The sequence below is a fragment of the Erithacus rubecula genome, assembly GCF_903797595.1.
Source record: "Erithacus rubecula genome assembly, chromosome: 13".
NCBI lineage: Eukaryota > Metazoa > Chordata > Aves > Passeriformes > Muscicapidae > Erithacus > Erithacus rubecula.
The window spans coordinates 6,121,412-6,544,919 of NC_136665.1; the positions used below are offsets into that span (position 1 = coordinate 6,121,412).

Consider the following 423,508-nt stretch of genomic DNA (forward strand, 5'->3'; position numbering starts at 1 on the left):
GCTCACACACTTTCTCAAGAGAAGGAATCAAACAGGAAATTTTTTATTAGAAAATTGGTAATATGATTGATCCAAGGCTGATGGAGATCAGTAGGGCCAAATGGGGAAGAGAGAATGAAGAGATCTGTCAGTATGTCTTACAATTTGTCTCTTCTAAAATCCTTCCTCCACCAGTCACATCTGCTGTGTCTATGAGTCCTAACAAAAGGGATAATTAGAATTGTTAGAAGGAATTAGTCATCCCGTGAAATTGATTTTCACTGTTTTCCAGGGGAAGGAGTAAGAAAGACTGGTCAGTGGCTGAGACCACCTGTGACATCTCTGTCCTTCCCAGATTTCCTGAGCACCCTTGGAGGAAGTTTTTGGCAAGTTAGCACAGAACCTGGTGACACAGCCAAGTCCTGTCTGTTCCACTGGGTACTGCCAGAGACTGTGCTGTGACTGGCCTTGTGTTTCTACAGGTGAGCTGGGGACAGGAGAGTCTCCCATCCAGCAGAGAGACATCACTGGGGAATCCTACACAGCAGAAGCAATGCAAGTGCATCAGACATAAACCTCCCCCTCATCCAAAGATCCTACACTGGACCTGAGGCAGGAGGAGGGATGTGCCTGCAGACCTCACCCATCCCTGCTGAAAGCTTCTGGGGATTTCATGCTCCAAACCTGAACATCTTGTGTTTCATGTAATCTCATTGAAAATATTTTGATTTATGATCTCAATTACCCGTTAACTGAAATCCCACATCTCAGATATCATGAAATTAAGCAATAATGAATAAGAAGCTGTGCTGTTGAGGCACTTTACAGAGTGATTCATATTAAATAAGAGACTTTGTAGCCAATATAATAGTTTGCCAGATTAACACATACCTCGCTGAATAGTAAATACTTTTATTTTTGGCTGCTTTGGAAACATCATTACATCTAGTAATTAGTGAAGATTAAAATTAATAAAATACATAAAAAAGAGTCAGAATAAAAACTTTGGATATAAGTGGAGCTTGTGCCTTATCCAAGTCTGAAGGAGAATTTAAAGATTTAATTACAGCTAATGAGCACATATTTCAAGAGCAAAAGCTGCAAAGCTTTTTTTGCAGCTTAATAATGCATAGAAGGAAACAGTGAAGTGTGATCCTTCCATGGGGGCAGTGTGTTTCCTGGGAAGACATTTAAAACCCAAAGGGAGCACAGAGAGGAAAAGGAAACTGCTGTGAGATAGTCAGTTCTCTTCCAGCTTTGGAACACTACAGTTCCTCCCAAGCTCTTTTGAGAATTACCACATTAGGCAAAGCTTAGGTTAAGCAAACCTGAAAGATTGTCCACCAAGGAGGCACCAGGGCTTGCAGAACCACCTCTGCCCATTCTGTTTGCTGATGAGATATTAACGTGGGGCTGATGACAGTTGTCTTTGCAAGCATGGGATACACAAACACATTTCCTTCTAAGGGTGCATGTGAAAAAGCCTTGGGGTCATGGATAAAGCCAGGAGAGAAAGCACAGGTGAGGATTCCTTGACCTTGATGATGCCAGGGAGATCAGATGCCTTCTATGATCACAGACTTTCCACTGTAAATCTGAACCCAGCCACCCACAGGCACCTCCCAGGTGGAAAGGAAAACATAAATCCATAATCAGTATTTGTAAAGTTCCTAGAGGTCCTTGTCAAAAAGGCACACAGACCTATTTATCTCAAAGTGGTCTGGAATTATGCTCTATGTACACTACTAGGGGACTAAAATGGGTATGAAATATTTCTGTACAAAGGAGGGACACACCACAATAACTAAAACATGAATGACTTTCAACCAGGAAACAACCAGATGAGTTGTGCTCCTCCTGCTGAGCACTCAAATGTATCTCCCTAAATCTTTAAATGAATTTGTTCCTTGAAATGTTGCTGCCTTGTACAAGCTTATTTCAAGGAATGCCTTGCAAATAGTGAATTTCAGATAGCTCACAGACAAATTTAGAAACTTGTTCCATATTGAACAATTTTAAAAGCCCCAATACTGCTGGTGTTCCCTGTTTTGGTGGCTCTGCTCTCACAGCTTGCAAGGCATTGTAGGGAACACATGACACAGAGCTGATGTTCAGGGAAAATCTGCACAAACACATTTCATTTATTGTGAGAAAATCATGTAGCAGAAACCTCACTGCTGGAATGATCACAGAAAGATAAAAAAAGGCTACAGAAAAGGAAAAAAAAAAAAAAAAACAAACCAAGAACCCACCCAAAAACCATTCAAACAGAACATTCATACAAAAAGCAAAAATAGTCCCAAGCTGGTTTGTCACTTGGTTTCCAGCCCTAGTTCACTGAGTGATGGGTGTTGAGTGAACTGAGGAAATTAGTTACATTTTTGAGGGTTTCACACAGCTTAAAGGATAATTTTCATGACATCAACAAACAGTTTGATTTGGAATCTGAGCACATAATTCAACTCACTAGCAAGTCCTTGTGTGTGGGGAGGGAAATATCCTGAAGGGGTGCAGAACTTAAAAACTAAACCAAACCCTTCCCACTCTTAAATAGAAAGAGTAAAAGATACTTAAGTTTTCTTCTTTTATTCAATAAATCCAACCCTTAAAGCACACCTTGCCACTCAGATGGTCATTGCACATGCCCAGGTGCCCTACAGGTGCCAGGTATGGCTAAAAAAGGGGGGAAGAAAGAAAATAATGCTTTAAGCTCCATCCTCCAAACCAACCATTAGGGAGCCTGCTTCTCCAGCCACAATAAACTTGAGAATTGCAGATTACAGATTTCCATGGACAGATTCCTGCTGCTGACACAGACACCCACTTCAGCTGTGAGAGCTTTGCCCTAGAAGTGGAGCCTACACCAGTGGCTCCCAGTGGTGCTGGAGTGTCAGCAGGAGCTCAGAGCAAAGTCCATCATCCATCCATCCATTCATCCATCCATCCATTCATCCATCTGGACACAGGACCCAGATGCCCCTGGCACTGCAGGGAGGAATTCAGCCCCTTGAGAAGGAGTCACCTCTGTCCTGCTGCTGTTTTTCCAGCAGTGCTGTGAGAACACCCTGGGGCTGTGACCACATCAGCCAAGAAAAGTGTCAGCAAACAGCTGTGGGGCACAAGCAGTACAAGCCCCAGGTTTAGGACCAGGAAATCCACACTGCCAACTGTGTGCAGCTCTTTGTTCAGCCCTTAAAGCAGAAAAGAGCACAGCCTGGGGTAGGGGGAAGTTTATTCTTGGTAAGATATGGATCTACTGAATGATTCTTTTGGAAAATCCCACCTCTGTGGAGCCTCAAGAGATACCTTTGGTTATGTAGGAACCCTTAGAGGGTGAAAATACTGCAACAGTCCCTAACAAGACAATAATCTGTACTGGAGACAGTGATTCAGAGCAGCCAGGATCTCCTGCCCAGCTCTTGGCCACCCTGTCAGGACATGGCTCCAGAAACTGGCGTCAGCACAAAACCCCAGATTCACCAACACCCAAGAACTTTGTTCAAGAAACTCACACTCTTAGTTCTCTTAGAATGACTGATGATGACTGGCTGGATTTTGTTCATTTGCTTGGTTCTTCTTAGGACAAATATATTTAAAAACAGTCTTCTGCTGCCCACATGTTGCTATTAAGATCCATGGGCAAAGGCTGGCAATTTATTGGTAGTCTAACACTATTTGCAAAAACATAATAAGAAAGCCAAAATTCGATTACAAACATCATAAATTGCCTCCCCAAAAGCACCCTGTGCATCCTGCAGCCAGCACAACCCCAGTGGCACTGGCAGTCCCTGGGCAATGCTGCTCAGCCAAACCCAGCAGTGGCCCACGTGCACTGAGGGCTCACAGGGACCATCTGCAGAGCACAGCTGGCCCTCCATGAGCCACCCTCACTGCTGGGATGTTTGGCACACCCAGAGCCACCCTTCCCCACAAAGGTCAGTGTATGGACACACTGTGTATGGAGCCCCACTCTGGCTCAGCAGAGCTGTGTGCTGGAGAGGTGGGTGTTTGAACACTGAGCAGCTTAGCAACAAATGCTCAGTACACAGAGCAGGTAAATAATTTAACAACTTCTCTGTGTTTATTAGCCAAATCAAATATTCACAGTGTGAGGTGCTAACTGCAAAATTTGTATTTTTCTGTTTGGGCCAGGTGAGATTTTGTCTGTTTAACTGCAGCCTTAATTTTATTTTCTTTACCAATTGTGGAGAAAACAAAAATTATACTGCACAAAACTAGTGCCCAAAATCTATCTGTCCCTGAAGGCAGAAGCTATCCCAAGTGAAGAACACACTTTGATTTGCTAATGTTTTCCTATTTCCCTCTGGTTTTCATTTCAAGTAGGTGTCAGTCTCTGGGAAGCTCAGAAATACTCTCTACTCTTGGAGCTCAGCTTCTCTCAGTAACACACTAGAACACTTCCTGCTCCAGGAGCTTGTTAGGTTGAGCAGGACTTGTCCCTGTCAGTCTGCTGCTCAAGTGTGAGAATAATTATTCCTTTGGCACTTTATGCAGTTCCTTTCTGCTCCTTATAATATGGATTGAAGCTCATTAGTAGAAACTATTAACACAATAGAACTATTAACACAAAGTAAAATATCCATGTAAAACATGGAAAGAATTGGAAATCTATGTGCAAAGTTCCATTTCCCAAGGTTTAAGTGGCCACTAGAGCCACATAGATCTAGAAACTCTGGGGAAAATCCTTCTGGTTTTGGTGTCCATCAAAGTCCACCCAAGGAATACAAGGGACTACACCAATCTTCCACTTCTATGAGAGTGGCAAAGCTGGGCCAGGTCACAAGATAAAATAAAGGACCATGCCTCATAACCCCACCTTGGAAATGTTTTCTGTCAGCTGCAGAGCATTTTATTCTCTTTATCAACCTGTGGAAAGCACAGCAGGCAGGTTCAGGACTCACTGCCCCACCAAGCCTCCAGCACATGTGCAAACACAAACCCTGCTGGCTCCTTGGCACTGAGAGCTGCCCCTTGCTGGCTTGGCAGTGCTGGTGCTGCTGCTCAGCCTCCCAGGGAGGAGAAGAGGAGCTGCCTACGTGCCTGGAGCCTGGTGCACACACCGAGCTCCAAGGTTAAACACCAGAGCGGATGTGAACTTTGGATCATCATCAAAGATACTCTGGGTGACAGAGGGAATGTTTAGAGAGGAGATAAACAGGACTGGGAGGAAGGTCAGGCAGGGGTGTCCTACAGTGACTGCTGACATGGAGCCCCTCACCTGCAGGAGAGGGGCAGCACCCAGGGGCTGCAGTGCTGCCCTTCACTGGCTTTGCCTCTGGAGCAGCACCCTATGTTCCAGAGCTGCTCTTCCCACTGTGCAGGCAGCACTTACACTGCAAGATTGGCATGGCTGTCCTATTCCTGCACATTCCTTACTGCTGCTGACACACCTTTATTTTGTCCTCTTGTTACAGCTTTCCTCTTGCTGCTTCTGCTGGGGCATGTGGTGAGTCTGGGCTCAAATTAAGGAGAGCTGAGTGGTGTGCAATGTCACAAGTGTTGTTAATGATGATCTAGGGCAGCAGCCTTCAGCCTCTGCAGGCAGGGCAACACTCTGGAGAGCTGGTCCATGTTTAGAGGTACTGGGCAAGAGTCAAAATGCCCAAAATTAGAATGAAAAAATAGGGCGGCATGTATGAAATCTGTGCTTTCCTTATGAGTTCAAATTTGCTTCCTTTTTTTCTAAAGTAAAACTAATAAAAAAAAACCAAAATATGATTGGGAAAAATGTCGTTTCTTTACTTATCATTGCATTGAAACAAATATTGTCTTCCACTAAGAAACTCTCAGGCACAATAATGGGACTGCAGAAGATTCTTAACTTTTAATCCTCCCTCTCTAGGCACAAACAGGAAAATGGTGTGAGCAACATGTGCATGAACTCTCCCCAGTAATTTCAGTAATGGGACTCAAACAAAGTAAGGCTGAGGAATAGGAAAGAGGACAAGTGTTTCAATCTGATATATTTCAAGGACTTTGCCAGCCTGGAAGCCCTTTCTCTAACAATGTCTTTATCTGGTCCTTTTTCTGTCCAGAGGAAAGAGTGGCAGGCCCATTGCTTCCTATGAGGATGTGTCACCCTGGTTAATCTATAACACCCCTCATTATGTCTGCACACACAACGAGGGGTTTACGTGATGCTCTCGGTGTCCTTCTCCTCTAACATCAACTCCAGGGCTCCCACCAGCACCAGCCACACCCTGCACTGATGCCACTGCCAGGGATCTGTGAGAAATGCTTGCAGCAGCTCCCAATCAGTCACAATCTAAATAGTGGCTAAAATAAACAGGTTATGGCTGCTATTGTCACTGCATTGTCCTGTCCTGACTCAGTTCTTAGCCTGGGAAACTCACTGAGTCACAGAGTTTGCCTGGAGTGAGGGATTTGTGCTAGGAGAAAAGGTTTCACAACCACCACAACTTGGGGGGATGCAAGAGGGGGAAAGTTCAGGGAAGAGATGAAAGGATTTGATTTGTGTGGGTTTTTGAATGAGCTTGGCCCTACAGGGAAGGTATAAAATCTAGGGACCTTACAGAGAACCAATTAAAGCATCACAACAGAACAAGCTGGCCAGCCTCATCCAGAACTGAAATGGATCAGCAGGAAATAATGTCAGCTTGTGTGGTCCTTGGTCTCCTGGTTACCTCTCCTGGGTGAGAATGTGTTGAAAGATGAGAGCCCCCAGCCAGAAAATCCTCTGGCAGCTCCCTGGCTGAGCATACAGAGTTTTATCTTCCTCTCCAGAGGCCCCATTTCAGCTTTGCAGAACAAAATCTGCTCTGGCCTGTTCAGCTAAAAGCTCTCCCAGCCAGCTAACCATGCCATCTCCTAAAACAAGGGCCTTTACTTGCCCTGGAAGAGCTGAATGCACACTGGGTTTTCCCTTCTGTCCTTATGCATTGAGCCATGCAACCTTGGATTTACAACACAAGAATTACCTGTAAAACACCTGGACACAGAGGAAAAAAGCTGCTCCCATTTCCCTGCTAGCTAAGCTGCCTGGACAGAAAAGCAGATTTCAGCTTATGCTGGAAAAACAAAGTTCTGATGAGGAAAACCATCCCAAGTAGCAGTTTAAAATCCAAATGCAGGCACTGGGGGCATTGATTTCTTTATTATTGACTGTTCATGCTCATCTGTACAGAATTTCCATTGCAGGGTGCTTTCCTGAAGGCCCAAGGCACTGCTGTGTCACTGGTGGCCAGCAGTGAACAGCACTTGTGAGCTCAGAGGGGTTCAACAGGATTTTAACTGAAGGATGCCACAAGCTCACATCCCAGTCACACCAAGTGGAAAAGCAGCTCTGAATTTCAGCTCTGGTGTCATTCTCTAAGGAGAGTTCCCTACCTCTGCTATGTTAAAAGTGGCTACCACTGACATACTTTAAGAAATGGATTTGGAATTGGAAAAAAAATTAACTACAATAATATTTACCTTTCTAGGCCATGGCTGAAGTCCTTTATGGCAGGCAGACCAGCAGTTTCACTAGATGTTGTTATCTATTTTATTTGCACTATGAACAGAGCAGTTTAACCTGGTCACCTCATACCCTGCTCCATAAGGCATTCCTTATTTACCTGCTTGTCAATCGCTTGTTGCGTTCGACTAAATATTCCTGATTAATATTTTTGGTCTTCTGCATCTTACTGAATTCAGGTTTTACATGCCTTTGTCAGTAAGAGTGGTTTGGAAGTACATCTCTGTTGGTTGAGGAGTCCTGTTCACTCTCACCAGAAAGTTGTGCAGGAAAATTGCACCTCTGCCCTCAGCTTCCCAAATTCTCTCCTCTCCACTTGCTCTTACAGTTTGGGGTCCTGCACACTGGTAGATCAGCAGCAACTCTCAAGTTATGGAATGACTGGCTGGCCTTTACAGCCAAAATAAAACTGTGGCTTTCCAAGGCTCTGCCTGGATGAGATGCTGCATTTTGTACAGTGCAGCTGTTCCATTGTGTAGTTTAGACAAAAAGCTCCCATGAACCTAAAAAAAATATGAAAACATTTTGCTGGGCCACCTACAGCAATTTCTATTGTGTGCCAGTAATGGGAATGGCAGCAACATGTTAATCAAACAATCCTGATGAGTTTAATGCATGGGATGAGCTCTGCCTTGCAATTCTTTTATTCTGTAACTGGTGAATGAGCCACTTATGTGTTGATCATGATGATTTTTTTCACTGCAGTAATTAATTCTGTGAATTTTTAAAGTCTACTGCATTGTTTTTAAGATGATGAAATGTCCCACTTCTCTACTTGATCCTTTAAATGTCAGGTCAGAGGAGTTAAAATCAAACAATGGTATTCCCCTTGAATGTGTTGCTTGGCACCTTGAAGATATCCCTTTCATAATGTGGAAAAGGCAGGCTGTCATTTTCAGATCTTAAAAATGCTCAAATGATCAAATTATCAGTAGAGTTGCACCAGGACTGTTCCCTTGAAAAAAATTTCCTTTGCTCAAGCCACTCTCTAAACAGTGAGAAATAAAGATCAAGTACATTTTGAACTGTGATGTTGCCTCTAATTAAAAGTACTCAATACGTTCTTTTGCAAGACCTGATACACAGAGGAAAGAAAAAGGGATGACAGGTGAAAGTGACCTTTTCAGGGAGAAGGTGCAGGCAAACCCATCATCCCCAGCTCCTGTTACAGCTGCAGCCTGGACTGATTTCCCCTGGATTAGTGTCAGATGCTGATCTCCTTCATTACAGTGAGGGCTGTTCCCCTCTCTAGCTGCTTTGTCTATTCTAGCAGGACTAACTGTGACTAAACACAGGATCCAGGAGGAACTGGCATTATCCAGACCTCAGCTTACAGGAGCATGAAATCATGGAATGGTTTTTGGGTTGGAAGGGATCTTAAAGACCATCTTGTTCCAAATTGTCCCAGCCCTGCTTGCTGCTTTATGCAGGACATGGAGGAGGTGCTTTTGCCTCTTGGAATCTTCACCTTCAACTTTTGTCCTTTCTCCAACACCACCATCTTTTGCTTCTCTGTTAGAGGCTCTCAGCTCTGCACACACAGCTGGATCTGCCACCACAGCAGCAGCCCTGCTGAGCTCCAGCCATGGCCCTTTCTGAAATGGATGTCATCATAATATCATTAATCACCACAGTCAAACATGAACAAACCTTTCTGAATTTCTCTGCATTGGTCAGTCTTGGTGCCTCCCCCAGGGATGTTCAAACAGCCACTGATATAGCACAGGAACCAACTCTGAGAGCAGGACAAGTTTACTGAAGCAAGGGTAGACCAAAGCTGCAACTGGCCTTTCTCTCCTGTCCCACAACAGATAACACAGAAATTTATCCATTCCTTAGGATTTACACTCAGTAGCCTCCTCATCATAGCAGAGGCACTATTATAAAGAGATAATGGAATGCAAGTGCAGGCAGTGAGCACACAGCCTTTTGGAGATAAGTCAGGCACATAAACAGACCCTTGTGAGGCCAGTGCCACTGAGCCCAGGATGGCAATTAGCCCATGGGCAGGGAGCTGGCCCAGAGCCTGTGAAGGAGGGACACAGGTATTCCCTTAGTGCCCAGAGGCACCTCTGATCTTCCCAATGCATCTGACACCCTGGCAGGGATCCATCCAGGCTGACAACATGGTGATTTCAGCAGCAGCACTAACCAAGTTTGATTTACCACTCTCATTTGGAGACCACGTTTCTACACTGTCAACACCACTGCTTGAGTTTTCCCTTCTTGCCATGAGCATCTTTCCCTTCTCTCTCCAGCAGGAACTCAGCTTTCCCCCAAATCCTGTCACCCAGCCCTGGGTAACCTCAGCTTTCTACACATCCTCAGCCCCTTCCCTGAGCAGGTGGTGGCACATGCCAGGGCTGGCAGAGCCACTGCCCTGCTGCCAGGGGAGCTCCTGTGGCCACAGACTGTTATGCTAACTTATCTTACTTCCAATGGGTCCATGCTGAAAGCAAGGAAGAGAGGAGAAAAGAAGGGACAGATAGCCCAGGAAATATAAGGTAGGACCAGCATAGCATCACCTTCAATCTCCTTTTTGCTGCCTAGCAGTAAGCTAAAGTTTTCTGCTGGTCTCAGAAATAACCTCATGGCCAAGGGTCTGGGTGCAGCAGTGGCAGAGGTGTGTGCAGTGTCTCCATCCCTGCCCCAGGATCCCACCCAGCTGTCCAGGGCAGTGATGTCCTGCCACACAAAACCCTACACAGAGAAGTCACAGCTTGATTCATAGCTTTTTGTGAAGCCAAATCCAGCTGGGGCTAGTTCATGGCTTTTGTCAGGCACAGGAACTAACCCTTCACTCCTTCCACCATCCCATGTGGGACTGGGCACATGCAGGATGTGGCCACCAGACCCTTCCCACCCAGTGACCCCACAGCAGCACAAAAACCCAAAGAGCCACGGACCCTAAACCTGCCACACTGCTTGCTTCTTCCCTCCTCTCCTCCTGATGTCAATTCCTGGTGCAATCCCAGAAATAACACCGGCAAATTCTTGCTTTGCTATTTCTGGCAGCTCCTCCCACCAAGGCAAGAGGGAGGTGACACTGTGGGCTATTCAGGCAAACTGGCACAGCAGCCCCAAACACGAGCCCGTCCTGCTGGAATGATGAATCCTGAGCTGAGCGCCCAGGGCTGGCTCCAGAGCGTGTTTGGAGGGGCAGAGCTGGGCCAGACAAGCCTCCTGCATGTTTAGAAGGTGCTGTTTGTTTGCTGAGTCTGTTTACCCAGCAGAAATAGAGCTGTGAGGTGGGCATGCTGACCAGGGTGAGTGGGGAGGGATGAGAGGATCCCTGCGTGTCCACACACCCCTGGCACCACCCTGGGCTGCAGAGATTAGCAGCTGGGTGATCACCTTTTAATCTGTCCTAATTATCCAAAGCAGATGTCAGCTGGCAGCCAGGCCAAAGCAAATGAGGCCATTTATGGGCACCAAGCCACAAAGACAGCTCCTGTAGCTGACCCATGGTGTCCATCTCCCTAAAGGTGGGAGGCTGGGAATAACAAGGTGCAGGGCTCCATCAGCCAGCACACTTGAGAGCACAGGTTTGTGCTGGGGGAGGTGGTGGATGAAAGAACATTCTGTTACTCTGTGTTTACATGGCATTTACTACACCATGGCACTTCCAGGAATTTGTCCTCAGTGATAACAATAATATCCTTGGATTTTGCTTTTTTCTTCCTCTAAACACAGTGCCCACACACAACTCAAAGTGGTACAAAACTGAGGAACACACCAAACAAGGCTGGTTTAAAGAAAATCAGCAGATTGTTTTTGAATTTGTAAATGCTTTGATGGCCAAAATCCTGAAACAATCCCAAGTGGAAGAAGATTTTTATGGAAAGTACAGAGAATCTTTCATGCTCATGCATAATAGATGGGTTGCACCCAAACAAATCCTGCCAGACCTAAAGATGAAATGTTGAATCACCTCCTTCAGGGCCTTAGACCTACAATTTGGTCCCAGAAGATCTACCTCTTTTCCAGCTGAAGCATAAAGGTAAGTTTCAACCAGGCCATTTTAGATTCTACTCTAGGTCTACCTTTTCACAAATTCCTGAACTATTCAGACCTAGGAATTTAATTTGCCAAATCACAAAATTTTAAGCCAGACATAATATTTGAAACTGGTAACAGGCAAGGATGTCCCCAAAGAGGAAACTGGCCAACTTATGGCTTTGATTCAGAGCCACATCTCATTGTAGTTGGCATTAGAGCCAGGATTAACTGCTCAGCACCTCAAATCCTTGGGCATGAAAATGAATCCATAACTCTGGAATCACAAGCCCTAAGAGCACTAAAGAATGTAATTTGAGAAGCTTGAAACCTCCAGAGTCAAACCAACAAGGAGCATTGTATCTGTGAGATGCTGGTTTCTGCTGTGGAGCCAAGTTGTCATTACAGATTACAGTCAAAAACCATTCCTGGTACATAAAGAGCAAGCAGGTGATGCATGTCCTGGTCCAAAACCTGCTTCCCAGTCCTGTCTGACTGATGTCATGCTTTCAGCCATGTAGCCAATGGTGTGGAGGCTGAAAGACCAGCAAAATCCACAAAAGATGTGCATTGTTGGAACCCCAGGTATGTCATTGTTCATAAAACAGCTGCTGGGGGGCTTCAGAGGACAGAGCAGGAGGGGAGGAGAATCTACAGCAGATGGTAGCATCTGGCTGATGGAATATTGAAGTGTAAAAACTTCACTTTGTGACAAGAATCAAAGTCCAGCTTGATGCCTTGACCAGCAGCCACACCAGGTCACCCAACCTAAGGCCATGCCACGACTAAAAAAAAGACACAACAAAAACTATCCTGTGTCTAGACATATTTTAAGAGTAGTCCTCTTGCAATTGATTTAATTTTGGCCTACCAGTCTCTAGACAACCTGGACTCAGCCTAAATGACCCCAGTCACTAAATAAACTCCATGGTGTCAGGAACAGTGGAAGATTCTGCCAGGCCAGATGGAGTTGTCCAAAAGGCAACTTGACAATGTTAGCACAAAGAAAGCCCAGATGTTTGTAACTATTCATGGGCCAGAAGCTCACAGCACAGCCCTCCCAGATAGATCTTCAAATGTATAAATGCTCAGCCATCACAGTACTTTTGAATATGCTGGATCACAGCAACTGGCTGGACTGCCAGCAGTAATTCCCATCACTCTGTAAAGCACATGAGGCTGCCCAAACAGGAGTACAGCTCTGTGCTGCAGCAGCTTTAATCCTGCTGAAGATCACACACGACTCCTGTTAAGACAGGCTGCAAGGACTTCCATTTTCCTCCTCCCCTGCAAATACCCATAATGTTCTTGGATTTTTTGAGCTGCAACTTTTCACACTGCTTTCTCTGCCAGCATTGGCTTTCATTATTTCTTTTAAATATAAACTTGGAGTGAAACCTCTTCAGATGTTTCAAGTTACAAATGGGTAGAAAAAATATAATTTTCTACATTAAAAGAAAGTTTTGTGTGCAATGCAAGGGAGACACACAGAAGGAAAGAAGCAGGGAATAACTCAAAAATGGCAATACTTTGAAACCTGAAACTTGGCATGGGGACAGTTCCTGACAAAGTGTATACTCTGCTAAATTTAGAAAAAATTGTGGTTGTAAAATAAAGCAATGAGCACTTGAGTACACCCTGGTGCACAGACAGCAGAGGACACTGTTTGGATTTAGCCTTTAACCCTGAGGAGCATTCCCTGCATCACAGACATGCAGGGAAGCAGCAATCACCAAAAAAAAGGACCCTGCAGGTCTAAAACAAGAATTTCTTAGAGCTTAAAAAAAAAACAATAAAAGAAAATAATATAAAATAACATGCCAGTGGCCTATCCTTCCAGTGCATACTAAGATATTTGAGCCATTTGGAGTGAACTAAATCAGACAGCAAAACCTTGAGTTTGGGACACTGAGCCACTAATTATTAATGGCTCCTGAAAGAAGCCAGTGCCTCTTTCTCTTAAAAGATGAAAACTGAATCCAGTCCCTGTGACCCACCCTTCCACAGCCACATTCCTGCTGCATTCAAATGTTCCCTGTTCCAGTCCCAAAGGGATGCAAGGGGACAGAGAATGCCAAGGTGGGCAGAGCACAGGGGGCTGCCTGGGAAGCCCCTCCCATGGCAGGGATAACATCCCCTGGATTAAATAGAGTGTCACCATGTGCAGTCCCAGCACACCAAGGCCAGGTTAATCCCAGAAATTAGATCAGACCTTCCTTTGCATCAGACCAGAGCTGGGATAATTTCCAGCTCCAGTTACAGGTACTGAGAGAATCCCTGAACACAGAATGGGTTGTTCACACTTAGAAATTATCAAAGGGTTCAGGCATTGTCCCTGCATGAGAGAAACAGGCTGATCAGCCAGAGCCAGGCTGAATCACAGTCAGGGCTGGGAGAGGGTCAGCAGTCCCGTAAAGGATTGCAGTGACCAGGACAGATGTTCCTGTCTGGCTGGGCAAGGGATGGCTGATGAAATGTTTCAATTGGCAGAATAATCTGTCACTTCAGGCTGGGACAATCTGGACAGGAAGGGATATTCCTCTGTATCTAGCTAAGATAAAGTGCATAGCAGCTCTGAGGGTCCAGCTGAGCTCTGCTCATTGCTACTGGTACCTGTGATCCAGCCTCAAACTGTGCCAAAATGCAGAGGAGCCTTGCAGGCAAGAACATTCTCATAAAGTTAGAATAACAGCAGCACCATTTCATTTTTATATTCAAAATGTGCACACTGTGGTTGAAACTTTGGCTGTAGCAGCACTCACAGGGCTCTGGCAGCCCCCTCAAATCCAACACAGGAGATTTCATTGGAGGACTGAGCCTGTCTGGAAAGAGCCTCCCAGCCCCTTCCAGCATTACTGACATTTGCAACAAAAGGTTCAATTTGTGTAATTTGGAGAAGAGCTCTCTATTTGCCCACCTTTAAAAGCTGGACTAGAGCAATCAAAGCCATTTCACTGGGGAAATTCTGTCTGGACACAGAGGCAAACAAGAGCTGAGCCCAGTGTGCCCCTGCTAACACCACATTTCCTTCCTCACACACACATGCAAGGTGGGATGATTTGGAACACCCTCTGTTCAGAGGCCTTGCATTTTGGCTGTCCTGGGTCAAAGCAAACATCACGTGGTACCTCAAGGTGGTTTCTTTTTATACTTGGAAAACACTGAATACATTTTTACTGGTCCAAGTATTGTCCAAACAGGCACTGGCATCACTTAGTTCCATCATCCTCTGTGCTGAAACCATGGAAAATAAAAAATCTTAGGCACTGAGGAATGACCTGAACTTTGATCTGAAGCAAACCTCCGCAGAAGATTGGAAAAAAAAAAAATCACATATGCAAATTATTTTAGCATTTGTCATTTTTCAGCATATTTTTCCTTTTTTTTTTTTTTTTTTTTTTCTGTTCTGAGGAAAGGCAAGAATAGAAAATCAAAAACCCCAAGAGAATTACTATAAAGTGTTTTGAAGACAGCTTATTTGGAAGGGAAGTCAGGGACAGAACATAAAAGATGTTCTGGCCTAATGAGATTTCCAGTCCAATTTTGCCAAATATAGGACATTCGCGTATTGGGAATTTTGCAGGCATCCAAACTGTGATTAATTGAATACAAAACTTGTGCAATGAAACATGAGCTACAACTTGAATAAACTGAGCTTACACAGCATTTGACCAGACATTGAGTGCAAGAATAGGAGGTTTTGGTGAATGTTTTGGCACATCAAAGAAACTGAGTAAAATGACTTTGCACGGGTTGGATTGTCTAACCACAAAAACAGCTGCAGAAAAACTTCTCTGGCATCAGGATGCTGGCAGGAGCAAAGAGAAGGTTTATGTACTGGTGTGGATAGTGAGGTGACACACTTGGGAACAAATGGCTTCAGAATCCTGGTGCTCCCAGGCTGAACCTGGGAGATGCCAGCAGGAAAATTTGTCCTTTGAAGAGAGTATGGACAGCACCTCCCAGCCATGCACTGGAAAGAAAATGGCCTTTCACAGGTAGGAGGTGAAATAGAACAAGAATTTTGCTGTGGTGAAGAGAAAACAAAACTATTTAGCTGATAGTTTCAATTCTACATCAAGGATTCACTGAGCATCACTCCTGACTGAGCTGCCCAGGGCAGGAGTGGCCTTATCCTACACATGGTGTGGGATTATCTCAGCAGCACCATAAATACATTAAAAAGATGCATTTGAAATCAGTGTGTACCCACAAAAGGCTTGAGCCCAGGTGCCTTTTCAACAGGAAACTGTGTCACTGGGTGATTTTGCAGGTGATCCCTTTGATTCTTCTAAATTCAAGAAAGCCAGGTGGCCACCAGCAAGCCTGAAAGAGCCAACACAGCCTTGAAGCAAGGATGGATTTCAGGACTGACCCAGAGAGCTGAGACCACACAACATCTCTTCTCCCAAGGAGGAAAAGCATGCATGGCTGGGCTCCAGCTTTAGGGAGAATCATGTAACTGAGACAATACCAGGGAGACAAGAGCAGCCTGGATTCACACCACTGCAGCCATGTGGATTTTTGTCAGGGGACCACTATCTCAAACTCACACCCTATTTATTAGTCTGTGCTCTCCCATGGGAGCTATTCTGGGGATGAAGCAGAGGAATTCACAGCAGGTCTCTCACTCTCCATTCCCATCAGCAGAGTCCTTTTAAAGAGAAAAATCAGGCAACAACTGGTGACATGCATTTCTGCCAGGAGAGCTCTGTGAGGCAGGGACATGGAGAGGTGTGATCTTTCACTGATGGAGCTGTGCTGCAAACAGTCCCATGTGTGGATACAGCCACAGCCATACTAGACCACCTCCCTTTCCCTTTTTTAAAGCAAAAATGTGCTTTATGTCTTTGTCTGCACAAAACTGTGGTTTTTTCTTTATATTCTGGCAGTACAAAGCACATCTATGTCCAGATGAGACAGCATTTGGTGGGTGTGACAGCCTTTGGTGTCCTATTTTGGGCAGGTGTTCATAGTATAGCCAAGACCTCACATTTTCTGGAACAGATGAACACAACTCAGGATTATCCCTTGACACATCTCAAAACAGCTTAGTGGGAAGACATGAGGAAGGGGTGTGAAAACAGTGAAGACTTTCAGAGGTCTGCTCACATGCATGAAATGAAAAGCAACTGCATTTTCAGAGCGTGTTAGTCTGAAGAAAAAGCGAGTGATAGGTCTTGGTGGGGGGTTGGTGGATGGATGGAGACACTGCAGATGAAGGGATAAATAAACACAGCTGAAATAAATCCTGATTTCTGATCAAGGGAATATATTCATGGAATATGGCATGTGGTATTAGCCCAGCTGAACACACAGCAGCAGCAAGCACTGCGACCCACAACCACAAAGTGAGCAAAAGCTGTTGGCAGCAGCAGTCCATAAAAAGGACATAAAAAATTAGAGTTCCTCTAAAACAAGCAGGCTTAGCTGCTGTTTCTTTTCCTCTACTGAACAGTCAAGGAAGGTGGCTCAAAATTATTCAGGGTGAGTTTTGTCCTGGTAAATCTCAGGACAAGATAGAAGATTTGAAAAGATTCAGAACCTACAGTGTTGACCACAAACCTTGCTGTTCATTAAATGTGATCTGAGCCATGAACTCTGCAAGTCCTGGAAGATGTGTTTGCTGCATCCTCAAAATAGCTTTCCTGACAGGAGCTTAGCTGCTGACACCTTGAAGTAAGATGCTGCTGCAATTTTCATTCTTCAGCATTCTATCTGGACCACAGCATTTCTCTGTGTTGCCCCTTCCACTTCTCACAGAAAGGGAAAAATACTCAGAATTATCTGCAGGTAGGGACTGAAAGGGTGTTTATTTCTTAATCATTCAAAGCAACTTAAATATCCCTGCATTTGCTTCTGCTACATGAGTGGCTGATTTGAGGTGTAGGGTGGGGTGGCTGGAGTGCAATAATCAGTTCTTCAATACAAAGGACACACTTGGACATTTGGCTCTGCATCATCTCCCTACCACAGTCTTGCCTTCTGCAATTCAATGGAAATACAACACAGCAAAGAACTCAGAAAACACCATATAAAGAAAGCAGCCAAGATTATTATTATTGGATTTTGACTTTGTATTTTTAATGCAAAACCCTGGAAGCATCTTACTGATCACCAACTCTCCCAAAGGAGAATATTATAATCCCATTTCAGGTACAGAAACATCCAGGAAAAATAAATGCAGTGCTCAGTGGTTGGATCTTCATTCACCTTCAAGCCTCAATGTTCCTCTAGCAGACAGCACAGACAGGGACACTGTTCCTGCTGGTGGCCATTTCACATGAAACCCCCCCAATTCCCCTCCAGCATGAAGACATCCATCAAAAGGAAAGTTTCTCCAACTCTGACAGGCAGTCACGGGCAGAGGAGGATTGTTACGTAAAGCATCAGTGGGAGTAAACAGGAATATTCCTTACAGGCACAGAAATGCTCCCCTCTTGGGTGGCACTCTGAGCCTCACGGGCTCTGGGACTCCTCCAGGTGATTCAACACACAGATCAGCTTGCTGGCAGCTGCTCAAGGCTTCATATCACACACCTGCCTTTTCTCCTGAACTTGCTCTGTGTGCCCTTCTGCTGGGGCTGCCTCCTTCCGTGGAACTTGCACAAGGTCTCTTCTGTCAGTAGCCCAAGGATGGAGCAGGAGACACACCTTGGCTTCTAAGGAGCCCTTACAGTGGGTGAAGCCCTTTCTGGATGAAGATTTCCCCACTCTAGCATGTTGTCCTGCTGCATTGTCACACAACCATCACGGCTATATGTATTCCACCTGTCTGGAAGTACTTTGTGCCCATTTGGCATTTTTCTAACAAAACTGTGCACGAATAAATGACCATTAGCACCCAATTCTGACAATTTCTGAGATGAGAGACACCCCCAGCAGTCAGCACTAACTCACAGACTGATGGTTGTGGCATAGAGTAGACACAGAAGAAGCTTTCTGCCCTTTGGCCAAGTAAATTTTCAAGCTTTCTCATCACTCAGAGCATGACCTCTCCTGACAGCACCACATGAAGGAACCCCATCCCCACATTCTGTGCTCCTGCATCATTCATCCAGACAAATCCAGCTGAAAAGGGACAGCACATGGTCATAAACAGCCTCTTGAATGGACATTCCCTCAGCCAGTCCTCCCAGATGAAAACTGGGCTCCACAGGAAATAATTCACTGGCACTTTCCTAAACACCACCAGGTTACCTTCCCTTAAAAGCTGCAGTTCTCTGTCTGGGCACAGGAGCAGTGCAAACAGAGCTGAATGCTACTGCCACGGCCCAGACAGATTCCATCCTCCTGGGAGATAATGCATTGCTTTTCTTTCTCCTGTTTTGTGCCATGAGTCTCTACCACCAAAACAAATCACTGCTGGAACTGCCCAAAGTGGCTTTTTTCCAGGACTGCAGCTAATGGTGGCTTCCTACTGCCCTTTGGGAATCATTGTGTAGCCTCTTGATTCTTCTCCCAGCACCTAATGACTGCAAAAGACATGAGCCTGACAAAGCCTCTCCCTTCCAAACCCAGTGAAGGGGATATGGCTGGGATGGAGTTAATTCTCATCCCAACAGCCTGTATGTGCTGGGTTTAGATCCAGTGCTGATAACTGCTGAAGACCTTTCCTGCTTCTCACCCTGCCAGCCAGGGAGTGGAGGGGAGATGAGGAGATGGAGGTGGCACCAAAGGGAGGGTCAGTCTTGCTCAGAGACTGTCTGGGCATCAGTCACAGATGGTGGTGGGTGACCATCTCTGCAGCATTTACTCCCCTTCTGCCTTTGTGCTCCTTCAGGTACTGAAGGGTCTTTATCTTCACCCAGGAGGTTTTATGACTTTGGTTCTTCCAGTGTTTCCCCAGCTCTCCTTAAGGGAAGGACTGAGCAAGTGGCCAGGTCAGCTGCTGGATGGGGTCAACTCAATATACCTTAAACCCCTCAAAAGTACATTTACAGAGTAATCTTCACTGGACTGAACTTCTTTCCTTTTTTTTTTTTTTTTTTTTTTTTTTTTTTTTTTAATCACAGCTAAAACCATCATCTATCAATCAAAACCTCCCTTTAGCTGTCTCAAAATGTCCTGCATTCTGATTTTTTCAAATGTTACATTCACTTCAGGTCATGTTAATTCAAACAAACACTAATTAAAGCTACACAGAGACTTGGGATACTTTGTAGGCATCACAATACTTCTCAGAATCATTGTCCATCAACACCTGAGCTTCAGAAGGTAAAGCCATAAATCTGGGACAATGGCATTTGGGAAGGATTTGAATCCCCAAGTCTTTCCTTAGTAGGAGTCAAGTCCCCTGAGAGACTGAGGAAGAGAGAGGAGAAGCAATCTTGGTGTGTCAGTTTTGTGTGCAGCTCTCAGCTGTGCCCATCTCTGGATTTTGTTCTCAAGTGCTGAAACATTTCAGGCTTCTCAGACAGGGAGAGCTGCACTTTTGGAGGCTGTCCAAACCATCCATTAGGCTTCTTTTAGTGAATAAATTGTTCTGCTTGATTCATGGGCATCGCTCTTGTCTCTGAAGGGAGTTAACCAAATGTAACCAGGACTGGAGCACAGTGCTGCACAAACAACTGGGACCAATTTGATCAATACTGAAACAAACAGCAGAATTTCATCCCATCTGACATAAAAGCTAATTGACTCCTGAAAAGAAGCTTTGTAGAGGCAGGGAGAACATTTCCACAGGTATGTGACCGTCCCCAAATTCCTCATTTCATACAAAGTCTTCCCTGTCATTCTTTGCACCACTTCTTATCCCAGTTTTCTCCATCAGCTTGTCAGAGCCACTGGCTGATTGTTGCACAGTCTTTCCCCACTTCCTTCCTGCCTCATGGAACACCATTCCAGACTGCTGGCACTTCACCTTGTCTGAAGGGCCAGGATATCACTGCTCCATTAGCAGTTTTCTCAAAGGCTACAGTGATCACCAACATGACCACAGCAGCTGCAGAACAGGCATCAGTTCTGTCTTTGCTTCCCCTGGGCCCCAACAGCCCAAGGAGCACCTACAAGGAAGAGCTACCCATGGAAGTGGAGCAGCAGAGATTTAATCCCAGCACAAGAACCAGCCACAGCCTTGTCAAAGTATTTATGAGCAGCTACTGAAGCTTCAAAAGACAACCTCACTCAGGCAGAGGCAAATTTTGAGGGCTTCTCTTAAGGTTATTCAAGGTACACCCTTTTGCTCCTGAGTAACCAAATGCATTTCTGGCCTGTGATCTGCAGTGCAAACACTGCCCAAACGCTTCCAGTGCTGACAAATAGATTCTTCCATCATTGCTCAATTGCTGTTTGCCCAGTTTTAGCTCTGTGTATGCTATAATAGCATTTAAAGCCAGAGCCAGCCTTCAAAAGCAGATGAATCTTAAATTAACAACAGAGGCATTTTCACTCTGAGGTCTGGATGAGAGCATAAAATAACTGAACTTTGTTCCTGTGGCTTATTACATCATCCAGCCCCTCTTTGACTGAAAATATTTCTGTTCCTCATTCCAGCCCATCTGTTCTTCAGAAAACTCCTTCTCTCTATTTACTTGAAAAACAACTAACTGGAGGCAAAGGCAGTCCCCCACCCCCAGAGAAAAGTATGTTTGTAATTAGGCAAAGAGCACTCCACGTTTATTCCTGCTGGTGCATGTGCATTCAGGCACATGTGTGTGTACATGCCTATTTTTAGTCACACTGTCAAAATCAGCCTAATATTTCACAGCAAAGGAGGTCTTCTTGACCCGAAAAACACATCATTACTTCTAATTAGGAAAAAAAGAAACAGAATTGTCAAAAATATCTCTCTGCAGGGAAGAAGTGCTATGAGATGATGGGACTTTTCCCTGCTGTTGTGTTTTCTTTAGCTTTAATTTGCTTTTATGTAAAAACTGAGCTCAGTGAAATCCACCAGCCAGCAGGGAAAGGAAGAAGGGGTTTAGGACAGCTTTCTGTGTGGGTTTTGTGCCTTCCTTTCAGATGAAAAAATGCACTTGTCCTATAGAGGTTGAGCTCATTGAGCACAGGCTGTCTCTGCTGCTGTGCCTCTCTTGCCCTGGGGAACATCAAGCTGAAGCTCAAGCACTGGAGCAACTCACACCATCAGTATAAGAATTGTTTCCACTGGGACACTTGAGCACATCAGTAACAAGAGAGGAATTCTCCTCCTTTTGCCATCTATAATGGGGAAATGAGACGTTCCCCTTTGTCTTATTCCTGCTTTATTACAATCACTTCTGGGAAAAAAATCACTAATTTACACTTGCTGGGATAGTGCCTGCATCAGGTGGGTCTCCAGTGAGTTTGTGGCCTCAGGACACAACTTTATACACACAACAGGAGGAGCATGGAGAGACATTCCCTGCACCATGCCTGTAACACAGCTCAGGGCTGAGCTCCTCTCAGTGACTGCAAAACCGCAGGGAAAGGAGTGAAATCCCCTCTAACAGCCTCACCAGTGAATTCTCAGAAATGGTTGGGGAGGGAAAATGCATCTGTAGTGTTGGAGGGATGGAAATCCCCTCCTCTGGCAGGGCAGGGAGGCTGAGCAGAGCTCCAGGCTGTGCCCAAGGTGGTTTTCCCAACAGGGTGCACAGGCTCAGACATTCCCTAGGCTTGATTTGTTTCTCCCTGCACAGAGGAGAGGCTGAATAAATTTGAACAGTGACACTTGGTCAGGTTTGTCCTTCCAGCCAAGGTGAGAAATTTCACCATACAGGACATGACACAGACACTGCACAGCAGCCCAAACCAGCAGGATTTCTAGGTAGTGTTGGAGGACACAATTCATATTTCATGCTCACTGTGGCCTTGGTATCTCTGTTTAAATCCTTAACTTCTAATTTGGTTTCTGATCCACTGAGATCTGTACCTGACCATGAACAGCTGCATTATGAGGAGCTCCACTGATGAAAGTCTACTTTGCTGTTCATGGTATATCAAAAATTGTATTTTTCTAGATACAGGGCCTATTCACGTGCTTCTACATTGTAATTCACACTTGGTTACTTGAAACAGAGGTTTCAGTGTAACTACAGAAAAGATGATGGTATACAAGATTATAAATTATAAAAACCTGACCGGCAAACTACTGAAGACAATTTTCTTCTACAAAACAACAACACCAAACAAACAAAAAAAAAGGAGAAAAAAAAAAAAAAAACAAACCAAAACAACGAACCCCATACCAGGCAACCTGCTTTAAGTCTGCACTCCTGTTGAGAGCAAAATGGGTTCACCATGCCCAGCTTTATTCACAGGGATTCAGAATGCAAGTAATTTGCCTTTCTTCTCTTACCTCCTCCTGACATTGTCAGGAGGTTTGGCTGTGCCTGAGGAGTGCATCAGGCAGACAGCAACACTCACTCCATTTAGCTCCATAAAGCAAAGCAGCTGTGCTTGCTACAAATTGTATTTCAATACAGAATGAAACAGATCTTGCAAAGTGTGTTATTTCAGAGATCTGAGTTTAAAGAAAGTCTTTGCCTGCAATCTGTAAGCATCATGAGTACAGACAACAGTTGTTTGGGTTTTTTCTGTTTTTCATGGCAATTTACTGGTCTAAAAGAACCAGACCTTGAAGTTTTTTAATCTCCTGTTATATCCAGTTTTGAGATTATGAAAGTTATTTGCATATAGAAATTACTGTCCTATTCTGCAGTCCATAGGAATACAACCCTTAAATTTATGTGGCAATCAAAGATGTTTTTCTACAGATTCAACTTAGACATACACAACACACTTCTGAGTCCCTACCCTGAAGTCTCTGACCCCTTCCTCACCTGCAGCACCACAGTGATTTGCCCAATCTGCTTTCCCAGCTCACTGCACCCTGCTTCACACAGTGACCCCTCCACATCCCCCCTGTGTGCACCAGGGTGGGAGGGGGCATTTTCCTCCTGCTTGTCTGTACCTTCACCTTTCTGCTTGCCTTTGGAGAGCATTGCTAAACACTGGCTGTTTTTCCAAGCTTAGACAGAAGGGTACAGATTTCCTGATGCCTTGGCACCCATCCAAACCATCCATTAGCCACAAGTTCACAAACTGATACATCTTCCCAAAAGATGGGCAACGCTATTGTTTCTAAAAAGAAATTAACTTCAGGTAAATGAAAGTAAGATTTAGTGCTTGGGGCAGGATGCATGCAGTAAATAACTCTGGGTTTATGAATTGTCATGCCCTGGGCTGGGCAAGGGGCTGCCCAGAGGCCTCAGCTCCTTGTCACAAGGCTGAGCCCTTGCCATGCTGGTCCCCAAGGGACACCAAGGCCACAGTGGAGCTTCAGGAACATCCTGCCAGGCAAAGCTTTCCCTGCCACTGCTCCCTCCCACTGGCTGCTCTGGGCTCTCCAGTCCAGGTCTGTTGATATCCTGTAGAAAACACAACACTCAGATTTAGAAAGCTTTCTTATCCTCTCTGGGCTTGGTCCTCCCTCAGTCTTCTCAGCAGCATCAATCCTGAGCAGTGAAAGGGCCCTTCCACCAGCACAAGTGTGGATCTGCAGAGGCTCCTGCCTGACTTTATTTTCTGTGATCACTGAATTCCATCCAACACACAAACATTGCAATATTGCACCACCTAACATGAGTAGATTTCTCACCCCAAGACAGCTCATCAGACCCTCACAGTTCACCAGTGCTGCATGTCCCAAATTATTTATGTCCCACCTTCAGCAAGGGCTGGTACAGCACACCTCAGGCTTGATGTTAAACCAGAGCCTGGGGGTTCTCCTGCTTCAGATCCCTCAGTTTGTGTAGTAATTATGTTGAGATGGACTGGATGGGCATTGACCTCTCTCCTCTCTGTAAGTTTCCTTCTTCCTGACTGGCTAGCCCCAAGCTGTCCCTTACCTGGCCACCTAACCCAGTCTGTCCCTTGCACAACTGCATGTCCCTTCCTCCTCACAGCACAGCCAGCAGGCTCTGGAAATCAAGCTCCAACTAACTTTTGGCCATCTAACCCACTCTTTTATAACCCCCATCTCACTGGGCAGGCAAGGCTGTTTTCACCCCTCAGCAATCAGTACAGCTGTAATTCACTGGGGAAAATTGCCTCCTGCACTATCCTTACAAACCTGTCTTCCCAAGTTTGTCCAACACCTATGGTCTTTTAGCAGTTTCACACCCCACTTCCAGAAATACATTCTTAATAACACTGCTGCAGAACAGCCCATGGGAGCCAGAGTCAGAGCAGAGCCACCACCACTCCTGAGATGTGCAGCCCATGGAGAGCCATCATTCCTAAGATGTGCAGCCCATGGAGAGGAGCCATCTGCTGCTCAGCACTCCCAGCAGAACTGACCCTTCACAAACTGCCCCCAGGACCTGCTGGTGGTGGAGGGTGGAGGGGAAAATTTAACTTTATGCTTGTGGGATTTAACATCACGGTTAAAAAATCCCAAAATTGAGTCTCCCTCTGTTTTTTAGTATAAACATTGATTTTCTGTGGCAAAGGGGGATTTTAATATGGGACAGAGATACTCCTATGAAACAAAAGCCGTTTATGATTATCTAGTACTGTGCCATATTAAAGACTATTACTACCAATAGCAGGGCCGGTTGTGGTTGGCTTTGTGTCACTTTTCTTCCTGAGGTCTTCAAACCCAACTTAAACCATTCAAGCAATATGAAAATCACCACAAGCAAAAGTCCTCTGAGGCAGCAGTGGGGAAAAAAGCTTTTACCAAACCACCACAAAATGGAGAATGGAGGAGACAGGCAGTGCCAGGGAGGCTGGCAGCATCCCTGTGAAAATGGTGATCTTGGGTGCACAGGCAGAGTGAAATCTTCCCCTCAGTTACCAGTGCTACAGCACTGGGAACAGCAATGGGGAAACTTCATCAAGGCTCAATTCAGACAAAATTAAAACCCATAAAAAGTAAAATTATTGTTTTGAATTCACATTCTTTTCCTGAGGTTGACAAGTTTTAACTAAAGGTTGATTCTGTCACCAGCTTTGCACACAGAGCTATGGAAAATGTCAGAATTTCACTCATGGTTCTGGCTGTTATTTGCAGTAGCTGGTAGTTCTTAATAATCCCTCAGAGCCATCCACTCTCTAATTGTAAAAATAGATTCACAATTAATGTGTTAATAAAAAATAGGTGATTTCAAATAAATGTTAAAGTTGAAATATAATCTCACAGGAAAAAGTCACAGAGTTATCCAGAAGGAAAAACACCTTGTTGGGACAGATTTTCCATGGAATTGCAGCCATGGGAGCACAGCTGGACTCAAGGGAAGAGTACTCTTCACTAGCCTTGAGGAAAAGATGACTGTGAGCAAAGGGTCCATTTCCTTCCAAAAAATTTTTTATTTTAGGGATTCATTACCATAGCAATGTTCCAGGCCATCTCTCCAGGTAAAGATTTTTATCCTTTCTCCTGGGAATCCATTCCTTGTACCAACAATGCTCAAAGCTGTGTCTGCACCTGGCAAGAATTCCCACAGCTTTCAGTGGAGCTACAGCAACTGCCAGCAGCAGATCCCCTAAGCCCAGCCTAAAACTGCTCTTAACTTCCTTTGCTGCCTCTTACCTAAAGTCCCTTTGGGCTAGAACTTCAAAGAAGAACTTCATCCTTCAAAGTGGCTCATCCCTTAAAAGCACACTCAACTTTTCAGTGTTTCAGCAAGGGAAATTTAGCTGCTGCAGCTGCTGTTTCAACCCACCCCACTCACACTCTCAGCCTAGTGTGGAGCCTCCTCCTACACATTTTTGGACACTTATGTGGAGCAAGCAGAGCCCCCAAGCCTGCTGAGGTGGGAGCAGGTCTGGCACAGGATGTAGTCAAAGAAAGCAGAGAATTAGCAGCCATTAGGAACCTCAGCCAGGCTTCAGACACAAACCCCAATATTTCCTGCGTGGCTGAGGAGCTCATGCCTGAGGGACAGTGCCCCTTTGTGTGCTCCCTCCACACTGTGTGTGCTGGCTCCCCAGGGGCCACTGAGCTTCCTCCAGCAGGGGCAAAAAATAGACAGAGATGAAATCAAATATCATGACATTTTCTCAATGTTTCTAGTCAAACAGAAAATTAAACAGGCTCAGTTTTATTGCCAGAATGTTAATTTATGCACGGCTTTGGGGAAGGCAGGCTCAGGCACACACAGAAGGTCAGGTTTAATGCTGTTATTAGCTGTCCCTTCCTTCCTCCTAGAAATGCTCACAGAGCTGCTTCCCAATCAAAGGGGGATATTTAACTTAGGGAAGGTGTGGGTGAAGGGCTGGAGGTTCATACAAAGGAGGAAAGCAAGGACAGTTCAAGTCATTTGGTGGCAGACAGGGTGGGCACTGTTTACCCCAAAATGAGAGACTCCTGCTGTGACAGGGGTGTGGATGCACTGTACTGCTCTGATTATGATGCAGTGACACTCAAACCTATTATTCTGTGACCATGAAAGATGGAGTGGGAGAGTTTACCCTCTCCAAATAACAAAGGCTGAATTAAGAAATAAAGAACTGATACTGAATCAAAGTTCTGATAAAACAAGTTAAAGGGGTAGATATATTCCTATATCATGGTCATTAAAGCACTGTAAGGGAGGGTGGCTTGAAAATACCAAAGCATTCCATGTACAAGTGTTGTCCCAGGCTTCTCAAAATCATGATTTGTGCTGCCTGTACATGGATGTGTATGAGGGTACCCCATGCACCCTCTGGGCTGCAGGTTGGACCCCCTGTTTCCATGGAGTGCAGAGCACAGCTGGCAGTGTAGAACCAGCACTGGATGCTCTGACACAGATATCATCTCCTCATGCATAGAGGAGAGCTGGGCCAGGTGCAGAAAGGAGGGGAATTTGGGAAAAGTGCCAAACCATCCATCTCCAGAGGCACCAAGCACCAGCTGCAGCTGTGAAAATCCAAACCCACCAGCATGGTGAGAGGAAGAGGGAACCTCCTTCCTTGAAATGACACTGCACAGGGCCTGTGGCCACAGTGTCACCAGCCCACTGTGACCAGCAGCTGGTGTGCAGGTTTCCACAGAGCTGTGGTGTTTCTGAACTGATTCTGGATTATCTGTCCAAGATCTCTGGCAACTGAGGGAGCTGGATAGGAAAAATGGGCTGACTGCAGATGAAATGTGAACCTGAAGCCTTGCTGGAATGAGCACTCATTACATTCAAAGGCTCACAAGAGAATTGAATGCTGTAATGATTTTTTACAAGTTTCAGTGAACAGATGCATTGTGAACCCCTCACAAAATCCCTCTTCTGAATTCATATTTACCAGCCCTTGGAAGTGTCTTTTCTTGGAAGATCAAACACCCTGACTCCTTCCAACTAATTAAATGGATTTCCCTGGGAATAAATTGCAGTTGTCACCTAATCAGATGGTGCATTTTAATATGATGTTGACTTTCTAGTGCTGAAGTATCTGAATTCCACAGTGTTTTGGTTAGACCATGTACCCTGCTTACAACTAAAGTCCAGTTTGTTAACAAAGAACTTAACAGCTCACTGGAAAAATTTATGCCACCAATTCAAACCCCCATTTCAGGTTTCTTTGCTTCTTCCTTCATATCCATACTAGGGTCTCACTGTTTTCTTTTTTTTTTTGGAAAGCACTGAGAACTTAGCACATCACCAACATTCCTTGTGTCCTCTTGGACATTGTTTGAGGTCACACCAAGAAGCTCAGTGTCCCTTAGCTCTGGCTCAAGCCCTCTCCAAAATTAGATGTAAATTCTGGGTAAAAGTTTCAACAATGTGCCAAACAGCTCATGTTTACAGAACAGCAGTGCCAAAAAAAAAAAAAAAAAAGTCCAAATACTGTGAGCAAAGACACAACAATGATTTCTGAAGTAATTCACTGGGAAGGATTTAAGTTGTCCTGGTGTGTCCCAAAGCCATCAGCAGTGTCAGCCCTCTGTCACTACTGCAGGTGATGGAAAATACAGCTCAGGTCAAACCAAGTGGAGAAACTGATGCACTTAGTGAAAGACTGTTCATTTACTTTTTAAAACCAGGAATGGGCTGGTTCATAAATTCACAGTTTTCAGCGATTTTAGTAGCAAGATTGTTCATTTACTTTTTAAAACCCAGAATGGGCTGATCCAGAAATTGAGTTTTCAGTGATTTTAGTAGCAATGGGACCAAGCACAGAAGATGACCCTGGTGAGAGACAATGTGGACTAAAACAAACTGAGCCTTTGGGGATGGTGAGCTTCTCAGGAGCAATATCCCATATTCATCCCTGGTGATGTAACTATGAAGAGCTCCATCTGGTAACTCACATCCCTCACACCAGGGAAATACTCCTGCCCCAGTACCCTGTGTGACCAAGCCCTGAGCTGCACCTGGTCACATTGCATTTATTCCCAGAGAAGCTCAGAGGGATCAGCTCCTGCCAGGAGCTTTTCAGGGTATCACAAACCATGGGCCAGCTTCTCACTCAGCCAGTGTCACAATAGGAAAAAATTACCAAAGGCTTGTGGTGCAAGCCATTAACACATTGAAGTCACTAAAGGGGACACTTCTGCTCTAGGTACCAGCTCTGCAGAGCATTGCTCCCAGGGTAAGCAGGGAGATATTAGAGTAGGAACCAGGATCTCCTGGGCTCTTGTGAAGATTCCTCTTTGTGCACATAAAAATACAGGCCAGTTAAAGGAGCTTGGAAGTGAACATTGAGCAAAGGGGTTTGAGGGACACCAAGGGACAGGAAACCCCACTAGAAGAACTCTGCTGAAGTTGCAAAGGCCATGAAAAATGGAACAGGCAGGCCATGAAAAATCCTAACATGTTTGCATGACCAAAAGGTCAGTCACACAATGTACATGCCTTCAGTAAACTGTTTAGAAGTGGGTTTTTTGAAAGAGAAAGCTAATTGTCTCTCTCTTCTCCTTAGATGTCTTTTCCTCCAAACCAATATGAACACAGCATGACCAAACTTTCTAGTTCTCTGACAAAGAGTGATGGTGGGTCAGCAGGGACACAAGCAGAACACTTAAGCCCCTCTGCTACAGAAAATCAGGCTAGTCAATTGTTCTCAAATTGGACAATCTTGGTGTGGTTTGTTTGGGGTTTTTTAGGTGAAGTGGGGTTAATGTTTGGATGAGAAGCACATTCCAGTGTGATTTCACCACTGAAATGGAGCCATCTCTGGGGTGGAGTCCTGCAGCTGCTGGTGGTGCACATGTATTTTGCTCAATACATCCAAAGAACAACTGAGGATACATCACTCTTGGGGTAGGATGCTGACTTGAGCATTCTTGGCCTTGCTGTGTGTGCCAAGGAAAGTAAAGGACTTTTGCTTTCCCTGAGAACTGCTGTATTTTTCAGCTGTATTGATTGCAAGGGGGAAAGAAATTTCCCTGCTAAGAAAGGCAGGAGGCTGATGGTGGCAGCACAGAGGGACATCTCTGCAGCAATAACCTTCCTCCCACTCCTGGCCCTCACATCTACACTCTTCCCCAAGGAGCACACAGCCCCCTGGCTGCTGCCAGCCTGACAGAGCCTGGGTGCAGGTCAGGAAGCTCAGAGGAACCAGCATTGCTGGGTGCTCACCTACCAAACACACAGATTGCTCCTATCAAACACACAGATTGCCCCCATCACCTGCTCACACCTTTCCCCAGCTCCCCTCTCCTGTGCCAGCTCCTTCATCCCTCCTCAGAGCAGGCTGAAGCCACTCCATATCCTGCTGGCTTTATTCCAGCTGTCTTGACACAAGTGTCTCCAATTGCTAATCTCTCATTTCCTGACATGATCCCCATTGGAAAACCCAAGTTCTGATAACATTTGATGACCTTTCCTTTATTATTTCCCATGGCACTCTTGGGTCCCCAGTAGGTTCTAAAACTGGGATTTGCCTTCCTGGAAAGCCAGACACTGGGGATGAATGACTCAAGACTTTGGCATGAGGCTCCAGCAGCCTGGGACACAGCAGCATACCTCCCCCCTCACACAGTGGATCCAACAGTAGGAAGTATTCTTTTGCAGGGCTGTGCTTCGTGATTTCCTAGAAAAAGCAACAAAAATTCCACACGTGTTTGTGTTTCCATGTGGATTCAGCACAAGGAAATCCACACAGGCCACATGTGGTTTAGAAATTGTAGGTGTTGTGAGCCTCGTGTCTGCATAATGTCTTGCCCTTGGTATGCAGTAAACATTCCACATCTTTAGGGGAAACTCCCACATAGGCAGGGGAAGGAGGGGCTTTAAAACCCCAGATCCCAACTTCAGCACAGAGGCACGGGCGGACAATAAATTTTCCATCTGCAGAGGAAGCGTCCAATTTCACCCGCTGCTTCAACAGGGAGATTGTGCAAGAACAGTCACAGAGGGAGCAAAAAAACCCTGCTTGGCCACACTCAAACTCTGAAGAGAGAAAGCTGCCTGAGAGTTGAGGTCTGCCAACCACCAGGTCACGCTGCAGAAGTGGATGGGGCCAGATTTCTACCCAGATTTGCAGTTCACAATCACAGCCTTGTTCAGAAAGAAAAATCCCCTCTTATCTCACTACCAAAAAAGTCAATACAGTGGAGCACTCAGCTTGGTGCAAGATTCTGAGCAGTTGCTAAATCATATCCTCCATGTCAGAAGAAACTTGACTCTGGATAAATGCAGAGTACTGACTCTGGGGTAAATTTCTGCCTGTCACATGGGACCAAAAATGTGTCTTTGTCCCTCTGACAGCCCCCTCTGACATAAGGATGTATGTCCCAACATTGTTTTATTTTTCCCCACTTTATGTTTTAAGAAAATATATTATAAAAAAATAATAATGATGTTAAAATCTAATTCTAAATGTAGAATAACTCAATCTGAAAAAACAAAGAATATGAAAAGTATTTGAACTGAAGCAAGAATGTGTTTACTGGTTCGAGCTAAATATTCCCTTAAATTTTCTGCTGAAGAAAAACCTCAGATTTTGATTCAAGTATGAATTGAGATTGAAAATCTAACATTCACAGAATCATTAAAGTTGGAAAAGACCTCCAAGATCATTGAGCCACCATTCAACACACCTATGAAGGAGAAGCTGTATAGGGAAACATTGTTTAAGGAGTGATTAAAAAAAACAAAACAAAAAAAAGAATGCCATGAGGTCATTTTTATTGATTCCAGGTTGAACTTTGTAGATTAATTATGGAGGAAAAAATAGGTACTGACAGCTCAATATTGACTTTTAAACTGGTTATTAGAACAAAGAAGGCTGAGCATGATCTTTAGAGGAAATAGCTTCTGATAGGGTGATGGTGCTGTGTTTCTTAGGTAACTGGACTCTGGCCAAACCATCTGGCTCTTCTGCATTTCATTCTAACAAAGAGGACTTCACAAAGCCTGGAAGAAAATCCTGTGCACAAGAAATGTAAGAAACATACTCAGGAATGTGCCATTCCAGGAGATATTTGATACATTTCAGAAGGACTTAGAGGAAAGAAGGTACAAAAATTAAAAACAAAACCTGAAAAAAGAGCTTGTACCTGAGGAAAAAAGCAGTACAGTACCTGCATTGTGGGGTTTTTTCATTATTTGATCCTGTGTAGGAAGCAAGCACCTTACTATTGAAAGAGAAAGCCTCTTTCTCCTGTAGAGCAGTAGTCTCAGGGTCATAGCTCCCTAAAAAACCTTGGATCAGGAAGCCCCAGAGTGTAGTTTGCTGCCTTCTTTCCACCAAAACTTGGGGAGAGTCACCTAAACCTGAACACAAGGATGGTTTCCTCTGATGTAGACAAGCAAAGCAGCCCCAACCCAAATCTCAGCCTACTCATCCCCAGTTCAGCACCAGGGAGGAACACAGCTCTGCCTCAAAGTGCCCTCAATGCACCACCTTTCATCTTGTAGCTGAAGCAGCTTTGCATTCCCAGGGCTGTCCATTGTGGAGAACAGGATTATAACTGTGTCCTCATCTCTCCTTTGGAGCAGCACCAGCACACACACACTCCGAGTCTTACAAACCTGTGTTGAGCTGACAACCACAGAAAATCTGGCAGGGAAAAGGGGTAATTAGGACTCCCAGCAGATGCTCCTAATCTGCTCTCCAAGGCAGATTGGGGCTTATTGACAAGTTCCTTGAGTTCATTTGGGTGTCAGAAGAGTTTCTCCCAATTTCAGGCCAGCCAAGAGCTCTGTCATGTCCTGCACAGTGAACTTACTGTGTCCCTCCTCTTCAACAGCCAGGAATAGCATCAAACAACAGGACACAGCAGAGAGAGGCTGACCTTTGCCAGCTCTGGGACATCCTGTGACATCTCATTTCTCTGTCAAGGCTCTGCTGTTTTCATTCAGGATCCTACCTGCACTACATTTGTAGTGCAGATGTCCCCATGCAGACAACCCTGGCTCATTGAAGTGCCTCATGACAGTCCTTGTGCCAGAGGAGAGGGCTGATCCCCACCAGACAGGCAACAGCAGGCAGGACAAGGTCTGGTTGTTCCAAGGGACCCCCAGGTTTGTCCTGCAGGTGAAGGAGCAGAGCCTCTCTGGGTCAGTCTAGGGGGGTTAGAGACCTCCCAGCTCTGAGCTGTGTATATGTGCATGCAAATTTAAACACTTACTAACTATGAAATAGCACTTTTTTGTGCCTGATAGTTATTCTTCAAGCTTTTGGTTTTCATTGTCCCAGGAATCTTTTATTGAACTGTGGGCTTGGAGTGTTAAGCCAATGGTTCAAGTTAAGTAAACAGCCCTGACCCCATCATCAAGCTTCCCTTTGGTTTTTCTGCTCCTCCAGGCTCCCAGCACCAGGGATTATCCCTGCTCCCAGCTCCTCAGGCAGTTTGACAGATGGCCCTGCAAGCATCCAGCACCCTCTGCCTGGAAATGCTGAAACCAAAGGAACAGGAGATTGACAGAGCTCCTGATCAGTTAAAGCCCAGGAGCATTTATCCATGAGGCTGTGCTCCTCCAAAGCCTCAGCAGCTGCCACAGCACTGCCCAGGCAGGGCCACACAAACACACCCACCTCCCCTCTTCCCACATCCAGCTCCTCACTTGGCTGATTTCAGTTTCAGCAAAATGATGCCTTTCTGTTCACTTCCATCATTGTCTCTGCAAGGAACTGAATTTATTCCACCTCACCTGGAAGTGAGGGTCAAAATCCATAGGCAAAACTTTTTGCCCTATCCAGAAGCTTTTTCTCTGCATGAATGGTCTCAAAGATGCTGGCAGTAAATGCATCAACTTTTCATTTTGCACTTTTTCTGCTTTGGCTGCCCTAAAACTACTTTTCCCCTCAAGTGAAAAGGTGCATAAGCATCAAAATTCTTTGGTCTTAGTATAAATGACAGATGCAGAGTGAGCCACTCTAAAGGGTGCCAAAAGGAGCTGGTCCCCTCTCTCCTGTCCCCCCATTTATCCTCTTTGGCACAGCTCTGGTGCTCAGCAGAGCCTGCAGCACCTCCCCACACACAGCAAACCTGCTTCTGGCAGCTCATCTGTGCACCTTCCCAGCACAAGAGAAGGTCCTGCCAAGCACCAGGACGTGTGCCAGGGAGGAGATGGAACACACATCTGGGAGCAGGGAGAGGATGTAACAGTTCAGTGCTGCCAGGAAGAAGGAATCAGCTGCAGCATCTAAAATTCACCCTCGTGACTCTGGCTAGCAAGGTGTGACTGAAACAGGAGAGTGAGCAGAGCTGGAGCCCATGCACCTCCTGACTACAGCAATTCCACTCCCCCTTGAAGCCTCACTTTGCTCTACCTCACCAAAGTTTTTTTGAGAAACAGGGAAAGAAACTTCATTTCATATTTTGCATCCTATCTTCCCTCCTTCTGATTTGATTACAGAAATTAATTTGCCTGATTTCTAATGGGAAAAATGTATCAAAAGCCATTTTGGCTGCATCACCATAACAGCCCATATATGCAGCCTGACATAAAGAAATAGGAGGTATTTACTGAGTGATATAAAGATTAGTTTAATGCTATAAATACTTCCAAACATTGTTGCAACATTAACTAATCCACTCTCACAGCAGCTCCTTGTGGCAAACAAAGACCATTTTTTCTGTGTGGAAGGGGTTTAGAGAGAGGTTTCTCTTTGTGTGCAGCAGCATCTCCTGGAATTGGCTCTGAAGCTGCCAGTGCTACCAGTGACCCTTTCAGGGATGGGCCAGGTTTTGGTGTGAGGGCTGACAGAAACACAAACTCAGCTGGATACTCTTCAAGAGGAGGATGGGGACCTTCTCACACAGATGTAGATAGTTTCCTTCCACTGAGAGGAAACATCTACTTAATCACAGTCAATTATTCTGAAATAAGCATAATTTTGTTCTTCTACACTGGAGGGCTCTGATTAAAGGATGAGAGGGACCAACAACAGAAAACAGGCTCCTGAACTCAGCCACAATATAGGATAGAGTAGTTGATGGCAAAAAATTACTTTCCACAGACATTTCAGACCCTCACAATTATTTTGTTCTATAATGGTTCAACCGCCCTGAAACTACTGTGGTGAAAGGGGTAGGTATAAATACCAGTGTAATGCAACTTTGTTAATGTATCCTTAGATTTTAGAAAACAACTACCTTTAGAAACAGCCTGCTCTGTATTTGGAAAGAGAGATAAAATGTTTTCTAACTGTTCCACCCAACCAAATATTTTATAGATCTGAAAAAATACATGAAGTCACACATAAAGCTCAAGGCAAGACAGGGAAAAGGGCTGGGAAAGGGGATGAGGGAGCAGTGAAAGAAGAATTGCTGTCAGCAGCAGCTCCTGGGGCTGTAGGCAGGCAAAGGACCACTCACTTTGGGCCTATGTTTAACCTCAGGAATGGGAACCCACAGTCCTGGAAAGCTCTCCAGACCACCCCAGATACCCCAGAGATTCACCACATTGTCTGTCTGTGTGCCCAGGCAACTTGGGCTCCCAGACACCTCCAAACCCCTCAGGTGAGAGGCTGCAAACTGAGCAAGGCCCCAGCAAAAAAACAAAAAAAGAGCCTGGAAGAGGCTTGGGGCTGATGGAACCTGCCTTTGTCCAGTCTCACACTGGGAGCCACCACACCAAACTGTCCCCACAGCCTGCTGGGGATGGACCAGTAAGAGCAGATATGCAAAGAAATCTCCTAATTTTAAATAAACCCATAATTCAACAAATGCACTGAAATATTTTTGTTAAACACTGAATGAGAAAAAAAAAAAAGCTTTGAAATTCCTATTTTGACTTTTTTTTAAAGTAACAAGTAACGAGGAATACTCTGGGGTATTTATAAGAATCTTTGTTTAAATACAGGTTATAAAGAGAGCTAAGGGTTTTATTTGAAGAGAGGATAGGGGGTAGGATCTGCAAGTTCTTATTTTGCTGTGTTGGGTTTTGAGATGGGAAATTTTGAGTTTGTGTCCAGGTTCAGGGAAAAGAAAGAGAGAAACCCAAGACACTACCTCTTAAATTCTTTCCACAGACCAAAGCCACTATCCCAGAGCATCTCTGTTCACCACCTCCATTGCTTACATTTCCCCATCAAAACCATAAGCAAGGTTACATCCACAGGCAGCTAATTAAGGTTACAGAGGCCTGGGCTTAAGGAAAGAAAGAAAATAACCACCCTAAAAGCTGCAAGCAATGAAACTCCAGTGGGAACAGTCTGGAAAATTCAACCTTTCCTTGGCCAAGAGCTTTCCCCTGTGAAACATTTCTGGAGCAGCCCAGGCAGTAAGGAGCACACGAGGCTGATGTGCTCCATGTGACAGAACCTGTGAGGAGAAAACCCTCCCTGCAGGGACACAGGACTGGCAAGAGGGGCAGCTCTTGGTCCTACCACTGGCTGTAGTCAGGCCAGTTTCTGGTCCTGTCATTGCCTGCTCTGCTGAGAGGAGATGCTGGTTTACTGCATCCAGGGCTGGGAAAGCCAGTCTGAGGTCCATGGCACCAAGGGACAGTGGCCACAAGCCCCAGGGATGGCAGGTCACACCCAGGGAGGCTCACCAAGCTTCTGCCTGTCACCAGCTTTGTTTTCAGGCAATGCACCCTCTCCACAGAGCCCACCGAAACGTGCCCAGTGGATTTTGGATCTAAAAGGAGCATTGCAGTGCAAACAGAAAGCAGGTGTCTGTTTGGGGGATGGGGTGACAGCTAGCACAGGACTCCAGGCAGGTGCATCTGCTCCAAGCACAGCCAGAGCCACCAGTCTCACACCAGGGTGCTCTGAGACCAAAGCCCATCTGTCTGCAGAGTGTGCTGTGTTATCTGTGAGGAGCTGAACTGCAGAGCTCAGGGATGCTCCTGGGGATAGCTGAGGGATGCAGCTTTGGCACTTATCTTGTCACTTCCATGTGGCAATTATAGATCTGGTTGGTTGGATTTCCATGTGCCAGCTGGCTCTCTGGTGGTGAAGGGGTGGGATCTTGTCAGGATTATCAGCTGGGAGCATGGATTCAGGTCCAGAGGAGAAAGAAGGTGCTGGGCTGTGCTGCCTCCAGCCATGGAGGAGTTTCAGCCAGCCCCCAAAAGCAGTAGGAAGTGTCAAAGTCCAGCCCAGTGCAGAATGCAAACACTTGAGCAAAGCAATCCCAGGAATTGAGGCAATAGGCTGGCATTAGAGCAGGGCAGGAAACAATGTTATCATCTAAGGGGAATGTGGTATTTTGCAATGTTTTCTTGTCCAAGATCAGTGCAAAAAGCTCTAGTAAGAGTTTTGGCAAAACAAGCTTAAAAAAATAAAACCCCTGAAGATATTATTTTACGCATTCAATCTGTAAAGCCCTCCCTCCCTAGTCTGCTCTTAAATTTAAAGGACAGAAGAGCCATTTTAACTCATAATTTACCAGGCTTCTCAGTGTTAATACAAACCAAAGACTAACCAGTCCTGACTCCCCCTGCATCTCCCTGCCCAGTGCCCAGGGTATCACCTGCATCCTTCAGTACCTGGCTCTTCCTGGCCATGGACACCCTTCTGCATCCACCCAGGGGCAGAGTCCCTCCTTCCCTCCACCCTGCCCAGCCGAGGGAATAACCAAATAGAAAACAAGCAGGAACTTCTGCTCTCTGCCAGAACTGAGCCAGGCAAGCAAGATCTGTAGTGCAGCTGGAAATTAGTGCATGGTTGTACATCTGCAGATTTACTGTTGCAACCTAATCCAGAGGCCCCCAGCTATTGTGATTTAAGTGCTCATGGGACAAGCCAAGGAATGTAATAAATCCATGGACAAAAAAAAGCAAAATACAGTGTCTGGAACAGAAAGGCCTCACAATAAAAGCTGAAACAAGGGTGTTGAGTTTTTCCCTCTACATAGAGCAGAGCCACCTCCCCAGCTCTGTTCCAGGAATTAAAACACAGAGCTACATCAACACCTTTGTACACAAGGGGCAGTGATGCCCTCAACACCAACTCAAACTTTTCTCAGGTGTAAACTCCAGGGCCTGGTGATACAAGACCCTCAGAGTGCTGTTAATTCCATCACTTCAGTGATGAAGTTTCCATAGGAGAATGGGCAGAACAAGGAGGAGTGAACAGTGGGGAAGTCATGGATTCACCTGGAGGGGGGTTTACACTCAGCTGGCAGCAGGGACCAAGCAGGGGACAGTGCTGTCAGTTCTGGGACATCCCTCAGGCCAAGGTGTGTGCTGAGCCCTGTGCAGCACCCAGTGATGGCGGTGACAGAAGTGCCATGGCCAGGAGGAGAGGGCACAGCAGCTCAGAGGAGGCAGAGAGGGTGACAGCACCCAGGCAGGGGCTCAGGAAAGCAGTGATTCTGAACAGCCAGATCAGACAACTCAGGGAAAACATTCTCCAGAGAGCCACTCTCAAACACCCTTTTAGGAGGGAGAAAAAAGTGATCCCTGTGCAGCAGTGAAGCCTCAGTGTCTTGCTCAGCTGTTTGAGCAGCCAGCCAGACTGACACACCAGCACAGACAGCCTGGAGTCACAGAGGCTCTGGCAGCCCAGGAACCCTCTCTGCACACAGCCAGCACTCGTGCTCTCCATTCAGGCCCCAGGGCTTGGGCTCTTACCACTGTGACTTCTCCAGAAAGAAAACAAATTTCTCTGCTTCACAGCCACAGAGACAAAACTCAAACCTATTCACCCTAAAGATTAGTCACAGTAAGAAAATTAGATTAAAAGCTGTTGGCTGCTGAGGGCCCCAGCTCAAGGCTGCTGGGTCCCTGTGAGCTGCAGCAGTTGGAACAGAAATAGGAAAGCACATTGACCCCAAAAATGCATTTACTCTTGTGAAAAACAAAGTTTATGATTTAGAATTTTTAAAGTTAAATAAGGGATAAAACAAGGGACAAAAATATCCAGCGCTGGGGTGTTTTTTTGGCGATCAGCCAAGGAACACACTGTCAATGTAAAACATTGTTCTCTATATACTGTTACATTGCTGGGGGTACATGCATATTCATGCGTTTATACATTATTCAAACATTCCTTTGAGTTTTTGATGTTCCAGGAACTCTCTTGTTTGGTTTTAACCTCTGACTTGTCTGCAGGACGTTCTGTAGATTAGGTCAATATATTTTATTTCTTCCTGTGTTTCCATCCTGTTGTTTCACACTCCCTGATAGTGAGGAGTCAATAAATCCTTCCTGGATGCTTATGCTCTGGTTTCTGTCACTGTTATCACTTGGAGAGGCCAGTCCACCAATGTAAGGAAAATAATTGCTTTACACCATTCTCTAAGTTGGTTATTTTAGTCTCTATTTTAACATTTTGTTAAAGTCTACAATATATTTATCACGCTACTATTCATATGAATATACATAAACTGACAGATTATACTGTACAAAAGCAGTTAAAAGTAAGTATAAATTGTATCACATCAAAATACTTGTGATACAAAAAGCTGATCTATGAATGTGAACACCAATATGATGTTGTCATCTATAACACTCTTTTTGCACATAGACCAGAACCTGCAGAATGAGCACAAAGCTGTAAAATGGCTGTTCTTATCCCATCCTGCTCCAGACCTGAAAGACACACTGGGAACAGAATGGGAACGGGTACAGGTGCTTCAAAAGCAATGAAAACCTGCTGCAGCAAAAATCCATCCTGCAGCAAAGCACGGTGCTGGGGCTGACATTCCCTTCACAAGCCATGCTGCCAGGGTAGCTTTTTCCAAATGAGATTTCCACCCTATTCTTTCAGATAACACAGCCTGTACCCTTGGGAAGAAGGGGGAAAATGAAAAAACGCAGGAAGATCAAAGCTCTGCAAGTCCATAATATTTTATTAGTTCCTTCCATCTGTCACGCACCAATGACTCCTCGGGAAATAAGCCCCCTCTTGAGAGCTGCTACCTTTTCCTCGCCGCTATTGTGCTCCTTTATTGGTATTTGTTCCGTCTGAGCGAGCTCCTCATTCACACAGCAGCCTGTGCTCCTTGAATCGCAGGGCGGGGGCGGGGAGGGATGGATGGATGGAGGGAGGGAGGAGGATCTCGCTGCGCCTCTCTCATCTCGTTCACGTTCCGCTCGCTGCCTTCTGCATCAATGGAGACCTCGGGAATCCTCGGGGTTTGTTCTCTCCCGAGCGCGGGGGCTCCTCCTGCTAAAATAGCAGGGTAGCAGCAATAGCCTGAGCACGCACAATCACACGAATCCATCTGCCAGGGCGAGGGGAAGATGCAACACGCTGCTCTTGGAGAAAGAAAAGCGCTTTGGGGGAGCGGGGAAGAGGGGGGAAAGAACCAGATTTCCTGAACACCTCTGAATAAGGCAGAGCAGAGGGAGAGCTTTACAATGGAGAAAACTGCCTTGGTCTGCTATTATCAGGATGCAAATGGAGGAATTTGAAAAGCTGACTGCAGCGGATAAACTCCGTGAGATGCTGTGCTATGGAAATGGAAAAGCTCCCACCCAACCATGGCCCTTCCCACTCCAAAGGCACTGCAAGCAAGCATTGTCCTGCTTCCTCCAGAGCTGTGAGGCTCTTTCACAAATGTATGATGGGGACACACTTCAGGCTCCCTGAATTTCACCATCAATTAATGATGCCCTAAGTGTAAGCATCTTAAAATTCTCAAGCTCCTACATCCCACTCAATGAAATCAACTCAAGCATTCAAAATTGCCCTCAGCTCCTAGTTTTAGGAGGGTTTGATCTTGTTTCACTGAAATCAAGCTCCTTGACTGAACACAGGCTCCAGCAAATGTAGAATTTTGTGTATGGAAGCCCTCAGGACAGCAGACCCAAGCGGGCAGCGTGCCCTGGGCACACATCCCACAGTTACACGGGTGGGTGGGTGCAGCCACGTGCTCCCATCTGTGCTCCTCATCCCTGGCTCTTTTGGCAGAGCTGCAGCTCCTGGGAGAAGGATAACCCTGCTCTGTTCTTCATTACAGCTTTCATTAGTGCACTGCTGGCAGTTTCACATGGATGGTGCCCATGGTGCCCAGCACCACGCTGGGTGAGGGCTGGCTCCAAAAGGAAATTGCTGCTGCTTTACCCAGAGAAAGCTGATCAGCTGATGCTTTCCTCTGACCCATGCCTCCCTCTTACCCTGCTCCATCTGTCTCTGTAGTTCAGGGCTTGCATTTCATCCAGCCCAGCACTGCCTTTGCCAGCCACTGCAGATGTTCAGATGTGGATATTTGGCTGGTGAGAGTTTCTCAATGGCAGAGCAGGTGGAGTAGCTGCCCCTGCCATTCTCAGACCTCTTTCTCAAGGGCCCCAGAAGCATCTTCTGGTCCCATGGTGAGCCAAGAGTAGATGGAGCTTACAAAAGACCTTAAGGTCATATCACCTGCTTCAGAAATTCTTGCTCAGAGTGCCCTGGTTGCCCATGGCAGAACAGAACCCTTTTTGTTCAAGGGGTCATGCACAGAACCAGAGTAGCTGGGTAACCTCTTTGTCCTGCCTGAGAGACACAATGTGAGATGCAACATGCTGGAATTGCTGCACACAATCTCCACCTCCAAAACAAAAGGAAAAACCTAGTAATGGACTATGGGAAAGACAAATATTTTCTTTTTTGATACCACGGGTATGTTTTCCCTTATTTAATAGGGCACTAAACTCAAAGAATTTCCCTGGATCTTTCCTTGGAGAGTATTTCACTCAGACTAGTAGCACCTGGGCATTCCTGGGGAGATATGGTTAGGATTAGGGCCCCTGCCACTCTTTCCTCCTGACAATTTAACATCTGTATAGAAAGAAGCCATTCCACTTTCTCACACCAAAGGCCATGGATTAAAGTAAAGGAGGGTTTTGAAACCAGCATTTCACTGAAGTCTCTCTTCCCTAAAGCTTTGCCACTCTCACTCAGTGATCTCAGGAATCAGCATATCTGGATTTTGAGGTGCATTCCCTCCTTCAGCAGAAAACAAGCAGGCAAACTCCAGCGAGCATCCTGCGTGTCCTGCAGATCTCACAGCAACATTTTGAGCCACAAAGCTATTAATAAAAAGACTTTTAAGCCTTCCCTGGCCTACAGTGCCCCAACCACAGTCTGGCCTCAGAAGAATAGCTGGCTGGCCTGTGCACCAGAGTGGATTATTGTCCTGAGGGTGAAGCTGGAGATGAGGCTGCTGCGCGTCATTAAACAAACAGATGGAGAGACAGCCCAGAGGCTCCGGCAGAGCCTGATGCTTTCTGGCTCTGAGTGAGCTTGTTCCAGGGGCAGGAGTGGCTCCAGAGCTCTCTGTGAAAGGGAGACAGACAGCCATGGGCTGCAGCTCAGAGACCAGAGCTCACTGCTGATGGAAAACAGAGGTGAGAAGGAGATAGAGACCTTTCATTTCATGGGAAGCGTGTCACAGAGTTCTGCTGGGACTCTGCAGGGAATCCAAACTGCCCAGAATGTGTTCACAAGTGCTTTGCTGAAAGGAGTACAAGGAACACCCTCAGGTACCCAGACTCAGCCACCATTTCTGCTACTGGGACCTGCAGCTCTCATTTCTTAGCATTTTGTTTTGTAGATCTCTAAGATTTTAAAGACAGAGTTTTAGAAGAGAAAAATGTAAATTACAGATGTATTTGTAGGCATGTCCTCATTTCTCATTAGAGTTCACCCCCATTTGCAAGTACACAAGCAAATAGTATGGTTCTTCTCGAGCAGGGCACTGCTTTCACTTGGCACAAACCTGCTGCAGCTTCATCACCATTAGCACATGGAATGACTTGGTGCAGCATGGCTGGAGATCCAGGCCCTTCCCATGCCAGCACATTCCTGAGCTGCCACAACACACTGCTCTGCCTCCCACCCCTTCTCCCCATCCCTCCTCCCACCATACTCGTTGGACAGCCAGGGCTCCAGTCACAGAATGCACAGAAACCAATTTCCCAGCCCAGTTAGCAGCAGCTCTCCAGCACAGCCCCAGCACAGGCAGCAGGATGAATCCTCCTCCTCTACACCAGGGACTTCCCTTTCCTGAGGGAAGTGGAGGAAGATGCCAGAAACCAGACCATTTCTCTTCCATCCTGAAAAAAACAATCATTAGAGCAAGCTTGCTAAGGAGGATGAAATGTGTTCCTTCCAAACATTTTCCTGAAGCTGCCTTGTAGTTTCTGTGCTTTTATGCTACCCAAAGGTACAAATCAAACAAGAATGAGGCAGCTTCCTCTAAACACTCACATTTATCAATATTATCAACCAGGCAGTCAGCCCTGCTGTGAGCAGGGGGATGGACTAAAAGACTTCCAGAAGTCACTTCCCACCTCAGTAATTTTCTATTTCTAGGATGTTCCAGAACTAAAGTCAAGACAAAAATATAAAAACAGTCCCCACGTGGTTTTTGTTTCATTTCTGACTACAATAACTAGTTAGGACCTTTCTGTTGGTTCTGGACTTCCTGTTTTGACCTTCAGTGTTCAATCCCAGAGGATTCAAAGGAAGTCTGGCATGGTCTTCCAGCCAAACCAGGCTCTCAAAAGAGGATGAATAACTTGATTTACCACAAATCCTGTTCCATCTGCAGAGAAGTGGAAGCCACCATCCTTTACTGAAGTATCTCATGCCATACCTTGTTTCTGGCATATCTGGGAGCCTGTTGAGGTTAGGACTTTGGGAGAATCCTGCAGGTATAAAAGCAGCTACCTGACAGCCCAGTGAAACAGAACTGAGAAAAAATTTCTTTTATTCAACATGAGTAAGTGCATGACCTCCAGCCCCAGAGAAATCTCATGACTGCCCTCTGAAAAAGTCCCTGCTTCAATAGATGCTGTAATTTTAGAAACAGAGGATCAGTGCAGTGCTCTGGAGGTCTCCAGATGGGGATGATGCAGCCCATAACCTGCCAGAGAGATGTTTTTATATGGATGCATTCTGTTTACCTGGGGGTGGAATTATTTCATCCACCCACCCACTTCTTAGCAGCTTTTGTCATGGTAAGAAACCAAGAGGTATCTCTGGGATGGCAGGAACTTCTCACAGAGCTGTTCTGGCTGAATTTGTGCTAAGCTGGTATTAATATCAGTTCCTTTATCTCCATTTCTGTAAAAGGCTCCAAGCATTAACAGCTTCAGTAATGATTCATGGGTTTAAATTCCTAAACCTTTTGAGAACAGGAAATTAAAGCCAAGATGAACAATACACACAGATTAAATATATTTAGCTGCTGTGTTTCTTGTTGAGAAACTCAGAGAACTGTTTAGTGGTGCTTTTCATGTGGCTGCTCCATGTGGAAATGATGGCAGCTTGCATCTGAAGTCAAAATGGCTAAAGGGGGGCTGAAGGAAGATATTTTATTGTTTCCCTTGTGCTTTCTGCTCTCCAGCAGAGCTCCTCTGGGCAGAGTCTTTCCTCCAGGCTCCTCAGCATCAGATAAAAACAACTAAAGGAATGGCCTAGATTACATGGTAGGGCACAAGGCATGAGGGAGGGAATCCACCCTTCTGTGGGCAAGTTCTTCCAGAAGAAAAACTCTGGGAATGTTTGCAGAAGGGCTCACCTTATTTCCAGGTGGGCAGAGGCAGACAAAAGCTGGTCTCCAGCAGCAGCTCCTCCCTGGAAGACAGACAGCAAAAAGTACACAGTTCCCAGCATGTCCCTCCTCTTTTTGGGCTGAGGCATCGTTTTTTGCATTTTATCTATGACTGTATTGAGTCAGGAATCAGAACCATCTCTCAGAGCCCCGGTTCAGAGCCCTGGCTGCTCAGTCCCTGCTCATCTGCTCTCTCAGGGCTGCTTGCTGACAGCTGTTTTATAGAGCCAAGGATCCCAGCCCTTTGTTTTTCCCTACCTCATTAGCTAAACAAACAATGACACCATATAAAATACCACCCGGCTCGGCTGTCTGCGAGATGCAAACCCATGGAAAACTATCTAGGAGACAATTTTAGAAACAGGCTGTGCCCCTGCCAAGTGCTTGGATCAGCGTGGCAGTGGAGAGCTCTGCTCCAGCTCAGAGAGCCAGGAGCACACTGAGCTGAGCTGAGCCCACCATGGGACCACAGGGAGACACCAGGGAGCTGAGCTACCACACTGTAAAGCTTCCAATTAAAAACACTCTTGATGACCAAAATATCAGCACCAAGTAATTCTTTGGGAATAAATTTGAGTTACAGATACTACCTCAGGCTGAAGTCTCAAAGGAAGATGTTATAAGGACATTTAAACACCATAAAGCTGACTGACTGGATGGGAAATGCATTTCCATGTGTCTTTCAGCACCAGATGTTTAACCCTAAGCTGCCAAAGAAGAGCAAGACTGCAGGAAAATACAAGAAGAAAGGAGCTGATGGTGGTAAGGCAGGCTTCAGTGTCCTCACAGACAAAGCAGAAGGACATGTCTGACATGAGTTAGAGCAGCTTAGGCAGCCTGTTCAGCTCATTCAGTTCAGCACTTGTGTCAGACAACAAGCTCAAATCCTTCCAAGAAAAGTCACCCAGGAGCACAAAGTTTAAAAGAAGGTGAGGTGACCCATGGGCAGCCACAGCCTTGATGAGCAATGAGTGGTTTCTAGTGAGGTCAGTCTGGCAGTACCCATTGTGCTGGAGAGAAGGAGGAGGGCTCTTCAAACCCCTGAGTGGGAGATGTGAGTATCACAGGGAGCAAGGGCCTTCCCAGTGAAGTTCAGGAGAAGAAAGAGGTGAACTCCAGCCAGGTGAGGACAGTGAGGCTGAGCTTCACCCTGCAGCTGCACTGTCCCTGTTCCCCAGCCACACAGCCCCAAAATCATGCTGTTACCCTCCCCAAAACAAGGTAGCCAGGATTATGTTAAGCAAAGTGCTTTTGTGGAGAAATTTATTCTGATTTTTCACTCTTGAGCACTTTGTCTTTCAGCTTTAGCTCTGCTGCTAAGAAGCAGCACCCACACTGGGGCCATAGCTTGGGTCTGGTGCAGCTCTGTGGGACCCAGGAGAGGACACCTCTATGGCAAGAGTCTGATGGCACCTGGGAGCAGCTGGACCTGCCCCACTGGTGGGAGAATGGCATGGCTGTGTTCTTCCATCCTAGTTTGAAGAGGCATCAGGTCCTATGAACTTGGTCACTAAAATCCAAATATGCTCAATTTTGCAGCTATTTTTGAAATGTGTTCTAATAACCTCTCCTCCTCAACCACTCTTTGCTTGCACAGTGTAATGTTCAACAGGCCTACAGAGAAAACAAAAGACAGCTTAAACCACTGCAGATCTGACTTTATCCCTACAGAGCATCTCAGGAATTGATCCTTCCCATGCTGTGCACAGTGGCAGACAAGCAGGATTCCTCTGCAGTCAGATTCCAACATCCATCCAGCCTCACCACTCCAACAAGCTCCTGCCAGCCCGAGGGATGTCACCTGTGTCACTGGCACAGTGCAGCAGATTCCAGCTGGATCATGCACACAAGCATTTCCCACTGCCCTTCACCTCCCAGAGGTTTGTGCCACAAAGCCCAAACACCTCAGCAGAGCTAAGGAGATGCAGTGGAACCCAGCTACAGAGAACACCAGCCCACTTTCTGCTCTTGCTGGACTGCTGTAGGAATAGGGGCTGGATCTGGGGGCAGAAAAGGTCTAAACAATTAAACCTATGGATACAGGAGGCTGCACTTCTTCTTTAAAGCTTCCAGCCCCTTCTACAACCCAATCACATTGGCTTCTTCTGCAGTTCAGCTACCCAAGGAACTTTCTGCTGTCTAAAAGGCAAAGTGGGCTCCATAAAGCCACAAATTTAAGAAAACCAATGTCAGAAGTAAAACAATCACTTTGAAAACAAGAACCAAGAAACCAGTGTCTTCTGGCTGGTATTTCCACCAACTACCAATACTATTTCTTGGCTAAACCTGTTCCCAAATTTGGATTTCAGCAGTTTGGTCCTAAAAAACTCCCAAAACACTAAAATCAAACCCCACAAAACTATTTACAGCATTAGGAAATAACACTACAAGGCAGAAATATATCCCATTTATCACTTAGCTCTGGATTCTTGGCTAGCCATGGAGACTGACCTTTCATAGTTCAGAAGATAATTCCTTCATTCTCCATGAGAAACCAGCACAAAGTGGATCAACCCACTGAAAAGCTGTAGTATTTTCCTTCCAGTGACATGCAAGGCCAGCTGTGAGGGATGAGTACTTACAGCTATAAAGGTCTTCAGTGTTTCAGAAAGATTCACTTGGGAGAAGAGAGGAGGGTCAAAGCCATCTACCTGCCTCTTATAGCTGGCAACTCAGCACTTTATCACTGTCTCAAAACTTCCAGGTTTGTCCATACACCTAAGAGTTTCATTTTTAAGGGTGTTTATTTCATTTGGTTGGGGTTTTTTTGTTAGTTTTGGGTTTAGAGTGCTGGAGGTACACTGTCTCCTCTATACTTCCAAAGGACAGAGAGCACAAATGCAGCCCTAGAGATACTAAAGACAATTTAATATTCCACATTTTCTTTTCAGGTCAGCCATATGGGATTCTCTTGTGTTCACACTGGAGTTCTTTCCCTCATGCCAAATATAGAAATATCTACTTATGTGCAGAAATACAAATTACACAACCAATTCTCAGATTCAGATCCTGTAGCCACTTATACAGGGGTTGACTTCATGTTTGTACTTGAGGCCTCCAATTCAGCACACCTGCACACTTCCTCACTTTTTTTGGAGTTTCAACATCTCATACAGGCAGGAAAGCCAAAAAACAGTTTGGTAAAATGTCATGTTTGCTCCCATGAAATACTAGACCATCCCCCTGCCCCATTTTCTGGGTCTCCAGGAGATGGCCATAGAAGGTGGCTACTGATGGCCACTCCTGCTATCACACAGCTCCCTGCCCTGCTCTCCAGCAGCTCCCAGCCCCAGGCAAGCTGTGCTGCTGGGGGATGCCCAGCCTGGCTAAGGTCCTTCAGGGACTCAGAGTAATGCACCAGAACAAAGCACCTCAGCAGCCTTCTGCTCTACTGAGCAGCCACAGGCCACTAAAGCAATAAAATGTGTCACACTGAGACACTGCTCGAGCCAAAATGCATGTCAGCGAGTTAAAGGCTTGTTCCTCACACTCAGCATCATCCCCTGCAGCTCCTGAGAGAGCTCCAGTGCAGGGCTCATTAACACAGTGCTCCTCCCTTGGTCTGGGCTGCTGAGCACCACCTTGTGCTACTGTGCCAACGCTGAGACAGAGCATCTGAAACACCCCAAGAAACAGAAACCCACTCAGGGCCAGATCCTCTGCTCCCCACTGACTCTGCTCTCGCCCTGAGCATGAGGGAGGAGGAATCAGGGGATCTCTGGGAGTTCTGACAGATCAAAGTCACTTGTGCCCCATTTTCAGCAGCTGAGTGTAGTCAAGGAAGCAGCTCCCCTCCAGCCACAGCCCTTTACCCATGGCCAAAGTTACAGCAAAGGCATCACTCCCCTGGTGAGGGACAGTTTGGCCCCATGCAGCTCTGCACGCTTCCTTACAACCCCACAAACATGTAGGGACGAGCACAGAGCAACTCCATCAACTCCCACCTCCCCCTTCATCCCCTTCCAGAACACTGATGCCATGAGACAGTCACAGACAAGTTCTTCCTCCTGTCCCCAGGCCACAGCAAGGACTCTGCACAACCAATTCCACTTGGAAACAGGCTCAGCCAGTATTTCACTCCAGTATTTCACTGGCTGCTCCCAATCTCCCTGAAGGCACTTTGCCAAATTTCCCCTTGCCTCACTCAGCCTCCTGTCTCTCCCAGAGTTGACTCAAACACACATCCCTGGACCCCTTTACTTGATAAGCAACACCCAACATCACCCCCCTGCCCCAGCAGCAGGGTGTGGAATAAGCCCAGGGAGCTGAAGTTAGAGCAAAGCTTTCCAAGAAAAAGGTAATGGCCCAAGTGGTGCTGAGCAGAGACTGCCTTTGGCAAGGTTAATTTCCTCAAAACCTTACCAAACCCAACTGCCTGGGCAAGACAAGGTCAACCACCAGAATCTTGGATAAAGATGATTTTTACATTTTGAGTTAGAAAACTGGAAACTAGTTGTGTACCCTTGTATAAAATCTGTGCTTTTGTACTTTAAAAGTACATTTATATTGTTGAGTTTTGACAGTTTTCTAGGAAAAAAACTGCAATTGAAATGAGGGCTGTGTTTTAATGGCCTCTATTATTTTTGAAATGTTCTGTACCTGAAATTCCACATCGTGGATTTGTTTTGCTTTAAAAGAAACAAAAACCAAAACAAAAAAAACAATCAAACAAAACCTAACAAAAACCCAGAACTCTCCAAAATCTTCAGAAAAGAGAAAATGCAGCTGCTAACCCTATTTCAAGAGGTATCTTTTGCACCCAAAGGGTTGAAAGCTGTGCCAGGGACTGGGTCCTTATGTGACCCCTCCTGGCAATGAGCAGCCACCAGGAGACGTTGGCTGCCTCAGAACAGGATGATCCTGGCAGGGGCAGCTCTGCAGGCTGTGGTTCAGATTCTTGCAGTGACCTTTGACTGCTGATGTAACACGACCCTGATGGAACATCAAGGGTCATTCTGGCTAAAATAACGGGGGGGGAATCCCAACATTTTGTTTCTGATGGAGCAGTTCAGAGAGAGGTTTGACAGCTGCTTATCTCAAACCCAAAACTTCATTTGGTGGGGCCAGCCCTGATTTCCATTCCACTTTTAACCCCTGCAAACACTTCATGGTCTCCTCCTCCAGTAACAACTCATTCCTTGAGTGAGGACGAGGGATCTTCTCAGGACCTGTGGTTACTCTGGAGGACCCTGGCATTCCCTGAGCACCTTTGCATCCACCCCATGGATATGCTGTGTGCATTGGACACACCTCTGCAGCATTGCCTCTCTTGGGCAGTGCTGAAGTACTTGGACTCACATGCAGGTTTATCAGAGGGCAGACTAAGCAAGCCATGAGTTGATGCAGGAAAGAGCTGGCCTCATCCCTCAAGCTTTGCTCTGTCCCCAAGCTTTAGCACCACTCCACATTTCCCTTCATGTCCTCAGAGGATTAACTCAATGCAAGGCTCATGAAAAAATTGGACCAGGAGGAATCCTGGTCCATCTATTGTCTTCTACAGCTCAGTATCAACTCCTGCAGAAGCAGGGAAACATTTTGAGGAAGAGATAGTAGGTGCAATTCTACTTTTTACAAATATTATTCATTGACTATACATGAAACACTGAGGCCAACAGAAGCATAAAAACATGGCACACGGTGTCAGCTGGAAGAGAGGGATTTTTGTGCACTGGTTTACTCCCATCCAAGGGAACAGCCTTTTCTGGAGTTGGTGTTGCCCTGAGCAGACATTTCAAAGCACAAGACAGAGGAGACAGAGCTTTCCCCAGCTGTGCTGGTGGCAGAAGAGGTGGTTGTCTCTCTTGCACCAGCTCCCTGCACCTCCCCTGCCAGGCAGGAATGGTGTGACCTGCAAGGACATTCAGCACTGGGAAGAGAGTCTGGGCACACTGCAGGCATGTCCAACATCCTCGTGTAAAATGGGACCCAGCACACAGAAGGATCAACCAGAGACAACCAGTGCTTAGAGAGATAAAAAGTCTAAAATTCTACCCAAATTTAGGAACTTCAGATGTGTCCTTGGCTTTGAAGAGTGATGATAATCCAGCAGGATTTGCGTAGAGCACCATGAGAGGTGAGAACAGGTTCTAAATACAATCCTACATGACTGAATTTTAAGCACTCCAGTTGGATCTTTTTGGCATTACAGTGACAATCTTGGCATCATCACTCCCACAGTTGTCTGCAATTAACAGTTGCCATGTTCAAGCCTCCTTGAGTTCATTAGTGTCCAGGTCCTGCCTGACACCCCACCAAGGTGGCAAAGGAGGCAGCAGAGCAGGCTAGGAGGTGCTCTGCTGGAGGAATCTCAGTCACTCCTGTCCCATCATTTCTGGCCACCACAATTTTCTCTCTAGACTGAATAATACCTTTTCCCCTGGCTCTGGTATTCTCTGACAGCACTGTTAGTGCCATCAGAAATAACACCAATAGGTCAGAGAGCAAAGTCATTCTGGCACCCTTTTACACCCTGATCAACATGGTGTGAGGGCAGCAGCATTTCCCCATTCTGCAGTCGAAATATATAGTACCTTCAGACGAAAATTAAAAATTTAAATCTATAAAGAAATGCTCAACAGGGTGAGAGGTCACCATTCTGATTCACTGTGTACATCAATAAAGAGCAGAACCTGATCCAATACCACAAGCAAAGTACAGGAGTAGCTTCAATGACACAAGAGAAGAGTCCAGGGAAATTTGTGCAGAAGTGCATTCCAGACACAAGGTGTTTCAAGGGTGGTTTCCATTCTTGTCCAGTACCTATTCCTGGCCTGGATCAGGAATGGTGTGGCCAGCAGGAGCAGGAAGGTCATTCTTCCCTGTACTCAGCACTGGTGAGGTCACACCTTGAGTGCTGTGTCCAGTTCTGTCCCCTCAGTTCAGGGAGGACATTGGGACACTGAGTGTGTCCAGAGGAGGCAACGAGGCTGGAGAGGGGCTGGAACACAAACCCTGTGAGGAACAGCTGAGGGAGCTGGGGCTGTTCAGCCTGGAGAAAAGGAGACTCAGGGGTGACCTGATCACTCTCTACAACTCCCTGAAAGGTGGCTGTAGCAGGTGGGGTTGGTCTCTTTCTCCAGGCAGGACTGACAGAACCAGAGGACACAGTCTGACCTGTGCCAAGGGAAATACAGGTTGGATATCAGGAAAAAGTTCTTCATGGAGAGAATGATGAAGTACTGGAATGGTCTGCCGGGGAGGTGGTGGAGTCACCATCCCTGGATGTGTTTAAAAAAATGGATGTGGCACTCAGTGCCATGGTTTAGTTCAGGTGTTAGGGCATGGGTTGGACTCCAATGGTCTTGAAGGTCTCTTCCAACCCAGTGATTCTGTGAATTCTAAAGGTACCACTTCAGTCCCAACCAGCCCAGAGATCTTGGCAGAAATGGAAGAGGGATTGTCCAGGTGACAGACTGGTGGCCTGACTCCATTCATCCCCCCCAGCCCACTAGAAGCTTCACATTAAACACAGAATCACTTCAGTTCTTCACTGGACCATCCTGACTCATTTTCAGCTGAATAATTCATTCGGTGCTAACTACCAGGAACACAGTCCCAGAATGGCTGAGGTCAGAGGGGTGCTCTGTAGATCATCTGTGGCACTGCAAGCTGGCTTGTACTGGCCTTGGACACCTGGCCCAGTGCCATGGAACTGCCTCTGAGGGACACTCACACATTAGATCTTACCCAAGCTGCAGACATATCGTTGGTCATGGAGCTGGGCAGTAACAAGACCTTGACTAATCAGGTGGTCAAGAGGGAAAATTTGAACCCCCTGTAAGAGAGAGAGCAGAAGTTAGTGTTGTCCCCAAGAAGCTGAGGAGTGTGTGGTGTCTGTCTCCCACCCTTCCCCACCACGCAGGTGCAATCATCCAGCACAAATATCCTGCTCAGAGCAGGGTCACAGGGCAGTGGCTCAGCATCATGTGCAGGCAGCTTGTATCTCTAAGGGCAGAAGCACTACTACTGCTCTGGTACTGCTCTGGCTCTGGACATCCTGTTCCCATGTCTGACCAAGCTCTCAGTGAGGTTTTTCTTGCATTTAAATACAACTTTTTGCATTTCATTTTGTGTCTTCTGACAGAATCTGCCTATGAGTCTTCCCCTTTGCAGGCAAACAACCCCAGCCCTCTCAGCCTCTCCTCAAATACTAAACACTCCAACCCCTTAATCTTGAGCCTGCCTTTAACTCTGTATCCACATCTCTTGTACACTGGGAGGCCAGCACTGGACACACGCCCCAAATTCATCTCACCAGTGCTGAGTGGAGGGGAAGAATCACCTCCTTCCCTGCTGGCACTGCTCTGCCTAGAGCAGCCCAGGGTGTCAGGTGCCTCCTTTGCCACGAGGGCACTGACTATTGAACAGCCTGGTGTCCACCAGGGCCCCCACATCCTTCCTGTGCACAGCTGCTGCAGCTGGGGAGTACCCAGGCAATAACAGTGCCTGGGGCTGTTCCTCCTCCAGGACAGGACTTTGCAATTCCCATGGTTGAACTGCATCAGGCCCATTTCTCCAGCCTGTCCTGTGGTTTTTTTGGGATGTGTTTCTGAGGTGGTGCCTTTCTGCCTGCTTCCTAACAGAACACACCCCTTGTCCTCCTGCTTGGATGCTGGTGTGCATCTCCATGGATCCTCTCACTGCCAGGCTACAGGGGCTGCCTGATTTTTGGGATCATGCATACAGTGAGAGTCCAAAGGAAGTAAAGGGGTGTCATATCACACCTGCCTGTGAGATATGAGAAGGATGAAAATACCCCTGAGGCAGGCAGGGACTGAAAGGAGCAAGGCAGAGAAATGAAGGCAAACACTATCCTGAACAAGAAGAGGCCACATGGTGCCATGGCCAAGGGATGACAGCCAAGTGACAGCTGAGTTTTAGTGGAGGACCACTGTGTACACACAACACTCTATTACATGGCTTTGCAAGACCACAATAAACTGAGATAAGGGAGACAAGGTGTCCCAAATCCTTCCCTTTTTTTTACAGGCTGCTGAGATTTCAGAGCTCTTCCCTGCTGGAAGGAGCTGTTTGCCCTGGAGGTTCTCCTGCACTCTAGCACAGCTCTTGATGTGCATCAGGCTGAGTCCTGGGGTGTCAGAGCTGACTCAGGCTTGGCCCACTGCGCTTTGTATGGGCCACAAAAGGAGCTGATCCCCCATGCTGGCAGATGCTGAGCTTTTCTGATGTTCCATATTTTTAAGTGCTTTTGGGACTTCTGCTCTAAAATGCTTCCCTTTAATTTCCATTTAATTTCCTTAAAATTGTCACTGGAGCTGTTGATATCTCTGACGTGTGTCAAATGCATCCTTTTCTCTGCTGTCTCTTTCTCCCCCACTATGCAGTACATATAAAGATTTAAAAAAAGATTTTCAGCTCAGCACTTCACTGCCTCCTCCACACTTTCTTGAGCATTCAGCCTCTTTTTTTTTTTTTTTTTAATTTAAAAACCCTAACATAATGCACCCAATTGAACACATAATTGTTTCAAGTAGAGTTTCCCCAGAGAATTATATAATCTCAACCTGTCTCCTTTAGGCAACATATAATCATGCAATCTACTGGCTCTTTGTTTCTCTTCTTTCTTCTTAGTTTCTTTTTTTTTTTTTTTTTTTTTTTTGCCTCCCCACTACTTGTAATAAGCTTTCCACCTTGTCTAGACGTTTCTGACATACGCTGCATTTACCTCATATTCAGCTGCTGCAGCCAGGAGATGCAGCAGTTCTCCTCCTTCCAAAACTACATCCTGGATTTCAACACCCCCTACCTGACAGGTCCTTATTCCAGCTGCTCCTCTGCCAGTGCTATTTCCACCCCTTGTGGAAAGCTGTGTATTTCCTTCATCACATTGAAGGATTTTTTTTTAATGTTGCAACTGTTGCCTGATAGGGGTGAAGGAATCCTTTTAATGGGAAAATATTTGCAGTGACTGAAATTGGCCATGTTTGATGAAAAATGCTCTTACTGGCAGTCTGAAATACTGCTGCAGCTCTCAGTGGAAATTCTGGGGAAGCCTCTGGCCAGCTGCAGCTCCTGGGTGCTGCATTGCTTCACACCTTCAAACCACCATCAAGAGTCCTGGGCAGCAGGACTGCACTGGAAAAGCTCCATTCTCCATAGGCAAAAGCTCTGTCTTCCCCACCCCAGTCTGAATAAGTCTAGGCCTTCAGCTCTAAGACAGAAATTAAGTTTTCTTTGAGTTTGGCAGGAAACTCCTTCCTAGTGCACAGCTTCCACAAGGGCACAGAGAGCAGAAAGCAAAATTATTTGCAATCGTGCATTTGAAATGTGTAAACAAAATTACCTTGGAGTGAGTTCACATCCCTTCAGATCTTGCTTTCACCAACTATCTTGCAAATATGTTCCCTGGCAGGAATGTTTGCTGAGACAAAGGATCACATTTTTCAGCCCTTTGTTCAAGGCACCATTGAAATATGTAGTGGTATTTACCTCTCCAACCTGATCATCAGAACTATCCTCATCCACTTGGAGATTAGGAACATACCACATACCTGATGTGTCCAAACAGCAAAACTTTGAATCCAAGCAACAGGTTTGAAGACTCTTTTGCACACCCTGAAAAGTCCCAAGTGCCTGCACCAATAACCACCTTACAGAGCAACTGCAAACCCTGGAGCACTCCAGGGCAGTGAAGAAAGGAGGAAATAGCTTGAAACAGAGAGGGTTCATCCAGGTTCCCTTACAGGTAACATGTCCCACGTTTACACTTGTCCTATTTTTGAACTTCCTCAGGCCAGCTGACCTAAGAGTTCCTACATTCCCTCACAACCTGCTTCTTACTGCTTTTCCAGGCTCTTGTTCCACCAGAAATAAATTATCACCAGTGACACTGAGACACACTTAAAGCATCACATCCAGATCCTTCCCAGCTCTCTCACATTACCCCAGCCTGACTGGTGTTAATGCTACACTCTTCAAGCATTTCTTTACTGAGAGGGTAGTCAAACACTGAAACAGGATACCCAGTGGACAATTAACTCCCCAAGGCTGTCAGTGTTTAAGAGGCATTTGGCCAAAGCATGTAACAACACACTTCAACTTTTGGTCAGCCCTGAATCAGTCAGGCTGTTGGAACAACACAATCATTGTAGGTTCCTTCCAAACAAAATAGTCTATTCTACTCTACCATGTGTTTCTTAATTTAGCCAGCCACTGACACTTGCAACCCATTTCCAAATTTGCATGGCAGCCTCTGCAATACTAGTAACAATCCAAAATATTCCAAATGCACATGCAAGAAATCTAAAAGCAATGGTTAGTTTCTTTTTCAAACACACATTTTTGTTTCTCTATTTCCCTTTGAATTTTGGAACCTTGAGGGACTGCATTTACGAGGTTGTTTCAGGAAGTGCCATGTGCTGCTGAAAAGAGACATTTCCTTGATCCAGGACCTTGGTTTTCAATGAAACTCAATGTAATGTTGCAACAGACTGCTGTAACCCTGATACATATCTCATTTGCAGCACTTGTACAGAAATGAATCATTCCTAGATAGTGATTTGTGGGGTTCTGAAGTGGCTGTGAGAGAACAGCAGGCTATATTCCTGTCTGTCACACCACTTCCAGGTGACCCCAGCAATGTGCTCTGCTCCCCAAAGTGCAGAGCTGAGTACACCAGACAGCCCCAGGAGCCAGGAGAGCTGCCCTTTTGACTTGCCCATTGACTCATTCACCAGTTCCCAGGAAAACGCCGGGAATAATTAATTTTATCCCTCCCAGAGCAAGTTTTGAGAACTGTTCCTTGCGGGGAGCAGCAGTGACCTGGGACTCACAACAAACACCATCCCATTATTCCTTGTTAGCTGTGTTGTTCTCAAGGCAGGACCACAACACTGACAACAGCCAAGCAAACTTCTGCAACTCCATACATGTGTGGTAAAGAGAAACTAATTGAAGCCCTTCTCCCCATTTAGATGCCAGAGGGAGGTCAAAGAACAGCCAAGCAATATGAACTCTTGGTGCTGATCTTTATTTTGGTGGCCATCAGCTGGAGTTACATTTAAGGCTGTATTTTAGGTTGCAACACAGGATGTGACCAAAAGTATGTATTTGATCACCATCTGCTGAAACCAGGTGGGGCAGTGATCTTTATCTCTGTGGGATATATTTTCTGCTAATGGGCCATCTGTTAAAAACAGGTGGGGCAGTCATCTTGATCTTTTCCACAACCCATCGTTCCTCCAGGAAGGTATCTTCTGTTAATGGGCTATTGAGTCCCACTGTTTGACTGAAAAAATCACATCATCCCACTGGGAGATGCTCCAGCCAGGGGGAGGAGCCAAGCATTTCCTACCTGGATAAAATCTGAGATTTGGAACACCAAGGTAGCCTTTTTCCACTGGATTCCAGAGGAACACCGGACCTTTGGAAGAAAACTGCACCTTCTACAGAACCACTGCTTCTACAGAACCACATCTGCTACTGCAGGAGAATGCAGCCACCATTTAATTGGAGTGCTACCAACACCCTGACAGGGTGTCAGGTTGTATTCTGACTCTGTCAGGGTTTTGGGTTTGTTCTTTGCAATACTGTATTTTTATTTTAATTTTCCTAGTAAAGAACTGTTGTTCCTATTTCCTGTATCTTTGCCTGAGAGCCTCTTAATTTCAAAATCATAATAATTTGGAGGGAGGGGGTTTACATTCTCCATGTCAAGGAGAAGCTCCTGCTTTTATTGGCAGACACCTGTCCTTCAAACCAGGACAGGCTAGAGGGTCTCCACTTGCTCTTCCTACTTTGGTAAAATATCTGTAAGGGAACTTTCACTGGGTTCCCCCCCTCTCATCCCAGGTTGAAAGCCAGGGTTGTATCCTGGTTAATGGGAAAGCTGGGCTTGTACCTCAGTTATTCCCTGGTGTTCCAGCTGCATCCTTCCATGGAGCTAAGCAGGGGCTGTTCCATGCCCATCATTTGCTGCTACCAGTCCTGCAATGGCCAGGGCCTGGCCACCACATCTGGCAGCAGTGCCCTGGGCCACTGCTGTGCCTTAGAAAATGGTTTCATTTCCTAACATTGTTGTGTGTGAATGTTCCTCCTCCACTGGCAGCACCAACGCATCAGAACGTTAATGAGAAACTAACGAAGAGAGCCAGGCTAATGCAAAACAGCAATGAAGATTAATGTCTCCCCAGAGCAGAGGCTGACAGAGACCTAGTGCACCACAACAGCATTTAGAAGGTCAAAAGTGGGTCAATGAAAGCTAATTAATAGCAATTCTCTCTTATTCTTAATCACAGAGTGGTGTGTAGGGATTTCAAATAAGCTGCTGTTCCATTCTAGATGCTGAATTCCCAAACTGGGAACCACAAGCCATGCAGGAATTTGATGGCATATCTGGGCATACATCTCTCAACTGGGAAACAAGCAGAGCCAAGAGACTGGGCAGGCTGGGCTTCATCCCCTGAGAGCAACCAGAAGTTTTTGTTTTGGAAGATGCATTATGACTGTGTAACACAACACAGGACCTCAGTAGGGTCCTGCCTACTTACTAGGGCAACAAGTGATGCCTAATTAGGAATTTCAGGTCAGGTTGTGGTTCCTCCTCAACAATAAGCTCCTGACACCCTCCAGCAGCCCCTGGAGCCAGTAATCCTTCAGTACCATTCCCTGATGCACAGCCCATCACCAAAGAAGGCTAGATTTGTACATGGCCTTAACAAATCTGTCAGAGGATGTCATCAAGGGTTGTCACCACAGACACATAATTATTGGACTGAAAAGCTCCTGAACACAGAAGCAGCACAGGAAGACCCTGCAGCTCTGGGGAGCCTTGCCATTTAAGAATTTGACCAAGTTCCCAAGCCTATTTCTCACTTCTTCTGTGGCCTTACCTCACCCCAGTCCCCTCACTTTGGCTCCTGGCCCATCAGAACTGCATGAAGCCCCTTTGGTGGCAGAGCAATGTAGCATCCCAGGGAATGTTCCTGCCTCTGGTGCTTGTGTCTGTGCTGCCTCATGCAACAGCCTTTGCCAGGCCTTCAAGACATGACCATCACACCCATGTGAGGAAGATGTTTCCATTCCTCTTTTGCCTGTCCTAGGTAAACCCACACAAGAGGGAAAAATAGAGAGCAATTCCTCTGGGGGCCACCCTGTGCTAAGAGGTACAACTGGAGAGGAAAGCACCAAGCTTGGCTGCTCTAGATGAGCCATAAAGCAGCACTTAGGATTTCTCTCTTGACTGGCTGGAGCCCAAGTGGAAGCAAATCCTCTGCAGGCAGGACTGTCCTGCCAGCTCCATGATCCCACGGCAGGAAAACATGCTGGGGCTAAAGAAAAATCAATGACTTTGCACATGTTTCTGCAAGGCTGCATTCAGAGAGGTGACTGGCACTGAAATTGCCCCACTTACCACAAAAAGCAGTGACAGTGCCACCACAACAGCAGGGGACTGACAGAGACCAGCCTTGTTTCAGCCCTTGTGCTGTAATTGGAGAAGGCTGTGCTGCCAGCAGCAGGATCCTTTACAAAATAGAGCTGCATCTCCCACTAAGCTTTCAAAGGTAAGACAGCTGCATCTAGCTCTTGTCTTGCTGACATCCACAGCACCAGTCCATGCACTCTGCCCAAGGGAGCACAGAAGTGAAGGGAGAAGGAAATCAGTGGTTCTGCAGTCAGGGATGCTGCAGCACCTCTGCTGGAACATCAATGTCTGGGTGAACATGTCACCTTTGAGAAACATGCAGTGACAAGAGTCACTTCACACATCAGCACAGCAAACAGAAATCACCCTGAGCCCATCTGACCTCTCACATGGTGAGTATCTCATGTCCTTCTGCTCCACCATGAGCAGAGACTGAAATGGGCATAATCAGGGTCTGGTTGAGACTGTAGGTCTGTGACTAGTGGTAGTCAGTGCCTCTCGCTAGGAATGTGTTGCCCAGGCACTCAGGGGAAACGCTGCTCTCATTTAAATATTTAACTAAAGTCACTTAGGTATTCTGCTAAACTGAGTATTTAAAGGAAGTACTACCCACTGCCCACTGATAGCAGAAGGACTTAAGCACCCAATTCTGATGGATTCCTTTGAAAACCCTTGATTCCAATGCTCAAAGGTCTGCTCTGAATAGCCAGATCATTGTCCATATCATATGTGTGCTCTTAAATGATTGGCAGTGGAGCTACCTTACACTGATTCACCTTCTTCTGACTCACAGTCATTTATTTGCACTATATCCAGCACCAGCAATTGAAACAATGATGCATGTTTTCCACACGTTCACAAGGGAATCCATTAACACCATGAATGCACAGCTTCATGTCCAGCCATGCCAGGCTTCCCTAACTTCTCAGCCAAATAAAACCAAACAGATCTGTTCTGAGCTGTAGGCATGCTGAACCAAGTCATAATTTCTAAAATTTCTAAGGAAATATTATTCAAAAAAACCCCTTTTTCTCCATTTTAAGGCAAATTCTAGCAATGTGAAGGCTGCCAGGCTCAAAGACAAAGCACTTCCTCTTTGCTACAGAACTAGTCCCTCCTGGCTGGTCTTGCCTTGTGCCTCCACTCTGTGAAGGAGGGAGTGCTGAGAGGGCTGAAAAAGCTCTCCTGGCTCTATGGTGCTTTCCTAGTTTGGGTTTACAAGTGCCCAGCAGCTGGTGCCAGCTGTGACACAGCTGTGGCCAGCACAGAACCAGAGAGCTCCCAGCAAGGTCCTCATGAGCCACGTCCAGCTGTGGCACAAGGCTCTGAGCCCCTGAGCTCCTCCCAGTGCTGTCCAAACTTCAGCCTGGTGACCTAACAGAGCCCAGGAGGGACCACTTTTCACTTGGGTGCTTCTGCAGGGACAGCTGGCCAAATAAAAACCAGCAGAGGTTTCACCTTCTGAATCCAACTGTCCACTTAGGTGTAATTTTAGACTTGTGTTAGGCAGTGGAGGGACCCCAAAGCCCCTGAAATTGCAGGATAGTGTCACATAGCAGCCAAGGTGCTGGGACAATAGCAAATTTGGATATGTTTGAACTAAACCATTTATCTCAGCATACATCATGCCATGTCTGACCACTTCCTGAGATGAACCAATGGAGATAAAACTGCTAATTTGAGTTTCAACCCAGAGCAATGCTCTTGGATTTAGCTGACTCCAGAGCTAGGGAAACTTCTCCCAGAGCCTGACTCTGATTCATTCCTCAGACTCTGAATCACTTGGTTTTAGCTCAGCCACCAACTCCAGCTAAGAGCAAGATGACCATGTGTAGTTCCCCCTGGGAAATACTCAGCGGCTGCCTTCCCACAAGAGAGGAACTGAGATTGCTCCAGCTGTGCCAGCTCTGTGGGAAGCAGTGGGTGGCAGGGGCAAAGAACAGCCAGCCCCAGGACAGGATGGATTTTTGAGTTTTAATTTGTTTTTTTTATAGGCTGAAGGCAGACCTTCAGACTCAGTGAAGTTCAAGGGGATGTGAGCTCTCTATTGGGCCTCTTGGGCATGTTAGTCCTTATAGCAGCCAGTTTAACTGGGAAAGGAAGGAGGGATTGGTGCTGAGCAGATCACTCTTCCTTGAGCAATGGCAGCAGAAAGCTGGGCAGGGGTAAGTTCCATACAAATCCAATCCAGGATCAGATCAGGACTATAAATGGTTCAGCTCAAGACAAGCTCTGTCAAAGCTGTTCCACAACTGCTCTGTCTCCAAGTCCCACTGTTTCACATTTTCTGTAGTCCTCACAAGCAATTGGATAGGCACAGCTGGGAGCTGAAGAGAAGCTGCTCAAAATGTCCAAGCCCCAGCTTTGGAGGCACTGAAAGCAAGCCATGCCTGGGTAGATTTACTGAAGCCATCAATGTCTTTTCATGCAGGCAGTGTGGACTGCTTGCTGCTGTCGTGTTGTAGGAGTATGGGAGCACCTTACAGCTTCCTGACTGGATCCAGGGCTCTCTAATCTGCTTCAACATCACAGATTCACTTTGGAGATTGTCACTAGCCAAGCTCTGCTGGAGGAATACAATGTGGCCACCAACCTGACCTGAAGATCAGGTGAACCCTGTTTTTGGGGGATTTGTCTGGACCACCCCCACTAAGGACTTTGAGACCTCAGCTGTGGAGCTGAAACAAGTCTGATTTGCCTTTCAAAAAGGGGCAGTGCTAAACAGGCTACTTTTGTGACCCACTTGCATGCCAGAGACTCAGCTCCTCTAAAAATCAGGACCATTAGAAAAGACTCTGCAAATAGCCTTTGTCACATTAAAAACTGAGCACTAAGCCAGGCTCAAAGAGCACAAGGCAAAACGGTGCCATGGCTGTCCCAGCTGTGCAGCCAGGTAACCACTGCTGGGCAGGGCCAGGGATGGGGCTGGGATGGAAATCTGCCTTCAGCAGCTCCCAGCACAGTGCTCAGCACTGCAGCTCCTCAGACAGGCTCAGCACAGAGGCCAAGCCTTGAAGCTCTGTGGCAATCAGTGCTGAGCTCTGCAGGGAACTCTCTCAGGTGTCAGTCCCTGATCAGGGTCACAGCAAGGAAGGGAGGACAGAGATGGGCCCATGGTTTGTGGCCAAGCTCTGACTCTATTGCCAGGACCCAAAACCCACCTGGCTGTGCTCACAGGACTGCACCATCCCTGTGCTGGGGCTGGACCCCAGCTCTGCTTGGCTCTGTGCTGAGTTCATCACTCTCCAGCAACCAACCCTCAGTGCTCTTCCACCAAAAAATCCACTGAGACAGTTTGTGCTCCTGAGGTACCCCACAGAGATACAGCCCATGGCCAGACTTGGCTGACTGTGTGTGTGTGGGGTGATCTTGAATCCCCACAGTTCTCCTCTGGGTGCTGCAATGATAAACACACCCCAAACCATGCTGACTACACTGGTGGGTGCATAAATCAAACCAGTTCTGAGCTATGGCTCACAGGAAGCTGTTCTCAAGGTGGTTTGAAACTCCCTGCCTTCATTTCCTCAGCCTTCTAAGGGTCATTACAGATCTGTGAGGGGCAACAAATGCTTATAAGATACATAATTGAATGGAATAAATAACAACTAGTGAAATGTGAGGATAAGTATTAAAACTAAAAGCCATCCAAGCTGAAGAGAATTAAAAATACATGAAACCCAGCTACAAGCTTAATGAACAATTGCTTCCCAACTGTTCCTAAATAATCTTTAAAATCTATTTTTAAAAAGTACTTTTAAAATTACAGATTAAAAAAAAAGTAAGGAAAAGGAAATCAATACAGCCTTGTAACGATGGATTTAAACTCCACATGTAAAATAATTCCGGGCTCCTACTTCCCTCCAGTATGAATTGTAAGAAATCCCCAATCACTTTTCTGCCCATTTCAGCAGGTTCTCTCTCCCTGTGCCTCCTGGACACTGTGTGCTTTTCCAGTATTAAGGACAGCCAAATGCAATTTAGCCAAATTCACACCTTTCATTCCATAATCTGAGATTTCTGCCTCAGCCTTCTGTGCAGGGATGGAGGGCCACGAAAGGTCAAATGCACCATTTGGTAACAGCTTTTTCCTTTTCTTGGCTTCCTCCAGCCTTTTGTTCTCCTCACAGGGGCAGCTCCCAGCCCTGAGACCCCATCTACTCTGGGAGCACACAGCACTTCTTGGTCAGGAAATGGAGAGCTCCTCATAGCGCAAAAGCCTCAGTTTAGCACAAATCCAATTAAAAATGCAATAGCTGGTTCTTAAAAACAAACCAAAAAAAAAAAAAAAAAAAAAAAGCAGCAAGCCATCAAGGTAGCAGAGTGTGATGGATATTAGCCATGCACATAAGTGTCCTGCTGAATCAGGGCCATGGCCTATCGATTACGACACTACACTAATGACGCTATTTTCTCAGAAATGATGGTGGAGTCTGGATCTTGGCCAAGGCTGTCCAACACACACAGCATCAACAGTCCCAGCAACAGCCCATGGACCTGCCCCACAGCCCCTTGGACATGCCCTGTGGCTCCAGCACCGTGGGTCCCAGGGGTGGCAGCACCTCGTCTTGCCAAGATGTGAGCAAGGGCAATTAGTGCTGATGGCAGGTGGGCTGTGCAGGGGATGGTAGCTGGGCCTGTTTGGTTTAACTCAGCTAAGTGCCACAGAGCTGCTCACTCACTCCCCCACAGTGGGATGAGGAGAGAATTAGGGAAATAAGCCATTCCCCCTTGTTCTGTCGCTACATGCTCTTGTAAAAATTGCCTCTCCATCTTTTTTATTATCAACATTATTCTCCTCCTCATTCCAAACCACAACATTGTACAAGCTACTAGGAAGAAAATGAGCTTTACCCCCAGCTGAAAACTAGGCACAATGTGTCCTAAAATGTGACCTAAATATGTACTAATTAATAAAAATAAATTGACTAACATTAATCAAGTAAAATCCATTAGCAATCACTCTAAGAGCTGTACAGAAAGGTTGCATAGGAAAGAGTATTCAAGATTCAAACTACAGCCTCAGCACCATCCCCACTGCCTATATTTAATACCATCAATGCCTAAACATTCAAGGCCAGGTCCCCACATGGAAGGAATCTCCAGACTCCAGTTTGGTGCCTGCCAGGCACCAGGCTTGGCTCTGCCCTCACTGCTCCAGGCACAGCCATGGACAGAAGGAGCAGCCACCACACAGAAGATGATGTTTTTCTCTGCAGTTCTCATCTGCAAAGGGCTGATGCAAACCAGAGGCACTGCCAGTTTGCTGTGCAGTCCTCTCCTTGCATGCCTTTGGCCAAGCCCAGGAGCACACAGAGCCAGGTCATACAAATCTCATTTTGCTCATCCTGAGCACCATCACACTCTGCTAATAGGCTTTGTGGTCTCTTCATACTCCTGCAGCAGTGCTGCAAATTGCAAGGTACAGTTACAGCACCTCATCCTGACCTGGTCCTGGGATGCTGCACTGTAGTTGGTGTACCTGTCCTGAAGCACCCAAGTCATACATTTCTGCATCTACTAATGTACAGAAGATTCCCCCTCTCCTCCCTCTTGCATCTTCACCCAGATTTTGAAGCCACACAGCTTTCTGTCACCGGAGCCTATAGCCAGGGTGGGGTTTCACTTGCAGCATACAGGGGACAGCAATCTCCCTCTTTCCCCAGGAGCAGTATGGATTTCTGCAGGAATTAACTCAGAAATCTGGCACAGGGACAGAGCCAGCCGTGCCCCTGTTGGAAGAGCAGCTCCTGCATCCACCTCTGCTGCCCTGCACTAAAGCTGCTTCACGCCCAGCTGCACTCCCAGGGCAGCCCTCGAGCCATGGTGCAGGAGAGCAGTGGGGTGTGACTTGCAAGGAAGGGGAGAATGTGCTTCCAGCTCTTCCATAAGAGTTAATCATTAACACCTTTCATGGCCGCAGAAGGTGCTGCCTCCTCACCAGCTCCCCTTATCAGCTGTAATTATTTCCTGATCAGCTCTTGCCTGGCAGGCCCATGCACAGCACCCCTGAAGCACCTGACCACATTTATTGCCCCATATTCCCAGCCAAATGGGTCTCTGCTGTGTCAGCTGCAGTATTTACAGCATAACAGTTATTTCTCCCTGCCCATGCCCAAATATACAAGTTGTTCTGCTCCCCACTTTGCCCTTTACACCATCCCTCTTTCTGTGACAAAAGCAAAACAGGGCAGCATCTAAATACCTCAGCACTCCTTTCTCTACTTCCACAAAAGAAACAGCTCCTCTTGCATACAGCCCAGGGGGGTATTGCTGCCGTATCCCTAAGTCCACTTTAAGTTTTCAACCATTTTAATTCTATGGATATTGCCTCAATATCTAAATGAATAAATTTCTATTTACACTTCTTTCATTTTTTAAATTTATTTTCTGACAAACTAGCTCTCCTCCATAGAGGAGAGAGATGTAAATCCAAGGCATAGATGTAAATATCTCCCCACATGGTGTGTTATCTGCCTCAGGAGGGGAGTTCAGAGTCACCAGCTTAACTCTGTTATTGAATAAAAATGGACAGCATACTCTGACCAGCAAGGTTGGTCTCAACAAATGCAGCCTTGTATGAGTGGAATAGTGGAAATTACCAAGAGTGGGAGGATGGCTTGTATTAGATAAATAAAAGAAACTTACTTAAATAAAAACAAAAACTGGAAATGCAGCCCTTACTGCAGCTCTGATGAACAAATCTGTTGTCAGTGAAGAAGAAGCTGAGTAGTCTGTAGGTAGCACATGCCCATGTAACACACATGCTGTCCAAGAATTTTTCATCAAAACACATACAAAAGGGAAGAGGTCTCCAGGTACACAGGGAAAGAGGAGAGCAATGGGAATATGATCATTCATGATCAAATACATTGTTTCAGTGAGACAATAGCATCTACAAAAATGTATAAAAATGCAATGAAGGGGAATTTCATCTTCATTACCAAAGTTTAGGAAAAAACTTTTTTAGGGAAATTCGAAACCACAAAAGGAGCAGGGGATGTACACAGAATAATCCCAGGGCCAGATTACACTGGTGCTGTTACCAGCAGCAGTGCCTGACACATGGCTGACTCCACATCCTGGGGGTTACAAAGCCACTCTGAAACATTTGCAATCTACAACTCAAACCAATGCTTCCTCTTTCTTCCTAGCACATAACCCAGCCAGGAGCTCAGGGAGGTCTCAAATATGACCAAGAATTTGGAAATGCTTTGGTCTGCTTGTCTTGATTGCTGGACTCAGGCCACTTTTAAGGTTGACCAAGCAGATCTGCCCCGTGCTCTGAGAGCATAAATAATACACTGGCAGAGTATAAAATCAGAAATTGTTCAGAGCTTGTCTGCACATGCTGTTCTTCAGTCTGTGAGCACATGGTGATTCCCTCTGATCTCAGTCATCCATTATTTTGCTTGGGGTTGCTGCTGGTAGTGCTTTAAAAATTCCAGCTCGGGGCTCAGGAATGGTCACAAACATGAACAGGATCTCAGAGGATCTCTGAAAGGCTGAAGCAAAGGAAGGCAAAGCCTTCCATTTTTAAAGCCACCATGAGAAAATGATCCTGTGGTTCACCTGAATCATGGGGTGTGAGAATGTCTTGTGCCCTCTCTTAGCAAGGATAGACAAGGCATGAGGAAGAATGGATTGACCAGTGATTTTTCAGCATCTTTCTCCATGTGGGAGAACACCTCAGCTCAGACAAGAGGTGGCACAGGGAGGAGACCAGGGTCTGCAGAGATAAAAAGGACAGAAAGGTGATTAAAGCAAAAGTGTTCAGTATTTCTCACTAACACCTCCCCCTGCCCCCTCTCCCCAAGAAAAAAAACCTAAACCACCAGACCCAAACCCAAATCTAAAGCCAGCAGAACCACAGGATGCACCAAAAAACATCAGGATGCTGATGCCAACAGATGTGACCATGGGTCCTGAGGTTGTGCCAGAGGATGGATCATATACAGTTTCTCTCTTACACTCCTCCTACATGTTACTGGTTCCAACCAGGGAGAAGATAATGGTTAAAGTTAGTGGTCAGAGCCAGTACAGATGTTCCAGTGGTCATGGTCCCACTACTGGGCCACAAGCTGAGAGTTATCTTGGAAAACAAGCTACATTTCACCCCAAGCAACACTCAAACATGCAGCTCCTGAAAAATGCTCATTTGATTTCTTGCAACCTTTTATGTCAGGCCTTCTTCCTGTTGCTTTCTTTTGGCTTATTTGTTTTTCAGCATTAAAAATTCACCCAATTTTAACTTACTGTGAAATACACTGCAACAAGCAGCCCTGCAAGTTAATGTCAGCTGTCTGTCCACAAATAATCCCAAAGTGCCCCTCTACTGCTGCCTGTCCATGTGCCCTGACCCATAACTAAAGAGGTCTTTTCTAGAGCAAGCCCAGAGCTCATTCCCCACTGTCTGCCAAGACAGCCAACACCAGTAGCTATTATGGAAGTCACTCACTGTGACATGATGTCCCATCCATGGGGCACACAAGTCAAACCACTCCTGCAAGAGCCATTGGAGCGAGGGAGTCACCAGGGAGCAGCCCAGGGCTCGCTTCCCCTGCAGAGCATGTCTGGCTCTCACACACGGACACCACAGCCTGACCTGGCCCCTGAACTCCCTAATGCAACAAGCCCTCTGTAATCAGCAGCCATGGAAATTAATAGCACCATTCTTTCCATTTTCAATTCAGTTTGAGAGACTTTAATCACATCTGATGAGGGACAATGTAGCCAGCGATGAATTTATGCATGAAGCACATTACCTGCACTGCAGTTATGCCTTGTGCCAATGCTCCTACAGGTCTGCTACCAGAGGAGCTGAAACACCTTCTAAGGGTATCTTGGCATAGCCAGACCATGCAGGGCAAGTTATGGTTCTGTATTCTGAGTTGCTCTGTTCTTTTACTCTTATAGATGAGTATTGGGGCGATTGGCTCTCACAATTAAGGGGTGAATATTGTGTGTATGTTAAGAGAAGCATTATTGAAGTATAGTTATTATAGTTTGTTGTTTAAATATCCTCTGTTCTCCCCACAGACCACTGTTGCTATCAGGCAGCCTGGGTTGACTGGGACATGTGGAGACAAGGCACACACAGGTGCATGGAGTTGGGAATGGAGAAAGTTTTTGCTGGGTGGGGACATGGCATGACAACACCTGACCTCCAATCAAGGTAAGAAAGTGATCTCCACCAATGGAGAGCAAAAAAGAGCTGACTGACAGAGTTTGAGGGGCCAGGGTTGCCTGATGCAACTCCAGAAGAATAAAAGGCAAAGCAGCTGTTTTATAGAGCTCATGGCTGCTCAGTCACTAAATCCCAGAGCACCGTTCCTTTTTCCTTATTCAATCTTTTGTTGTATTTTGTTGAGGTTTAATAAGTCTTTGAAATTTTAAAAGTGAGCATCGTTTCTCACACCTCCCTGCTTAATTGGCATATATGGTGTTAGACCTTCTCTGTATAAGGTCTAAAAATGATGCTACTTCCTTGGTTTTTAGTGGATTTCTGTGCAAAGTTCCACCTCAAGGCAGAGTTAGAACCCTGACCTTTAGCAAATACTTGTATCTTCTTGTTCAGGGCTTACTGAGCTGTTTGGGACACATTCCCAGTGCAGCAGTTCCTGATTCACTGCAGGCATAGGTGGGAGCTTGCTGGCTTTTCCCAGCCTGGAGCCTGTGCCCGCCAGCCCCAGGGCATGCAGGGCCCTTCACCCCATCAAGCTTCATCTTGCCCATCCACAGCTCAGCCTTGCTTAACCACAGTAAAGGAGGCAGGGAGTTGTTTCCTGCCTTCTGAGAAACATTTCATGGAACTGGAATAGGTTTATCACTCCATTTTTTCTGAAGGAGCTTTTCATTCTCAGGTAAGTTTTCTTTCCTAAAATCTAAGTCACATATACACCCCCACACAAGAAATCACACAGTAGGGATGTACAAAAAATTGGGTTTTGGTTAGCAAAACCTGTTCTCACACACACTCCTACCACCAAAAGTCCTGAAATGTTCTATGGAAATAGTTGGGTTTGGAGCGCCTATCAGAAAGACCCAGCTTCCAATGATAACCAAAAAAAAAAAAAAAAAAAAAAAAAAAAAAAAAAAAAAAACCCACAAAAAAAAAGGCTTCTGAGCTGCTTTATGTTCTGAAACAAGCCAAGAGACAGGGCTGGTGACTGAATCTGAGTGAATCACAGCAGCCTGAAGTCACAGATCAGTGCAAATCGCTGCCCTCTGCTCACACGGGTGCCCCACAGACCCTTCTAGGTGCTCCCATCTGCCAGAGCTGCAGCTCTTGAGCTGCTCCCTGAGCTGAGCTGCCAGGGCCACTCGCTCCCTGGAGGGATCCCAGCACCAGCAGGGACAGATGCCACCAGTCACATCCATTCCCAGTGGCAGGGGCAGGCTGTCAGCCCTGGTGACAGCTCCGCTGTGACGGCTCTCGCAGCCGCAGCCCAGAGCAGAGCTGAGTGTGCACAGAGGGCTGGGCCTGCCTTTGCACCTCTGCAGCCACAGTGGGCACTTTCTTATGGTTAAAGAGCTTTCACTCCATCTTCCAGCCCTGTGTCCTACATTTTCCCATGTTTGGCTTTTTCTTTTCACATGAAAACCAACCCATCTTTACTACTAACTGTATAAGTGTTCCTGTGCAAAGCCCTGGGACTGGACTACAGTTCCCAGAGGAGAGCACTGGAAGGGAAAAACAGGGAAACAAACTGTATTAATATGACTGCTGTTCTGCACAGGGGCTCCAACCTCTCTTTCAAGACTATGCATTCAGTTAATGAGAAACAGGGTATTCCCACCCCTTGTGCACAGCCCCCTTTTTATTTCATACACGGTGAGGAATTAAGACATGAGACTTTCTCAATCACTTCCCACAAGAGCTGTCTCTGGCTTTGACTTTGATAATCCAGCTTGACTGATCTTTCCCTGGCAGTGCCATTGGCATCAGTAGCCAAAGTGATGGATGGGCTTTACAGCTCAAACAGCTTTCAGGGTAGCTGGTTGAAGAGAAGTGCCTAAAAACAGCAATTTTTGCTTTCTCATGTTCCTAAGCCACAGGATGTTTATGGAGACCTTTTTTCTTTACTGGTGGCTTTGAAACAGGAGCAAAATAAAAAGGGTGAGACTCTCAAGGTAGCTGTACTGCACCCATTGCTAGAGGAAAGTGAATTATATGACTGGGAAGCAGTGGCATCTGCCCAAATTTTACAAAATCCCAAATTCCTGATGACATCAGCTCATACACTGCTTCCTAGTTTCCCTCCTTTATCTGAATTTTAACTCCAGTCTCCTGGGCCAGGTGTGACAGGAGTGAATGCTGCTGTCTGCAGGCAGATAATGAAGGTAGGAGACATGAGAAGACGAATAGCTCAGCTGCCACAGAAGACAGAGTGGCATCAGTGCAGTCTCTGTGCATCCTGGAAAGATGAACGAGTAATTTTAGGCAGTTAGAGACATTGCAGTTGTCAGGTCACAGTTTCAGATAAACTCATATTCTGCTAAATCTTTCCCAAGTTATCTCTGCCATCAGAGGATCTGTGATCACTTGGGTAATGTAACAATGGCTGAAACTTTAAATGCAGTCAGATTGATAGGCCCCATTAAGATGCTCATCACAAGCTACTAAAAACCTACTGATTTATGGCTAGCAGCAGGAAAATTTCCTTGCAGGCAGTTAAATTTTTCTTCTTCAGCTTTCAGACTGCTTTTGTAGAGGTTTCACTGTTTAAGCACTTAGAGCTTAATGAATACTCAGGCAATTGTCTGATGTTAAGCTCCCTGGATGCCAGCGGTGACTGAGGTTGAAGATAACTTAGAAAAGAGCCCGATGGAAAACAGTGAGCACCAAGGCTCCCCCTGATAAGCACAATTGCTTGGTTCCCCTCAGAGCTTAAATTCATGACTAAGTTACCACAAAATGAATGCAAATGCACTTCATATGACCTCAGCAACTTGCTGTGTATACAATCTTAACCCTTAGCAAAGACAGATCCAAGTGACACAGACATTCATGGATGTAGGGCAGATCCAAGCTGAACACAGCCCCAAACACCCTTCAAAGCCAGAAATAGGAAAAAAATTGTTCATCTGCTTCTTCCACACTGACACAGTGTCCAGGGCAGGAACTGAGAAGATAGTCCAACATGTTTCTGACTGACATAAACATAATGTGTATTTAATATCTTGGAGGTATAAACCTGTGTTGGCTCTCCATGAGATTGTGAGCACAAGCAGACAGCAAAACTGAGCTGTCTCAACACCTGAGAAATGTTGGGACTGATACACAGCTGTGTTTCATCAAGGAATATGACATCCAACCTACTTCCTCATTATAAAAGCAGCAGGACTATGTTTTTAGGAAGATGACAATTTCAAAATTTGTTGTGCTTGAGGACTTTCCCAACTATCACACAACCACAGAGTAAACAGATGTACCAGGGTGAATTCGGGTAAAGAGTGACTCAGGATTTCTGAGGCATCATCAAGTGCAAACAAGACCTTTGAGATCAATTACTGGCTGCCTAAAGGAAAACAGAACTGACAGATGCACTGTGTCACAGGGCAGTCACCTTTTTCTCCTCAGAGGTGATTTTTCCTGGAGATCAGACCTATGAAAGTGGCAACTTCACAGATTCCTCACATTACATAAGGAAGGCAACTCCTCTACCATGTGCCCATTACCTCTGTGAATTGTTCTACTTTAACCAGAAGAAAACCCACCAACTTACCGAGTTCCTTATGAATTTTGAGAAAACTGAGAGGCAAACAGAGCAAGAAGTCCCTGCTGGTACCCTGCTAAGGGATGAACTGATAAACTGAGCTTTCCCTTGTCACCAAAGAACAGCCAGGAGGATGTGTTAGAAAGAAGATCTGACTCCTGATGCTGCTTGTGGCCCTGTTGTCTTCTCCTTCCATTACTCTGTGATGCTCCCTGATGTTCTTCAAGGAGCTGAGATTCTGTCTTGTAGGACAATTCCTACTCCTGACCACTTGTGCCAGCCTTGCTGGGCTTGGCCTCTAAAGAAATCTGCCTTTACCCAGAGCTTGGGGGCAGCTCTGGATTCATAGTTGAGTCTGTGGTTTTCCTCTCAGAAAAAGCAGCAGTTCCTGAAAACCTCTACTGGCTTTCAAAGGGGGCTTTTTCTCCTCATTGCTTGCAGTGCCTGAAAGCCTCTTAAGTCAATTTGTTGCTGTAAATGTTTAGGGACTCCTCCAGCTTCCTAGAGTGCTCTGGGCTCTCATCTGCAAGATCCCTTTGGAGCAAGTCTGGAGGATAACCAGCTAACCAGCCACTTCCCTGCCACACTGGGGGATTTGATTCAAAGCCTAACTGGGCAGGAAGCTGAGTCCTGATTTCAACAAGCCTGCAGAACAACCCATCTCTACACTATGCGTGAGAGAAATTCTTAAACCTTTGTTCACAGTGAGTGGCAGCTGGCACTCCTCATATCACAGAGAAGAAAGGAAGTGATGGAAAAATGTCTGCCTTCCAGCTCTTACTGAAGGCTTTAAAATGAGAACTTTCTTGGGGGGGCTGGTTCTTCTCCAACTTTCTACATTGCTCCTTTGAAGCATCCTGCTCTTAGATCCCTTTGAGAACAAGGCACAGGTAGTTTTAGTGGGTAAGTTATAGTCTTCCCCAGACAACTAAGAAAACTGCAGACAATCCAAGTGAGAATCCTTCTCATATCTATTATGAAATGACCCTGAGGGACTGGAAACACTGAAGCAGCCTAACAGTAGGGTAGTGTACCAGCACAGTATCAAAGCCTCTAAAACAGAAGCTCCCCAGATTTTCCAGTACTCCCTTGTTGTTCAAAGACTCCTACTCCATCAAAGCTCAAACTGTTGCAGGACCAACAGATCACGTGAGAGGCATCAGAGGATTATTAATTTGAAAGAAATGGGTGGAAAGTGTGTCAAGCACACCCAATCTTTGAACTGGGTACTTTAGAAGATCATTGCAAAATAAAACACAACTGCACATTCATTTCTCTTTAGGAAGAACATATTGCACAAAGCCACAAAAGCTACATGACCTTCATGTGAAGGAGAACAGAAAGACCAATCTTCACTCATTGCAAATTGACTTGGAAAGGCAACAAAGCAATGCCAGTTTCCACCAGCTGACGATACGACCAAATGTCTGCAGTGCTCAGAAGATGGAACTGTAAGGCCTATTCATTGCAAACCCTTCTGGGCATATGCTAATCAGGGAGAAATTTCTTTCCAGAGATCATTATGTGCAAATAGAAGTCCGTGATTTTGGCCTGTTATGAAGATTGTGCCTTCCTCTGAAACATGCAGTGGAGGGTGGTATCTGTTAACTGTGTCTGGCTGCAGAAAATCCTACAGTCTGTGCTTCTGTCTGGGAGCTTGTGTTTATCTACAACATCACCTTTCCTGTGTTGTCTCCAAATCCCTGTGCAGAAGACAGATCAAGAACAGAACAAATGTTTTTTTCCATTGACACTGTCTGGTCCAGCAGCACTGACAACAGGGATTCATGCCTTGTCCCCAGCTGTTAATGCACCCTTAAAGGATAATGGCACTGGCCATCTGCCTGGAGCCCACAGCACAGGCAGGGCTTGGTTTAGGATCATTTCCTTCCAAAAGTGAAAGAGGATGCTCTGCATTTTCTAGTGACACAGAGACCCGAAAGGAGAACTTTATCTTTGTAGAAAAGCCCCACTGCTCCTGTTTGTAGCAGATGGCATCCCTACCATCCCAGGCTGTACCACTGACACCTCTAAAACACCCCAAAACTTGGTGGCATGACACTGAAGCCATATCCAGAATTTTCCACTCTAAGACACTTACAGGACTTAATATTGGTGACACTAATGCCTGTCTAACATTAATGAACAGAGAAATGAAGATATTAAAAAAACCATATCTATGACCAACTACCAACTATTCAACTATCCAGCAGCCAACAAACACCAAAAACCAAACAATAAAAACAAAACCTCCAAAAAAACCTGAAACCATCCAAAACAAAACCAAACAAAAAACACCTTCCCCCCCCTAAAAAACTCACCCAAAACTACAAAAAAAAAAAAAAAAAAATCCATCTACATGAATGCCTTTTAGATCTCTTATTTGAACTGGAAGAACTCTTGACAAGAAAATAGCACTGGCCTGGCCCCATAAAATTTAATGCAAGAGAATTCTGATAGCCTTCAGCTTGGATAAGGAAATCACAAGCAGAGATATTTTGTAACCAGAATTTCCTACACACAAACATTCAAAGAGGGATAGGCATAGCAGCAGTAGGAAACAGATTTGTAGAGGGTTTTTTTTTGTATTAATAAAACTAGCCAGCACATTTCTTCACACTTCTGGCAGCACTGGGCCAGTTGCACAGAGACCCCCCTGTCCCCAGTTTTCAGGTGAGCTGAATGCTGGCTGAGACAGTAAAATCCAATATTGGACTGAAAAGTCAACTTTGTTGTGTCTAGCTTTGATCTGCCCATGTCCATCAGCTCTGTAATAGTCATTCACAATTTAGTCCTTTTTCTCTAGTTTACAAGTTAATTAGTGGCAGACTGAAAGAAGAAAGGGCTGTTATTTGTGCATACAGAGATGCCAAACTTCCCAAACTCCAGTAAAGAGAGAGAGCAGTAAATTTGTAGCTAACCTTGGCTCCAATACCAGCACAAGAGCACTGGGTATAGAACACCACTGACAGAACCTGTGCTTCCCAAAGGATCCCAGCCATGTCCCAGCTGCTGTGCACACTCCTCAGGGGTCAGAGCATGCCAGGAAGGCTCTTTTGGTGTTTCCACAGCAGGAACAGCAGGGAAGCAGACATTAAACCCTTAGCTGCACCTCCAGTCCATGGTTTAGAAGGCTGCTGTAAGGCAGAAACAGTAAATTACAGGTGGCAGGGTAAGAAAGGTCTGAAGCTGGAAAGGCTCTGCAAAACACAGTGGTGGACAGACCCCTGAAGAGCTGTGAAGTGCAAATCTGGCTGCAAGTAACACTAGCTAGCACATTCCTAGATTGTACATCACAAACCCTCATACACACAAGGAGGAATGTCAAAAGCAGGCACAGAGTTCAGAACAGCTGAACCCTTCCACCTCTGAGCCCCTGGGCTCCTCCCCAGGGGGCTGAACCCAGAGACCTCTGAAGTGGGGGATAGAAGAAGGCTTGGCTGGGTGGATACCACACAGACAGCCTGACCCCTGGGCAGGGGACAGCAAGAGCTGCAGCCAGCAGCACTCCACAAAAGAAGCTTTTTGCAGTGACCTCCCAGCTCCCCTGGCCTGCAGCAAGGCTGAGCCCAGGAGACACCAGCCTGAGTCACATTCACATCTGGCCTCTGCTCACCAGGACTGAGCTTGGCTTTAAGTCATCACACCTTGAAAGTAATCTCTTCACCAAGACAACCCATCTGACTTGCAAAAGATGACCCAAAAAGAAGATGGATCAGAAAAAGGTGGCAGGCATGAAAGAAAGGGGAAAAAAAAATATGAACAAAGAGAAGAAAGGGGAATATGGAGCAGAGCAATCTTCTACTCTTCATTCATGTCATGTTCAGGCACAGTTCTAGCTTTCCTCTCTGCAGCCTCCACGTTGCTGCAGACAGCACAGAAATGGGGTGCCTGGGCACAAGCACTGGCCTGAAGTCTGACATTGCAGCACCCCCTCCTTCCTGCCCTCCTCTTCTGCACAACCTGACCAGGGGGCAGGGACACTGATGCCCACTGTAATTAAGCCCTGCTTATATTTTCTCCCTAGGAACTGTCATAATTAAGTCAATGAATTATGGATGTGTTACTTAACTGAGCCTATGAACCAGCTTGTAAAGAATTCACTAGAAGTCTCGGTCTTGCATTACAAAAAGGAATGTGACATTCAAGAGCAGTATCATTAGCAGCATGGCAGGGTCATGCCTGCACTCCTGGGTTCTCCAAGCCTACAGATTTCTTTGAGCATCAGAAGAAATGACAGGAGCAGACTTAGGGGATTAGTGTCTTCCTTCCTCATTAGGTCATTGAAAAGTCTCTGTGTTCCCAGAAGTCTCACTATTTACAACACTGCTCCGAGCAAATGCTTTGGATGGGTGGGAGCTCCACACACACGTTAAAAAAACAAAGAGCTTCATGGTTATGGGGAGGTTCCTCTGCAGACAATGCTCAGTGATGGGACAGCAGTGGCTGGCACAGAGACAAGCCATGTCCCAGCTGCACTTTCTCAGAGCATCTGCACAGAAGGGTGACATGGAGAGATAATGAATCACTTCTGCCAGGTAATACTTAAAAATGCTATTTCCCACACAGTCATCACTGTAAAGTGCCAGGGAAATGGGGTCTTCAAATGAAACAGTTTCTAGACAGAATCTGTCCAAGGCAGTACAACACATTTACTTTTGGATCATTTTTTTCCAAACTAATAATGTTCAGTAACCGAATAGAGTCAGAGATTAATCATCACACAGATCCTGTTAAGATAAGATTATTATAAAAGGATAAACCATAAAGCTACCTTCATTTGAACATGGCTCTTCTTCCCATCTACTTTCAGATTAATATTGAGCCACAACTTTTTTTCATATCAGAGAGCACTGCATCCTTCTCTCTTTCTAAATATCACTGACCCATCTAGAATAGAGAATGGAGCATAACTGATTTTCATGTTTGAAGTCCCAGATTACATACTCAGTTCCTCCCCTGTTTCTGAAGTCAACTCTACCAGAAAAACTCCTGTTGGGCTAGACTGTGTCCTTTGGAGTCCCAGAGCAGGACAACAGTCTATCCAATGTGAACAAAGGTGGTGTGGTGTATCCCATACTCTTCCTCCCATTTCTTCCACAATCTCCGGAAGGCATTCTGTTGCTAACAAACAGATTGTGACTCACTGAGACACTCAAAATTACATTCCTGTAATTTCCATCTTCACTCATTCAAATCCAGCCTGTTGTGGCTTGCCCATTTTCTTTTTGGCAAACCTTCACTGGCTGTCCTCATATGGCAGTAGAGGGTGTTTGAACATCAGCTCAAAATAAGTTCTAGCCAGGACAGTGTTAGAACAGACCAGTTTCTTTAGGTGATGAAAAGCAAAATGAAGCAAGAACCCAAAATATCAGTGTCTCCTCAATATCAGTAACACAGTCTCAAAGAAATGAAAAGCAAGAGCTCAAACCCAGGAAAGCAAAGACAAAGAAGAGCCCCAAATCACCTCAACCTCAGTGCGTTATCAAAAGCACCCTACAGAAATGCTGTAAGGTCCCCAAGGTGTGGGATGCAGTCCCTGCTCTGCCCAGCTGGGGATGGGAAGGACTCACCTAATGGGCTGCCAGAGCTGGGCAGTGGCTCTGGGACTGAATGTGCAATGAGGGAAATTCAACATCCCAGCATACTGTGCTGCATACTGGGATCTTTAGACTCCAAGAACATCAGCCAGTTTCTCAGGAGGATGTCACAAGGCCTGGATAGTCTTTCCTAAAACACAAACTGCTTCCAGCCAGCAGAAGGGGAGGACAGGCATTGCTAGGGGTGGCTGGGAGCTCAGACACTGCTGAGATCAAGCAATACTTCAGTGTCTCCTCTGCTGTTCATACAGTTATTGGTCACTGTATTTCAATATAGAGCTTTTTAAGAAGAGACCTGTTTGGTTTTAAGGACTACAGCATTCAGAGAACATAGTTAAGATGCTTTATTAATTTTTTCCTCCCAGTTGATTACAGGGCTCTGCCCAGAGCTCTGCTCATGCTTTACTACCATGCCTGGCATGGAAGCTTTCCCAGCTTTATGCAGTAGCTTTCACTGGACAGTGCAGTCAGAGAAAAACTATGTATTTCACTTCCCTTGTAGTAACACCAATCCTAATTAGCTGATGGGACCAACTTGGGCCAGGCAGCAGAAATTTCATTACCTCACTATCCAGCTTTGCTCTCCATGTCAATGCCCCTGGAGAACCTTGCTTAGAGGATCATAGTCCTGAAACTCCTTGCAGATGCTCCTCTCAATTAACCTGCTCTGGAGGACTACTGAGTCTACAGGCAGAAGGGAGACCAGAAATAAAAATGGTGCTAAAATACCTGGTCTTAAAGATACAAGCACTCCAGAAGTTATTTAGGGAACAAAGATTTCTGTTCATGCTGAAACCACCAAAGAAACTATTTTAACCAAATAACTGCATTATAAAGGAGTCTTTGTGGAACTGAAACAGACCAGATAGCATCCTCAGTTTGATTTGATTTTCCTAGGACTCTGATGAGTTATATTCTTAGGTAAAGACAGTCTGTTTATCTGCTTGGCTTTCTTTGTCCTGTAGGTTCCCAGAAGAATATTGCCTAAATATCTGAGGGTTTTGGCATCTAGAATTGTAGAATCATAGGATATTCTCTGTTGTAAGGGACCCAAGAGGATCACTGAGTCCAACTCCTGGCCCTGCACAGGACACCCCAACAATCCCACCCTGTGCCTGAGAGAATTGTCCAAACATTCCTTGAATTGTGACCACTGCCCTGAGGAGCCTGTTCCAGTGCCCAGCCAGACTCTGGGGGAAGAACCATTCTCCTAATATCCAACTTAAACCTCCCCTGATACAGCTTCATGCCATTCCCTTGGGTAATTCAGCATTTTCAACAGCATTCCTTATCTGCCTGGTTTCCTAATCTGCAGTGCATTCATGAAGCAGGTTCTCTAACATCCGTTTGCAATTTCTCAAAAGTAAACACACCAGAAGCTGCTAAACGTTCCCTCTCTCCCTATCACACACTCTCAACTTCACATTACAGAAAATGCTGTGTTTACATAACATATACTTTGGGTTACAGATTGCATTACCATGCTCCTGGTACAGCCTGCCCAGGACCTTTCAGCATCCAGCTCTGCTCTCTTTTGCACATAACTTGGCTAAGTTTTAGCTCCTTGTGTTGCAATTTTCCATAACAGGCAACTACCTCAAGCTGGATTTTTAAGCTATTTCTAATCTTACATCTAAGAAAACAGATGTTTTTACAGCCTAAACCAATCTCCCATGCCACCTTAACCATTCAAACAATTCAGTGAGAAATACTCCTGTCCATATGTTTGATTTGTGAACAAGATTTGTGATTTAGGAGCATTCTGAGGTTTCCCCAAGACACACAACTGTATCAGGTTGCCATTTTTCTCGCTTTCCTTATTCCTCTTGTTGTCTATTTAAAGTTTTTCCTTCTCTACAAGAGATAGAGGAGTGGAAATATAATCCATTCCAATGATTACTGGTCAAAGTTTGGGAATTTTGCAAAGGACTGAATCAGTTCTGAAGAACTTTAAAATGCTTCATATATTGGTATCACCTCTTTCTCATGGAGCTGTACCTCTAATGGAGAGGAATCATAGAATGGTTTGGGTTGGAAAGGGCCTTTAAAATCATCCCCTTCAACCCTCCTGCCATAGGCAGGGCTATTTTTCACTAGAGCAGGTTACTCAAAGCCTCAGATGAGCAAATAAATCTAATAAATCAATTGATAAACTGAACCTTTTATATATGGTTTAGACTGCTCTGCAGAGGCACCTCAAGTCTCCACCCTGTTTTCAACAGTGCCAACTCTGCATTGCCTTACTCAAGGGAATTTATTAAAAATGGAGAAAAGGAAGACACCCTCCTGTACACTCCAGGAGTTGGTAATTCTCACTTTAAGCTGTGACCTGAGATCTGAACTTCGATATCCAGAGGATACTCATCTTTTAAGCCACAGTTTCTACTTCCCTGCTTACAACTCATTCTTTAATGCAAATACAATTTGACTGTATCAGGTGCATAAATCAATGATGTGGCTAAAGTCTCAGTCAACTCTTCTCAGAATAAATGTTGCCATTTAAAATGTGACAGTCAAGCTTGTAAAGGAAGGAAAGAAATGTCACTTGCAACCCAAGTGATTCTGTTAACAAACTGGGTTCCTGCTTCAGGTTTTTGTCTGATAAAACCACTTATCTGACGGTATGAAAGGTCATAAGTAGCTGTTGGAACAGTGGAAAGTCCACAGAAGGCTTTTCTGCCATCCTGCAACTTTTGTTTAAACTTTTAGTTGAATCATTATTTCAGTTCCTGGAGCTGAGTAATTTCATCTGCCTTGCACAGGAACATGCACAGAGCAGCTCTGTGAGTGAACAGCCTCAATCTTACAGGAGAAATTCCCTGCATCTGGAAATACAATGAGCTTCTCCACTCATTTCGAGGTGTTTTCATGAATTCTCTCAGGGTGAGAGAATTATACTCATCATCACAGCTCACCCAGCAGATCCCAGGGCAAAACCTCAATCCCTCTCCTTGGTCCTGCTGTGCAGTCGGAGCCTCACAGAGCAACATTGCACAAGATGTGTTCTACAAGGAGAAGGGTTTAGATATGACCAACAACTGCAAAGACTCAGTACCAGCCTTCTGTACTAAAATCATCCGCCCCTGGCACAGCTGTGAACATCCTTTTATAGAGGCCAAGTAATTAATTCATTAAAAGACACATCAACTCTCTGAATTTGCTTCTACAACTGCCTCAGTGTGGCATGCACATGCCATTTGTTGAAATATCATAGGACCTTGTAAACCACAAGCATTACTAAAATATTTTTTCCCACTCACACTCCCCCTTCTTTAAAGGAAGCCTATGTAAAATCTTTTACTAAACATCCAGATTATCCCACTGAAACCAAGTGCTACTTGTCTGGAAATAGACCTTCCCTGTGCCTCAAAAGGCACCCAGAGCAGATGGCCAGAGCCAGGACACTCTGGGATCACAATCTCAGAGAAATGCTCAGAAGGGAATATTCACTATTACAGTCATCTTAAATGAAGAGACCAACATCTGGCTGCAGTGGAGAATAGAACAATTCATGTCAGTATTGAGGATGTCAAATGCAATCTGAGTTCAAATCTACTAAATGCTCAACATCAGTGCCAGGCCAGGACAGAAGAGAACGATGGCAGAAAAAGCTGTTCAGGAGAGCTATCCAGAGACAGGGATCCACACTAACAGGAAAACTTGCACATCTGCTCTAAAGAATTGGGGAAAAGGTCCTTTCAGAAACCTGGGGGTGCAGCCCTCATTTCAGTGGATACAGGACTGCCTGCAACAAGCTTTATTTTTACAGAGTGTGAATCCTTTCTCACTCAGTGAGAATCACTGGGATCATTCTGCTGTTGGCATCTCTGACACCAGCAGTGCTAAAAAAACAAAAACTCCAAAGTCAACAGTGTGCTGTCAGTTCTGAACCTGACTGCTGCATTGCTTGCATCTGCTGACAAGGAGCAGGAGCTGACACCTTTCAGATCAGTCTGTTTAACAGTGCAGGACTGGGCCCACTCTCAAAAAACCTGCCTCCTCCATTTATCCCCAACAGTAAATATTTGACTTCTCCTGGTCTGACGAACAATGACAGCCTATAATTACAGCTAATACCATACAGGCTGCTGTGCTGTCACTCACTTTTGCTGTCAGCCTTGCCTGAAACTGAAGGACATGCAGCTCCCTTTTTGGCACTAAACTACCTGCATAGCTCACACCCAGCTCAAGAAGTCACACTGTCATGGCTCCTTTCTCTCTGAAAAGGATGATGTGAACCTGAAAGCAGCAGAAGAACCTTTTCTAAAACCCCTTTGCCATTTTATAATTTAAACTGCAGTGATGGCTCAAAAATGTATGTTATCCAGTTTTGTCTACCATACCACAACTAAAGAGCAAGCCAGTAGTGAGTCCTTCACTTTAATTGATTATTTACATAATCTTTAGCATCCACCCCCTCCGGAAGAGAAATTATCTTGCAACATATGAAGATAGCTGTGCTAATTATGATTATGCCATGAAACAGTCTGCAAATGTGGTCCCTCCCATCATGTTATAAACAAGATCTTGGGGTGTGGTTTGCTTAGCAAGGAGCTTAACTAACTGTATGTTTTCATGTATGGTAGGATTAGGCAACCACATGCCAAGAGCTGTTATAGAGGCCAGAATTGGATTTTACATCAGCTTAGACATATTCACAGAGAAAAAGTATATTGGACATAGCCTCTGGTTGCTAAAATCATTAAAGGACTGCCTGATGGAGATAGTGTGTTCAGGGTGGAATTGCTCTGAACCAGCCTCTTCCTGGATCTGATTGCACATCTGAAATTTGGGAGATAGGCTTTGGCCTCACCTCCTTTGGCCACAGTAACATGCCAGCTGGAAGCTGCGTTTCCTACCAGGTTTGATCTGGTAGCAGCCCAAGGGATGGGCCTGTTCTTTCTCATGCTCACTTCCATGATAAGTGCTTTGTTTAGGGGAAGTGGAAAAAAGGAAAAGCTCTTTGTAGTGCAGTCAGATCTGCTTTGAAACAGCTGTAGTTGGGTTGAACACGGAGGTTCCGAGCCCTCGTTTTGTCCGGTTCACACAAGATAATATTTCATTCACTCGGGAATCTCATTTCCCCTGAGTTGCTCTTTTGTGTCTTATCTCTAACTAGGTGATAAGTTGATATCAGAGAATCATAAAATAGCTTGAGTTGGAAGCAGCCTTTTAAAGGTCATCTAGTCCAACCCCCTGCCATAGGCAGGGACACTTTCTGCTAGACCAGGCTGTGTCCAACCTGGCCTCACTCCCAGGGATGGGACAACCACAGCTTCTCTGGGCAATCTGTGCCAGTGCCCCACCACCCTCATTGTAAAAACCCTCTTGATATGCATTCTTCAAATATTTGAACATAACGGGGCACTCTCTGCATATTAACAGGAGTTTTGATACCCAGCGAATTTCAGCTTGGTGTCATCTATTAGAAGAATTTGCCTGGCATCAAGAAATGAAGGCAGAGCAGAACATGCATCCCTCAGAAGAGAAAGTACGTGACCCTGACAGTATTTTCACTTGCCCAACAAAGCAATGGAAAGAAAGAAATAGCCTTAAATCCATTATTACTATATCACTCTTCTTCCACATGGAAAAGGGGGGCTTTTCTCCACCATGCCTGGCTTCCAGAAGAGAGTGGAACAAGGAGTTGATAGCCCAGTAATGACTGTTTAATTAAACTATTTTGTTCAACTCCAATCTAAACTTTTTTTTTTTCGTTCTTTTCACAGAACAGATTTGGAGAGTTAACACTCAGACTGACCCAAAACAGTGCCATGGTTCATTAGCAAATTAGAGCTTTAAACCCAACAATTCCTACAGCAGTAACAGCAGGGCAGGAGATGTTCTTATGAGATTAAAAGAAAATGCTGCCTGGACTACTGAGATTGCTGGCCAGACCTAGAGGGCTCTTGTACCCCTGTTGGCATTTGTGCTGATGCACACAGTTTTTGTGGTAGAACTTTGTTCAGTAGAGATAAACCAGGTGTTCTCTATGCCCAGCATTCAGGCTCCTGAGGGCATTGCCCTTCTTTTTGTCCCTTGTCTTTGTAAAGCTTTATATAATAAATTTTTTTGGATCACTTCCACACTGCAATAATTGTGAAATCCCTGTGTGGTTGGCAAGGCACAACAGAGAGACCATTGCAAAGGGCCTGCCATATATTTTGCCCAATGACCCATATACCACAGACAGATTTTATTTTATTATTTTATTCTGCCAAGCCCAAGGGAGTTTCATTTTGGAGGAACTTTTCCATCAAGTCTCAGCCCAGTAAGGAGAAAAAAAAAAATTATCCTTCCTTGACACCTAGAGAAAAAAACAAACCAAAACATATGGCTTAAGGCCAATACAGGTCTCTCCCAACCTTCAAGCTAAAGACTAAAATACTTTAAAAACAAACAACTATTTGGTTTCTGTATTTCTCCGTCATCTTCCAGACAGATAATAAAGCAATAAAATGGGAGGACTGCAGATACAAAGGCTTCTCCTTACATCCATCCTTTGTGGCCAGTTTCTTCCTCCTCCCAACACACTCTTTGAAAGATAAAATCCTACCTTCAAAGCCACCTCTTTAAACCACTGCCAACAGCCTTATTGATTTTAGCTTTTTCTAGACAGATTCTCAGGTTTCAATGCACTGAGGTCTCTGATCCAAGCTGGGTTGGGTGCCCTGAAGAAAAGCTAAAGTTTCTAGTGCCTCTTTTCCCCTTGTCCTGTGCATGAGCACAAGCTGCAAGGGTGCTGGGGTCAGTGATGCTGTAATTACCTCAGAGCTTTATCCTAACAGACAGAAACTCACTCCACCAACACAGACAGGCTGATTACAGAACCACAGAATGGCTTGGGTTAAAAGGGATGCTAAAGGTGGTTTAGTTCCAGCTCCCCTGCCATGGACAGGGGCACCTTCCACTAGAGCAGGTTAATAATGGAGCAGCCAGAGTTGTGTCACACACCTTCAGCAGCTGTTGGATGAGATGAACTCACTCCCCAACATCTGCCTGCCATCCATTTTGGTTGCAAGAAAAGGGCTGATGTTTCCCAAACGCCACTCTCTTGCCAACTGTGGGCTGTTCCTGCTCCAGGTGGGCTTGGCTAAGCTGTGAGCTCCCAGAGCCACCAGTGGTGAAGCACACAGGGACCACAAGGAGCTGGGGATTGCATGCTGCTGTCCCTATAGGGTTTAGTCATCTGTGTACTTATAGGAGTCAGCTCAGAATGTACAAGCAAGATGGAAATTAACAGCACATCTCCTAGAACAGGTTTTCAAGAAAAACTTCACTACTAGATCCTGAATTCACTCAAATCAACACAACCCATTGACACCAGCAGAGGTTCATTTCACACCAGCTGGGGATAGACCAATTTCCATTAAACTTGCAGCACTCTGGGACTACATTAGAACAGGGCTGATTGTGCCCTAACTAGTAAGTGCTTCTAGAAGGTGATGGACTGATGTTATTGATTGGGATGATGAGGTTGCCAAGAGAGAGGCTGCACACAGCATTTCAAAGCTCAGCTTTGTTGCAATACTAAGATGTGTTGTCCTGTAAAAAATCTTTGCAAAATGTTGTGATTAAATTGGAATCAGTGTCCTCCTAGAAATGCTGCCAGAAATGACTCCATGTGGCTTTCTCAGGTAGGTCTTGCTGCTTTTGTCTTTATTTGCTACTGCTTGAGACTGGATTTTCTCCTTTAAATTTTATCAACCTGTTTGTAACCCTCTAATGGCTCTTGCAGTCTCCTTAACCCCCTCCACCACCTCCTCAAGGAAAGGACAGACCTTTGGCATGACCACAACCACCTCACCCAGCTTTCCCCCCTCAGCACTGCTGATAGCTGGGGGTGCTGGCACAGACTATAGGCCATGTCTGTCACACTTATGAATTATCTCCTTGCAGTTTCCTCATTAAAAGTAGAAAAAGCTTATTTGATGCTTTCCTGAGTTTTTCTAGGGGGCTGATTCTTTACCTTTGTCCTTAAAGAACAGAAATGCAGTTGGGGTTTCCTTGAGGTATGTAACAATACAGACTGACATTATGATCCCTCTTAGGGAATCCCCCTGGCCCTTTACAGACTGTACAAGCCTAACAAAACAAGACAATAAAACATGAAAACATGCTAATTGAAATATTTGCCACGAACATTTCAGTGCCTAGGTACTTCCCACTAACAGTCTGCAGTATAAACCAGTGAAATCAGGCCAGTGCTACAAAAGCAAACATTACTGTTAACCTTGCAGTCAAATGAGGAGGAAATGGGAGGAGAGTGAGCCAAGCCTCCCCTGGTGTAATCAGGTGCAAAGCCATTCAGGCAGTGGCTTCACACCTGTTTACAAAGCCCAGCTCTGACCCAGCTCCTCAGCATTCATCAACCAGCCTCTGTGGAAAAGTGGAGCAATGATTAAGTCCCTGAAGCTCAGCAAATTTAGACCCTCCCCAGTTCTGTGGGAAACAGCCCCCCAGCTGGAACCATCAGCTGCCAGCTGGTGCAGTGCCTTAGCTGAGCTGGATGGAGAGGGCTCAAAGATACTGCATATCACATGAACACACCACATCTAGTCCTCTCTTAAGGAATCATTTGCTATAATGCAAAAAAGTCCTTGCTCCAACAGGGAGCAGTTACATGCAGTCCTTCACCCAAGCAGGAACAACAAAAGAAAGGACACAGATAATCATTGTGGAAAATGCATAACCCAAAAAGTACTGACTGCTGGAGCATGAGGCCACTGCTCCCACTGGCATTCTGCTGGGCACCTTGATGAATCCTCTCTCTTGCTCAGGCATAGAAAAGCTGCTCTGAAAATAACATTCTACAACACAGGAGATCAGTTGGCAGTGAAAAATGTTTGTATTCAATTGTTCTTCAGTTCTGTTAGCCTTTTGGCCATCTTCCTAAATTTGACAGCAACGTCTGTCATATAAAATCAATTCTGGATTATTATTTTTTAAAATGTCTTTATATGAGTATTCTGCCTTTTAAAAGGTAGAAGGCTGATGAGAGCAGAGAAACAAGGGACTAATGGATCCCAGTGGAGCTACAGAGAAAGATGTTAGCAAATGCCTCTGCTGGGGTTGTCACAGCAGTGTACAACAATTACAGTGGCCCAAGGATGGTTAACCATTTAACACCTCCCTAAACTTTATCAGCTTCTATTTCAGACCTGAAAAAGCTTCCCCAGGCCACTTCTTGTCAGCTTTATTCCCAGATGTAGCAGCTGATTTATTCTCAGATATCCTGCCCAGAAACTTTGTCTTGCTGACACTATTTGAGACAGGCCTCTGTTTCCCAATTTTCAACATCTTGCATTTTATGGACAAGTTTTACCAGAACCAAACCCCTGGACAACCCCTCACAAACAGTTACAATTGGAACAGCAGACAGTGAGGACAAGGAACCTCCAGCTGGAGTGAAGCTGCAGAGGTGCCACACTGGAGCCTGTCCCGCCAAGGGCAAGGGCAGCAGCTCCAACACCAGCACAGAGCTTGCCAGTGCTGGCTCCTCTGCCCCTGCAGGCAAACATCTGAAACTTCATTGTAACATCTGGGAATGGGGATCATCACTAAGTGAGGATCTCAGTTGCCATTCATGTGACTAGAAAGAAAAAGGGGAAAACCCCTTATAACTATATTTTTGACTGCCAGAGGCTTTCATTTCTGTAGATCTCCATTAACAGCTGTCCAGCAGAGACACCAGTTTGCTCTGGTCTCTGGCTGAGCTGTGCACTCAAAGATGCTCGTGGGGAAGGGGGGGCAGGCACAGCCAGTGGGACAAAAATAAATGCCTGTCCAGCTGAAAAGCCATCCAGAAGGACTTTAGGAGATCAGTGCTTTAGGCAGGGGTGAATTTTAGGTATCATTCTTTGATACCACAGAGATATATACCACCAGTTTCTATCACTGTCAGCAGAAGGTAATGTCAGGCCTCTGCAGGCAGCCCTGTGACCTTCTCTTTAAAGATCTGTCAGCTTTACACCATAACACTGATATCAGCCACCTTTTAAAAACAGCCTCCAAGTGCACAGGCATGACCCTGCTCACAGTTACCCTGATTAAGCCAAGAACTGAATTCATTCCTTATTGCTAATAGGGGAAATAGAACAAAAATGAAGCTGCCATAAATAAACCGAAGTAAAGACCAACTTCTGCCCTCAGCTGTAGACAAGCTGGGAAGGGTCATTCAGGGAAGACAATTGAGTCTGAGGAGCAATGCCAGGATGGGGATGCACACCTGCCTCTGCCTCCTCCAGAACCAACAGCAAAACAAATCATGATTTTTTCTTATGAAAGCAGGCAGACTCTGGACTAGACTGCAGTCAAACAGCCTCAGACCATCCAGACACATCTGTGCCAGTGGCACAGGAGCTGGGCTGGATACCCATAAGCGGGGTGGCTGCAGTGGCTCAGGATAGTGTGGGGAAAAAGTAATTTTGGATGAGTTTTTCAACAAGACTCTGCTGACACAGGTAGGCAGAGCTCCCCAGATGTCAGTGCCTCTGATAACCAGTGACTGGCAGATAATGGTTGGATCTGAACAGCTTTAACCACATCAGCATTTGGTGCATTTCAGGATGGGCCAAGATGGCTTGAGAGTCCTCAGTGCACCTTCCAGATATGGTTAAGGGAAGCCAGAATGCAAAGCCTGATACAACTGCCTGAAGCAATTAACCAATATACAAAAAGATCCCCATTGTGACCTGATCTTTCTCTTAAGGTTGCAGTTCATAGCTGTGCTCCTTTTTGGTTTGTCAGCCTTCTTTTCCCCTTGTATTAAAACTGAAATGTTCAAACTCTGCAGTTGATTCAGATGGGAGGACTATAAACATTGGATATACCCTCTGCACCAAAAAAATATAAACACTGGATATAAGTTCTGCACCAAAACAAGGTACAGCCTTGCAACATGTTCTTTACTGCCAAAACAGAGCAGTAGAAGGATCAGTTTAGGCCATGTTGGGATAACCCATCCTTCCTTTTGCTCCTCCAGGCATGGATGTACATCTGTGCCCTTCCCTCTTTGATGATTTACATCTCACACAAACCTGGCCTGGCTCTCAGGTACTCCAAGACCTGAGCCAACACAGGAGTGGGGTTGGCTTTCATCCACCTTGGTGCCATCACTAGTCCACAATTGTGACAGGCTGTACCTATCTCAGCACAACTGAGACTGTGCTGTGTTTCTCACAGCCCTGGCAACTGGAAACAAAGTGGATTATACCAGCAGCAGCAAGGGACTAGGAGCAGGAGCAAAATCTAGGCTTCCAAGGGGAGCTCCAAGAAGTTTGCTCTGCGGGGACTCTGTCCTCTCTCTCATCATCTTTTCATTCAGCCAGGATTTATTGAGGCACATTGTGAGGGACAGTCCCCCCTTACATCTTGCTCATTTTCACAGGAGTTCAAGTTCACTGCAGCTGAGGGGAGTTGTGCAAAAGGATCCTGTTAAAGTGTAACCAGCGGTCGGATGTGCCAGTTAATCATCTACTTTTGAGCTTGTCCCTTTTGATAATCATTTTCCATGGCTGCAGAATTAAAGCTTAACTGGTCATTGGCTTTGAAAATGACCTTGTCTGACAGGGAATGTGGAAGAGGAAACAACAGTAACATGACCTTCTTATGTAAATTCTAGCTATGGACAGAGGGGAGAAAGATACTTCTGGCAGTTTCCATTTGACTCGGTGATTTATCTCAAGGAGCCTGCAATGATCTCCAGGCATGAAAGAAACACCAGGTCCTGCCCCCAGGAGCTGCAGGGCAGGGTCAGGGGCAGCCCTGCCAACAGGGCTTATCAGACAGGAGAGATGTCCTTGGAAAGCACAGGAACATCACAACCAGGGACCTGGCTGGTGAGCTGAGCTTCCTTCCTGCAGTACTGACCTGTCTGGAGGAAACATAGCAAGGATTTAAAAGTCCAGACTACAGTCAGGAGAGCTTCTGAGCAGATACCAGGTGTGACAACAGGTTCTCATCCATGATTAGTAGGCACAAGTGAAGTGTTAAAACCAGTCCAGTCCCACTGGACTCACAATTTAGAGCAGTAAAATTGTGTTAAACTCCAGTATCATGTCTAGAATTATTTTAGCCCTTTAAGTCCACAACAAGATGGAAATGAATCCTAAATTTTCCTAGGCAGACAACCAACACTAAAAAGCAAAGGGCAAGGACAAGACAAACATCACCAGACGTGATGATATGTTACAAAACCCATGCCAGACTTCTCCCAGCAGCCAGCACTCACTCAGACAAGATGCTGGGGAGTCAGGGCTGGTCACACACATGGTTACTACAACAATTTTTGGAATGGGGCAAGAGGGAAGATAATTCATTACCAGATAATTCATTACCAGATTTAAGGAAACTTAGTCACACAATAATGAGGGTAAGACAGATTGTCAAAGCAGAAAGATCTCTTAGCATGAGTCCTCTCTTTTCAAAAGCACCTTGGTTAAGATTTACAAACCCACGTTGCTGTCTGGGAGTGAAATTTAAGCTTAAAATCATTGAAAACATTAATCAGCCCAATGAGATGATAAATCAATGAGGTGAAGAAACATCCATCCATTTATGTAGTTCCTTATTTACCTGAGATAAAATGTAATTTATGTTGTTCTAAAGTACTGGGGGAGTTAAATGTCTAAGGGAATATTTCAGTAATAATAATTTATTTTTTAAAGGTTTTGGACCAAACAACACCAGAATCAGAAAATTCCAGAACTCCTCACAAACCAAGACCTCCCCAGACAAAAGGCCCCTTCTTTTCCCTGTTGGTGCCCACCAATGTGCAGGCTTGGAAGAAACTCCCTGGCAGGGCTGCTGAAGTCTCCAAGCTTCCTTGGTGCTCTTCTCAAGCCAGCTTCCCTGGCTAAATTGCCCAAAAACTGGAAACTTGGTCTCTGCAGATCCACTCAGCTATTTTGCCCAGATAAATAGGATCTCAGGCCACCCATTCAGTAAGATCTTGCTGTTTTGGAGATGGCCTGTGAGGAAACTTGGAGCTGAACTTTGGAAACTACAAACATTCAGAGCCTGAAACACCTTTCTCTCAGAGCCTTAGTTTGATGGGAAATGCACCACCCAACTCCAAAGACTTGCAGATACAGCCTGAGACCCCACAAGGAGAAAACCCCCAGGTTTGGGTTCCTGGAAGAGTCCTGCAGCTGTGAGGCATTGAGTGCTCATTGTACAACAGGAAAACTCTGCAGTGCCATGAAGAGCACAAAGATGCTGTTTATATCCACTGCCTGGGTTCAGCAAGCTATTTTGTACTAAATTTCCCTGCTGATCCAGCTGCATTGTGATAGCAGGTGTCTGCTAACATCTATCACATGTTATTGCATTTTTCCCTTCCACCTTCAGATGTAAAGGACACAATGCATCACTGCACAACAGGAGAGGAAGAAGACACTGCCTAATTTCCCATAGGATGCAATGTTTATCCTGTAAGTGTGGATTAACTGAATAACTTGCTAGATTTGTGTCAAGGCTTGTAAGGAGTGGTGACTAATCCTAGCTAGTGGGGATTAACAATGTTTGCCGTGGGAAATGTGCCAGACTTTTCAATTATATCATGTCTTACAAACAGGCTGGAATGGTTCTACATGAATACAACTGTGTTCTTGCTACAGCACAGTGATAACAGGATATGTCCTTTCTAGTTTTTAATGACACAGACTAGAGCAAGCCTCAGCAAGAACATCACCTGGATGGACAGCAGTACAAGAGTCTGCTCTCTTAAATGAGGGCAAAAGGAGCAGGAGGATCGGGTGTGCAGTTAGAAAGCCCTAAAGTTACACCTTAAAAAGCTGTGGTTGAGAATGCACCACCTGTGTTACCCTCAGAGGAACACACACACACACACACACACACACTCACACACACACACACTCTCACACTTCCCAGGAGGAGGCAGTGAGCCCTGGAAGGCCATGGATGGCAGCCTGGACAAGTGGTGCTGAGGCTCAGACTCCAAGCAGCACCCAAGGCCATTCTCACAGTGGTGGAAAATCACATGGTTAGAGCCCTCAGCAGCAGCAAGGGGAAAAGCACAAAGAAAACCATGAGGTGCAGCTGGCAATACGAGCACCCCACTGTGTTCTCACCCAGAAACACCTCCCCATGCAACTGTGTTGTGAAAGGTGCAGCTCACTCAGCTTCGCCTTTTGCTGCCTCAGAGTAATGGAGACACAAGGCTCCTCACAGCACAGAAAAAAAAGGGCTGAGCAAGGCACTCAAAGCACAAGAACAGGTCTTTGGGGCACTCAAAGCAGGTTGAAGTGATACAGCCCATCCTGACTGCTCCATTTCCAGACACCTATAGCCTCACCAAGGGCTTGACTCAACACCAGTTTGCATCTTCTATTTGGTCTGAAAAATTTCTGTATATCACAGAATCAATCTGGTTGAGAAAGGCCTCTGAGATCATTGTGTCCAACCTATGAGCAAACTCCCTGATGTCACCCAGACCATGGCACTGAGTGCCACAGCCTCTCCTTAACCACCCAGGGACAGGGACTGCACACCTCCTGGGCAGCCTGTTCCAATGTCGGATCACCCTGGCACAAAGAAATCCTTCCTGATGTCCAACATGGTGCAGTTTAAGGCTACATCCTCTCACCCCATCACGAGCTACCAGCCAGGAGAGGCCAATGCCCACCTAACTACAACTTTATCAGGAGTTGTGCAGAGTGGCACAGTCATCTCTGAGCCTCCTTTTCTCCAGGCTGAACACAGGACTTGTGCACCAGACCCCCCATCTGCTTCACTGCCCTTCTCTGAGCACACTCCAGCACCCCAATGTCCTTCTGAACTCAGGGGCCCAGAACTGGACACAGGACTCGAGGTGTGGCCTCACCAGTGCAGAGAACAGAGGAGGGATCACTTCCCTAGCTCTGTACAGATATCAAGCAAAGCACAATAAGCACAAAAATAAAACCAGCTACAGAGGCTCAGCTTGTCAGTATTGCTCTGACTTGACAGAGCTCAATTCCCAGGACCAAACTGCTTGTCTTCTGAGTGTGACCCTCCTGCCAGTGAGCCTTTATTCAGACTCAGCCATGGGAGCTCTATGCTTTGCACAAGACAAAACCCACTTTCTGTGCTCCTTCTGGAGCTCTCCTAACGAGCTACATATTAACACTTATTTCTCCCACAAGTATCAGTAGTTATTACCACTTAATAGTGTTCCAGCATGCTTGGGAGTAACAATAGCACCAAGGTAATTAGAGGAAAAGGAACATCTTATGAGTAAGGCATGCACAGCTGAAGTGTTTTGCAATGGCATGACTGGCCAGTGACAGCTGTTCCAGCACACCTGAGATGGCCTAGTCATTTTTCAGATTGGTGACAGATTGTCCCTGCTGACTACACCCACCTCCACCAGGACTTGGCTAGAAAGGCAGAGAAACCCATGATGAAACAGCCCACAGTCACCAGGCAAGGTCCTTCTGTGTCATCAGAGACATCTAAATCCAGATTCTGTTTCTGAACACAAAGAAGGGATTGGAAACTGGGACTTGAACCTCACCTAGCAATGGTTTCACCAGCTAAACACAGGGGAAAGCACCACCACACACTCATTTTTAAAATACTTCCATATGAAATATTTAATTTCTGGTTTATTAGATTAGCTGTAGTTATTTGTGAAACAAACAAAAGCTGTAAGGAAAGGTGAGTTTAGGGCTCCCACAGCTTTTTTCTGGCTACTGTACATCACTGGTCCAACATCATCACCCCATTTGTAGAGAGCAGAGGGGATGTTACAGGTATAGCTGCTGCTCTGTCAAGCCACACTCAGCCAAAAGACTGGCACAGAGAAATCCTCCTTGCTCCTCTATGGACATCTTACCATCAGCAGACACATTTCTCCTGTTTGTAAGTAGTCATTTAAGCAACAAAGTTAAACATTTCCATTTATTTTTTGTTCCCACATCCTCACAATCTTACAAGTCCTCCTTGTGATTTTTCAGCTAGTTCTGGAATTTTCTGGGACCTACATGAAGCCTCTTTTCAGCAGGCAGGTCCCCAGGGTCACCTAAGCCAAAACCAAAACTGAAGCATGATGTGGAGCAGTGCTTAAGCTGCTGCATTCCCCAGAACTGCCAGCTTGGGATTTCCATTTGCCTGATTGCACCTGGCAGCAAGGCTGGGCTAGAAAGCTTCAACCTGAGGTGGGAATAAGGCAGGAGCAGTTGTAGGGGAGTGGATGGGAAGGGCAGGAAGAACAGAGGTGGGTAAGGCTTGGGGTAGGGGGGAAGGTGATGACAGTGAGACCCTGTTCCAAAAGCCCTGGGCTTTGCTGCTCCAGATCCTTGAGTAAAACCTGGAACAGGAAACCTGCTGTCAGCCTCAAAGAGAGCTTTGGTCATTCCCAGGCTGCTTTAAACAGCTGCTCCAGAGGCATTTGGGTGTCCTGTCTCCACCTGCCCGCTCCTGCCTTCCCTGTGCAGAGCATTATGTAAATGAATCATGCACCAACCTCCGTCCTTGATTTATTTGCCAAAAAATGATTTGTGTGGGGTGGCAATTAAAGGGATAGAATGTGATATTCATCAGCCTGTGTACCTCTGAACCTGACCACATCCTGGAGCAGCAACTCCTCACATATGTTCAGATACTGAGGTAATAGGTGTTTGACAAAAAATACATCATCAAAAACAAGAGGAGACTCCTCAGAGAAAAGGAAAGAAAGTGTAGGGGTTGAGGAGTTCCATTTCCCACCATTTTTTGATCAACCTTCAGTCAAATGCAAGATTGTAATGAAAATGCTAGAGAGGATAATATTTTACAGATATAAATTGTATACATCACGTACTCAGGATGCATACTATAAGAAAATATTTTAAATCCTTTTCTACTAAACCCCACACTCTCCTGGAAGCAAAAAAAATAAAAAAGTGCTCATAGTCTTTGTTTAACTCACTTTCTTATGTAAGGTTCATGTTTTCTTCTAACACAGTGGTAGGAGAGTTGTGAAATACAAATAGCTTCTCTTTTTACTCTTCATTATGTACAATATTGACTGCTCCCACTCACTTGGATTAGCTATATTTTGTAAACAGCAAATACACTTTAAAAGTGCAGATTTTTTTCCAAGGCTTTCTCAATTCTGCTGACGTAAAACTTTGCATTGATCTATCAAAATTGCTTTTAATCCAAGTACCTTCTAACAGGCTGTGCCCCTTTCCATGGTCTCCAACCTGTACTTTTCACCACTGTTACAAAACTACAAAACCCAGACCTACTACACCACATTTCTGACCAAGATTTGCTTGAGAATATCTGCCTTGTGGTAACCCAAATACTCCAGAAAACATTCCCTAAACCTCAGCTCTTTCTTCATTTTCCATGTTTGATTGTCTAACCACACTGGCACTTCTTGTCCAGAAAGATATGTAAAATTGGTGAACATTCCTAAGGGGTTGGTTGCAGACTTGCCTTTCTAGTATTTAGACAAATATTTTAACAATATCAGACATTGTTTGGAACCCTGTTTCTTTACATTACCTAAATTTCTGAACATTAACTAAAGTATTTTTGTCAAAACTCTACAAGAAACATTTTTGTCTTTCTGGTCCTCCTTAAACACCTAATTTCCCAAACTATTGATTTTGAATATGTCTTAGTACAAGGACCTTTTTGCTGTTTCTACTCAGTCACAATCACCAGCATCATTATGGGAGTGTTCAGCTTCTCAGGCAAGAATTGAGTGCTTTTTTTTTTGGCATTAGAAGGGTTAACAGCTGACAGGATATTTTAAAGTCAGCTATGTCAATTATTCTGTCAATATTCCAACTTTTCCACTGTCTTGGGAGTTCAGTGCTGCTTTTGTTGCTTTTCCACTCTAATGTTCCAAACCCTCTTGAGCAACATCTCCCCTCCCCTAACCTCCCATTTGTTCAGCTTTTTAAGAAACTCTTTCCACTTATATTGAGAGTGTAATCTATGCCAGAAATATTAACTGTAGGTTTATAGCTGTATAAAATCCAGTATAAATATCACAACTCAGTCTTAACTACCAAATTTTTGCAATATACCTTTAGTGTCAATGATTACACTATTTAAAATATTAACAGGCTGGTGGTGGCACAAGATTTCCTCATTTGAAGAGAAATTTAATAGAGTTCCTTGGACTACAGATGCTTTGGGGGAATTAGTCTCTGAAACTTGGACTGTTCAACTGGACTGTTTCTTAATTACAACAAAGAACAGGCAGTTTCTGTCAGCTGGGACTACCAAGAATAGAGCTGCTGCCTTCATCATTGCTTTGATAAGCAGATGGCCTCAGCCACTTCTTCATCATGGAGCTGGAAATGGAGATGGTTCAAAGCAAGAAAGGGCAGAAATGAGTTACAAGCATCAGGTTGGCCTTGACCCTTATCTTGTGTTGGAAGTGGCACCTCTAGAGCAGGATAGGTCAGGAGAAGGATTCTTTATTTTGGAGTTGATGCCTCTTCAGTACATTGCACAGGATAAAGATATAAGATGATGCTGATGCAGTCACATCTTTGCCTAACAAGATTCATTCCTTCTTTCATCCTGATTTAGTATTGGGCCCCTTACTACAAGAAAGACATTGTGCCCAGAGAAGAGCAACAAAGCTGGTGAAGGACCTAAAGAAAAAGTCCTGCAAGGAGTGGCTGAGGGAATTCATGGAGAGGCATGGCCTGGAGAAAAGGAGGTTGGGGGGATCCTTTCACCCTCTACAACTCCCTGAACCTCTGCTCCCAGGTAACAAGAGACACAACAAGAGGAAATGACATTACATACATACTGCATACTTGCAGCTCCTCTCTGTTACCATCACTGCACAGATTAAGTACCCAAAATCTTGGATGGTGTTTCCTTAAGGACACTCTCTCAGTGAAAAGATGGCATGGACTACAAAGAGCATCAGAACATTTCTTCAGGTATCAGAAGCACCCAGCTGAAAAAAATCCTGAGTGAGGCACTGAAATAATGGATAATGTTTACATGATGGATCTACTAAGGATGTTCTTCCTAAAGGCAGCTTTCAAGTAAAAGAAGTATTCCATCAAAAATGTTTAACACTACAGCTCTAAGGAATAAGATTCCAACACCTGCCCTGGTTATTTAAGGATCTATTTTCTTAGTTTGTATCAAACCATGTGTCATTGCTCTTTTTAAGATTACACCCTCTAGAGAAGACAAGTGGATTACTCAGAGGCAGGTCCTGACCAGTACTGCTGAGTACAAGCAGGCAAAGGGGATGGAGGGAAAAGTCATCTGGCTGCTTTTTGGATGGGAAAGCATCATCCTGGTAGCCATAGAAACAAAGACCATAAGCAGGGCTTGCAACCACCTGGCCCCAGGCTACACCTTGCCCTTCCTGGAGCACAGCAGGACTGGGTGTGGGCAGTGCTGACAGATCCCACAGGAGAACATGAGCTCCTCAGAAGGTGGTGTCTGACTCAACAGGGCAGAATGCAGGCAGCACTGGGGCACTGCACCATTTTAGGGACTCTGACTTGAAAATAATTTAACACACAGAGCCCAAATCAGAGTTATCACCAAAGACTTTGTGGCTGCTCTTGGAAACAGGCCTATTGCCAGTGATTTGGTGATAGGCAAATAGCTGCTGTTTGTGCTTCCACAGCTTAGTCACTTTGGAAATTTAAGCAAGTAGTAAGCATTCTTCACTTCCTGTCCTCATAAACTATTCAAAACAATCACCTGGTTTATCAGCACTGCCCCAGAGAACACCATTCCAACAGAGAGATAAAGCTTGTGTGCATTTAATTTCTTCAGTAACCCCTTTGAATCTGAAGTGCTATTGAAGTGCAAGATCTTATCTGTGCATGGTCACAAACATATTGGCTTTGTAGGAAGCTTTGCCCAACATCATGCCAGCTCTCTCAGCCTTGCTTCCTCTGCTGTACCCTGTTCCAGAGGAGAACAGACACTACTTTGCTGACCATGTAAATAACTGAGAGCTTCATTTACAATTTGTGTGCACATAAATCTGATAACAGCATGTAAAGCAAACTTGCAAAAAAGGAGAAAAAATATCAATTTTTACCTCATTAGGTGGGACTGAGGCTCCACAAAGTGGTTGTGGGATAGAAAAGGGTGTCTCCTGCACACAAACCCATTTGTCCCTTCTCTGACCTGTGAGTCCCCACTGCACCAACCAAGTACCCTAATGCCTCCAAACCCAAGGTAGTTTCAATGTTGTATTGACCAGTTTATCTTCATAAAATATTGAAACAGGCTCAGAACTCCCAGTCTCAGTAACCTGATGATAACTCTGTATCTGATTTTAAATGTACCACCTTCAAGTTGGGCAGAAAAGTTGTTCTCTTTTACAGTTGGGGTGGGGGAGAAGGGAGGAAGAGAAAAATCCTTGAAATCTTCCTATAAGTGGAGCTTTCAGCCTTATTTTCAACCTTTAAAAAACTCTGTTCAAGGCAGAAATACTACAGCCAGTGGGTCCAAAGAACTTTGCTTTTATAATGGTCAGTCAAGTCCAACAAAAACATCTTTGAACTTCTGGCTGAGCAGATCAAGGCAATGGGCACCAATAGAACAAACTAAGATGTCATTATTGTTGCTGAGCTGTAAGCACATGTCATGATTTGGAAGAACACTAGTATTAACAACTGAATTATACTATAAAAACCACCAAAAAGACATTTACTTAAACTTACTGCACACTGATACTGATCAGAACAGCCCATCGTGGCCCTAGTTCCTGTAAGCATATATAAATTTATATAGAAGACCCCTGCCATGATTCACTGAGTGTTTATATCAAAATGATTAGGTAACTACTGACTTTTCAGAAGAATCCAATGAAAAACAAGGCCAAATGCCAAATATTTAGGAAATAGGGGTATTTAGAAATGAGATTACAACATCAATGTCAGAAATATCTAGAGTTGGAAAAGAATCAGGTAAATTGCAACATCAGTTCTATCAAGTAACCCTTCCTCTCCAAGCTCACTTTGATGTTCTAGTCAAATATTTCAGACTGCAGATCAAACCCAGGTCTGGTTTTGGCGGAAGTGTTTTTACAAAGAATTCCAGCAGTCAAGGACTTGGGGGTTTGCATCTGTAGGCCAGTACTCAGGCTGCCAAAAGAATAACCATCACTGCTATAGAGCAGGGCTCCCTTTCCTAGAAGTTCCAGAAAGACTGAATGAGTTCTTAAACTACACAAATATATACATTTCCCCAAATGTAGATGTTTTCAGCCAGCATAGCAAGTTCCTACACCTATGGCTCAGAAAAAATTGATTTTCACCAGAGAGAAAGTTAGACTGGCAGCTTTACAGCTTCTTCAGGTGGAAAAGGATTTGCTTTGCCAAGACAGCTTTTCTGCAAGTAGAGCTTTCCTCACTGGATACTACAAAAATAAAAGTACTAAAAATGTAGAATTTGGACATAAACCTTCAAAGGACAACAATGTCTAATGGGGCAGTCACTCCCCCAAAACACACACATAGCCAGGAACATGGTGTAGCTTTACCCTGATCTCCTCAAGGTGCACAGCTCAGGAGATGACTTTGATTCAGCAGGGTTCTCTGACTGCCTCAGCCTTGGTGCTTGCAATTGTTGCAGGGCATTGGAGAGCAAAACTTGGACCAATTTGCCATTAAATGGTAACTTGAACTTTACTTCTGTGAGGGCTGAAAACCTATCAGGAATGCTTCATTTCCATTAAGTTTCTGTCACAGCAGAAGAGCCTAAACTGGACAAAAATTAATAAATAGAATGATTGTCCAAGGTACAGAGGTGGAATGGTAGAAATGAAGCCTAGAAAAAACAGGTTTGGTCTTCTTGGAAGACAGGATACAGCCTTGGGGGGGCACAGTACACTCAGGTCTGGTATTCCCAAAGAATATGAGCACTATCCTGCAGGGATTTCCTCATCTTGAGATCCTACACTGCAGTGTGTGACAACCCACTCATGGATTCTCTGCAGCACCTCCCAAGCTTTGCTCTGGAAAACCAAGGATTTATATAGGAGAAAAGAAATAATGACACTTTTCCAGTTCTTCTACAGTGTTGCAGACAGACCATTTGCAGAGCTTCTCTCACAGTGGAGTTAACTCCCTCATGCAGCACATCTCCTGACACTCACCCTGAAAAACAGGCAGCAGAAACAGAAGATAATAACTGTGTGAAAGGGTACAGAACACCAGGGTCAAGAAGGGGAGTGGGAAGGCTGAGGAACAGGGATTCATAGCCATGGGCTCTGATCATGCCAAGGATTCATCCTGGGGCTTTGAACAATGCACTTGGCTCCTGTCCCTGGCCAAGGTCAGGTAGAACCCTTCATACAACCTGTGCCAGAAGCAAAACACTTGAAGGAAAGTGAGGGAGAGGTGCTTTAAGACAAGCCAACACCATTTCCATTCTACAGAGAACCCCAGATGAATGGAGTTCTATCTCTGCACACTCTTAATTATCTCACTTGCTCCTAAGATAAACAGCATGAAGAATAAATAACAGTGGAAATGGATCAAACAGGACAAGACACTCAAACTGCTTCCCTCTCCAATCCTGCTAATTCTGTCCCAGGCTGCCTCTAACCACCAGCCCCTGTTCTGAGAGGATTTTGGGGAAGTGAGTGTAGGTGGAACAGAAGTTCTTCTGAGAGAAGACAGGAGTCACAAGCCTCAAGGGATGTCTCATTAATCATGGACCACTTTAAATTCTTTCTGTCTCTCAACACCTTTTTTGGGTAAAATATATTGATGGAACAAGCTGTTACAGCAATGCAGCAGGAAGCAGAGCAGATGCTGCAAACCACTTATGTCACATATAATCCCTTGGAAGCAAGGCACAAGGAGAGCTGCCTAGCCCAGGCCAGGGGAGGCTGGAAGAGGTCATATCCTGGCTATAGGATGGGAAAGCAGACCAGGACATTATGCAGGCCAGAACTGAGTAGGGAGATCAGTCAGAGGTCAGGAAAAGCATCATCCATGAGCAGGGTAAGGCTGGTGCTCCCAGGACAGCCTCTTTTACAGCTTCCAGGCAGTTCTCTGCACAATATAACCTCTCCTCCATCTCAGGCCCTTCTTCCTCTCTCCCTCTCTGCCCCCAGCACAAGGGGCAGCACTGCCTGTGAACTGCCTGGGAGAAGCAAGAGAAAAAATCCAAGCATTTGCCCAGGCTGCTTGGTCTGAGCAAGGAACAGTCTCCTTGCAGGATCAAACAGGGGCTCCAGCTGTTCCCCAAGGATCAGGGGACAAGTTCTGGCCATAGGAGTTTGTCAATGGCCTCATCTTTCTCCTCATGCAGGACCTCTCCCTTTCTATGCTCTCTAGCCAGCAGTGAGGCAGAACTTGGGGAGGTGGATGCAGTCCCCAAAAGGCAAAGCTGAGGGGCAGCACTGTGGGCAAAGGCAGAACCTGTCCCCAGCACAGTTACATGCTGAACACCAGGTAATGGGAACCTGCCAGGAAGAGGCTTCTGCTCCTCTCCCCCTCAGAGGGGAACAGTGAAACTTGGCAGAGCAGTGATGCCTGATTTGACTGCAGGAAGCTCCTGCTTAAAATAGCTGCTCTACAGCTACCACAAGTATTTTCTTATAAAATATCAGGTAGAAATAGATGGTAGCAAAATTGAGGGGAGAAAGAAGAAACCTCACAAAACATTTAAAGACTCCAGTGAGAAGGAACACTATCTTACTAAATCAAGTTCAATCTGCCAAAATTTTTGGTGTTCTGGTTCTTTAAATGCATAAATTGTGAAAATTTCTAATCACAGAGCAGTGATTTAGGAGATGGAGTTACAGACTTTCCCAATCCAGCCAGGCATCTGTGTGGTCTAGAGCAGAGAGCTCTCCTGGAAAAGGCAGAGGTTTCTGGCCAGGCTGTGGGGCTCAGCAACACCCTCCCCAAGCTGAGGGGAGCACAGCCCAGCTGTGGCTATCAGCATGACTTTGTTTCCTACCCATGCTCAGTGTGTGTTGAGATGAGAGATGTTTATTAATATTATCATCATATGAAACAAATCATGTGAACTTATTAAGACAAACTGGAGTCTACTCCTGACATGGTCTTTAATTCTGCAACCAATATTTATCTCTGTGTGACAGAAGAGAAAAGATTGGTGGACTGCAATAAAAGGGAAATGAAGGTTCAGGACAAATTCCATTTCCCTGGTGCAGACAGTTACAGTCAAGATTCCAGCTTGGTGAGTATGCAAGGAAAAGCAGAGAAGAGTGACAGACAAAACATAGGAAGTTCAGAGCATCCCATCCTGTTCTCAGCTACTCCAAAGGAGACAAAACAAACTGTTTCCACATCCTGCTGTGTTATGCTGTTGACAGAGCCCCTCTTATTTGCTTTAACAACAAGCCACAGTATCACCAATCCCTCCTCATCTGTCCACGCCCTCTCTCAGGATGGGCCACCTGGGAAGACTATCAGAAATAAAAGCAGAAATGGACAAAATGCATCAGCATTCATCTTGTGAACTCTGGTTTCAGAAGCACGTGGGTTTAATAGAGATAGCAGCAAAGCATAAGCAGGGATACATTCCCAAATGATTAATGAGGGGTTTTTTTCAGTTTTTTGCAATGAGCTCCAGGAGAGCTGCTGCACAGTGGCAGCAGTAGTTCTGGCAGTGGCAATGCCATTTAAGCCATGCATTATTGCAGACTGACAGTGAGAGTACCAGTGAGAAATCAGGCTGGACAGATGAGGAGCCTTTAGGCTTGTGGCAGTCTGAGGTCAGGAACATCATCTCCCTCAGGAAGCACCTGAAACCATTGAGTGCAGGGTGAAGGAAGTAGACAAGGGACATAAGCAAGAATGAGGTGAGAGTCTATTCAAACTCTACCATAACTCCCCAGATATCTGTAATTTTGGCCTGTCAGTGTGTCTGCAATCAGGACAGAAGCAAGGAGAAATCCTCTCCCATCATTTAAGTTCATCTGTCCACTGAGACTTGTCCCAGACCAGATCTGTCAAGGTCTGCAGACCCCACAGGAACAGATCAGTCACCATGCAGCAAAGGGAGGCTCCTGCCTACAAGTGACAGTCACAGCCCATAACCAACTGACTCATCTGCTCCTGCTCCACAACACAACCTGTCTGCTCCAGAGCATGTGGAACACCTGGGGATGTCTGGGTGAAGGCTTCACACACACATCCCTGTGCTACTCTGAATTTTCTCAGGCCCTCATATCCTGAGAAACTAGTGAGAAGGCTTATTGCAAATGTTAGAGAGACAAATCTGGCAAATCTGGCAAATCTGGCCTCCACAAAGGATCCATTACCTTCAACAGGAACCTTTTCTCTGGATTTAGCAGACTGATCATCAAGCCAAAGTTTAGGAAAAGGGAGAGAAGATCACCAACTTCTTGAATTCTGCTTTGATCTAAACATGTTCCCTGGTGCTGAAGAGGGCAGGACAGCAGCCATAAATCACATTTATGTTTCCAGGAAAGCACAGCATGTCACACAATGGCAACTGTCAGTTGTTAAAAAGGCCACTTAAACAGTGTGGTAGGGGGTTAAATGATGGAGCAAAACAAACCCCTCCTGCAGTTTGCTCTGTACAGTCTTGGAATCTTCCTCCAGCACCTGAGACAGGTGGGAAAACACATCCAGGTAACTCAGCTGTTCACAGAACTGATCCCAAGGGCTGTGTGTCCTCCCAGCTCCTGTGTGTCTCCTATAAGGCAGCCACAGACTCTTTACCTGCCCAGTGGCACAGGGGCTGCATCCACAGGGCCCTGCCTGTGCCCCCCTGCTCTGGCCAACATGCCACCAGTGGCACAGGACAGACCTCAGGGACAGCTCAGTGCCCTGCAGTGCATCACTGAAAGGGAGATGGAAGTAGCCAGACACACAAAGGCTTGACCTTTTCCTCTTGATTGCCATTTTTTCCAGGAACTTGTTAAAATTTCAAATAAAAGTTTCATTCAAATGGATTTTTGTGCCAAAATGGGAGATGGGGGGAAAAATATAAAGACCCTCTTCATAAAAAAAGGAAACATATGTCCAAGACTTTAAACTTATTTTCACAACCACTTACAGAACAGGAAAATCATTAAATCTGATCCTTTCACACAAAGGTCTTAAATTTAACAAAATTTTCGAATGAAAGCATTTTCATGGAAACATGTGCGGCCAACTTACAATTTATTCTATTCCTAGGACATGCACCTTATGGGTCTGGAAACAAGATGGCAATTGTAAAGGGAACAGGCAAATATTTCCCTTTAATGAGCAAAAGTTTTGCTTAAGGGCCTTTCACCCAACAATTGCAAATGCTCCCATTTGATTTCTGCTGGCAAAGATATCCAAAACTTCATGGGGAACAAAAGCTTGACAATACCTCTGCCTCCCCAGCTTCAGAAGAGAGTTTAGGCATGATTTCACCATTTCACCACTCAAGCAAACCCCAGCCCTGTCAACATCCAGCCTCTGGAGTTATTAACTTTCCCCTGTTGCTATGGGCCTTCTTTGCAAGTGAGATTGGTTAACCAACAGCTTCAGGTATCTGTCATCATTCTTTTCCTCTTCAACACCCTCCCAATATCCTCACCAGCATCTAAAGGAGTCAGCTCATATACAGACATCATGATCAAATTCATGTCAGGCAAGGAGAACAAAGTCACAGGTATGAGAAGATGGGATTATCTGCTTGGCTGCTGCTTGCTCTGTAGAAGTTGCAAAGTCCAGAACAGTAAAATTTCCACTGAACTTGCATTTTCTGAGATGTAACTCCCTTAAATGATTTAAGGAAAAAAAATTCCAAAACTGCAGACCAGCTGCTGACAAAATGCCATGTAAACTATGCCACTTGTGACTGGGCCTGGCATAGTCCACTAAGGAGGACTGGAAGCTTTTGTTCAACAAATAGATTAAGCACATGCATGTTTCAACAGGGGTAACACCCCTTGGAGAAGCTCTGAGACCCAACTCTTCCTTTGCACGCTCACCTGCCCAGGAATTTCTCCTTCTCTGCATTCCAGGGGTCTCAGAAACAGAACAAAGTAAATGCTTCTCTCTCAAGAGCCACCAGCAATAAACAGGGCAAGGCAAGCACCCAGCTAAGGAGCCAAGATGCATCCCAAGAGGCTCAGGAGAAACACGAGCTCTGCTGTTCCACCTCTCCCTCCTGGCTGTGTCTGCCACACCTGGCACAGGGCTGTGTCCAAGCAGGAGCTGCAGACAAGTCACACTCCTGCTGTTAACAGCCCAGAGGATGGAAAGAGTTCAAAATAATCAGTCTGCACTCAAGTGCAAGTTATTCTTGGGTACCAGATTACCATTGCTTCAGTTCTGTATTTCCAAACCACATCCCAGGCTCAGAACTTGGTGAAGCTCAGTTCCACTCAGGATGCACAGTTCTTTTTCTGAATCTTAGAGAGGATAAAACACTAGGGAAAAAATTGAAATGTATCCACACAGATACTAATCCATGGATTTCTCAGCTGCTCAGTGTAAAACTTGCACAGCCACACATTCTAGGAAACACATCTGAACTTAAAGCAGCAAGATCTTAACACAATCCAAAGTGCAAACTGCATACAAGATGCATTCATAAAATTAATCTGTGCTAGAAATATTTGCCAATGCTGTAATTGTCATGAAGTTGTGTAGATACATTTGTTTTAAATACCTCAACAGGAAAAAAGCATAGGAATGCATTTTGCAGTGGGGAAGGAATGGGATCATTTGCCCAGGCAGTACTTGTTTTGTTCACTGATAAATATTCTCAAGGCAAAATTATTTTTTTTTTCCTACTGGAGAGGTAGAAGGAGATGCTCAAGCATAGTATAATTGAGCTGACCAAGAAACCAGGTCTGCTCCAAGTCAGCCCCACAGAGCAGACTCTCAGAAGAATGGGAAACTCCCACATTTGAACTTTTAGAAACCTTCCTGTCTTTAGCAGTAGGGATAGACCACCAAGCACACAGGCCATGATGCCATTCCTCAAGAGCTGGTCCCCTGGGTCCCTGCAGCATTTATCCCAACAGACAGCCCCAATCCCTGACACCTGAAGCCCTTCCATAGCTCACAAAACAGAGATGTCTCCAAGCACCTTGGTCCTGCCCCAGGTGTAGGCTGAGTGTGGCAGGGGGTCACTGTGCTTTGGGAAGGGCGTGGTAACACCAGGCTGGCACTGACCCAGCTGCCAAGTCACCAGGGCAGCCCCCTGCCCACGCCAGCCCCGAGGACTCCTTTCCCCACCAACTATTTCTGCAATGCTTGGGCTCATCACTGCTCATCCTAAGCCCCAGCCATTTCTGCTAATCCAGAGAAGGCATGGAAGACTCCTTCAAATATCATGTTCATCAGCACTGGCTTGGCAACAGCTTCTCTTCAGCTCCCTGCCTGGCACAAGCCTCCTTTTATCTGTGCTGCCCTGGCAAACAGGGCACTGCTGGCTCTTCCAGGCTGGCCTTTGCCTCCACCACCGACCTCTGTTTATGTTACTTTCCCAACACACTTGCAAATATGATAAAGGTTAATCTGGTACAGAAGGTAAATAGGGTTACACAAAGCTGGATTTAGCAATTTAGTTTTATTGGCCACTAAGGCAGGCAATTCTTCGATGCAGGTAATGAGGAGATAGTCAAGCCAGATAAAGGATCTGTGCAATATAAACATCCTCCCAAAAGCCTGCTCCCTGCTTGCATAAGCACTGTAATCATGAAAGCAATTCTTAATGGAGCCACTTGGCAGAGGCCCTGGCACAGCAAGCTGTGAGCCTCTCCCAGCTGATGGACCAGCTCCAAGAGCCTGTTACTACAGCCTGCAGTGGGCAGGAGGAGGGGACACAAAGCTGCCTCCAGGCTGCAGCCACTGGCACTGGGGCAGGGTCAGGGCTCCTCTAACTTGTCACCTGTGTGCTTTGGAGCAGGCCAGTTATCCCCCTGTGCTCTGCATCTGCCACTGGAAATGGATTATTTCCCCTTTGTGCCCCATCTTTCATAGTAAACTCTTACAATGAAAGCTGTTCCTTACACACAGATAAGGGCTTCTGGCTGGAACTGTTCTTGTCACTCAGAAACCTGCAGTATTATTTCTGTGAATAGGTGACTAATTTTTCCTGACCTTTTGATATCTGCCCCTTACCTTAGAGAAGGAAAACCAAAACAAACCAAGACCCATGTTTCCTGGCATCTTGCCCTGTCACCTCTCTGTACCAAAACTTGGGACAACCCACAAAACTGAACAGGAAACCTTTTGTATCTCACATCTTGTGCTCTTTGGCTTTGTTTTCTCCTTGGCTATCACATTTAGGATGTCTCAAGGAGCACAGAAGTGCCAGAGCTGCTTTTTCTCTCAGCAGAGATCACCAGTGTCTCACCCTTGGCCCCAAGGGGTGATGGCTTGGACACTGGCTCAGTGTTCCACCACCCTTGGTGGGCTCAGTCTGATAAAGCTGCTCAGCTCTGCCTTCCTAGCAATGCCACAAGAAATACACTCCAGGCAAGGGGAAGATTCAGGAGAGTCTCTGTCCCTACATTTTCCACAGAAAGTGAAAAAGAAAGTGAAGCTTACTTCACCCCAAAAGTCCCTAACTTCAGGACAGGTATAACAGTCACTTGTTCCCCATGACGTGGTTTTGTTACCCAGGCAAAAGGGTTCCCACAACAAACAGGGCACATTTCCCAGCTGCAGGACTGAATCAGAGCCCAGGCATCCAGTCAGATACCCATAATGCTCATTTGCAGTGCCATACATTAAGGATTTCTCCTTGCCTGAACTCATTTAGTTTTCAGCACAGGTCCTCATCAGACTGACATAGGAATTTTCCCTATCCTACACATTCTAAATAATAGCTGCCCAGCTACCATATTAGCAGTAACTATTGTTAAAAAAAAAGGGAAGTATTAGTCCAGAACCAGTGAGTTTTAGTCTAATAGACTAGATAGGCTCAAAGGTTTAGCCTAATAGAGTTCATTTTTTAGTCTTGTCTACAGCTTGCCACTGGCACACTTCAGCAGAGTGAGTGTCCTTTGTATGCCTTTTCTGCCCTCTGTGAAACACAGATGAACTTCTGCAAAGTGCTCCAGGACCTCTGAGTAGAAAGTGCTTCATAACAATATGGGGTTATTAGGCAGAAGAGGACCCACAGTGGCCTACATAGCTGGCCATTCACCAGCTGTATCAGAGAGGTCACTAGTGATATAGTGACCAACCAGGAATTATCTCCAGCTGGCAAGCAGAATGCATTTAAACTCACTATGCTTCTGGACTGTTAGGGTTTTTTTCAATAGTCAGGTGAACACTGACCTTTTGCAGAAGTATTAAACATATCTGAAAGGATTATGGGCCTTTCTCAAGCTTTCTGAAGGTAATGCAGCTGTTTGCATCAACATTAATAAACTATCCAGCAAGAATAGCTGAATCCAGCAGCCCCACTGGCACAATAAAGACAACTGTCTGCCAATATAGGGATAGGACGATAGGAAGGCTGCAATTTTATTTTCCATTTTTGCTAAAACACCTCACTATCTCCATTAGCATCCATGTCCAAGCTAAGACACTAGGAAGGCAGTTGTTTCAATTTACATTATACAAGGATTTACTAAATGAGGTGATCACACAGGTATCCTCATGGCACAAAACCTACTCAAATGTCCTTGTTTTTCTCATTCTGTTTTGCAACCCAACTTCAAATGACCCCATGTCACAGGTTGTGAACAAGCAGTTCTTTCTTCACTGAAGATAAGAGAAAGGCTGCCAGGCTGCCAGCACCTTGGGCTTTGGTTTGGGTCTTGTTTGTTTTATTTTGGAACCACCCATTTGGCTTCAGTATCTTGATACACATTAAAAAGGAGTCACTAAAGACAGGCAATTTTGGATTTGGGTTTTGAGACAAATCTATACTTAATCAGCATCTTAAAATATAGCTAACCTGCTTTTCTTCCTATTCCTTATACCTGGAAATTCTCTGACAGCCTCTGAGCTTTCCCTTGCCCAGTGTTCAACTTCAAGTCTTATTACTCACCATCTTTGACTACAGAAAACAGCCCTCTCTGAAGTTCTCTCATTTTACAACTTCAGGACTAGAACTGGTTTAAACTGACTAATCTCCACTGTCATTTAGGAAGCAATGTTAATTTCTGGGTTTGATCTTTTTTTGAATCAAATGGTCTGTTTCTCTAGGTGGTATAAAATAATACATGACATAAGAAAAACCTTACCATGTGTTACTTAACCGAGTGAGCAAAGCAGCACAGCATTCTTCTGAGAGATCTAATAGCAAGTGTTCTGCTGATTATAAAGGCTAACTTAAGCCACCACAACTAATTCAGAGTGCAGGCTTGACACTTGTTTATCTGGACAAACAATTATGAAATGTTCTTTTGTCCCTGTGAGTGCTGTGTAGGCAAGTGTCATGAATTTCTGGGTTACTTTAAAGGGCCACTGCTGAGGTACTTATTCACTGCTCAGGAAACAAGAGAAGCCTTGGGCAAACTGATCAAGCTTAAGGACCACATTTTTTCTCCTGGCTCCCTTCATAGGACCAACTTCAATCTGACCCAATTGGAGGTTTGGGGTGTGATTTCCCAGAAGTGGCAGGGTGTAGCAAGTAAATAATGTTTTCCCGAGGCATTTAGATCCCTAATGGCAAATTGTGATCAGGCACACAGAAACCCTGCGTGGGTTTTAAAAACAAACTTGGGAGTCTAAACAATTAAACACTTTGGTAATTTTTATGTGTATTTCTGAACTGGGACTTTACAACAATTTGTAGATTTTGCCATTTAGAAATTATTGGTAACAACAACAGCATTACACTCTAGACCAGCTGCACACAGATGCAATGGTCCCCTCAGCATCTTGCCTGGTGCAGGTGATTGCATCCCCTTTTCTTGGTAGGGGATCAACCTGCTTGCAGGACCCCATCCCTGGCATCAAACTGACTGTGTGACTGCAGTCAGGGAGCCAAGGGCAAAGGCTCCCAGGCTGCAAAACCCCAACATATTTCCCTGCTGTCTCAGGCTGAAGGTGCCCTACTGCCTGACTGCATGGCCCAGCTTCTCAGAAGGAGCAAGTTGCCAGGGTAATGCCTTAACAGGGACAAAGAAAGAAAAATCCAAAGCCAGCACAAAATATCTTATCAGTTTTTCTGAGAAGCAAGAACAGAGAAGTCATGGTGGTACGTCCTTGATGTGGTTGTGAGAATGCCATTACTTACACCCCACATCTCCTTCAGTGCCCCCCCCCCATAGAGATCTCTCCTTCAGCCACTGATGAAATTTGTTTTGTAAATGAGAAATTGTATATTTAAGTCAACAGAGCTGGTCAAATACAGAGGTGACTTACAAACCCCCTGCAATACCTATGCATGGAAAAAGCTTATCTGACTGTTCCCGTGCTAAGTCACATCCTTGCTCCCAAACAAAACACTCCTGGCTGACATTGTGCACTTCACCTTTTTCTGACACAAAAAGAGAAGAGAGACCTGCTAATGAGGAGATTCAAGAGCACAGGCTTTGCCAGAAAACAAGACTGATTAAAGCTCCTGGAGTAGGACCCAGCACCAGGACAACAAACTATCACAGACTGCTTCAACCATGACCTCTAAAACTGCTAATTGCCAGCAGATGAGAATAATATCAAGGGCTTACCAAGGATTCCAAAAACAATTTGACAAATTCACAGGAAAGCCTATTGGAAGCTTTTAAGCACAGGACACATCTCCACTGTAGAGCACATCCCAGAAGGAAGTATCACCAATACCCTTGGTTTATGCTCTGTGGCCACTGTCAAGAGACAGTGCCCAGCCAATATGTCTGTGCCAGCTTAGTACGCTCACAAATAAATTTCTTGCTACCATCAACCATGCATTAAATGCATTTTTTAAGGTTTATGCTAGTTCAGAGCAACTGAGAAATCAACTTTATACCTCCTTACACTTTTTATTTGGTCTGTGTGTCTGTTTTGCATGATGGGAAAAATTAACCACACAAGGTCACATTAAGCTAAGTTTAAGGGCACTCTCCATATCAAAGCAAAAAATCTATGGAGATACATCTCAAGGCAGGCAATCTATTGTACAAAGTGGAAGGTGATGAAGAAATGCCCTCCACTTTAGATACACATCTCACCATAAATAGACTGCTTAATTAAACCACTTGTTTTTAAAGAGGAACTAGAGTGATTTGGCTTGTTCATAACAACAATCCAGCCACAATTAAAGTTCTGAGAATCAGTATTGTCAGGACAACCTGCCAGCTTTTCCCACCAAGCTCAGCCCCTCATTCAGCAGGTGGCCACAGCAGTGGCTGCTTTAGCACTGCTGGTGGTCGCAACCACCACTGAGACCTCACCCAGGGCCAGTGGACTTAGCCAGGCAACATCCCTCTCTTTAATCCTGAACAGTGCAGCTGCATAATCATGGTGATCCATTAAAATAATAAACTTCCCACAATAAAAATGTTAAGCACTTGCTATAAGCTGGTGGAAGTGCAATAGCTTCTCTCCCTGTTAAATTGCATCCTGATAAAGATTTATGTCACGTACAACATTTTCAGGAGCACAACACTATTCAAGGTGACTGTCCTGCAGGTTTTTGATCCCCATAATCTTATTTTTGAGCAAGCAGTGCTGGTACAGATTGAGAAACAAGCAATAAGGCCTTATCACATAAATTAGCTCTCTCCAAGGCAGCACTGCTGTTGATAAGATGTCTCATGATAGAGTGTCATGCAGAGGGACAAGAAAAGCAAGTGACTACGTGGAACCCTGAGTGTAAGAAGGAGCAGGGCCCAGCTCCAAGAGCTGCCCTGGACCTGTGAACTGCTAGAAAAGGCTCTACCTAAGGAAACCAGGTAACTCATATGAGCCACTGGGACATGAAAACACCATGCAGACTGGCAATTTCATGTTTTCAGGTGAGGACATCTTCCAGCAGGGAGATAAAGTAGGCACCATAAGGAAGAACAGAGGACAAAAGCAGCACATTTAGAGATAAAGCTTCTAATCACAACAGGAACCCCCACACAGCAACCCAAAACCCTACAGCTGTACTGCTTCACCAAGCTTCTTGTGCTTTCTTTCACATCTGCAGCCCTGTCCAGTTCTGCTGAGTCCATGGAGTCAAAGTTCAGCTTCACATTTCCCTTCCCTGGCTGCTTTCTGATGGCTGAGGCTCATTAGGCAAATGAGCATGTGGCAGCTGCACTGCTGCTGTACAGCTGGCAGGGCCCCAAAATTGCAAGGTAGAGGCACTGAGAAACCAACAGGACCTCACAGGCTATTAACCAAAATTTCTTGTACTTGAGTGCACTGACATCTTATCTTGAAAGGGAGAGCTGAAGATTCACAGAAATACATTGAGGGTGCACAGAAATGGCCTTGTCATCACATCATCACACCCACTCTCAATCTCATTTCATACCAGGGAGCCAGAGACCATGGTGTGGGGTTTTTTGGTAGCCCAGGCCATGATGGGCACAAACACTCAACTCCATTGCCCACATGGCTGGGAGGCTGCTGGTGCTTCTCTGAGCTGGACCCTGTGGTACTGCCCTTCCCTCCTCCTCCTAAGCTTTATCTCATCTCTCTCTGCCCCATGCTCCTGGCAGTGCCATGCTATGAACAGGATGAGCCATATCTTTTTCAACAGGACTGGCTCACCCTCCTCCTGGGGTCATTGGTCCCTTCACTCATCATATTATCAACATGACACACATTTTTTTTTCCCCTTCCTGCTGTTTATTGCTGGGAATTGGTTTGATCAGAACCAGTGAATCATGAACCCAGCAATAAAAAATAAATCACGAAGCCAAGAGGCTCAAATCTCGTGGCACCTGTAGCTTTCCTGTGTGAAGAGAGATGTGAGTTTTAACCTCCCCTTGAAATGAAATTGCTGCTAACAGACCATGCTGGAGGGCAGTGGGATCAGCAAAATACACCTGGAAGTCCAAGGTACAGAGGTCTACAGCACTGCAACCTACCCTAGCTAACAATGTTGTAAGCAAGCTGTTAGAGGTGGAAATGGGAGGAATGGCCATTTTTTACCTACATTTCAAAATCGAATCAATATTTGATCCTTCACCTCCGCTCAAAAGACTAAGTGCAACATTCAGAAAGGACACACACTTCACACCACCTTTGGAGGGGAAAAAGCCATACCACAAACAAAACAAGAAACCAGTAAGACCACCAAGCAAAGCAGCAGTAAATCTGGTAACAAACCCACCTCCTTCCTGCACCCCAACCCAATAAAATATTTTGGTGCAACATCCCCCCTCCCACATTCTTTTTAATTTCTGAGTGTTTTTACAGTTTCTGCTTACCTAGGACCAGAGCTGGCTGCTGTACCACACTGAAAGTCATCCTTGCAACATGCCTGAGAAGCTATGCCTTTGGTATGATATAGCTGACATTAGATTCACTGCAGCTGCAGCAGCACTGAGTATAAATCTGCTTCTTGGTGGCTGCAGACTCTGCCCAGATTCCCTCAGCAGGAAGTCTCACACTGGCCTGACAGCTCATTTCAGCAGCCATTTCTCCAGGGCATGGTATTAATATATCTTCATTGTTAGTCAAACACCACACAGGCAAGGAATGATCCTCTCCCATAAAATCACAAGCTCAAGTCAAAGACCGAAAAGGGTTTTGTGCCCAGAGAAACTGCACTTTTGGGATGTCTAACTCACCCCAAAAGACTTTTAAAACATCAAAACCTAATAGTAGAAAGCTCAGAAGATATTGCATTCTGTAACCTGTGCTCTTGGCCACCTCCAAGCACAATGCTTTTAAGAAAAAAAAGCAAACAGTAGAGCAATTAATTTCATTACTATTATTAACACTGAATGGAACTTAGTTTCCCTAATAGTTTGGCAGGCAAATCAATGGCAAAGTGTGGCCACTGGCCAGCCCCAGTGGGGAGCACTGGGGAGGATAGGGAAGCAGAGCTTTCCCAACCCCTGCTGATACCATCTTACAGCCTGGGGCATCCGATTTGATTACCCTTATCTGAACCTGCATGCTATTTGCATCCAGAGTTGCTTGGATGCAGAAATCACCTTGATGACTTCCCATAATGCTGGATTCTAAGCTTGAGGCTCTGAAGAGGCATTTCAGACACTTAATCCAAGCTCCTTAGTAATGTGAAGAAAGGTTTGTCAGCCTAAATCTCAACACATTGACTCAACATGATCCCTCTTCCATGCAAACTTTTTTTGAATGAGACAATTTCTGATTCTCAGTCTTCCACCAGGACTATTAACTTTTCCTTGGAGTTGTAGCTAATGGAGCCATGTTGTTATGTAAAAGTAATAGCTATCACTACTGCACAGAGGGCCACTTCACAGATGGACCCTGAAGTCTCAAACACCAATTAAAATTTCTATTCATTGATTCAAGCTAATGTTTTCACAAAGGAAAAGTAGAAAAGTGCTGACTTATGATTGCCAGACTCCTGAATCAGGCAGCATGTGAAAAATCTGGAGAACAGGGAAAAGGCTAAAATCTAGAGCTCCAGTCGACAGCAGGATGAAGTGTGACACTACAAAGATGACCAGAAAGCTGACCTCAAGTCCAAATGGAAATCAATGAGAATTCAGGTTTCCTATATGCAGGGGTAGACACTTAGGAAAAGGTACAGCAGCTAACATCTCAACCACCACAGCAAATCAGTTATCTACAGCTCATAATATAGAGAAAAACAAACATCTGAAAATCAAGAGATAGAGGATAGAGAGAGAAGAGTCAGACTTCTCAGGAATTGCTTTTACCAGACAGACACTGCACAAAAAGCAGAGACTGCAAACCCATTTCCTGTGGGCTGTCTCAGGTTAGACAGCACACCAGCATGGCTGTGGATTAAAACAAAAACAAAACCCCTAAGTCTATCCATCACCTCCCACATTTCTCCATTTCCGGGACTCTTATAGGCTAGAAAGCAGAAAACTTTTGCTAGACCCACCACTTTTAGCACAGTGTTTTTGTAACCCTCTTCTTGAAAACAGTTGATTAAATATTGCTGTCATAAATTCAGCCTAGTAACAGCTGGGACAGATTTACAGGGGATGTTGGGTTTTTTTATGACTATCTATTATTCATGGTGTGTTAGCCCTTACAATGTGTTTAGCCAAGGGAAAAAAAAAAAAAAAAAGATAAGATATCCTCTGGTTGATTATTGACAGATTCTTGGCAGCTTGTGTCCCCAGGACTGCTTGGTCACAAATAAAATGAATCCAGCCTCTAAAAGCACTGATTCAATAACTTGGCTATGTCAGACTGGAAAATGATATGGACTGAAGAGGACAGGGGCAATCACTTGTAACAAACACTGTATTTTTGTCTCTTAAATCTCAGGCACAAGTTTGTCAGAGGAGCTGAGCTGTCAGCTCCAGGAGTGTGCAGTAAATGCTTCCCTAGAAACAGCCTGACCTGATTCCTTCCTCCTCAGGAAAGCAATGTCTGCTCTAAAGGTACCAGTGGCATGTACAGGAGGATTTCAGGTGACAAGTATCCCAGGAGCTCTGTCAGTCAGCCACAAATGTCCCTGTAGGACATGGACAAGAAGCCAATCTCCCCTCAGCCTGGAGAACACCACTGCTAACACACACTACTCTGCTGCCTTGTCAGCTACATGGGCACATTCACCTGAGCCACAGAGATCAGTGTGATTTACACCATGCCAGACTTCAGGAGACATGGATAGCAACTGCAAAGCCACTAGAGACAAGAGTCAAGACTTAGCCACAGGCTGTTCAATATTTTGGTCTCCCCAGAAACATAAGAAGAGCCTAAGACATGACACCAAATTGTGGTTTTGTTCAGCAGCTGAAACCTGATTGCTTCCCAAATTTTGTCTTCCCCAATTTTGAACAGGAACAGCTTCTGAGGAACTGAGGAAAATGCCAGTAGCATTCCTGACACCAGCCTATGTGGTCAGTACCATCCCATAAAAAGAGGTGGTGAGGATGAGTTACATCCCTCACTTCACACACTCACAGTTGTCATCAGAGCACCAGCCATAGGTTTTTGCCTTGCCTCTATCCTACATAGTTCAGATGTTGCTCAGGAATGACACCCCTGCTGCACTTTAAGCATCTACAAGGCCTCATCCTAAAACTACTGTGTGCAGGGACTGTATCTTTCAGAGGCTGAATTTCCCAAAAAGAGGAAATCTTGAGCATAAACCTGGAGAAATGAGGTGTGTTGAGAAGAGGCATCAATAGGCACAGAAATCTGCCCTCAACCCCCTTCAATGTGCTGCAGATTCACTCCCAGGACAGGTCCACCCCCATTCTCACAATGAACAACATCACTGCTGAGTACATCCCATCCCAGTACATCCCAGCAGCTCAGTGTGGTCCTCTCACTGGAATTTTAGTGTCCAGGTTCTTTGCACACCTGCATGCCACCTCACTTTGGTTTGCTTTAGCCTCTCCAAGGCACCACTGTTCATGTGGGTGTATAAGCACCAGGACAAGCTTTACAAAACTAATTTATTTAAAATAAGGCATTTGTATTCTGCTCTGAGCTGAGGATCTTTGCCAGCAACACAAGCAAGAGACTTTTTTTTTGGTCAGCTGGGCAGGCTCCTTCTGCTGGGAATAACAAGAGCTGATTTCAAGCTGGGTTTATTTCAATCTTGGTCAAGTCACTTCAACCCTCCAGAGCTTTTCTATTCAGACTCACTTGTCTGCTGTTGACTATTAGATAAAGATGAACCTAGGCAAATTAAATAGCAGCTCTTTTAATTAGCTTTTTCCTCTCAGCAATCATGGGAAATATTGTTTGTTTGCATAGCAGATAATACAAGATCCAAGGTGAATGTATTTTATCTTTGATCATGCACAGTTCATTGGGCTCACAATTCCCTCACTTAGAAATGGCAAGAGAATCAGAGACTGAAGACAGCTTCTCAGCAGAGCCTCCCTTCTGGTTATAACCTGAAGTGTTGTTTTAACTCATTCATCATTTGTTTGCTTTGCCTCTTGGCTAAGTACCTCACCCCACCCCTCCACATGATTTCTTCCTTTGGCTGACTCCATGCATGACTTGACTTCTAAACTGCAAGAGGTCACCTGACACACAGGTCAGTCAAACATTAACTCTGCAAGCACCCCAGTGTCACCAGGACACCAGCTGCTCACACATCCTGGCTCAGAGTCACCAGGGTAGGTCATCCCACCCAGGTACTGCCCTGCTGACTGCTCCTACTGCTCCATTAGCAGGAGCCATGTGTCTTTGGGAGAAAGAAAGGAGACCTATCAGCTACCTGCTCATCACTGCAGTGAACTCACTAAGCATCCTCCTGCCACTGATAGAGAATCCAGCAATCCCCCTCCCTAAATAATTAACAATCCTGAAAACCCAGATTGGTTTCTGTTTGTATGTCTTTACCAGGCATTAGTGACCAAAGCCTGAACTTAAACAACAAATACTTTACTCCAGCCAGCACTATTGCCATCGTGAGGGCTGTGTGGCCTCCAGAGATGCCCTGACCTCACCTTGGAGCAGTGCTTGAGCTCAGAGGGCAGGGCTCTGCACCTGGGACAGCCAAACACACAGGCAAAGCTGAAGCAGGACAGCCCTGGAAAGCACAGCTCCACAGCCAGACCTGGGAGAGCAGCTGAGACCATCAGCAAGCTGGTGAAATAAAGCCCAGATTGTGCATGGGAGGGAGAGACTCATCTCCTCACTCCTGCTAAGACCTACTGAGGCTGCTAATTGCTCTCTCTAGGGAGCCACATTGCCCAAACCCCTGTTATTCCAAGACACGTGAGGTTCAGCTGCTTTATCTGGTTGTGATACCAGGTGGGTGAAACTGCAGCAGTGCAAGGATAAAACCAGAGAAGGTCTTGTGCTGTGTGAGGACGGCAGTGACGCATATCAAACAGCAAACTTCAAAAGCCCTTATCCAGCTCGGAGCTGGGTGATGATGTGTCTCCTCAGAGACAAAGGGCCCCTGAGAGCCAGGAGCGCTCATTAAAGCTTTGGGCCAGCTCCCAGGGCCGAGCCTGGGCTCAGGCTCTGCCAGAGCTGGAGATAAGAGCACAGAAAAGCTGCCTCTGCAAACCCCTTCCTGCCACTCCCCCTCCCCGGGCTGCCTCCTCACCAGCAGATTAACCTTTTGTGCTTCCCACCCTTGGTTTTTTCTTCCCGTATCTCTTTTCCACCGTCACCACAAGCCCCAGATAGAGAGGCCACAATAAAGCACAGCAGCCTCATTTCAGGCTTTGAGCACCATTCCAAGAGCACCAAGGTGTGCCTTGGTTTCCAGGACATGCAAACCCAAGGAGCACAGCTTGGAGAGAAGGTGGTCCAAGGGCAGTGCCAGCTTCAGGCAGAGACCTGTGAAATCATCACACCAGAGTCATGCTGCAAATTCAGACAGAAATGGATGTATCAGATCCCACCAGAGCCCTGGGGAGGACTTGGACAGGCATGCTGCTCTTACTCATCCTGTAATTCATCTGGGACAAAGCTTCCTTTGCTTCCCATTGCACAGTTATCACTGCCACATCTTCAGGTATCTTAACTTGTATGTTGGAAAACCTCCCCTTTTATAATTGCCAGGATTTTTAAATAATTTATCCATTTGTCTTTATCAATATCATGACCACATGAAACTTTTTGAAACTGTGTTTTGGCATGGAATGGGGACAGGATAGCAAAGAGTCAATACAGTAAGAAATGAGAAAACAGACTATCACCTGTATCTTGCACAGCTTTTCCCTGGGTGTCCATGTTTGAAAGACAAGTGTCTGCTAGGGAAGGCAGGACCCTCCTGTGGAATGGAGAATGTAAAACCCCTCCCTCCAAATTATTATAATTTTGAAAATAAGGGGCTCTCAGGTGAAAATATGTGAGTAGGAATAACAGTTCTTTACTGGTATGTGTAATAAAGCAAACAAACAACAGCAACTGTGGAATTAACTCAGGTGCCCCTGCAGGACTCTGAAGAGCACTAAAGTGGGCAGGCAGGAATGAGCTCTCTCCTCTTCCTGCATTTTGGAGACAATATTTCAAAGAAAGCTGCTTAAAGCAGCCAAACCAACAAGCTCCTCTCAATAAAAGGGAGCTGCTGCCCTACCAGATACAGCTGCCATACCCCTGGCAAGCACTGCCTGCAGCAGTGCCAGGTCTGAGCTCCTGGTAATTAATATTTTTAGACAGGTCACACTTCTGATGCATTTTACAACAGGCAGAGACACATAACTGCCCAAAGTCCAGGTGCTTTGGGACTTATAAGGAGTCATCCTAGAAAGCTAACTGCATCAGGTTACTCTGGATGCTGAGGTTTACATGAAAAGTAGACCACCTATTCTCTAGGGGGTTTTCCACAAGCCCTTTCCATTAATTGCTTCGTTAGTGTCTTGCAGAGAGAGTTCTGGGCACACAGGCAATAAAACCTAAGAAATGCACCCTGCTGGCAGGTGGAATTGCTGGCCAGAATCTGCTCACTTTGCATTTGCTTCCAAACTTGAAGCTGTGCCCTAAAGAAACCACAAAGCAATGATTCTTCAAAGAGAACCTCAACAGGGGGAAAAGATTGGTTTGGCTTTCCTTGTTGCTTTCCAAAGTCCCAGAAAAAAGAGGATATTATTTGTCTATGGAAATCTCATATGCAGAGTTACATCTGCAGAAAATAATAAAGAAAGCACTGATGATAGAAAATCCAAGAAATAGCTCCAAGAGCCATGTGTTCATGGAAAAGCTACTATTTTTCCTGAGTGTAAACACATTTAGAGAACATAAAAATGCAAAGAATCAGGTTACATTACAGTTCTGTGAATGCCCAGCTCATTTTACACACATGAAACCCTCAGCCTTTCAAGCTACAGCTCAAATTCTGCAATGATCTCCAAAAAATTGAGAAACTTCCAAGTTTGAAAAAGTCCTGGCTTTTGCTCTTGTAGCTAGTTGAGACCCTTCACAAGATTCTCTGACCAGTTAATACAGCAGCTTAAAATTAACATGGAAGCAACTGATTTGTTTTGATGGAATCTGACAAGCTGGTACAAGAATAGGTTGACGAGTGGGTTTTTAAACTTTAAGTCTGAGGATTTCTTTGAATCCAAAATGAAAGCAAAAAATGCCACGGTTGTAAAATCCCATAAGATGTTTTGAAATTATTTGAAGGGCTCCTTATAAGTCAAAGAGTTTGAGTTTCTCAGAATCTGAGTTTCTAGCCTTTTCTCATGGTAACAATCAGATTCTGGTTATGATAGTGGATAAAAAGTGGATTCCAGTTCTTAAAGGCAATACCCACAGCAGAAAAAGAGGGTGCAATCCAGTTTTTTTTTTTTAATTGAGTTAATTTTTCTTTTCCTTTTAAATATGTAGGGCCTAGACACAAAGCTTGAAAGGCTAAAAGGGAGAATAGCACAATGAAGAAAAAGGGCATCCCATCTTTCAGATGTAACCCAGCCACAGGTTCTTGAGATAAGTGCTCATGACACTAATTTTTAAAAGTCCATTTACGTATTTTGGAGGAAAAGCAAAAATGAAAGCAATGTGAACTATTAGGGAAAACCAGCAGGGAGGGAAAAGGGTTATAAATTCTTGGTACAAGCCTTGCATCCTATTCAGCAAGGGAACTGCCCAGAGGAACGTAAGCTACTTGTATGAGACAGTTTCACCCACTCAGCTCAAGGTGATTTTGAAGCACACAAAATGCACCAGTGGAACACAGCATTGCCTATACTCTGCTCAAAGGAGCAAATGTTCAGCCAGAGGAGTGTTCAAACAAAATTAATGTCTGCCAAGGCACAAGTTATATGGGTACCCAAAATAAAAATACCTGCAAGGTGTGTTTTTGAAAGCAGACCTCTTTCTGAGACACACTAAGATGCAAGAGCAACTTTAACAACAGCAATCTGTTAGAAGCATTAGGTGAGTTAAAGGAAGTCACTTCAGAATTATTGGACTTAATATAGTCAATACATATAGTAGAGAGAATTCAGCTCTGCTCCTCTCCTAGAAATTATGTGTTTTGATTTTTTCCCTTTATTTGTATCCACTCATTCTCCCAGCATAACGGCATCCATCTGAATGAGGAAAAACATCTTATAAATCCTTCAGATTTTCCTGGGGTTGTTTGTTGCTGGTTTTTGTCATTACTTTGTTCTTAAATAGTCTCCTAAAAATTGTTTGCTTACATTGCAACCTCTTCATTTTTGGCATTGCTGCCAACACCAGCAGGGAAATGAGGAAGAAAGGGCTTTACTGTTAGAGAAGAGGGAAAGGATTCAGGTCCAGTTACTGGCTACCCTAGAGGAGCCCTTATTTGAGGCAAACCAACTTGACAAGGATTTTCAAAACACTCCACATTTCAGATACAGATCAATGAACAATATAAAGCCAGTATTGTCAGGAACCTGAATCCAGTATTTTTTATTTATAAGAACATGACACCTCACCATCTATCCACCCCTAAGCTGCTTGCAGACTTCATCTTAGACACCCTGTCTTCTTGGGAGGGCTTTAGAAGCACCCTTCATATCAAGGGGATCATTTTACCATTACTACACATTAATTTTTAGCAATTTCCTGAAGCCAATGGCTTCACACTTCACAAATATCCTTCAAAAGTAAAACTGAACTCTATCACCTTGGTGCAAGGCCAAAATCCAAACTGGCACCTATGTGATAAGAAGATGGCTGAAATGCAACCTGTTGCTCCTACTGAGGACACTCCAAGAGATGCAGTAAAACTGTCAGCCAGCCCCTCAAAAGGAGAAAATAAGCCCTCCAAACACAGAGACAGTGCAGAATCATATGGAAGTCAGAAATCACCACTCACCACGATGATGTGACTCATCACCTGATGGACAAGGCAAAGACAGCAGAGCTAAAAGAGGAGCAATGAATGCTCTTCACATCAGCCAGAGACAAGGCAACAGGCTTGAGATCTGGGGGAGACAGCACAGCTTGTTTGCCATCACACCCCACATGACAGATCTTATACTAATCCTTTCCATTTAGGAAAGGAGGTGGAAAGGTGAACTTTCACTCCAATGCAGAACTGGAGAGGAGGAAGCTCACAGCCCCTCCTTTCTCCATCCCAGTCCCTTTACCTGGCTGTGAGGTGTGCAAATGTCACAATGCACAGACTTTTGCTCCAGCCACTTCAGCCAGATGACTTTCCTGCCCTCTGGAATGGCTCTGGACCTGTGAGCAGCATTTTCTTGGTGAGGCTTTTAAGGCATCTCCAGCTGCACAGTCCTGTTTACCTTATATTCCTTATGTTCTGACATGAGCCTGGCTTGTGCACACAACTGGCTCCTTTTAGCCATGGTGCACTTAGAGTGATCATTCCATGCTTTCCCAGGGTGTGAGTTTAGCAAACTCAGTGTGTTTGTCACTCAGCACAAATCACAACACACTGCTCACACTCTTCATTTGGGGAGATGTAAGTCTTGCCAGGGAGCCAACAGAGGGTGCTGGGCACAAGAGCTGCAGGGACAGGCTGAACCCCAGTCTCTCTGCAGATATGGAGACTCTCCCTTTGGAATGTCTGAAAAATGCTTGCAGCTCCATCATGAAATAAAACAAAAACCACTTTAAAACCAGCAACTGCATTGGAGCAGGTGGAGAGTGAGCCGGATGGGATGCCCTCCCACAACAATTTGTGAGGTTTTAAATATCTCTGCTTAGAGAAACGAAAAAGTCAAAAAAATCTCACAATTTCTCCAGAAATAAGAATTCTGGGGGAGGAAAAGAGGAAGAGAACACTTTGTTTCTATTCATTTTCAGGAATTCCATTTCAGTATCGACTTTTTTTTAAGCTTCAATTAATGCTAGCTATCAAAATGAAGCAGCATTTGTACCTAAAAACATTGAAACTTTGCCATTTAGAAAAGGTCAAACAGTTTTGAAAACATTTTTGTCCAATATTTTTCAGCAACTGAAATTCATCAAAACCAACGTTTTCCTACAAAATTCTCCTGTGTCAGACAATTGGCACTTTCTGAGGCACGATGCTCCTCGGGGTATCTCCCTGCCAGCCCAAGGAAGGCTACTCCTTCCCTTTTGCCAGCAGCTGCCCCCTTCAGCTGGCAGCCCCTGCTGTGGTGTCAGACCTTGGTCACACCCAGCACAGCTCAGATCAAGTCAATCAAAGTCTGACACCAAACCTGGATATGCACATCCACAGGGGTTGTTACATACCTCCCTTTCTCAGTGTTTTATCTGCATTTTGTATCTCTGTTTCATTACCCAAAACTCAGTCACCAGGCAGAAGAGTAAGGAGAGGTCTCTCCAAGAAAACTGCAAACCCAAACACCTGCTTACTTACATTTAGATGGCATTTACTAACAAATGACTGTAAAACAGGAAAGCTGCACAGCAAGGGCTTCATTGCAGCTACAGAAGGTACTTTCACAGGTTGTGAGCAGAGTTAGACAGAGCCTGGCATGCAGCTGCTTCTGCTCTGCCTCCATGCTAAGAGGTGTCTGGCTCACAGTCAACCCCATCTTTGCATAGGCAGACAAGCTCAGGTTTGTCTGTGCTCATCTGTGTAGACATGAGTAACATGCTGGGGCCAAACTCATAGTCTAGTCCATAAAGAGCCTCCATCAGGGCACAGCAAACCACATCAATTAAAGGAGAGCAGACTGAAGCCTTCACCAGGAACTTACCAGGGGCTGAGTCAAGAGGAATGCAGACATACACCTGTGCTGCCAGTGTTGGCTGGCACAGGAAGCAGGAATAGCACCAAACAACAGCCACAGACTTCCTCAAAATTATACAGGACCATTAAAATCAAAAGGTATAAATGCCATACTCTCTTCTCACTGTCTTTTCCCAGCCCAAGCCATTTATAAAACAATACTAGAAAAGAGCAGCACTGAAGGAGCATCTTCACATTTTAATAGAAACTAAACAAGATTCCCTCCCAGAAACTATCAGAATCTGGGGCTGCAAATTCATCTCTCTACACCTGCCACTCTGTAATACAAACTGCTTCCAAAAATCCTCTTACAAACACAGCCCTGAAGAGCTATTACAAGTGAGCAGGGCTGGGAACTCACAAGGTCATCACCTACTCATTGATCCACAGACCCACTGCAGTGTCTCCAATTAAAGCAGCCTTTAGTTAAGCTTGTTCTCCAGATCTGGAGCCTCCTTGCCAGACATCTACAAAAGGTTGTCAAAGGCTTTTGGGCTGTGCCAGTCACCACTGCCTGTAGGTGGGAAAAGTGTTGTGCAAGGAAGGTTTTCATCAAGGACCTGTTTCCAGTAAATCCAGCTCTAACACAGAATGCCAGAGGGACTTGTCTCACACACAATGCTGGGCTCCTCACAGCACTCCAGACAGAGAGCTGGAAAGGGCCATGGTACATGACCCTCCCTTACAGTACCACTATGATGGCCTCAGCTCCAAAGGGATACAAGCACACACAATTTTCTTTCAGCCTGGAAGGAGAATAGAAGCCAGCACTGCAAGAACCCAGTGTGATGGAGCCAGGGCAGCAGATGGGAGCTGGCGAATCTGGATGACACCAAGGTCACTTCTGATTCCTTCAGCAAAATCCTATATATGTGGCTCAAGCCCCCCAAAAACCAGATGCAGAACACAGGTTATATCATCACCACTCTGTGCTTCAGGTGGATGTTTCATATCACTGAGCAGACAACTGCTGCATCTAGTATGGGATGGGTATACTATGCTGTTGCAGAAAAATCACAATTCTTCTATGACTCAAAAAATTCATCTTAGGGCTTTTTCAAATTTCCAGGTCTTCCTTCAAGAGAGGTCCAGTTCCCAAATCTAAGTCCAAATTGTGGAAGGGCCCAAAAAGGACATCCTTCATCCCACTTTAGAGCCTGGGGGTTTTTCCTGCTCACATACTCCCTGCAGAAATAATATTGCCTATGTTCCTACACAAGTCCTCAGGAAGCTCCAGAGCAATGCAGGGGGAAAGAATCAAAGCCTTCTTGTAAAAGATACACAGCAGGAACTATCAAACAGCTTTACGGGTTTTCCACCGAAGCAAGAGCTGCTTGAGCATTTTTCAACTAAAAATTATGTGGCCAACATTTACCTATGGCCTTACTTTCAGTTTCTTGAATTCTTCTAACAGTGTAAGTTTTTAAGCAGCACAGAACAATGCCCCAAATCTAAACTGCAGGCTGGATTTAGAGAAAAAAGCACTAAGGTTTTCTAAGATAAAGGATGGCCAGAACTCCATTTCCAAAACCTGTGTTTCTACCAGCAGTGACTGACCCTCTTGTACACCTGACCTGTCACATGCTGGTGTTCCTCTACCTCTCCTGAGCCTTTAGTAGCCACCTAAAGAAGGGCACAAGACTTATTTAGTCCCAGCTCTCCCCCTTATGTGCTTTTTTCCCCACAAGATCTACAGATTGCCAGTATGAGCAGGAGCTGGTTACTTCCCCTACAGCCCAGTGAGCTGGTTTGGATTATGTTTTCTGCCTCAGCAAGGGTAAAGCAATCCTTTCCCCCATTCCAGCAAGTCCATGAAGAGGCAGAGCTGGGTGCAGGTCCACAGCACAGGGATGCTGGAAGCAGAGCAGGCAGCACTGGGCCAGTCCAACCCTGCCTGGCCCTGGCCAAGGCTACTGGCCTTGGTTTGCTTGCACACCACAGGTAGAACAGAGAGGCAGCAAGAGGGGAAAGAATTAGTTTGGAAAGCTCTTGGTTCCTGCATCTTCACCTTAAGCTTGACAGGATGGGGCTGGATAGAGAGAATGATTGTTTATTCAGCATGTTTATACAGAGACTCTCACTTTCCAGGAAACATTCAATCTGTGATGCCACCCAAAAGTGCCTGGCACCTGGAAAAACGCTGGGCTGGGCTGAACCTCAGCTGCTCCTGCACTGGATGGACACCACTGTTTGTGGAGGTGGTGCTGGCCAGCTGCAGAGGGGATTTATTTCTCCTCAGACTTAGCCCCTTTTTTACTGCTGGGCTATGCTTTCCTCCCACCTACTCAGGTAAGGAAGGTAAAAGAAAACTTTTTGTGTCAAAATTAATGTTTATGAATTCTACAAAAGAATTACCCCATCTTCCCCTCTCTTCCTGGTCAAACTCTCCTTCCTGGGAGGAATTTTGGGCAAGTCCTTGAGTTGGTTGGGGTTTTTTTTAGCAAATTTACATCTGAAGCATCCTGCAGGAAAAGGTAATTCCAGTTCTCATATGTCATTTAGCTGCTTTGCTTTGACTCTCATACACACAAGGGACACCAGAATACTGGGCAATCAATGCCCAAACAGTTTTATAGGAACAAGAGAGCCTCAGAAGGAGCAGGGATTTTGTGACACTGACAGCATTTTACTCAAGCCTGCTTTACCCATGGGACCTCTATCAAATCTCATTCCTTGCAAACAGAGGGTATGCCAGTGTAAACTGTTTGCTGAGGAGGTAAGAGTCTCCATTCAAGGAGGTGTTACTGCTGGGAACCTGAAAAAAAAGTGATTTCTGTTGAAGTCCTGTTTCTCCTCCAGCACTTGCTCCATACAGATAGTTTAGCTCTGCTGCAGTAAAAAGACACCCAAAAGTCAGGGTGAGGAGTGCCCAGGCTGATGAGCAAAGTCAGCTCTGGGGGAGGACAACTGGGAGTTGATTAGACAAACGTTAAGGATGGGTTCATCATCTTGGACATTCCCTTGTCATGTATTGCCCAACCAAGCACAACTGGTGTTAGAAACCAGAAGTGAAAGGATAAAGGCAGTGGCACAGGGCCAGCAGCAGCCTCTGGACATGGGAAAATAACCTGAGCCATCTACACAAAAGTTGTATCTACTGGTTGTTGAATAATGGCCCCTGTACCATCAGAGCAGCACTGGCTGCTCTGTGCCACTGGTGCCAAACTGTGCTGGTGGTTTCTGTGCCTTGGACCATGGACCAAACCAGGGACAGACCCACTCAGCTGAACTCTTCTGCCAGGCACATCTCAGAAACTGTCACAAATTTATGCCCACTGCATCAAAGCCCCTGAAAAATTCAAATTTCTGCAGTTATTGGAAGTTCATTAAAAAACTTCACATATATTTTACAGGGTACAAGGGAGAATGCTCCTTCCCATATGGCAGGAGGGGGTTTTCCAATGCATAAACTATTTCTAGGAATTATAAAGCCAAATAAAGATTTCCTGGAAGAAAATGTACTGCTCAAAATTATATGTGCAGAACAGGCCCTACACAAACAGACATAACTGAGCACTGCAGGCAGCAAACCCTCCTGGCTGGGCAGGGAGCTGGAGCCCTGATGGCCAAAACACTTGTCCAGCTCTGCTCTTTTCAACAGAGTCACTTTGACAAGCATTTGTCTCCTTTTCTTCATCAGTTAAAAGCTGTTTGGGACTGGCCTGAATCAGACAGATTGGGAGGTAAATTTGCCCCATCTGGTCTTGGAGGCAGCCAAGCCATAAGTCAAAGGCTTCTGGCCCCATGGCTGGGTTTTATTAGAGCACTAAAAAGGTACAAACAGGACAAGATAACTCCAAATAGAGAAAAGGCAGGCACATCACATGAGGCAAATCAATATAAAAGCTCAAAAGTAAAATCTCTCTGCCTGTGCCTAATGCCTCCTGGGATTAAGTCTGCTCTCCAGTTCATTGCAACAACTTTTGGTGAGCTCCTAAGCAACACAAACCCCACAGTCTTTTCCTCTGTCCTCAGCAGATTCATGTCCAGTGTACAGCCAAGAGCTTTCCAGTGTCTGGGAGGCTGCAGGTCCATATTTTGGCTCCCACACTCCTGCCTGGTGCCCCACTCTGTCAGGCAGCCCAGCATTTGCTGGCACTCCTGCAAGAGCAGCAGTCCAGGGGTCACTGCAGTCAGGAGCTCAGATGAGTGTGTTTTCATCCCAGATCCACCACCTACAGTGGAGGGGTGATCTCCCTCACATCCTGAGGAATTTGGAGGGCAAAAGGGATGTAGGATGGGACAGGACTTTTCCCCATGCTCAGAGCTGTGATTCACAGCTGGGCTCCAGGATTGCAGCACCAAGGCTTTGACCCCTCATCCTACACAGCAGCCCTACTTGAGGAAGCTCCCAACTTAGTCAGCAGGTGATACTGGGGTACAGCCTGCCAGGAATTCCCCAAGGAGATTTCTCAGAGGGCTGATTCACTGAGGGCTAATCCAGCTATGGGAACAGAACAGCTTCAGCAATCTCCTAGTTTAGCATTTTGGAAGGGGGGAGATCTTGGAACAGGCCAGAACTGTTCTTGTTTTAGAGGGTTTGGGTACCTTTTGTGCCTCTGCTGCTGCTGCCAACCAGTTTGGATTTTATTTTTTTTGTCAGTTACCAGGAAACACAAAATTACAATAAAACTCACTGAAGTTTGGGAGGAAAATACTGAAAATCAAAATCTTGAAACAATCCTACATAATGAGAAAACTTCCTCTTCACTTCAAATCCATCCCTCTGATCCAAAAATAAGGATGAGACTGCATGAACATTTGTAACTCCCAGAGAGACTGACTCTTTCCAGCAAAGTCTACAGACATGGGCTGAAGCATGTAATGACAGAACACACAACGAAGGATATGAAAGTAAGGAAACAAGGCTCTAAATTTTCTAAGCAGTTGTTTATGTTGGTAAAGCCCAAATTCAACTGGACTGCTCCCAGACCAACATTTTGGGTAGAAACTGAGACACTGGGTCAGAGTCTAGTCAAAAATTTGATCTCTTTGAGCAGTTTGCTGGTGACACGTGTTAGAACAAGAGAACAGCCTCAGGGCTACTCTAACTTAGTGTGGTCACTGTGGTCTGGTCTGAGGGATTAGGACAACACAAAGCCAGACTTCACCCCAATGGAGGCTGTGTTCAAGGAGAAGCAATTCCAGTCTGCATCATCAGCAGGAGGAACAATGGTGCAGCAGCCTCTCCCCACACTTCTCTCTGCAGGGCAGATAAAGCCAGCCTTAAAAATTCCCACAGGAGGTTTAATGGCCTGATTACACTGGAAAGTCTGGCTTTTGTGGCTACAGTTTCCAAACAGATCCAGCCTTCACCAGCAGCAGCTGATTTCCTAAGGAGTTCAATGCCCTGCATAGCAAAAAATAGCAATGAGGCAGCTGTAGGAAAAGGAAGGGGAGAGACCACTGAAGCAGCTCAACTTTTCTCAAGTTATAATGAGGGTAGAACTCAGAAAGGGAGCACAAAGCAACCTGAAAATCAACACAGATGGAAAAAAGGATGTTTCTGCCATTATGATCTCTGGCAGAATCCTGTTTCTCTGCCACAGATTTCTTGTATGCTCCGGGCAAGCTGTTATTATTATTTTGCCTCTGTGCAGTCTCAGCTCAGTAAGACAGGAGCAAAACTACATTATTTGTGGAGGAGACAATCTCCATCCCAGTGCAAACCAGACAGGCTGTGGCATTGCAAGGGAGCAGGTACCACAACACCCCTCACATCCAGTGTCATCCTGCAGAAACCATTCATCTGTGATTTCTGACCCACTGCACATTTTTCCCAGCCAGCAAAACTGTTGATTAGAAATGTAAATGTGGATGGCAACTTCACACCAGGCTGTTGTAAAGACACAGGAAAATGAACACATCAACAGAAGGCACAGCTGGAACATGATATTTCAGTTTGATGGTTCTCTAGAGCTACCTGCACTAGACAGATCTTTCCAGAACATTGTGCCCTTTCTGGCCCACAGCTGTAGCACACTGAGCCTCCTTCACCCTGCTAGCACAGGCATTTCAGAGAGCCACAACCTTGTGGATTTGTGCCTGCCCACAAGCAGCAATTCTGTCTACTAGTGTGAATAATTTGAACTCTCGAGGAAGCCGAGGAAAAACAACACTGACCCTTTCTCAGAACTGATGAGGGAAGTACTTCCAAGTATACCAGCTAAGAAATTACCCAAAACATTTCTGTGAGACTCAAAGGAAAATGCATACTAGAGACTTGCTTGTAAGAAGAAAATACACATGGAAAGTTCTGTGTTCAGAGCAATGAGGTTGATTGAGTCCTGCCAATCCCCTAAAACTAATGCTCTGCTTACTTCTAGCAGGTTTTATCCCTTTTTATGGGTAAAAAAAGGGGTTAGCAAGCTATGGAAAAGTCCCCAAATGATGAGGGTCAAGGGGATGTATTTGTGAGCAGGATCACCAAAAAAACTTGAGTTTCTATGTTTGCTTGTTTTGAACAGGTTAGTTCTGCATAAGATCAGTAAATAAAAAGACAACATCTACCATCCCTTAAATTACAATAAGCTAATTAAGTTGTAATATTTGTGATTCAATATACACCATGCAAAGAGAAACATTAATGAATTTTACATAACAAGCAAGCAAAGAACATTTCTTGTCAGGTAGCCTCAGAAATTCATTAAACAGTCCTTTAAGAGAAGTGGCTCAAGTGCAGAGCACTAAAATGATAACAAAACCTATTAAGGAGCCTGTTTAATTAAGCACATACTTGCTGGCACATCTGACACTTATACAAGGTGTTTGTGCTAAGACAAATAAAGTCCTTCTTTTGCTGTACAACCAAGGAGATGGTAGACAAGTCTATTCTTAAAACACAAAGATAACTCTGTGACTAAGCAGAATACCACACTGTGGAAAAATCTATACAGGCACTAAGGGAACTGTGGATCTTTTCTGTAAAGGCCTAGATGAGCCTTGTGTGTGCTCTGAAATGGCTGAGGGACACAGTTTAGCTCAGAGTCATGACACAGATATCTGTGACATCCTGGAGGAGGATGAAAACAGCTCATGCTGGGCTGCTCAGGTTTAAAAAGCCCTTGAGGAGCACATAAAACACCAGCAAACCCCGAGGGGTGGGGTGGGCCAAGGAGGGAGCTCCTTGCACCCATGCAGAAGGGGCTGAGAAGCAGGGACACCTTGTGCCTTCCTGGGGCATATCATGGCCATGCTCTGCACCTTCATTTTCTCTCCTGCTCGTGTTGCATGAACTGCAGTGCACTGAGCCCTGAGCAATAGACAGGATTTATCATTTTAACAGGCATGCTAAGGGTGGCTCTTACACAGATCTGTTACACAGTGATGCCTGTGAGGAACAAACTGCCTGGCAGCACAGAACACCCATCGCTCACACCCTCAGAGCCACGACAGGGACAGAACTCTAAACACATTCCAGTCAAACCACCCACAAGCTCCACATGCTCTGGAAAAAAAAAAAAAAAAAAATCAGAAAAAAAACCCCAAAATTTCTATTCTTCGCCAAAAACATTTCCTCTCCTGTCCTTCTACTGCTCCTCTGTTGTTGATCATTACATACAGTACACACATCTTAGTTTATAAAAAGTTATTGCTTAATCATCATCTCACCAGTACTTTTATTTAGTTTTATTAAGTTTTATTGCAATTCACCCACTAACACTCAAGTCTATACAATATTCTCAGAATACACTGTAATTTATGCTTGAAACAAGACAGTTGAGCCTGCAGACCCAGGAACTTCAATTAAAGCCAGTCTGATCCCACCTCCTGCCCACAGGCACAACGAGTCATCATCTGTCAGCTAAATCAACTTGTGTTGGAGATAGTCCTCTTATTTGCTTGTTTGGAAGCAATGAACTGGGTTTAATCCCTGTACATTCACTTAGGAGTTGGACTCAATGATCCTTGTGCTCCCTTCCACCTCAGAGCATTCTGTGAATTCTCTGAGCTTCCCTCATGCTGCTGAGCTGCCTGGTCAACACCTTTACCTGCAGGGTTTTCACACAAGTTTGACAGATCTCATTGCTATAAGCAGATTCCAGTAAGAGCCTGTGCTTCTCTCCTGCTTGGCCCTGTTCTAGTTCTCCTGGATTTTAGTATATGAGTCTGGGAATCCTGAGTATGCAATTACTGCCTGCTGACCTGGGCACCATCCTCTACCATCCCAGTTTCTTTGTAGGCAGCACTTTACTGGGAGAGGACCAGAAGCCACTTGTGAAAATAATTCATTTTCCTTCCTCAAAACTTTATCACAGGGCAAGCTGTTCCAGCACTCAATTCCTGCATTTTTAAAACTCCAGCTCCCTTACAGCTTATCCAGATGACTCCTGTGTCTCCAGTTTTTCCCAATCCTACAGACCTGTGCATGCTGCAAGCAAACAGCTCCATAAATAAGTCACAGGATGGGACCCAGTGCTGTGCTTGGGCAGGAGCTTGCAGAGCATTCCCTGCTGCCATGTGGTCTGTCCATCCAGCATCCAACACTGCTCTCTTCAAGCCTGCCTACATGACCTGACACTGTGGAGTTTCCTGAAGCACTTCAAACAAAAGCAAGGTCAGAGAAGCTCTGACTTCCCATTAATCTGGGCAGGCACTCAGGAACAAAAGGCCAGGAATAGGCCTGTTACTTGATCAACTTGGGCAAGAAATCAAAAGGCAAGCACCAAAGAAGTGGAATTGTACCTGAAGACAGGCTGGAAACTGGAGGGGGAAGTAGAGTTCTCTCGCCATATACAGATAAAATAACCAGTCAATAAAATCCAAATCACTGGTTTACTCTCAATCACCTTTAACTCAGGAGCTCTCAGGACTTTGCTGCTTCCAACACCATGTGCCCTGAGGCACATCTCAATGTGTCTCACCATTTTTCTCAGTAAATTCTCATTTATTATTCTCACCAATAAATTCTCACCAAATTCTCAGTAAAAATACTCTTGAGAAGTGCCTTCAAAGCTTGACCACAACCTTTAGGGGCACACACAGGCCCACAGATTCAAACTGTTTTGTGTTTATCGGTCTGAGACTTAAAAAAAATAAAATACTAGAAACCAACCACATGCATGAGGAGTGAGGCATGTTCTCCTTTTTCCCCCTCTCGTGCTTGCTAAGTGACCAAGCTTTCCTAAGCAAAGAAACTGCAAACCTCTCCCAGCAGGACAGCTCTAACTTGATTTCAGAGCTTCCTCCCCTGCTCCCCAAGCCCCCCCATCAGATGCAAGGGTCCCCACCTCCAGGGCAATCCGTGGACCCCTGCCTGGCACAAACCAGTCAACCCATAGCAGCCCTCCCTTGTACCAGGTGGCCAAGGCCACAAAATCATCTGTCTATTTGCCAGGCTTTATTTCTAGTGAAGCTTTATCACCAATTCAGCGTTTTTCTGCAATAGAGCAACACAAGAAACAAAGAGAAGGGCGGAAAGTGTGAATACAGCAGTGCTGACAGAATTACTGCATTTCAAAAGCCTTTATGAATGGTTATTTACAACCCTCAGGGCTCCAAGTACCCTATTTCTGCATTTCAGACAACCCTATTTAGATGTACCTGGGTCTAGGGTCACCACGAAGGAGAGCAGAGGAAACCTGACCCTCCCTGTAATTCCTGAAAGTATGCATGGCATGCTTTTTTTCTCCTGGCATTTACAGCCAAGAGAGAGATGCTGGTAGGCAATCCCCGGCAATGAAAGGTGAAGATGTCAGCCCAGGATTTTTCAAAGCAGCTCAACTCAGTCACCCATGGCTTGTCCCCTTCCTCCTGGCTGCTGGGCTGGCAAAGCCAGGTATAGTCATTGCTTGGGCTCACACCTTCTAAGCCATCTGCTGTCACTGCTGCTCCCTGCTCTCTGTTGTCAAAGGAAGGCAAATCTCTGTGCAGTGGTTTTTAAAACTAGAGTGTAAGTCCAGCCTGAAAGCAACCCCAGTTTGACCCCACTTAGCTGAGGGGTAAAATTTTCACAACAGTGACAGTAGCTGGCAAGAAAAAAAGTCCAGATGAGGTTAGTCTAAGAGCTTAGGGAAACCTATTTTCCAAACATTAGTTGCCATCTTCCTTGAACACAATACCTGAAGGAGTCCTCCAGAGATTCTGGTCTTCATCTCAGTATAGTCTTCTTATCAGGCAAGTCATCAAAAAGTCCTGAAAGTCCAGAGGATTCCCAAGTAATAGTTTCACTGGATTATCAGAACTCTCCATCTCTGCATCACCCACACTGATGCAAAGTTAATTGAATAATGAAAGCAATTCAAATTGCCCACAGCTTGTTCCTATCTCTGCTTTCAATTTCCCTCTGATTGAAGCTGATTGAGGAATGTCTCACCTGTCCCCTGGTGTCAGACTTTAGAACAAGAAGGAATTTTCCCTGGAAGACATTGTCCAGGAGAGAATAATTTCTCCCTTTCCTCTCCAGTGTTCAAGTGTTGAGCTTTCCAGGACAGTGAGATGGATTTTTCCTCCAGTACTCCTACCATGAGTGCTCTGCATTTCTCCTGCTCTCCTTTGTGTTGCAGAATTGCCCTTTCAGATTTTTTTGATATAAAAATGTTAAGGTAACTGAAGTGCTTTGTGAAAGAGACAGCTCAAAATGAAGCATTTTTCTCCCCTTTCCACCATTTCCACCAGTTTCACTGAGAGATCAAGTCCATCAAAGTGATTTTAGACTGCAATACCTTGCTCAGCAGAGCTGGCAAAACACATTTTGGAAATCAAAATTTACAAGTTCTGTGCTTTTCACCACTTGAATCACAGAGGAAGGAAAAAAAAAAATAATTCACCTACTGATGATCCAGGAACAGAAAGTCACTTCTGTATGGTGTATGTTTTCCAGAGCCAATGTCCCAAGCTCACAGAAGTTGTAGTTTAACCTATGTTTTCCCCAAAACTCTCTCAACATAATTCAATAGTACAATTATCTCTGAGTGTGTTATCATGAGCAATGTACTCAATTATGCTTTTTGGTTATTTGGGGTATGTTATAAATTTTGAGCTCTTGTACAGTTTTAGGGCTAGATAGCCTTCATATGACAAAAATCTAGCAATTACTTTCTCTGGTTTTGGAGCCAGAGATGGTGTGACATGCCATGCAGCAACATCTTATGCATTTAACACCTCCTATCATCTAGAAGCCCAGTTCTGGCAAAAATGCAATTGTCATTTTCAATTTAACAGTCAGCACTATAATAAAAATTACTTCCTAGCACATTCATTGAATAAGAAACAGCAAAATGTCACTCCAGAACTTGTGCACTTGTGTGTTTCCAATTAATTCTGACAGTGCTGGTTGGGCTTCAAAGGTGAAAATCTGTTTGGTTCTCAGAGCAAGGAACTCTGACAAAGGCACTATAACTGAGGCCAGGATCAGGTACTGGCAATTCCACTGGACACATGGATCTAGGCTGGTTTATCTGAGGTCTGAGTAGAGAAACAGGGCCCTCAGGTGCTTTTGAGGGCACAGATGGAAATGGAACATCTCAGAACAGTGGGAAAAATAGAGATAAAAGGTGATATACCAAAGCAAAGCCATTCTCATAAAAGCTACAGGGCAAAACAACCATGGCCTGAACAATTGGCATTCCAAACAGTACAGCTTTAAGAGATGAAAACCACTTCTCACTTCCCAAAACTCTCGATGAAAAGAAAAAAAAATGTAGTGAAAAAAATGCAAGGGGAATTTTGACACTGCATCATTCTTATCAAAGCCTGGTACTTAGATAAGACTGCTTTGGTCTTTCACAATAACCAATCTTTCCCCATAAACCCTCAGAAACATGGTTTCTTGCCAGTGATAAGTCCCATTCCTATTTGTACCTTTTTAACCCTGTTTTCCATGCCCCCACAATGGTGTTTCACTGGGAAATACTCTATAGGCTGCTAAAGAACAATGTCTCCCCATCACCAAAGCACTAACTGTAATCCTCAAGACATTTTTCCCATTTTCTTCACACCAAAACTTCAGTCTATTTATCTCTTCTTGTTAAACTAAACACAATCCATCAAAGCTCCTTCTCTTCCTCCTGTGGGTGATGGTTTGGGAATCCAATTTCCATTTCAATAGTTTGCCTGAACCTATACAATGCCAAATGGGAGTGCTTCAGTCATCTACTCAGCCCTTCAACAGGTACAAATTTGTTGTGGAACAGAGGGAAATGAAGGATTAGAAAGTCTATTAGCACTAGTCTACCTTGTTCAGCATCACAGGATGTGGTGGGTAGCTTTCCCCCACCCAGGAGGGTCCAGAGAAATCAATTACTATGGAATTGTATTTTATAATTGTTTTGTCCTGTGATGTCACTGTGGACAGTCCAGGCTGTAGGAACAAGTCATGACAGAATTCTGCAGTGCCTGAAGAGTTTGAAACACTTTCCCAACACCAGGACAGCTTTCCCCACATTAGAAACCCAACCTCAGGTAAGCTAGGGATAATTTTAGGATGTTATTTATAATCAGGGCAGGGATGTGTTACTTTAAATTTGACTTAGGCAGAATAATGACAGTGATAATATAGACAATATTTAAGATCTCTGAAAAGAGAAATTGCTAGACAAAGTGAAAGAAAAATGCAAAATAAGAGCAGGAACATATTCTGGTTTTACAATAATTAAGCCACACAACACCCATTATCTGGGTAAGTGAATTATGATTCACAGGGGATCACAAGAACATATTCTTCAGCTTTGATTCCAATTGTTCACATATCCTCAGTTTCAGATGTCCAGTTTAATCCAGCCCTGAATTTCAAGCAACAACAGCACTCTTCCATTACTTCATGGAATTTTTTTTTTCTGTAACAATAAGATTCTTAAGCCCTGATTTATCTCCACAATAGCTAGAAAAGCTTCAAAGGAACCATGTTTGAATTATAACTTTGATGAGAACCTAGTTGTAGGCTCTACGTGTAGAGTACTCGTAGAACCTATGTAGAACATGTAATAAAGCTCCTCTGGACTGTAGCTGGGCTGCTGGGTCACCAAATCCCTTCATTTGGGAAGAAATAAGGGCAGGAGTTCCCAGGGACAACAGTTGTCCCAATTTACCCTTCAGTGACAAATGGGGATCTCCAAAACATCATGGACATCTCCCAGCCATCCCCACAGCACCCTTATACTCCACCCTCTGAAGTACTTGCACATGTGGGAGGATTTTTCTATAAACCTCTGAGGATTGGCAAGAGCTTGCAACCTTCAGTATCTACAATCATAGGTGAATTTAGGAGCCCATCTGAAAATAGGAACAAAAAAGTTTATGTGCCATCAGCTTGAGACAAGCACAGCAAGGAAAAAGAGAAGAGTGGGAGGGATCAGCACAACCTAGTGCTAAATTATGAACACACACCACAGGAGAGGTTTCCTGCACTGCAAGCCCAGGCAGAGCCCTCCGGGAGAGCCAGTCCCCTCTCTGCAGCTCTCTCCATCCCCTGAGACAGCAACAGCAGCAGGAGCTGCCACACTCAGCTAAATGGCTCCTCATTTCCCAGCCCTTGGGGAGGAAACACAGGGCTGTGTCTGAAATGCCAAGGAGTGGGGATGTGGCAGTGCCTCTCCAAGGAAACCTCTGCTCCCTCCCTTGAGAGCTGCCCAGGGCAGGGGCTATTGCCTTGCTTAGCTGGGCCTGGCCCCCATGGGACAAGGCTGCAGCAATTCTGTTTACACATCTTACAGCCTTACCAGTGAGGAGGATTCAGTTTCACAGGTGGGACCTTGCTGTGGCACATCCCCTCCTCAGGGCTGCTCCCCACCCTGTCCATCCTTTACCACCCCTGCTTTCTCAGCATTTTCTTCCCCCCCTTCCCACAAAACTTAGTTATCTAACCTGAGCATTTTTCTTCCCTTAGTCTGGTTCTTATTCTTGGAGGAGCAATTTCCCCCTGTCTGTTGATGACTGTTATTATTTCTGCTCTGTTAATGCATATATCATGATCTTTTCCTGCAAGGTGTGAGCAGTCACAAGTTCCTCATATTTTTCAGGGAACCTGTTTAGCAAGGATTCCACAAAAAAAGAAAACCAAAAAAAGAAGGTTTCTCTTCTGGTCCTGGAAGGTTACAAGCATCAGAGTACAGAGCAGGTTGCTGATTGCAGCAGAAAACACTAGGACTATTAAAAAGCAAACAAGAAATAAATTCCCAAATCCCCAAACATCCTTTCATGAGGCTGGACAGAAGCTCCTGCCTGGCCAGCCTGCTGAGTTGAGAAACACATCACATCGAATGGCTGGAATGCTAATTAATTTTGTAACTAATGAGCTGGTGATAACACATTTACCACACTGGAGATGTGAAGGAAGACACAGCTTTGATGCACAGTGTCACCTTCCCCAGTGGGCAGACAGGATATCCCCGAGGCCACATGCTTTTGTTGTGCTGTGCTGGTAGTTGAGGAAGTGTTTCACACCAAGATGAGTCTTTCCAAAGAATCACCTCTCCATAGAGACCTCTCAAGGGTCAGGGATCAGGAAGGGCTGGCAGTTCCTTCCAGGATGAGGAGGATAACTCAGTCAGCAGGGCAGAGCTCCCCCATCCCACAGGACACAAGTGAGACCAGCAGTCAAGTCTGGGGATGGCAGCCAGAGCCTACTGAGAGCCCAGATCACTCGTGGTGATAGAGCAGATCAAGGCAGGAGCTCAAAGTGCAGGTCAGTCATCTGCAGTGACAGTAACCACGGTCAGACACAGCCTAGTGATCCCCAGGAAGGTCTGGTGCCAAACTGGGAGTCCATGGATCAGGGTCCCAGTGTATGGAGTGGTACATCTACAGCTCAGGGAGCAATGGAAAATCGTGGGCTGAGTTTAAATGGAGCCCCTGAGCCCAGGGGCAGGGCAGTGCCTGGAGGCCCATGACAGGCTCATCAGGCTAATTACACTCAGGGCCCTGACACTTCATCACAGCCCTGGCCAGTACCATGGCCAGACACTAAGAGAAATGCCTGCACATCCCATGACATCCCAGCACCGTGCTCATACCAGGCAGCCCAGAGCTTACAGATGGGTTTTGCCACTGTCCCCTCTAAGTGCAAACTGCACAGCCTTCACAACAGGCATAAATCCCTCAGAAGTAGGAGGGATGATATTCCACGTTACAGAGTAGCCTGTGTCTGAGGCATCGCAAGAGGTGAAGCAATAACCAGGAACTGCTTTTCCTCCCCACATGCTGATGTGCCTTGGGGCAGGGAAAAGCAGCTGCAGGAGCAGCAGGGCACCTCCCAGCCCATCAGTACAGCAGCACGGAGGCAAAGACAAACAAAGATGCAGGAAGTGATTATGACTTCTGATAACAGAGCTTCGAAGCTGAGTAAGCAATTGGTGATTTGAGCTGGCGCTAAGCGTGGGGCTTTCATTACAGACAAACAACCTAAAGCCAACAACACAACCGTGGCAGTTGTTGGAATCAGGGAGGAAAGTTAAATAACCTCCCACAATAGATACTGCAAAAGTGGAACGTGTGGGATAAGAGCAACGGTAGCATTAGAGGCTGGAAATTGGCCGAGACACAACTGGCACACACAGACACCCTCATCATTCAAGAGGAGAAGCTCAGTGCTCCAGGAGCATCGTGGAATGCTCCCTTCCGGGTGACATTTAACTCAGACATCAGACAAGAACACACTCTGCAATAACTGGAGATGTCCAATAATCCAAACCAGAAAAAGCTTTCCATTCTGTTGCTGAGCTGTATCCCTGCCATGGTACTCTCTGACCCTGGGTCAGAACATACAAGCTTACAATCAGAAAGATTTAATGAAAAGCATGCAACAGCCAGAGATCCTGCTGCCAGGGGAGGAGGGGAAGAGAGAGCAAGGGAGGAAAAACACACCAAATGTCTTATAAAGAAAGAATCCTGTGCACTTCCCAGCATTAGATACAGCTCTTTAAGCCATCCCACTTGGGGGAGCTTCCCCTAACTCTGAGACTTCCTTGAAGGCAGAAGTTCATGGGGCCAATATAAGGGTTTTGCAGCTGCACAAGTCTCTTAGAAGGTCCCTTTTGTATTGCTTTGGCTTGTTCTTCAAGCTCAGAGGGAAGGCTAAGTTGAAGTCACCTGCTCTCTGATTCCCTGTGTACGCACTCGAGACATCACAAAGGGAGAGGCAGGTTCTGCCAGGGACAAGATTTATGCATTTAGTCCTTTTGAAGTGAAAAACAAAGGAAAAAATCCTGCCGTTCTGCTTTCAGAGAAACAGCTCTGGGAATATGCATTTCCCCAACACAAGTTCCATGTAGACATGACATTTAGCAGTCCTCAAAAATCCCTCTGAGGAGTTGTCAGACTTGCTGATAGCAGTATGTGGAAAGTAGAGTCTGGCTTCCCATTCTGAGGAAACCAACAGCCAGCACCGCTCCTTTGGGTTGGTTGGCTCAGGAGCAAATGAAACAGAGACATTTCTACACCTTCCAATACAGAGCTTCTTTTTCATCATTAGCTCCTACCCCATTCCAGTACAGCTCTTACCCAACTCTCTCAATCCACCTATCCACTTCCAGGCAGCTGAAATTTTCCAGAAAATACAGCTTGCCAAAGATTACTCTTCCAAAGAAGTCCCACTGTAGTGCTTCCCCTTAGACCTCCCCTTTGTCTTCTGGCCCCTCTTGTGCCTTACTTGTCCCCAAAAGTCCCCATTCCTCGGGGGATACTTCCATGAGCAAGCAGAGACCTTCCCATTTACTGCTCATATGGTCAGGAAGAGCATTAAGGAAAGAATCACTGAGACTGCAGATAATTTAGAAATAGCCTGGAAAAAATTTCTAAGGTGATCAGTCATCCTTGGGATCTTTTAAGAAGCTCTAGTCATGCTGATGCTTCTTTTGTAGGACTAAAATAATTAACAATATTGTTTCCAGGCTTAAGTGTCTCAGAACTCCTACGGCAGCCATATGATCCACCCACCACCACAACATAAACTATGGATTGACACCTAGGAAAAAGGAAGAATAGGTAAAAAATATATGGCACTTTCCTTCTTAACCACAAATTCTTTACTTAACCTTCAATAATTTTCAGCTGAAGAGATTTTTTTTGCCTTAGAGAATTTGTCTGTTCAGTGATCCCTATCAATCTTGGTTCCAAACACCATTATCTTCCTTTGAACACAAGAATACACTTTGTGTAACACCTAATGAGAAGTTCTCTGTCTCTCCTACATGGAACATCTAGAACCAGCTTCCACCATTTGTTTGAAATCTGCCCACATTTGTTTGCCTCCAATTCCTGCAAGGGAAAATGTAGGAATTGGCAATCCCTACCTATTTGCTTCATGCACCTCCAGATTTTGTTGGTCTCTTACATTCCCCCTCAAACCATCCCTTTTCCAGGCTGAAGTATCTCAGAGTCCTTCATTGCTTCTTTTAAGGGAGTTTCCATGGCTGGACTCAGAAGGTCAGAAGGTCACCCCCAGCAGATGGGACAGGGTATGGTGCTTTCCCTCTTTTGGAGTGCCTTCTTCTTCAGAATTTGATTTTGTGCTTTACAAGACTTCTACAGAAAAGAAAGCATGGATAAACATTCTTTTTTATACTCACTTTTCCTTCATTTGAAATCAAAGGCAATACTTTAAAAGCAGAACAACTTCTCTTCTAAAAGCACAAAAATCCCCTTCTCAGAAGAGCCAAACAAAAGATCATGACTCAGACATGGGACTTTAACTTCCTCATCCTATGAACCAAACCTTTGACCTCCAACATTTTCTGCCTCTCTGAGGGTGTCACAGGTCTGCCTGATCTCGGAGATCCACAGCACATCTCAAATATATTTTGGTCAATTCAACAGCATTCAGAAGCAGCATCTCAGAATTTGAAAGCTTGACCTTGCAATTGTGGCTTTCTTTTACACACAAGATATTTGGAACAGTAGGGAAGGCAGGGTAATGACTGGTGGAGAAGGTGCTGTGTTTACAGAATACAGCCATCAAAACCTCCCCAGCTCTTTCAGGACTCCAGGGACCCCTCCCCTCCAGGGCAGGCCAGAGGGATTTCCTGGCTAATGTCAGGTAAGGAAAGATTGCTGCTGAATAGCTGCACATTAAAATGTATTTTATAAGCCCCTGGTTAGCCCAGAGGAATTCACTGGCTGTCAAGAGGATCAACACATCCATGGTGCTGGGATGCTTTGGTATTAAGTTACAGCTTTGGCATCGCCCTTAAGTTCAGCAAGTCAGAGGAAATAGTTGCAGGTTGTTTTATTTACTGAGCACCAAACAGGTAATAGGATTACAGACATGTAAAAACAAGTTTCTAAAAACTGCAAATGAACATTTAGAATCATTTGAAGGTGTCTTGCATTTTTCAAGGATTCAGCAAACAAAACCTTGATTAGTTTAATACAGTCCTTCACAGGAAGGTTGATTTTTTGCTAAGAGTGTTTCAAGAGGTCCAGACTTCCTTTCACAGCCTATGGGCATTCCAGGATCACAAGGACTAAAATCCACTAATTTTCCAAATCTTAGGTCAAATCAAGAAAGATATTTGGACCTTCCAGTCACTAGACAGTCTGTTCTACATCCTTCAGAAACATCTGTGCCCCTTGCAGTTGTCCCAGGCCCAGGCTGTGAATGCAGCAAGGTTCCCACTGCCCAGGGCCTCAGCTGAGCTCAGGGTTCATCTCTGACCATGACCATTCTCTCCCACCTGGTAGAACAGCTCCTAGTGGGTGCTCTTGCTTCCAGCAAGAGTCAGATGATTCCCCAGCTCTTACATTCCCAGACTGGTCTGGAGACACAAGTTCACACAGCCAAGACTGAAAAACAGTGAGGATGCTCCCCAAATGAAAGCCTGTGCTGCCAAAAGGAAATCACATTATGTTTTATGATGGCATTGGGAACTTCATTAAAAACAAAATAAGTAAACAAAAGGAGCACAGTGGAAGGAGAAGTTTCTGGCCATGCTGGCACCTGAAGAAATACTCAGCTACCCTTGACTTCAGCATGAAGCCTTTTCAAAGACCAATCCCTGTTTCACATTGGGCATGACCACCACTCCACATCATACAGAGGCAGCAAGGCATTTAACCTGTTGTAATCTTGATTGCCACCCACCAGCTCAGAGCAATGTGTTAGGAAAGCAGCACTAAGGAGAAGGAAATAGGGATTGCTGCAGAATAGCAATATTTACACAAAAGAATACTGAGTGCCTTTAAAATTACAATTTTTACATTTTTAGATATAAAGAAGGCAACAGGAATAATCATATTGGTCTCCTGCATACAAATGTTCTTAGAATTCATCTGATGTCCCAAGTTTCTTCTGGCTGAGATAACAAGACATGGATTCTTCAGAGGCTTCAAGAGACAGAACCAGCACTGTATCCCTTGGCAATTGGTGCCAAAAAATTATTTAATTGTTGCTATTTAGTCACTGTTAAAACCACGTACGTTCTTTTTCTAGCTTACATTTATCTAAGTTGAATTTCTAACTGCTGGATCACACTATGCTTTCATCTGTTTTTCATCCACATACAGACATTGCTTTACCCAATGAAATTCACCCCTGCATTTTAGGCTGACAGCAAATGACATTCAACAGTTTTGGTCAGGAGGAAAGGACCCTGCATCCTGCTGCATGTGAAAGGCTGCCACTGAATTCAGACAACCAAGCTGAAAGGTGGCATCTGCTCTCCAGTTAAGGCTTGCTTGGAGCAGTAAGGACAAGCATCATCCACCCAGATGTTCCTGGAGCTTTCTGAAGGGGTGGCCTGAAGCAGCCAGTCAACAAGGCTGGCAGCAGTTGACTACTTTCAGCATTGCTACTGAATTACTGCCATCACCAACTAAAGTTATGAGTACATGGGAGTCCAATAGAAGACAGCAAGGGCCATCAAAGTTGCAGACAAAATTTTGTAGCCATTCTCCAAGGGGAGACATGTGGGGAGGGGTGAGGACATGCACCCCTCAGCAGCTCTGCACAGTGTGGCTGTGCTGCCATCCAGGACCCTGACCCTGCTGCTGTTACTGCTGTGCTTGAGAAACAATGGCAGATTTACCCTTACCTCAGAATCTGGGTCAGGCTTGAACAGTGGCTGACTTCTCCAGATGACACAGCACAGCCAGCTGCAACCAAACTGTAAATACAGAATTTTGAGAATGTAAGTTAGAGTCCTATGGGTCTGGCAAGGGCCTAGAGAGAGAGAAAAGGACTCAACTCTCTCTATGAGTTGTGGTACAATCATCCATCTCCAGGAGAGTGATGCTGTTCACAATCACAGGGAAAACATACTTACAATAGCAACATCAGAACAGTCTGTCCCCTCCAGCCAGCAATGACACAATGGAGGAAGCAGCTGGTGCAGCCAAGCAGCACCAACCTGGCATTATCTTAACACTCTGGGCTGTAAACTGTGTCAGAGCTGTTTTCTATGCAGTTCAGTCATTCCATTCAGGAGAACATGAGCACCAGCAGCAGGGGACCACAGATTACCCTGGCCACGACCTGCCCAGAAGGTCCCTGCAGCTCCATACCAGACCCGTGAAGCAGCAGCTCTGCAGCAGATCCTTGGACACCAGCAATGGATTGCTACAGTCTTAAGAGAAAAAAAACAACAGCTGCCAGGCTTTGCTCTCCCAGTCAAAGCCTTGACACAAGCCACGTGGGCAAGATGAGTCTTGGCAAAGAGGGCACATCTGAGTGTTGAGATTAGGAATTTCCCCACTCTGGGCCAGTGAAGAAACAAAGAGCAAAGGGGAACCAGCCTAATATATTTAATTGTGTAGACCAAACAAATCTATTTTCCTTATGTCTGTTGTCAAGATGTGAAGGATTTTTTCCATTAAAGAACTGACAGTGGGATATGCATGTGAGAAATAGGGAGCAGGCCACTCTCCTTCACTGTGCTGACTAGTCTCTCCCAAATGACATTTCTTATTTTTAATTCCAGGTATTTCTTAGTGTAAGAGAGGTTCCAGATGGGACTGATGCTTGGATGGCTGGGACTCACCCCCACAGCCCAGAGCCAGGACAAAGTCAATCTTCCAGGTAGACTGTGCATCACAGCCTAGGAAAATTCCTGCTTTCCCTTGTGCCTGAGGCATGTGTGCACACACACATCCCAGATCCAGCTGCAAAGCAAACCTGCCCTAGTTTGGGTTAGCAGGCATAGGAAAAAGGCTGAAACCTGACTCCAAGTCTCCAGTATTGATTGGGCCCAAGTGTTCCCCTTTCCATGCCTTGAGACATTCTCTCCCCCCTCTCCCATATGCACTCCCTCAGTCACAGGATCACCCAGCTGAATGCACCAACTAAGCACCCCGTGTTTCTCAGCCTAGCAGGATGGAAAACCTGTCTGACAGCTGAAGTTCCTGCAAGAAGCATGACGAGGTGCTAAGAAAATAACTGTGCTTACAAATTCTTTGGGCTGAAACAGCTGCTTTTGTAGCTGGATGGGTTTTTGGCTGGCAGTCAGCTCTCCCTACAAGGCATCTCTAAAAGACACTCCATTTACTTCCTGTTCCCTAGCAAGTCCCTGCAGGAAGGCAAAGAAACTGGGATTAAACATACATGACAGAGCCCAGCCAAGACACACAATCTGAATTCCCAGACAAAGTGCAAGACAAATATAAGCATCACAGAGGAACAAATGTAATATGGGTTTAAGTCTTGCATGAGCCCTCTGTAAATGTGATCTAACAGCAGGCTGCACCTTCCAGCCTGGCAGATTCCATAAATGCAAGGTCTGCAACACATCAGAACTCACAAAGAGAGACAAGGAATCAGGGATTTAGAATGAGACCTTAGGGATTCACCATAAACTTGAGGGACAAAGAACCCCTACAGTCAAATGGTGGTTGGTGCCCTGACATAAAATGAATGGGTTCTTTGAGTCCCAACCCAATTCTGCACAACTGGAGCTGCAGGGCTCCAGATTTTTGATTGGGAAGGGAAGAAATTAGAAACAAAAAACTGTCTGAACTCTTCTCTTCCTGCCTGTCTGGGACAGGCACCCAGTGGCCTCTAACATCATAAGACCTCCTGATGTCTGAGTGACATTATCAGTGTAACTCCAGCTGTAGTACAGATTAGTCAACAGCAGTTTAAAGAAGGAATAAAGGAGTGAAGCAACACTGCCCAGCCACAGACAATCTTATATTCTTAGTTTTCCCAAAATAGTTCTCTGGGGTCCCAGCACAATACTCAAAAAAACTAAATTTCCTTTGTAAGTTTAACAAATCCAAAGGCTGCCTTCAACCCATGCAGAATTTAACATCATACCTACTAGTAAAACCCTCAAATGTGAAAACCTCAAGCATTTAAGTTGAATGTGGTTTTTCACAGGTTTCTCCTCTGCTCAGGAGGAGCCTGAGACTTGAGGTACAGAGCAGACACACCAAGTCCCCCTCCCCACAGGAAAAATCCCACTAAATCCAGCAGCATAGTCAGCCCAGCAGGAAGCATAAATCTCACAGGAAAGGCTATTCTAGAGGTGTTTCCAGGATGGTTTTCCAGATTAGAGACATTTTGGGATCAAAGCCAAGGCAAATCTGGCCAGGACCTCCAAGATGGTGGCTAAGTGGAAAATCTCCACAGTAGTAAAAAAGAATAGAGGTAGACACTTTTTCTGAAGTTTAAGTTGCTCATGAAAGCAATGAGAAGTTTTCCTCTCTCCCTAAAATATTACATTTGTTTTGGCAATGAGGAAAAGGAATCCTCTCCCCTGCATACGGCATATTTCCCTGTTCCTGAAGTGAGTTTACAAAAAACTGAAAAAGGAAAAAAAACTCCTGCCACCAGAGTAATGATTTTTAACAAGTAATTTATTTTTAGTATTAACCATGAATAGAGAATATCAAAGCAACCAAGTCCTCTTGATACTGTTGACACTTTTTCAGGAAGCAACCATCAGAGCCACAAGAACATTTTTTGTCACGCTGGCAGGAGGGCAGTGAGCTGCAAACAGCAGCTCAACAAACTCCATTCAAGGACTTTGTTGAGCTGGGGTCTAAGCAAGGAAATGTTAAGGGAAGCCTGGAGCCAGAGCACTTCCCATGAGACAGTGAATCAAGACCTTCCTCCTCCTGTGAGTCAGTGTCACAGGAGGCAAATTGTAGAGGTTTCTGTCTGTCTGGAGCTGCATCCATGGCACTGCAGCAGACTGTCCCCTCCAGATGCAGAGACAGGACAGAAGCAGGACAGGAGACCTGCTGGGGAGGGCCCATGTTGCAGCTGCTTCTGTTCCAAAGCCTGGCTAGCTCAGTCATGCTGTGAAGATGTCAAAGGGGTAGCAGGCACCTCTGGCCTGTGCTTCATGCACAAAAGTGGAAGAGAATAAGAAAGAGCAGCTCAGGAGACTCAGAGGAAAGTACAAGGGATGAGAATACATGGGTCACAAAGGACATGCAAAGTGCACAAAAACCATGCAAGTTACCTGCTGCAGAAATGACAGCAGGATCATCTCATTTCACAGATCCCTTGAGGAAAAGCAGCCTTTCTGCCATTCCATACTGCTTCAGAGGCTTTATTTCATGCCTTTCCTTAGCCTCCTGACTGATCCTCTCCATCCAGCTCTCCTCTGTCTATGAGCAGAACAGGGACACTTCTGAGGAACAAAACAGCTCATGCTTCTGAGAAGTCGACATTCCTCTCTAGTCACCAAAACAGCCCAAAACCAATAAAAAATGGTGATTTCATGAGAAAAAAACAAGAGCAGGGAGAAAGGAAGATGGTTTATAAAGCCAGCCAAATATTAGAAAGTAAAGTCATTGCATTCACATATAGCACAAAGCCTCCAGTTCAGTGTGACCACATCAGAGCCTGTGAGGATTACTAAGAGCTCTGCTTGGGTTTGCTGCCCACACCCATTCAGCAAAGGGTACCCACAGCTGAGAGAACACGTGTCTTCCTCTTGCTTACTTATTTGGAGCTCTTGTTTGGAAACTCAGACTCAGAAAACTAAGAGCAGCTATTTCCAAATACTTCTTAGGTGGTTATTCATACACTTACAATATTCCATGAGCATTTGTCACTGCTGATTATCTTAGCAAGCATTGTTTGTGAAGCAGGGGTGAAGAAATGGTGCAAGGACAAGTGCAGTTCCCATCCCATCTTAAAGCAGGCCCTACTTTTGTGTAGCATGGCTGAAGCACATGGCCAACCTCTTCCTAAAAGCTTCCAGAGACAGACACCACAAGCTCTTCCCTGATTGAGAGGCTTTGTAACACTCAGCTACTTAAAAAAGCCTTCCCTCTCCAAAGTTTCATGTTGTATCAGATATAACAGATTGCCTAAAAGAGGGGGGTGAGATGAAATATCAGAAAGAAAAAAACCCATAAGTGCAAGGAAACCCTGTGATTTCAATCCACCTCATGCAGTCAGCCTGAAGAACAGGAGGTGAAACCCCAGCTCTGATGAGAACCACAGGAGCCTGGCAAACAATTTAAGAGCTGCTTAAGGTACTGTGCTGAGGAGGTGATGCAATCTCCACCCCAGGATGGAGAGAGCACAAGCTGAATTTAAAAATCCATGGAAAGTAAAATGGTGAAGGACTGTAAGTTAAGTTTTCATCAATTCCCAGTGCAGGGTCAGCTTCTGTAAATAACCCTCCAACACAGGAGACACTCCTTGTTTTCCTCTTTCACTTCAGGAGTTTCTCTCCAGCTGTGAGCTACTTACTTCTCACATGCTTTCTCCTGAGTTTCTCATCAGTGGCAAACAGTGCTGCATGGATCATGCTGGAAAGTGTGGTCTCCACTTCTGTCACCAGGAAGACTCCTGTAAATTGCAGAAATTCAGGGATGCCAGGATCCCACCAGCAAAGGGAAGAAGTGGCATCAGGATTGAGTGAACCAGAGTGACTGGCTTAATGTAACAGCTGCCCAAAGGGCTGGTCTCAATCCCACTGTTACTCTGTACTCTGCTGATGTTCCCAGCACTGGAGATGCCTACACGAGCCAAATTCAGTTCACTGAACTGATCAAAAATTGTGATGAGTGCTCAAAACAGGTATTTTGAGCTGAAGGAGCACTGGGCACTTACTCTCTTGAGAAACTAATTTTGTGCATGCTGAGCAGACTTTGTGTGGGCTGGACTTATGTGCCACTAGTCCACCAAAAGGTCATGAGACAGTCAATAATTCTGTGCAGGTTTTCCCAATTTTCCGCTAATATATTTTTACATTTTTTTTTTATGATTTAGAACAATCTCTTCTTACCTGCTCATGCCTCACTCAAAAAGATCCCATCTCTGATGGGAGGGCTTTGCACATCATGACAAACAGCAGCAGCAAAGCCCTGCCCTCCACTGAAAAGTCCATCTCTACATACAGGTGGTCACTCCAACCTCACTGCTGGGTGAAGATGTTTTCTTCCTCCCACAGAAGATAAGCAACAGGATCTGTGCAAGTCAGGATCTGTGCAAGTCAGGCTCCCTGCAAGGCAAAGCAGCAGCAGGTAAGGCCAGTGGACACTCCTTACAAGGAAGTGGAACATTCCCTCACTTACTCACAGGAACAGCTGTAGTCACCCTAAAGGGTGGGGGGAGAGATAGGACTGGGAGGCAGCACAAGGAGATAATGGAGAAAATCAAGAAATATGTGGATTTGTTGTATTTTTCAGGCTTGAGCTCCTAGCAAAGATTTCTTTCTCTGGTCTTCAGCAGCATGAAATATTCTCTAGATGACAGCTGCATTTCCAAAACCCTACAGCACCTGGGGAGAGCTGTCAGAGCAAGTCCTGGCCACTTCCAACCAGGCACCTCTAGCTCCTCAGCTGCCACAATGCCTGTCCCATCCAACCAAAAGAGAGCTGGGGAATTCATTCAGTTTTACAGAAAACTGTAAATTCACAGGGAAACACATGAAACTCTGCAAATTCCCAAATAATTCTGGCAATAAAAAGTCTGAGTGTTGGAAACCCTGAACTATTTTGAAGCAGCCATTTTAAATCACACTTGATTTCAGTTGACAAGATTACTTGGAGATGATATGCTGCCACTTGAACAAAGGCAAGATTTCAGGTGAAATCACTCAAAAGAACTCAAACAGGCAGTGGGGAGGTGTTTCTACTGGAACACCTGCAAAGGCAACTGAAAGAAGTGACAGAAAGCCTTAGCAAACATCAGTCCCTGTTCCCACCAGTCCTCCCAAAAACTCACACAGAGAGACAGAAGTCACACCTCCTGGCTCCACTGTCCCTGGCCTATGGATGAAAAGCATTTCTGGGTAAAAATAAGGATACTGCTACATATTTCTTACATTTCCATGTTAAAATGAGGAAGGGCCTTGTCACAGCTGCCAGTCACCACACTATTACATCAGCCACAATGCCACAATTCCAAAGAGAGGCGAGCATCAAAGTTTGAAAAGGATCAAAATGAATCAAAGGAATCAAGGCTGAATCAAACCTGCGATACTCCCAAAAGATATCCTGAAGCTTAATTATTTTTAATCTGGGGTGGACTGTGTCATCCTGGAACTGAGTCAACTGAAAAGCAGACATTCAAAGCACTTTACTCTCCCCCTGCTGCCCCTCTGCTCTGTGTCAGTCATCACTTCTGGGTTTGTAAAAGCTTAGTGGGATTTGCACAGGGCCAGGCAAATCAGGCTGCTCAATTTACTGCCATACAACGAATATATTCCGGTAACAGGCTGCTCTCCTGCCAATGCCTTCTGTTTTCCAACCCATTTCATTTTCTTTAGTGACTTTATTTCAGACAAGTGGATAACCAGAGCCTTGGCCTGACTCCATATGTGGATTCTGTCTGTCAGGAGTGCCAGTTAATTCTTTGCAGAAATCCTGCCCATGTAGGACGCAGGTACAAAATCTCTCCTCCCCGTGCCAGACCCAGTTTATTTGCTCCTGTTTTGGTTCCCTTTTCACCATCAGTCAGCCCACAAAGCACTGACTGCCTCCCTGCCTTTCCTGCCAGGCTCTTTCCAAGGAAACCTGTCCATACCTATGCAGGCTGAGGCCATGCCTTTGCTTTGGGCAGTGACGTGTGCTTGGGGTGGAGGTCACCATTGTTTCAGCTCCCTGATTCCACAAAGGAGTGTTAATAATTTCTCACAACTGCAGTAAATGAAGAGTGGCAGCTACACCCAGTCTATAATATGAGACATCCTTGCTTTTCCTCTTAACTGCCAAAGAGAGGGGTTCTTTCTTTCAGAAGGTGCCTGAGGTTGCAATGTTATCTAGGCAGAATCCACTAACTTTAATGGGCTTTCTCTCAAATATGTCAACCATATTGATGCATAAGACAGGGTCACCCTGCCCTGAGCCAGGCCCAGGGACTCCTGAGACTGTTTGGATCAGAAATCAGAGCTGGGGTACCTCCCTCACACCATCATGTCTCCCCTCACAAGGAAGGGATGCAGTGGATAATGCAGTTGCCAACTGTGGTGTTCAAACAAAGCAGTTTGACAGTGCTAACACAAAAGTTCAGCTGTGCTGTGGAAGGTAGATGCACGATCACAAAAATTAAATACCTTTCATTGAGGCCATAAAAGGTATTTCTTGCAGAGAAATTGTACAAGAGTCAGTCAGAAGATAACTGATTTGTCTCAAGAGGTACCCACTTTTAAGGTGTTCTCTGACTTGAAGAGTGCAATTATACACCAACCTTTGGCTTCCTTGAGCATCATATAAAGAAAAGAAAACATTAGGAAACATCTTCCATGCCCCTTCTCTGCCTTGTGTAGAAGGTTATGTACAAGAACTAAAACATCAGAGCCAGAAGCCTTAATTTGCAGAAAATAATCTAATTTTTCATAATCAGTGCAACATTAAAACCATCCTCCCAAAACTCAGCTGTGCCAAGGCTTGTAAGCTTAGAGTGAAATTATCCCCAACAGAAAAGATTCACTGCCCCAGCAAAAAAATGAGGAGCAGTGGAAAACAGAAACAAAATTACACAAGTGGTGAAAAGTAAAAGGAGGTGGTGGTTTAGACACATCCCATCTTGATATGCAATGTTTCAGTAACCAGGGTGAGGAAATGGGTTTTCCTTTTAAACAAGGGTGGGCCAAATCCTTGGCTAGAATAAATCAGGGCTGCCCTGCTGAAATCAATGGATTGTTGCTCATTCACAGCAGCTCAGGGTCTGGCACATGGTTTTCTCCTGACAGTATCACAGTAATGTAATTCTAAATTAAAATCATGTGGAGATGTTGTTTCGATAAAATGTTGTTAAATGCTAAATATACCAAATGTGAACTGAACTAAAATGAACCTAATATAAGAAAGAGCAAAGGGAATGCCTCTCTGTTCTAATGTGGACTCAGAGGGTAGAAAGAATTACAGGACAATTTGATTAAATCCCTTGAAGCATTCTCACTGACTAATTAGTCTCTATATTCTGGAAGGTTTTAGGGTTTAGCACATTTCCTCATGCTCACTAAGAGCTCACTGTAATTCCTGCAGCCAAAAGCACCCAGGATGCAGAGCACAGCTGGATCAGCTGGCAGAGGGGGGACTGTAATGGTGATCCCCTCCCTAGCCCCCAACAGCCCAGAGGGGCCTGCTGGGCTTGCAGCTGGTGAGTCCTGCACAGCATCCCATTGCCAGCTGAACTGCTGCAAACAGCTGAGAGAAACTAAAGGACGTTCTTCAGCTGCAGACACGGAAGCAGCACCCTGGGAACCCCTTGAGCATCACAGCAGCCAGACAGGGGAGACATTGCAATCACTTGTGCAACTCTGTCTCGTTTAGTCACAAGGTGGATGTGAGCAGGACTATTGCAGCCACACCAAGCAGAGAGTGATGGATTTCTCACAGAGCACCCCAGGCACTCTCCTCCCAGCTGATGCTCTCCCTCCTAGATCCATCCTCACGGCCATGGCAGTGACATGACATGATCCACCCTGCCCTGTCTAGCCAAACCCCAGCTCCCCCTGATCCCAAACAACCAGGCTTCTCAGCCTCTTTCAGGATCAGCCAGGAAGATGCTAATTCCCTGCTGAAGTGGGTGGCCACCTTTATTATGTTTCAGGCCTGAGAAATCTCACCAGTGCACTGAGAACCACAGGGCTCCTTCCTAATTACACAGCAGAGCACCACACGGTTGATGTCAGCAGCTCGCCGGCCCCCCAGCCCCATCCTGGCCGGTGTGACACAGCAGCTGCCAGTGGAAGTGCCGAGCAGGTTGCAGCCAGGGCCGGCAGCACCGCTGCCAAACAGGCGCCCAGAGCCCTGGTGAGTCACTGCTCCTGCATTGCAACATCGGAAGTGGCAATTCGAACCCATTGCCTGGCTGCTCTCACATTTCCCAATGAAGGCTGCAGGAAGGTGGAGAACTCAGGCTCAGGGCATGATAGATGCATTTTTAAATTCCCAGGGGAGCTTTCAAAATTAGAACTAGCTGTAGGACCCCTTTTGTTTTTGTTTTTCCATCCTCTCTTTCCTTTTGGTCTGATTAACTTGGGTGACTAGCTTGCACAATTTTATCAGGTTGGGCCTGATGAATCATTCATCTCCAGCAAGCAACAGTGAGAGATTGCAGGCCAGGCAGGGTCTGTGCTGCAGTAACCAAAAAAAGCAAAAAAACCACCCCCACCAAGAGACAGGGAAGGGGGGCAGGGAAAATGAGACAGTGGGCCAACAGCACTCATGGACAGCTTTCCAATGTCTGGTCTCAGACAACTACCAGCACATTCATTTGTAAGCCTGCCAGACCTCCTAGGAGACCTAAAAGGCTGCTGTTATTTATAAAGCTAGATGTAGTTATTCTGCCTGTGTGCAACACTAGCTCATTGCATTTATAGGTACCTGTCCCATTCACCTACTTCTGGCCCTCATTCCCATAAATCCATGAGGCTGGCAGGATCTGCCTTCAAGCACTGAGATACCTCTCCTTGCCAGGCAGGGCCGTTTGGAAGTGTCTGTCACCACTGCAGGTCTCAGCAGCATGTACATGTAAATATATACCTGGAAGCCCCACATTTCTGTCAACATACAGGAAGACAGATTCAAGAATTTGTCTTCCACGTGGAGAGCACCAGATTTTACATTTCATTTGTAAAAAGCTCCCAGTAAATCTTAACGACGAAAGTTTGATTTAGTGATGGCTTAAACCTGTCAGCTGGCTTCAGTAGAGAAGATATACAAGCCAGTCCCATCAATTCTGGCAGCCTGGAATCCCAGCCCCCCTTAAATAAAATCAGACATCCTAGATTTTATGCCTGAACCTCAAACAATCTTCCCATAAATCCAACTTGAAGCTCATCTGGTCAGGCATGAAGAGCTTTACAAACAGTGAAGCTGGGGCTGCGGGCAAGCAAAGTCAGTTCCTACAAGTTGTGCTGGGGACAGGAAAAGCAAGAGATTTGGCCTTTATAGTTTGTGGATGTTCACACACAAACACAAGAGAACTTTAATATTTTGAAGGTGAAAGACTTACATGTCAACAACAAAAAGGCAAAAATGGTACAGGCAGCTGTATGTCACATGTCACTGTTGAGACCAGCTGGGCTCACTCCTACCAACCAGAAGCCTTGCCCAAATGTAGATACAGAAACTGAGGCAAAGTGCTACTTCCAGCAGCCCATACATTCAGAAACTTTCAAGAAGAACCATGTTCTACCAGCCCCAATCCCAGATTTCTTATGTGCTTCAATTTGTGCCATCATTTTGGGCCAGCAGTTGCTAAATCAGATCTAAAGCCTCATGCAGTTGTCCAGGCCTGGCTCCCTCAAGCAGACACACAACCATGGCAAGAAGCATTTTGGCTCTCTGCAAGCCTCAGCAGTGGACAGTCCTGAGAGGTGTCTCAAACAGCTCCCTCAGAGAAAGAAGCACAATCCAAAGGCAGATACAATTTCCCCTGTTTAATCTCTTGGAATAATTCCCTCTCTCAGACATGAATTAAAAGTCATCCAGAGAAAAATATCTGCCCTTGCGTACTTGATTTCAGGGACTGATTATATAACATTGGATGTGGCATAAATTTCAACCCTCAAAAAACACTCAAAATCCAAGAACCAAGGAAAAAGGTGGTCCCTCAGCTTAGAGCATATCCATATTCCACATATCTACCCAAGAGAGCCAACAGCCCAAAGCTGAGAGGGAAGGAGGCTGAGATCTGTGGGGTTGGATCTGGAGGCAGGAATTTTCACATCTTAGTTCCAGTGTCTGACTCACTGCTGGAATGAGCAGGTGTCTCTCTACAAGAGGTAGCCACAAACATTTTAACCCAAATTTATATTTCTCTATTAAAGTCATTATCTACATAATGTAGCATTTACCAATAACCATCTCAAAAGGTTCCCAACCAATTCTCCTAGGAACCTAAACAATACAGCTTTGGGTTAAGGGTGTGAGAGAGATGAAGCAAAGCTGACTCAAGCTGCTTCCAGTAGCTGAGTGAAACACAGTGAATACAGAGCAAACCTGATTTTCCCCTTGCTGCTGCACACAATATTTGCAAGCAATTACACTGGCTGCAGCAGTTTAACACACACAGGAGAATATCAAGATACTTTGTGTGTTATTTACACATCTAGTTATGAAATTCAGGTCATAAACTGAAAAGAAAACTAGATTTTTAAAACAATTTTGTGTTTTAAGATGCCTATTGCAGGGACAAATGGAAACAAATAAATACATTTTCTCTGTGGACTTCCATCTTAGATGATCATTTGTACCTTTCTAGGATTAACAGCAGCTCACAGTTCCCTCCTCCATGATCACCATAGATTTTACTTCACCTCTATCTTATAGTCCCTAACCACAGATGATTTATAGCATGTACTTTAAAAACCCTCCAGTCTCACTGTAAGGCAGTGAGGAATCCATGTTCTCTGCTAGGTTAAGGCCACAATCAGTCAACCTCAGAAGAATGAAATGCCACCAAGTGTCCTGGGAGAATGGAAGACAACAGTGCCTCTGGGAAAGGATGCATGGAAAAAAAAAAAAAAAAAAAAAAAAGGCAAAACATGCAGAGTTTCTTTTGTTAACAAAATCTGACCATATCCCAGGTGCCTTAGAGGGTACCTGAGGACCTCTCTAGCAAAAGACACACAGTACTCAGCTGGTAACTAGCTGGGTACTGTGCACTCACAGCCAGAGCTCAGACTTCATTGAGGTAAATTAAGCAGGGACCTACAGCCACCATCACCTGAAAGCTGGCCAGTGACCATGGTTCAGCTCCTGGAAAACTGCCATACCTGCCCCAGCCCAGCAGCAGATCAAGCCTGGGAGCTCAGCAGCCCCTCCATGTAAGAGCTCCTCCCCCTCAATATGAACACACACAATCTACAATGATGTGGAAGCTTCCCTGGGTCTGTATTTGGGGGACACAGGACCCTTTAACCTCTAGTTTGCCCTGGCCTTCTGCTCCCATGTTTTTAGGGAGCTGGAGACTGGGCTGCAGCAAACACCAGAGGTGGGGTGCCTCTGCAGGTCACTGCTCCATCTCCAGATCTTCACTGGTGTGGCAAATGCCAACTCCCTGTCTGCAAAGCAAGCACAGATTTTGCAAGAATCCTCTCTCAGGGGGAAAGCACCTTCTCTCCCCACTAGCCCCATCCTTGAAGCAACACTAAACAGCCTCTGGAGTCTGCTAATGCTGGTGTAGCAGGGTTGGCTTTGTAGGAGGACTTTAAATATCATCACCAGGACACCTTATTTTTCAGTTCTGAAGTGTTACAAGAAGAGACACCTTAAAAAAAAAGAAGAAAATAAAATAAAGTTTACTGCCAAAGTAAAACTAAAACACCAAAAACAAACACTTCCGTTTCTGGAGTCTGGGGAAGAAACAAAGAGACAAAAGAGTTTCTTTTTCAGGGTCTCAGCAACAGAGCTGAGCAATGGATGACAGAGTAGCTCTCCAATACATTTGAGGAACATCCCACAGAGTCTGAAAGCAGCACTTACAATGCTGTTTTGCAACTGGGAGAAGAATCACAGTATGATCCAGTAATCAAGGAAAGGAGTCAGATTCATAGAATATTTTTTAACCCATAATAAATTGCAGTTTCCTAAACTTTATTGCGGTCACAAAGTCAGAACAAAATTTGATAAAAAAATACAATTATTGTGCACAGAAAATTGTGAAAAATGTCACTAAATACTCAGAGGAAAAACAGTGAGTGCCTTTTTAATGAAAACCAAGCCTGTGGATTGCTGCTTTCTGAAAGCAGTTTGGTAAATGGTTTTGTTTTCCAATAAGCAAAACAAATACTGGAATGGGCTCATTGTCCTTTCTCTTCTCTTGCTCCAAACTTCCCCATTTTTCAAAGTGGAATAAAGGATGTCACTCCTCCAATTTTAAAACCAGTAAATTGTTTCCAAGTGTACTGTGAGCCAGAAGGGAGATAGGGCAGTAAAGGAAGGTCAGGAGACCCTGATGTACCCTAGGGATTGCAAAGGATAGACAACAAAAAAGCAAAAGCAAAACCTGCCCCTGACAAACTAGATTGGGAAAGTGCCTGGAGATGGGGCTTATCATGCCCCAACTTGAAACTCCCCAAGCAAAGCACACACCCATGTCTCTACATGAAAGCAATGAGAGGGGAAGGAAGCACAGTTAGGGTTTGGTGCTGCTCAAACCCCATGCAATTACAGGTAAGAGTAAACACCTTATTCAAGGATGAGCAATCATCCCTCAAGGGAAAACCCTGGAGCTTCCAGCCCTCCCAGGAAGGTCACAAATGGGTACAGGAAACAAGAGGAGACTTGCACAAAGGGAATGAGCTAAACCTCACTGGCCCTGAGTGAGGACCTGAACAGACAGGTTCATGTGCTCCAGCACTGGGCACAGATTGCAGAACAAACACGTGGGAAGCTGAGGCGTCACTGAACCTTGTATTTCTGAAGCTCTAAGATTATTATTTAATCCTTCTTCCTAATACAGCAACTGCCATAAAAGCTCCAGTTTGGCAAGAGCACCTAATTTAGTGTTTCTGACAAGAGTCTTTTCTCCATGGCAGAATAGTTGGGAGCATGAAGCTGGGAGCAGATCTGTTCCTTATAAAGGCAGTGGATCCTCAAATTGTACCCAGCTCTAGTCACCTCTCTCTTAACACGTCTACATGCCCATTACACAGGTTTCAACATTTCCCAAATAACTCTTGAACAGTCTAAATCCATTTTTCACTTTCAGGGCCATCCACCAGACAAGTTTACAGCCTTGCAGATGCTATTTCCCATTTATCAGGGCCCAACAAACCATGAGATGCACAGTGTCTGATCCAGGAAATTCATACTCTGAGGACTTACTCACTGGTAGCAATTGAGAACAGTTCTGCAGAGCTGTGGGGGCTCCCAGGAGATGAGCATAGGGGCTCCTCTGCAGTTCATCCCTGCCACCATCCCACACGAAGAGGCAGCTCTCAGCAGGCTCAGAAGTCTTTCCTCTGTGGAGGAAGAGGTGGTGGTATGAAGTTGGTAGCAGAACTGTTCCTCACAGATATAGGGGATCCTGAAAATATACCCAAACTCTGGTCAATCCTCCCTTAACACACATACATACCCTCACACAAGCTTCAACAGACACCTTAAGAACAGAGACAGGTAACATGTGTCAGCACAAAACATCCAGGTACCAAATGCCTGAGGAAAAGTCTATTGAACTCCTTCAGCGGGCTCAGGAGGAGACAAGTGACAGCTCATTTGTTGCCATAAGTACTTGTTCCTCAGATGCCAGGGCCAGTCAATGTGAGCTAATTAATCTCCCTGAAAAAAATGAAACCATCTGGCTGCACAGCAACCACTCTTCCTGCCTGGGTGCCAAAGCCCACATGGCAGATCACGGAGAGACCATATCAAACAAGGAAGCACAGCAATGACATATTCCTTGCTACTGTCACACAGCCCAAGTAGCCACCTGGGAAGGTCAGGCAGCCCCCAGACTGCAGACATTTCCCTCCTCTGCCCACTGTCCTGCTGCATGGGAAGAGCCTCCCTTGCCCAGACACAGAGCTGACAGCCAGGAGCCCTGGTGCCATGGTGGTGTGTGCCAGGAGGACAGAGCAGTCCCCTTCCAGCACAGCAAGAGGAGCTGCTGCCTGAGGGCCAGCAAGATTATTCAGCGCTGGTCACAAAGAGCAGGGCTGACAGTGCCAACACGAGCAGGGGCAGCCCATCTGCCTCCAGCCCACCTACTCCTATTGATCCTTGTCTCTGAGCACTGACTTCTATTCATGTACTGGTTTCCTGGCCACTGGGGGAGGAGTTTCCTGCTCTGCAGAGCCACAGTTTGGCAGAAGTACCTGCAGCCTTCACAGCCCTGGTCATCACAAGTCCTTGGCTTTGCCCCCGCATGGCCAAAGTCATATCCAATCCCCAAGGCAAGCTGCCAGGATCAGGCTCACAATGGTGATGGATAATTACCAATAATCACTTGAGCTGCTCCCCACCTCTCACCACTGCTATGAGCAGGAAAACCACTGGAGGAAACAAGCCTTTCCTGGCAATACCCCAGCTAAACTGAATCAGCAACAAGTTTTGAAGGATGTCAAGACTGGTGGCCACTGAGGGACTTCCAGAAATGCTGCTGTTTCCCTTAACATTGCTGCATATGTCAATTATCTAAATTTTTCACATATTGGTCACATAAACAATATTCAGGGCAGTAATGTGACAATCAAACTCATGATTCACTACTAACATGGCATTTGCTGAAGGCTTTTCCCTCACTCACCAAAGTGCAGCCTATCACCAAAACAGGAGCAGAGTTTTTCTTTATTAATTTTTTTCATTACAAGTGATGGCAGAACCAAAGTGAGGGTACTAAGAAACCAGCACATGTAAACTACAAAAATTCCCTGAAGGAACCACAAATCATACAAAAATTTAGTAGGATAACTAGAACTGCAGCACGCTTCTCCCATGCCAGCTACCTGGACAGTCTCATCATGTATGGCTTGCAGAGGTCTTCCCCCAAAAGAGGAGGTTTCATTTTTTAACAAAGAACAGAGTTAAACTCAGCTCAATTAGGTAGAAACAGGCAGAGCTCTATTTCAAGCATGTCCCAGTTGCTCAGTGCAGTACAACTGCAAGAACTAGGAAGAGGGAGGGGAGAGAAAAAGGCTTTGTGGTTAATTATGAGTGTGCTAACATGGTGAGAAATCAGGCAGTGAGGATGGCAGAGATAATTACCCTATGAGCTGCATTTCCCTTTTGGACAGGAGATAATGAGACATCTTTTGCTATGCACAGGAGTCTCCTAGCAGAGGAAACCAAAGAGCAAGCAAGGTGCAGCTGCAAAAACCCACTGTCTCCTCACCAGTGCTGGGAAACAGGGCCAAGCATTCCTAGCAAAAGGAAAACAGAAAAAAATTAACCAACTCAGGGCAACCCAAGTAGTTTTCCCTTCTCCTTGGGCACTCCTCATGATTCCCAACCTGGGCAACTGCCCCAGGTTGCTACAGATGTCATAGATGCATCCTGCTTGGCAGGGACCTTGGCTCAGGGAGAGGTGCAGAAGGGACAGGTGCACTCTACTCACTTCGTGAAACCTGGGCAGGCAGAAATTAGCTACTTGGGCTGAGAAGCCCCAGAAGACTCAGGGAAATGCATGGAATATCACAAAGCTGTTTGAAAGGAGCCACAGCAGCTGCAGCCAGGCACAGATTATCCTAAATCCCTCAGTTTCAGTGAGCCAGGGACTACTTCATACCTGTCCCCTCCAAGAGAAGACTGATTCTCAGGTACTCAAGCCCCCAGGAGCACTTCCAAATGCTGCAGCCTTGTGAGGTCTCAAAAGCATTCAGCTGCTCAGGGAAAAGGCTCAGTTTGAGAACATTAAAACAAACCTACAAACTATGTGAGCAAAATCATCATTGGGTACGCAGTTACTCCAGGCAGTGAGGATGGAGCAGAAGATGGAGACAGAAAGTTTTGCAGGTGTGTTGCCTTGCAAGTTCGAGTTAGTCCTGGAGCTGACCCGGCAGAGGGATGGAGGTTCCTCCTGGTTATTTACATCTTGAGTCCACCTCAGTACCTCTTCCCCAGGAGCTCCTTTGCTGATCATAAAAACGTCAGTTAATGACGCTATTTTTAGCACCCACAGCTGGGAGAAGCTAAACCTTTTAACAAAGCCTGCTCGACACTGTAACGAGCACATTATTGCTGAGGGGGAGGAAAGAAAAAAAGGTGGGGGTGAGCCTGTATCTAGGTCAGCATCAATCTCTCTCTGTCACCTATAGTCTTGTTTTATGGGAAGCATGTGGATAATAAATGGTGATTAAGGAAAGTGAAGGGGAAGAGGCAATCCTGAGAAATTTATAGATAGGAGAGAATTCACATTAATAGCAGATAATATAGAGCTGCGAAACTGTTATAAAAAAAGGCATTAGAAAAAGCTCTATAATTGAGGTTATTAGACACAACTACACCAGGGTTTGGGGTTTTTTCCCATTCTGGGTACATGTCACAGTGATGTATGTCACTTTTGATCGTGATAATAACAGTAAAATATCCATGTTAAAGCCAAGTACATTAACTTCTATATTGGTGTAATTTACTACATTATGAGTTCCCATCATTCAGGAGCCAGACAAAATGCTCTCCTTACGATGTCGATAACCGTGCACACATTTTACAGGAAGAAGTGTTTCTTTAAATATCTATCATATGTTAACGAATTCTTTTAACTTGCCATTACTCTTGTCAGAAAAGACAGGGAGCAGGAGAAGAGGGGTAAACTATTTGTACTGCTAACATACATCATGAGCTGGATTTGCCCAAGAGTGTCTCATGCACAGCTGCTTTCCCAGCCAAACATATGAGAGATTAGTTTGCTATATGGAAAGGGGCAGAATGGACTGGACAGAAGCCATTATCTTTTAAAAATACATATGCATCAATATGATATCGAAGGAAACATTAGACGTTACTCACTTGCCAACAAAAATAGTCAAGACAAAGGATTCTCCTGATTTACAAGTGTGGTTCAGTAACAGGAAGGTGGAGAACCTGTCTCTCAAGGATGAAGGGGTGCTATAGTGGACTAGGTGCTTAGAGTTATAAATAGACCAAGCCAAACCTCAATCCTTTTCTGTCTATTCTCCATTGCAGGAGCCAAATAACTGCGAAAGGACCCCAAACCTGGTCATCTGCAGGGTGTAACTACAGTGGCATCAACCTCTCAAGTGCTAGGTGAGGCTTGGGCTCTGTGAGGAAGCAGGCAGGAGGCTGCTGATGGCTGAGCCTTCGGCTCCTGTCGCGGCAGAGCTGCAGTCTACTCTCAGACTGCCTCTCCAAGCACCCCCGCACCCTGGGGCAAGTCATTCCTTTGACTACTCTTTCCAAAAAAAGTGAACGCCTCCAGCTAAGGGCTGTGATTGTACAGGGACAAGCACAATGAAGCCTCGAGGGACTGCAGCAAGAATCCTTCCTGCTTCAAGATAAACCCGTTCTGAGACCGTGTGGAGCTGTAAAGCAAACCAAACTACTCATACCAAGGGCAAAAGCATCCTTAGAGAATCTACTTCAAAACTGCATGGAAGAGGACTTTATACCAGTGTGATATCAAAAATGGGGTGGGCATTCAGAGGCTGAGCTAGAACAAGTTTTAACGCTTTCAAAAACCACATAAGAAAACGTTTCTTCTTCCTGCAGTACAAACCATACAATACAAAGTAATCACTCCCAGTTACTCTTAGCCTAGAGCCCCCGTCCATAATAGCAATAAGACCTCGCAGCTGCCTCCAGCCGCTGTATTCCTGAGGGCCAAGGGGTCTGAATGTGAAGGTAGTTCTGTTCACACTCAGTTTGACTCATTAAATCAATCAATTCACTTTCAGGATCAGGCACTGAGAAATGCAATCAGCTCCCCCAAGCTGCACTTTCAAATTGCAAATTACAGAATAGCTTCAATGTTAAGAAAGAATTAAATTACTCCAGCTTTTTTCCAAAACAAAACACTGCAGTGTGGCATTACTGAACACCATCCCACCCAAATGGAATTTGATACTTCATTCAAGCCCAAACATTTTGCTTCCACATATGCAGTTGATTAATTGAGGATTCAACCATTTATGCCCTGCTATGTTCTAGTCTGGGATTTTAGGGGTTTTATCTCTTAACAGTAACTGCATACAAATGGTGTTAGCTGGTGCCTTGGAAGTGAGACACAGCAAACTGGAGAGTTCTCTCCTCCTTTCACTTCTGAGCTACGTGACCTCGCACCTACTGAAGACGCTGCTATTCTTTCGTTGTTCCTCGCTGTGTGAGCCACACTCTGTCTGCTCTTCCCATTCTGTGCAGCCTGGACAGTCCCCTATCTAAATGGCTGGCAGGTCTCTGCTGGCTTTCCTGGTGTTATCCACCCCGGCACCCAACCTAACCTAGATACCTGCCACCTCCCTGCCCTCTACTGTTGCTTTCACAATGGCTTGTCTGCTGAGAAAATATTTACTTTGCATTTGAGAAAAGGTCAATGAACTGGTGGTTTAAACCACTCTCCTCCGGGACAACAAGAATGGGAGTCAGACTCTAAAAGAGAAAATTAGCCTGGGGTCTTTTTCCTCCTCCCTTGCTTTCTCCCACATCCCATTCAGCTGGCATGAAAAGGCTGTCGGTGGCTCCAAGCCCAAAGAAAGGAGGACATATTTCATGTCCCTCATGAAATCCACCTCCATTGGTGGATTGTTCAGCAGGAAGCAGGGCTTGCCCTAATTAAAATTAAGGTGGGTAGCAAAACAGAAACATTCATTTCCTGTAACTGGCAGGAGCAGTTCCCTGTCCTCAGCATTCTTCCTTCAAGTAAACACATTGACTAGGCAGAAAGCAGTTGGATTTGACTCTCCTTGCCTTTGAAATACATTTTGTCAGGTGTGCTCCTTATCCCCAGCTGTAGAAGCAGAGACACAAGTGCACATCAGCTGCACCAAAGTGCTGCAGCACAGCAGGACACGTGGGACATGAAACAAATTTGGCAGCACAACACCCGGTCAAAGGAAGCAATGCACTTTCCTGTGCACAACACAGTGGTTTGTATCAATGTCAAGTTCACTTTTTACCAGGAACTTGGAGGTTCCTGTGTGGTTTATGTACACAAAGAACAGAAGGGCATAAACACTATCATTTCAATGAAAAAAATCTCCCACTCAAATGAAAGGGACAAGAAAGTTAACAAACTACATGATTACAATCCCAGGGTACACATCTGTCTGTTCAAAATACCTCCCAGTACAGTGACCAGCTACACAGAAAACCTGCAAATGAAAACACCTGAGTAACACCAAGCCTAATTCAAAGACATTAAACAGAATGTGAACCCGGATGTTGGTTTCAGTAGCTTTGGAGCAATCCACTCCAGCTCAAGAAAAGTTTCACCATTCCTTTCCTTGCATCTCTCCATTCAGAGCAGCAACAGCTGTTTAACATGGAGCAGTACTTGGAAAGAGCAAACATATCAGGGAGGAAGGTGACTGGAGGAATACATGCTTGGGGGAAGGATTAGGAGGAGAGAAGCGGAATTTTAACAAGGATGAAGATTGCGGGTATATAGATCCCTCCTGACTTTAAATAACTTCGTTCTCAAGATGTAACAGCACAGATTCAGCTTCTGTAGCTCTTCCTGCCTCAGATCCAAAAGATGAGGTTTTACAGGATGGTTGGTTCAAACTAAGACCTCATTTCACTTCACTCTGGATCTGTCCCCTTCTCCCTAAAGCAGGGCCTCTCCTCTCCCCCCAGGCCAGCTGCATTGGTGTAATCCTCTGGGGAGCTGCTCCATCTCAAAGAGACAGCAGCAGATAGATCGTCAGGACAAGAAGTTGCAGGTTTTGCCTGAGTGTGAGCAAACCAATTTCACAGACAGGTAGGATAGTAAACAAGTTGTTTGCTTTTTGCGAGGTAAAGCAGAGCTCTGTAGAAAGCACCTCACTTCCTTCACTCACCTCTGGAATCATCCATCCTCCCTGCTGCTCACAGAGAATTTTTCATGGGCACACACTTAAGGAAGGGATACGAAAATACCAATCTGCACTTCAAACACAAACAGAAAAAAATTGTAGCTGTCTTAGGACTTCCAATGACTTTGACATCTTCATGATCACCCAACATGATGTTTCAGGCAGGTCATATTACCTGTCCAGTGCTCATCAGTTCCTCTCTCTTTCCAAGAGGCTCCCAGTCACCAATTCCTTTCTGTAGAGCACTTACCAGCACCTCAGGGGAACCACACCTCTGCCTGGTAAGGCTCCCACCATGTTTTGTTTGCAGCCAGCTCAGTAGTACAGGAGAAGGGTGAAAAAGTGGGGTTGCTTTATCCCTCAGCCTGCAAGACAAAATGGACAGAGTGCAGATAAAGGGCAGATGGGGAAGTTGCCATAATTAAAATTCTGAGAGAAAGCAGAGTTGCCACTACAATAATTTATTGCAAGGTAGAACCCCCTTAGACAGTTGTCTCTGGGCAGTAAGAGCACATGGATAAAGGAAGGGAAGTACTTGGCCCTTGCTTTGCTTCAGTTCCATAATTCAGCACAAATGCATTTGGGGATTTATGGGTTTTTGGAAGCATCCAGCAAAGCTCAGGGCCCATTCCTTGGGTTATTGTTTTCCCATCTGCTTCTCTTCATTTTATTCCATCACAGAGGCCCCATCGTGGGACACAAGAATGTGACCGGAACAATAGGCAGAGCTTGCAGCCTCCAGGACTGCAGTGAGGGCAGAGCCACCATTGCAGGATGGGAGCCAGCAGCTTCTATATTTATCCCTTTCTTGCTCATTCTAACCATGGACTCAAGAAGTCAGGAGGCTTTCACCAGACCACTGTCCCCGAGCACTGCACATCCAGCAGGGCCCCCTGAACATAAACCATTAATTTCCCTTCTAACAAATGCCAACAGGAAGACTTCCTGCTCCCCCCCCCCCCTCCTTTCCAGATCCCTAGTTTGACAGGCTGATTTTCTTCATATAAGCAAGCTAAACAAAACCATCTTCTCCTCTGCAAGGCTGGTGGCCTTGGAGCAGCCCCAGGACTGCAGAGCTTGGACAGCATGGCCCTGCCTGCCAGAGCAGAGCCCTGGGAGGAGGCAGAAATGGGTGAGCTCTTCCCCCATGTCTGAGTCTGTGTTAAACTCACCAATCCACAGAGACTTGCTCAAGCCCACAACCCAACATCTAATGGCAGGGCATGTGGGGACAACCAGGTCTGAGCACCCATCTGGCCTCAATCACCACCACAGCACATGCATACACTCTCAGACTCAGAGGAGAGGGGCCTGCTGAGCAAAAGCTCAGGTGTTATTGCAAAGTCAGCCCTTTCATGTCCCAAGACACCTCTCTATCCCTTTGAAGGCCCTACAGGAAGCCCAGCTGACTATGACACTGAACACAATGCCATTTAGCACTTACCTGAATTACATCATCAAGTGAGGGGATCCCATAGAGCAAGAGGAAAATCTGTAATGTTTCCAGAAACACTTAACCTAAAAGCTTTGTCACCTGTAAAAAAGGCTTGGCTATAGACAAGTTCCCTTCCTGCCACTCTCACAAGGGCTGCAGACAACTCTGCACTTTGTTTCTCCAGTCCTACCAAAGTTTTATCAAAGGTTGCTGGTGAGAGACTTGAGCACAAAAGTGGCCTCCTGGGAGCCTTGCTGCCATCCATATTACTCCTCTTGTTTACCAGTGTGTTTTCACACCCTGCTTTTTCTCCTGTTGGCATTCCTACCATTACCAGTTCCCCATTCCTTCTAAAAGCGCTGTGAGAGGTTGTATCAAGAAGAGAAGGCTGAAGCTGGATGGGAGAGCTGGTTCTAAATGTTTACTTTAATGTCTGTCCCTGGAAAATCAGTGGTACCTAGAAGTGCCCAAGCACAGATGGAGAAATTACATCTTCTGGTCATATCACAAACCACACCACTAATTTACTCTGTAGCCTCAAACTCGTGGCAGGTTAAATTTTCCTATTTGCACGTGGGGGCTGTTCTGAAGTAGGGGTGCCCAACAAGTGTTTAGAGAGGCCTGGACAAAACCAGCATAGTTAGGAGTCTGAGCAGTCTGTCTTTCTGCAGATTAGGATCCACTGAATACCTTTGCACTGCCAACACTGGCACATCAGCTGCCTTCATCTGCCACACAAATCCCTTTTCCTTTACTTCTTTTATGTTCCGGAGCCTGGCTTCCCTCTGCTCATGTGAGGAGGCAGTGCTCAGTCAGCTCTTTGAACAACTACCACATGCCAGCAAGCTGTAAATGAGCCCTGTGTGCCCAGCCAGTCTGAAAAGAAGAGAGCACTTGCCATCTGGCATTCCTGAAGGTCTTGAGACAAAGTTATTTGTCCAAGGTAGACAAGAGAAAGGAGCTGGAGTTTTCAGTGGAAGAAGCTGACAGAGAAGCACCAGCAGCACTTGAGGGTTTGCTTGGCCCACAAAAGCACTGAATAAAAAAAACCCCATGCTGCTCCATTTTACAGCCAAAACTTTCCCTTACATCTTCCCCTTCCCCCCCAGATTTACCTCCCTGAAATACAAAAAATGAAGCTCAGACCCTTTGGAAGCTTTAGCTTTTAATCAAAAAGGCTGTGAGGTTTTACTACCTCAAAACCAGAGCTGGTCTCTGGCAGAAGATCTTAAAAGCAAGATAGTCTAGTGCCATGGAGAGAACAGATCCAGCCAAGGAGAGACCTGAGGCACACACAGGTAACATAGAGTTTCCAGGAGGTCACACAGTAGTTCAGGATAGGACTGGAAATGATCTGAAACTTTGATAAATCCTACACCATAAGGATGCTTTTCCAGAATATAAAATATTGAACTTACACCACTTTCTCAGAGCAGGGGCCATGCACAACCCATCAACTGGATCCAGACTATTTTTACATGCTTCCTTTCCTGTGTGACTGAAACACTCTGAAGTGTTGCCCTGCATTTATAATAGGCCTTTACCAGTCTCATATCAGCTTTTAATTCTCAGAGTTCTGCCTCTCTCTTTATTCTATCTTCCTCCCATCCATTTAGAAGAAATAGGAATAACTTTTTTTTTTTTCCTGGAAGTCAGACGTAGTGTATCTCCCTGCAGACACAAGCAAATACCTCTTTTCAGGGAGCCACTGAACAATTGTGATTCTTTCTGGATGCCAAGGAGAGAGTCTGAGTCCTCAGCTCTGCTCTTCCACCAGGCTCAGACACCCCAAGGATATCACTTATTTCCCAAAAGTACAGCTGGGTAGCAAGGCCCAGTGGCTCAGCCACTTTCCAGCTGGGTGGGAAACACAAGAGGATAAAGGCAAGGATGCAGCAGAGCAGGAGGTGGCTTAGCAGAGCCTCACAGAGCACAGACAATAACAAGCAGATGTATAATACCAGAAGCTTTAACTTTTCAAGAATAGAGATTATAACTTTACAGATAAGTGCAATCAATGCATATACACAAAGATTTGTGGTCAACAGTGCAATTCCATCCCCAGCTGAATGATCCACTGGGTACACGTGTTCAAATGTGCACAACACTCACTGCTCAACTAAAACTCCGTTCCCATAAAGCCACACAGACTCCCTTGGGCAGAGTCCAAGCAGTTAAATAAAAAAGTCTATCTAGAGTGAGAATTCTTCAGAGACATCCCAGCATCTGGAGAGAGGAGGGGGTCTTACTCTGAGAACTCTTGGAGAGCCCAGCCTTCTGTGGTTAAATACGTGCCTCATCCAGTGTTAATTCCTGGGGAAGAGCATCTCATAATTCCCACCACTTTGTGCAGCAGGACCTGCAGTGAGCAAATGGGCCTGATTCTGCTCCTCTCTCCAGACAAGAGCATACAGCCAGAGCCCAAGATGGGATGGCAGCTGGCCATTCAGTATTTGTTTTTTAGTGAGGCCAGACTCACAGTATGGCTGGTGACAAACAAAAGACATTGCTGTTAGTGTGGGCTTCCTCACTTCCTTTCATTATATCCCCACCCATGGCATGTAAATAAAACTGCAGTCAGCTTTCTCCAAACACTGGGGCACTGAAGACTGTACAAAGCATCAGGAGAGAGCGCAGCCACAGCCAAGGCTGAGGGCACTACCTCCTTCCACCATTCCCTCAAGAGACCGGGCACTCCAAATAGCAGAAAAAACCACTTAGAGCAAAACCCTGCTCTCAACAGGCCTTTGATATGTGAGCTCCTCTAGGACAGCCGTGGTCAGAAGAAATTAAGTTGGATGTAGGACTTGGCTCCCTTCAGAGCCCTGCTGCAGGAGGCTCTGTCCTGCTAAAGAATAGCCTTTGAGATGGCTGTGTAAAGGCTCTGTATTTCATAGTAACATGAGTTCTTTCTGCTGGTGAGTTTCCAAGAGCTCAGCTAGGTAGAGGGACCACCCATATGCATGCAATAGCAAAAGAGTGAACTTGGAGAGATAGAGCCTAGGAGAAATTAACACTGAGAGCTCTCTTGCCATTCCCTTCCTGCCAACGGACACAGGCAACATGGAGGAGTACAGAAAGTCTCACTTGGCAGAACTCAACCACCATCAGAGCTCTGAACCCTATCTTTTTACTCAAGGCTGGCCTGAGCAAGTTTTGGTACCCTCATCACTCTTTGCCATGGCAAACCATAAAAAAAAACCCACCTTTCTATAGGTGAGAGAAGAGGCCAAACCCCACTGCCTTAAAGCTCAGTGCACATCATCAGTCAGCATCCCTCAAGAGGGGCCTCAGAAGCAGCTCAGCATAAGGAGGCATCACCCCAGTAGAAAATTCCAGGGAAAGAGGATGGGAAAAGACAACAGGGCACAGCTCCCATCCCTGTAGGATAGCATACAGCTAGACACAGCCAGCCAATGCATCAAGTGTTATTCAGCACGAACAAAAAAAAGCTCTTTCCAGCCTCTGCCTCACAGCTGCTCATCTGTATTCCATCCCTTGGACCCCAACAACCCTTCTGGCTGAAAGAAATGGAGGACATAATTTCATCTGCTCCCTCCTATCACTCTCCTGTTCCAACATCCTTAACCCACCCATCCCCACTCACTAGAAACCTGTTTGTCTCCTCCACAGGGTCATGTCCCTGCAAAAGATGAACCTCTCATCTGGACACTGAATTTCCTGGATGTTATCTGACCAAGATGGGGAAGGAGGAAAGAAAGGTCTTCCTTCAGAACACAGAGATAGAATTGGTTGAAACAGCTCCAATCAATTGGGCCGCAGTATCTGAGATGGTATTTTGATTCCAGCCCTACAGCAAAAGACAGCACAAGGCCAGGCGAGGGCAGATTACACGATCCCTCAAAGCCGCCTTTCAGTGCAGCACAACATGTCCTCTGTGCTGTTTGAGGGCTTTTTTGGACTGAATGAAATAACACTCCACAGCTCTTGATTCCTACCTCAGGGCAGCAACAGCATCTCTGCTGCCCATCTTTCTCCAGGGAGGAGATTAAATAGCAGAGATGAATCAAAATGCAGTCAATCAGGCCAGGCAATCTGCCAAAGCAGGAAAAAGGAAGGGAGGGAGCAGAAAAGGTACCTCCACAGTGAAGTGACCTGTTTAAATGCTGCTGCTGAACACCAAGCTGCTGGATCTCTCCAAGGCTGCATGGGACAGAAAGAAAACACAGAAGTGGGAACTTTCCTCCTACCCTGGAGGTTGGGGACAGGCAGACCACACTTCTTAAGCATCAGCTGCACTCGAGGAAAGGGGCAGACTCAGCTAGAGGAGCTGAAGACACAGTACAAGGCTAGTCCAGCCTGGGTCTGGCAACTCAGACTGGCAATGGCCTGAAAAGGAGAACGAGATTCAAATGTGCACTACTTCAGGAACTAAGGAAAACACACACCTGAGCCCAAGGGGTTGCAACAGCTCTAAAGGGCTGTGGTAAGTCCCAGCACACAAGACTCTCTTTGCATAGAGGTACAGAGGTCAGGCCTCCAGACCCTCCTGGGCCCTGATGGGTATCTGCACACAGGGCATTTCCACATTCCAGCAGCAGTACCAGAGCTGGAGCCAGCTCCTCTGGCCACAAAAGCACAAGCTGCTGGGGTTGGAAGCAGAGGAAGCTGCTTCAGTGGCTCTCTGTATTTTAGCCACATTAGGCCAAAGACAGCTGGAATCTGGGAACAATTCACATTGTGCTACCACATCAGAGTCACACTGAACCAGAGCTCTGCTGTGCCACAGTGCTTTGCACAGACACACAGAGAAGGCTTTCCTCTTCCAACAGCATCTGCCTGCACTGGCCATCTGGGTAACCTGCAAGCCACAACGACCACTTGGCAGGAAGAAACTGCCAGCAATGCACAGAGTGCAGAAAGCCCTGCAAAGGCTTGTCAAGAGGGACTGAAACCCTGACCACCACCTCAGAAATCCTGTGCCAACAGGGTGAGAGGCCAGAGAGCACAAGTCAGAGTTCTCAGGAGCAGATTGTTCACATATCACCCACATCCTCAAGTCAGGCAGCAGCAGGTAAACCACAGCAGGAGGGGAGATGGGAAAGCAAAGCAGAGAAGCACCAAAAACTCTGACAGAATGATAGAAAAACCACACAAAGAATGGAGAAACAAGCTGTGGTCTCTGAAAGACGTACTTGCACTCACACACAGGCACAGTTTCTTGGACTGTTTATCAAGTTCAGGAAGGAAGAGGGATCAGTTTGCCAGAAAGATCAGAGATGCTGGGGCCATCATATGATGCTCCCTCTAAGAAACAAAACCCACAGAGTGTGCATACACAGACAGAGAGGAAGCTAAAAGGAAGGTCTTGAAAACAGCAGAGGAAACCCTAACCCCACCCCAGAAGTCCTACCTTTAACTAACCCCCCTCCCAAAAGCTAAAGAAAACCACAGCTAAACTTGCACTATTTTTTGTACTCCCCTGTCTCCTCCTGCCCTTTCAATACAGCAACTGGACAAATGATTTCTTGGCCTGGCTGTGTCAAGGACAGGAGGCTCTGCTCAGTCCCAAGTCTCTGCTAAGGGTGCTCAGCTGCATTTGAAAAAAACACTTGCTGTGCAAGAGCACAAACGTGCCAAATAATCCTTCCTTGTTCCCAGGAGCTTTGAGTCCAGCTTGGAAAAAAATCAGCAGTCGATAAAGCTGTGGACTCAGCTAGAAATGCAAGATTTGGCCAGCAAAATGATTGCACCCCTGGCCAAGGCAAGAGAGTTTGCCTCCTACCCTGTCAGTAAAGTCCTGTGCAAACTCCTCATACAACCCTACTCCATTTACAACCACTGCAGAGCACAGGAAGAAAACCCCCGTTGAGTGAAGAGGACACTGGGGCATGGCTGAGACTCCCATGCTTGCAAATGCAAGGACACCCAGGCAGGGGGGCCAGAGTGGGAAACACATCACAGGAGCCACGCAGCATCAGATGCTCTCCTGCTCCGGATTTCAACCGCTCCCACATGAAGCCCAGATGGTTTCCAGAGTGAGGGAGAAGGGTGTGCTGCTTACACAAGCAATGCCATATTTCAGTAAATATCATATGCCATCCAGACATTCTGGACTGGATCCAACTTCCATTAGGCTGTGCTCAACTGGGGACCTGGCTCCTCCAGCAGACAGCAAACTCCATTTGTGCTAATGCATGTCTAAGGCAGATCTGTCTCAGGCAGACATACATTTTTACCAGATGATCCTTGTTACACCTGGCATGAAGAGAGCATTTCCAATGTTCAGTCAATCAACCTCTGCTTCCAGCCTCAGCTCAGACAGAAGTGAGTTAACTCTTCCTCACCAGCTCAGTGTAGGAATGTGCACACCACAGCAGCCTGAAGCTCCCACTTGCCTGTCTGGAGATCCTCCAAGTCTTCTCAGGTTTCTTTGGGTGCTTCACCTCAATGTCTCATGGGTACCTGCAGTGCTAGGAAATACCTACTCTATTTGTTTGATAACCATCACAAAAGACACAACACAGTTGGCAATGCCTGGAGATAAGGTGTGAAAGTCTCTTTGTAATGTCAGACAGAAAAAAATATCTCGAGTTCTTTCCTTAGGTCCTTTTCAAATGATAATTATTAAACTTGTCTCTAAACTACTGGGGAAGAGCAGAAGTATTTCACCAACCCCCTCTTTAACATGCTAAGTTTAAGGAAATGAGGCATTCTCCAGTGTATGCATAGTCCCAAGCACAGACTTGTCCTTGATAAAATACTCCAAACACAATTTTATAAGATAGTCTCCCAGTCCTGATTACTGCTTTGCTGCACTATGATGATGCAGATCTCTGGATACCACCCCTGTCTAGCAGCCTATCTGGATTCAGGATCCTCTGCTAGCCAAGGGAACAAGATCTCATCCAAGGCATTCTTGCAAGCACTCACCTTTTCAGGACAGTACTCCAAAGACATGCATCCTTCAACCTGCCAATGAGCAAATATGACCATGAAAGAATAGCAATAGTGGGAATCAACAAAACAAGGCAGGAATCATTCACCAAAAGAACCAACATATATTTTCTCTGACCAGAACTTCATTGCCTGCTTCTCTTTCAGGCAGTTTTAAAAATCAAGCAGAACCCTTGAACAGCAGAACAAGCTTGGCAGAGGGACTGTAGATGTCTGGCTCACTGGCAGTGCTAACAAAAGCAGGGCTCTCCTCCTACAGCCCATATGCACGAGACACACCGGAATGGACAACACCTTTGTAGAAGCCAAACCAGAGACCCAGCAGCTTTTTTGGCATTTATTTTGGACAGTGAAGCCAAAAAAACACACACATTTATGAGCCAGGATGGTGTGGATTTAATGGGGAAAACAGCAAGCAAGTTTTGTTCCACCCAAGCTCTGAGTTCCGTTGGGGTTTGCCAGCATTAATGCTTTGGTCACCACACATGAGCTGCAGTGGTTGAGCAGCCACATCCTCCCTGCACACACCAAGGGCCAAAGCAGGAGGTGGGCACTGATAAAGCCACAGCAAATGACACTGCTGAAGCTGTTCTTGCCCTCTTAAAGGGCAAGAGACACTCTAGCTCATTTCTTTGCTCTTCTGTTGCTTCCTAGCCCAGGGCTGAGTCTTTTCTCACCCCAGGCCTCACAGACTCTGTGTACTGGATAAACCTCTGCCTTCTCCCTGGTGTTGCATCCAAGCTCCTGAACAAAAGGAGATGTGTCATTCAGAGCAAAGCCTCAAATAAACTTTTATCTCTGGAAGCAAATGATTTTATTTAAAATACCCAAACCAGATATCTAATATATAAAGCAGTTCTCAAAGATCAGAGTTCCAGGCACGTTAGGCTCAGCCCAGGAGCACAGATATCTGTGAACCCTGGTTTCAGCTGCTACACTGCTGTTGATTCATGACATCCTTATAACAAAGAGGAATGAACCAAGAAAGTAATTTTAAATCAGCCCAGTTGGTGACATATTCCTCAAGAACTCTGACAAGCTGTAACTGTTTTATAGCAGATATGCCAGGATAGTGCAGGGCATCTCTCCAGTTACTTCCATGGCTTTCTGGAAGATGGTGCTGGCCTTGTTCAGACACTTTTGCAAGCTCTGAGTCTGTGTGTGTGTCTCCCATGACTACTCCTTCTGTGGGACTCATGCTGTAAATCTTGGAATTGCTACAGCAATTTCCCAGTCTAATCACATGCCTTGTTGCATTACCACAGCAGTGATAGCTGGTTGAACCACACACCACATCCTTGCAATTGTTTCTATTACTCACAATCGACTTATTTATTAAATTTCAGCTTGCCAAGCCTTGCCAGGAGATGAGCAAGAACACTGTCACCCCTCCTTGCTGTTGATCAGAGTGGCAGAAGGCAGGTGAGTAGGCTGTGAGTCTGAGCTGTGAAACAGTCCCAGCAAGTTCATGCTTTCTCCAGCAGCCAAGCTCCCTTGCATCTACACACCAGGGCTTGAGTCCTGGGAAGCAAAACCGTGAATTGCGACAGAAATCAGAAGGGAAAGTAGATGCAAATGAATACAGAATTAATTTGGGATTTTAGAGCAGACAGGTATTTCCACAGACTTGCTTGTGGCATGGCACCAGGTGCAGTGCCCACACCAGCCCTTACTTGCAGATGTACCCAAAAGACATCCATAAGAGCAACGGGAAATGCCTCTGGAAGCAAGGAACTCCTCTAGTGGGGGATTTCCTAGGCTTGGAACAAACAGTCTGATAGCTCCTGGCTGCTTCAGAAGCCCAACCCACCATCTTGTGCCTCACAAACAATCCTCTGACAAAAGACTTTGCCTCCTTGCTTTCAAAGGGGAACAAACAGAAGGCAAGTTCAGACAAGGCTCATGGCTGCTTGCCCAGCCAGGCCTCAGCTAGTCCTTCATAGTAAATATTTGTTCTTAATTACACTGCCGTTTGCCCCGGGGAGCTTGCCTGCAATCTGTAGGAGGGAGGGGGATTATGTTGTTGATAGGTAAATAACAGCTCTTTCATCCAGAGAACCCAGTGCATTTTCCAGAGATGAAAGCCTCCTGAATGCTTTCCCCATAGGTTAGGGTAAGGATTTTAAATCTTTGTCCCACTCAAGGACATGCCAAAAACTCCCACATTCAGTTCAGAGAGAGTGAGCTTGGAGCTGCACTGTGACAGCTCCTCTCCAGCCTTGCTGCAAGCTGGAGTCAAGTGGGAGAGGCTCAGCTCTGGCAGCGTGGGCTAGGCAGGGTCTGGTCAGCCATTGGAATGTGACAGGAGGACAGAGTCTGCTGCTGACCAGCAGCACCCAGCACATGCTGCTCTCCATGTTCTGTCATGTCTGCTTATCACCCTGAAACCAGGAAAGAACTGCATCCCTCCTGGTCCTCAGGTCCTGCTTCTGCCCAGCACACTGCCATGCTGCTTCATGCCCAGCTCCTGTCTGAAGAGCTCCCAAAGAAGGGTGAGGCACTGTCCAAGCACAGAGCAGCCATGTGAAGCAATCCCACAGACGACATGTGGGAAGCAGTCAGTTCTCACTCTCCACAAAAGCCAGCAAGTGTGAGTTTTGATCTTCCGGCACCCGGCTTCCAAAACATCAAAATTACAAATATTTATCAGCAGGACTAAGGGAAATGTAAGCGAGACAGCAGACCTCTGCTCTGTCTGAGGAGGAAGTGAGAAGTGACTTCCTCCCACCCACCATGAGAAAACCTCTCTGACCTCTGGGAGGCAAAGACTGCAAGCATTCCCCTTCTCCCCAAGCCACCAAGCTAATGTCACTGCCAAAGCATCCAGCAGCTCAGAGTCAAGCTAACTTCAACCACACATTACCCATTTCTTCCATAAAGAGGAAAACCAAACAAAAACAACAACAAGAAAACCACTACAGGCAATCAAAACTGATATCTAACCATGTTACAGCTCCTGCATTCCTAATCCCTTCCCAGTTACCAAGCCCAGCACAGAACACAAAGGATAAATGCCTGTGAGCACCAGAAATTAAAGGAGCCTTCAAAAGCTCTGCACTTTTATGGGAGAGCCAGACACACAGAAGTCTGACACTATAATATTTCAAAATCTAAGATAAACTGCACTCCTTTCCTCCCACATTTAGCCCATCACTCACAACAGATTTTTTGCAAGTCCCAGCCAGGCAGGAGCAGTTACAGGGCTGATACTGCACTTCTCATGCTCAGGAAAGCAGCACAAACCCTCCAGCACCACCTCTGCTCTCTTGCCCTCCTTGTCTTATCATGTACAAGCAGATTTGCAAGGCTCAGATTTGTTCCTCCTTCTAAATATCACCCAGGCCTTTTATTTTTCTTTGCTCTAAACTCTGCTTAAAAGAAAAATATAGTAATTCTCTGCTCCCACTGTAAAGGGCTAACCTGAAATCTGTTGCCAGAATGCAATAAATATTTGTACAGTTCCATTGTAACTTCATTCATCTCTCTCTACTGCAAAAATTGAATCATTTAGCATCTTCCCCCTCTTACCCAAGGACTTCAAGCTCCTAGACAGAAATTTAATGAAGCCTCTGAAAATCCCCAGTCCAATCCTCTGTTAACATCCCTGTATTGAGCTGGAGTTTTTCAGCTTGACCCATGTACAAAATCATCTGTGATGAGAGCAGCAGCAAAGAGAAAGATTTGTTCCATACATTCTCCCCTCTACAGGAATACATCCACAGACAGGGAACAGCCAGTCCCAGGCCTCACACCTGGACTTTTACACAAGCTCCAACACCATGAGAGTTCAGACAAATGGTTCATTGGATTATGCCCAGTAAAGGACAGCACTGGAGCTACAGGACCAGAAATGTAACTGGTGTCAAGTCTTTCCTCTGGTATGTTGCTGTGTCCTACCCACCTGAATCTCTTTATTACATCCTTTAGATGTTGACTTTGCTTCCTGCCACTAAATTTGTCAGACAGGCTTCCTTGCTATTATGGTAGTTACAAGGTACATGGTTAGAGGCACATTTTATAGTGTGCCCAAACAAGGAGTTAAACCTATAAATCTATGTAAGAAGCATATTACATTTAGAACAAGAAGCAAACAAGGAGGGAAGTCTTGAAAGACCACTTTCAAACAATGCTTGTTTATCCCTGATTGAGGCCAACCTTTAACACAAGTCTGCCAAAAGCCCTAAATCACCTGTAAAAGCAAAAGGCACCTTAAAACCAAAAGCACTGGTAGGTCTGTGGTTTTTTGCCAAGAGGCCCACTCCAAAGCTTTCCAAAACTAAATAACCAGCTTACAACCCTGTAAAAGATGAAAAAACTTGGATTTGGGGTTAATATGTATTGCTGCTCTTGAAAGGGGAGTGGAGGCAGCCAGGGAGCATAAATATGTTTACATACAAAGGGCTGAATCCTAAAGAAAAAAATTCCAACCAAACAAGTTACTTTCAGTTTAATGTTTTGGGGTGTTTTTTTTCCTTTTCTCATGCAGGATAAACCACCTTTAAATGCTAGCAGCAAGGAGAAAGGGTGTTTCTCCTAACTCTGCTGTCTAACATAGATGCAAAATACTGCTGGGGAAGCAGAGAATAGGGTTGAACAGATTCCTCATCAAAACTTGTAAGCCTGAAAAGAACTATCAGGCAATGACAGCTATTGGTGACTTCTGGAGCAAATTCACCTTGAGACCAAAGCAAAAAGCCCAGGCTCTTGATCCTTACAAGACCCTTGAAATAATGAGAGGAAGGATGCCCATATATTTAAGTTAATTCATTCAGAGTCTAGGTGTACACCCCCTTACCTTCAGCCATACAGAGCATAAATATTCACCAGGGAATGGGGCAGGGCAGGGCGACCAGAAGAAACACTGCACATCTTGTGAGTCACAGCAAGCCATAACAGAGGATTCATTAACTGGATTCAGGTGATCCTATTAGCCTTGCAATTGCTGCACATCAGGCTGCAGAGTAATTAGGGCTGCAATTCAGAAAGATTTACCAGAACATTTTTTATTAAAACACAGTGGTTGTTAATCAGCCTGACTAAAGCCTTCAGAGCTATTAGCCTGCTGCACAGAAGTCGTAATTACTTCATCCACTGGGGAAGAAGGCATCAAAGAAATTGCCTGGGATCATCTGCAGGTTTAAAGGACCAAAGGAAGACCGAGGAATTTAATGGGACATCTCCCTTTGGCATCACCACAGGTTTTTGATCAAGTTTCCAAGTGGAGCATTTGAGAGGCCATCAGAGAATGTAAGAACATCAAGCCTGCACAGGAAGGATTTGCCATTGGAAGTATGCCACGGCAACACCCAGATGTATTAGTTGACTCAGAGTTACTGTATAAGTCCTAATTGCTGCCTAAAAGTTTAGTGGTCCACCTGAATTACATGATCTCTATCTGCTGAGGATGTTTGGCCACCCTGCAGCATCTCAGAGAAGCAGGGCCTGCATTTCCTCTCCGGAAGCAGAGCATTTTTCAGTGCAGACAGAATCAACCACTCCAGAGATGGGTAAAGGGCATCTCCTACCAGAGCAGTGAAGCACCATCAGCTCCTGGCTTTCCCAGTGTACAGCCAGCCATGGAATATCAGGATACATTCAGCTGCAGTCCCTGACCTCAATTCCACCAGGTTAAGGCAGGTTTGATTCAGGTGACAGACAACTGGCCTCAACTCTGGCCACAGGTCTAAGAAAGAAAAGCATTTGGGCACCTGCTGCCTTGCCCTGCTCTGCTTCCCAGACAGTACACACAGCCCTACATGAGAGCAGGGAGGCAGAGGCACCAACACAGGCCAGAGAATAAATCATTTCCCTCTGCACTCTTTCACACCTGACTTGGTGAGTGTAGTACAGGGGCTCTGTGAGTCAGGTTGACCCTCCTCTGCCACCAGCACTGGCCATCCTCTTTCCTAGCCCACTTTGCTCAGAGATTTACTACCAGTACACAGAACATTCTTTCCCAGTTTCACCCCCACCATGGCAGCTGGCAGGCACACTCCTGCTGGGAGGGCCCAGCAAGCTCCACTGCCCAGCTCATAGACCATGAAACCATACTGTGACAGCTCCTCTGCAGGGAACCTTGCCAGACCCTCCAAAACCAACACCCTCACCCATATTAAGCAATACAGTTTATCAACAGTCTAAAGGGAAGCTCAGAAAGGAGAACATGATAAAAAAGCAAGTGGAAATACGTGTGCACACACAGGCTGTGAGGACGTGGAAATAACACTGGGGCAATGACAAGAAGCCAGCCCTGGCCACAGGCTCTGGGGGGGGGAGATCTGCTTGTTAACCAGGCACCTTCAGAAGAGATACTTTGACTTATATAGCCTGCAGAGCCAAGAGTTTGATGGATTCTGCTTTGTTCAAGGTTTCTGAATAACTGCCCCTGTGCCCAGCCTGGGTTTGTGCCAGTGGGAATAGTCCAGTAGACTTCTGACAGGGTCTCCCTCAGAAATGTCCTGCTCAGACATACAGCAGAGAAAGCACAAAGGAGTTTGTAACCTGTGCAGGCTTTACTTCTGCAGATGACTATTCCATTTTAATAAGTAAGCTAAATTAACATGTTAAATATCTAACTATTCCAAGGGGAGAAGTTAGGAGAGGTTCTGCCAGCTTCACCTCCTTGAGTACTTCAAACACTTTTGCATGTCCACCCTACAGGGAAGCCTGAACAGTGTCCAAACCTGGGGCAGGCTTTGCATCATTAGCCATGTACAACACCTAGCACAGGACTAATGACGTAATGCAAATAATTAAACATAAAATCATGGTTGGCAGTTGATAGAAGAAGGGAGTTGGTTGGAACAGCTCATAGTGACAGTTTGTTCTTCCTTTGCCCTGATTCAAGTTGCAGAGAGGAAAAGTGTTGTCCTGCCTGGCTGGGTCCTAGTGCAGCAGAGACAAGGACCCCTTCAAACTTAGAGACCAGAGAAATTCCTTGATGACTGTCTGACCAACTGCAGGGGATAAATGTCTTGCTCTGATCTGCTGACATCCTGCTGGAAGAGGATAAAAAATGAAAAAGACATCCCAAGGACTTCTCAAGTCTTTTCCAAGTAAAGCAATAAAAACAGATCTGATCTTCACAAAACATTAATACTGAGCTTAACTGAACATCTTCCTCCTTTGTAGCTGGACACTAGAGCTAGGTGTACAACTTGGAGCCATATCCTCATCTAATGATTGAGTTCCTTTGTCAGTTAACAAATAAGCCACAGACACACTTCAGTTTTGATGACTCCACTCGTTGTGTTAAATTACTCAGTTTAAATATATTTCATCTAATGGATAATTCACCAGTTTTTGGTTGCCCAAATCACATGGTGACTTCCCAACATAAGATCACATAAATCACTTATTAAATTTGGATTCCAAGAGGAGACAGCCTTAAGGGACTTGCTTTTCTAGATACTATTCACAGGCTACCTAACTACAGGTTTGAGGGACCCTTCCATAGTCACTTTCTAAAATCTAATCCAGAATTCTTTTAAAATTGAAAGTTGTGCAAAGGTTTCCAAATTAGAGACTCATTCCAGTGACACTGCTGAGAATAAACTATTAGCATTCCCAAAAGTGGTGCATAGATGCCTGGCAGCCCTCTGAGCTGTTTTCCTTTAAATCCTCCTGAGTTGTTTTATTTCCCTGAAGGCTTCATTGAGATTTACTGGACTTTTTTTATAAATAAAAAAGTTAAACATTTCCTTTTGTAGTACATCACATCAATTGATACTTGACTCACAGACCTTCCAGACCTAGAAGGTTTTGCATTCTTAAGAGACTATGTCTCCAAAATGAAGCTTTTTTTGATATGTTTTCCTGTTTATGCTTTCATTGTGTTGCAGTTGTAGTTTGCTTTTTTTGTTGACATGCACAACAAGAAGAAATTTCAATTAATACATTACAGATGCCTGTAAATTTTCTATACTTGGAGAAGGTAAACATGAGGTTTATGGGACAGAGGAAGAATTAAAAAAAAAAAAAAACAGAATAAGGGTTATAAAGATGAAAAGTAAACAGGCTAAGTAGCTTCTTAAAAATCTTTGCACAGAAGACACCTGTCTTCCAGCAGGGAGAGGAGAAGCAGTGAAAAAACAAAAGGGGATATACTGATACCCAACAGCAACTCAAAGTTGGTGAAAAGCCATTGGCTTTTATCAGAAAGGCACACCAACAGCAGAACCACCCATTCCTCTCCGTTCGTGTCTGCAGGAAACATGATAAAAACCTTCACCAAATACAAATAAGGAGTCAGGACTTGCCAGGTTGTTATTTTTTCTGACAGCCATGCTACAGGGGTGCTGCCTGGGCTCAATTCCCTGCTGACTGGGGCACTAGAAGTAGTGGAGGGAAAAGATGGTGCCCACCCTAAACTGACTCTCACTGTTTATTCTGGAGCTATACACTTGAAGTCTTGTTTAGAGCCAGGAAGGAGGAAGACAGACAGGCAGGTTGTGCTCTCCATTCAAAGCTTTGCTCTGCTCACAAGGAGCATCTGAATGCAGGCAATTGAAAGTGGTTCTCTGCTTTTTGGTGTTGTTTTTTGATCTGTCTTCTTGTCCACAGTTTCTGGTAATGGAGCACACAGCAAAACTCCACACTTTTCCCACTCTGCTCTACCAAACAGCAGTTTACCCAGGTCTCAACACCAGGTGCTCAGCCAGGAAATGCCTCCATTTTCAGGAAATATTACTTCCACCAAAGCTGCCTTAGTAGCAAGTTTAGTGAATAAAGAATGCCCTAAGGAGAAAGGAGACAAGTGAGAGTTTGGCACAGAACATCCACCCCGCCCTGCTCATGGAACACCTGTCCCTCCCAGTAAATGAAGAGTGTTTACCAGGACTGCCCCAGAGCTGGACCTGGAAGTCAGCCTGTCCTCAAACCCCACCCTAAAATCCTCCTGTCTGCTCCCTGCCTCCCCCTGGCCAAGCATTCTCTTCTTCAGGGGTTCCCACAGGGCAGGATGCTGATGTCTGCACTTCTCCAGGGAGCACCTTCCCAGGTGAGGATCAGGATTCCAGCAGTTGGGCACTTACTCCTATATTCAGAGGAGGCCTTGGAGAAGGCTGGACCATGAGGTTGTGGTTTGTTAAAAGCTCAGAGCTCAATCTTTCTGCTGGTGGCTTGGTCCAGAGTCTGTTCAGAGCCAATGCAGGATATCCCTTCCCATCTGTCCCCTGCCTGGCTGAGCACCCTGTAGCTGGTGTGTTCCTTCCACAGCCAGCAGCACAGGGACTTCCCTTCCTGCAGCAGACCAGATCCCAACAGCACACACAGTACAAGAATTCTTGAATCTTCTTCCTCCAGCAAGCTTCAACTCTCACTCCAGTTATTCTACCTTCCTGAAATTCAGTGCCATTCCAGGTGACTCAGGGCTCTGCAGGAACGTTGATCCCTTCAGCCTCACAGCTCTTCACTGCATACTATCACCTGTAAGGGCAGAAATACCACACAGCAGCACCTGGTCAGCAAAGCACCAGCATTCCAACAACCACGCTGCAGAAGGACTGAGTGAGAAAACCAACAAGGGCAGGCTTTGAGCTATGAGAAGGAGTGGAGCATCTGACAAGGATTTACAGCAAGAAGCAGTGAACTCAGTGACCAGGCACAGCATTTCAGCAGTGACCATGGAGAGTCACAGCCAATGTTTCCAGACTCGACTCACGACCAGGCAGGATTAAAACACCACTTATATAATTACAAGGTTAATAGATGTTACAAGCACATTACCAGGTGTCGTGACTTGTTGGAAGCACATCCCAGAAGATAGCAGAAGCAATTGTACTCTGTTCACTATCCAGCTGTATCAACCACCTGTAGGCACTATTTAGCAGCCCTTCATGAAAGGAAACTTAGCACAAAGATGATCTGCAGTGCCCACATCACTGTGTACATCCTCTGAGCCAGACCTGCTCTCTGACAGGCTTTATCTTACACATAAAGCCTAAAAAAGAAAACCAAACCAGCCATCAGAGTCAAACTGTGCACTGCCTGTAATGAAGTAGAACCCTTGGATGACATAACCTGCCATGGTGTAAAGGAAACAACAGAGCCAGCCACCTGGGGAAGGATTGGGAGTTCAGTGGCAGAACATGGTTGTTCTACTGACTTTCAGGCAAAAATCAATTATCCTTAGAGGGCCAGAAACAATAGGAAGTTGGAAATTAAGACACAGGTGGCATATAAATAGCTAAAAAGCCTTGTCCTTACTCATAGAGGAAGCATGGGACAGGGAACTACTGTATCACTTATCTTAGGCCAAGCTTTGCAAGATCTCCTGTACAAGTTGGACTACCAAAAGGGACTGGAAGTTTCTAGGAAACAGAACTTCCAGTTTGTACATCACTGTAGCTTCACAAACCAGTCCAAGGCAAGGCCTGTAGAGCTTCTGAGGGAAGAAGCAGTGATCAGCCCAGAGCTGGGCAACAAATAAAACACCATCAGCACACACCTGTGAGCAGGACACAGCGAGTGGAAATCCAAACGAGCCCAAACCCGCAAGGGCATGACGGCATTTGTCAGGAACTTGCAACACCACCTTCAGGGTGGGGATGAGCAACCAGCGTCCACACCTTGCTGCATTGTAGTCATTCACATGGGATCATGCTGGAACATCTGATGCACAGGAATATGCAGTTAGGGACCCTCACATCCCCCACAAAGGCAATTCACATCTCACAGACAGGCACCAGCTCTCACCCGCTGGCAAACAAAACACACCGAGGCATCACAGGCTCTGTGTGTGGTGCTGGGATGGGGACAGGACAGGCAGGAGGCAGCTCTTCAGTTTAATAGGTTGTCTGAAAAGGTTTATAAAAGCAGCTGTTTGTAGAGAGCTCCCCACCACAAGCAGCTTCAGCACACTCCATCCAGCCCACATGAGCGGTGAGCATGAGGGACAGGCCAAGCCTCTGACTGCTCCAGGCTCCAGCTATGGGTCTGGGTAGGGGAAAGAAACACTCCACCCCAATAACCCACTTACACTAGAAGAAAAGATCTGTGGGTTTCTGCATTTCCAGCAATGCCATGCAACTTTAAATACCCAATGGGTATATTAGCATGTCTGCTTCAGGAAGAAAATCACACAGCCCTTTTCTTCTGCTTATTTAGTGTCTTATTCAAATAAATCCTGGGAAATTAAACACTCCATCCATGCACTGCAGCTTGAATCAGTAAACAAATGACGAAAAAATTGCTTTTAAAAACACCTTTCCCTGTTTTTTTTCCTGAGGTTACTCCTCCTCTTGTAACACAAAGGAGAATCTGTCCCTTCCCCTCTGCTGAAGCTGACATCAAACAGCAACTTCACCACATCATAACTTACAATTCAGGCTACTCCTGGAAAAAGATGTTCCCTTCCTAACTAAATGCTAAAGCTTTCCTGGCATTTCTCTTCCTATTATCCATATCCAACCCTGTATTTATAAGATTAACCTCAAATTAGGACAGTTTCCTCATTCTTTCTTCACTCTTACTACAGCCTGGCTCCTGGGAATCTGATCCTATCTTCCGCAGAGGTTCCTCCCTGTTGATAGGAAATATCTAGTGTATGTGGGCAGGAAGCGCCAACAGAGGATAATGAGGATTAGGAGAGAGTCCTTGTTAGGATTTATCACCCCAGCAGATCAGGAGACTCAGTGGGCCATTTGATCAACAGGAACATTAGGAACTGTCTCCCACTCCCACACAGTGTCTCGCCCCACTGTGGTGTGTGCTAAAGTAGCACACGAGGGCTTTGAGGGCAGGATGAGTCGGCCTCACCCATCCAGCCACTTCCACATCATCCAGCTCTCCTTTACCAGGAGCACAGTACTTAAGGAGTGATGGGAGAGGTTGGGCTAAAGAAAGGAAATCCTTTTGGAGTTGGTTTCCTGCCCAAATATTTCTCAGAGAATACAAGAGGCAAGTCTGTTGGCCCAGGCAATGGCCTTCCATCACCTAAGGATTCTGTCCATTTCAGAGTGACTGGTGCTGGTGAAGAACAAGATGCCTCTCTTGGTACAAAGACAGGCTCATTGCTTGGGCTCTCTGCATTTGATATCAGATGTACAAAAGCCTCAGGAATCTTCTCCTCCAGCCATGCACTTCAGCAGCTCTCTTTACTGAGAGAGCTCAGTATCTGCAAGCTCCACAGAAGCTCTTCATACACACACACAACCACAGAGTGCCATATAACTTATTCTAGGACAGCAATTTTTTTGAAAAGCAGAGGAATCACAGCCACTAACTGCTGTTGGATCAAGCTTCATCCTGCCCTGTTGTCCTGTTTTCTATGGTACTTAACAGCAGAACCAGGGGAAGAGTGTAAGAACAGCCCACACAGCTATGTAGCATATAACCATATTACATTACTAATGCCTGCTCAGGTTCCAGCTCTTTGCAGCTATGGGATTTTCTCAACAAGATACTGTGTATTGACATCTAAAAGCACTCAATGGAATTTCCTTCCATTAGTTATTCTAATGCCTTCCAATTGCCCAAATACTTTTGTTCACCATAGATTCATACGATGCACTTATCCAGCTTGTTCTTAGCTCTTTTTCAAGAGCCTGACTGTTTTCGACCATACTCTGAATCAAGCCTTGATCCCACAGCATAATTCATTGCACTTCTGAGATCTCTCTCTCTTGTGACATTTTCCCATTTTGAGATGGATTGCTTTGCTTTCCTCAGCATCACATGCTACAACCCCACCAATCCATATTGCAAGGACTTCCTAAAGCTATTCACTGTAGCTTTTGGATTTTGCTACTCTGAATGGTCAACAGAAAACTTCATCAGCCACTTATTCCTCTTTTTTGTTAATAGACACATTCAACAGCTTTGGCTCTTCACAGGCCCTCGTTGCATCAGATGCCAATCCTCTACTGCAAAAGCTGGCTCAACTCTCTGCTTTTATTTCTCATCTTTTGGCTTATTATTTACTCTAGAGATGCCCTAAAACCCTGAGAACACAACAAGATCTCTGGTTGTGGTCCAGCCATCCATGGAGTACCTTGAAAAAACCCCTATTTTCCCATCTCAGCCCAACTCCTCATCTTCCAGGTTTCAATAATGTTCTCCAGGAAGGCCCCCAGTTGTGTCAGTGAGGAAAGGAGAAGAGCTGCAGCCCAGGCACAGCACAGTCCTTAACATCAGGACCCACACAAGACAATGGAGCAGCCAGGAAAGGAGGCTGAGCTTCTCTGTCTCAGCACCCTCACCACTGCTGAGCTCAGCCTAAGCCAGACCATTTCAAGAAATTCCTGGAGTTCAATTTCTTTTTCCTGGGGGGAGCTTCCCCACAGAAACAGTACCAGGACTTCCTCCTGCCATGCCCTGGGTCAGCCTCAAAGAGAAGGGTCATTTGTCAACAACCCAACTTGTTCCCAAAGATGGAAAACATCTGGAGAGAGAAAAAAATGTGATTCTTCCTATCACCCCTTCCATTGGAGACTATTCCAGAATCCATGGAGATTAACAAAGTGCAGACTTTTCCTCATAGTAACAATCTCCCATCCTGCTACCCATCCCCAGCTCCTCCCCAGATTGTCCCTGTGGATTTCAGTCTTCAATTCCCAGCCACACCACACTTTTGCAAAGAGAGCCTTCAGCCTCCTCCACCCCAGAGCTCCCTGTGTTCCAGCATCCAGAGAACAAGCCTCAGGAAAAGCACCTTCCTCTTCTCTCACAGGGAGAGGCCGATTGCTTCAGATAATGGCATTAAGTGAACAAGTTGGACACTGAGCAGCAAGATTAGTTCCCACAAAGACTGGGTAGTAATGAGAGTGGTTAAAGACAGGTAATGAGTGGGTGGCACCTGTCAGCTTCATAATGTAGATTATAATTTGTTTATTACTCTTGCTGCTGCTTTCGCTGCTGCTGGAATGCAATTAATTAATTGCACTGATGAGTCCTGCTGAGTATCTGTCATCCCTGACCTACAAATATCCCACAGGCAGTGGCACTGGACATCTGGTGGCATCACACAGACAGTGGGAAGGATCCCATTGGGGAGAAATGTTAAGAACTTGATAAACAAACCCAAATGCTTCCCCACAAGGAACAGGCTTGCAGAAATTCTGGAGATTCAAGAACCATCATCCAGAGTTTTGTTGACTGGAAACTATATCTCAAGGAAAGCATTGATTCTGTGTCAGGAATGCACACTGGCAAACTGCAGGTTCAAACATGACTGACTTTGTTTTATTGAAAATACCAACGTTTGTAAGCCTTGCTGCATGCACACACACTTGATGCACCTCTCTCCACTTTTACCAGATTTAAAACTAGACTGGAAATTTCTCTATGCTCCCAGAGCATCTGGCAACATAGGAAAGTAGCAAGGTGGCTGTTCTGGGCTTTTTCAGATACAGAATTTTTGCAGATCAGGCCTTTATTTGAACCTCCATCAGTGTGGCACCCATCAACACCAGCACCTTCACCATCTCCTGCTGGAGGATGGAGGCAGCCAGGGTGAACTTAGAGCCTCAGCCTCACTAACTTAAAATAACAACTCTCCTCCCCTCCCAAAACCACTTAAATCCTTCCCCTTGCAAAGAAAAACACACTGCAGGGACATAAATAAAGAAAACAGTGGTGAACTTCAGCACTGAACTGCACTATCAGTGCATGTTTGGGCACAAGCTAATGCCCACTGAAGTCAGCAGAAGTTTGGAAAGACAAAACACCTCCCACACAAAGGAGAGACAGAGGAAGCAGTCAGAGCTGCCAGGCAGATAAGCTGCCTGTCAGAGCAGGCTTGGACTCTCCTAGCAGGAAGATGTCCAATGAGAGGAAAAGCTATTTGAATGAATAATGTAAAAAAAAAAAAAAAATTAAAAGAAAAAAAAAAAAAAAAAAACAAAAACATAAAAACATTCAAACAAACAAAAAAAAACCACAAGACTTTCCCAAATATTTCTTGCTCTCAGCTTTCTGCCAAGAGAATGCAAGGCCAAGACATGCAGGAGCCTGCCTGAACCTCTAGCAGGATCACTCAAAGACAACAGCTGGAATGGGGGCAGAGGGAAGGTGAAGAATGGCAGAGAAGACACAGAGGTGGAGCTGACAGCAGCACTGCTCCTTGTTCTGTCAGAGGAGGGAGGCAGCTTTCTGCAGGCTCAGCAGCCTGAATCCCACCAAACTCTCCTCCTGCTCTGCAGAGCTCTGAGAGGATCCTGCTCTGCTCTTGGGGCTGTGATCCTGCCTGGACCACTGCCTGCTCCAAGCAGCAGGGAATGAGCCACCCAGGGAGAGGAAATGGCAAATTTAGAGTAAGACCCAAACAAGTTGCATCACTGGAGCAGGGCTATAAATCTTTCACCAAGTACTGAGCACTTCACTGCTGGGATAAATGCATGGGAAAATGATGGGTTCAATTTAGAGCCACGTTGGCAAAAGGAAGGAGAGTGCTGATCCCTCTAACTGCACCCCCTTATACATAATTCAATTCAAAATCTCCCATACTGTAAGATGCTGTGCTTTTAGGATGCAATCAAACTTCAGAGCTCAGTTTCCCCTGGCACAGGGCTTTCACTAATGCCATATCAGTGACTAGGGGCTCGCCAACGCACCAGACTGCTCCCTCCCATTTTTTGCAGGGCTTATCACAACAATTCACCTCCCAGAAGAAAGCAAGGCAAAACCACAAGTCAAACTGGAGCAGATCCTTACAAGAAAATGAAAGAAAAGAGAAGAAAAAGACAACACAGACCAGAAACAAAGAGTAAATTTCATGAAAGCGAAACCCCAAATCATTAAGAATCTGCCCCTGAGGCAGCGATGGGAGATGAGAAGAGCAGAATGCCCAATTGCAGAGACTTTCAAAATAAAGCAGTGAAAAATCCAGCAAATGGCTTTACATAAGCCAGATGTTTCTCTAGGGAAAGAAAGTAGGAAAATAAATCTGTCTGGATTCCCCTTTTTCCCCAGACTTGGGTCCCTCACCAGACATTGCTTAGAGCCCTACACACTCTTAGATCACTTGTACCACTGAACAGCACAGAAGTGATACACATATCCCATCCAAACCTCCCACAGCACAGCAGGTTCCATTTCCAACACGTCCCAACGTCTCTCAGAGGAATCCACGGCTCCTTTCTCCTACAGAAGGAACACAGCTTTGCAGGAGCCACTGCCACGTGAGATCACCTCAACTCCCAACCATGCGAAGAAACAGAAGGCAGTGGAGAAACCAGGGAAAGGATAAGGCAGAACAAGAGCAATGTCAGCAGTGAGCACATTTGGTGGGGAAGAAAGAAAGGCCAGCAAAGCACTGGTGGTGTCACCTTGCACCAGGCAGAGGAGGGGGCCCTGCACTGCCTCCCACCAAGGGCCACACGGCCCATGGAGGCTGGCTCCAGCAGTGCAGGGCTGGCCAGGGCTGCTCTGAGATTCATTCCCATCCCATAATTAAACCCCAACCCTTGACAGAGCCAAAGCTGAACCACAGTTTCTGCCCCAACCCAGCTCCCACCCCAAACCCAGGATGGTGGCAGGGAGGCATCAGGAAGGAGCCCAGAGACTCCAGAAACTTGCAGTTCCCTGATGAGCAGCTGCAGTCCCTGACAGCGAGTGCCACCTCCAGCTCAGGCTGAGGGGCTCGGCTGCTTCAGAGCCTTCCTCCCTGAGCACTTCATCCTGCACAGCACCCAGCCACTGCGATGGCCACCCGCCTTTCAGGCCACCCGTTTGAGTCCCCCAGGGTGGCACCTGACATGGCACAGCAGCCGATGGGGAGGCAGAACCCCAAGTGCCTGCCACTGCCCACGCTGGGGACAGCTGTCCTGTGGCTGGACACCGATCACTTCCCACTTCATGGCTTCCCCCCTCACGGCTTTCCCCTTCATGTTTTCCCACCTCACGGCTTCCCCCCTCACATTTTCCCCCCCATGTTTTCCCACCTCACAGTTTCCCGCCTCATGGCTTCCCCCCTCACATTTTCCCGCCTTCACAATTTCCGCCCCTCACGGCTTCCCTCCTGACAATTTTCCACCTCATGATTCCCCCTCATGGCACCCCCCTCACAATTTCCCACCTTTTGGCTTCCCCCTGACATTTTTCCCCCTCACGGTTTCCCGCCTGTTTGTGGCAGTTCCCACCCAGAGGCCGCAGGAGCGGCTGTAGCTGGAGCATGGCCCCAGGGAACAGCCACATTTGGCAGCCTGGAGCCCAGACCTGCTGGTGATAGAGCAAGAAGCCAGAGGACAAAGCCAGAGAGGGAACTGTGCAGTCTGAATACAGGAATTTACAGGAACAGGGTGTGGAGTTTGGATGGGACCCCCAGAGCTGCTGTCCCTGTGAACACCCCCTCACCACCGCATTCAGCCAGCCCAGCACTCCACAACGAGGAGACAGATTTGAAGAAGCATGGGAGCAAATGGCACAAAACCCAGAAGAAAGGCTGTTTTCACACACATTCTGAGCAGCCCAGAGCACGACTATCACAGCCTGTGCCAGTAAATACAGCGATGTGTTTATTGGCTGAACTATTTGCGTGCCTTTACAACTCTGCAAATAGCCTGATTTCCTCACATAAAGGATAAAACAAGAATGTAACAGCCCACAAATAACCTGGTTACCTTGGCAATGTGAGCACCCAAACTCAGAAGGTAGCAGGAAGCGTCTGGTTCTCCACGTGCGTCTCTGGGTGTCGCAACAGCAGGCAAGTGCAGAGCTGCAAAGGTTGACTTGCATCATGCTCAGGATGTGTTTGATGCCACACCAAGGGAAGGGTAGACACAAGCAAGGGGAAAAAAACCTACAAATAACCACAAAGACCCTTTCCCTGAGCTTGTGTCCTACTCACAGGGCTCCTGATGCTGGGCTTCAAGTGGAGAATTGCAGAAGCTTAGCTTTGCACTTTTGACATGAATTGAAATGGAGGGAGAAACCTTTTGAAAGAACCTGGGACCTGTGATCCCCCTAACTGTTCAAATGAGTTAAGATAAAGTCATCCATTGGGGAAAAAAAAAAATATATAGAAATTTTCACTTATATTGCCATATTGTCTGAGAGCTTGCAGCATCACATGTGAAAACCCAGCGACAGGAGATCCTTCTGCCCGGGCACGAGACTACCTGGTTTTGTGGAGTAGAACACCTCAGAGCATCTCACAAACAGCTTGTCTGGAACCAATGGGTTAACAGAGGAGCTTCTCCCTGCTGCGTGTGGGAAGCTCTATCTCCTTGCCAAATTCCACTGCTCTGAACATAACCAGCTTTCTCACTCAGCCTGTGCTCCTACGCTCAGCCAGTGCTCGTGCCTGCCTCTGCAAGGCAGTGTAGACAGACCCCACGCTCTTCTCTCTCTGTAACTATTTCTCCAGCACTGCCCCTTGCCTGATATCAGTTCTCTTCTCCTCACTGAATTACAGGACATCAGGTCTCCAAGGAAACCCCTCCAAGATTTGTAAAACTGGTGGCTGAAGACCAGCCAGGCTGGCTGTCTAGGCGGGGAAGCTTGGAAAAAGCTCCTGCGTGTCGTGTTTGCAGGTGGCAGGGTGATTTTCAGATAAGTCATCTCCTTCCTCTGGTAACAGGGCTTTGGAGTGCCTCAGTGCCAGGACATTCACAGCATGACCCAAGATCAGGGATCAGATCCCCAGGAGATTCCTGGTGGCTCCCTGCACACCAGCTCTCCCTCCAAGGCCACAGCAAACAGCAGCTGCGCTGCTGCAGACAGCCACAGCTCAGCTGCCACACAAATGTGCTTACAATGCCAACTGCCAATATCCTGCTCCACACCTTAGCAGAAAACCCTGAGAGGAAATTAGATGGAATCAAATACAGCCATACACCTGACAAGCTGTTCTGCACTCCAGTGCACAGCCTCCAGCAGTTTCCCATCTTCCTCAAGAGCTACTCTACTGTCTAATGACAGGGGGAAGCCTAAAAGTCCTCTTTCCCCTGCATACAAGGTAGACTTTTGTTTGTTTAGCCACAAACAGGCCTCTAAATCAATATATAGATTCCCATCAGGGAGTCCAGGAGTAAACAAACTCATGCATGCATTCCCTTGGCTCCTGCTTCAGCCTTTACCTCCCCTCTGCACCCACTAGCCTGAGCTGCTTCTGGAATAAAACTACCTGTGGTTGGTGCTCAGACCCTAGGATTAGAACAAGATGACATATAGACTTACTCTGAGGAACTGAACAAATTGAATAGTCATTTAATTTCTGGCCATTCAAGTTCAAACAAGGAGTGCTGGGGGAACCCACTCCTGCCCAGCTACAGCCAGGGAGCTCAGCTCCCTTAGCCGGGCTGCACTCAGATGTTTAGAGCCACGTTTCACCCTAAAGCATCCTGGCCAGCCCTTCCACATTTCCCACAAGCCATGCAGGGAGCACAGGGGGACACAGCACAGCCCAAGTGTAACACACAGAGCACCCCCTTCCCCAGGGATGCAGGAGGGGGCTCCAGCTCCCCCAGGACAACCCATCAGCTAGTTGCCCACAGGCCCCTGACTTCTTGCTTTCCTATCAAAATAAAGTCTGCTAACACAACAGTTGTGGGCAAGGCCTTGCCATGCCTTTGTAGGCCACGCTTAAACAGTGAACAAAAGTGTCTTTAGTTTATCTATTTATTTTTGGCACAGAGGAATGGCTGGGGTCAAAGCCAGTCCCATTCTCAAGCTGTTCTTTGTTCTCCAGTTTATCCAATACCCCCTATCCCTCTCCTCGCCCACCCACCTCCCCCTCTCCATTTTACCAGAGGTCTTAAAAATTAAGCTGTGCATGAAACCAAACACCACACTTGAACACGGCCCAGCAAATGTTCTCCATGGTCACAGAAGGATCCTAATCAACCATAAAAAATGGATAAGAGCAGCGTGTTCTTATATGGGCAGAGGCTAGACAAGCATCTGACACAAACATCATTTTTAAAGAAAAAATAATATTTATTTGCAATATAAACAAAGTCCCAATATTGGATCAGTATATATAGGGTCACTAATTTTCCTTCATAACTCAGAAAGCAGAACCATTCCTCACTAACAAGCTCTCATTTGTACTAATCAGAAGATGCATCTTATTTTTTTCCTTTAAAGAATAAAGACCACTAACAGCACAGGAAGCCTTTACAAACCAGCTTAGCTGTAATGCAATACAGATGCACTGTCAAAAAATCCCTGAAAAAATAAATTCCTCCATGAGGTAAGATGCAGTTAGGATATTCTCAATTTTCTCACTCACAACCGTACGCCCATTCTCCCTTCCAATGACCCACGATCTCAACATTGTGGCAAACAAAACCCAACAAACAAACAAAAAACAACCAGAAAACAAGAAACAGAAGCTCATTCCAACATTCTGATAACATCTTTCAACGAAAAAGAACAGTTTCAGGATATGACAGCATCAAACATTCCTCCAGATGGAGATTTTTTTTATTATTATTTTTTCTTTTTCTTGAAAAAAGTACAAAAAACTGGATATTTAGAAAAAAATCCGTGGCTTTTTTTTTTTTTTTTTGTCACTTACATGAGAGTTAAAGTGGACAGGGAGGGGGGAGAAAGGAGGGACTACATTGCAGCCAATAAAGGAATCTCCAAATCCGTTCTGCCCTCCTCCCAGAAATTATTACCACTTCCTCCCCTCCCAGCTGGGTAAAAGGAGTTTGCCAAACACTAGCCAGAAATACATACAAGTCTTCTCAGAATAGAAGGCACGGCATAAAGTTATTCAAAAGAGGAAGAAAAAAAAAATCAGAACCTCTGTTGAAAGCTCCAATCATCTCAGAATTTGCCATTTAATATATATATTCATATATATATATATATATATAAATTCTCTGTTACAATGCTCTCCTCATTTCCACACCTCTTCACTCCCCTCACGAGGATCTGAGTCCTGTCCCACCACACAATCCTGGCTCTGCTCCCCTCCACCCCGCGCACGTGGCAAAGGATTCCGTGCGCACAAGAAACGCCAGCACCGCAACGACCTTCTGCACTGGGGAAGCTGCAAGGGTTTCAGGCCAGCTGGGTGACCTCAGGTCAGTCAACAGGCAGCAGAGAATGAAGCCAGGCTCAGACATGCTTCTACCAGCTCTGGAGGCTACGAGAGTTTTACCTCTGGCAATAGCAAACAGTGCTTTTGGCAGGGGTGGCATTAAAAAACAAAAAAAAAGCTTGCGGCTTAGTCACCTTGGCTGAATCAGTGCAGAGTTTGTGATTGTGAGTGCAGGAGTGGTGAAGGGGTTGCGTTTAAGCCCAACTGGCCTTCACACATAACAAAGCTTCCTACCAGATGCTAACAACAACAGCAGCAGCATGTATCTCTCTCTGGAGTACCCAGTAATATGCCAGGACATACCAAGGCTTCACAAAGTGTGCAAAATGCATTTGGTCAATATAAACATTTGATTAAAAAAAATAATAAATGATCAAACAAGAAACAGAATAAAATACTGGTTTTGCAACCTGGTCTGTACAAACAGTCAAGAACTTACATATCTAAAAAGAGTTTAAACCCAAAGTTCAAGTAAGATCTACCTTTTCTTATTTGTTTTTTTTTAAATCAAAAAAAGCGAACTTGGGTTTTAAAACAGTCTTGGCCCAACACCTTTTGTTCAAGGTTTGCAAGTGCATAAATCTCCTCATTTTCCACAGCAAGCTAACCCCTGGTAGCTCTTCACACGTGTGCCATGTTCTGACAGTCTCAATGCACCCAGGAAAGCGGTTATTGCCTGTGACAGCTGCGTCCGAAACGCTGTAACATCGCCCGTGTTAAATAACCCCCTGTAAAAACTCTACCTCTTCACTGGGATCAGGATACTTAGTGAGCGGCATTAGCCTTCCTAAAGCAGCGATCAGGCACCTCTGCCCAGAGAAGCTACTCATCTCAGAGCTGCCTGCAAGACAGATATTTTCGTAAGAGTTGAAATACTCAAGAGAAGCGATTCGATGCTCGAGTTCCCGACCAGGCAGCGTCCTCTTCATGTGGACTCCAGAGTGTTCAGCTGGAACAGGTTGTGGTTGGTGGGGGTGGTGAAGTAGAGCTGTTCACTGGGCGAGCGGTTGTCACAGGGGCTGTTGAGTCCCAGAGTCCTCTCAAAGTCCAGGAGTTGGCCCATGAAATTAAAGTTTGGGGAAATGTTGGATTTTTTCCTTTTCACAAAGTCATAGGCATCATTCAGGGACAAGTTGAGTTTTTGCATCAAGTAGGCGACAGTGACTGTTACGGACCGGCTGATGCCAGCGAGGCAGTGAACTAGGATCCCACACTTCTTGGAACGGGCCTCATCTGAAACAAGACAAGGGGAAGGGGGAGTCTATTATTCTGCACCAGAAACACGTGGCTTTGGAACAGGGCCAGGTGGCAGCTGCAAGCTCCCAGCACCACGACAATTCCCAGAGCTGAATCCCCTGCTCCTAGTGACACCATCCCATATCCCCTGGATGCCCTTATCTCTCCCCATAGGGCTCCTGAGATATTCCTGCTGCACTGCAAATCCCCTGCAAGGCCAGAGAAGTATCAATCAACTTTAGCAACACATCCCTCGTCTAGGGAGCATCAGTACCCTCTACTCAAGAGCACTGGAGTAACCCAAAGGAGGCAGTGGACCTGGAGACAACAGCTCCAGAGAGATGCTGATGGCTGGGCACAGCACTCCCACCTCAACCCTCACTCAACCAGGAAAGGCTGTGCACTCGGGGCAAGGCTGCAGCCCAGCACTACATGAGCTATTCTCTTCTGCTGTTCCTGTCCTCCTCCCACTAGAAAGTTGCATGAATGCAGCCAATGCCAATTTAAGCAGAGTCTGAAGTGCAGGAACTTCCCTTATTGTGAAATTGTTGTTCAGGATCGACAGAAATGCACTTCACTACAAACAAACGCTTGTGCTGGAGGAGACTCTCAGGATGAATGGTAGCGGGAAGCAGGAATGCAGGCTGGACCAAAAAATGGCGAGAGAACAGCGGCGAAATTTCCCCTCCCTTGCCCCCGAGTGAAAAGCACACACACACTCATTGTCTCTCGCACAGCCGGAACAGCGTGATCCCTTTATGAATTGACATCTCAGCGCTGAAAGAGGGACACGCCACTGAGAGCACTGAATGCACGCAAGCACCCAGCGCTGCTTTTACTTCTGGGCAGCCCTATTTGAAGTCAGTCATTTGACTGAGAGCTTGGCGGGGAGCAAAAAGGTGGCAGGAGAAAGAGGATCCTTAGGCAAAGCTGGAGGTAAGAGACACTCTGGCACCGTAAGTGCAGGGAAGGGCAAAGATGCAGGCAAAACAAAAATCCAGACCCAAGCCACAACAGGTTTTTTGCCCAGCCTCCAAAACCAGGCAAGAATTTCCAGTAGGGTGGGCAAACACCGCCCAGTGTACTCAGCCCTCCCCCCAGGCTCTCCCATTCAGCATTCTTCCAGACATTTTTGCCTTTCATCTGACCTGCACGGCATTTCTTAGTGTTTGGTTTTAGAGAAAAGTAATCCTCCATTTCCTGTCATTAACTGGAAAGCACAAGCTCAGTGTTCACAGACACATGGGCTGACTGGAGCAGACAGATCCCAAATGCCACATGTCAGCAGGGACACTGTACCTCACCCCTGACATTCAATACCCTGCTCGTGCAGGAAATGCAAATGGGACATCAGACAGGTCCCAGTTGCCACACTGAAGCAGTGGCTTCTGACCAGTCATGTTACTGGAGGGCAGAAGCTGTGGGCAAAGGAGAGCGTGTGGGAACCAGGCATTCTGACAGCTGAGGAGCAGCCAAGGAATCACCACTGCTCTGCCCCATTGCAGGCCTTACAGCACAGGAAGCACAAGCTACAACATCTGAAATTGGCAACACTGAAAGAGGCTGCACAAGCTTCAGTCTGCAGGGGAAGGCCCCCCTCTCCTTTACCTGTACAAGTGTTTCTAATCAGACATGAAGCCATGGGGCCTTTAATAGTTAACGGTGATATTACTGCCTGTGCCATTCACCTCCATAAAACAGAGCTGATTAGGCTAATGACTATCGTGAGCAAACAGCACAGGTCAGGCTGGGAGTGTACATCTCTGTTCAGCCCAACATATGCTTCCCACAGAATAAGAAGCAATTCTCAAAGCCAAGGCTGGCCTGAGAAAAGAGATCTTCCTTCCTGAACCCCACCACCATCAGCCAAAACTGTCGTAGGGGCTGTCTACAGAGCAGTTTTTCCATCCAAACTCTGCAGTATAATTATAATCACTAACTCATTGTGTTGACACTTACCTTAGGAGAAGTAACCATACAAGGAGTTAGTTATGCTAGGGTGACTTAGAGGATCCCAACTAGACTAGCAAATTTCCTTGGGAAGAGAAAACACACACACACACACACTCTTCCCTGATTTTAAGCACATTTGGGGCTAAGGAATTGCTGGCACCAGTCACACTAATACAGCTCCATCCCCGAGCAGAGCAGGCAAAGGAGCTCCCCACTGCCTGGGTTCAGCCATTTCACGCCAGTGCAAATCCCCACACAAGGGTGAGAGGCAGTAGGGCCAGTCCAACCACTTGCAGGTAGCTCAGCTGGGTGCTGCAAGAGGGCTGGATTTTGGAAAGGAAGCCTCCCTGAACTCAGCCAGGGTGACGTGCACCAGATGTGCCACCTGCCAGTGTGACACTCCTGCTAAGCTGATGCTGTGCCCCAGAGAGATGAGGCTGGAGCCAGCAGCAGCCCTGGGAAGTGGCACACCACATTCCCAAGCGGTGAGTATGGAAAACGATGTTCTGCCAACTACCTACCAATGAAAGCAATGGCCTCGGGAAAGAACTGCGAGAGGTTCTGGCTCCAGTGATCTGAGATGGGGATCTGCTTGTACTTGAACTCTCCATCATGCTCAAACATGTTGGGCAGGTTGGGAGTCACATTCAGGATGTATTTAATGCCGTATTTGCCCAGGACGTCCAAATTGGTGGAATCTTTGGCACAGCCCAGGTACAGGTAAGGTAGGATCTGGACTGGGAAGGCAGGCTGGTTGCTGGGGATGGGGCTCCCGTCCGACTCCGTGGCACTGCTGGGCTCCCTGTCGGATTCTCCGTCCGAGCAGTCGGAACTTATCCGCAGCCCTCCCAGGCCAAGGACTGATGCTGGGGGAGAGTTGCTGGGTGAGGAGCTGTCAAGGTTTGTCTCGCAGTGCTCAGAATATTCAGTCTGAAACTTGTTAAAGCCACCTGGGAAGAAGGAAAGGAGGGAGGCAGAAAGAAAAGAAAAGATGTTTCACTCTTCAGAATAGGAAATCCTTCTACCTGTGAACATGCACAACTCAGAAAGTCGTTACCAGCAAAGAGCTGGTATCCCTTCCACTTCACACCAAGAAAAAAGCATTTCCCTGCTCCCTCATCTTCCCCAGGCAAACTGATATGGAGCAAACAGTGGTTCTTACAAAGTTCAATATTGCTTGTGAAAAATAGGGCAAAATCTCAACCACCAAAGAAACAAACATCCACAAATAAAATCAACGTCAAGACAGAACCTTGCCTTGCTAGCTTCTCAAAATTAAGGGTCTGGGGCAGTTTAGGCAAGAGCTATTAAGCCTCTTAGAGAGGAAAGGATCCATGTCTGAAAACACTGATTAGGGACAACTACCACATACTCACCCCAGGCACTAAAACCCAATGAAATTATTAACCTCCAAGCAGGAAAAAAGACCCTAAGTTTTGCCACAGAGTGATCCTCAGAACTACTTTATCACTACAAGTAGGTTTTGCTACAGAGCAGTGCCACAGGTTTGTTCTCCACCCAAACCACAGCAGGACCGCAGTGGGATGGGACCCTTCACATCTGCTCCTAAATCTTTTCTCCAGCTCTTCAGCTGGGGAAGGAAGGCAGCGGCAGAGAAGCACAAACCCCACCGATCTACCTCCCTTCCAGGCAGTATCAAAGCGGAGCTCAGCCATCGCGATCTGACACTGACAAATGGTTTAATTAGAAAGGGCTCCTGGAAACTTCGTTAGTGGGTTCGGCGGTTGTGGCAGGGTCACTGAGCAGGACAGACAGCTCCTGCCACATCCATTCATGAAAAAGGCTCGTCCTCGCCCTCCTCCTCCCCCCGCACCGCCAGACAGCGCCGAGGAGCCATTTTGGAATTTTAATTGGAAACATTTCCCACCGAGGCTCCCGGAAAAAGGCAGAGAAAGGGGCTCAGCTCCTCCCCTGCCCATCGGGGAGAGCTTAGGAACTTCAAAACCGCTCCTTCCTGCTAGGGATGAGGACGACGGGGAGAGAAGCAGGAATGCAAAGCGAGGGAGCCCATGGGGAAACCCCAAACCGGGATGGGATGATGGGATGGGAGATTCACCCACGAGCAGGGCTCGAAGGGTCGAGGGGGAATGGGACCAAGCCCTGTGCTGGCCGCCCACCATGTTTTGGAAGGAGCTGTGTGCGGGCTGCGCCCCAATACCTGACTGTCCCCCAGCACCCACCCCGCCACCAGCGGCTGCCCCGGCTCCCAAAAAAGGGTCTATCAAAGCACAGCCGTGTTCTTTAAAGAGCCGCAAGTGGCAACTTTCTTGACCACTCTCCCCCCCACACGCTCCCCAGCTCTCCTGTTATTCCTGCCTCAAAGCCGCCACCCAGCGACCGGACTGGGAGCACTGGGGAGATGGGAAGGGTCCCAGCAGCCCAGCTGTGGGCTCTGCTCAGCCCGCTGCGATCTTCCAAAATGGCCAAAACACCAAATCTCCCGCAGCACGCCCAGCCCTGACGGAGGGAAGCGTGCGGGGCTCGGCTCCCCGCAGCGCCCCGCTGCCCATCGCCCTGCCCCGGGCAGCAGCCGGGCTGCGCTCTCCCACACCGGCGGCATTCCCTGGCTAACGGGGAGGAAACCCCACAGCTCGCTGTTTGGTTACGTGGGGAGATAAAATAAAAATAAGGAAGGGTTCTCTTGCATTCAAAATCCGGCCATTCCTTCCGGAGAGCTGGAGAGGAGCCCGGCGCTGCCCCGAAAGGCTCGCTCCGAGGAGTGGAGGCTCCGGGCGCCCGGCGCTGCACCGCCGGGACCGGCTCGGGGCCGGGGGCTCCTCCCGCCGCTAACGGGAAGGCGATGTAGGAAGAAGCGGGGCGCTCCCGGCCGCTTCCAGCCCGCGACCATTTTGTGCGGGGGATTAAAGCGGGATGCAGAGGAGGGGGGGGGGGGGGGGGGGGGGGGAAACGCATAGAGAAAAATAAAAATAAATCAGGCAGAAGGGATAAGGGAAGGAAGCAAAACAAGGCAGCCACCTCCGTCCGACCAGGGGATGGGCGCCCTGGGGATGCAGAGCCGGGCAGGGGCTGCGCAGGGGGACATGGCCAGCGGCTGCGGGAGCGGGACGGGGCTGGAGGTAGGGCGAGGGGCACCTCACCTTTCAGGTAATAGGCTTTGCAGCCGTCATCGCGCAGCTTCTGGAGCAGCAGCCCCAGCACGGAGGTGGCGGCACCGCTGTCCTGCCAGTCGGCGGTGGCCTCGTCGTAGAGCAGCACGGTGTCGGCCTTGCAGCGCTTCACGAAGCGCTCCTTGTCCTCGTGGTTGGGGATGATGGAGCGGATGGGCAAGTTGCCCTTCTTGAGGCGGCGCAGCATGAGCCCGGGGATGGCCAGGTTGATCGCCGTCTCGATGTGCGAGCTCTCGAAGAGCTCGTGGGGGCGGCAGTCGAGCAGCAGCAGCGAGCGGCCGCCGCCCGACTCCAGCTCCTCCTGCAGCCACTCCGCGCTCTTGCACGGCATCGCCGCAGCCATGGGCGCCCGCGGGGAGCTCCCCCAGACCTGCGTTTTCATGGGGCTCGGCAGCGGCGGCCGCCAGCGCCCGGCCCGCCGGCCACCCACGCGGCGTCCGGACGCGGCCCCGCTCCGCCGGGTCGGTGTCGCGCTGCGCCGGACGCGGCTCCGCCAGGCACGGCCGCGGGTGCGCGGTGTCTGCGGCCCGGAGCGCAGCGGCCCCGCTCTGCCCTACGCGCTGCGCCCCATGCCGGCGGCCTCAATTAAAGCGGGGCTTTGCCGGCGGCCGGCGTGTCATGCCTCGGGAGGCGGGGCGGCGGCGGGGCCCGGCGCCTCAGCCCCGCCCGGCGCGGCCGCGGCGCCACCGCGCACACGCCGGGCCCGCCCCCCGCGGGGCCCCGCCCCCCACTCCTCACAGCGAATGAGGCGCGGCGGGGGGAGCGGGACAGCCCAAATATGGGCATGGGCGGGGCCGCGGCGGGGCCCGAGCGCGGGAAGGGCCGCGGGGGCCGGGCAGGGTCCGTCCCGTCCCGTCCCGTCCCGTCCCGTCCCGTCCCGATCCGCCGGGCTGCCCCCGGTGCCCCCAGCCGCACCGCGGGACACAGCTGCAGAAAAGGTGAAGTGACCCGGCCCACGCGTGTGGAGGCCCGCGTGGATTTGGACTGGGTCGTGCCCAGCCCTGTTTGGTCTTTGACAGGAACTCGCAGTTCCAGAATAAAATCGACAGCGACTCATTAAGCCTCCGCGTTCCCTTTCCTTCTCACAATGAGATGTTTTTTTATCCGTGCATCCTTGTTTATTTTTAGAGTATCTTCCCTGTTGGTATCGACTACTATAAAAACAAACCTTTTGTGCTGCAACACTAACATTTCAAGAATGAATGTAACTGGAGGCACCCTTTGGTTTCCTTCCATCTCTTACATTCCTTCTAATGTGAATCAGACCTCTGGTACCAGAAGTTTTCCGTGCCTCACACAAACTGTTCCTGTTACAAAATAGATTTGATCTTTCTCTTTTTAATGAGCAGGATGACATTAAAAATGTGGTTCTGTATGAGCCACTTCTACTGCAGTCTATTTTCATCATGCAGGCAGTCAAACATGGGTGGATTGCTCAGAGAGGTTGTGCAATCTTCATCCTCGCTGGTTTTCAAGGTCCAACTCAACTCACCCCCCAGTAACCTGGCCTGACCCCAGAGCTGACCCAGCTTTCAGCCAGAGGTTTGACTGGAGCTCTCCTGTGGTCTCTTCTCACCTAGGTCAAGCCCTTGCTCTCCAGATTCCTGTGAACATGAGTGGAAACCATCCCTTCTCCCCAATCTGGGACAGATGAGCCATTCCTTTTTTTTCTCTCCCTAATTCCTTATCTCTTTAGCCTCTTAATACAAACTTTGTCAGCACCTGCTGTTTGGAGGGAAGAAGCAGGGTCTGTTTCACCAGAAGATTCTCAGGCTCAGCAACCTGACTGGGTCTCCTCAGATTTTTTTCCCAGCTGGCTGAATTTCAAGAACTGGGCTGAACCTTGTGTAACAGGAAAGATATTGCTCTTAAAACACTCCCCCACACGCAAACAAACACGTGCACACACAGAGTCTTAGTTGTAATGTTGACAATTGTGCTGTTCAAACAGCATTGTCTCTAGGCAAAACTTCAAATTCATTTATATTTGAAGACACTTCTTTTCTGGTCAAGATCTGCTTTTCTCAAAGCTGAGATCTACTACTGAAACCATTTCAGAGTCACTGTCTCCCCAGTGGTCTTTTATATACCCTTAACACATGAAATATCCCAAGAGGGCTGTATTCCTGTACCTCTAGTACAAAAGCAGCACTCAGACGTGCAGGGGTCCCTGCCTCTTTTTAGTCTAATTCCTAAGGCTGGATCCTAATGAAAATACCAATTTAAGACAGCATTTGAGCAGGTGCTTAACTTAGAGCACAGTGAGAATCTCATTGCAAAACACTTTATAATTTCAGCGGGACCATGCTCTGAACCATTCATGGATTTCATTGGCATCAGCAAAATAAATGCCTTGTTCTACATCGCTTTTTTTGTGACTCAAGTGTGCCCAAGAAAGCGGAACAGCAGAAGCTGTCCACTTCCCCTCGCCCAGTTTATTTTTACCACTGGTTGCTGTGGGAAGCTATTGTGATTCAGTGTGGCAGTAGGAAGTTCCTAACACTGCTCTTTGCAGCAGAGGATGTTGAGGTTCTTATGCAAGCCACAGGCACAGTGAAAATAGCTGACCTTTCATAATGTTTATCGAAGCACCTTCAGATCACAAGGGGAACAGCAGCAGCTTGTGCAAAGAACCAAAATCTGGGTCTAAAGTCCCTGTTCTGCTGAAAACAGCCCAGAAATCTTACGGGGATCCTTTTTGGTGGTGCAAGGGAGGCAGGTGTAGCCGCCGGCGTGTGGTCCCATGAAACCAGAAGAGAAATGTTTCACCTCCGTTCTGCGATCGCATCAGCAACCGCGTAAATTTTGGGACAGGCTCCAGTCGCGTCACCTGCGGAGACAAGAGCAGATCTCACCCGGAGAAGGGCCAAGGCACGATAACGTCACTTAGCAGGAGGGTGAGATGCTCTGGCAGCCCGGGCAGGACGCGAGGGGCGCTGGAAGGGTTTCCCGTGCCAGCGGCGCTGCCAGCCCGGCTCCTGCTGCCCTCTGCAGCCCGGCGCTCCGAAGTGCGCCCCAGCCAGAGGCGCATCCTGCCGGCCCCGTCCTGACACCCTGTCGGAGAGCAAACCCCTGCTCTGCAGACAGCTCCGGGCGTTCCCCCACACCCCCTCCCACCGAGAAGGCACCGAGACCCCGCAGGGTTTCCTGAGCCGTGGCTCGCAGGCTGCGGGCAGGACGTGGTGTCCAGCACCTCCTGCAGCCCAGCGCTGCTGGCAGCGGCTCAGGGGTGTTGGTGGTGGTTGTCTCCCCATGTACAAGGCTTTGCTGACAGGCAGAAGGTCAACACATGTCCAGAAATGGGCTACTATCAGCTCAGGTCCCAAAAGCCCCAAGTGCTTGTGACAAGGACTGTACGAAGTGATAACCACTCTGCATGGAGATTCATAAAATCATAGAATATCCTGAGCTGGAACTCACAAGGATCATAGAGCCCAGCTTCTAGTTCTGCACAGGACCATCCCAAGAGTCCCACCACATGCCTGAGAGCATTGTCCAAACCTTTCCTGAACTCCAGCAGCTTTGGTGCTGTGACAGCTGTCCTGGGGAGCCTGGGGGTTGCCACCATCCCTGTACCACAATACCAGCCCCTGGATTGCTAGTACAGGTTGCACGTGTGCATCTTTCTGGCTGTCCATCTGCTGTGGCCAGGCTCTCTCCTCCAACAGTCCTTCTGCTTCATGCAGTGACCAGGCAACTTCCCCTTGCCCACAGCTCCATCTTGCTGGCTTGACTTCAGAGTGCTCTTGTCTTCATCTGTCCCATCTGCCATGAAGCTGGTGCAGATGCCAGCTCAGGTTCTTCATTTCCATCACCACCACCTCTTTTCCCAGATTCTCTAACTGCAGAGCCCACAGGTTGTTTTGATGTTTTAGGAACAAAGACCATGAGTCATGGCAGAACACAAGGTAAATTCATTGTTAGCAGATGTCTGCCCAAAACCCACTCCAGGCCCTGGCAGCCCCTGCAGAGGCATCACTCCCAAGGATGTGACAGACCCTATTTTGAACCAAGGGGAGCCAAGATGTGAGTGAAGGGCAGAAGGTGCCACACCCCAAGGGGATGCATGGAGCTCCTAAGGATTTACAGAGCAAAGTTAATTAGATGCTGGTCAGAAGTTAATACATATTTTCTTATTAAAAATGAATCTCTGAAAAGCTTTTTTCTTTTTAACCTACACTTTCTCCACAACACTTCACTCCAAAGGATTTTCCTTCAAGCCTCTCCCCCAAAAAATCTGGGCTGTAACAGATAAATATTCATAGGACTTACCTTCTCACCACTGTTTGCAACTGTTTGCTACATCTGGTAAGAGGTATTAGGTATGATTGGTGGCCCAGATACCAACCCATAAAGCTATTAAACTCCTTCTAGAAGGAGTCTTCACCTGTCTAGGTGCCTGTGGTGAAATATCCATCAGTACCAAAAGAGGAAGCACATTCTTGGCAGCTTAATGCTAGACTGGCAGCTCAAAGCAGTGTTTTGTGAGCAAGATGTCAGCTGGGAATTTGCTCAGGTAACCTGGGCTCCCAGGCCAGCTTCTGGATTGCTCTGTGACGTTGAGTGAATTCACAGTTTTGTGTACTTCCCATCTGTAGAATGGGGCTGATACCTCCCATCACCTTTGTAAGTGTTTGGGTGTTGAGGAACCAGGCAGGTGGGCTGGTGTGATGTTAACATCCTCATGCAGTGTAGAATTTCTAGGACTGAATCACTTTTTTCTGTCTTAAAAAAAAAAATGTTTAAAAAAAGACTTTTTATTTAACTTCAGCTTCCCTTCCAATTATTTAATGTGGTGGGAGTTATTTTGTCAGGAGAGGGCACTTGCTGATGGTTTACCCCATGTTTCATTAATGCATGTAAGAGGTTAACTCTTGGTAGAGAAACAGATGCATGGTTTTAACAGGGGGAAAAAAAAATCCCCAATTTTACTTTCTACTCCTGCACTAATTTGTGACTATTTTTATCAATGTTAACACTGAGCCAGGGTAAAAATACTCCCTAGAAAGTTTAGAATTTACATTTGTCTTCATATATATTCAGCAGAAATGCAGCTCCCCAGCCTCCGCACTGCTTAATCCGGACTCATTAACTTCACCCGCCCCCGAGAAAAATGTCAGATGACTTTGGCCTGGCGAAGCCTTTCACCCACAAACGCTCAGCAGGAGGGTCCAATCTCCTGTCTGCAGCAGACAGTCCCTGGAGCATCAGCTCTGGCACTGCAGGCATCCATGGGAACAGATTCACACTTCCCAGCACAGCCCTGCCTCAGGGCAAAGTCTCCGATGTGGGGCTCCATCCTGCTGGGATGCTGGAAGCACCTTCCACATGGAAGGCAGATGGATAGAGGCTGGGGAGGAAGCACCACAAGGAGGAACCTTTGTGGAGCATCTTGTGAAGCACAAGGCAGCCACAAGCACGTGGAGCTGGCATTGCCAATGGATAGATCCATTTTTCTTCTACTAAATGGATGTAACCTTTGACTCTCTGAGATCCCTTTTGCTGCACAGCTGGAGTCTTTCATGTCAATGTGTCAATGAACTCTGCTCCAAAGACAAAGTGTTCTCTGGCAGGTTCCTGCAGAAGAAGCAAACCATCCCCTCCTGTGCAGAACCCAGAAGGCAGGTGCAGTGTCTGGGCAGCCCGGGGCTGTCACCATCTCACAGTGGTCACAGCAGCCCAGAAGGGCTGAGCCTGGAGCTCTCTCTGAGGAGTGCCCAGTCCAGCTCCTGTCTCACAGTAGCATCTCTTAGAGCAGCATCTCTTATCTCTTAGATACTGTTGGGTATCCCAGTATCTCCAGGGATGGAGACTCTACCTTCTCCAGGTAACCTGCTGCAGTACTTGACCATCCTTGCAGTGAGAGAGTGAACTGACATGTCCTGTACTTCAGTTTGTTCCTGTTTTGCTCACTGGCCACCCAGGAAAAGTCTGGCTCCATGTTCAGGATTTGAGGAGATACCTGCATTTGTATGGAAATGGGTGTGTTTTCTATGAAACCCAGGAGAGAAAGGGGGCTTGTGTTTAAGCAGGAGCCAAGAGCCCAGAGGCTCCACCAGCAAGGGAGGACAGCTCCAATCTAATTAAACTGAGAAAACATCCTTAAGCAACACCCTTTCCCTTCTTCCCTGCCTCACTTCCTGGGCTCCAGGCTCCTTCCCGAGGAGGAACTGGAGAATATTTAAGATTATTTATCCTTTTAGCAGAGAGTTTTAAATGAGGTCTGGAAGCTGTGTGCAAATCCTTCCCTGCAGAGGACCAGAGGAGGGGAAAGTTCCAACACTCCCTTTGGCATGAGACCCTCCAGAGTCTGTCACTGCAGTGATGGAGTAGAACAGGATATTTGTGGCACTCAAGAAGCCAATAACATCTACCCTCAAGCCTGGCTCAGGCAGGTGTTAGACACAGCCTGCACAGCCTGGACTTGAATACAGACCTCCATATCTCATTTATTCTTCCTTTTGTATACCAGAACAACCCTTCCTCCTTTGAAAAGGGTCAAGCAGGAGAGGGATGGCCCAAGGCACGGAGTGCAGGACCTGAGCCCTGGCCCTCAGCTCTGCTCAGCTCCCTTGCCTCCCTGTGCCCACACACAGGGCAGCTCCTCAGCAGCTTCTCCAGGCAGCCAGGCTGTTTTCAAGAAGCAATTTCCTGCAGAGAAGGATTTTTTTTCCAAGGAGCCTAAGTGAGGAACTTCCTGGTGCAGGCTTTTCATCAGAACCATTGTGAAAGCAGTTTTGCCACCCCCCAGGAAGGGCTGTCACTGAGCAGGCTGCACCCAGCTGTGTGTCCCCAGCCCAGTCTCCCACTACATGCCAGGGGTGAGTTTTGTGACCCTCACTCATCACTCCCAAGCTGCTGCTGGGATGCTGGCTTGGTGGAGATCTGGGCTGGGTGCAGGCAGTGCAGAGCCTTCCAGGGAGAGCCTGTCCCTCTGGTGGGAGAAGGTGTGGGAGAAGCTGAGAGGAGACATAAAACTTCACCACACTTTGTCTCACCAGCCTTTGCATTTTCCCTCTTTGCTGTGCTGCTGGGTCTGATATAAGCAGGGCCACCAACCACCAGGACAGCCTTCTCCCCACATGGGGCTGGGTGGTCACTGCTCCTCAGCCTGGTTCTGGGAGGCACCTGGGTTTCTGGGTGCTCCCCTGGAATGCAAACCCTGCCAGGGCTTTTCCCCACTGCCACAAGGGTGGGGCAGCCTGCTCAGCTCTGCCCTGTGGAGCCAGGGGAGTCCCAGGGGCTTTGGCAGCGCTGCCTGGGATTTACACCAGAGCACCCCAGAGGCAGCCTCAGCACCATGGCAGTGCCCACAGCCCTGGCTACCAGTGAAACCCCAAAATGCACCAGCTAAACCCTCACCTAACACTGGGGCTGAATTTGCACTGCGCTGCTGCTTCTCACCATGGGTGGCTTTAAAGTCAATTGTTTATATCCTTTTATTCCAATGAGCTGTGCATGTCTCCCAGCCAGTGCAGGTTCCTACAATGCTGCTTTTCATTTCAGTTGTTCTAGGTTGGGTGTATTTTGTGGCTATGGATGGACAGGCAGCCTGGGCTCATTTGAGCTCTCACCACCTGTGCTGTGGCAGCACTGCTCTCCCATGGGGAAGTTCTGCTGCACATCTGTGAAGATGCTCTACTTCCAGAGGTTTTTTCCTTGCATCAGATTCTCTGGTTTTGCAACCCCCTCACTGCAATTGAGATAAAACTGAACAACTCTCAAGAAGCCATTTCCATGAAGCATTTCAGGAGCAAGGGGCTGGTTCCTCTTTCATAGCATCAAAAAACGACTTCTATTTTTCCTCACAGTGTTACCAATGTTCAGCTGAACCCTGCTCTTTTTTCCCCCCAAAAAAGTCTAGTTTCCAGGAAACAAGACTTTATTTTGAACACAAAGCATCTCTTCAGCCAGCCTGACACCCTTGGGTACACTCACAAATTTTGAATGCACATATATCACCTACAAGAATATAACCCAGAATAGAGGGAACAGAACCAGGTCTCAGAGAAGAGTCTGGTCACTTCTCTACCCACCACTGGCTTAATTGTGTGATGCTGGGCAGGTCCCTTCCCTCTGTCTGTGCCCTGCTTTCCAAGCCTTGAATTGGGGTTTAAGTTTCTTCATGCACCTCAGAGTTGGCAAGAAATGTCTGAAACACTCAGAAGGTGCCAATCCAGTTTCCACCAGTGGCAGCAGTGCTTGGTCAAAAAGGATGAATCAAAGCCTTCCTCCTTCTCCCTTGGCCTGCTGGCAATGCTCCTCTTAACCCAGCCCATGCTGTTGCTGGCTGTGAGAAAGCACCACTGGCTCATGGTCAGCTTGTTATCCACCAGGACCTCCCAGGTCTTTACCTGCAAAGGTGTTTTCTAGCTGGCTGGTCCCCAGTTTGAACTGGTGAGTGGGGTCATTCCTCCTTGGGGGCAGGAGTTCCTATTCCCTTTGTTGGGCTTCATAAAGCTCCTCTTTGCACACTGAGGTCCTTGTGAAGGCAAAGCCAGGGGAGCAGGAAGAGCTCACAGCATTTAACAGCTCTAGTGGTGGATCTTGGAGAAAAGCTTGGAACTGGAGACACACATCACTTCCCTTTTGACCACTGCCCACAACAGGGGGGGACGCCGGCCTGGGGACATGCAGGGCAAGAGGAAAGGGGGGTCCTGTGAGCAGCTGGTGCCATCTCAGCACACACTGGCCATGTTCCTTCACTCACCATCTGACAAGCAAGCAAGCAGCACCCAGGGAAAGAGGTGTTCAGGCCAATTCAAGCAAAGCCATCCCAGGGAATGAGTCACCGGCTCTGTGTAAGAAGCCAGAGTGCTCTGGAGGGAGAAGGGCAGAGGAAAGGGGAATGCTCCCAGGACATGGCTGCAGGATGATTAAAAGGCTTTTACTGGGAGTGTGCATTGCCCCTGCTGTGGCAGCAGAGGTGTGGGAGCAGAGCTCTGGCTGTGCCCACAGAGCAGCTGCTGCCCACAGGGATGCAGCAGTGGGGGCTCAGCTCCTCAGGGAGGCTGCTCCCAGGAGCAGGAGAAATCACCCACCTAACCCAGGCTTTTCTCATGAAAGGCTTGGCTCTGCTGCTGACATTTCTCATGGGAAATGTTATTTCCTTGAATACCTTGGGTATTTAGGTCAACTATAATCTTTTAGCACAATGGCAGCAGACACCCTGAGCTGTTGAGTCAGAAGGTAATTTCCAATACATGTAAGGCAACTTCCGAGGACCAGAGTGCTTCATCACCATGTTCTCCTGTCGCAGCTTCAGTTGTTTTGCTTCTAAGAATCAGCCTTTTGTTTACTGTTTTAACTTATTTCCTGGTGGAAAGCCTTTCATTACTCCCCAGCATTACCTGTAGCTTTTAATCCCAGCAGGTGCAAGAGGAAGAGCTCTTCAGCAGCAGGGCCAGTGTGCCAGAAATGGTACTTTTTTTAAGCTGTTCATAAAGATAACGAGAGATGAAAAGGTTGTGTCGAGAGGGAAATCTTCTCTAGTTGGAAAACACGAAATACAAGAGCACTGCTGCCTCTTCTGCTGGGGTCCTGGCATTTCTGATCTTATTGCTCCAAGGGTTTCCCTTTGGAGCAGATGCCCCAGAAGGGCAGCCAAGGTGGACAGGTGAATGGAAGAGAACCTTCCAAGGGACTCACACCCATCCTAGAAGGGCTGCAATGCCTCAAAGAGAGAAGAAAATCTGGCTGGAGCAAAAATCTCAGAGCCCAGACTTGTTGGGTGAAAGGTGTTGGAAATGCAAATCATTACTTTAAAGAACTGGGCCAGGAACCAGGGGTTCCAGGCTGAGCTGTTATCTGCTGCATCAGCTGCGAGCCTGGCTCGGGATTTCAAAATAAAATTAGACTTACAGTATATGTCTTTAAATATTTAAATTACTTTCAGTAATTCATATGGTGACATTTAAACAAAGTACACCAAGCAAACGGCTCCCAGTGCTAAAAGAAAATGTTTGCAGGTAATAATATTTAATTTAAAATGGAACAGCTGATATCAAGGCAGGATCTTAATGCTGAATTCAACCTACATTTCTCAACCAAGCAGGGAAGAATAAATCCCCAGGCCAGGAAATGGTTAAAAATGCAGAGTGATGTGATTGAAGAGCTGGTCCCAGACACCCCAAAGAGCTGTGAATTATGTGGGTGCCCAAATATTTGCAGGATCAGGGCTGCTGTGCAGAGTAGCTGTGTGGGCTCCCAGAGGTGTGGACAAGCAATTTCATGCTGGGAAGTGAGGACCACGGGGGCTTGGTGATGCCAGCCCCTCCTGGCACACTTGCCTGCCCTCCCACAGCCTTCCTGGGCCCTTTTGCTGTGAGTCTGGGAAAATCTAAAGGGAAAATCCATCCTGCAAACAAGCAGAACTCAATGAAGTCAGCTCACACACAGGCAGCTTCTCCGCAGTGCTGCCGGCCAGTTTGGAGAGCTTAGCTGGGTCTGTTACATCAGTCACACTGGATTTCATAACATCAGACATTTCAATGAGGGTGACTCATTCTCTCTTGAAGTGTATTGTATGTATGAGCAAAGATGATTAACTTTTGCTGAATGGTATGATTTCTGGGATGGGAACTGCTATTAATTAGGAGCGGATCTCAGATGCTCACCAACCCTGTTTTCATGGCCTACTTTGTATATTTTTCTCCATTCTACTTGCTTTTTTTAAGCTCAGGATAAATATTAAAGTGCTCTTCCCTGCTATCTGGCACTAAAACAGCCAGATGTCCAGCAAAGGCATCTGACTTTCATAGTCAGGCACAGCCCAGGGCTCAGGTCCTGTGGCCAAGCTTCAGCTACTTGTCCTAAAAAGCTCAGTTTTCACATTAAAAGCAAACAAAACAAAATAAAAGGGAGCTTCCAGCCTGCACAAGTGTGGCAGATAAAGTAACCATAGAAGGTAAAATAAGCACAGGTGGCTCAGAATGTAAAATCCAAAGAATTATAGTTTCTCATTCTCCCCCCAAATTTTCTTTATTCAAAGAAATGCTAATCTCGTGCTTCTGGCTGTTGAGGGTTGAGGTTTGGGGGTTAACACCACCAAGGATCCTTGGGATAAAGAGTTTGTCAAGTTCAGGGAGAAAAATACCCTTTCAGCTGCACTGGCTGCAAAGCTGAACAATTTACCAGGATAAAGGTTAAGGGTGTCCAGTGTCTTCAACCACATCTGCAGCACCCAGCACTGTGGTCCTGCAGGAAGTGCCTGGAGAAATTAAGACCAGCCAGCTTGGAAAAGATAAAGGAGGCAGGCACAGGATGGGATGGACCAGTCCTTCCCCACCCCAGGCAATGCTGGGGGGATGCTAAGGAGCAGCCAGGCTGAAGCTGGGACCCCACAGGTCAGTGTTTAACAGCCAGGCTGTGCAGTGGCATCTTGCCACCACCTCATGATTCCCAGAATCTCCACTGGGATGATGAGGTCCCCTCCCAGATCCAGCCTATCAGCTCCCTCTTATCCTATCTCATGGCCCTGGCAGCAAGCAACACAACATCCCATAGAGCCAAACATCCCACCCTGCTCCAGCTCCATTGCTGTGGGCAGTAAAACAGTCCTGGGAGCAGACAAACTGTGGTCAGTCCCTCAGTCTGGCCAGCAAGGAGATGGAGGAATTGTCCTGTTCTTGGTTCCTGGTGAGACACCTCCATGAGAATCAACTATGACTTCCAGCGAGGGAAAGGAAGGGTCACTGCTCAGCCTGGTATTCTACCAGCAAGGATGAGGTTCATGTGCTTTGCCCAATACCCCATCCCCGTGCCCCCTCCAGCACACAGAGCACTCCTCAAATGTCAGCAGGGACTATGGGCAGCAGTGATGCAAACAAAGGTCACTGGATCTGTGCTTTTCCCCTTCACCAGCTGAGGCTACTCAAAGCTCCTGGGCACAGGCTGGAGAGCTGGTCCTGCTCCACAGCAGGCAGTGATGAGGAGCATCAGCAAACTCCAGAGGAGCAATTGTTTGTAGTTAATCAACACGAAATTATTTTTTTGATTAAAAGTCAGGGCTGGGCATTTGAGCACAAATGGGGGGTGACCAGTGAAACTGTCTGTGTGGGTGGGCAGCCCTAACCTGTGGGAGCTTGGAAACTTTTGGGGCAGTGACTTGCTCTTCTGCAGCCCTCCTGCTTTCCACCAGGCAGCGGGCAGAGGCAGCCAGCTGGGGATGAGCTGCCCTGGCTCAGGCACTGCACCAGGCTGCTGGCAGCAGGTCTGGAAGCACCTGCTGCCCAAGGCTCCCTGTACACCACAGTCCCAGGCTTGCTCTCCAGAAGCTGGGAGCTGTGCAGAATTAGAAGGCTTCTCCTTCCAGACTCAGCAGTGAGGAATGTGCCTTAGAAACAGAGATAGGGCTGGTTTCACTTCTGCACACCAAATCCAGCCATGAGGCTCCTTGAGATAAAGTGGCATGTAGGGGTAGGAAAACCCCACGATTTGCCTACATTTTGCACCCATAAAATGCCACTGGCAGATCAAAGTGTGGATGTATGATTCAGGCACAAGCCTGGGATGTGTGAGCCACTGCCCAGGCGTGCAAGGAAGGCTGAGCCACGCAACACCAAGGGTTTCCTTGGAGACTGACGCAGAAGGGGCTTCTCCTCCAGAAACACCTTCTCCCTGCCTTACCAGGCAAAGAAACCCTAAATCCCATCCCCACCAGGAGAGCCAGCAGGGCTCCACAGCACCGCTGGAAGAAGGGGCAGTGCTGGGAGCCTGGAGGGGGTTTTCCTCACCTCCTAGTAGTTTTCCTGTTGCGCAACTCACTCGTGCTTCTAAAAATGTTTGCTGGAGCAACAGTCTCTAAGGCGATTTCCATAACAATGGGTGCAGAAGAACGATCCACGCTGCTGGGGTGATTTGCTCGCTCGCACGCTCGCTGAGGACCGGGCACACGGCAATTGCAGCGGTGAGATGCTCGTGTGAATGAGAGAAGAAGAGTGAGTGAAGTGCTCCCAGAGGCGCTGCTGCCCCTTGCCCGGCCGGGGCACGGGCAGGGCTCTCTGCCTTCCCCAGGGTATTGCCAGGCACAGGAACACCCACAGCAAGGGTGCCAAAGCACAGAAAATGCTCCACAGCTTTGGCACTGGGGGCCAGCGCTGCCCAGCACACACCCAGCAGCGCAGCACCCGCAGAGGGGCAGGAGCCGCACTCTGCACCAGCTCCTGCTTCATCCGAGACCCCAGCCCCACGAGGCTGGGAGTTACACAAAGCCCCCACGCCTTTCGCTCTGTCTCACAGTTCTGGGTGCCCAGCCCCAGCCAAAACCAACCAGGTTTGCTCCTTCCCCACATCTTTTTCCAGCTGACCCATTAAAATCAGCACTCAGCCACTGCCTCCAGTTTGAATCGCTCACATCCTGCCATTACAGCTTTGTTTAAATCTGTGCAGAGCTCAACCTGTTGTCAGACAGACACTAATTTGTGTGTTTCTAATTATTTGTTTCCATCTTAAAACCTGTTTTTCGGCAGATTGCAGCTTTTTTTATTACATGCTTGGCTAGAGCTTGATATACTGGTTGCCAGTAACCAAGGCACAAATGGGATTGCATTGCACAGGGGAAGCAGGGGGAGAAAAGAGACTGAGTTAAACTGAATTAAGAGCCTGTTCATAAAAATGAATTAAGCAAAATTGTGAAACAAGCAGCAGTGTTGCATTGCAGAAGATTGTTTCCCTACTTCTGTTTCTACCTCTCCAAATAAAAGGAACCTTTGCATTCACAAAAGTGCAGTTGAAACATCTCCTTATACAAACAATTGGACCATGTTTTTTCATGTGATTAAAGCTCTAAAACTTAGGGTTAATCCTTTTTATACTCACATGGTTGGTGTTAAAAATTAGCTCATCACTGGGTGACCAAACCAGGATCAATCTCCAACTGCTTTCCCAGGATGTGAATGCAGACAGTCAGGCACTGTCCTCAGCCTCTTCATTCAAGCAACACCATCAGTCTTCTCCTCTTCCAGGAGCAGCCTGGGCCCTTTGTTTCCTGGTCATTTCCACACAAGTGTTCAGAGGGCAGGAGAAGTAGCTGAGGTGCTGCTCTGAGGCATTGACACAGCTGGCACATTGACACACCATGCAGCACAACCAGTGCTCTGGGACCTGCCCTGCTTCATTCTCTCTCTGTAGCTCTTTCTCCTGTGCTGAGGATTTCAGGGTCTCTGAGCTAAAATGCAGTTAAGGAGACTGAGGCTATTAGAAAACTATATGTTATTGGCTGGCAAAGACTGACTTTTTAGTGGAGGTCATGTTCTGCACAGCCCTGACTGAAGCTCCTTCCAACACTCCTGCCTTTGGCTTCTCTTCTCCAGCTCTCTGCCTTTCCCTGGGTGTGGGAAAATGCAGCAAGAGCATCCCATAGACAAGAAAGCTTCAGTCCCCCAGCCCAGGGGTTGTGAGCTGCCTGCCAGGAAAAGCAGGAGCCACATGAGGAGTGGCAGTGTGCATCCAGCAGCACATTGTCTCCCAGCATAGCCTGACCTCTGGTTGTCTCCACAGGCAGCCACAGAGGGAGAATGAAATCCTTGTGCGGCTCTTTCCAGCACTGAACACACTCTAAGGACATGGATTTCTCTGCAGGCTTTTTGTCAGCAAAGGGGCTTGAAAAGCTGATACAACCAGTGGGGTGTGAGGATGCACTTCACAGGAGGAACTAACTGCTAGAGGGAATTGGGTTTTCTCTTGTCAACACAGTGGCCTGGGACTTTGGAGGGGACACCCAGGTTGAGGGCACAGCCCAGAGCACCTGGTCCATCTTGCTCCTGGTGGGCAGGGGCCCAGCTGAGAGTGTCTAGCATCTCCAGATGAGCACCAGTGGCTCCTCCCTCCTGCAGGTCTTGGATTCTGTAGGATGTATGGCCCAAAGAGGTCATTCCCTCAATGTCAAGCAGCATGGAGGTCACATGGGAAAAGGTCTTTGCCAGGCCAGATTTGGGGTCAGCCTCCTGGTTTGGTCCTTGCACAGGAGCATCTCATCCAGACATATCTGCCTGCACCCATAAACTGAGCCAGTGGGGATGGAGAGGCTCCATCACTTCCTCATAGCCCTTCCCTATTTCCACCCAAAGACATTCTTGGTGAGCTTCTATTTTTTTTTATGCTAAAAAGAAAAGAAAAGAGGAAGATATGCACTTGATGTTAAGGAAATCCAACAGAGCGTGCAGCAATCTAACTGCTCAGACACATATGCCTCCTTCCTTCTGCTTCATACCAGCGAGGCTGTGCCATATTTAGATCTGGCTCCATCTCTCACAAACTTGACCAACTGTTCCTCCACAGTGTCATCTCTGCTTGTTTACCCCCAAACTGTTCGCTGAAATCATCAATTCGGTGGGGGGAAAATAATAATAATATTAATTTTAGAAAAGGTTTTATTTTTAATGACAGGAAAAGCACTAAATGCCAAAAAAGGCAGATCATAACAGCGGCGGGGAAAGAGGTCGAAAGATCCCTTGGTGAGTCATCACTCCATCAGGGACTCCCGTGTGAGGAGGCAGATGCATTTCCTAGAAATTGCTGTGCTGTGGCAGGGCCAGCCCCGTGCTGGCTGCCAGGGCAGTGTCCAGCCAGCCAGTCAGCCACCCTGGGATGCTCCCACAAGTGTGTGCACCCACAGGAGTGGCCCTGGGATGCTCCCACAGGAGTGGCAGGTTCAGTGACCGCACATGAAGGCAGGCACAGAGCTGTGGCACACTGGGGTTACCTGGGTGTGACTCTCTCAAGGAGCTGCCCAGTGCAGAGCACCGGGCATCTGCAAAGCAAAGGGGAAACAGCCTCTCTGGGGAGAAGGCTGAAAGTACAGCTTTGTTACAAGTAGGACACATGGGAAAGAGCAGAGAGCATTTCCTGACCTTCCTCATTGTGCCAAACCATGGCAAGCTCACCCCAGCGTTTGGGCCTCAGCATTAGGATGGGAGTCAGGCAGAGATGGTTTTGCTCCACTTTCAGCCATGGTTGTGTGACACACGAGGCAGAGGTGAGTCCTTGTCCTCCTACACACAGTGGTGAGCCTTGGAGACTTCTCACTGAACATCCACACCTGTGCCTGGCTCACCTTTGCTGTGTGCTGGAGGGCCGGTGAGAGCCTGTCCTGCAGCCTCACAGGATGCACACAGCACCCCCACAGCAGCCATGTGCCTTGTATACAAAACTTGCTCACACTCGAGGCAGGTCTTAGGGAGTTAAGAGCATTTTTTTGGCTCGTTGTGCTGGTGGAAGAGCGACTTACAGCACAGCAGATGGATAAAATTCTAATTTGGGTTTCACATGATTTATATAAATAGGCTTAGACGAGGTTGCGCAGAGATGGCGCAGTCATCTGCCAGCCTTGCTCTGTTTACCTCGAGACCCTCTCCTCTCCCTGGCAATGAGCACCTCAGCAGGGTTTGGTGTGGTGGCAGTAAGAGTCACCTCAGCTGTGTCACCTCCTGCCAACGCCACAGCTCCCAGCAAGGCAAAGCTGCCTCCTGCCACCCCACCCACTGGGCACAGCTCCTGTGCTCATCCCTCAAACCAGAGACAAATTGTCAAGGAGCACACCAGAGTCACAGCTCCCATGGCTGGCTCAGGAGAGTGGGAGAGGGTGTGGACCACCCTGCTTCCTACCCAGCCGAGTGGGAACAAGAACAGGACTCTCCCAGCCCCCACTCACTCACAGGACACCAAGTTCTCTAGGGGCCTCTCCCCAAGGGTGGGTGGCTCAGAGTTAAGGGACATCAGTGGCCCCACTGCCACTCTCATGAAAATGACACAGTAACTCCCCCTCCTCCCCACAAGTGTGTCACCAAGGAGCCTTCACCACATCCTGACAAAAATCATCACGCACGCCTTTGTCGGGTTTAGTTAGAAACCTCTTCAGCATCTCCACTGCTCCTCTATCCCTCAAAGGGTGACATGAGCTGGTGCTGCTCCCAAGAAAGGGCTTGTGACAAACAGATAAAGGTCTGGCTCCTGAAAGGCTCCAGCCTGCATCTGCTGAACATCACATGTGTGCTGTCTCCTAGAAATCAAATGTGACATGATCCCAGCAGGAAAAAAAGTAGAAAACTGAGCTGCTGGTTTCTTTATGTGGTCACCAGAAGCTGGATATGTGACAGCTGCATTTTCTCAGTGTCAGGTACAGCTCAGGGGTCACTCACACCTGGTGCAGAGGACAGGGGCAGGGCTCTGCTTTTTGCACACACTGACCACCAGATATCCTAAGGTCTATGGGGCAATCAAAGCAAAAACGCCAAGTCTGGGCTGAAATGGGAAGTGGGACACAAGTTTCTCCAGTCTGAAGGCCAAAATTCTTCAGAAGTGCCAAACAGAATGGCAATTTTCCCTGTGGGCCCAAAGCACCCCGTGTCACACCATGTTACACTGTCATGTAAAACCTCTGCCTTTAGCCCTGGCAAAATGATCACCATCACAAAGTGATGCACAGTTTGAGGTAGAAAATGATGGAAACATCATTAAACTGGCCTAGAGTTTGTCTGCCTGCATCCTCAGTTTTACAAACTGATTTTCTACAGAAACAAGGTTCTCGCAGCCACACCACCCCTGCACCCCTCCTCTCCAGCTCTCCTTTTTGGACACTTTCAGCCACACAGTACAGGGGCTCCTGGCTATTATGGGAATATAAGTGTTGTGCAGTTTGGTGGTTGATGAGAAGGTGATGGTTGTGTTTAGCTTTTACTGGCCAGTGAAAGCTCATGCACATCCTTTACTCCACGAGCCATTGGAAACCAGGCTTTGCTGGTTTCCGCCGCTCGTGGAACAAGTTGCATTATTTGTATAATTGTATCCTAGGAGCTCTAGTTTCTGTCCTGCATAGTCCCTGGCATGAGCAGTATTTTCCACGGTCAGCCTAGAAGGAGGGAGCAGACTTTAACCCCCTCAGTGCAAAGAGGAGATTTCCACATCACGTTATTTCCATGCAACCCTCCCTATGAGGAAAAAAGCCCTCCTAAGGACCAAGGCATCACACAGAGAAATCTCAATGCCAGCAAGGGGTTGCCTCTAGGAGAGGTGCAGGTGGCCTGGGAACAGCTGGGGACCCTCCTGGGGAGCTGCTTGAGCCTTCACAGCTCCTGCAGCCAGTACCATCCTCAAACCCCACCTTCAGCCTGGCTGCTGCCAAAACTCTCTGATTCAGCCTCTCTTTCCAGCCATGAATCATAAACCAGCTCTTCACCAGCTGGGATAAGGCACAGGTCACCAAATGAAGGAAGAAAAAGATTTGTCAAGGTCCAAAGCGGATCAGCCCCTATGATTTAACAGTTTCCCTGCTCGCACATCTCTGCTGGAGGAGAAAAGTGATGTTGTGCTGGCAGTTGGAGATACCTCTGCCCAAGGAGATGCAAGCAGAGCCAGATCCCTGCTCTGGGCCACTGTGGAAGGTAACAGGAGCATCATCATGCACCTCCAGCTTGAGATGAGCAGGCCAAGCCACACATGGCTTGGAGCTTCTCGAGATCTGAGTCTGGTACATGCTGAAGAACCCCAGGTCCAGAGGGGAAGGTGTTTGGGGAGATCACAGCCATCCCAGAGCACAGCCACCCTACTCCCTGTTGTCTCACCCCTACTTGTTCCTGTTGTCTGAGATCCACCCCTAATTATGGGCAGCTGAGAGAAGAAAGGAAGCACAGAAGTGCTAGAAATACAGGTCAAAAAGAGGTGGGAAGCTGGGACACCAGCAATTCCTAAGATAGCTGCAAATATCCTGCAGATGAGGGCTAGGAGAGATGCAAGGTGCAGGACCAGGTGGTCCATGCAGCCCCCCACCATCAGCACCTCCAAGGCTCAGAGCCAAGCTGGACTCTTTGCAGTGTGGGTTATGGCAGGTGTGGGCCTAAAAAGCTGGACCATGAAACTTCTGCTGAGCTTGGAGGGCCAGTTTGTGCTGCCCTGGGAAAGAAGAGCAAGTGGCAGGTTCAGGGCACTGCCAGCAGCTGGGCAGAGTGTTCCTGTATTTCCCAGTGCCCACAACACTGGCAGATGAGAAACACGTCAGGCAGAAAATATTTGGGGTTTTCTTCTAAGAGTTGCTGCCTCTATGCTGAGGACACACACAAAAAAAAAAGGGTTGGATCTTCTGTCAAAACCATTTCCCACTACTGCAATATTTTTAAGCAAAACCCAAAGCATTCCAGAAGAGACTGGGGAAGACACCCATAAACCAGAGAAAATAGCTTATGGTTGAAAAGGTTTCAGAACTGGATGATTTAATTGTTTTTGGATTTCATTTCAGTGTTCATATTTAAAAACAAAGCTTTTAAAAAACACCTACTTAATTGTAATGGCAAATATATTTTCTTGGAGAAGTGTGGGTAGCTTGTAGAGGCAATGTTTGAAAAATAAAAAAAAAAAAAAAAAAACTCTTGCTAATTCCCCAGAGCACAAAAATCACATTTGTCTAGGAATATAGTTACAACAGCAGGATTTCACTAGCATGTGAACTAGCAGTTGGTATCAATCTCTGAGGTTTTCCCAGTATCTTAGCAATTAAATGACATTATTTCAGTCCCAAGCAATAGATTTTCTTACATCTTCCAACAAATACCCCATCATCAAGCTGGAAGCTTTGACGAACAGGGCAGCTGATTCCTGCCACAGATCACAAACCTCTGCTTCCTCCTGTGAGTCAACACTAAGCACAGATTTCAGTGGGAAAACTGAAATCACAGATCCAGCCTCGATCCATGCCAGCAGAAAAGCTTGGATGAAGCATCTACACAAGGCTCTTCCTTGAGCAAGGGACTTTCCTGAGCTGGGTGCTCGGGGTCACTGCCTCTCCCTGGGGACACAAAGGCATGAAGCCTGGATTATTTTGGTTTCATGTGAAGTCACTGGTCCCCATTCACAACTCCCCCTTCATTCACACCAGAGCATTCCCATGGCCAGATGTTTATCACTCTTGTGTCACCCTCCAACTATTTTGCAGGGGTGGTAGGAGTGGCTTTTGGAAGACATCTGAGTACACACACAAATACAGACTTGGGCTGCTGTGTCTTTGGACAAATAATTAAGTGCAACTAATCAGTAGAAATGTTTTTATGCTAGCTATGACTGGGAAGAGAGGATCCCAGCCCTGCAAGATAAAAAATCCCCGTGGGGATTTCTAAGTGCAAAAAACCAAAACCAGCTGGACTACAACCTTGCTTGTCCATGGATTTGTGTGGATGAGGAATTTTAAAAATATAGGAAGTTTTTTAAAAAATAAAACTAAGTAAACTAAATAACCCCTCTGCCTCTTACCTTCACACAGTCTGAACTGCTGGAAGAACAACATGGCTGCATGTGTTGGGCAACACAGCCCTGAGCTGGAGATGCAGCACTGATGGAGGTGGCTGCTCCTGCAGCTCCCAGACCCAACAATTTCTGTCCAAAACAACCACTCATATACATGTATTCAAAAATACCTGGGTTTTTACTCCATTTATAACACACCTGGGAAGGTCAGCCTGTCTGGGAGTGCTTTTCCTGGCCTCACTTGCTGCAGGCAAGCAGCAGCCCTAGTATAACACCAGTAGTAATGTTCACCCCAGACAAAGCTGTCCCAGGCCCACTTGCCTTGATGTTCAAAACAGATGCTGGCAGGATCTGGTGTTCCTGCTGGTGTTCCTGCTGGTTACAGGCAGTGATGAACTGTTTCCATATCAGGAGAAGGTTTTGAGAAGGCAAATGACAAATCAGCAGCTGCTGCCTGGTGATGGCTCAAACGGGACAAGGTGGGCTTGTTTTGGAGTCAGGACCTGTACAGGGAAGGCAAAGCACAGCTCAAGCATCCATTGCACCCTAAGTACTCTGAGATCATTGCAGCATCCAGGAATGTTAAACCCACCCCTGGACAGGGCAACCCATCCTGCTGAGGTCAGTAGGGCAGATCTGCTCAACACGTGGCAGCAGGTCCTAGTCCTGATCCCTCTGAAACCAGCAGCTAAAGCTCCCATTTAACTTCAATGGAAACAGGATTTGGCCTGGATCTCAACTAAACCCATGTTCATCAATGGCTTTGCTTGGGGTTTAATTCCCTGGATTAAAGGGAATTTGCCCCACAGTCACTGAGGGAGCCCCAGCTCCCTGGGCAGAGCTCAGCACCCACACCCCACCACAGCTCTGCCACAGCCAACGAGAGCAAACCAACCCAAGGGCCCTGGGTTTTAAACAAACAAACAGCAAAAAGAGAAAGAAAAAGAAAAAAAGCAGAGCATTTATTTCCCTTGCAGCTGTGCTCTCCCAGACAGAGGATTTCTGTGGCAGGACAATGATGCTTTATGCAGACAAGGTTAAGTTTCAGTTACTTGAAACTATCAGCTCTTGTGTTCAAATCATCTTATTACCTCCACAATCAAACAAGGCTTCCCCATGGGCAAGGATTTGATTATGCTGTTAAACTGGACACAAAGATCAAGTAATGCTGGATTTAAAGTGATATAATGGGAGTGATATAATATTCCCAAGGCTGCTTTGGGAAGGGGGATACAGCCATGTGATATTCATCCGGTTGGAAGAGGAAGGTCCCATGTGCTGAGCCCCATTTCTAAGAAAGAGGAACCCAAAATCCAGCTCTAGAGTTGGGGTACTGGTTCACAAAATCCCCTCTGATAGCAATTTACTACCATCTAGCAGCAGCCTGGGTCCTCTCTAAAACACTTAAGGTACCTTCAGATCCAGTGCGACATCCCCAGTAGAATTTCACTTTAGCTTTCTTCAAGCAAATTTCCAACTCAGCTCTCTCCTGGCAGTTGCCTCTCCCACCATCTGTTTGTGGAGGGCAGCACCTCTTCTAATGACCTATCCAAGTTCTCTTCATGACCCAAGTGGAAAGAAATAGCCCTAGATCCCATTGGTTGCAGTCAGACTCAGCTTGGGAAGTTACTCTGTTTTTGGGCACATTCCACAGTCAGCAGCACACAACATGTGATGAAGCCAATGTGCATTTCAGGGCTGCAAATCTAAAGAGAGCAGGTGCTAAAGCCTGAGTGGAGCCTGTGAGCTGGGGCTGCAGGGAGGCACATGCTGAATGTGCTGGGGAGGCCATGGCTGACCAAGTGTTTGTCCCCCCCAGCAGGGGACAGGGATTTACAGACCAACCTGGTGCCATGCAAAGCCAGGGGAAAACACCCCTCACACTGCACGTGTGTGGAATGCATCATGCAGTGGAACAGGAGGAAAAGAGCTTGTCTGCACCTTCCTTGCTCATACCAGAACCATTGCTCCTCCAGCCAAACCTGGATTCCGTCAGCCTCTGTAGCACTGCAGCTTGGCATGGAGCAGGCAGCAAGCCTGGGAGCTGTGCTTGGAGCTGCTCCAGCTCTGCACAAGGCTCCAGTGGAAAAATGTGGCATCCATGTTCTGATCCACCCCCTTGCCCAGAGGTAAGATACATCACAGAACAGCTGTAGAATAAAGATGTAGTGTAGGATCTCCTGTGCAGTAGGCTTGCTTCCCTGCAGTCTTGACTATCAAAGGAAATGATGTTGCATTACTGGACCCCAGTGCACAGTCCTAGCTCCCAGGAATTAATGCCCTGGGAAGAGAAGGTGAGGGAGCAAGACAGAATTCCCTGGGGACACACATAAGCAGGGAGCTGCTTGGAATTGTCTTCTGGGGTGCGTGCAGCAAAGCACTAAGGAAGCTCCCAAACAAGCATGGCCTTTCAAACCACAAGCCTCTTTCTCCCTCCCAGCTGCCTTCCTAACTCCTTGGGATCTCAGTCCAGGGGAAGGAGGAGGCCCAAATGCAGAGGAGTTAAGTAGAACCTTTCTGAAAGTGGCATTAACCATTGCCCAAAGCAGGACCAGCTCTGCATCCCAGATCCACACACCTGTTCCTCAATCTCCCTCAGGTCCTGTCCTTACAGGCACCACCTGAGCTTGCTGGCTGGTCCCTCATGCCAGGTGACATCCCGGCCTTGCCAGGCAAGCCCCAAACTTCCAGCAACATGGAGCAGAAGCTCAGCTGGGCTTTCTGCATGAGCCAGCTCTGCCTGTCCCACAAGAGCCAGAGTCGCTGGCCAGGAGCTCAGGGGATGGCCTAGACATGACCACCATTTCACATGCAGATTTCATACCTAACATCTTCAAGTAGCTCCTGTGTACCTTGATTTAATGATCCCACAGGCTTCCACCCAAGCCCCAGGCTATGGGGAAATTTGCACAGGTGTGGCAGTGTTTCATTACACAGCAAGATGGAACAGCTCCTGGCCCTGTGCACTGGAGCTTCCAGAGTGCTCTGGATGCTCCCTCTGCATCACCCCCTGCTTGAGATGCTCCATGTGCAGCCAACATGAGCCTGGGCACCTCTGAACTCACCAACACTGGCACAGGGGCTGGCACAGAGTGCTGAGGCTGGGCATGGAGTCCACCTCCCCTCACTACTCTCTGGTACTTGCCTTCACAGAGTCACCCAGGGTGTGAAAAGGCACAGGGTAAGGGAGCTGAATCTCGTAATTATTAAATGTAATTAACCACAGCACTGAAATGGGCCCATTACCAAGGAGATAGGCTGCTAGAAATCTTCCCTGCTCTTCTTTGAGCACCAACCCAAACACAGGAAAGGCTCTGCCATATCTTCCCAATGGGGGAGTGGAGAGGAGTAGGTCAAGCTTTTTGTTTTGCTTTTGTTTAATTAAAATTATTTTCAGAGGTTGTTGATCCTGACTTCAAAGAGAAGCCATGTCTCATCTCAGGCTCTGGCACTGCAAGATGCCAGCATGACCCCACATTTCTGGACAGGTGCTCACACTGGTTTGGTTCAAAGCAAGGGAGGCAGCTGACATCCCCATCAACCGTTTCCCAGGGCTGTGGCCAGCACCTTTCCAATGGGGATAGTGAAATTAATTCATTAATTGCTTCCATCCTTTGGTGTTTCAGGTGGGGCAGCTTACAAGAATCATCCATTCTGCATTTCTACACCTTCCCAATGCAAAACAGATAATTTCAAAGCATTTTTGGTACTCCAGTGGAGATCTTTTCAATGAACCTGCTTCTTACTCTTGCAAAAGCAAAAAGAGTCCTTCCTGGACAATACACAGTGGATGGACTCTGGCCACTTGCAGCACTTGAACCAGGGCTGGAGTGTTTCTGCAATGCTCTTCTGAGGTGATGGTGGGATGCAGGGATATCTCACAGCATACTAAAGCTTGGGTTTTTTCACCAGCAATTAATTCAGCCCATAAAAGTTGTGCTGCATTAGGCTATCCACCCTTGTGCTTCAGGTGCAGCTGAAGAACATCACTGTGACTGTAAATGGGAAATCCTCACCTCACAGGACTCTGGGGTTCAGTAACAGCCATCCTGGGTTCACAGCCAGTGCTCCCTTGCCACCTCCTCCAGGGCCATCCAAACCCACCACTGTGACCCACAAGCCAAAACACACCTTGAGGCTCTTGGGGCTTTGAGCAGAGCCACCAAAAGCTACATTAGCATCCCTGGCTGGCCCCTCACAGAACAGCATCACCTCAGTGTTTGCAAACACTGCCTGCATTGGGCTATGAGGATGAAGACATCATTGGCAGTGCTTCTCCTGGGCTCCCTTCCAGCAGCCCTCGCTGTGAGGAGGGGTGACCAATTCCCAGAGCAGCTCTGTGAAGTCATTCTCCCCCAACAGCCTTCTCCTCCCTGACATCATCAGCTGGGCAAAGCAGGCACAACAGTGGGCCCTGCTGCAGGTCTGATTCCAGAGGCACCAGAAAGGAAGCCTGGCTGCCCACAGAGGGTGGCTGGGTGCATCCAAACGAGGGAACTGCCAGGGAGCAGCAGCACCCCAGGACTCCTGTTGGGTCCCTGAGCTGGGTGACACTGGTGGGAAAAGGCTCAGGAAAAGCAGGAAGGAAACAACTCACCCGGCTCAGTCTGTCTTGAACCTGACTTGGGAGCATCCTCATGCTGCAGATAACCAGGAATCCATGGGCTCAGCAAAGCCTCTGTCTATCAAGGACAAGGCCCTAGAGCAGAGACTCATGTGGTCCAGAGCAGGAATGCATGTGGATGCAGAAACCTTAATTTAAATGAGCAAAACAAGGCATTGGAGATGAACATCTTCCAGAGGGGTTTCAACAGGAAAGGAGGCACACAGCCCTCACTGCAGCAAGGGCTTCTCCTCCACTCCCTTTGGTGTCCAGCACACCCAGGCACAGAGGACAAGGAGCTGTCCTGGGGGGTGCCCAGGCTGCTGATCCTGGGAGTGGGGCATCCCTCAGAACCAGGGAGAGCAGCTGGGAGTAGCTCCCACATTAACAGGAGTGGGGGCTGAGCTCCTGTGTTAGAAGTATTTAAAGATTTTCTGGGCTGGCATCCTCACCTCCTCGTCCACCCCAGCAGCACCCGCCATGGTTTTACCCAGAGAGAGTCCCAGTATAGCTCACCCTGCAGTGCTGGGGCTGCATCCTGCCCTTCCAAAAGCTTTTCTCTGCTCAGGATGCCCTTGCCAACACACCCACAGACACTCACCTTCTGCCCCAGTTTCCAAATCCAATGTTTTAATTTAGGGCTGGATGAATTCTTTCAAGTGGGGGGAATAAATGACAGGCAGAAACTGGAATTTCTCTGCCTTTTTCCAAAAACTAGCATGAGCCATTTCTTTACTTTTTAAATTTCTTAGAGATTAACCAGAAAATTAAAAACATTTGGTCTTTTCATTATGTTTTTTCATTTTTTTCCTCTCATTTTTTCGCTACGACAAAAAGCAAAAGAAGATAATGTTGAAACCACTGAAAATCATTTACAAAAGGGAAGAAACTTTCATTTCTCAATTACAACACAAGGAAGATTTTTAGTCTTTTTTAGCATCTTCACTTTCTACCTTCTTAACCCTAGAATTCAGCAGAACAGAATCTTAAAAACATTCAGGAAAAAGAAAGCTCAATTCCAGAGATTCTGGCTTCTCATGCCCAAGAAAAGTTGCCAAAACTTACTGATACTTGATGACAATATGCTAGCACTGGAACAGTGATGGTGGTTGCAATTGATTGAAATTAATTGGGTTTGATGTTTTTTTTACCATTTTGTGTTCCCTTTCATACCATCGGGGTTCAATAAGAGCCTGCAATGCACCCCTTTGGGGCTCAAAACTCTCAGCCAGAGACAGTAACATTTCTCCAGGCTGGGGACAGCAGCAAAGCCACACACAGCTGCTGTCAAGCTGCATAGCTGAGGTTTGCTCATTTGACTTCCAAACACAGTGCAGTTTGAGAATAAACTTCCCCTGAGCAACTTCCATGACCAAGATAACCCCAGATCATTATGGATCTCTCAATGGCTGCTCTGCCAGCACGAGAGGAATGACTGGATCTGTCCTGAACACTGGCTGCCCACAGTTTGTTCAGATGGCCAGGGGACACCAGCTTGGGAATGAGGTGTCCTTGAATATCCCAGAGTGACAGAAAGAAAACATATCACATGAAGGCTGTGTGTAGCTCAACGTGCTTTAGAGGTGCTCTTTAAGGGGCCTACAAGCTCTTGCAAATCAAATGCACCTAAATACCAAACGGATTTCAACCCAATTCCAGAGGTAACACCACCTACTCACATGCCAAAGCAGGGAGCAGACGCTTGCTAATTAACGTGTCTCCTTCATGAATATTGCACTTCCCGAGGAGGAATTTGGTGCTCAAGCAAAAGGCTGCTGAAAGTGAGCCAAGCTGGGCTGAGCAGCAATGCTTTGAAACTGCTGAGGTCCCTCTGGCAGGGCTGGTGCTAAAGCCAGCCCCTGGTTTTCACACCCACTGTGTGAGTCAGTGGGTGCCACCCGGGTGCCAGCTCCAAAATACACACTCAGCTCACAGCCACATCTTGGGGGACACAGCAGAGGTGGTGGCAGGGATGGGACGGGGAAACACAAAACCACTGGATGTTTGTGCTCCTGAACCTCTGTGACATTTGACAGTACCTGGGGCCTGACCTTTTTTTAACCCACAACCAAAGCCTTCCCTAGAATCTTCTGGGAGCTTCCTCTGCAATACCCACCCAGCACTGCTCTGTTTTCTGTTGTAAGCAGCCACCTGGGCAGTCCAACAGTCCCATCCACACACAGCTGTCACACAGCCCAGGGAAGGGCCAGCACAGCCCCACACACTGTGCTGGGAAGAGCCAGCTTTGCCAGCCCAGTTGGAGCTAATCAGGTTTCCCTCACCCAGGGCTTTCAAGGCTCCCCTATGATGAGGTGTTACCTTGGTCTCTATTTGTTTCCCCTGGCAGCCTCCTTTGATGTTACCCCATGAGACTGAGCTGGGAGACACCACAGAAACCTCTCAAGATACATCTGGCATTCTCAGAATGCAGAAGGTTCCTTGGTGTCCTTCCCACACCAGCATCCCCACTCTCACTTCAGCACAGCTCAGCTGCCTGGCCCTCCAAAACCCATGTGGTGCCTCAATCCTGTTGGTCTTATGTATGATTTGATACTGAAGTAGAAATTACACTCCTAAACCCACCCAGGAATCTCACTTTATTAGTTGTAGTTAAGCTGGACAGGGAAAGCCAGGTCTGACCACATTAAAAGAGTTCCTGCTTTTTTAACCAAAGTGCTGGGGTCAAAGGACTCATCATTTCAGATCCCTGCAAACTCAGCCACGGTGCTGACAATGCTGGAGAGCAACCAGCCAACAGTTCCAACAACATCAACCAACACCTACCAACAGTCCTACCATGGCCTCATTTGGAAGAGACTTCCAGAGGTACCAAATGCACCCCTTTGGACTACACCACATCTCAGAGGAGATCATCTTCATCCCAAGAGTCCTGCCCAGCTCCTGCCCTTCAGAGACTGAAATCAAGGGCTGTGTGTGAGCTCTCCCCACAGCCTGGCTGTTGGCATTTAGCCCATGACAAACAGCCATACCAGCAGCAGGCTCCAAGCTGAGACTGGATCCCACAGCATTAAAGCCACTTCTGAGAAAATACACAGCCCCTGTTATTACCCTGTGGGATGAGCAGGCTTCAGAGACCTGTTCTGTAGCCCTTTCTGGACAATCACCCTTTAAATTTAGCTCCTGCTACACGTGTGCCTGAAATCTGCTTGGCAGAAAAAAAAAAAAATCCCAGAAAATTCACTCCATCTTCATTAGCATTTCCAGCATTGCACAAACAGCCTCCCTAGCCACTGGAAAGTCTGCCTTTACCCAGCCAAAATGCTCCTTTGCAAGTCATTTGAATCTTACCTCAGAAAACTCCTTTTCTGCCCACACACACAGGGAAGGAGCTGTAATCTGATTTTATTATGGTCATGCATGTGCTGTTGCCATGGAAATGGACATGATGCTACTGGATCTGACTGCAGCACAGCCAGGCACAGGCAGGGACCACAGCCAGGATCCTTGAGGCAGTGCTGCTGGAGAATCCCCCCGGCCAGCTTGCTACAAAATCCCCAAAACCAACAATAGTGAAACCCCTCAGACCAGGAACCTCAGGGTAGCACCAATGGCAAGTCCACCAGAGACCACTGGAGACCACTTGACATTCAAGGTGGTAGCAAGGCAGCTCTTGCTTTGTCATTAGCTCCACTGGAAAGTTATTAAGTCCAGGGAAAAACATCCCCAAATGTTTCTGTGGTAACTGTGCTCAAGGACTTGGTCTCTTCAATCATTTGGCCAGTCAAGTCAGCCCCGTGCAGGTGTGACATGGGCCACCACAAGAAGACAGAAAGTCCTTGCAGTGAAAAGCAGGACACACCCCAGCCTGATAGACCCTCCTCAAACTGGAACCTTCAAGGGGCAGCCCCTCAGGAAAGTAACATCAGCCTTGGTGATGGGGGTATTTCCACAGAGCCCAGAGGACAAGATAAGTTGTGATAATAACAGAGACTATAAATTCCTGGAGAAGCCATCCTCTCTCAAGCATGATGGAAACCACCTTTGCCAGGGGAAGCAGAGTTTAAATCATGGTTTGCCAAGGGAAGGATGGATCTACACATACCCCTGATTCTTTTTCTAAGCCCCTGGCATCCTTCACAATTGCTGCTGGAAACCAGAGATTCTTCCAGTCAAAGGCTGTACTTATCTGCTCCTTCAGGTCTGTGCTCAAGCCCTGTGCTAGGCAGGGCTGTGGACAAGACCAAATCCAAAGCACAGGCTGTGCCAAAAAGGACCACACTCAATCCTGGAGCTAAACAACAGCAAGGGCTCTGTAAGCATGGAATGATGAGAGGCAGACAAGTCCTGTAAGTTTAGGAGTTACCAGCAGGTCAAGCAGAAAGGGCTCCATGTTCAAGGCCAGATTGCACAGAGGCTTTGAGCAAGCTCATCTCCATGACAGGAAGGTGGAACTCAATCATCTTTAAAGTCCATTCCAACCATTCTATGGCTCTATGATGATGCCGATTGTGAAGCAGATCAGAATAAAAACTTGATTCACTGAAGACAGAGAGAAAACAAAGCTTTAGCTGACACATAGGATTTGAGGAAACAAAAATGCTTCTCTAAGGCCCAAGGAAGGGAGGAAGGGCATCACAGCCCCAGCCTGCCCACTGATGACCAACTGCTCCATCACTCTGGGCTGTGTGGGGAGTGCCAGTGCTCCAAACCCCTCTGCCTTGAGCAGCATGGAAATGCCAGGGGTGCACCCAGTGCCCACCAGCTCTTCATGTGGGCAGGAAGGCTTTCAGCACCCTGCCATGCCCAGGCTGGTGCTGGAGTCGTGGCAAAGGGAGATCCCACATCAAGCACACAGCTCTGTGCTGCACCCTGAGATGCCAGCCCACATGGCTGAGCTCCCCACTCACAATTACACATCTGCCCCTTCCTCTGGCCTTTTCATCATCCCAGACATGCAATATCAACTACACCTGGCAACAGCCTGTCATTTACTTTCCCAAGGGTTGAAAGAACCTGGCCAATATTTATAGCAGCAAATCAAGCCAGTAGTGCACTAGCTGCTTTGAGAAAAATAGCTGAGGCTTTTCTGAGTCCAGGTCTATTTATTATTCATCAAATTGGATTCCAGCTTCCCTCTTTAATTTTATGTGTTGTTTTTCCTAAAATATGGATTTTAGTTTATGATGAGGTTTCACTTAAGGATTAAAAGAGAGAACACAGAAAGGCAAAACAGGAGAAAGGAAAACAGGATGATAAAAAAAGGTATTCTGTAAAAACAACAACATTTTCAGCAAACAAAATTTACCTTTGCAGAAACCAGCAAAGGCCAGGACATCAACAAAAGTGACAGTGCACATTTTTTTATTAATTTCTTCATATGAATTACTCAATGGATCAAGAACCCAGTTTAACTAACACCTCTACCAGAGGCAAAGTGTCACAGCTGACAGGAAGTGTCCCAAATTGGCTGTGGGACCAAGTGTCCTGAAGTCAACCAGAAGGATCCCTCTGTGAGGGCTGGGGCAGGCAGGAGAGGTAGGAAAAGACACTTGGCTGATGCAAGGCTCCTGCTTGGAGCACCTTGCTCTCCTGTCAGCCACCTGGAGCACACCTGACAGAGCCAGCTGACCACAGGGCCGTGAGAAAAAGATGGGATCTGCAACTGAATTACCACATCTATTTTCTCCAGGGCTTGACCAGGACTGAGTCATGCCAAGAGGAGGCTTTGAGCAGGGTCTGGACCTGGGCAGATAAAACCTGTGTTATTTGTGTGTGTTACTTGAATCAGCCAGAGAGAAAACTGCACAGTGCATCAACCCTGCAAAATAAATACAGCACTGTAGAGGCTTACCCAGGAGAGATGTCCTGGGAAATGCTCTCCTCCATCCATCATTGCCCAGGGAGGAGAAACCACAGTGCAAGAACCAGCCATGGCCAGAGGAGAGATGCCAAGGCAAGCACACCCTGTGCCCACCCAAACATTGTGGTGGTGGCTGGAGCAGAGTGCCTGTTCTGGGATTGCTCCTCCTAGATTTTCCCCTTTTCCCTTAGAGAAAGGCACCTCCACAGCAGAACAAAACTCCTGCCTCAGAGGTGGAAGAAAAGGTGATGATCCCTTCCTCAGCACCAAGCAAGGCAGAACTGACTACAGTTCTACCCCACTTGGCATGAGGCTGCAGTGGGCACAAGGTCCCTTCCCCCTGCACCAGGGACCAAATGCTGTGGGGTCAGGGTAAGAATTACCCACAGATGCACAAGCACACTCTCCTACAGTGCTGCCAAGCCCTGAATAGGGAGGGGAAACAACCAGGGGAGCTTCTTCCCTGAGCAGAGTCTTTTGGGAGAGCCACCATAAGGGCTGTAAGGCAGTCAGGCAGGCATTCCCCATTTCCCTGGTTACTCCACCAATGAATGCTCTCTCCCTTGTGTTACAGGTACTCTCCACTGCTGCAGGATCACGTCAGGACAAGCTCTGCAGTCCCCAGGGCTTGAGCAAGTGCAAGTCAGACAGGCAGAGCCTGAGTGTGTCTCTTCCATGCCAAGGGGAAGAAGAGGCAGCAAGAACCACTTAAATGAAGAAAAACAAGTTCACAAAAGGGATGCTGCTTCATGGAATCAAATCCACCACAAAAACCCAAACCCAATACCAGGGTGTTGGTGGGAAGAAGGCTCCAGAGCAGGCTTAGCATGGAAGACCAGGAAAAGGGAGAGAGCAGCACCTGCAGTAAGGGACCATGATTGAAACAAGAAGAACCAGGCTGAGGAAGACACCAGGAAAGGCAAGAGACACCTCCACAGCAAGAAACAGATGGTCCAAAATGACAGGCAGGTCCTTGCACGTCACATCAAGCACCCTGGGTAAACATTCACTGCTGACATTTCACACCTACACAAGGCTGCATCATCACATCTCAACACCCAGAAGGGGAGACAACATCCTTGCTGCATTTGTCCCCAGTGCCAGGTCCTCCAGCCCAGATCTCCAGAATTAGACTTCAGGTCTGTTCCCTGGAGAGTCTAAATGAAGGTCTGTGTGTGAGGGAAGGGAGTCCAGTTCAATGGTTTTGTTGTTCTGAAGAGCTGCTGTGCCTGAGACACTTCTGCTCTGGAGGTGACCAATTTATTTGGTCACTTTTCCCTTGCTGTTCAGTCTAGGGCAGAAATTCACAAGGATTTTCCAGGGGTACAAAAGCTCCTGAACTCTCCTTGATTTCCTCTTCAACCCTAGGGCCACAGCAGCCCTTCAAGGCTCATGGTGAAGGGCCACATCTCCTGAAAGGGGACACTATGAACATCAACGAGTCATTTTGTCATCCAGGGCCAGAGGGGAAGCATGCAAGTGCCACAGCAACAGCTTGCCAAGCCAGAGTGTGTGATTTAGACAGCCTTTTCCTTCTTGGCATCTTAGAAATTAGCTCTGATGTCCTAATCATCATTCAAGATCATTCAACAGTTCATCTTCTTCCATCTTCATGAGCTTCAACACAGGACAAACTGAGCTGCTTCTTACTTGACTGGAAACATGCTGAATTAAACAAGGTGAGTAGGATTTAGGAACTGGGAAAAATGGATTCAGATCTTACTAGAAGCAAGAGGAAGTCGCACCTTGGTGATTTTTCCACCAAGGGAAAAATCTCAGCACTGCCCTGACCAAAGTCAGGCTAAATCTGTGATGGGCTCAGGGTAAAAGAAGTGACAACTTTGCAAAATTGCTGTTCACCTGAATCTTTCACCCAGCTTCACTCACAGTGGGTCAGTAGATGTTGGCTGGCAGCAAATGCCATCTTACTGATGTTGCAGAATGACTCCCATCAAAGTGCTAAATTGACTTCCAAAATTTTCACCTTTGGTAAAGAAAATTTCCCCCAATGCTCCCCAGTGAGAAGCCTATTATATTATTACATATAATATAATGATATATAGTCTATTATATATAGGGAAATCATAACCACTTGTTCTTTGGAAGGCTAAGAACAACTAAGCAATAAGAAACAAGCAATTTCAAACAGGACAATAAATTTTCTGTTTATCATTAAAAAAAATAGTATTTTTTCCCCTCAAAGACCCCAGAGGTCTTTAAACATGAATGAAAAACAGAAATTGCTGCTTGATTCCTCCTCCATAACACTACTGAGTATATGGAAACATCTATGGCCTCTATGCAACAGGAAAACAAATCAGAATTACCTCTAAAAGAACAATGAGGCTCCAAGTTCCTGATAACGGATGTGGCCATTACACCCAATATGTGCATTGCAAAATGAGTTTGTGCTAATGGCAATTAATACCTCCCACTCCAAAACATTTCTATCAGATCTGGAGTCTGCTGGAAAACAAAGGCACTTTTTATGGGAAAAGATTCACAGTTGTTTTTCTATCCACACATGTCAAAATTGGAGCAGGAAATTAGGAAAGACAACTAATCAGAGAATGCAGTAGTGTAATTATTTCCACCAAGGTACTTGTCCATCCTTGCCCAGTGACTGTGTACTCTGGCATGGCTCACAACCCACCTGGGTCCTGGGCAGAGGGAAAGTTTTGTGTGCAGCATGTACTTCAAACACTTCCTTAACACCTGCAACAGGTATGACACATTTCCAAGAGCTGTCAGCTCTTCCTCAGCTCTCAAAAAGGCAGTCAGCATTTCTTCTAGACCCACCTCAGATCCTGATGGAAGGTACATAACCATGGCACACTCAGCACTGCTTCCAGTGACATCAGATCCTTCAGTTTGGCAGCCAAGGAGTTGTACTGACCTGGCTTGTAAGATTTAATAACTGTTAGACCTCTGAAACAGCCCACACAAAATGAGCTTGTGGAGAAACACTGTATGGGCTTTGAAAAGAGCAGGCATGTGCCCTGGTCTGAGGACATTCTTGCTGCAGTAAAACCCATCTCCTTCCACAAGAGCTTACACCAGTTGTTTCCTAACAGTGCAGATGTTCTGTTCCAGAAAACTGGGATGAAGCTCTCCCTACACTCCCTAGCTTTTACTCACCATATGCTGAGTGGCATTTTCAGCTCCACAACACAATACCTCACTCTTTAGGGCAGTACAGAGATTCCAAGCATGGGGTCCAGGGGAAGCAAATAGTTGAAGTCAGCCAGCCCAGAGGCTTTCCACAAGTATCATGCACCAAAGACAAGTTATTGCAAGCTTCCCTTCATAGCCAGGCATCACCCAGCTCACCCAGCCACACCACAACAACCACCTGGTAAACTCACTTCTACTCAAACCTGAAAGCTTTTGTTGCAGAAGGCTCAACTGAGGGCATTTAGATAAGAGATAGCATTTAAGATAAGAGAAGGTATGATAATCTCCTGATTACACCTCCCATGCAGCCTAATCTGTCCCCACAATCTGCACACAGGGACCACCAAAGCACTGTTCCCACACCACTGGATGATCCACGGACCCCCAGGCACGACCAAGGAGAGCTGGGTGATGAAGGGCAGATGAGGTGCATACAGCTTGGCCAATCTCATCTGCCTTTGATCTGCAACTTATTGTCTTGGCATGGTTTAGGGAGCTAATCCTCCCCTGTGGCTGGGGGAAGACACAGACCTCCCCAGCTCCCTTCAGCTGCACAGCCCCACACAGCATGGGGTGGGGGAACTGAGCTGCCTGGGGGCAGGTCAAGCTCACGAGCTCAGGGAAAGTGTTGGGCACGTCCAAATTGTGTGGATTTTGTCTGAAATCCTTCTACTCCACAGCAGCCAGCCTAAGCAGCAGAAGCCTCACCTCCTGGGTCCTTCCCCTGCTCTTGCAGCAGCCTCTCCTCATGCCCTGAGCCACCCTGGGCAATGGTGAAAGTGCAGGTGTCACCCCAAATGCTTTAGAGAAAGATGTAACACTGCCTGAGCAATCCACTTTGTGCAATGAGGTATAACACAACCAACCAGGGCAGATCTCATCCAGCACAGGCTTATCTCATCTCCATGGGCCAGGTTTGAGAGGTGACTTCACCCTGCACGTTATCAGGAACACACCATGGCACTTGCTGGACAACAGGAGATGCTTTCTCTTGCACTGTACAAGTCACCAAGCCACACAGCATTAATGGCAAAAGACCTTGCTGCCACCTCCCATCCCAGCATCCTGCTTGGAATGGCAGATTCCCACCAGCCTTGGCTGATCAGAGCAATGGGAGAGCAGTGAGAGGCTAGGAAGGAAAACTTAAATTTGGGATTTGTACCTGAAGCCCACCACCAGGGAAACCATTCTCAAAGTGGTGGCAATAGCCTGTTCCACATCTGATGCTTGAGGAAAGATGTCAGGAACTGCAAATCTTATTAGTATATTTGGGGCAGCCAAGAAAATGGACTTGAATCAGGGACACACTCCTGGTCACTCAGCACAACAATAGGGACAAAGGTCTTTTATCAAAGATGCAATCTGTAGGGAAGAAAAAGGGAGAGAAGGATCCCTCCCTTCTCAGAGGTCTCCAGTGAACCTAACAGGCATAAAACCCTTAGGAGAGAAATAAGAAGTGTAGAAACCACCCTGTGAAGAGTCAACAAGGGAGGAGGTTTGGTGTGGGAGACAAGAAAGCCTCTTGAGAAAGGGCTCGAGAGATGAGCCATAAGATGCACAGGAAATGAAACAGCACCCAGAGCTCTTCACCTGGGCTGTCACCCAACCAAACACATTTCAACATGGCCATGAGCTATTTCCTCAGCCAAGCTCAGACATTGGTGAGGGATGCAGGCAACTGTGAGGACATGTCTTTAGGATGCTGTTCTGCAATCTCCAAGGAGACTGGTTCACCCTCAGCAGCCTCTGTTTTGACTGACATTTCCATCTCCTGGACTGTAACAACAGAAGGGAGAACATCACCACACTGGGGTTTCCTGCAGCTTTCCTCACCAGCAAATCTTCCATAGTAACTCTGGTACCCCTTAGCTTTGACTTCCACACCACCCTTTTCATAGAAGTATTATCCCTGACTGTGGAGAAAAAGGCCTAGGTCTCCAGGGTCAAGTCACCAGCTCCAGCTCAGGTCAGGAAGTCCAGAGCCAAACCAAATTTTGCTGCAACACCACATCCCTACCCAGTGCCCAAATTCTGGGGTGCCTTCCAGTAGGCAAAGCCACAAGTGTCCCAAGGGATGGCCAAAAGAAACAGAAACACAGGTGCTGATCTTGGCTCAGCCAGTGCAGCTGCAAAGCTGAGCTCCACACAGGCTGCAAAAGGCAGCTGAGGCAGTGGCAGAACAGCTGGATGCTCCAGCCAAGCCACACTCCCACATCCAGCCAGCTTCAACCAAACCTGCCTCTCCATGTCCCTGCTGCAGGTCACAGCACAACCACCAGGCAAATGCCAGTCTGAACCAAGTCACTCCACCTTCAGTGGATCCCTGTCCATGAAGAGGGAGGGTGACCTCTCCTATCTCACAGGTCTCACGCAAAGATCCCAAGGATGCCTGTACAATGCTGGGATTATGAGACAGCCCATCTGTGTGACAGCTTCCATCAGACAGGAGAGCAGAGAAACCTTCCAGCAAGGATGTGGTCAGGGTCCAGGAAGGATTATCAACTGGAAGAAAGGACTGTTCACTGTTCCAGACTCCTGGATGTAGTTGGACTCACACACACACCAGCACACACAAGTGGTACATGTTTTTCCCTCCAGCCCTGTCCTGTCACACAGGACTGGCCCTGAAATCCTTTTGGAAGGGGTTTTGCAAAACCCACCAACTGGGAGCTCAGCTGTGGGGCCTGCAGAAGCCCATGACTGCCAGGGTGTGATGACAAACAGTGCACACAGTTCTCAGTCAGGTCAGGCTTCCTGAAAGGCTACAGAAAAGTAGAGGCAAACAAAAATCAGAGTGGGCCCATAGCCACTGCTAAGCTTTTCAGGGGGCTGCAGCCATGTCCTACCTCTTAAATTTTCACATCTATTGCTTTCCTTAGCATTCCTGACATGTATTCCTGGCTTTACCTGGCTGTCATGCTAGAGGGTGATGAGAAGTTTCCAAGGGCATGTCATCACTCTGGGCCAGAGTCTATATCACCTGATGGACTTCATCCCTGCATGAGAACAAAGACAACAAAATTAAACACAACCTCCCAAAGCCTCCTGGAAAAAAAATCTTTCACACTTTATACCACCAGCCCTTCTTTTTCAGACATGTCAGGAAATGCCATTTGACAACCAGCTGCAGGGACAACATACAACATATCCTGCAAGGACACAAGGCAGCTTTTTATCTAGCCAGGATGAAAATTCATGCAAAGAAAAGGCTTAGAAAAAAGGAAAAACAGTGTTGTGGCTGAGAGGAAAGGAGGCATTAGAGCCTCTCCAGCATAACACTCCTGCAAATGGTTGCAAAGATGCTGTGTTGAGTCAAGAAGAATTTCACTGCTGTGTCTCTGCACTCATGTGTTTTGCATCTGGACACCTCATCAGAGCTGATAACCCTGGAAGGAGCCTCCTGAGCCACCTGGCCCCAGCCCCAGCTCTGAGCAACCTGATCTCTCCTTCAGTGAGGCAAAGCTCCCAGGCAGCCAGCTGGGACTTCACTACTCAATCTGTGCAGCTGGGAAGGCAAAGGGTAAAATCCCTTCCAAAATCCCTTTTGTTTAGCCACAGGGGCTCATTTTAACTAACCTCAGGGCTTTCAGTGGAGTTACTAGTTGAAGGTGGTGTAGACAGATGTGGATGGATTATAGCAGCACTGCTAAGTTTGCCAAGGAACTGACTACAGAAGAACTGGTGCAAATTTTTCTTAAGAACAATTTCCATGCAGCTTAAGAGTGAGCAACAGCAAGAAAGGAAAAAAAACCTTAATTAAACAGTTAAATCACATAAATTTTCTCACTGGATGAAAACAAAGATTGCTCAGCAGGCAAAAGGATCCTAAGAAGAGGAGTGGCCAACACAGGGTAGCTCTGCACATTCCAACAGCCACAGCTCAGTTTTGCCCTGGGGTGATTGATGCTTTGGGGAAAGCAGAAATATCTGGGGAGGAGGTGGAGCCGGATCCACCATCTCCCTGGTGGGCAGGAAAGGAAAGTCTCACCGGTCTGTGCAGGCAGGAGGGGTTCAGGAGGATGGAAGCAGGTAGCCACAGGAGAGGTAAGTATGCCACACATCAGGAATAAAGCAGGTTCATTGCCTTATCCTGCACTCTGGCTGCCGAGGCTGGGGGAAGACTCTCACAGTGAGTGGTGTTTGGTCCAGGGTGCTGGGAGCTGATGATGGATAAGGAGTCCTGGGACATTAAATAAATTCTGGGATAAGAATCACAGGCATGCTCTTAAAGAGGTTTCTACCAAGGCCACAGAATGCACTTGCCCCTGGGTTTGGTGGCTGCACTGTCTTTCCACTCACTGTAGACAGACAGTCAGACACATTGGCTGGAACCATGGGAGTCACAGTCCCTTTATCACTCACTCAGTCTTGAGCTCTCTGAACATCTTAGATACCACAGCATCCATTTCATGGCAGTCTTGAAGACAGGGAAAACCTTTTCCAGTGTCTGCTGGAGATTTATCATTTGGCATTTCAGCACCTTTCCACCTCCAGGCACTCTCCCAGAGCCTGGGCTCCCAGGACAGGGCCAGAGCAGCTTGTTGCAGGATGAGTGGCAGCTGATTCCACAGCTCTTTGATCCACACTGTGAACTGCTGGGGTGGACTAAGGAAAGAGGATTTCAGCTGACCTTCATTAGCTTTCTGCTGATCCTTTCCCAGCTTGTAAATTAGCAAGTATTTGCATCCAAAAGGCAGGTGAGCCAATCCTCTGGGGCTAGGACAGAGGAGCTTTGCAGAAGGGGGCAAAGGTGCTTTCCACTTAAGTGAGGGGAGAAAAAGACTTTCATGTCTACCAGGGCCAGGCAGGAAAATCCAGGCAAGAGATGTAACCTGGCTTTCCCCTCCCCTCTGGTGCCACAGTGAACCCAGTACAGGGCTGGCCAAATGACCACGTGAGATTTCAAAGCTGCCTCCCAACTTCAATAGAGGTGAGAGCAGGAAGGAAAACAGCCCCTCAATCACCACACTGATTTTCATTGCTATTAAATATAATCATCTCTGCTCTCTTTCATCTTCTCTTGTGAAAGCTGGCAATGAAAGCAGCACACAGTAGAGAGAGGCAGAGTGGGGGAATTGCAACAAACCTCCAAAATGCACTGCTGACCCAGGGGCAGGGAGCACAGGAAACAGGGAAACCAACAGGCCCATTGCTATCAAAGGGTGGGAAAAGGGACCAGACACAGAAACTTGCTCAGCTTTGTTTCTTGCCCTCACCACAGCTGCAATATCTCCAGTGCACTCTGAGCCTGCTCAACACCACCAGGAGCCCCTCTCCAAGGTATGCTAAGAATTTTCACATGTCTGCAGCACAGAGCATGGACCACACCTCCCATCTCCCACCTGGGCTGCCAAATTTAGAACACCAATCTTATGGACCACCCTTATTTCTGGCTCTGTTCCACTGTGTGACCTGCAGGTACTCAGGCAAGAATTTCTGCTCCTGCCCCCATCACCTGGGCTGCTGTCAAGGTGTTTTCATGGACAATCCACCCCTTTGTGCTCAGGTGAGCTCCTCTTCTGTCCAAAGATGCTGGGCTGATGGGAAAGGCCGTGCCAGTGGGCAGGTTTTCACTTTTTCCTCAGCACACCTTGCTCCAGACACTTTGTGGTAAGTGTTCCTTTTTAAGATCTATTGATTTCATAAATAATAGAGCAAAAGAAAGAAACATCACACAAATACACAGGACAAATAATCTCTCCCTAAGGAAACAAACAGCAGCTACAAAGGAAAAAATAGCCCAGTAGGCGAGCATTGATCTTTAAGCAGGAGATCAAGTGGCATTAGAGTTATTTGTTAATTAACTTAACAGCACATAGATAGGGCCAGATTCAAACAGGTCACCTTAGGGATCTTGCTCCACAAACAGGAGTCTTGAAGCCTGCCTTTCTCATTCTAAGAGCACTCAGCAGTTTCTGCAATACCTCAGCTACCTCTGTCTTGGTTCTACTGACTGATGTCCAGAGAGAACAAGTGCCAAAAGCCAAAATCTTCATCCCTAACTCCTGGAAACAGCTCCTGGCCTAGGGAACCCAATATGAATGAGAAACTTTTCCAGCCACAGGCCTGCATCAGAAGACTCTGACATAGAAATCAACACCTACTCCTCCCAGGATGAAAAGAACAGTGTCTTCTGAAGAAACCACAGCCTAGAAGAACAAAAGGAAAAGGGTATTCCTAGGCTTTCACAGGATGAAAAACCATTTCAGCTAACCCTGGTTGGCACAAGGTGCCTGCTTCACTACACAGACCAGGTGTAACAGGAGACAGGCAGAGCCTTTGTGGCTGTTACAGCATCTACACGTGGCAGAGTGGATTCACACAAGGGGAACAGCAATCCCTGCCCATACCAGGCTGCCAGGAGGATCTCGTGGTGCCCAGCACACTCCAAGGTGCTCATTTCAGCTGAAACAGGCACAAGTCCTTCCTCCAGTCAGAAGATCTGCACACCAAAGCTCAGCCCTGGCTGTGAAAACGTGAGGAGAGAATCAGTGCCAAGAGCAGCCACCCCAGAGGGAAGCAAGGCCATGCAGGAGCTCCATCCAGGCAGCTGCTCAGCTTAACCCTTTCAGCCACCAGCTGCAAGAACAGCTACCACAGTGGTATATGCTCCACACAGCCACAAGCTCTTGCTATAAGCAGGATCAACCTCAGTAGCATTCCCCACTGGAAATTTGCAGAAAAATCCTTGTGCCACACAGAGCACCACTGTATCTTCAGCTTGCCTGGTCTCTGGAAGGCAGCAGTGAGTTATTAGCTGCATGGGAGGTGCCTGCAGGGAGCAGAAACAGTGAGGGAGAACAGGGGTGACAGGTTTTTGGCACTGGATCATGGCACTGATTCAAGCCTAGCATTTTTGTGACAACAGAATGGTGTGTTTCCAGGGATTATCCAGGCATTATCAGGGAGGAAGGGCTGGAGTGAGTATAAAGAAATCTAAAGGTGGTCACTGGGGAAAGATTTCCTTGCAGATGGCAAATTCCTGGTCTTGAGCAGTGGTCACCTGGCCTGTCTCAGCTGCAGCTAAGCAGAAAATGAGCCTCTGCCAGAACACATCCAGGTGTTGCCAGTGCTCATGCCCCAGAAACCACTCCACAGCACGCTCTCCCAGCGTGCTGGTTTAACAGTGTACCCTCACCTTTGCTCAGAATTGATACCAGATAGCTTCAAACTCCACCTGAGGCAACAGCCATCACTTGTGCACTGCAGCACAAAGGTTCTTCAGCACACCTTTACCAGCAGCACTGGCTGCTGTGCTACAAGGAGACAGGGAGAAAGTAAGGGATGCCAGAGACTGGTGCCCTGGAAGCCCATCACTCTCTTCAGCGATACCCCACATTCAAATCTCTGACAAGTTCTTCTTTAATGGAACCTGTACCTCAACAGAGGAAGTAATTTACAGACATCTCCCCTGACAAGAATAACAGGGGGACTGAAGAGTGATGTCTGCCTGCAGTGACAGTTCTGTTGCAAAGCTACAAATCCCAGCTTTCCCTGAGACACACATAAAACTTCCTACAGGACACTAAAACCAGGTCGAATACACAGAGGAATATCGATGAGAGAATCTTCTTTACCAGCTTGTTTCCTTTCCAAAACTATAGGTGATCAGGTCCTGTCACTTGAGAAGCACTTGCAGACCAACTGTTTCTGAAAGCAAGAGAAGAAACACAGCCCTGCTCTCACGTCAGAGTGACAAACCTTTGTAAAACGATTCGCTTCCCTCCCCTCCTACTCACTCGTGTTTCAAAAAAATTTAGTTCAAAAGCAGCTCTTTAAAGAGGTTATATAATAAGTGATTTGTACCACGAGGCTGGCTAGTTTTAGCCCAGCTGCTTAGATCACAGTTGGATTTTATTTCCTGGTTAGCTGGTGGACTTGTGTCCACTGACGAGCCTGTGGGCAGAGGATGCTCCTGGCCATTGCATTTCCCAGCCAGGAGAGTCAGTACCACAGTGTTCTGCTGCTTCTGCCTTTTCAGTAATGAGCTCTGCTGCTGATACTGTCCAATTCCAGCTCCCAGACAGGAAGGAAAGTGGGCAGTGCTTGAAGATTCCTACTTTTTCACAGATCACGGTTATGTTTAACATGCTCCATGCTCACAGCAGCCAAAAAGCCATTTGCAGCAGCACTGGGCTCCCCAGGGGCCAATCTCAGCACAAAGAACCCTTGCTGAAAGTTTAGTGAGGTCATATGTCTGGCAAATGTAATGGCAACAAATTAAACTACTTTTTTAAGAACTTGGCTCCTACCCTGCCTTGGAGATCCAAAACAAAATCCTTAACTCTTTGTAGCCTCCCCCTGCACAGAGCTCACCACAGGAGGTTTTCAAGGCAGGATTTGTCCTCAAGCAGTGCAGGGGCCATGCCAGCCCAAGGACAAGCCACAGGCTGCTCCTCACTTGGCTGCTCCACTGCTCCCCAGGTTAACAGCTTCACAAATGGGAGACTGCAGATGTGCCCACATTAAAAAAAAAGACTATGACTGTAAAAATCAAAGTGGGTTTAACTCATTCCAGAGGTTACTCTCAGCACTCAAAAATGGTGGTGCTTAGTGGATAAAGCATGGAGCCTCAGGACAAGACAGGCAACAGGATTTGGGATCCTTAAGGGTTTGGTTTTTTTTTTTTTTTTTGAGGTTGTTGCTCAATCTTTAAGCACAAGGATTAAAATGTAAATCTTGTATTTTCCAAGCCTTGCCTGCCTCTCAAGCAATAGCCAGCCTTCAGAAGTGCTGCTAGGTTTTAAGTCCCATTCCAGGTAAGATGGTTGCAAGGGGGGAAATGAAGTTGCTGAGACTTAGAACAAAGAAGGTAGACAATACTGTCAATCTTCAGATTACCTTTTTTGCCACTTTAATCATAGAGAGCTTGTAAGATTGCCTCTCCTCCTGACTCCCCACACCCATCCAACCTGGCTTACCTCTACAACAACATGGAACAAGAAGTTAAGACCAGAAAAGCAGTTTTCCTGATCTGCTGCTTGTGGTTAGAGTAGAGCTAATTTTTTCCCAGTAGCTCTTATGGGGCTCTCTCAGATTTGAGCTGGTAACAGAGTTGATAATTCAGGGATGCTTTAGCTGCTGCTGAGCAGTAACAGAGCCAAGGCCTTTTCTGCTTCTCTACCCCAAGAGAGGAGGCTGGAGGACAAAGAGTTGGGAGGGGACAACCAGGACAGCTGAGCCCAGCTGACCCAAGGGGTATTCCAGACCATGTGGCATCATGCTCAGCACATAAAGCTGGGTAAAGAGGGAGGAAGGGAGGGCATTCAGAGTGATGGCATTTGTCCTCCCAAGTCACTGTCACATGTGAATGGAGCCCTGCTGTCCTGAGGATGGCTGAACACCTGCCAGCCCATGGGAAGTGGTGAATGAATTCCTCATTTTGCTTTACCTGATCCAACTGTCTTTATCTCAAACCACAAGTTTTCTCACTTTTAGCCTTCTGATTCTCCTCCCCATCCCACCTGGGGTCAGTGAGGGGCTGTGTGGGGATTAGCTGCCAACTGGGGTTAAAACACAACACCCTACATTCCACTTGTCCTCAGCACTTGAGCACTTAACCTGTTTTAGAAGCACAATTACATCTTTCAAATGGATTCACTCAGAACATCTGAAAAGCATCTATATCAAAAGTGCCCAAATGTGAGCACCTCTGGACACACATGAAATGTGTCCATTGTACTGTCAACCCCTCTAAAATAGTATAGTCAAGTGGCTGCTTTGTCTCTAAGACATTAGAAAGTGCACATTAAAAGGATGCAAAGGCTATTTTAAAAGTAAATCATAGAATATTCTGAGTTGGAAGGAACCCACAAGTATTATTGAATCCAATTCTTAAGTGACTGGCCCATACAGGTATCGAATCTACAACTCTGGCATTGTTAGCACCATGCTCTGACCAACTGAGCTTAAAAACTGATGCAAGAATATTTAAATTTTTCCCTCCACACCCCAATCTCAAAGGCCAGTCCACAATACTGAGGATCAAGTTGAAAATTTAGGTTCTTGCAACTGATTTTCATCATTATTTCAGTGGCAGCAGATCAGGGCATGAACAGCTTTTTTTTCTAGTAGCAAATTAGCCACAGCATTTTTGAGTCCCCTCCTCCCCACCCATCAGCATCACCACACAAGCTCATTTCAATGAAAATGATGTCAGTCTCTCAGCAAAAAGACACTGAAAGCTTTGAGCAAGAGCACAGAATATCACCACTGAATCGATTCCATTAAGGGAAAGTAATGATTTATCAGACTCAGAGCCTGGAAACAGAAAACAAAGTCTGTGGCAGAGCAGAGAGAAACAAAGCATGGAAATGAGAAAGCTCTCAGCCTCCCACAAACAAAGGAGTGAAATATTGTGATCATGCCAGCAAGGGGTTCTTAGAGATGTATAAAGGACCAGGAGGGAAGGAGACCAGAGGCTTCCCAGTGATGGCAGGAAAACACAACCAGATCCCCCCATATGGGATGAGGAGCATTAACACCACCAAGGTGCTGTCCCAGCCTGCAACAGAAACAGGTACAACACCAAAAACCATCCCAAAGCCACACCACCTGGGCTTAAAACCAGCTAAACCCCATATGAAATAAGGATGCCAGCCTGTCCTCAGGCAAGCATCCAGAGTGCCACAACACATGCAGAGATGGAGGCCCTGGAAGCTGTGCAAGGCTGGCAGGTGCAGGTGGCACAAGGTACCACCAAGGGCAGGGACTGAGGCAGCCTCCCTGTCTGCAGAGATCAGACAGACAGTGGGGAGGAGAGCAGCCCTGAGGTGCTCAAATTCCTGCAGCTCATTTCTCCAAGAATGGGGGTCAGAGTTTATTGCAAGAAAGGAGACCACCAGTAAGTGTCAGCAGAAGAGGTGTTGCAGACAGGATCTCCCAGAAGTCCAAATTCTTGTGCAGCTACACACTGAACACCTGCTCAAGCGTCAAAAAAGGCAGGGGGGGAGGAGGGTGCCAGTGATGAGCTACTCAACTGTGAAAACATCTGCAAAATGACCAAAAATTAAAGGCAGTCCAGTATGAGAAGAGGGGAGTTCCATGATGGAGAAAACATTCCACTGTTTAGCTCCTTTCCTGCTCCTTTGCCCTGCCTTTAATTTAAGAAGCAAAGATGAAGCAAAATCTCCTTGGAAATCACCCTGCATCTGACAAGCTGGGGCCTCTGTTCCAGCCTCAATCACTTTTCCTGTATTGCACATGGGAGCAGGCTAAATGTGTCAGATTTAATCTCCTCTGCACAAATATCATCCAGGGTCTCAGCTGCTGTGTCAGATTTGCTGTGTGAGACTCAGGTGAGACAAATCCTTCCAGGTGCCAGTTGCACAGGACCTCACCTGTTTGATATGGTCCTAGACCAGAGGTGAAATACCACTGCCCCAAATATCCTGAGAGCACTTTGCTTCTCACCTTCAGCCAGCACATACCTCAGCAACAAGCCTAATATATGGGCCAGGAATTTGGAAACTCCAAGTTGCTTACACACTTTAAAACTAACTTAGTAGGACCAGACACAGGAGAGATGTGACCTTCCAGCTTAGTACTCAGTCCACATGCTGGCTGCTGTACTTCTGGAAAGCACAAGAGATCACAATTGTTACCCACACTTACAAATAAAATATTGCTTTTATTTTAGTAAAGTAACAAAGCTATTTACAGATACAATAACTATACATTCCAATTGAAAAATAGAATGTGCTCAAAATTGTTAAAGCAAGTCACACACAGTCTGTTAGGAACACAACCTCAAACCTCCCAATGCCTTCACCTCCTGTCTCATCTTAGGAAATCAGTTTGTTTTGTTCTGAATTATTTTCTGCTGATTCTCAAGACATTCCTTCAGCTTGTCTTCAGTGAGTGTCAGCCTCTGCTCCAGGATGGAAACTGTCTGCAAAACAAAGTGAAAGCTGTTGTTAAGCTACTGACAAAGACACACGGCACGCTGTACTCCCAGTAAGATGTGCCCAATAAAAATGCTAAATTCACAGGAATATTTTGAGGTATTTCCAGGCTGGAACTCCAGTGTCAGCATTCCAGAAAGGCAGATCCCCTCACGACTTCAGAGAGGAGCAATAGAAGACAGTGGGTGGAAAGCCCTCCTGCAGACCACACCAAGCACCCATCTCAGCACTGGTGCTTTCAGACTGGGCTCTCATTTCCTTTCCTGGACAGGTTCATGAGGCACCAGACATGCTTCTGCTAATGAGACACACAGATTTTAAACCCTTTTGCTCAGTTATGGCTCTGATTTTCTCTCTTTGCTTCCAACCATTCCCTCCTTTCCCTGAACACGTGGGTCTGCTGTAATTAAAACACTCAAAACTTGCTGGACAAGCACCATGACAGACAAGAAAACCTTTCCAGCCTAAGACAATGCAGCAGGAGATGGAGGAGAAAAACTTCAGGTGGCAACAGCTATCTCAACATAATGCCTACATTTTTTTTTGTGTAATCCAGTTACCCTGCAAAGGATTGTTCTCTTTCTCCTCAAGCTGAAGTCATCATGTACAGGATGCACAGGAAGAACATTTTAACCACGTGGCAATAAAAGCTTCTGCTGAAAACCTTTTATTGATCACTCCAAGATAATCAAGGGCCTCAGCTATGCACAACCACTTTCAGCTTCCAGAAACATCAGAATGGCTGATAATGGGTGGTGATGATTTAATGCTTTAATATCCATAAACTTATCAACAACAATCAATAGCTTCACGTTTTGGGCATTTTTACTGCATAAATAACATCCTCTGCTAAAAACAAAGGATGCTCAGAACCTTGGACTTTAATAAAGTAATTCAAATAAACTTGGACAACCGCTGTTTGTATAGCAGTTATACATAGAAAGCCTTTTAATAGCACATTTCGTAAGCACATCTCTAAGTGCCTGACAAAAGCAAGCAGGTCTCATTATCCCCATTTTACAGCTGGGGAAACGAAAGCACAAAGAGAGGAAATAGCTTGGCTAAGGCCACTTGAGACTAAGAAAAGTCTGCTGTAAAATGATTTGGGGAATGAGACAAGTCGTGGGGGAGAAGAGAAAACAGACATAGTAAAAACAACAGCAGGCATAAGGCAAAGCCATCTTGCAAGACTGCATCAAGGAAGTCAGGAAGGGCTTGAGGTTGTCCAGTGCATCATAATGCACCTTTTTTCCCTCCCTAAACACAGTTCAAAGCATATTTCTTATATCTGACCTGTGATAAGGCAGAAGAGCTCTGCTGCAGCTGTAAAAACCTTTACCTGAAAAAACAAACCCTGCATTGCCCAAATATTCCATGGGCTACAGCACCAGCTGTATATAAGTTTTTCCCTCCTCTATTTCCATCCTTTGAGGCACAGAAACTGAAGCACAGAGAACCAGAAGAAACATTGCAGAGCAGGCAGGTAACATCCCAGGTGCCCCAGAGCCAGCAGGAGCCCTCCCATCTATTCAAAGGAGAGAGGACTTAATCTTCTCCACATTCAGCCATGCCATTGCCTAGTGACTGTCTTGGAGACCAGGAACAAAGCTACCGAGGGCAGAACACAGCAGGCTGAATGTCCACCAGGAGTTTGCAGCAAAGCTCTCATCCTTCAAGCAACCAGACAGAGAATGAAAACCAGTAGGGATCCTGGCTTTTCCATCTAAAAATGAACTACTAACTCAACACTCCAACAAAAAGAGGGAGAATGAAACATTGCATCAAATTTCCTTTGGAAAGATAATCAGCTGAATTAACATCCCAGTCACACTGCCCTGCCAGAAGCAATGCCCAGATCACTCGTGGCTCCTCTGTTCCATGATTTACTGCCACCATGATCATGTCAATAGGAGTTAAGAGCTGCCACACACAGCACCATGAGACACAAGTAAAGCAGATTTCACAGAGTGTTGAATTTGTGAGAAAGCTGTAAGGAAAATGTTTATTGGAATGGAAATTGCACGTAAGTATAAGCAGAAACTTGCAGTAAGTATTTTTTGGAAACTAAAAGTGGAAAAGTAGCAGTCAGAAATGAAATTCAGGAAGTCCAAATTAGGAATCAATGACTATAGTCCATTTAGACTTGGATGTATGATGAATATAAATAGACAGGGCATCTGACATCCTAGGAAGGTAAGGGAAAGCACAAATACTGCCCAGCTGCTGTAAGTGCTATATTGCAACTTGCACAAAAAAGCTCCTTTATTAGCAGCTGAAAGTTTTACAGTATTTCCATGCTGCCATTTATGAAGCAAGCCATTCTCAGGAGGCAAATGAAACTGCACCATTCAACTCCTGCATGCCTTTGCTACAGCTTCTCAAAGATAACAAACCAGCAGTTAAGCCAAGGAGGAGAACACTGTTAGCCAGATCCAGTGAGGATTCACTACAGCCAGATTTGCCCTCTGTGGTGGGATCTGGGCTTCCTGGTGTGTCAGGAATACAGAACATCTCCATTAGAAACCCAGGAGTAAATGCTAGATAATTTATTGAAGTCCTGGCTCAAATTGGCAGAATCATAACAGCTTAGGCTTAAACAAGAAAAAAAGACCAAGTTATTTATTTTTAAGGAGTATTTCTGACATTACAGTAATATACTGAGCATTACTATGGGCACCTGAACAGAATACAGGAATTTTTCACAGAAAACTTAAATCACTTCTATCAACACTTCCTGCAACATTTATCTTCACAGACTCAGCATTGAAAAAAAACCTGTTCTTCTCTTTGGAAACATTAACGAGAAACTATGGAAAAAAACTGCCTCCTATTTACTTAAAAATTCTGGGGAATATTCACTTCCATCCTCCCCCAGGACACCTAAATTGAAGCATCTGGTAGTCATGCTTGCTTACCTGATGACAAGCCCCTTAAACTATTCCTCCATGTTATTTTTACAACCCAAAAAAGAGTGAGATTTGGGATGCTGTTCCAAGATGCTTTCATTGGTAACTTTTCTGTAGTCCCTTTTAAACATGTTTGATTAAACAGCAGAGACAATTTAAAAGCCACTGGCCTTAGGGTTGAAGCTTCTGCAGTAGCCCTGGAGGGGCTTTTGAGGAGGGCAGATAAGGGGAACCAGGTGCTAACTGAATGCCAGAAGAAACCAGTTCCACTAGCATGGAAGGAAATCTCAACAGCAGAACAAGGGAGCAGAGGTCACCAGCAAGCCTGGTGGAGTCCCTGCAAGGAGAGACCCAGCCAGCCAGATGGCTGCCATGAGCTAAAGCAGTACTTAACCTGGAGCTGGGGCAAGGCAGGCTGGGGCACAGAAGGGTGAATAACTAATGCTCAGCTCACCCTGCTAAGGGACACTCTCTACAAGTCCAGAGGTGCAGCACAGGGCCTTTCCAATATGCAGTCACAGTGGCTCTGAGTTAGCCATGTAACAGCTCAGGGGACAGAGGGGCCTGACTGATCATCCTGACTAATCAGGGAACCCCCCAAAAAGCATGGACACAGCAGTTCCTCAGATCAAATAACAGCTTGGCTGAACCTAACAAGGGATATGATCCTGCACAGTGACTGCACCACAGATGTGTTCTTGGCTCTGTGCAGGAAAAACAGGACAATTGCACTTCTATTCCTGTTTCCTCACAGCAGAAAATCCCTCTTCTCCATTGATCTCAAAGGAAGCAGAAGTAGTTTTCTAGCTTTACTTGAAAAGGTCCTCAAAAGTTTGCTCCACTGTTTTTTCTAAGCATATGCTACAAGATTTTGCAGAGCACCAACATATCAAACAGGTCAAAGAAAAAACATTACTTCTTGCCTCTTCAGATTTTTCTTCCCTATCTGACATGTCAATTTATGAAGACAGCATTTTCTTATCAATTTATTTAAAAAAAAATCACCCACAATGAACACACAACAAATGCAGAAGTTTGTAAGTTTCTCTACCACAGTTTCTCCACTCCACTGTGTGGGTACTAGGAAGAACTTGGGGACTGATGTTTTTTTAAGAGGTCCATTGAAGACTACAGATGTGCCATGGATTTACAGAATGAGACTTGTCATGTCTGACCTGGAGTTAAAGGTTACAGAGCTCTGCCCTCTGTAACAAGCATGGCCAGTGCAGGTGCGTTCTCAAACACGCCCAGCTGTGACTTCTTGTGATTTCCCCTCAAATTAACAATTTCAGAGCCCACTTTACTCCCAAACATGGCCAAGAAGTACAAGTGAACTGCATCATAAAAACGCTGCCTTAGCATCCAAGGGGCCACCAAGTAAATTAAGCTTGGGAGCCTTTTCTCTAAACTAATGCAATGAGTGAAGCAAACTACCATGGGAAGGGATTGCACTGGAGTAGCCCTACCTACTTTTCACAGGAGGGAAAAAAACCTTAGCTCCTGCCACTAACCACAGTTCACAACTCCAAACTGCACCTGCCAGATTGGAAGCTCATGGGAGAACTCATGCAGCGAGAGTTCAAGCATGAACCTGTCTGGCAAGAACAGTTTCTCCTCCTCCCATTCTGGGTTTTGCCCCAACATGCTGCCAGTGCCCCTGCACCTCAGCAGCTGCACCTGGAGCCCCAGAGAAGATCCCTGCTCTTACCAAGCACACCTAAAAAGAGCTGGGCTGCTCTCCTCACGTGCAAATGGTAATTTAACAGCTTTGAGATGGCACCCAAGCCAGCTACACACATTCTGTGTGTTCTGAAGCATTCTCAGCAAGAGCTGGCAGTTCAGACTGAGGAGGAAGTCTCATCTCACAGTAGAACAAAGCATGAAGCTTTCACAGTAATTAACACTTTATGTAGCAAACGAATGCCTGCAAAGACCAACCTTACTCCAGTGGTCAAAACCTTAACCTCAGAGTGGGTTTTGGTTTAAAATAAAATGTGAGGTGATTTCTAACAGAAATGGTAAATCCTCATGTGCTCAGACTAAAACAAGATATGCTATCCCAAACATTTTAAAACAGGTCTGGAGCTCATCACCATGTGTGCTGGTTTTGCATTGAGGCTAATCTCAGAAGTGATTTTTATGAGAAGAACTGCTAAGACTCCATGTGTGACAAAAACCAATCAGTGAATAGTTTTGAGAACTGACAATCTGTTAAACCACTGAGAAAGCTGAACATGCCACTATGAACAGACATGTTGAAAATGAACAAGCCCAGGAAAAACTCTCTTGCTTTCTTTGCAGAGAGAAGATCTTCACCCTCCTGGCCCAGTGGCAGGGCAGGGGAGGGGAAGCCACAGGGCCCTGACTGAGGCTGGGCCATGGCTGCTGACATCTTACCAACATTGATCCCTGCCCCACTGCAAGGTGAATGAAAAGAGAACTGCTCCAAAGGTTTTATCCAGATTCTTATTATTCTTTTAGTTCTGTTAACAAAGTTCTTTCTTTACATCCTTTAAAGTTAGAGCCTGCTTTGCCTTCCTCCTAATCCTATGTCACAGCAGGAAATAAGTAAATAATTCTAGTGGGTACACTGGCAATTTGGCCAGCACTAAACCCACCACACCATCTCAATGGCTTTGAAGGCAAACTCTAAGTGAATTCTCACAAAGCCTATTTGCATAGAATATTTCACACTAGGCTGAGTTAGTGAGTGAAGACTCAGCACTATCCAATTCTCTAATTCAACACCATGAATTTTCCTGGATTTACTTTGTAACATGCTTCAAATTCCACAAACTTATATTATTGTTCCTACAACACACTTAGCTCCAATGTGGCTGGACAGGAACATCTTGGTCACTGCTGCTGTACAGTTCTGAGTCAGGAAGTCCCACAGACCCCTCAACACAGGTTTTGCACATCCATCCAAGGTTCACTGTGAGGTCACATGGATTCAGAAAACATGACAATGCCTGCAGAAGGACAAATGCCAGCACTAGCCTGGCCTCATCAGGATCCCTACATAGAAATTTGCTCAAAATGTGTTGCTAAACAACCTCCTTGTCTATTCTGTAGTGCAGGGCATGAGTTCACAGTCCCACCAGCTCTCTCCAGCCACCATTCAGACATCTGCTACTGAGGACACTTGAAAAGTAAATAATTTTTTCTATTTAGCAGCCTGAAGCACTACAAGAAGGAAATGTTTAGAAAACTCAAAACCAGTACTGCTCAGCTACCCTCCCCTTGTTATTAAAAAGAGGATGGTGAAGCTATGGCCCAGGTTATCCAGAGAAGTTGAGTCTGTCCCATCCCTGGCAGTGTTCAAGGCCAGCTGGATGGGCTGTGAGCAACCTGACCTGGCAGCAGGGTTGGAACAAGGGGAACTTTAAGGTCCCTTCCAACCAAACCATTCTATCATTCTCAGTTGCCACCTCTCCTTCCACCTCCCAGCACACCTCACTTTCTGCAGAATTACCTGAATTACAGTTTACTAATCCTTTCACTGAATTATAGAAGCAACTTTGGTGTAATGCACAAATCTCTTCCTGTGGTACTCAGCACAGCAACAAGGGATCACTTGCAGAGCTCACTGTGCTTTTCACAGTAGGAAAACCACACAAGCATACCCAAAATTCCAGAACCATACAGTATTTACCAGAGCAAGCAGCACAACCAGTACCAGTATCACAGGGACCAAAGGGACCCTGGGGCACAGGGAAGGTTGTCCTTTGTATTAAATCAATCCTAGCCAAAAATCTGAACCACAGGCTCTGCCAGTTTCATCCAGACAGGGTGAAGACACAAGGCACACAAGCCCTTTTCAACTGAGTCCATTTACAGCCCTCAGACTAGCAATGTTTCATCCCAGGTTGCTTTAATCTTGACAGCTGATCAGCCAAAGCTAAACTGATGGCACTTATATCAGATCCTGCACTTTTCTAGAAGGGAATGGCTGATGGCTTCTCTGCAGCTTCCTTAGTGCAGAGCTCCCAGACCTCTGGGGCTGGGCCAGCACAGCAAATGGAGTCAGGAGACTGCCAGTTTCACCAAAAACACAGCCAGGCAGGATGAACTACAACAAAATGTCCAAACATGCACCACGACAGCAACTGCACAATACAGAGGTTTGAACCCCAAATGACCAGAGATCTTACCCAACCACAAAGGCTTCAAAGCCTTTCCACATCTGTCCCCTGCCTCTGAGAGGATACAGATCACTCACCTAAATGAACTGAGCTGCTGGTATTCAATAACTGAATAACAATTTGTATTAATCTTCAAAGTCTGTTTGTGAAAACAAACCGTGGGAGGTGTATAGTATTCCTTCCCATCGAAGGAAAATGGATGGTGAAGGTCCTGTGAACATCCACAAAGAGTATCAGCACTTCTGAAGAGCCTTCAGACATTGTCCTGCTAACACAGCAATATCCCCCAGAGTGCATTCAATTTAAGCAATCTTAGAAAGGGGAAAAATGTATTTGCATCAAGATTTTATAACAGGTATATTTTGGAAGTAGATTTCAGGGGGCAAAAAAAAGGTAGTTCTGCTCAATGACACAGAGGACTGGCAACAACCAGGGCACTTAATTTGTTTTGAGTGAGAGATCAAAGCTACTGAATCTCTATGAGATGGGTCTGACTCACAAGAAATAGCCTCTATGTCCTTTAAATTCAGATTTAAAAACCAAGCTCATCTGACACTCCATAGATTTTCAGATGAGAGTTTTATTAGTGTCTCAGATTTCAAACTATTTCTCTTGGAATAAAAATTGCTTCCAGTTTTTCTCCTGTATATTGAGTCCATCGGTGTTCAGGTCTTGAGAGCAACACAGAAACCACGACATTTGCACACAGCAAAGGTAGAAGCACTTGGGACATGATCCCCCCACCACTGCCAAATACTTCTTGACTTGTAACTAGTTGAAGCCATAGAAGCATATATTTTATTAAAGCAGTAGCTTAATTTACATTCAGCACCTCTCAAAAGAGACATTCATCTCTCACCAACACAGGCTTGAGACTGCATCTCAAAATGGAATAAAAATTTGATTTTACTCACTTTCATTACTAAGCACTGGACATATAAACATTTTCAGCTTTAACTAAAAAGCAACTCACTTGTGTCCAAGTCTTTTTTTATGCTAAAAAAAAATAATTTAGAAAAATTCTTTCTCTGCCTGCAATCTTTTCTGGAGTGAAATAATCCTTTAATCTCACATGAGCTAGATTATCCTTCAATTGAGGCTTTGGATTATTATAGAGATTTATCAAGTCTTCTCCATTTCACTGTGTTGTTTTCTCCCAGCTTCAATGCAAGATTAGTTTGGGGAAGCATATAAAGCCATTTCCTGTGGGTGGATTATCGCAGCTATTTATGAATTTTTATGCTAACCTGATTCTGAACTCTTCCTCTGGAGAAGACATATTCCTTCCCACATAAAACCAGCAGCTTTTGCCTCAGTGCCTGCTGCCCACAGATGAACAGAGTGAACACAGCAGCTGGAGGTGTTTAGAGTGAGGACAAGAGTACATTAAACTGCTTGAAGGTGATCACTGCAAATACAAGTTTTCCACTGCAACCAAGACAGTTACTCACAGATCTTTTCAGAAGGGCAGCTCAACTGTAAATGCAGGAAATGCACCTGAACAGAGCAAATCTTTAATATCTTCTATACTTTTGTTTCAGCCAAAACACACCTTTCTGTGCCAGATTATCCAAGAGAGAAATCACTTTGTTTTTCCCTTAAACTTTAATATTCACCCCAACTCTTCATATAGGCACTGAGATACTGAGATTCAGTCTTCAATAAAAACAAATAAATTGATAAACAGCTTGCATTTTCATCCTTTTCACATCTCTGAACTGCCAGTAGAGAATTTTTAAACACTGAGACACTGATAAGAGAATAAGCTGCAGGAAAGGGAGGAGCAAAGCATCAGTATCACACATTTATTGCTCTCATCTTCCTCATTCCTTTGCCAGATGTGAATTGCTGCTTTCCTACAGAGGAGAACCAGGGTATGTAAGTAATCCAAAACTAATGGGAACAACTGGCTTACATCCAGGTCTCTACTTCACTCTTTAAGGCAGCAGAATTATTAAGCATCTGCTACTCTTCTGAAAAAGAGCCATGTAAGGCCAAATATAAACTGCTTTTAGGAGAAAAATATGAAGGCCCTGTCAGGTCACATTAGACCACTTTCTTACAAGTAAAACAAAAGATATCCTGACAGCTTTTGAGAGAGGAGGGGGAAAAAGGTTTCATTGAATCAAAGACAACTTGAAAGAAAGTTGCCAAAGCTTTAGAGAACTGAATCATATCAACATAAGACTGAAGCTTAGCAAAGCTTCTATTCACTCTCATGGCTCCTGCTAGTTGTGATACACAGCCAATGTATTCTTTTGATCCATCTCTCTGATAAGAGCAGAAGTGCTCAGCTGAAGGTGCTCCAGTGTAGCCTCCTGTGTGGGACACAAACACCTCAGCAACTGGCTGGAAGAGACCTCTAAATTGAATAAAAACAATCTCACTGAATCTAAGCACATGACACCTCATTTCATCTGGAAATCTACTGCCAGCAGAGGGAAGGTACTGATAATTGGTGATGCAGCTTCAAGTGTGCAGCTCAGAACAAAGCTGTGTGCTGGCAAGAGATGACAGCCCACAGCTGATGTCTTACTATCACCTCTTTCAGCAGAAATTGGAAGTATTTTCTCTCCTTCCCACTTCTACATGATATCAGGTTTAAACCTTGAAATGACAGCTACAGAAAAAATATTAGGAAAATAAATTTAGCTTAGATCTGCATAATTTCCCAAAGTAGTTTATCACAACTTCAACCTTCCCCCACTGGTACTTTACATGATGGTAACAAAGTGTTGCATCTACAACACGAACAATGAACACAGGAATTCAAGACACCACATCAGAAATGAATCCAAGCTCCCATGGAGCTAACAGATTAAATTCCTGAAAAGCCCATGGATGGCTAAATCAATAGAGGGTTTCTGAAAATGTCACAGGTTCTTTCCCTTCAAGTGGATGGCCCTGCTGATGCCCTTAAAATTCTCTTTAAACATACAATACTCGGGAATTATTATTTTAACAGAGCACTAGGAGCATCTTCAGCCCTTCTCCAAGAAGAGAAGATAGTGACATCAGTTAAGTGTTATTTATTAAAGCTTCCTGTTGTTCTGAAGAAGCGGTGGTGTCCTTCCTCAACAAAGAGAAGTCAGCAGGCCCAAAGCTGACACACCCACACATTGGTTTGAATCTGCTGCCTGCAGAGCAGCACCCATTTGTGCTTTGGCAGAAATGCCTTGGCATAACAACCAACCCCACAGCACCAGGCACTGCCTGCAGTTCACTGGGATCTCTGCACACCACAGCTCCTACCAAAGCACATCCAATTGCATCCAAGAGGGCTAACAGTGGCCCTGCTGGAGCTGCATTCCAGGGCTGCACTCCCTTCTCCTACCAGCCAAAGTTCAGACAGGCAAGCCAATGCCCTCCACATGTGTCTTGCTCCCTGCCCACATCCCTCCTCCCTGGAGGTGCCTTCTGTCTTAGTCCAGGAATGAGGAATTCTTCCAGGCTCATTTGATAAAGTTTGTTTGGTGTCAGTTTGTGCTGCTGCTAAATACCAAAACTTTGGCATGAAAACAGCATGTCAGGGACATCTACCTGTACAAATGCATTAAAATGGTGCTAATAAAACATAGACAGAGTAGAACCAATGGGAAATCAAGTACTTCAAAGATGGTAAAAACACTTCCAAAAAGGTAAAGGTTGAAGAACACAGTCACTCAAGGCAGCATTTGGGTTTTTTACTATTTCAGGGCTATTTCCAATTTTATCCTATAACTTACTAATTTATTCCTCCCCCACTGATCTCAATTTCTCTTTCTGCTAGGTTTAAAACAACATTTAGAATTTTCTACGGTTACACAATATCTTCAGAGATATTTGCATTGCTTATATTTAGGTTAAATCCCACACTTATTGTTTACTGCAATATTTGCCTTCTCTAAATACCTATGAAGTTGAAAAGGAGCCATTACACATCCACCATCAGAAATGTGAATGTGATTCATGTAATGAAAGATAACAATCACATTCCTAGCTTACTAGAGAGATATAAAAACAGTATTAAAATATTTTGTGTATACACTGGGTTGCTTTTTACTCAAGTATGAGGGCCCAGTGTCACACAAGATTTCCCTCCCCTCCTCCAATATTCATTGTTTTAAGGACCACAGCAAAAGTGCTTTTTTGCATTTCTGCCAAGTGAACTTAAATACCTTTTGGGTTTCATCCTACGCTATTTTAGACTGCCTGTAGTCGTGGCATGTTTTTTAATCCCTAAATCAGCCTTCAATCTCCTGATAGGCCCTCCAACCCATCATCTTACACTCTTTGACAAGTACTTTGACAAGTTAACTCTCTCAAGAGCAGAGAGCTAACTCAGGCTACTAATCAGTATGTTCAACACCAAGCATTGAAGACCTACTTGTTCTTCCTCAGAAACAGTATTTAAACCCACAGAAAAACCCTTCCAGCAGATTTTTCCATCCTACCACCATGGTCTCTGCTACAGGAGATCTCCAATGTTTACCATTCCATGCTTTTTCCCTGCTTCTCACATACCTCAAAAAAACACAATGAAATTTAGGTCCAGACAATCACAAACAGTATTTCTCCACAATGAGCAAGGACCAGTTATTTAGTCAATCAAAAACCACTTCTATCCCCAAATTCTTATTAAGTAAACACATTGTGTGATGATCACCATTCATGGCTGGCTCTGTTCAAACATTCCTTAGTGACTCCAAGAAAGAACTGTTCGTTAATGCTTTAGCAGGGGATTAGTTGTTTGTGGCTGTGGGTGAAAAGCATGTTCCAGCAACGAGGCACAGAAGGGCCCAGACTTGTTGATGGGAGGAGGATTCTGCAGAAATTGGACTGTGTAGGTGAATGCTGGGTGGGGGAAAGGAGCAGGATCTGAATAGAGTTCACCTATAGGCTGCAGTATAACGGAGGAGGGAAGAGAGATTGAGATTATTCACCAAAAACAGAGTTGTTCTGCCAACCACTCCTTTAGGCATCACCTTAGATAAACCCTGGCTAACAGAACAGTCTATCAGAGCTGGCTCCAGCAACATCTACTATGCTGCAGCATAAAGAAACTGGGGAAGAGCAGGGCCTAAGGTGGAAGTCAGTGTAAGGGATCTGGTAGAGATAAGCTGAGAAGCAGATGATGAAAGACTTATCAAAATACTACTAAAAAGCAGAGGTTTTGAACTAGCCTTATTATTATTATATTCAACTGTTGCAAAACATTCAAAATTCTTCCAGTCACAGGTACCTTTGTCAATAACAAATTAAAAAGCAAACCATACCTGAGTCAGAACATCCAGCTGCCCTATAATATGCTCCAGGGTATTTGCAAGAGTGATCTCCTGCTCTTGCTGCTCCTGGGTCCTACTAGAATCCCGAGTTTTTGTTTTCTTATGATGAATGGCACAATCCATTTCTGAATGCTGGAAAAATAAACAGACATAATCTGCTATTGCAATGCAAACAACTGCACAGGGATTTCTGTTCCATGGAGGGCAAACAGTAAAGGACAGTTTATGCTGGGACAGTCTATGCTATTAAAAACAGGCAAAGGAGGAAAGGAATTGTTCTTGCCACAGCTGGAAAAGGAAAAGCTTCTGCTGACTTGTCTGCCTGCTCCAGGTGAAGAGTGGTTTTGTTGTTTTCTGGGGTTTTTTGCATGTGCTTTTGTTTGTTTTCAAACCACCACCAGGAAAGGCAAACCTTAGATAAAAATCTTGAAGCAATTCTGCCAGGTTCAAGTTTTGTACATACAAAGAACTTTGGTGTGCTCTTGTGGCACACAAGCAAAGACCACAGGTAACTTAAGACCCACTGGAGCTGCTTAGGGAGACACTACATCCCAATGGCAGGGATTAAGTAAGCTACCCTAGAGGAGTCTGATTATTTCACTCCAGCTGTAAAGTTAAAGTCTCTCTCCATGCTTGGTAGTTAAAAGAAGGCAAAAACATTGTACCATAGTTAAGTTCAGCAGAAGGAAGATGACCCAATATGCATTGGAACTGTTTTGATTTAGTAATTTTAATTTCGTTTATATCTTGAACTGGTTTTCCTCCTCAACGAGATTAAGAACAAGTTTACTTTGAAGTTTCAACTGTTTTAGTTATGCAAGCTTGAATACTTCATTCAGAATAAATTAAGTTTGAAAATCACAAATAGATCTCTATTCAAGAACCTATTCTTCTTCCCTTTTCTTTCAAAATGGTATCTTTCTTGTAGAACAAACACTATTTGCATTGTTTACCTGCACTATTGCCAGTAGAAGCAGTTCAGAGAAGTTTAGCTAGAGGAGGTAGCCAACTGGTTAAGCAACTGCAGACTTCAGTTTCTCAATTTACACTAATGGACAAAATTTGAATTGAAAGCCAAGATCAGAGCTCTCAAAAGGCACTTCTCCATGGCCCAATGCCTGGTGCAGCTCCATCCCATGCACTTAATACTCACACAAAGTTTACAAATCAACAAAGCAGCAAGGAATTCTGACAGATTGAAAAGCAGTCCCCGAAAGTTTTTCCACATGTACTTTTTCTAAATAGAAATGAAGATTTGCCTGTCTCTTCTTTCCTGTGCAACAGCAGGAATGCATTTCTGACCAGCACAATACTACTGATTTACCCATTCTGCTCTGGATTTGATGCCAGGTGTCTGCAGATGTGCAAATAAACTGCAACAAGACGATCTCATAACTTTAACCACCAAACTGTTCAGTACATCTTGATGATATATATACATGCATACAAAAAATTTGATATATTTAAAAAATATACATCAAAACCCTTGTGCTACTGGGAGCTACTGATTGAGGCCACAAAAAGGCTCCCAGGGCTGAACTCCAGCTCAACACACAGGCAAAATATGCAATAAATAGTACAAGGAACAGAAATGTGAGCATCTAGGGAAGGTGGAGACTGGAGAGGGTGAGCAAGAAAAAAAGAAGAGGCTGCAGCAGTGGCAGCTTTGACAGGAGAATGCTTTGCTGCTGGCCACCAGCTGCTAGTAGGAGCTGACCATTCCTCCAGACCCTGCCCAAATTACTCTCCTACAGCCAAGCCTCACATGGCCAGTTTTGCATAAGGAGCAGGAAAGAAGGGGAAGGTTTAAATGACAGCTGCATCCCAGGGATCACTGTGCTTCACCACAGGCCCAGGATGCAGCCAGGTATCAGGTGGTACCAGCCACAGCAGCCTCTGCTAATTTCCTTCCTCCCACCTGCTTGAATAATTTGGATTATCTACAGGCCCCTGGCCAACACCACCCACACTCCAGGTCACACAGCACTGCCTCAGCATGGGAGCCACACTCCAGCTACTCCTGTGCTGCAGGAAGCCCAAGAGCCACCCTCTGCTCACCAATGCATTGATTTAATCAACTAAAATATGTTCTTGCAGAGATGAGATCAATCCTGTCTTAAAAACCTGCTATTTGCTGCTTAAATTTAAAAGTGAAAACAAACAAAAACCACAAACCACTGCTTTTCAATGGGTAACTAGCATTAAAAAAAATTCTTTCTATTTTAAGGCTGACTAGCTTATGCTGATGATGTAACTTCAGGCCAGTCAATCATGGCACAGAAGAAATTTTAGTGAGCTAACACTGCATACAACCTGCACTTAAAAACCCCAAATGATGATGAGCTATCCTCTTCAAAACCCATTAGAACAAGCTGACTCACAGAGCAGAAAAATGACTGTACCAACAGATTTTCTCAATCTATCTTTATAGCATATGTCAGACAGCTTTTCATAAAAAGCTTCAGGGTTGAACTCTGAGTCTATATTCTCTTCGTTACAGTTCACAAAGTTTAAGAATCTGGCAAAGGCAATACTGCAGAGATGTTCCCACACTGCTGCTTTAGGGGTGAGGTGGTCCCTCATCATGTCAAGTTGAAGCCAGAGCTGTCAGATGCCATGTTCTGCTGCTCACCTCACAGGCTACCACCCCCACAAAAAGGCACCTCCAGTAAGGCCACGGGGGCTCCTGAAGGCAACAGCCCCAGAACAGAAGTATATCTATATTTAAAAACAGAAACATGACAATATGACCACAGCTGCTTGAAAGGCTCCTTATTGCCCATCACCAAGATATCCCATAGCTACAGCCTTCAGCAGTGAGGGTCTGAGTCAGTGCCTCTTTCTAAACCAGGGACACAGCCAGTCAGCAAATAAGCACTGTGACAGTGGGTCACAGCAGTGACTTCCAAAAAGGAGGCTTCCAACTGACCAAGGCCTTTGACTACTTGGTTCTAGAAGTGTGCACCCAGCTGATGAAAAGCCAAATTGCCTCTACACTGAAACATTTTCAAATTTTGTAAAAGCAGACTAAATCAGCTGCTGTTCCCAAGAATGAAAAAGAAATCCCTTAGAAATCTACAGCCTTAGAGAGACTCCAGGTACCCTTCTACTGACAATCTGAGCCAGACACCAGGAATATGCATTCTAACAGATTTAGAAAAACATTTTAAAAATACAAAATTGTGTCAGTCTCAGTACCAATGACTATCACAATTACAGGCAGAGACACCCGTGCTCTCTTCTGACTCACCTGTGGGTAAAGTGCCAGCTGAGTCCTGGGACAGGCACCAGAAACAATGGCACTGCCACCGAGGTTTAATTCATTTCAGAGTTCAAGTGTGCAATTTATTCAGCACAAACAAACAAATGTCTTTGCCATTAAATATCTTATTACAACATCTGTGTATTAAACACTGGGAGTAGAGCAAGGAGCAGCTGAACATTAAAGGAAGAAGAGATGAACAGTTTCAGAATACAATACAGCTCTCAGTGACAAAGGGAAAACAGAAGTGATTTATTTATAGCAACCACTTAAAGACAGCACAAGGCAACTACTTGGGGGAAGGGGAAAATTAATCAGCCTTCATTCCAGAGGTCTCTTACTGAGCCTCTCATGAAAAGTGTTCTGGCTAAACAGCATCCTGACCAGCAATTACAGTGCTGATCAGGGGGTGGGGGGCAGGTATGAACTAAAAAAAAAACCACACGTGCATTTGTAGCAAACTTCACGAGACAACTAAAAAATGCCATTTGCTTCTTAAATGGTGATCCTTAGGAAACCTACTGATACAATAACCACCTACCTCAGCTTTACACCTACTAATAAAACTTAGGATTCTTATAATTCAGTCCAGAGGAAATATTCTTTTTTCTTTTCCTCACCTCTCTCCACTGGCTGGGAAGAATTGAGTGATGTGAAAGGGGTAGGTTCAGCTCTACTTTTAACACTCTTTGAATTAATTAATGCACTGTATTTTCTCTTCTGAGAGTTTGTGTTTGAATGGGGTTTTTTTAAGACAGTATGATGTTGCCAAGAATTAATTTTCAAGCATCTAGAAAGACAGTACACACCTTAAGTAATACATACATCCAATGTGTTCAATTCAACACAGACCTTCAACATATTAAAATTTCTTACTGCAATCAAATTCATTATCTTAGCTGAAAAAACTCCCTTCAAAACAGAGCAGTAGAAAACCCTCAAAGGTGGTGTATGCAGTTCATCTAGACCCCAATTCTACTAATCCAAAGAAAAGAGAAATATCTTTAAAAGTCTATTTTGAGGAGTCATTTTCACCACAGGTAAAACACTTTAAATGTGTTCCCAAAGAGCAACAGTGACATCCAGTGGAAGCACATCAGCTCCAAGGTAAGCTCCACAGGAAGGTCAGATGGAGTACACCATGCTAGATAGAAGGGCTCATGAAAAAGAGAAGTAACCTCAGTTCTCCCTACTGCACACAAAGGATCATTGACTGAGCACAGACACGTCTCTGCCTGGAAAGGCATTCCCTCTTCAAGGCAGCACTGAAATTTCTTCTTCAAGATTTGCATTACTCCACATCTACTGTCCAGACCAGCATAGGGTAACAACTCAATTTAGGACACAAGTTAAATTAGCTTTGTGAAACCATTTATATGACCATTTATCCATGCTCAACTCTCATGTCAGAATTCAAGTTGCAATAACACAGAGAATTTGGGAGGGATATACAGAAAAGAGAAAGGAGCTAAAAAGAACATTACTTACCTTTTATTTTTGCTTCAGACAAATGGTACATTGGATTTGATGCAATTATTTACACAGAACCCTACTCCCTATTGGTGTTACTAAAAAAAAAAAAAACAACACTAAAATTTGGCACCTCTACTGTAACAGCCGTGTTTCACCACAGGTTAATAAATACTAAGCTCTTGATAAACTGAGGAGAATAAGAGTTAAAAGGGACATCTGAAACCCATTTAAATCCCAAGGCACTCTTGTGCCAAGCCCTAAGTGAAGCACTGGCAGCAGGAGGTGGATGAAGCAGGCTGGTGTATTTTAAATGAAACAGCATCAGAGCATCCAACTCTGCTGAGCAAAATCCCGGAAGGACAGAAACAGAGCAAGAGCTCTGCTAAGGTTCTCAAAAATGCACAAAACAGCCTGTCCATACAGAGAAGGCTGTACTTGGATTGAAATTTGGATTTGCTGGCAGAAATAGCAGCATCCTATCTCTGCAAGGGACCCCATGTGGCAATCTCCAGCCAAGAGCAGGTCCTCAGCAGAAGGGAAGAGCTGTTCCCTTCCCACATTTCAGTGACCTTGCTCTCTATCTATTGGTCCAGTCTACTTACCCCATAGTCTGTCAGTGTCACTTTTAAATCAGGACAGACAGTAGTACCAGCAGCTTCAAGGTAACATTGAAGACAAATGGGAGTTTGGCACACACTGCATTTCCAAAAGCATAAATGGTATTCATGTGAAGAGTGAAATGAGAAATAGTAATGCCAGACATTGAAAGCTCAGTGATAGATAAAACTAAGTGACCACCAATTGTTAAAAAAAAAAAAAAAAAAAGTAAGTCTGTATTTCTTGAGAAGGAAAAGCTAAGGTGGACTTCAACATCTGAGATTTATATTTCCTGCTTTGCTTAGGCATTTTATTTCCCTTAACTAATTTTCCCCTCCCATCAGTCCTAGAGTTTCCTCAGGAAATAGGAAGAAGTCTTCCAGAATTCAGTATGCAATAATTAAGCTTTGTTGCATAGGTGATGCTCAACTGTTTAACACAGCTCCTGGAGAGTAACAACAACAAAAATTTCAAAGGAACAGTTTTGTGTGGAAATAAGCCACAATAGGAATAAAAATATAAAAATGAAAACCACTTAAAAGAAGTCACCAAGAATTGAACTACTCCTTTCTGATCCTGATTTTTGGAGAAAAACTCCCAAGAAAAGGCAGCCAAACATTGAAAAAATTCTCAGCCTTGGGTTGTCCAACTACAGGTTCTTTTACACCAAAAGCATCAGCCTCCAAGACAAGACACACAGTGATCTCCTGAAGTGGGAACAACAGCTTCCAGCTCAAAAGAATAATTTGCCTTCTTCTACTGAATTAGATATACACTGTGTAACATACAAATCATGTGCATACCTATTTTGTTACTCAAATACATGTATAAAAATGCATGCCATGTATAAGTAAATGCAGACACAGACACACTACAATACATGCACTTGCTCTTACATTTGCTTTAAGTTTAAATTTTAATAGAAAAGTTTGAGATCTTTGAAACTTTTAAAGCTTAAGTTAACTTCATCCATCTCCAAGCTGGCACAGAACTGCAACTTGAAAAAAAAAAACTTTAAAATCTTGCCTCAATCTCACTTCTTTGAATTATGACTCAAACATTAAAACAAGCCACATACAGCAGCAACCTAAGTGGGAGAATTTACATTAATTAGCCCGAGATGCTGAACTTAAAAGGCAATTTTTATTCTGACCAATAATGACTTGTCAGGACTTGCCTTATTGTTTCAGAGCCTAAGAACAAATCTATTCACTGTAAGATGACAGAAATTAAAAGCTGATCCTCTTAATTCTGGAAGAAATCTTGTCAAACCAGAGCACAAGAGAAAACAGTTACAGCAGCACAGTGGCTCCATCCACTAGCAGGCAAAGCTGTTGCATGTTGCTGCAGCCATTCAGGCCCCTTGGAAAGCCAAGCTGAGGGCGCTGCCTTTTCCTCTCTCCCACGTTCTTCACCGAGACACTCACCCTGTCACTCCATGCCCTTGTCCAAAGACCCTCTCAGCTCTTCTGGTAGTCCCCTGAGGTACCAGAAGGGGCTCTAAGGTCTCTCTGGAGTCTTCTCCAGGCTGAACAATCCCAACTCTCTCAGCCTGTCTCCACAGCAGAGTCCTCCAGCCCCCTGATCCTCCTGATGGCCTCCTCTGGACACACCCCAACAGGTACACACTTTTGTCATGCTGAAGGCAGCACTGCAGGTGGGCTGTCACCTGAGCACAGCAGAGGGGCAGGATTAGCTCCCTCAGCCTGCTGCCCATGGGGCTCTGGATGCAGCCAAAGACACTTTTGGCTTTCTGGGCTGCAAGTGCACATTGCTGGGTCAAGCAAGCTTCTTGTCAACCAATATACTCAAGGTTTTCTCTTCAGGGCTGCTCTCAGTCTCTTTTTCTCTGTTCCTGTTTAAGATCTGTTCCCTCACAAAATGATTGCAAGATCACATCTCCAAACAGGCTTAGTTTGGGTTTCCTTTAGTAAAAGGAGAAGCAGCTATGGTTAACCATCTGCAACCACCCTGCTTGGGAAGGATGTAGGGAAGAGCTCCTGGATCAATCTCAGCAAGGCTCCTGCTCAGCCCTACAAAATTTCTGCTTGGATAGCCAAGTAGGATAAAGAACAGTGCAAACACCTTGACTACTCATCACACTGATGTTATTGTAAGTAAACAATCTACCTACCTTCTCCAGGAGAAGGCAGTTGTTCAGTAGACTAAAGCTTCCTGGAGTGGGAATCCCCACAAAAGTAAGGTGATAAAAATAGTAATTTTGCAGACCACATCTTTGCCATAGGCTGAAGGTTGGATCCCTGCTCTTGAATACAGGATCCCTCCCTTACAATGCTTAAAATTACATAAACAGAAGGGGGTGGAAAAGGTGCAAACAAAAACCCATATTCATATGCCATCACAAAGGCCTGCAGCTCTATGCAATGATTCCCAGGAAGGAATTTCACAGCAAGTAAAAAAAAAAAAAGGTACAACAGTATTCATAAGTATTAACAAATGCCAAAATTAGATACAGTAACCAATTTGGAAGCCAAAAGGTCAAGAAAAGAGGCACATCTGGCCTATGAGTAATTGAGAAGGAATTTGTTTACACAAGGACAGGCTGACAGGATGAACTGCTACAGTCAGCACGAGACCATGGGCTGAGCACTGGAGGCACCCACAGTCACCAAACAAACCCAAGCAGCAGAGAGAGAAGTGGAGTCAGCTCTGGACATTCAGTTATGGACTTAGACAACTTTATGATCAGATCATGTTTTCCAGAATCTTAACAGAACCACTTTTGATGATTTACCATTAAAGAAATAAGCACAGTCCAAGGCTTGGAGAAAGCTCTAAACCCAGGAGCACCAAAAGAGCCTAAATGTCTGTCTTAGCAGAAAGACACATTTGAAGAGTCACAGGCTATTTGTTTCAAAGTCCTTTCTGCTAAAGTGCTGCCCTTACCAAGCTTCCCTTTGTGAATGTCAGCTATGCCTAGAAATTTGGTATCTCCACAATTGAGTGCCATTTAACTTCATAAGAGCTAAGGATATTTCAGACATTTGTGCTCCTGAATTTCAGAAGAGCGGAAACACTTTTTGGGAAGAGAATGTCAGAGGACAGTTCTCACTTCTATCCATGTCTCCCTAATTGCCCCACCAAGGAATTACCTCTTTCTGTCCAAGGTACCTCAAGATGAGCAAGTTTTAATTATAAAGTTATATACAGAGGCTGAGGCTAAAGTCTCCTCATAAGATTTCTCCTTTGAAAAGTAACATTTTGCAGAGTTACAACATGAGCAAAAAAATGTCTATATCAATACATATTTCCTATTTTCTGTAATATTTAATAGAAGAATTGTCTACCCACTTAGCTTATACTACAATGCTTTTATTCACTATGTTCAGTGTTGAGACAAACAAGCTTAGATAAACACCCAAGCACTTTCTAACTGTCCATGTGACATCACCCATTCAGCATTTGCTGTGACACTTGAACCACACACAGCCTTCCTGGAATTAACAACAACAGCAGCAAATCTATCCTACAATGAAAAAAGTGTTCTTGCACACTCATGGCAGCTGCAAACACACATGCAAAGCTTTCCTTGTACTTGTAAAAAAACAAAAAAACAAAAAAACCAAATCCACCAAACTCCCAAAATAAAACACAAAAACACATTATCTGTCTTCTCAGGAAAAAAATAAGCCATATGTTGAATGTTTTCATAACTTATCAGAACAGTGAACAAGTTCTCTGACCCGATCCTACACAACTCTTCACCCAGACAGACCCAACTGCTTACAGTTACTACCCCAGACAAGATTAAGGGCCTGTATTTTTGAAATCACCTACAAAATCCAGTCCTCTCATTCTGAATTTCCTTTATGTCCTCACCACTCAGTATTGCAGCATAAAGCATGAGTTTATCCTTTAGATTCTAGATCAAAGCAAGCACACTCACAGGATCAAGGCACAGGACTGCAGCACTTGCTTTCTTCCCATCAGCTTCCCACTGCACACATCAGGAGTGCCTGCCATGAACTCTGGGTTTCAAGGTGATTATGCAACACTTAGAGCAACAATTGTAAGCCTGTAATTTAAGAGTAAGCATTTATTGCAGAGGTACTACTTCTGATCTAACACTTAGAGTCTCACATCTTCTGACAGCTTTAGTGGTGTATCACGCTTTCACACCAGCCATGACTGCAGTTCTGCCCATGGTCTCCTTCTCTTTCATTTGCATTAATCCCTGCACACATCAGTTCTACTTTCAAAGCAATCTGCATCATCCAAGCCTCCTGTATTTACAGAAAACACAAGCAGGTGGGCAGAGCTTACATCCATTGTTACAAACATGTCCAATACCCTGATTCATACTGAACTTAAACTGCCTGAGAAACCAGAAAGTTCTGAAGGCTCCAGTCTCCCTCTGCCTAGGGAAGTGAAAATTGGTTTGGAACAAGTTTGTTTTCAAGTTCACTAACCTTGACAACATTTCATGACTCTTATCCCACAGCTTATTTAGGATTGTTTTTTCTTCCTATTCAACTTGATGACAAACTAGTTTTGATGTCTGTATTCAGTTATTCTTTCCTGCATATTAGCCTCTCCTCATGAGAAACCAGATACTACACTGAGTGGTTTTATACAGCCACTGTTTTCATTAATATCTGTGTTTTCACTATGCTTAGCAAAAAATTATACAGCCACATAGCAGTATAAGCTCTCCTTGGAAAAATATTTTTATGGACATAAGGGTGAAAACAGATTCAAGATGTCTCAAGAATAGTGTTCATGTATTTTTGGGGTACCAAAACTAAATAATAACCCATATGCCTATTTTAAATGTAATTAGATCCTGAAATGTCTGCAAAATTTCAGGATTATTCAATAGGCAGAATCTTGGCACACTAACACAGCAGTAGAGAAAAAAAGTGTAGGTTTTCATTGAAGGAAAAGGTGACCTTGGCATGAAATCAAGATCTGCAGGTGGCAGCTTCAAGTCTGAATTTGACAGAAGATAACTACCTCACCTACCCAAAACCCAACAAATTAAGCAATTCACTATTTAAAAAGCAAGCATTTGGCTCAAAACAAGAAAGAAATTAAAATACAGTGAAATGTAAGTCTTGCAGTGAGTTGTAGGAGTGTTGGTACTCTTAAAGAGCCCAGCATAGTGTATTTCTAAAAGACACAAGGCATGACATTATTCTCTTAGAGGAGACTGACATGAGTGTGTAAGTTACCAGGGAGCCAAGATCTTCACGCTCAGGTTATACTCAAAATAGCAAATGAGGCCTTTTTCAGAGATATCAGTTTCCTTTTAACAGCAAAAAACATTTCAGATCAATTCTAAATTTAATCTTAACCTAGGGTATTCAAAACAAGTTCTCAGAGGACATTATTTACTCTTCCCCTCCTAGCTTTAGCAATTTTACCCACCTTAATCCAAGGACACAGTACTAGCTATATTTTGCAGCTCCCATGCTGCATGCCCAAGCCAAAGCTGGTGCTTGGGTGGCAGTTCAAGAAAACTCCTTTGAAGTCAGTTAGGACCCCAAACCAAAGTATGTTTCTGTTGCATGACTGAGCATGGATTCACTTCCATCTCTGCAAATACACAGCCCCAGGTCCAAACCAACACATTACACCTCAATACCAAGTGCCCTGTTTCCTATAGGCTCAGAGCATCACTAGAGCAAACCCTTGTCAGCCACCAGCACATGACACAGATTTGCCTGTCAGGGGCACAGACAGTTGGTCCCAGCAGCATCTACTGGATATTTGGCCAGGTAAATACTCTTCCACAGGAGAATACTTGTGTTGGAGGGACAGATGTTCAGGGTGGTTAGTCATTGTTCAAGGGATTTGTTTAGCAGCTCTCTTCAACAGACATGTTAAGAGGTTTTATAATGAAAAACTAAGTTTCATAAGTGCTCAAGCATTTTCTTCCTTTCTTTAAATTACTAATGGACAATATGCTCTGGCAATAACAACAACACAAGAGAGGGTAAATTTGCCATCATCTCCTATTAGCTGATACCTTGTCTACATTTTTGAAGCCATCCATTGGCATGTTACAAACCAAAAGTGTTATTTTTCTCCCAGAAAGGATGTGTCTATGCTGTATTTCAGCCCAGTAATACACTACACTATATTTCAAATTAAAGAAGCTAGAGTTCAAAGCTAGACTAGTTCAATAGTCTAATAAACAGAGAGGTCACTGGACTGATAGTTTCATAGCCTGCATAACTTTAGAGTTAGAACACAGAAGGGGAGGAAAAAGAAGAAGTCAGATTTAGCCAAAACCAGCCAAGGATCAATAAACCCTTTCACCTCCTTCCTTATGTGACTGGTTCCTCCCATGCTCTCCCACTAACCCTACACTAATCAACCTCAGGTTTTGTTTGCTTTCTTTTCACAGCACTCCACAGAGTAAGGCATCAGGCTTAGAGCTGCAAAGTCAAATCTTGTCCATCCCAAAATATCATGGCTATTCCAATACCTTCAGCAATGGACTGAAGCCATATTAAATAAAAACACCACTGTGTTTGAGAGATAACTTTAGGGCCTCAGTAAAGATCTAAATTGATATGGCCAAAGACACTGCCACAGAGCAAGAGATATTTGGCTAGAAGTCTGCCCTTCAGCTGGGGCAATGCCACTCATGCACAGACCCCTGGTCCACAGAAAACCTTTCAGCTTACAGCTCATGCTGAACAAGATCAACCAAAAACCAGCCATGGTAATAACATACAGCAGAATCCTATAAGTATACCCAAATGTATCAAAAATATCCAGAGATTGACAAGACAAAATAAAGACATTTAAGTGAATCATCACCATGAGCAAAAATGACAAGCTTGTACGGGCAGCAGCTTTAAAGGGTCACTTTTGTAAGAGCCAACATCTGATGCACTGATCTCAGTTCCACTTAGATCAGTGCCTCACTGAATTACTCAGTTGCTGGATTTATCCTCAGGTACAGTCAGAACTCACAGGTCTCAACACATGGTTCAGGGAACAGATATGAACTAATGTCTCCAGGTATTTAGGAAACAAGCTCCAGTACAATATGTCACCTACTTGTCATGTGTGACACCTACACACAGAAATTTTTTTGTGTCTTTGCTGACTGTCAGTGAAAAGATATCGTGAATTCTATTTTCAGGTCTGACACCAGCCTGAAGGATTCATATCAGCTAGCAAAGCCAACTTCAGTTGTTGCTTACATCTGCTTTTTTTTGTGAACTATCATTCATGTAATTATGAACCACACATACCTAAACAGGGGCTGTTACTAAAAAACACATCCATACATGCACTAAGTTTATCTTTCTTTCAAGATCATTATATATAATTGCCCTAAGAAGTAAGTACAGTTGACCAAAAACAAACAACACAAGGTTAGTCAAAAAACAGGTGTCTTGCAGCTCAAATAAACAGCAGGGAAAGATGATTCTACAGTTCAACCACCTGAGTCACACACTCTAAGACTGAACAGTGTACTGAAAAGGAACTCTCCACAATTACTGGTTGCTGACCTACCCCAGTGCCATGAGTCCCATCCACACTGCTGCCATATTTCTGGGGCTTCACTACTTCACCATAATCAGCATCAAAGTTAGTCTTCCACACCATCACCTGCAGAAGAAAGTTAACTCCATTAAAATTTTCCATCTAAGTTTGCTTACAGGTCACTTTTTTTCAACCCTTCAGAGAAAAATCATCAAATCCACAAAAGGTTTCCCTGGAAGAGCTTTGCCATTGATTAAATTAAGGACATTGATGGTAAATATGCTACTAAATACAGACAGTTTAACTGAGTTCTAATGGATAAGTGACCTCTTTCAACATTCTTCGGGTCAAGAACATCATTAAACTAGATGACCAAGAGAACTTCAAAGCAACATGAAGAATACACCATTAAAACAACAAATATTTTATTTTTATTCTTTATTTACAAATTTGCATCACTGCTTTGCATGAAATAAAAGCATTTTTCTTTCACTGTTGCATGGTTAACCAACAAGGCCATTCCATTGTGCAACAGAAAAAAAAAGTGATGTTCTTAGTGAACAGACAAATCTGTCTCTTCACAGCTAGAAAAGGTGCTGCTAGAGATGTGCATTGCCACCTGGTTCAACCTGGGGATTAAGAGCAATACAACACAGCTCTTTGAAGCCTGATGATCCTTACTCACACCACTACTTTGGGTTGAAATCTGTGTCTTCAGCAGGGCAACTCACACTGTGCTAAAACCAGGATATATTTGCAGCACATGCCAGTTTGCAGTTTGGCAATTGAGTATGGGTTTCTTGGAAGGCTACATGTCCTACATTACCACCAAAAAATTTGGTTTGACCTCCAGAGACATTGTTAATAGAACAGCAAGTCACTTCAGCATGGTCCAGACATACTAGATAAAGGGTACACTTTTGCTTTCCCCACTGACACTGGAGAAAAAAAAGCAGCAGCTTCTAAAGAAATGTGAATCTGAATTATAACTCAGAAATTAATTTGGTACCTGTTCATCAGAACCTCCAGAAGCAAATAAGTCTCCATCTCTTGAAAATGCTACACAGGTAGCTGGTCCCTGTGAACAGATTTAAAAGACAGGTTTAAAAAAAGATAGAAGAAATTTAAGTGTTACAACATTCCATTCATTGCACCTTTACAAGGTACTTACCATTTGACACCAGCAATCTAAAGGCAAAATTTGAAAAGCTCTTACCTGTCAGGTAAATGGGCCATAAGTAAGATGCTAAGCTTGCTGGCACTTACCATTTTCCACACTTTTGACCACACACTTTTCAATATCCACAGCAGAGACAAGAACAAACCCATTTTTACAGCATCAGGCTTTTTCTTCTCTTTTCTTTTGTTCTCCTCAAACATTCCCTCTTCACTTTAGAATTATACATTTCTAAAACTCCACTTATTAAGTGTTGAAACTATAAGGTTTTTGTATAGTAGGCTGGCTTAAACTGCTTTTCTCTTAGTAGTCTGTTAGGAGAGATGCCAGAGTTAATGCATCCAGGATCACTTCTGCATAGAACTTGCATTTTGAAGAAGCCTCATGCTTAAAACAGCCAGTTGTGAGAGACTTTAAATGCTTCCAAGGGCTACAGCACACCTTTCACACCTATTTCCATGTGCTTTCCACCTTCCAGCAAGCACAGGGGAAGGCTGAGGCAGGAGCTCTGCAGTTAAACAGCTGAGGAACTGCCATGTGTGTTCAAGCCCAGGCACAACAGACAAACTGTTCTGCTCAGAGTAAACAGCTGAGAGCCCAGATCTCAGAGTTTTATGTCAGCTGCTGAACACATTCCTGTGCAGACTGTTCACCAGCATGGGCAGAGGTCAGAATGAGAACTTCCAGAGGCTGCCTATGGAGCTGACAGGGAGGGTTGGGAGGAAACACAAACACCAAAAACTCAACCAGAAAAGCCACAACCACCAGAAAACTCCACCACATGATCACACACCTCCTGACAGAAGCAGTTACCCTCTTTCAAGTAAGATCACATATCTAAGAAGGCAATTAAGAATCTTCTTCTCACCCTGCCTCAAGCTGGAAGGAGACAAAATTCTGAGTCCCCATCTTTCCAATAGACATCACATGGAAACCTCACACCCTTTCTTTGCAAAAGTGAATTAAACACAATAAATCCTGAAGACAGACAAATACCCAAAGATTGCACATGAGATAAGCACCCAGTCCTCACTGCAACCCATCTCCCACAGTCCTGTGGGCTTCCAAACATGCTGGCACAGGGTTATGGCAGCAAAAACAGAGCCTTGCTGTGTTCAACCCCAGTGTGAAGAATTTTAGCTTCCTTAAAATACATTAAGGTGTTTCCATATTATCATTTAACACAAAGTGATTTCAAAATGTTTGGAGGCCTTCCCATAGAAACCCCTCACTAAACAGGACTTGCCAGGAATGATCCAGCAGCAGCAATTCCAAAGCACACATGCTGTCCTTGGTGTGACTAAGCTCACTCACCTGACACAGCAATAACTAGGGTAGATACTTCAGAGCAAAGACACTGCCATCAATCAGCTGAGACAAACTGTGCCTCTGCCTTTATTCCCACCCACCTACTCCAGTGTTCAGCTCTCTAATCACATGTCAGGAATGGAGGCTTTAAAAAAATGGAAAAGTAAAAGACAAGCAGTAAGAAAGGGCAGAAACAGCCCCACAGCAGAAAACTGCTGTGGGGAATATTGGTGAATATACTTCTGTATGGTGAGCATACAGAAGCTGGTCTTGGACTATAATAAACCAGTCAGATTTAGGAAGGAAGAAAAAAATTTAAGACTAAGTGTTCGGGAACAAGCACAAGCGAGGAACACTGGAAAGAAGCAGTGTTTCCTAAAAATATTTTTATCAGTCTAAATATTTCAGTGTATTTAGACAAAATCTAGTACAACACAAATCACATCAAAACAGGCAGTGAACTGACTCCAAAGTCATGGCATTCTGAAGGGAAAAAAAAAAAAAAGTTCAACGGAACATATTCTTCCCAAAATAGAAAATTACATCAAAGACTGAATGTGCTTTTATAAATTGAAAGAAAGGGAACAAACAAGTCTATAGACGCAACATCCTCTACAGATTGGCTGACATAAATTAAGTGAAAAGTATTCCTGCTACATACATTTCCAGAACTCTTCCAAGATACAACAGGTTTGCTATAGCAACATACAAATAGAGTTTGCCAAATACCCTTGCAATTTAATATTAACACACCAAACAAAAATAAAAAGCTACACTTGCCAGTTATTAGACTCAGGTAAGCACAGCAGAAATCCAACATATTTCTGATGAAGCCCTGGGTAACAGACATGAGATAGGAGAATGAAGAATTCAAATCTTCTTTTTCCCCCCATTCTTTTAACTTACTGTTTGCATTAAAAGTACCAAAAAGTAGCAGTTGCATATTCTTCTACAGAAGTTGTAGAGAGAATTTTAAGCTTATTTCCCACATAAGCAGAACTTGTGGGACACAGCAACTTCTCCTACAGGATCACTCAGTCCTCTTTCTGTAGCAGGATCAAATGGCCCTCTATTAATATTTCCTGGAGGTTCAGAATTTCCAGTCTGCACCCCCATTGCCCAAGGTGCTCCATACAAGCTGTTAGCACCAATACCAAAACCCTGCAGCTTCTTGCCTCAGACTAAACACCAAGCTGCAAGAAGAAGAGGCTGGGTAATGTCAACATATGTCAAGTCAGTGGTAAAGAACATTGCTATTTAATTCTCAGCAGGTCAGTGTCAGGACTGTCAAGCTTTTGTGCATGTCCAGGAGAGTTTGAAATTATAACATCAGCTTTGGTGATACTGGGAGAGCTGCAGAAATGTTGAAGAAAAGTACAGAAGAACAGAGCAAGTCATCCACTGAAACTGTTGAGTGAGAAGATGACCACTAACCCACATTCAACTCATCTCCTGTAGTAAAAGAGTACCAGACAAGGTAGAGGCAAGTCCCAGAGTTTTTGAAAAGGACAAACAGCTCAAACACTGGATGGAGAAAAGCAACCATAGATAAAAAGGAAGCCATAGAGAAGGAATGATAACAGCATCAAACCTCATTGTTTGCCACAGCATTCCCAGTGAACAAGATTCAGGCAAGGTCAGACAGGCATGGCATGGCAGCTGAAACACCAGGACAGCCCATTTCTAGCTGCATGCATAGGTGAAACAGGTGAGGCCCAGCACGTTACATCATTTATGTGCAGAGTCAGAGATTACACCCTCTCCCTATTTTCCCACTTCCTACAAAGGAGGTCAGTGACCTCAAGGTCTTTACTGCCCTAGCATTTCACAGGTTGATCAGCTTACATAGAACATTACGTTTGGCCTTCAGAATAGATGGTCAGACTATTCTGAATGACTTGAATGCATTAATCACCAAGAGACAGGATCTGGAGCCAGGACACAGATTACACCACCAAGAGACTGGCAGGATGCTAATAGCATCAGTAACAACTGACACAGGGGTGACATAAGACAACAGGAATAGCATCCCAGAACACAAAGCTTTCAAGGGTAGAGCTAAAAATAGATGTCTCTGAAAGAAATACTTAAGAGCAAGGCCAAGTGTTTAGTTTGGAGAAATATGACTGGAGCCCAGAGTCACACCTACACACAGGCAGCAGATAAATGTGTACCATCCATAAATAATGAGTGGACAACCACAGAGAAATCCCTCTTGAACACCCTTTTCTTCTCCCAGAGCTGCTGGGCACAGAAGGTATGTCACTTCAACAACAACAGAGCCAACACCAACAGGCAAGTCAAGAGAGGCCAGACTTCCAGGCTTCAGTTACGAACAGATCTAACATTTTGGCTTCAGCATAACAGAAGAAACAAGAGCCAGGTTGGAGAGGGTCCAGGAATAAACCAGAGAAGAGTAGTTTAATGATGCACAGTCTGCACTGTGAAAGGGGAGGCGGTGTGGAAGGAAGCTGGAGAGACAAGTGGGGTCAAGGATGCCAATAGATTTTTACTTTTTTCATTTCAGTCCTGCAAAATACTAATGCATAGTAAAGAAAAGTCAGGTAAGAGAACAAGGAAAGTGCTAAGAGCTGGAATAAGGAATATCTAGAGGATGCAAACAGTTGAATTAAAGGAGAGCTTCCTTTTCCACTTCCACTAAAAGAGATGTAGAAGTGGGAGCCAGTACATTCAGCCAGACTCTCCAGGAACAGACTAACTAGTGCAGAGAGAAACAGGAGACATGAGAGGAGACAAGGCCTGAGAAGCCAATCCAGCAGCAACCAGCACACTGGGATCCCAGCCCTGGCATCATCAGTTCTAGGCATAAAAGAACTAAGAACAAACACAGCAGTCATTGCTACTGTTGACACTGCTTCCAGCTGCTTCATGCACGGGAGAAGAGGGCCAGTCACATAGGAAAGGGAGAATGGAAGAGAGCCAAGGAGAAAAGCACAGGAAACAGAGGTGGCAATGACAACAGGGATGTGTTCAGGTGGAATACCTCTGACAAGAATTCCCAAAAGATTCTCAGTACACAGAGCTTTGAGAAATTCCTGAGCAAGACTGTCATGTTTGCACCCTCCTTCAACAGGGAGTAAGGGCTACAACTAACACAGAGAAAATTTACACAGGCATCTTACAGCTGAATCTTCAGCAGCTTTAACTCCTGAAAGCTTCAGTCTATAAAAACACAAGGCAAGGACAGAGAACTATTACTTCCTTTCAAAATTCAGAAATGCCAACCTAAAATCAATTGCATGTTGTTTGCAAGAGACATACCTTTCTTTTTTGTTTGATCTCTGTGTAGTCCTGAGTTGTCCTCACACTTTTCAAAGAGGACCAGGGTCACACAGATGTTTAATGCCACCTAGCTGACAGTAAAGGAGCACATTTGTTTCCTGTGCACCTGCTCACTAGTCAGTGGGCAAAGCAGGGAGCACTGATGTTGCCCAGATAGGTAGAATGTAGCTATTTCATAGCTCAAGTCAAGGTTGCTTGAAGAAGTGTAACTTTGCATTTTCTGTCTTCTTATTTGTGAGCATAACTAATAGATGTTTTTCAAATATTTGCTGAGAACTTCCATTCCACTGAGGAAGTCAGTCTGGAAATGCTCTAATTAAACCACTCCAAAGGGCAGACAAGTACCATGTACATACCTGCTCTCCTCTAGCAACTCTCTGGGGGTGGCTTAGGGGCCTCAAAATATTTTGTTCTTCAACGATTCAGTACTAGAGGTGAATTTACATACCAAGCCAGTGTCTCATCTGTATGGAATTAGATAAGAACACTTCACAGCTTGAAGCACTCCAGAACCAAAATATGCAGCACAATACAGAATGATACTTTGCAGCTGCAAGATGTCAGCTCCAAGTTGCAAACTTCTCTAATGATCCTTCTGCTACAAGGAGCCAGCTACATTCAATTAAAGACAGCAATGTAAACTTGGCCAACCTCCCCATGTAAACTACAGCTAATCAGCTGCTAACAAATTCCTGGCACTCCTGCAGTTGCGTCAAAGTATGTCTAAAGGACCTTAAGGTTTTTTTCCTTCAAGTGTCCACTTGCATGCAGCCTTCCCAGAACAATGTAACAGCAGCCAGCACTCCAAGTAGGAACAAAGTGTCAACCAGAATGTTCAACCTCAAAAAGTCACAACTCAAGAACATCTTCAGAACAGGCTGTCCACCCGGTGACTAACTTGTAGCATTCACTAAAAAAGGAAAATCAACTTAATGACCAAAATAGTCCACACCACTTTGTTTTTAGCCACTTGGGGATACTGGCACAAATCACAGTGGTAACAGAGGAGACAAAAAGTCCCTCGTTATTAAGTAACCTGGATTTATCCATGAGCAGAACTAGCTGGAGAAGCAGCCAGTGCTGGAATCCACCCCAGTGCATCCATCCCTGGTGAAAGCACAGCCACTGACAGTGGCTTGCTGGGAATGAAGAACAGGTTGCCATATGCTTTTAGTGGAAAAGCAAGGTATCTGTTTAATCAGACAATAAAAGCACAAGCCCACCAGAATACAGCACGTGCCAGACAGGGAATGGCAGGAAGGACTGTGTCAGGGCTGGTTCCACATATCTCAGTGCAATGCCCTTAAGGACATCCAGAAAGCCACACCAGCCACTTCAATACTTGCACTCTTTTCCAAACTGAAGGAGCTGTAAATGCCACAACAGCAGCTACTCTTCAGCTGGGCCAAAGGCAAAGCTTTTCCAATGCCACTTAGATTCCCAGGAGGAAGAGGCACACACTTTCACTGATCTGAGGAAGCAGGGAGGAAGAACATGGAGTTTTAATTCCACTTTTGAATAGATGATCCACAAATTGTTCTGACAAAGCCTCAAGTTAAGCACATTAGCCTAAAGGGACTTTCTATTGCTCATTCTGAAAAACTCCATCACCATAATCAGTTTTGGACTCTCATTCTCTTTTTTGTGCTACTGCAGTTAGTGAGGCACAGCTAGCAGCTGAAATGGGAGAAAAATGGAAAGCAGGTTCAGCCTCCTGCTGAACCATAACCAGGCACATCCCCTCCTGAGGGATGGGGGATTCTTATCCTTTTCCAGGAAGCTGCTTCCCAAGAATTCACTAGGCAGATTAACACAACAGACAAATATGAAAACAAGATTAAGGCAACAGAAGCTTTGCAGCCCCTATCTGATAGAAGCATCTACTAAGCCAAGTCTTCCAAGAACAGTTTTATACAGCCAAGGCTGACATGTTAGGATAACCAGCATTTGTTATTTCCTTCCAATTCTTTTAACAGTTGAACCCTTTTAACAGTTTTAATAAAAGCTCTACTTCATGAAAGATTTAAACAAAAGGTTTTCCTATTTTTCCATTAATATTACAAAAAAAGAAGCAAATTTAATTAATATACAGCAAAAGAGAAGTTACAGAAGAAACTTGACCATTTTAGACATCAAACAAGGCAGTCACTAAACAAAGCCACAACAAGAGAGAATTATCAGTTTTACAGCTTACACAGATACCATTATTGCCCACAACAATCCCCATTCTCTCCAAAAAGCTTCAGGCTGCCCTTTTCCCCTGCCAGTTTTTATGCTTTAAAACTCAGCCCCCACTTTAAAAAAGACACAAGTGGGTTAAGAATTTCTGTTCTTTTTGTCCCTTTGGAAAGGGAACCCTCAAGGCAGTCCTGCTTTTTCACACCCCACTCTGCATGGACAATGCAATTAGTCTATTTATTTCCATTTAAGATTTAGAAAGAGAGCTCCAAGCATTCATAAAATTAACCTTACAAGCAACACATCCAGCAGCATAATACTAATAGGCCAATCAGTTAAACTTAACCAACCAGCACCATTTATCACCTTTAATTGTATGATTCAGTCCATTAACAAGATGTTCCCAAATCAAATCCCAAAATAGATCTCCTCTATATTACTGCTACTGTTCTTGAGTCTCCTGCTAGGTGAACAGCATTTATCTTCAAAACACCTATGTCAGGGGGCCAAGTGTCATTTGCAGCTCTCTAGAGAGGGAGGGAGACAGAGCTGCATTAGGGTGGCTGAGAGGGTCAGTCAGAGTCTAGGGTGCTGCTCTGAGTTCTTTCTGCATCAGACTTGAATCCTCAATATTAGAGCTCACTTTTAGTCTTGCTTTCTCATTCTCTCCATTCCTGCCTTACCTCCTTCCCTTCAAAACAGTGATGAACTGAAAGATTATTAGTATTATAACCATGATTTTACACAAGGAAGTTTTCAAACAATTTTTGGTCGTGAAGAATGAGTGTCTCAAGCATGGATTTGCTCAGTTTTTTATGAGTCTGTACATTACTGTAAGAAAGTCTTTGCCTCACCTGGTGACCATGAAGAGTATAGAGAAGTCTTCCTTCTAGTAAGTCCAGAATCTTAAGAGTTGAATCACTGGAAGCAGTAACCAGATAGTTTCCAGAAGGATGAAAGTAAAGACTGTTGACCACAGAGGTGTGCACTAAGGATGGAAAAAAATGTATAATAGTCATCAAGACCAGTTTACATAAGCCCAAGGCAAAAGAATAAAATAAAGCACAAGCACATTCCAATTTTCTGTTATAAAATTTAACAGGAAAATTATTGTGGTGGAAACATTCCACAAAAGCTCTTCAAAGCACCGGAGAACAATAATAGTAACTCAATTCTTGTAAAAATAGGCACTACTTTACTGAAAGGAAAAAGGAAGCTTTGCCAGTTATTCTGGGAGATTTAATGCCACAAAAGCTTCCAGTATAGCCCCAAAATGTACTGTATGTGCAAGTGAACTACAGGATTTTGTGAGAGTTGTGGAGAGTTTTGTGGACATTGATATACTTTACTACTCTAGAGCTGCTGGTCTCACTCTCAAGTCACTCTAGATTAAAATCTGTATGTTAGGACCCTGAGAAGACTGAAATTACAGTGAAGACACTCAGAGTTGACACTGCACAGCTTCTTTTGGTTTACTATCTGACTCTAGCCAAGACTGGGGTTAAAAGAAACTAGGAAATAAGAGTAACTTGAAAATGGTCCAGTATAAGCATTTTCTCCTCAGACACCCTATTTGTCTCACCAAATACAATATTTAAAACAAATACAAACAGACAAACTATCCAGAGTGTGAACTTGTAATAAAGTCATTTTCCCTGCATGAAGATGAAACCCAAGTTTTATTTTGAAAAAAAGCTAAGGAAAATGTTCTAGGAGAAAAGTCAAACTTCACTGAAGTTCAGTGTAACATTAAACATTTAATACATGACTTTTTTTCCTTCCCCAAACTTTTATAAAACAGGCTATTGAACATATTTATTTATGGGAACACTCAGTACTTCACATATGCCCAGCTTCCTGAGTGTATGTGACATTACAGAGTATTAATATGCCTGAGGAGGGATTTAACCATCCAATTATTCTTAATTATACTATATGCCCTCCAAATGTTCTGGTATCTCAAAACTACTACTTCTGATACATCACACCCAACTAAATTTATGTTCCGTTGAGAGTCTGCTGTGCATTTTGAATCCACACTGCATGCTAAGAAACCCCTTAAAATACCATTTTAAATACATTGGAACCCAGTATTATTTTTGCATATGTGGATTTGAAGCAGATAGCTAAAATAACCTTGTTCAATTGTAAAACAGAATGTCTCTACTTTTGAAATTCTCAGGAACACTAAATACCTCAGCTAAGTTCTGAACACAACTCCTCTTGACCCAGACTGCTGCAAAACATGGAAGAAAACCTTAACAGAGGAAACTTCTAAACTGTTATTCTTGTTGGTGAATTCTGTCTCTATCACACAGCTAGATCTTCTTCTATCCCCAACCCTGTATCATGCTATATATTAAAGGACAAAAAGGTCTGTGTGGAGTTTTTTTCTTATGAAAGAGTGATATCTTCCTCTCCTGAAAATCTTATTCCGAGCAATTTGTAATATTCCTCACCCCCTTAGTGTCTATATTCAGAAAAATGTAAATGTATCTTGTCAACTAAGGAAAGTCCTGAGAGGAATCACATCAGAAATAGAAAAGGTTAGCAACATTTCACATCTTCCAAGTTCCAGACAGTAAATGAAGTATTTCCAGCATCACAAAAAAACCTTTCCATAATGGAAAAAAGTCACACAGACTGCAGCTGCATAAGAAGTTGCAGGTTCTGTGCCCAAGGACTTCTGGGCTCTTGTAAACTCGCAGAAAAGTTCATCTCTACTGTCAAAGCAGCTCATAGCTCCCACAAAACCTCTCCAAGCCATGACACCTTTCCAAAAAAAGTGCCAACACATCCTGTCACCTCATTTGATTCCATGCTGCAAACAAGAAACCCAGTGCAGCTCAAGGTGTTATCTCCCAGTGACTTGCTGCTACAAGTCCACCCTTCTGCCAGCCAAGCCCTAGCAAGGTAAGGGCCTCTTAAGGGACTCACACTGAGGATTAACAGCTAAAACTGAGTCCTCCCAGCCTGCACAAAACTGTCCTAAGCCTCAAAAGACTTCTTTTATGTAATGCAACTCTTAATAATCACCAGGGAGAAGATAAATTAGGATGAACTTGACACAGCCATAGTCTCTACTGAACAGATAGCCACCATCAGCACCATCCAAACTGGATAATAGCACCAATTTTTATTTTTTTTTTTTAAACAGGAATAAAAAACAGGTTAGAGTTGTTTCCATAGACCTGCTACAGAGGTGTCCCATACACAGCTTTGGACAAGGAAAAAATGTCAGGCAATAAACATTGGCCATTTCTGTAGGGGCTGTACAAAACCTGCTGTACAAAAGAGTCAGTGCCAAGCAGAGAACCGAATAAAGCATCTGTGTGTTCTCCTGTACAGTAAACGTGACCAGAGCATACTTTGCTTGGCTCAAAGAAAAACACACCACACAAAAGGTTTTGCAGCTTGCTCTCTACTTCCAACTTTCATTTACAAATGTCACAGTTGGAACAAGTGCTGGCAACAAGAGCAACACTGCTAAAAGACTAATCAGTGCTGGAAACCAGCCCAACCTTAAGACGCAAGAGCCCGAGGCAGGGCTACTCATCTATTAACTCCTCCAAGCAACTCCATGTTTAAAATGGATTCCCTGGAAATCAGGCAGCAGCAGCACTTTCTGAAGGCACAGATGCCATCTAGTGGGACAGGACTAGCAGCCTCACAGGGGAGCCACAAAACTAAACCAGATTTAGCCAAAAGGAGGCGAGTATAAATCCCCAGAAGGGCAGGACTTACAAACATATCTCCAGAGCATGTTACAAACACATCAGTTTGTGGCCACGGGTGCATGAAGTGACTGCAAAAAGCCACCATGTCAATTCAAGGTTTCTTCAGCTATTATTACTATTTTTAGTTCAAAGTTTAATACACAGGATTTACACAGTAGCTGTTAAAAATAACACTCACCCCAGGAAAACAATCACTTCAATAGCAAGGGTGTCACACTAAAATGCCATTCAGTAAGGGTGGGATACCAGGGAAATATGCCATTCCAAGACAAAAAATAAACCTGGCAGCCAAGCCTAAACCACATTAAATTTGGACAATTTAATAGCAGCAAGTGGAAAGCAGGAAGAGATTACTTTGGAGCCAAGTTACATTGTGGCTGGAAACATGCACTGCAGATCTTGCCACCATTGAAAAGCTGATAAAGCAGGTTAAAGGACAACCTGACACTGCCCAAGTATTTAAAAACACTACTGATTTTAGCAACAAGACTTCAGGAAGGCGTTTCCAAGTTTTGATATGGGCCACAAGTTAACAATACTTATTACACAAATTGCACGCTCAATACTGACTAATTGGAACAACAGTCATCAAAAAGTTTGGTTTCTATCAGATTTTTTTAACTATCAGAGAGCTGGGAGTGACTGTGATCCAGAAGAATGACAAACTGTCACAGCAGGAACACACAAAAGCTGAGGCTGAGGGCAGAAAGAACACACCAAGCTCCAGCCCTACGTCTGATCTGCTTTACAAGCATGTCAGAAGCAGTTCCTCAGGGAAAGTGAAGTTTAATAAATTTAAGTTTAATAAGCTATCAACACTGGAAACAGTGCTTGAGTATGTATTCATCCTCAAATATCACAGCAACCTTAAAAACTGTTATTAGCAAAGAAGAGTCACATTTCAGCACAAGAAACTAATGCACAGAACAGGTCAATCAATCTCAAAGAAGCTGGCAGATATGGGAAAGTACCTTTTCCTATCCAGATCTACCAAACAGCAGCACTAATCAGTGGGACAAGAACAGGAAATGGGAAGAGATGCCATTTGGCATCATGAAAGCTAAATATGGAAACTGAAAAACAGAGTCTGGAAAAGGAACCATGAACATCATCATAGAATAGAACTGCAATTGATTGTTTTAGATTTTCCTTTTTTTTAACTTTTCCTGATTTTCTCATTAAAGAACCTAACATTTTGAACTGCTGGAATACAATTCTGACTCCTCCTGTAGGCTTACTCAGAGGCAAAGGCCATGCCCTTTTTATTGCATACCACCCTCTCAATAACACTGAATAGGAGCCAAATGGCATCACAGCTAAGACTCATGCCCACCTGCAACACAGGTCAGCTTCAGAATTAGTTCTGGAGCTAAACACAAAGCAAAACATGACATCTGGTGAAGAAAGGCTCCTGCTGCAGGCCTAACCCAGTGTCTTCTTGGAAAAGCAGCAGCTGATGGAGAAACAATCCCTGGACTTCAGAGCAATTAGCATCAATACATGGAAAGGTTGAACTCCTGTAACTCTTGACTTGCCTTGGTAATGCTGAAGCAGCCTGTTCATCCTGACATCCCACAGCTTCACCGTGTTGTCCGTGCCCCCTGCGGCAATGCAGTTTCCGCTGGGATGGAAATCCACGTGGTTCACAAACCTGTCAATGGCAATCAATCCCAACTGCTGATGTTCAACTCTTGCCAAAGAGCAAAAAAGCCTTTTCAACAAGGGAGGCTACATCATGACTCACTGAATATCAAGGAAAGGAGGAGATGAAATTTACTTTGCTGAATTTCTCTTAAGACCTTGCTTGTAACCCGAGGCAGACTGCAGGCTCCTACCTAAGCACATGTTCAGCAGTTCACATTACAGGTGTAGGAGCTGTAGACACAAACCTACTGAAATCTGATGGATCCAACTGTCACAACAACATTTTCAAGTCTTCATTTAATGTTTGCATAATATATGTCTTCTATTAAATTAACATTATTTCCAGAGTGATGTGTACAAGACTGAACAGAGATTTTTCTTCTGTTAATTACATCTAAGATGGAACTCAGTGAATTTGTGCCTGATGAGGCCAAATTTCCTTCTGGACATGAATCAAATAAATTTTTAATTTGAACAGATGAATAAAATAAAAGCTTCAGCCTCTTCTGGGAAAGATACCTTGTAACTCCTCACCAAACAAACTGGACAAAATTAATTTTCTTTTGAGTATTCTTGTAGCAAGTGCTGAAAAAGTTATTTCAATTGGTTGTTTGGACAAGACATATACTTAAGAGCACTGAAAAAAGTGATGTCTGAATTTGTCTTACCTAGAAAGAATGCAATATTGCACTAGAAATCCAGTGCAGCAATAAGTTAGGGAGATTCCAGCCCCAGTTCTCTGAAGAGCTCTTTTATGTTTCTGAGTAAATTATCTTTTGCTGTGGTTCAACACTCAAATGTAACAGCTATTTTATCTGAATGCAAAGTGGGGTTTTTTAATAACTTTGTTATTTAAAAACGTGAAGATGAATCAAAGCATCCAAGTGCCATTCTGTCAGTAGATTTCTGCACTTTTAATTTACGTCAACTCAGAGCAAAATAAAAGAAGAAATAAGGAATTTAAGCATCTCCAAAAATAAATAAGCACAAATAAACTGAGGATTGATGTGCTGGACAGTCACTGAAATAGAACCTTCACAGTACTAACCTTGAGCAGTCAAAGGGGCCAGGGCAATTCTGATCTGGACCCTCAGACTGGCTACTTTTGTAAGAGGTGCTAATGGTTTTCTAAGCTGTTTTATAATTGCCAAGACAGGGACCTCTGAACCTCACAAACTGGGTGTAAATTCCCCACTTCAGACATCACCACCAGGTACTTACCCTCCATGCTCACAGAAGGAGTGAATGCATTCTCTGCTGTTTTTGTCCCACAGCTTGACAGTTTTATCATCACTGCATGATGCTATCAATCGTCCATCAGGAGAGAATCTAAGGCAACAGTTACAGCAAATAAGAAAACCCCTCAAATAAAAGGAGTACAGGGTCAACTGAATTTTGCCAGGTGTCAAAGTATGCTGGTAAACACATCTCACTTTTCAAGAGGTCACAGAGGCATCAGTCACAGTGAAAATCCAATCATTAAGTTGAGGGAAAAAGAAGCAAGGCCTAAGTACTCAAACTATCCCTAACTCCATGAGCATGTAAAATAACCCTCAGAAAAGTCTTGAATCTGACTTAAGATCTTGTGTCTTGTTTCAATTTAAGTGTACCTTAAGTTGTTTCTCTGCCCTGATTCAAAACAATTCCTGCCTTTGACACAAGAGTTCAGAACAACACAGTCACTCACAAGAAAACAGCTGCAGCAGAGCTTTCATCATTCCAGTGCCTTAGGAGAATATATTAAGTTCCCATCTCAAAATATCATATACAAGACAGGTACATATCTCCCTTCAGAGGCATACACATTACAGAATCAGGACTTGAGTCTCTAACTACAGATCATCAGACATACTGGAAAACCATCCTTTCTGCTCTTCCTTGGGGATCTATAATGCTACCAGCCACTGCCACCACCACATTCCAGAACTGTAGTGAACTTTTCATCTATGGAGGAACCACAGCTTTATCCTAGATACACATATGCATAAATAGCTCCTTGAAACCAAACCTGAAACAGTTTTCAGGAAATAATGTTATCACCACAGCAGTACTTACAGCATTTTGGAGGCAGCACAGGTAATCATTTTAACAAAGGGCATGACAAGTGTAAAGAAACTAAGCTGAAATAACAGTATAAACCTTTTTTTTTTTCTATTAGCAAGACACAGAATTCTCTGTACCAGGTAAAAACAAAACACAGAACAAATGACATAGCAAGTCACTCTCTGTTTGAGAGAGATTACTGGAGCAAGACAAAGTGGGTGCTGACTATTATTCAAAGGATGCCTCTGCAGGTCAGCAATATATTTCAGTCACTAGACACACCTGAATCACCCTGAATAGAAATGTGTTGCACCAGACCATGGCACTGAGCCTCTGCTTTGAAGGGATAAATCTCCATCTCTGTTCATCAGAGAGTCACACTCACCTGGCACAGCGAACCCAGTTGATGTGCTGGTTCAGTGAGAACAGAAACTTCTGCCTGTGAACTGTCCACACTTTGATTGTTTTGTCATCAGAAGCTGTAACTAAGGACTGGCCATCGCTGGAGAAATGAACACTTCTCACAGTTCCTGTGTGAGCCTTGAACACAGTGGATTCTCCTTTGCTACACAAAAGAGAAGAGCTCTTTAAAATTGCACAACAGGGCAGCAAAGACATTCTGTACCTGAAAACACAGAGCTGCTGTATGCTGAGCAGTGCTAGTAACCACCACTTTATGAGAACTGCACATGACCACATTAGGATAAAAACATTGATCAATCCCAAACTTGCTCATGCTCCATGAGCAATACAGAACACATAGCTAAAACCAGTTGCTCCAGTTCCATGTTGGAGAAAAATCCAACAGGAAACAGCCCATGTTTCTTGTATAGGGGGAAAAAATGCTACAGCTAACTTGTGCAACCATTTAAACACTTATGAAAACATCAGTGTAAAAAGACACTGAGGTACTGTTAGCAGGTCCTTTGCTGCAAGGCAGGCAAGCACCTCCTGTAATGGTCCATACTCAGCTGGCCATTCCAGTGCCACATCACACAAGAAATAACTCAACTGAATTCAGCACACCTGATGCTGTACAGCTGTGAGTAAATTGCCATTAACTCGGCCAGGGAAGACAATTCAAATGTGTTCATTTTTCTTTACACATCATTTCCAAATAGATGCAAGAGGCATTTTTTTTCTGGCATATAAACACAAGGCATATTTAGAGATCCAACAAGTTTATGGAACTCTTGGTCCAAAATCTGCCTCGAGCATGTACTGTACCAGCAGGAGCTCCATAGTCACAGACTGAAGAGAAGAAAAAGACACAGTGGTTCTTCTTTTCCCTGTCCCATAGCCAGAGAACTGCTACAAAAAAGTAAGGAGAAATTCCAAGCCATAGTTAAACACAAAGAGAGGCAGAAGGGAACAGGTACTCACACACTAGGGATCCACAAACGCACTGTTTTGTCTCTAGAGCCTGAAGCCACAAGGTGACCAGAAGGTGAGAACTGGACACACAGAACTGCATCTTTGTGGCCCACAAAGCGATAGGCTCTCATCTGAGGCTTCATACTCCAGATCATCAGGCACGAATCCATTGAGCCACTGACTGAAATAAAAGAGGAAAAACAAAACTTGCATTAGTTCTCCAATTACACTAAAACTGCATTTCACACTTAGTTCACCGTCATAGTTTCCAGCAGCCTCAAGACACTGCCCTTCAGCTTCACTAGTCTATTGAAAGCTGTATATTTCATTATTGTCATGCATATAATTTCATTAGTAGGTCAAAAAAACCAAGGCCAGTGATGCATTACTTTAGACTGACAATTTACTTCCAAGAGTCCAGCCATGCAATAGCTTCAGAGGCAGAAGCCACACAGGTTGTAAATCTTCCACACACTCAGGAAATGAAGGTTATCTCATCACTTTCTTATTGGCAGAGGCAGGAATCAGCTGCAGCAGGTAAAATGTCACTACAGAGCAGAAGGTGAGTTGGGGACTTAAAAGCACCCTGGCTACATCTTCCCTCCAACACCTCTCCCTTGTGGCAAAATATTGACCACAGTCAGTTCAGCAGTTCTTCACAACATATTAAAAACATAAGCTTGCAAAGTGAGTGGAGCAGTGCTCAATTTGCTGTTAGCAGGAAGCACCAGCAGGACCTTTTCCTGTTGCAGAGCTCAGGAACCTCCACTGCTCCACCCCCCAACTAAAGCTAAGCAGCTCTTCATCCTCTGGCCATCAAAACACAGACAATTTACCCAATTGTTTCTTAGTGCTACTGAAGTCCACACTAGTGACAGCATCTCTGTGGCCTTTGAAGTGCCTCTCCAGTGATGGATCTTCCTAGAAGACAAGAATGTTCAGACACTACAGATTTAAGAACCATCTTCGCACAATAAAATCACATTATATTTCTTCTTTATATTTATATTTTTTTACATATTCACACTACAAAAAACAGGTAGAGGCAAGAACTGTTGTACAGGCAACTGCACAACACAAAACACAAATTTCACATATACCATAAATTTTAAAAGAAGCAAATTATCCAAGCTGTTATTAGCTTGGCTCTTGAGTGACCGCACAAATCCCTCATGCATTTTTACAACACGCTGCTGGCACAGAAACTCTAAAGCTGACTGCAGGGCAGATAAGCCATTTCCATGATCACCTGAGCAGGCAGCCAAGCTCAGCTTTGTTCTGACAGCTGCTCATCTCAGCTGAGGTGTAGCCAAGAGGCCACTATTTGCACAGAAGAGGCAAACTCGCAAGATTTAACACACCTGGTGACACAAGCAGGAGGAATGAGAACTGCAGCAAAACAGACTAACACACAACCACAGCACCTTGCTGCAAAGGCCAACAAAAGCCTGAGGTCAGGCAAAAGTCTGCAGAAAACTGCAAGGGGTCTTAACACATGGAAACTGCCCAGAGTTCAGGACAGGCTGATCAGCCTTCAACCCCTGCTCTCACACGCATTGCCCCCGCCTCCCTGGCAATGCCCACCACAGCCTCTTCTCTCAGGACTTGACCAGAGCCCCTGCTCAGACAAGCCCCCAACCCAGAACAGGGCAGCCCTCCGCAGACCAGCACGCCTCCAGCAGGCTGGGGGTGCCTCTCTCCACAAACACAAACCAACCCCAACTGCAACAGCACCCCAGACCCAGGGCGACAGCAGCAATAAGCTCCTCGAGCCCCTCTGTCCCCAGCCCCACAGAACACCTCCTCAGCCCAGCACTGCTTCCCTCCGCCACCCCGGCCTTAGAGCCCCCCACAGCACCAGACACCCCCGGGCTGCCACCAGCCCTGCCTTCCCCTCTCACTCTTCCCTGCACAGCCACAACCCTTCCGCCTCGGACACAACGGCCCAAGGGCTGCTGCCGCCGCCACCGGCGCTCAGCGGCAGTGCCCCAAGCACTCCGAGGGGCCCCGGCTGCGCCGCAGCGGCCTCGCAGTGGCTGTTCCGGGCTGGCCCGGCCGCTCTCACCTCGCTCAGGGCGGCCATGATGCCCCGCGGCGGCCGTTCGGTTCCCGCGCCGCGCGCGCCCCGTAGCGGCGGCCCCGCCCTCAGGGGGCGGCCCGGGCGGAGGGGGCGGGCCCGGGGCGAGGGGGGCGGGCCCGGGGCGAGGGGGGCGGGCCCGGGGCGGGGGGGGCGGGCCCGGGGCGGGGGGGGCGGGCCCGGGGCGGGGGGGGGCGGGCCCGGGGCGGGGGGGGCGGGCCCGGGGCGAGGGGGGCGGGCCCGGGCTGAGGGGGGCGGGCCCGGGGCGAGGGGGGCGGGCCCGGGGCGAGGGGGGCGGGCCCGGGGCGAGGGGGGCGGGCCCGGGGCGAGGGGGGCGGGCCCGGGCTGAGGGAGCCGTGCTGGGGGCCGGGCGCCGTGCTGGCGCTCCTCAGGCCCGTGGAACGGGTTCCTCTGAGGACAGCCGGCCCTGTCAGGGGGCTCAGGACGTTGGGGAAGGCCCCTTCCGGCGCTGTTGTATCAGTTTGTCTGTCAGGCTTGGTGTCGCTCCCTGGGCAGCCCGTTCGGTGCCCAGCCACGCCGCTCCTTTGCCTCACTCGTGCTCTGGGAATGAATGGCTCCAGTGCCCGGTGGAGACGGTCCCCGGATCTCAGCCAGGGGAGCGCCACAGGCCCGTGCTCTCGAGGGCTAAGAAGCAGGGCTGGTCACTTCCAAGATTTGGTTCAACTGGTGGGAGATCGATTGCTTCTGCTTGGACTGGAATTGTTCAAAATAGGAACTCACCCTGGGGTTGTGCAGAGAGCTCAGGACAACTGAGAAAGGTTTATTCTTCCAGTGGTTTAATGCAAACTCAAGTCTATTTCATCCAACTCTATTTATCTCTGTCTAGGAACAGCACTATTAATTAGACCCTATGGACAGAGACACTGACTGCTTTCTGACAGGCACTGTGTGAAGCCCAGATCTGCCTCTCCATGAAGCTTGAGTTGTCCATCTGGGCTTCTAAAGGTGCCTTTCCTCCATCTTTTCTGCTTCTGGGCCCCTTCCTTTGAGAACACCTCTCCTCTTGCACGTTTCCAACAGCCAGGGATGTGCTCTGTTGAAGCCGGGGTTAAAGTAGTAGAGGATCTAAAACAGGGAAAGGGGAAGAGTTAGTTGCCACCATCCCAACACTGGAAACCTCAAAGTTACTCCAAATTGCAGCAGAGGATCATGTACTCTGAGGGCCATGTAGAACCTAAAGATCACACTTAAGCTTGTGATGGTTGTGTTCAGGTATCACCACCCCTGGGGTTTTGCCTTCTGAGAGCAGAGCAGTGTAGGATTTTCAAAAGGAAAACAACTGTTTTTGAAAATCAAATATCATTCTTTCTCAGCAGCTTCTGTGCAGCTATGAGGAGGCAGATAATCTTGTTGGTCTTTTGATGCACCTGCTTGGCATTGGGCAGGTGCCACAGGGAGGTCTCAGATTTGATGCAGCAAGACATGGAGTAAAGACATTCAGAGAAATCAGGTTATGCCGAATCTGTGCCTTTAATGGGTTCAAACTCATCAGATCTCACAAAAATGTATCTTATCTGCATTTCTACTAGGCAGAAAGACTCAGTCAAACATGCCTGAGCACAGCCTGAGAAGGAAATGAAAACCAGACCACTTGCTCCCATCCCAATGCCCCCATCACAGAATCACACACTGGCTTGGATTGGAGGGGATCTTAAAGATCATCAAATCCCAACCCCGCTGCCTTTGGCAGGGATGCCACTCACCATTCCAGATTGCTCAGAGCCCCATCCAGCCTGGCCTTGAATACTTCAAGGGATGGGACATCCACAGACTCTCTGGACAACCTGTGCCAGGGTCTCACCACCCTCACAGGGAAGGATTTCCCCCTAACACCAAATCTAAACCTGGCTTCTTTCACTATACAACCACTGTTCCTTGTCCTGTCACTCCCTGCCTGCACAAAAAATCCCTCTCCCTCATTTTTATAAGCCCCCTTATAAAAAGCAGTTTCTTTTCAACCTACAAAAGGCCCTCTATGAGGAGGTCTTACTTGCTGTGCAGGTCCCTCTCCTCCCCCAGATTATCACAAGCAGGCTGTACCTGGCTGTGGGCAGAAGCTGCTGCTTCCTCTGCCAGGAATTCGGGCAGGGAGGCAGATCTTTGGAAATTCCGCTGCATTTTGGTGAATCCATATGCATTCAGCTGTCGCATGAAACTTTTAATTTTCTGTGTGTGGAAGACCTGCTGTCCTCCCCTGCCCAGCACCTCCACTTCAAAGAGATCTTTGTTGATGGCCACACATTTTCCACCTTCACTCCACCAAATTGACTGAAACTTGCCACTTTCCAGCATTTTCCAAAGCTTCTGTGGAAAGCGCAGGGATGAGAGCTCTTGCTCCATGGCCATCGCCCTGGACAGCTTGGCTGTGCCCTACCAGCTGGCAGGAAAGGCCAACTGGCACCAACAGACAGAGGTTCCAATGGAACGTGCTGGCATATCACTGTGGTGCCTGTGCTGTGGGGACATTGCAGGTGACATCTCAGTGATGGTTGGCAGTGGTGCCCTGGCTGGGGGAGCAGCCCAAGGAGAAACTGCTGAAGGGAACTTGTTGCTTCTCTGTCCCAGAGCCACCAGTGGTGGGAGTGCAGAGCCCAGCAGTGTGCACAGAGCTGACCTGAAGGGCTGTGGGCAAGGAGAGGCCTGGGCCTCTGGTGTCTGGCTGCACCAGGAGTGTACCCCCAGGAAGGAGCAGGGATGGCTGCAGCCTTAAACATCCCACAGCCCTTTTGGGGAAGTTTTCTGGCTGGCCCCCTCTGACACCTGCAGAAACGTGCCCCCCCTGCACCCCTGCAATGCAGAAACAGCAGCTCTAGCATGGAGAATCCTTTTCCCGACATCTCCTGCCCCAAAGCAGAAGGGATTCCTTGATGTCAACCCATTGTCTTTGCAAACTTCTTGAATAGGATTGCACTTTTCTTTTTTTACCTTGTGGGTTTAAAAACAGCTGGGGGAGATGGACCAGGGGACACACTTACCTAATTTCTAGCACAAGACTCAAAATCAGTAAGTTTCCTTTCCATCCATGAATGACCCAGCAAACAGACTGGGGGAACAAAGCCCAAGCCATCTGTTTAAGAGATGTTCTGGTTTACTTTATCAGAATCACTCCTGCTTTGTTCATAAATGCAAAGTCATGAACACAATCCCATGAATTCTTCTTCTCAGGTAAGCCATCCATCCTTCTCCCTGCTGCACTGCCTTCCCACAAAAGAGTCTGCTGGTTCAGGGGTGTCTGTGTGCCTGAAAAGCTCTGCATTCCTCCCTGCCCTTTGAGGTACTGCATCTGAAGAGATGCATTCCTTCCTCAGACATGGTCTTTGTCCACATAACCATGGATTTTGGATCTAGAAGTCTGAAGTGGCTTCTAGCATGGCCTGACCTGTTCCTCATTAAATTCTTTGCCATTTGAATATTAGCTTTTCTTTCTGTGCACTGAAATAAAAAAGAAAGTGATGCTAAATATGCCCAAGGCCTGAAGGAATCTTGTACAATCTATTTTAGAGAAATCAAAAACTAGAAACGTGTTGTGATTGCACTCTCACTTATAAAAGCAGGAAATGGAAACATTTGCTTTAATTGAAGGATTCCACCACCCAAAAAAACACCCCAAGTTGCCTTCTAGATAATACACAAGCAACATCTATGATGGCCAAGTATGGTTAGTTTGTTTAGCCCTGGGGTGCCACTGTATGACACCGACGGCCAGAGGTGACAGCAGATCACTGGTAAGACACTCTCATCTGTGAGAGTTCAGAGCAAACGTCACAAGAGAAAGAATTAAAGAAAATTCATGTCAAGAGGGTCAAGGGGCCCTTAGGAAGAAGAAGCACACATTGGTTCCAGCAGCAGAGCTTCCAGTCTCGAATCGCCCAGTTCAGCATTCAAACATCCTTGTGGCATTACGTCCCCCGGGTTTGGGCAGGATGGGGTTTTTCCAGCCCCTCAGAAGCGGTGGCCCTGGGAGCCAGCCCCCTCCTGAGGCCCAGGGAGGAGAGCCCCAGGCCATGCGGTGTCCCCCCGGTGTCCCCGCGGCCGGAGGGCCTCCTGCCATCCTCCCGATGAGCACCGGGGGGCAGGCTGGGGCCGCCAACAGCTGCCGTGGGTGGAGAGGGAACAGAGCAGGAACGGGATGAAACGCAACGCGGCTGCACTAGAGATCAACCGGGACAATCTAGGCAGCTTTTTTGTGAAGAATACATAACTCTGGATGATAAAAGTGCTGAGCGCTCTTTCAAATGCCACCTCCCAGCCTGCCATCTAGGCATTATCTAGTAATTCTCAGCAAGTCCTTCCCTGGGCTTATTTGTATCACTGAAAGAGATCACTCAGAAAGAGACCAGAACCCAGGATCTGCCCCCTCTGTCACATCGGCAGAGCCTTACACTGCCAGCCCTGCCAAAGCTGTAATACCTGCATGCTGCAAAGCAGTAAAAGCTATTGCAGAGCATCAGACACTCCCAGAATTCAGGTGAGTCATTCTTGCATGAAATTATCGTTAACCTTTGACTTTAAGCCCAATTCATAAAATCCTGAATTTCTCTCTAGAGTACATGGGTCTAGGTTTAGCAACTAAACTTGATGTTTACCAATTCTGTACCACAAACCCCAGTTCTCACATGTCATGTTGAAACTTAAACTGCTGAGCATGCCAGTGTATACTCATACCTTTGCAGTTGTGAGAATATTCCAAGGGACAGCACACAATGGTTCTGAAAGCCACCATGAGACTTTTTCAGAAAAAGGTGAGGTTCTCAACAAGATCAGTGGTGGGAAGAAGTCTTTTGCCATCTACAAAAGAAGTTTCAGGAGCTGGACTTGGTGAATGCAATGTGCACATGCTAAAATGGAACCAGCACCCAGATCTCCCAGCTGCTATCAGCACTCTCAAAATGAGGTCATTCTGTCCCCGTGATCCCAGAATGGGTCCTATGCAGCTGTTTTGTGTCCCATCCCAATACATCCTGGAGATGGAGGCAGTGGCATTGGGCAACCAACCCTGCAATGTTATGGCATAGGTCGAAATGACCACCTGGGATGTGACAGCCACCCTGTTATTGGCACTTTGCATCCAGAGAGCACAGCAGGGACGTAGGCAGTCCAAGCACAGAGCTACAAGGAGCCAAAGAATATAGATGAAGATTCATAGCACAGAGAGTTGTTGTCCAAGCTCCTTTGCTGCTGCTGTGGAAGGGGCAGCTGCAGACAGGTTAGACACTGCAGAAGGGAACAGACCCACCAAGCAGCTCAGCTGATGACAGTGGCATGATCCCATTGCTTCCATGGGGAGAAGCTGCTTTACATCAGCTGAAGATGTAGCTTGCTGCACATCAGTTTATTTTTTCTCTTACTAATGACTTTGTCCTACCCTTTGTGCCAAACCAGTTTATTTAGAGCCCATATTTCTTTTCCCCACCTGCCTTTGTGCTTATTACCCTTCCTCACAGAGCTGAAAAAAAGACAGGAGAAAAAAAACCACCTTTTTCTCAAGTAAGTCCTGACCTAAATGCAAATCTGTTCAAGCAAATTCAGAGAGCTTTGATGCTGCATAAGAAGAGAAAGGGAAGGGCAGCAGCCTCTACTGCTATCAAAACAGATCTTTACTGCTGCGTAACAACCAGGCAATGAAGCAAAAGCCACTGGAGTTTAAAGAGGAAGCTCAGCCAAAGGTCACCTGGCTGCCCCAGGTGCTTGTTATCAGAGCCTTGAAAAGAGGGAGGAAAGTGACACAAGCTGATTTATAGCAACAGCAGGAAACAGCTGACAGGGCTGGGGGAGTCCTCTCCTCTCAGCATGCAGAGGGTCTCTGCTGTTGTAAAGCAAAGGGGTGGCAAAGCCTGGGCTCTGGAGTTGCTCAGGACACCAAGAGAAAATACTTCTGCTTCAGATTTGAAGCTTGTGCTAGGCAGAGAGTCAGAAAGCCCCTTGTTAATTGCTATACCCTATTTTATTTGCTGCCTAGTCTTTGCAGTGAATTTGTACTACTTTCACTGTTCATCCATATAGCTGAAGGGCTGAGGGGAAGGGTGATAAGGGGTTGCATGCAGAAACAATACAGAGGAAAAAAACAGAGAAATACACTGCTACTCCCTCTCTGGAGCTACACAGTTCTTAAGCCATCCAAGAGGGAGGGAGTAAAGGGAGTTTGCACATGCCTGCAGTTTCCAGAACTAGCCTAAAGGAGAAGGATTCAGGAGTGAGAAAACCTGGCAAGCTGGATCCAGCCAAAAAAACCATCAGCAGCTTTCTTGGCGTCTATGAAGTTATCTCTCTCCACTTTTATCAGTTCTAGTATCTCAAGCCACTCTAAGATCTTAAAATCTGTTACAGGAATGTAGATCAAACCTGGCTTTAAAATGTTTCAGCACACGTGGCTCAGCTGTGCTGATCTTGCTGACCAAGGGCAGGTGGCTGCTTTCAGTTCCTGAACTTTCTCTGCTGGTGTCTGCAGGGGTCAGCAGAGTTCAGGCTTCACTGAACTCACTATTGCATCAACCCAGAGCCCAAAGTGCACAAAAACTGATGCTAGGAAAACGCTAGCTGAGTTCACAGGAGGGAAGCTGAGACCTTTGGGACATGGAATTCCTGACTCATGGGGCAGATGTCCAGCACCCACACCCAGCAGGGTTTGTTGCCACACAGCCCCTGGTGCTGGGGCTGGCCTGGCCAGGGCAGGTAACACTGCATGGTCCAGCACCACCCACCAACAAAGCAGGTTGGTATTACCAATGCCATGGAAGCATGTTCCAGTATTCACCTCTCCCCATGGGGCTGCTTTCTAAACAACATTGAGCACTGGTCTGGATCACATTTGGCCTTGACTTTTAAGCCTTTAATCTTATGGAAAAGTTCGTTGTCTCAGAATTTCCCAAATCTGGGTCCCCACTCTGCAGATTAAAGGAGGGTATCAGTCAGACCCTGCTGAAGAGTATCAAGTGTCTGTGGAAAATGTCACATGGGAAAAACTAAAAGGTGAACACTGATTCATTATATGAGCAGAATAGACAGGGGAACATCAACCTTCCTAGAGAAACTCCTGCTGACAGGAGAGTTTACTCAGCACAGGCAAGCACAGAACTTCCCATTCCTTCTTCTAAAGCACTACAGTGTCAGGAGCCTTGCACCTCCTGAAGTCTCAGAGCTGGCTTCTCTCCTTCTACACACTATTCCTGTGTGTTGCAGAGAGGAAAAGAAGATATGTGTGACCAGAGCAAACCACAGAAAAAACCCAAATATCTATTATATTTGGGCTGAAGGGCTGGGGGCAAGGAGAGGCCTGGGCCATATTCAGCTGCACCCAGGACTGGTTCCCCAAAGAGCAGCAGGGACAGCTGCAGCCTGGGACATCCCAGTGCCCCCTTAGGAAGCCTTTCCAGCTGCATCTCTGACACCTGCAGAAACACCTTGAAACTATGCATCTTACATGATTCACTAGAGAAGCATGTTACAAGCTCCCTAGGAACAAACTAGCTCTTCAATTGGCTATAAAAAGTTCTGCAAGCAAGGGGAAAAGGTTTTCCTTGTTGAAACACATTGCAGCAATTCTTTGTGTGGAGTAAACACTCTTCATGCCAGCAGGATCAATATGAACAACCTGTCTTGGTACCCAGTTCTGAGCTGCTGCTTGTCTCTCTCTTGCAGCCCAGTGTGAGGCAGTTTGGCTGCAGCATTCTGTGGTCTCTGTAAGAGGGGAGGCTATTTCTGAGGTGACAGAGACCCAGCAGATGGCTAAGAGCCCAAAACAACCCCTGAGCTCACCTTGTTAGCACTGCCAGGTTGCTGTTTTCTAACAATCTGTTCTAAACACTGGCTAAGTTTGGAAACAGTGCTAAAAGCAGGCTTGTCATGGTCATGCCAATGAATGAAGAGCTTGTCAACAGAGGGAGTCACCAGCAGCACAGAGGAGAAGTATAAACATGACTATATTTCCTCTATAGAATGGTTTATATCTAGGTGTGAATCCTTCAAACAGCTGCAACAGAGTTTTAATACTATATTAAGGGCTAGAAGATTGGAGCATTAGAGGATATTTCTCTGTCTAGCTCTAGCTCCAGTCTTTTGCAAATGGCTGTAAATCCTCCACTCGAAACACAGATTTAATGAGCCAGTTCCTAACATGTTCTGACCCTTAAAAAGTGTCCATATTCAGCTTTTGACTCCATCTTTAGCTCCAGAAAATCCTCAGCAACTTAGGTTTATTCCTAGGGCAAAGCTTACCAAGCATTCACAAAAGACATGGAACAGCAACATGCAGTTGTTGGCAGCAGGGCAAACCCTCTGGGGTGAAGAGCCAGCACCAGTGATCACAACACCACCTCTCCCAACTCAGCCCTCAGGAAGTAAATTGTGTTTTTTCCTGTGAAAACAGAAAAGGGAAGAAAGAAGTTGATTTTCATAGGAAGACAGGTAAAAAAAAAAAAAGCAGGGGGGGGAGGTTCTACAGCTGCAGTGAGTTTGAGGTGTGCTGCTTTGAGTTATCCTGAGATATAGGAAAAGCCTGTAGATGTAGGAGTCTCCTGCAACACTTCAGGCCTTCTCAAAAGAATTTATTTCCCACTGAAAGTCACCCAGTTCTGCATTTCTGGGTTAGGTTTACTCCCTCTTGGAGAGCAGAAACATTCCTTTGCCTTTCAGCTCAATGCCAGGCCTGCAATGTGACTGATAAATCAAGCCCTGGCAAAATCAATCATATTCTTGTCTAACACCATACCTTGACACACTGATGAGTTCTTTTTTCATCCTCTCCTGGAGATGTGGGAAGCAGCTGGAACCAGGCCTCTGTAAGAGGAAGCAACAGGATTTCAGGCATTTCAAAAATAGAAAGATCAGAAATGTTAGGCTTGAACCAAGTGAGGCAGTCAAAGCCTATAACCCCTGCCAGGAGGATGAGCAATGCAAACAGTGGATGCCTGTATCTGAAGGAGAGATTTTCCCCAGTCACAGCAGAGGAATATGTTTAAAGTAGCTGACTTCTGTTTTGTTTACTCTTCCAAAGACAAAACCAAAAGTGACGCCATATTGTACTTTAAGTGCAGAAGGAAGCATCTGGGAACAGCAGCAAACATGACAAAGTCCAGACCAACCTAACAGAGACATGAACAAACCCTCTTGTTCAGCCTGCTGAATATGTAGATGTTTATCTATTACAGCCTGCTACCACAGCTGAACAGAAAATACCTGCTGGGCTTCAGGATGCTCCAAGCAGCCAGGAGGAAAAAAGGAGGAATATCACTCAGCTGCTCCCCAGGGGTTGCTTGGTCCCTTGAATCACTGCTGCACAGAAGGACCAGACCCTCAGCAGGTGTGAGCAGACCCCACAGCCTCTGCCATAGCTGCACTCATGCTGGCTCCAGTTGAAAGGCTGTACAGCTACTGCCCAGCTGGCAAGCTCCTGGCAACTTCTAGCCTATGCCAAGTAGAAGTTGAGGAGCAGAATGAGGAAATGATCCACTGAAACTTGTTCTGTGTGAGGGACTTCCCCAGAGAAACAGCTTAAGAAAGGCATTGCCTTCCCAGGAAAGTGCCACACTAAACCTGGAGAATGGCCAAGCTTTGGTTCAAACAGGCTGATTAGATCACAGAAGCCAGTACCTCTGCCAAGTGCAGGCACTGGCTGAACACTGCTGTAATTACAGATGAGGTTCCAGGCAGTTGTTTCTAACTCCTGTTATTTTTATTATGTATCTTTCAGTATTTTGTGTTAACCTGAAGAGAGATGGCATCCAATTTCAGGGGTAGGAGAAATTCCTCCTTAAGTAGAGTGGTCCAAACCTAGTGATGCAAACCTAGGTGTACCAAGAAGGCCCTAACTGTAAAGCAAAGCAGAAGTACTTAACTTGCTAAATCAACTTATTGAACAAGCACATGAGGGTTGGCAGCATTTAGTTCTGTCAAATTACCCCAAAGGTAATTCTTCTAATCAGCAAACATTTATTGGAAATTGCAGAGGTACAGTAAAGGACCAGCAGAGAAAGGGATCAGCTGTTTCATCTGCAACTGTCCTGACCTTCAGGGAAAAATCTCTCAAGCACAACATGGTTGCCATAAATACTTACACCATGACAAAAGATGTCAGAAATGCAGGCTGTTGCCATTACAGGATACTCAGCCAAAGCAAAACTGTATGGCTTTCAAACTGTGAATTTAAAGAGCAGCAAGTTTCATGACAGTGTGATGTGCTATCCTAGAGTTTAGAGGGCAGGAAAGTGCAGCTGTCATTGAACACAAATATACTATTTACTTTTAAAGATGTTAGTTTCCAAATGACAATAACTCATTGCCAAGTTTCAGATCTAAACTAAGCAAGTTCATAAAAGTTCATCAAGGCAGAGTTCACCAGAACTCTGATTCCTTTAATGATTAACACTTTTTTTTTGTTTTTAATTCCTGGTCTATATGCTCTGCCTCAGGGGATTACCAGGAGAACTGCACACCAGAATCTCCATTTAGTCTGCTGCTAGCTGAATGGACATTTGCTCTGACTCACTTGACACATACAGTCAGCCAAGACTGAAGTATTCAAGACTTAGTGTTGTTTCTGAAAACAAAGCCTCATTTGGCAGTGTAGGATTTCACAGGCTCGTTTCTCAAAGTGTCTTCTCAGAGTGCTCAGTTCCTCCTTCTGTCTCTTGTAAGCCTGACAAGACAGACCACCATCCCCAAGGAGGGCAGATGCAGGGCTGCTCTGCTTCTTGTTTGTAAAGTATTACAACACAGTACAAGCAAATGATCTAACCTCACATGAAAAGACATCTTAGATAAATCCCTTGCATTGAATTAATCACACTGACGTTGCAGTCATGGGTGTCATGGATAAAAATGACCCAAAAAAGAGGAGGATGACAATTTTCCATCAGGGATTATTTACTCTAATTATAAACAGAGATTTTCAGCTCTCTTAAGCTAGGCCAAACAACTAGCACCTACCTGTGGCCTGTTATCTTACCTGAGGACTATGCTAGAGCAGATTTTCTGCTATATATCTGAAGTGGGCTGCCTTGATTTTACAACTTCAACAGCAAAAACATCATTTTACTGTTACTGCTGAATATACATTTCTTGCATAGTTACAGAAACATTTCCTTGCTACTATAAAGAGGTACACTTATATCACCTCCAGATGTCATAATTATAAGGTAAAAGTGCCTGACACCAACCCCACCATAAGCTCTTATACCTTGCTCAGTGTGGTAAAAAACTCCACCCCTGAGCTGAGCTGTGGTCTCTGCTGTGCTGGTGAAACTAGCATTCACAATAGGATTCTGGGCTTAGACTATGGAGAGAAAGCTTCAACATTAAAAAATAAAATCATCAACCACATTAAATTAAGTTGAGCATATCATTTATGCAGCCCCTGTCCTTCCCAAGTGAAATGCACCTCTACAGATGTGGTGCTCTTACAGCTTTTGACCTAATGTTTTCATGCAGTAGGGGAGGTGAAAAGATGACACAAAGAACACATACAGTAAAACACCTTTGCAGCAGGAAAATCAAACCCTCTACACTATAAAAGCAAGCAAAGAGTCAGGTCACTGGGCTCAAGCAATTGCTCAGGTAACAGCCTGAGATATCTGAGTGGTTTTCTTCAGACTGGATGACTGCTTAGACAGATTGTGCAACTCTGCAAACTCAGCCTGATGTCCAAACAGCAGTGTCTGCAACAGCCTGACTCTGTATTGATATCATTTGTTTGTGCATTGTAAATAAACAAATAGTGACTCACAAGTGACAGGTTTGAAGAAACCCAGGGCAGGGCTTATAGCACAGGCTAAATCATCACTTTCCCATCTGTCCAGGCACACAGTACAGAACGGGCCTGGCTGCAGCAGGGTAACTCCAGCAATCCCAGGCCAAACCCTCACTCCAACAGCTCAATGACATTTGGCCTAACTGGCAACAGCAGCCCTGGCCTGGCAGGATGACCCCTAAAGGTGGACATTCACACCATATCCTCACCCAAAAGCACCTTTCCCCAGCACGGTGTGTGCCATCCACCCTCCAGATTGCTACACTGAATTAGTACTGGGCAGGTGAAAAAGATACAGAAGAGATAGATAGAAATTAATGTTTAACCTTTTCCTGCCTTACACTACTGGCAAATAGTTGCAAGCAATCCAGAAAATTTTTTTCACTCATTTAGTTTCTACTTGGTGAAAAATTTATTTTTCCTCTGCTATGCAAAGAGTTCCATCAACAGCAGACCTAAGGAAACCGGGTCCCTCACAGATTTAGCATGTGGATAATTAGTTTCTGGTTAGATTTTTTTCCTCATGGCTGCCACAGTTCAAGTCTGCTACAGTCTGTTTCTTGGTCAGTGGATGGCAAGGTCTCTATCAACTGGCTTTGTGGTTTCAGTGATCTCTTAGGAACCTTTAAAAGCTTTACTGCTCTTTGAGCTTTTCACTGAACTGAAGCATGGCCATCATGTTCAAAGCTGCTGGCAGGCACTCAGCACTCAGCACAACCACAGCACTACACTGTGCCCTCATGGAGTTCAGCTTGAAACAAATGGAAAAGGAAGCCAAGAGCAACTCATGTCCTAGCCTAGCATAAATCCTTTAAAACACAAGAGGATTGCAAAACCAAATCAGAAAATGCACCAAATCAGAAGATTCTTGTTTGTAGGCTCACCTCCTCTATTCTTAGAGATGTAGTCTGAACCTCCAAACCAAAGCACTTGAACAGTCATGATCTAGTGACTGGATCTTCAGCCCTGAACACCCAGAGCATAGGGAAGCTCTCCAGTGCAAGTCTCCTTCTCCTATCACCAACAGTAGCAAGCCACAACTGCCTGGCATAAACCCCCCTGTCATAAGAGGAGAGTCAGTCCTTTATCCTTGCAGCCCACCACTGCACAGGACTGCCTGGTACTGCTGGAGAAGCTGGATATGAATGGATGGCTGATTCATGCTGGGACACTGGGACATTTTCTTGCCCCCCCAGCACAATCTCACCCAGCACAAGAGAGCTGTTAAACCAGTTCCCTGCATGGCCTTGACTCCCCTGGGCTGAGCAACCAGAGATGTCAGAGGATTACTTGGAGGCTGTGATCCTTAAGGCTTTGTCTGGTTGTAATTAAGTCACCTCCTAGGGAGGGAGTCCTGCCTGCTTTACCCAGCAGTGTCTGGGCAAGGCTGTGCAGGGACAGAGAAAAGCTGCAAGGGCCTACTTTGCAGAAAGAGCAGAGGTGTGCTAAGACCATCTCACTGAGGTTCCAGCTGCCTCATCTTGCCTCCTTACCTCCCTCAACCTGCATCCAGAGGTGCAGTCATCTCCAAGTCCTTTCTCTCTTGCCCAGCAGGGCCCAGCTGTGCTCACTCATTCCTGCCCTGGGCAGGCCAGGTCTGTGCTGAGCCACTGCACCACCCCAGAGGTGGAAGCCAAGATTTGAGCATTGGCAGATTGGGGGCATGCAGGAAAGAACAACTCCAGGCTGCAGAGAGCTCACTGCAACACAAACAGCCAAGGTGGTTTGTTTCTTCAAGTACCTTTTACTTTGACATTAATTCAAATTAGTAGTAGTTTCATCCACAGAACTACTGAAGCTTCCAAGACAAGTAACTGGTGGGAATACTACTTGCTATCAGCCCAAATCATTATTCAAAACTCAGGCTGGTGTTTGCTTCAAAGACCCTCCATGTTCCAATACAATTCACCCACTGCCCACAAGTTTTACATCTGAGGCTACAGTAACTGTTAAACTGCTGTTCATGGTTTGGGCAAAAACCTATATTGAACAATACTGAGACTTATCTTGATATTAGCAAAGCAAAGTTGAGCAATGGGAGATGTGCTCTCGCAACAGAAAGCTGTGCAGGGCCCCAGGCCAGGCAGAGTGCTGCCAAGGCCTCCATGTCAAGGGGTCAAATCCAAGGCCCACTTAATCTCATCTCTTATCCAGACAAACACCAGACACTTCCCAAAGAGGTGCAAGAACCCCAGACTGCCTGTATAGGTCCTGACCTGACCTCCAGCACCTCAAGACTGGTTTATGTCTGGACAGCAATAACCAAGTTTCCCTCAGGAAAGCATCCCTGTTGATTCCAACACCAAGATGCCTTGTTTTCCATTTAAGAACCTGAGCTGGACACTCTATCTTGCTAAATTTATGGTCTCACCAACTTCTTAAGAGAATGAGACACACACAAGTAAGCTCAGTTAACCAGCGGCTTAAAAGGATTTTCTCACAGCCCAATCATCCTTTAGTTAAAATCCACAATTTCATGGCAACAAGCCCCAGATAGGCTGGAGATGTTTGGAACAGGAGGTTCTTCCCAGTTACCACACAATACATGTTTTTCCTGGGTGGCTATTTGTTGCCACCAATCATGCTGAGAACAGCACTGTTCCCTGTGGCACAGTGGATCCAATTTATAATAAAACCAAAAAGAGAAAAAAAAATAGGCCAGCTTTGACAAGATCTGCTTGACTCACTCCTGCTGCTGTGTTTAATATTGTTGTAGAATTGCTCCATGCAGGGAGCAATTTAGAAAAAGCTTGATGAGAAAAAGCTTGTGATGAGGAAAGCTTCTCTGCTTTTCTTTAGAGCAGCTGCCTGCCCAGGACAGATGCACTTGTCACGTATGTGGAGATGGCTCATGCATACTAAACGAGCAACTCATTCAATAACCACACGTTTATGAGACAGTTTCTAATCAAGTCCTTCCTCCAAGCACAGATAACAAGCCATCCTCAACACTCTCACCACAAGTACATGACAGCACCAGAACTCTGCTGTCTCCAACACACAGCAGCCTCATTGTGCAAGGACCCACCAAGCCAGTGTGACAATCCCAGCCTTGGGGCACCCATCCCCCACTAACTCAGAAAATCTTGTGCTAGGAATGTACCCTAATCCTACATCTTGACTAAGCTGTGTGCAGTACACTGGCAGTGCACATGGCAGTGCCTCCAGCTAGGACACATGCTGCCTGCTTCCTTAATGCTCTACTCCATGTGAGTTCACAAAGCATGGGAGATGTCCTGCTACTGCAGGTGAAAAAACATCATTCAGTTCAAAATTTCATTGCTGTGTTGCTTCCTGCATTGACTTCTCCAGACTGCTGTGGTGTGGTGGGGCAAGGACTGCCTACCCTGGGCTGAGACAGTGGGAGAGCTGGGATCTGCAGAGAGCTCTTCAAGTATTAAATAGAAACCACCAAGAACAAGATACTGAAGAGGAAGGACAGTTCAGTCACAGACAGATATGCTTAATCAAGACAGCACAGGAGATGCTATTAGAAAACAAGGAACAAAGGCTGCAGGAGGCTCTATGTGAAACAGAGTGAGCAGCTCTGCAAGAACCTGTGATCTGGGAAAAAGTCAGTGCACCTCCAAGCACAAGAGGTGGTGCCAGGAGCCTCCTGCAGCTGGAGAGGCTTCAAACACTCAGCTTTAGGCCAGGTGAATGGGAGGGGACCCAGCAAACAGCAAGGCAGATGCAGACAGAGCCTTCTGCTCACTGCACAGCCCACCTCCCAAAATGCAGCATACTGAAATCTCATTTTACAATTACGAGATTGTGTTGCCTCACCTTGGTTATGAGTGAAGCCTCTGAGTGATTTTAGCTTCTCTTGTCAAACCCAGCTGTCTCAAAAACATGGTGTTCCTACATGCTTGAAGGGAAAGAGAAATTCCACAGTGAGCAGGGAGAGAGAGGAGCTACATTGCTGCTCCTGTCAAGAAAAAGCTGCAACTCTCACCTGCCTGCTGGCTGTCCAGCAAGCACACACACACAGACATTTTCCCAAGTGAGAATCAGCCAGGGCACAGAGTGCCTCCCACTGAACTGATATTTAGTAGGTGATTTGGGAGAGAAGCGAGCATAGGGAAGGATACTAAGATTTATTGCATCAGAGGCAAGTACAAGTGAAGCTGGACTTCACCATATCTCTTGTGCACAGGGCAACTTGTCCCTTGCTTAGCTTACATTAGGAATTTATGCTAAGGGCTTTCTCTTTTCTCAGTGGGTATCACAAGGTGTCAGCTCTGCTACAAGCAGAGTGGAGCAGCCCCAGGGTAATGGCACCAGCACAACACTGAGATGAATTTTGGTTGAGGTCCCAGTTTTACTTTTGGCATCCAAAGGCATTTGCTTGTTCTGTGTCCCCTTTTCACCCCAGCAGAACAGCTGTGTCCTAGCAGAGACTGCTCCTCCAGCAACATGGCACCAGTCTCTGCTGTGCAGACACAAGACCAAGGTAAAGATGAGCAAAAACCACCTCCTCTTCACCAAAACCAAGCCCAAAGGTCAATAAAGGACAAACAACCCCCAACCACTCAAGTCAAGTTCCTATTGCCTAAGTTAATGCACTGTTCCCATCACAAGGCACACTGTGCTTGCTCAGAGCTTCAGAGCCTCAGAGCTTCCTCTCTCCAACTGCTCTGCCCAGGGTGGGTGGAGGAACAGGCCATGCTGCCTGCCACATCCCCCAGGAAAACTTTCCTTGCTCTACCGGAAAGAACTGCTGTGTGGAGGATTCATGCTGGATTTCTCCTACTTTTGAAATTGTTTTTCTTTTCCAGTTGATGCTGACCTACATAATAAGCAGGTCACTGGAACACAAGAGATGTTTTTTGAGGCAGAGGAGAAAAGCCAGGCAGCTCCCCCTCCACACGGGCTTCTGAGGACAAAGTGCTGCTTCCCTGGGGTCCCACTCTGCAGCCTCCTTCATGCTCCTGTCCAAAACCAGCAGGAGCTGCTGGGATCCCACTGGGGATATGCATGGACCCTGAGCAGAACATGAGGCTGGTTAAAGCTCCATGGGGGACTGAGGGGAGCTTCAGGAACACAAATCTCCCTCACGTGAACAGCACACAGGCCACGTGCAGTCCTTGTGCACAAGGCTGGGAGCTCATGCAATGGCCTGGCTGCATGGGACTCAATCCCATGGGCAAAGCAAGCTCCTACCAAACCACCAACAACGGGAGGGAAGGAGAGAGCAAGAATATCCCTGTGGTCCAAAACTCTCCCCAGCAGAAAGAAGAATTGGGTTGTAGCAGGTCTGCAGAGCACAGGAACACAGGACTGAGACATTGCCAGCTGGAACAGTGCTCTACCTGAAAATCTGGCAGGTGAAAAGCAGGGTTAGAAGAACTTGAACTCAATTTACTTCTCAAGCTCCAGTCACCATTGCTGCTTCTTTATGGGGAGCAGCCCTAAGGGCTTGCCACAATAAAGCACAAACTAGACATGAAAAAGATTTGAGTAACCAAGAGAAGAGATGCCCTGGGATAACCTTTCAGTATCCATATGGTTTAAAGTATGGCAGCATGGAACTGGACTGTCTCAGGGTGCTGTCTCCAGCACTACCCTCCCCTATCTTGCAGCCCATCTCTTCCCTGCTCCTGAACAGGAGGCAGCTCTGTGAAAGGTCTGTGTCAGCAAATCCAATCCCCACTCTGACTATGGCACTGCAAGCAGGAAGCAGCAAGTTACCTACCCACGGGTAAAGCAGGGATCTATTAGAGAAATTAATGTAATGTGATCCAGCCTGGGGCTCAGAGTCAGTCCCAGAAGGATACACAGAACGAGTAACCAGAGCAGGCAAGGGTAAGAAACTCTCTCAAACAGCCTGATGGTTCAGATAGCTCCAGCGACAATAGTGCAAGTCTGGTAACTAGGTCACAGTTATGATCCTTAATTAATCCTGAAGAGACCCCATCTGCCATGGGGAACATGACAGATAAGGTGGCTCATTAAGCACAGAAGCAGGGCAGGGTAATACCAGACCCCAGCCAAGTAGCTTGTGTGAATTTTGCCCAGGCTGCTCCCTGCCATGCTTTTAGCCAGGCTCTCCCCATGTCCCCTGAGGAAGCAACAGCAACCCAGAGCCTGTTCACAAGCCCCTGCCCAAACCACACTGACATAATCCATGACACAGGAGAGAGATGAGATTGAAAACAGATCAGGGCAGCAGACATGAGGCTCCAGCAGAGGAGCTGTGTACCAAATCCTGATGGACAGCTGAACCCTGGATCCCTGGGCTGTGCTTCATCTGCAGCTCTGCTCTTCTCTACATGACCCTGTGCTGAGTGGGGTGTGCTATCCCAAGTCACTTCTTCCCACAACTCCTCTGGGAGAAGCAAAGGGATACCAGCTTCTCTGCTTGGGCTGTCTCAGCTTGCACAGAGGCAGTCACAGCCATGGATGCTGCAAAGGGGCACCCAGGCCAGGAGAAAAGGGCCTGACACTGCAGCTGATGGATGCTAGGAGAGGTCACATGCTGGCAAAGCCAGGTTGTTTACCTGGCAAAAAGAGCTGGCCCTGGCCATGACAGTGGAGAGCCCATCTGCCAACAGGGAGCAGAGACTGACTGAGGGTAAGGGCATGGATGACTGGCACTGGGGAGAGCAGTCTAGGTAAATGTCATCTGCCCTGGCCTCTACAGCTGGTTGTGTTTTGCTTCTACACATGATCCATATCAATCTCTTGATCTGATTAAATCCACTGGTGACAGGGAGATAAGATAATGTTAATTGAGTTTTCAAGCTCTGCTTCTGCTACTTGAGCAATTAAAAAGCAGCCACTGTCAGCAAGAACAGCAACACCTAACAGAGCTTCTGAGGACTCAGGACAGAGCAGGAGCATTAAAAGTAGTTGTTTCAGAGGACAAATGGGTGACTAAAAAGCCCTACACTCACAACTGTTGGAAACTTAGTACTAAAGAGCCATGTCTCTGGGCACCCTTATTAAAGTGCCTCTTGTGCTCACTACCACTCCCAAAGGCACTCCATGCCCCAACACACACAACTGACAGCATGCCAGGGAACAGACACAATTAAACCAGGACAAGTAGAAAGGAGAAAAGCTGACAAGTAAACATAAAACAGTATTTTTACCCAAGGAAACCTTGAAAAGCAGAGCAATCAAACTCACAGTATATGCACCATCACTGTAGACATGCACTGTTCTCCCTCACCCAAGAGCAGCTGGGTGAGGGACTGCACTACTTTGAGATCATTCCATGAAAACTGGGTCACTGGCTATCAAACCAGGAGATGGTGCCAGGACTTTGGGAAGGATGCACTGAAATCACTTATTCTAATTAAAAAACAAGCTTAGGAAGCATCTCTAGTTTATTTGCTCTTGTAATTAGAGCTTTAAATTTCAACTATTTGCTCAAAATCTCAGTGTTCTTTATGGCAAATAATTCTGACAGGGTTTTTACTGTGGTGGCAGTTTTGGGAATTAAGCTGAAATAAACACAGGAAAGATGAGCACCTTTCCAAGACAGAAGTACAGAGAGGGCACAGGCCTCACAGAGCAATGCAAAGACTCACAAGTGAACTCAGAGCTTGTCCCCATCAGACCCCCCAAAGAACAGCACAGCTGTTTGCTGTGCCAAGCACCAGCCTCCTCTCTACCTCTTGCAATCGAAGTACAAAGACAGGTTCTACATAAGTCCTGAAGATCCTTCTGGATTTCAGCACTAGAGAGCACAAAGATCCAGAAGGTTTGCACATCTTTACTTGTTAGAATTGTTGGCTTCTGTTTTGTGGATGAAATGGTGTCTGTCTCCTTCTCATCCTCCACTACAGTGGCCCATTCTTGCTGCAGGATGGAGAGGATGAGGTTCTTGGAGAGGATGAACATCTGCTCCATATCAGAGCCTTGTGAGTAAGTGTGCATTGCCCAGCATGGCATGCCTCCCCAAAATTACTTCTTGTAAGATACTGCTGCCTCACAAAATTCAGCTTGACAAAAAATACCTGACCTCACACCCACCTGACACAGAGATTGCTGAGCACACTCCATCAGAGGCAGAAGAATTAACCTGTAAGTAGTGAATGGGCTGTGGAAAAACATTGCAAAGCAATTTAACCATCCCTCTACTTGTTAAACACTGCAGTAATACATCACCTGTGTTGTATTTGCAGACTTCTAAGTCCCAAATTACTACAAAGAAATACAAAACTGCCATCAGTGCTTTTGGAGAAATAGCCACTGCCAACAAAAGCCTTGTGCAGTGGAGCTAATTTCAAAGGTTTCTGGTGCTCTTGATGGCTGGAGACCATCAGTTATCCTTTGCCCTGAGTTCTCTCTCCACACAGACCCACTACACCTCACTCTCACAGGGTTCAGTGCTTCCTCCCAATGTGATGAATCATCCTTGTCAGTGCCTAGTGGGGATATCTCACAGCAGGTCACCTGGAGTAACACAGAATTATTTTAATTTTGTATTAATTGATGTATTATTAAATTTCACAGTGAAAACACAATGCATCTTTTTGAGAACATGAATTCTGAATTGGTTTTTCAAGTTAAACTTTGAAGCAGAGACTTTTCAAGACTAGGGATCTTTAAAAGAAAGATAAGGAGGCACAAAACTAAATAATAAGAACTACACCCCAGTTTTTCTACAAGCTTGTGGGATGTCTGCAGGAATTTCTGGGTGCAAGTCTGTAGAGAACAGATTATCTAATGTCCATAAAAGCTCCATAAGATTATCAGAGTTCTCTATAAAACCACAGCACACAGGTCAATCACTAGATTCATCACTAGTGCTAAGCCAGCAATAACCCTTCACTCTCCCTTGGTTTGTTCTTACACTCAGTGTGACATGAGAAACTAGGCACAGAAGTAAAGAAAATGACTTAACCTCGGGTTTGTATTTTTGCCATTTCAATCTTAATTTCTCAGCTGATCCCTCTCAAACTTTTAGTTATGTAATGTTTGTACTTCCATCTCTTTCTAGGACATTGTCTAAAATCAGTTTTGATCTTTGCCCAGGGCTGGGCCAAGATGCATTTCCAAGAGAGAGCACATGCCTCACCCATTAAACAGTGAGATTCCAGAAAATAAGATCTTAAAATTCAGAGTTCTTTACCGCATCTCTTGGAGACAAAAGAGCAACACATTTTCCTACCATTACCCCCACCCCAAGCCAGCACAACACAACTAGGTTTGCTCAGCACACCAAGCCAGAGACAGCTCGCTCCTTTGACTCCTCTAGTCCCATAGATCTCAGTTGGAATGATGTTCAAAGCAGCTGCAGAACCATCAGATCTAATAGATCAATACAGACAAGGCTGCCAGCAAGGTCACAGTACCCCAAGAAAGCTCCCAGTGCAGCTGTCCTGGCATCCTCACTCGCACTGCTCCTGGTACCGCCTGTGCTGCTTGGCAGGCAGAGCCTGGGAGCCTTGCAAGTACAGCCCAGAGCTTTGCATCACTGAGGCTGTTTGTAAGACTGCACACAGAGCACTTGGCAGCTTTGGGGAGAGTTCAGTACAAAAGCAAACAAGGAATGGAAGCTTTGTATACTCCAATAATCCCAATACGTCACAGAGGTTCTCTGATCTGCAGCTTTCAAGTTCAGATTTGGAGATATGATGTTTTCCTCCCTTAATATTTCAGCACAAGGCCCCTTCTTCCCCAGAGCTGACACTTCTCATTTTAATACCTTATTACCATCCTCTAATTTTATCTGTAATCTTCAGTGCATAAGGAGGAATAGTATGTCTTGCATCTCACATGTTAAGCAACAAGAGCTATTGCAAAACAGCACAGCAAACACCATGGAAAGAATGCACACTGGGAGGTGAAGCATTTTGAGTTGGACCCCAAGAAGGGTGTAAGATCATCCTTCCACCTTTCTAGTGTATACACACACTGTGGTGATACACAGATTCTTCCACCCACAGGAAAGTTTGGCTCTGTTACTACACACTATCATGCTATTTTCATGGAAAACCTCTACTTAAATATGAGGCATCCTTATGCTCTACTGCTTGGCCACTTCAATCCTTTAGATTATTTCTTGCAAGAAGCTGACTGTACAACTGTAGCATCTAATATTAACTATAATAACTAATTCTAAAATTATAAAGTTTCCATGACCATTGACGGAAACAATGAAAGATCAAAAACTGCTTTATACTTTACTCTGTTACTGCTTGCTTTCTCCAAGACAGTTCTTAAAACCATCTCACCACCAGCAACATCTAATGCTATGCAATGTCTGGATGAGGAGAAAAGCCAGCCATGTAACAGAGCTCTGTTGCCTCACTGGGTACTCATTCATGGGATAACACCCACACAGAAACGCCCGGCTTGGCTCTAGTCAGGAGAGGGATTTTCCCCCACCTTCTCACGTCAACAGCAGGTATTTCATTCTGAAGTGCTACTCTTCACTTCACTGAATTTCACTGATCTCTGCAGGAGAAATTATATGACTAGATGTATAAAAGAAGAACAAGCCTTTGCTGAGACAAACCAACAAGCCTTACTACTAGTTATACTGTGACTATTAGGACTTCACTGGATGCCTTTTTTGCCATTCCCAGGCTGAAAAGGCAATCTTACTTATATTGCTACACCTGGGGACAAAAGGGCAGCAGGAAATAGTACCGATTAAAAACTGTCCAGTCACAAAATCTTCATTTTGACAAAAAGAAAAAAGGACATTGATTTATACAAAGGATTTAACTTCCTGTATCAATGTGAGTCTGTGGTGACTGGGAAGAAGAAAGGGCAGTTTTATTATGCTACTGCCTCCTCAGGTGTCCATGGCAGGCCCATGGGACAGGTAGACGAGTCAGAGAGATGATTTTTGCTTGTGATTTAAAACTGGTAGACACCAATTCCCCACACAATCCCTACTCAGTCCCCCCTCTCTGTTGGATGGGGGAGATAATCGAAGAGTGAAGGTGTAAAGCCCTTTGGGTTGAGACAAAGTCAGTTTAATAACTAAAAAAAGGAGACAAAAGTAACAAAGAGAAAACAAGTGATGCAAAAACCCCCAGTTGTTTACAACCAACTGACTGATGTGCTGCCGGTCCCTGAGCTATGACAGCCCCAGCCAATCCCCACCTTCCCAGTTTAACTGCTGGTTTTGATATCATATGGTGCAGAATATCCCTCTGCTCAGGTGGGGTTGCCCCTTCCCAATTTCTTGTGCAGTCCCAGCCTACTTACTGGCAGGGCAGTGTGAGAAACAGAAAAGCCCTTGACACTGCATAAGCACTGTTCAGCAGTGACTAAAACATCCCTCTGTTATCATGGCTGTTTTCATCAGAAATCCAAAGCACAGACTATACAAGCTGTTATGAAGAAAATTAACTCTATCCCAGCCAAAACCAGCACATTTTTAGAGGACAAGAGGGAGGGAACAAGGTATGCTCCTTCTTTCTAGCAATTTTCTTGACAGAAAACTCCTAACATTGACATTTGTTTAAGGGAAAGAGCATTGAATTCACATTTTCTAAGATATTTCTGCTCACTATTGAGTAGACTTCAAGCTCCTAAACTGGATGTGAAAGGTGCTGTCTCTGCCCGAGTACCTAATGAGGAGAAGTGAGGGCTGAGATATGCAAGAAAAATTACAGGCTGAATAACTTTCTAAGAGAAGGAGGAAAACTGTGTGAGAGAGGAGGAAAACTATATGAGAGAGGAGGAAAACTATGTGAGAGAGGAGGAAATGAGGGTGTGGAGGCAAGTCATGGCAAGTACAGCAAAGCCCACAGTAGCTCCAAGGATTAGTGTATCATTTCCTGCCATGTGCTGCACAAAGCAAGACAAACTCAAGAATGCAAGATTAAAAGAAAAATAATTATTATGTGATTTTCCACATCTGAAGCAAGTGGAGAAACACCAGGGAGATATTCTGGACTTAAGATAAGCCACTGCTGGATGTGTGAATCAGCTGGGCTGTGTACTGCAGCAGCAGTGTAGGGTGGTGCCCTTCAGTGGGACAGCAAGGTGCCTTGTATGAGGGTGGCAACAGCTTCCACTGCCCAGACTGAGTCTGACGTACACCCCTGTGATGGGACTTTGCCAGGAAACCAAACTCCTCTGCATCAATGGGCAGCTCCTGGGGCCTGCCAGACAGGAAAAGTGTCCTGACCCAACAGCTTTGTGAGGGCCCACCAGCAGACCATGAATTTTAAGAGTCCCATTACAGTAGGGAACAAAACAACTCACACTTGTTTGTATGACATGGGTAGAGATCTTGCCTGGCCCAGCTCCTCCAGCTTGCTCAAATTCTCTGCTGCTTAGAGGGTCCTATAATGAAGTGATATTTCCTGTTCTGTCATGTAAAGAAGACACTGGCTCCAAATCAGGAAGCATGTTAAAAAAATTCAGCATTAGAACTGTCACTATGCAGCTGCTATAACAAGCCTCCAATTTTGCCTTAAAAGGTAAATGAACTAAATCCTCTCTAAGAACTGCTGGTCTCAGGACCGGAGGTGGAAGTTCTCAGACGAAGCCTGGAATCCGAGTCTGGATTAAATCCAGATGTCAGGATCACACCCACTCCCTTGGAAAATTCAGATCTCAATATAGACAAGAGAGGGGGATTTTTTTTTCTGGCTTGCCCTCTCTGACACTGACTGGATGGGAAAAAATTAGGAATATGCATAGCCCTGACTTCAGAAGTGGGCAAAAGGGATTAGATGTTACTAATTATAGTGCAGTTATAGCCTTTCATTTGATCAGGCTGAATGTAGAGGGGCTCTGACCCTTGCTTTCCTGCTAAATATCTAATTTCTCTCTTTGAAACATAAAAAGCATTAAATTAATGAAAATTCTATTAAAGGAGCTACCTGCAGACAAATGCAAGGGCAGATGAATGCTACAAACCTGTGAGCCAAGTTCTGTTTCCAGGAATATTGGGGAAAACATGCTTGAGAGAAGAGGGATGGGAGGGAAGTATTCAAGGTAACTTACACCTGACCCTACATAGTGAACCAGCAACATGGAAAGAAACCATATTCACCAGCAACTCTTCAGAGACATCTGCAGACATCCACCTGATCTTGTGATAAGGCATTTTTTTCCCCATTTCAATTTCTCTATGGGAAGCACTTTCTGTGGCTTCTTACCCACCACCCAAACTGCTGGATTTTAACCTTGTTTTCCCTTAACCTTTATTTAACTAAGAAATTGACAAATCATCAGAACAGTATGGGCTTTAGAAAACCAAAAGGATAGCAGAGAGTCTTCTCTTCCTCTGCCACTGCAACACATGGGCCTTTCAGGTAGATTGAGCTTCCTCTGCTCACCTGGTCTCAGGGACCAGCTCTAAAGGCTGCTCCAAAGCACAGGTAGAACAAGAAAATACTTTCTGACCTAAATTTTGTCAGGGCCAGCTGAATAAATTTATTCTCACACCAGTGCTATCCCATCTGCTTAAACCCTTTTCCTCCTTTATTGCATGTTACTCTGCCCTTTCCATACTGCCAAGCAGCCATTCCTTCTCGCTGCCTGCTGTACCTGCTGCCTCTCTCCAGCCCACGCCTGCTTTTTCTCTCTCAGGATGGGCTCCCTGCTCCCTCCTGGGCTGCCACTGGCCCTGCTGCAGACTGTCCTCCTTCTGCAGTGTGGCAAACAGCATTTGTGTGGCACCTCATGTTGGTTTTCCCCGAGTCCTGTAGGATGGCAGTAATACACTGCCACAATTAACATCCTTACACACCGTTTAATTAATCCACTGAAGCCCTAAGACATTTTAATTGGTGTCAGCTTTATTGGTATTTACTTCACCTTCAACACATAAGCTCTAGCAGTATTTCTAAAGGGAGGACACTGGCAGAGCAGTTGACAAGACACCCTTTTTTCCCTGCTCTGTTGCTCCCAGTCAGCTCCATGCACTGACAAGGACAGTTCCTTCAGCACCCTCCAAGATGAGGGTCAAGTTAATGTCATTCCATCGCTCTGCGCAATTCCTGTCATGTACAAGGTTAAATGAATTCACCAAAATCAAGCTTTAAAAGAAGTGTTACAGCAGTGTTTGATTAACAGCACAGATTGGAGGGGAGGCTGACAGGAAAACCGAGAGTTCTGCTCCACTTGGAGATCTCCATATCATAGCCAAGGTCACCGTGTCTCAGCTGCCAGCCTTGAATGATGTTTGTGGAAAAAGCAGATGCTCTTCAGGCTTCACATGCACTTCTGAATACAAACTCACAAGTCTCTGAATTCCAGCAAGCAAGCAAGCAGACTAATGTACTCCATCCCTCAGCCCTACAAAATGGAAAGATGCTGCTGTTCAGATTACCAGGATAAAGAAGGATTATCAGATTTCTGAGGGATCTAACCTGCTGTGGCAGGTGTCCAGGCAGACAAGTGAATCGTGATTTTAAAGAGTTAAGATTTTAGCTAAGGGTTAGAAGCAATTCATATTGATCAGTGTGTAAGTTAGAGAAACAAACAATAGGTTAATGATTATTAGATGCTTACGCTAGAGATAATAGAGGTGTCGTTTGCCATTATGAGCTTGTTTCAGTTTTGATTATAAAAGAGATGGAATAAGTGAACCGTTAAAAGTGCAGATTGAAATAATGGAATAATGATTAGCACCTAAACTTTATACCAATCACTAAGCAGGGGACATCAGATTCACCAGAGGGTCATGGAGACCTGATGAAGACATTCCTTACTTCATCCTTCAAGACCACTGATTTTTAGAGTAACTGATGTGATACAAACCTTCAGGATAGAGAGTCAAATGTTGATGTTCAAGGGAATGGGGACAGCAGTAATCTGCAACACAGATCAGGTGTCTTTAAACTTCAAGTACTAATTAGCTATTATTTTGCTAAATACTTGAGGCATATAACACTAGCCAAAACCCAGCTGTGGGGGAAAAAAACATAAATAAATTCTTAATGAGCAACTGAACTAATAAATCAGAACACTATCTTGGTACTAGCAAGTAATCAGGACTCCTGCTATCACAAGTGCTACAGAGGCTGAGGTCATATACCACTGCCCTGCTTTAATCATTTATCTACAGAACAAATTAAAACTAGCACATACCTGGTCTAATGATGCCAATGATGCATTACACTGACAAATACTGAGTAAAGATCTGAGCACTGAGACTCCTTATATAATACTGTCTTAAATTTCTAATGAGCAATAAGCAAACTGTCCTTAAAACACACCTACTAAAGCTCTACTAAAACCCAAATCCCACACCCTACCTTGTAAAGCCCCAACTAACTTTTTCAGGGCTTTGTAAACAGTACATGAGGGCAGAACTCTGTCTCCCATTTCCTGCCTCACTTCTTAGTAACACACTGGAGCTGACATCAAATCTGACATTTGGCCATGAGGTTTTCCTCCTAACCACCTTACCCAGATCCCAAAGTTTACAAACTGCATGCAGCATCCTCAAAGCGAGTCAATGGTGAATAAAAGAGTCAGGCAAACACCTTGCTGGTTGTCCTCCAGACAACTCCCTCTGACAGAGGAAATGTCTAAAGACTAATCTGCAATACCTAAATGCTAACTAACACTTTTAATAGTGTTTTTTTATAGCCAAACTTGTGTTCAGCTGCCACAGTCCTACACAGGCTTTGTATTTCTCTAGTCACGCTACACTTGAGCACCTTCTAGTAACTACACAATGTGACTTCATGCAAGGCAAGAGCCAAGGGTGACCTTTAAGAAAGCTCTACTCCAAACTCCACACCTGTTACAAAACCCACTCCTGCCCTAAAGCACCCAAGACAGCTCTTGGCTGTCTACCCAAATCTTGTTCTTCCGTGAAATTGTTTCACAAGATGAGGGGAAAAAATGCGTAGTCATTTTTTCTTCTCCATTCTTTCCACACTTGAGCAGCCAGTGCTTACAGGAAGGAGCACCACTTCCTGTAGTTTAAATGGCCACACACGAGAACATCTTTACCCTCCCCACCAAATACTCCTGTAAGCAAACAAGCTTTAATGTCCATTGCAAACCACAGAATGGAGGGCTCTACTTTACTTGTTGCTGTTGTTCTTTCCTTCAAAACCCGGCAAAAATGCAATGGTGAAAGTCTGAGCATCCCCTACAGAGGAGCTGCTAGAGTCATACCAGCTGTAGAGAAGTGAGAGGAGCTCATAATCCCACCAGCACCACCCGAGCCCCCGGGTATGGTCTCTGTAGGGAGTCAGAGGCAGATTGAGGAAGAAGACACCGAAATGCGTTGGAGCAGCGCTGGGTTTCCCCCAGCGCAGCTCATTCAGAGCTCGCCTTTTCCCACGAACGGGCGCGCTGGGGTGACCCCCAATCTCCTGCCCTGGGGAAAAGGGATCCCAAACTTTCTGCGAAACAAGCACTGCACAACCTGCGGCTCTGGGGAAACCCAGAGCAGCGCTTCCCATGCGGACCATGCCCACACAGCCACCGCTCAGGGCCGGCTGCCCCCGTCCCCTCACGGACCCTCGGCAGGCTCCGAGTCCCCTCCGTACCCTCACAGCAGTGAGGGAGCGGCTCGGCCCCTACCGCACCCTCACAGCGCCCCTATTTCCCCATGGCAGCCACACACGACCCCCAGGGGTCTCTCCATATCCTCAGAACGCCTCCAGTCCCACATAACCCCCGGAGGTGCCTCCACACCCTCACGCTGCCTCCAATCCCACATAACCCCCGGAGGACCCTCCGCACCCTCACATTGCCTCCAGCCCCTCACACAACCCCACAACACCCCAGAGCCGCCGGGCACCGCCCCCGCTCCCTCCCCGCGCCTGCGCGGCTGCACCGCGCCTGCGCCGCGCCCCCGGCTCTATAAAGGCGGCAGTGCGGGAGCGCAGCCCGGGGTAGCTTTCGCGTCGCCCGTGTCACTTTGCCGTCACCTCCGGTGTCCTGTTCAGCAGCGAGGATGGAGGCGGTGGTGCGGCGCTGCCCGTTCCTGGCCCGTGTGTCCCAGGCGTTCCTGCAGAAGGCTGGGCCGTCGCTGCTGCTGTACGCCCAGCACTGCCCGCGCATGATGGAGGCGGCGCCGCCGGCCGCCCGCTCCCTCGCCATGTCCGCCGCCCGCGGGCAGCAGGCGGAGGAGACCCCCGCGGGCCGCCGCGGTGAGTACGGCCGGGAGCCGGCCGGGGTCACACACGGGCCCCTGAAGGGGAGAGAAATAACACAGACATTGCGTGTCTCGGGAGGAAACTTCTGGAATAGGCAGCGCTGAGGCAGGGGTTGCTTAATCCTTGAAATGTCCGCGGTAAGGAAATGTGTGACCGTGGCATGAATCAGGGACCGGCCTGCCGGGGCGAGCCCCGCGCTGGCTCCGGGATCCTGGCTCTCGGTTCCTCACCGTGCCGTGGCCCCGCACGCCACCCGGGAATGTTCCTTGGGCACCTCTTCCCCAGGCACTCGGGAAGGAGCTGAGGCTGGCAGCAGAGGAAGCTGCACAGCTGAAAAATCTCTGAACTCCTCGAAAGAAGATCCGTAGAATCACAGTTAGATTAGAAAAGACTTCTGAGTTCGAGTCCAGCCTGTGACTGAACACAACCATGTCAACTAAACCATGGTACTTAGTGTCACATCCAGTCTTACCTTAAATCTTTTTCTTAAATATTCCCATCGGGAGTGAAAGAGAGGTATTTTTGCCCCTCAGAGGGTACAGTGCTAGATCTAGCATCTTAAATCAGATCTCCCTTGGGTGTTACTTGGATTTTGTGCTTGTATAAATAAAAGGTGACTGCTGAGTTAAATAGTTCTGAATGAGTCCTGCCAAATTAATTGCAAATCAAAAATCTGAAGTCAGTGTGTTAAAATGAAGCTGAAGTGTTTTCTTTGTCCCCATCTCAGAGGCCAAGACTGTCAAAGAAGTGGCCCAGCAGAATGTGGATGGAGCCCAGCCTCCTGCTGGCCACCCACCTGCCAGCACTAGCCAGGGTACAGCTACCAAATGCCCATTCCTGGCAGCTCAGATGAACCACAAGAACAGCAATGTTTTCTGCAAAGCCAGCCTGGAGCTGCAGGAGGATGTGCAGGAAATGCAGGCGGACAGGCAAGGTATGTTCTCTGTGCACTGAGGCAGTGATTCCTCCTGAGAGCTTCTGGTGCCTGACTTGAGTGTGCCAGTTCTGCCAGGCACCACTGGAATGATGCAGTTGGGATTATGGGAGGCTGCAGGGAAAAGCTGCTGGAGAATGTAGGTGTTAATGACATATCTGTGATGTTGTGTAGGGTTTCCCTGGGTGATTTTGATGTGGGAATACAGTGATCTGTATTCTGATGTGCTGGCTGGCTCTAGATGTGTGAGTCAAGCTGATACACTTGCACCCAAGCAGATGCTGAGATCTGAAGAGAGCTTTGCCAGGGTGCTGGTTTAGACAAAGGTTTTACATCCAAAGATGGAGCAAAGTGTGGAGACACCAGGCAAGTACCAGCACAAATCCAAGCTTTAAAGCAGCAAATGATTTTTGGTGTGGGTTTTTTTGTGTTTATGGAGCTAAAGGCTGTTGGCTAGCTTGAAGGGCTGTCCTTCAAAGCAACTTATCAGCAGTATCAGTAAAGCCTTGTTGCATGTCTCAGGAGGCTTATTTTACTTTCCTGTTTGCCTTCTGTGAAATAGTTCTTAAAAAATAAACCTGTGCTAACAGAACAAAAAGGAAGCAGCTGACTAGAACTCTGCCTTCAGTTAGGTGTGTACTAATATTTTCAGGTAAGTGCTGTAGCTGTTTAGTGTGGTTCTCTGAGTCATGATGGACCAAATATGTTGTAAGGAAATTGCCTGTTGTATTGTGATTGATTAGCATGGCTAATCCTTCTGTCTTGTCCAATGCAAATTTATAAGCAAATAAAATAGTTCATCCTAGCAGGATCAATGTGGGGGTTTTGGGCATGTCCTTCCTAAAGACTGAAATGTTGGTTTTACTTTAAATGTTTGTTTTGCTGAATTACTTACTTCACTCTGTTTCAAACCAAACAAACTCACTGGAATTTATTGCGACATCTGTAGGTACGGAATTTGCCAAAATGCCAAGTACTTCCACAGTGAGAAAGATTGAGACTGAGGGAGAAGAGCAGAGTGGCTTGCTCAAGAAGTTTAAGGATATTATGCTGAAGCAAAGACCGGAAAGCGTTTCTCATCTGCTTCAGGATAACTTGCCAAAATGTAAGAATGTCTGGCAAAACCCCCAGAGGCCTGGTGTGTTGTGATTATTTCCTATGTGCTGAAGTGTCTGTTTCCTTTCAGCTGTATCCACCTTCCAGTATGACCAGTTCTTTGAGAAGAAGATAGATGAGAAGAAGAAGGATCACACCTACCGAGTGTTCAAGACGGTGAACCGGAAGGCGCAGATCTTCCCCATGGCCGACGACTACACCGACTCCCTGATCACCAAAAAGGAGGTGTCTGTGTGGTGCAGCAACGATTACCTCGGCATGAGCCGCCACCCTCGTGTCTGCAGAGCTGTCATGTGAGTAGGGCTGTGTTCTTAGCAGGTGTTTTCAAGCTGTGTTTTGTGGGAAGCTTCTGAAAACTGATTGCTGTGCTGTGGTACGTGGATCCAGGGCTGCACTGTGTGTACTGGTCACTGATTGTGCTCTTTGGATCTTCTTGGAAGCCCCCAGGTGTTACCAGATAAACTGGATGGTAAATTGCAGCTGTACTTGGTCACTGCTTTCTGACCTTACTGGACTCCTGAGTGTGCAGGTTGCTCAAAGACACAACAGCTGCTTTTTGCTGCCAGTTTTTATAGAACAGTCCTGATTATGTATCAGAACATTTTCAGCAATGATCCTTTACTCTTCTGTATGTTCCACAGCAATGCTAATGCCTCTCTTGGGCCCTCTTTAGGGAAACACTGAAACAACATGGTGCTGGAGCAGGAGGCACGAGAAACATATCAGGAACAAGTAAATTTCACGTCGACTTGGAAAAAGAACTAGCTGATCTTCATGGAAAAGATGCAGCACTGTTGTTCTCATCTTGCTTTGTAGCCAATGACTCCACCCTCTTCACTCTAGCTAAAATGCTACCAGGTAAGAACTCAAACTGCACCTCTGCCATAAAAACACAGCCTTGCCCCAAGCTGTTGGGAATGTGTTTTGCAAATAGGTGTCCAAAGTGAGGATTCATCCTAATCCATCAGCAGAGTATGGTTTGCTGGTTTTAATACCATATTCAAGTTATGTTCAATACGAATGACAGTGTCAATCTACTGAGATTGAGATTTGTGAGCTGGGAGCTGCTGGAGAAATTAGACAAGCAATCTTCTGTTCTTGTAGGCAGCAGGAGTTTCCTCCCATTGGAAGGGGTGAACTTCTCTCTTAGAAGTTCAGAAGTTAGGAGAGTTAGATAAATGAGAGTTTGAGAAAATAGTTGTGTTAGTTTGAACACCTAAAATAAACCTCAAATGTTATTCTTGCTTCATGATATCTAACTTGCTCTTTTGATCAAGAGCATTACTTTCAAGAACAAGCTGCCCTTGTTTCCTGAAGTCTTCCCATACATAATGCAATACTAGGAATCAGTTAATGCTTTCTATACTTACAGTATATCTGGGCTGTTTCCTCAGGTTGTGAGATCTACTCTGATTCTGGAAACCATGCCTCCATGATCCAGGGGATCTGTAACAGCAGGGTGCCAAAACATATATTTCGCCATAATGATGTCAACCATCTTCGAGAATTATTGAAAAAGTCTGATCCATCCACCCCTAAAATTGTTGCATTTGAAACTGTTCACTCAATGGATGGTAAGTTGACATCAAAGCCTCTCTGCTTCTAGGGCAATTTGTCCTCAAATCATCTGTGTTTGAGGTCTCAAAGTGTGGTGCTGTAGAGGTTGTGCAGGGGTTCTTCTGGGGTTTGTCCAGTCCCACAGGAAATCCTGAACTGTCAGTCACTGCTTTGGTTCCCAGGTGCTGTGTGTCCCCTGGAAGAGCTGTGTGACGTGGCCCACGAGCACGGGGCCATCACCTTTGTGGACGAGGTGCACGCCGTGGGGCTGTACGGGGCGCGAGGAGGTGGGATCGGAGACCGGGACGGGGTCATGCACAAGATGGACATCATCTCTGGAACGCTTGGTATGCACAGCCTGGCACTCCTGCACCAGCTCAGGCAGCAAAGCTGCTGAGCAGCCAAATTAAGTGGGTTAGCTCAAAATCAGTCTAGTCAAATGAACTTGTTAAGGGCTGCTGGGGCCTAGGATTTTTCAAAAAACCCAAGGGATTTAAGTGTGCTCCACAGCTTGAAAAGCTTCTGTTAAGCTCCTTACACTGCCTTAGAAATAGTTGTGGTAGCTTTGTATGGGGTTTTCCTTTAAGCAAGCTAGCAAAAAGTCCTCCAATGGCATGTTATACAACTCAAGAAGAAATTCAGGTGAGAATGCTAGTAGAGCAGTTCTCTATATTTAGTAGTACTTAGTTCCTTTATGTGGCTCCTTTATGTGAAATGGAGTGCTCCTAATCTAGAAACCTGAGATGAGGAGTTATGTAAAGAGATTTGGCAAGTACTGAAGCAACTGCTATTACCTGAGTAGAATGCAGGCTCAGGAGTAAGTTTACTACTGCAAATTGGAAGGTTATTTAAACAGCTTTCAAAACAAATAAAATTTGCTAGGAAAGTTCATGCCCTTTGGAACTTAAAGTGCTGGGTTACAGCCTAATAGGAGCAAAAGTGTTCATCAGACACCCTAGTTCTGTCTGTGGCTGTGTTCTGTACTCCTTTAAAAAGGAGGGCTGGTATCAACTGCACAATCACTGTAACAGCCTTCTGTGCTCCTTAGAAGCAAAAGCTATTTCTAGCATCCCTGAAACAGATTATTTTAAATCTGTTGAGAGACTTACTGTTGATCACTTGGGGTCACTGTTGAAGTCCCTGCTTGATGATTTGGCTTGTAAGGTCCTCCTCCCCAAAATCAAAACTTTTATATTTGATAGAGACATGAACTGTTCTTGCTGTGCAGTAACTAGATCCACATTATCAAGATTGGCTTAAAAACCAAGCTGTACCACGTGCTGAGTAAATACGAGATTACCGAGGCAGGGCTGGAGCGTGCCACGACCGCATTACGTATTTGGTTAGGATAACCCATTCCTCAAGTGAAAAGCTCCAATATTTCAATTCATTCGATTTTATGTTTTTTTTTTTATTTTCCCCTTCAGGCAAAGCATTTGGCTGTGTGGGAGGCTACATCTCCAGCACCAGCTCCCTGATCGACACGGTGCGCTCGTACGCCGCCGGCTTCATCTTCACCACGTCGCTGCCGCCCATGCTGCTGGCCGGGGCGCTGGCGTCGGTGCGCACGCTCAAGAGCGCCGAGGGGCAGGCGCTCAGGCGCCAGCACCAGCGCAACGTCCAGCTCATGAGGCAGATGCTGATGGACGCGGGGCTGCCCGTGGTGCACTGCCCCAGCCACATCATTCCCGTCAGGGTGAGTGCCTGGGGCGCTGCTGGCACGGGCTGCCTGCTCGCTGTCCCTGAGCGCGTTGGACCCTCGGTGTTAGTTACTGCCTTCTCCAAGTGTAAACTCGCCACGTGCCAGGAGTGTGGCTTAAGCTTAAGCCTGGTGTAAATAGAAAATGCGGGGAGAAAGACTGGGGGTTTCAGACAGCATACAGAAAATAAAGCAACTGCTAACAAACTAGTAAAAAGATTTGGGTTGTAAATGGTTACCTGCCTAGGCTGCAGTGGTGTTCTTATGCCCAGAGTGCTCTGCAACACAGATTTTTAGCCTTTCTTTCTCAGCTACATGTTGCTTACCACACCATTGGATTCTTATGGTTTGCTAACTTGGGCAAACAGTTGACAATTTTACCAGCTCTCATCTTCTGGTTGATCTTGTAACTTAACATTTTGAACTTCAGGTTGCAGATGCTGCTAAAAATACAGAGATCTGTGACAAGCTGATGAGCCAGCACAGCATCTACGTCCAAGCCATCAACTACCCAACAGTTCCCCGTGGAGAGGAACTGCTCAGAATTGCTCCTACACCTCACCACACCCCTCAGATGATGAGTTATTTTATTGGTGAGTGCAGTGACTATCTTGCCTGTGCAGTCTTTGTACTAAAGATGAAACTAGGAAGCACTTAAGTTTTAGATGTCATGAGCTAGGCAGTGTCTTTCCACTGCTGCAGCACATCCTGCACATTTTCTGCTTGGAGGCCAGTGCACTGTGACTTTGGGAACAGAGGGTGCAAGGCCAGTGCAGACCTGTACCCAGCCAGGGCTCTGCTCATGCATTGTCCAAACCAATCTTTACGTTACTTGTTCTCAAACTCAGCTGCCCTGTTAACTTGTCTTAAACATGGATCTGTCCAGAGAAAGTTGATTCTTCTTCTCTCTCCTGTCAGGAGAGGTGATATGAGGATAGCTGAGACTTAATTGCAGCCCAGTTGTTCCAAGAGGTAGATTGTGTCAGAGTGAAATCCTATAATCCCTGCTCACTTGTTAAGAGAATAAATATGCTAACACTTCTGCTGCTTCTCTAAAGCAACCCAGGCTTAAACTTTGATCTTGATAAACTTTTCTTAACAGAAAAACTGCTGGCTACGTGGAAAGATGTTGGTCTGGAGCTGAAACCACACTCCTCAGCTGAATGCAACTTCTGTAGACGACCCCTGCATTTTGAAGTGATGAGTGAACGAGAACGAGCCTACTTCAGTGGCATGAGCAAATTAGTATCTGTCAGTGCATGAAAGTAACAGTGTTAGTTGTTGTTCAGCTCTAGTATTGAGTCAGTAGCATTTTTTAATTGCTCAAGTATTTTAATTGTAGTTGAAGCACTACGCTCTGAAAATAAATTTCTAGAGCCATGATGCCCAGTTGTGTTTGTGTGCTTCTCTGTGTCCCTTCCATAACTGGAGCTGAAGTCTTGGGGCTGGGAGGGCATTTGATGGAATAAAACTGTGCTCTACAGCTTCATGCCCCTCAGCTGAACTACTGCCTGTCCAGTAACTATGCTCAAAGAGCTTCAGTACTGCTTGCTGCACAGGGTTGATTTATTATGAAGAGAGAAAATAGTTTATCTGGGGCATCTTCCTGAAAGCCTTTAAAAATATGTAGGTATAGTTCTACATGCCCACTAAAGCTTTAGTACTTTGAGAAGTGTTGCATAAGCAGCTTGCACCCATGTTTTGGGAGGCAGGCATTTAGAATGTGTTCTGATAGATGCTATCTCCCTCTGTTACCTCTTCTTCCTTTGTAGCTTTGTGCACAGCACAAAGCATTCCCCTTCTGGCATTCCCTACACTGAGGGAAAAGGTGCTAGTGCAATTAATTAAGTGGTGTTTTCTGACTACCTGACAGAAGCCCAAGGTGGTGGTGTGGCAGGGGCTGGAAGGTGGGTTCATTGCTGCCTGTGTTTCTGCAGGTCTGCATGAGCTGCTGTTCAGTGCACCCAGAGCTAGACTGGTGTAAAAACTGTCAGCAAGCAATACAATAGTAGAGAAGCTATTGTAGGACAACACCCAATAGTGCCTTTACAACCCTTGTGAAACCTTAGGCCTGTTACACCCAATTGCCATCTTATTTCATGCTTTGGTGAGTAGCAAAGGCCTGCTTTGAACAGGAGGGACATAATTCTCTGGGTGAGCACGTGTGCTCAGCAGAGGTCAATATTGGCATGAAGTCAAGCTGAACTGCTCCTTGCAGGTGCCTGCATGTCCAGGAGCTGCTGCAGTGACTTTCACAAGCCCCTGAACAGCCACTCTCTCCCAGGGACTCTTGTTTTCTGGCTCTAAGGAGCCCACCTGGCACTTCCCCTGCTGTCACGCTCTCATGTGTGCTGTGAGGCTCCCTCCCACTAGGGATCCATTATAATATCACAAAGAGCCATGTGTGGTGGAGATAGAAGCCCAAATTAAAGCAAAACCATCAGCTGGAAGTCACCAGTTGTTTAAGCATGTACTGAAGCACCCTGCTATTCTCAGAAGAGTTTTTATAAAATAGTTGACTTTTCAGGCAGTCAAGCCCTTTGCCAGCCAGCCACGGTGATGCTGCTGCCTCTGCCATGTGCAGATGTTCTGTAAAACAGAATGTGACCCAGCTGGCCTGGCCTTGCCATGAATCTTTTGTGGCCCAAGACTCTGCATATGCATCTGTTATAGAGCTCTTCCCATTATCTTTTAGCTTATATTTCTGCATTAACTGGAGACATAAAATAACAAGCCACAGCTCTTCCATCAACCTCTCCCTAGGACCTTGTCCCCAGCACCATAACGTGCCAACAATGTCATTGCTAACTCTGGCAACAATCAGGGAACAGCTGTAAGCAATCAGTGTGTGTGGGAGATAACACAGCATGCTGACTCACATATGGCCATATTCTGACAGCACCAGGACTCTTGCATTGCTAATTTTTTTTCACTGAAAGCTTTCAGAACTGGCCTAGTCCATTTTACAAACCAGTTAATAAGCCCAGTTTTTCTTCCTAGTTTTTATAACAGCAACTCAACACTTTGTACTACCAAAGAGAAGAAACAAGACATGGAAAGGTATCAGCTATCAGAAATCTCCAACGTTCCTCCAAATTAATCACAGGATAGAACCAAACCCCAGGATTCTATGCTGGCAACCTTTGAAATGGCAGGAACACGAACAACCTCAGCACGTGGCAGCCAGTACCTCCACACCTCTGTCACCTCAGCTGTGACAAATTACCTTTAGCACTAGTACTGGCAAGCAAGTGTGAAAGCAGAACCAGGGCACAGCAAGAGGCCAGCAGATATCCATCACTTAACTGCAAAAGAAAGACAAATCCAATGGCACATTGAAAGGATAAATTCTCCCCAATGAAAAAACAAAGAAAGAAAAAATAAACACATATTGTTTCCCAGCAAATAAATATTGAATGGGGGATTGTATAAGTAGGGATAAGTTATGCAAACTTTAATTTGGTTCCTGGAAAATAATAGAGGAAGTAATCAGTAAAATATGTTTAAAGCCAGACAATGGCAGTGGCAGTGTAAGGAAGCAAAAATGCAGCCATAAAGCCATGGCTAACATTTGTTTGGGATAAAATAATTCATCTAGTTAAATCTTGCACTGCCCTAAATTCATAGCCTCCTCCATCTCCCAACCTATTTACACAATGGAGAAACCCCAGGTGCCACAGGAGCAGCAAAACCATTCCAGGTGCAAGCAGTAGCACGTGTTCCCATTGCTGGGAGGAGAGGTTTCTCTTCCTGCCATGGTCAGGGGCATTACTAACACCACCAAACTCACACCTCTGCTCTCCCTGATGCTTTGCACCCATTTATTTTGGGGGACACCCCTTGCACTGCAGCCTGGCTGCTGCTGGAGCATAGACTCACCACAACCACTCTTGTTGGGGCACACACTGGCACAAGGCACCAGAAGCCTAATGCAAGGTAGCCCCTGGCCCAGAGCTGCTAGCCCAGCACCAGCATGGCTGGAGTCCACGGTTATTTCAGATGTTCTGTGCCCCAGCCACCCTCCAGCTTGATCCCAAACCCTCACCATCCCCAGGCTGGGTTAGGCACCCTCCTCTCCACCCAGCCCCCCAATCCTGCCCAGTCCCAGGGGGGCTGATCCCAGATATCCTTACTCCCACAGGTAAATAGCCTTTCACTCCCTGCTTCTTGCCATTCCCCAAGGATTAAGGGAGGGCATGAAGCTCTTAAGAGGGCAAGGGCTCATCTCCCTTTCCCAGGGGCACCTGAGGTTTCACAGCCCTGGTGCCAACTGCTTCTGAATTCACACATTCAGCTTGCAACCAGGTCTAATTCTCTTGCATTCCTCTGCTTCAGATCTCAGGGGAGCAGAAACCAAAGGAGTTAGCTCCTCTGAGATTTCAACCTTTCCCACATGGGAATCCCATAAGGAAAAGTATCACAGTCCTGTCATTTACTCTGCAGCTTCTTTGCCGTGGAGTCCATGAACCTTTGTGTGAGTCTGAAAACCCTGAGCACTCAGCTGGCTGTGTGGGTGTTCAGCCCTGCAGCTGCCCCTTCTGTTTGAAGCAGGTTGTGCCCTGCTGTCCCCTGCCCAGCCAGGCAAATCCCAGGTGCCCTGAGGTGACACAAGTCACTGCTGACCAAGTGTGGGTTTCCCAAGCATTGCCTCAAACCACAGGTCTTTTGTAGGGCAGCAGCAGAGACTTTTAGCTCAAACCTTAAAGAGAATCTGGGACAGGAAAGGAAGGCATGAGCTGGAAAGAGATGGACATGAGATAGGATGTGGGGGACAGGTGATAACAGAATAGCAAGGGATGGAAGATAGAGAATGGGCTGGAGGATAGAATGGACACAGAATGGGAAGGGATGAGACAGGAGACAGGATGACATGGGATGGAAGGGCTGGCCAGCCTTTGGGCTGCTCCTGGACATGTGTCCCATGACCATGGGCCTTGGCACAGGGGGGCTGTCACCTGGAATGGCTGCACTGGCAGGGAGTGGGACAGGTGGGGAAAGGGCACAGCCTCACTCCCCCTCAATATTTGGGCAAGTTAAGAACTACAGAGCACAGAAGGGGAGGAAGATCCAAAGGAGAATGGTGACTCAGCTTGTCAAATGACTCTGGTGGCGTCAGCCAGGCTTATTAGCATTTATATACGGAGGGAGCTTTCCTGCACTGAGGCTGCTTCCTGCATAGCAGCATCTTCCCTCCTTCTCTGTGTCAAAGGGAAACTAATTCAGGACTGGATTTTTTTTTTTTCTTTTTTGCATTGAACCTGTTTTTTTAAAGCATTTTACAGCTGGCTTTGCAAATCTTCCATCTCATCCTGGGCATGGAGGGTAAACCTGAGCCATGGCAATGTCCTCACCTGGGTGAGGAGTGGGAGGATTTGGAGCTTAGGATGAAGGCAGACTCCATTCTGCAGGCATTCTCAATTCTTCTCTTAGCTTTGCATCCTCCTGCCTTCCCTCCCTATGGCCAGGCAGGAATTCACTCCAGGCAAGAGAACAGCCCCCACAGCATCTTCACAACCTTGCAACATCACCAGCCACTATAACAAAGAAAGTGGGGCTGAGCAGGGACGCTGCCTCCTGCTCTGGAGTGGCTCAGTGTAAAAATCTCTGCCAGCACCGTGGTTGTGCCACAGCTGAGGTGTGGATGTCCTGCAGGGTGCTGAGGGCTGGACTCAGCCAGGGCAGGCAGGTTGTGAGAGTTGCTGGCTCCTGGCTTGACATGTCCAAGCAATTTGCTTTGCAGCTCCAAAGCCCACAGCTGCTGAATGCCCAAACATGCAAACCCAGGAGATCTCCAAAGAGCATCAGACTGTTTTAAAAATACTTTATTCTTTAGAAAATACAGCGTTCAGTACAGTGTGCTCTGCTCCCCCCAGCTTCAACCCCCTGACTCCACCGAGGCAACATCAGGACATTCACTGCCACAGCTGGAAAGCACAGGGCAGGTTTCACTGACCCCTTTTCCATCCTCTCAGGGAGACAGGTGGCTCTTGAGCCCTCACTGGTACCCAGCAGCAAGGTGCTGCCCCCCAAGCCCCCAGTGCAGCCCCAATCACAGTGCCAAGCTCAGACCGTGGAGCTGATGATGGTCCTTGGTGGCTGGGGACATCCCTGGGGGCACACAGGGGCTGTCACACTCCCCCACACAAGGATTTGGGGTAGCCCACGTGATTATTGAGACATGGGGCTGCCCCAGCCCAGAGACCCAGCTGAGAAGCTGGGAGTAAGGTAACAGTGGGGGCTGGGGAATGGAGAGTGGGGGACCAGCGCTCAGGAGCCCCTCATCTCCCATCCTAAACAGGAATGGGGCTGAGTCAGGGCTGGAAAAGCTCCTGAGGGGGAAAACCTTACTGGGGCAGTTCAAACAGGAGATACAAACATCACCCAAAGGCATCCAGGTCCAGGCTGAGCTAGAACTCAGTGGGGAATTTCCACCTCCTGCTGCCTGGCTCTCTGCAGGGAGAAACTCCCGTCCCACAGGAAGCAAAGCCCACCCCACAGGGGGTCCTGCCCACACCCTGAGGGTGCAGGATCGCTCCAGGCCTGGGGCAGAGGGGCCGTGCACACCAAGAGTGGGACAGGGGAACAAAGTCTGGAGGCTGGGAGGGCAGGCAAAGAAGCATTTTCTCTTTTCAAACAGGAGTCCCCAGCATTACCCCCTTCCCTTTGCATAGAGCAGCTTTCAGGTGAGTGTGTCCTTCAGTCACCCGGGAACAGTGAGAGCAGTGCTGTGACCCTGAGGGGGACAGGAGCAAGGCTGGGGACAGGCTCTGCTGCTCCCGTCCTGCCCCCGGGGCTCGCACAAGGAAAAGAAACAGCAACAACCCTGACCCCTCCCAATCGCTCTGCCCCCAGGTGCAACAAGCCATCCAGACGTTTACAAAAGGAATGAAACAGGAGAAAAAAAAAGGTAAAAAAAACAACAACAAAAAAAAAGGCTGAGATGGAGGGCAAGATCCCCAGGTCAGCAGAGAAGGCGCGGAGCCGCGGGGATGGGTGGTGTCCGTGCAGCGGCATCTAACTGTCCTCGCCGTTCTCGCCCGGGCCCTTGATCAGCCGCTTCTGTCCCCGCTTGCCCACGGGCCCCCGGGGCTTGGCGAAGGCCTGCCTGAAGGCGTGCTGCTTGGGGTGCACCTCCTCGTACAGGAACTCGGCCGTCAGCTCCGCCCCGTCGTCGATCTCGATCTGACACGGGCAACGGGCTCAGCGGAGGGACTGACACCCCCTCCGGGGCACCCCGCGCCCCCAGCCCTGCAGAGGGGCTGAGCACAGTCCCAGCTCCCCCCAGAGGGGCTGAGCACAGTCCCAGTGCCCCCAGCCCTGCAGAGGGGCTGAGCACAGTCCCAGTGCTCCCCAGAGGGGCTGAGCACAGTCCCAGCTCCCTCAGCCCTGCAGAGGGGCTGAGCACAGTCCCAGTGCCCCCAGCCCTGCAGAGGGGCTGAGCACAGTCCCAGTGCCCCCAGCCCTGCAGAGGGGCTGAGCACAGTCCCAGCTCCCTCAGCCCTGCAGAGGGGCTGAGCACAGTCCCAGTGCCCCCAGCCCTGCAGAGGGGCTGAGCACAGTCCCAGTGCCCCCCAGAGGGGCTGAGCACAGTCCCAGCGCCCCCAGCCCTGCACAGGGGCTGAGCACAGTCCCAGTGCTCCCCAGAGGGGCTGAGCACAGTCCCAGCTCCCTCAGCCCTGCAGAGGGGCTGAGCACAGTCCCAGTGCCCCCAGCTCTGCAGAGGGGCTGAGCACAGTCCCAGTGCCCCCCAGAGGGGCTGAGCACAGTCCCAGCGCCCCCAGTCCTGCAGAGGGGCTGAGCACAGTCCCAGTGCCCCCAGCTCTGCAGAGGGGCTGAGCACAGTCCCAGCGCCCCCAGCCCTGCAGAGGGGCTCACACTCACCTTCTTGGCTATCTCCAGGCAAAATTCCTGCTCCACAGTGTCCAGCAACCGGCTCTTGCAGCTGGAGTAGAGCATGCGCTCCTTAATGCTGCACTTGTAGCCAGGCATGGAGTAGATAAAGACTGCAAAAAGAGAGCAGGGCTTGTGGCATTGCCCAGGCTCACGGGCTTCCCACCCTGCTCACAGAGTCCTGATAGCATCCAGCAACAGAGGGTGAGCCATTCCATCCATCACCCCTCCCAAACCTCCCCTGGTACTCCTGTAACAGCAGAGGAAAGCAAACCACCCACCACCAAATCCTCTGCACTGCACCTGGCACCAAAGGGTTTGCCCTTTGGGCAGGAGGGAACTGACTCAAGGCTTCCAGATGCACCAGCCCTATCCCCATCCCTGCTTGCTTTCCATGCAGCCAATGGTCCAGGAGAACAGGGACTGGCACAGGCTCCAACTGGCCTTTCCCAGTGCTGAGGCTCTCACCAACAGACTCCAGGTAATCTCCCTCATGTGAGTGCTTGTACAGGAAGAAATGGTAGCGAGCAGAGTCCTGGGGGATCCTCTTGGGCAGGTCAGAGATCTCCGTGGGGCTTGTGTGCACCAGGTCGATGGTCTCCCGCTCCAGATCCAGCTTCTGATGGACAGAGGGGACAGGGAGCAGATGGCAGCGAGGCAGAAGCAGCATGTGGGGTGTGGAGCACAGGGAAGCCATGTGAGGAACCTACCAGCTGGATGTAGTTGATTTTCTTCTGCTTGAGAGCCTGGATGGCTTGCTGGGCATCCAGCTGCAGGGGGAAGGCCAGGCCCTGCAGTGTCTGGTGCTTGCTCTCCACACTGATCTCAGTCTTCACCTGGGGATGGAGACAACCTCGAGTGTCAGGGCACAGTGCAAAGGGTGGGGAAGGGAGGAATAGGAAAACCAGCTGCTTCTGCAGCTGAAGGCTTCTCATCCAAGGAGCTGTCTGACACCTGGGATCATGGCACTAAACCACTGAGAATCAGCCAGGCTCAGGATGGTGGTGCTTGTCACCATCCCACCAATCCAGGACATCACCCAGCCATGCACCCCCACACCTCCTGATTCACTCTCAGCAAAGCTCAGCTCAAAACCAACGTTTCCCAGTGAATCTCTGGCAGGGATGCTGTGATAAGCACTGACACATGTCCTCTCTGATCATCTCTGACGGCAGCCCATGGGTGACAGGGGAAACCCTGAAATCACAGCACTCAGCTGGGCACCCCACCCTCCTCAGTGGGTTTAACTGCAGCACACAGACACTCCCTCCAACACTGGAGCTGGGGATTGGAGATCCACAGCTCAGACAGAATCCCAGATGCTGCTTTCCCCACAACCCCTACAAGGCAGAGGCTGCCAGCCATCCCCGAGCAAACCCCTAGTCCAGGAGACCAAACCCCACTGCAAGGAGGGACAGAAGGAGATTGTAGAGACATGAAAAGGCTGCAGGTGCCTCCATCCAGCCGCAGCAGGGGTCCCTGGTGGGACTGGGAGAAGGGCAGACGCGGCGGGCACACCATACCTCCTCGGGGTCAGGGTACTCTACCAGCGATGGGCAGCAGCAACAGCCCCCCACCATCTGCCACAGAATACAGGATACAGGGAGATGGTGTCACCCCCACGGCAGAGGAACCCCTCCCACCTCAAGACCCCCTCCCAGGGAAACACTCCAGCAACACTACCCCAGGTGCTCTGCAGTGAGCATGGGTCCCTTTTCTTTGGGATCAGTTTTGGGAAGTTTGCATAGAGTCCAACCTTTATTTATTTTTTCTTTCTTCATTTCCCTCCCCCTGATAGAGAAAAAGAAGTCAAGGCATGCCAAGAGAAACACAAGAGTTTGAGCTGACATCTCAAAACCACTCGGCAGCACCCAAGGGGCTCTCTTACAGGCTGCCCTTTGTTACAGCAGCCCCACGCAGTTGCCACACCCTGGGGAGATGTTGGAGCCAGATGCCCGGAGCAGAGCATGCAGGAAAACACTGCCAGGAGAAGGGAAAGCCGGGCATCAAGCGGGCAGAGCAGCCTACCATCTCAGTGCTCGAGTCTTGGGAGCAGGAATCCTGCCAGCGTGGGGAGAGGAGACACAGTGTCAATGGCACCGGCGCAGGGGGCCCGGGACACACCATGGCCAGGGGCAGGGAGCTGCACCACCCAGCCACGGGGCACAGGAGATGGCAGTGCTGGGAGGGAGGGCTGGGCAGCGCCGAGCCTGGGCTTGCAGGGCTCCACCACCATCCCTGTGCCCCATCTCCTGGCTCCCCAGTCACAGTGACCCCAACCCAGGGTCTGGAGGAGATGCAGCACTTGCAGCAATAGCTTTTGGTCTATCCTCCACCAAGGAGCATATATGGAAGGTTTGTGAGGAAAACAATGCTCAAGCCTCTATCCGTGTCAGGCATGCTGGAGGATGAGCAGGGTTGATGTGCAGCTCTTGGGAAAGGGAAATAATTGCTCAGGTGGGCATGAAGTCCAGCTGAACTCCAGCTCTGCTATCCTACCATCCCCCAGGGTGCTGTGGCACCAGCAAGGGCCTGAGGGCAAGTGCCCAGGGATTCAAGTTCACCTGGTCCCACCCTGTGGAGAGGGGCAGCACAAGGACATTAGCACTGCCAACACCACCAGAACCCCAGCTTTCTCTCCCACAAATGCAAGAAGACTGGGAGAGTTAGTGGGACCACAGAGACCTTATCACTAACACAAAGCACACTGAAGTCAAAACCACCAAGAGATGGAAATTTGTGCCAGCAACATCAACTGCCCCATATACCTCTGTATTTTCTACTTTCCCTTTTCAAAAATACTAAGAACTGGCTGCCTGAAACACTCCCCAAGGCACAGCATGGGAGCAGTGCATGGGACAGCTAATGATGCTGATGATGCATGTGCTGCATCCCAACCTTGCCAGCAGCAGGCTTGCCTGGGGGGTTATTTTATCTCCTTTTCTTTAGGTTAGACTTTCTCCTCCTCTTTCATCCCTCCTGGCATGCTGCTGATCTTGCCTAAGGAGAATTTCTTATGGCAAAGTCCTCATGGGTGGGTTCTGGCAAAGCACCAACAGCACAGAGCAGCTGTGAAGGACACAACCTTACACACTGTGATGACACCCTCACCTTTGCTTCTTCTCAGTCCTCCTGCCTCCTCTCCCAGCTCCAAGGCTGCCTTGCTCTGTCCCAGCAATGGGATGTGCCAGCTCCCTCTCCACCCATGTTTCAGAACCTGCAACACTTCTACAAAGACTCCCCAGTCGTGGGTGTTGAGCTCAATGCCAAATTCAAAGCTGTGTCTCAGCCCACGGTCTGCTGACAACTATCAGCTCAGTAAAGCTGGCATTTTCCAGCTATTAAAAAATATATATAAAGCAGGTGGCAAATTTCCATGAGCTCCCACCCAGTTATCATATAGGAGGTTAACTCACAACATCATCTCTGTCCATCCAATCCTCAAACCACAGCCTCAAACCTGCTTTCCCAAAGGCTGGGCAGCTCCCTGGGAATGTGCAGACCTGAGTCCTTCCTTGCTCAGTGCCAAAGGCTGCTGTGCTGGCCCTGAAGCTCTCTGCTGCCCTTCTCTCCCCATCCCCTCTCTGCACTCATCTGGTGGCTGGGGAGGACCCCAGGCAGCCTCTCCCTGACCACAAACACAGCCATGTGCAGGGTGGAGGCTGCAAATCTGGCCAGTGTCTTGGAAGGCTGAGGCAAGAGCGTGAGAGGGGAGGGGAGTGGGGCCCAGCAGCAGCTCCAGGCAAGGGGCACAGCAAGGGGCTGGTGGCTTTTAAAGAAACCATGCCTCGTGTCCCTTCTGAAACCCCAAGGGGTTGGTTGAACACGAGGGGATGCACAGGGCCCTGGACCTTGCAGGGGCCTGGGCACACACACAGAGTGCTGAGGTCAGGGCTTGCCCCAGGGCTGATTGCCAGGTCAGTGCATCTGCTCCCCCAAACTGCACTGCCATGGCAAGCACACTCCAGACCCCAGAGCCTGTGCACAAGGGACCCTGCAAGCTGCAGGCAATGAACAAGGCTGGAAGCATCACTGTAACACCAACACAGAGACCCCTCAGCACACCCAGCACTTGGCTGTTTACCACCTTTAAATACACAGGCAAATATATATTCATCTTCATCTGTTTCTTAATGTCAGTGACTCCTCCCTGTGGCCCAGGCTGACACAGGGGACCATGTACCCTTAAAATAACCCCCAACAAACCACACAGCAGCAGAACCTCCATCCAGGAGCTGCATGTCACAAAGGCAAGGGTGGGAGGGAAGGAGAATGAGGCAGATCAATGAGCATCACAAGCACCACTTACCTGGGCCATATCACCCTGGAAAACACATCCCAACAGCTCCCCCAAAAATACTTAATCCCACAGCACAGACCAGATAAGGTGATGGCAGATCACAGAATCAGCTCAGCCAAAAGGGACCCTCAAGGATCATCAAGTGCAGACATCCCAAGGTGCCAGACAAGCCACCCAGACACCATCAGCACCTCTCTCTTAAACATGGACATCTCCCTGGATCCTCCAGAACAAATTCTGCCCAGGCCCTCCAGGCTGGGAGCTGGGATAACTGCCCTAATACCCACCTGGTGGAGACCATCCCTCGGTGGCACCTCCCAAATGTCCCTAAACTTTGCCACCTGCAGACCTGCTTTGGCAGGTGGAACTCACCCCCAGACCTGCTTCAACAGGTAGAAATTTCCTGCCTCATCTGTGCTATTAATTTATGCCACGAGGCTGATTGGCTTCACATCTCCCACCCAAGTCCTGCTCCATCCATGAGCACTACAGCCTCAGCACAGGCAGAAGAGAGGGATTCTCCTCTAGAGAGGAAAGCTTTCTATGCACCTAAGGGAAATTCCTCCATCCCCCCCCAAAAAATACTGCTTTCAGGTGGTCTCCCCACACAGTGAGCACAGCCCCTTTTCTGCCTCAGTGTGTCACAGCACCACAGAGGCTGTGAAAGGCCAGCAGAGAACAATGGTGACACAGCCTTTTGTGCCCCCAGCCCTACCCTGTGCCACTTCCACATCCTTTCCAGCACATAAGCTCCACAAATGCAGGCTAAGATCTGCATTTCTTGGGACAGCATCCCTCATATTTATAGACATAAAGGAAGCATACAGGAGAGGATGCTGCTGCAGTCCAAAGATAAGCCTGAATTCCTTCTGCTTTCCCTATCTTCAAACTCAGCTCTGGCTTTTGCTGCAATACCCACAGGTTAGAGACGTGCTTTCAGCCCCAAGTCATCTTCTGACCGTCAGCAAAACAGAGTCCTGAGCTCATGTGCAAGCAACAGGAAAAAAGAATTGTGTAAATTCCTATTTATGCTACCAATTTGTGAGGGTGCTCATCCACCTCGAGAAGGGCAGGAATGGTTTAAATGGAGAGAGTGAAGTAAAAATGAGCCAGTCCTTTTAGCTGAATGATCACTGCATCCTTCATCCCTGTGTGCCCAGAGCGCCTCGGGCTCCTCTCCCAGGGCTGTTGGACACCCACCCCTGCTGGCACCCACCCCTGCTGCACACCCACCCCTGCTGGCACCCACCCCTGCTGCACACCCACCCCTGCTGGCACCCACCCCTGCTGCACTGCACACCCACCCCTGCAGCACACCCACCCCTGCAGCATACCCACCCCTGCTGCACTGCACACCCACCCCTGCAGCACACCCACCCCTGCTGCACTGCACACCCACCCCTGCTGCACACCCACCCCTGCAGCACACCCACCCCTGCAGCACTGCACACCCACCCCTGCAGCACACCCACCCCTGCAGCATACCCACCCCTGCAGCACACCCACCCCTGCAGCACACCCACCCCTGCTGCACTGCACACCCACCCCTGCAGCATACCCACCCCTGCTGCACTGCACACCCACCCCTGCAGCACACCCACCCCTGCTGCACTGCACACCCACCCCTGCACTGCACACCCACCCCTGCAGCACACCCACCCCTGCAGCACACCCACCCCTGCTGCACTGCACACCCACCCCTGCAGCATACCCACCCCTGCTGCACTGCACACCCACCCCTGCTGCACTGCACACCCACCCCTGCTGCACTGCACACCCACCCCTGCAGCCACCCACCCCTGCTGCGCTGCACACCCACCCCTGCTGCGCTGCACACCCACCCCTGCAGCACACCCACCCCCTGCAGCACACCCACCCCTGCAGCACTGCACACCCACCCCTGCTGCACTGCACACCCACCCCTGCAGCACTGCACACCCACCCCTGCTGCACACCCACCCCTGCTGCACTGCACACCCACCCCTGCTGCGCACCCACCCCTGCTGCACTGCACACCCACCCCTGCAGCACACCCACCCCTGCTGCACTGCACACCCACCCCTGCTGCACACCCACCCCTGCAGCACACCCACCCCTGCTGCACTGCACACCCACCCCTGCTGCACACCCCACCCACCCCTGCTGCACACCCACCCCTGCTGCACACCCACCCCTGCTGCACTGCACACCCACCCCTGCAGCACTGCACACCCACCCCTGCTGCACACCCCACCACCCCTGCTGCACTGCACACCCACCCCTGCTGCACACCCACCCCTGCTCTGCTGCACTGCAACCCACCCCTGCAGCACACCCACCCCTGCAGCACACCCACCCCTGCTGCGCACCCACCCCTGCTGCACTGCACACCCACCCCTGCAGCACTGCACACCCACCCCTGCAGCACACCCACCCCTGCTGCACACCCACCCCTGCTGCACTGCACACCCACCCCTGCTGCACACCCACCCCTGCTGCACACCCACCCTGCTGCACACCCACCCCTGCTGCACTGCACACCCACCCCTGCTGCACTGCACACCCACCCCTGCTGCACACCCACCCCTGCTGCACACCCACCCCTGCAGCACTGCACACCCACCCCTGCTGCACACCCACCCCTGCTGCCACACCCACCTCGTTGATGCGGATCTGCTGCAGCTCCTGCTCGGCTGCGGTCAGCGGGGCTGGGGCAGAGCAGGAGGACACGTGCTTCTGGTAACCACTCAGGGACACATCCTCCTGCAGACAGAGCCACAGGGCCATTGCTGCAGGGCTGGCTGCACCCACAGCCTCCAGGTGAGTCTGAGCCACCCAGCTCCCTCCTGCCCTTAAGGCTCTTGGATTCCCCCATGCAAATCCCACACTTGATCTGCCTGTTCTGCCCACTCTGCCTCTCCCCAGTCACCCATGGCTGTGGCAGTGGGCTCCTCTGGCTGTTTCATGAAGCTCATGAAGTGAGAGGGAAAGGCAGAGCCCATAGCCCAGGAGCAGCACAGGGACCCCAGAGAACAGCAGGAATGTTCCCTGGCTCCACCAGTCCCAGAGGGCCAGCAGGACTGATGCCCAGGAGCCCTGGCTGTGCAGCTCCCTCTGCCCATGGCAGAGAAGGAGAAACCTCCATGCCAGGCAGCAGACAACCCCGGCAGGGAGGCAGCTCTCACTGCTGGAGTGACACTGCCACCACCTGGCACTTCTTCTCCCATTCAGCACAAAGCCCCACACCCTGCAGCCTTCCTCCCACCTCCTCCATGCTCTCTATCAGCTCACAGCCATGCAGGCAGGAGAAAGCAGCACTGTGGAGGACCAACACCCTGCTGCTCCCTCACCAAACCCCAGCATCTCACATCCCACCACCTGCACGCTGAGCTCCAGGCAGGCTCTGAAGCTCAGGGTCAGACCCAAAAGGCTGCCCAGGACCCACCACCATACCTTCACTGTGCCAAACATCTCGTCCTTTATGTGTCCCCCTCCAAACTCCTTCTTCACCGTGGCTCTGGTGGCAGCGTACAGCATCTTCAGCCGGACCTGCCAGGACAGGGGTGGCACTGCTGTCACACAGGGACACCAGGGACCACACAGGGGCCCAGTGCTCACAGCCACCATCTCACCACAGCCTCCACACACTTCAGACTTCCCTGGGAGCACTCACTGAGCTTGTAGCTCGGTCTGATTTTTAATGGCAGCATCCCTGGGTAGGGATCAGCTGGGAAAATCCACTAGAACTATTTCCAGGGCTGCAGCCTTGCCAAGTGCTGCCCACAATCCAACAGTTTATTCCATGCTTTGCCTTCCAGTCCCTGAGCTGCAGAGCACTTTTTCCCACCAGCACCTGGGTTAGAAGAGGTACAAATACCACAGAGACACTTGAAAGTGACTTTTGCCTTTGGCACTTCTATTGCACCATTCTGCAAAATGTAGGGAAGAGGTTTGGCAAGTGCTCCTGGGCACACCATGCTCCTGCAGTAAAAGCCTCTGTGGTTTGTTGAAAGATATACATATTTAAATTATATATTATTATATATACAGGTGTATATGTACATGTATATGTGCACAAATATGCACATGAATATAAAATTACATAAATGTCACTTATATATATATTTTTATATATGTGACCAGTGCATGTATTAACGTGGCAGTAAATCTATCTAGCTTATAGATTATAACAAATGTATAACAAATATATACATAGGACACACATATACATATATATACACAGATAAATATGTATATAGAAGGCAAGCACACATGTTAACACATCAGTAAATCTCAGACCTGTTACAGAATGTGCTCAACAGGATGGCATTTTCCAAGCTGTACCCCAGTGACATCCTCTAAACCTGCTTCCCATCCAACCAGTCCTTTTGTGCCCACTCTCCAACAGCTGATTTTGGAGCAAGGCCTGGAGAAGGGCTGGCAGCCACTCTGCATCAGCCTCAAGCAGAGCAGGGCCAGGCTGGAGGCAAATCAGTGTCACTGGCAGCTCTTCCCAGCAATGGCCATCCATAGTGGGTTGTCTCCATCCTGACCTCACGGTGCACACCACTCCCCCCTCTACATCCCAAGTAGCACCAAAATAGAGACACAGTCCCAGTGTATCTCTTAGTGTCTTAAAAAATTCCCCATGCCCAGGGCAGCCTCCATTTCTCAACCCAGGCACTGTGACCTGGTGTGAACGCTCCTCCTCAGCCCCAGGGCAAAGTGCCCTGGGCAGCACCTCCCCCAGCAGCCCTGTCCCCAGGCTGGGTGCCCAGAGCTCACCGGGGAGCTGTCAGGGGACCAGGAGATGAAGAGCCACTCGTAGCCCTGGGCGTTCTGGCTGTCCAGGCGGTACAGGAGGTAGCAGGGCTGCTGCTCATCCAGCAAGGGCAGCACCAAGGGGTCGTAGTCGGCATCCCAGCGCCGGGACAGCTCTTTGTGGGCCCCCAGCACGAGCTGCTCTGCAAGGAGAACACGGCAAAGGTGCTGTTAGGTGAAGGCAAAGTTCAGCTTGCTGGACCAGGTGGTGGCTCCTGCAGCTCCAACAATGATGCTGTACTGCAGAAGAATAAATTATGACCTCGAGTCACATGCAGGAGTGTGCATTCCCTGGGATGGCACCCCAGGAGAGACCATGGGGCTGTAGCTGCTAGGGAGGGCTGGTTTTGTGCCAGCTTCCTGTCAACCATCTCTTCCCCTCCTGTGTTTCTCACCAGCAAAGTCTCTCTGGTGACCACCTGTGACTTCCTTCCATTCTGCTCCCTCCAGCTCTGCAGTCCTCAACCATCTCTCCTTGCCCACAGGGGACCACAAGACCTCTCCCATCCCACCTGGACAAGCCCTAGGGTCACTAGAACACCTTAGCAGGGACACAGAGAACCACCAACATTTTGGGTGCTGAGAAAAGTAATGGTCTCAGCAAAATCCAGGATGATGAGCCAAAGCTGCTCTCATTGGATTCCCTGTAACCTCACAGGAGTCAAAATCAGAGCTGATGCCCAAAGCCTGTGTGTGTGGGCAGCAGGGATGTCCCACAGTCCCCAGCCTGGAGGGGGACCATGCTGCCAGGAGAGCCCCAGCCTCTGAAAGCAACCTATGTATTTCACACACACCTCAAGGTGTTATTTTCAGCTGCTACACAAGTGGCAGTGGGACTGGGAGACCTGTGAGCTGGGCATGTTCAGCTGGGATTTAAATACTGGTGCAGGCATCCTACAGACATGAATCCACATCCTGGCAAGGGTCAAGTCAAGCTTTGAGATTGCTGGGTGAAAAAGTGGTGGTGCTGGGGATACCAGCAGAGGTTGCTGGAAAACAGCCTGTATTTTCACTCCATTTGTAGATGCAGAAAGGTCTGGGGGCAGATTACAGGACTCAGAACAAGATGGAGGAAATTCTGGAGGTGCCAGGGCAAAATGTTTTGATGTTTTGGACAATCAGCACTTGAGGGCATGCTTGGCCAGGCACATGCCCTGCCAGGACCTCTGCCCACAGCCCCAGTGCCCAGGGAGCCCCTTGGCTGGGGCACAACCCTCTCCCTCCCAACCCATTCAGCTCAGCAGCTTCAAATCTCATGGCAAGAAAGCTTTTAAGGAAAATGGTTGAGGAATGAAGTGTTTGGGAGGAATTAGTCACCCCTTCTTCCCACCCAGGCAGGACATGCCCTATGACAGCAGCACAGCCCTCCCCTGCCCAGCACTGCCCTGGCATCTGCCACCACCACTGAATCCAGTCACCTGTGCATGGGTGGCACAAGCTGCTGGCTCAGCAACAAGGACGGGAGAGAACAAGGCAAAGCCAAAGGTAAAACTACCTGTTTCCAGAAAGGGAAGCATAAGAACCGCTGTGTACTCCTAAAATAAACACAAAGCTCTGTGAATGGATTTGTGCATCACAAAGACCTGAGATCCTGAAGAAACTGCAGGAATTTAGCAGGGCCAAACCCAGTGGCAGCTCGAGGGTATCTCTGTCTGCAAAACAAACCAAAGCCTCAGGCACAAAGCAATCAGTGCTGAGTCACTCTAGGCTATTCCCGGGCTGTGACTCAGCTGGACCCCAGCCGTGCTGCTGGGAGCTGCCAGCTCCAACTCTCCCCTGAGCTCCTTGCAGTTCTGCTCAATCCATTCAGGGATGAATTTTCTTCCTTGGGAAGTGTCACAAAGGGCAAACTCGGAGCAGACATCCTTCAGTAAAGTTATATCAGGCTGTATCAGGCTGCTTGTACCAGGAGTTGCTGCTGGAAGGACAGAGCTGGGAGTGTTTCTGTTCCTCCAGGTGTCCCCAGGACTCCATGCCTTGCTCTGAAATGCCTCTGCTAGGGAGCCCTGCCTGCAGCTCTGGTGGGTGCCAATCTGCAACACTCAGTGCACACCATCACCTAGGAGTAAAGAAATGCATCCACCAGGGAAGCCCAATCTTGTCCCAAATCCTGCTGACAGTGAGGAGCAGGGCATCATCCAAAACCACGCTGGAGCACAAGCTGCTCTCACACCAGGAAACTGCTGCTGAGACTTGGGTGCACATCTGCTCCCCCACTCCCTCCTCCATCCAATCTCAGCTCTTCCCAGTAGCTCTCTAAAGGAAAAATGACCTCAAATTGCTCCCAAAGGGTCACTCAGCCACAATGGTGGTCTTGGAGATGCTCAGAGACAGAGCATCTGCCATAAGGCTCCTTGCATCACCTTTTTCTCCTTCTACTCACTGCTGCCTGATCCAAAATGCCCCAAGACAAATTCTCCATAGGGCAAAAGGTGCTGCAAGCCACCCAGCAGACAGGGAAGGTCCTCTTCCACATCCCCTGCTCAGGCAGGGCAGCTGACACACCCTCTCCAGGCAGTTCTGGACACCTCCCTTCCAGGGTGAGCATCCACCTGCCTGGCTGTGACATCTGCCACTTGTTAGTACCCAAAGGTCCTTCTCTGCTGGGTACCAGCAGGCTGAGGTCCCCTGTGTGACAGAAGAGTGGGGGCCCTGCTGCTGACAATGGACAGATAGATAAATCCCTTTCATCCAGAGCAGAGATTGGGAAATGTTTTCCATTGATGATAAAAAGTCTCCCTTGCTGGCATCAACAGCCACAACCCAGAACCAGTGGCACAAGCCCTAAGCATCCCAAATCCAGGCTTAGGGACAACAAACACAAACCTGATTCCCACTTTTTAAAAGCAAAAGAAGCTGAGACAAAATTGTTGTCAAAGAGACTCCAAAGAAACAATGTGGATGTTTCACCCCCCAACAATGGGGACCTTGCCAAGGACAAAGCCAACTGCTGAGCCTTGCTGCAGTCCCACTGATGTGCCCCATGCATTGCCAGTCACGCTGCTCTCCTGAACAGGACGTTGTGGCCTCTCCAAAGGTCAGGTGGGCTCCTTATGACCACAGGCTCCTTACAAACACATCCACCTCGGTGTTTGCCCACCCAGGGGAGGTGCTGACAGCAGCTTGGCAGGGCAGCAATGTCCCCAGTGCTGTGAGAAACAAGTCATTCATATGCAATTGTACAGCCGAGGTGATGGAAAACCTACACCAGGGCAGCTCCCCGCCCCTGGGACACTCAATCAGTGCTGAGCTCTGCTCACTTGCTTAACAGATGCAGAGGCCACCCAAAGGACTTGTTCCATGGGATAAACACAGGCAAGGTTGGTGCCAGCCTGTATCCTGGGCCTGGGGCAGCCCCATGGATGGGATGGGTCTCAGAGTGTGGCATTCCTCATGGGATGCCACTGCTGGGCCTTGAGCCACAGAGCACCCCTCTGCCCTGAACATCTCCCTGCCAGGTGTGGGATGGCACGTCTGAGGAAGAAGATGCCTGAGCATCACCCCCAAGAGAGGTCCCAGGGTCCCTGCAGCAGCCTGTCACAGGGATCTCATAATCAAATATGACACAGCAGCAGCAAAAGCCCCCACAGAGCACAGACCCCAGGCTGGTATTGCTCTGCTGGCAAAGCCACTGCTCCCCACTGGAGCTGCCCTGGGGCTCCAGAGCTGCTCACCAGCACACCCAAAGTTTGGGCTTGTATTTCAGGTCTGGGTTGCCACATGCCCAGAAGCCCTGGCAGCATTTTCCTTGAGGTTTCCAAAAACATGAGCTGGCACCACAGTGGTGAAGAAGAAAGGAGGAGAGGAAATAGAGAACAGACTGAGTGTAAATCAAAGCACTTAAAAGTGAGACTTACCATCCTCAATGATGACCTTGATGAGCCGAACTGAACCATTTCGGGCTTTGGCAAAAAAGTCCCTTAATTCTGTGGTGGCTGAAAGAACCAAAAACATTGTGATCAGATTTAGCAATCAAAGCAGGTGCTGGGCTGCTCAGTGACTGACCAGAAAGGGACCAACTTGGCAGGATAGAAATTTAAAAACTTTAAAAAAAAAATTAAATCTCTGATGCCAAAAAAATTATAATAAAAAAATAACAATAATACAAAACCCAAAAAGCTGGGAGAGAAGTGCTGCGTCTCCCTGAGTGTCAGAGTTAAATAGCAGCTGGGAGCACATGTGATCCAGAGAACCTGATACTTGGCCTGGGTGAACATAATCACCCAAATTTAGATGATGGCTGGGCCAGTGCAGGCAGGGAGAGCTCAAGTGACAAGCTGATTCGCTTTACAGAGCAGCAGGGCTGGCACAGGGTGGCTGGAGGATGTCCTGACAGGCTGAGATGTCCTGGGCTTGTGACACACGGCAGGATGCTGCTCCCAAGAGGCTGGGAACCAGCACAACTCCAAACTGGAGATGCTGGTTTGAAGCTGAGCCCGTGGGGAAGGGAAAGGAAACAGCCCCAGGGTTTTGCTCTGGAGCTGGCAGGGCTTGGATTGCAGAACGCTTTTGGGAAGAGTTTTGGGGAGCATTCCTCCTCATCCCCCTCCCTGAGCACCAGGCAAAGTTAACCAGTCCTCAGCATCCTGGAGGCACTGGATGTTGGAGGAGCAGCTCACAGGCAGCACAGGCTCCATGTGCCCACCCTGGAAGCACCAGTGGCACAGAGCTCCCCATGCCACCCGGGACATCTCCGTGTGAAGGCAAAGCCCAGCAGATGTGGCTGCGAGGGCCAACCCCCAACAAGGATCATCTCTGGGCCTGGCTCCCCCTAAAGCCACCCAAACCCCTTCCTGGATGCAGCAAAGGGGGCCCTATGAGTTCAAAGCTGCTGTGCTTGTTAGAAATGCTCAAGAAACTGGTGTTGCAAAGATTGGAGACCTGGGCAGATGCCCCTTCGCCCACACCAGGAATGTCCACCAGCAGCCCCTCCATTCCCAGAGCTTTGCTGTGCCAAAAGAGCCAGCAGCAGGAAGGAACCTGGAGCCTGAGAGCATCCACACCCAAGGCACTTGGCAGAGAAAGCCATCCCTACAAAAGCCATATCCATTCCCTGGGTGCCACCCTGGCACAGTCCCAGGAGCAGCCTCATGTTATCCAGCACAAGGGACATGGGCGGCCACCGACTGTCACCCAGGGGTGCCCTCAGTCCCCTGCAGGCAAAGCCTGGGCTGGGGCACTGCCTGCAGCTCCCCCAGCCCCGAGGGAGGAGGAATCCCTGGGCAGCTCCCAGGAAACTCCTGTCTGACCCCCACAAGTGGCACCTCTGTGATACACCTGCTCCCCCAGCTCACAGCCTGCCCTGAGCAGAGGGCAGGGGAGCTTCTCCTCCCACGCACAGAAGAGGCACACAGAAGAAGAGCTGGCTCCCTGCAGGCAGCAGCTCCCACACAAACCCAGAGATGCCATCCTGACAGGACCCTGCAGGAATGGGCACACAGACACCCCAGCAAAGGCACAACACTCCTTAATGGCATTTTAGGGGACAAACAGAAGGTTTGCTGGTGTAATCCCACCACAAACGTGCTCCCTCCAACAGCATCAAGGCATGTAGCTCTCCCAACTCCCAGAGCAGACATTCCCAGTGCCAGCTGGGAGCTCAGCCTGCTCCTGCTGTGCCCAACCTAGGATCCTCTGGTATTTTTAGCCCCTTTCCCCATTGAGAGTGGTTGTTTCCTTCTGGCAGCATCTGTGGTTATTGCACACACACAAGGCGGAAGAGGAAGAGAAAAAGACATTTATACACCCAGGAAACTTCATGGAGGAGACAAAAGCTCTTAATAAGCATTAAGTTTCACCAATTTCTTGAACACTGCAAAACTATGAGAGAATAACATTGCTCTTTGATATTTCTATAGCATCAGATTCGGGGAAGAAATAGGAAAGCTCTGGCAGCACCAACCAGCTTGGAAATCTCTCCAATCTGACCCCATTCTTCCCAGAACTCAAAGGCAGGTGTGGGGGTCTGAAAAATCAGGAATCTGGGCAAATCTGTAGCCAACTTGGAAATGGAGTGCCCTGAAGATCAACAGCTGAGATGATTTGCAGTTGAGTGGCTGACAAGTGACAGCCAGCACTAGGGTGTGTGTAGATACCAAGGGGCTGAAGGGGATGAAGAAAAGACAGGATGCTGCTGAGTGCACCACAGGAAATACCACAAGGTCTTCCAAGGAGGGAGACTATTCCCAGAGGAGACAGCAGCAAAGCCTTCAAAAAAAAAAAAACTTCAGAGGGAGCTTGCAAGATTTACTTCTGCTGAATTTTTTTTTTAATCAATTTTCATTTACATAAAAACACCAGAGTATCTCCAACGTCCCTTCTGCCTCTCACAACACAGAGCCAAGAGCCAGTGAGGAGGGAGAGGAGTAAACCAGGAAGGTTTGAGCATGAGATCAGCAACTGCTTCATTACAGCATGATTACAGCTTAATTGGCACAGCAGACTCGACAAGATGGCCTGTGTGCCTGAAATATTAATAGAGAAGTCCAGAGTTGGCTCTGGAAGAAGAGCTGGAGGAGACTTCACTCTGGAGATGGTGCCTCATGGCATCCTCTGCCAGAAGTCTCCAGGATACAACTCAAGAGCTGAAAAACCCACGGGTGAAGAAACCATAAAAACCAAGGGAGAGGGAGGAGCAACAGGGCAGAGGGGACCCACACATCCAACTCACCCTCTAGACACGAGTTCCTGGAAAATCCTGGAACAAATAATCCAGAAACAAATCCAGTGTGGATCTACTGAGGCCAAGGTGCATGAGATGCCTCATGCTTTGTCCAGCAGAGCCAAAGACCTGTGGGCTTCAGGGGTCTCAGCTCAGCTTCTAAGTGTGTCCAAGTGTCAGATGCCAGCTTGGGGACATGGTGGTGGTGAACACAAAACCACATGGGTAACTCACTCAGGGAGGTATCAGAGGTGGGATCGAGCAAGGGGTCCTGGGCACCTGTGGGACAGGTTTATCCACATGTCCATGAACACTTCTGGCAGCTGCAGTAGTGCTTCCTGCAGCTCTAAGGTGGGAAGCTAGAGGAGATGCAAGGGTGCACTGGAGAAAAATTCACCGTTCTCTCAGGAGACTGGAGAAATGGGCTGGGAAAAAAAGACATAGGATGAAACTTAATAGGAAGCAAAGTACCATAACTGGGGAAATGGACCAGACAGGGCAGGGCTCAGCAGCCCCAGAGAAGAGAGGTGGGTCACAAGCCAAGGTTAGTCACTTCATGCTGCCACAGGCAGAGTCATTTGTGAAGGCAGGAACAGGAGCATGAGACATTATCTGGTGCTGACAAGGCTGCAGGCACAGCACAAACAGCACACCCAAGCTCAGCATCGTGCAAGGAGCAAGGCACAGCACACACAGCACCTGTGCCAGAGGGCACAGCGTGCAGGAGCCACCAAAGGAACCACAGCTGGTCGGTCCAGGGAAGAGAACAAAAATCATGAACAGCTTGTACTGGTTTTCCAGCCAGAGACATCAAGAGGCACCTTGGCATTTGGGAAATCTCATGTTGAGGGGACCAAACCCTGGGAAAGACACCATGTGTCTATCCCTGCCCTGAAAATTGTTGCTGCTTTGAGGCAGCAGGAGCTCAATGGCATCTGAGGAACTCTGTGGCCTTTCTACAAGGCAGCCCTGCTGTTGACCCTCCTGGCAGACCTGGTGACCCCATTCCAAAATCACCTTCAGCCACTGAGTTCTGCAGCACCTCCCTCTCCCACTTGTTTGTAGGATGCAGATGTGTTGTCCCCTGCTCACAAGCAACCTGCATTTAGAAGCCAAATAACAGCATGTCCCAGGTCCCCTTGTCCCACACACTCCCAGCCCATTTGGGATGGAGGGCTGAGCAGAGCCAGCTGATGGCACCAGGCACCCAGGCTGGGCAGCTCACAGTGTGGCAGGGAGGTGATGGCTGGCCAGCAGTGGCCTTCAGGTGGCCCTGACTCTGCAGGCAAACAGCCAGAGAAGAATTTGATCTGGTGGGGAGAGGGCAGGACGGTGCCTCCCCTCTGGCAGCACTGCCCAAGAGGTGCAGACCAAAGGCTGGGTTCTCCCAGCTCAGGGAGCAGCAGATCCCTGCACCTGCTGACAGACACACTGCTTGCAGCCAGAGGACTGCCCTGTGCAGGGATGTGCCCATTTGGATCCTCCCCAGGAGATTCCAGTGCCAGTGAAGCTTGAAGCATCTCTCCTCTTTAAACTGCTGAATGACAGTGCTTGTGGGTACCACCCTGCCAAATGCTGTTCCCAAGACTTTTTCTGCTGCTTACAGCCCCAGTTAACTTCTCTGAGCAGAGCTGGGCTGCAAGGAGCCTGGAGGGGGACAGAGGCAGGGATGACAGCCATAGCCTAAGACAGGCCACTCTCTCCCTGGGGATGCCAGGGTGGAGCAATCCTGGAGGACAGGGATGGAGGCAGCAGCCACAGTGTATCCACCGTGCATCCCTCCTCCAGCCTCTCACCCACTTGTTGGGACAGCAACAGGTTTTGCTTGTTTGACCATTCCCCACGGCCCCCAGGCAGTGCCCAGCTCCCAGATCAATAATACATGCTCCCTGAAACAGATGCCTCTCTCAATACATCAAGTCACCTTGCCCTCCCGACAGGAAACCCGAGCCTCTGGCCATCAATCTTTCATTCCCTGGACATCATCTCCAACTCCAAGTGGCTGCTTCCCTTTCACTGTCTGGGCCACAGCGTGCCTGGGATGCAACAGGGGAACTCAGCCAAAAATCCAGCCACAAACCCAGGCAAAACTTGTCCAAGTTCCAGGGATGCTTGGCCAGACAGAAGTCAAGATGGTGATGAATAGCACAGTTATACCTGCATTACTCATGCTTTCCCTGCCCAGGCAGCTCTGCCCAGCTCCTAGCCTGGGCATCCAGGAAAGAATACAACTGCAACAGCCACAAAATAGCTTTTGCTGTTGTTAAAACTCCTTCTTTTCAGTCTATCCTCCCAGTGTAACTCCCTTATGCAGTGCTGCTCAAGTCACTGCAGAGAGCTTTTCTGCTGATGGACACGGTTGGCCAGTTTAAGCAGTAAGAGGATTTTATTTCTCACCATGGAAAAAATAAATATGTCTTTGCAGGGAATCTTCCCTGAGGAAAAAAGCTACACATGCCAGAAGAAAATAGAAAGAAGGGAGCGGGGTGGGGGGAAAAGGATGCAAGAGAAGAGACAGGTAAAGCTTTTCTCCCAATTTTCTGTGGGGCTAGACTGTATTCCTGCAGGATTTCACAGGGACAGCTCCTGGTCCTCAGTGCAAATCCTGCCCAGAGACTTTCAAACACCTGCCTGACACCAGACATTTGCTTCTCAACACTTGATTTTCCAGGTATGCCCAGGACCTGTCTTGTCTGCACTTTTCCACCTTGGAGTTATTCATCCCTTCCCTTGCTCCAGGGCAGGCAGCACTCAGCCTGCAGGCAGCATCAGCTGGATGCTGGGGGAGAGTGGTGGTGAAGCACACATGGTCCTTCCTTGCTTGCTGAAGCTGCTGGTTGCTGCTCCTTTTCTCTGCCCAGTAAAGGCACCAGCAGAGCACTGGTTTGTGCACTGGAGAGGGCAAGCACCCAGGCACAGACCCTGGCCACAGTCTCACTGCATTTTGTCTCCCACTGCACATTTTCCAAAGGATTTTCTCTATCCCATCACTTTAGGTGCTTGACTTCAAGGGGTTTGACATCTCAGGGTATTTATCTGGTCTTCCACTGGTGCTGCCACTCTGACCATCCTGACATGCCCTGCACTTGGATATGGTCCATACCCCCAGTGGGCATCATCCTTCAAGGTCCTCCAGAAAAGAGACTGGGTCTGGCTCCTCAAAAATATCCTTGGAGCAGCCCAGGCCCTCTGTTCCCCATGAATAAAAGCAGCCATGAACCATCCATCCCTTCTCCTTTGCTGATGACACTTTGTAACATGTCTCTGCTTAGGGGGTGCCTCCAGCATTCCAAAGCTGCCCCCCAAATTTGTGCATCCAGGTGCCTCAGAAGCCAGTGCTGTGCCTCCCAGCACAGCCAGAGGAGAGGGGCTAAGGATGTGGTGGATGGGCAGAGAAGGTCCTTCTTTCTTCTCACTAGAGAGCCAGGAAGCCACCTGCTTTCCATGGAGACTTTTGCAGACCCAGCAACTCCTGGGTCCCACCTCACTGCTCTTTTTTCACCCATCTGACAGCATTCCTGCCCATGTGCACCATGGTTATGCTTCTCCTGAAGCAAATATCCACTCCTACCAGATGTGTTCCCAAAGCAAGATCCACACCTGGCAGGCAGCTCAGCTGTGGATGGGAGCAAAGGTCCTCCCCTATCCCCAGATCTTGCTGTCTCCCCCAGAAAAAGCAGTGACTAAACTCTATTTTTGGGTTGAAGAAGCAAAATGCATTTGATTTTTCTACTTTCTAGATGAAAAAAAAATATGCCCTCTAAGAGATTTTTCTCTCTACCCAGTGGTCTTGAAAGAGATCCCAGAAGCAACTGAAAGCAGATGACCTCCCACCAGCATCAAAGCCCTGGCTCAGCATCACCTTCCCAAGGCTCTAAGCTCAGGCAGCAAATGCTGTTCCAATCTAATGCCACTCAGAGAAAAACAGGGACTGCAAAAACACTCAATGAATCCTCCCAGCTGCAGCTAAAAATCAGGTTTCCAGCCCCAGGAAGCCCACAGCACCCTTTGATAGCTTCCAACCGCCTCCCCAGCCCGGCAGTCTCCATGGCAGCCTGGTTTTCTTGCCAGCACCTTCAAGAGAACTGCCTGGGATACCTCAAAAAATAATAATTAGCCTCTTGCCCCTGCATGAATGGCTCAGGCTTAATTGCACTCTCTGACAGCCCAGCTCTCACTGCCATTGCTTCCCCTCCACCTGTTTCTCCCCAAAAGCTGGGATGACGTGGGAGTATCGCAGCAGGGACTGCTGCAGGGGTTCCCCACCACCACGTCACCCTGCCTCACACAGATCTAGCACAGTGTCAAGCAAAATCCCTCCTCAGCTTGTCTGCAACCTCCCCTGAGCCAGCCACGGAATCTCATCATAATTCCCCTGGGAGCAGATGTCTTCCTGAAAATATGGGAGAAATGGGAATGAAAAAATAGAAAATGCTGGGTGCACACAAAGATAACAAGGTCCCAGAAACCAGGAAGAGGTGAACAATCCTTCCTTCTCAGCAAACAACAGACCTCAGCACCTCAGCAGAGGGGATGAAAGTAGCAGTGCTGTTCCTCATTTGGTATGGAATCTGCTCTTTGCTGAACACACAGAATTAATTCAACTACGATGACCGGGTGGGGCAGACTGAAATATCCCAAACCCACTTAGGGAGGTTCCCTCAAAGCCTGGAGCACCCCAGTTGTGCATCACAGGTGTTGGAGGGGCAGATTTGCAGTCAGAGAGGAAACAGCAGCTTCCCGGAAGAGAGACAGCACAACAGGGCACAGAGAGAGAACCCAGAGATGCCCCAGGTGCTGCCACAGCAAGATCACCCAACACAAGCTATTTTCCATAACCACAGGGAGGCTTTGACACCACCCCCAGCCCAGGAACCTGCTGCCAGGGCTCATCCCCACCCTGCACCGCTGCAGCTCCTTGGGGAAGTCGAGTCCCTTCCCCTTTCCCGCTGACAGGGCACGTCACATCCTATGGGCAGCCCCACGGTGACTCCCAGCACTGGGCACAGCTTGCCAGAAAGTGGGCAACCAAGGTCAGGGAAGGTTAGTGCTCTCAGAGAGAGCCAAGCTGACACATCTCCCTCCCTGGCAGCTGCAGGGTGCTGGGAAGGACAGCACCAGCAGCACAGGAGAAGCCAGGCATGGCCAGCAAGCAACAGGCAGCAATCTCTGGGGGCACACAGTACAACAGCCCTGCCTGCCCAAACCCCATGGGCAGCTCTGCACAGTGGGGCCAGCATACCCAGAGCTCAGGGGTCCCTCCTGCTGATTTTTAACTTTTTAAATTATTGCTGGATTTTTACAAAACAGGGGAGATTTAATTAGAGGCTGAACTTCAGGATCTCAGCTTAAGCTAGAAGCGATGAACCTGAACCCAAATGCCATCAACAACCACCAACTCTCCTGAGCAAGAGCAGGAGAAACATCCAAGCATCATCACTGGCCACTTGTCAGCTACAGCCCCTCCAGCAGCAACTGGAGGGGAAGGATGCTCTCGAGCATGCTGTAGGAACAAGGATGCTCATGGCACGAAGGACCAGCAGCACAAAGTGCTACCCCGGCAGGAAGGCGCTAACCGGAGGGGGCCGCGAGGCCAATGTCCCAGCTCCCTCCCGGGACACGCTAGGGCTGCATTCACACCCGACCGCGCAGAGCAGGGCTCCGGGGCAGCTGCTCTCACATCCCTGCTCGCATATTGATTCGTTACATAAATTATGCAGCACCTCTACTCCTGATTAATATTGCTAATTGAGCTGGCAAGGCGGGGGAAGGAGGGAAATACCGTGAGGACACACAGTCAGTCATGCACCAAGCACACTCAGAAATGCAGAAGCCGCCGTGTCGGGGTGCTGGCTGGGTCCTGGGGGGAGCGGGCGGAGAAATCGGGAAGCAGGAATTCACTCGGGCTCTCCGCAGCTCCCCCGGGCTGGGGAGCAGCTGTGGCCGGGCAGCCCCGCGGGCAAGGAGCGGTGTCCGGAGATGCAGATGTGCGCGACACATCTGTCCGAGCCGGTCGCGGCGGGTGCTGAGCATCACCCGAACAAAGGGTGACCCCGGGGCCAGACCCCTCCCGCACCTCCTCCCGGCACCCAAACGCTCCGAGCTTCACTCAGCGTCCCCATCCCCCGCTGATGGCAGGCAGCCCGCCGGCTCCTTCGGGAAGCTTCACCGTATCGCGGCCGTGGCCGCCGCTGTCGCGACACGGCCCGCAGCGCGCGGCGGCGGGGCCGGGCTGCGCGGGGCGCGGCCGGGGTGGGATGGCGGGGGGCGCGGAGGGGCACCCCGGGCCGGGCGGGGGCCGGGCGGCGGGGGCAGCCCCGGGACGGGCCGGGGAACGCGAGCGCTCGGCGGGCGCCGCTCACCGTGGATGCCGGTCTGGTGAGTCATGGCTCCGCTGGGCTCCGCTCCGCTCGGCTCCGTTCCGCTCGTCCCGGGCAGGAAACGGCTGGGCAGCAGCACCGCCCGTTCCGGAGCGCGGGGCCGCTCCGCTCCGCTCGCACCGCCCCGGGGCGGGCCCGGGAGGAGCCGCCCCTGCCCCGCCATGTCGGGCGAGTGGCTGCGGCGCTGGCGGCGGGGCGGCCCCTCCGAGCGGCCCGGCGGAGCCCCGGCACCTGGCCCGGGCCCGCCGCCCCCCGCCCTGCGTTACCGCCGGCCCAGGTTCCTGCCCGGCGGCGCCGAGGAGGCCGCGCGGGGCGGGCGGGCCGTGAGGGGAGCCGGGCCCGGGCGGGCGCTGCCCTGGGGCGCGGGATACGCCGAGTGAGTGGGGCCGGGCCGGGCGGGGCAATAGTGCGGCAATAGTGCGGGTTTAGGGGTGGGCGGGGGGCTCCTGGCGGGGTGCAGCCCCCCTGCCCCACCTGCGGGCGAGGGCAGAGCGGCTCTGTGTCCCACAGGGTTTGAACCCTCCGGGGACACCATCCCCTGCCAGCCGCACCAGGGCTGTGACAAGTGGCCACGGCAGCCCCGAGAGCAGCACCGCTCTTAACAAAATGTCTTTAAAATAAAGGAAGGGGAAGACCACATTTTTAGAAATCTCTTGGTTTGCTGTTTTAACTGGCTCAGGCAGAACTCCAGCCAGGAGCTGTCCCCACGTCCTGGCCAGACCATGTCACGACCCCATGATGTTGGGATGGCACAGCGTGAAACGCAAGGAGAGCACACTCCCATCCAGGGACAAACATTCCCAGGGCTGGAAGGAAAAGCAGGGTGGTGGTTCTGCAATGCGCTGTGTCAATAAGGAAATGGCACGGTTGGGCTGCTGATTAGGGCTGCCTGAGGCCAGGGTGCAGGTCTCTGTGTCCCTCAGCTGGGCTTTTACCTGCTGCACATAAATGACTTAACTATTTCAGTCATCAGCAAAGAGATCCATGAGTTTGAAAAGGGAGCAGGGAGCATGGGCTGGGAGGGAGGGGCAAGGTGCAGTTGTTTGCAGGGGCTGCAGAGCAGCCAGCACAACTGGCTGGGAGAGGAGAGGTGCAGTGTGTCCCCACACCTCACCTGGAGTGTTTGCAGGGTTATCAATGCTGAGAAGTCGCAGTTCAATGAGGACCAGGCAGCCTGCTGTCAGATCTCTATCCGGAGGAGAGAGCCAGGCCTGGAGGAGGATGAGGAGTGGCTGATCCTGTGCTCCACGCAGGTATTGCCCCCAGGCAGACTGTGCTCACCCTGCTGCCAGCCTTTTGCTGCCACCCAAGGGTGCAGGTTCAGGAAACACAGGGTTGCTCCATCAGTCCTACATTCCCACATGCTGAAACCCTTCCTTGGGTGGGTTTAGGGATCCTGTGTACTCTCTTGCCAGCAATTACATAGCTCTGTCTGTAAATGCCATTTCTGCTTCCATGGCCCATGACTTGCAGCATTTGAGGTCATCCAAGCTCTTGGTGCTCTCATCTTTCCTGTCCTCCCTGTGCTTTCAAGAGTCAGTATGTCTTGCCATCACTTGGGCAGCAGTGTGAGCTGGACACACAGGATTCTCTCACCAGGCTCTGCCTCACTTCTTGTGAGATGGCCCCACCTCTCTGATACAGCACATGAAGGTGTGTGGTGCACATCCAGATGCTCAGGGCTGACAATGGGTCTGGCAGAGCAGCACGTGGGCATCGCTTGAGTCTGAGCTGCACGGGGGGTTTACCAGTGGCAGGGAAGGGTAGCTGGGGTGGAAAAGTCAGGCAAAACACATACAGTGGTATCTGTACAACTTCTTTAGCCCCTGTTTTGTCCCTGTTCCTCACAGCAGTTTCTGACTGGTCACTACTGGGCGCTGTTTGATGGCCACGGTGGCCCGGACGCTGCCATCATTGCCTCCAACTATTTGCACTACTGCATCAAGCAGAAGCTGGAGGAGGTTGTGGGAGGCATCACCGAGGCTCAGCCCCCCATGCACCTCAGTGGACGCTGTGTTTGTGACAGTGACCCCCAGTTCGTGGAGGAGAAGCACATCCATGCAGCAGACTTGGTGGTGGGAGCCCTGGAGAATGCCTTCCAGGAATGTGTGAGTACCCTGTGCAGGGCACCAGTCCTGCTGGGCACAGTCTGTCCCTCCCTGAGCCCTGGAAGGGCAGAGTCTGCAGTTCTGCTCGTTGAATAGGCTGGAACATAGGGCCAAACCTGTAAACGTGCTGGGATCACTCTGGTTCAGACCCCAAGGCCAGCCTCAGAGTTGTATGTTGGCAGTGTTGACCCAGAGCAAAACTACAGTAGCTCTGTACAATTCTGTAGGGCAGAATTGTACATTCTCACACATGCTATTATCATGCTCATACAGCATATACAAGTCCAAGCCCTCCCCGTCATTCTCCTAAAGCCTCCACAGTGCAGGAGCAGCAGCTGTGTAGGCTGTATAGGAGCAACATTGTCTGTTACTTTGCTGGTTTCCTGTGGCCCATCCACAGTCAGTTTTGGTTCTGGATTTCTGCTGGGAGGGATGAGACAGTGTCTAAAAAGCAGCAGCCCAGATCATGCCATTCTCTAAACTTGTTGAAACCAACAGGATGAAGTCATTGGCCAGGAGATGGAAGCTACAAACCAGACAGGAGGTTGCACTGCTTTGGCTGCCCTTTATTTCCAGGGAAAGCTATATGTGGCCAATGCTGGGGACAGCAGGTGAGTCATAATAAAAGGGGAAGTTGCTTGGGATGAGAGCTGAGAGTTAAGCAAGGTTTCCGGGTTCTTACTATTTTCAGCTGGGATACAGTTCTGGAGAGTACTGTTGAAAAGCCACTGTTGTTTAAGTTGTGCAAGCACTGCTCAGCAACAGTCAGGGATTTTTCAGCTTTTCATTCCACCAGCAAGGAGTTTTGAGGGCACAAGAAGCTGGGAGAGGGCACAGCTAGGACAGCTGACCCCAAGTGAGCCAAGGGATTGTTCCAGACCACATGGAACCATGTTCAGTGTGTGAACTGAGGGGAAAGGTAGTCTGGGTTCACTGCTGGGTAAGTGGCTGGGTATCAATCAGCAGGTGGTGAGCAATTGCACTGTGCATCAGCTGTTTTCTATATTCTAACTACTTTCTCACTATGATTTTCCCTCCGTTCCTGTCGTAATAAACTTAGTTCTCTCAACCCACAGATTTTACTTTCCTTTTTCCCAATTACCTGCCCTGTCCCACTGGGTGTGGGAGAGGGACTGAGTGAGTGTGTGGTGTTTAGCTGCCAGGTTAAACCACAATTCTGATTTAATCCTACAGATAGTAAATGTGCAGCCTAGCCATCCCCCTTCTGCCTGGCACAGGACCTGTTGGACAAAAGGTGCTCTCATGCCTTCTAGAACAGTTTGGGGATTTCAAGGGACTAAAGCTGCCCAGACTCAGCATTGGGGTGGTAATGCAGCAGTACACTGAGCCTGGCAGGTGTTTAAAAGCAAAGGGTGATTTCCCTCACTTGGCTGTGGCCCCTCATTCCTCTAACAATGAGCACTGGCAAACCAGGCAAGCACAATTCTCTGCTGCAACAGTGCAGTTGCAATGGAGCTGTATGAAACACAGTGGCATTTTTTAACAGTTTTGGGTGCACAGCTATTCTCTGGCACAGCTGAGCTTTGCCTCTTCCCCCTTGTAGGGCAATTATTGTCCTGAAGGACAACATTGTACCTATGAGCAGTGAATTCACCCCTGAGTCAGAGAGGCAGCGAATCCAGCACTTGGTGAGTGACTCCTTCCACGCATCAGACAATCCAGCTGCAGGCATCCCACTGGGCCAGAGAGGGCTTGGGGCCAGAGGACCTCCAGCTTTCCTTGAGGGCCACTATGTGGCCATGATGTCAGCTGGCACTAGCCTGGGAGGGCTGGGGTAGAAATTCAGCCAAATTCAGACATTCACGTCCTCATCGGAACATGCTTTCCCAATTCTGGTCTCCATTCTGCTGCTGGGAGTACCAGTCCTGAGGCAGCAGCAGCTCTGGTGCTCAACTCCACTGAAGCAGCACCTGACCATGCTCACCCCTCCATTCCCACCTCCAGGCTTTCCTGTTCCCTAAGCTCCTGGATGGTGAATTCACCCGCTTTGAGTTCCCACGGAGGCTGAAGGGAGATGACGTGGGCCAGAAAGTGCTGTACCGGGATTACTTCATGGAGGGCTGGTGAGTCCCTTCTGCCTGAGGGCAAGGCTGCAGCACAGGGCAGCTCTACCTGCTCACAGCGATGGGGAAGGAAAGGAGAAGGGGCACAACCTGCTAGTGAGAGCAGCAGCATGGTGGTAGGCAAGGGTGCTGTGAGCAGCTCCCTCCCAAGGACCAGGGCCCTGCAGGGTGGTTAGAAAACAGGATGGTTCTGGCATCCCTCACAGTGGGGCTGGTGCAGGGAGTCCCAAGCTGCTGCAGGTACAACTGGAGAGGAAACGGAGAGTGAGGATCACTGTGCCCCATCCTCAGTGAGCTGCCTGTGCATGGGAACACCAGAGTTCAATCAGAGTCAAAATGCTCTGGCTGGGTTGTACTATCAAGTTAGACAAATCCCAAATCAACAGTGAATTCTCTGTTCCAGGGGGTACAAGACGGTGGAGAAAGCTGACCTCAAGTATCCTCTTGTCCATGGTCATGGGAAGCAGGTAGCTTAATGCTTTATACACTGGGAAGGCACAGGCAAGTCTTCTGGGGGTTCTCAGTGTCCCTGTCACTCATGTTACACTCCGGGGCACTGCAGCTGGAGCTCTGCTGTTCTCCAGCACAGCACAGTCAGGATACAGCAGCTTCCTTTGCTGCCTGGCTGGTGCAACCCAGAGCCCTCTGGAGCACCCTCCTCCAGAGTACAGCAGAGCAGAGAGCAGCCCTTAGGGAGCATGTCCTTTCCTCATCTCCCCTTGTACACAGGAACTTGATTCAGATGAGAACTTCGTCAGCTCCCACTTGGGCCTGTCTCCTTTAGCTCTAGTGCCTTTCCCACAAACTGTCCTCGAGGAAAGGCTGAGAAATGAGCCTAGAAAGGGAAGGAGGTAGGGAGAAGCAGTGACTGCACACATCCAGTATCTGCCTGCTGGGGTTGAGCAAAGTTCCATCACCTCCCCCAGCACTACAACCCACATGCCACCCTGTTTACAAGTCAGTGCAGAACCTCCTTTGCCAGAACAGACACCCCCAAATCAACCCAATTTTCTTTCTTTCTTTCCACCTCAAACCAAGAGCAGATGTCACCATGGGCTTCCTGAGGTCTGTAGCATTACCCAGAGCACATGTACTAACTCCATAGCACACATGGAGCCATTCACAGTCAGGCTGTTTCCATGCTCCCATCAGGCTATTGCATCTGATCACTTCTCCATCTCCAAAGGCCCCAGAGGCAGTTCTGGGTGATGCTTGGAGAAAGGTCCTAAAGCAACACATAGGTCAGCCATTAAAGGCACCACACCCTGATGCTTCAATCCTGTTTTGCTTTGTTTGGGGCCAGGCTCGCCTGCTGGGGACTCTGGCTGTCTCTCGAGGCCTGGGGGATCATCAGCTCAAGGTCATTGACACCAACATTGAAGTCAAACCCTTCCTCTCCTGCATTCCTAAGGTCAGTCACAGCACATGGGAACTGTACGGTGGAATTAAATAAGCTGCTCCTCTGTAGGATGGACTTTTGCAGACTTGGCAGGTCTTAGCATTTCTCCAAGCACCCTGATCCCAGCGTGTCATCTCTCAGGGGAAGTCTCATCCCCCTGACCCCTCTGTTAATTGCAGGAATTTACTCCTCTGCTTTCCAGGTGAACGTATTTGACTTTGCTCTGCATGACATTAAGGAAGATGATGTCCTCATCATGGCAACTGATGGCCTCTGGGATGTTCTGTGCAATGACGTGGTGGCCCATATGGTCAGGAGCTTCCTTGCAGAAAACAGGACAGATCCTCAAAGGTAATACCAGCTTTGCCTTTGTTTTCCCTTCCAAAGAACCTGGTCAGACCTACAACAGGCTGAGATCCCACTGTTTCCAGGTCAGCTCTGGCATGACCACTCTTTTCTATGACTATGGAAACTGCCTGCTAATCTGTCCCCATCCTAAAGTAACAATCATAAAGCTGATGTCTTAAAAAACCTTGCTATTTTGACAAGCCACATCTCAATGTTGTACTTAAAGGGAATAGTTGCTATATTACCCCAAGCCTTCATTTTTCTACCCACAGGTTTTCAGAGCTGGCCAAGTGCTTGGCATGCAGAGCACGGGGAAAGAAGAGAGGCCACCAGTGGATGCTGGATGACAGCCATGAGGCATCCTATGATGACATCTCTGTATTTGTCATCCCACTGCACAACAGGGAAGAGGACTGACTGTCAGCACGTCTGTGTTCCCTTACTGTGGTGTCATTCAGCATCAGCCTGAGGGATGTCTGCTGCACACGTGTGCACTCTCTTCCAGCAAAACCATTTGCAGTGGAACCTGAAATGCACAGCCAGCACTTGGCACAGGATGAACAAGATTAGCTCTCCTTAACAACATGCAAGAGAAGCACAGTGGGCAACAAATCATTCTCCCTTCTCATTGCTGGACCAAGGAGAACCTGCAAAGGGGGCCATGCAAGCCAAAGGGCACTTGTTCCAAGATCTTTGCGGTACAGTGACACTCAGATCCATATTTCTACTGATCCCTCTCCCTTTTTAATATTGAGCAATAAGGATCAATTAAGATCCAGCCAGTCTGAAGAGCTGGCTTTTAATCAGACTTGAACTAAGCTGAACTGGATGCATAAGCTAAAGCATCTCTCGTATCCATTTGCTGTAACGTGAGATGTGCTGAAAACCTGGGAGCTGCTGCCAAGACAGCATTGGGCACAGCTGTGCCTGTGGCACTGGAATGCTGGAGCAGTAGCTCAGACCTTTTGAGACAGTTGCCATTTGTAGGCAGCACCACCTCAAACCCAGAGGATGGAGCCAGGTGAAGCTTCACCCTGCTGTACAGAAGATTCCTGTGCAAAGATACGTGCCTTATTCTTATGTAAGAACACTGAAGTGCATTAGTAACACAGTGTACAGATTTCTAACAAATCTTAATCCACACTTGCTGACACTTTCTCTATTCAGGTCATTTCTGGTAGCAAAGCAGGTTTTGTAGCAGCAGCACTGATGAGAATCAAGGTGTTTGAGTGCATCAGCTGATTGAGTAGAAGAGCTCCAAGTAAAATAAAACCGGTTTGTTGCAATTTGTCTGCAGTGCTGAATCTCAAGCACTCATTCCAGCAGAAACAGTGCAGAACACACAGCAGAGTTGTCTTAAACTCTGAGGATCTGCTTCCCAATTTATTAGCTAGGCAAATTCAGGTCTGGACAAGCTCCCCATCTCCCTGAGTCCCCACTTTGGTTTTCATTACTCATTATACAAGTTCCAGGATTCCCTAGAGGAGCAGCCAAACCCCAGTGTGTGTTTAAGTTCCGCAAGGATGAAAGTCCAAATAAAAGTACTTTGTTTTTTTTCCCATGCATCTTACTGTGGTGTTATTCCTGCTGGGGATTTTACACATATCTGGGCTGGAGGAAAACAGCCTCATAAAATCACTGGGGAGTTTTTGCTTTTAATTTGTCTTTGCTTGTCACCAGAAGCATTCCCTTACCAGAACTGCTGCAAGGGCTTGCTGCCAAAAGATTATTTCCTGCACTGGGAGGAAAGTCCTCCCAGGAACGGGGCAGCCTTCTCAGCTATCTGCTCATAGTTTAAGCAAGGGGTAGAACAAAAAACATTTCTCTCCACCTTCACTTTCCCCCCCATCCTCTTAAGTTTGACCTGAAAACAATGCACATGAGGATTCACCTATGGTAATGATACTGGCTGCTGTCCTCCCTTCAGTAGATGTAACACATTTATATGCATTAACTGTACCAATCCAAGATTCCTTACTCAAATCCAGCAAGTTATTTTCTCATCTTCTTGCTGAGAAAGAGCTCAGCTTTTCCATCCAGACCACAGGCTGCTGTGAACACCTCTTTACCTAGGGCACCAAGCTCCATATGTAGCTATCAGAAGACTTTCCTATCCTGATACATTCATAGGCAAAAAAAAAAAAAAAAGAACCTCTTAAAATGGACAATTTATGGAGGGGTAGGTAACCTCAAAGAAGCATGATTTCCACTACAGAATTTCTGACTCTCTAAAACAAAGGGAGATTTTAAAAAAGGTGTGAGTTTAACTTTCCCCTTCTAAGAAACCAGTAAGTTGTATCACACTGGACAAACGCAGAATTTACAGCACTCAAGTGGTCTCTCTACAAAATATTTATTTGTCACAGCCACAACATTGAATTCTCCACATAGGTAGTATTTTGTGACAAAGCATAATTTGACTTTATGTATTTACACTCACTGGCAGATACCACTGAGGAATCCAACTCCCTATAGCAGCTCACGATCACAGAGACCAGTTTCTGAAAGGCTCACCAGGTTCCTGCCCCTGACCCAAAACCAAGGTGAAGTCTCTTAAAGTGCTAATACAGCCAAGAGGCATTGGGGAAGATACCCTGCTGCTTCCAGATTTGTCACTCAATTGCTCCTGCATCCTCCAAAGCAGGGATTGGGGCATGAATCCAGGACCTGGGAGCTCCAATAAAGTAATAAAAATCTTTCAAGACTGACTTGGAGAATGACACCTGAAATCTCCTACAGGCCAGGCAGACATGCTTAGCCACCACAGTGCTTACTTAGAGGTGGGCTCTTGAGTCTCATTTCCCTCTTGCCATGGAAAAAGGTCTTCATCCCAAAGAACATGGCGGGGATTTACATGTCAGATTTGGAGGAGGAATGCTGTTTGCTGCTTGGCCATTCTGTCAGACCTGGGAAGGCTGTTTTTCCATCAGATCTGTTTCTCATTAGCTGGCAGCCCCAAAGAATAAAGGAATTGCAGCCCTGAGACTCCTAGAGAAGCACGTAGAAGTGGAAAGCTAAAAGCTTTATTCACCCTTCCTGTCCAACTGTCTGAAACACAATCCTCAAGTTCCCTAACAACACTTGGCACATTCCCCTCTTTGAAAGCCAGATGGAAAGCACTCCATGATACAGCAAGAGAGATGTCTCTGCCTGTGTGGGTGGCAGTGGGCCCTGGGAAGGCACTCAGCTCCCACCCTGCACGGCGAACTAGAGCTCTTGTGCCTGAGCCTGAACATCCCTCTTCACTCCAGAGAGCCACTGATGTGCTTGTGTGTGTATCCTCCTAAGCCACTCCTCTGGTTCCCTTTTCCTTCAACATTTCCTGCCACAACATACCATGTTTTACAACACTGCAAGAAGAGAGCTGAACAACAACCTCTAGACAAGTGCTCAAAACCACGTTAACAAAGAGCTTTTATAGAATAAAAGACTTCCAAATGCTTCCCCATGAAAAGTAACAAGGAATATTGCCAGAGGCTATCTGCTTGCTTCCTCAGGCAAAAGACTTGAAAAACCTCAAAGATAATTTACTACTGGACGCTGAAGTTTGACTGTTAGAACACACTACAAACCCCTGTATTTTACAAAGCACTGCAAATACCAACAAAGGTAAAATAGCACCAAGCAGGCTGAAATGCAACACTGCTGAGTTCAAGTGACTGGGGCCCAAGAAAACCATCTTCTGCATGGGGCAGTTTTATTTACAGGCGACAGTGGGACAGCACAGGAAGAGGGGTGGCATGAACCCCTCATGTGCATCTCCAGCAGCAGGCCTGTGAGTGGCAGAGGGAAAGAATCCACCAACCCTGCTGGAGGAGGCAAACTCACATGGCAGACCTGTGGTTAGAAATGCTGTGTGGCAGCAGCAGCAGAGCCACAAGCACAGCACAGATGGAGCACCACGGTGTGAGCCTGCCCCATGTGGGCAGTGCTCCAACCTGAACTGAACCAGCAGTGCAGAAATGCTCAGTGCCCATGCCCTGCTCTTAGCACAGCACCTTTCCACGGAAGGAGGGGAAAAAATGCAAAAGGCAAAACAGAAACAGCTTTTCCTCAAGGCATTTACTTTTCCAGAGTCATGATGTGAACTCTATACAGCTGAGATCAACTTTGCTGTAACAGGGGAACATCAGGACAACTGACCTAAGGAAAACACTCCAGCATGGTTTGCCAGTATGGAGTGGCACTGGAGAGCAGAGAGAACATGCCCATTATTGTCTTGTCACCTTGTCAGCTTTTCATATTTCTGAGCACGGAAGCACGTGTGACTGGGCAAGGGAAAGAACAGACTCCCCAAGCTGTGACCCAGCACAAACCCAAGTGTGTTTGGAAAGGCAAGAATACAGTGAATGCTACATTTTCACCAGGCCTGTCCCAGCTTGCTGGTGGATGCATTCCATTGAAGCAGCATTTCAGGAAAATGAAACTGGAACTGGGCTTGAAGACCAGCCTGTCAGCTTTTCTGTGCTACAAGCCCCTGAGGCAGGAGAGTATGTCCCTCCCTATCTCTCTGCAGGGGCATTCCTTGGAGCAGTTCCACAGCAAAGCAGAGTCAGCACAGTCATGCCTAAGATTTTTAAAATTAATTGTTGAAGATCTGACAAAAGATGCATTGCTCTTTTGGGGCTGTCACTGGAAGAAACCTGCAGACCAGTACCAAACTGTGTGATGGACTACCTACACATCAGTTTTACCAACAAAGGGATACCGGTCTAAGCCTGGTGTGGGATGAATTTTATGGAGCTTATTTACAGACCAGGGGGCAGAAAAACTGCATCAGTGAAAGTAAACAGCCTAGACACCTCACATTACTGGCCCACATCATATTCTTTTATATCTAAAAGTAAAAAAATATGGCCCATTCCCACTGCCCACCCACCCCATGATATTTACATGTAAGATCAGCCAAGATGGTACATAAGGAAGATACACAGGCAGACTGTGCTTTCAGTCTCAGTGTGGTTTCTCCATCTTCCTCCTGACAGACTCCTTTATTGCTCGGGACACTGGCCGGACCTCAGCAGTGCTGTCAACGCCTCCAGAATGTTGACACAGCAAACAGCAGGGAGGCTTTGGCAACCTCTGACAGTGGATGAAACCTGTGCAGTTGCACACTAAATTGCCAAAAAAAAAGATGACAAGATGTATGAGGTACATTCACAGCTACCCACACTTCTGGTGCATGTTCCACTGCAAGAGAATCCAGCATCTGCCGTTGAAAACTGTCAGTGTTCACATTTGGCACAGAAGTACTTGCATCTGTGGACTGCAGTGAAACCAAAGATCCCAGACGTTAAAAACATGCACTTATGGGAAGGAACTGCACGCTCCACGTTGGAACATCAATAGCCTTGTGCACTTACAGCAGGAAAACACATAATTACAGCTTTAAAAAATGCCACAAACATTTTGTAGATAAAACAGACTTCACGGCTCTAAGAAATAACACTGTGTCAGTTCCACCTTGGGCTAAAGCCTGCTGGGCATGGACTGGAAGGTAAAAACTTGTAGCATGCTGCTTCTTGAGCGTGCCAAGAGGCCCAGAGGAGCAGTCCTCACAACGGAATGCTGTAGATAAAGGTAAGACATGGAAAATACGCAGGAACACAGTCTAGGAGATGTAGGGAATTCCAAAACTATGCTTGCAATGACTTGCTGCTGTTAGCAGTGCAGGAGCCATCCGACAGCAGCCACAGGAATTAGTCATCAATAGTTGGCAACCAGAAGGCCTACAGAGGAGGAAAGATAACATCTTTTCATAGCAGAACACAAATCTCTCCTACCCCACCCTACAGGAGCTGCCACCTTCTGCAAGCACACACGAGAGGCACTGAGCCTTCTCAGATTCATCTCTGGAAGGCTCAGCACCTCATGGAGCTCAGAGGAACTTAAAGCCCACTTCCTTACCATATTGGAACATGCACTAGCGAAAGTCATGAATTTGGGATTGAACTGCAGACAGGTTATAGGACCTGTGTGTTTTCCATCTAGGACAGCCACCTTCATCCCACTTTCTCCATTCCAAACATGGATCTTCCCATCCTCCGAACCTGAAGGTAGGAGTGGAAAACAAGATATGCAAGATGCACTGGAGAGGTCAGCAGAGGAAAGGAAGAACATTTTTTTTCTGTCATAACTTTAGAACAGGCAGATCTCAACTTCATAAGATAACCTGTAGAGTTCTCCAAGTGTCACAAGGGCACGTACAAAACATCACGGAGTTAAAACACCTGTAAGCAAGCACAGGTTTGTACCTTTGCACTGCAGAGACTCAACTACACAACAGGGAAACACTATTCAGGCAAAGATGTTAACTACTCTCACCCTGTAGTACCCTCCACCAGGAAAGGAGAGCTGACATCTCCAGCTGTGGAGAAGAGACCCTGACCAACCTGCATCAATACGCAGAGGCCAAGTGCTGGGAAAAGAGTCATTGTTCACACAAGTTCTCAGTTCAGACACAGGCAATGTCTCACTCAGTGGGCACAGAATCAAACCAAAGCCTCTACCATGGAAGGTAACCAGATTTCAGTGCACTAAGCTAAATATCAGAAGCTCCCCTGGAGATACCGACTCTCCACACTAATATAATGGGACAAGTCTTTCACTTTAAAATGACATTATTCAAACTCTGAGGCTGAGAATTTTCTATCTTTATAATTCGGTTCTGCTTTAGATTCATTTTAAACAGGATTTCTAATAAAAATGTAAAGCATTTTCTTCTGCTTCTGTATTTATGCCTGTAGCCTTTCAGGAAAAAAAAATTAAGAAGCACAAGTTGCAACTGTATGTAAAAACTGAACAGGAATAAGTGGTTTGGAACTTCTACTACTGTTTTAATTTGGAAGAGCACAACAGGAAGGTAAATATGTGCAATAGAGCGCTCTCCAGAGACAAACTAAACAAACACCCCACCCCTCTTCTCTGCTATCAGGAAGTTCTCAGCCAGAACAAAAGAAAAGAAGCTTTGCCAAGACCATCACTCATACAGGAAAAATGAGGATCTGGATATCAAATTACTACTAAGTTAAACATGTTTGATATATCAGCCACAGAAATAAGAACAAAATATAAAGTCCTAGGAAGGGGCAACACCACCTAGACTCATGTGACTTGTATCCACAGGTCCTGTTGGGCAGCAGGTGACTGAAGTGCACATTTTGGGGTGCCCAAGGTGCAGCACCAGGCTCTACAGGAGTTTCAAGCTCATTTTTGCCAGCTGCTTCCCTCAGGAGTCCATCTTGCAGGGGGCCAGGGGAATTGTACACTGGGAGCCACCAGGCTGATGCCTATAGCTTCTGTCAAGGGTTAAGAACTTGTTCCACTGATACAGGGATTTACAAGAGCCACATGAACAAACTGCAGCTGCCCCAGAATGTCAGCAATGCAGAACACCTCTGAGGATGTACAAATGCACCAAGCTACGAGACCAGTCACCCAAGCACAAACATGTGCTTTAGCCACCAGGAAACAGGGGTTGGCCACAACACAGCCACAAAATGCTGTGAGGCAGCACATGAGGGCGTCCTAGCCACAGGTAAAGGACCACTAACAAACTGTGTGACTGGTCTTCCCACTCTACAACAGTTTCCTTGTTTCTCATCTATTTTGGAACAGTATTTACATTTAAGAAAAGAAGAAAAGACTTCTTGAAGGCTTTTTTACATTTCAGTCTAGAGAACACTGAACAATCTAACAAAACAGAACACTGTCAGTGCAAAGAAAGCTTACAGCTGCATTGTATTATTTAAATACATTCTGTTTCCCAACAGACACAGCTTTAGCCCTATGTAACACAGCTAATTTCAGAGCACTGCAATTCTTGCCAAGAATTATCTTACCTATCATGATGAACTGAGAGTCTGGTGTGAAAGATGCCTCCAGCGTGACAGCCTTACTATTGTTATAACCCTATGGCACAAAACAGGAGAATATATAGTAGCGAGTGTATCCACAGCAATCTCACAACCAAAGGGCACCTGCTCCCCAAACTAACACCAAGTTTTCCAGTAAGTAGCACAGGCAGCAGGCTCACCCCAAAGGTGTGCAGCACAGCTCCTTTGAAGGCATCAATCAGCCGAATGAAGCCGCCGTTTGTCGAGATGAGGATGAGTTTCCCATCATTGCTGAACTTCAGGCCTGTCCACTCACACGTTCGGTCATACTGCATCTTAAATGTAGCAAATGGCCCCTGCAGAGAGAAAATGGGAAATATGAGGAAGACTATGCATTACTATTTACAAGAATCTGTTAGCACAGGAAAACATTGCAGATTTTTAAAAGAAAATCCTTAGCCTTAAGATACCAAAAGACAGTCAAAGCAAACATGGCACTGCATGTGTAAGTTTCAACATAGGAATCCAGTTTCCAAAACAAAAAAGAGTGCAATAGGCTGTTTCAATCCACCAGTTTCATACAAATTAAATTAAGGTAGGAATGAGTTCTCGAACAAGGCTGCTAAATGAACTCAGAGAAAGAGTTTGAGCCAGTGTAATTGTTCTCTGAATTTTGAAAACCACGGACCTAACTATGCTCAGTGCTTATTCAGTTCAGCTGCCCACACCACTACAGTTTCTTTTGAAATTTCCATTCTTTCTGACAGTCCAGTTCAATCTTTGCCAGTGTTCTTCCACAATAGGCAACAAGGAAAGAAAGGCCAAAACCACAGAACAAAGAGCCTAAGCTGGAGTTTGGAGCAGGTTCAAGAGCCAGCACTTTAACACTGGCTCAGAGTGTACCTCAGGATTTGTATCTCCTGCTATCCATGATATGTGTGCTTACCAAGAACTCTCTAGATGCCAAGGAGGCACCCCAGACAGTAAGCTCAAGTACACAAATCCAGCCTCTGAGCACTGAGTTTAGATTACTTCTTGCAAGATAAAAGTTGTAAGAAGGGAAGTTTAGGGTATCTCACCTTATCAAAAGAACGGAGATCATAAAGCTTCACCATTTCAGAATTGACTCCAGCAGCAAAAATCAACCCTTCTGGGTCAAAAGAACACACTGGCTTCCCTTGTAGATGCATTAAACCCTAGAAATAGAAATAAACATATTTATTTTGCAAGAACGATGTTCACATTTCTGCCACCACCCTTTGAGTCCACTGTGAGCAGAACAGCACACAAAATATGACTAGCAGTCTGTGCATGTTAGTCAAACATTTTTATGAACTGTATGTTCATACACAAGAACACATCTTTGATTAAATGTGTAACACATTTAACAAGTTTCTGCATTTCTCTCTAGTCTAGAGATTTTACTACTTCTCTTCTTTCCCTTGTAGGTCAGTTTTCCCTGTGGTCTCTGAAGGCACAGGCAGGCAGTGAGCTCAGCCAATGCTCAGGGCCTGCTGAGTGTGCCAGCTCTGGTTTCCTGGGAATATTTCCAGGCAGTATGGCTGCCATCTCATGGACCAACTGAAAACTGCAAGTAACACTTCCCAACCTGTTTCCCAGACCTGGCAGATGCAGCTTCCAGTTACAAGTCGTAGTTTTACTATTCTTACAAGTTCAGGCATTAGCATAAATCACAGAATTGCTACTGCACTTACAACCCTATCTCATCTGCAGCAACTCAGAGATGGAGATTCATCCCAAAGGAAACCTACACTGGAGTTAAAGGCACACTCCCCTAAAAAAAGCAGAATTAAGATCTGCCAGACAAGGCTTGGTTTGAAGAATGATGATAAAAACATTTTGTAAGAAATGTAACTTTCATTTACAGTTCCATCATCTAGAATAAACAAAAAGTCCTCTCTCTCATTAGCAAAATGGTCTCAGGGAGATGGGGGAAATATGAGAGCACAACACGATGTACCCAGATAGCAGGACAAAACAAGTCAGCATCACTAAAGGTAGAGATTCTACTTCTAGTCTTTCATTTCTGCCACTGCTTGCAGTTCTTGTATATTTCTCAGCCCTTACAAGCCTGCTTCCACTAAAAAAAAAAAAAAGTGAAGTATTCCAACAAAATAAGTCAACAAAACCAAACAGGATTCTGTGTCTTGCTATCAAGTCAAAGCTGCTCACAAACAGTTCTGATGACAAACAGAGGTGACACGAGGAGGTGGCAGACCATATAGCTGCTGTGTTACTCTAGATCACCAGTTTCTTCATCAAATTTAATTGCATCAAGGCACCAATTTGAGACACACACTACAAACACTCAGAATGAAGATGAATTCTCAACACAGGAGGGATGCCAGCTCAGAGAGAACACTCTCTGCATAAGGTAGCAGCCTGATGAACAAGCTGATGACATCCAGCCCTTCTCTTGTTTCATCAGCTGTGGGTGTTATTTCTTGCTCTCCCCAGTGCCTCTCCAACAGAGACACAGGTGAGAGCAAGTGGTGTTACACCAGTAATACACACACACTGCACAGAGATTCCTGATCCGGGCTCCTTCAGGAAGATGTCAACACTGAATCAAGAGCACACACTTCTGGCAGTGTTTTTAGTCTGTTACAAACACACATCCATTTTTTATCCTTCCAACTGAAAATTCAACACATTGTACACATGAATTTTATAACCTACCTGGCAATTTGGAGAGCGGAGATCCCAAAGTCGAATCGTTTTATCCAGAGATCCAGAAATAAAAGTATCATCCACTGGAGACATTGAAAGGGCAACGACCCTGCAATACAGAAACCGACATGCATCAGAGACAAACCAAAGTGAACGGAGCAACACCCACCCCAACAGCTGTGGACAAACCCATCACTGAACAAAGCAAAAAGCAGCATGAAACAAGTGTAATGGAACTCAAGCCCCTTACCATTTTCATTTCAATTTCTCCTGTCCTGTCCCCAAGCCACATCTCACCTTTTTGTGTGCCCTGGGAAATAGCGAATGTATTTGTTGTCATGCAGGGAGAGGTATCGGATTGTGTCTGAAACACAAACAAACCATAAGCTTCATTATACCACCAGCCCAAGGTTATCTGAAAGTGATCACAAGTAACTTGCTCCCCAGAGCAATAGTAATCCTACCACAGTGCTTAAGTCTGGTCATTTAATTTCAAGTAAGACTTGGAAAGAGAGTCAAGTTAGATAAACCAACTCAGCTCTTAAGCAGAACTGAAAATTAGATGACAGGAAAAGATACTTCCCACAGTCTGAAGTCACATTACATTTTAAAAACAACTGTCATGTGATTTATGCAAGGTAATTTCAAAGGTGCTAAAATTTAAGTAGCAGCAGGTTTTATTCCATTGCTCTCACAAAATGGAGAGTTTCAAATTTACAGAGTCGACACTACCACTTTGCATTGCTTTGCAGCATGAATATTGCTCTCTCTCCACATACACATTCAGCAAACAAATCTCCAACTAAGCAGTACACACAGGAAATGTACTAATTCTGCAATACAGCTAAAGAAAAAAACATAACTTCAAAGTCAGGACAAGATCATTAAAACTAGCAGTTTAAAAAAAACAACTTATTTTTGTTTAATCTGATAATCATCAGCTTCACACTTTCTCTGCACTAAGCTCTAAGAAAAAGAGTAATCTAAAGCTTAGTGCACTTCAAGCAACCTTAAACATAAATTGAATAGATGAGAGCAGCAACACAACATTTCTCAAGTGCCAATTTTATCCTGAGTATAGGTGAACATACCAAGAGTAACCCACAATTCTGGAAGAAGCTGTTGAGACATCCTACCCAAAATTAAAAGAAATCCTTCAAAGAGGAAACAATTATTAAAAGACAGAAGCCACTTTTTAAATCTTCATGTGCAGACTCTGTACTGCTGAACAACAAGTCCTGCTGAGGGTCAAGGACATTTTTACTTCTGACTCAGAAGAACATGTGCCAAGAGGATGCAACATGTACTGGGTGTTTTGACTGTCAGAGTGTCTGTTGTGTTCAGAATGTTTTGAAAGACTCATTCAGCAAAAGCTTCTATCTGTGCAAAAATTATCAAGTTCTCATTTTTGCCTAAGGTTGCTCATCAAGCTGAGATCAGAAGTCTAAACCACCCTCCAGTATTTGACAAGCAAACTGAAGCTGATTGAACAAGCTGAAAATGTAGTACTAGTGACAGTTCTAAAAAGCTCTAAGTGACCTGAGGAGATTAACCAAAATATAAATCTCTAACACCAGCTGGATCCATTGGATAGAACCAACGTGCTTCAAACTTGCTGTAAAGACTCATCTCTCATTTTTCCTGCAAGAACTGTCATTACCTGATCTCTGAAGTATCCATGCAGAATTCCATCCTCCTCTGCAAAAGAGGAAGCACTGGGGAATTGTGCTGATCCTCACTGCTGGCAGTGCTCTGTCCCAGGCAAGGCAGTGGCCTGTACAGTTATCTCCTGTACCGGGTGGTATCATAGACCCTCAAACTGTACAAACTACTACCTCAGCCTGGAAACAGGCAACAGGAAATAAATCCAGAGGTCTTGAGGAAATCTTCACAAGTAGATTGGTAGCAATTCAACAGAAAAAATGTTTGGAAACAAGCACCAGCATTCCTATAGCATGTTTCTGAGGTAATTTTCCCTCCCAATACCTGCAAAACAGGTTAATACAATGCACCTTGCCCATGACCACAAGCATTAGGGACTACAGAGTACCTGGACTCCTAAGGAACACACTATTGGTTTATTAAGGTTACAATTTGTAACAGCAACAAACATTCTTACACTGTCTCTTTTTCTTTACTTCTAAAGAAGTGTTCACCATAATGCTACCCTGCAGCAGGAAGATTTAAGTCTTAAGGCTTACCAGGGCTTATAAACAAAACCTAGTACTCAAAAAGGCATTAAAATGCTTCATTAAATTAAATAACAGCCAAATAAAAAATGTGACATATAATAATAACATAATTTTAAAAAACAAGTAGGTTCTGACACAGACTAAAAAGGCACATGCTTCCTGTGACATTTTTGCACCATTAAATCCAGTTCTGGTGGAGACTTCCTTGTTCCTCTAGTTTCAGGCCTTGCTCTAGTTTAACCTGACTTCCTAACAACTTCCATCTTCTCTAAATTCACAGCCTTTGCAATTCCTTTAGTAGCCTAGCACATATCACAAGTTACCAGCATCTCTACTGTTAAGTTTCATCTCTGCAAAGGAAAAACCAAACCAAAACCTCTACTGCAGAAATCATGAGTCTACAAGTACAATGTCAAAGCCCATTTGTGAAATGCTGTGCTAAGAGACTCGGCCATTGCAAAATTCTCAGACACTGACTACAACAAACAAAAACAAGATTGAGCTCTGTGACCTCCTCCAGGCTTGGCTGGTGATTTGTTGAGCTACCTGAAGCTCCTGCTCTCCCTTCCTCTGCAGCTGAGCTATGTGTACCAGACAGAGCTGTGGCATTTGGCCCAGCTGCTCCTTCCACCTCACTCACATGTAAAAATAAAGGTGCAGAGGTCGATGACAGCACTGATACCAACACCAGCTGAACAGCAGAATCCAAGTTTGATCTCCCTAACAAAGTTTATTTCTCAGTTATTGCAGCAGTGAACAAAGCATGAGTAAAGAATCTCAAGGGACTCACACCAAGCTGTGCATTAGTGTTGGACATTAATTCCCTCCTCTGCCTCTGACAGATTTCTCAGCACTGAAGAGTTGTTATAACTTTTCCCCAAATCTTTAGTGCTAATTCCAGACATGTAGAGTAAGGAGATTAATATGCTCCACTCCAGTGGATCACTTACCATCTATTTTGTTGGAGCTGTACACAACAGTATTGGCAGCATGTGTGTATCTGATGAGATCCACCCCATACTTCTTACTGTACAGGGTCCTCTTTGGTCTGTCAGGAGGAAGCAGAAATAATTGCCATCTTTGCAACAAAAATCTCAAAACAAAACTCACATCAGCAAGGCCTGTTCCCACTGAGGCATTACATGATTGTTTCAAGAAGTCAGATGTTTTTATACAAAGAAAGAAAAGCTTTTGTATATGATTTTCAAACAAGGATCTTGTTGCTTCTCCAAAACAATCCCTAGGCTTGAGGAGTTCTCTGTAATACCTGTAAAATGCACGTGTCTCCTCCAAAAAATTCCTTTTCCTATGACATCTACTGCAAAAAGAAAAGGAGGAGCTAACACAATGAGCACAGCAAGCAGCATTGTCTTACTGTGCCCTTGCCCATTCAAATCTCCCATTTATCTGCTGCTTATCTTAATTGAGAATAATTTGTCTTTGTTCTCTGTTACTTTAAAACCTAGAACAGGACGTCTCATTCCTGGGGTACTAACCCAAACACATCTATATACCAGTCATCTGTAACATACATAGTAATACAGGGACTTTTCCAAACCACTGCAGAATTATACTTGTATCCAATCTTAAGGCAAGAAACTCAAATTTAACATTTAGCAACAGAATGAAAAACACTCTGGTGAGAGCCAACATAACCTACAAAACTGGGTTCTGGGCATCTGGTAAGCACTGTAGTACTAGAAATTAAAACTGCAGAGCAAGCTTAGAAGCAGCTGGCTAATCAGGGTATCTCACAGCAGTGGTGCCTGTTTGAGCAGGCATCCTCCTTCCCCTTTCATCCCCAGCTAAGGGAGCATGAAGGTTCTGGAGCTGAAGTTAACTTCCTGAAGTTATTTCTAATCCAGAAATTCATAACTCTGGTTATTACACAGGCCCACAAAATACTTTACCCACACAACCAAAGACAACAGCACGGGAACGGAAACAAACAGCAGGAGCAATCGAAACCAACACTGCTGCCAAGAGAAAAGTTTGCCAGACTACACCCTCAGGCAAGATATTCCTATTATGCTGGACTTTTTCCTTTCTTCACTAGCCTCAACCTGACACACCCAAACAAGAGCACAAGTTGGAGACGTTTCAAATCAGAACAAAACCTGACATTCATTCTTAAATATCAATTCTCAAACAGCAGTAGCCATAGGGCTTTGACTTCAAACAAATTTGCTGGGGACAAGTTCCCATGAAGTGAAAGCCAATACAGCAAGTGCAGTGAAAAGCCACACACCACCTGCAGCACAGACCAAACCTCCACTGATTCTTGCCCAGTTCCTCCAGCAGTTTTTAAAATCCTTCTTCAGATCCAAACAAGCCACAGAAAAAACTACACCTAGTTTAAATTCTGACACACTCTAACATTATGTATGATGTACTTCACCACATTGCTTTCTGAAGTTACCTCAGCTATGCTAATGACCAACCTGGTGGGAATAAAACCCAACAACAAACCAAGAACAAACAAAAAAAAATTTTAAAAAATCTCAAAATATATTCTATATTAGATTCTCCCATGCCTAGTTTGGCTTTTCCTTTTATATTACAAGTTTAAACCTTAGAAGATCTATTTAGAATAAATTAATATATAGAGAGACAATAGACAGTCAAAGGCACATTCACCAAAAAGATAGAGAGTTCTGTGTTCTATAAAAGGTGAAGTTTTCATGTAAACTGATACAAACAGATACAAACAGAAGTATCATAAGACCTGTTGCCAGTAAACCATTTTAAACACAAACAAGAAAACTGTTTTTTAACAACAAATCACAATCACAAAACAATTCCAAGGTCAAGGTCAATCTATCCAGCCCACCTACAAACAAAGCAATACTGACAAAGAAAATACAAGATCTCAGTCAAATCTGCTACAAAGATGAAACAAAACACAGGCAAGATTTGTAATATCATCTGTGCCTTGGTTTGAATCACTGCTGCTGTGGGTGAAACATCACCCACAATCAGGAATGTGGATGTGCCCAGCAAACACCATGGCTAAGCAGGAGTCCAGACCCATCCCTTTGTTTGCATCCAGAACACATAATTGATAACACTAAAACACAAGCTAAACCTTTACTAGAGCACCATTCTATCATAGCAGGGACACCAATGTTCAGCTTTTCCCAGTCTCAGGGATTGCTGTACATCCCAACACACAACTGTCCAACAAGTTTCCACAATCCTTAAGTCCCCAGTTAGTCTCTTAGTTATGCTTCTGAGCCAGCCTGCTGTGAAAGAGATTTGGTGATGCAGGATGGGTTAAAAATTTAATAACAAATTAGTTGCTTGCACATTTTGAAAGAGAGGTGGAATCTCTGGACCAAAATTATTGGATGCAATGTCAGTTTGCCTAAGCCCAGAACAATACAAGTTAAGGAGATAATCTTGTCCTGTCAGCCCTTGGCTACACAACACTGTTTCAACTGCCCTGAAACTGTCAGAAGCTGAAGTTCACCAAGATGGAATTGGACACATAGAGCCCTACAACTCACTTTGCTGTAGCAAAACAAACCAAACTAGGTGAGGATATTCCTAAAGTACAATCAAACAGTTGCATTTTAATTCTACCAGCAGAACTGTCATTAACAGAGGATACACACCAAATTTTCCCACTTTTACACAGGGAAAGGCATTTCAGGCCATTTGATGAAGTAAGGTATCCTACATTAAACCCCAGAAAGCAGAACATTTAATTGTCTCCTGGCCATTATATCCAAGCAGGTAAGAGTTTCAAGCACTTGAAATTGTGACTTATAAGGAAAAATAAACTAACTAGCAGACTGAAACCGCCACAGCAATCATTGATCACTCAGAGACCTCAAATATCATCTTTATATTAATTTCCAGTGGCAAAGTAATTCAAAGCAAAACTTTCCAGGTTAAAGAACAAGTGTGTCCTGCATCCCCTATTATCCCTAAAAATCACAGCTACACTTTCAAGACAGCTGATAGTGCATGAGAAGCCTTCAAATAATTTTAAAATTTTATAACCACTAGAGAACTTCATCTTGATACAGAAGTTACCTTGAAATTACTCTCATTGCCCTGCAGCAGACGATCACTGATCTACATTTAACTTAATTAAAGCAAACCCTCTGACTATAAAGCACATCAGGATTAGATGGAGATTGGAATGAAAGGGCCAAATGCCTCCTAACCCATCAAACTGTTCTTTACAAGTTTGAAAGGGGAAGAGCAATCAATACCATCTGCATTAACATCAGCCCTGCTACTACTGTATATAATTAAGATCTGGGATACGATCCATGGCACACTCCATATGTATAGAGTTATCTGTTCTTACATAAATAAATATTAAATATTTTCATATCAGAGTTCATTCTAGTAGATGGGGATACCAACAACTTTACTGTGTAAAGCAATCAAACAACACAAAAGTCTAAAATAATATATAATAGGTGTGCCACAAAATTAAGAGAACATGCAGGAGGCAATCTTTTCTCTCAGTAAATATGATGTCTTGGCCTGCTTGGAAAAGCAGAAGGGTTAGGAATTTACCAGAAAATATATACAACACTGAAATATCTCTGTATTAACACTCTAAAGCCATTTCTTTTTACCTTTTTTTACAGTATTACCCTGACCTCTCTATTCCCTGTCCTATAACACACACACTTGTTTTTCTTTCATGTTCTGTGTAGATGTGATGTTTCCCAGTACTGACTTTACAAAAAAAAAAAAACAAAACCAAAAAAACAGGAACAACTAACAATCTCAGAACTACATCCCTGCACCAATAAGCACATGTAAAACTTAAAATTGGAAGGAATTTAAAGCAGACAAATGCACACTTGCATTTTAATGGCATAACGACACCATTTGGCTCAAATTGCTCAAACTCTCATAGACTAGAAACATCCTTGGTGTAGGTTTCTATTTTCTGAACAGGAGCACCAGATCTCAAGCGTTCTGCAAATTTCTGACAGTTTATCCAGAAAAAAAGATAAGCACGATGTGATCAATAGTAGAAGAAAGATAAAACTGGACAGTTAAGTGAGAAACTGAAACACATCCTCAACTCATTACTCTTAGGTAATACAAATCAATCAACACCTTGATTAAGTACATCTAAACTTAGACAATATTTGAAGACACAGGCAAATCACACATATTTTAACTGCACTTTACAGATAAGGACACAACTAGAGAAAATTATTTAAAACACAGAGGACCACAATTGTCTGTGGCAATCCAAGACACCACTTAGGAACTGAGTTTTATTCTCTATTAATTAGCGAGACTTGAGCCCAGAGATCCCAAGAAGTCGGTTGCATACCTGCAGCAATTGTGAGACCTGCAAATGTGGCCAGACCGAATCCTTTAGGCTTAGCAACTGTTTGGCTCCCGCAGAACTTTTGCTTACACTTAGGAAATTATCACCACTGTCTCCAGCCTACCAAGACAACAAGCATACCCGTAGAGCAGGCAAACCCCATGCTGCTGCCATCTGTGCGGCTGAGATTCTACTGACAAGCCTAGGCTAAAAAATAACAGGAGAGAAGCTAAAGCTAAAGCTGAGCGGCGAGATCTGTGGGCAGTTTGTTCCCAAGGCCACCACGGGCAATCCCCACGGCCCCAGAGCCCGAAGGCCGCAGCCCACAGCCCCGCCACTCACTTGCCCTCTTGGCAGTCATAGAGAACGATGGAGTCATCGTCGCTGCTGGAAATGACGGTCTCGCCGTTGGGGCTGAAGTCGAAGCAGTTGATCTTGTCCGAGTTCTCGCGGAAGACCTTAGCCACGCGGAAGCTCCGCAGCACGTTGTCCGTCAGCTTCATCCCGCCCGCCGGGCCGCGCAGAGCGAGGGCGGCGGCGCTGAGGGCAGCCGGGCGGGGCTCCGGGCGGCGGCGGGAACGGCCGGGCCGGGCCGGGCCGGGCGGGGCGGGACGCTGAGCGGGGGTGAGGGGCCGTGGGGGGCGGCGAAGGGCGGTGGGCTCGGCGGGCTCGGCGCGGTCAGGCCGCGGAGAGGCGGCTCCCCCTCATTGTGTCCGCCATCTTGCGGCTCCGGCGGGGCCGCGCGGGACACCCTGGGAACGGAGGGGCGTGAGGGGGGCGCGCGCACGGGCTGCTGGGACGGGGAGGGCGGGGTGGCCCCTGTCCGGCGGCCATTTTGAGTGTGGCAGGAATGGCAGAAAGGCCTGCGCGCTCCCGGCCCGCCGTAACTGTCAGCGTCTGTCACCGTCCTCGCTGCTCCCGGGGCTCGAGGTGGGAAGGGACTGCGCAGGGCCGAGCGGCTGTGGCGGGGCCGGAGTTCATTACCAGTTCTTTAGGCACCCGCCCGTCTGTGCCTATTCAGGAGTGGGGGGTCGGGTGGAGGCCATGACGTCATACCCTAGAGCTGGCAATGGCTTCGCGCCGGCGGGACGCGTCACTTCCGGTGCCGGGCAGGGCGGGCGCTGTCGCGTTGTGAGGGGCCGCGGGAACCCGGGCTCAGCCTCACCCCGGGCGGGGTGCTCCCCGTGTTATGTCGATTTAAGGCGTTTTTCCGAGCTTCCAGTGGAAACTGGAGAGAAATGCGTTGGTCGGCAGCCGGCTGAGCATGAGCCCAGGCGTGCCCGAGTGACCAAGAGGGCGCAGTGGCTCCTGGCCTGTACCAGTCATAGTGTGGCCAGCAGGACCAGGGCACTGATTGTCTCTCTGTACTGGCACTGGTGGTGCATACTCTGTTACAGTGAGGCCACGCTTTGAGTGCTGTGTCCGGTTCTGCGCCCCTCAATTCAGGAAGGATATTGAAATACTGAGCAGGTCCAAAGAAGGGCAGCAGAGCTGAGGAAGGGTCTGGAGCATAAGTCATGTGAAAAAGCGGCTGAGAGAGCTGCGGGTATTTATCCTGGAGAAAAAGAGGCTCAAGAGTGAGCTTGTCGCTCTTTACAACTCCCCCAAAGGAGGTTGTAGCCAGGTGGGGCTTGGCCAGCTAACCACTGACAGGATGAGCCTCAAGCTGTGCCAGGGGAGGTTTAGGTTGGACATCAGAAAGAATTTCTTCAGAGCATGGATGCTTAGATATTGGAATGGGCTGCTCAGGGGGATGTGGAGGTGTTCAGGAAAGGCTGGATATGGCACTTGGTGCCATGGTCTGGGGTGATACAGTGGTACTCAATGTCTCAGGGTTCTTTTCCAGCACTGTTGATTTTGTGCTTCTGTGAAATCGTTTATGGGGCACACGTGCTGTGCTGGCATCTCGGCAGAGCCCAGCATGACCAGGGAGCACCAGTCAGCTCTCCCTCCTTTGAAATACACCGTGATCACTTTCTCATCCTTCCTCTCCTATTTTCAGTCCAGTTACTTCACAGTTTTATTCCACAGAAAATTTTATTCCTCTAAAAACTTGTTGGCAATACTACAGCAACACCACAGCTGGAGCACAATGCTCCTACACCTCATAAGCTCTCAGATAAAGGTGGGCAGCACACACTTAAGCCTTTGAAAAACACATGGTGGCTTTTGAGGATGCTGCTCCAGTACACACACCTTGGAACTGTTTTTTGCTATCACAAATCCTGATGACAGGCTCAGTGTGCATGTTTTTGTGTATTTCTTACCTTAAAAAGCTGTTCTCAGAGTATAAGAATAGCTATGAGAATCTCACCCCACAAAGTTTTCCGCTACTTTAATTTTAGAAACCATCAGATTTTGTCACTTTTGTCCCTCAGAAATTCAAAAGAAAAGAATAAACTGTAGATGCTTTCCTGAACGTTAATTGCATTTCTCTTTCAAGTGTCCAGAACAGAGTTTGATTTTGCTTTTGGATCCTGTTGCCCTCCTGTGGTCAAACCTCAGCAAGTCCAGGGACTGTTAAAGCTCTGCACGTCCTTCAAACAGGCTGGATTATTTTGTGTGCATGTCTGGTTTAGTTAAGTATTTCTTTTCCAGTCCTCTCCCTTGCTGTTTGCTTGCTGGAGCTCTCTTTTTACATGTTTAGAGATTTCACCCGACTCATCCTTTCAAGCTGCAGTGGGATTGGCTCCTGAGAATGATTTACCTTTTCTACTTTGAAACAAAGTCAAGACTTTCACACAGGAGTCCAGGGATACCAAAACACTCCCTCATTCCTCCTGAGGGTCTCAGGGTCAGCTTCCCCTTTGTTAGGCCAGTTCAAAACCCACAAGTGATTTTCATGTGATGAGAGGTTTTAGAAAAGCTCAGAATGTCGTGCCTCCTGCACACTCTAAATTACAGGATCAAAGCCTGGATTATCTCCTGCAGGCCCCGGAGGTGACTCACCAATAACATCATAAGACAATTTACTTCAAAACACCTACAATACTTAGCTAAGTTTTAGAGTTGTATAACACCGTGGGTTGTTGATTTGATATTTTGTCACTTCCTTTTAATTCTTCTGCCTTTCTTCCTAATCGTTGGAACTTAGTTTGTCAGTTTATACCAAGCTGGAATTTAGCTGGCAGGATAATTGGATCTCCTAGAAAAAGTCATATTAAGTAGGAATTATGGATAATGCCCCTGTGAAATTAGTTAATGGAAAAAACGTTTAATTGCTGCTTGATTCATATTGATCAAATGCAGTTATTCTACCTATGCATTTCTGTATTTGATACCACTGGTACTTGCACAATACAGGGACTTGTGCTTGCTCAGCAGCAAAAATTCACACTTCTCCCTCCCTACTGAGTGCCTACTACAGTGCCCTGAGGTTTCTGTGGGCTCTAACCTTGAGTTTATCACAGTTCCTCTGGAAGGTGCCTCCATCAGCAGTTCCCCCAAATTAAGCTCTGTGTGCTGCTCTCCAGGTCACTAATGAAGCTGTGGGGTGACACGGACCCCAGCAGAGTCCCTGTTGATTACCAGATGGCAGCTGGACCCCGAGCCACTGCTGTCTGCCCTCTGAGCCCAGTGCTCAGGCTGGTTTCCAGCAGGGCTGGCTGTGATTGCCCAGCCCAGCCTCCAGCATGCTCACAGGAATGATGTCAAAAACCTCAGCAAAGTCCAGGCAGTTCACATCTGCTGCTTTCCACGTTCCCCACAGCCTCTTGTCTCAGCCCAGAGGGCAGCTGTAATTGTCATCCTGTGACTGATTAAGAATCCTGGCTCTTTCTCCTCTTATGTTATTTCCAGCTGAGGAGCTCATAATTTTCTGCTATTAATCCCAAAGACCATGACCTTGTATTTCACAGCACTGAATTTCAACCCCTTTCTACTATTCCAGTCCTCAAGGCTTCCAGCTTTTCATCTTCTCTAGAATACTGTGATCCTTCCCTGGATTTTAAATTACTCTCATCTTTGATGGCAAGTTGACTCAGAATAGGGAGTTTGAGAAATTACAGCATGAAAGGAAGTAGACTTGGCATGGGCTTGGCTTCAGGGTAGTAGTGTTCTGTGTTGAGCTACAGAAGAATTTTTAGTGAAAATTTTTTCTTCCTTGCAATCCCCAGAGCATGGGAAAATCATTTCCAAAAGGTATATAGGGAGTGAAGGGAGTGTGACCTAGAAAAACTAGTAAGATGCACATGTCAGATCCAGTTAATTTTTTTTTTGCTAATGATACTGATCTATATATATAAAATGCTGAATAGAACACTTATCTTCCCTGTGTTTAGCCTTAAGCCACATTCCCCATCAAAGGCAAAGAGACCCTATTGACACTTTCCTGGTGAGTAAATCAGTCATGAGAGCAACATATTTCTTTTCCAGGCAACATATAGAAAGCCCTGTACTGGAGACTAGGAGTCCTGGGTTTCCCAGAGCTCAGCATATTTTTAAAACAAAGGTATCCAGGCTCCATCCTACTTCTCTCTTTCCTGCCTGGCAAACCCTCTGGCCTCATCATAGTGCTGCTGACCACCCTCATCCTTTTTCCCACTTATGGATTCAGGAGGAGCACTGCAGTTAGAGGGGGCAAAGGGCCCCTCACCCTGTCCCTGCACCCCCACTCGTGCACCAGACCCTTCATAGCTGCACATCCTTGCTGCAGACATTTTCTTTTTTGCCCAATGTGAATGAGGCAGTGCAGTAATTTTATGCAAATCCATGTGCAGATTAAAAAATTAATCAAATTCTGAAATTTTCATTTAAAGAGATTAGTCTTGAAAAAATCCCCCATCTAATCCTCCCAGAATAGTCACTTGGAACAAGCCTTCACTGCATTGTTTCCCTCCTGGGTTCAGTGCATCTCCTGGAAAATTTTCTTGTAATGCTTTTGGGACCATGTGGAGCAGCAAGCTTGGGTTTGAGCAGGGCTCACCAGGCAAATTAAAGTTGATATATCAAATGATAGAGGAGATGTGTCAGTAAGTGGGAACGGGGGAGTTTAAGGCAGTAAAATCTCCTCTCTGTTGTACTTCATAGGTAAATTCCCCTGGTGATGCAGGAGAAATAGAAGCAGGGAGCCTTAGTGAGTCTGTCAGTAATTTAAATTCTGAGAGGCCAGAAAAAAGTCGTGCAGCAAGAAAAACGAGGAGCAAGAGACTGCTACAACTTGCTGTGTCTAGGAGTTTACTACTGCAATCTGTCTCTTAGAGCTTGAGCTCAAAATTATCCTCCAGCAACTGGGGTTTGATCCAGTGCTATCTTAAATATTTTCCTTAGCCCCTCAGAGATTTTGAAGTTGACCCTGTACAAGGTGGACTAGCCACTAGTTCTGGAGGAAATCCAGAGGCATCTTGATGGCATTGAAGCTAAAGTAACCTAGGTCCCTGAAGTTCTCAGTTAAATCAGACATTCTGGCACAGCATCCTCTGATCTCACAGCACCTGAAAGACTCAGGATATGTGTGTGGTTGGGTTGGCCTGCAACAAGCTCAATTGCCCCAACTTCAAAAAAACCACAAGCCAAGGATGCAAATCCTTGAGCAAACCTCCAACCACAGCACCTGGAACAGCTCAGCTCTGCCCAGTGATGGTAGACTGGTCCCAAGAAAGGAGTATTTTTCTAGCTTTCAAGTACCTGCCATGGAGTGAGGTGCTGGCTCATTTTTCTCACTGCATGGGCATGGCCAGCTCATTTGTTCACTCTTTTCTTCCCCAGTGTGCCTCCAAGTTTATGGCTCACTCTGCCCTGCTATGTCCATGCTTTTGGTCTCTTGCCACCATCCAATTTACTTGGCAGTTTTACCACATTTCTGCTCCTACTGCTGGATTGTTTCAGTCTCTCCCTGACTTTGGCTCCTTGCCTGCAGAATAGCTTTAATTAAAAAGTTAATGAAAGGTAATGCAAACGAGCGTTTTGCCTGTATTTTATCACAGTCCAGCTCCTTCCCATCCCTCTTTCCCAGAGAAGGTGAAAACGAGAAGCTGGTGTTTTGCTGCTTTTTGGTGTGAGAGTGAACAGTGGAAATTTCTGCAGGCTTAGGAGGAGCCCTCTGAAGAAAGGGTTTATAATGGTGTGTGCAGATTATTATAAGTGCGTAGATTATTCATGAATGAAAGCGGAGGAAGTTTTCATTTAAAGGGGATTAATCTAAACCCCTTACAATCCTCCAGCTCTCTTTGGAACAGGCAATTCTTAGCATCATTCTCATCCCAAGCTTAGTGTGAACTTACAGGAAACTTTTCAAAAGACTGTCTATATCCCAACTCCAAATTATCCCAACCAGGGACAAAGGGAAGGTGTGAAACCTGAACCTCACTCGTGCCTATAGCTTGTCACCTTATATCTATATACAAGAGGGCTCATTTATCCCTAAGTGATTTTCCTGAGAAACTGGGAAACTAAGATTAGTGTATGAAGTAATATGAGTCACATCATCAGCCCCTTCTCCCAGCCTAGATTCCTCACAGCCAGCAGTAGGAAGAGGAAAAGGCAGGGATATGAGGGTGTAATTTCCCCTCGTGCAATATGTAGCAGTTAACAGGCAATTACACCACTTCTAAGCCCACCATCTGGGGAAGGAGCCTGAGAGCTGCCATTTGGGTTATTTTTCTTTCTACAACTGCCTGTGTTTTGGGGTGATATTCAGTTCTCTTGATCTTGTTTTTAAAGCCTTAGTAAAATGAGTAGGAGTTTTATTTTTTGTTAATATCTACAGTGGATTTCATAGCACTGATTTATAGCTGTTCCCTGATGACATTTAGTACCCAGTGCCTGAGACTGTATAAATAAGTTACATAAAAACGGATTTGTGGTATCATTAGCAGCACCCCCATTCCAAGGGGAGCCTCCAGTGAGCCTGTGTGTCTAATCAGAGCTGACAAGGAGCAGAGTCACACACTGAGACATCCAAAGCAAGTGGATCTGTGCCAAATTCAGCTCTCTGTTGCACTGGTATAAAGTTGGATAACCTCTGAAAGTGTAAAAAGGGGGTTTTACACTGTATTTATTCTGCCTTTACACCTGTGCTCTGAGATCACTGTCAGTCAGTGGACCCCAAAATCCTGAAATGCAACAGAAAGGCTCTTGCTGACTTCCACAGAATGGATCAGGCCTCAGTGGTTAAAATATAATCTGAGTTCAGAGTGCAGAAAACAGATTACATGCCTGCTATTGTACTGAAATGCTTTCCAGAATAAGCATTAGCAATATGTACACAAGTGCCAGATGAATTAAGCTGGCATTTAGTTTTTCCTCCTCCAGGAGGAGAGGATTGCTTGTCGTGTCTGGAGCTGGAGCTGAACGGGGCTGCCAGGAGGGCACGTGTGACAGGAGCCACAGTTACAGGTCTGGTTGTGCTCAACTTTCCCAGGCTCCAGGGTCAGCCTTGCACAGAAACATCAAGGCAGAGACAAATCCTTTTAAAAACTTTGGGGCTTTATTTCTTTAAACTCCTCTGACTCTCTTTAAGCTTTTCTTCTACAGCCATTCTTGCAAACCCTGTGTTGCAGCTCAGACAGGTGACCTGGGGTGTGATGCACCTCTGCTTTGTAGCACCTTCCTCTGATTGCACTGTGCCACCGTGAATTAGAGAGCTGCTGGGAGCAGAGATGCTTGTCTGAGTTCCTGAGAGGTGCACAGCTGCCTTCACTGAGGTCAGCACAGTTACTCTGGCCCTCATTGAAGTGGGGTCAGTGGTTTAAACTCCGGCAGCATCAGCTGCCATGAAGTTGAAGAGTCTAGTAACAAAGTGGTGAGGCCACCCTGTCTTTTGTTCTCCTGTCTCCTCCTGGTTGAAAAGACAGTCCTGACCAGCACCTAAAGGGAGTGCACATAGGTAGTTAATCTGCCTTGGCTTTTGGCTTTAAAATATTTTCTCCTTTGCAATGAATGGTTTACTGTTAGCCTTGTTATTAAGGCTCTTTTCCTACTTCAGTGATTCTTGGGGTTCTTTCTGACAAACCTTTGATTCTCTGTATAGCCTTACCTGCAAGTCCCTTGTCCCAAGATTTCAGAGTGTACCCAAGTTTCAATGCCTGAAAAGGTGTGTAGAGGGCTTTTTGTGTTGAATCTTTGGGTCCATGCAGCAAAATAAGGCACATTTTGACCCAGAGGAGCTGTTGAAAAGCTTGTCCAGCTTAATGATTAACACCTTGCAATGCTATGTGAGTGTCAGGACAAAGAGACCTCTGGACTCCTGAGCTGTCCTAAAAGAAGCCCTTGCACAAAATACATCCACTTACTAGAGAGGACTAACTCTCTGAGGTAATTTCAATGGGTCTGTGATCAAGTGTGCTGCCCTGGCTGCTTCAGCCTCCTGGCATCCTGCCTTAAATGCCATGAGCAGGAGAGATGCAGATCACAAGGATCTTTGATCCTCAGAAACCAGCAGTAAACTTGCTGCCAGTTAACAGAAGAAAGGAGAAATGCTGGCAGGGAATAGATGTGTGTGTGCTGGCAGGGGCCACCTTTCCTCTGTCAAGACAAGTATCTGCCCTTGAGCAGCTGAGATCTTGTGGTCCATGCACAGATCTGTTGCAGATAATGCTAATGCTCAGTGGAGAGCAGCTCAAATGGGCTTTCACAGACATGGCTGGCAACTTTGCCTGGATATGAATTCTTACTTGGGCTCTAAATATTATTTTAATGGAAAACGAAGACAAAAAGAGAAAGGTAAATGAAGCTTTGTGTTATTTGCTGTTTGGTGAAGAAACCTTATTACTGGTCTCTCTGTGGCCACCAGCAGCAAGGGAGGAGGCAGCCAACAAGGCTGTTGTTTCTCCTCAGTCTGTGTCTGATGCTGGAGGGACACACGGGGCAATGCACAGCCAGAGGATGACATCAGCATTTGGCTAGCATGGGGAAGGGAGTTAATGTAGTGAAAAGCTGTTCCACCCAGATGCCCTGCTCTCTCCAGGACAGACAGCAGCTTCCACAATTTGGAAAGGTGTCAAATGCTAAGCAAGTAGAAATGATGGCATGCCAGCGGCAAACCCACAGTGATGGAGAAGCTGGCTGGCAGAGCTCACCTTCCCTGCAGGAGGTATGAGATTGCAGGGGAACCACGAGCTGACACATCATTTGAATGTGACACTGTCCTTCCCTTCTTCCTGCCTGGGGAAAAGTTAGAAAATGCTGCTCGTGTAGCACCTGAATCTAGGGAAAACAGGAGCTAGAGTTCCATGGTTCATGTTTTGACCTCTCTGTTCTTACTGTGACAGCCCTGTCTCTCCTACTAGTAAAAATGTTCGCTTTCCCTTGCAGGTTGGAGTCTGTGATCTGTCTCAGCCCTTGAGGCCTTGCCAGTGGTGGCAGAGGGTGCACAAGCCCACCCCAGAAGGCAGAGTGGCTGAGCCCTGCCAGCCTGTGCACCATGTCCCTCCGTGAGCACGCTCTGTCCCTGTTCTATGGCGCTGTCAGCACCATCCGCCCAGCTCCCATGCTCAGGAGGGCTCTGAAGCTCCAGAGAGGTGGGTGCCCTCAGCTGCTGGTGAAGGACCAGGCCTTTCCACTGAAGAGGGACCTGTACCTGGTGGGTTTTGGAAAAGCTGTGCTGGGGATGGCTGCAGCAGCAGAAGAGATCCTGGGAGACCACCTCACTCGGGGGATTATCAATGTGCCACTAGGGATCCAGGAGAGCCTGCAGCGAGCAGGAATGCAGTAAGGACTGTTTCTGGACAATTTTGGGGTGCAGGAAGGAGGGGTGTAGGCTGCCAGATTTGTCCTTTGTGGGATGTTGCTGTAAACACCTTAAGTCCTTTTGAGGTGCCCTTGCTTTGTTGCCCACCCCATCCACCCCACCATTCTCATATTCAACCACCATCACATCCCAGTGACACCAGTGATGCAGCCCACCTCTTGTGCTGGATGTGCTGACTCTGCAGCTGTGGGGAAGAGTCACTCAGCAAAGGCCACTTGCTTGTCCTGGTCACTCACTGTGTGCCAGGTACACCAGGCACCTGCAGGTGACAGCCTGGCTGCCTGTGTGGGTGCACAGATCTGTGGTGTAATTTCCTCTCTTACTCACCAGGGAGATGCTACTGAAGCCACACAGCAAAATCGAGGTCATCGAAGGTGCCAGGAACAACCTCCCAGATGCAGAGGCTCTGAAGGGAGCAGTTGCCATCCAGGAGCTGGCTGAGGGTCTGACTGCAGATGACCTGCTTCTTGTGCTCATCTCAGGTAGTGTGGGGATCCCAGGGAATGGGATCTGCTGAGGGACCCCAGCTGCCTGCCCACCCAGCAAGGGAGTGCTGTGCTCTGCCAGCCCCTTCAGTGTGGACACCTGCACTTCTGATTTTTCCTCTTCCTTCTACCATCCTTTCTCCAGGGGTGCAGAAAGAGAGAGCACACAACTTCCTGTGGCTGCAGTGGCTACACTGCCTCCCAGCACTGGAGAGAGGCTGAGCTGCACAGGCTGGGTCCTGTGGTTGTGCCATCATAGTGAAGTGGCACCTCTGGGCACAGCCTGGCAGGTGTTCTCACCTCTTGGCAAAGAGACACATTTTCCTGCCCCCTCACATTTGGAAATGCAGACTTGGAAAAGCAAGCACTTGGTAGACTTGCATGCTCTGCATTTGTGCAGGAGTGTGAGTCTGAAAGCTGAGATTTGGGACTGACCTTTCCCAGGCCTTGCCTCCCTCCCAGATAGTGGAAATGAGGCCTCCAGGTACCACAGTAAGCTGCACACCTTGCAGGGGCAGCCCTGCACACTCCCAGAGCCTGGCTAGTGGCCCCCAGATCCAGGGCTGTGTAAGAAGATGCATCAGAGGGATGCTGTGGCATCACCTCATCCTGAGCTGTCACAGGGCAAAAAGCATGCAGGGGCTTGGAACAGATCTGCAGAAAGGCCTTGGTCTCCTCTGCTCAGTGTTTATTCCTCTGTGGATGTTGCAGCCTGATCTGATATGGAGAGAGCAGTGCCATTAGGCAAACACCCAAGTGACTGGAAGCTAGCTGTGCTTTCTGGGGATTCCCCTGAGCTTCCTCCTGTCTTTTGGCTACAGGGATCTCCAAGAGACTCCTCAGCCCTTCAGGGAGCCTGTACAGGATCTCCCCGTGGCTGTGACTCCCTATGCATGTGCACTCCCACACAGCAGCCGGTCCCCAACTGCTCCTGCCTCAGCTAGATCCCTGGCTATTGACTGAAGCACAGGCATTTGCATTTGTTTTTCTTGCTCATCATGTTTTATTGATGCTGATTTGTCTCAAACCTCTGAGCAGGCTTTGTATTTTGACAGTAGCATTCAGTTGTACTTCTGTGCATGCTCACTCTCTGCACAGACCTTGCTCTTTTCTCCACTGTATTTTCCATCCATTCCACTTTTCCATTAGAACCTTGCCTTCTTTTCCACATTTCCAATGCCTCCTTGTATCAGATAGAATTCCCATCAGTGAAGCTATCACCCTGGACTCGGGGCATGGTTTGTCCTTTGCATTACTGTGCCCCCTTTTCTTTCCTCTCAGGCCTAGATAAGTGCAGTTCAGCAGTTTCCATTCTTGCTGCATCCCTAGACAATGCTTTTACACACTATCCTGAATAAATGGAGCCACCAAAGCAGGCAGTGTCTCCATATGCACAGCACTGACTGCTGTGTGAGCTGTGGAGGGCCTGTTCACCTATCCTAGTAACCCCTGAATATCAGTGAGGACCCACTTGTAGCCCAGTGCAGAAGTGAGGACAGTTGCTGTCCCTTTTCTGTCATCCCCCCATCCAGCCAGGCTCACACTGCCTAGGTGAAGTGTAGCTGACTGTAGAGAGTGCAGGACAGCAGTTGAATACTGTTGAAGATGACTGAATTTTTCAGAGATGTTAGCTTAGGTCCCCAATCACCTCTGCTTTCCTCCAGATGCTGGTGAAGGAAGCTAAAAGGCCAAAGCCTTGCTCTCCTTTATCCTCCTTTTCCTGCTATCCTGATGTCCTTGCCCTCTCTTCTGCACCCTAGGGGGTGGATCAGCCCTACTGCCTGCTCCCATCCCTCCCATCCTCCTGGAGGAGAAGGAGAAACTCACAAAGATGTTGGCTTCCCGGGGAGCTGCCATACAGGAGCTGAACATTGTCCGGAAGACTCTGTCCGTGCTGAAGGGTGGAGGGCTGGCCCAGCTGGCACATCCTGCACAGGTAACCAAGGAAAGCCCCTGTTTGACCAGAGATCACCCACCTACCCTCAAAACAGAGGTTTAACCAACTTGCAAGGCTTTTTTCCATTCTGAGTGAACAACTTTGCACATTGTTTTGGGGCTCTCTGGCTGAGATTTCACTGAGGACCAAAATTCTCAGGGACTCAGAGATGGAAGAGTGAGAATTCAGACTTGGGAAACATCAGCCATCCCATCGTGCCACTCTGCAGACCTCAGCCCACACCTAGCAGCCACTTCCAAGTGTTGGTGCTTCAGCACAGTGCTTTCAAGGGTAGCTCTGACCCTTGGCTTTCCTGGGGCTGCTCTCAGCATGTGCCATTGCTGAACCCACACTAGGTGGGCCTGACAAGTGCAGTGTCACAGGTTACAGCTTCCAGTATGATAGTCCAGCTTCAAAAGGGACTGTAAATCTGTGGGTTTGAGAAGGGCAAGGTGACACTCACAAGTCTATAAAATAAAAAATGAGCCAAGACCTACCCTGTTTCCACCTACTTTGATGCAGGGATGGCACTCAGAGCAGCGCTTATGCCAAGGCTCTTTTGTGGTCACCTGTCTTTGCCTCCTGCAATGATCTGTGGGCATTTCTTTCCATAGGTGGTGAGTCTCATCCTATCTGATGTGATAGGTGACCCTGTGGACATCATAGCGAGTGGGCCCACTGCTGCCAGCTCCCACAGTGTCCAAGACTGCCTTCAGATACTCACCAAATACAACCTGCTGCACAACCTGCCCAAGTCAGTGCAAACAGTCCTCTCCAGCTCTCCCACCAAGCCCACTGCTCCAGAAAACTACTCCCATGTTTCCAACATCATCCTTGGGTCCAACACACTGGCTCTGGAAGAGGCCAAACGCCAGGCTGAGGGCCTGGGCTATGCAGCTCTGGTCCTGAGTGCCGCAGTCCAAGGGGAAGTCGGCCGTGTTGCCACACTGTACTGCCAGCTGATCCAGCTGCTCTGCCTGGGCTTCACCAGCCTCAGAGAGGGGCCCCCGTGTGATGAGCTGAAGGGGAGCCTCCTGCAGCTGGCAGCAGAGCTACAGATCCCAGGTTTGGACCTGGAGGAGTTTCTACAGGCCCTGCGAGGATTGGGGCCTGACAGACCAGTCTGCATCCTGGCTGGTGGAGAAACCACAGTCCAGCTCCAAGGAACTGGCAAGGGAGGGAGGAACCAGGAGCTGGCCCTGCATGTGGGGCTGGGGCTGCACAAGGCTCAGGCCACAGGAGCCAGCAGCCCCCAGGGGAGGTGTGAGATCCTCTTCCTCAGCGGGGGAACAGATGGGCAGGATGGGCCAACCGAGGCAGCAGGAGCCTTCTGCAGCCCAGGGCTGGTGGCTGAGGCACTCCAGGAGGGCCTAGATGTGGAAGCCTTTCTCAGGAACAATGACTCCTACACGTTCTTCAGCCAGTTCCAAGGTGGGCGTCACCTCCTGGTGACAGGCTTGACAGGCACCAATGTCATGGACATCCAGGCCATTTTAATTAGAGCCAAGGAGAGATCATGAAAGCTCCCTCTGCAGATATCCAGATGCACTTAATTAAGAGCAGGAGTAAATGAATGCACCAATGCTGTGGACAAATGCAAACTACTTAAATTAGGGCTCACTGTCGAGTCTGCTAGTGTCTTTGACAGAAAGAATCCACTAATTAGACACATGAGTGGATATCCACAGCAAAAACAAGCACTTGTAATTGGGGGGAATCAGAGGATGGTAAGAGGTCACATTACAGACAAGGAAACTGGATTTAAAACTTGTGTCTGCTTCAACTGTAGTTAATTTAAGAGATGTGGGGAAGTTGAGGCCATTGCAGGGCTACCACAGAGAGCCCTTGCTGCACTATTGCACTTCCAGTGCACCCAGCTCAAGAACAGTGGGGTTTTAGGGGTTCACTGGAGCAAATTACAGTGACTGAAGGATATAAAAGCAAGGCCTGCTCACCTGAAACATGGAGGTGCAGTGGGGATGTGGTGGGAAGGGGACACCCAGCACCAGGGAATTGAGACTCCAAGTCCAGCAGGATAAACACCCAAGAGTGTGGCTAAGAACCACACTGGCAGAGAGAAGTTCTTGATACTGGCTGGGTGACATGAGCAGTGCACAGTGACAAAGAGGATGACATACCTTCACTGTGCAGTGCAAGGATGGGGATGAATGAAGTGCAGTCACAAGCCAGCTGTGTGGAGCCCTCCTCCAGCCTCCCTTCCTCCACAGTGACATCTTCTGTGCTGGTCCCTGTTGGGAGAGCCTCTGTGCCAGCAGCATGTATGCTATGAGCTTTCATGGTGTTTTCCAACTGTCTAGAAAACTGTCGTGCATCCAGCCTGAGCCACTGACCTTTCCTCTGCACTGAGGCAGAAGTCGCTGTCATTCTGATTAACTCTGCTAATTCCACAGAACAAAAGGCAAGGAAACCTTCATGCTCAGCTCTCCTGACCCATGCTGCTGAGCTGATCAAAGGGCAAATCTGCCAGAGCTGTGCTCTGACTGGGAGCTGCTCCCCCCACACGCACCAGGAAGACACGGTGGTTGTCACGTTTTTGTCACCTACTGCAGTGTGCCATGTGGGAGAGCAGAGCTGAGCTTGGTTTCCCAGGACATGGAGCTCACAGTGGGGCAGGATTTCAGGAGGGCTTTGCCTGCAGCAACAGGCACACTGACGGTTTGGCTGGATATTCAAAGGACTACAGCTCAGCAGCCAGTATGACCCAGCACGTCCAACTCCTTTTGAATATCCGTCTGTTTGTTACGGAGCCGAAGTGGGAGCTGAGCTCCTTTGAAAATCCAGCTCTAATGTAATAGGACACGCTTGACTCAGACTCTTTCCAGACAGACCGACCTACTCCGTGTGGCTGATCTCATCTCGTGACATAAATACACCGTTGTGCCAACACCCTGTGGTGTCTCACTGAACAGCCAGGCGCTCTGCACCCCACTTCAAGGTGGATCAGAGGGTGGGGTTTTGAGGAGGATGCAAAACCCCCTACTTCGGTTTTGAAGCCAGTATCTAACAAGTAGGGATATCAGCAGGACCATCACAGGGCCTGGTGTCAATGCCAGGCTGGCAGCTGGACTGTCTGGGCTACAGCCCAGGCTCAGAATAAGGCACAACCCTGGGAATTTCAAAACCTCAGTCTTGCCCGGTGGCTTAAACTCATCCATGCATCTCATTTGTCCTTGGAGTCTGAAGGTCTTCTGTAACATGCCTGAACTTGCTCTCACTGGCAAACAGCTCCGAGATCTGCTGGGGAAAATCTGCCAAGCGTTATAGAGCTGGCTGTGCCCCTGTAATGTCAGGGGGTGGTTGTGCAGGAGAAGCTGCTTGTGCCGTGTTTGTCTCCAGAGGTCACTGGCAGGTGGCCCGCTCCATGCCCAGCAGGACAGCTCCACAGGGGCACTAACACAGGCAGCAATACAGCCACAAGTATGGGCTGCAGCCAGGGTAACTGAGTAAAGCTGGCTGCACAGCCTGCTGAATGCTCCCTGGACCACTGCTCCAGTGGAGTGCAGAGTGACTCCGGTTCAGGGCAGCAGTCCAGTGTGCCAGCCTGGGCACACTGCCACAGGGCCACCATACCCCCCTGCCCACAGCTCTGCCACATTGCTGAGCACCACCCTGGGCTTGGAGCTGCTGCTTGTGCTGCCTCCCAGTCAATTTCAGAGGACCTTGGGCTAGTGCTGGCTGGCTTCTCCTGGGAAATGCCTACCCCAGGTAGCCTGAGCAGTGTCCTTGCTTCCTGAATGGTGGCTTTTCATAATGATTAAAGAGTGTGCGTTGGGGAGGAGAGAAATCTAATAAAAGGTTTGTTGAAAGGATGGAGCTCTTTGAAGTGCATTTCCCATCTACCTTTGCTTGGCTGCCATATATGGATTTTGTTCTTGTCCTTTCTTTCCTAATGAAGAGATAACAGGCCAGGGGGAGGTTCAGTAAGAACACCCAGGCTACAGAAATACTTCTCTGATGCTTCTACCTGGATAACTCAAAGCTCCATTTCCAAGGGGTTGCTTTGGTGTACCTCGTGTAACTTCTGCCTAGGGACAAAAGGAGCGTTGGAGTGTGCGCAGCCATCACAGACAAAGCATCATCTTATTCCTCTGGACAGTGCTCAGCAGGGAATTGCCTGCTATTGCTCCAGCCCAAAGCCAGCTCCCTCTGACCTGCAGTCCCTTCACAAAAGGGCAAAAGGTCCCACGCATGAGCTAACACACGTTTGGGCCACACTGGTCGGGTTTCGCAGGATTTATGAGATAACACAAACCTTAAGACATGAGAGCATCGCTTACCTGCCTGGTAATGATTTGCCTCTGGGCTAGCAGGAGCATTGACTTTCCCACTGGGATCTCAAGTGAGTCACCACAGCTGAGCAGGGCTTTGCAGCTTGTCCGTGCTTGTCCCTGGATGGGATATTGGCCTCATGGAAGTGAAGCTGCACAAATGAAGAAACCAGAGCGTGGCTGCAGTCACACCGAGCAACCCGTGTGTGGGCTGTGCTGGTACCAGCTCTGTGCCACCCTGGGTGGTGCCTAAGGAGAAAAGTCACAGAGAGTGAGGACAGTAAGAGCCACTGGGGCCTGATGCTCACAGTCCCTTCCCTTTTTATTAGAAAACTTTGTACACCAGCCAGCCTTCAGGAAGGAGTCAGCTGGATGAAGATGGCCAGCAGCTCCCTGGCCATATCCCTACACATGGGCAGGGGACACTGGGACAGCAGGTGGTAAAAATGTGTTCAGATGCTGGGTGTGGAGCAGGTGAACAAAGTCTGGATATCTTCAGGGTTGATTTGCTCTCCTAAGTCGGCAGCTCGTAGCCAAACAGTGCTAACGGCTGGGAGAAGTAACAGCGTTATTAACAGCACGAGCTTTTGGCAGTAAATTAAAAATCTTGGCTGCCGCCCTTGGCTCTGCTCTTGCCTCTTAGAAGACATTAATATCACAGCTCCCCAGCATTCCCATTATCACTTCATTAAGGATCCAATAATGATAAATGTGGATGGTTTTATTTTGCACGGAGCCTGATTAATGGCCAATAATTCACTAGGTGTTAATGGGGCCCTTTCTTTATGGAGGCATTGGAAGGGGCTGCCTTTCATCTCCTCCACAAGCCACGATTTTCACTATTTTTCTAATGTGACAGATATAACACAAACCTTGAAAGAGCAGCTGAGGCCTCTTGAGAAACCTTGAAGAGCATCGTGCCTGGGGCAGCCCTTGCTGTCGTGGTCATTCCTCAGCACCTTCTTCCTCTTCCTCCTCCCCTCTGCTGCTGGCAGTGCCTGCACCCAGAGGCTGTCACCCATGTCCCAGCAGAGTCAGGGACAAAACTGAAGCAGCAGATTCCCCAGGGATGAGCCCACCAGTGCAGTCACCGGGGCTCTCCACAGCAGATGTGCAGAACCAGGCCCACCCTTGCAAGGGGATGCAGAAGTAGTGAGCTCGTGCTGGCCTCACCCCAAAGCAGCTTGGCACCCCTCGCCTGCATCCCAAGAGGGCTGGGGAGCCTGGGATGCAGGATGGAGTCCAGGCTGAGGCCAGCAATCCTCCTCCAGCTCCCCAGGACAGCTGTGGTGGCTCCTCTGAGGCACAGGCGCTGCTCTCCGCCGCAGGACCCCGGCGTATTGCACGGCTTCAATCCCTATATGAAGTGGGATGTATAATCACATAGGAATAAAAAGCCATACAAGACAGCAGGCTGTGAGATGCTCCATGCTGGAGAATGATGGCACAGTCCCTCTGCAGTGGCTGCCTCAGCCCCTGCTGGAATGGGGCCATGCCCCAGGGAGCCCCCAGGATTCCCCCAGCCCCTGTACAGGGTCTGTGGGGAGACACAGGAGCCCTGCATCAAACAGACAAGAGAGGCAGTGTGTCAGCCAGCACAAAGCTTGGGAGGTCCAGAGCCACTGGAGAGGGAGCCCCAGGAGGTGTCAGCACTTGCTCCCAGCTAACAAGGGCCTCCCATCCCAACTCCCTGCTAGGAGCTGTGACAAGACTTGCTCTGTGCTACACCCAGATCTCCTTCTCTCTCACAACACCCATCTGAGCATCACTCTGCTGGAGCTCCTCCAGCCTGGGAACCCTCTGCTTGTCTCACCATTGTCCCCCAAGCTTTACCAGCCCCACCAAGGCAGTGGGTACCACAACCCTCCAGCACCACCACAAACACCTGGTGAAGGGAGAAAAAGGAGCCAGCCTCTTCACTGTGGAGGTCAGAGCATCCTTCTCCATCTGACCAGGGAGAGCAGGGCCCAGTTGCTGTAGCAAGCAGTTACAGGGAGCTGTCAGCACCCAGCTCTCAGATCCCAAATCCCCTGGCAGCCCATTGGGAGCAGCTCCTGGCTGCCTGCAGGAGCTCTTGACAGGAGCCAGGCACTAGCGTGAACAAGTGTGGATCCTCCTCTAAGGAGGTGGATGTGGGTGGAAGGAAACCAGGGAGCTGTGCCTCAGTGAGCACTCACAGAGCAGCACTGGCACAACCCCATGCTCAGGGGTGGGGGACAGTCAGGGCAGGGTCCCCTGGGAGCCCACCCAAGCAGTGCTGGGGATGAAGCCAAGTGGTGACCAGCAGAATGGGCTTTGTGCCACCTCCTCCCCTTCTGCTCACATCCTGGCAGCAATTCTGGCATCCACGGGATGGGAGAGCTGGAGCAGTGCCTGGGGCAGGAGAGAACAGGTGCTGGGTGCAGGCTCATGCAGTGCAAGGGTCTGCTAGCTAAAGGGAAGGGTCTTCTAGCTAAAAAAAAAAAAGAACAAAAAGAACAAAAAAACCCCTAAAAACAAACAAACAAAAAAAAAACCAAAACAAAAAAAAAAAAAACCCACTCAAAACAAACAACCCCCCGCCACCAAAGTAGTAGTACACTGGTTACCACACAGCACCAAAAAACACTTTTTGCTGGCCCAGAACACCACAGCCCAACCAGCACTTCCCAGCTGAGTGTTGTCTTAAGCAGCTTCAAAAGGGCTGAGCCACCCCAGAGCCATCACCTTGGGATCCCCTCAAGCCAGCAGGAGGAATTTCAAGCCTCAGGCTGCCTTTCCTTGCCACAGGGTAGCACGGAGAATATCAACATTTGGAATCACTCCCAAAAGCCTTCCTCCACACCCAGTGCCCAGGTTTCTCCAGGGGTTGGAGCTGTGCAGAAGGGTACAGACTGATGCCCCTTCCCAGGCTGAATGGTGGATGTGCAGGAGTCCTGAGGCAAGGGTCTCCACATGTCCCCTCCCTGGGGCAGTGCAGGGGGCTGCCAGACCCCCAAGGAAGGGGGAATCCATCCACACAGAAGCTTTTTTCAGTGCAAAACTTGGGGGGTTTGGCTTTCCAAGGCTCTCACCCATCTGCTCCAAGAGCTGTGAAAAGGTGAGCGTCAAACCACATCTCTGCCACGTTTTGGAGGATGGAGGGGTCATTCCCAGCCTTTGCTTTCCCTCAGCCGGGCTCTGCCATGGAATTTGCCAGATTGACTCAGTAACTCTTTAAAAAGCACAAATCCCACAGTTTGAGGATCTTGACCTAACCAAAATCCCCAGCAAAACCCACAGAGAAGCTCATGGTGCCGGGCACTGTGGTGGCAGGGAGGGGACACTCCCAAGTGACCAAGCACTGAGGGAACCCAACACCACGAGGGCAGCACCAGGATCACTCCTCAACTGCCTCCAAACCAAGTCAGCAATTACAGGATCATCAGCTGATGAATTGTAGGAAAAGATGTGTTTGTGAATCACTGCACCCCGGCTGGGTGAGAAGACTGCCAGCGCTGTATTTGGGAGCAATTACTCTCCCTGAGCATGTGAATCATTAGGTATAATTACCCTAATAAATAAAAGGAAGATAACTCCAGTCTCTAGCCTAATCTAGAGCAAGCAATTTTTGAGGGGAGCTGTGTGAAATAAAACCAGGAGCACAAGACAGAGGGAAAGAAGGAAGAGAGCTTCAAAACCTGGATGTGCCATCAATCCTTCCCACAGCAACCAAGGCCAGCCAGCAGCAGTGGAGTCTCTCCCACAGGTCCTCACTGGAGTTTGGTGACAGAGAATTTGCCATAGAGGGCTCAGGTTTGGGTGCAGCAGGGTTGTCCCTTCCCAAGGCAGCATCCCATCGGAGCACAACTTCTCTTGGCAAAAGTTTCCCTGGTACAAAAATGCAAACAGGTTAAAAAAAAAAAAAAAAAAAAAAAAAAACACAACAGATTTATTTTGGAGATGATGGGGGGGCAAGAGTTACTTGAGTCCAATGAAACCATTTTGCCTTTCCCCTGGGAAACGCTGGAGTGAAAAAAAACAAAAAAACCTCTAAGCCCACCCCACTCAAAGTTGACATTTTGAAACGAAGCAGCAATTTTCTTCTCTACTTAAAATGTCATCACAGACTTTTGCTATAAAAAAGCAGCTTTCCCTGAGTGACATTTTGAGGGGAAATGTTGACTTAAAACCAGAAGGAAACCCCCAGTCCATGCAATGAAATGTTTCGAGCTGCAGTAAGACTCCTTGAAGAGAAATTGATTTTTTTTGCAAGTAACAAAAACACCTCCAACTACACATATTTAGTGGTTTGAATTTCCCACAGAACAAACCTATTCTTAAGGAAGCAAGACTTTGGGAAAGAATGGAACAACATCACTGTTCTGTCCTGGAAGAAACAGCAAACAGCATCCCAAATTCTGGGCAAGTTTCCTCAAAAGCTCTGCAAAGCAAAGCAAAAAATCAGCAGCAGAGTCTGTGTTTGTCCTAGCAGGTGCCAGGCAGGTGGTGCTGGCTCTGTCCTGCTCCTGCCCAGCCCAGCATTGGGAAGATGCCAAGGCCAGGGGGGCTGGCACCAGAATGGGGAGCCCTGGTAAGCAAGAGCAGGGTTTATCCTACAGCCTTTGAGGGCAGAAACTGGATTTAGTCTGTGACTCATGGGAATTCTGTGTGTTTCCTAAGGAGAAAGAGGATTGTGGCTCACTCCTTGTCTGCTTGCAAGAGGGGCTGGGCTCTGCCCAGGGATGCTCCATGAGATGGGGCTGGGCCTGCTCTGCTGCCTGGGCTCTCCTGTTAGGTGGGGCTTGACCAGGAACAATCTGTGCTTGGGCTCTCCCTGGGGCCACAGTTATTGCTGCCTGGGTTTTGTGTTTTTTTAATAAACCTGTAATATGAGAAGCCTGCCCAGGAGAGCAGAGGGATTATTGGCAAATATCACTTCCCATTTGCCGGGCTTTGAGGGACTTTAGCCACATGGATTAGCCAGGAGCAGAGAGAGGGACACAAACCACTGGGATGGGACAGAACAGAACCGAGTCCTTTGAACACAGGGCTGCAGCAAAATCCTGCAGATAAGTATCCTCCAGCCTCCAAAGGAGAGGGCTGGGTGGGAAGGGCTGTGGAATCTTAATTAGCTTTTTGCTATTAATGAATTGGCACTGAAGCAAACAAGACAGCAACAGTGCCTGGCACAGCTCCTGCTGCCACATCCCAGTCCCAGCACTAGGCATCCTGCACAAGGGGACTTGGTGGCACAGTCAGGGACATGGGCACCCAAAGAAACAGCAGCAGAGGGGGGACATGCCACTGTGGGACAGGAACTGCTATGGCATGATGGCACAGAGAGGATGCAAAGCTTGCAGGATGTGAGGGTACATAGCAGGATGTGCCATAGTTTCAGCCACTGTCACCACAGCTGACACCAGGACATGCCACACTTGCACAGAGCCACCTCCCCTGCCAGAGGCTTTCTGCAAGGCCAAGGCTGAGTCACTTCATCCCCAGGTGAAGCCAGCAGCCCAAGGACAGAGCACCCCTTCACCAGCTATGCCATCAGGTACCTGCTGGCTTAGACACCTTCAAGCCAGCAGTGGGAGACACAAGGTGTGCCAACAGGTTTTTGTGCTTTTTAGGGGCTCCAAAAGCTTTTGGGGCACCCAGCAGGCAAGCCAAGAAGAGCCATGGGATACAGAGCCAAAGGTTCATGCCAGGGGTGGAGGGGGCATTCTGCAATATTAATGAGAACTATTATTTATTAAATGCTGCTGGGCAAGCAGGGGAAGGAGCCTCCCTCTTGCTCAGGAGTAGCCAGTGACCAACAACTTCTCATCTTCAAGGCTGACAGCTTTCACCTCAGGGAGGTGAAGGGGCTCCCCACACATCACAGCCAGCACTCTGGGTGCAAACCTAAGAGCCACCCAGCAGTAGCTGCTGAATGCACAATCCAGCCACAGTCCCAGCACAAAACACCCCTGAGCCCAGTGTGATGCCAAAAACAAGCAGCATAAGCACTTCTGTGCAGAAGCATCACTTCAGGCACAACTTCTGAGTCCAGCTCACCTCTCCCCTACCTTTAACAGCATGTCCAGCAACAAGCCCAGCCTAGAAGGACACAAATTCTACCCCACAGCCTAACTCAACTCCACTTATCAGCACAGCCCCACAAAACCCACAAACAACATCACAGGCTCCCCTTTACCACTTTAACCTCTTATAAACCCTCCTGGAAAGGCAGGAATCACTGTGTGCTGTGCTGAGCCACCAGAAGTTGATTAAGCCCTAATTAATTGCATTAAGGTCAGCCAATGTACTCTGTTAAGGAAGAAAGCCAATAATTAAACTCCACGTGTGGTGTGCTTCTGCCATTAGCTCCCCAGGCTGCAGTGGCAGCGTCAGGCTCGGCGGGGTCACAGCCAGCACATGGCAGTGGCAGCCAGGGAAATAATGAAGTGCTGGGCATAAAACCATCAGCACTTCAGCGGGTGGGTGACACAGCCCACCCAGCAGGGCTGCTGGGGAGGGGACAGCGGCTGCACGGGGAGCATCCTCTGCAGGGCGCCCAGAGGAGGATGTGCCAGGCTGAGCCATTTGCCCGCCAGGGCTGGGGCTGGCACGGGCCCCTGCCCAGCCAGGGAAGCCCTCCACAATAGGGTTTTGTGTACTCCTGACAGGAGCACCTGCCCCCGTGCTGGGAGCCAGCCAGGGGCACCAGATGGAGGGGACCTGCCCCTCTTGTCTCGGCGTGACGCCAGTCTCCTCCCTGGCATGGAGAGCAGCCCCTGAACTGTGTGAGATGAGACATGGGAGCCCATCACCACCCCAGCCTGGAAATGTAACCACCAGGTACAGAGATGGTGGGCACAAGGCTGGTGTGAGCATCAGTTTGTTCCTGGCCATGCCAGCTCCAGGTGCCACATGGCCTGAGACACTGAGGGTGCTGCAGTGGAGCCCAGCCTCGAGGTAAAATTTTGTCTTGCCTTGGGGGCTTTGCAGCAGAGCAGAGAGTGACAGGACAGCACAAGGGATGAGAAATGGGGTCCTGCAGCATCTCCTTGGGGAGAGGAAGGAGCGCAGGACATTTGGGGCTTTACCCCGTCAAGTCAATCCTTCTCTGGCAGCAAGCTCATTTAAGGCTCTTCTTTGCTCCCAGCTGAAAAAATAAAGGCCAAGGTAATCTGCCTGCCTGTCCCTCTTTGTCTCAGGGATAATAACAGCCAGTGCAGTGTGGAGCCCCCCAGGGCTTTGCAGATTAGAGCTTCCAGAGATGTCTACAGTGAGTGCCTGGACAAAAACGAGAGGTGGTGGAGCAGAGCAGGATGAATGGGACCTTACAAGGTCACCCACTCCCTGCCTGCCTAACTGCATCTCCCCTCTCCTTTTCCCTGCCACTGGCCAGGAGATGGGACAGGGGCAGAGTGCTCCTCTGAGCCTCCCAGCTCTAAAGGCTGACTACACTGAGGGCAGTTATGACTATGTCACAGCAGCTTTTTGTTTTATAATTTACACTTTGATGATTCTGATAATAACACATCTGAACTGGAGAGGGGACGAAATAGAGACAAAACCATATAACCTGCCACAGAAACTGTAACAGTATGAACTGCTGCTCCCATACTCACAAGGACTTCTCTGCAAGCCACCTCCAGACCCAAAATGACTGGCTGGAGACATGGGAATCGCTGTACAGGCCTGAGCTGCAGCTGGCTTTTCAATAACTCAAAGGGTCAAGACACTGGAGAAAAAATCCCAAACCAGTTCCCCCATTTCTCATGAGTTTTGTCTGGCAGGAGGCGTCCCAGCCCCGGCAACGAATATCCGCTCAGGAATGTCTCATGTGTAAAAGCACACAAAAAAAGGGGGGAGGTGGGAGGAAACCCTACGCCCGGCCTTCTCTCCCTGTGGCCGAGTTCAAACGGCTTTGAGAGGGCAGGCAGGGGCAAGCAGGGGCTCGCAGCAGTCGTGCTGGGGCTCAGCAGCGCAGAGGCAGGCGGAGGGCAGAGCAGAGGGAGACGCCATCCCTCCTTCATCCCCCTCCCCGCTCTGTTCGTGCTGTGGATGTCCACGCCAGCCCCAGGATGCGGCCAGGCTCCGGCTCCTGACCGTCCCCTGCTCGCCCTCCCTCCTTCCCGTCAGCGCACACGTCATTCCTCCAAACGCAGCCCATGGAGCTGCCGACACCGGAGAGCCGGAGGGGCCCGGCCAGCGCTGCCCTCGGCGCCCGGTGCCTCACACTCCGCTCCGCTCCGCCCGCCGTGATTTACTTCATCAAAACCATCGGGCGCCCAAAGCCACAACAGCATCCTGCGAAAACAACTTCCTGGGGTCAAGGAAGTGGGCGTTTTGTAGACCCTCGTGTGTGCGCGCCCCCCGAAACACCCCGCATGCCTTCGTGTGCTGCCCGCCCGAGCATCACCTCTTCCCTGCCTTTTAGAGTCAGCCTAGAGATGAAGGAGCCAGACAGAGCAGAGGGGAAACAGAGACAATAAATCCATGGCTAAACCCATGGTCCTCAAGAGCCCAGCTCTGGGCTCAACAGCCCCATGGCTGCTCTGTCCCCTCGGGGTGCCCACACCTTCCCCTGGGCACCCCATCTCCTGGGCGCAGCACCCACGCCGGCTGCCGCCTGCGGTGATCCACAGCAGCCCACTGAAATTTCAGCTCCGGCCTCCGTAGCAGATGGAGATAAGGACAAAACTACTCCCTAGCTTATAAACAAGGGGCCAGATTCTGCCGCCAGCATCCGGCAGGCGATACCCGAGCCAGCGAGGCCAAAGGCAGCCACAAAGCGGCTCCGTGCAGGGATCGCAGCCGGGATCCGGCAGCCTGCCCGCCGTACGGGGAGCGGGAAGCACACAGCGCTCCTGGCTTCTCCGCTTACCTGGGGCTGCTGTGAATCCCAGCAGCGCGGGAGGAGCCAGGCATAGCAAAGGCAGCTCGGGGAAATGGGATCCCCGCCTGGGGACGGTATCAAAGACACATGCACAAGGGAAAATAAAAGACTGACCCCCCCCGTCCCTCATTCCCGTCCTTGCTCCAAACAAAGGCAAACCTGGGCATAGCAGCACACACCTGAAACACAAGCCCCTGAGATCCCAAGCCCCCTGAGACCCCAGGCCAGCTGAGAGCCCCCAGCCCCACGGGACCGCCGGGGACCGGCAGCACACACAGACCCGAGTGACAGAGATGCCCAAACCGAGACACGGGGCCGGTGATCAAAATCATGCCGAGAGAAAAACCCACCCTGGGGAAAGCAGCTCCATGGAGGTACCTGTGTCAGACCGCCAGTGCCCCCCAGCCGCGGGCCAACCCGACACCGGAGGTGACAGGTATTTATTGGGGCGAGCGGCTGTCCCCCCGCGCTGGGGACCGCGGCTGGAGGGCGGCAGGGGCTGCCATTGGCTCCAGCGCCACCCGGGCAGCATCGCTCTCCAGGGGCTCGCTCTGCCAGGGCCAACTTTACAAGGGAAGCTTTTTTTTTTTTTTTTTTTTTTTTTCAGCTGAAACAAAGACGAGGGCTCGAGCGAGCGAGAGCACGGATGAGGAGACAGGGGCGGGGGGGGGGGGGGGAGAGTAGGCTGGAAAAAAAGTCCACACAAACCCACGGATCTTGAAAGAAGAGGGAAGGATAAAAAAGAAACCAGAGGCTGCAGAGGTAGACGTGGAGACGGGAGGATGAAAAATTGCAGAGGGAAGAGGCGGCAACCGGGAACGGAGTAGGGATCTCAGCCGTGTCACATGTGCCACATCCCCGGAGAGCCACGGGCCACCCCGACAGCCCACCGAGGCCACCCGGGACGATGCAGTGAGCCTACGGGGAGTCCGTGTCTGCGGGCCGGGGCTTTGCGTGGAGAGGAGTCAAGGGCTCGGCCCCTCCGGATAAGGACTCCTGCCTCCCAGGGAGTCCCCGCTCGAGTGAGCTCTCTGCCCCAGGCTCCCCCAGCCCCACCGAGTGGCCAGAGCAGTGACCGCTGGGCAATCGAGGGGCCACAGCGAGCGGCCGCCGGCTCCCCCCGAGCCGTCCCTCCCCGGATCCACCTGCCGCCAGGCAGCCGGCCCCGACCCACGCCCACGCCAGCCGCGGGCATCCCCGGCCTCGCTCTCCGTGGGCACCCCGAGCGCTCCCCAGCAGCACCGATCCTCCATCCCGGAGCCTTTCCGCCCCGGCCAGCCCTCCCTCCCGGCAGGATCCAACCCCGGCTCCGGCCCAGCGCCGCCGGCCAGCGGCAGCAGCGGGGACACCCCCGCGCCGGGCTCCGCCGCTCCCACCCCCGGGGCCGGTACCGGCCGCTCCAGCCGAGCCGGGGCTGGCGCACCTGCCCCGCCGCCCGCTCCTCCCCGCACCGAGCTCCCCCTGGCCCGGCCGCGCTGCCGGTGCCGCTGCCGGTGCCGGTGTCGGTCCTACCTGCGCGGCGCCGCCGTCCCCGTCTGCAGCCGCCGCCGACTCGCGCTGCCGCGGGGGCGGGCAGCGGGAAAGGGGGGGCGAGCGCCCCCTCCCCGCCCCCGGCCCTGCCCGGCACCGGCCCCCGGTCCGGCCGGGGCTCCCCGCCCCCTCCGCAGCCTCCCCTGCCTCACCGCCCCCCTCCCACCGTCCGACGTCCCCTCGGGACCACCCGCTCCCCAGGCCGCTCTGAGCACGGGAGGAGCCCAGCCCGAGATGGGGACACAGCCCGCGATGGAGGTCACAGCCCAGATGTGGGCCTGGGAGGGAGAGGCACAGGGAGCCCGGGACAGGGTGCCCACCCTGGGAGACAGAGCAAAACATCTCAGGCAGGATGGAGCATATTCCCCGCGCTCTTTCCTGTTCGCTCTCCCCCGAGCAGTGGCAGGTCCAGGGAAGGGGCTGTACTCTCCCCACACACGGCCATGGGCTGCAGGTGCGTGCTGCACTGGAGATGCAGCTCTGCGCCCTGAGGTGCACTCAGGTCCCGCAAACCACACACATGTGAACACCCCTCTGTGTCCTCCAGCTGGCTACTGCCCTCTCTGCCAAATGTTCCCAGGCAAGGTGGCTGCCACCCACCATCCTGGGTGACACCAATTCACAGGGGACATTTGGGCATCCCCCTTTGATGCCTCACAGCTGATTTGGCTCCCTCTTCATCTCTGCGGCTGGTGCCAATGTGGCAGAAAAATCCAAGGGGAAAGCACTGATTGCACCCAGGTTTGGTCCCATTCATCCCCTGCTCACTCCCAGCCCCACAGTGCTGCTGGCTGGAGAGTGGCACAGATGCCAGGCTCTGAACCATGGTGGCAGAGGTGGCCTTGGGGCTTGCCTTGGAAAAGGAGGGGATGGGAGTGTGTGGGAGCTGTGTCCCACCAGTACCAACTCCCCAGAACAGCTCTGGGCTCCACCTTAGCACCCTGCGTTCACCCAAGCTCCCCTGCCCCTCATGCCCCCCGTCCCAAGCCATGCCATTCCTCTAGCATTAATAAAGCCATCAATTAATAGAATGGAGATGTCTCAGAAATGCTACTTTGGAGCAAGCTGGAAGTGCTGCAATTAGGATCACAGCGATAAGCAGGTTCAAGGAGGCAGAAGGTAAGTTAATGCCAGGGCTAGTGTTTAATACAGACAGTTCCTCCCCAGGCCGCTTCCGTGGCCCCGTGCACACGGAGCACAGCCCGCACAGAGCAGCAGGGCGAGGGATGAGCTGGTCTCTGGGGAGCGGAGCCGGAGCGGGGAGCGCGGAGCCGCGGCTGCACGGAGCACAGAGCCGCCTTTCATTACAAAGGGCCGGGAAGCGGCTCCGAGCTGCCAGCAGCACTGACACCATGCAAGAGGGGATTTTTCAGGCTGATGCAGCAACAAAGGCAGTTAAATCTAGCCAGGTAAGAGGCTTTCGAGGTTAGCTGGCTGTTCCCACAGCACAGGCTTTCTTTTCTTTTTTTTTTCCTTTTTTTTTCTTTCTCCCCCTTTCTTTCTCCCCTCCTTTTCTAGGGGGAATTATTTTTGGTAATCCATGTGTTGCTGCTCGTTGGGCGCTGGAGCAGAAGTAAGCAGGTAAGCGGCACTTTTATCCCCAGCCCAGCTTCCCACCACGGCCGAGACTCCAGTGAGGGGCTCTGAGCCTCAAAGAAAAGCACCAAGGCTGGGCCAAGGCAGCTGGAGCAGTGCTAAGCTCACAGCAGCTGGGAATTCCTTCTTGTTTTTCGATTGAAATTATGGCAGTGGGAAGCTACCTGGAGAGGAGCAGCTCACTCAACAAGCACCTGCTGCACTGCTAGAGGCTGTGTGTGCAAAGGTGTCACTGGGTGGTTTGGGGTGATGGCACCCTCCTGGAGTCACTTGCTGCCTGGCCCTCCTGGCAGGGCAGAAGGGTGCTGGGCATAGGAAAGTCATCCATGACACCCACATCCATCACTCTGCTAGGAGCCTGACACCCTTGTGCAGGGAGAGGGGCTGCTGTGGTCCAAGAGCAGGAGGAGGCTCCTATTACTGGCTCTGCAGGGAGTCCAGGTGGTTCAGGCATCTCAGTGGGACATTGTGGAGACAGACCCTGGAGCCTGTTGGAGGCCAAGAGGGAGTTTCTGAAGAGATTTGTATTTCTGGAGACCTGCATGCCAGCCCCCGTGCTCCCTAGGGAAACACCCTGGGCTGCCCCGAGCAGCCTCGTTCCCAGCAGTCCTGCCAGGTGGAGGATGTGCCAGTGGCCGGTGACTCAACACCTCCTCCCAGTGCTTCACAGGAGCAGGTGGGATGGCAGGAGCCCGGAGGCTGCAGTGAGCTGTGCCGTGGAGGCAGCGCCGGCTCGCTGAGCTGAGCTGCCGTGCAGGGACCCGCGGCCAAACCGGCTGTGACAGGGGTGGCCACAACTCATCTCCCTGATGGAGCTTGTCCTCTCATCCTTCTTCTGGTGGCAGCTCCCCAGACATCATCCTGCTGAGCCCATAAGTCCCTGTGTGGATCCAGCTGGTGCAATGATGCTGTTGCTCTGTTCCCTCACGATGCCTTCGCATCCCCCTGGGCCATGTATGCAGTGCTGGCTGCTTGTGCCCACACTGTGCTCTGGTTGATGGTGCAACCACCACCACCGAGCTGCCCAGGGACCCGGACCCTGCCTTGGTATGGGGTGAAGGCAGTTGAAAATCCCTCTTCCTCCCCATCATCCTCCTCTTCTCCCTGCCAAGCCAGCGTCGACCGCTGCAACATGATTAAACCAATTGCACCATTATTTGTTCCATGTTTAATAAGGGTTTGAGGAGCAGATCTCCCAGCCAGCCCCTGCTATCAATCAAACCCGCACAGAGTCCCCCTTCGTGCCCGCCTTTCCAAGAAGAAAGAAAACAAAATTGGTCTAATTTATTATTCATTTGTTCATTAAGTCTGTATTAACCAGATATATTATAAAGGAAAACAGGATTGCGCCTTTTGATCAGCAAACCCTCTGCTCATGAATATCCATGAGGCTCCCCCCTGCCCCAGCACCTCTGTGATGGAGGGTGCTGGGTGCTGGCACCAGGCTGGGTCCTGGCACACCACAGGGTCGGGAAGCTCTCTCTGCTTGCAGAGCACTGGGGATCAGCTGTGCCATCCCATGGCACTGCAGAGCTCAGGCCACTCACGGGTGCCCGCAGCTGGGAGGGAGAAGCCAAGCCCTGCTGGGTGCAGGAGGCTGTGGGGACATGCTGGGGGGCACTGGGGTGATGGGCTCCCCTCCCTCCCTGCCTGGGGCTGAGCAGGAAGCCGAGCAGGTGGTGTTTCCTCGGCGTGAAAAAGCAGCATATGTCCCTGGATCCCTGGCGCGTGGCGGCGGCGCCGGTGCCCGCCGCTCCCCCGGTGCTGCGGGGAGGCACTGAGGGACCCCGAGGGCCAGGGATGCCCTGCAGAGCAGCACAGGACGGGAGCAGCACGTATCCTTCCTCCCTGGGGCATCCTCCACGAACCCCTTGGTGCATCCTAGGGAGGATCAGAACTCCAGGATGTGTTGCAGGGACTGGCTGGCACCAGCTCATAAGCTCATGGTGACATTCACCCAGAGCCAGCAGCATCTTGGGCAGCAGCAGACTGTGGAGAGCCGTGTCCCAGCCCAGCAGGATGGTGGATCCCAGCCCTGCCCAGGAGCTGTTGCACCCTGCAGCGGCTGTGGGCGTACATGCAGAAATGCCATGTCTGCATGGATGTCCATGCACCCATGCAGTCCAGCCAGACCTGAAAATAGGTTGGTTTAAAAAATGCATCACTTTGAAGTTATGTAAATGAAAGGCAGCGGCAAACAGAGCATGCTGGCAAAAGGGTTTCCAATTTTTTTTTTTTTTCCTCCTCACCAGCTTCCTCCGGTTAAAATTGGGTTGCAATTCATTAATAAAGGAACAGTTGTACTGAATAAGCTCCCGTGCTTAAATCAGGACAGAGAAGCGTAATTAACCCAGCTCCAGTCTGATGTGATGGAAGAGGAAAATGCTCTTCTGTTTTGGTCCCTTCTCTTAAAAGCCCGCTGCGTTCTCCCGGCCTCTTGGGAATGGAGCTGAGCTTCTTATTTAAAAATGAAGCTCACAGCCTGACAGAGCAGGTTCATGTATATATATATAAAAGCTGTCATGATGATATTTTATTCATACCCCTCTTCCCCTTCCCTTTGCTTGGAAAATCCAGGAGCAGCCAGCAGGCAGTGTGGAGAGAGAGAAAGCAAGAATCCCCTTTTAAAAGTAAATTACAGATGCAAGTCACATTAGTTGAAGCCCCACGAGGCAGCAGATTCCTGAGTACCAGGGCTGGCCCCGGCAGCTTGGCCAGCCCAGAGCTGGCACAGCAGCTTCCCACCCGTGAGAGAGCAGGAGGGGACAGGCAGGGGGTGGCACTGGCTGTACACCGCTGATGGTACAAGCTGGAGATTTGTCCTCGCTCCTCTAAACAGAGCTACCACCTAAATTACAGCCCAATTAAGGGCCACAAAGGCCTCCCGCTGGCAGGTGCTATAGGTGGGACTCAGCACATTGTCCTAGGCTCAGGTGGGGGGATTCCTTCTCCACCATTATTTCCGGGGCTGAATTTCCATCTTTCCCCACAGCAGTTTGTCTGGATGAGCCAGACGCTGTCCGGCCGCTGTGGAAGTGGCACGTGGCTCTGCATGTTGATGGAGCATCCCTGCGGCTCGGTTCTGCCTGACCATGCTCCCCCCTCCTCCACCACTGCTTCCTCACCTGCTGTACAAATAGCTGGCTGGCTGCATGGGAAGGCAAACTGTATTTTGGGTGGTCTTCGGGTGGGGAAGAGCTGCCCAGAACAAGGGTGTTAGATTTGCTGTGCAGGGCAGGGAGGCAGAGCAGGACAGAGTGGTCTGTTGAAACTGGGAGTGCTGCAGGACGGCTTGATGTGAGAGACAGATGCTGAATTCCACATGGAACCAGCCACAAACCCATCAACATCTCCTCTGCCCCTGCTGAAGCCACACTGTGTCACCTGTCAGCATCTCTGTGTCACCTGGGGTGAGGTAAGGTGAATGCCCAGAGTGACACAGCCAGACAGCACAGGTGCTGTGGGAGCACCAGCCCAGAGATGGGGACATGCAGAAGCACCTCTGCAATGGGGAGGTGCAGCAGTACCCCTGTGCATAGGGCTGCCCAATTACCACGGAGCTGGAGCAGGGGTGGCATTGCCCCATGGCTGCACTCCCCCTTTCACTCCATCAGGGACCTCCCTGGGGACCTTCTCCATATTTATTCTGCTTCACTCCCAATGTCTGCCCATGTTCACCCCTTCTTGCTCTACCCCGGGGGATTTTGAGGCTTTAATAGTTTGATTAAAATGAACAGCTTGGTTCCCAGAGCACAGGGATGCTGGACCCTGCCCTGAAGCCATCATGCACCCCCATAAGTGGCTGGACTGGCGCTGCTGGGTTTTTTGAGGGGCATTGCCAGGGTTAATCCTGCCCTGCCACACACCAGCAAGCCTGGAAATCCTTGGTGGGGCAAACTGAATCCCTGGGGCTGAAGGACATGTGGGCAATGCCAGCCTGCCCCTTTGTAGCAGAGATGTTTCTGGTGAGGAGGAAAAAAAGAAAAATCAGTGTTTGTTTCTTTCTGAGAAGATTGCTCTCTGCACACTCCTTGTATTTAGTTATTATTAAAGGGTTGTTTTGCTGTCAGTGAAAGCCTGCAATTACGGGCGCTCTCCTTTTTTCCTGGCTGTCACTATTCCCCATGAAAGCATTGCCCACAATTTTAGCATTTCTGCATTTCAATGTAAAGAAAAAGAAATCGAGATTTGGGCTGACACTTTCCATGTGCGCCTGGCTGGTTTCAAACTCCTCTGATTGTCCCCCCACCAAAAACCATCATTTTGGGGGCTCAAACCAGAGCAGAATGTGGCTGTGCAGTAGCAGAGGCTCTTTGGTCTTTTCCCTCTTCCTTGTTCAACCCATAGCCAGGCAAAAAGCTCACAGGAATCCTACCAAAGCCAGTGCTGTGGTCAGGGAGCCAACACCACCTCACACCCTGCTCCCTTAAGTGTGCTGTGCAGAACAGAATATACTATTTTCACTGAAGATCCTTAGACATTTCTCTTGGTCAAACAATCCATGGCTGATAGCTGGAAACACACTCGGTGCCCTGTATCTGTTTGTGCCAGCTCTGCATTGTGCCTGCCACACCATCAATCCCTCCCTGAGCCCAGGAAACATGGGATATCCCCAGCCAGAATCAGCATCCATGTGGAGCCAGGGATGCAGCAGATGGGGCAGACTTGGCTCTGCTGGACCCCAAATCTTCAGCATTCCTAGAGGAATTCCCCCAAAGTTCATGGGGACGCTTCTCCTCTCTCTGAACCCTCCTCCCTGGCTGTATCACCACTAATCTAATGTGGCTAATTTTAAACGAAGCTGCCCTCCCTTGACATGCATCTCCCCGTGGCATTGAAATTAAATGTAGGCTGTAATTTGGCATTTGAGAAGCGAAAGGGATGGTGGCCCTAAGGGAAAAGATAACAGCTTGGCTGTTTGTGTTAAATAGCTGTCTGCGAGCTTCAAACTGCAGCCGGAGATTCAGCTCACCGCGGGCAGACTGCCAGCCCCCAGCCTGCTTTTTGGCTACAGCTCCTTCACAGCAGGAAGCTCAGAGGGGGGATCTCAGCCCCGACCCCCCCACTGCATCTCACAGGGCATCTGCTTGTTCCCCACCCTCCCCACGGTTTGTGCTAAAACTGTCTCGCAGGCTCCTTGCTCCAGCTCCGGGGCCACCAGGAAAGCACCAGGGATGGATGCACAGCCACAGGGAAGGAGGAGTGCAATCCTTGGGGGCATTCTGAACCTGGAACGGGGCAGCACAGGCTGGCAGGGGCATCCCAATTCCGTGCTGCACCTTCAGAGGTGGTTGCAGCCCATCAGAGACATCCCTGCCGAGTGCTCACCGCTGTGGAATTGCAGTTGGTGATGCTGGGATTTGGCTCAGCACGGCACAGAGGTCTCTAGATCGGCTCCAGACCCCAGCTCTCCTTGCAGGGGAAAGCTGTCTGCCACCACTGTCTTGAAATAAAAGTTTGCTTCACTCAAATCCAATGCTTCTCTTGACCTGAAACAAAAATTAATTTTAATTTCGGGCTCGTGGTTTTTTTATATTTTAATGGATGCTGTTAATAAAAGGGAGACTTTGAGATAACAATTTCCAGCAGCAGAACATGTCTGTTTTGGGGGCAGTTTGTTTTAAACTGGAAAAATTGTCTAAGTCAGTGGGAAATTGCCTGGGCTCCTAGGTTCCCCCAGTCACCTGTGCAGGGGACACTGGGGCAGGCAGGGGATGGGAGAGGCAGATGTCCCCGTGGCCGGGGCCAGCAGCAGCCCAGGGACAGGGCTCCCCGATGGGATGGTTACCTGGTGCACCCCCCAGCCCTTCTCCTTCCCAGCCCACCCACCTCCATCCCTCCTTGCCCGCACCCAGTCACTACTTCCCAGGAGCTGCTTGTCCCTCCCAGCCCTTTGTACCGCTCGTCTCCATCCTCCCCTTTGTTTAGCATTTTAATTATTTTAATTACCTTGTTTGCCAGCTTATCGCGGCGCTCAAACCCATCTGTGTGCGAGCAAGCAGACACAGACTTTTATCTGCAGCCCGCCGTCAGCCCCATTAGCATTTTTTACTCCGGCTTTAGCGGAGGAGAAGAGAAATTAGCATTTCTGCCTGGGCCGGTGGGGCTGGCACGGTCGCCCCTCGCCTCGCAGGGTCACTTCATTCTTCCCAGAAGAATGGGACTAATTTATCTCTCCCCTCTCCTTGTATCCATTTCAAATGAGAGATTAATATAATGACAAACATGCAGCCCAAGCGGGGGCGATGCCTAAGCCCTGCCTTGGGGTTTTCCTTCTCCAGGGAGGCAGGCAGTGGTGTTCAGGTGAGGTGATGCTGTCCCCAGGGAGTCACCAGGAGCAAGGTGTCTTTAGGAAAAGGCTTCTTTCTGTTGAATTTGGATGCTAAAACGCTGCTTGGTGGCGCAGACAGGGGTCAAAGGCAGGGATGCTGGACCCAGCTGTGGGTGGGAGGGGATGGGGACATGGCTGGGGGCTTCAGACTGAGGTTAAACAGCAGTGCTGCTGCAGTGGCAGGTGTTTTCCAGGTGGGCTGCATGGCTGAAGCCCCCCACTCTCTTTTAGGGACAGATGAGTGATCTCACTGCTGGAAACCCTCTCCCAGCATCCTCTCAGAGCTGCTTAAATGCTTCTCCCACAGAGGCCCAACCACCAATAAATCTGTATCAGCTCACCTTCAAAAGCACTTCAGTGCCCTATTTTCTCTGCACAACAACAAATTAACGGTCCCAGTTTTGGGAATGACTGCCAGCCCCCCCAGCAGGGCTCCTCTGAGCAACCCAAGACCCCTTTTTACTGCACTAAAGCATTGCTAAAATCCTGCTGTGAGCTGCACCTGGAGCCCTGCCCGTGGGGAGGGGGTGCAGCAAAGGCAAGGTTGGGTGAGCTGTGGTCCCCTAAGGAAATCTGAGTTACAAGGGGTATTCATGGACACCCAGCTGTGCCATGGTGTGAGCAAGGTGGAAAACATCCCGTGGAGTTGGGCTGGGCAGCCAGAGCTCCACCTCAGACAGGACACCTCTAGGGGCAGGACACCTCATGGAGAAAGAGCATCCCATGGAGACAAAAGGTTCCATGGAAACAGAAACCCTTTTGGAGAGAGGACATGTATACAGGTCAGGATAAACCCTGGGGACAGGATGTTCCTTAGCATAAGACCTCAGTTTGGGACAGGGTGTTCTTTGGGAATAGGACCCCCGTCCATGACAGGACATCCCTTGCTCCAGGATCAGAATGCCTCATTGGAACAAGAGTCCCGTCGAGGGCAGGATGTCAATTGGGACAGAAATCCCCTTAAGGACAGGCAGGATGCCCTCAGAGGACAGGCCAAATGCTTTGCTGCCAGAGCAGCAGCCAGGACCCTCAGATCAACCCCAACATCTGCTTCTAAATCCTCCTTTAAACACTCAGCACATTTCAGTGTATGAATAAAGGATCTCACACTCCTGATTAGAGTCACCAGGAAAAACTGAGCGAATTAACAAAATTCCAAGGCAGAAGAAATCTCCTAAATGCCTACACACCTTTTCTGCACCCAGCAAAGTCCTCTAAGACCCAAGAAAAGCAATAAATGCCAATTTACTGGTTCCAAAACTGGTTGAACAAAGGAGTCAGAGACAAAAGGATCCATCAGCCCAGAGAGTCTTGAGGGAGATGCGCAGGGACAGTGACCCCAGCAGCCAGGGACCCACCATGTCCCTTCAGCACAGCCTGCCCTGGGAAAGCAACAGGCCAGTGTTTTGCCGAGGTCTGGGCTGCAAAACTTAACAAGGAAGAAATCTGAAAGAGAAACTTTACTAAAATAGCTTTAGGAAATCATCCCACCAAAGGGATGGGACAAAGAACAAAGGAAGGAGGAGAGACCAAACCCAAGGGAAGGGAATATCAGGACATGGCATGGTTCATTGAATCTGCTAAGGTGACGAGGAGGAGGGGAAGGAGGAAGGACTGCCCAACTGCCACAGCCCAGTGCCACTTGTTGGCAAGGCCAAGCCTGGCTGTCTGGTGTTGGTGGTGGCATTGCAGGGCAGGTGAGAGAAGAGCAGCAACCCCACAGTTCCCAGCCATGCCATGCTGTGGGAGACAGCCACTTCCTCCACAAGCACATCATCAGCTCTGTGCTCCACTGCTGCTGGAAAGCATGGCAGATTTGATCTATAATTTACAGGGATATCCATCTGGGAAGTGGCTTGACAAGCTGGGAGAGCAGCACTGTCCTCCAGTCTCCTCCTCTTCTTTTAATTTAAAAATTCTTTACATTGAGGCATGGTATGAATAAGGACAAGTGACAGGCACCATTCCCTCCCTACCCTGTCAGTGCCTCCTTGGCTTGCCACAGCAGGTCCTTGCACACTGCTGTCAGCCTCCCCAGGACAGTCTGGAGGTGTTGACTCCCACACCTTTAACTCAGATGCTTGGGACAGGCTTTCTCAGGAAGCCCCCAGAGATGCTGCAGCTACCAGGGCTGGGCTGGATGATGCTGGTTGCTGTGGAAACAGCAGGGCCGGATCCAGGGACCGCAGCATTTTCCCTGCACCTGGGACCAGCTGCTCTCACCTAGTTTGCAGCTGGAGAGCAGAGGATGCAGGAGAGCTGTTCTGGTGGCACTGGGCTGTTCCCAGCCCCAGTCTGCTGCAGTCCCATTTTCCCCAGGGATCAATGGGTTTATTCCCTTTCATCCTGTGAATGTCAGGGTGTTTCATTACATGGGACTCCCTGGGGTGGAACACAATGCTTTGGACCTGGAGCACCACCTCTTCTCCAGCCACCTGAGGGCTAGATCCAGCCATCCCCCCAGGACCTGCATGGCAGCTTCAGTCCACCACATCCTAGGAAAGCCTTTTGCAGCAGCATCACGACTTCACTCAACCAGTGCACCACCACAGGCTCTCCTAAATGGCACCCAGACCTGTGGGAGGTGGGACACACTGGGACAAGCCATGCAGGGTCCTCCTCAAGTGCAGCCAAGCCCTGCCATTGGCCAGGCAGGTACCACTGTATGCCAGGCTGCCAGCCACCCCAGCTCATCCCTGCTCCACTCAGGAGCAGCTCAGCTCGTTACAGGGATGCCAGGATGATGGAGTATCCTGCCGGAGTAGAGGAAGCCAGGTAAACCTCTCCATCCATCAGGGCCCCCACTTTCTGCCAAGCACATTAGGGGATAATTAAGTAAAAATAGGCCTTCCGACCAGTGTAGCTCATTAAGGGCTAATTAAGTTAATTAGTGCCAGGTGTGGATTGCAGCGCTTGCGCGTGTGGCTGTTGTTTGCTGTAATTGCATTTTCTCAGCAGCTTCCTCCGCCAGGCTGGAGTGCTGCCAACAAGGAAGGGATTCAGTGCCCGCTGTTGGTGCAACACGGGGCAGCTGACGGGCATCAGCAATGGCACCGCACCAGGGACAGTTAACCCTTCTGTCCCCGTGTTCCCCGAGCCCCTCTGCCACCCAAAGCCGGGGTCGTGGGGCAGCAGCTGCTGTCCCTCTTGGTGTGCTCCTCCTGCAAGAGCCTGGGCCATAGCAGTCCCCAAAAGCAGCCAGGAAGGCAGGGGACAGCCTCCCAGGCACCCAGCACTGAGTCTAAGGTGTGTGAAGGTGAGGTAGGCAGAGATGAAGGGCAGGGATGCAGCAGCACAGACAGCCACGTATGCTGGTCATATTAGTGCTGAAAGATGAAAGAGGGATGGTGGAGAAAAGGGTGGAAAGGAAGAGAAAACGGCAAGAAGGAAGCATGAGAGGGTGAGGAGAGAGATGCTGGGCTCTGATCTCTGCTTCCCGCACCTGGGAGCAATTAGAGCTACTCTGCCTGTGCCCCGCAGAGACACTGAAGGGATGAAGATGTGACAAAGACCAGGCTATTTTTTGCTGAGGTTACTGTCACTAATAAATGGAAGCTCTCCCTTGACACGTGTTCCTGTTCCTTCCAGCGTCTGGGCATTTGGCATCCTCCTCCAAGTGCAGCCTTGCCGGTAGCAGCCTCACTTGGAGCTGACCCACACTGCCTCCAGGGAGGTGAGACTTGTAAACAATTCTGTGAAATACAGCTGAAAGGCGTTGAGAGGATGGAGAGGCTGTGCAGGCACCCTATCCCTCTCCCCATGCCATGATTCAATCAACCCCCAGTGAGGCAGGAGCAAGGCAGAGAGCTCCCTCCACAACATGGGATGGAGGCTGGGGAGCACAGCCAGCATTCTGGGGGGCTGCCTTTCCTGTGACCTCTATCCAACAGAAAGTTCCTGCTGCCTGCACCACTGTGCCACGAGAGATGGGGAAAAGGGAGCTGAAGGGAGGCAGGAAGAGAGCTGGGTCCTTGCATCCCCACCGTGATCTCTCAGCACTGAGATAATTGCCTGCTGGTGACAGCTGAGGTCAGGCATGACAGATACCTTGGGAAGAGCTCCCGGCTCTGAGACCTCCCTGCAGCAACCCAGCTCAATACTGGGGTTGAGAGGCAATTTTCCCAATCTCCCCTAGCACAGGCTCTCTCTGGGTGAATCCAGGTTCAGGCAGTGGTTCTTCCATCATTCCAGCCTTCAAAGGGTACTGAGCCCCATCAAACAGCTCCCCACGTGGGCTGTGATCCCTGGGCAGGGATAGGGAGTAGTAGGGTACCAAGCCTGAAGGGGTGTGATGAGAGCACCCAGGGGTCAGTGGGGTGCAGATGCACCTGCCTCTGCCCCTCTGCCTCTATCCTCCCATGAGCAAAGCAGGCTTTTTCACCTTCCTCTCCCTGCTCCTTGCTAGCCCCTCCTGATGTACCAGGGATGCATGGAGAACTAGGCAGCCCCACTTCACCTGCCATAGGAAAGGGGCTGGGAGTAGGAGGGTCCTGCAGCCCCCTCAGATGGCTGGGAGGCTGGTGGGCACATCCTGGGGCTGATAATTCATCCCCCTAATAATAATTCATTCTGGCCTTGCTGCAGTGGGACTCAGCTCACCTGTCCCTCTGCTGCAGAGAGAGAGTGGGGCAGAGCAGGACAGCTGAATGCTGGGCACGGAGAGGCCAGGATAAGACAGGGAGCCTGATGGCACCAGCGTGGCAGCTGCAGCAGAGAGCATGTGCCCAGGCAGGGAAGGAGCAGGGAGCAGCGCTGTGGGGCGGCTCTGCAGCACCCTTGGCCCCCTCTCCCCGGCGCCGAGGCTGACAGGATCATTACAGCCGCTATCTGGGCTCACGGGCTCATCCCTCTCCCTTTCGCCTTTTGCATAATGGATAGGCTGTGAGTAATGGGAAATGGCAGTCCAGCCGCGCTTGCTGGCAGCCCCTTAATGAAGAATATGGAAATCTCATCAGTCCAATCAGGCCAGCAAATGAAACTGCTTTCCCCCGCCGATGTGAGCAGAAGGCTAACGACCCGCGCTCCCGGCTCCATCCTGCTCCCAGGAAGCCCCCCCTTCCCTTTTCCATGTTGACAAGTGAGCTGTGAACTTCATTTTTTCTGGCAAGGAGAGCCCCAGCTCATCTTCCCTGCTCCCCAGGCTTGGGCCAGCAGGTATACCTGTCCTGAACCTTCTTCTTGCTCCTCAAGGGCATTACTCCACACTCATGGTGCAGTCACCAGCTGGGTAGCACCATCTGCAGGTGTCACCCATCCCCAGCTTCTCATCCTCCTTTGCATCTTCCTGCTATGCCTGAGCCTCCCAGCATCAGCTTTGCCACAGCCGCAAGTCAGTATCCCATGTGAATGTGGGACATAGGACAGCTACAGTCACCTGATACCACTGTGTCCCTACAAGCACTGAGGTCTGTTGGCTCATGTCCATAGAATCCCAGCACAAGTGTGCTTCATGGACTCATGCCTTCTCCTGGAGTGATACCTGCAAACAGCTACAGTGTGAAGAAACCATTGTTCCCTCTCTTGTCTCCCTTGTCCGTCACCCACAGGCTTGAGTCTATCCACTCACCTCCTGCAGTGTGCACCATCTCTGAGCAAGGCCTTCAGTCATGGCACCTGCACAGTGGCACCCCTAGCTGGGCCAGAATTGGAGCATCTTCCAAGAAGCTCTAATCCCCAGTCACACAGGGGCCACCCTGCTAAAAGTTGGCACCGGCACCCCCCACTCCAAACACATCCCACTTTGGTGTCATTGGCAAACTTGATGATGTACCTTTTGTCTCCTCCTCCCCATAAGCACTGCCCAGGTCCTGAGCAGCCTAGAAGTGCCTCCAATTCAGGTCCCACAGGTTTTGCTGTTGTTCTGGGCTTGTGAGCTGCTGTCTCCATGGAGCTATAAAACGCTGTCTACTTGGCTACCATGGTGGCCTAGAACTTTGACTTGTGTGTCTTGGTAAGATGTGTGGCTGAGAAAGCCTGACCTTGTCCATAGTGGGGCACAAAACATGGTCAGTGCTGGGATCTCAGTCCACACTGGGATCTGTACAAGAATGGTCAGCTTGGTTAAGGACCTGAGGGATGCAGGTTCAGCTCTGTCTTGGACTCACTGCACAGGCTGTTTGCCCCAAATCTGCACCAAGACTTGATAGCTGGACTTTTCAAGTCCAAAATGTGGCAAAACCTAGATGTTGCACAACAGCAGGTCCTGACCTCCAGAGCAGCATCCACTGGCCTTTATAACACTTGAGGCAGGCGAGAGGAGCAGCATCCTGCCCTGCATCTGTCTGCTCCGTGGGCAAAGGCAGGAGGCTGGCAGGGAAACGGCCACTTGCTGGTTTGGGGAATGTTTAATTACTGCCTTTCACAGCCAGTGTGTAGCTCCTAAACTGACAGTGTGCCTCGGCTGTGAATTTGCCCAGAAACGCTGAGGTGGGTATAGGTTTTAATAAAACCCCCAGCTATGTGTACACCCAAGGCATTCAGCCATGCATAAATACCTTCTGTAACATATGCTTGTGCTACAGCAGAGGATGCTAACTCAGGGCTGGAGGAAACCATTTGTTTCCATGAGTTATAAGATCATATCTGGAAACACCTCTAACAAGCCAAGAGCAGCGCGGCAGCGGCGCTGGCGCTGGTCCCCGGCGTGGGCTGTTTGCACACAGTAATGATGTGAACGAGCGGCTGTTCAAGGGGCTGATCAACATCAAACCATTGAAATTAAAGGCTGAGGAGAAGCAGAGCCATAAACATTTATTGCAACACTCTGCATATCATCAGCTTCTGATTTGGAGGCAGCGGAATTGTGCAGCTGAAATAATAGGATTTATCGGAGTCTGAGATGAACTGTCCTTGATGGATGGTTGTAGAAGGGAAACAATGTGCCATCTCCAGCACAAGGCCATTCCTAAAATACAGCAAGGGGGTGGGGGGGGGCTGCTGCCTTTATCAGCACTAATCTCTCACCATTTTAGAGCCCACACCAGCCATCAGACCCAACTGCAGCTGAATGAGGAAGCCAGCTAGAAGACAATGCACTGCAATATCCCAGAGGACTGGAAATCAGAGTTGTGGTCTCTAAACACCGAGTGTGTAATTTGCTACAAAGTTGACACCCTTTCTGCTTTATCTTGATGTGTTTTCCATGTGTTTTATCCCCTTTAAATTTTGTCTCTGTTCTTCAGACAGAAAAAGCAAATCTAGAAATTTCTTCAGCTGCTCTCTGCTTCCCATTTTTTTTCTGTTGCTTCACTAACACAACTCAAGTTCATTAATAATGACACTGATGGCCTTTTAAAACAAACTCCATCTCCTGTCACCTACCAAAGCAATGGAACCCCAGCTTTGGAGGGGAAACACAGCTGCTGTGCTCCCCCCAAACAGAGGTTTAAGGAAGGAACTGATGGCACTCAGAGCTCAGCTGCTGTAATCAAATCGTCTCCTGTCACCTTGAGCACCCTGTAATGCTCCTACAGCTAACAGACTGGGAGGAGGAGAGGTTGAGAAAAGCAGTGTCAGAAGAATGTAGGAAGAGGATAATTTGATAGATTTTTTTAGTTTGATTTTTGTTGGTTTGTTTTTTGTTTTTGGTTTTTTGTTACATTGATCTGAAAATTGAAGTTATGGATTGTTTTTTAAAAGGGAACTCCAGAAAAAAGTCTCTCTCTCTCTTCCTCCCTCTCTCTCTCTCTTCTAGAAGTGATCCCAGGGAAGTATTTCCAGGCAAAAGTCTCTGACTTGCAGATCATCCAAGGTGTTTTATGCACATCAAAGTACCTAATATTTGAAACAGGAGAAAAACACAACTTGACTTCATCAGATTTACAAACAAGTTAGCTTTGGCTGCACTGAACATCTGCTGCAGGCCCCATGGAGAGGAACTGTCTCATACCTCTCCTGGGAACTTTTGGGCAAGGCTGGATGCAGAAAGTTCACTGCTGTGACAAACTGGCCCTAATTTTCCTTCTAAAAAGAGGAGGGCAGCATTACAGCTAACCTTTTGTCAACACTCTGTGGCACTGGCAGGACAAACCCATCTGGATCAAGGCAACAGGAAATGCAATGCTGTCACTGTCCCATCTGAGACATCCCTGAGAGCCCCAAATTTAGTGCACCATTCATACTTCATTGGTCTCTACACTACTCCCTCAGCACCAGCATCTCTGATAAAACAAGCCTTCCCAGGAGCCTCTATCTCATTTTTTCTTGCACAAATGGGTTGCAGAAGAGACTTGCTTTTGTTTCCACCAACACAAAGCCGAAAAAACCCCTCAAAGCCACATCCGTATGGGATGTGGGTGGTTGGAGAAAAATGGGTTTCCTGCTGCTTTGTATGTCCTCAAGCCTATTAACTGGTACTCTGTCTCTACCACTTCTTGTTTTTCCTGACAGGTTAAGCCCGTGTTGGCTTGATGAGACATTAGTGGCAGAACTTTTCCTGTGCCAGCCTGACACAATTCCCACTCCCACAGTTTGGATGTCCTCGATTAGCTGCTCTTGAAGGCACCATTTGAAGATGTTGCACCACATCTTCTCACTGAGACCTCGAAGGGATCTGTAACCCTCTGAAAATTGTTGTGACTGTGTAGAAACAAAACTGGTTTCCTCAGGGTTGATGCAGCGAGTGACGAAGGCAGAATAGGGGAGCAGGAACACATAAGCAGAGATTTTCTCCCTGTTCAGCTGCTTTGGGCATTTGGCTTCTTGTTGCCCAAGTTCCTCTATTCTCAGTAGTGAGAACTGCAGTCCTCATTCCTTCTTGTGGTCCACAAGCAGCTCATAACAGAGATCTGTTTGTAAGTGCACCTAAGCCTGCTTCCCCCTACCTGCCCTGACCTCTTCTCTGTCCCACAACATGGAAACATAAAAACACTAACACTCCTGCAAATGCAAGAAAAGGGACCTTTTCAGTGTGGCTTCATATCCTGGGGTTGCTCAGGAGCCATTTTCAGCACTTCAAGTTGAAGTGCTTTTGAAAAGGAAAATCAATGCTGAGGCAACCTGCCCAAAAATGAGGGGTTAGTAGGCTGGTGTGGGGGAGGTGCAGGTGATGGAGGAGCAACGGGAGAGTGCCTCCAGTGTGTGATCCCTCATTGTGACTGAATCACTAACCCTAAACACATAAATCAAGCCCAGCTTGGGGATCACGCCTGCAGGCACACTCTGATCCAGGAAGGCTCACTTCAGCAGCAGTTGTTGGAAAGACTGTGCCAAGGCTGGACAATGGGAAGGGCTGCTGTGTGTTTCTGTTAGCATTGACACATTTGCCCCGTTATTCATGGCTGGTCTGCATTTTGCTTCCTCTTGGTTCCCAGCCTAGTTTTTCACTGGGTTTTCATGCCTTTGAGGCAAGCAGCACTGAAATGGTGCCAGTCCTTTGTCAAGAGCCAACTGGGCATACCCTGGGCTTTAGTTTTTGCTGGCGACAGTCCCAGGAGAAAGTGCATGTGGTCCTCCATCGCCTGTGCCACCTCTCCTCTGTGCAGTACAGCTCACTAATCAATTTTTAAATATATTAGATGTTTTTTTTATTTTTTTTTTTTAATGTAGACATGATGGAAGAGTAGGGATCTCAAAGACAAGCGTTAGGAAAACTGGCGTCCGGATCTTTTCCCTCCATCTTCTTGCAGTGCCAACTGAAGTGAAAGACTATGATGTATGAGCTCACTTTTAATCAGGTAATCCAGCTGGGAGAGAGCAATACCATAACAATCCATTCAGGATTAAAGAAAAGCTTCTGGCAGTGCCTCTCACCATCCATAAGACACCCATTGTCTCTGCTATGAGTTGCAGGCTCTTCTCTGCTGGGTAGAGTCCCCCAGGATGGCCAAGCACTGGGACACTGCCCATAGCAGGAGCCACTCACTTCTCAAGGGGCCCTTAGGCACTCAAACAACACCAGCTTGGGCTTTATCTTCTGTTTATGCAGAACTGAACAAAACCCAGTGCCCATCCCTCCTAGCATTCCATCTCTGCCCATGGCTTTGGCTTTGCACAGGTGCCCTGAAAGCTGAGCAGTGTGGGTCAGGGTGAGTGGGAAACACAACTGCATTGCCAGTAAAGGGTCCTCAGAGTCTTCTGCCCAAATTGTGGATTTGTTTGACTTCTCCCAAGATGCTATGAAGTCTGAAGGCCAGGAAAGAGAGTGGTGCTATGGGGCTCTCCTCTGAAATGAGCTACCTGAACCTTTGACTAGTCTGGTCAAGTCAGGCTAGAGTTTCTCCAGGGTGGTTTGGCCACTGCTGTGCAGGTGAACAAGGGGAAAGATTTGCTTGTCTTTCCTCCATAAAGGTCTGTGTCCACATTGCTTCTTCCCTGAAATGCAGAGCCAGGAAGGTGCTGCTGCTCTCCCAGTCACTGGCATGAGGAAAGCAAACTGGTGTCCTTGGCATTTGATATAAGGCTTTCCACAAACACCAGCTAATGGGAATTCCTCAGTGGTGTCCCTGGGAGCTTCAATATTGGATGTCAAGGCAGACTTTTGTCTTCTCAGCAGGCAGTTGGACCTGATGTGTTTAACCCTTTCCAGCCCAAACCAGAGGGCTGAGCATGGCAGGGCCTCGGGGTGGGCTGGGGTCTTGCTCCAGCTCCCTGCTGTGCTTGGCTGCTCCTTGCCCTGGCCTCAGCTGCACAGCACTCCTGCTCCTGCAAACTCAGTGCACGTCCAGCTTTGCTTTATTGTCAAGGTGCCTTGGAGGATAGGGATCCAGGAGGATTACTGAATGCCTTGCAACTTGGAGCTGGCAGGCACATGGGGCACGCTGAAGGGTTTTGTTTGTGCCTGGTGAGAGCAGCTGTGGGCAGGAGTGGGTGAGTGGGGAAGTTACCAAAGGAGAAATAAGGAAACAAAAGGCGAGTTGGGGCAGGGGGGGTATGTTTGCATGGGGGAGGGCAGGAATTTCTTTTCTTTGTCGGAAAGTCTAAAGTGCCTTTCTTTAGAGCCTCGGTCGCTGCATGGGGCCTTGGTCAATAACATTCCTCCCTCACCCTGCGGAAGGAGACGGGCCAAGCAAGACACGGCTGAATGAAATTCCTCTCACCTCACCCCGTAAACATCCCAAGAGTCTGGCCCCATTATGGCTGGGTACAAAAGTCTGGGTCCGAGGCCGAACAAAAGGATGGGGAAGAAAGTGCAGGTTGCCAGGGCAACGCTGTCCAGGCTGCCTGGTTTTATCAGCAAGGGGCCTGGGTTTTCTGCCTGAGTTACGGGAATCTGAGGCAATTTATTTCTACTGCAAGACAGAGGATTTAGAGGGCAGCGTGGTGAGGCTCTGGCGTTGGCAGCAGGGCAGGTGAGGTGGGAGCAGCCGGGTACCCTGACAGCATCCTGGAGGCATGAGGAGCACAGCCATGCCCAGGAGCCTCCTGCAAAGGTCAGCACACACTGGTGACCCTGCAGGGGGTCTGTCCAGTCTGCCCCTTACAGACCGTGGGCTCTGTTCCAGCCCCCTCTACAACACAGGGAGTCTGCTCGTCCCTCTGCTCAGAGTCCATTCATCTCCCTCGAGTAAGGATGGACTTCTCCCTGCTTGGGAATCCCAGCACCCTGGCAGGCTGGATTAAATTGGGGAAAACTTGTTTCTTAGTAGCTTGACAGAGAGGGTTTTACAGTTTAATTCTGACAGGCTTTCTTATTTGCCTTCCAGATTAAGGCATGGAAAAGATGCCTTATTTCTGGGCCTAGTGCTGTCTGCATTAGAGAGGATCTGGTCCACTCCCAGAAAGCATCAAAGTTGCTCTGACAGGCCTGGATTGCAGTGAGAACATCTGGAACCCAGTGCCTGAGGGTCAGAAAAAGGTCCCCCGGCACAGCATTTAGCAAAGCTAATGCAAAACCTTAAAGCTCTCTGAGCCCATGAGGACTGGATCTGGGATGTGTTGGCCTCATATTAAAAACAATGAGTTCAGGTCTGGAAAACTCAGTTCCCACTGGATTCATGCCTTCTCCAACCAGTTTTGATGACAAGAAACAGAATACTCTAGAGACCTGGAAGCAGCATGGACAACATAGCCAACTGGCTGACCTAAATCTTAACAAAG

The 423,508-nt window shown here is 47.2% G+C and overlaps 7 protein-coding genes and 3 long non-coding RNA genes across 17 annotated transcripts; 3 read left to right on the top strand and 7 right to left on the bottom strand.

The window, feature by feature from the left end:
- Positions 1-51,496: 51,496 nt before the first annotated feature.
- Positions 51,497-189,589, bottom strand: LOC306807667. Its single transcript, XR_013775774.1, has 6 exons — positions 188,875-189,589; positions 180,480-181,072; positions 176,442-180,382; positions 163,544-163,658; positions 66,214-66,370; positions 51,497-52,035 (listed from the first exon to the last, which is right to left on the bottom strand). It is a non-coding gene; the product is annotated as an uncharacterized lncRNA (long non-coding RNA).
- Positions 189,590-191,497: 1,908 nt separating this feature from the next.
- Positions 191,498-199,577, bottom strand: DUSP7 (dual specificity phosphatase 7). The gene is made up of 3 exons (XM_079317521.1): positions 198,944-199,577; positions 196,346-196,774; positions 191,498-193,868 (listed from the first exon to the last, which is right to left on the bottom strand). Exons 1-3 carry the CDS (start codon positions 199,353-199,355, stop codon positions 193,561-193,563), a joined length of 1,149 nt encoding a protein of 382 aa, XP_079173647.1. The 5' UTR covers positions 199,356-199,577; the 3' UTR covers positions 191,498-193,560.
- Positions 199,578-219,384: 19,807 nt separating this feature from the next.
- POC1A (POC1 centriolar protein A) lies at positions 219,385-288,770 on the bottom strand. 2 transcript variants are annotated; one of them, XR_013775749.1, is made up of 13 exons: positions 288,647-288,756; positions 287,418-287,502; positions 286,591-286,762; positions 285,593-285,772; positions 284,386-284,493; positions 283,056-283,171; positions 278,638-278,771; positions 270,827-270,895; positions 269,848-269,943; positions 257,013-257,153; positions 244,574-244,693; positions 235,711-235,799; positions 219,385-219,708 (listed from the first exon to the last, which is right to left on the bottom strand). XR_013775749.1 is itself a non-coding variant. In XM_079317310.1 (11 exons), the coding sequence occupies exons 1-11, from the start codon at positions 288,662-288,664 to the stop codon at positions 244,595-244,597; spliced, it is 1,218 nt and encodes a 405-aa protein (XP_079173436.1). In that variant the 5' UTR covers positions 288,665-288,770; the 3' UTR covers positions 244,413-244,594. The 2 variants fall into 2 exon arrangements, 1 of the variants encoding a protein (XP_079173436.1); XM_079317310.1 differs by lacking the exons at positions 219,385-219,708; positions 235,711-235,799 and having other exon boundaries at positions 244,413-244,693; positions 288,647-288,770.
- Positions 288,771-289,626: 856 nt separating this feature from the next.
- LOC306807607 lies at positions 289,627-316,921 on the bottom strand. 2 transcript variants are annotated; one of them, XR_013775752.1, is made up of 3 exons: positions 315,759-316,921; positions 315,108-315,161; positions 289,627-289,744 (listed from the first exon to the last, which is right to left on the bottom strand). It is a non-coding gene; the product is annotated as an uncharacterized lncRNA (long non-coding RNA). The 2 variants fall into 2 exon arrangements; XR_013775753.1 differs by lacking the exon at positions 289,627-289,744 and adding an exon at positions 313,873-314,642.
- Positions 291,030-298,397, bottom strand: LOC306807608. Its single transcript, XR_013775754.1, has 3 exons — positions 297,387-298,397; positions 296,894-297,032; positions 291,030-292,419 (listed from the first exon to the last, which is right to left on the bottom strand). It is a non-coding gene; the product is annotated as an uncharacterized lncRNA (long non-coding RNA).
- Positions 316,922-317,159: 238 nt separating the features above from the next.
- Positions 317,160-324,156, top strand: ALAS1 (5'-aminolevulinate synthase 1). Its single transcript, XM_079317283.1, has 10 exons — positions 317,160-317,461; positions 318,195-318,401; positions 319,351-319,506; positions 319,588-319,810; positions 320,191-320,375; positions 320,912-321,091; positions 321,257-321,421; positions 322,502-322,770; positions 323,204-323,366; positions 323,876-324,156. Exons 1-10 carry the CDS (start codon positions 317,266-317,268, stop codon positions 324,034-324,036), a joined length of 1,905 nt encoding a protein of 634 aa, XP_079173409.1. The 5' UTR covers positions 317,160-317,265; the 3' UTR covers positions 324,037-324,156.
- Positions 324,157-328,580: 4,424 nt separating this feature from the next.
- TWF2 (twinfilin actin binding protein 2) lies at positions 328,581-353,117 on the bottom strand. The gene is made up of 9 exons (XM_079317311.1): positions 352,787-353,117; positions 343,621-343,698; positions 339,728-339,906; positions 338,396-338,491; positions 337,601-337,705; positions 331,374-331,499; positions 331,132-331,282; positions 330,655-330,776; positions 328,581-329,955 (listed from the first exon to the last, which is right to left on the bottom strand). Exons 1-9 carry the CDS (start codon positions 352,965-352,967, stop codon positions 329,788-329,790), a joined length of 1,206 nt encoding a protein of 401 aa, XP_079173437.1. The 5' UTR covers positions 352,968-353,117; the 3' UTR covers positions 328,581-329,787.
- Positions 352,966-360,304, top strand: PPM1M (protein phosphatase, Mg2+/Mn2+ dependent 1M; the record flags this gene model as incomplete). Its single annotated transcript, XM_079317305.1, has 10 exons — positions 352,966-353,180; positions 353,934-354,057; positions 354,658-354,912; positions 355,411-355,523; positions 356,477-356,561; positions 356,878-356,996; positions 357,400-357,463; positions 358,300-358,407; positions 358,598-358,746; positions 359,016-360,304. The coding sequence occupies 10 exons, from the start codon at positions 352,966-352,968 to the stop codon at positions 359,158-359,160; spliced, it is 1,377 nt and encodes a 458-aa protein (XP_079173431.1). The 3' UTR covers positions 359,161-360,304.
- Positions 360,305-361,077: 773 nt separating this feature from the next.
- On the bottom strand, positions 361,078-377,517 carry WDR82 (WD repeat domain 82). The gene is made up of 9 exons (XM_079317478.1): positions 377,112-377,517; positions 372,412-372,509; positions 369,567-369,633; positions 369,279-369,378; positions 367,658-367,774; positions 366,779-366,934; positions 366,585-366,654; positions 364,651-364,793; positions 361,078-364,472 (listed from the first exon to the last, which is right to left on the bottom strand). Exons 1-9 carry the CDS (start codon positions 377,270-377,272, stop codon positions 364,443-364,445), a joined length of 942 nt encoding a protein of 313 aa, XP_079173604.1. The 5' UTR covers positions 377,273-377,517; the 3' UTR covers positions 361,078-364,442.
- Positions 377,518-377,581: 64 nt separating this feature from the next.
- Positions 377,582-392,708, top strand: GLYCTK (glycerate kinase). 6 transcript variants are annotated; one of them, XM_079317473.1, is made up of 6 exons: positions 377,605-377,699; positions 384,021-384,104; positions 386,022-386,417; positions 386,788-386,939; positions 388,703-388,878; positions 389,493-392,708. In XM_079317473.1, exons 3-6 carry the CDS (start codon positions 386,131-386,133, stop codon positions 390,396-390,398), a joined length of 1,521 nt encoding a protein of 506 aa, XP_079173599.1. In that variant the 5' UTR covers positions 377,605-377,699; positions 384,021-384,104; positions 386,022-386,130; the 3' UTR covers positions 390,399-392,708. The 6 variants fall into 6 exon arrangements, with proteins under 6 accessions (XP_079173598.1, XP_079173599.1, XP_079173601.1 ...); XM_079317475.1 differs by lacking the exon at positions 384,021-384,104 and adding an exon at positions 381,050-381,102 and having other exon boundaries at positions 377,678-377,699; XM_079317472.1 differs by lacking the exon at positions 384,021-384,104 and having other exon boundaries at positions 377,582-377,699.
- The last annotated feature ends 30,800 nt before the right edge of the window (positions 392,709-423,508 follow it).

Coding starts and splice junctions, on each gene's coding strand:
- DUSP7 (XM_079317521.1), bottom strand. CDS start 199,355: ATGAAAACGCAGGTCTGGGGGAGCTCCCCGCGGGCGCCCATGGCTGCG. Junction 196,775..198,943: donor CAAAGCCTATTACCTGAAAG/GTGAGGTGCCCC, acceptor CCTTCTTCCCAG/GTGGCTTTAACAAGTTTCAG. Junction 193,869..196,345: donor CGAGGCCATTGCTTTCATTG/GTAGGTAGTTGG, acceptor GTCTTGTTTCAG/ATGAGGCCCGTTCCAAGAAG.
- POC1A (XM_079317310.1), bottom strand. Junction 285,773..286,590: donor CGTTTGTGGATCCCTAGTGT/GTGAGTACCTGT, acceptor TCTTTTGTGTAG/CAAAGGAGAATCCACTGTGT. Junction 270,896..278,637: donor ATACTCTTCATGGTCACCAG/GTGAGGCAAAGA, acceptor ATCTGTTCACAG/GGACCAGCTACCTGTGTAGC.
- ALAS1 (XM_079317283.1), top strand. CDS start 317,266: ATGGAGGCGGTGGTGCGGCGCTGCCCGTTCCTGGCCCGTGTGTCCCAG. Junction 317,462..318,194: donor GACCCCCGCGGGCCGCCGCG/GTGAGTACGGCC, acceptor TCCCCATCTCAG/AGGCCAAGACTGTCAAAGAA. Junction 323,367..323,875: donor GATGATGAGTTATTTTATTG/GTGAGTGCAGTG, acceptor TTTTCTTAACAG/AAAAACTGCTGGCTACGTGG.
- TWF2 (XM_079317311.1), bottom strand. CDS start 352,967: ATGGCGGGGCAGGGGCGGCTCCTCCCGGGCCCGCCCCGGGGCGGTGCG. Junction 339,907..343,620: donor CAAGGTCATCATTGAGGATG/GTAAGTCTCACT, acceptor TTCTCCTTGCAG/AGCAGCTCGTGCTGGGGGCC. Junction 338,492..339,727: donor GGTCCCCTGACAGCTCCCCG/GTGAGCTCTGGG, acceptor CTGTCCTGGCAG/GTCCGGCTGAAGATGCTGTA.
- WDR82 (XM_079317478.1), bottom strand. CDS start 377,272: ATGAAGCTGACGGACAACGTGCTGCGGAGCTTCCGCGTGGCTAAGGTC. Junction 366,935..367,657: donor ATCTCCGTTCTTTTGATAAG/GTGAGATACCCT, acceptor TTCTCTCTGCAG/GGGCCATTTGCTACATTTAA. Junction 366,655..366,778: donor CTGTGCTGCACACCTTTGGG/GTGAGCCTGCTG, acceptor TTTGTGCCATAG/GGTTATAACAATAGTAAGGC.
- GLYCTK (XM_079317472.1), top strand. CDS start 386,131: ATGTCCCTCCGTGAGCACGCTCTGTCCCTGTTCTATGGCGCTGTCAGC. Junction 386,940..388,702: donor GCTTCTTGTGCTCATCTCAG/GTAGTGTGGGGA, acceptor TCTGCACCCTAG/GGGGTGGATCAGCCCTACTG. Junction 388,879..389,492: donor AGCTGGCACATCCTGCACAG/GTAACCAAGGAA, acceptor TTCTTTCCATAG/GTGGTGAGTCTCATCCTATC.